The sequence below is a fragment of the Bos mutus genome, chromosome 3 (assembly GCF_027580195.1).
Source record: "Bos mutus isolate GX-2022 chromosome 3, NWIPB_WYAK_1.1, whole genome shotgun sequence".
Taxonomy (NCBI): domain Eukaryota; kingdom Metazoa; phylum Chordata; class Mammalia; order Artiodactyla; family Bovidae; genus Bos; species Bos mutus.
The window spans coordinates 11,958,576-12,535,291 of record NC_091619.1 but is presented as its reverse complement, the minus strand read 5'-3'; the positions used below and the strand labels follow the sequence as shown (position 1 = coordinate 12,535,291).

Sequence of the window (576,716 nt, the reverse complement as noted above, 5' to 3'; positions counted from 1 at the left end):
TTCTTTCCCAATTATTAACCAGTCTCCTGTTCCATGTCTGGTTATAACTGTTGCTTCTTGATCTGCATACAGATTTCTCAGGAGGCAGTTTAGGTGGCCTGGTATTCCCATCTCTTTAAGAATTTTCCATAGTTTGTTGTGATCCACACAGTCAAAGGCTTTTGTTTAGTCAATGAAAAAGAAGTAGTTGTTTTTCTGAAATTCTCCTGCCTTTTCTATGATCCAGTGGATGTTGGAAATGTCAGGTTCCTCTGCCTTTTCTAAACCCAGGTTGTACATCTGTAAGTTCTCAGTTTAAGTACTGTTGATGCCTCGCTTGAAGAATGTTGAGCATTACCTTGCTAGCACATAAAATGAGCACAAATGTGTGGTACTTTGAACTTTCATTGGCACTCCCCTCCTTTGGAATTGGAATGAAAACTCACCTTTTTCAGTCCTGTGGACACTGCTGAGTTTTCCAAATTTGCTGACATCTTGAGTGCAGCACTTTTACAGCATCATCTTTTAGGATTTGAAATAGCTCAGCTGGGACTCCATCATCTCCACTAACTTTGTTCATAATGATGCTTCCTGAGGCCCACTTGACTTCTCATTCCAGGATATCTGGGTTTAAATGAGTGATCACCATTGTGTTTATCTAGGTCATGATGATCTTTTTTGTATAGTTCTGTGTATTCTTCCCACCTCTTCTTAGAATCTTCTGCTTCTGTTAGGTCCATACCATTTCTGTAGTTTACTGTGTCTAACTTTTCATGAAATGTTCCCTTGGTATCTAATTTTCTTGAAGAGGTCTCAGGTCTTTCCCATTCTCTTGTTTTCCTGTATTTCTTTGCATTGACCAATGAGGAAGGCTTTTTTATCTCTCATTGCTATTCTTTGGAACTCTGCATTCAAATGGGTATCTTTCCTTTTATCCTGTGCCTTTTGCTTCTCTTCTTTTCTCAGCTGTTTGTAAAGCCTCCTCAGACAACCATTTTGCCTTTTTGCATTTCTTTTTCTCAGGAATGGTGTTGATCACCACCTCCTGTAAAAGTCATGAACCTCCATCCATAGGTCTTCAGGAAGTCTATCAGATCCAGTCCTTTGAATCTATTTATCATTTGCACTGTGTAGTCGTAAAAGGTTCGATTTAGGTCATATCTGAATGTTCTAGTGGTTTCCCCTACTTCCTTCAATTTAAGTCTGAATTTGGCAATAAGGTGTTCTTGATGTGAGCCACAGTCAGCACCTGGTCTTGTTTTTGCTGACTGTAAAAGAGCTTCTCCATCTTCCACTGCAAAGAATATAATCAATCTGATTTCAGTATTGACCATCTGGTAATGACCATGTGTAGAGTCTTCTCTTGCGTTGTTTGAAGAGGATATTTGCTATGACCAGTGCTTTCTCTTGGCAAAACTGTTAGCCTTTCCTTGCTTCATGTTGTACTCCAAGGCCAAACTTGCTGTTACTCCAGGTACCTCCTGACTTCCTATTGTTGCATACAGTCCCCTATGATTTAAAGGACATCTTTTCTGGTGTTAGTTCTAGAAGGTCTTGTAGGTATCATAGAACAGTTCAACTTCAGCTTCTTCAGCATTAGTGGTTAGGGCACAGATTTGGATTACTGTGATATTGAATAGTTTGCCTTAGAAATGAGCCAAGATCATTCCGTCATTTTTAAGATTTCAGCAAAGTACTGCATTTCAGACACTTTTCTTGACCATGAGGGCTACTTCATTTCTTCTAAGGGATTCTTGCCCACAGTAGTAGATATAAAGGTCATCTGAATTAAATTCACCCTTTTCCATCCATTTCAGTTCAGTGATTTCTTAAATACCAATATTCACTGTTGTCATCTCCTGTTTGAACACACATACTTTCCTATTAGTGTCCAGAAGTCTGGAGAAGGTGGAGGCATGCATGGACAGTTTGCCCTCAGGCCAAATAATAGGGAGGAAATACAGCCCCACCCATCAACAGATAAGTGGATTAAAGATTTACCATCTCTTTAAGAATTTTCCAGTTTGTTGTGATCAAAGGATCACAACACAAAGGAATACCAAACCACCTGACCTGCCTCCTGAGAAAGCTATATGCATGTGAAGAAATAAGTTAGAACTGGACATGGGTTATGTCCCAGTTAGAACTGGGATATGGCAAAAACCACCACAATATTGTAAAGTAATTAGCCTCCAATTAAATTAATTTTAAAAAGAAAACAAAAAGAACTGGACATGGAAAAATAGACTGGTTCCAAATTGGGAAATGAGTATGTAAAAGCTGTATATTGTCACCCTGCTTATTTAACTTATATGCAGAGTACATCATGAGAAATGCCAGGATGGATGAAGCACAGGCTGGAATCAAGATTACCAGGAGAAATATCAATAACCTCAGATATGCAGATGACAGCATCCTTATGGCCAAAAGCGAAGAAGAACTAAAGAGCCTCTTGATGGAAGTGAAAGAGGTGAGTGAAAAAGTTGGCTTAAAACTCAACATTCAGAAAACTAAGATCATGGCATCCAGTCCCATTACTTCATGGGAAATAGATGGGGAAACAATAGAAACAGTGACAGACTTTATTTTCTTGGGCTCCAAAATCTTTGAACATGGTGACTGCAGCCATGAAATTAAGAAACACTTGCCTCTTGGAAGAAAAGTTATGACCAACCTAGACAGCATATTAAAAAGCAGAGACATTACTTTGCTAATAAAGGTCCATCTAGTCAAGGCTGTGGTTTTTCCAGTAGTCATGTATGGATGTCAGAATTGGACTGCAAAGAAAGCTGAGTGCCGAAGAATTGCTGCTTTTGAACTGTGGTGTTGGAGAAGACTCTTGAGAGTCTTCTGAACACCAAGGAAATCCAACCAGTCAATCCTAAATGAAATCAGTCCTGAATATTCATTGGAAGGACTGATGCTGAAGCTGAAACTCCCATCAAATCACCTGATGTGATGAACTGATTCATTGAAAAAGATCTCAATGCTGGGAAAGATTGAAAGCGGGAAGAGAAGGGGACAACAGAGAACAAGATTGTTGGATGGCATCACCAACTCTATGAACATGAGTTTGAGTATGCTCTGGGAGTAGGTGATGGACAGGGAAGCCAGGCATGTGACAGTCCATGGGGTCACAAAGAGTCGGACACAACTGAGCAACTGAACTGACTGAGCATGCCCGGCCCATCATTATAAGACCCAGTTTCCCCCTCAGTCAGGCTCTCCCATCAGGAAGCTTCCATAAGCCTCTTATCCTTATACATCAGAGGCAGACAGAATGAAAACCACAGTCACAGAAAACTAACCAAACTGATGACAGCCTTGTCTAACTCAATGAAAATACAAGCCATGCCTTGTAGGATCACCCAAGATGGACGGGTATGGTGGAGGGTTCTGACAAAGAGTGGTCCACTGGAGAAGGGAATGGCAAACCACTTCAGTATTTTTGCCTTGAGAACCCCATGAAAAGGCAAAAAGATAGGACACTGAAAGATGAACTCCTCAGATCAGTAGGTGCCCAATATGCTACTGGAGAAGAGCAGAGAAATAACTCCAGAAACAATGAAGACATGGAGCCTAAGTGAAAACAACACCCAGTTGTGTATATGACTGGTGATGGAAGTAAAGTCTGATGCTATAAAGAACAATACTGCATAGGAACCTGGAATGTTTTGCCCATGAATCAAGGTAAATTGTAAGCAGTCAAACAGGAGATGGCAAGAATGAACATTGACATTTCAGGAATTGGTGAACTAAAATGGACCAAAAAGGGCAAATTTAATTCAAATGACCATTATATCTAATACTGTGGCAAGAATCTCTTAGAAGAAATGGAATTGCCCTCATAGTAAACAAAAAAGTCAGAAATGCAGTACTTTAGTGCAATCTCAAAAATGACAGAATGGTATCTGTTCATTTCCAAGGCAAACCATTCACTATCACAGTAATCCAAATCTATGCCCCAACTACTAATGCTGAAGAACCTGAAGTTGAATGGTTCTATGATGACCTACAAGACCTTCTAGAACTAACACCAAAAAATCCTGTCCTTCATCACAGAGGACTGGAATGCAAAATTACAAGTCAAGAGATACCTAGAGTAAAAGGCAAGTTTGGCCTTGGAGTACAAAATGAAGCAGGGCAAAGGCTAACAGATTTTTGCCAAGAGAATGCACTGGTTATAGCTAACACCTTCTTCCAACAACACAAGAGATGACTCTACACATGGACATCACCAGATGGTCAATACTGAAATCAGATTAATTATATTTTTTTGCAGTGGAAGATGGAGAAGCTCTATACAGTCAGCAAAATCAAGACCGGGAGCTGACTGTGGCTCATATCATGAACTCCTTATTCCCAAATTCAGACTTAAATTGAAGAAAGTAAGGGAAACCACTAGAGCATTCAGGTATGACCTAATCAAACCCCTTACAATTATACAGTGGAAGTGATAAATAGATTCAAAGGATTAGATCTGATAGAAAAGAGTGCCTGAAGAACTATGGATGGCGGTTCATGACATTGTACAGGAGGCAGTGATCAAGACCATCCCCAAGAGAAAGAAATGCAAAAAGGCAAAATGGTTGTCTGAGGAGGCCTTACAAACAAGTGAGAAAAGAAGAGAAGTGAAAGGCACAGGAGAAAAGGAAAGATATATCCATCTGAATGCAGAGTTCCAAAGAATAGCAAGTAGAGATAAGAAAGCTTTCCTCAGATCAATCCAAAGAAATACAGGAAAATAATAGAATGGGAATGGCTAGAGATCTCTTCAAGAAAATTAGAGATACTAAGGGAACATCTCATGCAAAGATGGGCACAGTAAAGGACAGAAACATTATGGACCTAACAGAAGCAGAAGATACTAAGAAGAGGTGGCAAGAATACACAGAAGAACTATACAAAAAATATCTTCAAGATGCAGATAGGCACGATGGTGTGATCACTCACCTAGAGCCAGGTGGAATGAGAAGTTAAGACAGCCTCAGAGACATCATTATGAACAAAGCTAATGGAGGTGATGGAGTTCCAGCTGAGCTATTTCAAATCCTAAAGGATAATGCTATGAAAGTGCTGCACTCAATATGTCAGCAAATTTGGAAAACTCAGCAGTGTCCAGGACTAGAAAAGGTCAGTTTTCATTCCAATCCCAACGAAAGGCAATGCCAAAGAATGCTCAAACTACAGTTGCAGTCATATCACACGCTAGCAAAGTAATGCTCAAAATTCTCAAAGCAAGGCTTTAATAGCACGTGAAGGGCAGAGACATTACTTTATCAACAAAGGTCTGTCAAGGCTATGGTTTTTCCAGTAGTCATGTATGGATGTGAGAGTTGGACTATAAAGAAAGCTGAGCGATGAAGAATTGATTCTTTTGAACTGTGGTGTTGGAGAATACTCTTGAGAATCCCTTGGACTGCAAGGAGATCCAACCAGTCCATCCTAAAGAGATCAGTCCTGAGTGTTCATTGGAAGGACTGATGCTGAAGCTGAAATTTCAATACTTTGGCCACCTGATGTAAAGAGCTGACTCATTTGAAAAGACCCTGATGCTGGGAAAGATTGAGGGCAGGAGGAGAAGGGGATGACAGAGGATGAGATGGCTGGATGGCATCACTGACTCAATGAACATGAATTTGGGTAAACTCTGGGAGTTGGTGATGGACAGGGAGGCTGGGTGTCTGCAGTTCATGGGGTTGCAAAGAGTCGGAAAGGACTGAGTGACTGAACTGAACAGAGAACTTCCAGATGTTTAAGTTGGATTTAGAAAAGGCAGGGGAGCCATAGGTCAAATTGCCAACATCCATTGGATCATAGAGAAAGCAAGAGAGTTCCAGGAAAAACATCTACTTCTGCTTTACTAACTACACCAAAGCCTTTGACTGTGTGGATCACAACAAACTGTGGAAAAATCTTAAAAAGATGGGAATACTAGACCACCTTACCTGCCTCCTGAGAAATCTGTATGCAGGTCAAAAGCAACAGTTAGAATCGGACATGAAAAAACAGACTGGTTCCAAATTGGGAAAGGAGTATGTCAAGACTATACATTGTCACCCTGTTTATTTAACTTATATGCAGAGTACATCATGCAAAATGCCAGGATGAAACCAAGCTGGAATCAAGAGTGCAGCGAGAAATATCAATAACCTCAGATGTTTAGATGACCCCACCCTTATGGGAGAAAGTAAAGAGGAACTAAAAAGCCTCTTGATGAAAGTGAAAGAAAAGAGTGAAAAGGCTGGCTTAAAACTCAACATTCTGTGGGAGAAGACGAGGGTGGGATAATTTGAGAAATCCATTGAAACATGTATATTACCATATGTGAAATAGATCACCAGTCCAGGTTTGATACCTGAGACAGGGTGCTCAGGGCCGGAACACTGGGATGACTCTGAGGCATGGGATGGGGAGGGACGTGGGAGGGGGCTTCAGAATGGGCAACACATGTACACCCATGGCTGATTCATGTCAATGTATGGCAAAAACCACTACAATATTGTAAAGTAATTAGCCTCCAATTAAAATAAATTATTTTCTTAAAAACCTCAACATTCAAAAAATGAAGATCATGGCACCCAGTCCCATCACTTTGTGGCAAATAGATGGGAAAACAATGGAAACAGTGACAGACTTTATTTTCTTGGGCTCCAAAATCTTTGCAGATTGTGACTTCAGCCATGAAATTAAAAGGCATTTGCTCCTTGGAAGAAAAGCTGTGACCAACCTAGACAGCATATTAAAAAGCCAGAGACATTACTTTGCTGGCAAAGTTCTATCTAGTCAAAGCTATGGTTTTTCCAGTAGTCATTTATAGATGTGAGAGTTGGACCATAAAGAAAGCTGAGTGCCTAAGAATTGATGCTTTTGAACCATGGTGTTGGAGAAGGCTCTTGGGAGTCCCTTGGACTGGAGGAGAATAAACCAGTTAGTCCTAAAGGACATCAATCCTGAATGTTCATTGGAATGACTGATGGTGAAGCTGAAACTCCAATACTATGGTCCCCTGATGCAAAAAACACTCATTTGTAAAGACCCTGATGCTGAGAACGATTGAAGGCAGGAGGAGAAGAAGCCAATGGAGGATGAGATGGTTGGATGGCAGCACTGACTCCATGGACATGAGTTTGAGCAAGCTCCGGGTGTTGGTGGTGGAGGGGGGAGCCTGGCATGCTGCAGTCCATGGGGTGGCAGGGAGTTGGACATGACTGAGCAACTCAGCTGAACTGAACAGACTTTTCCTTGACTCGTGGACCTAACATTTCAGGTTTCCGTGCAATGCTATTCTTACAGCATCAGATTTTACATTCTCCACCTGAAACATCCACAACTGGGTTCTATTTCCACTTTGACTCAGCCTCTTCATTCTTTCTGTAGCTATTTCTCCACTTTTGCCCATAACATATTGGACACCTACTGACCTGGGTGGGGGGGAGGTGCTCATATTCCAATTTCATATCATTTTGCCTTTCCAAACTCCTTGTGGGGTTCTCAAGGCAAGAATCTGAAATGGCTTGCCATCCCCTTCTCCTGTGGACCATGTTTTGTCAGAACTCTCCACCATGACCCATCTAACTTCAGTAACCCTGCACAGCATGGCTCATAGTTTCATTAAGTTTCACAAGGCTGTTATCCATGTGGTCATTTAGGTTTGTTGTCTTTTGTTTCATTCTGTAGGCCAAGGGATTGTACTTATTTGATATTCTGTCTTCTCTCTAATGAATGAGGATAAGAAGTTTGTGCACCTTCCTGATGTGAGGGACTCTCTGTGGGGAAAACTGGGTCTTCCTCTGTTGGGCACAGCCATGATCAGTAAATCTTTATACCAATTTTCTGCTTATTGGTGTGGCTGTGATCCCTGGCTGTAGTTTGGCCCAAGGCAGCCCAGTCCTGGAATCTGCAGTCGCTATGATAGGGCCACAGGCTATGGTAAGGCGATTGGCAACCTCTTTCAAGAGGACCTATGCCAACATGCTGTGCCTCCCAGGATGACTGCTGCCAGTGCCCCCAACCCTGTGGCAGGCCCACATCTCTGCAAGAGATGTCACAGGCAAGTCTACCTCAGTCTCCTGTGCACTCACTGTTCCTTTCCCCTGGGTTCTGATGTTCACAGGGTTTTGTTTGGGCCCTCCAAGAGTCTCTGTTTCCCTCAGTTTTGTGAAAGTTCCATAATCAACCTCCACTGAGCTTCAGACCTGGGGATTCCCAGTCTCTTGGCTGGATCCCAGGTTGAGAAGTCTGATGTGGGGTCTAGGACCTTCCCAACAGTGCGAGAACTTCTATGGTATAATTGTTCTCCAGTTTGTGGGTTGCCCACTTGATGGCTCTGTGGTAGGGCTAATGGCGAACTCCTCCAAGAGGTCAGTCTCTTCCCTCAAAAATCCCTCCATCCTCTCCAAGGCAGCCTCCCTGTTCCACATTGATTAGCCTCACTGCCTTCAATCCTTTCACATTTATTGGGCACCTATTACATACATAGACAACTTACTAAAAAGCAGAGACATCACTTTGCCAACAAAGGTTCGATAGTCAAAGCTATTGCTTTTCCAGTAGTCATGTACTGATGTGAGAGTTGGACCATAAAGAAGGCTGTCCACCAAGAAGAGATGCTTTCACATTGTGGTGCTGGAGAAGACTCTTGTGAGTCCCTTGGACAGCAAGGAGTTCAAACCAGTCAGTCCTAAAGGAAATCAACCCTGAATATTCACTGGAAGGACTGATGCTGAAGCTGAAGTTCCAATATTTGGCCACCTGATGCAAAGAGCCCACTCACTAGAAACGATCCTGATGCTGGCAGAAATTAAGGGCAGGAGGAAAAGAGGCCAACAGAGGATGAGATGGTTGGATGGCATCACTGACTCAGTGCACATGAGTTTGAGGAAACTCCAGGAGATAGTGAAGAACAGGGAAGCCTGGTGTGCTGCAGTCCATGGGATTGCAGAGTTGGACACAACTGAGTGACTGAACAACAGGACTATATACCACACACACAGTCAGGTGCTTGACATACAAATGCAAAATTAAAGAAACATTATCCCTGCCTTCAGAGAACGTTAGAGACCAAACTCCTCTCCTACTGGAAAGAAGAAGGAAGCACTTTGAGTTAATTGCAGGACCCATAAGAAAGAGGAGGGAGACAGAATATTACAATCTGTACAATAGCCCTATATTACTAGCTCTCCCACAGTGCAAGCAATGGTCATGTAATACTTGAGGAACACTGTTTTAAAATACAAGATATCTTAAAATATCTTAAAAATAACTTCCTCCCCCACCTTGTTTTCATGGTTGCTGATTCATTTTTTAATTCATTTGTTATTTATTTTAAAAACATTTATAGAGTGCTATGTGCCAATTAAGAAATATGCAGTTCCTCGTCTCAAAGAGGATGAAGTTACATGTGATGAGGTTTTGACCATTTTAACAGGGAAATTTAAAAAGTCTTTAACAACAAAACACGATATATGTATGCACTTACAAGATATTTACTATGCAGTATACAACAAAGTGTCATGTATATGTGGTGGTATAATATCCATACTTTCTGGGGAGAACTGTTGTTTTCTCTATAATTACTTATAATTTTCTGAAATGATAGTGATAGAAAAGGTAGATATTTTAAAATATTCTTAGCAAATGTTTGTGGCCATCCACAACAGTGCCTTGACCTGAAGTGTATGTTTGTTGTTGCTTAGTCACTAAGTCACGTCCAATTCTTTTGTGACCCCACAAGGGCTGTAACCCTCAAGGATACTCTGTTCATGATTTCCCAGGCAAAAATAGTTGAGTGGGTTACCATTTCCTTTTCTAGGGGATCTTCCTGACCCAGGGATTGAACCTGAGTCTCCTGCATTGCAGGTGGATTCTTTACCACTGAGCCACCTGGGAAGATCATATGAGGATCATATGAATTATATACATGATATTATAGTAAAGTGGTCATGTGATTAGCTGTCATACTGTGAAAACTAGGAAAACTTAGGAAATCTGTAAGTCTGAGAACCACTGGTTTCATGTATCACATTTATAACCAGTTCTTCTCTACCTTTATTTACTTTTCCCAACCATAAAATGAATGTTTCAACAGGCTGGGTTTTCTGTTTGCTCTCTTCATACATTCATCTTTGGAAAGTTTATTCCTTTCAGGATTTCAACAACACATGTCTACAGTACTTAACAATTTATAAAGTTCTTTGTGTAAAGTAGTCCCTAGTGTCAGAAGGATATGTTTTTAAATCTGGATTCCTGTATTTATTAGTTTTGTAATCATGTATTACCAAACTCAGGTTTGACTATTTGCCACTCAAAAGTCAATATTCAATAGATAAGTGTTGGTTGGAAAGATTACTTTATTCAGGAGGCTGGCTACCTGGGGAGAAGGTGGACTTGAGAGGGTAACAGGAAGGAAGGCCAGGGGTCTCCAAATGGAGGAAATAGGCTACAAGTGTCAGACTTTTTTTTTAATCTCCCTCTCAAGCAGCAAGAGGAAAAAAACTACTAGTATTAAATTCTTTTCCACTCTCTATAAAAATTTTAAAAAAGGTTTCTCTTAAAATTCTATCTGCCATGATGAGGCCTAGTGCCACCTGAGCTTAACTTTTCTCAAACCTTGAGCTAACCAATGTGTTTTTCTTATGGAAATGTTTTTCTTAAGCTATGTTAAAGAACTATGTATTTACCTAGACTCTTTCCTCAAGTCAGTTCCACTCTTTCTTCAAGTCGGTTCCACTTATTGGTAAGACTCAGAACCAATAATTCAGTTCAATCACTCAGTCATGTCGGATTCTTTGCAACCCCATGGACTCCAATGCACCAGGCCTCCCTGTCCATCACCAACTCCCCGAATTTACACCAACTCATGTCCATTGAGTCGGTGATGCCATCCAACCATATCATTCTTTGTCATCCCCTTCTCCTCCTACCTTCAATCTTTCCCAGCCTCAGGGTCTTTTAAAATGAGTCAGCTCTTCACATCAGGTGGCCAAAGTATTGGAGTTTCAGCTTCAGCATCAGTCCTTCCGATGAATATTCAGGACTGATTTCCTCTAGGATGGACTGGTTGGATCTCCTTGCAGTCCAAGTGACTCTCAAGAGTCTTCTCCAACACCACAGTTCAAAAGCATCAATTTTTCGGTGCTCAGCTTCCTTTATAGTCCAGCTCTCACATCCATACATGACCACTGGAAAAACCATAGCCTTGACTAGACGGATCTTTGTTGGCAAAGTAATGTGTCTCTGCTTTTTAATATGTTATCTAGGTTGGTCATAACTTTTCTTCCAAGGAGTAAGCGTCTTTTAATTTCATGTCTGCAGTCACCATCTGCAGTGATTTTGGAGACCAAGAAAATAAAGCCTGTCACTGCTTCCACTGTTTCCCCATTTTTTGCCATGAAATGATGGGACTGGATGCCATGATCTTAGTTTTCTGAATGTTGAGCTTTAAGCCAACTTTTTCACTCACCTCTTTCACTTTCATCAAGAGGCTCTTTAATTCTTCTTCACTTTCTGCCATAAGGGTGGTATCATCTGCATATCTGAGGTTATTGATATTTCTCCCAGCAATCTTGATTCCAGCTTGTGCTTAATCCAGCCCAATATTTCTCATGATGTACTCTAGAAATAAGTTAAATAAATAGGATGACAATATACAGCCTTGACATACTCCTTTCCCGATTTGGAACCAGTCTGTTGTTCCATGTCCAATTCTAACTGTTGCTTCCTGACCCTCATACATGTTTCTCAGGAGGCAGGTCAGGTAGTCGGTATTCCCATTGCTTTAAGAAGTTTCCATAGTTTATTGTGATCCACACAGTCGAAGGCTTTACTATAGTCAATGAAGCAGAAGTAGATGTTTTTCTGGAATGCCCTTGCTTTTTTGATGATCCAACAGATGTTGGCAATTTGATCTCTGATTTCTCTGCCTTTTCTAAAACCAGCTTGAACATCTGGAAGTTCACAGTTCACATACTGTTGAAGTCTAGCTTGGAGAATTTGGAGCATTACTTCGCTAGCGTGCGAGATGAGTACAATTGTGCAATACTTTGAACATTTTTTTTGGCATTGCTTTTCTTTGAGATTGTAATGAAAACTGACTTTTCCAGTCCTGTGGCCACTGCTGAGTTTTCCCAATTTGCTGGCATATTGAGTGGAGCACTTTCACAGCATCATCTTTTAGGGTTTGAATAGCTCAACTGGAATTCCATCACATCCACTAGCTTTGTTCATATAATGCTTCCTAAGGCCCACTTGACCTCACACTCCAGGATGTCTGGCTCTAGGTGAGCCAGACACCATCGTGATTTTCTGGGTCATTAAGATCTTTTTGTTGGAGAAGGCAATGGCAACCCACTCCAGTACTCTTGCCTGGAAAATCCCATGGACTGAGGAGCCTGGTGGTCTGCAGTCCATGGGGTCGCTAAGAGTCGGACAGGACTGAGAGACTTCACTTTCACGCATTGGAGAAGGAAATGGCAACCTGCTCCAGTGTTCTTGCCTGGAGAATCCCAGGGATGGGGGAGCCTGGTGGGCTGCCATCTATGGGGTCGCACAGAGTCGGACACAACTGAAGCTACTTAGCAGCAAGATATTTTTGTATAGTTCTTCTGTGTATTCTTACCACCTCTTCTTAATATCTTCTACTTCCACACCATTTCTTTCCTTTTTTGTGAACATCTTTGCATGAAATGTTCCATTGGTATCTGTAATTTTCTTGAAAAGATCTCTAGTCTTTCCCAAACTATTGTTTTCCTCTACTTCTTTGCATTGATATCTTAGGAAGGCTTTCTTACTCTCCTTTCTATTTCTTGGAACTCTGCATTCAGATGGATATATCTTTCCTTTCCTCCTTTGCCGTTAACTTGTCTTCTTTGCTTAGCTATTTTTAAGGCCTCCTCTGACAACCATTTTGCCTTTTTGCATTTTTTCTTCTTGGGGATGGTTTTGATCACTGCCTCCTGTACAGTGTTATGAACCTCTGTCCATAGTTCTTTAGGCACTCTATCTATCATATCTAACCCCTAGATTCTATTTGTTACTTCCACTGTATAATTGTAAGATATTTGATTTATGTTGTAACTGAATGGCATGGTGGTTCTCCCTACTTTCTTCAGTTTAAGTCTGAATTTGGCAACAAGGTTTTTTTGATCTGAGCCACAGTCAGCTCCAGGTCTTGTTTTTACTGACTGTATAGAGCTTCTCCACCTTTGGCTGCAAAGAATATAATCAATCTGATTTCAGTATTGACCATCTGGTGATATCCATGTGTAGAGTCATCTTTTGCATTGTTGGAAGAAGTTGTTTGCCATGACAGGTGCATTCTTTTGGCAAAACTCTGTTAGCTTTTGCCCTGCTTCATTTTCCTCTGAAGCCAAATTTGCCTGTTATTCCAGGTGTCTCTTGACTTCCTACTTTTATAATCCTATCCCCTATGATGAAAAGGACAACTTTTTTTGGTGTTAGTTCTAGAAGGTCTTCTAGGTATTATAGAACTGTTCAACTTCATTCTTCAGCATTAGTGGTGGGGGCATAGGCTTGGGTTACTGTGATATTGAATGGTTTGCCTTGGAAATGAACAGAGATCATTCCATCATTTTTGAGACTGCACCAAAGTACTGCATTATGGACTGTTTTGTTGACTATGAGGGCTGCTCCATTTCTTCTAAGGGATTCTTGCCCACAGTAGTAGATATAATGGTCATCTGAATTAAATTAGCCCATTCTGGTCTTTAGCTCACTGATTCCTAAAATGTCAGTGTTCACTCTTGCCATCTCCTGTTTGACCACTTCCAGTTTACCTTTATTCATGGACCTGACATTCCAGGTTCCTGTGCAGTATTGATCTTTATAGAATTGAACTTTACTTCCACCACCAGACACATCCACAACTGGGCATTGTTTTTGCCTTGACTCAGCCTCTTCATTCCTTCTGGAGCTATTTCTCTACTCTTCTCCAGTAGCATATTGGGTACCTACCAACCTGGGGAGTTCATCTTTCAGTGTCAAATCTTTTGCCTTTTCATACTGTTTGTGTGGTTCTCAAGGCAAGAATGCTGAAGCGGTTTGCCATTCCTGTCTCCAGTCAACCATTTTTTGTCAGAACTCTCCATCAAGACCCGTCCATCTTGGGTGATCCTACATGGCATGGCTCATAGTTTCATTGAGTTAGACAATGAATCATGTGATTATTTTGATTAGTTTTCTGTGATTGTGATTTTTATTCTGTCTGCCCTCTGATGGATGAGAATAAGAGGCTTGTGGAAGCTTTCTGATGGGAGGAATTGGCTTTAGGGAAAAATGGGTCTTGCTCTGGTGGGGGGATTCAGTTCACTTCAGTTCAGTTGCTCAGTCATGTCCGACTCTTTGTGACCCCATGGACTGCAGAACACCAGGCCTCCCTGTCCATCACCAATGCCCAGAGTTTACTCAAATCAAGTCCATCAAGTTGGTGATGCCATCCAGCCATCTCATCCTTTGTTGTCCCCTTCTCCTCCTACTTTCAATATTTCCCAGCATCAGGGTCTTTTCAAATGAGTCAGCTCTTCACATCAGGTGGCCAAAGTATTGGAGTTTCAGCTTCAGCATCAGTCCTTCCAATGAATATTCAGGACTGATTTCCTCTAGGATGGACTGGTTGGATCTCCTTGTAGTCCAAGGGACTCTCAAGAATCTTGTCCAACACCACAGGTCAAAAGCATCAATTCTTTGGTGCTCAGCTTTCTTTATAGCTGAGCTATAGCTATAGCTCTCACATCCATATATAACTACTGGGAAAACCATAGCCTTGACTAGACAGACCTTTGTTGGCAAAGTAATGTGTCTCTGCTTTTTAATATGCTATCTAGGTTGGTCATAACTTTTCTTCCAAGGATTAAGCATCTTTTAATTTCATGGCTGAAGTCACAATCTGCAAAGATTTTGGAGCTCAAGAAAATAAAGTCTGTCACTGTTTCCATTGTTTCCCCATCTATTTGCCATGAAGTGATGGACCAGATGCCATGATCTTAGTTTTCTGAATGTTGAGCTTTAAGCCAACTTTCTCACTTTCCTCTTTCACTTTCATCAAGAGGCTCTTTAGTTATTCTTCACTTTCTGCCATAAGGGTGGTGTCCCAGTGTAAGAATCCCATGATCAGTATGAAAAGGTTGGGGGTGGGGGCATGCTCAGTAAATCTTTAATCCAATTTTCTGCTGATGGGTGGGGCTGTATTCTGACCCTGTACACCATACACTAAAATAAACTCAAAATGGATTAAAGACCTAAATCTAAGACCAGAGTCTATAAAATTTATAAAACAGTAAAATTTATAAAACAGTCTCTGACAAAATCCCAGGAATAACCTTGATGACTCACCTCCTAAAATAATGGGGAAAAAACCCAAAAATAAACAAATGGGATCTAATTAAACTTAAAAGCTTCAGCAAAGAAAACCATAAACAAGACAAAAAGACAACCCTCAAAATAGAAGAAAATAATTGCAAATGAAGCAACTGACAAAGGATTAATCTCCAAAATACACAAGCAGCTTATATAGCTCAACCAGAAAAACAAACAACCCAATCAAAAAATGGGCAAAAGACCTAAACAGACATTTCTCCAAAGAAGACATACAGATGGCTAATAAACAGGTGAAAAGATGCTCAGCATGGCTCATTCTTAGAGAAAGGTAAGTCAAAACAACAAAGAGGTGTCACCTCACACTGGTCAGAATGGTCATCTTCAAAAAAACCTACAAACAATAAATGCTGGAGAGGATCTGGAAAAAAAAGAACCCTCTTACACTGTTGGTGGGAATGCAAATTTGTATAGCCACTGTGGAAAATAGTATGGAGATTTCTTTTAAAAACTAGGAATAAAACTACCATATGATCTAATAATCCCACTACTGGGCATATACCCTGAGAAAACCATAATTGAAAAAGACACATGTATCTCAATGTTCATTGCAGCACTATTTACAATAACCAGGCCATGGAAACAACCTAAATGTCCATTGACAGATGAATGAAAGAAATTGTGGTGTGTATATATATATATATGAATATTGAAAGTGAAAGTGAAGTTGCTCAGTCATGTCTGACTCTTTGTGACCCCATGGACTTAGCCTCCTCCGTCCATGGGATTTTCCAGGAAAGAATACTGGAGTGGAATATTACTCAGCCATAAAAAGGAATGCATTTGAATCACTTCTAATGAGATGGATGAATCTAGAGTCTATTATACAGAATGAAGTAAGTCAGAAAGAGCAAAATAAATGTCGTGTGTTAATGCATATATACATGGAATCTTGAAAGAGGGTACTGATGAACCTACTTGCAGGGCAGCAGTGGAGATGCAGACATACAGAACAGACTTGTGGACACAGTGGGGGTAGGAGAGGGTGGAACCCATTGAGAAAGTAGCATCAAAATTTATGCTTTACCACATGTAAAATAGATAGCCAGTGGGAATTGGCTGTATGACACAGAGAACTCAAACCCAATTCTCTGTGACAACCTGGAAGAGTGGGATGTGATGGGAGGTGCAAAGGAGGCTCAAGAGGAAGGGCACATATGTATACCTATGGCTGATTCATGTTGATATATGGTAGAAACCAATAATAATTTACAATAATACTGTAAAGCAATTACCCTCCAATTAAAAATAAATAAATTTTTTTAAAAGAAATTTGAAATACTCTTGCTACTTGGAAGAAAAGCTATGACCAACTTAGCATATTAGAAAACAGAGACATTACTTTGCCAACAAAGGTCCGTCTAGTTGAGGCTATGGTTTTCCCAGTAGTCATGTATGGATGTGAGAACCGGACTATAAAGAAAGCTGAGCGCTGAAAAATTGATGATTTTGACCTGTGGTGTTGGAGAAGACTCTTGAGAGTCCCTTGGACTGCAAGGAGATCCAACCAGTCCATCCTAAAGGAAATCAGTCCTGAATATTCGTTGGAAGGACTGATGCTGAAGCTGAAACTCCAATACTTTGGCCACCTGATGTGAAGAACTGACTCATTTGAAAAGACCCTGATGCTGGGAAAGATGGAAGGTGGGAGGAGAAGGGGATGACAGAGAATGAGATGGCTGGATGGCATCACTGACTCAATGGACATAAGTTTGAGTAAATGCTGGGAGTTGTCATGGACAGGGAGGCCTGGCATGTGGCAGTCCATAGGGTCACAAACAGTTGGACACACTGACCGACTGAACTGAACTGAAAAAAAGAAAACATTGTACAGGAAGCAGTGATAAAATCATCCCCAAGAAGAAGAAATGCAAAAAGGCAAAATGGTTGTCTGAGGAGGCCTTACAAATAGCTGAGAAAAGAAAACAAGTGAAAGAAAAGGGAGAAAAGGAAAGATTATCTGAATGCAGAGTTCTAAAGAATATCAAGGAGAGATCAGAAAGCTTTCCTAAGCTATCAATGCAAAGAAATAAAGGAAAACAATAGGTTGGGAAAGATTAGAGATCTCTTCAAGAAAACTGGAGATATCAAGGGAACGTTTCGTGCAAAGATGGGCACAATAAAGGACAGAAACAGTATGCTGCTGCTGCTGCTGCTAAGTCACTTCAGTCGTGTCCAACTCTGTGCGACCCCATAGACGGCAGCCCACCAGGCTCCCCCGTCCCTGGGAATCTCCAGGCAAGAACACTGGAGTGGGTTGCCATTTCCTTCTCCAATGCATGAAAATGAAAAGTGAAAGTGAATTCTTTCAGTCATGTCTGACTCTTAGCAACCCCATGGACTGCAGCCTACCAGGCTCCTATGTCCATGGGATTTTCCAGGCAAGAGTACTGGAGTGGGGTGCCATTGCCTTCTCTGAGAAACAGTATGGACCTACAGAAATAGAAGATAATAAGAAGAGGTGGCAAGAATACACAGAAGAACTATACAAAAAAGAAAAAAAAAGACTATTAGAAGAAGAATGAGGGCATTCTTAGTACTTTTATATGAAACTATTTCCAAGATATACTGTCAGGAGAAAAAAAAAATCAGGTCCAACAGTGTGCGTGTGTGTACTAAATTGCTTTAGCCTTTCCGACTCTTTGTGACCCTATGTACTATAATCCTCCAGGTTCCTCTGTTCATGGGATTCTCCAGGCAAGAATACTGGTGTGGTTTGCCATGCCCTCCTCCAGAAGATCTTTCCAACCCAGGGAGTGAACTGATGGTTCTCACATCTCCTGCACTGGACAGTGGGTTCTTTACCATTAGCATTACCTGAGAAAGCTGTTCAAAGAGTGCTGGAGAAGATAAATAGACGATGAATACATAAATAGATATATATGTATATATATGCATGCGTGTGTGCTAAGTCACTTCAGTCGTGTGTAACTGTTTGTGACCCTATGGACCATAGCACACCAGGCTTCTCTGTCCATGGGGTTCTCCAGGCAAGAACACTGGAGTGGGTTGCCATGCCCTCCTCTAGAGAATCTTTCCAAACCAGGGATCAAACGCTTGTCTCTTACATCTCCTGCATCGCCAGACAGGTTCTGTACCACTAGATCCACCTGGGAAACCTATATATATTTTTTTTTTTTGTTTGTTTAGTTGTGTCTGACTCTTTTGCAACCCCATGGACTGTAGCCTACCTGGTTCCTGCTGTCCATGGGATTTCCCAGGCAAGAATACTAAGAATACTGGAGTGAGTTGCCATTTCTTTCTCCAGGGGATCTTCCCAACTCAGGAATCAAACCTGAATCTCTTAAGTCTCCTCATTGGCAGGCAGATTCTTTACCGCTGAGCCATAAGGGAAGCCTATATATGTTTATTGGAGAATGAAATGGCAACCCACTCCAGTATTCTTGCCTGGAGAATCCCATGGACAGAGGGGCCTGGCAGGCTACAGTCTATGGAGTCATAAGAGTCTAACACAACTGAACGACTAAGCATATATATGTGTATAGATAGATAGATAGATGTAAACATAGACTATGTATATATAGTAATATACTTGCTTTTATATACATGAAATATCCTGCAAAAGAGAAAAGGAAAGATATACCCATTTGAATGCAGAGTTCCAAAGAATAGCAAGGAGGGATAAGAAAGCCTTCCTCAGTGATCAATGCAAAGAAATAGAGAAAAACAAGAGAATGGGAAAGAGATCTCTTCAAGAAAATTAGAGATACCAAGGGAATATTTCATGCAAAGATGGGCTCAATAAAGGACAGAAATGATATGGACCTAACAGAAGCAGAAGATTTAAGAAGAGATGGCAAGAATACACAGAAGAACTGTACAAAAAAGATCTTCATGACCCAGATAATTATGAAGGTGTGATCACTCACCTAGAGCCAGACATCCTGAAATGTGAAGTCAGGTGGGCCTTAGGAAGCATCACTACGAACAAAGCTAGTGGAGGTGATGGAATTCCAGTTGAGCTATTTAACATCCTGCCATGGGCAGAGAACATATCTCTGTATATCTTTCATTGACTTTTCAATTATGAAACTTCTGAATATGTCTACTATTCAAAAATAAATACAGACAAAAAAGGTCACATAGTATATGATTCCATTTTTTAAAAGAAAGAATCTTGAGATTATTCTGGTTTATCTCAGTTCAGTCCAGTTCAGTGGCTCAGTTGGGTCCGACTCTTAGAAGCCCCATGGACTGCAGCAAGCCAGGCTTCCCTGTCCATCACCAATTCCTAGAGCTTGCTCAAACTCATGTCCATCTAGTCGGGGATGCCATCCAACCATCTCATCCTCTGTCATCCCTTCTCCTGCCTTCAATCTTTCCCAGCATCAGGGTCTTTTTCAATGAGTCAGTTCTTCACATCAAGTGGCCAAAGTGTTGGAGCTTCAGCTTCTGGTTTATCTAGGTGGATCCTAAGTGCAATCACATCCCCAGAAGAAGGAGGCAGAAGATTTGACAAAAGCCACAAACCAAGGAATGCTGGAGGCCACCAGAAGCTATTAGAGGCAAAGAAAGGATTCTCCCCTAGAGCCTCCAGAGGGATCATAGCCCAGCCAACACCTTGATTGGTACATTTCTGGCCTCCATACATGTGAAAAAATACATTTCTTTCTTTTTAAAAAACTTTTTATTTTGCATTGGGTATAGCCAGTTAACAATGTTGGGATACTTTCAGATGAACAGCAAAGGGACTCAGCCATACATATACATGTATCCAGTCTCCCCAAAACTCCTCTCCCATCCAAGCTGCCACATAACATTGAGCAGAGTTCCATGTGCTATACAATAGGCTGTTGTTGCTTATCCATTTTTAATACAGCAGGGTATACTTTTCCATCCTAAACTCCCTAACTATCCCTTCCCCGCTGGCAACCATAAATTCATTCTTTAAGTCTGTGAGTCTCTTGCTATTTTGTAAGTTCATTTGTATCGTTTCACATATAAGGGATTTCATACAATATTTCTCCTTCTCTCACTAACTTAATTCACTCAGTATGACAATCTCTAGGTCCATCCATGTTGCTGCATATGGCATTATTTCATTCTTTCTAATGTCTGAATAATATTCCATTGTGTATATGTACCACATCTTCTTTATCCATTCCTCTGTCAGTGGACATTTAGGCTGTTTTCATGTCTTGGCTATTGTAAACAGTGCTGCAATGAGCACTGTGGTGCATGTGTCTTTTCAGATTATGTTTTTCTCCAGATATATGCCCAGGGGTGGGATTGCAGGGTCATATGGTAGCTCTATTTTTAGTTTTTTTAAGGAACCTCCATACTGTTCTCCATAGTGGCTCTACAAATTTAAATTCCCATCAATGGTGTAAGAGGGATCCTTTCTACGTGTGAGAGAATAAATTTCTACCGTTTTAAGCCATCAAATTTGTAATAATTTGTTACAGCAACCCCAGGAAACTAACGCACGTGGGTCCTCACCACCTACACCCTTCCTTCATGGTCTCATTTCTTCCCTTTCTCTGACATGCGAGGCCCCAAGCTTAAGAGACAATAGTTCCTGAACTCATTGCATTTGCCACCTTGTCTTTCTGAAAAACTTCTGCTCCCGCTCATCCTTTTCCCCTTCTTTCTCCCAACACACAGTACTCCCAAGTCACCTGATTCTTACCTCTATTTTAACACTTGGCGTAATATGCTCTAATTTGCTGTTCCTCCTATCTACATAAGAGTCCATACAGGGCATGGAACCTATGTTATTTGCCTTCACATCTCCAGCACCAAGCACAGTGCCAGGACACAAAGGAAGTGCTAATGAATGAATAAATTTAGCATCAAAGCCCTACTGCATCATTGTCCATTTTGCTTGCTATGGACAGCCAATTCTCCTGATTCTCCACTGCACAATGCAGAGGCTACCAGCTCCTCAGGCTGCATGATGCACTCCTGCACAGACTATCTGTACACCTGTCCTGCTAGGGTTGACAAGCAGGTAGCACTTTTAAATTATTATTAATTAATTTAGGTTGCACTGGCTCTTCTTTGCTGTGCTCAGACTTTCTCTAGTTGTGGCATGAGAGAGCTACTCTTAATTGTGGTGAGTGGGCTTCTCTTGTTGCAGAGCACAGGCTTTAGTTACTGTGGGCTCAGTAGCTGTGGTACAGGGGCTTGGGTGCTCTGTGGCTTGTGGAATCTTCCCAAACCAGAGATCCAACCTGTGTCTCCTGCATTGGCAGGCGGATTCTTATCCAATATGCCATAAGGGAAAACAATAGAATGGGAAAGACTAGAGATCTCTTCAAGAAAATTAGAGATACCAAGGGAACACTTCATGTAAAGATGGGCTCAATAAAGGACAGAAATGGTATGGACCTAACAGAAGCAGAAGATATTAAGAAGAGGTGGCAAGAATATACAGAAGAACTGTACACAAAAGATCTTCATGACCCAGATAATATAATCACAATGATCACTCACCTAGATCACTCACCTAGAGCCAGACATCCTGGAATATGAAGTCAGGTGGGCCTTAGGAAGCATCACTATGAACAAAGCTAGTGGGGGTGATGGAATTCCAGTTGAGTTATTTCAAACCCTAAAAGTCAATGCACGATACTGGATGCTTGGGGCTGGTGCACTGGGACGACCCAGAGGGATGGTATGGGGAGGGAGGAGGGTTCAGGATGGGGAACACATGTATACCTGTGGCAGATTCATTTTGATATATGGCAAAACCAATACAATATTGTAAAGTTAAATAAAATAAAATTTAAAAAAAAAAAACATGATGCTGTGAAAGTGCTGGACTCAATATGCCAGCAAATTTGGAAAACTCAGCACTGGCCACAGGACTGGAAAAGGTCAGTTTTCATTCCAATCCCAAAGAAAGACAATGCCAAAGAATGCTCAAACTACTGCACAATTGCACTCATCTCACACACTAGTAAAGTAATGCTCAAAATTCTCCAAGCCAGGCTTCAGCAATATGTTAACTGTGAACTTCCAGATGTTCAAGCTGGTTTTAGAAAAGGCAAAGGAACCAGAGATCAAATTGCCAACATCATCAAAAAAGCAAGAGAGTTCCAGAGATCAAATTGCCAACATCATCAAAAAAGCAAGAGAGTTCCAGAAAAACATCTATTTCTGCTTTATTGACTATGCCAAAGCCTTTGACTGTGTGGATCATAATAAACCGGAAAATTCTGAAAGAGATGGGAATATCAGACCACCTGCCCTGCCTCTTGAGAAACCTGTATGCAGGTCAGGAAGCAACAGTTAGAACTGGACATGGAACAACAGGCTGGTTCCAAATAGGAAAAGGAGTACATCAAGGCTGTATATTGTCACCTTGCTTAGTTAACTTGTACACAGAGTACATTGTGAGAAATGCTGAGCTGGATGAAGCACAAGCTGGAATCAAGATTGCTGGGAGAAATATCAATAACCTCAGATATGCAGATGACACCACCCTTACGGCAGAAAGTGAAGAGGAACTAAAGAGCCTCTTGATGAAAATGAAAGAGGAGAGTGAAAAATTTGGGTTAAAGCTCAACATTCAGAAAATGAAGATCATGGCATCTGGTCCCATCACTTCATGGCAAATAGATGGGGAAACAGTGGCTGACTTTACTATTGGGGTCTCCAAAATCACTGCAGATGGTGACTGCAGCCATCAAATTAGCTTACTCCTTGGAAGGACAGTTCTGACCAACCTAGACAGCATATTAAAAAGCAGAGATATTACTTTGTCAACAAAGGTCTATCTAGTCAAGGCTATGATTTTTCCAGTAGTCATGTATGGATGTGAGAGTTGGACTATAAAGAAAGCTGAGTGCCAAAGAATTGATGCTTTTGAACTGTGGTGTTGGAGAAGACTCTTGAGAGTCCCTTGGACTGCAAGGAGATCCAATCAGTCCATCCTAAAGATCAGTCCTGGGTGTTCATTGGAAGGAATGATATTGAAGCTGAAACTCCAATACTTTGGCCACTGATACAAAGAGCTGACTTATTTGAAAAGACCCTGAGGCTGGGAAAGATTGAAGGAGGGAGAAGGGGATGAGATGGCTGGATGGCATCTCCGACCCAATGGACATGAGTTTGAGTGAACTCTGGGAGTTGGTGATGGACAGGGAGGCCTTGGCATGCTCTGGTTCATGGGGTCACAAAGAGTTGGACACGACTGAGTGACTGAACTGAACTGATACCATGAGGGAAGTCCAGCAGGCAGCTTTTCTTTTTTGAAACTTCATACCTGTTTATTTGTTACAGTTAGTCTTATAATGTACTCAAACAATCAAACAATATAGTGATATGAAACTGTTGCAAATTTTAAGTGTATTATATACTTACATAATATATGGCACTTTAATCATAAAATGTTTAAAAGTAAATATCACACATATACATAAAACACAAGATTCAAATATGAGATGGAAAATATAAAAATGAAGCAGTTTTTGTAAAATCCCAGCAGATGATAAAGTCAACTTGAACAGAAGCAGCCTCTTTGTAAAACTGAGTAGTTCTTTCATGTATATTGCACATCAGCAATAAATTAGATATTATAGCAAAATTGAAAATATCTTGGCTATATTCTAGAGGTGACTTGGGGAGCAAAAAATTGCATCTTTTTTGGGTAGTTCTTTGTAAGCTTCCTGAAAAGAAGTCCGTAGATACTTATATTATTTTCAGTTCAGTTCAGTTCAGTCGCTCAGTCGTGTCCGACTCTTTGCAACCCCGTGAATCACAGCACACCAGGCCTCCCTGTCCATCACCAACTCCCGGAGTTCACTCAAACTCATGTCCATCGAGTCGGTGATGCCATCAGCCATCTCATCCTCTGTCGTCCCCTTCTCTTCCTGCCCCTCAAATTCTCCCTACGTATACTAAATATCTTCTAGTTGTTTCCTTCTAGCTTTTTCTATATCTTATCTCCTTTCATAAGTTTAAATCACTTCGGTACAATGAAAAACTATTCTTAAATTTAGAATTCAGAGGTTTTGTGAAATTTGTCTCAATATTTTTTCTTCTTTTAATTTGTCCTAATATTTATGGCTATTTATAGAGAAAGATTTTACTCTTTATATGATACCAAGTACTTTAGATTTATTTCTCTCTAAGGTATACAAATAAATATAAAATAATCAAATATCTGGTTCTATATTTATACAATTTTGGTAGTAATTTTTGCCCAGATATAAGCTCTGTTTAAAAAAAAAAGAAGAATAAAATAAATGAAAGAAAGTATCTCTCCCTCTATAGTTTTTGAAAACCTGTGGATAGTTACTACCATCACTATGAATAATGCATTTTAGAAATACCATTAAAGAAGAAGTAATTCCAATCATCCTCTGGCCTTTATAATGGTAATTCTAGTCACTGTAATGTGTATAATTTTCTTCAGTTTTGAATCCAGCTCCTCACTGTATTTACTTTGTAATACATCTCTAAATGCAGCTATTGAACTTTTATGGAGCTTACTTATTTATGAAAAATTCTGTGGCTTAAAACACTTTTCTTGTAATTGATACTCAGAATAAAATTAGATGTAAAATGTAATCAAGTTGTAAAATGTTTTAAAGTGGTTGCATTCACTTTTTTATATGCTTATCCCCCAAATTTATCTTTCAAGTGACATCAGTTCTAGAAATCAGGATCCTTTTGTAGATCTCTCTAATTAATAGTGTTTAATTTTTTAAAAACTACCTTAATCTATAAAAAGCATGTGATTTTTGTTTGTTTTCCTTTGCATAACATCAATCCCTATCCTCACCTGTAAAGGTGGAAAATATAATGGAGAGTAAATATATTTCTGCTCATTTTCCCTTGAGGGAAAGTGGCAAAAAGCCTTTGTTTTCCATCAGGGCTGAACTAGAGAGATCCTAGAAACTGTCAGAAACATATAACAATGTAGAAGCCCAAGAGACATAGGGAGGTTTCGGCAGAAAATCGAGACAATGAATATAAGGTGGATGGGAGACAGTTCTAAGTGTGCAAACCAGAGCAGCTTTTCAGCTGTTTCAGAATTGGATTCTTTTTTTGTGTGGAAAAAAAAAATCCAATTCATTTTGAAAGAACGTGATGGAAGAGAGTAATGAAAACACTCCAACCCACTACATAAAAACAGAGGACTCTCACTGGCAATTTTTGACTAAGAAACTAAGTGGTTAACAATTGCACTTATGTCTACAGTCTTGTGTAATAAAATAATTGCAAATTAGCTCTTAGCATACCACTTTTCCTATATTAAATTTTTTATTCTTTTTATCATTTAAAAATATATTTACTTTTAATTGAAGGATAATTGCTTTACAGTATTGTATTGGTTTCTACCAAACATCAACATGAATCTGCCGTAGGTTTACCCATGTTCCCTCCCACTTGAACATCCCTCCCACCTCCCTCCTCATTCCACCTTCTAGGTTGTTACTGAGCCCCAGTTTGAGTTCCCCGAGTCATACAGCAAATTCCCATTGGCTATCTATTTTACATTTGGTAGTGTATATTTCCATGTTACTCTCTTTGTACATCCCACCGTCTCCTTCTTCCCCACCACCCCAGCCGTGTCCGTAAGTCTGTTCTCAATGTCCATGTCTCCACTGCTGCTCCAGCAAGCATCTTTTTTTTTTTTTTAACTTTACAATATTGTACTAGTTTTGCCAAATATCAAAATGAATCCGCCACAGGTATACATGTGTTCCCCATCCTGAACCCTCCTCCCTCCTCCCTCCCCATACCATTCCTCTGGGTCATCCCAGTGCACCAGCCCCAAGCATCCAGTATCGGGCATCGAACCTGGACTGGCAACTCTATTCATACACGATATTATACATGTTTCAATGCCATTCTCCCAAATCTTCCCACCCTCTCCCTCTCCCACAGAGTCCATAAGACTGTTCTATACATCAGTGTCTCTTTTGCTGTCTCGTACACAGGGTTATTGTTACCATCTTTCTAAATTCCATATATATGCATTAGTATACTGTATTGGTGTTTTTCTTTCTGGCTTACTTTGTATAATCGGCTCCAGTTTCATCCACCTCATTAGAACTGATTCAAATGTATTCTTTTTAATGGCTGAGTAATACTCCATTGTGTATATGTACCACTGCTTTCTTATCCATTCATCTGCTGATGGACATCTAGGTTGCTTCCATGTCCTGGCTATTATAAACAGTGCAGTGATGAACATTGGGGTACACGTGTCTCTTTTCCTTCTGGTTTCCTCAGTGTGTATGCCCAGCAGTGGGATTGCTGGATCATAAGGCAGTTTTATTTCCAGTTTTTTAAGGAATCTCCACACTGTTCTCCATAGTGGCTGTATTAGGCATCTTTTAAATGAAATTTCATGTGTGCCTTGTTGCATTTCATCCTCCCCTTAGCAACAGCTAAAAGAAAAACAGCCCTTAGAGGGTCTCTAAGAAAACTGTATTCAGGGTGCTCTACAAAGGTAGCCTTGAGGGAATGAAAAACGAGACAGATCTCTGAGTGATAATGCATGATATTAAGACAGAAACTATCAGACCTGAGATATGCATTCCTGGTGATTTCAAAGAGAAAGACCTAAAAGACGTTAAGATACTGAGATTGAATGTTTTAATATATTGGGAAAGGAGAAAGGGGAGAGGGAAGCAAAGCCAGTTCCTCAGACTGATTCATCCTAAATGCCAAAAAAAAAAGTCTAAGGCAATGTTGGTAAAGCCCATTTAATCATAGAGCAAGTAAGATGTGGTTTGGGTACATGAATTCTGCCTAAAGCAGCTACATCCCCATCATACTTGTGAGAACATGGGGCCACTGATTGTGCAAATCCTGAACTTTATTCTTTTGCTCTGGTTTCTTGCTTACCAAGCAGCCTTCTCCATTATAATCTGCTGTGCCCAGGGAGCTGTCTACCCTCTAAGTGGACAGAAGTCAGACCTTGAAACTGTGAAACTGAAAGGCTGGACTGGAGCCGGAGAGGTGCTCCTCAGGGTTATGTCTCCCTGTGGGGATTTGTCTGGGCAGCCAGGCTTCTTCTCTCCATCTGATGGGTATTCTTGCCTTTCTTGAATCCTTCACATGAAATAAATAAGTGAAGTAGGCAAGCCAATGAGTATAGCGATTCTTATTTTATTTTGAGACTATAATTGTCATAGAGCCTCTCTCCGTAGGCCCACATGCAGAAAAGTTGCCTTCAATTCCAGGGGAGTTATGTAGAGCAGAAGTTCAGCCACTGACTGTGGGTGCATGGTTGAGAACCCAGGCTCAGCAGGGAAATGGACATCAGTTTTCTTTTTCACAAGCCCTATATTGCTTTGCTTTGATTTTAGTGGTGGTGTTCACATTTTTCAAAGTCCCTTTGGGGAGACATATGATCATTTAAAGGAGGAAAAAGAACTAAAGAGTAATTGTTTACCATCTTATCAACCCTCTTCAGGGATACTTACTGTCCAGTAGTCCCTTGATCAATTACAACACAGCTGGCTGATAAAGGAACAGTTATATGGGCAGGACAAAGAAACAATTTCAGTTCAGGAGTGCACAGAATTGGGCCAAATAAAAACAATAAAATAAAATTGTTTTATTTAACAATAAAAACTCTCCTCATGTCTTCGGGGGAGTGAGTTTGCAATACATGAATTTGGAGGGTTTTAACAAGGGCTGTTGATGCCCCGGAGAAGGCAATGGCACCCCACTCCAGTACTCTTGTCTGAAAAATCCCATGGATGAAGGAGCCTGGTAGGCTGCAGTCCATGGGGTTGCTAAGAGTCAGACACGACTGAGCGACTTCACTTTCACGCATTGGAGAAGGAAATGGCAACCCACTCCAGTGTTCTTGCCTGGAGAATTCCAGGGATGGGGAGCATGGTGGGCTGCCGTCTATGGGGTCACACAGAGTCGGACACGACTGAAGTGACTTGGCAGCAGCAGCAGTTGATGCCCCATCTCATATTCTTTGGCCCACCTGAATCCACCTATGCCAGTGGCAGACATCCTGGCTTACAGACAGCATCTCTGCCTAAGCCCTTTCTTGCTTGTTTGTGTGTGTGTGTTTGTGTGTGTGTGTGGTTGTGTATGTGTGTGCATATGTGCTAAGGTGTGGCACTTAAGGGGGGACCTATTATCTGGAGCCAGGCCCAGGAAGTTGGGATGATAAATGCACAGGACCTTCTCCTGTGCTAGGACAATCTAAGACATGTCCCACAAAGCATCTCAGAAGTATCCAGCAAGAGGAAATCTACTCATTCATTACACCTCATTTTGCCTGGCCTCCCTTACCTCCCTTTCTCCATCTTCTCACTTATTTGTTCTTCCTGAGATCACCTCCCAACTACCTGCATCTTAGCGCTGGTTTCAGGCTATGCTTTGGAGAAAACCCAAACCAAGACAGGGGTGGTATTTGCTGTAATGGACTTTTATTTCTATCTCTGACAAAGTCAAATCCCATGCCCACAGAGACAGCTGTCACTGTAACACTAGTCCAGCCCTCACAGTCAAACAGGTGTTTTTCTGCCAGTGCCCTAAATAACCCTGAATAGGAAAATCCACACCCCCAAAGATGTGTACTGAGATGACACCAGCACAGGCAGATTTCCCAGATGCATCACCTGATCTAATAGTTACAGTGCAACTCAGCAAAGCCCCAAAGCAATAACAGGCCTCACATCTATAGGAGTATCACATTTTAGGGACAGCTAAGTTCACACTCCTAGGAAAGATTAGGGAAAGCCTTTGATGTTCTCTAAATGCCTGAGGGAAGCTATGTAGTTAAGCATGTAAGGAAAGAAACTAGATAATTCCTGGTTTCTGGAGCCAGTGTTATCTGGAAACTTATTTTGGTAGACTTAGTCATTCTTTACAAAATTACTGTGAGAAATGTCTGATAAGCAAGTAAGTATAAAGCATGAGGCTTTCTTTTTTTTTTTTTCCTCCTTTTTTTTTTTTCTAATTTTATTTTATTTTTAAACTTTACATAATTGTATTAGTTTTGCCAAATATCAAAATGAATCCGCCACAGGTATACATGTGTTCCCCATCCCGAACCCTCCTCCCTCCTCCCTCCCCATACCATCCCTCTGGGCCGTCCCAGTGCACCAGCCCCAAGCATCCAGCATCGTGCATCGAGCCTGGACTGGCAACTTGTTTCCTACATGATATTTTAAATTGCTTCATTTACAATAACACTGATTGCTCCACTGGTTGTATCCTCTCCTGAATCACCAGTCTGATTATTGGACTATTCGCATAGACATAAACATGACTGTCTCCACAAGACCACAGCTACTAACCCATTTCTGTAAAAGCAGTTTTGCTGAAAGCTCTGTCATCGCCATATTTGATCTTCACAGTCCATGCTGGCTTGTGCCATCATCACTCCCCCAAAACTACCAAAACCAGCTATACCTCCAGGCTTCCATTAGAAACCCCTGTCCTCTTACTATCAATAGTTCCCTTGACAGCATTCCACACAGATGATAGCTCCTTCCTTTAAACATTCTGCTCTTCCCTTGACTTCCACCACTCTTCCCTGATTTCTACCTACTTACTGGCTGTTCTTTCCCCCTCTCTGAAGGCCTTAATTTCCTTTAAAAATTCTCAAAGTGATCTCGTTCATTGCTATGACTTTAAATGTTATCTATATTGGTGATAACACCCCTGATTTCCAGCTCGGACAACTTTTGAGCTACAGATTTCATTACTCATTAAAATACGCATTAAGAATTTCCATTTGGACTTCTCTTAGGCATTCCATATCTCAAGTGTTCAAACAGAAATTTCATTCCTCTAAACTTGTCCCTCCTTTCTGTCCCCATCACATGTCATAGCACTAATATCTCCCTACTCAGTCAAGACAAAAACTTAAACATCCGCCTTAATTCCCCCATTTTGTTCTTTAGAAAACCCAATAAATTCAACTTTGAGTCCATTTTTCTTAATATGCACTGGTGGTATTGCAGAAACTGGCTGTGGAGAAACCAAGCAACACTCGGAGAGTTGGAGAACTCAAGTTTATTAAGCCAGCGGGCCCATAGGACTCCAAGTTCTGAGCCCAGACTGTTGGGTATACAGCTCTATTAAAGGATCCCAATTACAGGTTTGCATTCTATAGCTTCTGTTGGATACTTTAGACATGCAGGATGGGGAGGGGTCGGGGAACTGCCTGACCTTCACAGACAAGCATGGCTAATCAAGATTACAGGGGCTGAGCAGTTGCAAAGCAGGGGCAAGATAAGCTTCAGTTCTTAACATTGTTGTAAGTTTCCATTTCCCTGAAACTACATGATCAATGTGATAATGCAAGGAGCAAGCTGAGTTACAGAAATAGAAGGTGTATATTAGACTTCATTTTGATTTTTATAGGTCCCTCCACAGTGTAAACCTAGTTCAAATGGCATCAACCCCTCACCTGTCTTACTGCTACAGCCTCCTTAATTGATTCTCTGCTTTGCCTCTTCACAGCTTCAGCCAATCCCAATGTCACAGCTAAAGTAAGTGTAAAATATAAATCAGATCACTTGCATCTATACTTTTCATTGTTTCTCACTGCATTGAAATCTATCCTCCTTAAACATGAACTGTAAACTCCTAAATGATCTGGACTTAATTTTTTAACCTCACTTTGTGTTCAAACAACCCAGGTCTCTCCACTTCCATGAATTTGCCAGTCTTTCTTACCTGGAGGACTCTTATACTGTTCCTCTCTTAAAAAGCTCTTCCCACCCCCAAACAAATCACATAGCTAAATTATCTTCATCCTTCAGGTTTTAGCTTAAATGCCAAATCCTCAGAATAGTTTCCAGACTCTATTATAATAAGCATAATGATATCTCACTGAAGTTTTCATTTGTATTTGCCTAATAACTGATGATTTTTTTTTTTAATTTTGGCTATCCTGGGTCTTTGTTGTGGTGCATGGGCTTTCTCTAGTTTGAGGCATGGGGGCTTCTTGTTGTGGCACTCAGACTTTTCTAGTTGCAACACAAGAGCTTCATTGCCCCACAGCATGTGGGATCTTAGTACCCACATCCCTTGCATTGGAAGGTGGATTCTTAACCACTGGACCATTAGGAAGTCCCATAACTGATGTTTTTTTAGCATCATTTCATATACTTATTTACCACCCATACGTTTTTGGTTGGAGCATTTATCTTATTATTGAGTTGAGTTCTTTATATATTCTGGATATAAGTCCTTTGATCAGATAATTGTCTTACAAATATTTTCTCCAGTATGTGGGTTATCTATTGATATTCTCAACAATGTCTTTCAAAGAGTAGTTTTTCATTTTAATGAAGGTCATTTTATCATTTTTTTCTGTTTATGTTCATTGCTTTTTGTGTTTTATTGAAGAAGTCTTTGCCCACGTAAAGTCACAAAGATTTTTGTTTACTTTCACAATTTTAGATTTACATTGATGTCTATGATTTAATTTCTGTACGTGGTATGAGATAAGGTTAAGTATTTTTTCGCCTGTGTATGTCTTATTGTTCCAGAGTCATTTGTTGAAAAGACTTCATTTCATATAAGACAGATAAATAACAAAGACCTACTGTATAGCACAGGGAAGAATCTGAAAGACAGTGTGTGTGTGTGTGTGTGTGTGTGTGAGAGAGAGAGAGAGAGAGAGAGAGGAGCATTTTCTGTCATATCAATAAACAAGGATGTCAGGGACATCACGGATCCTAGCCCCCAAGTGTGAATTTCTGAGCCCAGGAAGGACAATGCCTGCTACCCAGCCCTACAGAGCTGCCACCAGAAGCTGCTGCCATTCCCTAGGACGTGAAAAATCAAACCACAGGGTGCTGGCCCAAGATAACTGAAAGGAAGGATTTCAGTAGACCCAGACTCTTGCATCTTCCCATACATAGAGAAACACTGAATTTGTTAACTTGAGATATCTGTTTTTCCTTAATTAACAATAATCTTTTTATCTTCAGACTACCTCCCCCTTTTGCAAGCTTCTATATATCCTGACTTCTCCCCCTACCTCTTCAGAACAGTTCTCTCAAGGTTACATGAGATGCTGTCTCCTGGTCTTGAAGTCCTAAAAATTCCCACCAAATAAAACATACTCTCAACTTCTAGGTTGTGACTACTTTTTAAAATCAACAGTTTGTTGACCCATGAAGGGACCCAGAGCAGATTCCCCTCCTCTACCTGAACTCTACAAGGATCCGGAGCCTTGGTACCATCAGAGACCACTTGTGCCCCCTGCTGCTGCTGCTGCTAAGTCACTTCAGTCATGTCCGACTCTGTGCAACCCCATAGACGGCAGCCCATCAGGCTCCCCCGTCCCTGGGATTCTCCAGGCAAGAACACTGGAGTGGGTTGCCATTTCCTTCTCCAATGCATGAAAGTGAAAAGTGAAAGTGAAGTCGCTCAGTCGTGTCCGACTCTTGGGCCAAAAAGGACACCCTACTGTTCCCCAACATTAAAAGCCAAACAATTCTGTTCTATTTACCCCAATTTTAAGTTATATATTTAAGGGGCTCAAAAATTTTACACTATTTGACTATTTGAGACAGTTAGGCCAAAGGGCCTGAACTTCTTGGCTCAACCTCTGGGGATTCCAGAGCTTTTTATGTAAAGTAAAATGGACAGGGAACAAAAATAAAACGCCTCTTAGAGACCAAAGCTTGTTGATGGGATCCTAATAAAACTAAAGTTAAAGGTGTAAAAGTTAACAGAATTTTGATAAAAGTATATAAATCGGTATATTTAAATGGGCTTAGTAACTACACTGCGGGATAGACATGTTTCACGGGGCACTAGTTCCCCAGCATGTATTCTTGGTGATCACTTGAGCCTGGTGAGCTGCCGTGTATGGGGTCGCACAGAGTCAGACACAACTGGAGCAACTTAGCAGCAGCACCAGCAGTTATACTAATCGTTATTTTAATTTGTTGTTTCCAAATTGTGTATGCCATTGTCTTTCTGCTATGCTTCATCAACATTACTAGCTACATTCAGATCAGTCGCTCAGTCGTGTCCGACTCTTTGCGACCCCATGAATCGCAGCACACCAGGCCTCCCTGTCCATCACCAACTTTTGGAGTTCACTCAGACTCACGTCCATCGAATCGGTGATACCATCCAGCCACCTCATCCTCTGTCGTCCCCTTCTCCTCCTGCCCCCAATTCCTCCCAGCATCAGAGTCTTTTCCAATGAATCAACTCCGCATGAGGTGGCCAAAGTACTGGAGTTTCAGCTTTAGCTTCATTCCTTCCAAAGAAATCCCAGAGCTGATCTCCTTCAGAATGGACTGGTTGGATCTCCTTGCAGTCCAAGGGACTCTCAAGAGTCTTCTCCAACACCACAGTTCAAAAGCATCAATTTTTCGGTTCTCAGCCTTCTTCACAGTCCAACTCTCACATCTATACATGACCACAGGAAAAACCATAGCCTTAACTAGATGAAACTTTGTTGGCAAAGTAATCTCTGCTTTTGAATATGCTATCTAGGTTGGTCATAACTTTCCTTCCAAGGAGTAAGCGTCTTTTAATATCATGGCTGCAGTCACCATCTGCAGTGATTTTGGAGCCCAGAAAAATAAAGTCTGACAGTGTTTCCACTGTTTCCCCATCTATTTCCCATCAAATGATGGGACCGGATGCCATGATCTTCATTTTCTGAATGTTGAGCTTTAAGCCAACTTTTTCACTCTCCACTTTCACTTTCATCAAGAGGCTTTGGAGTTCCTCTTCACTTTCTGCCATAAGGGTGGTGTCATCTGCATATCTGAGGTTATTGATATTTCTCCCGGAAATCTTGATTCCAGCTTGTTCTTCTTCCAGTCCAGCATTTCTCATGATGTACTCTGCATATAAGTTAAATAAGCAGGGTGACAATATACAGCCTTGACGTACTCCTTTTCCTATTTGGAACCAGCCTGTTGTTCCATGTCCAGTTCTAACTGTTGCTTCCTGACCTGCATACAAATTTCTCAAGAGGCAGATCAGGTGGTCTGGTATTCCCATCTCTTTCAGAATTTTCCACAGTTTATTGTGATCCACACAGTCAAAGGCTTTGGCATAGTCAATAAAGCAGAAATAGATGCTCTTCTGGAACTCTCTTGCTTTTTTGATGATCCAGCGGATGTTGGCAATTTGATCTCTGGTTCCTCTGCCTTTTCTAAAACCAGCTTCAACATCAGGCAGTTCACGGTTCACGTATTGCTGAAGCCTGACTTGGAGAATTTTGAGCATTACTTTACTAGCATGTGAGATGAGTGCAATTGTGCGGTAGTTTGAGCATTCTTTGGCATTGCCTTTCTTTGGGATTGGAATGAAAACTGACATTTTCCAGTCCTGTGGCCATTGCTGAATTTTCCAAATTTGCTGGCATATTGAGTGCAGCACTTTCACAGCATCATCTTTCAGGATTTGGTATAGCTCAACTGGAATTCCATTACCTCTACTAGCTTTGTTCGTAGTGATGCTTTCTAAGGCCCACTTGACTTCACATTCCAGGATGTCTGACTCTAGGTCAGTGATCACACCATCGTGATTATCTGGGTCACGAAGATCTTTTTTGTATAGTTCTTCTGTGTATTCTTGCCACCTCTTCTTAATATCTTCTACTTCTGTTAGGTCCATACCATTTCTGTCCTTTATCCAGCTCATCTTTGCATGAAATGTTCCTTTGGTATCTCTGATTTTCTTGAAGAGATCCCTAGTTTTTCCCATTCTGTTGCTTTTCTCTATTTCTTTGCATTGATCGCTGAAGAAGGCTTTCTTATCTCATCTTGCTATTCTTTGGAACTCTGCATTCAGATGCTTATATCTTTCCTTTTCTCCTTTGCTTTTCGGTTCTCTTCTTTTCACAGCTATTTGTAAGGCCTCCCCAGACAGCCATTTTGCTTTTTTGCATTTCTTTTCCATGGGGATGGTCTTGATCCCTGTCTCCTGTACAATGTCATGAACCTCATTCCATAGTTTATCAGGCACTCTATCTATCAGATCTAGGCCCTTAAATCTATTTCTCACTTCCACTGTATAATCATAAGGGATTTGATTTAGGTCATACCTGAATGGTGTAGTGGTTTTCCCTACTTTCTTCAATTTATGTCTGAATTTGGCAATAAGGAGCTATGTTACTTATATCTATTTTATAAGATCATTGTCTCTTACAGTATATAATCACATCACCAATAAATGTAATGGTGACTAGGCAACTTGAAACAACTAACAGAGATATAGTTCTGTATGACATCAATAATTATAATAGTGTGATTCTAGGTATGGGAAAAAGCAATAAGCGAAATATCTCCTGGATCCTAACAGGTAAGAAGATAGAAGATCCAGAGAATCTTTTGTTATCTATCAATGGGCTTAATCTGGAAATTAACACCTGGAGTGACATATTAACAAGAGAGCCTCCCAGTACTGTGGGACAAAAAATGGTCATGAAATATCTCCCAAATACTGATCAAATTTCTGACTATGGAGACTGTGAAACGGAGTGTTTCCTGCAGTAAGGATAAACAAGAATGCCACAGCCTCAGGGATATTGGCCCTGCAAATGTGAATTTCTGAACCCAGGAAGAACAATGCCTACTTTCTGGCAGCTGCCACGAACTGCCGCCACTCCCTACTGTGAGTAAGGAACTAAAAAGATGTGAAAAATCAAATCGCAGGATGCTGGCCCCAGATAGCTGAGGTGCATATGAAAGGAAGGTTTTCAGTAGGCCCAGACGCTTCCATCTTCCCATACGTAGAAAAGCACTAAACTCCTTGAGATATGTTTTTCCTTAATTAACAATAATCTTTTGATGTTCAGACTACCTGCTCCTTGTTGCAAGCTTCTATATAACCTGACTCCTTCCCTCACCTCCTTAGAACAGTTCTCTCAAGGTTATTTGAGATGCTGTCTCCTGGGCTTGAAGATCTAAAAATTCTCACCAAATAAAACATAACCCTCAACTTCTAGGTTGTGACTACTTTTTAAAGTTGATATATATACCAACTTTCTGGTCACTTTGTTGTACAACACAACATAGTAAATCAACTGTACTTCAATAAATTTTTTTTTAAATATCACACAAAAAAAGACTATCATTTCTCCATTTAATTATGTTTGCATTTTGTTCAAGGTAGATTTGTAGGTCTCTTTCTTGATTTACTATTATGTTCCATTGATCTATATGTCTGTTACAGGGAAGAGCCAATTTTGACTCCATGTTGGATCTGTTACTTTAAGCTTTGTTTTTGTTCACCAAAAGGATACCGTTCACACAGTGGTCTACCTCAGGGAACCCTGCTCTTCTGCCTAAATGTTAAGCCAACATGCCTTTGTTCAGGAACCTGTCTACCTGTGGATGGATGGAAGAAGGAAGAAATTAACACATCCCTTCCCCAGAGCTGGTCATTCCAGGAAATATTTGCAAGAGTAAATGGCCTCTTTACTTTACTTCTTCACCTTCCCACTCTCTGTTCTGTAATAGAACCTGGCACCTAGACCCAGATAAGATAGCTATTTTAAGACACTGCCATCTTCTCGGTCTGCCAGCTTTCCAAATAAAGTCTTATTCCTTGCCTCAACATCTCATCTATAGACTTATTGGTCTGTCGTGTGGTGAGCAGAGCAAGCTTGGACTCTATGACATGTCTATTCTAAAAAACTGTCATATAGTCTTGACTACTGTACCTCTAGGCTAAGTTTTGAAGTCAGGTATTTTGAGTCCTCCAACTTTATTCTTTTTCCAAATTGTTTTGGCTATTCTAGATTCTTTGGAATTTCACATATTTTAGAATCCTATCTTATAAATGTCTAATGTAAAAAAGCACTAGGAATTTGAATGGGATTACATTGATTCTGTAAGCCAATCTGGCGAATATTCCATAGGCCATATTCATATCTTAAGTCTTTCATTCTATGACCATGGTATTTGCTCCCTTTACTTCTTTCATCAGAGGTTATTCGGGTATTTCCCAGATTTCTGTTACTGGTTTTTGCTAGTTTGGTATGGTCAGAAAACATAATCCACATGACTTGAAGTGTTTTACGTATTGGTTGAGGTTTGTTTTATGGCCTAGAATATTCATTACCTTGGTGATTGTTCTGGATGCACTTGAAAATGATGTGAATTCTACTGTTGTGTAAATTTCATGCCCATTTCCCAGTGGTAGCAGACTTCATTTTTTGTTATCCATGTGGTATCCCAGGGCCAGGTTTTTCTGTTCCTCCTGAGATCAGAGGTTACTTGCTTATACTCCTTCTCCAGCAATAATGGTTGGGTCCTGAAGGCAGAGCATTTCCTATTTCTTCTCCCAGAAGCAGATGGGTTTTGCTTTTATTCCTTTCCCAGAAATACTGGATTTTTCTGGGGCCTTGGAGGTGATATTTGTTGCTCTTCCCCCAGCAGCTTAAGTCTTTTGCATCCTTCAAAAGAAGGGTCTAGGGTAAATGGGCAGGTTTCATACGTATCCCTCAGCAGTGGTCTCCTGCATGCCTGAACTATTGACAGGGACTTTCTGGTCCCTTGTCCTGCCCATTTGCTGTAAGCACTGGGGTAGACCCTTGAGTGTATGATGTCTCTTTTTTGAGACTCTTGGCTCTTCCAAATAGATACACTAGCCCATAATTAGCCTTTCAGAATTTGTTAAAATCTTAGTTGATTTCTTACCTGCTTGTACAGTGGCCACCTCTTTCTCTCATGCTCTAAGATGGAACAATTGGTATGGTCCATCTCTTGAGGGCTTATCACTTTGTGATACAGTTGACTTTTCTTTGCAAACTTACTTGTCTGATGTGCTCATGAAAAACTGTAATTATATAGATTGTTGTTGTTGTTCAGTCGCTCACTCATGTCTGACTCTTTGTGACTCCACGGACTGCAGCACACAGGCCTCCCTGTCCTTCACTATCTCTCAGAGTTTGCTCAAACTCATGTCCATTGAGTCAGTGATGCCATCTAACCATCTCATACTCTGTCGTCCCCTTCTCCTCCTGCCTTCAATTCTTCCCAGCACCTTCAATCTTAGTACATAAATTATCCAGCTTTTTCTCCTGGTTAAGATAGGCATTCCCTGAAAAACTGTCATATAATCTTGACTACTGTACCTCTTGAGGCTTTCTACATCCTCTTCCAGGTAGAACTGGCATTCCCTTGAGGCTTTCTACATCCTCTTCCAGGTAGAACTGGCATTCCCTTGAGGCTTTCTACATCCTCTTCCAGGTAGAACTGGCATTCCCTTGAGGCTTTCTACATCCTCTTCCAGGTAGAACTCTACCTCTACACCAAAGGTGATTTTGTCAATCTCTTAAAACAGTATTATTTCCATCATTGAAATTACTAAAATTTATAATTATTTTTACTTTGTCTCCTCCATTAGTCTTTAACTCCATGAAGACATAAGCAGCACAGTCATTCCTTGGTATCCAGAGGATTGATTCCAGGCCTCCTTCCCCCTACCAACATCAGAGGATGGTTCAAGTCCCTTATACAAAATGGTGTTTAGTTCAGTCATTTAGTTGTGTCCAACTCTTTGCGACCCCGTGAATTGCAGCAGGCCAGGCTTCCCTGTCCATCACCAACTCCCGGAGTTTACCCAAACTCATGTCCATTGGGTTGGTGATGCCATCCAGCCATCTCATCCTCTGTCGTCCCCCTCACCACCTGCCTTCAATTTTTCCCAGCATCACGGCATTTTCCAATGAGTCAGCTTTTCTCATCAGGTGGCCAAAGTATTGGAGCTTCAGCTTCAGCATCAGTCCTTCCAATGAACACCCAAGACTGATCTCCTTTAGAATGGTTTGATCTCCTTGCAGTCCAAGGGATTCTCAAGAGTCTTCTCCAACACCACAATTCAAAAGCATCAATTCTTTGGTGCACAGCTTTCTTCATAGTCCAACTCTCACATCCATACATGACTGCTGGAAAAACCATAGCCTTGACTAGATGGACCTTTGTTGGCAAAGTAATGTCTCTGCTTTTTTTTTTTTTTTTTTTCCTGTTTTTTAATATGCTGTCTAGGTTGGTCATAACTTTCCTTCCAAGGAGTAAGCATCTTTTAATTTCATGGCTGTTATCACCATGTGCAGTGATTTTGGAGCCCAGAAAAACTAAGTCTGACACTGTTTCCCCATCTATTTGCCATGAAGTGATGAGACCAGATGCCATGATCTTAGTTTTCTGAATGTTGAGCTTTAAGCCAGCTTTTTCACTCCCCTCTTTCACTTTCATCAAGAGGCTCTTTAGCTCTTCTTCACTTTCTGCCATGAGGGTGGTATCATCTGCATATCTGAGGTTATTGATATTTCTCCTGGCAATCTTGATTCCAGCTTGTGCTTCATCCAGCTCAGCATTTCTCATGATGTACTCTGCATATAAGTTAAATAAGCAGGGTGACAATATACAGCCTTAGCGTACTCCTTTTCCTATTTGGAACCAGTCTGTTGTTCCATGTCCAGTTCTAACTGTTGCTTCCTGACCTGCATACAGATTTCTCAAGAGGCAGGGCAGGTGGTCTGGTATTCCCATCTCTTTCAGAATTTTCCAGTTTATTGTGACCCACACAGTCAAAGGCTTTGGCATAGTCAATAAAGCAGAAATAGATGTTTTTCTGGAACTCTCTTGCTTTTTCCATGATCCAGCAGATGTTGGCAATTTGATCTCTGGTTCCTCTGCTTTTTCTAAAGCTTGAACATCTGGAAGTTCATGGTTCATGTATTGCTGAAGCCTGGCTTGGAGAATTTTGAGCATGACTTTACTAAAGTGTGAGATGAGTGCAATTGTGTGGTAGTTTGAGTGTTCTTTGGCATTGCCTTTCTTTGGGATTGGAATGAAAACTGACCTTTTCCAGTCCTGTGGCCAGTGCTGAGTTTTCCAAATTTGCTGGCATATTGAGTGCAGCACTTTCACAGCATCATCTTTCAGGATTTGGAATAGCTCAACTGAATTCTATCACCTCCACTAGCTTTGTTTGTAGTGATGCTTCCTAAGGCCCATTTGACTTCATATTCCAAAATGGTGTATTTACATATAACCTACACATATCTTCCCATACACTTTAAGTCATCTCTAAATACTTATAATATGTAAAGGCTATGTAGATAGTTTTAAGTACAACGTAAATGCTACGTAAATAGCTGGCAGGTACACAACAAATTCAAGGTTTGCTTTTTGGAAATTCTTTTTCAGTATTTTTGATCCATGGTTGGCTGTATCTGCAGATGTCGAACCAGCAGAGGGCTGACTGAGTATCTTCTTCATTATTGTGATCCCTATATCTAGCACCATATAGGACATATAGTACTTGAAATGGAATGATACATTACCACAAACATTTATAGCATGGTACTTTCCTGGTGATCTAGTGGTTAAGACTCTGCCTTGCATTGCGGGAGCCACAGACAGGTTTGATCCCTGGTCGGGAAACTGAGACCTCACAGGTCTTAGAGCTACTAAGGCCACATGCCACAGCTACTAAAGCCCACACACTCCGAAGCCCAAGTGCCACAGAACTAAGACCCAATGCAGTCAAATAAATAAATATTTTTAAAATATATATATAAAGCACAAACAAGAAAGATACACCAAACCATTTTTAATTAAGTTTCAAGAAAAATCAAATCAAATGAAATAGCAAAACACAGATCGGCAATTACTTATTGTTTATTCTCCTCTTACAAAAAGACACTTGGAACAATAAATATAAAATGGTATTGGTCTTGTTAAGCAATGGGCAAATACAAGTTTTCTTGGTATTCTCCAAGGAATAAGCTAGTGAGGTTTTTATAAGTTTATCCATTCACCTCATCCTACCCACCTCCCACCCTCTATAAAAAGATCAATTCTACAATTTTTAATAATGGATTCTCAAAATAAGTAATCTAAGACTTATTTTGTGACTAAGATATCTGAATTAAGTTAAAAATATATGTATAATATGTTGTTACCCAGAAACCTCAACTAATTCAACTCATGAATATTCTTATGCTTTCCATTTTTTATAATTTTTATAGCTAAAGAGTCTGTTCTATTCAAATCTGCATGGCAAATAAACAGAAAGCAGAGTACAAAACATACAGTTTTCTGTCCTCGGAGGAAACACTAAGTACAGATATATTTAATATACAGTGAGTATGTCATGTGTTTTCTTATAGCCAAAAAAATCCTGATTCTTTTACACCTTGAAGATTGATGAAGCAGAACACAAATACACAAATTATCTGTGACTAAATTTAGCTAATAAAATAAGCAAAAAAAAAAATACACACAACACTACACCAGAGTCTGAGCAATGATGAATATCCAATTGTATTTGTTTCACTAAAATTTATCTTCAGGCCAATACCTGAAGAGTTTTTCTAATACTTAAAATTAAATATTCTTCTTTAATGACTTATGCATCAAGTGGAAATATGTACAATAGACATTTCAAACTAGAAAAAGTGGGGGGGAGGGTAATTCTTTTCCCCTGCCCTATAAATAAAATATTTTTAAAAATCCATTTAAAATAATTTCTTACTTGGTGCTTTATAACTACTTTCTACTTTATGGAGATCATTTAGAAAGGCAAAAAGAATATAAAATATTTAAAGGTCATCAAAATAACCAAATGGATTTTTAATTTACCTCTGTGTACTTTCCATACTACTGAGGTTTTGTCCTAATTAATTACACTTTCCTGGATCCCCTGTAATGTTAAAAACATGAATCTTAAAAAAAACGAAAAACTGGCTTTCAGACTTTAAAATAAGCCTCCTCGTCCTTCACAGCTATCCTTCAAATATTTTAAGCAGAAAATTAATCTGATTGTTTTAGGGTTTGATGTAATGTTTGCTTAAAATAATCCACTTTAATTCAAACTTTTTAGGACTAATATCAAACTCAATATCCAATGGAAGATGGAAGTAAAATACATGTCAGTACAAACAGTAACAAATACAGAAAAAGCACCTAAAGATGGAAGGAGACAGCTCTGACACCCTAGCTGTTAGTGGCAAACCACGTTCATGTGTTTTCATTGACATAACACCTTACGTTATCCAAAAATATAGTTTATTTGGTTCTGTATCTTTCTTTAAACTTCAAAAGCCAATTTAAAATTTAAGGGGTAATTTTTTTTTTTTTAATTCCTGGGCACAGATCAATTTCCTAGGAGGTAAAAAACAAGGTAAAGAGCCACTAAACTGTATCAATGTGCATGATTAGGAATCCAATGAAAGCCACAAGGTGCAATGATTGAGTGATTTAAAACAACTTCTCCTCATGGTAGAAGATAGCGTTTCATGATAGATGCAGGTTGTGCTCACTCCTTCAGAGACATACACACATCACCTTCTTCTTAGTGAGACTCTGCTTCATTACAATTTAGAAATCTGAACTTAATTCCAGAGAATATAAATTCCTGGAATATGAATTTGAAGACAGGGTACAAACAGCAGTTGAGTGGAATCTGCCTGCAACAATCCTTTATTTTTTCTTTTCCTTTAAGGTTACAGAAAGTCTGTACATAGACAAGGCAATTAATTCTCAAAATAAAAATACCCCCCTCCAAATAGCCAATCAGATTCCACAGTAAGTATATGTTATAACACATTCTATTCCACAGGTGTACATTCTTTTGAGTCTGCAGGGTTAGGATCAATTCTTTCTGGAAATATTAGCTTCTCACAAACTGCCTCCTTTATCGGTAAATACTGTGATATTTCATTAGGTTCCGTGAAGAGGGAAGGTGAAACATGCTAGGAAATACATAAATCATATTAGTATATATGAAGTTACTACAATGATAATTTTGGAAATGCTTTGGTTCAAGCATTCCTAAAGCATGGCAATTTTAAAATGAGGTACTATATACATATATATATATATATATATATATAAGAACATCATTAGATACTCCTAATAATATCTCTTGTTACTGACTCATTTAGTCTGTTACTAGAGGGTTTCCTCAAAAATCATAGGGAGATGTCTTTTATAATGCACCATTAAATGTTCTAAGAATTCAATACATCTTATTCCAATTCCCTTTTCCTGTTACTTTTGTATCCTGAAAGCACCAGTCTTCAGTTAGATGCCAACATGTAGTCTCCAATAGACTCTAAGTAACTTTTCTAACTCATATATTCTATTTGGTTGGCCGAAAGGTTTATTCAGATTTTTCCATAATATCTTAACAACAAAACTCAAACAAACCTTTTGGCCAACCCAATACATACAGATAGAAATAAGCACTAAGGGTGAATTTAAAAATATCAACTTAGCAGGAAGGTATCACTTGTTTTAAACAAGCCATTATTAACTCCTATAGACTTGCAGAAGCCCTTTACAAACTCCAGGGGAGCAAAAAAAGGAGGGGGGTATTATGTCCCCCAAAATAAGTACTGGAAAGAACATCCTATTGCAGGTCCACCACGAACCAGTTGTAAGAGCTACAGTAAGTCACACCTCTGGCTCTCAGTCTTTCCAGAATACAAGCGGAAACTGGGTTGGATGATGACTAATATACCTAACAACTCTAACTGTAATTGAGGTGACTACCAGAAAAAAACACTTCAGCAGGATTTACCTACCTATTAGGTAAATGAATGGATTTAGGGATACAGGTTTGGTAGATGGGTGGGACATGGGAGGATACCATACCTAAAGTAAAACATTAAAACTTAACTTTTAAAAATTGATATTTAAATACTGTACCATTAAATTAGCAATTTTGCTCTCTCGTGATGTATATTCTCGTAACATGTAGGTCTTGTCAGCCTATATTTAAAAATAAAAAAATCGCAATAAATTTATTTATATTGATTTACAAAATCCTTTCTATTAAATAGAATTGCCTGCATTTAAGAACAGATTGTAAAAGTAGCATTAAGTCTGATGAGACCATCTAATTCTACAGTGAGATAACTAATTCAAGAATTCTGAATTATTAATTCCAATCTATATAAACTACAGTAATATCAGATATATATATGTGAACATATTTAATAATTGTCATGTAAGAGAAACATAAGCAAAGGTTTTACTCTGAAAGAAAATGTATATATTTGTAATGAAATATGTAAGAGATTTAAATATCATGTCAAGTTTAGAACCACACCTTTTCCTTAAGTTATACTAGCATCTACCTACATAACTGTGGCTACCCTTATATTCAAAAAAAAAAAAAAAGCTTAAACAAGTTTTATTCTTTCCTATTTCTAAAAATTTGTTAAATTGCTTATTTATAGTCACTTTTTCTATACTTCAATTTTCCCATTTAAGACGTTTTAAAGGGAGGTTTTAGAAAGCAATTTATTACAATTTGGTTTTTGGTAAAACATTATTTAATAAGAGAAAAAAATCACAAGATTACATTCCCTGAAAGTTTCAATCTTCTATATCAACAAAAAGATTGATGCTCATTGTAAAAAAAATCAAATAATATAAACATAAGAGTATAAATAATCAATAATCACAACTTCTATAGATAACACTATCCTCAACATTTAGAAATCTCTACAGAAAATCTTATATTCATACTTGCACCTTAAAAGTCAATATCAATTTGTACATCTCTTCAAATCAACCACTAATTCTAATGGTTATATATTTTCTACTATATGAATTGTAAAAAATTAAAAATAGAAACCTCAATTAAATACAGTTTGGAGACTAAAATGGGAAGCTCTCACATCCTGCAACCATAGCAAAGCCCAACAAAAAAAAGAAAGACTCCTCTTAGTTTCTGGCAAGGAATCATCCAATGGAAAACCATGGACTCTGTTTCCTACAGCCCTCCCACCTTCCTTTTCCAGTCTATACAAGTATTCTCCTTCCCTTGCCATGCAGGGACTTGCACATGGCTCACCATGGTTACAGATCCCAAACTGCAATTTTCTGCTGATCCTGAATAAATCCAATTTTGCTGGAGAAATATCTGGCAGTCTATTTGTTGCAGGTTAACAGGATATGAATGGCCATTTAATCAATACTCATTCAATGGTTATTAAAGCACTTTCCTTCTTTCCTTTGGGGCTTCCCTGGTAGCTCAGACGGTAAAGCGTCTGACTAGAATGCCAGAGGCCCGGGTTCGATCCCTGGGTCGGGAAGATCCCCTGAAGAAGGAAATGGCAACCCACTCCAGTATTCTTGCCTGGAAGATCCTTGAACTGTTACAAACAATAGCATTTCCATGAATACATATATATATATACACACACACACAACACACAACTCTATACATCTGCCTAATTAAAATTTGTGGGTTACTGTATATAAGAATCTTTTTGAGGATAAACCCTGAAAAGAAATCAACATTTCTGAGCTAAAGTGCAAGCATTTCTAAAAATGCAAATTTCATTTTTTTCTGAGGGAGTAAAATATAGCCTATTTTTACTACTTTGCTATCACTTTTGAAAAGAAAAAGATCCAGGAACTTTCCTGGTGATCTAGTTGTTAAGACTCCAAGCTTCTACCACTGAAGGTAGCCAGGGTGGGGGTTTCAATCCTTGGTTGGGGAGCTATCCCAGAGGCCACACAGTGTGGCCAAAAAAAAAAAAAAAAAAATACCAATCCAATTCTATCTTACTGGGTTCAAATCCCAGTTCTGCCACCTGTTACTTGTATGAAAAAAAGTGAAAGTCACATTCGACTCTTTGCAACCCCATGGACTGTATAGTCCGTGGAATTCTCCAGGCCAGAATACTGGAGTGGGTAGCCTTTCCCTTCTCCAGGGGATCTTCCCAACCCAGGGATGGAACCCAGGTCTCCCACATCGCAGGCAGATTCTTTACCAGCTGAGCCACAAGGGAAGCCCAAGTATACAGGAGTGGGTAGCCTATCCCTTCTCCAGCGGATCTTCTCAACCCACGAATAGAACTGGGGTCTCTGCATTGGACATGGATTCTTTACCAACTGAGCTATCAGAGAAGCCCTATTAATTGTATAACAGGCAATTTAGTTAATTTCTCTTTGCCTTAGTTGCCTCAGCTATAAAGCAGAGATAATAATATTTATTTTATAGGATTGTTAGAAAAGTTAACTATTACTACAACTACCATGACTGATACTGATACTGATACTCTTCTCTCATTTGTCATTCTGGTGGTCTCTTCTTTTATTTATCATTCTGTATGATCACAAATCTGATGTCAAAAATTCGTTAAAAAAGGATAGGCTGCTATAAGCTACTAGAAGAATTTTTATTACTCAATTAAGCCTCCCTATACTTTCTTCACTTATTTTTTAAGAATCTTGTAGGTTAACAATTCCTTGAAATAGAACACAGAATTTCCAAGCATTAAAACAACTATTAAAATGATGGGATGACACAAATTTCTGGAGGCTATGTGATTAATATTTCTAATATCAGGACATCACATAAACAACACATACTATTAAAAAAAAGTAAGAGTTAAGGGATAGTTTTCTTAAACAGAGTAAATACAGTTCTTTTAAAAAAGCATTAGGCTCCCCTTAATGGAAATGTCTTTTAGAAAAACATTTTCAGCTACTAGAACTTTTGGAAAAGAAGCTGTAATGTTTTGATAACTGTGCAGTCAACAGTGAATGTGAAACACTCAATCTTAAAGGTTAGATGGATAACCATATAATATAAAGCACTGTTGAATTTCAAACTCTCAGACTGACAATGTAACAACATGAACAAGCCCAATATTAACTAGTATATTCACTAAAGAAGAAGAGATACCTCATGGTAAAGTCTTGTGTCATTCATTCTAATAAGGACCCCATCAATTCTCAAGAAAAATCGCAGCAGCAAGAAAAAGCTAGAAGGCATTACTCTCTGGAAAAGAAAAAGTATATCAATATTTTAATGAAAATTAAATATTTTATTAATTTGCTAAAAGAAAAAAAATTTTAAGGCATAAAATCTCTCAACTAGAGGTTCTTTGCCCTAGTTCCAACCAAAGCTGAAAACCTGTTTTTTTATTATGTAACATAACATAAACAGCTTCCTATAATAGAAAAATATTTTTTCTAGGTCAAAAATAATGAGGTTAAACACTTAAAACATACCTAAATAATATGAAAATTATAATGTACACTATAAAAAAATTGACACTTATAGTAAATGTCAATATCAGTAATATAAAAATGAGAAAACAACCTAGTTCTTTGTTGCTACTCATCTTTCATTAACTGTACATAAAGACAGAAGGCCTTTAATGGTATGGTCTAATTCAACGCAACCAATTGAGTATTTACTATTTTATACCGCCAAGGTCTGGTTTATGAGATCATTATAATATGTTCTTAACATCTTTGACCTGTGTCACATCTATACATTTCTGTTTTCCAGTATTACCACCAAGAAAGTCAGAATAAGTGGAGTGTGGGTCCTGGTGTCAGGAAGGGAGAGGATGGATAGGGTGTGGGGTCTTCAGGTCTTTAAACCTCATAGGAATGCTGTCAGAAACAAGGTTACCTTTGTTTCTCCCCTTCAATCTACAACCTGCAAAACATCCACAACTCAGCAGAAGTATATCTGTGCCCAACTCAATAGGTCACTGGGGAATTCCACGTATCTATACATCTATTGGAGAAGGCAATGGCAACCCACTCCAGTACTCTTGCCTGGAAAATCCCATGGGCGGAGGAGCCTGGTGGGCTGCCGTCCATGGGGTCGCACAGGGTCAGACACGACTGAAGCAACTTAGCAGCAGCAGCAGCTGCATACATCTACTGGTGGGTGTACTGGAACATATGAAAGAGGCAGAACCAAAGGAACAGTGGAGTCCGTGCCTGCAATCCCAGCCTTATGTACGGCTGAGTCCACAGCTTCAGAAACCCCAGCAGCACGGGAAGCAGCACACATGACTTTGGTGTCCTGAATATGGGAGCACCTGTGGGCACAGGCAACTGGGAAGCAGTAGCAGTGGGGCCTAGGACTCTGTCCCTCCAGCGGCTGACATACCCAAAGACCTGCCCCACAGTCTGCAATGGCACAGCCCAAGACACTTACAACACCCAACATGGTGGAGGTGACTGTACAACCCTGCTCCCCTCCAATTATCATCCTCCTCCCAGAGCAGAGCCTATGTCTCAGGGGATCCCAGACACGAGGGAAAGCCCACCATCCCCATGACACAGCAGCTCCAACAGAAGCAAAGCAGTAGCTAATCCAGAGGCACAAGAAGAGCCAAAGAAGGCACAGAGCCATACCTCTTACAAAGCACAGAAAGCGCCAATTCTCAAATATAACAGAAGAAGCACAGCCAAGAGAAACCGAAACCTGTGCTACAGTGTCACCTGAAAGTGAAAGGGAAGGCGCTCAGTCGTGTCCGACTCTGTGCGACTCCATGGACTGTAGCCCACCAAGCTCCTCTGTCCATGGGATTTTCCAGGCAAGAATACTGGAGTGGGTTACCATTTCCTTCTCCAGAAGATCTTCCTGACATAGGGATTGAACCCAGGTCTCTTGCATTATAGGCAGACACTTTACCATCTGAGCCACCAGGGAAGTCAAGAGGGACAGAAGTCAATAGTGCCACCTAACAGACAACAAAAGAAAGCACTCTCACTTTTAACCTGTTATTTAAATGCACCAGCAGAGGAGCACTTCATCAAGCACCATGAAGAACCATAGTAATACTAAACCACAAAAAGAAAACGACAAATCTCCAGAAACCAAACTTAAAGTCACAGAATATTTCAATCTAACTGATAGAGAATTCAAAGTAGCTATTGTGAAAAAACTTAATGAGATTTAAGAAAACTCAGAGGAGGAACCTTTAACATGGCAGAGGAATAGGACAGGGAGATGACCTTCTCCCCCACAAATATATCAAAAAACTCATCTGCACGTGGAACAGTTCCCACAGAACATCTTCTGAATGCGGACAGAGAACCCCAGAGTTTCAGAAAGGCAAACCAATCTCCTCAGAAAGTAGGGCAAAAGATAAAAACAAAAAGGGAGACAAAGGAGTTCCGGGCGAGGACCTGAGCCCCTGGGAGGGAGTTATGAAGGAGGAAAAGTTTCTGCACACTAGGAAACCCCCTCACAGGTGGGGTCAGGGGGAAGCTTCAGAACCTCAGAGGGGAACACAGCAAGCCAGGTGCTCTGAAGGCAAACTGGAGAAAATTCACCATAGAGATTGCACTGGTTGGCACTTCCCAGCCAAGAAGCAGCTCACACTCGCATCTCCCAGCATTTGAGTAGGGGCTGGGTGCAGAGGCTCAGCCCTTGGGGCTTGGTCCTCAGGGAAAGGATCAGGGTTGACTGCCATGAAGATACTCTGGGGGCACTAACATGACACGGCAGAGGCAGACCTGGGAAAATGCCAGAGAAGCAAAAGATCATTCCCATGGGAAGACTAATGCTTCACTCTAGCTCTGCACGCTCACAGAAAAAAGGACACAATCCTAGTGAATGCCAAATGGGGGCAAGATGGCAGTGGTCTATGGCCCCAGAGGCAGAGAGGCAAACGCCAGAAGTGGAAGGTAGAGGGCCAATAAGGTCCCGACCCCAGAGACTGCAACTACCACCAAGTTGTGAGCAGCTAAGGGTTGCTACCCACATCTTCCTGGGAGCCTGAGCAGCATGACTCTGCCAAGGACCAGGACCAACTCCCCTGGGAAGGTGCACAACTTGCCTCAGACTGGGGACCTCCCACAGGGACCAAGCAAGGACTAGCTGTGGTGAGCACTCCTCACACACCCTAACAACATCTGCTGTACCCCTCCCCCATCCCAGCACAACTGAGCAAGTGAGCCCTAACAAGCTCCTATTTTCACACCCTCGTTTCTAGGTGGACAGACACTGGAGACAGACTTACAAGCAGTTTTTGTTCAGTCGCTAAGTCGTGTCCTACTCTTTGCAGCCCCATGGTCTGAAGCATGCCAGGCTTCCCTGTCCTTCATTGTCTCCCGGAATTTGCTCAAACTCATGTCCATTGATTCAGTAATGCCATCGAACAATTTCATTCTGTGGCTCCCTTCTCCTGTCCTCAATCCTTCCCAGCATCAGGGTCTTTTCCAATGAGTCAGCTCTTCACATCAGGTGGCCAAAATCTTAGAGCTTCAGCTTCAGCTTCAGCCCTTCCAAGGGATATTCAGGGTTGATTTTCTTTAGGATTGGCTGGTTTGATCTCCTTGCTGTCCACGGGATTCTCAAGAGTGTTCTCCAGTACCACAGTTTGAAAGCATCAATTCTTTGGCATTCAGCCTTCCTTACAGTCCAATTCTCACATCTTTACATGGCTGCTGAAAAAACCATACCTTTGACTATACTTAATATGCTGTCTAGGTTTGTCATAGCTTTTCTTCCAAGGAGCAAGCGTCTTTTAATTTCATAGCTGCAGTCACTGTCCACAGTGATTTTGGAGCCAAGGAAATAAAGTCTGTCACTATTTCCATTTTTTGTCCACCTATTTCCCATGAAGTGATGAGACCGAATGCCATGATCTCAGTTTTTTTAATGTTGAGTGTTAAGCCAGCTTTTTCACTCTCCTTTTTCACCTTCATCAAGAGGTTCTTTAGTTCCTCTTCATTTTCTGCCATTGGGATAGTATCATCTGCATATCTAAGGTTGCTGATATTTCTCCCAGCAACCTTGATTCCAATTTGTGATTCACCTAGCCCAGCATTTTACATGATATACTCTGTATATAAGTTAAATAAGCAGGGTGACAAAACATAGCCTTGACATACTACTTTCCCAATTTTGAACCAGTCCATTGTTCCATGTTCCAGTTCTAACTGCATAAAGGTTTCTCAGGAGGTAGGTAAGGTGGTCCAGCACTCCCATCTCTTTGAGAATTTTCCACAGTTTGTTATGATCCACAAGGTCAAAGGTTTTTTGCATAGTCAATAAAACAGAAGTAGATGTTTTTCTGGGATTCCCTTGCTTTCTCTATGATCCAGTGGATGTTGGTAATCTGATCTCTGGTCCCTCTGCCTTTTCTAAATCCAACTTTTACATATGGAAATTCTCAGTTCACATACTATTGAAGCCTAGCTTGAAGGATTTTGAGCATTACCTTGCTAGTATGTGAAATGAGCTCAAAAGTACACTAGCTGGAACATTCTTTGGCATTGCCCTTCTTTGGGATCAGAATGAAAACTGACCTTTTCCAGAGGTAAGGCACCTTATAAGGAGAGGTGGGCTCCAAACCAAAGCAGAACTCCAGTGGCTGTATAAGCAAAGGGAAGAGGGAGAAACTGCCCTGGCAGTGGCAGGTGCAATGGTTTACATTTCCACTCTAAGCCTGAGACCATAAGCTTTAGAGGCAACTGTAGATTTTGAGAACAAGTACAAACTGGAGCAAGGGAAGATGCCCACAACAGGTCAAGACCTTTCTAGAAATACTGGAGGACTTTCTGGGTAGGCAAATCAACTGGAGCAGGAAAATGGAAGAATCATTTGGACATTCCTCTCAGTACCACTCTCTCTCTATATATATATATGTTTTTTCCCCCCTTTTAAAAAAGTATTTTATCATATTGTCCTAATATGGTTATTTATTAATTCTTTAGTTTTTATTTTTATAACCTACTTATTCCACAAAAAAACACTCCATTTTTAAAATAAATTCCATGTTTCTGACTTTTGTTTATTTTTTGTTTTTAATTTTGTATCTTTAAGAGTCTAATTTTTAGTATCAATTTTCACTTAGGGGGTTGATTATTAGCTTGAGTGCTGTCTTTTGACTCTTCTTCATAGCCTTTCTTCACCCCCTTTTCTTCATCTTTCTTCTCCTTTTTCCTATGTCAGTGTGTGAATCTCTTTGGGTGTTCTTGGCTGTTGAGAGCTGTTTCACCATTAGTCTAGGCATTTTGTCTTCTGTGCTATGTGGACTGTGAAATCTTGATGCTATTGTAAGGGATCGGACCTGAATCCCAGACGCAGGAGACTTGACTCCTGGGACTTTGGATCACCAAAACTCCTGACCCCATGGACATGAATAGGTGAGAGCCCTCCCAAAGGCCTCCATCTCAACACTAAGACCAAGCCCCACCTAAAACCCAGCAAGTTCCAGTGCTGGACACCTCATGCCAATCCTTCAGCAAAAGAGGGGCACAACCCTGGAACATTAGCAGACAGGCTGCCCAAAGCCATACTGATCCTATAGACACCCCAAAACACATCACTGAACACGGCATTAAAGAAAAAATAATAAAAAAGAAATGAGGATAATCTGAGACTTCTGGGACAACATTTAGCACCCCAATATTCGAATCATAGGGGTCCCAGAAGAAGACAAAAGGAAAGGGCAAGAGAAAATATTTAAGGATATTTTAGTTGAAAACATCCCTAAAATGGGAAAGGATATAGCCACCCAAGTCCGGAAAGCCCAGAGAGTTCCATACAGGATAAGTGAAAGTGAAAGTGAAGTCGTGTCTGACTCTTTGCAACCCCATGAACTGTAGCCTACCAGGCTCCTCCATCCATGGAATTTTCCAGGCAAGAGTACTGGAGTGGGTTGCCATTTCCTTCTCCACCATACAGGTTAAACCCAAGGAGAAACATGCCAAGACCCATATTAATCGAACTAACAAAAATTAAACACAAAGAACAAATATTAAAAGCAGCAAGGGAAAAGCAACAAATAACATATGGGGATACCCATAAGACTAACAGCTGATTTTTCAACAGAAACTCTGCAGGCCAGAAGGGAATAGCAGGGTATACTTAAAGTGATGAAAGGGAATAATCTACAACCAAGATTACTCTACTCAGCAAGGATCTCATTCAGATTCGAAGAAGAAATCAAAAGCTTTATAGACAAGCTAAAGTTAAGAGAATTCAGCACCACCAAACCAGCTCTTCAACAAATGCTAAAGGAACTTCTCTAGATAGGAAACACAAAAAGAAAAGGCCTAAAAAACAAACCCAAAACAATAAAGTAAATAGTAACAGGATCATACATATTAATAATTACCTTAAATGTAAATGGGCTAAGTGTTCTAGCCAAAAGACAACAGATGGCTGAGCAGATACAAAAATAAGACTACTATATATGCTGTCTACAAGAGACCCACCTCAGACCTAGGGATAAACACAGACTGAAAGTGAAGGGCTGGAAAAATATATTCCATGAAATAGGAAATCAAAAGATAGCAGGAGTAGCAATACTCAGATAAAATAGACTTTAAAATAAAGACTGTTACAAGAGACAAAAGACACTACATAATAATCAAGGGATCAATCCAAGAAGAAAATGTAACAATTACAAACATATATGCACATAGGAGCACCTAAATACATATGGCAGATGCTAACAACTAATTATTAAAGGGGAAATCAACAGTAACACAGTAATAGTGGGGGACCTTAATACCCCTCTCACACCAATGGACAGATCATAGGCAGAAAATAGGGAAAAACAAGCTTTAAACAATACACTGGACCAGTTGGACCTAATTGGTATCTACAGGGCATTTCATCCAAAAACAATAGAACAATTTCACTTTTTCCTCAAGTGCACATGGAACATTCTCCAAGATAGAATACATCTTGGGCCATAAATCAAAACTTGGTTTAAAAAAAATAAAAACTGGAATTGAGAGAGTTATTTCTTTGGTAGGTTGATAAGGAGTCTGGGGCTCCTGAGAAGGAGGAAGGGGTCCAGGGCCCTCAAGGAGGAGAAAGTTTTTCTTTTCTACACTGCTTTGTCTTAGTAACATAAGACTTTTTATCTTAAACTCTGAGTTGTTACAACAACAGTCTTTAAGACTAACTTTGTTTAAGCCCAGATCTAAACAAAACAACTCATCTTGCTCAAGGGTATGTTTTTCCTTAAACTCTGTACTAATGATTATATAACAACAATGTATCTTGCTCCAGGACACCTTCTTCTTATCAAGAACCTTCTGACTAATCTTGTTATCTTAAAACCTAGTTGTGGGAGTGGGTCTGGCAAGACTTTCCTATTGTTACTTCTAAGCTTGTTAATTTAAGGTTTATGTTGTGGAGATGAGTCTGGTAAAAGTGTGTAAGGCCTTGACAAGCCTAGTGAGTGGGGCACTCTCCATCCCCTTCCTGATGTCAGTCTCAGAAGCTTTCTCTGTCCTTTCTCACTGTAATAAAACTTCTGCGAACAAAAGCTCTGAGTGATCAAGCTTGGTCCTTGGTTCTGAAGTTAAATCTTCTTCAGATATCATGGATCCAACATCATTCACCATAAGCTATCAAAACATCTCAAGCATTTTTTTCTGACCACAACACTATAAGACTAGATATCAACTACAGAAAAAAAAAAAAAAACTAGGAAAAGCATAAACATATGGAGGCTAAACGATATGCTTTTGAATAACCAACACGTCACTGAAGAAATAAATAAAATCATAGTAGGCCTAGAAACAAATGATACTGAAAACACAACAACTCAAAACCTATGGGATGAAACAAAAGCAGTGCTAGAGGGAAGTTTATAGCAATACAAGCCTACTTCAAGAAACAAGAGAGACATCAAACAAACAACCTAACCTTACACCTAAAGCAACTAGAAAAAGAAGAATGAAAAAAACTCAGTTAGAAGGAAAGAAATCATAAAGATCAGAGGAGAAATAAATCAAAAAGAAATGAAGGAGATGATAGCAAAGATCAATAAGACTAAAAGCTGGCTCTTTGACAAGATAATTGAAATTGACAAACGGTTAGCTGGACTCATCAAGAAAAACAGAAAGAAGACTCAAATCATTAAAATTAGAAATGAAAAAGGTAAAATTACAACACAGAAATACAAAAGGATCATAAAAGACTACTATCAGCATCTATATGTTAATATAATGGGTAACCTGGAAGAAATGAACAAATTTTTCAAGTTCAGTTCATTTGCTCAATCCGGTCCAACTCTTTGCAACCCCATAGACTTTAGCACACCTGGCTTCTATGTCCATCACCAACTCCCAGAGATTGCTCAAATTCATGTCCATTGAGTCGGTGATGCCATCCAACCATTTCATCCTCTGTCGTACCCTTCTCCTCCTGCCTTCAATCTTTGCCAGCATTAGGGTCTTTTCAGTGACTGGGTTCTTTGCATCAGGTGGGCAAGTATTAGTTTCAACTTCAGCATCAGTCCTTCCAATGAATATTCAGGACTGATTTTGTTCAGGATCAACTGGTTTGATCTCCTAGCACTCCAAGGGACTCTCAAGAGTCTTCTCCAACACCACAGTTCAAAAGCATCAATTTTTTGGCACTCAGCTTTCTTTACAGTCCAACTCTCATATCCAAACATGACTACTGGAAAAACCATAGCTGTGACTAGATGGACCTCTGTCGGCAAAGAAATGCATCTGATTTTTAATATGCTGTCTACGTGGGTCATGACTTTTCTTCCAAGGAGCAAGCATCTTTTAATTTCATGGTTGCAGTCACCATCTGACCAATTTTGGAGCCCCCCAAAATTAAGTTTGTCACTGTTTCCATTGTTTCCCCATCTATTTCCCATGAAGTGATGGGACTGGATGCCATGATCTTATTATTTTTTTAATGTTGAGTTTTAAGCTAGCTTGTTCACTCTCCTCTTTCGGTTTCATCAAGAGACTCTTTAGTTCTTCACTTTCTGCTGTAAGGGTGGTGTCATCTGCAAATCTGAAGTTTATTGACATTTCTCCCAGCAATCTTGATTCCAGCTTGTGCTTCATTCACCCCGGCATTTCACATGATGTACTCTGCATATAAGTTAAATAAGCAGGGTGACAATATACAGCCTTGATGTACTCCTTTCTCAATTTGGAACCAAAGAATATAATCAATTTGATTTTGGTACTGACCATCTGGTGATGTCCATGTGGAGAGTCATCTCGTGTGTTGTTGGAAGCCGGTCTTAGCTATAACCAGTGCATTCTCTTGGGAAAATTCTGTTAGCCTTTGCCCTGCTTCATTTCGTACTCCAAAGCCAAACTTGCCAGTTACTCGAGGTATCTCTTGACTTCCTACGTTTTCATTCCAGTCCCCTATGACAAAAAGGAAATCTTTTTTTGGTGTTACTTCTAGAAGGTCTTCAAAGAACCATTCAACTTCAGCTTCTTAGGCCTTAGTGGTTGAGGCACAGACTTGTATTACTGTGATATTGAATTGTTTGCCTTGAAAATGAACAGAGCTCTTTCTGGCATTCTTGAGGTTGCACCCAAGTACTGCATTTCAGATAGTACAAACTCTTAGAAAAGTATATATAACCCTTCAAAACAGAACCAGAAAGAAATACAAAATAGGAACAAACCAATCACAAACATGGAAATTGAAATTCTAATCAAAAATCTTCCAACAAACAGAAGCTCAGGGCCAGATGGCTTGACAGGTGAATTCTACCAAAAGTTTAGAGAAGAGCTAATACCTATTCTACTCAAATTCTTTCAGAAAACTGCAGAGAAAGGTAAACTCCCAAACTCACTCTACGAAGCCACCATCACTCTGATACCAAAACCAGACAAAGATGCCCAAAAAAAGAGAAAACTATCAGCCAGTATCACTGATGAACATAAATGCAAAAATCCTTAATAAAATTCTAGCATTCCCACCAACAGTGTAAGAAGGTTCCCTTTTCTCCACACCCTCTCCAGCATTTATTATTTGTAGACTTTTGGATTCCTTAAAAAACTGGAAATAGAACTGCCTTATGATCCAGCAATCCCACTGCTGGGCATACACACTGAGGAAACCAGAAGGAAAAGAGACACGTGTACCCCAATGTTCATCGCAGCACTGTTTATAATAGCCAGGACATGGAAGCAACCTAGATGTCCATCAGCAGATGAATGGATAAGAAAGCTGTGGTACATATACACAATGGAGTATTACTCAGCCATTAAAAAGAATACATTTGAATCAGTTCTAATGAGGTGGATGAAACTGGAGCCTATTATACAGAGTGAAGTAAGCCAGAAGGAAAAACATAAATACAGTATACTAACACATATATATGGAATTTAGAAAGATGGTAACAATAACCCGGTGTACAAGACAGCAAAAGAGACACTGATGTATAGAACAGTCTTATGGACTCTGTGGGAGAGGGAAAGGGTGGGAAGATTTGGGAGAATGGCATTGAAACATGTAAAATATCATGTAAGAAACGAGTTGCCAGTCCAGGTTCGATGCACGATACTGGATGCTTGGGGCTAGTGCACTGGGACGACCCAGAGGGATGGTACGGGGAGGGAGGAGGGAGGAGGGTTCAGGATGGGGAACACATGTATACCTGTGGCGGATTCATTTTGATATTTGGCAAAACTAATACAATTATGTAAAGTTTAAAAATAAAATAAAATTTAAAAAAAAATATTCTAGCAAACACAATCCAACAACATAACAAAAAGAACATAAAACAAGAGATGGCAAGAGTGAATGTAGACATTCTAGGAATCAGTGAACTGAAACAGACTGGAATGGGTGAATTTAACTCAGATGACCATTATATCTACTACTGCGGGCAGGAATCCCTCAGAAGAAATGGAGTAGTCATCATGGTCAACAAAAGAGTCCGAAATGCAGTACTTGAATGCAATCTCAAAAACGACAGAATGATCTCTGTTCGTTTCCAAGGCAAACCATTCAATATCACAGTAATCCAAGTCTATGCCTCAACCAGTAACGCTGAAGAAGCTGAAGGTGAACGGTTCTATAAAGACCTAAAACACCTTTTAGATCTAACACCCAAAAAAGATGTCCTTTTCATTATAGGGGACTGGAATGCAAAAGTAGGAAGTCAAGAAACAACTGGAGTAACAGGCAAATTTGGCCTTGGAATACGGAATGAAGCAGGGCAAAGACTAATAGAATTTTGCCGGAAAATGCACTGGTCATAGCAAACAACCTCCTCCAAAAACACAACAGAAGACTCTACACATGGACATCACCAGATGGTCAACACCGAAATCAGATTGATTATATTTCTTGCAGCTAAAGATGGAGAAACTCTATACAGTCAACAAAAACAAGACCAGGAGCTGACTGTGGCTCAGATCATGAACTCCTTATTACCAAATTCAGACTTAAATTGAAGAAAGTAGGGAAAACTACTAGACCATTCAGATATGACCTAAATCAAATCCCTTATGATTATACAGTGGAAGTGAGAAATAGATTTAAGGGCCTAGATCTGATAGATAGAGTGCCTGATGAACTATGGAATGAGGTTCATGACATTGTACAGGAGACCAGGGATCAAGACCATCCCCATGGAAAAGAAATGCAAAAAAGCAAAATGGCTATCTGGGGAGGCCTTACAAATAGCTGTGAAAAGAACAGAAGTGAAAAACAAAGGAGAAAAGGAAAGATATAAGCATCTGAATGCAGAGTTCCAAAGAATAGCAAGAAGAGATAAGAAAGCCTTCCTCAGTGATCAATGCAAAGAAATAGAGGAAAACAACAGAATGGGAAAGACTAGAGATCTCTTCAAGAAAATTAGAGATACCAAGGGGACATTTCATGCAAAAATGGGCTCGATAAAGGACAGAAATGGTATGGACCTAACAGAAGCAGAAGATATTAAGAAGAGATGGCAAGAATAAACAGAAGAACTGTACAAAAAAGATCTTCACGACCCAGATAATCACGATGGTGTGATCACTCATCTAGAGCCAGACATCCTGGAATGTGAAGTCAAGTGGGCCTTAGAAAGCATCACTACCAACAAAACTAGTGGAGGTGATGGAATTCCAGTTGAGCTATTCCAAATCCTGAAAGATGATGCTGTGAAAGTGCTGCACTCAATATGCCAGCAAATTGGGAAAACTCAGCAGTGGCCACAGGACTGGAAAAGGTCAGTTTTCATTCCAATCCCAAAGAAAGGCAATGCCAAAGAATGCTCAAACTACCACACAATTGCACTCATCTCACATGCTAGTAAAGTCATGCTCAAAATTCTCCAAGCCAGGCTTCAGCAATATGTGAACTGTGAACTTCCTGATGTTCAAGCTGGTTTTAGAAAAGGGAGAGGAACCAGAGACCAAATTGCCAACATCCGCTGGATCATGGAAAAAGCAAGAGAGTTCCAGAAAAACATCTATTTCTGCTTTATTGACTATGCCAAAGCCTTTGACTGTATGGATCACAATAAACTGTGGACAATTCTGAAAGAGATGGGAATACCAGAACACCCGACCTGCCTCTTGAGAAATCTGTATGCAGGTCAGGAAGCAACAGTTAGAACTGGACATGGAACAACACACCGGTTCCAAACAGGAAAAGGAGTACATCAAGGCTGTATATTATCACCCTGCTTGTTTAACTTATATGCAGAGTACATCATGAGAAACGCTGGACTGGAAGAAACACAAGCTGGAATCAAGACTGCCGGGAGAAACATCAATCACCTCAGATATGCAGATGACACCACCCTTACGGCAGAAAGTGAAGAGGTCTCAAAAGCCTCTTGATGAAAGTGAAAGTGGAGAGTGAAAAAGTTGGCTTAAAGCTCAACATTCAGAAAATGAAGATCATGGCATCCGGTCCCATCACTTCATGGGAAACAGATGGGGAAACAGTGGAAACAGTGTCAGACTTTACTTTTTTGGGCTCCAAAATCACTGCAGATGGTGACTGCAGCCATGAAATTAAAGACGCTTACTCCTTGGAAGGAAAGTTATGTCCAACCTAGATAGCATATTCAAAAGCAGAGACATTAATTTGCCAACAAAGGTCCGTCTAGTCAAGGCTATGGTTTTTCCTGTGGTCATGTATGGATGTGAGAGTTGGACTGTGAAGAAGGCTGAGGACCGAAGAATTGATACTTTTGAACTGTGGTGTTGGAGAAGACTCTTGAGAGTCCCTTGGACTGCAAGGAGATCCAACCATTCCATTCTGAAGGAGATCAGCCCTGGGATTTCTTTGGAGGGAATGATGCTAAAGCTGAAACTCCAGTACTTTGGCCACCTCATGTGAATAGTTGACTCATTGGAAAATACTGTGATGGTGGGAGGGATTGGGGGCAGGAGGAGAAGGGGACGACAGAGGATGAGATGGCTGGATGGCATCACTGACTCGATGGACGTGAGTCTGAGTGAACTCCGGGAGTTGGTGATGGACAGGGAGGCCTGGCGTGCTTCGATTCATGGGGTCGCAAAGAGTCGGACACGATTGAGTGACTGAACTGAACTGAAGAACATACATCATAATCAAATGGGCTTTAGCCCAGGGATGGACGGATTCTTCAATATTCATCAATCAACCAATATGATACATCATATTAACAAACTGAAAGATAATAACCACATAATTAGTTCAACAGATGCAGATAAATTCTTTGACAAAATTCAACACTCATTTATGATGAAAACTCTCCAGAAAGTATGCACAGGGGGAGCATAAGTCAACATAATAAAGGCCATATAAGACAAATCCATAGCAAATATTGTTCACAATGGTGAAAAACTGAAATCATTTCCTCTAAAATGAGGAACAAAACAAGGTTTCCCACTGTTGCCACCATTATTCAACAGAATTTTGGAAGTCCTAACCAGAGCAATCAGAGAAGAAAAAGAAATAAAAGGAATCGAGATTGGAAAAGAAGCAAAACTCTCACTGTTTACATATGTCATGATTTTCTTCATAGAAAACCCTAAAGATGCCACTAGAAAATTCAGAAAAACATCTACTTCTGCTTCATTGACTACACTAAAGACGTTGACTATGTGGATCACAACAAACTGTGGAAAATTCTGAAAGAGATGGGCATACCAGACCGCCTTGACTTCCTCATAAGAAACCTGTATGCAGGTCAAGAAGCAACAGTTAGAACTGGACATGGAACAATAGACTGGTTCAAAATTGGGAAAGGAGTATGTCAAGGCTGTATACTGTCATCATGCTTATTTAACTTATATGCAGAGTACATCATGCTAAATGCCAGGCTGGATGAAGCTCAAGCTGGATCAAGATTGCTGGGAGAAATATCAATAATCTCAGACATGCAGATAATACCACCCTAATGGCAGAAAGCGAAGAGGAACTAAAGAACCTCTTGTGAAGGTGAAAAAGGAGAGTGAAAAGGCTGGCTTAAAAGTCAACATTCAAAATACTAAAATCATGACATCTGGTCATGGCAAATAGAGGGGCAAAAAATGGAAACAGTGGCAGACTTTATCATCTTCAGCTCCAAAATGACTAGACAGTGACTGCAGCTATGAAATTAAAAGACACTAGCTCCTCGGGAAAAAAAAAAAAAAACCATGACAAACCTAGACAGTGTATTAAAAAGAAGATACATTACTTTGCCTACAAAGGTCCATCTAGTCAAAGCTATAGCTTTTCCAGTATTCATGTACAGATGTGAGCTTTGGACCATAAAGAAGACTAAGAGCCAAAGAATTGATACTTTCCAACTCTAGTGCTGGAGAAGTCTTGAGAGTTCCTTGGACTGCAAGGAGATCAAACTAGTCAATTCTAAAGGAAATCAACCCTGAATCCTCACTGTAAGGACTGATGCTGAAGCTGAAGCTCCAATACTTTGACCACCTGATGCAAAGAGCGAATTCACTGTAAATGATCCTGATGCTGGGAAAGATTGAGGGCAAGAGGAGAAGGAGGTGACAGAGGATGAGATGGCTGAATGTCATCACTGACTCAATGGACATGAGTTTTAGCAAACTCCAGGAGATAGTGAAGGACAAGGAAGCCTGGCATGCTGCAGTCCATGGGGTTGAAAAGAGTCAGACATGACTGAGCAACTGAACAACAACAAAAATCAATGAATACAGTAGTTGTAGGATCAAAATTAAAGACACAGAAATCTCTTGCACTCCAATATACTAACAATGAAAAATCAGGAAGAGAAATTAAGGAAACAATCCCATTTACCACTGTAACAAAAAGAATAAAACACTTAGGGATAAATTTACCTAAAGAGACAAAACACCTATATTCAGAAAACTATAGGACACTGATGAAAGAAATTGAAGATGACACAAACAGATGGAATAATATACCATGTTCTTGGATTGGAATAACTAATAATGTGAAAATGACTATACTACCAAATGCAACCTATAGATTCAACACAATCCCTATCAAACCACCAATGATATTTTTCACAGAATTAGAACAAACAATTTCACAATTTGTATGGAGAGACAAAAGACCCCAAACAGCCAAAGTAATCTTGAAAAAGAAGAATGAAAGCTGGAGGAATCAACCTTCCTGACTTTAGACTATACTACAAAGCTACACTCATCAAGACAGTATGGAAGTGGCACAAAAATAAAAATATAGACCAATGGAACAAGACAGAAAGCCTGGAGACAAATCCATGCACATATGAACACCTTATCTTTGACAAAGGAGGCAAAAATATACAATAGAGAAAAGACAGTTTCTTCAATAAATGGTGCTAGGAAATCTGGGAAGCTATGTGTAAAAGAATGAAATTAGAACACTTTCTAACACCAATAACAAAAATAAACTCGAAATGGATTAAAGACCTAAATGTTGACCAGAAACTATAGAACTCTTAGAGGAAACCACGCAGAACACCCTTAAAACATAAATCACAGAAGGAACCTATATGACCCACCTCTCAGAGTAATGAAATAAAAACAAAAATAAACAAACGGGACCTAATTAAACTTAAAAGCTTTTGCACAATGAAGGAAAACTATAAGCAAAGTGAAAACCCAGTGCTCAGATGAGAGAAAACAACAGCAACTGAAACAACTGACAAAGGATAAACCTCCAAAAAGCTCAAGCAGTTCATGTAGCTCAGTATCAGAAAAACAAACAACCCAATCAAAAAGTGGGCAGAAAACCTAGACATTTCTCCAAAGAAGACATGAAGATGGCTAATAAAGAGATGAAAAAAATGCTCAACATCACTCATTCTTCAGTTCAGTTCAGTCACTCAGTCGTCTCCGACTCTTTGTGACCCCATGAATCACTGCACGCCAGGCCTCCCTGTCCATCACCAACTCCCAGAGTTCACTCAAACTCACGTCCATCGAGTTGGTGATGCCATCCAGGCAACTCATCCTCTGTTGTCCCCTTTTCCTCCTGCCCCCAATCCCTCCCAGCATCAGAGTCTTTTCCAATGAGTCAACTCTTCGCATGAGGTGGCCGAAGTACTGGAGTTTCAGCTTTAGCATCATTCCTTCCAAAGAAATCCCAGGGCTGATCTCCTTTATGATGGACTGGTTGGATCTCCTTGCAGTCCAAGGGACTCTCAAGAATCTTCTCCAACACCACAGTTCAAAAGCATCAATTCTTCGGTTCTCAGCTTTCTTCACAGTCCAACTCTCACATCCATACATGATCACTGGAAAAACCATAGCCTTGACTAGACGGACCTTAGTTCTCATTCTTAGAGAAACGCAAATCAAAACTACCCAGAGGTATATCACCTCACACCAGTCAGAATGGTCATCATCAAAAAATCTACAAATAATAAATATTGGAGAGGATATGGAGAAAAGGGAACCCTCTTGCACTGTTGGTGGGAATATAAATTCTACCAAAAATTTAGAGAAGAACTAACACCTATCCTACTCAAACTCTTTCAGAAAATTGCAGAGGAAGGTAAACTTCCAAACTCATTCTATGAAGCCACCATCACCCTAATGCCAAAATCAGACAAAGATGCCACAGAAAAAGAAAACTACACGCCAATATCACTGATGAACATAGATGCAAAAATCCTTAACAAAATTCTAGCAAACAGAATCCACCAACATAGTAAAAAGATCATGACCAAGTGGGCATTATCCCAGGGATGCAAGGATTCTTCAGTATTCACAAGTCAATCAATCTGACACACCACATTAACAAATTGAAAGATAAAAACCATATGATTATCTCAATAGATGCAGAGAAAGCCTTTGACAAAATTCAACATCCATTTACGATAATAACCCTCCAGAAAGCAGGCATAGAGGGAACATACCTCAACATAATAAATGCTATATATGACAAACCCACAGCAAACATTATCCTCAATGGTGAAAAATTGAAAACATTTCCCTTAAAGTCAGGAACAAGACAAGGGTGCCCACTCTCACCACTACTATTCAACATAGTTTTGGAAGTTTTGGCCACAGCAATCAGAGCAGAAAAAGAAATAAAAGGTATCCAGATTGGAAAAAAAGAAGTAAAACTCTCACTGTTTGCAGATAACATGATCCTCTACATAGAAAACCCTAAACACTCCACCAGAAATTACTAGAGCTAATCAATGAATATAATAAAGTTCCAGGATATGAACTCAATACACAGAAATCCCTTGCATTCCTATACAATAACAATGAGAAAACAGAAAGAGAAATTAAGGAAACAATTCCATTTACCATTGCAACAAAAAGAATAAAATACTTAGGAATATATCTACCTAAAGAAACAAAAGACCTATATATAGAAAACCATAAAACACTGGTGAAAGAAATCAAAGAGGACACAAATACATGGAGAAATATACCATGCTCATGGACTGGAAGAATCAATATAGTGAAAATGAGTTTACTACCCAAAGCAATCTATAGATTCAATGCAATCCCTATTCAATTGCATTGAATCCCTATCAAGCTACCAACAGTATTTTTCACAGAACTAGAACAAATAATTTCACAATTTGTATGGAAATACAAAAAACTTCGAATAGCCAAAGCAATCTTGAGAAAGAAGAATGGAACTGGAGGAATCAACCTGCTTGACTTCAGGCTCTACTACAAAGCCACAGTCATCAAGACAGTATGGTACTGGCACAAAGACAGAAATATAGATCAATGGAACAAATTGGAAAGACCAGAGATTAACAGGGAAACACAAACTTTAAATGATACAATAGACCAGTTAGACCTAATTGATATCTATAAGACACTTCACACCAAAACAATGAATTTCACCTTTTTCTCAAGTGCACACAGAACCTTCTTCAGGATAGATCACATCGTGGGCCATAAACCTAGCCTTGGTAAATTCAAAAAAACTGAAATCATTCCAAGCATCTTTTCTGACTACAATGCAGTAAGATTAGATCTCAATTACAGGAGAAAAACTATTAAAAATTCCAACATATGGAGACTGAACAACACACTGCTGAATAACCAACAAATTACAGAAGAAATCAAACTATGCATAGAAGGCAATGAAAATGAAAACACAACAACCCAAAACCTGTGGGACACTGTAAAAGCAGTGCTAAGGGGAAAGTTCATAGCAATACAGGCATACCTCAAGAAACAAGAAAAAAGTCAAATAAATAACCTAACTCTACACCTAAAGCAACTAGAAAAGGAAGAAATGAAGAACCCCAGGGTTAGTAGAAGGAAAGATATCTTAAAAATTAGGGCAGAAATAAATGCAAAAGGAACAAAAGAGACCATAGCAAAAATCAACAAAGTCAAAAGCTGGTTCTTTGAAGGGATAAATAAAATTGACAAACCATTAGCCAGACTCATCAAGAAACAAAAGGAGAAATATCAAATCAATAAAATTAGAAATGAAAAAGGAGAGAACACAACAGACAACACAGAAATATAAAGGATCATAAGAGACTACTATCAGCAATTATATGTCAATAAAATGGACAACGTGGAAGAAATGGACAAATTCTTAGAAAAGTACACCTTTCCAAAACTGAACCAGGAAGAAATAGAAAATCTTAACAGACCCATCACAAGCACGGAAATTCAAACTGTAATCAGAAATCTTCCAGCCAACAAAAGCCCAGGTCCAGACAGCTTCACAGCTGAATTCTACCAAAAATTTAAAGAAGAGCTAACACCTATCCTACTCAAACTCTTTCAGAAAACTGCAGAGGAAGGTAAACTCCCAAACTCATTCTATACAGCCACCATCACCCTCATACCAAAACCTGACAAAGATGCCACAAAAAAAAAACTACAGGCCAATATCACTGATGAACATAGATGCAAAAATCCTTAACAAAATTCTAGCAAACAGAATCCAAAAACACATTAAAAAGATCATACATCATGACCAAGTGGGCTTTATCCCAGGGATGCAAGGATTCTTCAATATCCACAAATCAGTCAATGTAATACCACATTAACAAATTGAAAAATAAAAGCCATATGATTATCTCAATAGATGCAGAGAAAGCCTTTGACAAAATTCAACATCCATTTATGATAAACTCTCCAGAAAGCAAGAATAAAAGGAACATACCTCAACATAATAAAAGCTATATATGATAAACACACAGCAAACATTATCCTCAATGGTGAAAAATTGAAAACATTTCCCCTAAAGTCAGGAACAAGACAAGGGTGCCCACTCTCACCACTACTATTCAACATAGTTTTGGAAGTTTTGGCCACAGCAATCAGAGCAGAAAAAGAAATAAGAGGAATCCAGATTGGAAAAGAAGGAGTAAAACTCTGTTTGCAGATGACATGATCCTCTACACAGAAAACCCTAAACACTCCACCAGAAAATTACTAGAGCTAATCAATAAATATAGTAAAGTTGCAGGATACGAAATCAACACACAGAAATCCCTTGCATTTCTATACAATAACAACGAGAAAACAGAAAGAGAAATTAAGGAAACAATTCCATTCACCATTGCAACAAAAAGAATAAAATACTTAGGAATATATCTACCTAAAGAAACAAAAGACCTATATATTGAAAACTATAAAACACTGGTGAAAGAAATCAAAGAGGACACTAACAGATGGAGAAATATACCATGTTCATGGATTGGAAGAATCAATATAGGAAAATGAGTATACTACCCAAAGCAATCTATAGATAAAAAGGAGAGAACACAACAGACAACACAGAAATATAAAGGATCATAAGAGACTACTATCAGCAATTATATGTCAATAAAATGGACAACGTGGAAGAAATGGACAAATTCTTAGAAAAGTACACCTTTCCAAAACTGAACCAGGAAGAAATAGAAAATCTTAACAGACCCATCACAAGCACGGAAATTCAAACTGTAATCAGAAATCTTCCAGCCAACAAAAGCCCAGGTCCAGACAGCTTCACAGCTGAATTCTACCAAAAATTTAAAGAAGAGCTAACACCTATCCTACTCAAACTCTTTCAGAAAACTGCAGAGGAAGGTAAACTCCCAAACTCATTCTATACAGCCACCATCACCCTCATACCAAAACCTGACAAAGATGCCACAAAAAAAGAAAACTACAGGCCAATATCACTGATGAACATAGATGCAAAAATCCTTAACAAAATTCTAGCAAACAGAATCCAAAAACACATTAAAAAGATCATACATCATGACCAAGTGGGCTTTATCCCAGGGATGCAAGGATTCTTCAATATCCACAAATCAGTCAATGTAATACCACATTAACAAATTGAAAAATAAAAGCCATATGATTATCTCAATAGATGCAGAGAAAGCCTTTGACAAAATTCAACATCCATTTATGATAAACTCTCCAGAAAGCAAGAATAAAAGGAACATACCTCAACATAATAAAAGCTATATATGATAAACACACAGCAAACATTATCCTCAATGGTGAAAAATTGAAAACATTTCCCTAAAGTCAGGAACAAGACAAGGGTGCCCACTCTCACCACTACTATTCAACATAGTTTTGGAAGTTTTGGCCACAGCAATCAGAGCAGAAAAAGAAATAAGAGGAATCCAGATTGGAAAAGAAGGAGTAAAACTCTGTTTGCAGATGACATGATCCTCTACACAGAAAACCCTAAACACTCCACCAGAAAATTACTAGAGCTAATCAATAAATATAGTAAAGTTGCAGGATACGAAATCAACACACAGAAATCCTTTGCATTTCTATACACAACAACGAGAAAACAGAAAGAGAAATTAAGGAAACAATTCCATTCACCATTGCAACAAAAAGAATAAAATACTTAGGAATATATCTACCTAAAGAAACAAAAGACCTATATATTGAAAACTATAAAACACTGGTGAAAGAAATCAAAGAGGACACTAACAGATGGAGAAATATACCATGTTCATGGATTGGAAGAATCAATATAGGGAAAATGAGTATACTACCCAAAGCAATCTATAGATTCAATGCAATCCCTATCAAGCTACCAACAGTATTTTTCACAGAGCTAGAACAAATAATTTCACAATTTGTTTGGAAATACAAAAAAACCTCGAATAGCCAAAGCAATCTTGAGAAAGAAGAATGGAACTGGAGGAATCAACCTTCCTGACTTCAGTCTCTACTACAAAGCCACAGTCATCAAGACAGTATGGTACTGGCACAAAGACAGAAATATAGATCAATGGAACAAAATAGAAAGCCCAGAGATAAACCCATGCACCTACAGACACCTTATCTTTGACAAAGGAGGCAAGAATATACAACAGAGAAAAGACAATCTCTTTAACAAGTGGTGCTGGGAAAACTGGTCAACCACTTGTAAAACAATGAAACAAGAACACTTTCTAACACCATACACAAAAATAAACTCAAAATGGATTAAAGACCTAAACCAAAATCTATAAAACTCCTAGAGGGGAACATAAGCAAAACACTCTCTGACATAAATCACAGCAGGATCCTCTATGACCCACCTCCCAGAGTAATGGAAATAAAAGCAAAAATAAACAAATGGGACCTAATTAAACTTAAAAGCTTCTGCACAACAAAGGAAACTATAAGCAAGGTGAAAAGACAGCCTTCAGAATAGGAGAAAATAATAGCAAACGAAGCAATGGACAAAGAATTAACCTCAAAAATATACAAGCAACTCCTGCAGCTCAATTCCAGGAAAATAAACGACCCAATCAAAAAATGGGCCAAAGATCTAAACAGACATTTCTCCAAAGAAGACATACAGATGGCTAACAAACACATGAAAAGATGCTCAACATCACTCATTATCAGAGAAATGCAAATCAAAACCACAATGAGGAACCATTTCACACCAGTCAGAACGGCTGCTATCCAAAAGTCTACAAGCAGTAAATGCTAGAGAGGGTGTGGAGAAAAGGGAACCCTCTCTCACGGTTGGTGGGAATGCAAACTAGTACAACCACTATCGAGAATAGTGTGGAGATTCCTTAAAAAACTAGAAATAGAACTGCCATACGACCCAGCAATCCCATTGCTGGGCATATACACCGAGGAAACGAGAATTGAAAGAGACACACGTACCCCAATGTTCATCACAGCACTGTTTATAATAGCCAGGGCATGGAAGCAGCCTAGATTTCCATCAATAGACGAATGGATAAGAAAGCTGTGGTACATATACACAATAGAATATTACTCAGCTGTTAAAAAGAATGCATTTGAATCAGTTCTAATGAGGTGGATGAAACAGGAGCCTATTATACAGAGCAAAGTTTAAGTCAGAAAGGAAAACACCAATACAGTATATTAACACATATATATGGAATTGTAAAAATGTTAACAATGACCCCAAAAGAGACACAGATGTAAAGAACAGACTTTTGGACTCTGTGGGAGAGGGTGAGGGTGGAATGATTTGAGAGAATAGCACTGAAACATGTATACTACCATATGTGAAATAGATCACCAGTCCTGTTTTGATGCATGAGACAGGGTGCTCAGGGCTGGTGCACTGGGATGACCCTGAGGGATGGGATGGGGAGGGACATGGGCAGGGGGTTCAGGATGGGGGACACATGTATACCCATGGCTGATTCATGTGAATATATGGCAAAAACCACCACAATATTGTAAAGTAATTAGCCTCCAAGTAAAATAATTTTTTTTAAAAAGTAGATAATTAGAGAAAACAAAAACATAAAAAGGGAAGAGGAAAAGGACAGAACTTCCACAGATTAAAGAAAGTAAGATGTTATCAGCAGGAAAAGCACTATCATCTCTATGAGAGGTTTCATACAAACTTCAGGGTAACCACACAGAGCAGAGATACAGAACAAAGAAAGAGGAAACTAAGAAAAATATCATAGGAAATCCCCAGAACATAAAAGAAACAGGGCAAGACTAAATCCTCATCTATCAATAATCATGTTGCTGTTGTTGTTTAGTTACTAAGTTTTGTCTGACTCTTTGCGACCCTATAGACTATTGCCCGCCAGCCTCCTAGACCATGGGATTTCCCAAGCAAGAATACTGCAGTAAGTTGCCATTTCCTTCTCGAGATCTTCCTGACCCAGGGATCAAACATGCATCTCCTGCATTGGCAGGTAAATTCCTTACTGCTGAGCATTATGCCAAGTAAAAAAAGTGAAAGTGTTAGCTGCTCAGCCCTGTCCTACTCTTTGTGACCCCACGGAGTGTAGCCCATCAGGGTCCTCTGTCCATGGAATTCTCTAGGCAAGAATACTGGAGTGGATTGCCATTCCCTTCTCCAGGGGATCTTCCCAAACCAGGGATCAAACCCATGTCTCCTGCTTTGCAGGCAGATTCTTTACCATCTGAGCTACCAGGAAAGCCTAAGCAAAATAAGTCAAATGGAAAAAGACAAAAACTGTATGATTTCACTCATATGTATAATATAAAAAACTAACAAACACACAAAATAAGTGAATAAACCAAACAAAGAAACACACAGATATGGAGAACAGAGTAGTAGATAGAGGGGGAAGCGTAGTGGGGAGGGCAAAATGGTTAAAGGAGGTCAACCATATGGTGACAAATGAAAAGTAAATTTTTGGTGGTGAGCACATTGTAGGGTATGCAGAAGTAGAAATATAATATTTCTACAAAATAACTAAACTTGTATAATGTTGTAAATCCATGTTACTGCAATAAAAAATTTAAAAATTTTTAAAAGATTGACATGAATTGGTACATGACAAATATATACTGATTCATTATAGAATTTTGTCTAATCATCAAAGAACGCAAATCAAAACCACAGTGAGATACCACTTCACATCTGTCAGAATAACTATCATTTAAAAAGAACACAAATAACAAATGCTGGCAAGGATGTGGAGAAAAGAGAACCCTCATGTACTGTTGCCGGGAATGTAAACTGGTGCAGCTATTGTTGAAAAGAGTATGGAGGTTTCTCAAAAATTAAAAATAGAACTACCATATGACCAAAAAATTCTACTCCTAGGTATATACCTGAAAAAAACAAACACTAATTTGAAAAGATACATGCACTACAATGTTCATAGAAGCATTATTTAAAATTGCCAAGAATATGGATACAATCTAAAGTGTCCTAAGATGAGTGGATAAAGAAGATATGGATATGATGGAATGCTATTCAGCCATAAAAAAAGAACGAAATTTTGCCACTTGAAGTAACAAGGATAGACTCGGAGGGCATTATGCTAAGTGAAATATATCAGACAGAGAAAAGGCAAATACTACATGATATCACTTACATGTGGAATTTTAAAAACACAACAAAGTAGTGAATATAACAAAAAGGAAGCAGACTCGCTGACACAGAGAACAAACAAGTGGTTACCAGTACAGAGAAGGAATGGAGGAGGGGCAACACAGGGATAAGGTATCAAGACATGCAAACTATTAGGTATAAAGTAAGCAACAAGGATATGTCATACAACATGGGGATTATAACCAATATTTTATAATGACTATAAATGAAGCATAATCTTTAAAAACTGTGAATCATTATATTGTATATCTGTATACTGTACATCAACTAGACTTTCAATAAAATTTTTTTAAATAAAAAAGAGAATTGCATCTACTTTTGAATATGGAAGTTTTATAATAAAGGATTATTTTAAAAAGAGTAAATATATTTGACCATTTACTAAACAAATACTATTGTCTACTAAGTGTCAGGTTCTTATTATAGTAGGCCTTCAGTTCAGTTCCGTCGCTCAGTTGTGTCTGACTCTTTGCGACCCCATGAATCGCAGCACGCCAGGCCTCCCTGTCCATCACCATCTCCCAGAGTTAGTAGGCCTTGGAGGTACATAAATGAAGTACAATCTCAATTCCTAAGAAGTTTATCAAAAAGGAAAACAGACAAAATGATGTGGTAGCTGCTGTAACAGAGGTACATACAAGGTTCAATAAGTGCTCAAATAAAGAAGTAGTTAAGTCTGCTGGAGAAAGTCAGAGAAGAGCTGATCATGAAATGAAAAGCTGGAGTGGGAAGGAGAATTCTAGAAAGAGGAAATAGCACGTACAATAAAAATAAAAGTACTGAAGCATGAAATAGTTCCAGATAAGCACAGGGTAATGCTAATGAAAGAAACAACAAGATAACCCAGGAAACAAAAGTAGCTTCACCGCCTGGAGAGTCACCAGTGGCAGGCCAAGCTCTCCTGCCCTAGGACCTTTCAACATCCTGTTCCCTATCCTGGAGTTGTTCTCTTGGTTAATGCTTACTTGTCCTTCAAACCTCAGAATAAATGTCAATGCCTCTCCCACTGTCCCATAATCACAGAGATTTTTCTTGTTATTGTTTCTCATAGTTCTCCATTACAAATGAGCAGATCTGTAACTATATTCATTTATGTGCTTACTTGCTTAAAGTCTATCTCTTCTCCACTTGACTGCAGGTTCTAAGACAGTGGGAATAACTGCTTCATTCATCACAATGTCTCTACTGCCTAAAAAAGTTGCTAGCACACAGCAGGTGCTAACTACTGACTGAATGAAATGGAGGCCAGAAGCTATTTGGTGGAGAAAAACCTCTGAGTCAAACTGTATTCTGCAGATTAACAACAGACTTTCAAAAGCAAGGCTTACAGGAATGAAGAGCTGAAGAAAGACCCTGACTTATGATAACTTGATATTAAAATTGGTTGAGAAGCACATCATTATCTGGCAGAGTGCTGTTGGATTCATTTGCAACATTTTTTAAATTTCAAAATTATTAACAATCATCCAGGCACAACACATGAAGCAAGTTGAAGTATCACTTCAGCATGGTACAATGGAGAATCTAAGGGATCCAAGTTCTATCTCCAATTCTACAATTCAACTATATATTTTAAGATAGGCATTTTCTCCAAAGAGACATCTGAAAATTTGAGGGTATTTTTTCACTGTCACAAAAATGAGCAGCCAATACTAACATTTAGCAGTTAAAGACCAGACACATTAATGTTTGATAGTGCCCAGGTCAATCCTTTACAACAAAGTCCAATTCTGCTTCCCACAAAACTGCCAAATAATCTCACCTGGCATTCATGTAGGTGAAAAAAAAATAAACTTATAATTAATTATCTGACCTTTGGAGAAGGCAATGGCACCCCACTCCAGTACTCCTGCCTGGAAAATCCCATGGACGGAGGAGCCTAGTAGGCTGCAGTCCATGGGGTCGCTAAGAGCCGGACACAACTGCACAACTTCACTTTCACTTTTCACTTTCATGCATTGGAGAAGGAAATGGCAACCAACTCCAGTGTTCTTGCCTGGAGAATCACAGGGACGGGTGGGCTGCCGTCTCTGGGGTCACACAGAATCAGACACGACTGAAGCGACTTAGCAGCAGCAGAACCTTATTCTATTTTATATTATTTAAACATAAAATCACTCAATTTCCAAGGAAGGCAATTACCTTGTAAATCAAGGGAATATTATACTTGGATCTGACACTTCACTAAGAGTTGTCCACCATTTTGAAAAATTACATCACTGATGGGTGTTATCTGAGTCACTGACTGACACTTGGCATATCTGTCAGTCTACACTTGCAGCTGTCATATTCACAGTGACTCACATGCAAATGTAAGTATCTGACTACTTATGCAGTTATACTGTGCACTTACATAGAGAAATACTCATTTTATTCTAAATCAATTTCAAAGTTTCCTTTTATCTTATAAATAGGGCATTATGTTGATTTCTTAGAAAGAAGGTGGCTTATATTATCTATGAATTTCTTTCAGGACAGCAAAAGGTTAAAGTACTTGGTTTAAAAAAAAAAAAAAAAATGAAGCAATGGGTCTGATAAGGTTGAGAACCATCAAGTTACCAAACCACCCAAAGTCATCTCTTTCACCTACAAAAACAGGGGATGTAAAGAAACAGTCTCTTGGTCCCTATGTCTGTAAAATATAACAATGCTATGGGACTACATGTCCAACAAAAGTTACCTCTGCACAGGCACTGTAGAATTCTTTGTACACAAAGGTGAAAGCTATGTCTCTGCCCACTACACTTGGACTCGAAATAAAACATGGAAGGAGGGGCTTCCCTGGTAGTCCAGTGGTTAAGACTCCACACTTCCAATGCAGGGATGCAGGGGATATGGGTTTGATCCCTGGTGATGGAACTAACAAATGGCTCAGTGGTAAAGAATCTACCTGCCAATGCAGGAGATGCAAGAGACACAGGATCAATCCCTGGGTGGGGAATACCCCTCGGAGAAGGAAATGACAACCCACTCCAGCATTCTTGCCTGAAAATTTCCATGGACAGAGAAGCCTGGCAGGCTACAGTCCATGGAGTTGCAAAGAATGGAACATGACAAAGCACACACATACAATGCAGGGAACTAAGATCCTACATGCTGCATGGTGCAGCCAAAAAAAACAAACAAAAACAAAACATGGAAGCAGAAGGTAGACAATGTTCACTCCTGACTCAGAATGGAATTAACCATTAGCTATAAAAGCCATTACATAACATGACAGCACTGCCAGTATTTGGCAGATTGTTGTTGCTGTTCAGTCACTAAGTCATATCCAAACCTTTGTGATCCATGGGGTCCTCGGGCACACCTGGCTCCTGTGACCTCCACTATCTCCCAGAGTTTGCTTAAATTTAGGTCCACTGAGTTGATGATGATATCTAATTATCTCATCCTCTGCTGCCCCCTCTCCTTTTGCCTTCAATATTTCCCAGCATCAGGATCTTTTCCAACGAGGCAGCTCTTTTGCAGATAGGAAACTAATTTTCTTTGAAAGCTAGAAACTGACAGCACAAAAAAAGAGCTTCTCTTGACAAAAAAGATCTCTGTGACAGCACAGTCCCACAAGCTGAAAGCCCTAACAAGGACAGTAGGTTAAGACACAAAATTCTAAACTAAAAACAAACACTGCTGAGAGAAACTAATTTAGAAACACAAAAGAAGATTAATTTCTGCAACATCTCCTAATTATGTATAGGTAATGCCAGCCACACAAAGCTATCAAAACTCGTAATAAACTCAATGAAACAAATCCAAAACATTCCAGGACTCATGGTGCACAGAGCTCTAAATCCACTCTTTGCCACTGGGGAAATGCACGACAATGAAATTATGATTTTTTTTAATAAAAACTGTCCATGTTTAGAATTGAAAATTTAAGTGAAAACACTTTAAAATCTGAAATGGTTAAATAAATTAAGAGTAACCTAAAAGGCTCAATCCAATAACATCGAGATTCTAAAGTATGTTACTTTGTTTATATAAGTATCATCCACATTTCTTTTCAGAATGTTTTATAGTTATTATGGAAACTGAAAAAACAAACACTCATAACCAACTAGATTTGTGATTCTAAAACAGTAACTGTTTAGTAGTTTTTCAGCCAAGGTTAAAACACCAAACAAAAGCAATGAACTGTATTACCAATGATGCTAAGAACATTTTGAAAGTGAGATATCTATATGTTCCACACCCCCAATCAAATGTCTGCTGCTGCTGCTGCTGCTAAGTCACTTCAGTCGTGTCCGACTCTGTGCGACCCCACAGATGGCAGCCCACCAGGCTCCCCGTCCCTGGGATTCTCCAGGCAAGAACACTGGAGTGGGTTGCCATTTCCTTCTCCAATGCATAAAAGTGAAAAGTGAAAGTGAAGTCGCTCAGTCGTGTCCAACCCTCAGCGACCCCATGGACTGCAGCCTACCAGGCTCCTTCGTCCATGGGATTTTCCAGGCAAGAGTACCGGAGTGGGGTGCCATTGCCTTCTCCGATCAAATGTCTAACAATAAGAAAAGACCTACGATACTTCTTAAAATATATGCTTTTTTTTAAGAAGTTCTTTGGAAAACTTTGAGAAACTGAAAATAATCTTTGATGGTCCACATTTTATTTGACAGATATTGGGAAAAATGTAGATTTTAAGTCAGGAAAAAACTCTATGGAAAAAGGCCAATTAAGTGAGCTCAAAGTGGAAAGAACTTAGCAAGGACTTTGGAAATGATATTTAATTTTATTTATTTAATCATCATACTTAATTTTCTGATATTAGCCTGAACGTGACAGCCTGAAGAAATTAACTCAGAAAATACATCAATGTCACTGTGTTCAACTGCTAGATGCCTCTCTAGTCTAGCTGGAGAAACGTACACACTTCAAGCTCAGATCAAGGGCCACTTCCTCTGAAGAGCCTTCCCTGGCCTGTCCCCTCTGTTTCTGCATCTGTCTGTCCACCTTTCCGTCAACAGACATGTGGCGAGTGCTTGATATGCTGTCAAACAAGAAATATCCTTTGTCCTACAGTTTAAAAAGCAACTAAATTTCCAACATAACTAGGCATTCTGATTAAATTCCAGGTTTAGGAATCACTGGCATGGAGGCAGATTTATCTAACGCTGTTCCCCTTTCCTCTGATCACTAGGGAAGAAGCATCTCTCTTTCCTAAAGCTAGTCCTTATACTCATGATGTAGATTCTAGAAGATTATGAACAAGGCAGAGACAAACTCATCCACTGTATGACTTATGTAGGGCAAGTAACTTAATATCTGCAAAAACAAGGGTAAGTATTCACTGCATAGAATTTTCATGAGGATTAAATGAGGTAATACTGATAATTATCTAGCATGCTATCTGTGAGATAATACAGAATCATACATTAGTCTCTACCCCTGTTTCCCAAAACAGGACTTTGAAACCCTTGTAAATTCCCAACTGATAAGAGAAGTACAAGCAAATACTTTTTGTTCTACTGAGATGACTCTGGATGGGCTCCTAGATGGAAGCTGGTCCCCAGAAAGGCCAAGCCATGATTGTAAGCTTGGAGTTTTCAGAACCCCTTCATTCTCCAGAGAAGGAGAGAAAGGCTGGAAATGGAATTAATAATTTATTATGCCTTTAAGAACAAGTCTCCATAAAAATGTGATTCAGAGAGGATCATGGATTCAGGCTTAGGATCCTCCCAGACTTCACCCTATGTATCTATTCATTTGTATTCTTTAACATAACCTTAATAAACTGGTAATTGGATGCAATCTCAAAAACGACAGAATGATCTCCGCTTCCGTGACAAACCTTTCAATATCACAGTAATCCAAGTCTATGCCCCAAGCAGTAATGATAAAGAAGCTGAAGTTGAACAGTTCTATGAAGACCTTCAAGACCTTCTAGAACTAACACCTAAAAAAGATGTCCTTTTCATTACAGGGGACTGGAATGCAAAAGTAGGAAGTCAAGAAACACCTGGAGCAACAGACAAATTTGGCCTTGGAGTACAGAATGAAGCAGGGCAAAGACTAATAGAGTTTGGCCAAGACAATGCACTGGTCATAGCAAACACCCTCTTCCAACAACACAAGAGAAGACTCTACACATGGACATCACCAGATGGTCAACACCGAAATCATATTGATTATATTCTTTGCAGCCAAAGATGGAAAAGAAGCTCTATACAGTGAGAAAAATCAAGACCGGGAGCTGACTGTGGCTCAGATCATGAACTCCTTATTCCCAAATTCAGACTTAAACTGAAGAAAGTGGGGAAAACCACTAAACCATTCAGGTATGACCTAAATCAAATCCCTTATGATTATACAGTGGAAGTGTGAAATAGATATAAGGGACTAGATCTCATAGACAGAGTGCCTGATGAACTATGGATGGAGGTTCGTGACATTGTACAAGGGATCAAGACAGGGATCAAGACCATCCCCAAGAAAAAGAAAGGAAAAAAGCAAAATAGCTGCCTGAGGCAGGGCTTACAAATAGCTATGAAAAGAAGATAAGTGAAAAGCAAAGGAGAAAAGGAAAGATATTCCCATCTGAATGCAGAGTTCCAAAGAATAGCAAGGAGAGATAAGAATGCCTTCCTCAGCGATCAATGCAAAGAAATAGAGGAAAACAACAGAATGGGAAAGACTAGAGATCTCTGCAAGAAAATTAGAGATACCAAGGGAACATTTCATGCAAAGATGGGCTCAATAAAGGACAGAAATGGTATGGACAGAACAGAAGCAGAAGATATTAAGAATAGGTGGCAAGAATACAAGGAACTGTACAAAAAAGATCTTCATGACCCAGATAATTATGACGGTGTGATTGATCACTCACCTAGAGCCAGACATCCTGGAATGCAAAGTCAAGTGGGCCTTAGGATGCATCACTACAAACAAAACTAGTGGAGGTGATGGAATTCCAGTTGAGCTATTCCAAATCCTGAAAGATGATGCTGTGAAAGTGCTGCACTCAATATGCCAGCAAATTTGGAAAACTCAGCAGTGGCCACAGGACCGGAAAAAGTCAGTTTTCATTTCAATCCCAAAGAAAGGCAATGCCAAAGAATGCTCAAACTACTGCACAATTAGACTCATCTCACACGCTAGTAAAGTAATGCTCAAAATTCTCCAAGCCAGACTTCAACAATACACGAACCATGAACTACCAGATGTTCAAGCTAGCTTTAGAAAAGGCATAGGAACCAGAGATCAAACTGCCAACATCCGTTGGATCATGGAAAAAGCAAGAGAGTTCCAGAAAAACATCTATTTCTGCTTTATTGACTATGCCAAAGACTTTGACTGTGTGGATCATAATAAACTGTGGAAAATTCTGAAAGAGATGGGAATACCAGACCACCTGACCTGCCTCTTGAGAAATCTGTATGCAGGTCAGAAAGCAACAGTTTGAACTGAACATGAAACAACAGACTTGTTCTAATAGCAAAGGGAGTCCGTCAAGGCTGTATATTGTCACCCTGCTTATTTAACTTACATGCAGAGTACATCATGAGAAACGCTGGGCTAGATGAAGCACAAGCTGGAATCAAGATGGCTCAGAGAAACATCAATAACCTCAGATATGCAGATTACATCACCCTTATGGCAGAAAGTGAAGAACTAAAGAACCTCTAGATGTAAGTGAAAGAGGAGAGTGAAAAAGTTGGCTTAAAAACTCAACATTCAGAAAACTAAGATCATGGCATCTGGTCCCATCACTTCATGGGAAATAGATGGGGAAACTGTGGAGGACTTTATTTTGGGGGGCTCCAAAACCACTGCAGATGGTGACTGCAGCCATGAAATTAAAAGACGCTTACCCCTTGGAAGGAAAACTATGACCTACCTAGACAGCATATTAAAAAGCAGACATTACATGCCAACAAAGGTCCGTCTAGTCAAGCTATGGTTTTTCCAGTAGTCATGTATGGATGTGAGAGTTGGACTATAAAGAAAGCTGAACACCAAAGAATTGATGCTTTTGAACTGTGATGTTGGAGACTCTTTAAAGTCGCTTGGACTGCAAGTAGATCCAACCAGTCCAACCTAGAGGAAATCAGTCCTGAATATTCATTGGAAGGACTGATGCTGAAGCTGAAATTCCAATACTTTGGCCACCTGATGCAAAGAGCTGACTCATCTGAAAAGACCCTGATCCTGAGAAAGATGGAAGGCAGAAGGAGAAGGGGGAGACGGAGGATAAGATGTTGCCATCCAACTCAATGGACATGACCAAGTCAATGGACATGAGTTTGAGTAAACTCCTGGAGTTGGTAATGGGCAGGGAGGCCTGGCATGCTGCAGTCCATGGGGTCACAAAGATTCGGACATGACTAAGCAACTGAATTGAACTAATAAACTGGTGAACATTAGTGTTTCCCTGAGTTATAAGTTCTAGCAAATAATCATGGAGAAGGAAATGGCAACCCACTCCAGTATTCTTGCCCAGAGAATCCCAGGGACGCTGGAGTCTGGTGGGCTGCCATCTATGGGGTCGCACAGAGTCGGACACAACTGAAGTGACTTAGCAGCAGCAGCAGCAGCAAATAATCAAATCCATGGAGAATTTCATGGGAACCTCCAATTTGTAGCCAAATCCAACAGGGGTTGTGGATAACCCAAGGTTCTACTGTTTGCAACTGGCATCTGAAGGAGGGAAGGCACTCTCATGGGACCACTTAACCTGTGGGACCTGACGCTATTTCCAGGTAGATAGTATCAGAACTGGGTTAAATTATAGGACATCCAGCTGATGTCACAAACTGCTTGGTGTTAGGATAAAAACTCACATATCTGGTGTCAGAAGCATTATGGGTAAATAGTAGTGTGAGAATAAAGGAAAATACAGGAGAAAACTGGAGTTTTTACAATCAGTTTCACATACAGCAAAGGCTCAAAGCCCTCCCCTTCCTCCCATACTCATCCTCAGAAACCTCATTCTATCCATTTTCACCCCTTACTCTACAAGTCCAGTGACTCTTTTCTGTCCCTTAAACATGCTAATGTTTTCCCCATATTTAAGAAAAACAAAACACACACACACACACACTCCTTTGTCAACCTCATGTTCTCTCTTAGCCATGTCTGTTTCTCCCCCTAATCCAGTAAGTTTTAAGAAAGTAATCTACACTTTGTCTCCACCTCCACATCTTTCATTTATCCCCTAACTATTTAACTTGCATGGACCTTGTCAAGATGAATAACAATACCTAACTGCTAAAACCAATAAACAAATGTTTTAGTCTAGTGGACACCATGCTATTCTAAGTTTACTGAGATCTCTTTTCAGCATGACACTGACCTCCATACCATCCTTCTTGAAAAGCTCTACTCCCTTCACTTTCCAGGCATCATTTTCCTGCTTTCCCACCTACATTCATATTTACCAGGCTAGTCTTTGCTTTTAGGCTAGTCAGGCTAGTCTTTGGAAGAAAACTTCACTTGTCCATCCCCTATTACCTCTAAGCCAGAAATTATGACATTTATTTTATTTACAGCAATATCTATTACATTCTTAGAAAGAGATCAACCCAGAAAAGAAATTCAATATTCTAATGAAATCCTTCCAGACATTCTTAAGATGGAACCCTATCACATAACTTTTTAAAAGTTACATGAGGTAAGAAAAAAATACTTTAAGATGTTGTTACTCTTCAGTTTGAGACCTACTATTTATTCTGGTACACACATCATACATTTATGCCCATAGCCTCTCCAACTCCTTCAACTGCAAAAAAAATACATGTGTTCCCCACATATCTACCCACTGGGATACAAATGCACACCCAGATATGCAAACTCATAATAAAAATTCAACACAGTCAATTCTGTAGGTAGGCAGACAAGTGGAAAGGTACATGACTAGATGAGCTGAAGAATGGACAAATCTAAATTACAAGAGATAAACTGGGAAAAAGTTACAGGTGAACAAGAAACAACCAATTAATGCTAGAATAATGAAATATGTTAAATGATACAAAGAAAACTTTGTCACTAGTTAGTGTCACAACCTTAGATTAACTTTTGGGGCCTCATCTAGAGAGGCTAGGCTAAATGATTCTCTAAAAATTCATTACAATTCTCAAATCCTATGATTCTACAGAAAACTCAGCTTTAAAACACATTTATTGCTGCTTTTGACTTACTGTTTTCATTCTTTATTATTATTTAAATCACAATATCAGTATCATGCTCCAAAAACAATGTTTGATGCTGGGCCTTTGTTTTTGGCAGTCCTTATGATAAGTGCTATAATGGAGGGGTTAAAAAAAAAGTATTTAAAGAAGTAGGTGGGAGGCGGTCCTAAGATGGTAGAGGAATAGGACGGGAAGACCACTTTCTCCCCGACAAATTCATCAAAAGAACATTTGAACGCTGAGCAAATTCCACAAAACAATCTCTGAATGCTGGCAGAGGACATCAAGCACCCAGAAAGGCAGCCCATTGTCTTGGAGAGGAGGTAGGACAAAATAAAAAAGACAAAAAGAAAGACAAAAGAGGTAGGGACAGAGATCCATCCTGGGAAGGGAGTCTTAAAAAAGAGATGCTCCCAAACACCAGGAAACACTCTCTCCGGCGGGCCTATGGCAAGCCTTGGAATCTCAGAGGGCAAAATAATCGGAAGGAAAAACAAATAAATAATTAAAACCCACAGATTACGTGCCTAACAGCAACTCCAGCAGAGCAGCAGCCCAGAGGCTCACATCCGCCACTAGCAAACAGGGGCTGGACAGGGAGGCGCGGGCTGCATTGCTAAGGATAAGGACTGGACCTGAATGCCCCGAGGGCAATCTGAGGGAACTAGCTTGAGATAGCAACCCAGACTGTGGGATAGCTATGGACCTAACAGAAGCAGAAGATATTAAGAAGAGGTGGCAAGAATACACAGAAGAACTGTACAAAAAAGATCTTCATGACCCAGAAAACCACAATGGTGTGATCACTCACCTAGAGCCAGACATCCTGGAATGGGAAGTCAAGTGGGCCTTAGAAAGCATCACTACGAACAAAGCTGGTGGAGGTAATGGAATTCCAGTTCTCAGCAGTGGCCACTGGACTGGAAAGGTCAGTTTTCATTCCAATCCCAAAGAAAGGCAATGCCAAAGAATGCTCAAACTACCACACAATTGCACTCATCTCACACGCTAGTAAAGTCATGCTCAATATTCTCCAAGCCAGGCTTCAGCAATACATGAACTGTGGACTTCCAGATATTCAAGCTGGTTTTAGAAAAGGCAGAAGAAACAGAGATCAAATTGCCAACATCTGCTGGATCATCAAAAAAGCAAGAGAGTTCCAGAAAAACATCTATTTCTGCTTTATTGACTATGCCAAAGCCTTTGACTGTGTGGATCACAATAAACTGTAACAATTCTGAAAGAGATGGGAATACCAGATCACCAGACCTGCCTCTTGAGAAACCTGTATGTAGGTCAGGAAGCAACAGTTAGAACTGGACATGGAACAACACACTGGTTCCAAATAGGAAAAGGAGTACATCAAGGCTGTATATTGTCACCCTGCTTATTTAACTTATATGCAGTGTACATTATGAGAAACGCTGGGCTGGAAGAAGCACAAGCTGGAATCAAGATTGCCGGGAGAAATATCAATAACCTCAGATACGCAGATGACACCATCCTTATGGCAGAAAGTGAAGAGGAACTCAAAAGCCTCTTGATGAAAGTGAAAGAGGAGAGTGAAAAAGTTGGCTTAAAGCTCAACATTCAGAAAACGAAGATCATGGCATCTGGTCCCATCACTTCATGGGAAATAGATGGGGAAACAGTGGAAACACTGTCAGACTTTATTTTTGGGGGTGCCAAAATCACTGCAGATGGTGATTGCAGCCATGAAAGTAAAAGACGCTTACTCCTTGGAATGAAATTATAACCAACCTAGATAGCATATTCAAAAGCAGAGACATTACTTTGCCAACAAAGGTCCATCTAGTCAAGGCTATGGTTTTTCCAGTGGTCATGTATGGATGTGAGAGTTGGTCTGTGAAGAAAGCTGAGAGCCGAAAAATTGATGCTTTTGAACTGTGGTGTTGGAGAAGACTCTTGAGAGTCCCTTGGACTGCAAGGAGATCCAACCAGTCCATTCTAAAGGAGATTAGTCCTGGGTGTTCATTGAAAGGACTGATGCTAAAGCTGAAACTCCAGTTCTTTGGCCACCTCATGCGAAGAGTTGACTCATTGGAAAAGACTCTGATGCTGGGAGGGATTGAGGGCAGGAGAAGAAGGGGACGACAGAGGATGAGATGGCTGGATGGCATCACTGACTCAATAGACATGAGTTTGAGTGAACTCCGGGAGTTAGTGATGGACAGGGAGGCCTGGCGTGCTGCGATTCATGGGTTTGCAAAGAGTCGGACACAACTGAGGGACTAAACTGAACTAAAGACCCTGCCAGGCCCGCTCACAGAACAAAGGACTGAGCAGAACTAGCCGGCTGCGGCCCGGCCCATCCCCCGCCAGAGACAGGCAGGCGAGGGCAGCCAGAGCTGGAAGGGGGCAATCACGGCCCCAGAGAGGTATCATCTACCAAACTGCAAGCAGACGTCGTTGCCAACCAAGACTTCTTGGGATTCTGGATGGTCGACATCCGCCAGGAGGGTCGCAGCCAGAGATCAGCTCCCCAGAAGAGACACATGGCACACCTGAGAAGGCGCGCCTATTATACACCCAGAAAACCGAGTGCCAGGGACAGGGTATGCATTAAGTCACAGCCTTCAACTGGGGGTGACTGCACTCGCCAAGCACCTGGTCACCTGAGCTGCTCAGACCTGGGAAGGGCACAAAATGCCAAAAGGCCCAACCAAGTCTGCACCTTTGTGGAGTACCCGAGAACCTGGACATGAGCAGCTTAGACCTGGGGACTGCATGCAACCCTGGGCCTGCCTCAGACAGTTCCCCATCAGAGCAACCTAGAGCCTGAACAGTGTAGATTGGGAAAGCACACACGCTGTGAGCAGGGGCAAAACCAGTGTGGCCAAGACATTGCAAGCACTCCCCACACACCCCAGTGATATTTGTTTGTAGTATTCCTCCCTCCCCAAAGCACAACTGAACAAGTGAGCCTAAAAAAAGTGACCACCACCACCCCCCTTGTGTCAGGGTGGAAATTAGACACTGAAGAGACCAGTGAACAGAAGAAGCTAAAATAAACAGAGGGAACTGCTTTGGAAGTGACAGGTGCAATAGATTAAAACCCTGTAGTTAGCACCAACTACATAGAAAAGGGCCTATAGATCTTGAGAAGTATAAGCCGGATCAAGGAACTATCTGAAAATGAACTGACCCCACACTGTCCACAACAGCTCCAGAGAAAATCCTAAATATATTTTTACTACTACCATTTTTTAAATTGAAAAAAAAAGAAAAAAATTTTATTTTAAGTCCCTTATTACTCCTTTAGTTTTCATTTTTATAACCTACTATATTACCTTGCCAAAAAAAAAAGACCCTATTTTTAAAGCAAACTTCATATATATATATATATTTTATAATTTTTGTGACTTTGTCGTGTTTTTTTTTAATATTGTATTTTTGAGAATCTAACCTCTACTCTAGATATTTAATTTTTGCTTCTTGGTATTTGTTATCAACTTTGTACCTTTAAGAACCCAATCTTCAGTACCCATTTTTACTTGGGAGCGAGATCACTGGCCTGATTGCTCTCTCCACCTTTTGACTCTCCTTTTTCTCCACCAGGTCACCTCTATCTCCTCCCTCCCCCTTCTCTTCTCTACCCACATCTGTGAATCTCTTTGTGTGTTCCGGGCTGTGGAAAACACTTAGGGAACTGATTACTGGCTGGATCTGTCTCTCTCCTTTTGATTCCCCCTTTAGCCCTCTGGCCACCTCTGTCTCCTTCCTCCCTCTTCTCTTCTCTGTGTAACACTGTGAACATCTCTGAGGGATCCAGACTGTGGAGGGTACATAGGGAAGTGATTACTGGCGAGCTTGTTCTTGCCCCTTTTGATTCCCCCTGTTCTCCTCCTGGTCACCTCTATCTCCCTCCTCCCTCTTTTTTTCTCCATGTAACTCTGTGAACCTCTCCAGGTGTCCCTCACTGTGGAGAAACTTTTCATCATTAACCTAAATGTTTTATCATTGGTGCCGCATAGATGGAGAAGTCTTGAGGCTACTGTAAGAATAAGACTGAAAACCAGAGGCAGGAGGCTTAAGTCCAAATCCTGAGAACACCATAGAACTCCTGAATACCAGGAACATTAATCGATAGGAGCTCATCAAACGCCTCCATGCCTACACTGAAACCAAGCACCACCCAAGGGCCAAAAAGCTCCACAGCAAGACATACCATGCAAATTCTCCAGAAACACAGGAACATAGCCCTGAGCTTCAATATACAAGCTGCCCAAAGTCACACCAAACCCACTGACAACTCAAACTCATTACTGCACACTTCACTGCACCCCAGAGAAGAAATCCAGCTCCACCCACCAGAACACCGACACAAGCTTCCCTAACCAGGAAATCCTCACAAGCCACCCGTCCAACCCGACCCACAGCGAGGAAACTCCACAATAAAAAGGAACCACAAACTGCCAGAATACAGAAAGGCCACCCCAAACACAGCAATATAAACAAGATGAAAAGGCAGAGAAATACCTAGCAGGTAAAGGAACAGGATAAATGCCCACCAAACCAAACAAAAGAGGAAGAGTTAGGGAATCTACCTGATCAAGAATTCCGAATAATGATAGTGAAAATGATCAAAAATCTTGAAAACAAATTGGAGTTACAGATAAATAGCCTGGAGACAAGAATCAAGAAGATACAAGAAAGGTTTAAAGGTGGCTCAGACAGTAAAGCATCTGCCTGCAATGCAGGAGACCTGGGTTTTCGATCCCTGGGTCAGGAAGATCCCCTGGAGAAGAAAATGGCAACCCACTCCAATACTCTTGTCTGGAAAATTCCATGGATGAAGGAGCCTGGTATGCTACAGTCCATGGGATGGCAAAGAGTCAGACATGACTGAGCAACTTCACTGGTTCACTAGAAAAAATAAAAAAGAGTCAATATATAATGAATAATGCAATAAATGAGATCATAAACACTCTGGAGGGAACCAACAGTAGAATAACGGAGGCAGAAGATAGGATAAGTGAGGCAGAAGATAGAATGGCAGAAATAAATGAAATAGAGAAGAAAAAAGATTTCAAAGAAATGAGGACAACCTCAGAGACCTCTGGGACAATGATAAACGTTCCAACATTCGAATCATAGGAGTCCAGAAGACAACAAAAATAAAGACCATGAGAAAATACTTGAGGAGGTAATAGTTTAAAACTTCCCTAAAATGGGAAAGGAAATAATCACCCAAGTCCAAGAAACCCAGAGAGTCCCAAACAGGATAAATCCAAGCCGAAACACCCCAAGACACATATTAATCAAATTAACAAAGATCAAACACAAAGAACAAATATTAAAAGCTGCAAAGGAAAAACAACAAGTAACACACAAGGGGATGCCCATAAGGATAACAGCTGATCTTTCAACAGAAACTCTTCAGGCCAGGAGGGAATGGCAGGACATACTTAAAGTGATGAAAGAAAATAACCTACACCCCAGATTAATGTACCCAGCAAGGATCTCATTCAAATATGAAGGAAAAATCAAAAACTTTACAGACAAGCAAAAGCTGAGAGAATTCAGCACCACCAAACCAGCTCTCCAACAAATGCTAAAGGATCTTCTCTAGACAGGAAACACAGAAAGAGCGTATAAACTCGAACCAAAAACAATAAAGTAAATGGCAAGGGGATCATACTTATCAATAATTATCTTAAATGTAAATGGGTTGAATGCCCCAACCAAAAGAAAAAGACTGGCTGAATGGATACAAAAACAAGACCCCTATATATGTTGTCTACAAGAGACCCACCTTGAAACAAGGGACACATACAGACTGAAAGTGAAGGGCTGGAAAAAGATATTCCATGCAAATAGAGACCAAAAGAAAGCAGGAGTAGCAATACTCATATCAGATAAAATAGACTTTAAAACAAAGGCTGTGAAAAGACACAAAAATGGGTACTACATAATGATGAAAGGATCAATCCAAGAAGAAGATATAAAAATTATAAATATATATGCACCCAACATAGGAGCACCACAATATGTAAGACTAATGCTAACAAGTATGAAAGGGGAAATTAACAATAACACAATAATAGTGGGAGACTATCACACCTATGGATAGATCAACTAAACAGAAAATTAACAAGAAAACACAAACTTTAAATGATACAATAGACCAGTTAGACCTAATTGATATCTATAGGACATTTCACTCCAAAACAATGAATTTCACCTTTTTCTCAAGTGCACACGGAACCTTCTTCAGAATAGACCACATCCTGGGCCATAAATCTAGCCTTGGTAAATTCAAAAAAGTTGAAATCATTCCAAGCATCTTTTCTGACCACAATGCAGTAAGATTAGATCTCAATTACAGGAGAAAAACTATTAAAAATTCCAGCATATGGAGGCTGAACAACATACTGCTGAATAAGCAACAAATCACAGAAGAAATCAAAATATGCATAGAAACAAACAAAAATGAAAACACAACAACCCAAAACCTATGGGACACTGTAAAAGCAGTGCTAAGGGGAAGGTTCATAGCAATACAGGCTTACCTCAAGAAACAAGAAAAAACTCAAATAAATAACCTAACTCTACACCTAAAGCAACTAGAAAAGAAAGAAATGAAGAACACCAGGGTTAGTAGAAGGAAAGAGATCTTAAAAATTAGAGCAGAAATAAATGCAAAAGGAACAAAAGAGACCATAGCAAAAATCAACAAAGCCAAAAGCTGGTTCTTTGAGAAGATAAATAAAACTGACAAACCTTTAGCTAGACTCATCAAGAAACAAAGGGAGAAAAATCAAATCAACAAAATTAGAAATGAAAATGGAGAGATCACAACAGACAACACAGAAATACAAAGGATTGTAAAAGACTATTAACAGCAATTATATGCCAATAAAATGGACAACTTGGAAGAAATGGACAAATTCTTAGAAAAGTACAACTTTTCAAAACTGAACCAGGAAGAAACAGAAAATCTTAACAGACCATCACAAGCACAGAAATCAAACCTGTAATCAGAAATCTTCCAGCCAACAAAAGTCAAGGACCAAACAATTTCACAGCTGAATTCTACCAAAAATTTAGAGAAGAGCTAACTCTTCCAGAAAATTGCAGAGGAAGGTAAACTTCCAAACTCATTCTATGAGGCCACCATCACCCTAATACCAAAACCAGACAAAGATGCCACAAAAAAAAGAAAACTACAGGCCAGTATCACTGATGAAACTGAAACAAGCCACTCAGTCATGTCCAACTCTTTGCAATCCCATGGACTGTAGCCTACCAGGCTCCTCAGTCCATGGAATTTTCCAGGCAAGAGTACTGGAGTGTGTTGCCATTTCCTTCGATCTTCCCCACCCAGGGATCGAACCCGGGTCTCCTGCACTGCAGGCAGATGCTTTACCGTATGAGCCACCAAGGAACATGGATGCAAAAGTCCTTAACAAAATCCTAGCAAACAGAATCCACCAACATAGTAAAAAGATTACACATCATGACCAAGTGGGCTTTATCCCAGGGATGCAAGGATTCTTCAATATCCACAAATCAATCAACGAAATACACCACATTAACAAATTGAAAAATAAAAACCACATGATTATCTCAATATATACAGAGAAAGCCTTTGACAAAATTCAACATCCATTTATGATGAAAACCCTACAGAAAGCAGGAATAGAAGGAACATACCTCAACATAATAAAAGCTATATATGATAAACCCACAGCAAATATTATCCTCAATGGTGAAAAATTGAAAGCATTTCCCCTAAAGTCAGGAACAAGACAAGGGTGCCCACTCTCACCACTACAATTCAACATAGTTTTGGAAGTTTTGGCCACAGCAATCAGAGCAGAAAAAGAAACAAAAGGTATCCAGATTGGAAAAGAAGAAGTAAAACTCTCACTGTTTGCACATAACATGATCCTCTACATAGAATACCCTAAACACTCCACCAGAAAATTACTAGAGCTAATCAATGAATATAGTAAAGTTGCAGGATATAAAATCAACACACACAAATCCCTTGCATTTCTATACAATAACAATGAGAAAACAGAAAGAGAAATTAAGGAAACAATTCCATTCACCATTTCAATGAAAAGAATACTTAGGAATATATTTACCTAAAGAAACAAAAGACCTATATATAGAAAACTATAAAACACTGGTGAAAGAAATCAAAAAGGACACTAATAGATGGAGAAATATACCGTGTCCATGGATCAGAAGAATCAATATAGTGAAAATGAGTATATTACCCAAAGCAATCTATAGATTCAATGCAATCCCTATCAAGCTACCAATGGTTATTTTTCACAGAGCTAGAACAAATAATTTCACAATTTGTATGGAAATACAAAAACTTCAAATAGCCAAAGCAATCTTGAGAAAGAAGAATGGAACTGGAGGAATAAACCCTCCTGACTTCAGTCTCTACTATAAAGCCACAGTCATCAAGACAGTATGGTACTGGCACAAAGACAGAAATATAGACCAATGGAACAAAATAGAAAGCCCAGAGATAAATCCATGCACCTATGGACACGTTATCTTTGACAAAGGAGGCAAGAATATACAACAGAGAAAAGACAATCTCTTTAACAAGTGGTGCTGGGAAAACTGGTCAACCACTTGCAAGAGAATGAAACTAGAACACTTTCTAACACCATACACAAAAATAACTCAAAATGGATTAAAGATCTAAATGTAAGACCAGAAACTATAAAACTCCTAGAGGAAAACATAGGCAAAACACTCTCTGACATAAACCACAGCAGGATCCTCTATGACTCACCTCCCAGAATATTGGAAATAAAAGCAAAAATAAATAAAAGGGACCTAATTAAAATTAAAAGCTTCTGCACAAGAAGGGAAACTATAAACATTTTAATTCAGAAGTGTGAAAGTTAAGATATATGACTTCCCTGGTGGTACAGTAGATAGGAATCCACCTGCCAAAGCAGAGGACATGGGGTTGATCCCTAGATGAGGAGATTTCACACACCATGGAGCAACTAAAGCCCATGTTCCCAAAAGACCCCAAATGGCCAGAGCAATCTTGAGAAAGAATAATGGAAATAGAGGAATCAACCTTTCTGACTTCAGACTATACTACAAAGCTACAGTCGTCAAGACAGTATGGTACTGACACAAAGAAAATATAAATCAAAATAGAAAGGTTGGAGATAAATCCATGCATCTATGGACACCTAATCTTTGATAAAGAATTAAAAAATATAAAATGGAGAAAAGACAGTCTCTTCAACAAGTGGTACTGGGAAAACTGGTCAACTACATGTAAAAAAATAAAAGTACAATTTCTGACACCACACACAAAAATATACTCGAAATGGATTAAAGACCTAAATGTGGACCAGAGACTATAAAACTCTGAGAGGAAAACATAGAACACTCTCCAACATAAATCACAGCAAGATCCTCTGTGACCCACCTCCCAAAGTAATGAAAATAATAACAAAAATTAACAAATGGGACCTAACATAAAAGCTTTTGCACAACAAAGAAAACTATAAACAAAGTGAAAAGACAGCCCTCATAATGGGAGAAAACAATAGCAAACGAAACTGACAAAGAATTAATTTCCAAAATATACAAGCAGCTCATGTAGCTCAATACCAGAAAAACAAACAACCCAATCAAAAAGTGGGCAAAAGACCTAAACAGACATTTCTCCAAAGAAGACAGATAGCTAATAAACATCACTCATGCTCAACATCACTCATTATTAGAGAAATGTAAATCAAAACCACAATAAGGTATTATCTCACACCAGTTAGAATTACTGTTGCTGTTTTTCAGTCACTAAGTCATATCCAACTCTTTGTGATCCCATTGACTGCAGCACGACAGGCTCTTCTATACTTCACTATTTCCCTGAATTTGCTCAAACTCATCTCCATTGAGTCAGCGATGCCATCCAACCATCTCATCCTCTGTTACCTCCTTCTCCTCTTGCCCTCAATCTTTTCCAGCATTAGGGTCCTTTCCAATGAGTCAGCTCTTTGCATCAGGTGGCCAAAGTATTGGAGCTTCAGCATCAGCCCTTCCAATGAATATTCAGGGTTGATTTCCTTTAGGATTGACTGGCTTAATCTCCCTGCTGTCCAAGGAACTCTCAAGAGTCTTCTCCAGCACCACAATTCAAAAATGTTAATTCTTTGGCACTCAGCCTTCTTTTTGGTCCAGTTAATTTTATGTTCCAGCCATCATCAAAAAGTCTACAAACAATAAATGCTGGAGAGGGTGTGCTGCTGCTGCTAAGTCACTTCAGTCGTGTCCGACTCTGTGCGACCCCATACACGGCAGCCCACCAGGCTCCCCCGTCCCTGGGATTCTCCAGGCAAGAACACTGGAGTGGGTTGCTATTTCCTTCTCCAATGCATAGAAGTGAAAAGTGAGAGTGAAGTCACTGAGTCTTGTCTGACTCTTAGTGACCCCATGGACTGTGGCCCACCAGGTTCCTCCATCCATGGGATTTTCCAGGCAAGAGTGCCGGAGTGGGGTCCCATTGCCTTCTCCGGGAGAGGGTATAGAGAAAAGGGAATCCTCTTACACTGTTGGTGGGAATGCAAACTGGTACATCCACTATGGAGAACAGTGTGGAGATTCCTTAAAAAACCAAGAATGGAACTGCCATATGACCCAGCAACCCCACTGCGGGGCATATACCCCGAGGAAACCAGAAGTGAAAGAGACACATGTACCCCAGTGTTCACTGCAGCACTATTTACAATAGCTAGGACATGGAAGCAACCTAGACATCCATCAGCAGATGAATGGATAAGGAAGTTGTGGTACACAGACACAATGGAATATTACTCAGCTATAAAAAGGAACACATTTGAGTCAGTTCTAATGAGGTGGATGAACCTAGAGCCTATTATACAGAGTGAAGTAAGTCAGAAGAAGAAAGACAAATATTGTATATTAATGCATATATATGGAATTTAGAAAGATGGTACCAACAATCCTACATGCAGGGCAGCAAAGGAAACAGAGAGGTAAAGACCAGACTTTTGGCCTCAGTAAGAGAACGAGTGGGTGGGATGATTTGAGAGAATAGCATTAAAACATATATAGTGCCATATATAAAACGTATAAGCAATGCAAGTTTGATGAATAAAGCAGGGTACCCAACGTCAGTGCCCTGGGAATAGGGTGGGGAGGGAAGTGGAAGCAGAGTTCAAAATGGGGGGAGGCGGGGGGGACACATGCGGCCGACACTATGGCCGACTCATGCTGATGTATGGCAAAAATCATCAAAATACTGTAAAGTAATTATCCTCCAATTAAAATAAATACATTAGTTTTGTTTTTTAAAAAAGCCCTTGTGCCACAACTACTAAGCCTGCACTCTAGAGCCCACAAGCTGCGACCACTGAAGCCCGTACGCCTGAAGCCTGCACTCTGCAGCAAGAGAAGCCACCATGCACCACAGCAGAGAGCAGCCCTCACTCACCAGAAAAGCCACAGAAAAGCCTGTGTGAAGCAACGGAAATGCAGCACAGCCAAAAACAAATAGATGATAAAAAAGAAACTTCATTAACAAAAGGAAATTAAGCTATAATTTTCATTCAAATTAAACAATAAACAAACCACAAAGTAACTAGAAGGGCCTACAAAAAAAAAAATGCTTTGCTAAACTACAAAAAAAAAAATGCTTTGCTAAAGTCTTAGCGATATGCTAAGACTTGTGAATTTTATAACGGATGTTAATAAGATGTATCCTAGACTCAAGTGAAACTCTACATGACATCATGTTAACACTGTGATTTGAAGTGAGTCATATTTCTAACCAATAGCAAAAATTAAAGAAGTTAATTTTAAACAAATTCACAATACTCACAATTTTCACACTCAGGCTTGAAACTCCATGATCATGAAGTTCATCCTCAAATAGGAGAACTTCTTCGAAAAACTTAATCTGTTCTCTGGCTTTCAATTTCTCTGTATCTATATGATCTGTTGTAGGTACAACCTGAAAGAAAAAATTTAAGAATGGGCACATAAAAAAAAATTAAACAGTTTTCCTACCAATATTTTCTGCATACCCAGAGCATGGTTCTAAATTTTGATTTTATAGGTAGACACACAACATGAGATATATACCTTGTCCCCGAAAAACAGAAAATGTCCAATATTATAGCTTCACAACACATACAGTCAAAATTCATCATCTCATTCAAATCATGAAATAGGACACAGTAAAATCAACTGCTCTATTGTGACTATGAGAAAATTAACTATCTGAAAATTAGTCAATGTGATGAATAAACTACTATTATCATAGAAGTTCAAAGCAGTTTGGTGCTATAAAAGTCTACTTATAAGACATTTTTTGCAACTTAAAAAAAATCTTTCCTATAAGAATGATGTTACATAGTTTAGATCTATCTCCAAGTCTACAAACAAAAGTGTTTTAAATATTGAGATAAATAAGAACTTCAGAGAAATTTTAAGGGAAACTCCTAGCATTCCAAAGAGCTTTAGAAGATACTGGCTATATTTTTTTTTAAGTATTATTTTACAGCTACAAGACACAAACATATAAAACCCAACAAAAGCACCAACAATCTCAAGGTGGGTCACATCAGTAATTCACTAAATCCAAGTATCTCCTAACGTAACATGAAAGTATGTTTTGTGATACTATTCAATACTACATTCATTTTTACTATAAAATGTTCAGCTTTTCAACTCTTTAAAAAAGCTGTATCATGAATAAACACAACAAAGCAATGCCTGCCAAACTATAAGTATTTGGTATATGGTAGCTATTATTGTACTTTACTTAGAAGCTGTGAATAGGTCTTTTTTTTTTTTCATTCAAGGACAGAATTAAGAAATTTAGAGTAGCTTCAGAAAACTGGATAAGAATTAGAAAAATATGACAATGGATGTCTAAGTGATTACACAGACTTTGCAGGAAAATGGTTTTAGCTCCTTATTAAGTAATGCAGAGGAGGAAAGGGTGCTATGAAAGAATCTGGCAGTTTGATTCCCAAGAGGTGAAAAAAATGTCCACAGTTCTTCCATGTTTACTTAGAGATGGTATTTTAGCTCTCTACAATTTTATTTCAACATCCAGCAGACATGAGACCACAATGGAGGTGAAACTAAAAGGGGCGGAAGGACGGTGAGGGGTAGGGATAGGATTTAGGGCATATGACCAGTGCCTTGCATCACCTGCATGTTTGTGATCTATTTAAGACAAAGGTCCGTGCCTCTAGGACCGCCTAAGAGCATAAAACTTTAGTTAGTATTAAATAAATACAACTTTTAATTCCTTACTTTTTATTTAGTTTTAGTTCAAAGGAACACATTTGAAAGATCCTCCTTATAGATACATCTGATTTCCAAAAATTAACCATTACATCTCGTTAGTAAATGGCCATTTCACTAATATTTCAAATAAGCCTTCAGTAAGTGATTGGTGAACATGAATCCATCCGTTTGCCAAGTGAGTTCTCATAATATGTTTGAAACAGAAAGACAAAAAATAATTAGATAACACATGGATTAGGGAAATTCATTATATTTAGCTTAGCTATATACTATTTTCTTCATTCATAAGGAAAAATATGTTTAAAACTTTATATATCTCAGCCTTTTTTCTTCCTCAACTCCACTTATCTCCTCTCTAAACTCAAGCATCTGAAGAGGTAAAACAGTTAAACTTAAGAGATACTGAACATTTCTGGCTTCTGGCATTGTCAAAATAAATAATCTAGACAAACTTTCTTGCTGAAAGTGAAAGGTAAAAGTGAAAGTCGCTCACTTGTGTCAGACTCTTTGTGAGCCTATCAACTACACAGTCCATGGAATTCTCCAGGCCAGAATACTGGAGTGGGTAGCCTTTCCCTTCTCCAGGGGATCTTCCCAACCTAGGGATCAAACCCAGGTCTCCCGCATTGCAGGCGGATTCTTTACCAGCTAAGCCACAAGGGAAGCCCAAGAGTAGTAGAGTAGGTAGCCTATCCCTTCTCCAGCGGATCTTCCTGACCCAGGAATCGAATTGGGGTCTCCTGCATTGCAGGCAGATTCTTAACCAACTGAGCTATCAGGGAAGCCCAAGTAAGCTAAAGGCAATTTAAAAAGCGGGATGAAAAAAAAAAAAAAAAAACTTCTTAAAAGCATTATACAGCCAATGAAGTGAAGAAGGACTGGACTGAGATCTGGAAGAGGACTGGAGTCCAGAAAAGTGACACTGTTCAGTCTTCACCAGGAGCAGAGGCTTGGAGAATTCCTTACCCTGCTCCCAGTTTTGCAAAGACATCTCAAAGTACTACAGTGGATCCACAACTTCTTATATTACAGGCCCACTAAGCTAAAGGCAAAGGAGAAAAGGAAAGATATACCCATTTGAATGCAGAATTCCAAAGAATAGCAAGGAGAGATAAGAAAGCCTTCCTCAGTGATCAATGCAAAGAAACAGAGGAAAACAATGGGAAAGACTAGAGATCTCTTCAAGAAAATTAGAGATACCAAGGGAACATTTCATGCAAAGATGGGCACAATAAAAGAAATGGCATGGACACAACAGAAGCTGAAGATACTAAGAAGACGTGGCAAGAATACACTGAAGTGAAGTGAAGTGAAGTCGTTCAGTCGTGTCCGACTCTTTGCGACGCCATGGACTGTAGCCTACCAGGCTCCTCTGTCCATGGGATTTTCCAGGCAAGAATACTGGAGTGGGTTGCCATTTCCTTCTTCAGAATACACTGAAGAACTATACAAAAAAGATCTTCATGACCCAAACATCCAGGATGGTGTGATCACTCACCTAGAGCCAGACATCCTAGAATGTGAAGTCAAGCGGGCCTTAGGAAGCATCACTACGAACAAAGCTAGCAGAGGTGATGGAATTCCAGTTCAGCTATTTCAAATCCTCAAAGATGATGCTGTTAAGGTGCTGCACTCAATATGCCAGCAAATGTGGAAAACTCAGCAGTGGCCACAGGACTGGAAAAGGTCAGTTTTCATTCCAATCCCAAAAAGCAATGGCAAAGAATGTTCAAACTATAGCACAATTGCACTCATCTCACACGTTAGCAAAGTAATGCTCAAAATTTTGCAAGACAGACTTTAATAGTACATGAACCATGAACTTCCAGATGTTCAAGCTGGATTTAGAAAAGGCAGAGGAACCAGAAATCAAATTGCCAATATCCACTGGATCATAGAAAAAGCAAGAGAATTTCAGAAGAACATCTACTTCCGCTTTATTGACTAAGCGAAAACCTTTGACTGTGTGGATCACAACGAACTGTGGAAAATTCTTAAAGTGATGGGAATATCAAACCACCTTACCTGCCTCCTGAGAAATCTGTATGCAGGTCAAGAAGCAACAGTTTGAACTGGACATGGAAAACAGACTGGTTCCAAATCAGGAAAGGAGTACATCAAGGCTGTATATTGTCACCCTGCTTATTTAACTTATATGCAGAGTACATCAAGTGAAATTCCGGCTGAATGAAGCACAAGCTGGAATCAAGATTGCTGGGAGAAATATTAATAACCTCAGATATGCAGATGACACCACCCTTATGGCAGAAAGTGAAGAGGAACTAATAAGCCTCTTGATGAAAGTGAAAGAGGAAAGTGAAAAAGTTGGCTTAAAACAACATTTAGAAAACTAAGATCACGGCATCCAGTCCTATCACTTTATGGTAAGTAGAAAAGGAAACAGTGGAAACATGAGAGACTTTATTTTTTTGGGCTCCAAAATCACTGCAGATGGTGACTGCTGCCATGAAATTAAAAGATGCTTACTCATTGAAAGAAAAGCTATGACCAACCTAGACAGAACATTAAAAAGCAGAGACATCACTTTGCCAACAAAGGTCTATATACTCAAAGCTATGGTTTTTACAGTAGTCATGTATGGATGTGAGAGTTGGACTATAAAGAAAGTTGAGTGCCGAAGAATTGATGCTTTTGAACTGTAGTGTTGAAGAAGACTCTTGAGAGTCCCTTGGACTGCAAGAAGATCAAACCGGTCCATCCTAAAGGAAATCAGTCCTGGATATTCATTGGAAGGACTGATGCTGAAGCTGAAACTCCAATACTTTGGCCACCTGATGCGAAGAGCTGACTCATTGGAAAAGACTGATGCTGGGAAAGACTGAGGGCAGGAGGAGAAGGGGACGACAGAGGATGAGATAGCTGGATGGCATCACCGACTCGATGGACATGGGTTTGAGCAAGCTTTGGGAGTTGGTGATGGACAGGGAGGCCTGGTGTGTTTCAGTCCATGGGGTCACAAAGAGCTGGACACAACTGAGCAACTGAAGTGAACTGAACTGAAACCTCAAGCTCTGATCCCATAAAAGAGGTTAGCAAACTAAGACTTCCAGGCCAATGTGGTTTGCTACTTAGTTTTGTATGAATGCAAGCTAAGAATCATTTTCACATTTTTTCAAATGACTGTGGGGAAAATTTTTTTTAATATTTCATGAATAAAAAACTATATGAAATGCAAATTTCCATGTCCATAAAAAACATTTGTTGAAACACAGCTGTGCCTACTTGTTTGCATATTGTCTATGGCTGCTTTCAACTACAACAGCACAGCTGAGTAACTGCAACATAACTCTATGGTCCTCAAAGCCTGTAATATTTACTATCTGATCCTTTACATAAACAGATTGCAGACCTATGGCCTTGACTATGAATGCCCTTAGTAGCTTATGAGAAATAAACAAAAATCCTCTGTGGAGGAAAATATCATCATCCTAGGATTCAAAGAAAATAAGGTATATTAGGAGTCAGTTCAGTTCAGCCGCTCAGTCGTGTCCGACTCTTTGCGACCCCATGAATCGCAGCACACCAGGCCTCCCTGTCCATCACCAACTCCCGGAGTTCACTCAGACTCACGTCCATCAAGTCAGTGATGCCATCCAGCCATCTCATCCTCTGTCATCCCCTTCTCTTCCTGCCCCCAATCCCTCCCAGCATCAGAGTCTTTTCCAATGAGTCAACTCTTCACATGAGGTGGCCAAAGTACTGGAGTTTCAGCTTTAGCATCATTCCCTCCAAAGAAATCCCAGGGCTGATCTCCTTTAGAATGGACTGGCTGGATCTCCTTGCAATCCAAGGGACTCTCAAGAGTCTTCTCCAACACCACAGTTCAAAAGCATCAATTCTTCAGTGCTCAGCTTTCTTCACAGTCCAACTATGACATCCATACATGACCACGGGAAAAACCATAGCCTTGACTAGACAGACCTTTGTTGGCAAAGTAATGTCTCTGCTTTTGAATATGCTATCTAGGTTGGACATAACTTTCCTTCCAAGGAGTAAGCGTCTTTAATTTCATGGCTGCAGTCACCATCTGCAGTGATTTGTTGGTACTGATTTATTAGGAGTCTAGACACCGTAAATCAGAACCAACAGAAATAAGACAATAAAAGACACTAGAGACTCTAAATGCTGAAAATAACGAGGCCCAAGCTATAAACAACAAGGTACACTAGTTTTATTTCAAGGAAATAAAATTAAGGTTGAACATATCAAAAGAAACTAGGACATACTTTTCAAACAGAATTATGATCAGGCAAATCCTGCTGGGGGTGCAGGGGGTGATAACAATCTTCTATTTCTTTTACTCTGTGGTTACATTAAACTGTATTTTCATATTTCATGAACTTTTATAAGTTATTTCACAATTTTCAAAGGCTTAAAAATGTACAAATATTCAAGCTAAAAATATTCTTGATACCTTGCAAGAAAAGTAAGTCTTGGTCACATCTTTCAAGTGAACATCTCTCTATCTCTCACATCAGATGAAGGTTTATAATAGGGAAATTACTTGATATAAATACTTTTATATTTATCATATAAAGTTAATTAATAGCAAATGTTAAGAACCCAATGTTAAATTTCCTTTTCAAAAATTACTGAAAATAGTGTGTGTGTGTATGTACATCCCATTAGGAAATACCATGAAATTGCTATGTTTTATGGTGATTTCTTTCTTTAAAAAGAAAAAGAGATACAACTCCCATACTATAATTCACTGGTTTTTAGTATGTTCACAAGACTGTGTAGACATCCCTATTACCTAATTCCAGAACATATCATCACCCCAAAAAGAAACTGTCATACCCACTAGCAGTCTCTCTCCATTCCCCACTTCCCACAGTTCCTAGAAGCCACTACTCTAATTTTTTTTTATAGATTTGTTTTGCAAATCCTTCTGGAATCATATACGTGTAACTTTGTGTCTGGCTTCTTTCACTTGGCATAACATTTCCAAGGTATGTATCACTGTTTTGTTTCTTTTTCAAGACTAAATAATATTTCACTGTCTAGATATACCAGTTTTGCTTATCCAATGATGAACATCTGGGTAGTTTTCACATTTTAGCTATTATGAGTAATGCAGCTATGAATATTTGCATATAAGTTTTTATGTGGATATATAGTTTTCTCTCTTGAGTGTATACCTAGGAGTGAAATTGCTGGGTTACATGATAACTGTGTTTACCTTTATTTAATTGCTGGTGAGAAAAAATGAGTAACAAGAAATCTACCATGTAAATCATTTATAAGTGTACAGTTCAATAGTGTTAATTATATTCACATTGTTGTCAGACAGATCACTAAAACTTTTTCATCTTGCAAAACTAAAACAGTATCAGAATTGTTAACCTACACTTCTGTGGTAAACAACTATAAAGAAGCCTACAGTATTTATATATGTTCTTCTTGCCTTTTATCTTACAAACTCCACTCATTTCCAATGTTTGTGTCAGCACGTTACCCCCGCCCTCCCACTTAATTTACTTTTAAAGCTCAAAATATTAAAGATTATATACAAATGGCCAAAAAGCATATGAAAAGATGCTCAGCATCACAAGTCATTAGGGAAATGCAAATCAAAACCTCTCACACACTGCTGGTAGAATGTGAAATGTATAGCTGCTATGGAAAATAGTACAGAGGTTCCTCAGAAAATTAAAAATAGAATTATTACCATGTGATCTAGCAATTCCACTTCTGGGTATACACTCGAAGAAATGAAAGCGGAATTCTGAAGAGATATTTGCACACCTATGTTCATAGCAGCACTATTCACCATAGTCAAGAGGAAGTGAATGGAAGAACAAAATGTGTATACATGCAATGGAATATCATCCAGCCCTAAAAAGGATGGGAAGTCTGACACATGCCACAACATGGATAAGCCTTGAGGACATTATGCTAAGTGACACAAGCCAGTCACAAAAAGGCAATGTATGGTTCCACTTACATGAGGTATCTAAAGTAGTCAAATTCACAATAACAGAAAGGAGAATGGCAGTTGCCAGGTGCTGAAGAAGGAAGAAATGGAGAAGTTCGTGTTCAATAGGTATAGATTTTCAGTTTTTAAAGAGGAAGTTCTGGAGATTGGTGGCACAACAGCATGAATATACTTTAACACTAATTAATATGCTTGAAAATAACTAAGATAGTAGTTTTATGTTATATACATTTTTACCAAAAGGAAAAAAGAAAAAGAAAATTTAAGATACTGAATCATACTAAAATAACTGGGCAAATGTTCCAATGTGCTTTAAAAAAAAAAAAAACTTTTTAAAATGCATGCACACTAAGCATGTTTTATTCCTAAAACACAGTATCAATAGAAGAGGCAACCTTGTACTTCTATCTTCCTGTATATCCAATTTATTTATTTAATAAGTGAAAGTTGCTCAGTCATGTCCAACTCCTTGCAACCCCATGACTATATAGTCCATGGATTTCTCCAGGCCAGAATACTTGAGTCGGTAGCCTTTCCCTTCTCCAGGGGATCTTCCCAACCTAGGGATCAAACCCAGGTCTCCCGCATTGCAGGCGGATTCTTTATCAGCTGAGCCACAAGGGAAGCCCAAGAATACTGGAGTGGGCAGCCCATCCCTTCTCCAGTGGATCTTCCTGACCCAGGAATCAAACTGGGGTCTCCTGCATTGCAGGCAGATTCTTTACCAAATGAGCTATCAAGGAAGCCCATTTATTTTATAGGAAAAAAAAAAAAAACAAACCAGCCAAATGTTGATAGGTTACTATGGGCCAGGTACATATTATGCATTTGACCTGTTTTCTCATAATATCCTCATACCATAATCTAAGAGAAGTGCCCATGGTAGCCCAGACAACAAATGACAAGGCTGGGTATGAATCCAGCAAGGTCAGTATTACTCCGTGACTGGCTCTCTCTCCTATTACACCATGATACAACTGAGGGTAATGGGTTAAACAATCTGAAGAGTGAGAAAACATTAAATATACACACACACCAGAAGCCACCAGCAACTAAAAGGCAAAAATTTAAGGGCAAAGGAAAGGCTTCATTCTAATGCCTCATTCTCTGATATTCTTACTATACATATAAAATACCTTCTCCTACACTGGCATACACTTCCTATATATACTAGGGCTTCTGAATAAGTGTTCTGAGGAACAGCTGAAGGATTAAATAATTAAAAATCTCAAATAATATTACAGGTCAAAAATATATATATTATAGGTCAAAAAATCCTTAGGTATTAAAAGAAAGTTAAATGTAAAATATGTTCCTATGAAAGTGATCTTCCGCATGTAACAAATGTGCTTAACAATAAGCTCTAGCATCAGTGTTACCCTACTAAGAGATACACACTTAAAGATCTTGAACCCATTTCTTCATCTACAAAATGAGAATAATGCCTATCTAACAAGATTATTTTGAGAGTTAAGCAACAAAGTCCTAACAATTTTACCTGGAAAATAGTCACTATTTTTTAGGGCAACAAAGGAACACATTTATCAACTCTATTTAGATCATAAAGCAAGAGATAAATACTATTTAGACAATGTATCTACTTTTATTTTTGGTATTTCAATAATATTAACTTGACATTTGAAATAAGATACTATAATAATAGCAGCTGCTATTAAGATCTAATTGTGTTAACAGACACTGTGCTATAAACACTTAATACATATATTCTTTACTACCTCACAACTGGTATTATCCTTAGTTTACCAAAGGCTTAAAAGTGAAAATGAAAGGTGCTCAGTTGTGTCCAACTCTTTGTGATCTCCTGGAATTCTCCAGGCCAGAATACTGGATCTTCCCAACCCAGGGAGGGAACCCAGGTCTCCCACATCGCAGGCAGATTCTTTACCAGCTGAGCCACAAGGGAAGCCCAAGAATACTGGAGTGGGTAGCCTATCCCTTCTCCAGCGGATCTTCCTGACTCAAAAATCAAACTGGGGTCTCCTGCATTGCAGGCGGATCCTTTACCAATTGAGCTATCAGGGAAGCCCAAAGGCTTAGCAAAGATTAAATTGCTTTTCCAAGCTGTTAAGTACTGGTGCTGAGATTTGAACTAAGTTCTGCCAAAGCCTCAGCTCCTGACCACTAATGAGTGGTTGATCATACTGACATTTGTCAGCAACACCTTAGGACAAATCAGATGACAGGGTGAAGTGCCAATGAAGAGCACTGAGCATATGCCTTTCACCTCCTACTGCTCTCACACTCCTGTCTCCCACAAAGAAAGTCATCAGTATTGCATAAGGGAAAACAAATTCTCATTTCCTCACTTTCTGCAATGAAACAGCAAACGGTCTACACACTTTGAAAAGTTTTTCAATCAGGAATGAAAAGAGGGAATATTAATCTATAAAGTATTAACAGACTAGAATAACCTTCCTCCCCCATTAGACTGTAGTGGAGGGATTATTTGTCTGTACTCTGCTGTATCCATGACTCTATGTAGCTAAGCTCCCAATACGAGGCCTGCCGGTTCCACATTCCTAGTGTCATTTACCATGAAGTGAATTTCTTCTTAAGCAGGTCTTATACAGATGCAGTTTAAAATCAATACAGAGTTTCAGAATTCACTGAAAACTCCCACAGATAATTTTATATCAAAATTCTGCTATAAGGTAGATATTTCTGTTTATCCAATTTACTTATAAAATAGAATCAGACAGATTAAATAACTTGCCTAAAGTCATACCTGATTCACACACAGTGCAGACAGAAAAATAATCCCAGTTGTCTGACCAAAATTCCTCCCTGCTCACATATCCGTTTATCTGTAAAACTGCAAGCTACTAGCAAGCAGGGTTTGTCTAAAACACCTAATACAGTACACCAAGGACAATACATTTTAATGCTTCTTGATATTACATAATAACATTAAGGCAATCTGCCAACTACTACAACCATATTTTTAATAAAAATTGTTCCACTATGGCCTTCTTTTATTTTGTGCTGATAATCAATGAGCAAAATTCCCTCACAATAGGTTCTAAAGCCTCCCACAATACAAAGTAAGTAGGATGAAAGTAGCAGCATAAAATAACCCATTACTAGGAAGCTTTAATATTGAGACTATCCAAAGCAATCAATGATTTATAAAAGCAAAAAATAAGATTTACCTTTAACTTAAGTGATTCTCCAAGTAATGTTCCCTTATAATCCGTTGTATAGGTCCAATCATACGGTTTAATAACCTCTTTAGAGTGTTCACCCTCCGTCCTCAAATACCAAAATGAGAAGGATCAGATTCAGTGAGGTAGAATATAGAACATCTGTATTCATTTTGTTGTTTAGCTGATAAGTCATGTCCAACTCTTTTGTGACCCCCTGGACTGTAGTATTCACGCATCACACCAAATTACATTCTATACATAATATAAAGTATCCTACTAATAAACACATATACTTGTCAAGATTCACTAATATAAGATCTTTCTTAGCTTTTCTGTACATGTATTGTTATTTAACCTGTTATTCATGAATTGATAATGTAGTCTCCCCAGTTAATCTGTACACTGCCTAAGGACATGGTTTTAAAGGTTTATACTTTTTTCAAAGAACCTAATACATAACAGGAACAAAATAAATAACTCTTGATTTGATTACAAAATAAAATACATTTTTCATTTTTCTTGATTTCAATCCTCCTTAGATTTTCAATGCAAATCATAAGCAAACATTTTTCTTCAAAAACAGGAACATTAAAGTACACAGTGTAATGTGTCTTCACTAAAGAACACTGAAAGCTCAAAAAACTAAAGCTTCCATAGCTCACCTCAACTATCATTCAATTTAACTCAAGAAGTACTAAAAAGGGGGTAATTGATCTCTTTTATCAATGAGAAAAATGAACTCTAGATTCAACTATCAAATTTAATAATAACACTAGCCCTTCATTCTAATAAAATATCACAACTGAATACTTTTTCAACTCTTTTCTATTTCAACCCCTAACTGCCCAGGTTCTCACCTGCTTTCCTGCCACTCTTCAGCACAGGCTACTTTAAGCATTCCTTGGTAGTTGTTCACACATCTTAATGCATCTGTAGCATTGAACTCAATTCCAAAGCCAGAGCCATGCTGGATTCTTAAAACATTGTCTCCAAACATCATTTCGGGGAGAGACGGCATATGCAATTCATCAGCTAACCTATGCGTAATCAAAAGGCAGAAGGATGATTTTATATCACTGTTGGCACTCTTATTTCCTTCTGATCTCCACAGAATACCTTCTACTCCTAAATGAGTTAAATAATATGATTTAATAAGATGATACAGTTGTGAAGTCTATAAATGCTTTCATCATCCATTGTCTTTGTGTATACCTCTTTGGCCCTGTACTAGGTAGTGGGCTAAATAACAAGATAAGTAATAAACAAATATACAAAAAATACATAATATAATGTCAGCTAGTAATAAGTGATACACGAAAATTGAAGCAAAGCAATGGAAGGGTACCATTTAAGGTAGGATGATCAAAGTCTGAGATAATTGAATCTGAGCCTCAAAACTATCCTGTGAGCTAAGAAAGGCTCAGAGAACTTAAGTAGCTAACTGAAATCACAGAGCTAGTAAGTGGTAAAACTAGGCCTCTTTCCATTATACTGGCCTGCTTTATAAAAACTTGGACCTCACCTAGCTAGTCTTATTACACAAGAAAGTTATATTAGACCTACTATGAGGCCAAGATCACAAATTATTAACTCACAGATATGTTACGACTAGCCTACACAGAATACTTTTTTAATATTTGAAATAACTGGCGAAATTATCGAGTTGCCAATAAAAATGGAGAGATTTTTGAGAAATCTGGACTTTCGGTTTCTCTTTGGAAAATAAAAAGGAAGATTTGGCCAATACTGCACCTGTATTTCCACATGACACCAACTGGCTGGAACAGAGTAGAGGCTTCTCTCTTTACGTGGGGTATGAGCTTGCTGGTTCACCAGTCCCCTTGACTCTTTAGAAAGCTGAGTTTGTAAGCCCTGTTTTAAAGATTTTTAAGTGGCTACTAGTTACTTCTGGAAAAAGTAACTCTACGTATAGGTTTTTTGTTGTTGTTGTTTAGTTGTTATGTCTGACTCTTTTGCCTACCAGAGTCCTCTGTCTCTGGCATTTTCCAGACAACAATACTGGAGTGGGTTGCCATTTCCTTCTCCAGGGGATCTTTCTGACCCAGGGATTGAATCTGTGTCTCTTGCATTGGTAGGTGGATCCTTTACCATTGAGCCACCAGGGAAGCCCTTTATGTATAGGTTACCATGCCTTATAACCCTATCACCTCAGTTACAAACAGGACATTCAGTTTAGGGATGGAAGTTCCGCTTCTCAAACAACGGCAATTATCTATGGGCTGGCAGGAACCCCTGAATTTTAGCCTGAGAACTCTGCCCAATACAGTCATGCTGAATTGAATAATGGCCAATTAAATTTATTCTGATCCCTCTTTTCATAAGTTTGGATGACAGTTAAATAAAGCACAAACCAAGAGATATGGCATGACACAGAACCATGAGGTAGTGAGGAGGGGAGAGTGAACATTTTAAGTAACAGCCAGAGAAGCAGACAGAGCAAAGGAGAAACTGAAAAATAAGGATAATAAGATTAGAAACATCTACAGTTGTTTTGGTCATAAGAACTGTTCATTTTCTGAGCTAAATCCTGTGTTTAATTATTTCTTCATGTACTATTAAATTCTCATCACTCAAGGCAACCGAGGTGGACAGGGATGGGAAGGGGGCTGAGGGGTGGGGCAGGGATTCTCTTTTCCTTGCATCCTGAAAACATAACTAACACAGAGGCTCCATGGAAGCAATTTTCTAATTATCTTTTATATCAATTTTTTAATTTTATTGCTTTCAGAAAATTTTCAAAAAGTATTAGGTACTTTGTTCACAAACAAAAACTTTAAAATGTTATTTCATCTTTTCCTACTGATCAAAGATCATCATATTTAACAAACTTGTTAAGACAAGGTCCTCAAGTTCGAGGGTTTATACCTCTAGCTGCTCTAGAATGTAGGTATCTGCCCCTGAAACACCCTGATCCCTTTTTATTTTGTTTTAACCTATCAAAGGCTGGAAAAAGCAAACAAGCACACATCTTTAAACTGCATAATGAATAAAAAGAGAACAGGAAAAATAATAATAATTCATTTATTAGGGCAAAGAGACTGTAGGGATCTTTTCTCCTTCCTTACATTTCTAATACAGTTATAAAGTATGCAATAGAGTCCAAAGTTTAAAAATGCTTTGAATGAAGTTCTAATGGATCCTGAACAAAGCACAGGATTTTAGTGCAAGTGGTATATGACAGCTACTTTAGCAGATCAGGTTTTCTTTTTTTTTTTCCTTTTTTAAGACTTCCAGATTTTTGAAAGCTATATAGCTATACAGGTTAGGTAAGGTGAAACAATATATTACAGAATGTATTTTTACATAAAGCTAACAAAGAAATATGTATATCCCAAGACCACAATTATCCTCTTTCCAGTTGCTTTAAATCTATTCCCAATTAGACATACCAATCAAATATTGTAAAAACTATGCATAAACAAATTATTTAAACTTTTAATGTAAAAAATATTGATAGTAGAAACATCTATTTCATTCCTGGATCATCAAAGCCTCACCACTTTTAAGAATGAAGATGGGTTCTAATTTTACCATGACTGCCCAGAAGAGAAGTTAATGTACCACAGCCCCATGTTTCCATAGGCTTCCTATCTCTGCTGAATTTTCTGTTCTCACATAACAATTATATTAATTTTGGCTATGAAACAAAGAAAAAAACACTAAAAAATTAAAGCTGCTATTTCTTATAGGAAAACACCTTTGCCAGTAAAATTCTCAACTTGTTGCAAGCTTTAAAAGGTGATAATGAAAAAAGCAAATACACCCACTGAGGGAAACCAGCACTTGCTCACTTAGATTTTCAGAAGAACTATGTCAATTTACAATCCACCCTGGGGCAAAAATTAAGAAAAAACGTACCAAGAATTTAATCAAATTTATATTCTTTGACTCAAAATATCAGCTTTGGGAAATCTGTAATAAAGAAATAATCTCTAATGCAGGGAAGAAAAAACTACGTACATTAATACTCATAATCATCTCATTTATAACAATAAAGAAACAATCTAATGATAAGGAAATAAATAGTTATGTAAACTGTTGTCTGGGTTTCCCAGATGGTGCAGTGGTAAAGAATCCACCTGCCAATGCAGGAGATGTAAGAGACATGGGTTCGATCCCTGGGTCAGGAAGATTCCCCTGGGGTAGAAATGGCAATCCACTCCAATATTCTTGTCTGGAAAATTCCTTGAACAGAGGAGCCTGGCAGGTTACAGTCCAGGGAGTCACAAGACAGACATGACCAAGCGACTGAGCACACAAACAACTGTCTATCCAAATGATAAAACATTACAGAATCATTAAAAATATTTAAAAGGAGAATATAATAATGTTGAAAAATGCTTATGATACAACAGTAAGGAAAAAAATCAGGCTCACTGTTTATTCATCAGATCTCTGTGTTTATGTATATAAGCACATATCAGTGATCTAACATTTTAAGTTGCACATCTTTAGGGTGATACCTGATACCATTAATTTTCATCATAAATTTAAGTAAAATTTATTCTTTTGTTATTAGGAAATAGAAAATAACAAATACTAGAAAGATCAATACTCCCATGCAAATGCCATAGACATGACAGACAGCGAAAATATTATTTTAAAAAAAGAGAGAAAAGAAAATATGGTTTATATATACAACGGAATATTATGCAGCCTTTAAAAGTAGAAAACTCTGCAATCTGTGACGGCATGTATGAACCTAAGAACATTATGCTAAGTAAAACAAACCAGTCATAGAAAGACAGACACTACATGATTCCACTTATTCACAGAATCAAAGAGTGAAATGGTAGTTGCCAAGGGTTGGAGGAAGGGAAAAACAAGTTGCTAATCAATAGATGTAAAATTTCAGGCAAGCAAGATGAATAACTTCTAGAGATCTGCTATACAACACTGTCCCTATAGCCAATAATAATGCATTCTAAATTTATTAATTTGTCAGGAGGGTATAATTCATATTAAGTGTTTTTACCACAATAAAACAAAATTTTTAAAAAAAGAAAATATTAAATACTTAAAAGACTAAATAGGATGGATTATAATCAGAATAAACATTTCATAAAAAGATTAGATATAAATAACCTGCAACCACTGCAAAGTGCATATGAAATATAAACTAACATAAGATGTGATTCTGTGGATTTTCCCAACATATCTGAAAAAATCTGGTAGTCCTCTGAAATACTCCAGTTATATATATGTCAAAAAAATACCTGCCAATAACTTACATTTCTTCAAACATCCTAAATTCAGAGTATCTTGAATACAGGCCAAACAGAGTATTTTAACCCCATTTTTAATGGCAAATTTTACTCTTTGTAACATACAGGTAATCCCAGGGACAGCGGAGTCTGGTGGGCATAGACTATGGGGTCGCACAGAGTTGGACATGACTGAAGTGACTTAGCAGCAGCAGCAGCAGCATGCCTATTTATAAGGTCAAAGAAAAGTCAGCAGTGGCCACAGGACTGGAAAAGGTCAGTTTTCATTCCAGTCCCAAAGAAGGGCAATGCCAAAGAATGTTCAAACTACCATACAACTTCACTCATTTCACATGCTAGCAAATGCTCAAAATCCTCCAAGCTAGGTTTCAATAGTACATGAACCAAGAACTTCCAGATGTGTAAGTTGGATTTAGAAAAGGCAGAGGAACCAGACATCAAATTGCCAACATCCACTGGATCACAGAGAAAGCAAGGGAATTCCAGAAAAACATCTGCTTCGTTGACTATGCTAAAGCCTTTGACTGTGTGGATCACAACAAACTGGAAAACTCTTGAAGAGTTGGGAATACCAGACCACCTTACCTGCCTCCTGAGAAACCTGAATGCAGGTCAAGAAGCAACAGTTAGAACCCAACATGGAACAACAGACTGGCTCAAAATCAGGAAAGGAGTACGTCAAGGCTGTATATTGTCACCCTGCTTAGTGCTAGTTAGTGCTAATGAAAGTCTCTATGTTGTCTCTGACTCTTTGCAGTCCATGGAATTCTCCAGGTCAGAATACTGGAGTTCCCAACCCAGGGATCGAACCCAGGGTCTCCGACATCGCAGGTGGATTCTTTACCAGCTGAGCCACCAGGGAAGCCCCTGCTTCTAAATTTATATGTACAGTATATCATGAAAAATGCCAGGCTGGATGAAGCTCATTGCCTGAATCAATAACCTCATATAGGCAGATGACACCACCCGGATGGCAGAAAGCAAAAAGGAACTAAAGAGCCTCTTGATGAAGGTGAAAAAGGAGAGTGAAAAAGCTGCTTAAAACTCAACATTCAAAAAACTAAGATCATGGCATCCAGTCCCATCACTTCATGGCAAATAGATGGGGAAACAATGGAAACAATGACAGACTTTATTTTCCTGGACTCCAAAATCACTGCAAATGGTGACTGAAGCCAGGAAATTAAGACACTTGCTCCTTCAAAGAAAAGCTATGACAAGTCTAGACAGCATATTAAAAAGCAGAGACATCACTTTGCCAACAAAGGTCCGTCTAGTCAAAGCTATGGTTTTTCCAGTAGTCATGTCTGGATGTGAGAGTTGGACCATAAAGAAGGCTGAGCACCAAAGAATTGATGCTTTTGAACTATGGTGCTGGAGAAGACTCTCGAGAGACCCTTGGACTTCAAGGAGATCAAACCAATCAATCCTAAAGGAAATCAATCCTGAATATTCATTAGAAGGACTGATGCTGAAGCTGAAGCTCCAATACTTTGGCCACCTGACGCAAAGAGCCTACTCACTGGAAAAGACCCTGATGCTGGGAAAAATTGAGGGCAGGAGGAGAAGAGGACGACAGAGAACAAGATGGTTGGATGGCATCACCGACTCAATGGAGACAAGTTTGAGCAAACTCTGGGAGTTAGTGAAGGACAGGGAAGCCTGGCATGCTGCAGTCCATGGGGGTCACAAAGAGTCAGATTCACTGAGCAACTGAACAACAAATTTATAAGGCCAAGAAGACAGGAAGCCTTTATAGGATTAAGATGCCTTAACTCATTAAAGGAAATTTCACTAATTCAAAGAAAAGTGAAAGCGTTAGTTGCTCAGTTGTGTCTGACTCTTTGTGACCTTGTGGACTGTAACCCACCAGGTTCCTCTGTCCATGGAATTCTCCAGGCAAAAATACTGGAGTGGGTTACCATTTCCTTCTCCAGGGGATCTTCCCAACCCAGAGATAGAACCCGGGTCTCTTACTGCAGGCAGATTCTTTACCATCTGAGCCATTATTAATTCAAAATTTTCCTAATTCACTTAAATATTAATATACAATAACCAGCGACAATCAGCTCAGTGGTTGTCCAGAGCACTTCTCAAAGCCAAACATGCATCAGAAAAAAAAGGTTAGAGTCCCTGTTTGGTGGTCTGCTGCCGGTCCAATCCACGGCAGCTTTCTGAATCTGGGGGAAACCATTACATCTGAGATGTATGCTCAGCAAACTGATGAGGTACATTGAAAATTGCAAAGGGTGCAGCCAGCACTGGTCAACACGAAGGACCCAATTCTTCTCCACAGCAATGCCTGACTGCAGGTTGCACAATCAATGCTTCAAAAGTTGAATGAATTGGGCTACCAAGTTTTGCCTCATCCTCCATATTCACCTGACCTCTCACCAACTGATGACCACTTCTCCAAGCATCTCAACTTTTTGCAGGGAAAACGCTTCCACAACAAGTAGGAGGCAGAAAATGCTACCAAGAGTTCATTGCTGAATCCCAAAGCACAGATTTTTAAACTACAGAAATAAACAAACATTTCTCATAGGTAAAAATGTGATGACTGTAATGGTTCCTATTTTGATTAATAAAGATGTGCTTGAGCCTAGTTACAACAATTTAAAATTCACAATCCGAAATCACAATTAGATTTGCACCAGCACTGAACTGAATATATACCACAATTATATATATATGGCGCAATATGTAGCAGAAAGTTATACAACAGAGGAAAACTCAGAGAATAACTCAACCTGTGGTGGGATGAAACAAAATTTTTCTTAGTGACTCTAAAAGAAAGTTACCTTTTTACTAATTATGATACTAAACATCCTTTCAAACTCTCTTCTGGTCACTTTCCTCTGCCTAAATCTGTCATTGCTCCCTAGAGTTTCACTTCATGACCTTTTTCTTTTCTTCTGGATGATTTCTAGACAATCTTAATGCACTCTCAAGCCTCCAGGTACCAACTGATGATTCCCAAACATAAACCCATAAATAAATCATCTTTTTTAAGCTCCAAGATAAGTGCCTAAGACATCTCCACTTTATAAACTACACTCAATTCATCTTTCAACAAACTAAACTCATCCTCCATCCAACACCTGCCCCCAACTGCTCTTCCTCCTGTATTTCTCACCATATCCAATGGCAAAACTTTCCATAACCCAAGCCAGAAATCTTGCCAAGGGTATAGATTCTTCCTTTTACCCTTACTCCTCCTATTAAGTGACCATCAAATCACTTAATCTCTAAAACCTCTCCTCTCCTCTCTACCCTTCTAACTGATCTCTTTCCCCGGTCCTGCAGCCCTCCAATCCAACCGCCACATCATGTTCAGATTCTTTGTTCAGATCCTTCAGAGTGTACATCTGATAATGTCGTCCCTTAGTATAAAATAACACCTGCTGGTAGTCAGATAAAATCCAACAAAACTCCTTAGCCTGGCATAAAAGTTCTCTCCGTGGTATCTTCGCTGCTCCGGAGCCTATCTGCCACTGGCTTCTCACTGCAGTTCTTCCCTTCTAATACCTCATGCTCTAATCACACAGGAACTGTTCTTCATGCCTCCCACTCTCTCTGACTCCCCTGGCTTTGTACGTCCCCCTGGACCTCCCCATACCTTGTCAAGATTCAGCTCGGGCATCACAATGCATCACGGTTGTCACTCTCACTGGCCCTGCGGCGCTACACACGAGCCCAGCCCCACCCCATCCCACCGTCTTTAGTAAGATCCATTTCAGGCATCTCAATTTCCTGGATGCCTTGTTCCCCACCTCAAAAAAAAAAAAAAAAAAAAAAAAACTTCCCAAATAACCCTGCAGGTACACCTCTATCAATTCACACTGTACAACGGTGTCTTTCACAAGACTGTGAATTCCTCGAAAAAGAGGCTTTCATCTTCTGTATCTCAAGCGCCTGGCATGGCACCTGACATGTTAAAAGCCAAGCATATATACCACCCCCGTTATTAACCCTCAAGAAAATAGGTCACAGCCACCCAGAAATAATCTAAAGGTGGCGCCGGCTTTGGCAGGTAGAGACCTACGGGAGGGGGCAGTCCACCAGAACAGTCATACTCTACTCAAACCCCGGCGGAGTGACTGTTTCACGAAGCCAGAGCCTGGCGAACCCGAACCGAAGGACAGGAAGTAGTGACAGGAATATTTCCTGGTGTTGTCAATTCAAAGGTCCCGTCCAGAGGGACACGAGCCTCCGCCCTAGAGGAGGGCTGGGGCTTCGCAGGCCTCGCTCTGCCTCCCGCCCAGGCCGAGCTCCAAGGCCCGCAACCCCGATCCCAGCCCTAGAGCCTCACTTCTCCACATCCGCCGACTTCATGATGTGGGTCTTGGATGCCGTTAGCTTCCAGGGCCCGAAGGAGAAGTCCTGGTGGCTACTCTGGAAGCCGTGGATCATCATGGCCGCGGCAAGGCCAGCGTGGGCCACACGGAACAGGTTGGAGCACCGGCGGCAGCGGTAGCGGCGGCAGATACCGGTCCCTCCTCCTCCCTCCAGCCCAGCAGCCTAGCCGTTACCATGCCCGGCCCCGCCCCACCCCGCCCCCTGCCGGCGACACGGACGCAAGCCCTCCTTTCCGCCTCCTTCTCCGTCCCTCGACTTTTTGCTTCCGGGACCAGTTGCCGAGGTTGTGTGACCCACGTCTTACGTCACGACGCACCTGAAAAAGGTGGGGAGAAAATGCCGAGGGGCGAGGCTTCGGCCGCAGGGGAAGTGGTTAGGGGCGTGCACATCATTGGATGACATCATCTTGGCCCCTTCGGGAAGCCCAGTTTGGAGAATCCGACGTGATCCCTGTAGACCTTGCAAAGCAGTGAACTACCTTGCGTGTTACTGATTTGGTGTAGAGGAAATGCCCAATAATTTTCCGTTGAGGACAAAGTTTTAAAATCACTTAGAGTTTAGGAGGTTCAGCATCAAGTGCGGCAAGACAAGTGGACCTTTAAAATTTCATCCTTCAGACATTTCAAGACTGTCCTGATCTAGCTATTACCTAAGCTTCTGTTACAGTGGAAATAACACTGGAGATCTGGTGCTACATCCACCGTTGCAATGCTGTTCTGTGCATGCTGGGCAATTGTTGTTTAGTCGCTAAGTGTTGTCCCACTCTTTTAGGACCCTATGGAGTGTATGTAGCCTGCCTGGCTCCTCTGTCCATGAGATTTCCCAGGCAAGAATACTGGAGTGGGTTGCCATTTCCTTCAGGAGATCTTCCTGACCCAGGGATTGAACCCTCGTCTGCTGCTTTGCAGGTGGATTCTTTACCCCTGAGCTGCCAGGGAAGCCCAATCCTTGGTAAACCACTTAACTAATGATTTGGTTTCAGCTGCCTCAAAATGATATGCTTTTATGTTAGAGGATCTCCCAAATCTTTCTTTCCAGCTTCATTTCCAGCAACTCCTCTCAGGTCTACTCACCTGCACTCCTCCCTACTACTGAGACCTTACTCTTACTGTTCTATATGCGTGAAACTGTCATACTCAAACCTGTCCCACTTCAGAGTCAACCTGGAACTTTTCTAAAAGTATAGATTCCCCAGTCCCTGTATTGTAGAATCCAAAGTCACAAACACACCTCAGAGAACACTCAAAACAGTGGAGTACAGTTTATTACACCAGCATGTCCAAGGGGAATAGGTTCCCAACAAGAACCCAAATGATTTCGGAGGACTTGATTTTATACCCACCCCCCACATGACTGGATACATATCAGTAATTAGTTTTACAACATGCAGGTGTGGAAGAATTAACACTTACAAGATGCAAGTGCAGGCACTATCATTAATCTAACTGAGACAACCTTATCTTTCCTTCCAATCTTTGTTTGCTGTCTGTAGGAAGGGGTTTCCTGGTTTTTCTTCAATGATGGTAAACAGGGTTCAAGCCCAGTTCACATCCTGCCTTAAGATGGTTGACAGTCTTCAAGATGGAATCCGTCTTGCTCTCCTCCCAGCAGCCCCAACACCTGTGCTTTTCACTAGATTGGAATGATCATCCTTGGAATGATACATCTCCTTTAAAAGGATTTTCCTGAACCCTGGAGCTGGATTTAATCACTTCTTTCTTTGAGCCAACATGTTGATTTGTCAACTTCTCTCACTTCAGTTACCACTGTTAATTCATTAATCCAAATGTCAAAATTTGAGCACCCGCTATTTGCCAAGGGTTTATTTTATTACAAAACAGCACTCACCCCCTTACTTACAACAGAGATTGACAATGGAATTCTAAGATATGATTTCAGTGATTCATGGAAAGACTCACTGCCCCTCAAAATATGTTATCCATCTGTCACATTTTATCTAAAATTTTAATTGCTTTTCAATATGGCAACAGGCCATTGATTGGCTTAGTTGGTCATTTACATCTTAGTATAAATGATTTTTATATCATTTTCTATGAGCTGGCTTTGAGGTAGCCTTGATAGAGAAGTACCAGGCCACCCTATCCAAAGCTGAGTCAGTGCTTTTCCACCTGTTCTCCTAAAACATTTATTCCCTTCCAAAATTTTCCTAGAAAAGATATGATGAAGATTTCTTATTAGAAGGGTATGTTAATTTAAATCTAAAATCTAAAAATTAAACCAATTATCTCGATGGCCTCCAATTCAGAAATGTGTTAGGGGACTTTAAAATTCTTTGAGGATATAAGAAAATGAATCTTTAAAAGTACAATATCAAGCACGCACACATTAGGAAAAGAGATATTTAGGCATTAACAGGGTATTTTTCAGTGTCTATTCAAGAATCATCATGCAAGACTTCCCTGGTGGTCCAGTGGTTAACACTCCATTCTCCCAATACAATGTGCATGGATTTGATCCCTGGTTGAGAAACTAAAATCCCACATGCTAAATGGCTAGGCCAAAAACCAAAGAGAGCCAGAGCCATCATGCAACAACTGTCTACTTTATAAAGCTGGTTCTTAGGATGGAATAATTCCTGGGACTTGATGGGGATGATGGGGAGGGTGGATTTATTTTCAACCAAATTGACAAAGTATGTTAGAGTCACCAAATCAAATCATCTACAAGTTTATCAAGATTCAGTTCTGAGAACAGTCAACTGGTTATTATAGAAATTAACTCATTCCACAAACATTTTTGGGCACCTATTATGATGCCAGAAAGTTTTAGGTACAAGGACAGAGCAGTGGATAAAAAAGGCAACATCTCTTTCATCTTGGAGTTCTAATGGAAAAATCAAAGACAGGTAATAAGTAAATACAAAATTTATAATTTCAGATATGGATAAATTCTGTGCAGAATGTTGAGCGAATTAAGTGGAAATGCATGTATGTGTGTGTTTGTGGTGGGGAGACTATGTAGATGAAGTGATCAGAAGAACCCTATCGATGGAGGTAACGTTCAAGCATAGACTTGCTGATAATAAAGAAGATCCATGAGAAAATCTGACAGAACATTCCAAGCATCAGGTATTCAGGTCTAAAGGAGGCAATGGACTTGTCACATTTTAGGAAGAGCAAGAAGGCCAGTGTGACTGGAGTAAAAGGAAACTGGGAAGAGTCCGAGGCAAGTAAGTTCTCCACCACATATATAATTTGTAAGCTATATCATGTTCTCTCTTGGCAAGCTTATCAAATTAATGTATATGTCTTTAAAAAACAAAAACAAAAAGTTCTGTTAAGCAGAGGCTCATTGTCTCTAAATAGCCTGTACCATTTATGAAGGTCTATTGTTTAGAGCTTGTTGCTGTTGTTGTTCAGTCGCTAAGTGGTATCCATCTCTTTTGTGACTCCATGGACTGTAGCCTGCCAGGCTCCTCTGTCCATGGGATTTCCCAGGCAAGAATACCGGGGTACACTGCCATTTCTTTCTCCAAGGGATCTTCCCTACCCAAAAATCGATCAAACTCATGTCTCCTGCATTGCAGGTGGCTTCTTAACCACTGAGCCATTTGTTTGAAGTAAAATCTACTTCCTTGTTACTTATGTTATTTGAAGTTGGTCTTCCCCTATGGTTCACCGTGGAACAAGCATATTCCCCCTTCCTCATGACTGCTCTTATTTCAAAACAGCTTTCTTCTCTTTCATTCATCCATTTACTTATATTGTCCACCTTTCCATTCATTCACCTATCTGCTTATTTTTTCAATGAATATTTATATTTCTTGGATCTGAAGCACAGTACGGGGAGAAAGATATTACAATGAAAAATATGAGTAAGCTATGGCATTCCCCAGCTTCAAGGAACTTTGTTCTCTGTGACACATGCTAAGGCATTGTCTCTCAGTCACTCAGTCATGTTTGACTCTTGGCAACTCCAAGGACTGCAGCATGCCAGGCTTCCCTGTCCATCGCTGACTCCCAGAGCTTACTCAAACTCATGTCCTTTGAGTTGGTGATGCCATCCAACCATCTCATCCTCTGTCATCCCCTTCTCCTCCCACCTTCAAACTTTTCCAGCATCAGGGTCTTTTCAGGTGAGTCAGTTCTTCATTTCAGGTGGCCAAAGTATTGGAGTTTCAGGTTCCACATCAGTCCTTCCAATGAATATTCAGGACTGATTTCCTTTAGGATTGACTGATTTGATCTCCTTGTAGTCCAAAAGACTCTCAAGATTCTTCTCCAGCACCACAGTTCAACAGCGTCTATTTTTCAGCACTCAGCTTTCTTTATAGTCCAATTCTCACATCCATACATAACTACTGGACAAACCATAGCTTTGACTAGACAGACCTTTGTTGACAAAGTAATGTCTCTGCTTTTTAATATGCTGTTTAGGTTGGTCATAACTTTTCTTCCAAGGAGCAAGTGTCTTGATTTCATGACTGCAGTCACCATCTCAGCAATTTTGGAGCCCAAAATAATAAAGTCTGTCACTGTCTCCATTGTTTCCCCATCTATTTGCCATGAAGTAATGGAAGTGGATGTCATGATCTTAGTTTTCTGAATGTTGCATTTTAAGCCAATTTTTTTACTCTCCTCTTTCACCTTCATCAAGAGGCTCTTTAGTTCTCTCTTGCTTTCTGCCATAAGGGTGGTATCATCTGCAAATCTGAGGTTATTGATATTTCTCCTGGCAATCTTAATTCCATCTTGTGCTTAATCCAGCCCAGCATTTCATGTTATATACTCTGCATATAAGTTAAATAAGCAGGGTGACAATATGCAACCTTGATGTACTCCTTTCCCGATTTGGAACTAGTCTGTTGTTCCATGTCCAGTTCTAACTGTTGCTGCCTACAGATTTCTCAGGAGGCAGGTAAGGTGGTCTGATATTCCCATCTCTTGAAAAATTTTTCCACAGTTTGTTGTGATCCACGCAGTCAAAGGCTTTGGTGTAGTCAATAAAGCAGAAATAGATGTTTTTCTGGAACTCTCTTGCTTTTTTGATGATCCAGGGGATATTGGCAATTTGACTCCAGTTCCTCTGCCTTTTCTAAATCCAGCTTGAACATCTAGAAGTTCACAGTTCAAGTACTGTTGAAGCCTGGCTTGGAGAATTTTGAGCATTACTTCGCTAGCATGTGAGATGAGTGCAATTGTGCAGTAGTTTGAATTTCTTTGGCATTGCCCTTCTTTGTAATTGGAATGAAAATTGACCTTTTCCAGTCCTGTGGCCACTGCTTTGTTTTCCAAATTTGCTGGCATATTGAGTACAGCACTTTAACAGCATCATCTTTTAGGTTTTGAAATAGCTCAGCTGGAATTCCATCACCTCCACTAGCTTTGTTCATAGTGATGGTTCCAAAGCCCACTTGACTTCACACTCCTGGATATGTGGCTCTAGGTGAGTGATCACACCATTGTGGTTATTCAGGTCATTAATATCTTTTTTGTACAGTGCTGTGTATTCTTGCCACCTCTTCTTAATATCTTCTGTTTCTATGAGGTCCATACTGTTTCTGTCATTTATTGTGCCCCGCTTTGCTTGAAATGTTCCCTTGGTATCTCTGATTTTCTTGAGAAGATCTCTAGTCTTTCCCATTCTGTTATTTTCTTCTATTTATTTGCATTGTTCACTTAAAAAGGCTTTCTTATCTCTCCTTGCTATTCTCTGGAACTCTGCGTTTAGATGGGTATATCTTTCCTCTTCTCCTTTGCCTTTTACTTGTCTTCTTTTTTAGCTGTTTGTAAGGCCTCCTCTGATAACCATATTGCGTTTCTTCTTCTTGGGGATGGTTTTGATTACTGCCTCCTATACAGTGTCCATAGTTCTTCAAGCACTCTATCAGATCTAATCCCTTGAATCTACTTGTCACTTCCACTGTATAAGAGATTTGATTTAGGTTATATATGAATGGCCTTGGGGTTTTCCCTACTTTCTTCAATTTAAGTCTGAATTTGTAATAAGGAGTTCATGATCTGAGCCACAGTCAGCTCCAGGTCTTATTTTTGCTGACTGTATAGTGCTTTTCCATCTTCAACTACAAAGAATATAATCAATCTGATTTCAGTATTGACCATGTGATGATGTCCATGTGTAGAGTCTTCTCTTGTGTTGTTGGAAGAGGGTGTTTGCTATAATCAGTGCATTCTCCTGGCAAACCTCTATTAGCCTTTGTCCTGCTTCATTTTGTACTGAAGGCAAATCTTGCCTGTTACTCCAGGTATCTCTTGACTTCCTACTTTTGCACCCTAATCTCCTATGATGAAAAGAACATCTTCTTTGGTGTTAATTCTAGAAGATCTTGTAGACCTTCATAGAAACATTCAACTTCAGTTTCTTTGGCATTACTGGCTGGGGCATTGACTTGGAATACTGTGATATTGAATGGTTTGCCTCAGAAATGAACAGAGATCATGCTCTTTTTTGAGAATGAACCCAAGTACTGCATTTCACTCTTTTGTTGACTCTGAGGGTTACTCCATTTCTTCTAAGGGATTCTTGCCCATAGTAGTAGATATGATGGTCATCTGAATTAAATTTGCATTTTAAGCCAACTTTTTTGGCTACAATTTGCCCATTTCTCTCCATTTTAGTTCACTGATTCCTAAAATGTCGACATCCATTCTTGCCATCTCCTGTTTGACCATTTCCAAGATACCTTGACTCATGGACCTAACATTCCAGTTTCCTGTGCAGTATTACTTTTTACAGCATCGGACTTTACTTCCACCACCAGAAACAACTGGGAGTTGCTTCCACGTTGACTCGGTCTCTTTGCTCCTTCTGTAGCTCAGCCTCTTTATTTCTTCTGGAGCTACTTCTCCACTCTTCTTGAGTAGCTTATTGGACACCTACCAACCTGAGAGCTTCATCTTTCAGTATCATATGTTTTTGCCTTTTCATACTGTTCATGGGGTTCTCAAGGCAAGAATGCTGAAGTGGTTTGCCATTCCCTTCTCCAGTGGACCACCTGACCTAGGGACCCATCATCATCTGTCCCTGCCCAAGATCTGTGGATCAGTTCATTCTGATGACTTGATAAGTACAATAGGCAATGAAGGGTACAAAAGAGGCAATGTCTTCATTGCCTATTGTACTTATCATATTCACATTGCCTCTGTCAATTAAGTGCACCTATTTGGCTTTTCCTATCTTGGACATCCCTACACCCCTATAGGAGAAGGCAATGGCACCCCACTCCAGTACTCTTGCCTGGAAAATCCCATGGATGGAGAAGCCTGGAAGGCTGCAGTCCATGGGGTCGCTGAGGGTTGGACAAGACTGAGCGACTTCACTTTCACTTTTCACTTTCATGCATTGGAGAAGGAAATGGCAACCCACTCCAGTGTTCCTACCTGCAGAATTCCGGGGACGGGGGAGCCTGGTGGGCTCCTGTCTACGGGGTCGCACAGAGTCGGACACGACTGAAGTGACTTAGCAACACCCCTATAGAAATCAGGGAGTCTATTTAAATGAAACATCTTCCACATCCATCTCTAAAGTACAGAGGTCAACCATCAGAGCACTTTCCAAGGATGGGGGTTCTCTTCACCATTGCAGTTCTTGGTAAAAAAAACACATATGCTAGTCTTCCCAGGGGACATAATTAGGAGGTGGATGAGCAAGTGACATGTGAGAAACCCACTCCAACATTCTTATCACTCTGTATCTTTGGTTTACTTTTACATTAAACCACGAAAAATCTCTATCTCTAGTTCTGTCATCCTCAGTCATGGCTGAGTTCAGGTTTTAGTCACCCTACTGAACAAACAAGCAGGAGGCTAATTACTTTACAATATTGTGGTGGTTTTTGCCATACATTGACATGAATCAGCCATGGTTGTACCAGTGTTCCCCATCCTGAACCCCCTCCCACCTCCCTCCCCATCCCATCCCTCTGGGTTGTCCTAGTGCAGTGGCTTTGAGGGCCCAGTTTCATGCATCGAACCTGGACTGGTGATCTATTTCACATATGGTAATATACATGTTTCAATGCTATTCCTTCAAATCATCCCACCCTCACCTTCTCCCACAAAGTCCACGTAGAAGTGATATCAAATGGCATTTGTCTTTCTCTTTCTGACTTACTTCACTTAGTATGATAATCTCTAGGTCCATCTATGTTCTTGCAAATGGCATTATTTCATTCTTTTTATGATTGAGTAGTATTCATTGTACATTTTTACCACGTCTTTTTTATCCATTTCTCTGTCAATGGACATTTAGTTGCTTCCATGTCTTGGCTATTGTGACTAGTGTTACTGTGAACACACAGGTGCATGTATCTTTTCCAATTATAGTTTTCTCCACATTTATGCCCAGGAGTGGAATTGCTGGATCATATGGCAACTCTATTTTTAGTTTTTTAAGGAACCTCCATATTGTTTTCCATTCTGGCTGCACCAATTTACATTCCCAACAGTGTAGAAGCGTTCCCTTTTCTACACAGCCTCCCCAGCATCTGTTATTTGTAGACTTTTTATGATGTCTATTCTGACCAGTCTGAGGTAGTACCTCATTATAGTTTTTTTTAATTAATGTATTTGGCTGCATTGGGTCTTAGCTGCAGCATGGGGCATCTTTCACTGCAGCACACAGACTCTAGTTGTGGTGCAGAGCTCTGGAGCGCACATGCTCAGTAGCTGCAGCACAGATTTAGTTGCTCTGTGGCGTGTGGGATTTTAGTTTCCTGACCAGGGATCAAAGCCACATCTCCTACATTGCACGGTGGGTTCTTAACCATTGGATCACCAGGGAAGTCCTCCCCTCTTAATTTCAATTTCCATTTCTCTAAAAATTAGTAACCAACATACTTTATTCTTATTCAAAAACCAATTGGATTTTTTTGTTGCTTGTTTTGACTGTGCTATCAATAAGCAGTTAATGAAAGTTTAATCTCATTATGAAAAATAATTTTATAACATTTAAAAAAAGATTTCTGACAACCCAATTATTCTAAGATCTCAACATTAAAACCATATTTCTAGTAAAACAAAATAATTTGGAAGGCCTTTTAAAATTGGTTTTGCTTTCCCAAAGCAAACTCTGATAGGAGGAATGGGACCCAGGAACCTTCAAAGTGTCAGGAAAAGCCAGCTTAGAACTGAACTTTTCTTCCAGAATCTCTATGGTAAATCACCTATGTGCACATAAAGAGAATCTGTAACACATATGAGAGAACTGGGCTGGGTCTAAATAAATAAGATAATAGAGTGAAAAATATTCTATTCTGTCCAATTTCTTGTGAGTCACAATCAGAAAGATGAACAATAAAATAATTGCTTTTGTATCTTAGTGGTCTAATTCTACCTTCCAAATGAACCACACTGAAATAAACCATAGATATACAGGGCTGTTTTTACACAACTTTTGTGACCTTGATGTCACAAACTCTCCTTTCTACTTCCTTAAGTCCATCTGTTGCCTTCTTAGTTCTCTTTTTCCCAGTTCCAAACTCCCAAATTCCCATTGATCTATCCATTAAGTTGAAGATATTTTCAAAAGTCCTCAAGAGTGACCCCTTCAAGGGCAGGGACCTCTGTCTTACTCATATTTATGTCCTCGGAGCCTGTCTGAGACAGTCATTTCAACAGACCACTCAAGGAAATAGACAGATGATCCAAGGCTTGGTAAGTGGTAGGAAGGGCAGACAGGGGATTATATGGACCTACAGAGTCAACACAAGGATTCGGATGAATTCCAGAGACAGTTGATGTGAGAAAGCAGAGGAGGACAAATAGGCCCCCTCAAGAGAAGTCCAACACAGGCAAGCAGAGATTCTCTTGTTCAGGGGCAGAAGGGGTAGGGGTGGGGGGCAGGGGACCTCATACCACAAAGAGAAGGAAGATGCAGTTCAGGCAGAAGATCCAGGCACAATCTGAGGACCGAGAGCAGGACTCTAGTTCCTTAGGAGTAAGAGAGGAAGGCAGAACCACATCCGCCAAAAAGTATTTTGCCAGCAGGGAATTACATCCAAGTATCTGGCATAGAGGGAGAAAGCGGGTCTCGATTACTCCAGGCAGAGACTAAGTCATGGAGAAACAAAGGAAGTACTTAGTTCCTGAGCTGTGAGTGCTCTTTCCTTGGTCTCATGTGTATCATTACATCAGGTTCCTTGGAGCTTGAAAAACTCAGGTGAATCTCTGTTCCAAAGAGTCCAATTGAAACAGTGTTACTTTCAACATCCCCTGGAATTCCCCTGTCCACAACTGCTGCTGTTGCTGCTAAGTCACTTCAGTCGTGTCCGACTCTGTGTGACCCCACAGATGGTAGCCCACCAGGCTCCCCCTTCCCTGGGATTCTCCAGGCAAGAACTAGTCATGTGAAAATATTCACGTAAGATATATATATAAGGGATGCCAAGTTCTGTTCTGCAGAAAAGAAGGAATAGAATAAGAGCATCCAGACTTTGGGGAGCTCAAAAACGAGGGAAGGACATACTAGGGATGAGAATATAAATATTTCAGCAGAGTTAGGGGTAGTGAGAGAGGACGTAGAAGACGTATGGGATCTGAAAAGCTGAGAGAAGAGCAGAAGCAATTGCATCCAAATATTTTTTTGAAAAAGAAATTTTGCCTGTTCTCATCATGGCATGACATAGAAATAAAACTAACTCATTAGTAAAGGAGAAATAAAAGCCAGCCATTGCAAGTGCTCCGAGGATTTCAGAGAACTACATTAGCTAACTTAAATTGGAGAGTAAATAAAGACATCCAGATTATACTGGGCTCTCTTATTACATCAACAAAGAAATGATTAGTTTTTACTAATAGAGCTGGAGCTAATTGATTTCTGCATAACCATAATTCAGTTTAATAAATATTTTCTAATAAAAGCTCAATTAACAAATCAACTTGATTACAATATCACATTAAGTCTCCCAGTCTCTATCCTATTAACTTCCCGCCTTAGAAATGTCTTTCTTTGTTTCTCCTGAAAAGCACATCTGGTATGAAAACTTCTGGAAATCCCAGTGGTTGTCCCCAAAATAGATGGCAGGGCGTTTGAAACCAAGGGTGTTTACTTAAGCTAGGCTATAAACTAGTTTAACGTTTGACTATAAACTAGATTTGTCAAGAAGTAAGCCTTTTTGCTTCTTAATAATAAAATATTTGAGGGCTAAATGAGGTGGAGTTCTGAGAAAGTTATGTTAAAAACTGTGTGGTATAATGTAAAGAACACAAGATTTAGAATCTATAGACCTGTTAGTTTTCTGGATCTGCTGTGTCCTTGCTGTTTGATAGCTTTAAATCATGTTTTTGAATCTTTTTTTCTATAATATAGTAGCAAGAACAATAAGAATGGTAGTATATAACTTCCCTTAGCTTCTTCATGAATATTATGGCCATTCATAGACCATTCATTCCTATGCAAATATCAGTTATTATAATGGTTAAAATGCTCAAGCATACAGCTCCATATTCTTGATTGTGAAGCAAATGTGGAAAGTTACAGAGGACTATTGCTGCTAAGTCACTTCAGTCGTGTCCGACTCTGTGCGACCCCAGAGACGGCAGCCCACCAGGCTCCCCTGTCCCTGGGATTCTCCAGGCAAGAACGCTGGAGTGGGTTGCCATTTCCTTCTCCAATGCAGGAAAGTGAAAAGTGAAAGTGAAGTCACTCAGTCGTGTCCAACTCTTTGCAACCCCACGGATTGCAGCCCACCAGGCTCCTCTGCCCATGGGATTTTCCAGGCAAGAGTACTGGAGTCGGGTGCCATTGCCTTCTCCAACAGAAGACTATTACTTGACCCCTAACCTAGAGTTCTAGAAATTTCCAATGATTTTAGCTCTTTATTCTCCTACAAGTCTAAGAATCCAAAGCCAGTTCAGATGATAAATTAGGTAAAGACTGGGTCCTTGGTGGAAGCATCTTCTCAGAATATTTGATGACCACTTTGTTCAGGTCCATGCCTGTATGATCAGGTCACCCAAAATGACTGTTCTTTTGCTTTCTGTACATCCCCTGCTCGACTAGCAACTACTTCACCTACATGCTACTCACCTGACTGATGTTCCTACACACTTGCCCCTGGCCCTAGCTAGTGACTGTTCTAATCTTTAGATCAGAACATCTCTACCATGATAGCTTATCAAAGAGAGGCATGCCCCTCAGCTAGTTTTCCTGGTAATTAATAAGCCAGTAAAAGTGAAAGTGAAGTCACTCAGTCATGTCCAACTCTGCGACCCCATGGACTACACCCCACCAGGTTCCTCCATCCATGGGATTCTCCAGGCAAGAATACTGGAGTGGGTTGCCATTTCCTTTTCCAAATCAATAAGCCAAAGTGAAAGTGAAGTCGCTCAGTCGTGTCTGACTCTTTGTGACCCCATGAGCAGTAGCCTGCACCAGGCTCCTCCGTCCATGGGATTTTCTAGGCAAGAGTACTGGAGTGGGTTGCCATTTCCTTCTCCAGGGAATCTTCTCAACCCACGGATCAAACCCAGGTCTCTCACATTGTAGACAGACACTTTACTGTCTGAGCCACCAGGGAAGTCGACCTGACACCAATTCACCCTAATCCCACCAGGAAGTGAAGACTGCCACCATGTTCCACCTTCCACCTGCCACACAAAGTAAGGCATCACTCCAGAACCTTGCTTCAGGCATGTAAGATCCCCCATCTATTATCCCCCTGATGTCTCATCACTGACTCCAGGCTCTTTCTTTAGTGTCAAGGATGGGCAAGTACAGATCTTACAGATCTGCAGGGTGGAGGCCAAGAATGCCACATAGCATACAACAATCCTAAGTTGGCCAGCTTGCAAAGATAGTATTTCTGTTCATTCCAACATTTACAAGCTTGGTTTGTGCTGGACTAGGGATAGGGATGCTTGTTCCTTGGAAGAAAAGCTATGACCAACTTAGACAGCATATTAAAAAGCAGAGACATTACTTTGTCAACAAAGATCTGTATAGTCAAAGCTATGGTTTTTCCAGTAGTCATGTATGGATGTGAGAGTTGGACCATAAAGAAAGCTGAGCACCAAAGAATTGATGGTTTTGAACTGTGGGGTTGGAGAAGACTCTTGAGAGTTCCTTGGACTAAGGAGATCAAACCTGTCAATCCTAAAGGAAATCAATCCTGAATATTCATTGGAAGGACTGATGCTGAAGCTGAAGCTCCAATACTTTGGCCACCTGAAGCGAAGAACTGACTCATTAGAAAAGACCCTGATGCTGGGAATGATTGAAGGCAGGAGGAGAAGTGGACGAGAGAGGATGAGATGGTTGGATGGCATCACCGACTTGATGGACATGAGTTTGAGCAGGCTCCGGGAGTTAGTGAAGGACAGGGAAGGCTGGCATGCTGCAGTCCAAGGGATCACGAAGAGTCAGACACAAGTGAGCAACTGAACTGAACTGAACTGGGGGATAGAGACCAGTGATATGGTTAACATCACCCAGGAACTTCAGTTACTGACAGAAGGGAGGGCTTGGGTATATCAAAAAGGGGAGGAGAAATTGCTTCATTCAAGGGACAGCCACTCAGTACATGATGTGGCATCTGTATTTTAGGCACTGCTCTAGATTAACATTGAGATTAAAAACATCATTTTTACCGTAGGAAGCAGATAGTGTATATGGGAAAGTGACACATCTCCATTTTTTAAAAGACACTTAGCACTACCAGCCCCGGTGGTAGCCATCTCCTACCCAGCATCATAGTGCCCTCAAGAGTTAAATGGAGATGCTCAACACTGGGTTTTGGGGCAACAGAAAAATAAGGCACGTGTTACCAAGAGGCTTCTGGAAGATCCTCGTCCATGACATCAAGGAGCTGGAAGCACTGCCAATATGCAACAGTGCCAGGAGCCGGCATATTGCATATTGAGTGCAGCACTTTCCACAGCATCATCTTTCAGGATCTGGAATAGCTCAACTGGAATCTATCACTGCTGGGAGCCAGAGTGAGGAGCTCCATCCATGACAAAGGTCATGAGGAAGGAGGCTCGGCATATGCAAAGGCGGGATCAAGCCTCAGGAGTCCCCCTGGAAATTCTCGAGCATCTACCCCCAAAACCAGAGTCTGCCTACTTTCTGCTTTGTGCTTTTACCTACACCTCTGACTTTATGGGGGGCTGTCCCCCACTACCTCTCTCTGAAAAAAGAGTTAGCTTACAGCTCCAGTTAATAATTCCTGGGTGTGACAGTGTTTAACCTACAAACTCCTTTGGAAATCCTCTAGCCTGCCTGAATAGGTTTTTCCAGCCACATGTGATTGTTCAGAGCCTCCCAACTGTGAGAGGCAGGAGATGTTCTAAACTGTCTAAACACAGATTCCTTTGAGTAGTTAAAAGATTGATTAGGAATTGTATTGGTTTTTTTTTTTTTTTAAACTTTACAATATTGTATTAGTTCTGCCAAATATCGAAATGAATCCGCCACAGGTATACCCGTGTTCCCCATCCTCAACCCTCCACCCTCCTCCCTCCCCTCCCCTCCCTCTTGGGCCAATGTTTGCTGCTAAGTCTCCATACTCCTTACCTACTGTGTCCTTGGCAGTGTATTGATTGATATAATGGGTGTATAGAAATGTAAGTAGTAGCCTCAATGTTTGTAACCTTGGACCCTTGAGTTAATTCTTTTCTTGATTGAGCCCACCTCACCTTTGCCCTATAGGAATGCAGCTTTGTCCAGTGCTTTTTTGGAGGCTGGTGCCTGACTTTGGAATAATCACCTTTAGAGAAAGATAAGTTTCTTAAAATGTTAACAGGCCTCCTGGCCAGAAGATGATGTAATTCACCTGAACTTTTGCATATGATAAGTTTGAAAGCCTGGCTTCGATTAGGACCAGGAACTGCTGTCCTTGCATGACTCCACCCCTTCCCCCAGTATCCTCTATGCACAACATAAGGTATAAAAACTACTTTGGAAAATAAAGTGCGGGCCTTGTTCACCGAAACTTGGTCTCCCCATGTAGCTCTCTCTCCCAAATTCTGGCTGAGTCTCCATCTGGAGCGCGGAACCCGCCATGCTTGCTAATTATGCCTGGGCTTCTAAGATCCGACCCGGGAGGCCTCAGTGTCTCCTCTCCTTTGGGAGAACGGAAGGATGCCTGCGGCCTACGTAAGTGGTGCAAACTTCTTGTCTTGAAGTTTTATTGGTCTCCCGCGTAAACCAAGCTACTCAGCCTCTTTTGTCCACTGAATTTTCTTACTGAGCTATCCTCATCCTATTACTCTTTATATCTTTGATAAATATTTAAATAAATAGGTCGCCGACGCCGTCCCCGCTTCGAATACCCTGGATCAGCGGGGGCTGGTCCCCGGCACAACAGCTCTTACTGTTCTGAAATTCCTGATGTTTCCTTCAAAATTGGCAGAGCCATCTTGGAAAGCACAGCCCAGCTGGCTGTGAGAGTCACTAAACCCAATGCCAGACTGCACAGGGAAGAAAGCAAATAAACAACTCATGAACATTCTTTATTTGTGGTAAATAGAACCTTGAAAACTTTGGAGGAAAAAAAGACATGGAGATAATATGCTTATGTGAGCTCCATGAGGCAGACTTTACTTCCCTCTAATAAATCAGCCACTAAGAGGATGTTTTTTGGGGCTCCAAAATCACTGCAGATGGTGACTGCAGCCATGAAATTAAAAGACGCTTACTCCTTGGAAGAAAAGTTATGGCCAACCTAGATAGCATATTCAAAAGCAGAGACATTACTTTGCCAACAAAGGTCCGTCTAGTCAAGGCTATGGTTTTTCCAGTGGTCATGTATGGATGTGAGACTTGGACTGTGAAGAAAGGTGAGCACCGAGGAATTGATGCTTTTGAACTGTGGTGTTGGAGAAGACTCTTGAGAGTCCCTTGGACTGCAAGGAGATCCAACCAGTCCATTCTGAAGGAGATCAGCCCTGGGTGTTCTTTGGAAGGAATGATGCTAAAGCTGAAACTCCAGTACTTTGGCCACCTCATGCAAAGAGTTGACTCATTGGAAAAGACTCTGATGCTGGGAGGGATTGGGGGCAGGAGGAGAAGGGGATCACAGAGGATGAGATGGCTGGATCACTGACTCGATGGACATGAGTCTGAGTGAACTCAGAGATGGTGATGGACAGGGAGGCCTGGCGTTCTGCGATTCATGGGGTCACAAAGAGTCGGACATGACTAATCGACTGAACTGAACTGAGGAGGATGTTTAGAAGATGTGTGAAAGAAGGGCTGAACAAGATAAATGCCTTGAGAGTTCAGAGAAGGAAAGTCTGCCCAATGGTCAGGAAAGGCGTAAATGGACAGCCCTTTTGTTAGGACTTGAAGGACAACGTGGGATTCAAATAACAGAGAAGGAAAAGTTACCCCAAATGCTGAATCATCATGTCCAGTGACCAAGAGTTAGGAATGTCCAAGAGAATGAGAAAAGGGGCAGTAAAAATGGGCAGTGATGGACTCTTCTGCACAATGTCAGGGACACACTCCCATCCAGTCTTCACATACAACAGCTCTGTGAGTTATGTATTTGTAATTATTGCCCATTCTACAGATGAGGAAGCTGAGAATAAGAGTTAAATAACCCACCTCCCTATATCATACAGTACTACAGCAGATAAGAAAAAGAATAAAAATATGACAGGTATTTGATATAGCCTATGTATATTCTTTAAATCAAATTAAATTCAACTCAGACCCTTACCGAAAAGAAAAGGACTCCTCACCCCAGTCCCATTCACTACTATCCCTAGGATAACACAGAGATATAAGGTTCTAGACTTTAGAAAGGGGAAAATGCTTGAGGAGGCCTCTGATCTTGTCCCACATACTCACCTTGATATGCCCACAGCCCCAGTCTGCAGGTTTCCAGAATCTCTGCTGTCTGTATTCAGCCTCCTAGGTGTTTCATCCCTTTAAGAATTGGCTTCCTCCTCAGGCTTCAGGAGAGGCAGGATGAAGTGGGGCTGGGGGCAGGATGGCGGTGGGGGGTTCCTGCCCCTAACTGATACTGACACCCTTTGTGACCCTGTGGAGTCTAGCCCACCAAGCCCCTCCGTCCATAGGGTTCTCCAGGCAAGAATACTGGAGTGGGTAGCCATTCCTTTCTCCAAGGGGTATTCCCAACCCAGGGATTGAATCTGGGTCTCCTGCATTACAGGCATATTCTTTACCACTGAACCATCATCGAAGCCCCAATTTTCAGTATCCTTTCCAGTTTGGAGAAGTCCCTGGATCCTTATGCCTGTCTCCACCTACCCTCTCCCACCAAATGCTGCGAATCTCCCTTGAAACTAGGAGCTCAAAACCTTGGCTGCCGTTTTCAAACAGAGAAAGGAAAATGCTGAGAGCACAGATAGCTTTTTCTTTTGGACAAATCCATAGTAGTCAAAAGAAAAAGGAAATGCAAATTAATATCTCAATAAACTGATCTATCACAAATAGCTAACATTTTTAACATTTGCTGCATGGCATGGACTACACCAAGCCCTCCATGAAGGAGGTGGATACAATCATTATTGAAGAAGAACGATTATTCTCATCGTTGAAGAAGCCAGAGCTTAGAGAAATCAAATATCTCACTTAAGATCACAAGTCTCCTAAGTGGTAGAATCAAAACTCAACTTCAAGAATGTCTAGCTGGAAAACCTAAGTTCTCTTCACTGCACCATAAAAGAGAAGCAATCATTCCCCTTCAGAGTCCAGAGCACAGGGTTTTTTTTTCTTCCTTTCTCTTTAAAAAAAAAAAAAAACATGCATAATTACAGACTCTGTATTAAATAACAAATCTGAGAAGAAACTTATTCTCAGTCTCATAAAAAACTCAAATCAAATTTCGTGTTAATCACCTTCTAGAACTTTGCATTTGCATACTTAATTTTTACATATTTACCATAATATCATAAATAGAATTTTATAGTCTACATTTTCAATTACCATTATACAGCTCCAGTCTCATTGTTTTAATATATTCTATACACTTTATATATTATAGATAAATACATCAACTTTATTTTATTTAATATATACAAGCATAAAATATTTCTTGTATTTTTTGTTATTTTTAAATAATATAATCTTGTTATTTCTTTCTCTTACAATACCCTTAGCTTCTTCCTATGCTCACCTCTCTCCACAAACAAAAACTATTGCAGTTTAGTGTGTATTGCCCATACATTTCCCCATAGTCATACAATCACATAATAATGCAGGTATTGGGGGATTGTGTTGTTGTTTAGTGGTCATGTCTGCCTCTTTTGTGTCCTCCTGGACTGGGGGACTGGCCACTGATTATTTTATAGACATCTTACAATACATAGTTTTATACTCTTCTGTGCTGTGCTGTTCTGTGCTTAGTCGCTTTGTCATGTCTGACCCTTTGCAACCCCATGAACTGTAGCCCACCAGACTCCCCTGTCCATGGGGATTCTCCAGGCAAGAATACTGGAGTGACATTGAAACATGTATAATATCATGTATGAAACGAGTCACCAGTCCAGGTTCGATGCACAACACTGGATGCTTGGGGCTGGTGCACTGGGATGACCCAGAGGGATGGTATGGGGAGGGAGGAGGGAGGAGGGTTCAGGATGGGGAACACGTGTATACCTGTGGCGGATTCATTTTGATATTTGGCAAAACTAATACAATATTGTAAAGTTTAAAAATAAAATAAAATTTAAAAAAAATAAATTCTTTCTGGTTGAATAAAAAAAAAAAAAAAAGAATACTGGAGTGGATTGCCATGCCCTCTTCCAGGGAATCTTCCCAACCCAGGGATCAAACCCAGGTCTCCCACATTGCAGGCAGATTATTTACCATCTAAGCCACCAGAGAAGCCCAAGAATACTGAAGTGGGTAGCCTATTCCTTCTATAGGGGATGTCTCCAACCCAGGAAGTGAACCAAGGACTCCTGCATTGCAGGCAGATTCCTTACCAGCTGAGCTACCAGGGAAGCCCCTTTATACTCTTCTACTTCTGTGAAATATGTATTTTTACATGTAGTTTTATTTTTTTAATGCTGTACATTGTGAAAGTCTTTCCAGCTCAGTTGATATTACTCTAATTGTATCTTAGATCAAACCCCTTATGATTATACAGTGGAAGTGACAAATAGATTCAAGGGATTAGATCTGATAGACAGCCTGCAAGAACTATGGACGAGGTTCATAATGTTGTATGGGAGGTGGTGATCAAAACCATCCGCAAGAAAAAGAAATGCAAAAAGGCAAAACGGTTGTCTGAGGAGGTCTTACAAATAACTGAGAAAAGAAAAGAAGTGAAAGGGAAAGGAGAAAAGGAAAGATATACCCATTCTCAAAGTTCCAGAGAATAGCAAGGAGAGATAAGAAAATCTTTTCAAGTGAACAATGCAAATAAATCGAAGAAAACAATAGAATGGGAAAGACTAGAGATCTTTTCAGGAAAATTAGAAATACAAAAGGAATATTTCATGCTAAGATGGCACAATAAAAGGCAGAAATGGTATGGACCTAACAGAAGCAGAAGATATTAAGAGGAGGTGGTAAGAATACACAGAAGAACTATATTAAAAATATCTTAATGATCCAGATAACCACAATAGTGTGATCACTCACCTAGAGCCAGACATCCTGGAGTGCGAAGTCAAGCAGGCCTTAGAAAGCATTACTGAAAAGAAAGCTAGTGGATGTGATGGAATTCCAGCTGAGCTATTTCAAATCCTAAAAGATGATTCTATGCTGCACTCAATATGTCAGCAAATTTGGAAAACTCAGCAGTGGCCACAGGACTGGAAAAAGTCAGTTTTCATTCCAATTCCAAAGAAAGACAATGCTAAAGAATATTCAAACCACTGCACAGTTGTACTCATTTCACATGCTAGCAAGGTAATGCTCAAAATCTTCCATGCTAGGATTCAACAGTATATGAACTGAGAAATTTCAGTGTACAAGTTGGATTTAGAACAGGAAGAGGAACCAGAGATCAAATTGCCAATATTCACTGGATCATAGAAAAAACAAATTTCAGAAAACATCTACTTCTGCTTCATTGACTACCCTAAAGCCTTTCACTGTGTGGATCACAACAAACTGTGGAAAATTTTTAAAGAGATAGGAATACCAAACCACCTTACCTGCTACCTGGGAAACCTGTATGCAGGTCAAGAAGCAACAGTTAGAACCAGACATGGAACAATGGACTGGTCCCAAATTGGGGAAGGAGTACATCAGGTCTATATATTGTCACTCTGTTTATTTAACTTATACACAGTATACATCATGCGAAATGCTGGGCTGAATGAAGCCCAAGTTGGACTCAAGATTTCCAGGAGAAATATCAATAATCTCAGATTTGCTGATGACACCACCCTAATGGCAGAAAGTGAAGAGGAACTAAAGAGCCTCTTGATGAAGGTGAAGGAGGAGAGTGGGAAAAGCTGGCTTAAAACTCAACATTCAAAAAACTAAGTCATGGCAACCAGTCCCATCACTTCATGGGAAATAGATGGGCAAAAAGTGGAAACCATGACAGACTTTATTTTCTTGGGCTCCAAAAATCACTGTACATGGTGACTTCATTGTGGATGGTGACTTCCAAGATGCTTGCTCCTTGGAAGAAAGGCTATGGCAAACCTAGACAGGTATTAAAAAGCAGAGACATCACTCTGCCAACAAAGGTCTGTATAGTCAAAGCTATGGTTTCTCCAGTAGTCATGTATGGATGTAAGAGTTGGACGATAAAGAAGGCTGAGAGCTGAAGAATTGATGCTTTCAAACTGTGGTGTTAGAGAAGACTCTTGAGAGTCCTTGTACTGCAAGGATATCAAATCAGTCAATCCTAAAGTAAATCTGCCCTGAATATTCATTGGAAGGACTGAAGCTGAAGCTGAAACTCTAATACTTTGGCCACTTAGTGTGAAGAGCCAACTCATTGGAAAAGACCCTGATGCTGGGAGAGATTGAAGGCAGAAGAGAAGGAGACGACAGAGGATAAGATGATTGGATGGCATCACCGACTCAATGGAGATGAGTTTGAGTAAACTCAGGGAGTTGATGAAGGACAGGGAAGACTTGTGTGCTGCAGTCCATGGTATTGCAAAGAGTCAGCATGACTGAGCAACCGAACAACAACAGTGCTTTCTTGTTGACTAATATAAGCCATAGTAGAGTCATTCTGGGAGAAGGCAATGGCACCCACTCCAGTATTGTTGCCCAGAAAATCCCATGGATGGAGGAGCCTGGTGGGCTGCAGTCCATGGGGTCGCTAAGAGTCAGACACAACTGAGCGACTTCACTTTCACTTTCCACCTTCATGCATTGGAGAAGGAAATAGCAATCCACTCCAGTGTTCTTGCCTGGAGAATCCCATGGATGGAGAAGCCTGGTAGGCTGCAGTCCATGGGGTCGCACAGAATCGGACACAACTGAAGCGACTTAGCAGCAGCAGCAGCAGAGTCATTCTACAGTTCATTCAGCCTTTCCTCTTTAGATGGGCATTATCCTTTTTGTCACAGCCAACAGCAGTGTAATAAACTTTCTTGAGTGTGTATAGTCTCCTGTACCAGTGCTTTTGTTTCTTTGGGCTAGATGACTGGATTTCTGGGTCAGAGTCCCAGATGACTGAATTTCTGGGTCATATGTTATTTTAATTTCACAGATATTGCCAGATTGCTTTTCAAATTGTTTAACAAATGTACACTTTTAGCAGCAGTGCTCTAGATTCAAATGCTAGTCTGAGGACAACCACACCTCCAGAAATGTCCATTTAGTAGTCTCTCCATGTACTTTAATAGGTTCATTAATAGGTTTGCTTCCCTGCAGGATCTACCATAAGGGAGGAATAAGGGGCAGGGATTAAGAAAATCATTCAGTGGGGATTCCCTTTCACAAAGGGTCTCCACTTTAGACATTACATGTTATAAAGAGTAATATGTAACAAAGGTACCCTGATAGGACTAAAAAAGAAAATATTTATAATTTAACCTTAATTTTATATTTTGTTATCGATAATCCTCACTGGCAATATTTATATTTTAATAAATTTTTGTCATCAGCACAATTATATGGTAGAACACTGCCATCTGTGATGGAACATTTTAAATTCAGTTAAGTCTATACCTTAGGTATGATGTGTGGTCATTATTCAAATGATAAATTAGAGGAATTTTTCAATATTATTTTTCTATAAAAAAAAAACTACCCTTTTTATAAATCAAAAATATCTCAATGTGCTAATGTTTCAATGAACAATGCAAAGAAATAGAGGAAAACAACAGAGAAAGTAAAACTAGAGATCTTTTCAAGAAAATTGGAAATATCAAAGGAACATTTCATCCAAAGATGGGCACAATAAAGGGCAGAAACAGTAAAGACCTATTAGAAGCAGAAGAGATCAAGAAGAGATGGAAAGAATACACAGAAGAACTGTAAAATTAAGATCTTAAAGACCTGGATAACCACAATGCTGTAGTCTCTCACTCAGCCAGACATTCTGGAATGTGAAGTCAAGAGGACTTTAGGAAGCATTGCTGTCAATAAAGCTAGTGAAGGTGATGGAATTTAAAATCCAAAGAGATGATGCTATTAAAGTGCTGCACTCAATATGTCAGCAAACTTGGAAAACCCAGCAGCTGCCACAGGACTGGAAAAGGTCAATCCTCACCTCAGCTCCCAAGAAGGGTAGTACTAAAGAATGTTCAAAACACAGGACAGTTGCACTCGTCTCCCATGCTAGTAAGGTTATGCTCAAAATCCTCTAAGCTTCAGCATTATGTGAACCAAGAACTTCCAGATGTTCAAGCTGGGTTTAGAAAAGGCAGAGGAACCAGAGATCAAATTGCCAGCATTCACTGGATCACAGAGAAAGCATGGGAATTCCAGAAAATCATCTTCCTCTGTTTCAATCTTTGGGTTCCAAAATCACTGCAGATGGTGATTGCAGCCATGAAATGAAAAGACGCTTATTCCTTGGAAGGAACGTTATGACCAACCTAGACAGCATATTAAAAAGCAGAGACATTACTTTGCCAACAATGATCCATCTAGTCAAGGCTATAGTTTTTCCAGTAGTCATATATGGATCTGAGAGTTGGACTATAAAGAAAGCTAAGCACAAAAGTATTGATGCTTTTGAACTGTGGTGTTGGAGAAGACTCTTGAGAGTCCCTTGGACTGCAAGGCGATCCAACCAGTCCATTCTAAAGGAGATCAGCCCTGGAAGCACTGATGTTGAAGGTGAAACTCCAATACTTTGGCCACCTGATGCAAAGAGCTGACTCATTTGAAAAGACCCTGATGCTGGAAAAGATTGAGGGCAGGAGGAGAAGGGGACAATAGAGGATGATATAGTTGGATGGCATCACCGACAAAATGGACATGAGTTTGGGTGGACTCCGGGAGTTGGTGATGGACAGGAAGGCCTGGCACGCTGTGATTCATGGGGTCGCAAAGAGTCAGACGCGACTGAGTGGCTGAACTGAACTGAACTGAACTGAAAGCCTTTAATTACATTGATCATAACGAACTGTGGAAAATTCTTAAAGAGATAGAGATGGGAATACCAGACCATCTTACCTGTTTCCTGAGAAACCTGTATGTGGGTCAAGAAGCAAAAGTTAGAATCCTGTATGGAATACTGACTGGTTCAGAATTGAGAAAAGAGTACAACAAGGCTGTTTATTGTCACCCTGTTTATTCAACTCATACACAAAGCACATCATGGGAAATGCCAGGCTGGATGAGGTAAAAGCTGGAATAAGATTGCCAGGAGAAATATCAACAACCTCAGCTATGCAGATAATACCACTCTAATGGCAGAAAGCAAAGAGGAACTAAAGAGTTTCTTGATGAGGGTGAAGAAGGAGAGTGAAAAAGTCAGCTTAAATCTCAACATTCCAAAAACTAAGATCATGGTATCTGGTCCCATCACTTCATGGCAAATAGAAGGGGAAAAGTTGGAAGCATTGACAGATTTCCTCTTCTTGGGCTCTAAAATCACTGTGGATGGTGACTGCAGCCATGAAATTAGTATCTGATTGCTTCTTGACAGGAAAGCTATGACAAATCTAGATAATGTGTTAAAAAGCAAAGATATCACTTTGCTGACAAAGGTCCATACAGTCAGGGCTATGGTCATTTCAGCAGTCACATATGGATGTGAGAGCTGGACAATAAGGAAGGCAGAGCACTGAAGAATTGATGCTTTCAAGCTGTGGTACTGGAGAAGATTTTTGAGAGTCCCTTGGAAAACAAGGAATAGGAAAAGGAGTATGTCACGGCTGTATATTGTCACTCTGCTTATTTAACTTATATGCAGAGTACATCATGAGAAACGCTGGGCTGGAAGAAGCACAAGCTGGAATCAAGATTGCCGGGAGAAATATCAATAACCTCAGATATGCAGATGACACCACCCTTATGGCAGAAAGTGAAGAGGAACTAAAAGGCCTCTTGATGAAAGTGAAAGAGGAGAGTGAAAAAGTTGGCTTAAAGCTCAACATTCAGAAAACGAAGATCATGGCATCTGGTCCCATCACTTCATGGGAAATAGATGGGGGAACAGTGGAAACACTGTCAGACTTTAATTTTGGGGGTTCCAAAATCACTGCAGATGGTGACTGCCATGAAATTAAAAGACACTTACTCCTTGGAAGGAAAGTTATGACCAACCTAGATAGCATATTCAAAAGCAGAGACATTACTTTGCCAACAAAGGTCCGTCTAGTCAAGGCTATGGTTTTTCCAGTGGTCATGTATGGATGTGAGAGCTGGACTGTGAAGAAAGCTGAGTGCCGAAGAATTGATGCTTTTGAACTGTGGTGTTGAAGAAGACTCTTGAGATTCCCTTGGACTGCAAGGAGATCCAACCAGTCCATTCTGAAGGAGATCAGCCCTGGGTGTTCTTTGGAAGGAATGATGCTAAAGCTGAAACTCCAGTACTTTGGCCACCTCATGCAAAGAGTTGACTCATTGGAAAAGACTCTGATGCTGGGAGGGATTGGGGGCAGGAGGAGAAGGGGACGACAGAGGATGAGATGGCTGGATGGCATCACTGATTCAATGGACATGAGTCTGAGTGAACTCCGGGAGTTGGTAATGGACAGGGAGGCCTGGTGTGCTGCGATTCATGGGGTGGCAAAGAGTCGGACATGACTAAGCGACTGAACTGAACTGAACTGGAAAACAAAGTTATCAAACCAGTCAATCTTAAAGGAAATCAACCCAGAATATTCTTTGAAAGGACTGATGCTGAAGCTGAAGTTCCAGTACTTTGGCCACTTGATTTATACAGCTGACTCATTGGGAAAGACCATGATGCTAGGAAAGATTGAAGGCAGAAGGAGAAGAGGGTGATAGAGGGTGATGGGATGGTTGGATGGCATCACTGATTCACTGGATATGAACTTGGGCAAACTCTGGGAGACTGTGAGGGACATAATAGTCTGGTGTGCTGTAATCCATGGGGTCAAGAAGAGTTGGACAAGACTTGGTGACTGAACAACAACAATTTTCCTGGAGAGAGAAACAAATTAGCACAATACTTGGAGAAGATATATAAAACTATTTATTTACTAAAAATAACTACTGAATATAGCATATGTTTTATAAGCCTGTACTGGCATTTCTTCATCTTTTCTTCTCTTTTCTGTTCTTGACGCCCTCCCTCCCAATCTCCTTCCCAGCCTCTCCCTCTCTCCTTTCTTCCCTCTCTCCCTGTCCCTTTCTCTCCCTTCCCTCTAACTTCTGACCCTCCCAACATCCCTGTCATTTACAAACACCCGGAGAAGGCAATGGCACCCCACTCCAGTACTTCCCTGGGAAATCCCATGGACGGAGGAGCCTGGTAGGTTGCTGAGAGTCGGATGCGACTGAGCGACTTCACTTTCACTTTTTACTTTCATGCATTGGAGAAGGAAATGGCAACCCACTCCAGTGTTCTTGCCTGGAGAATCTCAGGGACAGAGGAGCCTGGTGGGCTTCCGTCTATGGGGTCGCACAGAGTCGGACACGACTGACGCGACTTAGCAGCAGGAGCAGCAGCCGCAGATCTAGCTCCAAGCCCACCGGGTCTTAGGCAGGGGTTACTGCAGATCCATCATTGGCCACTAGGGGTCCTCTGCTCCCCTGGCCTGAGTGAAGAGAAACACCTTTACTCTTTTCCAATTTTCTTAATAGAAATAAGTCTCACAGGTATTTTCAAAAGATTGTCCCAGAACAAACCAAGGGAAATTAAAAAGTATAAAGAAAAGATGCTTCAAACAGTAAATGTCGTTTCTGAGTTTAAGTTGTCTAAAACCTACTCTTCTCTGCTTTGCTTGCTCAGTTGTGTCTTACCCTGTGCAACCCCCACAGTAGCCTGCCAGGCTTCTCTGTCCGTGGAATTTTCCAGGCAAGAATACAGGAGCAGGCTGCCATTTCCTCGTCCAGGGGATCTTCCCGACCCAGGGATCAAAGCCAAATCTCTTGTGTCCCCTGCATTGGCAGGCAGATTTTTTACAAATATACCACCCAGGAAGCCCCAAAACCTACTCCTAGCTGTCTGATTGAGACAACTAATTGGACACAGGCTTCATTCCTCTCCTTCCATAGTGAGAAAACAGACCAAAGGTAAAATTAAATTGACCATGATGTGAAAGTTAGCAGGCAGCTTACTGCCTCCAACACTTCGCTCTTACCCATTTCTCTTAGCATGAACTTAGGAGGATCCTCTCTGCTCCTCCTTCTTCATCCTGGTGAGATTTTCCTCTGGAGCAATCCTGATCTCTGACTCTCCCTCCAGTGGCCCAGAGGGAACATCACTGGTCTTGCACCTGCCTCACAGGTGTTTCTTTAGCTCTTCAGAGGTCACTAGGACTCTCAGTATGGGAAGTCTTGGTCCCTTCAACTGCTAGCCTCTGACTTGACTCTTCATCCCCATCTCACTGTGAAGTTACCACTATCAGCAAGCTGGGGGGCAGAGTCAGGATCAGAACCCAGGTCTTTTGACTCCCAACATGTGGACTGCCATTTACACTATAATAAAAATCTCTTTCAAAGGGCCGTATGTGGAGGTGACATATATATGTGTGTGTCATACATATACACACACAGATATATATATGACAGTGACAATAAAAATAAAAAGGTAAGCATTTAACATTCTAGCAACACTATTGAATCTTGAGGCTTTTTTATTTTGTTTGGTTTTTGTTGGCCACAAAGACCTTAATTTCCCAACCAAGGATGGAGCCCATGTCCCCTGCAGTCGAAGAACAGAGTCTTAACTACTAGACCACCAAGGAAGTTCCAATCTTGAGTTCTAAAACTGAACAAATTAAGTGTGCAGAATAAAATACATCTCTGCCTTCACAGCTAGGAAATGGCAACCCACTCCACTGATCTTGCCTGGAGAATTCCAGGGATGGGGGAGCCTAATGGGCTGCCATCTATGGGGTCGCACAGAGTCGGACACGACGGAAGCAACTTCGCAGCAGCAGCATGCCTTCTCAGCTAGTTCATACATTCATTGGGAAAAAAATAATTTTCTCCACCCTGCAGTGTACTGGTTTTCAAAGACTCGTGTTTTAATCTGAGAGGATGCTTTCAGTGTACTAAGGATTTATGTTCCATTGCTACTACTGCTGCTAAGTCACTTCGTGCTAGCCAAAGCCAATTTTTACGAGGCAACTTGGAATTAGCACTGCAACAAACTGACAGTAAGTGGATAAAAACCTATTCAGGGTAAAAATAATAAGGCAGGTGGGAAAATGTTGGTAATGTTCCTAACTTTGTCTCCTCTTCTTTGGGGCCTTTTTTCGCAGCTGGCAATCAGCGAAATGAGTAATTATTGCTTTCAGTTTAGCATAGCCAATTTTTTGTCCTCTTTTCCCCTGCTCAGCATCTATCCCCCATCATAATAGTTATACCAGAATATTTCTATATGGGGTTTTGTGCTTCTTATTGCATATTGCATCTCATTTTTTATGTGATATTAAGATCAATCAGTTGTCCGTCAACCATTCCCTAATGACTGGGCCCTGAAAGCACCGACTGTCCTGCCGCCAGCCCCCCTTCTTCTGAGATGCCTTTTGCACCACTCCAATTAGGATAATAGTCCCCTCTGCTTTAGGAGCCCCCTTTTCTTTCTCTCCCTTAGTCCCTCCGGGCACCCAGCCATTTTCCCAGATGTGTGCCCTCCCCTCCCATCCCTCCCACCCTTGTAGCCAGCCCAGCTGGTTTTGTAAGATACTAGGTTGGTGCACAGTGATTTATTTCTTATAAAACAGGCCCAGCACTACTGGTTCTATTTAGTGGACACAGATAATGTTACATGTTTTAAAGTGATTAAATGTGCAGACTATGCAAACCAAAAAAAAAAAAAAATTAAATAAAATTCTATCCTTTCTTGGGTATTTATTTGCTGGAATTTTACTACTAAGAAAAACTTCTCTCACCTACTCTTGGGTTAAACTGAAATACAATTCTTACAGAAGAGTGGAATCAGTGTTTGATTTCTTCCTCTTATTTATTAATTTTTCAGAGGAATGAGTTGGCTATGTAGAAATCACCAATGGTGACCAATAGATTAAAAAAAAAATCTACAAACTCAGACTTTTATATGTTTGGCTATGTTCCATTCCATTGCAATTATTTTTCTTTCTGATGCTCAAACTGTCTCTCTAGATTGACTCTTGTATTTTTTTGAAGCGGCTTTATCAATCTTTGATAGCTCTTTTCCTGTTTAAGATGTTCCAGACCCATTTTATACATTATCTGATCCAGAACAGTAAGTCGTCATTTCTGCAAACAGCCTTCATTTCAGTTCAGTTCAGTTCATTCACTCAGTCGTGATGGATTCTTTCTTTTCTGTCCATCACCAACTCCCAAAGCTTGCTCATACTCAAGTCCATTGAGTCAGTGATGCCATCCAACCATCTCATTCTCGTCGTCCCCTTCTCCTCCCGCCTTCAATCGTTCCCAGCATCAGGGTCTTTTCCAGTGAGTCAGCTCTTCACATCAGGTGGCCAAAGTATTGGAGTTTCAGCTTCAGCATCAGTCTTTCCAATGAATATTCAGGACTGATTTCCTTTAGGACTGACTGGTTGGATCGCCTTGTAGTCCAAGGGACTCTCAAGAGTCTTCTCCAACACCACAGTTCAAAAGCAGCAATTCTTTGATGGTCAGCTATCTTTATAGTCCAACTCTCACATCCATACATAACTACTGGAACAGCCATAGCTTTGACTAGATGGATCTTTATTGGCAAAGTGATGTCTTTGTTTTGTAATATGCTGTCTAGGTTGGTCATAACTTTTCTCCCAAGGAGCAAGCATCTTATAATTTCATGGCTGCGATCACCATCCACAGTGATTCTGAGCCAAAGAAAATAAAGTCTGTCACTGTTTCCATTTTTTGCCCATCTATTTGCCATGAAGTGATGGGACCATATGTCAGGATCTTAATTAATTTTTTGAATGTTGAGTTTTAAGCCAGCTTTTTCACTCTTATCTTTCACTTTCATCAAGAGGTTCTTTAGTTCTTCTTCACTTTCTGCCATAAGGAAGGTGTCATCTGCATATCTGAGGTTATTGATGTTTCTCCAAGCAATCTTGATTCCAGTTTGTGATTCCTTCAACCCACTTTTGCATGATGATGTATTCTGCATATAAGTTAAATAAGCAGGATGACAGTATACAGCCTTGATGTACTCTTTTCCCAATTTGGAACCAGTCTGTTGTTCCATGTCCAGTTCTAATTGTTGCTTCTTGACCTGCATACAGATTTCTCAGGAAGCAGGTAAGGTGGTCTGGTATTCCCATCTCTTCAAGAATTTTCTACCATTTGTTGTGATCCACACAGTGAACAGCTTTAGGGTAGTCAATGAAAGAAGCTGATGCTTTTCTGGAATTCTCTTGCTTTTCCTATGATCCAATGAATGTTGGCAATTTGATCTCTGGTTCCTCTGCTTTTTCTAAATCAAGCTTGTACATCTGGAAGTTCTGGTTCACATACTGTTGAAGCCTAGCTTGGAGAATTTTGAGTATTACTTTGCTAACATGTGAGATGAGTGCAGTTGTACGGTGGTTTGAGCATTCTTTGGCATTGCCATCTTTGGGATTGGAATGAAAACTGACATTTTCCAGTCCTGTGGCTACTGCTGAGTCTTCCAAATTTGCTGGCATATTGAGTGCAGCATAGCATCATCTTTTAGGATTTGAAATAGTTCAACTGGAATTGATCACCTCCACTAGCTTTGTTCATAGTGATGTTTCCTAAGGCCTGCTTGACTTTGCAGTCCTGGATGTCTGGCTCTAAGTGGTTGATCACACCATGAACAATATGAAGAGTATGAAAAGGCAAAGAGCCTTAGTTCTCCTTAATGATGAATGGAATTCTGAGACCACATCTGGTTGCTAGTGGTATTCATTACTCAAAAGTGCTCATTGCTTCTGGGTTGTCGTTTCTTTTTGCCTTTTGAATAAGAAGAGCTAGAAAATACACCATTTACAAGGAAAAAGTTATAAATTCATGCTAACATTTCCACTTCAAGTTGCTCTTTTAAGGTTTTTGCTTAACCTTTTCAAGTTTTTACTTAATCTCTTTTTTTTCATCACTAAAAAATCTCAGGTTTCATAATATAAACATAATTACTTATTTGCTTTTTCCTACACAATAGGTATAATTGTTTCAAACAATACTAAATTACTATTGACAGAATATGATTAAAGTAGGTTAAATTTTTATAAGATTCTTTTTATCCTTAGAGCTTATCCCACTAGGGAAGTACAGTCAAAATATTCTAAACTCACTTGAAACTTTTTCTCTACTTTGTTGTGGTAGAATTTGAAGGAAGAGGGCTTCACAAAGGTGTCCTGCCATAATCCCTAAGCCTTTGAATATGATAAGATATCATGTCCGTGATTATGTTGTTATATGGCACAGGAGACTTTAAAATAGGAATATTATCCAGGTAACCTGACCTAATCAATAAAGGACAGAAATGGTATGGACCTAACAGAAGCAGAAGACATTAAGAAGAGGTGGTAAGAATAAACAGAAGAACTGTACAAAAAAGATCTTCACGACCCAGATAATCACAAAGGTGTGATCACTCACACTCACCTAGGGCCAGACATCCTGGAATGTGAAGTCAGGTGGGCATTAGGAAGCACAAAGCTAGTGGAGTCCATGGAATTCCAGTTGAGCTATTTCAAATTCTAAAAGATGATTCTGTGAAAGTGCTACACTCAATATGCCAGCAAATTTGGAAAATTCAGCAATGGCCACAGGACTGGAAAAGGTCAGTTTTCATTCCAATCCCAAAGAAAGGCAATGCCAAAGAATGCTCAAACTACCGCACAATTGCATTCATCTCACACGCTAGTAAAGTAATGTTCAAAATTCTCCAAGCCAGGCTTCAGCAATACGTGAACCGTGAACTTCCAGATGTTCAAACTGGTTTTAGAAAAGGCAGAGGAACCAGAGATCAAATTGCCAACATCCGCTGGATCATGAAAAAAGCAAGAGAGTTCCAGAAAAACATCTATTTCTGCTTTCTTGACTATGCCAAAGCCTTTGACTGCGTGGATCACAATAAACTGTGGAAAATTCTGAAAGAGATGGGAATACCAGACCACCTGACCTGCCTCTTGAGAAACCTATATGCAGGTCAGGAAGCAACAGTTAGAACTGGGCATGGAACAACAGACTGGTTCCAAATTGGGAAAGGAGTACGTCAAGGCTGTATATTATCACCCTGCTTATTTAACCTCTATGCAAAGTACATCATGAGAAACGCTGGGCTGGAGGAAGCACACTCTGGAATCAAGATTGCTGGGAGAAATATTAATAACCTCAGATATGCAGATGACACCACCCTTATGGCAGAAAGTGAAGAAGAATTAAAGAGCCTCTTGATGAAAGTGGAGAGTGAAAAAGTTGGCTTAAAGCTCAACATTCAGAAAACTAAGATCATGGCATCCAGTCCCATCACTTCATGGCAAATAGATGGGGAAACAGTGGAAACAGGGGCTGACTTTATTTTTCTGGGCTCCAAAGTCACAGGAGATGGTGACTGTAGCCATGAAATTGAAAGATGCTTGCTCCTTGGAAGGAAAGTTATGACCAACGTAGACAGCATATTGAAAAGCAGAGACATTTCTTTGCCAACAAAGGTCCATCTAGTGAAGGCTATGGTTTTTCCAGTAGTCATGTATGGATGTGAGAGTTGGACTATAAAAAAAGCTGAGCTCAGAAGATTGATGTTTTTGAACTGTGGTGTTGGAGAAGACTCTTGAGAGTCCCTTGGACTGCAGGGAGATCCAACCAGTCCATCCTAAAGGAGATTAGTCCTGGGTGTTCATTGGAAGGACTGATGTTGAAGGTGAAACTCCAATACTTTGGCCACCTGATGCAGAGAACTGACTCATTTGAAAAGACCCTGATGCTGGGAAAGATTGAGGGCAGGAGGAGAAGGGGACGACAGAGGATGAGATGGTTGGATGGCCTCACTGACACAATGGACATGAGTTTGAGTGAACTCCGGGAGTTGGTAATGAACAGGGAGGCCTGGTGTGCTGCGGTTCATGGGGTCACAAAGAGTCGGACACGACTGAGCGACTGAACTGAACTGAACTGACCTAATCACATGTGCCCTGAAAAGCAATGAGCTGTGTGTGGCAGAATGTGGGTTTACGAGGATACCAGAGAGATTCAGAGTGTGAGGAGGACTTGACGTGCCTTGGTTGACTTTAAAGATGCAGGATGCAGGCAGCCTCTGCAAATGAAGTGTGGCACTTGGTTCACAGCCAGAAAGGAAATGGGGACGTTAGTCCCCAAACTATAAGGAACTGAATTCTGCCAAAACCTGAATGAGCTTGGAAGCAAATTTTTTCCCAAAGCCTCTAATAGATCCCAGCTTAGCTAACATCTTGATCTTGACATTGTGAGCCCATGAGCATAGAAACCAGCTGATCCACCTGCATTTCTTCCTAAACTGAGAGATAATATATAGGTGTTGTTTTAAGTTGCTAAATGTGTGGTAATCTGTTATGCAGTGATTTGTTGAAGGAAGAGCACTTCACAAAGATGTCCTGCCATAATCTCTTAATCTCTGAATATGATAAGATATCATGTCTGTGATTATGCTGTTATATGGCACAGTTGACTTTAAAATAGGGATACTATTATCCCTTTAAAATAGGCCTCTCTGTAATGGTTTATGGAGATTTTCCTCATTCTTTTGTACTGCCAAATCATAACTTATTCAATCAGTCCCCCTATGGACAGACATCCAGAACATTTTGATGTTTAAATAGAATATTTTAAAGGCAACATTTTGTATTTTGGCTAGATTTCTTGAAGCGCAACTGTTTTTGGCTAGGTTCCTTGAAGTGGGACTGTTGTAGATCAAAGAGTAAAGTGTATGTAATTGAAGGTCTCTCCCCAACCCCAATACCAAATACATGGTATCTTTTCCAACACCGAAAATTCTCTGATTTTCTGGCTCCAGACTGGGTATCTGAGAATTCAATTCAGTGCTGACAGTAACCCCTGGAATTAGCCCAGATCCCACCAGGGAAGGGTTCATCCCCACAGGACTGCCTTCCCTTCAGATGGCAGACATAAATGAGGTGTCCAGGCCACCTACAGTTCTGTCTAGTGATTACAAATTCAGGGGTTTCCATGATTCTCTTTCAGGTTTGATACTTTGCTATAATACCTCACAGAACTCAGGAAAGTGTTTTCTTACCATTACTGCTTTCTTATTATTACAAAGGATACACTGAAGAACAGCCTGGTGGAAGAGATGGGTAGGGCAAAATAAGGGGATGAGGGAAGAAGAGCTTCCATGCCCTCTGTAGCTGCGTGTGAGGACGCCTGTTTCCCTGGAACCTTCCTGTCAAGTGTGGTATCAAACTTTTGAATATCCATCAATCTGATAAGTGAAATACAGTATGTTAGTGTAGTTTCTAAAAACTATTGAATATTTACTGAAGTGTGAGAAATGGAATATTTCCTGCCATATTGGAAAACAAAGGATGTCACAGTCATCAGCATTGCAGCCCTCCAGTACTCTTGCCTGGAAAATCCATGGACAGAGGAGCCTGGTGGGCTGCAGTCCATGGGGTCACTAAGATTTGGACACAACTGAGTGACTTCACTTTCACTTTTCACTTTCATCTATTGGAGAAGGCAATGACTCCCCACTCCAGTACTCTTGCCTGGAAAATCCATGGACGGAGGAGCCTGGTAGGCTGCAGTCCATGGGGTCACTAAGATTTGGACACAACTGAGTGACTTCACTTTCACTTTTCACTTTCATCTATTGGAGAAGGCAATGACACCCCACTCCAGTACTCTTGCCTGGAAAATCCATGGACGGAGGAGCCTGGTAGGCTGCAGTCCATGGGGTCACTAAGATTTGGACACAACTGAGTGACTTCACTTTCACTTTTCACTTTCATCTATTGGAGAAGGAAATGGCAACCCACTCCAGTGCTCTAGCCTAGAGAATCCCAGGGACGGCAGAGCCTGGTGGGCTGCCGTCTATGGAGTCGCACGGAGTTGGACAGAAGCAACTTAGCAGCAGCAGCAGCAGCAGCAACATGAGGTAGTGAGCCCTGAGAGAACTCAGGAAGGAAAGAATACCTACCATATAGCAGACATTGGACTGCAGCCACTCCCCAAGGTGAGCCCTGAGGAAACTCAGGATGTGAGAATACCACATACTGGCTCCAGGTAGGTGAAAGGGAGTCGCTCAGTCATGTCCGACTCTTTGTGACCCCCTGGACTGTACAGTCCATGGAATTCTCCAGGCCAGAATACTGGAGTGGATAGCCTTTCCCTTCTCCTGGGGATCTTCCCAACCCAGGGATTGAACCCAGGTCTCCCACACTGCAGGTGGGTTCTTCACCAGCTGAGCCACCAGGGAAGCCCAAGAATACTGGAGTGGGTAGCCTATCGCTTCTCCAGTGGATCTTCCCAACCCAGGGATCAAGCCCAGGTCTCCTCACTGCAGGCGGATGCTTCACCAGCTGAGGCCCCAGGGAAGCCTGATGTGCATATCAAAGGAGTGATTTCAGTGGACCCAGACTTTTGTCTTCCCATACAAAGAAAAGTGCTAAATTTCTTAACTTGACAAATCTGGTTTCCTTTAATTAACAATAATCTTTTGATGTTCCAACCTACCTACCCTTTGTGGTAAAACTTCTGTATAACCTAACTCCCCCTCACCTTCTAGGATCAGTTCTCTCATGGTTACTTGAGATGCTGCTTCCTGGGCTTGAAGTCCTAAAACTTACCATCAAATAAAACATAACTGTCAACTTTCAGTTTGTGAACTTTTTAAGTCATCAAGTGTAATAGTGCACACAGCAGAAGTATGAAAAGTGAAGTGAAAGTGTTAGTCACTAAGTCGTGTCTGACTTTTTGCAACCCCATGGACTGTAGCCCATCAGACCCCTCTGTTCATGCAATTCTTCAGGCAAAAATACTGGAGTGGGTAGCCACTCCCTTCTCCATGAGATCTTCCTGACGCAGGGATCAAACCTGGGTCTCCTGCATTGTAGGCAGATTCTTTACTATCTGAGCTACCAGGGAAGCCCTACAAGAAATATGCAGCTCAATAAATTTTCACAGTGAACACATTTGTACAACCAACACCCAGCTCAAAAAATATAAAGTTGCCTGCTCTATCCCCTCCACACTCCTTTCCAATCACTACCTACCTCATTGCACTAATTAACCCAAATTATAAAAGCAGAGATTAGTTTTACCTCTTTTTGTACTTTTAAAAACGGGAATCATATAATATAGCTCCTTAGGGTCTTTTTTTTTTTTTTTTTAAAGAACTTAACATTCTGCTTGTGAGATTCACCCATATTGTCACGTAAAACAAGGAATGTTGCCTGAAATGCAGTTCTACAAGGATCAAGTCGTTAGCCACTGCAGTTAGCCATTGATCCGCTATACGCACTGAAAAGAGTTTAGGATGAAAAATATGATGAAGCATTCTGTGTTGTAGATATGTGGGCTGCTGGATATTTAACATGCATATCTAGGGAAGAATTTCAATGACCCTGGATTTTTGCATCTTCATGTATATAGAAAAGGGCTTCCCCTGTAGCTCAGCTGGTAAAGAATCTGCCTGCAATGCAGGAGACCCCAGTTTGATTCCTGTGTTGGGAAGTTCCCCTGGTGAAGGGATAGTCTACCCATTTCAGTATGCATGGGCTTTCCTGGCAGCTCAGATGGTAAAGATTCCATCTGCAATGCAGGAGACCTGGGTTCAATCCCTGGGTTGGAAAGATCCCCTAGAGGAGGGCATGGCAACCCACTCCCATTGGCAACCCATTCTTGCCTGGAGAATCCCCATGAACAGAGGAGCCTGGCAGGCTATAGTCCATGGGGTCACAAAGAGTAGGACAAGACTAAGCGACTAAGTACAGAATATACATAGAAAAACAGTAAAGTCATTAACTTGAGATATGTGTTTCTTGGGATGAGCAGTCATTTCTTGCCTGACTACATGTATTTCCCAGCCAAAAAATTCATAAGTACTGGGTCCTTACCAGTTGCTCACAGCTCTCTGAGAGGTTTTCTTCTGGTCTATAGTCCTCAGCCAGGTTTGTCAACTACAAATTGGCACTTGCCCTGGGTGCTTGCCATCTACCTCTACAAGGATCAAATCATGTGCTGCTGCAGCTGCTGAACTTCAACACTCCCTGAAAGGAGTTCAGAGTGGAAAGGAGCAGAAATGATGTACTCTGTGCTCAGGGTGGGTGGGGAGGGAAGGTGGGGCAGGTGGCGGGAGTTGGGGGGTGGTGGTGGTGAAGTGGGCACAGAACTGACAGGACAGGTCTTCAGATACTCAGGTATTTTCAGGAGTCGATTTTATGACCCCAATTTTTTATTTCCTCTTGTTTAGAAAAACATGAAAATCCTTCATGGTAATGACTGTTCCCTGTGACTAGTAAAAGGTTCATGAGAATAGCAGAAAATTATGGAAAATTATGTGTTCGATGGCATATATTCTCCCTTCCCCCAAATCTCGTATATACTAATATTCCCCCCTGCTTCTTTGGAGCAGTTTCTCAGAGCTATCTGAGGTGCTGTCTCCTGGTCTGCAGTCCTCATTTTGCCCCCCAAAAAAGCTTAACTCGCAACTCTCATGTTGTGCAACTTTTTTTCAGTCAACAGGTTTCTAAATAAAACTGAAACTCACAGCTCTCATGTTGTGCATCTTTTATTTTATCCAACTGCTATATAAAGTTGTAAGTCATTCATTCCTTCTCATCACTGAACTGTATTCCATTGTGGAAATATTTTATAATTTATTTATGCATTCTATTATTGATGGGTCTCTAGGTAGTTTCTGCTACTGCTGCTGCTGCTAAGTCGCTTCAGTCGTGTCCGACTCTGTGAGACCCCATAGATGGCAGCCCACCAGGCTCTCCCGTCCCTGGGAATCTCCAGGCAAGAACACTGGAGTGGGTTGCCATTTCCTTCTCCAATGCATGAAGGTGAAAAGCGAAAGTGAAGTCTCTCAGTCGTGTCCGACTCTCAGCGACCCCATGGACTGCAGCCTACCAGGCTCCTCCATCCATGGGATTCTCCAGGCAAGAGTACTGGAGTGGGGTGCCATTGCCTTCTCCAAGGTAGTTTCTAGTTCGGGGCTATTATAAACACTGCTGCTCTGAACATTCTGATACATGTCCTTCATGAAATATTTGTATACATTTCTCCCTGAAGGGGAATTTCCAAGTCATAAAATATATTTGTTTAGGTTTAGTAGACAATGATTCACATTTTTGCCAAGAGGCTGTTCCAGTTTACACGCCCAACAGCAGTGTGTCCAAGTGTTGGTTGCTCCACATTCTCATCAACACTTGGTTCTAGAGCAGTTTTAATTTACACTTAAGTTATTAAGAGTGAAACTGAGCATATTTTCCTATGTTTATGGGGCATTTCACATTTCTTTTTCTGTGAACTGTCTTCATCACTTGCTCATTTTAATTGTTTGGTATTCTGCTTCTGAATTTTTAACAGCTCTCCACTGATTAGAGACATTAGCCTGGCTGGTTATTATCTGTTTGACACCTCCCAACTGACTGTCTGAATGGATGCCTGGGAGGCTAAACCTTACATATTCCATCACCCTCACCCCCTTGATAGTTGGCTTCTGGTTGAGTGTGGCCAGTGGGAGGCAATGGCAGGAAAAAGGAGGGTGGGATGAGAGAGGTTGAGCTATTTTCCTTTTCATCTTCCTAGTTCAACAGTGGCTATATTTCCCTTTGAAACCATTGAGGTGTCATTTCAGGGTCTCCAAAGAGCTCCAGTACTATAGTCCCTTATGTCTCAGCGCAGAAAAGAATTCAGCGAGAGGCAAAGTGATTTATTAGGACACTTGTGAGGCTTACAAGTGGGTGGGCGAGGGGGTGCCATGCCCTGAGAACTTACTGGATTACAGTTTTATAATCAAAGGAAAGGTGGGGAGGGGGAGAAGACTTTCTCTGTCTTTCTTGAGTAGATGTCATGCTTCCATCATCAGCTCCCCCTCCAAGTTGGGCAGGGGAGTTCTCTTGTTCCTATGGTAAAGTTGCTGCTACTGCTGCTGCTGCTAAGTCGCTTCAGTCGTGTCCGACTCTGTGCGACCCCATAGACGGCAGCCCATCAGGCTCCGCCATCCCTGGGATTCTCCAGGCAAGAACACTGGAGCGGGTTGCCATTTCCTTCTCCAATGCATGAAAGTGAAAAGTGAAAGTGAAGTCGCTCAGTCCTGTCCAACTCTTAGCGACCCCATGGACTGCAGCCTACCAGGCTCCTCCATCCACGGGATTTTCCAGGCAAGAGTACTGGAGTGGGGTGCCAATGGTCAAGCTAGGTCCACAAATGATTATTTTTTATGTGTGCAGAGAGAATGTCCTAACTTACTGAGCTCATTGGGCAGTACATTGGTCTTATGCCACCCTTGTTTTTGGAGCATGTCTCATGCCTCTGTTGCATGATTTTGGTGCTATATAAGCCTGCTTGGTTTTGTGATTAAGCAAACCTGCTCTATTGAGTAATCATTAACTTCCAGGGGTCTCCCATATTTTTCTACTTACAATCCCCTAGTGAGATTAAGTATTTAATCGCCTACTTTGTCCCTTTACTCTATCCCTATTACCTTGATAAAACTCTCATGGGTAATTCCTTCTCAATAGTTCAGCCCCCAGTGGACTCTGCTCACATTATTTCGTCCTTGCCTCTTCAGCCCTAGGGGAACTGAGGATGTCCTGATGCTCCTGCCTCTGGGAAGGTCACACCCCTGGTTTGTTCCCTGCTCAGAGCTCTGTATATAATCCTTTCATTAAAATATCTTTATTTAAGCAATTTGGGAGTGAATTCTCATTCCTGCCAGGATCCTGATGGTCACCTATTGGTTTTTATGTGACATGAGTTGCAAATATTTTTTCCCCAGTTTGTCATTCTTTTCTTTGACTTTGCTTATGGTGATTTTTCACACACACAAAACATTTTTTAAATTCTGTAATAAAACTTATCTTTTTTATTATTATTACTTCTGGATATGGTGTCATAGGAAAGTTTTTCCTATTATATATAATTATAAAGGAATGAATCCTCATTTTCTTCTAGAATTTATTTGGATTTCATTTCTGACATTTAGATTTCTGATCTATTTAGGATTTACCCTTTGTGTAAACTCTTGAATTATCTCCTGGGCAAAAACTTTATTGGTTTGGTATATGCTATTTTGGGGGGAGAGTTATAATAATAGTAAGAATTATTGTAATCTTTTATATTCCTATTCAGTTCTTATAGTTTAAGACAGCTTCTAATATAGCAATAATAATGATAATAAAATAGATGGTAATAGCTAAACCTAACAAACTAGTTTTAACTAGCTAGAACTTACAAAGGCATCTTACAAACATATCATTTAATCCTTAGCACGACTCTATGAAATAGGTCTTATTATCAAACCCATTTTTCACGGGAGGAAAATAAGGCTGAGGGAGAGTAAAAGGGAGTAACTTGCCCTGATACTCAGTCACTGAATGCTGGTGATGGGGTTTCAACCTAGGCAGTCTAACTCCACAGTTTTCAGGTTTTAAACCACTATGTGTATGACAACGCTTAACTCCCAGGAGAAATCCTCAAGGTACTTTATTACTATTTCCATATTGCAATGGAGAAAATTGAAGTGAGGAAACATTAACTAAATTACCCAACATTCGCATTTTGTAAATGGGAGCCCAGATTTGGAGCTGAGAGACCTGGGCTTTTTTACCCCCTACACCTCTGCCTCTCACAGCTGTGCAGAATCAGGTCCAGCAGAACCCTTCAGATTCAAGTGGAGTGGGAGTGGTGGCTGGGGAGGGGGAGAGGGGCGGCAAGCTGAAGAGGGTGCAAACAGTCAATCCTGGTTATCTTGAGCAATTGCCAAAGACTCTCTGGCTGGATCTTAAAGGTCATTCACTGACCAGCAATCTAGGATTCCACTCTACCTGTAACCAGAGTGATGACTGATAACATCTTAATAGGGACTTCCTATGGAAAACTAATGAAATGTGTGGCAGAAAAAACTGTTACTTAGCAAAATGGGGGAAATTTGTCTGAAAGCACCAAAAGACCTCAGCACTTTAAATCAGGGTATTCAAGGTGGACGCAGGGTATTCTTAGTAAGAGGGTCCAGAAAATTGATTTGGAATAGAGCTGGGATATATGTATATTATGTGTCTGTGTGTATTGCTATGTGTTCATGTATATGCATATTGGCATATGTTTATACATATAAATATACAAACATATCCACATATATTAGCATATATGAAATGTTTCATCAGTTTTTTTTTAATATTCTAAAATTTTCTTTTTTAAAACTCCACCTTTAGGGGGAAAAAAAAAAACTCCACCTTTAAACATCTTCGAAATCATGACATATCTTACATCAGTGACATCTTGGATTTGATGAAATACTTTATATCCACACCTGAATAAAAACAGTTGCCCTGATAGGTCCCACTTTATTTTTTAAATTCATTTATTTATTTCTGACTGTGCTGGTCTTTGTTGCTGTGTGGGGGCTTTCCCTAGTTGCAGTGTGCAGGCTTCTCATTTTGGTGGCTTGTTTTGTTGCCGAGCAGAGTCTGGGGTATGAGGGCCTCGGTAGATGTTGTTCAAGGGCTCAGTTCCCCCTGGGCATGTGGGATCTTACCAGACCAGAGATCAAGCCAGTGTCCCCTGCATTGCAAGGTGGATTGTGGATTCTTAACCACTGGACCACCAGGGAAGCCCTAGGTCCCACTTTTAATTCCCACTAAAATTCAATTAGTATCCTGAAACTAATTGACTTTTGAGGCTGACCCACAATTATACACCAGAGTGTTTGATCACATACTCTCCTGGATGACATTTTTACAACTTCTCATTTTCAGTTTCAGCTTTTTTACCTTGCTTCCTTCTTCATTAAGAAAATTGAATCACTCAGAAGAAAATGTCTATGGACTCTCACCATCACTTCCCACGACTTCCACTTCAGGCATTGCCTAAGTCAATCCCTCCACCTATGCCCTGGATCCCATCCCTCCTGCCACTCAAGGATGTTTCTTGAGCAATTCTACCTCTATCTCCTATATCAGTTTTTTTCATTCTACCTGATTGATTATTCCTATCAATATAAAATATGCTCTTTCTGCTCTATTTAAGAAAGAAACAGGAAAAAAAAAACTTTTCTTGAATTCATTTCCCATATCAAGCAACACGATATCTTTGCTTTAAAACTCTTCAAATGAGTTTCTATACTCATCTAATTTCTCTTCTCCATTTTTCTTGAACTGACTTCATTCAGGCTTTGGCCCACACACTCCTCCAAAATGCTTTTGTCAAGGTCAAGAGGAATCTCTATGAAATGCACAGATGAATTCTCAAGGCTTCTCGTCCTTGACCTGTGTTCTATTGATTGCTTGACACGTGCTTCCTTCCCTTGTCTTTCAAGACATCTCCTATCTCAGACTCCCTGAACAGGTCCCCCTATTTCTCAGCCCCTCAGCGTTGCAGTGTTCAGTCCTAGGTCCTCTTCTCTTCTATATTGTCACTCACATCCTCAGTGTAACGGGTTGAATTGTGTTTCCCAAAAGGTATGTCAAAGTCCATTACTTCAGAATGTGACTTTATTTGGAAATAGGGTTATTTCAGATGTAATCAGTTAAGATGACGATGAGGTTCTGCTAGAATATGGTGGGTCCTTAATTCAATGTAACCATCATCCTTTAAGGAAAAAAAGAGACATAGAGATAGAGATAACATGGGAGAGAGCATAATGTGATGACATCAGGAGAGACTGAAATGCTGCAGCTGCAAGCCAAGGAATGTCAAGGAGGGCCAGCAAACTCCCAGAAGCTAGGAAGAGGCAAGGAGGTATTCTCCTCTACAGGGGTCAGAAAGAACATGGTCTTGCTGACATTTTGTTCAGGAATACCTAACCTCTAAAACTGTGAGTCAACAATTACTTTTTGTTTTAAATCACCCAATTTGTGGCACTTTATCACAACAGACCTAGGAAACTAACATACCCAATCTTGTAACCCAAAAAACCATCTATATGTGAAGATTTCCAAATTTATGTCTGTGGCTCACATTTCTTTTTAATTGTTTATTTCACATCCCCATTTGGAAAACCAACAGACATCTCAAACTCAATGTGTCCAAACTGTGTTTCTGGCCTCCATCATTTACCTTCACTTCTAGGCTTCTTCATCTCCACTGATGGCAACTCCATCCTTCCTGCTGCTCAGCATAATAGCCCTGGAGTTAACCTTGACACTTTTTTCTTTTATTAAACCCTACATCCAATAGATAAAGAATTCATACTACCTCTGCGTATAAAATGGGGTTCCCTGGTGGCTCAGACAGTAAAGAATCTGCCTACCAATGCAGGAGACCTGGGTTCAATCCCTGGATTGGAAAGATCCCCTGGAGAAGGGAACAGCAACCCACTTCAATATTCTTGCCTGGAGAATTTCATGGACAGAGGAGCCTGGTGGGCTACACGTAGTCCATGGAGTCGCAAAGAGTCAGACACAACTGAGCAACTTTCACTTACTACTTATAAAATACAGCCAGAATCCAACTCTTTCTTACTTCCTTAGCTGATAGCATCATGGTCCAAGACACTGATCCTCTGTTCAGATTTCTCCCAATTTCATTCCTAGTAGAAGTCAAAGTCCTCACCATGAGCTGTGATGTCCTATAAAAACACCTCCTTCTCTTTTCTTTCTTTCTTGTCTGACCCTGTCTGCTACTGCTCCCCTGGCTTGCTCAACTTACAATTCTCTGCTAGTCCCAAATGAGCTTGTTTTTGCTGGTAAAATAACCCACTATTTCATTTTTAAGGTCAACAGATGTATACTCTTCCTGCTCATCAGACAATAGCAATAAGACTTCTTTTAGTGCACATACAAACATGCACACAGACACAAACATGTTTACGAAAATGGAATCTTACTGCTTGTATATTTTCTGGAAGTTTTAAATTTACTATATCACAGGCGACTTCCCATGTCAGCAAAGATAGATTTATTTCATTATTTTTGTCTTGTGTATTCTACTACATGGATAGCTAGAGATACTTTTATTGGCTTGTGGAAATGATTGTTACCTAAAGTTTTATTCTAGCAAAATATCATCAATCTTAAATTGAGATATTTGGCAAAGAGATTGTCCCAGTTTAGCATTATCTATAAATAAATAAACTGTAAAAAAAAAAAAGATCATTGGTAAATAATATTACTAATGAACAGATAATTCAGAAAATAAGTATTTTAATATTACAATCTAATAAAGGTTATACTAGAGAAGGCTCACTTATTTTGAAACTATATACTATATATTAACCAGAAATCATTTTTACCATTTACTAAACTGGTTTGGCACTGGACTATCAGAGCTCTTTGGATGCTTCTCTGTTCTACTGCACCCAGAGATAGACACTGTGGATACAGGTCCGACTGAAAGATGCTGAAGCGACAGAGGCAGCACGGTGGAACATAGTTCATATAATATTTATTGAGTGGCTGGGAAGTCCAAGGTCAAGGTATCAGAAGATCTGTGTCTATGAGGATCTGCTTTCTGGTTTGCATATGATTATCTTTTTGTATCTTGGCTAGGTGGAGAGTAGAGAGAGAGAGAAGCCAAGTTCTCTTGTGTCTCTTCTTATAGAGGCACTAATCCCATTCATAAGTGTTCCATCCTCTTGACCTAACTACCTTTCAAAGGCACCACATCCAAATACAATAATATTGAGGGTTGTTGTTGTTCAGTCACTAACTCGTGTCAACGCTTTTGTGACTTCATGGATTGTAGCCCTTCAGCCTCCTCTGTTATGGGATTTCCCACACAAGAATATTGGAGCAGGTTGCCATTTCCTGCTCCAATACTGGGGATTAGGCTCCCACAAATGAATTTTGGGGAACAAAAACATTCAGTCCATAGCAGTATGTGTGAGTGTGTATGCATTTGGATGGCTTCACTCACAGGTAGACACCACCTAGAATAAAACCCGCCCCTGTGAAAATGATTTCTGGGGACACGTGCTCTCTGTTCCTTTCCTGGCTTTCAGTTTGCTGGAGCTATTTCATCAGCCATATTGTGTTCATGTCTACTTTTGTAAGACTCCAACATTTCTGTAAGCATACACAATTCAAAGGCAGAAAAGAAAACTACTTATGTATAAGATATCACAAAAGAAGAAGTAAGCTGTAGGTTTGAAGGCTTGTTCCCCAACTTATGGGTCCTACTTCTATGCATCAGGATGACCTGGGGTATCAGACAAGATACGGAATCCTGGAGTTCAATCCTAGAACTGCCATATTTGTTACAGGAACATTTCTCAAATCTAACACACCATTTTACACAAATAACAAATGTTTGATAACAACCTTTTAGTATCCTGAAATGAAATTTATAATAACATAATCTACTTACATATAGAATTTTGAAACTTTAAAATGATACTCTTAATGTTAACAAGAGGGCTTCCCTAGTGGCTCAGCTGGTAAAGAATCTGCCTGCAATGCAGGAGACCTGGGTTCAATCCCTGGACTTGGACAATCCCCTGGAGAAGGGAACAGCTACCCATTCCAGCACTCTGGCCTGGAAAATTCCATGAACTGTATAGTCCATCAGGTCACAAAGAGTTGGACACAACTGAGCGACTTCCACTTTGACTGTTAACAATGATAATGAGTGATTATATCATATTTCTATCCATAACTTTCCTCACCCAGAGAAAAGCCAAAGCATCTATAAGATGCTGTACCATCTGGCCTTCTATTTCCTCTCTGAACTCAGTTTCTATTTTTCTACTTCAGTAGTCTAGCTACACTAGTCTACTAGTAATAGACTAGCTACACTAGTCTCACTTTCCCTTTAACAGCCTAAGGACGTTTGCATCTTTAGGGCCTTTGCACTGAAACACTCCATGCCTGAAACACTCTTTCCCAGATGTCCACTTGGCTGACTCCCTCACTTCAAGTCTTTTTCTCAAGAGATGCCTTCTAACTGAAATTTTCCATAACCAACTTATTCATGCCCATCCCTACTCCTGAGACTTCATTTTCCCTTCTCCGCTTTATTCCCTTTCTGAGCACTTATCATTACTGAAAACAGAATATATTTTATTTTTTTATAGTGTCTTCTCCATCCAAAATTGGCTCCATGAACTCAAGGTTTTTTGTCTTTCTTGTTTACTGACATAAAGTGAGTACTCAGAAAACAGTTGTTGAACGAATGAATGAATGAACAACAAAACTCTACTCATTTCAATATGTTAACCCTACTAGATGACACCATGAAGTGGTCAGACACTTGCAATTATAGATAGGATCACTGTGAATCTGAGGTACAAAAATGCAGAATTGGTCACCTAACTTGCACTGGTAAACCCAATACCATGAGTAGCAGTGATTTTCCAAACTGATGAAGATGTCTTGGTGACATCTGAAGAAATCAAAGTATACTCTTCCCTCAACTTCCACAGTAATGTATGTGTGCATGTGTACTCAGTTGCCTCAGTCGTGTCTGACTCTTTGTAACCCTATGAACTAGAGCCCACCAGGTTCCTCTGTCCATGGAATTCTCCAGGCAAGAATACTGGAGTGGGTTGCTGTGCCCAAGATTCCAAGGAATCTTCCTGCATTTCCTGCAAAGCAGGCTGAGCCATGGGGGAGGCCCATACAGTAATGGCATTTCTGAACAAACTGGTGTATAACAAAACCATGCAAAACAAAAAAGCAAATACACCTTCGTGCTCAGATTAAAATAGTCTGATTCTAGACTCAGAAAACCCACTCCAGTGTTCTTGCCTGGAGAATCCCAGGGACAGAGGAGCCTGGTGAGCTGCCATCTATGGGGTTACACAGAGTTAGACACGACTGAAGTGACTTAGCAGCGGCAGCAGCAGCAGCAGCAGCAGACTCAGAAAATGATGTGAAACAGGTTTTTTTTTTTTTTTAATCATTTGTGGGGCCTTCAAAAGTCACAGGTGAGAGGAATTGTTCTTTTTGCCTAGGATGGTCCCATGTACTGCAAGATGTTTAGTATCCTTGACCCCATTCACTAAATGCCAGGAGTGCCCTCTAATCATTGTGACAACTCCCAAACGCTCCCATAATTTCTAAAATGTCATATTGAGGACCACATATTGAGTTATACGCTTTTTGTTCCAAGTAACAGAGGAATTAAACCCATATGCTAAGTCTCTTCAGTCGTGTCCGACCCTGTGCGACCCCATAGACGCAGCCCACCAGGCTCCCCCATCCCTGGGATTCTCGAGGCAAGAACACTGGAATGGGTTGCCATTTCCTTCTCCAATGCATGAAAGTGAAAAGTCAAAGTGAAGTCGCTCAGTCGTGTTTGACTCTTAGCGACCCCACGGACTGCAGCCCACCAGGCTCCTCCATCCATGGGATTTTCCAGGCAAGAGTACTGGAGTGGGGTGCCATTGCGTTCTCCATTAAACCCATATACCCAAATTTTAAAACATTAATTAAAAAATATTTATTGGGTCCCGTAAATGATGGGTTCAAGGCTACATCAACTTCAGGGAAGGCCTCATCCAGGATCTAATAGGTTAGTCATGACCTAAATTCTCCTATTTCTTATCCCTTAGCATATGCTCATCAGTACTCTTTCCTAAGTTTTGGTTCCACCCAGTATTCTCAGCAAAATGTCCTTGAGGCTTCATTCTGACTGGTCTCCATGCCTGAACCAATCATGTGGTTGACAAGGATGGAAGTCCACTCCTGGAGCTGGAGGAGAGGTCAGTCCTTATGTAAACCCCCTGGCTGACCCCAGGAAGAAGCAATGGTTTTCCAAAGGAAATTTGAGGGTATACTGCCAGCAGGAGAGGGACTCGATGCTAAACCGGAAACAGCAGCTACCCACAACTCCTGAAGAGTCTATCTCTGGGAATGCAGCCTGCAACTCAGCAGCTTAACAAATTCCCCAAGGGATTCTTTTGATTTCTAAAAGAGCTTTATTGAGACATAATTTACATACCATAAATTTCATGCATTTAAAATACAGAATTCACTCTTTTAATATATTCACAGTTTTGCAAGTATCACATGATCAAACTTTAAAACATTTTCATCATCTCCAAAAGATACCTTGAACCCTTTTAGCAGTCACTACTAAACCTCTCCACCTCCAATAACTAATTTCTTTCTCACTTTAGACTTACCTATTTCAGATATTGCATTTGAATGGAATCACACAATATGTGGCCTTTTGTGTCTGGCTTCTTTCACTTAGCATTTCAGCACTTCATTCCTTGTTATGGCTGAATAATATTCCATTGTATGAATAGGCCACATTCTGTCTATATGTTAATCCATTAACAGACATTTGGGTTGTTTCCACTTTTTGGCTATTATGAATAATGCTGCTATGAATGTTCATATATTTTTGTGTGGGTGTGTGTTTTTATTTCTCTTGGTTAGATATCCAGAAGTGAACTTACTGGGTCATATGGTAACTTCATGTTTACCACCCTGAGGAACAAACTGTTTTCTAAAGTGATTGCATCATTTGACAATCCCATCAGTAATGTACAAGTGTTCTAATTTCTCTATATATTGCACAGTACTTATTGTGTTTCTCATCATAGCCATCCTTGTGAGTCTGAAGGTGGAAGCTTGATGTTTTGATATTCATTTCCCTAATGATTAATGATGTCCAGTAGCTTTTTATGTGCTTATTGACCATTTGTATATCTTCTTCAGAGAAATGTAAGTTCAGACCCTTCACCCATTTAAAAAATGGATATGTTTGCCACCTTATTATTGAGTTGTAGAAGTTCTTTATATGTTCTGGATGCATGTCCTTTATTAGATATATGATTTGAAAATAATTTATCCCATCCTGTGAGCTATCTTTTTGTTTTCTTGATGGTGTTCTAGGAAGCATAAAGTTTTAAATTTTTTTTGAAATCCAACATATCAAACTTCTGTCACTTGAACTTTTGGTGTTGTTTAAGAAGTCTCCAAGCGATCCTTATATATCCCAAAGTTTGAGAACCAAGGCCCCTGAAGGCATATTTTATTTTTATTTTTTCATTGATATATTTTAAATGTTTTATTGGGTTAGGCCCTGGTCCTAGAGTGGTAAATAAAACAGGGCTCCTGACATCATGGAATTTATGTCTACTGCTGCTGCTGCTGCTAAGTCGCTTCAGTCATGTCCAACTCTGTGCGACCCCATGGACTGCAGCCTACCAGGCTCCTCCGTCCATGGGATTTTCCAGGCAAGAGTACTGGAGTGGGTTGCCATTGCCTTCTCCGTTATGTCTACAAGTGTAGCTATATTATAAACAAATAAACAAATATATATATAATAATTGGGATAAATTTTAAATTGTGGCTCTGAGAGAGAGCAGAGGTTAGAAAATGTTATTTAGATTGCTCAGGGAAGACATTTAAACTGAGATGTCAAGGGTAAAAAGAATTTGATGTAAAGAGTGAGGGAATAATACTCCACGTGGAACACACAATATATTTCCCAGTTTTGTTCTGTCTAGCTTTATGTAAAGTGCTGTCTTGAAAAGATATTATAAGGACTTCCCTGGAGCTACAGGGGTAAAATATCCACCTTCCAATGCAGGGGACGCACATTTGATCCCTGGATGGGGAACTAAGAGCCCACATGCCACTGGGCAACTAAGCCTGTATGTCACAACTTGAGAAGCCTGTGCACCGTAACTAGAGAAATCTGTGCACCACAGTGAAGGCCCAGCACAGCCAAAAATAAAAGTAAATGGAATTCTAGAAAAAAAGAAGTTTCATATCATTGATGAGTCATCATAGGTAGATTCTTCATCCAGCATTTAAGATTCACTTGGATGAGGCCTCTCATTATCTTAGTTCAGAAGTCTTTGGGGAACCCCAAGTGAAACGGCTAATGAAACTGATTTGGAAGAAGAAAATTATTATCTATCTTTTGTTTAAAAATTAATCCTTGCACAAAATCAATGTCATGTTTTTCACATGACTGTAATCTATACAGTGATATATAGTGAAATAATATTTTTTCCATTTTGCTGTGTTTGACTGAATACTGCTAATAGCTCAATATTAGCTTTAGAAGAAGGAAAAAATCTTGAGAGAGCAATTGAAAAAAATGCACTTTTTGGTAGCAGTTTCTATTCTTGAATGCACAGTAAGTTCTCAGTTTATGAGCTATGGGAGGAAAAGCCTTTGTGATAAATAACATATTTGATAATGAGCAGCAGGAGAAAAAAACTGCTTTCAGTTGAAGAGTTCAAAATGAAATAGAGTAAGTCTGGGAAGGACATCTTTTGCATCATGGGTGGATACAGAGCTGAAAGAGCCATAACTGTTTTTGATTCTCATTGTCTCCATGCCAGTCTATGGCATATATTACCAGATCTTTCTTGAATGCCAACTTTCAAAAGGGTTTAGCTCTCTATAGCATTGAGGATTTACTTCCATTATCTTATTTCGTCTTTCTAACTCTACAGATAGGCAGGTGTGAGTAGGCCTATTTTATATATGATGAATAAGCTGAGAGCTGAGATTCGGGAAGGTTAAATGACTCTCAGAGTAACAGCGCTTAGCCAGTGCCTGAGTCAATGCAAATTAAAAAAATAAACGGGGATTTCAGAATAAAAGTCTAAAATACCCTCAAGAACAGACTGCTTTAAGGTCTTTCAAGCATCTGGCTTGCTGGTGACCTAGATTCTGTGTGGAGTTTCAGCTTCCAGTTTTTGACCAAATAAAGCAGCTGTCCCATAGGAATATTCAGGCATCCATGTACCTTTTGTGTCCCTATTATTTCCTTTGTCCCTGAGGACAAGCTGGGTGTTTGGCAGGTGCTAGATAGTAAATTATCATTCTAAAATGGTAACTCAGTGGCCTAATATTAATAAGGAAGCAGCTCCCACAGTGCCAACTTGTAGACAAGGGAATAACTAATACATTTATCAAAGTGGATGGATTTCAGAGTTATTTGAATCCTGTTCTGGGCATAGCATCAGTTTTTGCTGGAGTTTGGTGAACTGGGCTTTATAACTACTTACCTGATTCATTTGCTACCCCTTTCCTCTCCCTTTCGTTTCTTTCTTCCTTCTCTACCTTCATTTTTAAAGCAGTTCTATTGTATGCTTCAACTTTTTATCCTTTTATTAAGACTGCTGCACAGAAGACGCATGAGGCTAGAAATGCTACAGAACATGGGAACTGAGGAAGGGGGTAAAAACCACATATGAGAAGGAACTGTTTTGTCCCCTGAACCGGCAGCACCCTGGGCTGTGTATTGTAATTACTGCTCCCTGGCTTTGGCTCAGAGGTAGAGAGTAGCCATGAAAAGGTCTGTTTACATTCACCCTCCCACTCTAAGGAGTTGTGGGATCCTCAAAGGCTGGTTTCGCGGGTGGATTCACTGTGATATTCCCAGGGTGCGGGACAGTGCCTGGCACCAGGCAGATGCTCAGGCACGTTGGCTGGATGAATGAAAGGTGAGCAGGAAAGGCGACGCCAGGAGTCATCCGCGGCGAGACTGGAGGAGGAGAATGGGACTGTGCGGAGCCTACGGGAAGAATCCGAAAGTATAAGTGCAATGCAGAGAGAATGGCAAAGGCGACGTCCTAACAGCTGGAACTGGGACGGAGGAACGGGATTCAGGGAAGGCCCGAGGAGGGACCACAAAGGTTTACGGGCCGAGACGGTAGGGGCGAGACAAAGAGCAGCAGCTGAGGCCGACCGTGGGAAGAAATGGAAAAGTGGCCGGGAGGGAGGGCAAGCGCGAAAGTAAGGGGTGTGAGGGATGGAAGCTGCGGCGCCGGGGCGGGCAGGGGCGGCGGCGCGCGGAGCCCGGGCGGGGCCGTGGGGGCGCGGGGGCTTCGGAGGGCCCGCAGGCGGAGGGGCTCGGGACGGCGGAGAAGGGGCGGGCGGCGCGAGCGCCGCAAAGTTACTCGGTCTGTGTTCTGGCCGGGTACGCGTGCTGGCGGCGCGGCGGCGGGAGGAGCGAAGCGGGGCTCCGCGGGCTGAAACCCGAAACCTCCGGTCCCCGAGCGCGGCCGGGAGGAAGGAAGCTGCTGCCGCGGCGGCGACGGAGGCGGGGAGGCGGCCCGGGCCGACCCGGCCCTGAGCTGCCGCGGCGGCGGCCTCTGGGTGAGTACCCGCCGGGGCGCGGGCGGGAAGTGGGGCGCTGGCAGGGATGGAGCGGGGCCGACTTCTTTGTGCCGTGCGGGAGGGCGCGGGGGTGCAGGCCAGACGGGGTCTCCGCGCCCCCTTCCCCCACTCCTCCCCGCCCCCACGGCGCTTTTTTTTTTTTTTTTTAATCTCCGCGCCCCTTGGAGGTAGGGAGTTATCTTCCTCGCGCACGCCGCTTTGCTTCGAGGATCCGGGGCTCTTTGTGGGAAGATCTTGAAGGCGCGCCCCTCTCCTGCGGCCAGGAGCTTCTGAGAGGCCCTTCCCACTAGCCCGCCTGGCTTCTGCCTCGCTGCCGGAAGCCCCTTTCTCAGACCTCCGGAAAGGGAGGACATCGGTGCGGCCCCGTGCCCCCTGGGCCGAGGGGCTTGAAGGTCCCCGCCGGGACAGATGTGCGGGACGCAGCGGCCTCGACCCTTAGCCGAAATCCGCGAGGACCAGGTGAGCTGCATCCTCGGTCGGGGCTCTGGGCGCTGTCTCCCGAGCTGGACGGAAGGTGCGCCCAGAAGTCGCCCGGCCCACCTGGGCGCCGCCGGGTAGGCGTCTCTGCTCTTCAGGTCTGCCCACGGAGATTCGGTTAGTTTGGGGGTAACTTGGCCCGCCTTCTGGGCCAGAGCTTAGCCCTGGTCCAAACCTTTTGACAAAGGTATGTGGGATAAGAATGTCTACTGAATAACTGTGATGTTCTGGGGTCTGCTCTCGTAACCACACAGCGGTGCGTTATCAGTTTATCGCACATCTCTGAGACTGGTTTTGTTTTTTTTTATTGTACCTTTCATCCGTTTGTCAGTGCTTTTAAGAGCCCTGAAAGCACCTCCTCCCTGTGAAGGTGGTGTGGTTTTGGAGGGAAATGACTTTGGTTCCTTGATGTTGAGATAATGATGGCATTAGTGTTTGAGGGGAGGCTCGTGGTGGTGGTGGTGGAGGGAGCATCACTGTGCCCCCTCCCCATCCAGCCAACAGTGACTCAGCCCAGCGTCTTTTCCACCTGTGACCTGGACCCAGAAATGAGCTTTGGAGAGCTGCTGCATCGAAAAGTATTAGATGGCTTTCCCTCATAATCCCTCGTGGCTACTGAGATGGGTGAGGAAAGGCATTTCCCAGGCCACCAGCAGAGAGAGGTGGTGGGAAGTACCTCAGATCGCACAACTCTCTTTAACTGGAATTCAGCCACCCATTTCAGTCACTTCTTCCACAGTGCCTCTCTTTTCCTGTCTTAGACTACACTCGTTTTATACTTCTAAGATGCTTCCAAGCACTTTAATACACACTTTTAAATTTCATTCATGTAACAGCCCTCTGAAGTGTTATTCACAGCTTTTACAGGTGGGGAAACTGAGACTCAAGAAAAGTACTCTGCTCAGCAAGTAAGGAGCCAAGATTGTACTCAGGTCTTTTGACTTAGCAGTACTTTTCACATGGGCTCCAACACAGGTGGGTCCTTGAACTCAGGATTTTCCTTGCCCTACAACTCCACCACCTTGATGGGAAGAATAGGAACTCTTCACAAGGAGGCCTGCTTGGCATTTAGAAACTAAGTCCAAGCCTCAAGTAGTCAAATCATTTTCTTTATGTTGCAGCCCTGTGCAGGGGGAGTCAGAAATGAGGCCTGGCCATGTGTTTAGAGGGTTGGAGTTGTTGCTTGGGTTCTGTGAAAGACAGAATGGGGTGAACTGGAGCTGATCTAAATGCCACCCAAAGGAGGTACAGTTCTGTGATGTAAACTCTGCTGGGACTAGTCAGTAAGCCTGAGTGCAGAATGACTATGTGGGGGCTGTGTGTAGAACATACCTTCTGTAAAGAGATAGCAGGTGTGACAAGGTTCTAGCACTTTGCTTAATCTGAAATGGGGGAGGCGGGCGGTGGAAAGTTGCAAATTTTTAAGGAAGAAAGCTCCATGTTTTTAAAATTGGCAACTAATTCAAAACAGTTTTCAAAATATGCTGGGCAACCAAATCATGTGTGTAGGCTCGTTGTAGCCTGCAGACTGCCAGCTTGCAACCTTAGGAAGTACTTGCTGTCATTCTGAGAAGCAATAAAGCATAACTGGAGGGCAGAAGTGATGTTTTCTTGCTGTTTTTCTTTGAGATCAACAAACATCAACAAAGTTGGAGGTAGTGCTACCTGGAATTTGGAGTAAGGATTGACTTTATGACTCAATACTTCATTCATTCAGCCAGTACTAGTACTGATCTCCTCTGTGATTTTAGTCCTGCACCAAGAGAATACTTTCAACTAGTTTTTGTTAGCCAGTTTAACAAATCTGGAAATAGAGGTGAATATGAATGCATAATATATAGTTTATTGATATTATATTATAAAACATGATGAAGTACTATTTGCATTTCCAACTTTAGGACCAACCTTAGTATATTGGATATGCCTTTAAAAATACATAAATGGGGATCATATATAATTATATGCTCCATGAGTTAATTTTTTGACTTAATAATCAGACTTGGATGTCTTCTAATGCCAATAACATAGATATACTTCATTCTTTTTAATGGCTACATAGTATTTTATAGTGTAGATTCACCAGAATTCATTTAAACATTTTCCTATTGAGGGGCTTTGAGATTTTTTTTCCAGCTTCATCTATTATCAATGCTATAGTAAACGTATTGAATGGTTTGCCTTGGAAATGAACAGAGATCATTCTGTCCTATGCAATATTGTTCTTTACAGCATCGGACTTTACTTCTATCACCAGTCACATCCACAACTGGGGTTGTTTTGCTTTGGCTGTGTCTCTTTACTTTCTGGAGTTATTTCTCCACTCTTCTCCAGTAGCATATTGGGTACCTGGGGAGTTCATCTTTCAGCATCATATCTTTTTGCCTTTTCATACTATTCATGGAGTTCTCAAGGCAAGAATACCGAACTGGTTTGCCATTTCAGTCCCTTCTCCAGTGGACCACATTTTGGTCTTCATGACCCAGATCTTCACATTACTAAAAGATCTTTGGGACCCAGATAACCACAATGGCATGATCACTCACCTAGCACCAGACATCCTGGGATGCAAAGTCAAGTGGGCCTAAGGAAGCATCATTAGGAACAAAGATAGTGGAATTCTGGTAGAGCTATTTCAAATCCTAAAAGATGATGGTATGAAAGTGCTGTATTTAATATGCCAGCAAAATTGGAAAACTCAGCAGTGGACACAGGACTGCAAAAGGTCAGTTTTCATTCCAATCCTAAAGAAAGGCAATGTCAAAGAATGTTCAAACTATAGCACAGTTGCACTCATCGCACATGCTAGCAAAGTAATGCTCATAATTCTCCAAGCCAGACTTCAACGGTATGTGAACCAGGAACTTCCAGATGTTCAAGCTGGATTTAGAAAAGGCAGAGGAACCAGAGGTCAAATTGCCAACATCTGTTGGATCATAGAAAAAGCAAGAGAGTTCCAGAAAAGCATCTACTTCTGCTTTATTGACTATGCAAAAGCCTTTGACTGTGTGGGTCACGACAAACTGTGGAAAATTCTAAAAGAGATGAGAATACCAGACCACCCGACCTGCCTCCTGAGAAACCTGTATGCAGGTCAAGAAGCAACAGTTAGGACTGGACATGGAACAATAGACTGGTTCCAAATCAGGAAAGGAGTACATCAAGGCTGTATATTATCACCCTGCTTATTTAACTTCTGTGCAGAATACATCATGTGAAATGCTGGGTTGGATGAAGCACAAGCTGGAGTCAAGATGGCCAGAAGAAATATCAATAACCTCAGATATGCAAATGACACCACCTTTACGGCAGAAAGTGAAGAACTAAAGAGCCTCTTGATGAAAGTGAAAGAGGAGAGTGAAAAAGTTGGCTTAAAACTCAGCATTCAGAAACCTAAGATCATGGCATCCGGTCCCATCACTTCATGGCAAATAGGTGGGGAAACAAAGGAAACAGGGAGAGACTTTATTTTGGGGGGCTCCAAAATCACTGCAGATGGTGACTGCAGCCATGCAATTAAAAGACTCTCACTACTTGGAAGAAAAGCTATAACCAACCTATACAGTGTATTAAAATGCAGCAACATTACTTTGTCAACAAAGGTCTGTCTAGTCAAAGCTATAGTTTTTCAAGTAGTCATGTATGGATGTGAGAGTTGGACTATAAAGAAAGCTGAGTGCCAAAGAATTAATGCTTTTGAACTATGGTGCTGGCGAAGACCCTTGAGAGTCCCTTGGACTGCAAGGAGATCCAACCAGTCCATTCCAAAGGAGATCAGTCCTTGGAAGGACTGATGCTGAAGCTGAAACTCCAATACTTTGGCCACCTGATGCGGAGAGCTGACTCATTTGAAAAGACCCTGATGCTGGGAAAGACTGAAAGAAAAAGAAGAGGGTGACAGATGATGAGATGGTTGGATGGCATCACTGTCTCGATGGACATGAGTTTGAGCAAGCTCCGAGGGCTGGTGATGGACAGGAAAGCCTGGCGTGCTGCAGTCCATGCGGTCGCAAAGAATCGGACACGACTGAGTGACTGAACTGATAGTGAACATGCTTATACATAAGTCTCTGTGTCTGTAGAGTATTTCTGGGTAAAAGTTATTCTTAGAAGTGAAGTTGTTGGGTCAAAGGAAATGTATATTTTAAACATTTATTTAAGCAGAATTCCTTTTGTTTATTGGGATCTGGGGATTATGCAGAAAAAGAGATTGAGTTTGTTTAATTACCTAGGTTTACTTGTTTGGAGATAGATGTATACATAAGGCGTAGGTAGTATTCAAAGGCTATAAATGGTAATACCTCCCTTCTACTCTAGCCTTATATTTTCCTTTTTTGGTACAACTAATTTTGCCACTTTTTTTGTGTTCTTCTACACACATGCATTTATAGGTAAATAAAATATTCAATTTTATTTTCAATTTTCTTCCCCTAAAAAAATTATTATAGTAACATACTAAATACCCCATTCTGCTTATAGAATTTTAAAAATTTAATGTATATCTTGGAGACTATTCCATATCAAAGTTGTGTGCACTTTAAATGCTGATAGATTCTTCTAAGTCCACTCTTATAAAACACATTAATGGATTTATACTTCTTCAGATCCCTTAACAATTTTTCCATTGACTTGTTGGTGATTTCATCAATTTGTGAGGGTCTTTTAAATGTTAATCCTTTTCTTGTTAATAAATCAAGTATCTTGCCTTTTTTGTCTTCCCAGATTTGCTTATTGTACCTTTGGTTGTTTAATGTTTATGAGTTAGAGTTCAGAGAAGGCAATGGCACCCCACTCCAGTGCTCTTGCCTGGAAAATCCCATGGACAGAGGAGGCTGGTGGGCTGCGGTCCCTGGCGTCGCTAAGAGTCGGATGCGACTGAGTGACCTCACTTTCACTTTTCACTTTCATGCAATGGAGAAGCAAATGGCAACCCCCTCCAGTGTTCTTGCCTGAAGAATCCCAGGGACGGGGGAGCCTGGTGGGCTGCTGTCTATGGGGTCGCATAGAGTTGGACACGACTGAAGCGACTTAGCAGCAGTAGCATGAGTTAGTGTTGGTTGCTCAGTCGTGTCTGACTCTTTGTCACCCTATGGACTGTAGCCCACCAGCCTCCTCTGTCCATGGGATTTTTCAGGCAAGAATACTGGAGTGGGTTGCCATTTTCTTCTCCAATGTTTATGTGGTTAAGTCTATAAGACTTTTCACTATTGCTTCAAGTTTTCTGTCATTTAGGAAGCCTTCTCCTATCTCAAAATTAATTTTTCCTAAATTCTCTCTTTCATCTCCATTTTTCTTTGCATTTTCCATCTAAAATTATTGAAAATTATTGTATCTTTTACTTTTCTTCAGTGTCTTTCCTTTCTGACACCAGGGAGGTCAAGGTTTGAATTTGAGATCAAGGTTAAAGATCAAGGTTTGCTGGTGAGCCTCTTTAGCTAATGTAGCATGTCTGTGAGAAACTCACGTCACCTCTTTGGGCCTTCCAGTCCATCATCTGTAAAATAACACATTAGAATGAGTTACTGCCAAAGCTTCTTTCAGCTCTCAAGTGTTGGAGATGAGTGAACCTGATCCCTTCTTGACACCTGTTACCACAACCTTGGTCCAAGCCTTTGTCTCTCACTAGGGATATAGCAGCAACCTCAGACTGCTGTCTCTGCCTCCATGCATGGGCCCTATAGTCCGTTCTTCACCCAGCAGCAGAATAACTCTTCTAAAACATGAATCAGATGCATCATTCCAGGGGCCTCTGTTCCCACATGGAATCTCATCCACGCTCCTTACCACGACCCACAGTGCCCTGTGTAATCCGGCCCCTTGCCGTTTCCACAGTCCGCCTCTTCCCTCACTCCTCTCCAGCTTCCTTGCTAGTCTTCAAGCATTCCAAGCTCATTCTGACTCACTGCCTTTGCAAGGGCTCTTCCCGTGACCTGAAATTCCCTTCCATCATTTTTTGGTCTCTGCTCAAAACCTTAGCTCTTTGGAGAGACCTTGCTGATTCCTCACTCCCAGCTCACCTACCGTTACTCCATTTTGTTTATCCTTATAGCACCCACCACTCTTTGGAATTATTTTGTGTATTTTTTTATATTTTTATTTTTTTTATCAAGTTATTTTTTTTCTTTTCATATTTTTCCAGATTGATTGAGATATAATTGACATATAGCACAGTAGAGTTTAAGGTATACAGCATAATGATTTGACTTGCATGCGTCATGAAATGATTATCACAATAAGTTTAGTGAATGTCCATCATCTCATACAGATTCAAAATTAAAGAAATGGAACAATTTTTTTCCTTGTGCTGAGAACTCAGAATTTACTCTTGACAATTTTCATATATAACATGGCCATGTTAATTATACTTATTATGTTGGACATTACATCCCTAGTATTTATTAACATTATAACTGGGAATTTCTACTATTGATATTTGTTTGTTTGCTGTCTGTGTCCCCTGTTTGCTGAATGTAAGCTCCAGGAGAGGAGAGATTTTTGGCATCTTGCTGGGTGCTATGTGCAGCTGCAAAGTGGAGCTTAGCTCTCAATAGGCATACAGTAAATGGTTTTTCGAGGTGGCTGAGTGAGGAATGAGACGGGGAAGTTAAGATTGTCTCACAACAAGTGGTGGTGTGGTGAGGGAGGGAAGGGGCCTCCTCTGTTCCGCAGGGGCACCTGTCTCAGATACGGTCATCAGAAAAATATGTTCAGAAGGAATACCATTTTAAGCCATAATCTCAGTTTTAGCATTATGAGCTTAGTTTGCTGGGCTTTTAAGATCTTCACAACCAGAGATAATCACTATGGTGTGATCACTCTCCTAGAGCCAGACATCCTGGAATGTGAAGTCAAATGGGCCTTAGGAAGCATCACTATGAACAAAGCTAGTGGAGGTGATCGAATTCCAGTTGAACTGTTTCAAATCCTGAAAGATGATGCTGTGAAAGTGCTGCACTCAATATGCTAGCAAATTTGGAAAACTCAGCAGTGGCCACAGGACTGGAAAAGGTCAGTTTTCATTCCAGTCCCAAAGAAAGGCAATGCCAAAGAATGCTCAAACTACCACACAGTTGCACTCATCTCACATGCTAGCAAAGTAATGCTCAAAATTCTCCAAGCGAGGCTTCAGCAATACGTGCACTGTGAACTTCCAGATGTTCAAGCTGGTTTTAGAAAAGGCAGAGGAACCAGAGATTGAATTGCCAATGGAAAGGAAAGATATAAACATCTGAATGCAGAGTTCCAAAGAATAACAAGAAGAGATAAGACAGCCTTCTTCAGCGATCAATGCAAAGAAATAGAGGAAAACAACAGAATGGGAAAGACTAGGGATCTCTTCAAGACAATCAGAGATACCAAGGGAACATTTCATGCAAAGATGGGCTTGATAAAGGACAGAAATAGTATGGACCTAACAGAAGCAGAAGATATTAAGAAGAGATGGCAAGAATACACAGAAGAACTGTACAAAAAAGATCTTCACGACCCAGATAATCACCATGGTGTGATCACTGACCTAGAGCCAGACATCCTAGAATGTGAAGTCAAGTGGGCCTTAGAAAGCATCACTACAAACAAAGCTAGTGGAGGTGATCGAATTCCGGTTGAGCTATTCCAAATCCTGAAAGCTGATGCTGTGAAAGTGCTACACTCAATATGCCAGCAAATTTGGAAAACTCAGCAGTGGCCACAGGACTGGAAAAGGTCAGTTTTCATTCCAATCCCAAAGAAAGGCAATGCCAAAGAATGCTCAAACTACCACACAATTGCACTCATCTCACACGCTAGTAAAGTAATGCTCAAAATTCTCCAAGCCAGGCTTCAGCAATATGTGAACCGTGAACTTCCAGATGTTCAAGCTGGTTTTAGAAAAGGCAGAGGAACCAGAAATCAAATTGCCAACATCCACTGGATCATGGAAAAAGCAAGAGAGTTCCAGAAAAACATCTATTCTGCTTTATTGACTATGCCAAAGCCTTTGACTGTGTGGATCACAATAAACTGTGGACAATTCTGAAAGAGATGGAAATACCAGACCACCTGACCTGCCTCTTGAGAAATTTGTATGCAGGTCAGGAAGCAACAGTTAGAACTGGACATGGAGCAACAGACTGGTTCCAAATAGGAAAAGGAGTACGTCAAGGCTGTATATTGTCTCCCTGTTTATTTAACTTATATGCAAAGTACATCATGAGAAACGCTGGACTGGAAGAAACACAAGCTGGAATCAAGATTGCCGGGAGAAATATCAATAACCTCAGATATGCAGATGACACCACCCTTATGGCAGAAAGTGAAGAGAAACTAAAAAGCCTTTTGATGAAAGTGAAAGCAAAAAGTGAAAAAGTTGGCTTAAAGCTCAACATTCAGAAAACGAAGATCATGGCATCCAGTCCCGTCACTTTATGGCAAATAGATGGGGAAACAGTGGAAACAGTGTCAGACTTTATTTTTCTGGGCTCCAAAATCACTGCAGATGGTGATTACAGCCATGAAATGAAAAGACACTTACTCCTTGGAAGGAAAGTTATGACCAACCTAGACAGCATATTGAAAAGCAGAGGCATTACTTTGTCGACAAAGGTCTGTCTAGTCAAGGCTGTGGTTTTTCCAGTGGTCATGTATGGATGTGAGAGTTGGATTGTAAAGAAAGGTGAGCGCCGAAGAATTGGTGCTTTTGAACTGTGGTGTTGGAGCAAACTCTTGAGTCCCTTGGACTGCAAGGAGATCCAACCAGTCCATCCTAAAGGAAATCAGTCCTGAATATTCATTGGAAGGACTGCTGCTGAAGCTGAAACTCCAATACTTTGGCCACCTGATGTGAAGAGCTGACTCATTTGAAAACCCTGATACTGGGAAGGATTGAGGGCAGGAGGAGAAGGGGACAACAGAGGATGAGATGGTTGGATGGCATCACCGACTCAATGGCAACCCACCGACATGGGTTTGGGTGAACTCTGGAAGTTGGTGATGGACAAGGAGGCCTGGTGTGCTGCAGTTCATGGGGTCACAAAGAGTCAGACACGACTGAGCGACTGAGCTGGAATGAGGATAATGAGTAAAACAAATAATAAAGGGTAAAACCAATTAGCATAGTATAATCATTAGTTATCTTGTGACAGAAGTAATCAACTCAGCCTTATTCTCAACATAGCTTCTGTCTTTTGTCTTCTTGGAGCATGTATGTAAATTTGTTTATGGAGGGAGTTTTATTTTTCTTGATCTGTTTGTTTAGTGTCCATAGGAACAAGTAGAATGAACCCAATTTTTCCTATAGAACAGGCTTTCTTAACCTCAGCACCACTGATATATTGTGCTGGATAATTGTTGTGGGTGAGCAAGAGTGCATTATGGGATGTTTAGCAGCATCCTTGGCCTTAGGTCCCAGTAGCATCCCCTGATATGTGACAACCAAAGACGTCTCCAGAAATTGCCCGATATCCCTTGAAGTGGAAGTGGAGGCAAAATCACCCCTCCTTGAGAACCACTCTTGTAAAATATTGGGGTAGTAACTGAGTTTAATTATTATCTAGAGTCTTCTAATTAGACATTTTCAGACCCTCCCAGCCATCCTGATTCTATCTTTAGCTTTAAAAGATGAGATTTGCTCTTTCGGGGAAGGGGTTGTGGCCTGGAATATCAGTTCCCCTCATTACAGATGTAGGTAAATTAAAATTGCATGTTTTTCAGTCAGCTGGTCACCTGGGTGCCTGAGAGCCTGACTCAGCTGGAGCTGAGCCTTAGTGGTTACCAAGCAGCGGAGTTCTTGGCTGAGTGCTTTCGTGCTGACTGAGCTGTCAGCCCTGAGCCCCCAGTGGAGTCAGACGTGTTTCCATTTTTCAGTCTTTCTCAACAGACTTTCTCTCCTCTCTTTTATTCACCTAGTGGTCAAATGAAACCTCTTTGGTTTTAATTAAAATTTGAATGGGAAAAGGAGAATTGAGTTTTCTTTTCATGTCTTAAGTAGCTTTCTTAAACATTTCTTAAGTTTATCTCCTGACAGTCACTCCACTAGCTGCTTTTACACATGTGACTTCATATATTCTCCTTGGTAATCATATGAAGTTGGTTAATTCCACTGTTTTGGTCTTTTTGGAGAAACTGAGGCTCAGAGAGTTAGAAGATAGCAGGTAGTCACATGAAATTCAAACCGAGGTTTAGTTAAGAGTCTGAAAAACATGTCCTTTCTATTGAATATCAGATCAAAATGGATATTACTATGAGTAGGGGGAATATAAAATCCCACATTCAAAGTACTGTTGGGAATTCAAAGGGGAAACTGAGGAGGAATTTATAATCCATTTGCAAGGGAAAGCATACTCACCTAAAATAAAAATTTTTCCTAAGACAGGCATGTCTGAAAAGATAATATTAAAGAACTATTGGGTTCTTTAAGATGTAAAGATGTAAAGGGTGATCAGGGTCATTGTGAGGATGGGATGTTCCAGAAAGGCTTCTTGAGACTTTTGCTGCTAAGGTAGATGTAAGCACCTTCAGATGTTATTCGTATAAATGTCAGCAAGGGCTTATGATAGTGATCACCAAGCTCTGCCAGGCTGTGTGGATCCACCTGTGCTTTTGGTACCACTTCAGTTGGAAAAAAGAAAATGCTTACTTACAGAGAGCTCATGTGAATCAATAACAGTGTAAAAGATGAATTCAAATTTTATTGACCACAATAGCATGTTTATTGTGAAGAATTTATTACTGAAGAATAATAGTTCACATATGTGTGCAACATCATGTATTTGGTCTACAGAGAGTAACGGCCACCCAGAGTTTGGGAATGCATGACTTAGATAATGTGTGATAGGATAGTTTATAGAGGAAATAAAAATAAGAGGGAAGCAAGGTAACCAAGAAATAATCTCTGCCTTGCTATGCAGATCTGTGCAAATATCATCTGCAAATATAGCTATAGTCTCTTCAAGAAATTCATGTTTTTTAGATTTAGCCTTTTGGAAAATTCTAATATAAGTCATTCAGTATATAACATTTATCTGCACTTATCTATTTGTCTTTCTGGTGGCATAAAATCCAATAGGACTTGACAATCTTTTTTAAAAACTCAGCAGTTTCCCTTTTATCATTTAAAAAAATATTAAAGTAAAATGGAAAGCTCTGAGCTATTTCAAGGGCCTTTGTTTTTCTTAATCATTTGGGCCATATAAATACAATTAGCATATCACTTATCTGGCAAAGTGCTGAGAAGTAGAAAATCGACCTTCCCCAAAGGTGCAGAAAGAAATGGCATCTGTCTGACAGAAGCCATACCTGGAGAACTTTGCACTGAAGCCCTTCCTCAGTATATCAGCTTCTACTTTACATAGACCTTTAATAAGCTTGACAAGAAAAGCTACAGGTAAATATTCTCTGTATAGGGAAAAGGACAGCCAAAGTTTGAATAAATTACAGAGAAAGTTTCAAAAGGTTGACCAAAAAGTTCAATCTAGGGGACTTCCCTGATGGTCTAGTCATTAAGAATCCATCTTGCAATGAAGGGTCACAAATTGGAACCATGGTTGGGGAACTAAGAACCCTCATAGCAGCTAAGCCCTCGTGCCACAACTAGAGAATCCGTGTGCCAAAACTAAGAACCGACTCAGCCAAATAAGTTTGTTGCTGTTCAGTTATTCAGTCTTGTGACTTTTTGTGACCCCGTGGACTGCAGCACACCAGGCTTCCTTGTCCTTTACCGTCTCCCAAAGTTTGCTCAGACTCATGTCCATTGAATTGACAATGCCATCCAACCATCTCCTCCATCACCCTCTTCTGCCCTCAGTCTTTCACAGCATCAGGGTCTTTTTCAAAGAGGTGGCTCTTTATATCAGGTGGCCAAAGTATTGGAGCTTCAGCTTCAGCATCAGTCCTTCCAATGAATATTCAGGACTGATTTCCTTTAAAATTGACTGGTTTGATTTCCTTGAAGTCCAAGAGACTGTCAAGAGTCTTCTCCTTCTCCGACGCCACAGTTCAAAAGCATCAATTCTTTGGTGCTCAGCCTTCTTTATGGTCCAGCTCTCACATCCAGACATGACTACTGGAGAAACCATAGCTTTGGCTGTATGTATCTTTGGCAGAGTGATGTCTCTGCTTTTTAATATGCTGTATAGGTTTATCATAGCTTTTCTTCCAAGGAGCAAGCAGCTTTTAATATCATGGCTACAGTCACCATCTGCAGTAATTTTTAGAGCCCCCTAAAGTAAAGTCTGTCATTGTCTCCATTGTTTCTCCATCTATTTGCCATGAAGTGATGAGACTGGATGCCATGATCTTAGTTTTCTGAATGTTGAGTTTTAAGCCAACTTTCTCACTCTCTTCTTTCACTTTCATCAAGAGGCTTTTTAGTTCTTCTTTACTTTCTGCCATAAGGGTGGTGTCATCTGCATATCTGAGGCTATTGATATTTCTCCTGGCAATCTTGATTCCAGTCTGTGCTTCATCCAGTCCAGCATTTCTCATGATGTACTCTGCATATAAGTTAAATAAGCAGGGTGGCAATATATAGCCTTGATGTACTCCTCTCCTGATTTGGAACTAGTCTATTGTTCCATGTCCAGTTCTAACTGTTGCTTCTTGACTTGCATTCAGATTTCTCAGGAGGCAGGTCAGGTGGTCTGGTATTCCCATCTCTTGAAGAATTTTCCACAGTTTGTTGTGGTCCACACAGTCAAAGGCTTTGGCATAGTCAATAAACAGAAGTAGATGTTTTTCTGGAACTCTCTTGCTTTTTCGATGATCCAGCGGATGTTGGCAATTCGATCTCTGGTTCCTCTGCCTTTTCTTAATCCAACTTGAACATCTAGAGGTTCACGGTTCATGTACAGCCTTGATGTGCTCCTTTCCCAATTTTGAACCAGTTTGTTGTTCCACGTCCTATTGTGATTATTGCTTCTTGACCTGCATACAGATTTCTTAGAATGCGGATAAGGTGGTCTGATATTCCCATCTCTTTAAGCCAAATAAATAAATTGATAAAGAGAGTTGTTTTTTTGTTTTTTTTTTAAGTTCAGGTTTTTCTGTAAGATGTTTTAAAAAAAAAACCTGAACAGACTTTTTGGCCTACCCAGTATAAAAGGAAATCACATTGCCCTTACCCAGCTTGAGGGAATCACTGTGTTTTCAATCATGTAATAAAGACTCACAGGGATAACCCCCTACCTGAGTAACTGGGAAGCTGAGCAATCTTCTCTAAAATTTCTAAAGAGAGCATTCCATTAGCACTGAAATCTGAGGTCAGAATTCCATTTATCTTGGTGTTTAATGACCTTGAGTCATCATGAAAATCATTATGATCTGTATACCTTATTTTCAAATATAGGAAAATGTGTGATAGATTTTCATGAATTTTGCCTAAAGGTTTGAAACAGAGGTTTGACATTTTAAGGTGATAAAACCCCACCAACTCATAAAACTCATGTTTCTAGAATGAGGCATTTCCAAGGATCAGCTTGGGTTTTGGTGCATTTTTGAAGGGGAAATTGTTACTGGAGATCCTGTCTCTCTGGCTCTTTTTGTGTGTGTGTGTGCGCGTTTTTTAAAAAATTGAAGTAAAGCTGATTTACAATATTTGTTAGTTTCAGGCATATAGCAAAGTGGTTCAGTTATAGAGACATGTTTTGCGTCTTCCCTGCAAAAAGTTGTCGAGATGCTCAGAGAAGTGGTAGTCCGTTGGTGAGAGATCAGGTGAATATGGTGAATGAGGCAAAAGTTCCTAGCCCGGTTCATTCAACTTTGGAGTGTTGGTTGTGAGACCTGCAGTCGGGCGTTGTGGGGAAGGACGGGGCCCTTCCTGTGACCAGTGCTGGCTGCAGGCATTGCAGTTTTCCGTACCTCTCATCAATTTGCTGAACAGATGTCATGGTTTCTCTGGCATCAGAAAGTTGTAGTAGATCAGATGGGCAGCAGACCACTGAACAGTGACCATGACCTTTTTTTGGTGCAACTTTGGCTTTGGGAAGTGCTTTGGAGCTTCTTAGTTCAATCACTGAGCTGGTCATTGTATACAATCCGCTTTTCATCGCACATCACAATCCAGTAGAGAAATGGTTCATTGTTGTGTAGAATAAGAGAAGACAACCCTTCAAAAATGATAGTTTTTTTGATTTGAGGTCCATTCCCCTCCTCATTTGAGGAGGGCATGGTAATCCACTCCAGTGTTCTTGCCCTGGAGAATCCCATGGACAGAGGAGCCTGGCAGGCTGAAGTGCCTCGGGTCACACAGAGCTGGACATGCTTGAAGCAACTGAGCTTGCGTGTCCAGCTCATGAGACACCCACTTGTTGAGCTCTTTCACCTTTCCAATTTGCTTCGAATACTGAACAACTGTAAAAGGGTCGACATTGAGTTCTTCGGCAACTTCTCAAGTAGCCATACGAGGATCAGCTTCGATGAGCCTCTCCGTTGTTGTCACCTTCTGATGGCTGGCCACTATGCTTCTCATCTTCAAGCCTCTTGTCTCCTTTGCAAAACTTCTTGTACCACCTCTGCACTGTACATTCATTAGCAGTTCCTGGGCCAAGTGTGTTGTTGATGTTGTGAGTTTTCTCTGCCGCTTTATAACCCATTTTGAACTCAAATAAGAAAATCCTTCAAATTTGCTTTTTATCTAACATCAGTTCCATAGTCTAAAATAAAGATAAAATCATCAGCAACTGATAAGTCATTAGCAAAAAAGTAAAAAAGATAAATGCACATTAAAATGATGTGACTACTATTTAGAATGTATTTCAATATCAAAAGATACATTTTAACAATGCAAAAACCACAATTACTTTTGCATTAAACTGATAGTACACCACATCAAGTCAGGGATCTGTTGACAGGAAAAAGGGGAGGATGGTTATTGACTGGATAATGAATAGTGTTTGCTACATCTGCAAAAATAATTCTCTAAAGGCAGTATAACGGCTTGTGTGCAAAGATGTTCAGTGTTCCACTGTTAATTCACACTTTCATTTATCACATATATCAGCCACCTGTCATTTGCCAGGTGCTGTTCTAGGTGCTGACCCCAAGATTTCTTACTGTCTTGGAGCATACAGTCTGGTGTGAGGGAGAGACATTAACAAGATAAGAAAATAAGTACATACACGTGCAGTAAGGAGGAAAAGTAAAGCAAGGGAATGGGGCCATAAAATGTTAGAGAGAGGTATGAGATGTTAGGTTGTGTGGATTGGGAAGGTTTTGCTGAAAAGGTGACTTGAAGACTGAAAGGAAGTGAGAGCAACCTACAATGATATCTTGGATAAAGGCATTCCAGACATAGGAAGCAGCAAGTGCAAAGGCCCTGAGGTGGACGCATGCTTGATATGTTTGATAAATAGTAATGGCAGTTAAAAAGTAATTTTTATTATGAAATTAGACCAGTAGTGGAGAGCCAGATCATGCAGGGCCTATTCTAAGTGACAGGGGAATACTTTTGGGGTTTTGAATAAGCAGTGACTTGTTCATGTGTTTTGACTTCTATTTTAACAGGCTTACTCTGGTTGCTGTGTTGAGGATGGGGACAATGGCGGATGCAGATGCTTTCTCTTTAGTGAGAAAGCGATTTTAATAATGCAGAGAAGACATAACCTGGACCAGAGTGATGGTAGCAGAGATAGAAAGACATAGTTGAATACTAGATACATTCCAAAAGTAGATCCATTAGCCAGTAGATTTGCTAATGGATCAGGCAGGAGATGTGAGAGAAAGTGAGGAGTCAGGAGTGACTTCAGAGTTTAGGGTCTGAGCAACTGGAAGGATGAGGATACCACAACATGAGTTGAAGAGACATGGAAAGAGCAGATTTGAGAGGCAAAGGATTTGAAGTCTGATTTTGGACATGTTAGGCTTGTGGTACCTGTGCCATTCAAGTAGAGATATTGAGTAACCAACCAGTCAGGAACTCCAGGGAGTGGTATTGGCTTCTCTCTGCCTGAGCACCAGCTCCTGACCAGACCCTTGGTCCATTTGCCCTGGGTATCACCACGGGAACATCTGGCAGCAGCATCAGGTCAACTTGGACCAAGCTTGAGCAGGCCTGACCTGATCTGACCCAGCTATGCCTTTGGGGTTTGCTGGGGTCCCAGCTCCAGGCAGGCTGGCCTTGGCCAGCGTCTGTGGAGGCTTTCCTGAGCCTGCCCTGGGAAAGCTGGCATTTCTCTTCTGCCACCTGGGGAAGTAGTGTGGTCCAGGCTGGGTGTCCAGCTCAGAAAGCTATTTCTGTATTGAGGTCTTGCTTGACCTTCAGTCTCCTAAGGCCTCCCCAGAGAGCTGTTGTCAACCCGCCACTGCTTTCTGTCTCCTAAAGCGCTTTTCTGTTGTCTTCATCATGACTTCAGCTGGTTGTTTGTGGATTTTCTGGGAGGCTGAAGTGAACCCTCCCCATCTGTGTTGGCCAGCAAACACAAGGATGATGATGCCACTTTCAGTGTTGCTGGGGGAGGCTTGGGAGGGAGGCCAGTGGCCCTTTGAAAAAATTCGACAGTTCATGGCTCAGAGTCCAGCTTGGCTTAGTACTGAGGGTTCTCCTCATTCTCTAACACGCATAACAAAAACTGCACCAGAGGAATTTGATGAACAAAAAGTGAGTTTTGCTTTACCATGTGATCTGGGGACAGTGCAACATGATGAATTGTTTTACTCAGTGACTTTACCTTGGAAGTCACTGCTGGACTAGTTCCTAGTGAGGAATAATATGGTGCAGACATAGCTTGTATTTCCTCCTCTACTGCAGGAGGAGTTTACTCTATATACTGTCTGAAGTTCTTTTCTTTTTCATCAGTGGTTGAGAAACCGTGAAGATAGCTGACTTCCTTCATTTCATGACTCTCTCAATCCCATGGGGAGAGAAGTTAAAAAGAAGATACCCTGGTATATTTTTTCCAACTTTTTTATTGCTGTAAAATAAATATACCTAACATAAAATTTATCTTCTGAGCCATTTTTAAGTGTACAGTTCAGTAGTATTTAGGGCTTCCCTGGTGGCTCAGAGGGTTGAGCATCTGCCTGCAATGCAGGAGACCAGGGTTTGATCCCTGGGTCGGGAAGATCCCCTGGAGGAGGAAATGGCTACCCACTCCAGTATTCTTGCCTGGAGAATCCCAAAGATGAAAGAGCCTGGTAGGCTACAGTCCACGGGGTCGCAAAGAGTCAGATACGACTGAGTGACTTCACTTTTCACTGTCTTTCAGTAGTGTTTAGTACATTTATATGGTATAGTCATTGTCATCATCTGTCTCCAGAACTCTTCTCACCTTGCAAAACTAAACCCATTAAACAACTCTCCCGTCTCCCTCTTACCAGCCCCTGGCAACCACCATTCTACTTTCCATCTCTATGATTTTGACTACTCTTAAGTACCTCATACAAGTAGAATCATACAATATTTGTCTTTTTGTGGCTGGTTTATTTCACTTAGCATAATGTCCTCAAAGTTCATCCATGTCGTAGCATATGTCAAAGTTTCTCTCCTTTTAAAGGCTGAATAATGTTCTTTTATGTGGATATACCATATTATGCTTAGCATTTCACAGTCAGTGGACACTTGGATTTCTTTCACGTTTTAGCTACCATGAATAATGCTGCTATGAACCATGGTGTACAAATATCTCTTTGAGGTCTTTTTTACAATCAGTCACTTTTTCTATTTGTTTGTGTATTTATTTGGAGCTGCAGTGCATGCTCTGTGCAGGCTTTCCCTAGTTGTGGTCTGTGGGCTTCTCCTGGTGGTGGCTTCTCTTGTCACAGAGCGCAGGCTTAGGGCTCGTGGGCTTAGTTGCCCCACGGCATGTGGGATCTTCCCAAACCAGGGATCAAACCCCTGTCCCCTGCATTGGCAGACAGATTCTTAACTACTGGACCACCAGGGGAGTCCCTCTCTTTGAGATCTTGCTTTCAGTTATTTGGGGTATACATCCAGAAGCAGAATTGCTGGATCATATGGTAATTCTATGTTTAATTTTTTGAGAAATTGCTGTACTGTTTTCCACAGTAGCTGTACCATTTTACATTCCCGTCAACAGTCTACAAGGGTTCCAGATTCTCCACATCCTCACCAGCACTTGCTATTTTCTGGGTTTTCTTTGGATGGTAGCCATTCTAATGAGTGTGAGGTGATACCTCATAGTTTCGCTTTGCTTTTCCTAGGGATCAGTGAAGTTGAGCATCTTTTCATGTGCTTATTGGGTAGTCATGTATCTTTTTTGGATATGGAGACTTTTGTTGTTGAATTTCAGGAGTTCTTAATATATGCTGAATATTCATTTATAGTCTTATATATGATTTGCAAATATTTTCTCTCAATCTGTGTGTTGCTCTGTCCCTGGTATCTTTTGATATACAAATTTTTAAAATTTTCATAAAGTTCAGTTTGTCAATTTTTTCTTTTGTGCCTGTACCTTTGGCATCACATCCAAGAAATCATTGCCGAATTCAGGGTTGTGACTTGGTATATTTTTGTATCTCTTTAAAGCCTCACTCCCCCATATTTATTTGTTTATTTCTTTCTTTCAATCAAGTTATTAGACCAATAGATCAGTCACACATTTTAGAATTCATAAATCTTTATTAATTCATTCTGCAAGCAGGGAGAGCATTCCAACTCGAGGCAGAAGCCAGAGCAAATTGGAAAGGGCAGCATGTAAGCATAGCTGGCTGGAGCAGAATGCACATAAAGGGGTTGGTGGGTGAAAAGACTGGGATTTAGATGAGGCCACACCATGTTGAATCCTACTGCTGTGGTGAGTAGGTAAATTGAAAGTAGTCTCATAGCCATAGGACCAAGTTGGAGAGCTGTTATCAAATATTCTCTTGAACTGGGCACTTAACCTTTCTGAGCCTCAATATCCCCACTTTATTCATTTAACAAACATATGTGGTGCCAAATTCTATTTTAAGCACTCTTCAAATATTAACTCATTGATTTTTGTCCATCAAGCATATGAGGTACTTATTCCTGAGCAAGAAATATTATCTCCATTTGACAGAGTGGGGAACTGATGCCCAGAGAGGTCAGATAACATGTCAAGACCATAGAGTCAGTAGCTAGTGGAGCTGGGATGTGAACCCAGGCTCTCTAGTTCAGCTCATGCTCTTAACCGTATGTTGTGCTGCTTCTCTGAAACAGGGAGAAGAATAATTCCTACCTCTAAAAGTTATTCCGGAGATGAAATGATGTATGTAAACTTACATTGTCTGTTGCACATTGTTTTGCCAATACTGATTATTATTAGTTAATAATAACTAAAGAACACTTTGGAAATGGGTAAGATTCTCAAGGGCATAGAGAGAAAGGGACGGATCAAGTACTGAGCCTTGTGGAAATGTTTTTGCTGAGAAACAGGAGCTTAGTTTTGGAAAGACATCTGACAGAGTTATGGCTGAAAGTTAGATCTTTGTGGAGAGGGTCATGGTCAGTGAGGAGCCCTAGACTCCAGACTTTCAATCCTTACAAAGGAAATTGTTGAGGTTGGTGATGTTGTTTGATGTATATACAGAGGTGACCAAAGCCAGGTCTTTCCCACTGGCCAACCAAGAATTCAGACAAGGACCACAGGGTCACTGGGGTTCTGACTCTAGCTTCTTTTCCATCTTCTGGTACATGCTCCCAAACAGCCCAGGGTTCAGACCTGCATTACAGGTAAAGTGGGATGTTTTGGAAGAGGAAATTACTAGGTTTGTGGTGCCCTTGTGGGGACAAGAACAAAGCACTGTGCATTGTAACAGACCCTGGGCTGGCTGGGTAGACACATCCCTCTGGGGCTGCAGGGGTCGACTCATCAACCCACCGTCTTTGGAACAACTTTCATGTGTATGCCAGGGAAGGACAGAGGAATGCAGGGAAGGAGACCCAGGGTTCCTGGGATCTCTTTCTGGCTATCAACGAGTTGTGTGGTCTGGTTTGTGGGTGGGATAGGGGTGGGGGTTCACTGTTTAGCTCAGTTACCTTAGTGGAAGACAGGTTGTTAATTTGAATATTTTCCCCAGCTGCACCCCCTCAACTGCTCCAGTTGGTGATTGATGAGTAAAATGCTTTGAGGTGCTGAGTTGAAGATCCCCTGAAAATATGGCCAAAATACCATCACAGTGATTTCACTTGAGTTTATTTGAAGTGGTGTTTGGAAACATTTCTTCACCTGGAGGGTTGTTTATTTGAACCTATCATACATTTGATTTCTTTAGATGAGGGCATGTGGCAGTCCCAGCTTTTAGGCTGCTCAGCTCTTCATAAAAATGGGAGGCCACAGAATGAGCCACTGTCCCAGTTGCGTTTGTTTAAGAATATCAGAAGAGATATCCTAAAAGAAACTGTTTTATCTGGAGAAGACTTTTGAAGAGATCAGGTGTATCTTGTCATGTCCATTACCCTTGTTAGAGAGGTGCCAAGGGCCTGCCTCCTACTGACTAGCATGATCTCACAGCACTCATCTGAGCCTTGGCCTGTGGCCTGTGGAATCTCAGGCTGTTGCTTTGATGGCCCCATTTGTAATGGGTATTTTAGGGGTGAATGAGGCCTCCTTTTCCTTGTAGTAGCTTGTGGACTGGATCACGGATCTCCTGGGAGGTGAAAAGCTTACTTATGCTTCCATGTGAAGAAACTCCATGATACTAGGGTCCATGGGTCTGTGGTGTGGTCTGTGACAAGAAGAAAAGTTCTCAAGAAGGAGACTGAGGCAGGCAGAGCTGTGCCTGAGGAGTTGGCCTACCCGTGAGAAAGGGAAGGTTCCTGGTGTCAGTGTCCAGAGAGGTGGAGTCTTGATGTGCTGTATCAGATCATGGTGTATCAGAGTATCAGTCAGGATTCTTCAAGTTGCAAGTGACAGAAACCTAGTCAAATTGGCATAAGTGAAGGAGAAAATCACTAGGTCATATAACTGAGAAGAACAAGAAGATTCAGAATCGCATATTATTTCACCAGCATTTGTGAATGGACTCATTCATCGGACACGACTGAGCGACTTCACTTTCACTTTTCACTTTCATGCATTGGAGAAGGCAATGGCAACCCACTCCAGTGTTCTTGCCTGGAGAATCCCAGGGACGGGGGAGCCTGGTGGGCTGCCGTCTATGGGGTCACACAGAGTCGGACACGACTGAAGTGACTTAGCAGCAGCAGCATTCAGTGTTCTCCCCGCCTACCTCTTTCTCTCTCCCTTTCGTTCTCATTCTCTTACCCTTTTTTGTCTGTGAGCTGTTTCCTTGTCGTGTCCAAGATGGCCAGCTGCTGCAATGCTAGGCCCACAATGGTAGGCTAGCCCGTCCCCCAGCTGTTCCAGCCAGTGTCCTAGGTCCTGTGACCATGGCCTCAAAATATGGGAAGGTCCTTTCCCAAAGTAAAATCAGGGCAAGCTCTTCAAGGAGAACCACAATATGAAGTGAAGGCTCACTGTGTCCAGATCCTGTCCTAGGCACTTGATATAAATAAACTCACTTGGTCCTCACAATTATTTGGTGAGGAAGATAATGTTCTTTTAAAAATTTCTTTATTTTTTTCTTCTTTTTGGCCGTGCTCAGTCTTCACTGTGGCACATGGGCTCTTCACTGTAGTGCAGTCTTCTCTAGTGGCGGCCTGTGGACTTCTTGTGTTGTGGAGCACAGGCTGCAGACCTCACAGGCTTCTCTGCTTGTAGCACATGGGCTTAATTGCCCTGCTGCATATGGGTTCTTAGTTCCCCAACCGGGGAACCCACATCCCCTGCATTGGCAGATGGATTCTTAAGCCCCTCAGAAAGATAATATTCTTCCTTACAGGAGCTGAGCTTCAAACCTAGGTAGTCTTTAGAGTCTGTACATTTAACCACCATGCCACGCAACCTCTAACAAGTACAGGGAAACAGCAGGAAAAAAGTCCACTGTAGGTTGATGAAAATCAGAATTCTAGGTAAAAATATGAGATGGAACCAGAACATATCTAAATTTATCCAATTAAATAAGGGGAAGCAAGAGAATCCACCTTTATATTGTAGTAATTCTGTTTTTGCAATGCAAGACATTTCTAGAATTATTTCTTGGGAATTAGCATGCAGGCTGGTCTATAAAACACAATAGATACCTGTCTCAATATCCTATAGTGTTGCCTTGTTTATTTACCCAAAAGGTTATTGACCTCTCCCTCAAGTGACAAGATTTGGCTTTGAATGATTTGAGGTTGTTGTCAGTGATTTAACCCAGCAGATAAGCCACTGTCTCTGGGAATATTCAAGAAAACCAAAGGCAGTTCCCAAAGAGGACTGACTGTGATGCTTGGAGCCATGACAGTAAAGACAAGGACATATCCAGCCTTTCTTGGTGACGTGGCTGAGTGGGCTAGCTCTCTTTCCCAGGAATAATTTCCGATATGTTTATTCAAGTTGTGTTCTAGTCACATTGTTTCTTGGAGTTGCAGCCCAAGGTGATTTATTTGCTCAGGGCAGGACGTAGGGAGAGTGGGAGTCAGAAACATCTCTGTGTCTGGCAGCATCACTGGCCAGGAGAGTGGCGATGTGAGTCACTCTTGAATTTGCTTCCATTCAATATGCCCTGGCTTGTTGAGCCCTGAGTAGGCTGGTTGCCTGCCAGGAAGCCTTCCCTGGCTGGGATATTCCCAATCCTCTGTCTTGTTAAAGTACACCCCTGGGGGATTTGCTGGGGCTTGTGCCAGAGGCTAGGGTTTTGGATTTTCCTGGGTGGGCAGCTCTTTGACTACATTCCCCTTCTGCCTTCTGGGGCGAACTGGACCAGATGATCTCAAGGGCAGCAGCCAACCCTGGGTTCTCTGATTCTGAGTTCACTAGTGTCCCTGCTAATAGGGCCACTGGAGAGGAACCATGTCAAACAGTACTTTTCTCCTTTTTAAAGCTTTTGGATTGGAAGCTTTAACATCCTATTTTTATTTTTTTTAGTGGCTACATTTATTATGCTAACACTCATATTTGATTTAACAATGACAAACGTTTGAAGGTTAGTCATTTATCAACAAATAATTACTGATGTACCTACTATGGCCAGGCACTTGTCCAGGTGTTGGGAAACAGCCATAACTAAGTCTCTGGCCTGAGTATAAACTAACTTGTTAGGAATATTTTTAGTACAATCATACCTTTAAGAGCTTCCATTTTGCTTAGAGTTTTAATTTCATCTTGGTTTTAAAGCTCCCAAGTTAGCTATTTTTATAAAACTTGGGGTTGATGTTTAACTTTTTAAATTTAAATTTCATTTTTTTTGCTGTTCTTATTTTAGATTCATCCATGTATTTACCATTTTTCATTCTAACAGTTGATTTTTATACCCTACCCCTTATTTCTGGATTCGGTTTCCTTCATGAAATGTATTTTTAAAGGGATCATTCAAATAAGGAATGATCAGTAAACATTCACTCTCTGTTTGCCTTAAAAGAATATTGTGCCCCCTCTTGAATGGTATTATAGAACCATAAGGCAAGAGTTCTTTTCTTTAGCACTTCTGTGATTATTCCACTGTTTTCTGGCCTCTATTTTCTGTTTTCTTCAAAAGAGGAGTCTGCTGTTTATCTAATTATTACGTCTTTATAGGGAAATTTGCTTTTGCCATTTTCTCTGTATCTTGGTGTCATTTTTCACTGTGATGTTCCTTAATGTAAACTTTTTCTAATTTATCTTTAGAACTCGATATGCTGTTTTGTTCTAAGGACTCATGTGTTTCTCTAATTCTAGAAAATGTTCAATTAAACGTCTAAATAATACATCAACCTTGAGGTAGACAGTGTCTGTTGACCCTAATGTTAGTTGGATGCTTTTGAATCAATTAACAGAAACCTAATTGAAAATAGCTTTAAAAATAATTTTACAATTTTATTACTTTGCATGATTAGAAGCCAAGGTGAATGTGACTTCAGGATTTGTTGATTAAACAATTCCAGATCAAGCCTTTCTTATTTGCCATGCTCAGCATGTGCCCAGCACCTGTAATAATCCCAAGGTGGCTGTCACAGCTCTGCTCTCTTGGCCATTAAGAAAAGACTTCTCTTCTAGGGTCTTTGTGAGATCAAAGCAGCTTTTCCCAGAAATCCACTGACTTTCAAGAAGAAAGGGAAAATGATAGTTTAGACCACTCAAGATCTAACTTTCAGAACCAGGGATCCGATCAACCTTCTCTGAGTCACCGGGAGGAGGACTGGACACCGAAACAAAGTCAGAGGTCTGCTAGTAAGGAAAAAAAACTGAAGCTGGTTTCTGGGTAGACACCCAAGAGTATCTGCTCCCTTTCACTCTAATCTGTCCAGAGCCTGCTTCTTTTGAATATATGTTGAATCTGCTTATCCTGTTCTTCATGTGTGTTGACTTTTGTTGGATATTTTTATTTTTTTAAGCTTTTTTTGTTGCCTTCTGAGTAGTTCCCTCAGAACTGTCTTCCAGTTCACCATCTTTCTCTTTAGCTGAATCTGTTGTTCAACATACTCTGAGTATTTAATTTTGGTTGGTTAAAATTCTGATTTCTAGAATTTATATTTGGTTCTTTTTCACAATTATTATTAGTTTTTCATGATGTCATATTTTTTCACTATGGTTTCTACCTCTTTTTCTTTTAAAGATTTTAATTGTGTTTATTTTATGATCTCTTTTATATTTTTCTATTAATTCAAGTTCTTGGAATATCAGTTCCTCTGGTTTTTGTTTTGTGGATTCTCCTTCAGGGCAAATGCTATGCATTCACTTTCATTAAATGTTTATTTTGTGAGTGTGGAAATTCACTGCAGAGCCATTTTGTGTCTACTTCTGCTAGAATTAATTTTTATATGAATTTATTAGCTTGCATAGTACATAATTTATAAATTTGGTACCCTCATCAGCATGGCACATGACTCAATGTATGATTTCTCATGGAAAAAACTTCAGGCATCACCGAGAGCTTCAGATAAATGACTATTTTTGCCACTGTCCTTTGCTAATAAGAGGATTTTTTTCTAATCCCTTTTTCATGGAGGAACCCACTCCTTATGCAGGGTACTGGTTTCAGTTCTCTGCCTTGTGACCCAGAGTCATCCTCTGACATAAGAAGACCTCAGCCCTAGGGGTTCTGAACTAGGTCTAATGGGCTTTTGGCTACAGTTGTGAGATTACAACACTGGCTTTGAGTTTTCTCTCTGTTTTCTGTTACCTATGGATTTCCCTTTCTTTTTTCAAATTTGGCTTTTTAAAAACTTTTGGATCATATTTAACCCAACATTTCCATGGATTTGGAGCAGGAAAGATGTTCACATTAGCTGAGTTCATCATGTTTCCAGAAATGATTTCCATAATGAGTGAAAAACACTACACTTTGCTCAAGTAAAGTAATTATACTTATCAAGTACTTCCTGTTCATTCCCTCATTTGCCTTTTTTTATTTAAAACATTTGTGTTTTATTCATGTTTATTCTATTTTATTGAGGTGTAATTGCTGTACGGTATTATGTGTTGTAGATGTGCAAAATAGTGATTCATGATTTTTAAAGGTTACACTCCATTCATAGTTACTTAAAAATATTGGCTATATTCCCCATATTGTACGGTATATCCTTGTAGCTTGTTTTATACCAAATAGTTTGTACCTCTTAATTCCCTACCCCTTTGTATCCCTCCCCTCATTGTGTGTGTTAATCTCTCAGTCGAGTCCAGCTGTTTGCAATCCCATGGACTGTAGCCCACCAGGCTCCCCTGTCCTGGAATTTTCCAGGCAAGAATACTGGAATGGGTTCCCATGCCCTCCTTCAGGGAATCTTACTGACCTAGGGATCAAACCTGGGTCTCCCACATTGCAGGTAGATTCTTTACCATTTGAGCCACAATTTGTACTTTATTGAAGAGCTTAAAAAATAGTGACGGAATCCAGGTGGGTGAACCTATGATGGTGGAAAGACAAGAGTGGAACATACCTGGAAAAGGGCACTTGTGCTGCAATCTGAGCCGTCTCCACTCTCGTCACCCCGTTCTGCACGGTCAGGAGATAAACACAGGCATTGCTTGTATTTGTGCCCCTCGTTGTAGCTTATTTTATACCTAATAGTTTGTACCTCTTAATTAATTCCCTCTCATATGCCTTTGGTAGCTACTAGTTCTCTATATGTCAGCTTCTTTTTTATTATATTCATTAGTTTCATTTTTTAGATTGCACATATAAGTGATAACACACAGTAATTGTCTGGTTTATTTCACTTAGCATAATACTCTCCATGTCCATTCATGTTGTTGCCAATGAAAAAAAGTACTGTGTTTTTATGAAAAGTGTGGTTCATCCTCACTCCCAGGGAACAAACAGTTTAGTGGGAATCAAGAGGAGCATGCTGTTAATTACAAGGCATATTAGGGGGACACTGCTTTGCTTGGCTGAAGTAATTATACCTCATGAAGTACTTCCTGTTCATCCTCTCATTTGCCTTTTATGTTTTGAATTTCTTCATCTTTCTAACTGCATTCTGGGAAATTTCCTTGAGCCTGTTTTTATATTTATATTTGAATAGTGAATTCATACAGATACCCACAGTAAGTAAGCTAAAACCACAGGGTTCTTCCTCACCTTTCTCTATTCTCTGATTTGTTTCTTCTTTCTCCCATAGTTAGAAATGTGTTTCCCAATGTAAGCATGTATATTCAGTTGCTCTACACTCAAAAAGAATTGTAAACTTAAAACACCATTAACAACATCTAACCTGCTGTGTAAACTTAGTGGTTCTCTTGTCTATACAATATACACCATTAAGAGTTTATAGTCAAAACATTGCATTTAAAAGCTACTTGACTTAATTCTTTTCTTTGTTTGATTGTTATCAATCTAACACATCATTTGGCTTATTTTTTTTTCTGTTTGCAATCAATTATACATTTACTTTGGCTTTATTGACTATGCCAAAGCCTTTGACTGTGTGGATCACAATAAACTGTGGAAAATTCTGAAAGAGATGGGAATACCAGACCACCTGACCTGCCTCTTGAGAAACCTATATGCAGGTCGGGAAGCAACAGTTAGAACTGGGCATGGAACAACAGACTGGTTCCAAATAGGAAAAGGAGTACGTCAAGGCTGTATATTGTCACCCTGCTTATTTAATTTCTATGCTGAGTACATCATGAGAAACGCTGGGCTGGAAGAAGCACACGCTGCAATTAATATTGCCAGGAGAAATATCCATAACCTCAGATATGCAGATGACACCGCGCTTATGGCAGAAAGTGAAGAGGAACTCCAAAGCCTCTTGATGAAAGTGAAAGTGGAGAGTGAAAAAGTTGGCTTAAAGCTCAGCATTCAGAAAACTAAGATCATGGCATCTGGTCCCATCACTTCATGGGAAATAGATGGGGAAACAGTGGAAACAATGTCAGACTTTTATTTTTGGGGGCTCCAAAATCACTGCAGATGGTAACTGCAGCCATGAAATTAAAAGACGCTTACTCCTTGGAAGGAAAGTTATGACCAACCTAGACAGCATTTTAAAAAGCAGAGACGTTACTTTGCCAACAAGATCCATCTAGTCAAGGCTATGGTTTTTCCATTGGTCATGTATGGATGTGAGAGTTGGACTGTGAAGAAAGCTGAGCACCGAAGAATTGATGCTTTTGAACTGTGGTGTTGGAGAAGACTCTTGAGAGTCCCTTGGACTGCAAGGAGATCCAACCAGTCCATTCTAAAGGAGATCAGTCCTGGGTGTTCATTGGAAGGACTGATGCTGAAGGTGAAACTCCAGTACTTTGGCCACCTCATGCGAAGAGTTGACTCATTGGAAAGACCCTGATGCTGGGAGGGATTGGGGGCAGGAGGAGAAGGGGACGCCAGAGGATGAGATGGCTGGATGACATCACCGACTCGATGGATGTGAGTCTGAGTGAACTCCGGGAGTTGGTGATGGACAGGGAGGCCTGGCGTGCTGCGATTCATGGGGTCGCCAAGAGTCGGACACAACTGAGCGACTGAACTGAATTGAACTGATACATTTACTTTTTATATACATTTTTATTTAACTTAGTATGTAAAATATTTACATGGTTCAAAAATCGAAACTGTGGGACTTCACTGGTGGCTCAGTGGTAAAGAATGCAGGAGACACTAGTTCAATCCCTGATATGGAAAGATCCCGCATGCTGCACACAACTATGGAGCCTGTGCGCTAGAGCCCAGGAGCCCACGTGACCCAACTGCTGAAGTCCGAGCACCCTAGAGTCTGTGCTCCGCAACGAGAGAAGCCACCTCAATGAGAAGCCCACACACTGCAACGAAAAGTAGCCCCTGCTTTCTGCAACTAGAGAAAGACACACACAACAACAAAGACCCAGCATAGTCAACAATACATAAATAAAATAAAATAAATTTTTACATAATCTACCTTTCAAGAAAAAAATCAAAACTGTAAAAACATACTTAGAGAAGTCTACTTCCATCTGTATCTTAGTTTCTGGTTATCTTTCCTACTTTTCTTTTTGCATAATTAAATATGAAGAGTGAAAATGTGTTAAGTTGCTCAGTCGTGTCCAACTCTTTACGGCCCCATGGCTCCTCTGTCCATGGAATTCTCCAGGTGAGAATACTGGAGTGGGTTGCCATTTCCTTCTCCACAGATCTTCCCGACCCAGGGATTGAACTCAGGACTCCTGCATTGCAGGCAGATTCTTTACTGTCTGAGTCACATATATTTATGTATATTTAATGTGCAAATCTATTATTTCTCCCCTTTTCTCAAACATTTTCTTTTTTTTAATAACTGCCTTAATAAAATAACCCTGCATATCTATTATTTTATGTTATGAACTTATATCTTCAGAGTAAATATCTAGAAATGGGATTGCTAGATCAAAGCTTGGGTGCCTATGTAGCTTTATTAGGTATTACCAGATCCTCCTCCCTTCAGTTTTTACACTTTGCATTCCCATGTGGAGGGTAGGAGAATGCCTGCTTCCCCACAGCCTCCCCAACAGACAGAGTTGCCAAACTTTTGAATTTTTACTGGCCTGAAAGGCAAGAGATAGTGCCTCAGTGTAATTTTAGTGTCCATTCCTGTTATTTTGAATGAAACAGAACATCTTTTCATGCATTTAAGGACAATTAGTGTATCTTTTTCTGTGAACTCTCTGTGTATGCCTTTTTTCAAGTTTATTGAGATATATTTGACACATAATACTGTATAAGTTTCAGATGTACATGATGATTTGATATATGTGCATATTGCAAAACAATTACCACCATAAATTTAGTTAACAGCCATCATCTCATATAGTTGCCATTTTTTAAAAAATGTCTTTTACCCACTTTCTACCTTTTTATTTTTAGGAATTCCTTATGAATTAGAATGATTAGTCCTCTGTGATACACGTTTTAAGTATTTTCTCCCATTTTGTCATTTGTCTAATGACTCAGAATTTGTTTTCTTTACCGCAATGTTATCACTTATACAGTTAAGTATAACATGCTTATAGGACCTTTATTTGAGATTTGCTTAGTTGCTCAGTCCTGTCTGACTCTCTGAGACCCTATGGACTGCAGCCTACCAGACTTCTCTGTCCATGGGATTTTCCAGGCGAGAATACTGGAATGGCTTGCATTTCCTTCTCCAGGGGATCTTCTCAACCCAGGGATTGAACCAGTTAATAATTTACTTATAAGAATGAACAAAATTTATAACTCAAGGAATAAAATCCAAAAATAAGCTAACAAAGAAATAGAAGGCATAATTATAAAGTATATTTATCACACAAAACTGGAGTACCTAACATATTGCATAACTGAATCAAAATTCAGAATATTTTAGCAGCCTGGAAATATGAACCAAAATGCACAAAATGATGTTTTGTACTTAGGCTTAAAAACACTAATTCCATTAGTTCAAGCCTGAGGACACGTGCCTTTACATAAACTCATATGTGTATAAACAAACCTTCGGTTTTAATTGACCACACATTTGTATAAGTCCAACAGTTAACAGATAACAGTTGCTAAAAGAAAATGCACTCTTAGAATGAACTATAGTAGAAGATTATCCTGATGATGGAGAAAATTTTCCCTTTATGCTCACCATTTACCAGATATCCAGAATGATATGTTCAGTTTGGAGGACCACAAATCAATAGGGTCATTGAAATTGGTGAGAAACCGAGGAAGTCTGGCTTAGTAAAGAGTCCAGAAGTCACATCAGGAGCCTGGAGATTTAATCTGGAGAAAAGAAAGCAAGTCATGTGTGAAATATTTGAAGGCTGTCAAGAGTAGGTGGGATGAGAATTAATTGATGCCATTCAAGCTGGCAGGATCTGTGGTTGTGACCTATGAATGAGGCTTGCTGTAAAGGGAGACTTTCTAAACTGACCTTTAGGGCTGCTGGGAAGGGGAAGGACTGCCTTCCTTACCCTACCAGCCCCCTATGGCCAAAGGTGTCTGGACAGAGGGTTCTGGTCAAGTGGAGATCATGGGCTGCTGCTGTGTAGGCAGTCTAGGCACCAGGGTTCTTGCTGTGTGGCTCGTGGAAAGCGATCTTTCCTTCCCTTCTGGTGTCTTCTCTTTGTCAGAAATAAAAGCAGGTGGGGAAAATGATCTGTGGGATTTTTTGGCTAATTAAAGTAGATGAAAATTTTGGAGAAACATTTGTCTGTAGGATTTGATGTTAAAATATGTCAACCTTGAGTTTTTGCCGAAACCTGAGCCAGCATCCTGAGAGCAGGGACTGCCCCTTGTCGAGAATGGTATTTGTGGGCAAAGGCCTCAAACTCTTATCCTCTTATCCATGTATCTTTATTGTTGGCTCCTTGCCCTTTATCCTCACGACTGATGAGAACAGCAGCAATGTCTCGGTATGAATTGTACTTGTTAAAACCCTGCTTAGAGATCGGAGACTGATCCCTATGATAATCTTATCGTCCAACTTTAATGGGCACAGGAATCAAACCAGGAGTGGGATTAACACACAGGTTCTGATTTGGTAATTCAGAGGTGGGCCTGAGATTCTGCATCTTAAGTAAGCACCAGATGATATTGATGCTGCTGGTTCAGGGTCCACACTGCACTGCAGGGGTCCAGAAGCAACTGTCCACATAAACCATGTGAACTGAATCCAGATCACCTGTCCCGTGCACGTCTAAAATGCAGGCTCCTAGGCTGTACCTCTGTTCTCTGGGACTAGAATCTTTAGGGGTGGAGCCCAAGAATCAGCTCTTTGAGCTGGTACTGCAGGAGATTGTTGAGTACACTAAAGGTTTTTAACCACTGGTCCTGGGGAGAATGGATAGGAGGTTTTAGACTGGGAGAATGCATTGTTCCAGGGGATACAGTGAGTCACATGAAGAGCTGGTTGTAGGAAACGGGCTGCCTCTGTAGCGCTTGCATGAGGACGAGGATCCGGGGGGCCTTGGCTTCCCTCTGTAAAGTACACATGCTGTGGTTTGATGACTCCTCTTCTGCCCCCGGGGCTTGTCTTTCCAGTCGTCCAGCATGCTCTGCCCACCCCCTGCTGAGGTACACTGACCATGAGCCTCAACTCCTCCCTCGGCCACAGGAAGGAGCTGAGTAACCTCACCGAGGGGGCCAGTGACCAAGGGGGCAGCGGCGTCACAGAGTTCGTCGCCATCGTCATCATCACCGTTTTTGTCTGCCTGGGCAACCTGGTCATCGTGATCACCTTGTACAGGAAGTCCTATCTCCTTACCCTCAGCAACAAGTTCGTCTTCAGCCTGACCCTGTCCAACTTCTTGCTGTCTGTACTGGTGCTGCCTTTCGTGGTGACCAGCTCCATTCGGAGGGAATGGATCTTCGGTGTGGTCTGGTGCAATTTCTCAGCCCTCCTCTACCTGCTCATCAGCTCAGCCAGCATGCTCACCCTTGGGATCATCGCTGTCGACCGGTAAGCTTGCCTTACAGAGAACTGAAGGATTTAGGAGTGTGGGCCAAGGGGGATCCTCAGAGATCATGCCTTCTGAGCTGCTTCAGTTCCTCTGGAGGGTGCCAGGGGCTGTGCTGGAGAGGGTGAGAAAGCAGAGTTTTTCCTCTTCTTTCATCCCCTCAACCAGAGCACCTCTGATTTTATCTGATCTAGCTTGCATATAGTTTTATTTTTTAAAAGAAGTTCCAATACTTAAAAAAAGTTCTAGAAACCTCTGCTTTTCAGTTGACAGATGAGACAGAAACTGAGAAAGGTGGTGTGGCAAAGGAGGTCCCAAATCCAGTTCTTCCCCAAAGTGCTGCCTGCTTTCTTTTGCTCAGGTTGGGCCAGAGCTGCACCAGGGCAGCCTAAAGAGGAAATATTCTCCATCCTCTGCACTGCAGGGGCCTGTCCCAGATGGAAATGAGAGCAGGGGAGGGAAGACAACTGAGGGAATAAAGACAGTGCTACCCGGAAGAAACAGTGTGTGCCTTACAAAAGCTGAGCTTTCCCTTCCGGTGGCATGGGTGGCTCTAAAAGCAAGAAACAGCCCTCAGCTCTCCCTAGAAGGTTCTTCCAGATAGTGAGCTGGGCTGTCAGATTTGGTTGTGCAAGTCCTACAGGGTTTGACAACAAGTTTCCAACCCGTAGAGTCATCTTCTTTCTTAGGATTTTGCCAGTGGTCACTTTGTTCATCCCAGGCAAGGGTTCAACTGCACAGAAACAGAGGGGAGATTCAGATTCTGTCTGATTTACAGAATTGGGGCGAGAGCTAGCCGTGGAGTCAGGGGAAGCACAGAGGTTGCTCACCAGGGCTGTCATCACTGGGTGACACGAGTGCCCTGGCTCCCTTAGAATCAGGTTTTGAACCAATAAGTGGTGCCTGATGGTCCACTCAAGGTGCAGGCCTCCACTAGGCCCGAGGCCAGACTCCTGCTGGTTCTCTGTAACTGGCGGGTTAGAATGAAGGAAGCCGTCAGGTGACTTCTCCAAGTATGTTCTTTCCCCACCAACAATAGAAATAATACGGAAAATATAGAGTAAAATAAGACATACCATGCAGAGTTGTATATACATTCTATGCAGAGTACCAAAGAATAGCAAGGAGAGATAAGAAAGCCTTCTTAAGTGAACAATGCAAAAAGTAGAGGAAACCAATAGAATGGGAAAGACTAGAGATCTCTTCAAGAAAATGAGAGATAACAAGAGAACATTTCATGCAAAGATGGGCACAATAAAGGACAGAAATAGTATGGACCTAACAGAAGCAGAAGATATTAAGAAAAGGTGGCAGGAATACATAGAAGAACTATACAAAAAAAGTCTTAATGACCTAGATAACCACGATGGTGTGATCACTTTCCTAGAGCCACACATCCTGGAGTTTGAAGTCAAGAGGGCCTTAGGAAACATTACAAACAAAGCTAGTGGAGGTGATAGAATTCCAGCTGACCTATTTCAAAACATAAAAGATGATGCTGTTAAAGTGCTGCACTCAATATGCCAGCAAATTTGGAAAATTCAGCAGTGGCCACAGGACTGGAAAAGGTCAATTTTCATTCCAGTCCCAAAGAAGGGCAATACCAAAGAATGTTCAAACTACCACACAATTGTACCCATTTCACAGGCTAGCAAGGTAATGCTCAAAATCCTTCAAGCTAGGCTTTAACAGTATGTGAACTGACAGTTTCCATATGTACAAGCTGGATTTAGAAAAGGTAGAGGAACCAGAGATTAAATTGCCAACATCTGTTGGATCATAGAAAAAGCAAGAGAATTCCAGAAAAACATCTACTTCTGCTTCATTAACTATGCTAAAGCCTTTCACTGTGTGGATCACAACAAACTGAGGAAAATTCTTAAGGAGATGGGAATACCAGACTACCTTACCTGCCTCCCGAGAAACCTGTATGCAGGTCAGGAAGCAACAGTTAGAACTGGACATGGAACGATGGACCAGTTCAAAACTGGAAAAGGAGTACGTCAAGGCTGTATATTGCACTCTGCTTATTTAACTTTTATGAAGAGTATATCATGCGAAATCCCAGGCTGGATGAAGCTTGAACTGGAATCAGTATTGCCAGGAGAAATATCAATAACCTCAGATATGCAGATGACACTATCCTAATGGCAGAAAGCAAAGAGGAACTAAAGAACCTCTTGATGAAAGTGAAAGTGGAGAGTGAAAAAGCTGGCTTAAAACTCACCATTCAAAAAACTAAGGTCATGGCATCTAGTCCCGTCACTTCATGGCAAATAGATGGGTAAAAAGTCGAAACAGTGACAGACTTTATTTTCTTGGACTCCAAAATCACTTGTGTGTGGTGTCTATAGCCATGAAATTAAAAGACGCTTGCTCCTTGGAAGAAAAGCTATGACAAACCTAGATAGCATATTAAAAAGTGGAGACATGACTTTGCTGACAAAAGTCTGTACAGTCAAAGCTATGGTTTTTCTAGTAGTCATGTATGGCTGTGAGAGTAAAGAAAGCTGAGTGCTGAAGAATTGATGCTTTTGAAATGTGGTGCTGGAGAAGACTCTTGAAGATCCCTTGGACTGCAAGGAGACCCAACCAGTCAATCCTAAAGGAAATCAGTCCTGAATGTTCATTGGAAGGACTAATGCTGAAGCTGAAACTCCAATACTTTGGCCACCTGAAGCCTCATTGGAAGAGCTGCCTCTTTGGAAAAGACCCTGATGCTCAGAAAGATTGAAGGCAGGAGGAGAAGGGGATGACAGAGGATGCGATGGTTGGATGGCATCACCGATTCAATGGACATGAGTTTGAGCAAACTCTAGCAGATTGTTCAGGACAGGGAAGCCTGCCATGCTGCCGTTCATGGGATCGCAGAGAGTCAGACACAACTGAGGGACTGAATAGCAACAAGACATATCCGTAGACATAGACATATCCATAATCCTACTAATAAGAAGCAATCAATCACTGTTTACATTTTTAGTATATTTGCCTCCAGGGATTTTTGGCTGTATGCTATAAATTTAGAAAATAGGCTCAAGCATTGTGGTTTTGTGACCCGCTTTTTCACTTAATGTGTGATTGTGAGCATTTTTCCCATGTGCAAATGTCCTTTGAGAACATGTCTTTAGTGGTTACATGGTATTGCATCCTCTGGATGGACTATAGTTTATTTTTACAGTCCCCTGTTAGCTTTCTATTTTATATAATAGCACGTTTGAAAAAGATGTATGTTTGTGAAATTGTGTTTTCAAAGTAAACACACTTTCAAGATTCTTGATGTGTGAAAGGCAGGCTCCCCTTCAGAAGGCTGTATGGATCTTCACTCCAGTAGCCGCTTATCAGCATCCTAATCAAGACTGATGATCAGCATTACAGACATAAGTGAGATTTTGTTGGCAGTGGGATGGAATGGGATCTCACTATTGTTTGAATTTCTATTTTTTTAAAATCATTACTTTTGGAATATCCCTTTCTGGATCCTGGGTCCTGGGTCCTGTGGAAGGTGGAGTGGGGGCCAACAGCTCAAGAGCAAAGTGGGGGAGTTTTAAATGCCTCTCACAGAGCTCTCTGTACATAGATGTTCAGTAAATAGTGGCAGCTCTTGAAGGCTGTAAGCTGCTTACTTGGATCTGAGACCTAGATAGGCTAAGAGTGAGACGTTTTTTCACCAGCAAGCATGACAGATTCTCGAATCATGTCATCCAAATGCATCAAACGAGAGAGAATCTGTCTCTTTCAATGCTTTATTCTTTGATGCTGGGAATATTTGCTGGATATCTACTTTGTGAAAGGGTCTGTACTAAATCTCCAGATGGTAGGATACAGCATGACTAAGATGTAGCCTCTGCTGACCAGGAGTCCCTGGGTTTTTGGCAGAGGCTGACCCACAGGTGCTGATGTGAACACAAAGCAGAAATAAGCACTGTCACAGCTCCCACTGCCACTGCTTTTAAAAAAAAAAATTATTTATTTGGCTGTGTTGGGTCTTATTTGCTGCTTTCAAAATCTTTAGTTGTGGCACACGAACTCTTTAGTTGTGGTGTGAGGACTCTTAGTGGCAGTCCAGTGGCTAAGACTCTGCCCTCCCCATGCAGGGGGCTTGGATTCAATCCCTGGTCAGAAAACTAGATCACATATCCCGCCACTGAATCTGATGGTAGGTTCTGGAGCCCATGGGTGGGGAAAAGATGGCATTTGAGCTAAGTTCTAACAGTGAGTCGGATTGCAAGGGCCCCTTCCACTTTTTCTCGTACTCTTGTCTTTTTTTTCTCCCACCCTACTCCCCGCCCACACACTGTCACATACACAAGAGGCGCATCATTAGGTTTCCTACATAAAAGCCTCCATGTATTCATTTGATAAACAATTTATTGAGTACCTAATGTATGCCTGACACAGTTGGTGCTGGGAATATGCAGCTGAAGAAGCACATGGAGGATTTCACAGTGCAGGGGGAGAGACATGTGGCCAGGTAATTTCAGGACCATATGAGGTATATATAATGCCAGTGTGTTTAACATACTGTGAGAACACAGAGGAAGGAGCAAGGCAGAAAAAGCATGGTCTGTGTTACATAGCCAGAGATCAGAGGAAGTATACGAACAAATCGACGTCACGGTCACCCCACTACAGCTTTAATCCAGGCACCCCGGACCCTACAAGCTGGCCCCCCGTGACTCAGGGGCAGAACTATGAATTAAGAAAGGACTTCTGCCTCACTATGATAACAAGTCACCAAGGCCTGGTTGTCTTTGGAAAATGGTTCATTTCCTTCTGCAGGCACAGCAAGATGGATTTGGCCAGCACAGTGCTTTACCCAGATCTTTGACTACAATATATTTATATTTAGTGCTATAAATTGTGATGTCTTCAAATATTTTCTTGGCAGGTGCAATTTATTTTTTATTATTGCTCACTTGTGTGGCTGAAAGTACAAATTGACTGGACCAGCTAATTGATCTCTTCATATAAATGATTACCATCTGATTGGGATTTCAAATACCCCTTTTCACACCCCTGGATGTTAGTAGTTTTGGAGGTTGCATATTTGCCTTTTATGTAGGAAACCTAATGACGCGGCTCTTGTGTATGTGACAGCGTGTGCGGAGTAGGGTGAGGGAGAAAAAAGACAGAGTGAGAAAAAGGGAGAAAGAGGTGGAGGGGGCGGGGAGTGAGAGGGGGAGAGGGAAACCAGCAAGAGGAGGTGGTAGGAAAAGACAGGTGAGGAGAGAGGAGTGAGAGAGAGGATGGGGAGAAGAGAGAGATGGGGACAACTTAAGAAAGTCAAGGAAAGCAAGGGTAGGGGCATGAGCTCAACTGAAATGTTGTTAGTTGCGAGCCAGGCACGGCACCCTGCTGTTAGCATTTATCCCAGCTAAACAACAACTCTATCAGACTCCGTTTGCAGATGAGCAAAGTGCAGTTTTGCAAACTGGCCCAAGTCCTCATGGCTATTAAGTGACTTGTCCAATTCCAAGGGCTCTTAACCATTAATACAGTATGCATACAGTATGCAGTCAATTGTCAATCATCTCTTCCAACCAGTATATTTAATTCAAGGTTTGTCAATCTTGGCACGATTGACACATTGCACCAGATAATTCTTTGTTGTGACAAACTGTTCTGTGTAGGGTGTTGAGGGGAACCCCTGGCCTCTGCTCACTAAATGCCAGTAACACCTCCTGGTTGTGACAACCCCCATCGTCTCCTGATATTGACATGTGTCCTCAGTTAGGAACCCTACGAACTGTACCTAAAGAAATCCATGAGCCTGGTTGGCAGATGAGCCAAAAAAGTCCTTCTTGTAGCCCCATGATGAGAGAGCAAAGGTAGAGCATAAAGAGAATAGTTGGCTGGAGTGAAATTCACCATTGAGATGTCAGTGTCCTAAACCTGCAGTGTGGGTGCAGATCCAGGTGGGGAACATCATTCGACCTGGGAAGATTTTCCCTATGAATAAGTCCAATGTGGTCACCTCTGGCTTAGCCTTGAAGTTGTCAGGGTTTAAGGTCCTGTTAGGATATTCATGTTTTCATTCTGGACTGGAGTGAATGAAACTTCAGCTCTAAAATAGTATTTTAAAAGAAAGTAACTAGCATTGTGGGATGGTTCCTTATAGTGCTGTCAGGAGATTTTTCAACATAATATAACGTGTTCACTCCAAGGTAGCTGTAGTTGGCTTAGATTTTGTTTGTGTTTTTAGTGAAGCCTCCTGTAAAAACAGGGGTTGTTTTCTAAGTGATTGGTCTCATTCCAAGAGAGCTAAGCATTGGAGCCCCTGTGGTCACTACAACTTTAGAGTTCCAGGTGACGTCACGAAAGCCTCTTTTGGGACCAAGAGCGGTGCTTGGGCTCGTGTCTAAAGATGAGTTGTTGGAGAAAAGACAGAGCATTTCAGAAGACAGTTAAGAGTATGAGAAACAAAGGAAAAAACCCTCCATTTTGGCTTGTTTTAACCTGCAGGGTATAGGGAGTTGCCTTTGTTCTGTATTTTCCTTTGAGCTTGCAAACTAGGCCTAAATGAAGCTTAAGTTTAAAAAATGAAGTTTCAAATCAATGAAACCCATTTTTTGTGTGTTTGTGGACAGATGTTGGCATGTTTATATCTTGATGAAGGTGTAGTAGATTTGTGCGTTTCAATGTATATAAATTTTGCCTCCCAAAACCTTAAAACCAAAGCAACCCCTGGAGGGTGTGGTGTATACAGGCAGCACTCTGGCCTTTCAGGGGCTCTTCTGATTCTAGGAGACTGATCCCTCAGGAGCCAGCACCAACCCCCTGCACCCTGAGGGGCCTCTGGGATTCAGCTGGGAGAAATCATTGGTACATGCTCCACACTCTAGATAGTCTGTGATACAAAGAAATGTTACCATTGAATAATAATCCTGACTGGTGTTGAGAACAGCCAGAAGACATGTTCAGAGGGCAGTTTATTAATTGTGATGACTTTTATGACTGGTTGAACAGGGTTCATCTGAGGAGCCCAGGACAGCTCACATTCCTCGGGCCTGGCCTCCCACACCCAGGTATTGCCCCTGAAGTATTGTCTGAGGTCAGAGGGCCTGCATGATTTTTAAATGGGCAGAGGAAAGTAGAAATCCCTGCTTTGTTTCTTTTTTAAAAGTGAAGAAAACCTTCCTGGAAGTGCCCGCAATCCTACCCTAGCAAACTCCCCTCACATTTCATTTGCCAGATGTTGTTACACAGGTCAGTGCCTCAGCTGGTCACCTGGAAAGAGGTAGGATACCATCAGCATGGCCTGATTCATCCCCTGGTGCTCAGAAAAGCCAAGGGTCCCCTGTGGTCACAGCAGTTTTGCAGGAACAGAATGAAGATTCTGTCTTCAAGAAGGAAAGGGGGACTTCCCTAATGATCTAGGGGTTAAGAATCTGCCTTACAATGCAGGGGACATAAGTTCGATCCCTGGCCAGGAAACAAAGACCCCACATGCTGCAGGCAACTAAGCTCCTGCACCATAGTTACTGAGCCCACCTACTTCAACTAGAGAGTCCGTGAGTCCGTGTACCATAATGAAAAATCCCGCATGACTCAGTGAAGATCCCATCTGCTGTGACTAAGACCTGACCCAGCCAAATAATTAATTGATTTTTCAAAAAGAAGGAAGAGGGAAAGGTCAGTGGACAAAGACCCAGCTCTGTCCCTATTGCCGTTTAAAGAGAGGCACCACCCAGCTGTTTCCCCCATTCTAGCACATCCCGTCCTTGAACCAGACTTGCATCCACGATTTATTTGAAGACTAACAGGAGAGCAGGACCTCCCAGTCTCCCTTGGAGACTAATTACTGACAACCTGTCTCTCTCAGTGTTAAGACCTGATCCCCATCCTGTTTCCCATTTTACAGGTGAAGGAACTGAAGCTCTGAGAGGTTAGATAACTCCCCAGGGACACACAGCTAGTAGACAGCAGAATCACCACCTGAACCCAGGAATTTCAGCTCCAAAGGCGTGCTTCTTTCCTGTGGCTTCAGGGCCTTTGCAAGATGCAAACCCAGAGGTCAGCGTAAGACAGGACTTGCTTTACCATAGCCAGCGTGCAGAGTTTCTGTGATCGATCCCGTAATTACGGTCTCCTCTCCTCAGGCCTCACACTCAGAAGCACTCTTTCCAGGCTAGACCTTGGCAGGGCCTCGGGACTTGAGACCGGCAGCCTGTCTTGCCACTGATTACACAGTCTACACAGAGGTGTCGACTGAGGTGGCGGCTCCTCCACGGAAGTTTATCCAGGCAGCTGGTGGCAATTCAGGCTGTGGCCCCTGTCGCTGAGCTGCTAGTGCCTAGGGGTGACTCAGGAAGGTCCTGGTGGAAAAAGTGGCTTCACAGGCCGTGTGTGGCCGTTTCCTGTGGTCCTGTCTGTACCAGGTGGCGTCAGTGTGGTCACCCCTGCCCCTCCACATGGTGCCTCATGCAGAAGCCCCATCAGTAAACAGCATTTGCTTTGGATAAAATGTCTGAGTCAGGAGGGTGGTGATTTACTTTCAACCCCATGGTCTTAATACTCCCACTCACCCCAGTTAAAGCATCAGTACTCAGCTGGCCGGCAGGACGTAGTGCTCCCTAGCCCCCAGGCTCCTTGTCTCCCTGCCCCACCTTTTCTCCTTGCCTCCTGATTGAGCTACAGGCAGCCTCCCTGCTGAGCCAGTGCATGCGTGCTAAGTCGCCTCAGTCATGTCTGACTCTCTGTGACCCCATGGACGGAGGCCTGCCAGGCTCCTCTCTCCATGGCAAAATTACTGGAGTGGGTTGTCATTCTCTCCTCCAGGGAATCTTCCTGACCCAGGGATCAAACCCACATCTCTTACTTCTCTTGCATTGACAGGCGGTGCTCATGTGCACCTCTGCACCTGGCCAAGGCTGGCTTTCTGCCTCATCTGCTCCTGGACCAGGGCCTCTGATCTCTTAAGACCTGTGTTTATGTGCCATCTCCGCCAAGAAGTCTGCCCTGATCCTGCACTCTTGATCCAAGGCCCCATCAGTGTGAATCAGTAGCTCTCTAGGCCTCCCTCCTTCACAGAGCTAAGGGATTAGCCACCACCCCTGGTCTGTGGATTCCAGAACAAGAGGATTTGCAGGAAATTGCTGCCTTGTGCGTTGGGGACTATAGAGTCAGGTTGCCTGGATTTTTGTCTTGTTTCTTCCTCTTCCTTATCTGGGACAGATTATCTATCCTTTCTCTGTTTTTGGGTCGTCATCTGTAAGATGAAGATGATGATATTGTCCAGCACTTCAAACATTTGGGAGGATTAAATGTAGCCCTTTCCACTCCAGAGCCTCCTACTCTGCTTCTCTGCCTATCTCCCTCTGCATCTTTTTACCTGTTATTTCCAGTGCATAGCCAGGAGGAAAATGGCAGCCCACTCCAGTATTCTTGCCTGGAGAATCCCATGGACAGAGGAGTTTAACAGGCTCTGCTCCACGGGGTCACAGAGTCAGACACAACTTAGTAAGTGAGCGCACACAACAGTGCATAGCACAAGGCTTGGCACGTGGCAGACCTTGAGTTCATTGAATGAATGAACCCCGTAATGCTTAGAAGTTATTCTGGTTTCTGAGAACCCTCTGAAAACTGATCTAAAAGGATTAATGTTAGAAACACAAACGTGATTTGGTTTGAGGCATGACTCCTCAGAACTCCCGCAGATGCCTCAAGACTAGCCACACCCCCGAAATGAATGGACTCTGGCATGGCGGCTTGGAGGCAGAGCTGCCTGAGCTCTGTGTCCTTCCTGGCACACGGTCATTCTCTGATGAAGAGTCCCACGGGGCTGCGTGATGTGGCCAGTCTGTGACTTGTCCAGGGGGGTTGGGAGAAGGTGCTACTTTTAGAAGTATTCACCCTGTGGCTGAGTGGAGTGAGAAATACAACAGACTGCCTACCTAGGAAAGCAGTGGGTGTCCATCCTGGCATGTTTCTCCTCTGTTTTGCCTCTTCTCACCTCCCTCCATCCCTTTTCCAGCTACTACGCTGTCCTGTATCCCATGGCGTACCCGATGAAGATCACAGGCAACCGGGCTGTGATGGTGCTTGCCTACATCTGGCTCCACTCCCTCATTGGCTGCCTGCCACCTCTGTTTGGCTGGTCATCGGTGGAGTTTGACGAGTTCAAGTGGATGTGTGTGGCCGCGTGGCACCGGGAGCCTGGCTATACTGCGTTCTGGCAGATCTGGTGTGCCCTGCTCCCCTTCTTGGTCATGCTGGTGTGCTATGGCTTCATCTTCCGAGTGGCCAGGGTCAAAGCGCGCAAGGTGCATTGTGGCGCTGTGGTCACTGTGGAGGTGGGCGTGCAGAGGACTGGGAGGAAGAACTCCAGCACCTCTACCTCCTCCTCGGGCAGCAGGAAGAGCGCCTTTCAGGGCGTGGTCTATTCAGCCAACCAGTGCAAAGCCCTCGTCACCATCCTGGTGGTCATTGGTGCCTTCATGGTCACCTGGGGCCCCTACATGGTTGTCATCACCTCTGAGGCCCTCTGGGGGAAGAACTGTGTCTCCCCAACCCTGGAGACCTGGGCCACTTGGCTGTCCTTTACCAGTGCCATCTGCCACCCTCTGATCTATGGACTCTGGAACAAGACGGTGCGCAAGGAACTCCTGGGCATGTGCTTTGGGGATCGGTATTACCGGGAACCATTTGTACAGCGGCAGAGAACGTCTAGGCTCTTCAGCATTTCCAATAGGATCACAGGTAACTTGGAAACTTGTCAGCAAAGGGATGCCCACTCTCCCATAGGTATAGCCTATGGTCCTCTTGGACACTCTGGCAGGTTGATGGGTGAGATCTCAGACTGACTGCAGCCTCGGGGCTTAAAGCACAGGTTTCCTTTGGGGAAGGAGCATCCCAGTGATTCCCAAGCAGATTTCCCAAGCTGGGTAGGGCAGAGGACACGAGTTCAGTGACCCCAGCCATGGCCCACTGGCCTGGAAAGTACAGTTATTTCTATCTGGAGAAAAAAAGAATTTAAGCATTGAACTAGGCTACCTTCTCCTTTCAGTGTTCATTGAAGCAGAGTCCTTTTTGAAGTGCTCTTTTCCCTCCTCGGCTGCTCCTACTAGACATACTCCTCCTTGAGCCCCTTCCTCACAGTAAGCCCTTTCCTTACTGTACCATCCCTAGTAATTCAGGATGTGTTCAGGGCAAGCCTCCACTCCGTCACTGAAATGTTGCTATCTGATATGTGTTAAAGCTGCTCCTCCATCTGATAATTGATTTCAGAGCTAAGTTTCTGAACACAATCCCATGCCCTTTGATGAGATCCAAAGGAATTACTCTAGTTGGAATAAATTTTTTTAAACCTTTTTCTTTTGAGATAATTTTAGAGTCAGTGAAGAGTTGGAAAAGCAATACAGAGAATTCCCATCCCCTCAGCTTCTCCTAGTGCTAACATCTTGCCTAAGCATAGCACCATGGGTGCATGGCTATTGACAACTACAAACTTGACTCAGATTTCACCTATATGCCTGTTGATGTCGTTTTTCTGTTCCAGGATCCAGTTCAGGATCCCATGTTGTATTCAGCCGTAACATCTCCTTTGTCTTTTTCAATCTTTAACAAGTCTTTGTTCTTTCCTTATCTTCCCTGACTTGACCCTTTTGTAGAGTTCTGTTCAGGGATTTTGTAGACGGCCCCTCAATCTGTGTGTAACTGATGTGTCCTCAAGGTTACGTTTTGGCAGGATGCTGGGCCGGTGATGTGCTCTTCCTAGTAAGCATACCAGGGGCACATATATCTGTAGGTCTTATTACTAGCTAATTTTATTCTTGATCTCTTGGTTGATGTCTTAGCTTGGGCTGCTACAACAAAATCCCAGAGAATGCATGCCTTAAACCAAAGGCATTCATTTTTCCACAGTTCAGCTGGAGTCTGAAGTTAGAGTGGCACGTGGTTGAGTTCCAGTGGGGCTTTCTCCCTGGCTGTCCTCTTTTTCTGTCCTGCCATGGTGGAGGGTTAGGAGAGAGCAAGCTCTCTGGTCCTCCCACCCTCATGACTTCTTCTAAACCTAATTATCTCCCCAAGAACCCACTGCCGAATACCATCACACTGGGAGCTAGGGCCTCAGTATAGGAATTTGGGGGAACACTTTCAGTCCATACAGTTAGGTTGATGTCTGGCAGCTTTCCCCACCGTAGATTCACTGTTTTTTCCATTGTCGCTAGTAAGTACAGCAGAGGAGATACTTAGAGGTTATGAAAATGTCCTATTTCCCCTTCAGCCTTCACCCACTGTTTGTAGCGTGCGTTGGTGGATCTTGCCTCCAAAGTTACTACTCTGTTGTTTGAGGGAGATTGTCACCTGGATGAGCTATTGGAAGGGAGACTCTGAGGGCACTTATCAGATCATATTCATGAAAAAAGCCATGTGGTTCAGAGTGCAGTTCCAGTCTCTTGCCAGATGACTTCGGGCAACTCACTGCTTGAGTTAATTTTTCATTTCCCGGAAATAGGCTTTCCACCTCCCCTCCCAAGAGAGTGAAAATTACAAGTCTCAATTATGAGTACTCTGGAGTAGTGATGATAGGAGATCTGCTCCATGTGGCAGCAAACCAACATCACTAATTCACCTCATGGACTAACGGCGTGTTTTTTCTTGAGAAAGGAAGAAATTCTGGGACTTTTAAAAAATTTATTTATTTTTTAATTGAAGGATAATTGCTTTATAGACTTTTGTTGTTTTATGTCAAACCTCAACATGAATAAGCCATAGGTATACATGTATGCTCTCCCTTTTGAACCTCCCTCCTTATTTTGACCATAGGAAAAAAAAAACATCTCTTCGGGATCCCAGTATTTTAGCTCCTGAATTTCCCACCCCTTGCTACTGGCAAGACTATGATTCCAAGTATGAATTGTGAGCCAGGAGGAATACATTCAGGGTTTGGTTTCATTTCACTGATTAACCTATTTGTTCAGACTTGGTAAAATCAATTATCTTCCAGGCAAAAAAAAATAAACATTTTCGATTCCAGTGACGTTAAGAATGAGGAAAGAGAATGGAGGAGGAGAGGGTAGATAGAATAAAAAGAAACATCTGTTTTGGGGGCCAAGATTTTCTGTGTGAGCCACTTGGGATTATCCTAGACGAGCTTGTCAGGCTGTGAGAACAGATGGAAAACACCAGCTGTGGTTGCATTGGCAAGCTCAAGGCAGTGAGCGGTCTCTTCATTGAGGGAGAAGCAGTCTTGTGGGTTGTTTTTGGGCTGAAGAGCGTGTGGGACGATGGGTTCTGAATTGTTGGCCTTCCCTTGAATCAGAGCTGGGGGCATCCCTGCTGTCTCTTCCCCAGATGTCCTGATTTTAGGAGGTGGGCAACAGCATTGGCAAGAGTCTTTAAAGAAAAGCAGAATGCAGTGCCCATCCCATCCCTGAATCCTACTCTGGTCATACCAGGAAAACCCATGGCATTTCTGATTAGGAGGGAAAACCCTTGCCTCCACCTTGCATCCCTGAGCCAGGGCGGTGACCAGACCCTGGTCTGGTGCCCTCTGCAGGCATGACTTGCATCTGCAGCAGATGCCTAAACCCACCCAGCCTGCTTCAGGCTGCCTCTCTTACACTCAGAGAAGGAACTTGCTCTCTCCTGTTAGCACATTAGAAGGGTGATAAGATTCATTCCAAAGCCAGCAAGAAAAGACTCAGAAGCCCTCTCTCGGTTTTGTCCCTCTCCATTTTCATGAGCACCTGGAAAGTTCTCACCAAAGGATTCGGTACATGGAATTATAAACTTTCCTCACAGTGCTTGTGAGCAGGTGTAGTGCATTCCACAAACACCTGGAGTTTTCTACTGCCCCTGAGATGCCAGGAGTTCTACATAGGCAGTCATGTTTATTAAGATTTCATATGTAGATTTCACCCATAATCCATGAGTTTTGGTTTTCTCATACTATTAGCCCCAAACTGAAAAAGTGCGTCAGTTTAGGTTTTCCCTGGGTGCCAGCTCTCACCAGGCCACTACAATACTTTCTGCCTGTGAAGGCTCGTTAGCAGATTACCATGGCGTTCCCTGAGGAATTGAGATCTCTGGCCTCCCTGAGGGTTGGCAGGCAGGGCCACCTCATGGTGGGTAGGTCAGCTCTGGAGTGACATTGATTCTAGTGCTGAAAGGTGCTGCTGCTGCTGCTAAGTCGCTTCAGTCGTGTCCACTCTGTGGACCCCATAGATGGCAGCCCATCCTCCCCTGTCCCAGGATTCTCCGGGCAAGAACACTGGAATGGGTTGCCATTTCTTTCTCCAATGCATGAAAGTGAAAAGTGAAAGTGAAGTCATGTCCAACTCTTAGCAACCCCATGGACTACAGCCTACCAGGCTCCCCCGTCCATGGGATTTTCCAGGCAAGAATACTGGAGTGGGGTGCCATTGCCTTCTCCAGCTGAAAGGTGCACTAAATGCTAACATTTGGTCTTAGGAGTTCAGTTCAGTTCAGTCGCTCAGTCGTGTCATACTCTTTGTGACCCCATGACCTGCAGCACGCCAGGCCTCCCTGTCCATCACCAACTCCCGGAGTCCACCCAAATCCATGTCCATTGAGTCGGTGATGCCATCCAGCCATCTCATCCTCTGTCGTCCCCTTCTCCTCCTGCCCTCAATCCCTCCCAGCATCAGGGTCTTTTCCAATGAGTCAGCTCTTTGCATCAGGTGGCCAAAGTATTGGAGTCTCAGTTTCAACATGAGTCCTTCCAGTGAAGGCCACACTACAAATCCAAAGCTGATAGTTGGCTGCAGGCGTTGGAGCAAAGATGAGGGTTTCAGGAGAAAGGGCCAGCCGCTCATCTGGCAGCACTGCCACCAGGCCTGACACGCAGGCGTGGAGGGAGGCCTCTCCAGATGCCACTCCCACCTGATGCTCCAAGTTCCTGAAACTGGGGATAGAGCCTTCCCAGTTACCTTGTGGAGAAAAGGACACTGACTTCCATTTGCTAGAGGAAATGGCCCACCCCAAGGCCTTCGTGAGGTTTGGGCTGGGGGTAAGAGGCCCGGGGCCTCTGAATTTTCCCCCGCTTGCTTTTCTAGGTTCCTTTCCTGTGCCACCGTGAGGTCTTCTGGTTGCTTCAGAGTGCCAGTTTCACCCCAGAACGGCACTCCTGCTCCTGTGGCCTGTGAAAGGCACGTGTGGCTCTCTTGGCCACGCCAGGCTTCTTATCTGACCTCTGGGCCTGCCACTTTGTGGCTGTTCCTTTCTTTCTTTAAAAATAATATTTTTTAAAAAAAGGGCTGGACTGGGCCCAGTCTAGTGTGTTGTTGCTTCATGTGAAGAAGCTCTGGGTTGCTGCGCCCATTCTCTAGTGATAAATGCTGAACAAACACAGAGTCACCACTTGGCTGCCCTGTTTCCAGATCTCTTAGCTGAGCCACACTGGCCTGGTTCCAGTGAGTCCTCCCACTGGTGGAGACCGGGACTTATGTTTAGCTTTCACCGCAGCCTCAGAGATGTGTCCAAAGCCCACTGTGGCCTCAGCTGTCCCAGTTGGCAGTGGGTGTTCCCCCACAGGCCACCCTCCTCAAGCCAGGCTTCCTGCTGAGACATAGTCATATTCTGAGGCCAAGACCCTGCAGGTGGGTGATCACGTCTGGAATCTTCTCTGGATCCAGCCCCCTACACAAACCCCCAGGAGAGGGAGCAGCTCTTTGCAAAAGTGTTTTCCGCACGTTTCATGAAAAGAGAAGCTCTGTCTGCATGGGCTGCCCACCCCAACCCCCGCCATCTCCTCCTTGGCTCTGAAAGAGAAAGGAGAGTCACCTTGTTCCCTTGAAGAATTATGATGAAAGCATAGGCAGAGGCCTCTCCTGTCTGTAAGCGTGCTGCGGGGAGACTCAGGTGGTCTGTCGTGGCAGGTCCTTCGTGGCAGGTAGGTCTTTCTCAGGAGATGAAAGGAGTTTGACTTTTTGTGCTGTTTTTTTAATTGCTAAGAGTGCCTTTTTGTTGTCTCCATGGTCTTTGTGGCCTCCAGCTCTTTTGTTCATAGATTCGTTATTTTCTTAATTTTCTGAGGACACCCAATTGGAATTTTGTTTTCTTAAACTCCCTGCATTGTCTCCTGCAGATCCTTTTTTTATTCCTTCCTTTTTTGTCCCCCCATCTCTGCTAGTGCTTTTCCTTAATGTCTCCTGATCTTCACTGTCCCTTCTGGTTAATGAGGCAGCCCTGAAAAGGGATTGGGACACCCTGGGCAGTGGAGCAGATGGCACATAGACGGAAGGGTGGAGGGGCAGGGCCATTCTACAGGGTGCCCCGCTCTTGGGGTCTGTGGGGCTTTTCTCTCTGACGGGTTGGATTTCCCAGGGGACGAGATCTCTGGCCTCCCGCCCAGCTTGAGTAAGGCAGTGGGTGGGGGTCCCACTGTTAACTAGGCAGCCTCATTGTTCCCTCAGTTTTTACCACGTGGCCCTGTGCCTGGTGTCACTAAGGCCAGAGTCCCCCAGTTCACTCTGTCTGCTCTTCTGCCAGCATGGAGGGCAGGTGCCCAGAGCCTGAGTTGGGACTAGCCATAGACGGGACCCGCTGCTTCCTGTAGAGTCCTTCCACTGAGCCCTACCTGCCCAGAGACTCCGAGCCTTCAGTCCTTAAGCTTTTGGGGGTCTCCTTCCAGGCCTCCCCTGCTGCCAGCCTCAGTCCTTTCTTGGGTCAGTTTCATGGCCCACCCCCTACCTTCCAACCTACAAACATCCTCTTTGCTTGGGGGTTTCAGCCTCTTCTAAAAAACTTACCTTTTGGTATTCAGATAGGCTTGGAAGTTAAAGGAGCACCCATTCTGTGGTAACTGGAAGATCTCCCAGGACTGTTCACTGATTTCTCTCCCACCTGCCTTGTTGGTGTTTGACATTTGTCTTGAGCTCTTCCCCTCTGGTAGGACCCAGTGAATGCTGTCACAGACTCCCTGGGATAAGAACAAGGGGTGACCTGGAGGAAAGCCAGCCAAGAGCTTCGTGTCTTCAGTGAATGGAGAGCACCCTTTGCAGGGAGAACAGGGTGGACAGGAGAGAGGGACTGGGCGCGAGTGTGCAGTCAGTGCTGACCTTGCTTTGCAGACCTGGGCCTGTCCCCACACCTCACGGCCCTCATGGCAGGCGAGCAACCCCTGGGGAACAGTAGCAGCACCGGGGACACTGGCTTCAGCTGCTCTCAGGACTCAGGTAAGCTTCTCACCTGTTGCATTTTCCGGTTCCAGCAGGAGCATGTGGGCGGGAGGGACGTCTCCCAGGGTGTAGGGGGTGACAGTCAAGAGTCTGGGTTTCCAGTCATGGCTTTTTGCTTCTCCGCATCTCTGTGCCCCAGTTTCTTCCTCTGTATAATGGGAATCTCAGCTCCTGTTCTCTCTGCCAGGCAGGGTTGTTGTGAGATTCAAATTAAGTGAAAGCCTTCAAAGTTAAAATGTCAGATGATCGTGAATTGTTATGTGAGTTATAATAACCCCCGGCCAGAGCAGGCTCCAGAGTCAACCAGCCTGGTTTTCAGTCTTGAATTGGCTTTTTGAGAGCTGTGTTATCTCAGACAAGCTACTCAATTTTTTCTAAACTTTTGAGGCTCCCCATTTGCCCCAGAACTTGGGCACTGTCCCTCTATCCCTTGTCATGTCTTTACATGCCCTGAGATCTACCTCTGGGGAACTTGATCTCTCTGATGAAACATATCTCCATCAGTATCCTCCAGACCCTCCCTTCAGCTGCTGCCCAGGGGATGGTGCCAGCCCAGAGCTCCCCCCTCAGCACTGGGCTCTGTGACGTCACAGTCTGCCGCTGTGCTCCCCAGCACATACCTGGGGCACTGCACGAGGTGAGAGGCTCATGGCGGTGATGGGCCGTTTCCCTCCATCGGTCATTCACAGAGCTGATGAAGCACCGCATCCCACGTGCTGGACATGAACCCAGGGTTCTAGAGGCCGGACCTCAACACCGCAGGCTAGCCATGAATATTTCCCTCCGTGCTCTTCCATCTCCCCAACAGGAACCTTTTGGAAACCCTTCTCTGCCTTGATCTGTGGTTCCTCATCTGAGCCTGTATTGCGGAATTCTAGGGTAAAGGGCCTCGGGCAGGGACCCAGACCAGGCCTCCTGTCGTGGAGCATTTCCCCTGGAGGCAGAACATTCCCTGAGAATGCACCCCCACTGGCAGCCCAGAAGGTTAAACAACTGGTCACAGCCTCCCTTGTAGGCCAAAGTCCCTCTTGTAACTTGAAGGACAGGAAAGTCGCTGTTGCTCTTCAGGCCCTCTTTCCTCTTCTCAGACAACCAGTAGGGATCCAGAGGCAGGGACGTTTATTCACTAAACAGATGTTTACTTGCCAAGCCCCTGCCTTGAGCAGATACTGCCCTATGTTCTAGAGATGTGCTGGTGAATGGCCCTCGTGTGGCTTTAAATAGGCAAATTGTGTGGGCTGCAAATTATACCTCAGTAGTTCTGCTATTTAAAAAGGTCATAACAGTGATGAGCGCTGTGGGAGGGGAAGCCAAGTGCCATGAGGACACAGAGCGGACAGGTATGTGTCCCTGCTGGGGGAGAGCACTTGGGGATGGGAGCGTTAGAAAAGTTTCTCTGAGGAAGTGATGTGAAAACCTATAGAGTGAATAGGAGGTGACCGGGCGAAAAGGAGTAAGGGAACATGTAGCCAGAAGAAAGAGCCTGGGTTCTGGGCTCACACAGATTGGAATGTGAGCTTCAACCTCCCTGCTCTTAGCCGTGTCCTCGTGAGTGATGATTCCACGGACCAGGGGCCTGCTGTGCTCCAGGTACTGCATCACAGCTTCACATATCCCAACTCATAATTCTCACAATTTTATGAGGTAGACAGAATTATCCCCCTTTTATACACCTTGGAGGCTGCTGAGGGACTAAGTAACTTGAGATCTCTCCAACTCGGGAGCCTGTGTGCGTAACCACCATATTGTAAAGTCCGCCAGAGAAGCACACGTGTGTAGGTTTTTCCGGGAGAACTTGTGGAGCCCCTGGCTCTGCTTTCTTCCTAATTTGCTGAGCACCAGGCTTTGAAGGGTTGAAAGCTAGAGACTAAGACAGAGGAGGGCCAGTCCCAACATCTGCCCCAGTGTGGGGTCAGGGTTCTGCTCAGCCCTGCTCTCCTCCCCAGCCCTCCCCACCTGTCTACCCAGTTCTAATAGAGCTTCCTTCCTCTCTGCCTTCCCCCTATTTTTTGAGGGGCATATTTTTCAATCCCTTTTTGATCCCTAGAGAACTTTACACATTCAGCATTTATATGTTTATTTAGCACAGCATATTTTAACCAGAATGATAGAAATTCAAACTGTAAGAAAAATCAGTCTGAACACAAAGCCCCTTTAATAATGCCTCCCTCCTCCACTCAGCCTGACTCCCCTTCCCCAGTCCACGTCTGGCTGACTCAGCACTTCTGAGTATGGTAGTTCTGGCTGTAACCCATCCACTTGGATAACATTGCTGTTTTTGGTGTGCCTGAAAAGCAGCCCCAGTGGCTGGCTGCAAACTCCCTGAAATGGGACGAGAGACACTGTGTGTCCTGGACAAAGCTGCAGGGCAGTTGGATGCACCTGGTTGTGGGTTGGAATAAATGGGAGAGGAAGGCAAGGGCTGTTTAGAGAGGGTGGGAAAGAACGTGAGAGGATTTGGTGTTGCCAGTTAGAGGTGCACAGTTTGCCCTTGGTTTTAGGAACAGATGTCATGCTGCTTGAAGACTACACATCGGATGACAACCCTCTCTCCCATGGCACGTGCCCACCCAAGAGGAGGAGCTCGGTGACATTTGAAGATGAAGTGGAACAAATCAAAGGTTTGGTTTCTGTGGCTGATGGCTTCAGGGAAATGGGGAAGTGAAAGGATCTTAGGAAAATTCCTCAGCCGAGCCTGCCCCCACGCCCAGCACACTAGGGGCTCCACCTTTGCCCATTCCCAAGTCACTCCCAACCTGACCTCTCTCACTTGAGTCCTTAGGCTTCTAACTCTCAGAGCAAATAGCATCTAAGGCTGGGCAAGCAGTGGGCTACACAGACATGCACACACACACACACACACACACAGCTGATTCCCATCTCCTCCCTCAGGAAGTTACCTGACTAGGTACACCAGTTTCTGGGCCCTCCCAAGTCTCTTTCCCTTATGGATGCTGTGTGGCTATGAATCTGAACTTGGCCTCTCTGAGCCTCAGCTTCCATGCGTGGAAGACGCAAATAACGGCCCAAGAATGCTCCAACTTCACGGCAGGGGAAGCTGCCACCTCAGTGGTCTTGCCCTCTTGAGGGTGCTGGGGCACTTGGGTCCTGCGAGAGGAATGAGTTCTGCTGTATCTGCATTTTTGGCTCCCCCTGTTCTGAACTCAACCCTCAGCACTCTAGTTGCCTCTGGAACTTGGGGTCTAGTTTCCCTCCCAGATATGCTGACTAGAAGTGCCATCCAGGCTGCCCGCACATGGAAGAATCTCTTTTCCTCTGAATAAGATGTGACGGAGGGCTCCGGGACTTTGATGTAATTTCTTCAGAAATGCTGACTATGAAAATAAATATCGGCCGTATCAGAGTTGATGTTCATAATTCGTCCTATCTTTTCTACCACTCCCCACCCCGGTTCCAGATGAATGGAAGGGTTGGTCATGGATGTCAAGGAGGCAGACATCAAATCGTCTGTTTTATGGGGAAAGTAGATTCAAGAACAGAGCTTGGATTAGCAGCCTCATGGGCCTTATGTTACTCCCAAATTTTAAAAAAAATGGATTGAAGCCTTCCCCAATGCACCCAGCCCACATATGGCCAAGCTCGCTCCATCAGCCTCCATGTTGGGGGACAGCATACCAAAAGCACTCTTCTTTGCAGACAGGGCGAGGAGCAGACACTTCTAAGACCACATCAGTCCTCCCGGGAGCGAGTGGCAGGGCAGGGAGAGGGCACGTGTTCCTCCCTTCTTCTCCTCTTGGAGTGTGGCATGCAAGTTGCTTACTCCAAGCAACATGAGGATTAGGGGATAAGCTGTTCCCTCCAAAATGTCAGGAGGAAAACAAGCAGTGAGGTTAAAAGCCATCAGGATGTGAAACTGAAGCCCCCCCCCCCAACCTGTTCACTTAAGTTGTCAGGGATCCTAGTCCCTGGGGAAAGGGCACCTGACTTCTAATGTCCTTCAAACCCTGAGGTTCTCTATGGCTGTGAGGAATTTCTGAGCGGGTGTGGAAAGGCCAGAGGCAACATTCAGGCTTGTGGAAGTTATAGCCAAAACCGCTGCACATTCCAGGGAGCTGAAAGACCAGAGAACTCTTTTACAGATGTAAATTAAGTGAAATCACTCAGTCGTGTACAACTCTTTGGGACCCCGTGGACTACACAGTCCATGGAATTCCCCACAGAATACTGGAATGGGTAGCCTTCCCCTTCTCTAGGGGATCTTCCCAACCCAGGGATCAAACCCAGGTCTCCTGCATTGCAGGCAGATTCTTTACCAGCTGAGCCACCAGGGAAGGCCAAGAATATTGGAGTGGGTAGCCTGTCCCTTCTCCAGCGGATCTTCCCGACCCAGGGATTGAACTGGGATCTCCTGCATTGCTGGCAGATTCTTTACCAACTGAGCTATCAAGGAAGCCCAATAGAAAGTATTTATCAAGCCTTTCCTACGAGCCAGACCTAAGCTAACGCATCTTAGGAAGAACTGTTTAATTATCACAGGAACCCTATGACATAAGGGGTGTGCCATGATCTCTTTACAGATTAGGAAACTGAAATTAGATTAAATGACGTCTTAGATTTCCCAAATAGTAAGTAGGGAATTGTCGCCTGGGGACTCTAAATTCCAGAACCCACAGCCTTCAGCTATTTGTCTCCCCTTCCCAGGTCAGTAAAACAACAGCAGGCCAGTCCTGGGGAGCCATCAGTCCTGGCCCCTCACTAACCTTCTTTCTGCCTTCTCTCTTAGAAGCTGCCAAGAACCCTATTCTTCACGTGAAAGCTGATGTGCACAAGTCCTTGGACAGTTACGCAACCAGCTTGGCCAAAGCCATAGAGGCTGAAGCCAAAATCAACTTATTTGGGGAGGAGGCTTTGCCTGGGGTCTTGCTTACAGCTCGGACTGTCCCTGGAATTGGCTTTGGGAGCCGCCGAGGCAGCAGAACTCTCGCAGGTCAGAGGCTGCAGCTTCAGAGCATCGAAGAGGGGGATGTTTTAGCCACAGAGCAGAGATGAGGGTGGACGCCCGTTACCATCTGTGCCAGGGCCCCGTGAGCAACATCTGATATGCAGTCATCTGAAAAAACACTGAAAACAGTGTCTGTAAGTGACTTCAGTGTCTGTGTGAGACCACACGAGGGCTTTCTGTGGATCCCAGTGATGGGACCAGAGCACAAAACAGAGCAGATGGAGGTGTGGCTGAGACTCTGGGCGGAGTGGGGTTTAGAGGGGGCTAGAGGCCTCAGCTGGGCAGGAAAGCACCATGTGGGCCACCTCCTCTTCTTCACAACCTGTGTCCTTGGGAGTCCAGCCATGCACTCTACCAGAGGCCTCGGGACACTTTGGAGGATGGCGCTTCCTCTGTGTGGCTGACGCGGGCTGTGTGGGGCCATTGGTTCTGCCCTGAGTGGTCCCCAGAGGAGAGCCCAGGAGCACAGACCCCAGACCCAGGCGTCCTGCTTACAGCCTTGCCTGTGGGCCTGCTGATTCTAGTAGGGACTGTGCCCTGGCTGCTGGGCAGAGGCAGCAGGTCTGGGGTTGTGGCCACTGAGGACAGGCCTCCCTATGGACTGGCTCCTTAGTATTTTAAAAGAAGGGAGAAACCACTGTAAAGCACAGGAGCAAGGAACAGATACCAGACGTTTCATTTCTAGAAAGAAAAACAACCCGTGTGGTTAGGAAGCACCTTCATCTTCCGGACCTGAACAGGGCCGCGGGGCCAAGCGCTGCCGAGTAGTTACTGCTATCACTGGAGGGAATCCCCTTCACACAGGAAAATCCCGTGGAATAGGTTCCGTATGTGATGCCTCATGTACTGTTTAGATTAGCTGGCCTCCAGGGAAAACTCCCATGGCCAGCAGCTACTATTTCCCTGCCCTCAATGTCTTAAGAAAGACTTGAAGAACTCTGGACCTGGCATCAGGAACTGTGCTGGCCCGGCTCTGCCTTATGTTACTCGGGTCACTGGGACTCCCTGTCACCTCTGGGCCATCTGGAAAATGAGCTAGGGATTGTGGGCTGGACTGTGCTGTGTGTGTGCTTAGTCATCCAGTCGTGTCTGAGTCTTTGTGGTCCCGTGGACTGAGAGGTGGCCAGGGTCCTTTCTAACTCTGACCTTTGTTGTTCTCTGAATTTGTTAGGGAGAAAAAAGTGACCCATGGATCAATAATTGCACAGCTTTTGGGTGTCATTTCTGATGGGCATGTGAAGCACTTCAGGCCTGACGCATGGGCTGATCCAATGTGTCTGTTTAGAGCACAGTCCTGACAGGATGCCAACCAGAAGGACACATAAATGGGTGCAGAGGGCGTGTCCTCAGAGGTGGAAAGTGGGGCCACGGATTGTTATGCGTACGTGAGATCTCTCCCCATCCCTTTGAGATGGGCAGCTGAATGTGTGGGCTTGCATCAGTGGCTGTGGTGACTTGAACCACCTGTTCCTGCCCTTCAGCCTAGATGACAGCAGTCAAGTGCAGGTCTTGCCCCACTTCTGAATTCCAGGTGGTCAGCAGAGGATAGATTCTGAGCTCTCCCATATCTGTTATGAGGCAGCCGTTCCAGAAAGTGCACCACCTTTGCAGTGTTTCACTGTAACTAGTTCTCCAGCAGGCAGTGTGCCTTTGCTGTGTGGCAGAGACCAGTGGTTGGCTGGTCCCTTTGTCTGCAGTTTACAAAAGACTTTTCCTTAGACCTGGGGGCTGCTACCTTCAGTGATCAAATTCACCCAGTCTGCATTCTGGCTGGAAGAGGGAAGCAGCAGAGGGCAGTTTCACCTGTGGGTTCTGCTGAGGTGATGTGCAGATCAGTCAGATTCTGCTCTCACTACTGGCTGGCATTCCTAAATCTGAGGGCATTTTTGCTTTCTGTACTTTTTCCTAGTACTTGTCCTTATCCAGTTTCTAGAGGGACCATACTCTAGTATGCTCTGAGGGGGAACAGGGCAGGAACCTAAGATGACCGCCCCCCGACCCCATCCACCCCCATCAGGCCATTTTGAGTGCAACGAAGCGGCCTGCATCCCAGGAGTTGGAAGGTGCCTTCCCTGGACTGTACTTGGCTGGGCTCGAAGGAGTGTCCTGAGACCTCCCAAGTCCTCACAGGCTGATCCCAGACTAGCTGGGATATACTAGATTTCATCTAAGCCAATCTAGAAATACTGTACTTCCCAAAAGCATTCTCTGCGTTTCCTCCTTTGTACTGAAGTCCATTCATTCATTCATCTTCCAAGCATCAAGCTAGGCTCTGTAATAACATTCAAGTGTTTCACTCTAATGTAGGAAGAGACCTAGAGGAGACTGAGGCTAATAAGCAGCAAAGTCAAGTAATGGTTCTAGGAAGAACTGCAGGCTCTATAGGGAGCTGAATATTCCCAATCAGAAGGAGTTAGGGGTAGCACGCTATAGGAGGTGACTGAACCAAGACTTGGAGGGTGCCCGGCAGCTAGAACCATATTCTGCATATTGAGGAATTCAAATACTCCTTATTCAGCCCGAGTGAGAAGGGAGCGCAAAAGGAGGTGAGTGGGGAGAGGACAAAGACATACTCCCCGTACACTGAGGTTTCTGGGGGGGCAGTTTTGGGGACACTTGTCCTTGGTGCACAAAGTCAAAACCCCAACTGCCCTTGCTGAACGCTGGCCCATTAGCTTTATCCCGCTGTGCAGCGGCAACCTGAAGCCTTCCTGAGGGGGCAGTGTAGGGAGCGGTAGGTGGGACATTTGGCCACTTAACATAAAAACCTCAGTTCTGCATCTTCTAGTTTTGACAGGACCACCTGTAGGACTGTTGCCCATCTCTACTGCTTTCATCGAGGTTACCACTTGACTAAGTACCCCCCATGCTGTCTCCCAGATGCCAGGTTTGCGGGCTAGTGTGACCTGGAAGGCACGAAGTCCCACACTACCAAGCACACAGGTCACTGCCGAGGCCTTTCCCAGGCTCCGATTCAGGGCCTTCGACGCCAGGTGGCAGCAGTGTGGCTGTGCACCACCGGCTGTCCCCAGCGGGAAAGAGTCGAGGATACAGCTGAAGGCTTGTTTGCTCCTGGCTTAGAGCACCTCCTCTGAACGCTGGGTCTCCACCGCTGTCCTCAGCCTTTAAGGACCACCCAGCTAGCTTGCTTACACTGCTCAGCTGTGTGATCTTAAACAAATCCCTGCTGTAGGAATGGGGTTGAGGAATGTAAGAGAAGGGCCATCTGGTGCTAATGTTGTTAATGTTATTTGATTCTCATTTAAGGAGCTGCTGTGTAGTCTCTGAGCAACTGGCGAGACTAACTCAAGTATTTGCAATAGGACAAGGAATCCTGGGGTGGACAGGACAGGAGAGGGAGGAAAAAGGCTTTGATACAGTGACAGATAAGAAAGCTTTCTTAAAAGTGAACAATGCAAAGAAATACCGTGCATCGAACCTGGACTGGCGACTCGTTTCATACATGATATTATACATGTTTCAATGCCATTCTCCCAAATCTCCCCACCCTCTCCCTCTCCCACAAAGTCCATAAGACTGATCTATACATCAGTGTCTCTTTTGCTGTCTCGTACACAGGGTTATTGTTACCATCTTTCTAAATTCCATATATATGCATTAGTATACTGTATTGGTGTTTTTCTTTCTGGCTTACTTCACTCTGTATAATAGGTTCCAGTTTCATCCATCTCATTAGAACTGATTCAAATATATTCTTTTTAATGGCTGAGTAATACTCCATTGTGTATATGTACCACAGCTTTCTTATCCATTCATCTGCTGATGGGCATCTAGGTTGATTCCATGTTCTGGCTATTATAAACAGTGCTGCAATGAACATTCGACCCAGAGGGAGGGCAGGGGAGGGAGGTGGGAGGAGGGTTCACGATGGGGAACGTGGGTATGCCTGTGGCGGATTCATTTCGATATTTGGCAAGGCTAATGCAGTATTGTGGAGTTTAAAAATAAAATAAAATTAAAAAAAAAAGTGAACAATGCAAAGAAATAGAGGAAAACAATAGAATAGGAAAGACTGGAGATCTCTTCAAGAAAATTAGCAATACCAAGGGAACAATTCATGGAAAGATGGGATCAATAAAGGACAAAAACAGTATGGACCTAACAGAAGAAGAAGAGATTAAGAAGAGGTGGCAAGAATGCACAGAACTGTACAAAAAAGGCCTTAATGGCCAGGATAACCAAGATGGTGTGGTCACTCATCTAGAGCCAGACATCCTGGAGTGTAGTTCGTAGTTTGTTACTACGAACAAAACTAGTGGAGCTGATGAATTCCCGCTGAGCTATTTCAAATCCTAAAAGATGATGCTGTTAAAGTCCTGCACTCAACATGCCAGCAAATTTGGAAAACTCAGCAGTGGCCACAGGACTGGAAAAGGTCAATTTTCATTCCAGTCCCAAAGAAAGGCAATGCCAGAGAATGTTCAAACTACTGCACAATTGCACTCATTTTACATGCTAGCAAGGTAATGCTCAAAATCCTTCAAAGTTAGACTTCAACAATATGTGGACTGAGAACTTCCATATGTACAAGCTCAATTTAGAAAAGGCAGAGGAACCAGAGATCAAATTGCCAACATCCACTTGATCATAGCAAAAGCAAGGGAATTCAGAAAAACACATACTTCTGCTTCATTAACTATGCTAAAGCCTTTGATAGAATGGATCACAACAAACTGTGGAAAATTCTTAAAGAGATGGGAATACCAGACCATCTTACTTGCCTCCTGGGAAACCTGTATGCAGGTCAAAAAGCAACAGGTAGAACTAGACATAGGACAGCAGATTGATTCCAGACTGGGACAGGAGTACGTCAAGGCTGTATACTGTCACCCTGCTTATTTAGCTTGTATGCAGAGGACATCATGCAAAATGCCAGGCTGGATGAAGCACAAGCTTCAAGATTGCTGGGAGAAATATCAATAACCTCAGATATGCAGATAACACCACCCTAATGGCAAAAAGTGAAGAGGAACTAAAAGCCTCTTGATGAAAGTGAAAGAGGAGAGTGGAAAAAGCTGGCTTAAAACACAACATTCAAAAAGCTAAGCTCTCACTACCATGGAGTTCGACCTGTCGGCAGCTGTGGAGTCTACCTCCAAGAAGCCCCAAGGGGCAGGCAAGGTGGGAGACCCCAAGCACAGCTCCCCCAAAGTTCAGGGCGGGTCAGCTGATAACCTAAAGCATCACCACGGCCATGGCCACAGCCAAGGGAGCACTTCAGATTCCAGCAGCAGCTCCAGTGATTCGGAAAATGAGGTGAAGCCCAGCTCGGAACCGCACAAGAGCGCCTCAGGCAAGGTCAAGAAGCCCAAGGTGTAAAAGGAGAAGAAGAAGGAGGAGGAAGGGAAGAAGAAGGCTTCCCACTGATGGCTCTGGGTGGGGCTCATTAAACCTTTGCTCGGCAAAAAAAAAAAAAAAAAGCTAAGATCATGGCATCTGGTCTTACCACTTAATGGCAAGTAGATGGGGAAACAGTGGAAACAGTGGCTGACTTTATTTTTGGGGCTCCAAAATCACTGCAGATGGTGACTGCAGCCATGAAATTAAAAGACGCTTGCTCCTTGGAAGGAAAGCTAAGACAAACCTAGACAGCACATTAAAAAGCAGAGACTTTGTCAACAAAGGTACATAAAGTCAAAGCTACAGTTTTTCCAGCGGTCATGTATGGATGTGAGAGTTGGATCATAAAGAAGGCTGAGCACCAAAGAATTGATGCTTTTGAACTGTGGTGTTGGAGAACACTCTTGAGAGTCCCTTGGACTGCAAGGAGATCAAACTAGTCAATCATAAAGTACATGAATATTCATTGGAAAGACTGATGCTAAAGCTCTAATACTTTGGCCACCTGATGCAAAGAATCAACTCATTGGAAAAGACCCCGATGCTAGGAAAGACTGAAGGCAGGAGAAGGGGATGACAGAGTATGAGATGGTTGAATGGCATCATCGACTCAATGGACTTGAGTTTGAGCAAACTCCTGGGAGATGGTGAAGGACAGGGAAGCCTGACATGCTGCAGTTCATGGGCTTGCAAAAAGTTGGACATGACTGAGCAACTGAACAACAGCAACAGTGAGAGACCTTACTGGCGTGTTCAGATTTAATTAGATGAGTACTTTTCTATCCTGACAGTTGGTCCATGACATACGTACAGATTAGACAGGTCTCTGGATGGACCACAGGATATATTCATGACAAGGGTTCAGCTTGAGCCCCAGCTATCTCCAGTCTAGAAGGAACTGTGGAGGTGATGTGGCTACAAAGGTTGAAGAAGGAAACTAGCAGGTACTGAGACTCCTGTGAACCTGACATGTTAAGTTACTTGAGTGCCTGTTGTGTGCTGGACATTATTAGGCACTTCCAAATGCTTTATCTCATTGCTTATCAGCTCAAATGTGATATAATGGGGATAGCACAGGATTTGCTATGGGAAGTTCTGGATTCAGATTCCATACTGTCACTGGCTTAGTAAGTGTCCTTGGGCCAACTACTCAATCTTTGTGTACTGCAGTTTTCTCATCTATAAAATGAACTTTGTATTCATTTTATATGTGGCATTTTATATATATTCATTTTACGTGGGGACACAGACTCCAAGAGGGTCTCCCTCCGAGGTGATAATGTCGATTAAGGCATTGAGCGTAGTACCTGGGCCATAGTCGATACTGAGCCGCTGCTGGTTTTCCTCCGCTCTGCAGGTGGGTGTAGTACTTGTGCTTTACAGGGCTCTCGACGACAAGACTTGAGAATCTTGAAAAGATAACAGTTACCCTACATAAGCGGTGTTGAAGGTTGTTGTCACGTTTGCTGAACAGTACACAGGAACATGGTGAGAAAGGGGAAGGCAACGGAGGCGAGGGAGCAAAGGGCAACTAGCATTTGGGGTTCAGGAGGTCAGGAAGAGTGGAGCTTTTCTGTTAATGGCCAGTGAAGATGATGGAGTCCCAGGCTGGTGTGGCATCTGGAATCAAAGCGCAAGCTCAACTCTGACCTCCCTTAAGGGACAGTCAGAAGGGACACTCTGCTGAGCTGTGACCAGGCTTCCAAGGGCAGCTCCCTCCTGCAGTGACAGTGACTGCTTGGCAGTGGCCTTGGCACTTGGGTTCAGACTCTGTGACCCTCAGAGTCCCTGAGGGAAGAGGCAGTTCAGGGGCAGGAGACTGCTATCACCCACAGGATACAGAGAACCCCAGGTAAATTCCACGGGAGAGTAAAGAGAAATCAGAGTTTTCACCCTGAAGCAAAGGAAAATGGCTGTGAGCACAGTCGTATATGACTACAAGAGGGGCAGAGCTGGATCACCCTTCTCATTTGGGAAGGGGGACACACAATCCAAGGAGGCCTCAGGAAGTACAGAGAATTGTCCAAAGTCTCAAAGCGTCCTTGGCGATGTGACAGAGAAGGAAAAAGCCAGCTCTGCAGCTTGAGGAGGATGAGGGATAGTTGACAGTCATCATTAATAGAACAGGCCAGTGGGGCTTTATTGGGTCGGTAGAAAAAACTATTGTAAACCAAGGAATCTGGGGATTAGAATATCTGCTTGCCAGAACTATAAAAAACTGCAGGCCTAAGGAAAGTGATCAGATTTCACTGGAAGGAATTCAAAGAACAAACTCAATCTACATGATTACCAAGAACACAGTTCTGCTCATTGTTATTTTTAGGAGAACAAAATAGACAAAGCTGTTTTCATCTCCCTCAGAGAGCAATTCCCTGAGTAGTATTAATAGCTTAAGAATTAAAAGCCACTTTTTTCCTTTTGACACCACCATTTTGAAATATCACTAATCATAGGTGAGTCAGACTTTCCCAGAGGAAAAGACAGTCCTGGGGAGGATCACAGGCCTCAGCAGGCAAGGCCATGCTGAGAGTGCAGGGGAAAGAGCCTGTGTGGCTGGAAATAGGTCAGTCAGTGATGCTTAAGGAGCGGAGTCCTATGCTGTGTTCTGATAATGGACTCCTGGATGCAAAGGTGGTTAAAACCCAACCTTCAAGACAAAAGCATGCTGATTCAGAAGTACAGTTCACTTGAAGTTTTTGGATTTTTTTTTTAAGATTAAAAAAATGCTAAAAAAATGCTTAGTGTTAGTTGCTGAGTCATATCTGACTCTCTGTGTCCCCATGGACTGCAGCCCACCAGGCTGTTCTGTTCATGTAATTCTGCAGGCAAGAATACTAGAGTGGGTTGCCATTCCTTTCTCCAGAGGATCTTCCCAACCTAGGGATTGAACCTGTGTTTCCTGCAAGGGGCAGATTCTTCACTGTCTGAGCCATCAGGGAAGCACCCCCCCACAACACCCCCCCCCCCAGCCCAATGCTTAGGGTCATTATAAATATTTATAAACAAGTAAAAGTGTAGTTAGAATAATTTTGTTTACCTGATTAAATATCTGGTTTTTGGCTTGTGTAGAGCTTTGCAAATTGTGAATTTGTACTTATGGACTGTGGACTTCTCTGGGTGTCTCCTCCTTTACCTGTACCCTTTTTCTGCAGACATGTCCTTTTCTCAAGCCTCCCTTCCCACAGGCTGAAAAGAGGAAGGAGACTGAGCCCACTGTGGCACAATCCATACCACAGTCACCTAGGTACAGTTATCCATGTACTTTTAATAAACTGCAAGAAAATCAGATTCATGGAATACTGTTAAATGACTGGGAAGTAACCAGGAAAGACACAACAAACATTGTTAATTCTAAGTTTCAAAGGAGGATTAATGAAGAGCAGTGCTCTCTTGCTTGGTCTACCCCACAACCAAAGTCAAAGGGTGGATGGTAGAGATTATCAGACTCGTACAACCTCAAGGCACAGAGCCTACCACCTTTATCTGACCCTGTACCTGCCAGCCCTAAAGCCATATTCCTTTTTCTGAGTGGTTAAGTGGAACACTGAGATCCAGAGTCCAACTTGTGATCCTGGCATCCCCCCACACCCCAACAAACAGTGGATCATGGGAGTGGCCAGGACTCATCAAGTCTGTCTCTGTATAATCTTTTCTTTTTGCTGTCTTCTTGACTACTTGTCTGGCCTGCCCTGCTCCTTTATAACCAATTGGTGATATGTGCTCATTTGTGTCTGACTCTTTGTGACCCCACAGACTGTAGCCCACCAGGCTCCTCTGTTGGGGGTAATTCTCTCAGCAAGAATATCGGAGTGGGGTGCCATTTCCCTCTTCCAGGGGACCTTCCCAACCCAAGGACTGAACCTGCATCTCCTGCATTGACAGGCAGATTCTATACCACTGAGCCACCACAGAAGCCCTTTGTAACGTACACCACAAAACTACAAAATCAATAAAACTAAGGCATCTAATTCCTTGGACAAATACCACTTTTTAATGTTTGAGTTGCAATTTTAGATTCCTAGCCAAATTAAACCAGAAGTTCAGAATTCCTCCACTCCCAGCTGCCCAGCCTCCTTCACTGCCAAGTGAACACACTGAAGTGAAGTCACTGATTTTCTCCTGTTGCTTTTCGTGCCAGTCATCCTTGACCCCACTAAGCACTCCAGTCTGCTCTGTTAGTTTTCCAGCACATCTCTGTTCCTGTTCTAGTGGAAGAAACTGTTATTTTGTGTGCTGCAGTAATCTTTTCAGTTATTCTGTAAAGCCCGCCGACCTTTCATGTGTTCCTAACACAGCCCCTGGGATTTACGGGGTGAAACAGGACTACCTCCATTTTCAGTTCGATTCAGTTCAGTCGCTCAGTCGTGTCCGATTCTATGTGACCCCATGAATCGCAGCACGCCAGGCCTCCCTGTCCATCACCAACGCCCGGAGTTCACTCAGACTCACGTCCATCGAATCAGTGATGCCATCCAGCCATCTTATCCTCTGTCGTCCCCTTCTCCTGCCCCCAATCCCTCCCAGCATCAGAGTCTTTTCCAATGAGTCAACTCTTCGCATGAGGTGGCCAAAGTACTGGAGTTTCAGCTTTAGCATCATTCCTTCCAAAGAAATCCCAGGGCTGATCTCCTTCAGAATGGACTGGTTGGATCTCCTTGCAGTCCAAGGGAATCCCAAGAGTCTTCTCCAACACCACAGTTCAAAAGCATCAATTCTTTGGCGCTCAGCTTTCTTCACAGTCCAACTCTCACATCCATACATGACTACTGGAAAAACCATAGCCTTGACTAGACGGACCTTTGTTGGCAAAGTAATGTCTCTGCTTTTGAATATGCTATCTAGGTTGATCATAACTTTCCTTCCAAGGAGTAACCGTCTTTTAATTTCATGGCTACAGTCACCATCTGCAGTGATTTTGGAGCCCCCCAAAATAAAGTCTGACACTGTTTCCACTGTTTCCCTATCTATTTCCCATGAAGTGATGGGACCAGATGCCATGATCTTAGTTTTCTGAATGTTGAGCTTTAAGCTAACTTTTTCACTCTCACTTTCATCAAGAAACAGAAGCCCATAAAGGAAGAGGACACAGAAGCCCAGAGAAATCAGATGGCTTGAGCAGGTCATGTAACTATTTGGGAACCAGAAATAGACCCTAATACTTTTTGAAAATCATGCAGCTGCCCTGTTTAGAGACCAATTCCTTTCCCCTTTGAGCATTTAGCATGTTCTTAATACAGATACATATGTGTCCTGCCCAGACTAAGAGCTAGACATTTAAGTCCAACTGAAGTTACTGAGCCAACTAGAGTTTTTTTTCCTCTATCCAAAAAGCCATCTGTCTTCTCTTAGCAACACATGTCCTTGGGTCTGCAGTCATCTGGGAGGAGCCATCCCTGATCTCCACATGGGAACCTGGCAACACCTGTGAGTCTATTTGTGGCTCAGTCAGAGACAGCAGCACGACAGCTTAGGGGATAGGAGAGAGAATTACTGAAGGGTTAAGTCTATAGGAACAGCTTCAGGTCATAACCTGTAAGATAGACCTGGGTGTAGATGCTTAAGTTGGGTGAAGGTGGACACCAGCAAGCAGGAGGACTACGAATTAGGAGACTGGATGGTCAACATTTTCAGCTGAAATCTAGAAGGTGGAGACAGGAAGGCCAGAAGCCAGAACTCTTCAAAATAAGCTTGTGCTATTATGTTGAGTATCCATGATGCTCTGAGATTGCACGGGGACTAACCCCTGTACTTGGGTAACGAGGGACCACTAATCATGAAAGGTGATCATTGGAGATAAAGCACTTTGGAAGGAGAGATGAAAAAAAGGTCTTGTATGTAATTCTGTCAAAGAGAAGTCAAAACAGAAAAGGTTATTAAATCTAGAAGAGATTTGGAAAACGGGTCAAGACAGCAAGGCATTAAATAAAAAGTCAAATTCAGGATATCGTAAAACAACCAACTTCTTTAATTAGAAAGCAACAAACATGCAAATGGCAAGTATAGACATTTCTTTGAACCAGTATTTTCACTATTTAATGAAAATTCCTCTTCCACATTGATCCAAGCTCCCACATCCGAAGGTTAGGGAAAATATTGCACTTTGCATTTTCTACCACTCCTCACACATGGCAAAAAGTTTTTAAAACATTTTGCTAGTTTTGTTTTACACACACTCCCAAATTCATGCACACAATCATTCCAAACCAATGTTAGGTTATCCCCTCAAAAGGGAAAAACTCAAAAAAACCACAACCTTAAAATTGCACTAAAGCTCTGTAAAGAAAAAATATATATAATAAATGTCTTATACAAATTTCAGAACATCTAAGTGCTTGCCAGTAAGAGTTTATTATTCTTCATCCTCATTTTCATTCTCCTGACCAGAGCCTTCTGATCTGTCACTTTCCAACCGGTCTGGAAAACACAGAAGACAAAAAAAAAACAGCCTTTAGTATTACAATCAAAATAGTTGTCAATACCTTAAATAAAACTGATTAAAATGTGTATAATTCAAAATATCATCATGTGAAGATCAGCTCACAGCTATGTGTAGAAGTTATTTTTGCCTCTAGAGGCAAAGAATAAAGGAAACACAGCACTATTAACTTAGAATATTCATGTAATTCTAAAGAGAAAAAAAATTACAAAATAAAAACCCTAAAGATCTCGATCTATAGTGGTCTACTGCAATGATTTCAAACTGTTCCTAGGAGTTATATCAGGTGTCACCAAAGGGAGTGAGAGGGAAGCTGTGCAAGAGCATCTGGGAATCATTCCCTAGTTGGCTCAGATGGTAAAGAATCTGTTTGCAATGCAGAAGACCCAGGTTTAGTCCCTGGGTCAGAAAGATCCTCTGGAGAGGGAAATGGCAAGCCACTCCAGTATTTCCGCCTGGAGAATCCCACAGACAGGAGCCTGGCAGGCTGCAGAGTTGGACACAACTGAAGCGACTCAGCACACAACACACGTATTTCTGGTTATAAAAATATTTCTTAAATATCTGCTATGTTCCAGGATACAGTGGTGACCAAAGCAGTCACAGGGTCTTCTCTGTCCTCAAGGAGCTTATCTAGGCTGACCACTCAAGGGAGTGTGCAATTACCATCTGGTGTGCCAGCATGGCATGTCCTCTCAAGTTCCACGGTTTACATTTGCTGTCCCTCTGCTTGGGACACTCACCTAGTTCTTCAGCTACAAAGGTTATGCTTACTCATCTCAATACAACTATTTTTCCCTTTGTGAAACTTTGCCCAGACTTTCTCAGATCCCTAACTTGCAGAATTATGAACTCCTTCCTTCAGGTTCCAGAATATTTTATATGTACCATATAATGATGATTCTAATTGCAGTACTAGTCTGTCTGCACATCTTCTTGCAGACTGTGAGCTCCTGGGAGGGTAGGAGTTATTTCTTTTATCCTCAGGGCCTAGTACAAGAGGTTCAATGAAGGTTTATCAAATAAACAAATTTAAGTGTTACTAAGATAAGACACACTGCATTAGGGCACAACGAAGGCCACAGTGTCAAGCCACTGCAGCCACCAGGATGGAGCCTTTCCATCACAGACGCTTCTCCAGGGCAAGCCGGGAGGCTGAAGGTGAGACACGGGAATTATTCAGGCTTCTCAACACCGAGAGAAGATGGAATCCTGGGGCTTTATTATTCACAGGGGCTTAGATACTCCCAGTGAATTCTAAATTGTCAACACCAGTATACAGAAGGGATGTATGTTTAATTGTCCAAGTAAATTAAGATTAAATCCCCTCTATACCAACTCCATTTCAATGTCAAACTAAGAAGATAATATATGTGTATATGATTTGTAACCTGAGTTATACAAGTTTTAGTTATTAAAGTGTTCAATATACATTTGTAAGATAAGATTATAATAAATCTTCACAGGTCACTAAGGAATCTAAACACAGTGGGAGACTTTCTGATCAATAAAAAGTTACCTAAGGTATATGAGTATAAAAGAGATTATGCTATATTTATTGTGTGCGCCACTGAAGAAGGAAATGGCAACTTTCATTGAAGAAGGAAATGGCAACCCACTCCAGTGTTCTTGCCTGGAGAATCCCAGGGACGGGGGAGCCTGGTGGGCTGCTGTCTATGGGGTCGCACAGAGTTGGACACGACTGAAGCGACTTAGCAGCATACTTTCATGGGAGAGAACAATACATGAATTTGCTGTTCTGCTTACCTAGAGTATCATAAGTAATATACCGGTCATATTAGTGGAACATGTTTAAACAGCATCAGCATATTTTAAAATGTGCAGGATGACCCAGTTCTTTTTGGTTGTCACATTATGAATGAAGATGGGGAAATGGAGGGTTAAGATGAAATGTCACAGCCTTCAAATCCGGGAGTTTACAGCAGACATTAGAATTCTGCAAAGTCCAAAGCAAGCAACATGCAGTCCAGTGAGGGCCTAGGGTCTCTTATATAGTCACAGAGTAACTCACAGTGGCTTCTGGAATGAGGAAGGGGGCAGAATGGTTGTTTTTTTTTTTTTCCAGATCTTTCTCACACAACTTCTGCAGAGTCATCTCTCTCAGAATGTAAACCCAATTTTTAAGAACAAAATTAAATAAAATCTTTTTGTCCACAGAGTACTACTGAGGTAATAAAACTGCAAAGCAGTTCAACACTTTCACAAATCTCTGGTTGGCAATTAAAGGAGGGCTGAGAACACTGTGTTCTTTAAAATGACAACTAGAAATAATGACTTAGAAAGCCACTGTTTTCAAAAGCAAGACAACACCAAGTTGCTATTGTAAATAAGGGTTACATTTGTGGGAAGGCTCCTTTAATTCTCTTTTAGAAATACTTCTAAATTTATTTTTGAATTGAAAAAAATTCAGTTTTTCACAAATTGAATATTTGTGAAATTATTTTTGACCAGGAAAAATATGAGATACTACTAATAAGCTGGCTGGGGCTGGAGAGAGGGGACAACAGAGATATGAAAACAATTACCCGAAGGAAACCTGTATTCCACAAAGAATCAATACAGTACTCCTGGTTAGCTAGAGATTTGATACTGTTAAGTTTATTCATTCACTCACCCATTCATTCAATGAGAACACTGACTGAGCAACTATTATGTGCTAGGCACTGTTCTAGGAACTAGCTATCCAGATTTGAATAAGACAAACTAGGTCTCTGGTCTTAATGAACTCACTTTCTAGAAAAGAAAAACAGAAAACAAGACAATGTATTTTTATCCTTTAATCTGTGTAACAAGGCAACAAATAAATGAAGTTAGAATAAGTACTTGAGGAAAACCAGGGAATGACCAGAGAGTAAGTGATGAGAAGGAGCGTGTGCACTTTAAGCAACTTCACAATGAGTGACTAAGGAACACTTTTCTGAGGAGGTGACACTGGAGCTGAGGCCTCAATTGTATGTTCAATTATTAGTGAAGTTGGCAAATGAACAAAGCTGTCTAAAAGGCAGCGAAACAGCCAGTGAAAAGGTCCTAAATATACTAATAAGCTTTATGAGTCTGAGGAGGAAAGCAGTCACTTACGGCTAAAATGTAGCAAGCGAGCAGAAAACAAATGCATGGACTCAGTGGCTGGTAGGTCTCTCTCTTGTAGACCGGAGTATGAAGTCTAGGTTTTATTTTATGAGCAGTGGGAAGCCCCTGAGAATTTTAAGCAAGGGTGACATAACCTAATTTACTTCTTAAAAAAGACAGTCAGCAAACTATGGCCCCTGGGCAAACCCTCCCTTAGCCTATTTCTATGAATAAAGTAGTATTAAGGCACACCCATGCCCTCGATCTACATATTATCTATGGCTGCTTTTGCAACACTGTCAGAAATGAGCATCTGCAACAGAAACCACATGGCCCACAAAGCCTATTTACTCTGGCCATTTAAACAAAAGGTTTACTAACCCACAAGCAAGGAGGGATAAGAAAGCCTTCTTCAGGGATCAATGCAAAGAAATAGAGGAAAACAATAGAATGGGAAAGACAAGAGATCTCTTCAAGAAAATTAGAGATACCAAGGGAACATTTCATGCACAGATGGGCACAATAAAGGACAGAAATGGTATGGACTGAAGAGAAGCAGAAGACATTAAGAGTTGGCAAGAATACATAGAACTATACAAAAAAGATCTTCCCGACCCAGATAACCATGATGGTATGATCACTCACCTAGACCCAGACATCCTGGAGTGTGAAATCAAGGGGGCCTTAGGAAGCATCACTATGAACAAAGCTAGTGGAGATGATGGACTTCCAGTACAGATATTTCAAATCCTAAAAGATGATGCTGTAAAAGTGCTGCACTCAATATGCCAGCAAATTGGGAAAACTCAGCAGTGGCCACAGAACTGGAAAAGGTCAGTTTTCATTCCAATCCCAAAGAAAGGCAATGCCAAAGAATGTTCAAACTACTGCACATTTGCACTCATCTCACACACTAGTAAAGTAATGTTCAAAATTCTCTAAGCCAGGCTTCAATAGTACATGAACCGTGAACTTCTAGATGTTCAAGCTGGATTTAAAAAAGGCAGAGGAACCAGAGATCAAACTGCCAACATTCACTGGATCATCGAAAAAGCAAGAGAGTTCCAGAAAAACCTCTAATTCTGCTTTATTGACTATGCCAAAGCCTTTGACTATGGATCACAACAACCTGTGGAAAATTCTGACAGAGATGGGAATACCAGACCACCTGACCTGCCTCTTAAGAAATCTGTATGCAGGTCAAGAATCAACAGGTAGAACTGGACATGGAACAACCGACTGGTTCCAAATCAGGAAAGGAGTACATCAAGGCTGTATATTGTCACCCTGCTTATTTAATTTAAATGCAGAGTACATCATGCGAAATGCTGGGCTGGATGAAGCACAAGCTGGAATCAAGATTGCCGGGAGAAATATCAATAACCTCAGATATGCAGATGACACCAGTCTTATGGCAGAAAGCAAAGAAGAACTAAAAAGCGTCTTGATGAAAGTGAAAGAGGAGAATGAAAAAGTTGGCTTAAAACTCAACATTCAGAAAACTAAAATCATGGCATCCAGTCCAATCACTTCATGGCAAATAGATGGGGAAACAATGGAGACAGTGACAGACTTTATTTTCTTGGGCTCCAATATCACTGCAGATGGTGACTGCAACCATGAAGTTAAAAGATGCTTGCTCCTTGGAAGAAAAGCTATGACCAACCTAGACAGCACATTAAAACACAGAGACATTACTCTGCCAACAAAGGTCCGTCTAGTCAAAGCTATGGTTTTTCTAGTAGTCATGTATGGATGTGAGAGTTGGACTATGGAGAAAGCTGAGTGCTGAAGAATTGATGCTTTTGAACTGTGATATTGGAGAGGACTCTTGAGAGTCCCTTGGACTGCAAGGAGATCAAAGCAGTCCATCCTAAAAGAAATCAGTCCTGAATATTCCTTGGAAGTACTGATGCTAAAGCTGAAAATCCAATACTTTGGCCACCTGATGCGAAGAACTGACTCATTGGAAAAGACCCTGATGCTGGGAAAGACTGATGGCAGAAGGAGAAGGGTATGACAGATGATGAGATGGTTGGATTGCATCACTAACTCAATGGACATGAATTTGAGTAAGCTCCGGGAATTGGTGATGGACGAGGAAGCCTGACATGCTGCAGTCCATGGGGTCGCAGAGTTGGACACAACTGAGCGACTGAACTGAACTTACTGACCCACATTTTAAAAAAGCCTCCTCTGACTGCTGTGGAAATCAGACTATACAAAAGTGAGAGCAGAAGTGGGGAGACCAAGATAGATGAATATGGATTGTATTCTGGAGTAAAGCTACCCTAATTGATGGAGTGAATTTGTACATGAATGGGTCAGTGCCTGTACGTTCAGTGTGATGTTAGCTCTACAGATATGGCTATTTAGATCTACATCTGCCATGTTCCAGAGGTAGCAACAAATGCTTCAGGGTTTTATAAACCATGTTAACACTGGACTTTATCCTAAGAGCATTGGGAGGCACAAGAGAATTTTAAAGAGGGGAGTAAACTGAGTAGATTGTAACATATTCTAGAAGAGTTTGGAATGGTTCACACACCATCTCTCCAAAGCCTGTCAAAGCTTCTAGGAATCTCAGAACTGCCTTTCCATGAAGTTGCCTAAACTAAAAGCTGTTAGTAGAGCATTCATGAGAAAATTTTGGGTGTTTTTTTTAAAATACAGAAGCTCAAATCCTATTCAGATAAAATGAATCAGGATCTTTAGTGCGTAGGAACCAGGTATTTGTAGTTTTGAAAAGGAGATTTAAAGCACACATCATTGTACTTGGAATACAGGACAATGAAGAAAAGGAGAGGAAAGGAGTAGCTGACTCATCAAATAACTAGATATCTTAAGAATAAAAGCAGCAGAAATATCAACTCTTGGTTATCTTTTCCTATCAAGGATTTTACTTAAGAGAAACAAGAGGGTGAGTTAGGTTGACTAAGCCAACTACAAAGTGTCTCCCTTTGATTGCTGGCAAAAAAAACCAAAAACAATAGAATAAAGAAAACCTTTATATTATAAGCAGCTAATTCTAAAATCAAAGAAGGAGAGTAGTAACTGAGTTAACAAACCATTGATACATCAGCACGCATTTAAAATAGATTCTTGCACAAATGAAAGGAGAAACAGTTTCCTATAGGCAAACTCAGACAGAGCCATTCACCAGATGAACTCTATATGAAAATTTAGTTATCATAATCAGCAAATTTAGTTATCATAATCAGCACATGTTTTTCCTGTTCTATAAAACAGTGCCTCCTCAAATCTGAAGTCAAGTGAATTTTAAGAGTACTGCTTCTTATTGAAGAAAACAGATCAAAAGATGTCACAGTGAATAACATGGGGGCAAAAGAAGTACCACGATAATATGCTGTTGGATTGCAAACATTTTCTGTTTTCATTTTAGGTTTATTTTTTGTTTTGCTTTAACCATTTGAAATTTTTATTCTTTCCTTGTAATAGTTGATATTGACAATTTGAGGGTTTTCTTTCCAGCTCCTTTAATTACAGACATAAGGAGCGTCTTTAAATTTGTAGATGTACCACAGTCTCTTCCAGGACTTAAGACAAATGCTATATACTCTTTTTTTCTGCCAGGAATACTTATGTCTCCCTTCCCCACTCTCTGAGGAAATGATATGCAGTCTGCCGTTTATATAGACCTGAGGGTCTGTAACAGAAAGGTGAAAGTGAAAGTCACTCAGTCGTGTCTGACTCTTTGTGACCCCATGGACCCCACCAGGCTCTTCTGTCCATGGAATTCTCAAGGCCAGACTATTAGAGCGGGTAGCCCTTCCCTTCTCCAGAGGATCTTCCCAACCCAGGGATCAAACCCAGGACAGAAGTTATCCTAACAAAGAGTGAGGGTGGGAGGGGACAGCATGACTGTAAAGATTTTGAGGCAGGAAAGAGTTTGAGGTACCCGCAGATTTAGAGAGGGCCAGAGAGGATGGAGAAGAAACTGGCAACCCACTCCAGTGTTCCTGCCTGGAGAATCCCAGGGACGGGGGAGCCTGGTGGGCTGCCATCTATGGGGCTGCACAGAGTTGGGCATGACTGAAGCAACTTAGCAGCGGCAGCACAGAGAATGGAGAGGACAGAGAAGGAAAGAATGGACTAGAAAAACAGTTTGAAATCAGCTCATCCAGAGGACTGCATGTCTTATTCATGACTTGAATATGTTCCTGCAACTGAAATTTGTAGGTAAAAGGAGAGTAAATGCTTGGAAGCTAGTTTCAAATTCAGGCTTTACCGTTTATCAGTTGTGTGACCTGCAGTGAGTTATTAAAAATACTCTACTATGTAGAGGGCTGGAGCTAACAGGATAGATTTGTGAAATGATTGGTATGCTGCCTGATTCATTAAAGGTACTCTATACATGGTTGGTGTTATTAAATAGTACTCAACATATAAATAAATTTGTGTTATCAGTGAAGTGATAAACATTTTGTTTATAATGGATATTGGATACTTTCTATTGTTATGAACACAGGTTATTCTATTCCTTCTTGAAAATTAGTTATAATATAATGTAATTAATTGTAATGTGAAGTTTTGTATCTGAAGCACTGAACCCCATGGTTTATCTTCTAAAACAAACACACAAAAATTAGAAAAATACATTGAGCTATTGTTTCAAATCTTTGTAGTAATACATTTATTTTTGTCTGGGCTGTGATTGATTTTGGCCAAATGTATCATTAAAAGTTACTTACTTACATAAACCTTAACACATCTTAAGGTTTATGATATGATATTCCACTCTGAGAAGAAAACCATAGCTGATAAAAGATTTGAAGTGATGTCATCTTTTCATTAGGACAGTTCAATAAAGATGGCTCATGGGGATACAAATTACTGTACTAAGATCAAGAATTCATACCACTCAGTTCAAAAGTTAAGCCGCCTTCTATGTAGTCTGAGAGGACCTAATGTCAGCAAGAAATACACTTCTTGTGTTTAAAAAAAAAGTTAAAAAGTTAAGGCCAAAAAAAGTTGGCCTTGATCTTGTAATTTAAGGAGATTAATAAAATCTCTGAATTTTTTGGCCGCACCATGCAGCATGTGGGATCTTAAGTTTCCCAACCAGGTATGGAACCCCTGCCCCCTGCAGTGGAAGTGCAAGTGCTAGCTACTGGACTGTCAGGAAAATCCCCTTTTCCCCTTAAATATAAATCCCTTTAACGTCAATCTTAAATAATGTTTTTTCAAATATAATAATGATTTTAAGGCATACTGACAGTTCTTACCAGCTCGAATATGGTTCAGTGAAGCCAACATCCTCAACATGAAAGAGGCTGGAACTGTAATGGTATTTCTAGTCTCTTCCAGCATGAGTTCATTTCGAGTTATAACCTATGAGACAAGTTAAATAACCATGTCAAAGATCACAGAGTAACTGTATGTTTTCCTTAGATACTAGGAGAACTGTAAAGAATTAACAGGAATTACTTCATTCTTCACATATATCTATATGAGTCTATATTACCATCTTAAGGCTGCTGCTGCTAAGTTGCTTCAGTCGTGTCTGACTCTTTGCGACCCCATAGATGGCAGCCCACCAGGCTTCCCCATCCCTGGGATTCTCCAGGCAAGAACACTGGAGTGGGTTGCCATTTCCTTCTCCAATGCGTGAAAGTGAAGTCGCTCAGTCGCGTCCGACTCCCAGCGACCCCATGGACTGCAGCCTACCAGACTCGTCCATCCATGGGATTTTCCAGGCAAGAGTACTGGAGTGGGGTGCCATTGCCCTCTTAAGGCCACCCAATGCCAAATAATTACTTTAGCTTGTAATCAACAGAGTAAGATCAGAGAACACTACTCTTTAACTGGAAGAAAGACAAAGGTCAAACCCTGAGGCTACCTGAAACACATAAGAATTCAATTTACTTTTACTTATAATTTGTTTATAAAAGCAGAGCAGTCTACTTTGTGTCCGCTTATTATTTTTTTCCCTCTAGTGGAACTGATATTTCTAGTGACAGCACTGTTAGATTATTATCCCTGGGTCATTTGTGCCCCTCAAGGAAAATGTTACGTTAACTTCAAAGTTAACTTCAAAAATAAACCTCTGGATGAGAGTTACCAATGAACTGTGTCTTAAGTATGAAGAATAGGACTAAAGAACATCCATGAACATCTATGGATTTAATGTATAATTATAGACAAAGGAAAAAAGAGGAAACCAAAGGGAATGGCAAAGGAAAAACAGAAAGAAAGGAAGGAAAGCAGTAAAGGAAGAAAAGACACTAACCTGATCAGCAGTCCCCCAACGACATTACATTGTCAACTCATGAGGGTGCCCACAGGGCCCTGTACAGCCCGGCCTCATGAGGCCCGCTGAGCTGCTTTCTTATGTGTCCTCAGCACGCAGATGGCTCACCCACCTTACAGCAACTTGAAACATGCTGATCCTTCTCTCTCAAATGTTCCTTTGGTCCTGGTCTACCTGGTAAACTCAGTCCAATTCTGATTTCCTCTGTGAAGACCTTCCCATCCCATTTACTCCAACTGAAAATTCCTTTCTACGAGTTTCCAGAACACTACGTGTACATTTCTGACACTGACCACACTGTACTCTGGTTGTTCATATGTCTGTTTTTTCCCACTAGTCTTTGGGTTCTGAAGGAAAGGGTTTATCTTTTAAAATCCAGGATTCTACCTGATATAGGGGCTTCCTATGTGGCACCTGCTTGCCGATAAAGGAGACAAAAGAGACTTGGGTTCGATAGCTGCGTTGGGAAGACCCCCTAGAATAGGAAATAGCAACCCACTCCAGTATTCTTGCTTGGAAAATTCCATGGACAAAGGGGCCTTAAGTGTTTAATATAGGTCTATTGACATAATGAGTAAAAATATATGTGGGAATCTCACTATGAACCGTCAACCGTGGCGTAGAGAACGAGTTTTTCAATTTACTAATATTTTTAGCAATGCACCCCTTATGGGCTGTTGTTGTTCAGTTATCAAATCCTGTCCAACTTTTTGCAACCCATGAACTACAGCATGCCAGGCTCCTTCACTATCTCTGAGAGTTTGTTCAAATGCCTGTCCATTGAGTTGGTGATGATATCCATCTCATACTCTGCCTCCTCCTTCTCCTCCTACCTTCATTTTTCCCCAGCATCAGGGTCTTCTCCAATGAGTCAGCTCTTCACCTCAAGTGGCCAAAGTACTGGAGTTTCAGCTTCAATATCAGTCCTTCCAGTGAATAGTCAGGACTGATATCCTTAAGGGTTGACTGGTTTGATTTCCTTGCAGTCCAAGGGACTCTCAAGAGTCTTCTCTAACACCACAGTTGAAAAGCGTTACTTCTTTGGTGCTCAGCCTTCTTTATGGTTCAACACTCATATCAGTACATGACAACTGGAAAAACCATAGCTCGGATTATACAGACCTTTGCCAGCAAAGTGATGTCTCTACTTTTTAATACACTGTCTAGGTTTGTTACTGCTTTCTTTCCAAGGAGCAAGCACCTTGTAATTTTATGGCTGCAGTCACTGTCCACAGTGATTTTGGAGCCAAAGGAAATAAAATTTGTCACTGCTTCCACTTTTCTCCATCAAGCTGCCATGAAATGATGGGACTGGACGCCATGATGTTTTTTGAATGCTGAGTTTTAAGCCAGCTTTTTCATTCTCCTCTTTTATCCTCATCAACAGGCTCTTTAGTTCCTCTTTCAGTTCAGTTCAGTCACTCAGTCATTTCTGATTCTTTGCAACCCCATGGACTGCAACATGCCAGGCTTATTCAAACTCATGTCCAAGGAGTCGGTGATGCCATCCAATCTTTTCATCCTCTGTCATCCCTTCTCCTCCCGCATTCAATCTTTCCAAGCATCAGGGTCTTTTCCAATGAGTCAGTTCTTCACATCAGGTGGCCAAAGTATTGGAGTTTCAGCCTCAGCATCAGTACTTCCAATGAACATTCAGGACTGATTTCCTTTAGGATTGACTGGTTGGATCTCCTTGCAGTCCAAGGGACTCTCAAGAGTCTTTTCCAACATCACAGTTCAAAAGCATCAATTCTTCAAAGCTCAGCTTTCTTTATAGTCCAACTCTCACATCCATACATGACTACTAGAAAAACCATAGCTTTGACCAGACGGACCTTTGTAGGCAGAGTAATGTCTCTGCGTTTTAATGTGGTGTCTAGGTTGGTCATAGCTTTTCTTCCAAGGAGCAAGCATCTTTTAATTTCATGGTTGCAGTGACCATCTGCAGTGATTTCTGAGCCCAAGAAAATAAAGTCTGTCACTGATCCATTATTTGCCCATCTATTTGCCATGAAGTGATGGGACTGGATGCCATGATCTTAGTTTTCTGAATGTTGAGCTTTAAGCCTGCTTTTTCATTCTCCTCTTTCACTTTCATCAAGAGGCTCTTTAGTTCTTCTTTGCTTTCTGCCATAAGACTGGTGTCACCTGCATATCTGAGGTTATTGATATTTCTCCCGGCAATCTTGATTCCAGCTTGTGTTTCATCCAGCCCGGCATTTCACATGATGCACTCTGCATATAAGTTAAATAAGCAGGGTGACAATATACATCCTTGACAAACTCCTTTCCTGATCTGGAACCAGTAGGTTGTTCCATGTCCAGTTCTACCTGTTGTTTCTTGATCTGCATACAGATTTCTCAGGAGGCATGTCAGGTGGTTTGGTATTCCCATCTCTGTAAGAATTTTCCACAGTTTGTTGTGATACATAACAGATTTGTGCCTGGAGAATTCCATGGACATAGAAGCATGACAGACTATACAGTCCATGGAGGAGGGGACACAACTGAGCAACTAACACTTTCACTTTACCTAATGGAGGAAAGTTTACTTTCCTCCATAAGAGTGGTGTCACCTGCCTATCTGAGGTTATTTCTCCTGGCATTCTTAATTCCAGTTTGTGAGTCATCCAGCCCAGCTTTTTGCATGAGGAACTCTGAATGTAAGTTAAATAAACAAGGTGAGATCTCTAGTCTTTCCCATTCTATTGTTTTCCTCTATTTCTCTGCACTAATCACAGAGGAAGGCTTTCTTTCCTTTTCTCCTTTGCCTTTAGCTTCTCTTCTTTTTTCAGCTATTTGTAAGACCTCCTCAGACAATCATTTTGCCTTTTTGCATTTCCTTTTCTTGGGGATGGTCTTGATCACCGCCACCTGTACAATGCCATGAATTTCTGTAAATCATTCACCACGCACTCTATCAGATCTAATCCCTTGAATCTACTTCTCGCTTTCACTACATATTCGTAAGGGATTTGATTTAGGTCATACCTGAATGGTCTGGTGGTTTTCCCTACTTTCTTCAATATGAGTCTGAATTTGGCAATAAGGAGTTCGTGATCTGAGCCACAGTCAGCTCCCGGTCCTGTTTTTGCTGACTGCATAGAGCTTCTCCATCTTTGGCTGCAAAGAATATAATCAGTCTGATTTCAGAATTGACCATCTGGTGATGTTTATGTGTAGAATTGTCTCTTGTGTTGTTGGAAGAGGGTGTTTGCTATGATCAGTGCATTCTCTTGGCAAATCTCTGTTTTCAGAAGCCTTTGCCCTGCTTCATTCTGTACTCCAAGGCCAAATCTGCCTGTTACTCCAGGTATCTGTTGACTTCCTACTTTTGCATTCCAGTCCCCTATAATGAAAAGGACACTTTGGGGTGTTAGTTGTGGAAGGTCATGTAGGTCTTTACAGAACCATTCAACTTCAGCTTCTTCAGCATTACTGGTTGCAGCATAGACTTGGATTACTGTGATATTGAATGGTTTGCCTTGGAAACGAACAGAGATCATTCTGTTGTTTTTGAGATTGCATCCAAATACTGCATTTCAGACTCTTTTGTTGACTATGATGGCTACTCCATTTCTTCTAAGGGATTCCTGCCCACAGTAGTAGATATAATGGTCATCTGAGTTATATTCACCCATTCCAGTCCATTTTAGTTCACTGATTCCTAGAATGTCAATGTTCACTCTTGTCATCTCCTGCCTGACCACTTCCAATTTGTCTTGATTCATGGGCCCAGAATTGAGCCACAGTGGGTGGGGGCTGTCCTTTTGTGATCAGTAAGCTTTGAGGAGCAGGCATCAATCGGCAGAGTGGAGAAAGTGGGGACAGGGTGGGTAGGGGGCAGCTGGTACTGCCATATATCTGAAGCTGGAGCCCACAGCATCACCCCCTCTTCTCTCTCGGTGGGAAGAAGCGGTGAGGCAAAGAAACTCCAATTAGCTCTTTCCAGGCTGCAGTCCATGGGGTTGCTAGGAGTCGGATACGACTGAGTGACTTCACTTTCACTTTTCACTTTCATGCATTGGAGAAGGAAATGAACCCACTCCAGTATTCTTGCCTGGAGAATCCCAGGCATGGGGGAGCCTGGTGGGCTGCCGTCTATGGGGTCGCACAGAGTCGGACATGACTGAAGGGACTTAGCAGCAGCAGTAGCAGCATGGGCCCAACATTCCAGATTCCTACGCAATGCTGCTCTTTACAGCATAGGACTTTACTTCCATAACTAGTCACATCCACAACTGGGTGTTGTTTTTGCTTTGGCTCCGTCTCTTCATTCTTTCTGTAGTTATTTCTCCACTGATCTCCAGTAGCATATTGGGCACTTACTGACCTGGGGAGTTCATCTTTCAGTGTCCTATCTTTTTGCCTTTTCATACTGTTTATGGGGTTCTCAAGGCAAGAAAACTGAAGTGGTTTGCCATTCCCTTCTCCAGTGTTACTTCCTCTTTACTTTCGTCCATTAGAGGGGTAACACCTGCTGTTATTTCTCCTGGCAATCTTGATTCCAGCTTGTGCTTCATCCTGCCCAGCATTTTACATGATGAACTCTGCATATAATATAAGTTAAATAAGCAAGCCTTGATGTATTCCTTTCCCGATTTTGAACCCATCAGTTGTTCCATGTCTGGTCCTAACTATTGCTTCTTGACCCGCATGTTGATTTCTCAGGAGACAGGTACTAAGTGAGTGTTAGTTGCTCAGTTGTGTCCATCACTTTTGTGAACCCTTCGACTATAGCCTACCATGATCCTCTGTCCATGGAATTCTCCAAGCAAGAATACTGGAGTGGGCTGCCACTCCCTTCTCAGGGTATCTTCCCAACCCAGGTTATCAAACCTGGGTCTCCTGCACTGCAAGTGGATCCTTTACTATTGAACCATCAGGAAAGCCCAGAGGCAGGTAAGGTGGTCCATCTCTTTGAGAATTTTCCACTACTTGTTGTGATTCATAACAACCTACAGTTTAGCACAGTTAATGAAGCAGAAGTAAATGTTTTCTTGGAATTCCCTTGATTTTTCTGGGATTCAACAAATGTTGGCAGTTTGATCTCTAATTTCTCTGCCTTTTCTAAATCCAGCTTGTACATCTGGAAGTTCTTGGTTCACATACTGCTGAACCCTAGCTAGAAGGATTTTGAGCATAACCTTACTAGCATGTGAAATGAGTGCAATTGTGAGGTAGTTTGAACATTTTTTCACATTGCCTTTCTCTGAGATTAGAATGAAGATTGATCTTTTCCAGTCCTGTGGCCACTGCTAAATTTTCCAAATTTGCTTACATACTGAGTGCAGCACTTTAACACCATTATCCTATTTTAGGATTTTAAATAGCTGAGTTGGAATTCCATCACCTCCACTAGCTTTGTTTGTAGTGATGCTTTCTAAGGCCCACTTAACTTCACACTCCAGGATGTCTGGGGCTCTAGGTGAGTGACCACATCATTGTTGTTATCTGGGTCATTAAGACCTTTTTGTATAGTTCTTCTGTGTATCCCTGCCACCTCTTCTTAGTATCTTCTGCTTCTGTTAGGTCCTTACAGTTTCTGTTCTTTATTGTGCCCATCCTTACATGAAATGTTCCCATGTTATCTCCTATTTTCTTGAAGAGTTCTCTAGTCTGTCCCATTCTATTGTTTTCCTCTATATCTTTGCATTGTTCATTTAAGAAGGCCTTCTTATCTCTCCTTGCTATTCTCTAGAACTCTGCATTCAGTTGGGTATATCTTTCCCTTTCTCCCTGGCCCTTCACTTCTGTTTTCTCAGCTATTTGTAAAGCCTCCTCAGGCAACCACTTTGCCTTCTTGAATTTCTTTTTCTTGGGGATGGTTTTGGTCACTGCTTCTCGTATGTTACAAACCTCTGTCCATAGTTCTTTACGCACACTCTACCAGATCTAATCTCTTGAATCTATTCATCATCTCCACTGTATAATAAAAAGGGATTCGATTAAGGTCATACCTGAAAGGCCTAGTTATTTTCCCTACTTTCTTCAACTTAAGCCTGAATTTTGCAATAAGGAGCTCATGATCTGAGCCACAGTCAGCTCCAGGTCTTATTTTTGCTGACTGTCAAGAGCTTCTCCATTTTCAGCTGCAAAAAAATATCAATCTGATTTTACTATAGACCACCTGGTGATGTTCACATGTAGAATGTTCTCTTGTGTTGTTGGAAAAAGGTGTCTTTGTGACCAGCGTGTTCTCTTGACAAAACTCTATTAGGCTTTGCCCTATTTCATTTTGTATTCCAAGGCAAAACTTGCATGTTACTCCAGGTATCTTCCTACTTTTGCAATTGAATCCCCTATGATGAAAAGGACATCTTTTTTTGGTGTTAGTTCTAGAAGGTCTTGTAGGTCTTCACAGAATCATTCAACTTCAGCTTCTTTGGCATTAATGGTTAGGGTACAGACTTGGATTACTGTGATATAGAATGGTTTGCCTTGGAGACAAACCAAGATCATTCTGTCGTTGTTGAGATTGTACCCATGTACTGCATGTCAGACTCTTGTTGACTATGATGGCTACTCCATTTCTTATAAGGGATTCTTGCCCACAGTAGTAGAATCAAAGGTCATCTGAATTAAATTCACCCATTCCTGTCCATTTTAATTCACTGATTCCTAAGATGTTGATTTTTATTCTTGTCTCTCCTGCTTGACCAAGTCCAATTTACCTTGATTCATGGACCTAACATTCCTATGCAATACTGTTCTTTACAACATTGGACTTTATTTTCACCACCAGATACATCCACAACTGAGTGACATTTCTTCTTTGGCTCGGCCACTTCATTCTTTCTGGAGCTATTAGTAATTGCCCTCTGCTCTTCCCCTGTAGCATCTTCTGATATGGGGGCCCATCTTCCAGTATCATATCCTTTTGCTTTTTCATCCTGTTCAAGATTCTTGCAACAAGAGCAGTGGAGTGCTTTGCCATTTCCTCCTCCAGTGGACCACGTTTTGTCAGAACTCTTTTTCTCTCTCGGGTGGCTGTCACAGCATGTGGCTCATAGCTTTATTGAGTTATGGAAGCCCCTTTGCCATGACAAGGCTGAGGTCCACGAAGGGGTAAGAGGTAGCAGTATCAACCTTAGTTGCACTCACCTCCTCACAGAAGCTCAGTAATTCATTAGTAGCTGATTAACGCAATGGATCCTTATTTTCCTTATAAGAAATACTTGTATGAAATCTTAAATGAAACCCATAAATGGAAACTCTGTTTGGAGCTGAGGAAATACCCAGAGTTTAGCTTTCATATCATACATCTTCCTGCTTCGAATCCTGCAAAAAACCTACAGCTTCTGAGAACTTAATTTCAAAAATACTGATGCAACAGCAGCTTCAGAAGCTGAGGAAACCTTAAAATAAAATCATAAAGTAAAAGAGTCTCTGATCATTTGTTCTGCTACCCATTTGGCTATGATTATGGAGAAAAGTTACAGTAAAACTACTTTCTTAAAAGGACACAGGCTTTTTTTTTTTTTTTTTTAATTATTCTTCATTGCATCAAGCCAAAATAGTCAATCTATTGACTATAATAAACTTTATCTGTTACTACTGATAATCAACATTCTAATTATCAAAACAGTATTTCAGTTTTTATCTCTCTAGTATTGTGGGCATGTTTTATTCTTTTCTTTTTCTTAAAATTTGACCTCATTAAGTGAATTAACTTGCTTTGATTCTTCTTAAAACAGCATTTCAGGGGCCTCCCTGATGGCTCAATGATAAACAATCTGCCTGCCAATGAAAGAGACATGGGTTTGATCTCTGACCGGGAAGGTCCCACATGCCGTGGAGCCACTAACCCTTTGTGCCACAACTATTGAGCCTGAGCGCTAGAGCCCAAGAGCTGCAACCGCTGGGCCCTCATGCCACAGCTACTGAAGTCCACGTGCCTAGAGCTCAAGCTCTGCAGCAAGAGGAGCCACTGCAATGAGAAGCCCACACACCACAACTACAGAGTAACTCCCATTTGGTGCAACTAGAGAAAGCCCACACAGCAGTGAAGGCACAGCACAACCAAAAAATATATACATAAATAAATAAAATTATTAAGCATTTCAGGAACAAAGTGAAATATGTTCTATAATAAATATAACAAAAATCTTACTTCATCAGCAAGTTTTCGGTTAAAAATCCTTGATTCCTCTAGTGGTGACCAGATTTTTATGTCATAATCTATGCCAGATGAGGCGAGAACTAGAAAAAATAGTTCACATTAATATAAAGCTTAGAAACGTCATTAATTCACTTAAATGTGTAATGTATATGTGCATGGATGTATATGTTCAGCAAAACTGAGTTAGAATGGACATTGTACTGATACGTTTAACTGTTAACCGAGAATACTGTTTTGAAGATTTCCTAAAAGTTACCCTATAATACAATTTTAAGACCATCTTGAAATCACTCAAATTTTTTTCCTATTTACTGTTTTTTTATGAGAAACATGGGAATGTCAAATGGAAGGTAAGAACAAGTCATTGCTCCTTTGTTCTGGTAAATTAATTCTGATATGTAAAGACTAACAGGCACGGAAGTTCAATTTGGTTAAGCAGGGAAAAGTCCAATCAACTGAAGCTCTTATAGCTGATAAAACTAAGAAGAACTATTAGGAGAATAAACTTGTTAATCTATTTCCCTCTATTTTCAGCCAAAAACAGGTTGTAAACTTTTTTTGTTTTAAACCCAAGAAGAGCAATACTTGACCCTAGTAGCTGCCTACTAGGATAATTTGGATTATTCTTACAACTAGAAAAAAGTTGAAGCTGATTAATCATACTAATGATTTTGAACCCTTGCCTTATAAAAGGTCATCTTACTTGGGTCAAACGGGTGGGGCTGCAGGCAGTTTACCACATGATTATCAGCCTCCAGAAGCATTAAATGCTCAGCAGTGTGACGATCCCAGATGAAGATATGGCCGCAGTCAGAACCACTCATTACAAAGTTGGCACCCCAGAAATTGGCTTCTTTTATCTAAGGGTTAAGAAAAACAGAAAATTATAAGAGATTTCAAATCAAAGTTATTAAAAAAAGATTTTTCTATTCTCAAGTTTAAAAAATTAATTGGCTTAGAAAATAAAAAATTGAAGAGAGTCTTTGTCTTCCAGTATATTGACCATGACAGAGATTTATTAGTAGGGATAAAATGGAAGAAAATAAAGTCCCCCATGATGAAGATAAGTATTTTATTTTGTTCGATATTATATTTATAGTGCTTGAAACAGTACCTGGGCACACAGTAGGTGCTGAGTTAATAACTGCTAAATGAATGAATGAGATTTCTGGGTTATGGACAATATAATGAAAATTTATATACAGATGTCACTGAACTTTCCAAAACTGGTTCCATTGTCGCTTTAAAAGATAATATAAACAATTCATAGAAAAAAATGAATTGCTCCCCCCAGTATTTTGCTTTATGCCAAAGAACAAAATTACCAACCTTTTTATTAGCTATCAGAAGTTCTCACAATCAAGAAGGAAAGATATAAACACATATTTACTTTCATGAAGCAATGAAACAAAGGACATGTTAAGATGATTATGATGGAGTTTTTCAGCAGATGCACAAAATGAACCATCAAAAATCTTTGTATTTCAGATCAGAATTTTTGAAATCATATTATGTGCAGCTGCGACTTTGATATTTTTGGCAAAGCAAAGGAGGGGAGCCAATTTTCTTGTTACTTGGAGCTACTATTCTATTTATTTGTCTTCTATTTTTTTCCATTCCTATCCCCAGTTATTTCCATCCAAAATTTTAACCATAAAAACACAAGAAATACAAATTGATTGCTTCTATTAATAATGAGTAGTCCTTGTAAAATAAGTAAATTGCTACTACATGATATCTATAAAAAGAGCTAATTATTTCCTCATCCCAAAGTTACTTTTTCCCTCTACCCTAAAGAAAGTAGATTGAAATTGATTCTGTAGATACTTTTTGAAAACTCAATGAATATATGAGAACACTTTCAGATATGAATGGTTCAGAGTGACAGCTGTTAATCATCTCACAAGATTTTCTCAGTAAATAGTTAAAATTGCATTATGTAGATAGACTTCTGGGTTATAAACACTTGAAAAGATCTTAGATATCATCTGGTCTGTTTTTACTTCATAGATGAGGAAATTGAAGTTTAGAAAGACAAGGTGACTAAAACAAATCTTTATCAATCTTTTAAAAAGTTATAATTAATCTGACTATATTTTGTAATGAACCTGGATTTCATATATCCAAATCTTTCTCTGTACAACCAACAAAAGAAACTAATATGAACTAAAAAAAAATCTACTAGGAAAGTAGATAGCAAGTATGAGAGAGCAAAAAAGAAGCAATGGTTACCTATATAAGCTAACATTTTTAAAGTTCTATAATAGTTCCTCAGTAGGGTAGAGTTTTCTTATAAAAAATAATGCTCTTTCACAACATATTATAGGACAAAAAGAACTATATTTGAGTAAAGAGATAACTGGGAAGGTGCAATAAATGCTATGTACAGAGATAATTACATAGAATATAGTAGAATCACACTGGCATATATAAAAACAACCATTATGGAAAAAAATTCATATTATGAAACTGCAGTTCTTCCAAACAATGTCATCAGTATATGGTACCATTGTCCTTGAGTTGCGATGGCCCTTATAAACCATCTTTACTAGTGGCCTTCTAATGTTCAAAGTATCCAATTCCTCCATTTCTTTCCTTTCTTTTCTCCGCCTGAAGAACTCCTGAATGCGGGCAACAGCAGAGCGTCTATGAATTACATATTAAAAGAAAAATACAGAAATAAATATAAAACATTCACAGGCCACTACAGAATGAAAGTGAGCAACATTAAAGTCAAGTGAAATCTAGAAATTATTTAAACTCAACATTATCTCAATAAGGCATCCCCAATCAAAAGCATAAAAAGGCAGACAAAACAGTAAGACTACATCAAACTAGTTGAGTTACTAAAACAAAATGTTTTAGTTAAGAGATCATTTAGAAATTTGGTACTGGTTGACAGTAAAGGAAATAGCATGCGGCACACTATTTAAACGGCTATTTTATAAGAATATAATACAGACAAAATTAATATGCAATTTACTATACATAAAACAAAACCTACTCAATATTATATGTCCTCTCCATATTTAGGAAATACAAAGGCATAAACAGAAACCAAAAAAAGAAACTAAAGGTAACATATAATTGCAGTGGATGTCTTGAGATTTTGTTTAAAGGAGATTTTGTTCTCAGCAAAGAATAAACTAGTTAAGGAAAGAATATTGATATCTATGAATAAAACAAGGATCTTCTAATAGAATCTATTCTACATGAACTTCATATTAGAGTACAGAATGGCACTAATGAGGCTGATTTTTACTTTCCTAAGAACCCAGTTGGGTCACAGAGCTAGAGAGTGAAGAACAATGGACCCTCTTTAAGACTGATTTCATTACTAGAAGAAACTCTCCCCTAAATAACTGTTAGTTTGAACTTGTTATTTAAAACATTATATTCTGCAATATAATAGACAAAAATCCAAAATATATCAAGTGTCTACAAATCAGTATGAAAAATAAGTACTATAATAGAAAAATAATGACATGAACAAAGAAATTACAGAAGAAAGAGACTGTTAATAAATATGCAAAAAGATGCTTAGCCTCACTAATAATAAAACAAATTCATCTTTTTGTATATCTATCATATTAAAATTTTTTTTACATCTATCAGAGTGGCAAGAGCACAGGAAAACAGGCACTACTGGTAGGAGTTTGAAGGTTTTATATATTTTAAAAAAAAAGCAGTCTTTGGCTGTAAATTTTCACTTATGTAGAAACATATACAGGAAGGTGTAAGTCAGAAAGGTGTAGCTCACTGCATGCAAAATAGGCCCATGTAACCAGCACAAGTATTGAGAAATAGAGAATAAATAGAATTCAGAAGCCTCCCATTCTCCATTTCTATTATTATGCTGCACTATTCTGACTTCTAACATGATAGGTTAATTTTTGCCTGTTTCATTAATTAAACAAAATCATATGATGTATTTTGTGTCTAGCTTCTTTAGCTCAACATTATATTTGTCAGATTCATCCATGTTGCTGTATTTAGCTGTAGTTCATTCATTCTCTTTGCTGTACAATACTACTTTACATAAATACATTATAATTTATGTATCCATACAACTGTTGGTAGACACTGGGTTGTTTACAGGATTTGATGACAAAAATAGTGCTCTGATGAATATATGTACGTATTTCTCTTGAGCATATATTTAGAAGTAGATATGCTGGACCACAGTATATACATATGTTTATCTTAATAGATACTCTCAAACAACTTTCCAAAGTGGTTACAGCAGTTTATAATCCCACTGGCAGTATATTACTGTTCCAGTACAATATATTTTTGAGGAGAAATTAAATAATATCCATTAAAACCTAAAATATGTATTTGTTTTGATGTAGCGATCTTATCTTTTAATAAATGCATGCTATAAAAGACATATGCAAATATCCATGTTTTTTCACAATATATATATACACATACACATATATATTCACCACAGCAGTTTGAGAAACACTGCAATAATCTAAGTGTTTTATACACAGAAAGGATAGGTTAAATAAATTATGGCACATCTGTACACTGGAATACTTATGTCATTAAATAATACTTATGTCATTAAAAATGATAAGATCCATAAGCAAGAATATGGAAAATATCAGTATTATCTTAAAGTATCTATAATATAGGTTACAAAATAATTCATAGAGGAAAAACTTATATATACCTAGAAAGAATCTAGAAAAACAGACACTAAACTGTTAATAGCACTTTCTAAAACAATTCTATAACAATTATGTAGTCTTATAACATAAAGTTTTCTTTTCCATAAAATGGTATTTTATAAAATTCTATAGGCTATTTAGAAAGTGTTTTAAAAATTTTATCCTATGTTACACATATTAAAAAAAAGGGGGGGATCCAAAAATTTAAGCTAGACATAATTAGAAACTTCCACAGAGAAAGCTGACATGTTCAGTTTACTCTGATTATCTCTTTCTGATTGGCAAATGATAAATGGGAAGGGTTGAGAGTTCAAATGCTCTCAAATGAAACAATTAATATGACTGCAATTCTCTTTTTTCTAAAGTAGAAGAAAAAAGGACTCTTAATCAGTTAAAAATACGTGAATAGCAAGAAACCGAAAAGAAAAATCTCTTGCTAAGAAAGTAGAGTATCTAGAAACTAATGCAACATTGTAAATCAACTATACTTCAATAAAATAAACTAAAAAAAAAAAAAAAAAAAAGAATAAGTAGAGTATCAGGTAGCAGAAGGAACAGAAATAACCTTGCTGATAAAGCAGAGGCCTTAGGAGCTATAAATGGAAAAAGAAACTATACAACACAGCAAGAATCAGAAGCTCAAATCATTTTTAAAAAGCAGTATGGCCAAAATTAAAGCTGAATGAGTAATGGGATGATAATAATTAAGAATTAGTGAAGATGGTACCAAATCATAAGTGTTCATTTCACTTAAAAGTTTGCTCTAGGGACTTCCCTGGTAGCACAGTGGATAGGAATCAGCCTGCCAATGCAGGGAACATGGGTACAATTCCCGGTCTGGAAGGATTCCACATGCTAGCTGAGCAACTAAGCCCCTGCACCACAACTTCTGATCTGGCACTCTAGAGCGTGCAAGCCACGACTACTGAGCCTACGTGCTGCAACTACTAAAGCCCACTTGCCCTAGAGCCACACACCACACAACCCCTGAGCCCATGAGTTGCAAGTACCGAAGCCTGTGCATCCAGACCCTGTGCTCCATAACGAGAGAAGTCCCCATAATGAAGAAGCCTGCAGGCTGGGACAAAGGGCAGCCCCTGCTTGCAGCAAGCAAAGAAAGTCCTCACATAGCAACAAAGACTGAGCACAACCAAAAATAACCAAAGTGAACTTAAAAAAAGTTTGCTCTACAATATGGTCTAATTTACTGCTTAATGTTTATTTGGCTTACCCATCCTGATAAAGAATAATTGTGAAATCTAGATCTCAAGAAATGTAGCTTGTACTGTTACAATTTAGGTCAAAGATCAGGGTACCTACCACTGTAGGAAATGATGTAAAACAGAAAAAAAGCTTAAAGTGCACAAATTTCAAGTTAGAAGATAAAAAGTGACAGTAAATGCTACGCTTGTATATATAATCAGATAATGTCCAACACGGCAAACAGTTCTAAAGAAATGAATAAACTTAGAATGAAAACATTGAAGGGAATTCCCTGGCAGTCTAGTGGTTAGGACTCTGCGTTTTCACTGTCAAGAGCCTGGGTTCAGTCCCTGGTCAGGGAGCTAATATCCCACATGCTGCGTGGCATACATATATATACACATCACACATACGTCACACACATCATACATAACACGTGTGCACCACATATAAAACACATGCATGTATCATACAGATGTGCTACATATCTTCCAACCCAGTGGACCAAAAAAATGGAAAAGAAAAAAAAAAAAAGGATCAAAATCTTAGTCCTAAAAATGACAGGAAAGTTTAAAAAAAATGGTATAACAGGAAAATTAGAAGTAAAAAGTTGGAAAGTGAAAAGTGAAAGGTAAAGGTTCTCAGTCATGTCTGACTCTTTGCAACCCCATGGACTTATACAGTCCATGGAATTCTCCAGGCCAGAATACTGGAATGGTAGCCCATTCCTTCTCCAGGGGATCTTCCCAAACCAGGAATCGAACCAGGGTCTCCCGGATTGCAGGCAGATTCTTTACCAACTGAGCTATCAGGGAAGCCCCCCTGCTCCCAAAAAAAGTTGGAAAACAAATCCAAAAATAGCCATGATAATAATAAATTAAAGAGACTAAACTGACCAACGGAGAGAAAAAGAAACTGTTTCAGACATACCTAAAGTATGAGAACAAGGAAAGGATTTCAGGCAAAAGGATACTGTGCAAACAGTTATCAAATGAAAAATGGCATAGCTACATTAATATCAGATAAAACAGACTACTATAAAAAGTAATGTCAAGGTAGAAAAGATTACTACATACATAATAAGTTCACTTTACCAGGAAGAAATAATAATTTAATATATATATACCCAACTCTGTGGGAGAGGGAGAGGGTGGGGAGATTTGGGAGAATGGCATTGAAACATGTATAATATCCTGTATGAAACGAGTCGCCAGTCCAGGTTCGATGCACGATGCTGTATGCTTGGGGCTGGTGCGCTGGGGCGACCCAGAGGGAGGGTATGGGGAGGGAGGAGGGAGGACGGTTCAGGATGGGGAACACAGGTATACCTGTGGCGGATTCATTTCGATATTTGGAAAAACTAATACAATATTGTAAAGTTTAAAAATAAAATTAAAAGAAAAAAAAAGAAAATGATAGAACTATAAGGACATAATGACTTCAATACATCTGTCTCACTATTTTATAAGTCAAGCACCAAACAATAGAGATAATTTGAACAGCACAACTAACAGTCTTAATCTAATGGTGAGCCTTAAGTCAGAAATGGCCACAGGTCTGGAAAAAGTGTTTTCATTTCAGTCTCAAAAAAAGGCAATGCCAAACAATGTTCAAATAACCATACAATTTCACTCATTTCACATGCTAGCAAAATTATGATCAAAATCCTTCAGGCTAGGCTTCAGCAGTACATGAACCAAGAACTTGCAGATGTACAAGCTGGATTTAGAAAACACAGAGGAACCAGAGACCAAATTGCCAAAATCTGCTGGATCATAGTAAAAACAAGGGAATTCCAAAACACAATCTATTTCATTGACTATGCTAAAACCTTTAACTGTGTGGATCAAAACAAACGGTGGAAAATTCTGAAGGAGATGGGAATACCAGATCACCTTTACCTGTCTCCTGAGAAACCTGAAGCAGAACAAGAAACAACAGTTAGAACTTGACATGGAACTGGTTCAAAATTGGGAAAGGAGTATGTCAATGCTGCATACAGTCACCCTGCTTATCCAAATTATGTGCGGAGTACATCATGCAAAACGCTGCACTGGATGACTCAAAGCTAGAATCAAGATCACTGGGAGAAATATCAACAACCTCAGATAATGCAGATGATAACACTATAATGGCAGAAAGTGAAGAGGAACTGAAGAACCTCTTGATGAAGGAAAGTGAAAAAAGCTGGCTTAAAACTCAACATTCAAAATACGAAGTTCATGGCATTCAGTCCCATGACTTCATGGCGAATAGACGGGGGGAATGTGGAAACAGTGACAAGATTTCATTTTCTTGGGCTCCAAAATCATTGTGGATAGTGACTGCAGCCATGAAATTAAAAGACGCTTGCTCCTTGGAAGAAAAGATATGATAAACCTAGACAGCACATTAAAAAGCAGAGACATCACTTGCCAACAAAGATCCAGATAGTCAAAGATGGTTTTTCCAGCAGTCATGTACAGACATAAAAGTTGGACTATAAAGAAAGCTGAGGGCCGAAGAAATTAATGCTTTCTAACTGTGGTACTGAAGAAGACTCTTGAAGCTCCTAGGACAGCAAAGAGATCCAACCAATCAACCCTGAATATTCACTGGAAGGACTGATTTTGAAGCTGAAGATCCAATATTTGACCACCTGATGCGAAGACTTGACTCATTAGAAAAGACCTTGATGCTGGGAAAGATTGAAGGCAGGAGGAGAAGGGGACGACAGAGGATGAGATAGTGGGATTCAATGAACACAATTTTGAGCAAACTCCAGGAAACAGTGAAGGACAGGGAAGCTTTGCATGCTGCAGTACATGGGTTGCAAAGAGCTGAACACGGCATAGCAACTGAACAACACAATATCATGGTCACATATAAAATTCTACATTAAAAATTAAAGTCACATGCTTTTCAAGCACACATGAAACATTTACAAATTTATCACAGAACAGGCCACAATGCCAGTTTCTATAAATTTCAAAATATAGGTCTAAATCAACCATGTTCTCTGACTGCAAATTAAATGTTAATGTAAAAAAAGCTGAATGCTAAATGTATACAACTAACAAAGTTAAAATGTAAAAAAGCAAAATGGCTGTCAGAGGAGGCCTTACAAATAGCTGTGAAAAGAAGAGATGCGAAAAGCAAAGGAGAAAAGGAAAGATATAAGCATCTGAATGCAGAGTTATAAGAATAGCAAGAAGAGATAAGAAAGCCTTCCTCAATGATCAATACAAAGAAATAGAGGAAAACAACAGAATGGGAAAGACTAGAGATCTCTTCAAGAAAATTAGAGATACCAAAGGAACATTTCATGCAAAGATGGGCTCAATAAAGGACAGGTATGGACTTAACAGAAGCAGAAGATATTAAGAAGAGGTGGCAAGAATACACAGAACTGTACAAAAAAGGCTTCACGACCAAGATAATCACGATGGTGTGATCACTCATCTAGAGCCAGACATCCTGGAATGTGAAGTCAAGCGGGCCTTAGAAAGCATCACTACGAACAAAGCTAGTGGAGCTGATAGAATTCCAGTTGAGCTATTTCCAATCCTGAAAGATGATGCTTTGAAAGTGCTGCACTCAATATGCCAGCAAATTTGGAAAACTCAGCAGTGGCCACAGGACTGGAAAAGGTCAGTTTTCATTCCAATCCCAAAGAAAGGCAATGCCAAAGAATGCTCAAACTACCGCACAATTGCACTCATCTCACCTGCTAGTAAAGTAATGCTCAAAATTCTCCAAGCCAGGCTTCAGCAATATGTGAACCATGAACTTCCTGATGTTCAAGCTGGTTTTAGAAAAGGCAGAGGAACCACAGATCAAATTGCCAACATCCGCTGGATCATCAAAAAAGCAAAGAGTTCCAGAAAAACATCTATTTCTGCTTTATTGACTATGCCAAAGCCTTTGACTGTGGGGATCACAATAAACTGGGGAAATTCTGAAAGAGATGGGAATACCAGACCACCTGACCTGCCTCTTAAGAAACCTATATGCAGGTCAGGAAGCAACAGTTAGAACATGACATGGAACAGACGGGTTCCAAATAGGAAAAGGAGTACGTCAAGGCTGTATATTGTCACCCTGCTTATTTAACTTATATGCAGAGTACATCAAGAGAAACGCTGGGCTGGAAGAAGCACAAGCTGATCTCAAGACTGCCGGGAGAAATATCAATAACCTCAGATATGCAGATGACACCACCCTTATAGCAGAAAGTGAAGAGGAACTAAAAAGCCTCCTTTCAGGCTCTACTACAAAGCCACAGTCATCAAGACAGTATGGTACTGGCACAAAGACAGAAATATAGATCAATGAAACAAAATTGAAAGCCCAGAGATAAACCCACGCACCTATGGACACCTTATCTTTGACAAAGGAGGCAAGAATATACAGTGGAGAAAAGACAATCTCTTTTAACAAGTGGTGCTGGGAAAACTGGTCAACCACTTGTAAAAGAATGAAACTAGAACACTTTCTAACACCATACACAAAAATAAACTCAAAATGGATTAAAGATCTAAACATAAGACCAGAAACTATAAAACTCCTAGAGGAGAACATAGGCAAAACACTCTCCGACATACATCACAGCAGGATCCTCTATGACCCACCTCCCAGAATATTGGAAATAAAAGGAAAAATAAACAAATGGGATCTAATTAAAACTAAAAGCTTCTGCACAACTAAAGAAACTATAAGCAAGGTGAAAAGACAGCCTTCAGAATGGGAGAAAATAATAGCAAATGAAGCAACTGACAAACAACTAATCTCAAAAATATACAAGCAACTCCTGCAGCTCAATTCCAGAAAAATAAACGACCCAATCAAAAAATGGGCCAAAGAAATAAATAGACATTTCTCCAAAGAAGACATAGAGATGGCTAACAAACACATGAAAAGATGCTCAAGATCACTCATTATCAGAGAAATGCAAATCAAAACCACAATGAAGTACCGTTTCACACCAGTCAGAATGGCTGCAATCCAAAAGTCTATAAGCAATAAATGCTGGAGAGGGTATGGAGAAAAGGGAACAATCTTACATGGGAATGCAAACTAGTACAACCACTATGGATAACAGTGTGGAGATTCCTTAAAAAACTGGAAATAGAACTGCCATACAACCCAGGAATCCCATTGCTGGGCATACATACCAAGGAAACCAGAACTGAAAGAGACACATGTACCCCAAAGTTCATCGCAGCACTGTTTATAATAGCCAGGACGTGGAAGCAACCTAGATGTCCATCAGCAGATGAATGGATAAGAAAGCTGTGGTACATATACACAATGGATTATTACTCAGCCATTAAAAAGAATACATTTAAATCAGTTCTAATGAGGTGGATGAAACTGGAGCCTATTATACAGAGTGAAGTAAGCCAGAAAGAAAAACACCAATACAGTATACTAACGCATATATATGGAATTTAGAAAGATGGTAACGACAACCCTGTATGCGAGACAGCAAAAGACACAGATGTATAGAACAGTCTTTTGGACTCTGTGGCAGTGGGCGGGGGATGATTTGGGAGAATGGTATTAAAACATGTATAATATCATATAAGAAATGAATTGCCAGTCCAGGTTCAATACAGGATACAGGAAGCTTGGGGCTGGTGCACTGGGATGACCCAGAGGGATGGTATGGGGAGGGAGATGGGAGGGGGGTTCAGGATGGGGAACACATGTACACCCGTGGCGCATGCATGCTGATGTATGGCAAAACCAATACAATATGGTAAAGTAAAAAATAATAATAATCAGATCAGATCAGTCACTCAGTCGTGTCCGACTCTTTGCGACCCCATGAATCGCAGCATGCCAAGCCTCCCTGTCCATCACCAACTCACTGAGTTCACTGAGACTCTTGTCCATCGAATTAGTGATGCCATCCAGCCATCTCATCCTCTGTTGTCCCCTTCTCCTCCTGCCCCCAATCCCTCCCAGCATCACAGTCTTTTCCAATGAGTCAACTCTTCACATGAGGTGGCCAAAGTACTGGAGTTCTAGCCTTAGCATCATTCCCTCCAAAGAAATCCCAGGGCTGATCTCCTTCAGAATGGACTGGTTGGATCTCCTTGCAGTCCAAGGGACTCTCAAGAGTCTTCTCCAATACCACAGTTCAAAAGCATCAATTCTTCGGCGCTCAGTCTTCTTCACAGTCCAACTCTCACATCCATACATGACCACAGGAAAAACCATAGCCTTGACTAGATGAATCTTTGTTGGCAAAGTAATGTCTTTGCTTTTGAATACGCTATCTAGGTTGGTCATAACTTTCCATCCAAGGAGTAAGCGTCTTTTAAATTTATGGCTGCAGTCACCATCTGCAGTGATTTTGGAGCCCAGAAAAATAAAGTCTGACACTGTTTCCACTGTTTCCCCATCTATTTCCCATGAAGTGGTGGGACCGGATGCCATGATCTTCGTTTTCTGAATGTTGAGCTTTAAGCCAACTTTTTCACTCTCCACTTTCACTTTCATCAAGAGGCTCTTGAGTTCCTCTTCACTTTCTGCCATAAGGGTGGTGTCATCTGCATATCTGAGGTTATTGATATTTCTCCCAGCAATCTTGATTCCAGCTTGTGCTTCTTCCAGTCCAGCGTTTCTCATGATGTACTCTGCATATAAGTTAAATAAACAGGGTGACAATATACAGCCTTGACAAACTCCTTTTCCTATTTGGAACCAGTCTGCTGTTCCATGTCCAATTCTAACTGTTGCTTCCTGACCTGCATACAAATTTCTCAAGAGGCAGATCAGGTGGTCTGGTATTCCTATCTTTCAGAATGTTCCACAGTTTATTGTGATCCCCACAGTCAAAGGCTTTGGCATAGTCAATAAAGCAGAAATAGATGTTTTTCTGGAACTCTCTTGCTTTTTCCATGATCCAGTGGATGTTGGCAATTTGATCTCTGGTTCCTCTGTCTTTTCTAAAACCAGCTTGAACATCAGGAAGTTCACGGTTCACATATTGCTAAAGCCTGGCTTGGAGAATTTTGAGCATTACTTTACTAGCGTGTGAGATGAGTGCAATTGTGCGGTAGTTTGAGCATTCTTTGGCATTGCCTTTCTTTGGGATTGGAATGAAAACTGACCTTTGCCAGTCCTGTGGCCACTGCTGAGTTTTCCAAATTTGCTGGCATATTGAGTGCAGCACTTTTACAGCATCAGCTTTCAGGATTTGGAAGAGCTCAACTGGAATTCCATTACCTCCACTAGCTTTGTTCGTAGTGATGCTTTCTAAGGCCCACTTGACTTCACATTCCAGGATGTCTAGCTCTAGGTCAGTGATCACACCATGGTGATTATCTGGGTCGTGAAGATCTTTTTTGTACAGTTCTTCTGTGTATTTTGCCATCTCTTCTTAATATCTTTTGCTTCTGTTAGGTCCATACCATTTCTGTCCTTTATCGAGCTCATCTTTGCATGAAATGTTCCTTTGGTATCTCTAATTTTCTTGAAGAGATCCCTAGTCTTTCCCATTCTGTTGTTTTCCTCTATTTCTTTGCACTGATTGCTGAAGAAGGCTTTCTTATCTCTTCTTGCTATTCTTTGGAACTCTGCATTCAGATGTTTATATCTTTCCTTTTCTCCTTTGCTTTTCGCTTCTCCTCTTTTCACAGCTATCTGTAAGGCCTCCCCATGCAGTCATTTTGCTTTTCTGCATTTCTTTTCCATGGGAATGGTCTTGATCCCTGTCATCTATACAATGCCACGATCCTCCTTCCATAGTTCATCAGGCACTCTATCTATCAGATCTAGGCCCTTAAATATATTTCTCACTTCCACTGTATAATCATAAAGGATTTGATTTAGGTCATACCTGAATGGTCTAGTGGTTTTCCCTACTTTCTTCAATTTAAGTCTGAATTTGGCAATAAGGAGTTCATGGTCTGAGCCACAGTCAGCTCCTGGTCTTGTTTTTGCTGAATGTATAGAGCTTCTCCATCTTTGGCTGCAAAGAATATAATCAATCTGATTTCAGTGTTGACCATCTGGTGATGTCCATGTATAGAGTCTTCTCTTGTGTTGTTGGAAGAGGGTGTTTGTTATGACCACTGCATTTTCTTGGCAAAAATCTATTAGTCTTTGCCCTGCTTCATTCCGTATTCCAAGGCCAAATTTGCCTGTTACTCCAGGTGTTTCTTGACTTCCTACTTTTGCATTCCAGTCCCCTATAATGAAAAGGACACATTTTTTGGGTGTTAGTTCTAAGAGGTCTTGTAGGTCTTCATAGAACCGTTCAATTTCAGCTTCTTCAGTGTTACTGGTTGGGGCAGACTTGGATTACTGTGATATTGAATGGTTTGCCTTGGAAAAAACAGAGATCATTCTGTCGTTTTTGAGATTGCATCCAAGTACTGCATTTCGGACTCTTTTGTTGACCATATGGCCACTACATTTTTTCTGAGGGATTCCTGCCCGCAGTAGTAGATATAATGGTCATCTGAGTTAAATTCACCCATTCTAGTCCATTTCATTTCGCTGATTCCTAGAATGTTGACATTCACTCTTGCCATCTCGTTTGACCACTTCCAATTTGATAAATAAATAAAAAGCCTCGTGATGAAAGTGAAAGAGGAGAGTGAAAAAGTTGGCTTAAAGCTCAACATTCAGAAAATGAAGATCATGGCCTCTGGTCCCATCACTTCATGGGAAATAGATGGGGAAACAGTGGAAACAGTGCCAGACTTTATTTTCTTGGGGCTCCAAAATCACTGCAGATGGTGACTGCAGCCATGAAATTAAAAGACGCTTACTCCTTGGAAGGAAAGTTATGTCCAACCTAGATAGCATATTGAAAAGGAGAGACATTACTTTGCCAACAAAGGTCCATCCAGTCAAGGCTATGGTTTTTCCAGTGGTCATGTATAGATATGAGAGGTGGACTATGAAGAAAGCTGAGCACTGAGGAACTGATGCTTTTGAACTGTGGTCTTGGAGAAGACTATTGAGAGTCCCTTGGACTGCAAGGAGATCCAACCAGTCCATTCTGAAGGAGATCAGCCCTGAATATTCATTGGAAGGACTGATGCTGAAGCTCAAACTCCAACGCTTTGGTCACCTGAAGCAAAGAACTGACTCATTGGAAAAGACCCTGATGGTGGAAAAGACTGAAGGCAGGAGGATAAGGGGATGACAGAGGATAAGATGGTTGGATGGCTTCACCAACTCAATGGTCATGAGTCTGAGTAAGCTCCAGGAGTTGGTGATGGACAGGTAAGGCTTGCATGCTGCAGTCCATGGGGTTGGCAAAGAGTCGGACACAACTGAGCAAGTGAACTGTAGGCTGTAAATTGGAATGATCTGAAAAGCATTTTCCAAGTTGTGGGATTTTTGGAGGCTTTCCACATAACAGGTTTGTGTTCAAATAAATGTATAAAAAATGAATTAAGAACAGCTAAAAAGGTTTCCTTTTTGCAGGTTTTCTTACAGGGTTTATTATACTAATGTGGTTTATAAGTTTCAGAGAGAGGTATAGACAATGTAGGATTTTCCAAACTCAGAACGCTTAAGGCAACAGTAACCTCCATCTTCCTGATTTATAACTAAATTCTTCCATCTTAAAATAAATTGAGTATGCATTTATTTACAAAACTTGAGACTGAGTTCCCCATTCAAAGATCAAAATATTAGGTTTCTACAAACACACGGATGCTATTCTCAGTCCCCATCTCCTATGCTGTCCTCTGCAACAGGAGAGTTTATGTAACAAACACTACGTTTATGTCTCTATTTTCAGAGCAGCTGGAGATCCAACCAGTCCATTCTGAAGGAGATCAGCCCTGGGATTTCTTTGGAGGGAATGATGCTAAAGCTGAAACTCCAGTACTTTGGCCACCTCATGAGAAGAGTGGACTCATTGGAAAAGACGCTGATGGTGGGAGGGATTGGGGGCAGGAGGAGAAGGGGACGACAGAGGATGAGATGGATGGATGGCATCACTGACTCGATGGACGTGAGTCTGAGTGAACTCCGGGAGTTGGTGATAGACAGGGAGGCCTGGCGTGCTGCGATTCGTGGGGTGGCAAAGAGTCAGACACGACTGAGCGACTGAACTGAACCGAACCAATAAAACTTTGGCATGAGATCCAAAGTTGTTATGGTATATGCCAAGGAAACTTTCCTAGGCAAATGATATTATAACAAAAAAATAAGTTAAATTTCACTTATTTATGCCTCACTGTAACTCTAAATACCAGTCTATGAAGTCTACTATGTACACACTTTTCTCGTATTTACTTAATTGTTTTCAGAGAGAAAACCTCACTGGCTTGAACCTCCAAATTTAGAGTCTTGGATTTTTCAGAATTAAGCTCAAATTTAGCTTTAAATTATCAACTAAAAAAAAGTTTGATGGCCATATGAATCTATGAATAAAAATTTAGAAAAGATGCTACTTGTGTTTTTTTAAAATGATACTTTTAAGTGCTTTAAAGCCCTTGTTTATAGATTTATTGTTACCAATAAGAAAGGTCTCTGGATTGGAATTTCAGTCACTATCTTTTACAAGTATCAGATATGAGAGACATGGATGAGTTGCTGGAGAGCATCTTGCTGTTTCTACTCCTCTTGTGTCTGTGGTATGTGTGTGGAGGGGGGTTGGGGGGAAGTTTCAATTCTTTGCCTCAAAGTGCATTAGTAAATAAAAGTAAAGTATAGCAGGCCCAATGCTGCTATCTTTAGAAGGGTCTGTTTCCAAGGCTGGCCCTTGGCTGGTGCCTGGGAACTTGACTTTATAATGTTTCCTCCATTGTCCTGCCTGCCTGGGACAATGAACCCTGACATACCTGGTTGCCAAGATGGTCTGTACAAATAATGTGATTTATCGTGAACGTCTACTTTCCTTCAGGATCTGGAACTCAGGTGGTTGTGGTTTGGTGCAGAGGGTGCCTATATGACTTGCCTCCAATAAAACTGGTGGATTTTGAGTCTTAAGCAGGCTTCTCTGGGCAGAAACATTACACTAGCGTCAAATGCCTTTTACCGCTGGAAAAAGGAGCACGTTGTATGGACCATCCTGGGTGGGAGAGCATTGGAAGCTTGTGCCTGGATTCTTCTAGATTCTATCTGATGTGTTTTTCCCTCTTCATAATAAACTATAGCCATGATTAAAAGTTACCCTCAGTTCTTTCTAGCAAGTAATCAAATGCGTGGGAATGCTGTCAGACCCCTAAAAAAGTAACTTATAGATTTTCATTTATTTCAAATTTTAGGAAGCAGAAGAAGAAAATCAATAAACCAGATCATCTAAGGAAATATGAATAAAAATTCGGTAGCTAGAATTTAGATAAAAAGATAATCTTCTTTGCCAACTTTTATTTATGTATGCATGCATGTAGTATGCTGGCCTTAAAATGAACTTACATCTTACACAGGGAAACATACACATACACATATGCAATAAAGTGTTATAGGTAGCATAATATATATAAAGGCATACAGAAGAAATGTTCAGTCCTACTTGGAATTATGCTAAGGAAAGTTTCAAAAAAAGCAGCTTAAGATGCATGTTGAAAGATGAAATGGCCATGATGCTGATGATGGTAATAGGAGGTCATTTCAATTAGAGGGGCACAGAGTAAGTAAAGACATGGAGACATAAGGTGCATGTGGAGATACTCTGAATATGGCCGATGTAGGGAGTATAAGCAATTCTTGGCAACAGTCATAACACAGAGTGCCCTCCACCCAACGTTTTAGCTTTTAGAGTGACATGGTACTTTAAAGTTGCAATCTTCCCTGTAAAATCAGACTGAGTGCTTAGGATTCAAGGTATAAATCAGAAAACCAAACAGGCCTGAAACAAATCTATTCTACTATTATACAATTAGAAAGTAGTAACTACCGATAGAATAATTTGCAAAAAGTTACATTCATATACGGAGAAGGCAATGGCACCCCACTCCAGTACTCTTGCCTGGAAAATCCCATGGATGGAGAAGCCTGGTGGGCTACAGTCCATGGGGTCGCTAAGAGTCGGACAGGACTGAGCGACTTCACTTTCACTTTTCACTTTCATGCATCAGGGAAGGAAATGGCAACCCACTTCAGTGTTCTTGCCTGGAGAATCCCAGGAATGGGGGAGCCTGGTGGGCTGCCATCTATGGGGTCGCACAGAGTCGGACACAACTGAAGCGACTTAGTAGCAGCAGCAGCACATTCATATATATTTTATGTTAAAACCTAGAAACACTAATACAAAAGTAAAAATAATTTTGAGATGTTTACATGAGGCTCCTCATAAGAATAGGACTTAACCAAGGATTTCTATATACTTAAAATATTTTTGGCTTATTCCATCAACTCTGTATTCCCCACCAGGAACTCTAATTTTACATTTCTCATGGTTGCTATATATTATGTTTTATGTTTTAGAAACATGTGACAAATAACATACGTGTGCCACTAGAATTGCCATTTGATATTGGAATACATTCTTATGTAGGGTTATGTTACACGTCATTTTAATGAACATCTCTCACTTTATGTTTTTTTGCTAGTAACTTATTACTTGCTGTTGATTTTTTATTTATTTTAGACTAGGGAAATGATGTTAGACAAAAAGCAAATTCAAACGATTTTTTTATTCGAGTTCAAAATATGTCATATAGCAGCGGAGATAACCTGCCACATCAATAACACTTCTGGCCCAGGAACTGCTAACCAAAGTACAAAGCGGCAGTGGTTCAAGAAGTTTTGCAAAGGAGATGAAACCCAAAGATAAGGACTGCAGTGGCCAGCCGTCGAAAGCTGACAACAACTAATTGAGAGCATCATCAAAGTGATCCTCTTAAAAACTATGTGAGAAGCTGCTGAAGAACTGTGTTGACCATTCTACACTCATTAGGCATTTGAAGCAAATTGGAAAGGTGAAAAGGCTTGGTAAGTGGCTGCCTTGGTAAGTGACTGAAAATTTCTTAAAAATCATCCTTTTAAAGTGTTGTCTTCTCTTATTCTATGCAACAACGACAAACCATTTCTTGATTAGACTGTGACATGTGATGAAAAGTAGACTTTAAACAACAACCTGCGACAACCAGCCGAGTGGCTGGACAAAGCAGCAGCTCCAAAGCACTTTCCAAATCCAAACTTGCACCAAAAAAAAGGTCTCAGTTGCTGTTTGATGGTCTACAGCCAGTCTGATCCACTACACCTTTCTGAATCCCTGGAAAATCATTACATCTGAGAAGTATGCTCAGCAAATCAATGAGATGCACTGAAAACTGCAATGCCTGCAGCCGGCACTGGTCAATAGAATGAGTCCAATTCTTCTCCACAACAACGCCTGACTGCATGATGCACAACCAATGCTTCAAAAGTTGAATAAATTGGGCTACGAAGTTTTGCCTCATCTGCCATATTCACCTGACCTCTCACCAAACAACTATGAACTTCAAGCATCTCAACAACTTTTTGTAGGCAACGTGCTTCCACAACCAGCAGGAGGCAGAAAATGCTTTACCAGAGTTTGTCGAATTCCAAGGCACAATTTTTATGCTACAAGAACAAACTTAGTTCTCGTTGGCAAAAATGTGTTTGGTGTAATGGTTCCCATTTTGATTAATAAAGATGTGTTTGAGCTTAGTTATGTTTAAAATTCTTGGTTCGAAACTACAATTACTTTTGTACCAACCTAATAAGTACAAGCTGGAATCAAGATTGCCGGGAGAAATATCAATAACCTCCGATATGCAGATGATACCACCCTTATGGCAGAAAGAGAAGAGGAACTAAAAAGCCTCTTGATGAAAGTGAAACAGGGAAGTGAAAAAGTTGGCTTAAAGCTCAACATTCAGAAAACTAAGATCATGGCATCTGGTCCCCTCACTTCATGGCAAATAGATGGGGAAAGAGTGTCAGACTTTATTTTGGGGGGCTCCAAAATCACTGCAGATGGTGATTGCAGCCATGAAATTAAAAGACGCTTACTCCTTGGAAGGAAAGTTATGACTAACCTAGATAGCATATTCAAAAGCAGAGACATTACTTTGCCAACAAAGGTCCGTCTAGTCAAGGCTATGGTTTTTCCAGTGGTCACGTATGGATGTGAGAGCTGGACTGTGAAGAAAGCTGAGCGCCGAAGAATTGATGCTTTTGAACTGTGGTGTTGGAGAAGACTCTTGAGAGTCCCTTGGACTGCAAGGAGATCCAACCAGTCCATCCTAAAGGAGATCAGTCCTGGGATTTCTTTGGAAGGAATGATGCTAAAGCTGAAACTCCAGTACTTTGGCCACCTCATGCGAAGAGTTGACTCACTGGAAAAGACTCTGATGCTGGGAGAGATTGGGGGCAAGAGGAAAAGGGGACGACAGAGGATGAGATGGCTGGATGGCATCACTGACTCGATGGACGTGAGTCTGAGTGAAGTCCGGGAGTTGGTGATGGACAGGGAGGCCTGGCGTGCTGCTATTCGTGGGGTCGCAAAGAGTCGGACACGACTGAGTGAATGAACTGAACTGAACTGAATAAGTACTGATTTTGTCAGTATATCAGGTTTTCGGTACATGAATAATGGAGCTGAAACTTTAACTTACATGTTAAAATGTATCCCCCTGTTAGTCTTCAAACTACAGAAGTCTTTGAGGGCTTGTTATCCCTTGATGTGTGATACTAAGTTACTAAGTTATTCATGTGAAAGTCCCTTTCTTAAAAAAAAAAAAATCAGAATTTTAAACCTATGAAGAGACTTAGATTGAAGTCCATTTTTTGTTACTTATTTCAAGCAAAAAAGCTGCTAAATGCTACCCCAACTGAGTTTTTAAAAAAACACAAATTGCATTCTTCAACAAATTAGCTAATATTAGCTACTTGCTTTGAGTATTTTGTTGAAGAATGCAATCCAGTAATTTAGTATCACACAGCAGTACTAGCTAATATTTAAAGTGCATCATTTTAGATTATGGGATTCCCTGGTGGCTCAGCAGTAAAGAATCTGCCTGCAGGAAATGTGGGTTCATCCCTGGGTTGGGAAGATCCCTTGGAGAAGGAAATGGCAACCTACTTCAGTATTCTTACCTGGGAAATCCCATGGACAGGGCAGCCTGGCAGTCAGTCCATGGGATCACAAAAGATTAGGACACAACCGAGCCACTAAACAACAATTTCAGATTACAGTTACTTTATCATATGACACACTTGAAGTGAACATCAATTACATATGCACACAAGAAATTTCTTTTCATTCTATTCCCATGCAGTGCATGCAGCTAAATATAGTTTCTGAAAAGCAACCCATTTATAATGCTTAGCACTTAGAGTTCAGTTAAGTTCAAAGAAGTATTAACTGTTAATAGGAAAAGTGGTTAGCTGTGGAAAAAAGAAGACCTAGCATATTCATCATAGAGTAAAATAATGAAGGAGCATACTGAATTACCTCATTATTCTATCACCTATTGTTGTTCCTCTGATATTAAATCTAGTGAAGGGAACACAATAACTAAAGTCACTCACAAAGGCTTCACTTCAAAGAACCAAATACTTAAAGCATGAAGGCCACTACTTTTATCATTAATCATATAAATCTAAAATACTTTTGTTACCCTTTGTGACTCAGGGTATTACGTGAGAATATGTCATTCAACTAAATGTATATGAGGAAATTAAAGACAAGTAGCTCACTGAAGATAGACTGGAAGGAAAACATTGTACTTAATCCCTTTATCTTATAAAAAGATTAGAACCTAACCTTGTTACAGAAAGCAGGGAACTTGCAGAGTCATATTATCAATACCATCCACTGGAACACCTACGTTAGCTCCCCAGGGCTGAGCTGCTCTTTAGGAACTAAATAATTAAGCCCTGAGCTGATTCATTTGTCCTAAACATAAGACTGGATAACAAGCAAGTAAAGAATTAACAAAGCTTTTAACTCCCTAGGAGTTCAGTTCTTTCTCTATGATTATGTTTTTCTTTGAAATGTTAATAAAAAATAAACTTGAATCACTAGAAATACTGAAAAAGTGATTATAATGATGATTCAATAGATGACAGCAAATTTACAGTATGCAAAGAATTTTGGCTTTCAAGAAGGCCATGTTCCATAGTCCAAAATAGGTAAATAGAACTGAATTTCTATGCAAATAAGAAACATATTTTTAGAAAGTGGTATCTTTAATCTTTATATAAAAAATTTTAGAGCATCTTAACTGAGTCTATAAAAATCTATTCAAGACTCTTTGAGAACTTCAGAAAGCTTACTTAGATGCTTGTCTCTTTTTAGAGAGTAAAAACCTCTTGGGTTTGTCAAGAGGATGAACTGTCAGGCCATCCTATCATTTACTAGAAGTTGGATTTGGTGTGCTGAAAACAGTTTACATGAAGACCATCTAAACAATAAACCGCTAAACACAAAACCACTTTTCTTTCATTCCAAGAGCACCTGTTTATGTCTCTAAATCCAATACATAAAATCCCTAAGAGATGTACATACTACTTTATTTTTTAAAACCATATTAGAAAGTAGATATGTTTGATTATTTCTTTCTTCAATTTAGTTTCCATTTAATGTTCTGTGTTCCTGCTATAAACAAAGTTAAAGGAGATCTAACGTGGTAATTCACAGATTTGTTTTGAACATTGGTTATCTGTCAACAGAGGAATTTTACCATATACTATAGCTTGGTTTCTTTCTATAAGACTGATCTGCTATAAAGCAGGGATCAGCAAACTACGGCTCTTGGGCCAAATCTGACCAGCTGCCTATTTTTGTAATGAACCACAAGAGACCAGTGGTTTTTATAAATGGTTACATCTTATATGGTTATGTAAGTGCTTACATAATAGCCTCCACTTTGCCTCCTGGCCAGTAAAGCCTAAAATATTTCCTCTTTAGCTTTTTAGGAAAAAGTCTGCTGGCCTCTGTTATAGACAGTCCCAGTTATATTTAGACTGAGACTAGCTGTATTTAATAAGAAGAGATTTTAAAATACCTATGTTAGTTGTTAAGGCTAACATTTTATTTTCTAAGACATTTCCTTCTCATGCTTGATCTCAGCTCAAAAGTGAAAACCTGGGTCATATTTATTTAACTGAATTATAAGAATGCAAATCTTTATTTAAAAAATTGTAACTTTGTATTGCAAAGAACTGTTTTGATATTTTCATTAAACGTGTCAAAAATGGCTTAGCTACAAACTTTTTAGGTTTCATTTAAAAATTAAATGTGTGGCAAAAAATTTATGAGATCCACTATGTAATTCTTCATCAAATTAAGGTACAAAGCTAAGTATATACTCTTTAACCATTTTTAATTTTGGGACCATCTCTCTGGCCTAACCAAACTAATCTTGACTGGGTTCCTCAAATGGCAGCAAGAGGGGACATGCATCCTTTTAGTTTGGCATTTCATCCAAGTGAGATGTTTACTTAGACTCTAAGAACCAAATGGTATGATTTTTACAGCAGAGCTTTGGAATTCTTTATTCCCTTGGAAATAGAAATTCTCACGAACAAAAATCATATGCTTATTCTTAAGCTGGTGAATGATTCTTTTCATGTTCTTAAGAAGTAAAATTTCTTAAACTTTCTATCTTTAGAACAAAAAAGTCAACACACTCATTCCTCCAAATTCTGGAAGTAAGATAAATGGCCAGGGATGAAGAGCCCTTAGAAAGGTACAGAAATAAAAAGTATACTTTATATAGGTAGTTCAAAATTTAATCAATTTGGTACTCAGAAAGTTAGGAATTATCAAAATTATTTACATAAAAGTCAGAAGGAAGATCTTACATCATTTGCAAATTTTTTTGGTAAATAGCTAGGAGAATAATGCAAATTTCAAAGGAAAACTGATGTAATTATGAAACAGCCACTTTAATCACCTCAGCATTATCTCAGTATGTACAACTTTGTGTATGTACGTGTACACACTGATATATATAATATTGTATCTAATTTCATATATTTATTAAAACTATTTTCTATTTATAAATGGTTTGCATACTTGTCCTCTTCAATAAATTAATTTTCTCAAAAGGAAGAATTTTATTATCTTTCTATTACTCTTAAGTAAGTTTACTGCTATGTCCTATAGAATAATATATAGGACAAATAACTAAATAATATATAGGACAAAAAAGGCTAAATACCTAAACTGAATATACAGAATATTAATTAATAGTTAAAAAAAAAAAAAAGCAGGAAAGCAAATACAGACCAAGAGGTGGTTTCAAATCTGGATCTAACCATGAGAGCACAAATTTAAGAGTACATGCGCAAAGTGGGGTCACTTTCAGGCTGTTGAACCTGATCATCTCTCCTCTAAAAGATTCTGCTAGTCTAGTTCAGCAAATGGGTTTCTTGGGTCAATGAAGCTATCAGGTGCCAATTCTGTGGCATGTCTAAACTTCAGGAGAATCCCTAAAATACATAAATCATGTATTACAAAAATGATAAGTAAATGATAATACTCAATAGAAAGATAATATAGTTTCTAGTAAGATATCCAAGGTAAGGACAATATGCTGCAAGATGTTCTGCATTCTCTAGGACCCATTCTCCCCACAAATTCTCCTTTTTCATTCATGTTATACTACCGTGTTAAAAAAAAAAAATTTCCTTAGGTCTAGAATATTCAAAATCTCTGCTTAGCACCTCAAGTTTCCTCATCTACAATGCAGGCCAGGTAAAAGTGTTATATAATTAGCCTGAATACAAGATGTTAAATAATTATTATTTTTTGCAAGTGTCTAATATTTACCAAAAATATATAATTCCTATCTAAACAAACAGACTTGGTAAGTGACATGGTACATTTTACTAGAAATGGATACTTAAATTTCATTTTCAATTACGACCTTAGTATCATTTAAGCTATGTAAGTATAGATAAAAAATGAAGGACATATGTTTGCTTATATAATTTGAAAGCCAAAAATGTACAAGCATAAAATAGTTAGAGTCTCTGGCTCTCCATCCTAGGTTTTAGAAACCATCAGTTTGATTTTCAAATTGTGTCATGCCTGCCAACCTTATTTGCATACATCAAGTGGTAATAATACTCTATGGGACTCCCTCTGAGTATGGAAAGAAATGAAACTAAGTTTTACTTGTCTAAAATATATACTAAGAATCTGAAGACTAATGTGTGTTAGGTGACAACAAAATGTTGTTTAAAAGTCACTGCAAAGTAAACACTTTGACCAAATATGACTAAAGGCAGATACTTATCCATCTTTTCATAGTTAAGAAACGGCAGCTAAACTGAACTTCAAGTTACTATATTCAGGAATTTTGCTTGTCCTCTCTAGAGCCATTCTTATTGTAATTGCTTTTTAAAGTCTAAGTAGCTACATGGAATGTCTTGGTTATTTAATACACCTATCATTTATTTAGTGCTTTCAAAGTGAGACAAGTCCTTTGACTGATTTTCTTCTAAATTCTGACAACAATTCTAAACAATTATAATCTCATTTTATAGATAAGGAAACTGAACCTTTAAGAGATACTAAGTAATTTGAATGAGGAAACAGCTAGTAAATGATAAAACCAGAATTCAAGTCATTATGCTCTTGATCATTTTATAACATTGACACTCTTTAATGGTAAATTAATATTTTCATTGTATTTTTCACTTGACAGAAATGTCAGAACATTTTATAAACAGCAGTACATTGAGCATAAATACATGTGATACAATTCTTCATGCCTGTGAAAGCTAAGATTTTAAAGGTAAAATCTGATTCCCTAGAATGGGACAGAACTTACAATGAGCTATGATGGCACTAATTATAGAAATAGTTTTAGGAATGTATGGAATGCAATATACTTTAAAGATTTACTTTACCTACTAAAAAAATAAAATATATCCTTATGAACACATAAAATCAAAAATGGAAAAAGTTATGAACATGTAAGCAATTTAATTCTTTACTGCAGTTAAAATATTTGTTACTTGGTATGACTTTTCATTTCTGAAACTGAGTTACTTAGTAAAAGTCAGAGAAAAACACAATGTTCTCAAAAAGAGAACTTTATCACACTACCTTAATCCAGGGTTAAGAGAAGAGCAGAAAAACTAAACGCTAAAAAAACCCCAAACTGATACAGGCCAAGATCTCTATGAGGCAACCTGACAACTAAAGATAACCCTAACTCAGTAAATAATCTGTTGGCCATCCTCCATATTCCTTCCTCTGAATCTGTAAACTGAAGACCAAGCCTTTGTGCTGAAGATAAACAGCAATTCTTTGTATCTTCTTCTTTTGCTCAAAGAATGCAATATGTAATATGTGAAATTACTTACAGTTTACAAAATTCTATGAGTTTACAAAATTCTATGAGTTTATACGCCTGAGACACGCTTACAGGAAGTAACTGTCAAAAACGGAGAAACTCTTTTACATAACTTCAAAGAAAGAAATAAAGCCTTGTGAATTATATTTTTATAGTTCATGTTAATTAAAAATTTACCAACCTATCACCAGGTCCTGCTCGATACCTTGCACCTGGGATCAGGACTGGGTCGTCGTCACTATCATCTGTGTCCTGGAGAGCAGAGTCCCTGGTCAATGTTTCCTCATGGGCCAAAGACCCGATGGCTTCTGTTTGTGACTGAGGCTCAGGATTGCTGGTACTGGAAGCACTTGGAGTGCTAGTTTGATCTGAAGTTCCTGGTTCTTTGCCTTTTTCAGACAAAGTGGATTCTTCTGCAACCCCACAAGGGCTATCAAGATTGAAGTCATTCCTTTCTCCTGAGCCAGAATCCAATGACTCAGAAGTAAACTTATCTGATTGTGCTGTCAGAAAATAAAGTAGTAATAATTGGTCATGTCAGCAACACTAATTATTTAATCTAACTTCAGACATTTTCTAATATAAATCTAATTCCCCTACATGAAGAACAAAATTCCACAATACATATATTTGGAAATGGTCTCTAACTCTGGAGAGACTAACACAGATTAAGGCTTCTTGCTTTCCTATATGAAGGAATTATCTAAGGAGAACAAAACAACTCACCTGTATCTATATGGTTTTGAACTGTGCTTTCTGCAGATGTACCTTCCTGAAGTGTCACATCCTCTGATGATTCTTCAGGAGTTTCTGGGAATTAAACCAAATTATCATTAACTCCTAACTTTTTTTTGTTAAGAAAAATAAACACTAATTTAATTAATATTCTAGGTTTCCTATACATAAGCAGTTCTTAACCCTTTTAGGGTCATAGAAACCTCTGACACTCAGATAAAAACTCCCCCAGAGTATAACGCAAATACTATGTTTGTACCCACAAAATAGTAAAATACTATCAGGAATAGATTTGGGTATTCGCTATTTGTTTATCACTTCTGCCCACTGCCTCTTCCCAAAGCCTATGCATGGACCTTCAGGAACTCTATGTGAAGAATCCTGCTTGAGATTATTCCTCCCAACTGACATTCCTCATTTTGATTTTATTTTCCCCTAAATGTCAAAGAATATAAACTTAAAAACTGAGTATTTTTCTTCCTTTTGTCATATACTTGGTCTAATTTGAAATATCATGAGCAAAGAGTAAAGTTAGCCTCACCATAAATTCTATTTGGCTACTGAAAATATTTATTTCTGGGATTTAATTCTATAGACCTATGAAGGATCAGGTTTTTTTGTTCCTAATTGGACACCTGCTTGCTAGATAGTCATCTTGCTGCTGCTAAGTCGCTTCAGTCGTATCTGACTCTGTGCGACCCCATAGGCGGCAGCCTGCCAGGCTTCCCAGTCCGTGGGATTCTCCAGGCAAGAACACTGGAGTGGGTTGCCATTCCCTTCTCCAATGCATGAAAGTGAAAAGTCAAAGTGAAGTTGCTCAGTCGTGTCCGACTCTAGCGACCCCATGGACTGCAGCCTACCAGGCTCCTCTGTCCATGGGATTTTCTAGGCAAAAGTACTGGAGGGGGTGCCGTTGCCTTCTCCTTATATGTATTTAATTCTTGTTACCTCTGTTACACTGAAGTATGTATTCATTTAATGAAAAACGATTCATGAATTCATTTATCAAATATGTACTGAAAATCTACTGTGTTCTAAGGCTGTACTAAGCCGTAAATTTCATATGATGATCACATAAAAATATTCCAGGAAAGGGTTCTAAAAACATTCTCCAAATGGCTCTTCTTATATGAAACAGGATTCACTCATAACCTGTTTAGATTTTAACTCTTTTTTCTTTCCCTCCATAAACAACCTATATTCTTTGAAAAAAATCAAGATAGATACTTTGGATTTCACTGCTAGGTATAAAAATGGTAATGATAACTCAAGCCAACATTTATATCTAATGTACTGTCAGTATGATGACCATCTATCCTGGCCACTGTACCCACAGAGGGGAACTACACTTCCCTGTGATGCCTCATCTTAAATGCTTAAGGTCCCTATCTTTTGCGTTTGCTATTGATAATTCATCAACAGCAGTGAGTGGACTACTGATGCAAAAGTTAAAAAACAAAACTGTAGCACTGATGTATCAGAAAAATAGGTAAACAAACATCCAACATTGGGTTTTGTCAGGACAAAATATCACCTTACTTGCTTCACTCTCTCCTTCTGGTGGTTGCACTGGGCTCTGTGGGACCAAGGATTCCTCCTGATCCTCAGATTTGCAGTGGCTCCCATTTCCTCTGGAACTTGAGGCAGTACTGCTCCTACAATCAAGACAAGCTATTTCACCAAGAAGTTAATAAATGCCAACTTTTAGGATAATTTTTGTAATTTACAACTAGAGAAGCTGATCCAAAAAATTCAGACTATAATATTTTACAACTAGAGAAGTTGATCAAAAAAATTCAGGATACAAATAAAACACAAGATTTATATTAGCAGTACTTGTGAAACATCACTTAAAAAAAAATCAAGGTGATTATTCTAATCCACTTTTAATATTAAAGAGAGACAAAAATATAAATTCTTCACTGACTGATGCACCTACGATCTGGTATATATTTTTACAAGTCTCTCTATTGAATTTTAACTTAATTACATAATCTCTCTTCTTGTCCTCACTACAGATGTTTCACCATATTAAAATTCTTACTGATTTTACAAACTTTGATCATACACCCTTTTAGACTTTATTGTTCTAGGCTACTTTTAAATTGATACTTGAAAAGAGGCCTGGAAGTTTCTTTGGTCTTTGAATTGCCCTTTGTAGATCACTGCCAGTTCTAGATTGCTGTTCAAATATGGCAAGTGATCGACACCATAGTTTTGTAGAAGGAGAGAATAATGTTTTTCTATTTTAGTTTTAATACCTACCTGATGATAACCATAATTCTGTTAGAATTTCTGGCTAGAGCAGAACACCATACCAAGTTAAATAAATAATTTTCAATGAACATTCTGTGACAAATCATGACATATGTGTAAAAAGGGAATTGAGTGGGAAAGAAAATAGAAGAAAATGTATAACAATCTTATTAAGGTTAAAATTAAATTCAGAAAAATGGAACAATTTCTTAAATTTAGTAAAGATGTGAACAAGAAAAAACTGAATGGCTACAACAACTTAAAAAACATTAATCATAGACAAATAGCAGTGACTCAATAAACAATAAAAATTATCATGGAATGTTTGTCAAAATTTTACAAAAGCTTTTTTTTGGCTGATTATGGGAGTCAATTTAATTTTTTTTTAATGGCATCCATGTATATTTTTAAGAAAAATGCATATCTACATGGGTATATACACAGAGGAAAAGATCAGAAAGGATATTTATCAGAAAAATATCAGAAAGATGACACCAATGTTAACTGTCATCTCAGTTGGGTTACTGTAATTTTTTTTTCAACTTTTCTTTAAGATTCTTATTTCTTTTGCAATGAACATGTATTTCTTTATAACCAAAAAGTTAGGTATAGCAATTCTGATAAAGATAAGCCAATGTGATATATACATCTTTTTTTTCCCCCATTGAGAAAGTTATGATGCAGGCTTAAATAGAATGCTCAGTGTAGAAGTTATGATAGGGCACTGATGTAGGAATACAGAGCCGTTAGCGGAAAACACAAGTAATCAAGTAAATACATTTAGCATGTGTGAATATGGTATTTTAAAATTATAGATAAATGACTGACTAGATTGCTCAATAAAAGGTACTGGGAAAAAGGAAAAGCCATGTGGAAAAATTGAGGTATAAGCCCTACATCATACTTCATGGTAAAATAAACTATAAAAAGATTAAACATATTTTTAATATAAAAGCACAGAACTATAAAAGGAAATCAAGAAGAAATCTTCCTCTAATTCTGAGAAGGACAAGGAGCATTAATTAGCTCACAAGCTGAAACCATAAAGTGAAACTACCGTAAGCACTTAAAGACAAACAATAAACTGGGGAAAATATCTGCAACAAATGAAAGACGAATGATATTATCCTCACTTAATTCTATATAGCTCTTATAAGTCAGTAAGAAAAACATAAACACCACAGTAAAAAACTGGGCCAAGGATGTGAAAGGCAATTTATAAAAGATGACAACTGTAGCTAACAATTATTTAAAGCTTATCATGTGCCAGTCAACGAGCTAAGTGCTATGTACCTTTTCTGCATGGTCTCATTAAATCTTCCCAATAAACCCTGAGGAAGGTTGTATTAAATATTCCCATTTTCAGATGAAAAAACTGGTATTTACAAAGGTCCGACAGCTAGTCAGGTTCAGAGTCTCAACTATTTGTCTGTGTACTCTATTGCCTTCCTGTCATCAAAGAAACTAAAATAAAAGCAAGACATCATACCAGCATAGATGAAAAAGACTGCATTTTAAAAATCTTTTTTATAATGAATACAGAATACTTTTATAACCAGAAAAAAAGGCTACCTACTTTTTTGCTAAAGAAATAAGAAACTAGTAAATAAGAGAATATAATTCATGGTTAGTTTTCAAAGAAGAAAAAGTACCATTCAAAAGAAGAGTGGGACTAAAGATGTTTGGTTAAAATATGCTCAGATGAGATTCTTGATAAGAAATCAGTCCCTTCTGTACAGAAACATGAGAAAAGACTTGAGAATAAATATGATAATCTTTTGTGATCTTAAATTATATACTAAGAAAAAGAGCCAGGGATATCATAATTTTTAAAAGCTGAGGTCAAACAGTAGAGATCATAAAGAAATTCTATTGACCATGCCTTCAAATATACATCTAGAATCCAATCTCTTCTTACTACCTCCACTGCTCCCATCCTGGTCCAAGACACCACCTCAGCCTAGCGTGCTGCAGTCCACAGGGTCGCAAAGAGCCGAACACAACTAAGCGACTGAACACCACCTCTCACCTTGCTTACTGCCAAAGCCTTTTAACTGGTCTTTCGGTTTCTGCTGCTGCTGCTAAATCGCTTCAGTCGTATCCGACTCTGTGCGACCCCACAGACGGCAGCCCACCAGGCTCCCCCGCCCCTGGGATTCTCCAGGCAAGAACACTGGAGTGGGTTGCCAACCCAAGGCCTATTCTCTACACAACCAGATCTACACAGCCAGAGATACCCTTTTTCCTTTTAAGACCCTTCTCACTTCCCTGGCTGACCTTATCTATAATAGATACTGGCCTACTCTCTCCTTTGGTCACTCCACTCCAGCTACACTGTTTTGTTTTGTTTTCTTTTTAAGATCTTTGAACATACTAAGACTGCTCCTACTTCTGCGCCATTGTACTGGCTTTCTCTCTGCATAGAATGCTCTCCCCCCAGATATGCATAGCTCACTCCTCCTTACCCTTTAAACTGCCCAAATGTCATCTTCTCAATGATGCCTACCCTTTCCTGGGGTTTTCCAATCATCTTTACCTGGTCTATTTTCTTCCACAGCACTTAATACCATTTAATACGCTTTTGCTATACAAATCATTTATTTATTATGTTTATCATCTGCTTCCCATACCTAGAGAATAAGCTCAAATAGGGCAGGGATATTTTTTGTCTATTTTTTTCATCAGTGTATTCCCAAAGTCTAGAGCAGGCTTTGAAACACAGAAGGTATTCAATAATAATAAATGAAAATGCTATTTAATCAAAGATTTTAATATTAAAAAACACACAGAAACACAAATGGAAAACTGTGAATTACAATAATTATCATATATCAACATATAATTAATTATATATTAATAAACAATATATAACTATATTATATATCATTTATATACATTATATATTATACTAACATATAATATACAATAATGTACAATTTAATATATCAATTATCTAGAATAATTAATATATTGGTTATTAAATGATTAACATAACCACCATATATTAATCACATATAATTATATTAATATATAATTAATTATGTTAAGAAAGATTATGTTGCCTATATATTAATTTACATAATAACAATAATAAATTTAAATATAGTATTTTGGATGCTGTCTCTCATGATAAAGGCAATGAGACAGTGGCAAAGAATTTAGGAAGTTCACATAGCTAATTTTTTAAATATCATATTTAACTAGATTAATGAGTAATAAATATAATCAGAAATGCCATCCAAAAGAATCTATACCACCACTGAAGTTCAAACTCCTAGTAATAAACTAAATAAAAATTATTGAAAAATCAAATACGTAAGTTACAAATAAATGAATATACTGATATTGAATACTGGCCTGGAGACAGCAAAACATGTACTTTCATATGCTGTTGGGAGAAATGTAATGACAGATGATCCTTTTGAAAATAATTTTTCAATATCTTTTAATCTAGATACAGTTTTATTTCTGGAAAAAGTACCCCAAATCAATCACCTTAAAAGTAGAAAAAAAGCTTGTAAACAAAGATATTCATAGTCTTATTTGGTAAAAATAAGTAACTTCACTGCCTAACTAAAAGGAAATGGATAAGTAAAACTATGGTACATCCTTTTGATGGATTCTATTAGCTGACAAAATAATATTTATGAAAACTAAGTAGTAATATGGGAATATTTATTATAAAGTTAACTCTATGAGGAGAATTAAATATATTCAGTATCATTAAAATAATGTCAAACCAAAAATATATATGTATATACACATAAACATACATCTTTTACATTGGACCAAGCCTGCAAAAACCTCCAAATTGTTAGGCTTATTAATTTTTGCACTATTAGTATACTGGTGATTGAGCATCTTTTGCATTTTCTATCAGAAAAATATCCCAGGACCAGCAATATCAGTATCACCTGGGAATTTTTTAGAAATGCAAATTCTCTGACTCCACCTCAAACTCTTGAGAGTGGGGTCTAGTAATCTGTGTTTTAAGAAGCTTTCCAAGTGATCCTGAAGCATGCTAAAGTTTGAGAACCAATACATTATTGCAAAACAAAGATGAACTGTTAAAAATAATATCTAATACAATCCTACAAAATGGCTAAAAACATCTTTACAAAAACATTAACTTACCATTCATCTGTAAAGTTCAGTTTTATTGTGCTTGTAGTTGTTCCTTCTGTGCTGTAGTGCAAACTTAAAACTGGTTCACCTGTCCCTGGTTTGGGGCTCAGCTTTTCATTATTGTTATCTGAAAATTGTGTTTAAAACATTTGAAAAAAGTCTCTGAAATCAATAAAAAGATGACATTTCCTAAAATTTCTAAAACTTAAATTAGGCTGTCCTTGTCATAACTCTTTCTCACATCTGTTATGGTTCTCACTTAAAGTTCAAAAGCAAGTGTTATAGAAATACTCTATATTTCAAAGTGGCATTGAATCAAATTCTAGCTTTGCAACATGACTCCCTTTGATTCAGATGAAAATCACACATATTTGAGAACCATATTTAGTTGTTAGGGAATCAAAGAACATTAACATGAAATGACATACTTTATAAACTGGTATTTTTATTTAATGGAATTCTCAGGACTTTTTTCCTTCAGTTGCTAGAGTATTAAGAATAATTATCATTGGCTCCTTCAGAAATTCTGAGAAGATGCAAGGGCTCAAAAGAAGCTGTTTAGTAAAAATTTTGCTGCAATTAACTGCTATCAAATTCTTTGTTCTTTCAAATTCATAGACTTACAATCTAGGGAGGGATTACAGCCTGTACTCTATTGGGAAGGAGGGGGGAGAAAAATTTAGTTATTTTCTAAAACTCTGTTATAAGATCATACCTTTTGATATATTCCATTCTCCCCCCCAACTAATCTTGAAAGAAATTTGTTTTCTAAATTATGGGAGGCAACTCCATCTTGAGTCCATAGCTGATACTCATAATACATGTCTATCTCAACATATAAAATCTTTATAAAATGGTAAATAAAAATTAAGAAACTCAGAAATCAATACAAATCACTTTAAAGCCACCTCTTCCCTCCTCTCCAAAAGGAGTACTCAGATATTCAAAGACAAATTTGAACAGGGCTTTATAAATTTTTCATTTTATGATGAATAACAGCTTGGGGGGACATTAAAATGTATATACAGAATAAAAACTGCTATATAACCAAACATGTAATATTTCTGCCAGTTCCTTGCAGAAAGAAAACTCATCTGTAACAATACTTATTTTCTGGATACTATTTCAAGCACTTGATACAGTACCTGATGGTACTAAAAAGAAGCTTTCTGTCATGAAAACAGTATCAACATAAGCAGTAACAACTTAATGAAATCAAAATTACTCAAGATTTTTGGTTATTGGGCCCACTTTTTATTGCAATAAAGAACTCGTATCTTTCTGCATTCCTTTTGAACATGCTAGAGCACTTACTAAAAGAGAACCTGACAGAAACTCTGCTCTAGCTTTTATCCTGTGAGAGGACAACTAACAGGACTTAAGAATACAGAACAGTAGCAGAAAGGAAAAAGGATTCTCTCCAAGAGAGGAGAAGCCAAGCTGATAAAATTCAGGATTATCAGTTCTTACATCTTCACTTCTAACTCATGTGACATCCTCTTCTATAATATTAATTGCTTTTTGAAAGTAAAAGTTTGAATCAGTTATAAAGCTGGCCTACCAAATTGTATTCATTCTGTTTCCGTACTACTTCTGTTGACTATGTCCTTGATATAAACAGCTGCTAAGAAAAAAAAATTAACCATCCATTACAACTTTCAAAGATATGATAATTCAGTGTTTTAGAGGAGGTATTTTACCAAATGGCTCTCTTATAAAATAACCAAATTAACCTATCTTGAGCTTATGTAAAATTATCAAGAACAGGACTTTTTTTAGGTCCACATCATGAGGCTTGCAGGATCTTAGTTCCCTGACCAGGGACAGAACTTGCACTCTTGGCAGTGAAAGCCACAGTCCTAACCACTGGACACCCAGGGATTTCCAAATGGCACTTTTAAAGCATCTGTCCTATCCTTGACAACCTTTGACATATTTGCTGTTAGTCATTTGTCCACATAGAGTTTTCCCTTATTCTTTAGTTATGTTGCTGAAATTTCTATCCCACTAATGCCAAAACCACAGTCATTCTTAAGATATGGAATTGGTGATGACAGCCAAAAGGCTGAATGATAAGAGTAAGAGGTTAGTTAAGAGGTAGAGTTGGGGCTATTTTTTTCATTATCTCTCAAACATTTTATAAACTGCTTTGCTATTATTTTTCTTTTAAAGTAAAGAAGGAATAGGGGGGGAAAGCAGGTGTGAGAGAACTGTAGGATTGAATTTCTTAGGCCTGCTTTGGTTAATAGGAGCATAAGTTTTAAGAAGACATTTAACAGCACAACACTGTAAATTCAACTGCTACAATACAAAATTTTTTTAAAAAGAAGCCATTTACTGATTCATGTTGATGTTTGGTAGAAACCAATGTAATACCATAAAGAAATTATCCTTCAATTAAAAAAAGTTTAAAAAACGAAGCCATTTAAATACTTTATCAAAACTTCCTTTTTGAGTAAAATTAGAGGCAGCTATAGATATTTGCATGCTATGACTAAAGGAATATAGTAGACAAAGAGCTAGCTGTTGAGAGGTCCAAATGGTATAGAAAATATCTACCAACTTCCAAGACCACCTCCAACCTCCAAAAGCAAGAAGTATCCTTAAGCTGATCAGTGTGAATTAATACTTTCTTCCGAGGTTACCTATTACCAAGTTATTATTTAGTCTCTCTGTAATATAATCCACACATTATAAAAATTCATGCAAAGCACAGCAGTACTCATTTAATTTACAAAATGACTACAGTTGACAGAATTTGTTCATTTAAACTGTCAATGAAGTCATCAGCCTGGAGTAAAATGGGCTCATCATTATATCTGTTAGTTACAAACACTTCAGACCACCCCCTGCCCCCATCTAATTCAGCTCTCTCTTTGTAGCGTCAAATATAAATTACATCTCAGGCAGAAACACTGCACAACACAGAACCTGGTTTCTTCAACTGAAGCACTGATGCAAGTATATATCCGGAATCTAAAAATTTATTTCCTAGCCTTGTTCATTCTAGTCTTCCTAATTTAATACTCCTCTTCTTGATGTATACAACCTATCAGATTGAATTTTCTCAGAAATGTAGATAAGTTAATAAACAGTTTCCAATAAAGTGCATATTTTAAGCTAAAAAGGTCTATAAAAATCTAAAGAACCAAGAAATTAAATTTTATTATCTTATTTGAAAAAACACTTGTAACCATTTTAATTTTCAATAACTTGCCCTGTGTGTCAGAATCTAGATCAGCAAATACATCCTAAAAATTGCATTATTTGTATGCTTACTTAGAAATATATTACTGAAATATTTTGCTTAAAAAGTAGAGATTTTAATTTAGGAGGAGTCTTAGGGTTGAGAACTTAATCAAATCCAATGACTATGTAGAATGCACCATCATAACAGTAACTAAAGTTTGTTGAACATTACCATGTCCCAGGATATGTATAACCTTTGTAGCACATACTTTTATCTCCATTTTATAGATGATGAAACTGATAATAATGTGGTAGATTCTTTTTCTCTAAGTTTCTTTCTATATGAAGTTCTTACTTGCTATACTATCTTGGAAAAAATTTGAATACTAAGTAGAAAATAAGATTCCTTCAACACATATTTTAATTAAGAAATATCAACTGTCGGTATTATTTCTCAAAAAAGATATATAATTCATACCAGCAACTCTGACAAAGTTCTGGTAATGCAAACTGTCACTTTGGCATCAGACTATTGGAAAACTATCCTGTATCTTTTCCAGGGCACTGAGAGATTAAACTGTCAATAAAATTGTGGTGCACTTAGCACAAGGACAGTGTGAGGGGAAAAAAGCACTTTAAATTTGTTCAACCTGCTAAGGTGGCCATACATATTGCTTTGATTTCAATTATCAAGAACAACAGACGATGTTAGTAGCTTAGAGTGATCTCTACCCAGGCAAACTACTACCCATTCAAACATATGCTTCAGAAGCACAGTCATAAAAACATAAAAATCAAGACACTATACTGTAAAAGATTTCATTCTTTGGAGTTAGAAGTGAATAGTCAGTAACATGAGATTCTAGAAAGCAAATTTAAAATAAAAGAGCCCTTTGCAGATTAATGCACTGGCTCAGGAAAAAAATTATAGAATGGGCTGGAATATAATTTGAAAGGAACTTCTTTGACCTTTACTTAATTAGGTAGCTTCCAAGCCTTTCACAGTAATAACCACAAATAAACTTTTGTTGTTGTTGTTTAATACACATTTTCAAATCATTCAGTCTGTGCATTTTGACTATAATCATTTGTGGCTCTAAAAAAAAACATGCTCAAAGTAGATAACAAAATATGCTATCTTGGTAACTAGATTTGTATATCATCTAAATATTGTTTGGTCTTTCAGCTAGGATGTCCCTGGAGACCTATCCTATGTATAAATTTAAACAAAGTTATCAAAATGATGATAACTAAGTAGAATATCGCCACAATAATTAGTTCAGAACCACTATGCCCAACATTTTCTCTCTGCTAGGTCACTATTCTAACTGTACAATCTTCCACCACTAATCATGTATAGTAGCTGAGATAAGTTGTGGATCATGTAGAAATAATTTATTCTTTGCCTCAGGGATTTTCTATTATACAAAGAACTTGTCAATATTTTCCCTTTTGTTATGCCCAATGTTTAAAATAAAAATCAATTTACAAGGAAACAAAATATATGATGAAATCCTCTGAAATAATATTGATACATCAATAATTAAGCTCAACTATCTCCACAAATTTTGTACCCCCAACTTGCCTGACATACATAGAAAGGGCAAACATCTGAAGTATAATTTCTAGGCCAAGGTAAAATTTCCATTTGTAAATGTCAGGAACCTATAACTTTTCCGCATAACTCAAGACTACTGGATATCCAAGTCTTCCAATCATTTGTATAAGGAGGCATACTCTGACCCTGATTCAAAGTGGAGAAATTGTTTCTAGGAGTAGATTCTAAACAGGGAACTACTATCCACCACATAGATGACTGTGAGGCAAGGCTCTTCTTTTGAAACTCAATGTTCTCACTAGTGTAATCTTACTTTATATAGAAATGAACTATCTTATGAAAGCCAAAAACAAAGTATAACTTTAACACTAATATTTACTAGGAAATCTCTCCTATATAATCTTTTGGAAGTAATATTCTAGTCAAATTTTACTTCTGACAATCAAAATCTACCTGTGTATCAATAACGATCATTTTAATCCAATATACTTTTTTCATGACATAACACAAAAGTGATTTAAACTTAAAACATGGGGTTGGGATACATATAGAATCAGACTATGCCTGGTTCCATTTTCCCTCTGATATTTAAAATTTATGGACTGAAATACAGTTGTCATTTTATCTATGCGACATAGGTTTTCTTTCCCTGTACTCCAGAACTGTCAAGTCTTATATCCCTCTGTTCATAAAAGTCTTCTATTTCTATTTCACTTTCAGTTTTGAGGGAGAACAGATAGTAAGAAAATAACTAAAAATGCATATCCCATGTGGCACATAAACCCTACCAAAATTCTCATCCAGTGTTTTTCTTTTCATGACTCTTTCCTCAGCTATATTCTATTTAAAAAAAAATCAAATCTGTCTGTCCCTCTGATTGATCAGATTACTTAGCACGGTAAAATGCGACTTCCAGATGAAAATGAAAATGAACAGCTTAGAAGAACTCTCTCTAAAACCACTTTCCCCTCCAGCTACCATTCTCCTTGCTTATTGTTTTGAAGTACTTTTCTTATTTCTCATCTCCACTTTTTCTCCTAAATCTGCCCTCTATCAATCCAGTGAAACTGCTCTAATGAGACTGACCACCTCTGAACTTACTCATCTAGTGGGAGAATTTTTAGAACTCATCTACACTTGACCTCTCAGCAGCAAGCAGACAACTCTCTTGTATTTGAAAATTCTCTTCTCCTGGCCTCATGCTCTGTAATACTTCAAGCAGGTTTAAGACACACCCTCACCCTTCTCCCTCCAAACAGGTTTTCACTGCTAAACCATCTCCCAAATAGAAATTCTGGAGTTGTTACTTCAGTTTATACTCTGGACTCCTCTTCAATTATTTGCCTCATTCATCAAATCCTGTATACTCTACATTCTAAATATTTCTTGACTCTCTTCACATTTCTACCTTATCTCTATCATCAGGTTAAAATCCTTACTGGAGATAGAATTTTAAGGAGAACCTCCTAAGTGATTTAGTCTCTAGTCAATTCTTCAGGCCGTATGTCCTGTTTTTAATTCTTCACCAACTTCCTATTACTCTTAAAATCTAAAACCCTAAAAAGTTCAAAAGGTCCTTCTCAATACGGACTCTACCTATCTCTTGAAGCCACAGCACACCCCAGTCATACTGGAATTCTTCTAGTCATTCTAATGTGATTTTCTCAGAGCCTCTGCAAATGCTATTAATATCCATTATCCCCTTTACTCCTTCTCCTTGACCTAACTTACTCATATAATCATCTTTCAGATTGCAACTAAAATACCTCATCCTCAGGAATACCTTATTTGAGCCTGTGCCAGAAGAAACAAAGACTCACTCGTGTGTTCCCCACTAAACCTTGTTTCCTCTTTTAAAACTCTTATGACATGTGTATTTATTTTTACATCATCTGTCTTTACTGTTAGATGAGGCAAAGGGTAGTGGTTATGATCACAGACACTGCAATCAGACTGCTTGGATTTGAACCACATTCCTAACATAGACACACAATGTGTGACTTTAGACAAGTTTCTTAACCTCTCTTTACCTCAGTTTCCTTATCTGAAAATGGGGATAATAATGATACCTGCTGTATAAGACTGTGAAGAGGATTAAGTAAATAAACATATAAAAATTGCTCAAAGTAATGTTTGACATACACAAAAAATGCAATATAAGTGTCTATGTTATTATTATGGTTAATAACTCTATTATTATTACTACTATTATTAATTAACTCTATGTTCCGAGCACAGGGAGCATTAGCTTTATTATTCGTGCATCCTGGTACCAGGCCTAGTATTTGCCACAAGGTTAACAGGCATTTAATATGAGTTGAATTAATGAAACAGATACACAGATATGACTCTACTACTTATTTCACTTGTCTTTACATATCTCTTGGAGTCTTGGCTTCTTCATCAGTAAAATGAGGATCATATTACCTCATTAAACTGCAACAAATGGGATAATAGATACAAAATTCTTAACACAGTGCCACTTATATACTTAAAATTCAATGAGAGCTATTTTTATCATAGACAATTCTGAATTAGAAAACAATTTAACTAAAAATGTAGACATTGACTTGGGTAGCAACAGGTGGAACAAGTGAGTACAGGCAAATGAATTATCTCATCTCCTTTTCCCCAACTTCCAAAAAATGAAATATATCACTAATTGTTAGAACCTAAACTGAGTAGTTGGGGAAAAGGAGATGACCTATTTCATTCTAAGCAACTAAGTGATAACTAGTTCTAGAGAATACAAAAAAAGAAATCTAAATGAAATATGATTTCATTAACTTTTTTCTTCTAGAATTTAAATACAGTATACACAGATATTTTCCAGTGTGAATATTGAACTTAATTTCCCAACTAATACAGCAGACTTTAATCATTAGATATTTAACAAAAATTAGTTGTCAAAGTACATTTAATGTCATTTAAAATATCACTTGATGTAATATTGTCAAAATGACATTATTAAAATAAACTTTCAACTTGGTGACAGTATATAATCTTAAGGGAATAATACTTAACAAGACACATTCAGTTTTTCCATTCCCAATCTACCCTAGTAGAATTAGTAAAATCTGTTTCAGTGGTTTCTGACCATCCACAAGTCTCTTTCTGTAAGTAAACCTTTCATTAATGTCAAAAGAAGTCTGCTTATTAAAATAATGGATAATTAGTATTTATGTTTCTAATGTCCCAAATTACCATTTTTATTTCTTTAAATCTAGAATAGAAAATGAGTGTCTGACACATGCATAATTGCCTACAGGTATAAGTCTCAGATTTAATGGCATTATCAACTTCCACTTAATGATTATCACTGTAATGAATATAAAGCAACTTACTACAGTCATGGCCGTAATTTCAGGCAAAATTATTTCCTTATACCCTCTGAAAAGTTAAATGTTAAGATTATACATTTCTTTTGTTATTGTTGTTACTGTTACTAAAAGAGGGGGGAATTTCTGGCCTAAATATTTTTAACAGGAAAAAATTGCTAGTTTTATTAAAAGGCAAGAGCAGTACATGTCAGAAGAGGCTTTTTCCCCATATAGTAAGTATGAAAGAGATATAAATAAAAGGAAAATCAAAACTACTTATTAGAATATATTATTCAAACTAAATGCAGGACAAATGTAACTGTGCTTATTTAAATAGTTTCTAATTAGCACAGAAGGGTTGTCAATGTGTGTACACATAGCTGTAAGTTTTACAGCAAAGTATTTCACAACAGGAGAAAAACAACATATATGCTGTACACCTATTTCTTTAAAAAACATTTTAATAAAACAAAAACTACTTAGGCAACCAGGTAGCTGCATTTATGGTCTTAAGGTTTAAACTAAATACATTAGACTAAGCTTTTTTTAAAAATTCAAAATAAATACATGAAAACACTGATCAGAATCAATCAGTTCAATAATGTACATATAATTAGTGAAAGAAAATAAATCTTTGCAGTGACACATGTCAATTACTATTAAAATTTTTTTATTAGTAACATTTTTATCCTGGTAATCCTGAATCAAAATAAAGAAAATCTATGAACTCTATGGGAAATTAAATTAAGCAACATGTAAAAGCACCTGGACATCTGGAAGATGAACACTGTCAGGTAACTATAAAACTGAATTATCAATTAAAAAATGTATTAGTGTCTCTTTAAAAGAAAAAAGAAATTTTAAATATGCTTAAGATAATTATTATATATTCAGGAAAAAACTTATTTAATGTACTAATTTTTCCATTCTACAAGGTAAAATGGAGAACAGAGGTCTAGTCAAAGATTAAAATAGCTTATCTGAGGACATCAATTATTCCCTATACATACTGTTCTACAAAGATTCTTTACTTTGTAAACATACTCAGTTTTGAAATTATTACTTCCTCCCAGACATTACCTTTTCTCTGTCTTTTCATTTGTAATGAAAAGCTTACTGAAAGAGTCATCTACATGACAATGTCTCCACTTTAAGAAAAAAATCTTTCTCCTCCAACCACTACTATCTGGCTTCTGCCTCCACATAATAACTGCAGTGCCAAAGCACTGCCAAATTCAAGAAAATTTCTCAGTCCTTTTTATATCTGACAGCCTTACGTCACAATGCACTTACTGATGAGTTCCTCCCTGAACTTTACTTTTCCCGTGACTTTGGATACAGCATTCTTTCTGCCCTATTTCTCAGATCACTCTTTTTCTGTCTCCTCAGCCAGGTCCTTTTCTCTGCTTGCTCTTTGTAGTATAGACTTTCCTCTTTTCACTTAATCCTCTCTTCCTAAGACCATTTCATCCACTCTCACCATTTCAACTGTTATCTGTTAAGTTGACAATTCCTATTTTTATCTCCACCTCAGACTTCTCTGGTGACTTCCAGAAACTATGATATTTCTCCATCTGATGTTCAAAGGTAATTCAGACTAAACGTATCAAGAAAATCTCATGTATCTTTTTTCCCCTGTAACTGGCAGTTTCTCCTGAAATCCCTATCTTAGTTGACAGTATTACTATCTATTGCCCCATTGAGACACCTGGGTATCATTCTCTTGTTTTTAAAAACTAATCTTTCTCAAAGTCCCATCAATTCTAGCTCTTAAATATTTAAAAAAAAAAAAAAACCCTGTCCATTCTTCTCATTTCCAACTGCTATACTTTAAGATCGAATTACACATCCACTCATCATCTCTCACTTGACCTACTGCAATAGGTCATGTGACCTTTTACATGGTCTTGCTATTTTCAATTTTACTCCCTTCCAATCAACCATCTATAAAGCTGCCAAAATGATCCAATACATAAATCTGGTCATGTTTCTCCCAAGCTAGAATAATTTCTAGGGCATCTCACTGCTTAAACAATTGTTTTATTCATTCATTCAACAAAATATCTACTGTTTTGAAAACAGATATGGTGTTAGGCACTGAATATACTATAGTGAATGAAAACATTCAGAGAATACAGAGAAAGACAGGTATTAAACAATCCCTTAAATAAAGGTATGATTATAAATTTTGACAAATGTGATGAAGGATAGCAGGTCACAAAGAGATAAAGAGAGGAGAACTACTTCTGATTAGAATGTCATACTACTTTTGGAAAAGTAGTATCTAAGTGAGTTTTGATGAGTAGAAGTTGCTGAAGACAAAAACATTTTGGTAGAGACAATAGCATTCACAAGAAATTTAAGAGGGAAATGAGCTTAGAGTGTTGTTAGAAAAACTGAAAGAAGGCCAAATTGTCAAGAGCTGAGTGAGTGAGAGAAAGGGCCAGGAGTGCAGGGCTCTGCAAACCAAGGCATGGATTTAGATTGCCTTAAGGGAGAAGGAAATGGCAACCCACTCCAGTGTTCTTGCCTGGAGAATCCCAGGGACGGGAAAGCCTGGTGGGCTGCCGTCTATGGGGTCGCATAGAGTCAGACACGACTGGGGCGACTTGGCAGCAGACTTGGCAGGCAGCAAGGGCAAACAGTTTAAAAGTTTTAGGCAAGTGAATAACAATATGCTTAGATTTACATTTTTAAAAGTTTACTCCGCCTGGAGATAACAGATGCAGACTGATAGGATGTGAGAAGACCAGTTAAGAGGTTACTGTATTAGTCCAGGTGAGAAAGACAACAGTGGGGAGTTTCAGTTCACTTTTATAGTAGACATTATCTCTAGGTGATAAAACCCTGTAATGTAGAAGTCCCCCGTACATTAAAAGATGTACTGCTGAATAAAAAGGCATGTAAAACCTCAGGACTTAATTCATTTGGATATGCTGTCATTTGAACATTTCTGCTCAGAGAACTTCTTACCAAGTTACACTGATGATGGTCTATCATCATGCAGCTTCTGCCAAGCCTACTCAATATCTGACCTTTTATATAACATCTCCACTCATAACTGAAAGGCAAATATGCTTTACATGGCCCAAAAAATACTCCTGATTTCTGCCTCCAAACTAGCTTACCCTAGTAAATGGAATAGTTTACCCAGGCATTGGTGGCAAAAATCTGGGAGCTATCCTTTATTCTCATTTCCTTCTGTCATATGTCATAATATATATAAAGTAATTACAATATAAATATAATATTCAACATAATTCTATGGAAATTTTTCTGTAAGATTAAATAAAATATGAATTTGGCTACAAACTCTTCAATAGTATTTACATTCATATAGCCTTACCAAAAAAAATTTGATTAGAGAGCAGTTCTAAAACAGTAGTACAATATATTATATATAATATTATAATTGTGTTTTACACTTTAATCATTCTTTACTGTTAATACCTCTACAATTAATGTATAAAGATAAAACACGCATAATTTCTTAGTTCTCAAATTCACTTATGAATTCATTCATTCTCAAGAACAGAAAAGACCTATAGCAAATATTTGCCATCTCAGGTCTATAAAGAATAATTTAAGATCAGATGTACAGAAGGAGTTTTCTGATTTGTTTCAAAATTAGTTTTTGAATAATTCTCCAAGAAGACAGTTAAAATTAGATCTATTTCACACTAAATAGGTACTTCAGCAGTATTTCATTTCCTCAATGACAAATGAGTCACCCTACGTATGTAAACTTTTAGCCAACTAAAGCTTATGGCTTTAGGGCTAAGTTACTTTTACATTTTTGAAAAATATTTGTAAAATCTACTTCATCAACCTCTGCTCAAGGCTCCAAAGTGGACTGTATACCTCTCCTACTTCAGAAGGCAAGTGGAAGTGGAAGTTATTTTCCCTTCTGATTGGTGACTTTGGAGCTTATCTCTGCATTGATAATCGTATTTCTTAAAGTTAAAGCTACCTAGAGTTCAAGCATCAGACAAGTGAGACATAAAACCAAGTATTATGACAACAGCGTAGTAATACAGAACATTTTTATGCTCCAATAACTTTTCCAAAAGTAACCACTAGGTAATATGCTAACCTCACACCCAGTTATACAATTTTATGACAGCTAGAATTTGTAAAAAGGGATCTTTTTTATATACATATAATACTGTTATAGGAAGAGATTTCAAAGAAATTAGCTTACACAGAAAATAATTTGTATAGGCCAAGGAGGCCCTTTGGGCATAATACCACCTAAGATAATTTAGCCCACAAAATACTGACTATTAGACCATAGATCACAATGAAATGCTATGAAAAAGTGAGAGAGAGCTTGGTTTATGCATTGCAATAAAACTATGGATGGATGGGCATAGCGCATCTCCTGTTGCACGCACCCTGTTGCTCGTCAAGTGACATGGATCCAAGCTGTTTGTTAACCACAGAAGAAGGAGAATCTGAAACAAAAATGAGATTTTTAACTTAAAAGTAAGCAGCAGAAAACTGCACAGCAATGTCATGATCATCTCTAAGCTTAAGAAACAAATGTATAATGGTGGGGAATAGAAGTAAGTACTGTGGAGTATTTCCCAAGCAGTGAGTAAGCAAGGCCGTGTGCTTAAGATATGTTATTTCAGGCAAGCATTTAGCAACTTTGAGAATGAGTTGAGAAAATGTTCTTCTACTTTCATGCATATACTTTTTATCAAATTCATTTAGCACAGGCACAAAGTGCAAGGTAGATAAAACAGAAACAGAGTATCTCCCTCACCACAAGAAAGACTCCTTGTCTTTCTCAAACCCTCTTTCCAGCTCCTTAAGATGGCTTTATTTTGGACTGGAGGATTCAAAGCATGAAATGAGATGCTCACTACACTTAGCTAGATGTTATCTTGAGTTGAAAAAGGAACTCAAAGACATAAGACAAGGAAAATGGTTTATGAGAAATATTTAATGAAGTAATTACCATTACAGAAACATAGTAACTTTTAAAAACTCTATGGTATGTGGTGAATATTAAAACTGCACTGTGAAGCCTTTGGTTTCTTTAGGTGCCTGGTGAGAAAAGGAAAAGAAAGGCAATGAAAAGGCTTACACTTTGGGCATCATGCTTTCTACCTTGGCTTCGAACAGAATGTTTTATTTTTACCCTTTGGATACACTGAGTTTCTATGTAAAAGAATTTGTCTTATAAATAAATGGGTTCTACTGTTTGAAAAACACTCGTATAAAGTAAGGCAGCATGATGAAATGGAAAAAGCACCAGTCTAGAATTAGTCAGTGTTGATTCCAACTCTGGTTTTGACAATAACTTAGCTGTATGACAGAGGACAAGTCAATATTTTTAGGTCTAACACTCTCCTTTCTTCCTGGTCATTCTAGGATCTGGTAACTAAGAAAGGCATGAGGAAACAGAAGGAGGTGGCTACTATTACTGGCTGGGGTTCCAGTGTCCTAGTAGAGCTACAGGAAAGAGAAAATGTGGATAGCAAGCATACATAGCTCTCCACTAAACGTAAGAATAAGTCCTAGTTTCTAACAGCCTATGCTCCAGTTCTTAGCAAATGTTGTTCATAAAAACTCTGCACTTTTTTATAATGAAGCATTATTCTCCCAACAGTAAGTATTTTGATTTATGAGTGACCATAACTCAATAGCTAAGTTTTCTAATATATCCTTGATTCTTAGCAATTTTATACCACTTGACTGCTTGTACACTGAAAACTGAACCCCGCTACCAGGACTACTAGTATCAATTTCAAACTGTCTACCTTCTGAGGTAACCAGTTTGGTCATAAATTTTTATACTACTAGATTTTCATAAAGCATGATCATCATTTAAATAATAGTATGCTTATCACTGCTTCATTAGAATATTCAGCTCAACAAATCTGTTGCTGTTGTTTAGTCACTAAGTTGTGTCCAACTCTTTTGTGATCCCATAGACTGTAGTCCACCAGGCTCCTCTGCCCATGGGATTCTCCAGGCAAGAATAGTGGAGTGGGTTGCCATTTCCTTCTCCAGGGGATCTTTCTGACCCAGGAATCAAACCCACATCTCCTGCAATGGCAGGCATTCTTTACCTCTGAGCCACCAGGGAAGCGCCAACAAATCTGTACTAAACAAAGAAGAAAATGGAATGATGGTAATTTAATTGGTTCCCTAATCTAGTCATGCTTTACTTTCTTTTATAAGACTTCTCAAATATCAATTTCTGAGTTAGATACAATGAAGAGTAGATGAGTTGATCTTTGGAAAAAAACAAAATTATATTCTTTAAGAAAAACAAAAAAAGTGAGTCAGTGAAATAAATATTGGAAAATCTTCCTAGAAAGCCTGTTATGAAAAATTTTTTATCGTTATACATTCTATTATACTCTTCTTAAGAACCTGAGAACAACCTTCCATGCAATCTTTTTTCAAATATTTAATTTTTCACAAATCTTATGGAATGCACAAATCTTATGAAATAAAGTGCATCTTATGCAAGTTTTTAAATAAAACACATTGAGAAAGGATCTACAATGCTGTCATCTCAAAGAATTGTATATTTTCAAACTCTTGAAGTATTTAATTAATGAAGCTTAGGTTAAGGCAGAAAGATAATGTTAAACTAAAAGGTCTTCCTTCTGGGTTTTACAGTCTGTCCAGATGTTATATGTATCTGGGGAATAATCTTTCTTCACATGTTGAAGACCAATTTTTAAGAAGAAATCCTTCTTGATCATTGCTTCCATTCTATTTTTAATTTGGGGTACTATGCAACTGTTTTTGAAAGGATTATCTTCCTGTTACATAAACATTTGAAGTAACATGTTTCTGTATCACTAGATATTCATAAATATAATACCTATAACTTCTAACTTACAGAAATACTTCCAATATTAATATAATAATCATCAGAATATCTAATATTTTTAAAAAATAAGTATTAATTCAATGCTGATTGCTTCAGTGTTTGTATACTCTACTCACAGAGAGTTTGCATACTCTCTGTGAAATATCATCTAGAAAGCACTATCACAAAATAAATTTTGACTATATGGTCCCATGATAATTTATTACAAAATGTAGGACAGTTGGTCAGCTTATTGCCAGTCTCTTAAATTATTATTATTTTTAAAGTAGAGACAAACTTTAAGCAAAAGCTCCTTCAGTCTAAGCCAAGGTGTTTCATGCCTAATTACTATATATCTCCAAACTTTTCGTGTTCTAGTTTTGAGAAAATTCTTTAGCCCCTTGACATTCAAACTCTGTAGGAAAAAATAAAGAATTATAATTTAAATAACAAAGATTCTAGTCAGACTCCCTGGGTTCAAATCTGGCTTTTCTACTCAGTAATATTGTAATCATGGGCAAGTTATTTAACGTCTGTAGTCTCAGTTTCTCCATCTGTAGAATGGGGATAATTTTGATATCTACCACATACTGTTCTTGTGAGGATTTAATGAGATAACCTATGTAAACTACTTCAATAGCACATAGGAAAGGGTCAACTAATGTTATTACTTGCTTGTTTTTCTCAAACATAGTGCTGAATGAAAAATAATAATTAAAAGAAAAAGAAAAGAAAAATGATGATAGGAAGCTGTTCTGAAAAACATGGAGCACAGTCCCATGTTTAAAGTTCTAAGTTACCCATCACTGTGTTGCTTAGGACCCTATCATTTAAAGTCATTGAAAAGTACTTGCAGAACTAAGTCAACATCACATCTGATTTACTAAACGCTCATGTTATAAACACTAACATGGTGGGTCAAATGCATCCACTTGAGAAGTGCGACCTGTAACTGACATTATGGACACTGTGGGGAACTGGATGTTGTACAGAAGACTGTTTTCAGAGGACTGGGTAAATGCTGATTTTTTCCAATATGGCTCAGTTTTGAAAAGCCCTTTAAAATATTCACCAATGTTTCATACCCTTTACGGGGTATAAAAATTACTTTTTTCTTTTCCAATTGGCAAAACCGTGCCATAAAGTGAAAAAACAGTTCCTACCTGACACCCTCTCTAGGCTGGCTCCATGCTCCAGTGGGGCTCTGTGGTGGTTGGGCCAGTACCAGCAGACTCCACAGGGTGTTGTCACTCTGAGCAGGAGCCAGCAACCCATGACTTCAGGGGACCTGAAATGGAAAAAAAGAGTTGGGTTTAAAATCAGCCATATGCTGAATGCCTCTGCCACAGCTGTTTATGGCATTCATCTGAAAAACATACATACAGCTCATTCAAAACCCTGAATACTATCAACCTTTCATGGTCGCAATATGAGGATATCTTTAGGTATTAATAGTAAGTTAAAGTTACTATAATTAAGATAGTCCAATATTATGTGTACTTTTCTATTCAGGAGTATAAAAACTTTATACAGTGTTCTCTATCCCATCCTTGTGCCACACTAACTAAATAAGTCAATAATTGGGAAACTGAGGCATAAAGCAGCCAAATGACCTGCCCAAGGTCATTTTTCATAAGGCCAGGAATAAGAACTCAGCCAGTCTAACACCTAGACAAGTGATCTGATGAAAGGAAATTCATCTCTTTATGATTTAAAAAAAAAAATCACTGAAAGATTAGAAACGAGTTGTGATGTACTTCCTACAAGTCTAAAAAAAGTGCACTTTTTTAAAACTAAAAATGTGAATATTTTATAGAAATATATACTAATTTTGAAAAAGTATTAGAAATTAGCTATGAATAATTATCATTTACAGGTGTCAAAAACTGTTTTAGAGCAGTGGTTTTTGAATTGTGCTTCTGAGAGCAGAGGTGGCTTGGGGGTGGCAAGAGGGACAAGGAATTAAGCTGTCATTTCTCAACACTCTTCTTTATGTTCAATCTCAACAGTGTCATTTATGTATTTTATATTAGAACTTCCCCATGAAATTCTAATTTCACAGCTGAAAAAATGGGAGGGGGAGAATTGTTTAAAATGTATATTAACATCTATCTTATACAGCTCATTTTAAATACTGCTCGATGCCTTGGAGAACTGTTTAAAACATATGTTACAATCTATCTTATACAGCTCATTTTACTGTATGATGCCTTTGAATGGTGTTTTAGTCTTCAACTGCCAAGAAATATTGGCATCAGACATGTTCTCATTTGATCCCATTAAAATGTAGACTCTATAAAATGGCTTGAGGGTTTGATGCCATTTTCCTACAGAAATTAAGTATTAGGTAGCTTCATCTAACACTCAGCCTGTCACAAAATATTCTCATGAGTCCTATACTTTGAAAAGAGAATAAAATATTTACCAGACAATGTAGTCACTCAGAAATTCTGCATGTGTTAAAATTTCTTGGTTTCCAAAATTACATTAATGTCTCCTTTGAATATCTTATACCTAAAAGGCTTAAACAGGTGAGATGATGATAGAAATATAATTTACTGATAGTATCATCATTTGCTGACACTATGAGGATATCAAGACATAATGGGAAAATGTTTTATGAGAACTGAGCATTCTTCTTTTGTTAAAAAGTTAAAACATAGAATGCTAATTTTCTGCAAACTATATTCATGATTTTAGTAGTAATATCTAGTATGAGTGAATGGATCAATTAATGCCCATTATATACACACACAAAATTATATTCATACATTGTGAAATGTAGCAAAATGTTTTATGAATTGTTGTTCAAATACAACCAATCTTCCTGCTGAATTTCATAAATTTAATTTCTACTCTGTATTTCTATAATTTGGATGTTCCAAAATGAAGAATTTTACATTAAGTCAACTCATCTTTCCTCCTTTTCAAGATTTACTAAATGGACAAGATATTCTTTGTAACAAACTAACAATACATTATTAGCTCTTCTTAAAGTTTTTAGTTACCAGTGTTCCTGACATGTGAAGAAAGAGTAAGATAAAAGCAACGCTAGCAAATGAACCTAGGGCATGTTACAGGTTAGGTTACTAGTGGTCTTATATGAATGGCATGTCAAAAAGCATATGGCATAGATGTACACAATCCATCTCACACTGTAAGGGAAGACAGCAAGCATACACTGAATAGCAGCACCAAGGGCTTCTAATGTTGGTCCATGTGGCAGCCTCAGGGACCCAAGCAAGTTGTTCAATAACAAAAAATAAGATTAATGTGTTTCTCAGCTTCAAAACTGGCAAGGTGTCTAACTCAACACTGGTTTTTTAAAAATTACCACAATATGTACCGGTTATCAAACTAGTTATTATTTAATAAGAATGATGCCAAGAGTGGGGAAAACAGCATCTTATTTCACAAAAAACATATAACCACCCTAAAGCTTTTTGATTCTAAAAAGAACTGGCTTCAATTCAAATTGATGAACTAGATATAAAGACTCAATGTCAATATTTTCCTAATGTCCACAGTGTACATTTCTCTACCAATAATGAGACAGTTTTGTTTTATACTCAACTTCACTCTAATACTTGGTTTGTTATCTGCTAAATTTCACTATTCTAAAAATATTTATATATGTAGAGACATTTTCTCTTCCTTATTGCTTTATATGTTGTATATTTTTACTTTTAAAACCCCTGTGCTAAGCATGTGTGTGTGCTCAGTCATGTCCCTCCCACTCTGTAACCCCATGGACTGCAGCCCACCAGGCTCCTCTGTTCATGAGATTTCCCAGGCAAGAATACTGGAGTGGGCTGCCATTTCCCTCTCCAGGGGATTTTCCTGACCCAGGGATCAAACCCATGTCTCTGGCATTGGCAGCTGTGTTCTTTACCACTGAGCCAACAGGGAAGCCCTGTGCCATACAGCACAAAATCACAGCAAAATGTCTTAATACTAAATGTTACAACTATAATCTATTCAAACTTTCTTATTAATGCATGGGAAAAAATTGCTCTATGGTTAAAAAAAAATGAGAAAGAGAAAAATATCTTTGCTTCACTGATATTCTATTTATATAACAGCAAGTTAAAAATCAGGTCCAAAATTTGTTCCAAACATCACATCTATATTGCAGTTATTTAAATCTATTTTATTTCACCATGGTATTGTATAATACGCTTTTGTTACCACAGCACTTAGTGGAAACAGATACTTATTTATAAAGAAGAGGTATCCAGTTCTAACAATATACAGATTAATTCCAAGTAATTTAGTCAGAGTTCTCAAAGTAATTAACTCCCAACTCATCACTCCTTAGAGTGGCAAAATAAAGTATGTCAAAGTAGTAAATTTCATTAGTATGACAGCACCTACTATAGTAACTATAGTATAGGATGTGTATTTATTATCTTTCTTGAAAGAATTAAGTTGACAAATTATTTTATGCTGTGTCTTTCACTAATTCTTTCAAGCGATGTTTACTGAGCATCATAAGCTTTTTGGCTGTTAAAAAAAAGTGAGCCACTAAAATACTCAATGAAAAAGAGAGTGGCACAGATTATTACTATCTTATCAGAGTTTTATATATTAAGAACAGGAACATAAAACCAGAGTATTTTTCCTGTCCCACATATGAGAAAGTTGATTATGCGTAGGAGGACTATGAAAGCAAATGTTGAAAATTTTCAAATGATTACAGAAGCAGAGTATTGGCCAAAATCTAGCATTACTATGTTTATGTGGTAACAGAAGTACTGGTTAATTCTCAAAGCAAAAAAAAAAAAGAGGAGGAGCTAGGAGCCATAAGCACAGATACCATTTTAACATACAGGAAATATCAATAGAAATATCAATGCAGGCTCCAAATTCACTAGATTATTAGATGGGGTAGCTCATTAACTGTAGAAGTAATAAATATTTGCCCTTCTCTAAAATCACAAATAAAATAAGAGATTATTTTATATTTGCCTTGCTAGCAAGTGCTGTTGGCAATCTGTCCTTCTAGACACATGATGATAAATTTCACCATACACTAGAAATGAAGGGAAAAGCTTCAGGCACATCAGCTTTCTTTGGAAGGGGAAAAGAGAAGCATCTTATACACAGCAGCAGGGTTAAAAACAAACAAACAAAAAAACTCTACCAGCTGCTTAAGGACACTTGATATTAATAACCTGAAGTCTGAGGGTCCTGTGAAGAGCCCTCATGAGAAGACTGATCAGAAGTGGAAGGCTGTTGCTGGGTACGCGCAGCTAGCTCCTGCTGCCTCTGCTGCTCAGCCCTCTTAAGCCTCAGTTGTTGCAGGCGCTTACGGAGCAAAGCTATCTCAGGCCCCCTTAGAAATTCTGATACAGATAGGAAAAGAAAGATGAAAAGATAGTAATAAAACAGAAAATAGTAAGAATACAATTATACTTTAAAGAGAGAAGGGTATAAATAAAACACATCTCACAGAGGAATACTAAAAGCAAACTACTCATAAAAAATTACTGATCATTAAATTATGATAAACTACAGACACTTATATACCCAAATGTTTCTGTTTAACTACAATGAATAAGACAGAGTTCTCTAAGAATATTTATGTAATTATACAGAGTGTAAGTAAAATCTTTCATAACAAAACATTTAAAAGTGAACATTCCTTTCCTAATTGCATCTCCTTTTACAACAATTAGAAAATATCAGTTATCTCATTTAACCTATATACAAAAACTACAAATTTCAATCACATAATAATTAAGATTATGAAAAAGTTAATACATTTGGAAACAATCCTTGAAATTTATTAGTAGAGAGACCTTTAAAAAGTAAAAGCTACATATTTTTCAGCTAAAATGTTTCTTTTTATGTGAGAATTATCATTTGCTTTTTCTTTTAAGATGAATAATATTTACATAATCTTTAACATTTTCTTATACTTCATCTGAAGCAGGGCCATAGATAAAAAATAGTATAACACGAAATTGTGCAGAGAATGCTGAGTACCTAACTATAAGGCATTGTTTTAGGTTCTTGGGATAAGTAAAAATTGAAAAAAAAAAAACAGTCCCTACTGGTGTGTTCTGAGAAAAAAACATACAACAGTGTATTTGTATGTGTTTCTATGTGTCAAGTGGGGATAAGTGCCATGAAGTAAACCGGGCAGGGTAAGACAGGAGTGATGAAGACAGAGGGGAACTGGCTGCTGTTTTATATACGGTCATGGAAGGATTCTTCTCCTAAGATGACTTTTGAATAAAGACCTCAAGGATGTAAGGGAGTGACCCACACGGGTATCTGGAAGAAAACTGTTCCAGGCAAAGAAAAAAGTACAAATGCTCAGAAGGGGAAGTGTATCTGGATGTGGAATATATATATGTTACAGGTAATGGCAGAAAAACTTGCTGATAGCTTGGATGTAGAGTGATCCCAATGTTTTCAGTGTAGATAACAGGAAAAATGAAGTTGCCATTTATTGTGACAGGAAGAGCAGAGGAGGAGGAAGTAGTACTTAAGAAAACAATTAGTATCCAAATGGAGAAACCGAGTAGGGACTCACTATAATATATACTGTATAAATTATATATATACAGTGTGTATATATATATATATACACACACACAGTATAATATATATACTGGTTAGAATTCACCAGTAAATCTGGATGTCAATGACAATGTTGGAGAAGGAAATGGCAACCCACTCCAGTGTTCTTGCCTGGAGAATCCCAAGGACAGAGGAGCCTGGTGGGCTGCCATCTATGGGGTCGTACAGAGTCAGACACAACTAAAGCGACTTAGCAGCAGCAGCAAAAATGACGATGTTACTTTCAGTCACTGAAAGAGTAAGTAAAAATAAAGAAGTCTAAGAACTAAACTGAAGGGAAGAATACTAAGAATAAGGAGAATGCAAAAAGGAGATTGGAGGAGTGAGTGAACCAATTTCTATAAGCTCAGGGATCAAAGTATTTCAAGACGGATAAAGTTAGCAGCTGTGTCTCCTGATTCAATGAAAAAGACACTAACCAAGAACTAACCACAAAGAAAATGGCTTGACAAGAGCCATTTCAGTGAAGTCACAGAGGCCAAAACCTGACTGGAACAGGTTCAAGACAAAAGGGAAGTAAAGAAGGAGAGGGACAAAGCATATGTACTTTTCCCAGAAGTTTTGCTGTGAATGGGGAAAAGAGAAACTGGCTGACTGTTGGTGGGAGAATAGAATCAAGGGAGGTTTGTTTTAGTTTGAGACAGACTACATATGTTTGTATACTGACGGATATATACTTAATTGGAAAGAGGCGAGAAGATAAGAAGAAGTGGGCCAATGCAGGAATGATGTCCTTGAGTAGACCAAAAGAGATGAGCTGCAGTAGATAAGAGGAGGAATTGGCTTTAGACATTTACATAAAAATTTCATCCACTCTAATAAAGTGGATGTACTACCAAGTGTATGGGTAGAAATTAGTTGTAGATTTGATGTATGGAGTACATGGAATTTCTCTCAGTGACACAGCAAATTATATAAATTACCAAATAACTTTCAGTTAGTCAGTTCTGTTCAGTCACTCAGTCGGGTTCAACTCTTTGTGACCCCATGGACTGCAGCACGTCAGGCTTCCTTCTCTATCACCAACTCCCAGAACTTGTTCAAACTCATGTCCATTGAGTCAGTGATGCCATCCAACTATCTCATCCTCTGTCATCCCCTTCTCCTCCTGCCTTCAATCTTTCCCAGCATCAAGGTCTTTTCAAATGAGTCAGTTTTTCGCATCAGGTGGCCAAAGTATTGGAGCTTCAGCTTCAAAATCAGTCCTACCAATGAACACCCAGGACTGGTCTCCTTTAGGATGGACTGGTTGAATCTCCTTGAAGTCCAAGGTACTCTCAAGAGTCTTCTTCAACATCACAGTTCAAAAGCATCACTTCTTTGGCACTCAGCTTTCTTTATGGTCCAATTCTCACATCCATACATGACTACCGGAAAAACCACAGCTTTGACCAGACAGACCTTTGTCGGCAAAGTAATGTCTCTGCTTTTTAATGTGCTGTCTCGGTTGGTCATAGCTTTTCTTCCAAGGAGCAAAGGTCTTTTAATTTCATGGCTGCAGTCACCATCTGCAGTGATTTTGGAGCCCAAGAAAATAAAGTCTGTCACTGTTTCCATTGTTTCCCCATCTATTTGCCATGAAGTGATGGGACTGGATCTTAGTTTTTTGAATGTTGAATTTTAAGTCAGATTTTTCACTCTTCAGCTTCTTTTATATAGATTATAAGACTGCAAATTTGGTTTATTGTTTCAGAATCAATCATGCCAGAAATACTAACCTTTGTTACCGTATCCTCTATTTATAAAGGATTTTATTCAACTGGCAGTTAAGATTTCACAACTCAAGTATCATCAGTCTTTTACTGCCAGTTCCTCCTAGAAAGTTCTCCATATCAAGTAGGATAGTATTCACTAACAAATAAATTGTAATGCTCAATATTATTCTATCTTCTTTTTAAGTATATACATATTCTATAGTTATTGTCAGCATAGTAGTAACACTTTTAGCAATATAAAATAAAGCATTATTATGCAGCCAGGAAGTTTGTCATTTTATACTTCACAAGAAATTACTATAAAGAGAGAGATAACGGAGACATCAAATTATGCTTAAAAAAAAAAAATCACAAAATATTTATCCAACTTCATGGTTGTTTCAAACCATCTCTCTTGCACTGACAAATGTTTTATGGGGATATGAGTCTCCATCCTTGACCCACAAGACAGATGATGTAGCAAATCTATTGTAGCAGGCTCTAAGTATAAGCAGCGATGTTCTATAACTTGGAAAATTAAGATTTAGTTACGATAATGTCATGAACATTAATTCAATGCTCCCAGTGCCTTTTAAAGAAGGATTTGTTTGCTTACTTACAAGGCTGGTTGTATGTTTAAAAGTTTAAAAAAAAAAAATGAGGTTAGGGAAAGAAGTCATCACAGAGCTAAATAGGAAAGGCAAATTTTGAATTAAAATTCCAAGCAGAAATGCCAGTCTGAGCAAATAGTACTGTTAGCAGTTTGAAATATTAAAGGCATGAAAGATACATATATATTACATTCTTTTAAAAATGTGTAAACAAACATATACCATCTGTGATATGAATAAATGCTTGGAGACTTAGTATTTGCTAACATTAGCCAAAATCAAAAGTGAATACAGCAAGTATCTTTGGGCTTAATTTTAAAAATAATAACAACAACAACAAAAATTGCTCAACAATGAGCCAGGAACTGCTAATGGGAAATTTGTACTTCCATCTCCTGATAGTAACTACTAACTCTACTCTTCTTGTTTTTAAAGAATCTAGGCAAGTCTCCATAATGACAATTCCTACTGATATAAAACAACAATAAACTATACATAAGCTCAGCCGATAAAGAATCCACCTGCAATGTGGGAGGACCTGGATTTGATTCGTGGGTTGGGAAGATCCCCTGGAGGAGGTCATGGCAACCCACTCCAGTATTCTTGCCTGGAGAATCCCATGGACAGAGGAGCCTGGCGGGCTACAAACATGCCATGGGGTCGCAAAGAGTCAGAGACGACTGAGCAACTAAACAGAGCACAGCACAGCCCCGACGAAAGTCCATCTGGTTGTAACCTCCAGTCCTGCCTCTCTTCCAATATATAGGTTCTTTTGTCCTGGATGCTGGATTATTTTTACATGTAGTTTGGTGGTACTTTATCTGCTTGCTATCACTCCCAACTTGCTCCTTTGTCCAAGTGATCCTTGGGTATTTTTCCTCCTAGAACAGAGGCAGGAAATAGATGGGTTCCAGGCTAGGTATTTACAACTGGCCTCATGTTTACATTTCTTGGGGCTAAAAAGATGGGCTTCAGGCTGGACACTTAAAACTAGACTCCTATTTGCATTTCCTGAGACAGGAGGTAGGTTAGATATTTACAACCAGCCTCCTTTAGAAACAGACATAACAACAGAAATTGGGTAAATAGCCTGACTTTGTCTCCTTGAGGACACTTTAGACAGTAGCCATGGCAGAAACAGAGAAGGGCTAAACCCTGGTGAGGAAAAGATCAAGAGATCGAGTATTATCTATCCTTGGGGCAAGAGAAACATTGAGCATGTTCAAAAAGGCTCCTCAGGGGTCAAAAGGAGGGGGTACCAACCCATAAAGTGTGATGCCACAGGACACCCGCTGGCCTCTGAGCTGGAAATCATTTTGGAAAAAATTGTGCACGTGTGTTGGAGAGGGTCCTAAAGAAGGTCAGATGTGGAAAAAGAAACCAGGTAATTGGCCAAAGATACAGACCTGGAAGAACTGCTCTACATAAATGATTTAACTTCCTCTTTAGGAAGTTAAATGTGCTCCTCCACATTAGGGAGGATCTCTCAGGGTGTGCATCTCTGCCTTACTTCAATTTTAACTAAACCATTTCTCTGCCTGCTCTCTCACTTGTTGTGCTGTGTCTCTAATAATAAACTTTGTACCTGTTTTAACAGTTTTGCCTCCATGAGAAAGGCATTTTTCAATGGGGGCAAGAGCCAGGGAAAACTTGCTTCTAGCCAGGAGCCCTTGCTGGTCTGATGGTTAGGATTTCGGGTTTTCATCCAGGCTTTTTGTTGTTGTTGTTTAATCATTAAGTTGTATCCAACTCTTTTGTGTGTAGCCCGCCAGGCTCCTCCATCCATGGGATTTCCCAGGCAAGAATACTGGAGTGGGTTGCCATGACCTCCTCCAGGGGATCTTCCTGACCCAGGAATCAAGCCCGCGTCTCCTGCATTGCAGCTGGATTATTTACCACTGAGTCACCAGGGAGGCCAGGCTACACACATCCAATTCCTGGGCGGGGAACTAAGATCTCACTTCATGTCACCATTCACTGCTATCTCGGAAATCAGAATTGGTCCTTCCTTTACTGATTTACAAGTTCCTCTGATCTCTTCTTTAGTTTCCCCAAAGTGTTCATTAACCTACTATTTCCAGTTTTTTCTACTCTCTAAATTGCATATATCTCATCTGACTAGACCCTGACCCTTTAAAGGAAACTGTACACTGGATTATCTGAGCTTTGAAAAGTTTGCTTTGCTATGCTATACTACACAGTTTTTACTTCCCCAGGAATTTTTCAACATAAAGATTCTGAATAGATCTAAATAAATGTCAAAACCTGAGCCAAGACAGAAATCTGTAAATAAGCAGGAATCCACACATAAGTCATTATGTACTATCATAAAAAAATTCAATTCTCATGGTCTGCTGCTGCTGCTGCTAAGTCGCGTCAGTCATGTCCGACTCTGTGCGACCCCACAGATGGCAGCCACCAGGCTCCCCCATCCCTGGAATTCTCCAGGCAAGAACACTGGAGTGGGCTGCCATTTCCTTCTCCAATGCATGAAAGTGAAAAGTGAAAGTGAAGTCGCTCAGTCATGTCCGACTCTTAGCAGGGGTCCATTAATTAGAAACACATGGATCCTCTAGGTGACACACTTCTCAAGGTGAGCCCCCCACAAACTAAATTTTTTATGTACTGATATTCCTTACCCAATCCAAAGAAACCACCTTCTCTTTCTTAAATTAAAATAAGACCAAAGGAGGTAATTAAAGTATAACACACTGTCTCATTTAACACTCACTCATTACAAGAAGCTCCTTATCATGGGAAAAAATTACAAACAACACACAAAGGCTTAGTTTGAGAAACAACTAAAACTGATGTCTGACAGGCATTATTGAGAAAGAAAAAAATATTCTGTAGTTACTTTGAAATATTTTTAATAAATAAAATTATGAAGATTTCATTTTAACGTTATATAATTTCAGCTCATATTCATATCTTTCTGGTCTTTATATAGGTAATCTAATAACCATATTTTCAAAAGCACCATCTTTTGTTAAATATTCAAGAAAAGACCATGAATAAGAATCATAATGTCTAATCAGATTCTGTGCTATGTATATAGAATGTAGTTTCAAATAGTCTATGTGAATAAAAATAAAATTCAAGAATACAAAGGGTGAAGAAATTCAAATTTTAAAAAGAGAGTAACCAACTGACTTCAAATTCCACTTGAGTATATTATCTTCCTAATTCAGCTACAAAACTCAAAGTCAATTCAGCGGCCCCCTCTAGATACATTATTCTTCAGGTATGCACTTTATATATTCATGTCACTGTGGCTCCATTTTTTCTTCTACCCGTATTTATTTTTACCTGTCCTGATTTCATCATGTACCAAAATGATTTTTTACAAGTATTTCCATAAGTTACCATAAAATATTTCTGGAACAAAGTAAGAAAAAAGTATCCAGTTTTATGTTGTCTGGAAAGCCAAGGGCAAATAATAAATCCAAAAACAATAAATAACTGGATATCTATTCACAGCATCTTCCCTGCTGCTGCTGCTGCTGCTGCTAAGTCGCTTCAGTCGAAGATATCATCAAATTTGTGAAGCTTACTGGAAACATCCAGAATGAATGAAATGGAACTGAAACTATAAAGACTATCAAATAGCTAAATATATCTTACATAGGTTATATCAGCTTAAAGGACTTAACAGTATCTTTAAGAGGCTTATGATAGATAAAATCTCTTGTCTTTATGAGAGCATATTCTAATGAGAAAACAGTCATAAACAAATCAATAAAAAATAAAATAATTACAAATTCTAGTAAGTGCTTTTCAGGAGATAAACAGGGCTATACAAGACATAATAAAATTTGGGGGAAGGAAGGAAAGGAAGATGAATCTAGCTATGAGAGTTATATAAGACCTCCCTTGGGTGACACTTGAGCTGAGAACTGAAAAAAAAAGGAAGAGCCAAGGGAAGAGCTTCTCAAGTACATAGATCAGTAAGTTTGTTACAAAGACTCAGAATCCAAAAGAAAGAGGCAGAAGAAAGCTTGACATATTCAAGGAACTAAACTGAAATCAGTATAGCTACAGTGTAATGATCCTTAGGAAGACAGAGTATGGCATGAAATGAGGCTAGAAAGGCAAACAAGGCACCAGCCATAAAGATTCAGTTCTTTTTCCTCTTTTATTTATATTTATAAATGCAATCAAAAGTCTTTGAGGAGTTTGAGATGGCAAAGTTACATAATCTGATCTAATATTTTAAAATACTCATTTTGGCTGCTGCATGGACAATAAAGTATAAGGGAATAAGAGTACTGGGTTGGCCAAAAAGTTCGTTCAGGTTTTTCCATAACATCTTATGCAAAAAACATGAGAGAACTTTTTGGCCAATCCAGTAAGATGAAAAGAAGTAAAGGGTATCTTAGATATGGAGAAAACAGATGATGAATTGGGTGAGGGACATGAAGGAAAGCAAGGAATCAGTAACCCATAGTCTGTTAAAATAAGCAAATAAGCAGTAATTATAATTTACTAAGATATGAAATTATCAAGATTAAAGAGATCAGTGAGATAGGAAGGGTAGGAAGATAAATTATAGTTAGACATATTATACCCAAGATGTCCAAAGATAACCAAAACAAAGTGTTAAATAATCAGTTGGACACAGGAGTATGCAACTCAGGGTAGAAGATCAGATTGTCAGTATACATTTGGAGATATTAAATGCTCCAGGAATTGATATAATTTTATGAAGGACAGAGTGCATGTAGAGAACACAGCACAGGCTATGGGGTTCCACTAAAACATTGACAAATAATTATAGAATAAGAAATATCAACAACGGTTACTGAAAACCAGCCAGAGATGCTAATAAAAGTTAAATAGGCAAAAGTGGTATCACAGATGCCAAAAACAAAAGTGCTTCAAGAAAGAAGTGACAGACTGTGCTAAACACAACTGGGTTAAAAGAAAGAAGTATACTTTTGAGGCAAAATGGAAGTCACTAGTGACTTTGACAAAAAGTTTCAGTGAAAAAGGAAGTTAAAAGGCAGATTAGGGTTGGTAGGTAAATAAGTGGAACATGGTAAGAAAAAGGAGACAGTACATGTCAGCTACTCTTATGAAGAGTCTGATTATAAAAGGAGCAAAGACATGAGTCTAGAGCGGAATGTGGGTCAATTAAGAGATTTTTTTTTAAGACAAGAGAATAATAGAGCATGTTTGAGGTGGAAAGGAAAAATTCAACAGAAAAGGTAATAATAAAGATGCAGGACAAGGAGCAAACTCCTTGAAAAGATGGAAAGAGATAGAAACTGCACTGGTTAGCTTCTGTTAGGAGCAGATACACTTCTTCCCACAATGTGACCCCTTCTGTCATAGACAATGTGAGGACAGATGCTGGAAAGCTGAGAGATTCAAAAGTAGGAAAGTGAATGCTTTTTTCCCCCTACTATGAATGAAAGAAGGTTATCGGCTAGGGAGTAGGATGAGGACAAAGTGTAGTGCTGAAAGTCTGATAGACCTAAGGTGTGACAGTTGCAGACTGTTCTAACACAGTGCGGAGTGCCCAATGAAGTCTGTGGTCACATAATTCCTCACGAACATTCAGTGACTCAGTTGCAGACCAAGAGAAGGCAAATAATTTGGTTCAATGAGATGGAGTGCTGCCCAGCAAGTCCCCACATTCCCACTGGGCCTCTCCTTCACCCCAGCAAAAGTGACAGAAGAAAAGGAAGGGACAGAAATGAAAGATACAAACACTTAAAATAGATATTCACAGTAAAAGCAAGAAGCCTACGTTTTCATTTTTTCTATTTCTATGCAAGACAGTAATAGAATGACACTCCCTTCCAATATAGGCAATTCCTACTACCCAAAAACCCATCTGGACTTAGAACTGAATAAAAGATTGAGAAAAAAAAAAACGCAACATAAACAGCATTAAGTCCTTATTGTTAAAATGCTAAGGCCTATTGTCAAAACAATCAGAGACATAATCTTTAGATGTTACATCTAACATCAAATCATTTTCCTCAGTAGCAATACTATCTTGGTAACATGGAAATATTTCCATTTTCCTTAGTCAGCCAAAATTCTTTCCATAATCTACCAGTCAAAAGTCTTTATCTTTCTTTGAAAACTTATAGACAAAAGTGCTAAGTAATGTTCGATGTCATAGGATCATCACTAAAATGTTTTTTTCTCTTCAATGATTCAATGACTACAGTATCTAACACTTACATCAAATATTAAAAAGGATTTAATAATCTGAAATGCAGTACTAGAATGTGTTAACAATCTATGACAAAAAGGAAAAATGAAATTCCCTACAAAATAGTATACTCAGAAATGTGTTAAAGAAACAACTGCAATCAGTTAAGATTCAGTGGAACATGAAAATGAGACAGACAATCTTCTTGCTAAGCTGTGATCAAACTTACAATTGATCAGACTCTTTAAGATTATTCCCAAGAATGTTATCACTTTAAAAACTCTTATTTTTACCAATTTTACTTGTTTTCGAAAGCAAAATTTTAGCTGATTTTGTCCCAGCTTCCCAAACCCTCCAAATATGTTATTTTCCCATAACTTGAAATATTGTATATTTCAAGAATATACAGAGAATGTGGAAAACCCAATTGTATAGCTCATCTTTAGCTTATTTTTATAGGTAAATTTTACTCATCTATTATTTAATTGTCATATAACTGACTGGCTTTTATTCCCATAGAAACTGGAAATAAATTACCAAAACTGGGATATACTGATAAAAGTGCTTAATTTAAAACACCTCATATTTGGTGATCTGGTATCAAATTTCAGAGAATCAAGAATAAACTTAAATAAAAATAAATAAAATTTTAAAAATAAATAAAAATTAAATCTGGCAGTTAGGAAAGCTGTTAGGAATTTTTCTTATAGGTTTTAGCTTGGGCCTCCCAGCTGTATCTTTAGTTGCTAATATTTTTATTATATATGAGTAAAATGCTTCCTTAAAAATCCCAAAGAAAAATATGAATAAACATCTTACTGGTTATTATAATTACATGTATACAGTTCAAATGCCAAGTAAACTACAGACATATATGCTAGATTACTGATGTAAACAGTAGTACATTCCATGGAGAAGGGGTGTGTGAACATGAGGAATACTGAAAAAAAAATGCAATTTTAGTAGAATTTAGAAGTTGATTTTTTTTTCATTAACATCAAATACCAAGAAGACAAGGATCTGTTAAAATTTTTTTCATGTAAATAAAGGAGAAATAATTCTTTTGGTAAATTGCATATATAGATGACAAAAGACCATATAAAATTCATCATAAAGAATGTATTGAAAGTATTTCATGATTTGAAGAAAAATCATAAAAAAATAAATAAATACAAAGCAACTAATAATAACCAGGGCTATATCTTCACTAAAGCCAACAATCATTAAGTCAATACATTAAACTGTGTCTAAACACTGTCTTCTGATACTTACATTTTATAAAGAATTGTCTTGGGTAAACTGCAGTTTCCTGCTACGTGATAAAATTCATGCAAGTGAGGCACACTTGAATTCTGTTTTTAAGTTACATATTCATATATTACATGTCATTTTGATCATTTTTTCCAGCAAGAATAAGTTGATATAATTCAGTTTCTTTCAAAATAACCCATTAAAAAGTTTTCATTATCAAAAATCATCAGAAGAATCACAGCCTATTTAAAGAATAACATCCTCACCAGACTGATGATGTGTACGGTGTCCAGATGCCTCAACAGGCTGCCTCTGTTCACTGTCTGGAGAAGACAGCAAAGAAGTAGAATGAGGGCTTTCTGTAGAAGATGATGCCAAATGACCCTGAGTTGACACAGTAGAGGATGTAGAAGGCTGAAGAAACTGTTCATCTGGAGTATCTACTTCCATTGCAGTTTCACCCACTTCCAAATCAGTACTTGATGGGACCGTAGGAAGAGTTGAAACATCTGACTGATTCGTCCCACCTTCAAAAAACACATTGTAATACAAACTGAAATACTAAATGCTTTCCAAAACCAGCTCCTCTAAAGAGAGATGTTCAAGAAATATATATGCGCACACATACATAGAGAAATAGATAATTTCAGGATATCAAAAGCACCCACTGGTGGTTTGGTACCTTAATCAAACATGCTAATTAATAGGGGTAAAAAACCTACCTATGGCACATTCCTGTTAACAATAATCAACCTTCCAAGCAAAATGCTCAATATTGCAGCTTTACTTAGACAATGCTAAATAACAGCTTGCAAGATGCCTATTAACAGCTTGCAAGATGCCTATAAATAATGTCTTGTTCCTTAAGTTTGAAGATGATAATTCTGATTTAATAGATGGACAGGGAAACCTGGCATATGGCAGTCCACAGGGTCACAAAGAGTTGGACACGACTTGGTGACTGAACAACAACAATGAAAGGATAAGGGACTTATATTAATATATTTCCACTCTGTAACATAATAGTATCCTTAGGAAAATATTTAATGAAAAATTTTATTAACAAGAGTAAAGCTAAATTAGGTCAGAATGGGATTAAGTTCCCAATTCCCACTTCACTGGCAGCAGCGCTTTAGCCACTGAACAACATGATGCGATCATGATTTTAAAAGGCTTCAGTGTCTGCAATGTGTTGTGGCAGGCCTTGTGCTATCTGCAACAGAATAATTAAGAATACTCAATAAATGTTAAAAACTTCCCAGATTTTGCTTCAAATCCATATTATTAAAAGAAAGATACAGAATGAATTAATCAAGTTCATGTCTTAAAAGATGCTAATACAGAATATAAATTTTTTCCTTTAATTATCTTGATTTAAATATATCTTAGTTTAAATTTAAGCACAAATGTGATAACCCTTAAGCAAATCCATAGTCTAAGAAATTTTTTAAGTTTATATATGCAGAATTTAACAAGAACCATTTTTAAATGAAATTTAATAGAAATTTTCATTTTGGGACTTAAAGCAAGTAGGAATTAACTTTCATATTCCTGACTTTTGACAGAGATAGGTAACTTATCAAAGACCATAAAGCTGGAAAGTAGTAAACCAAAATATGAAAATAGGTCAGCTAATGCCAGAAATAGCAATTAATAACCATTGTATATAAATAACCAAAAGAAGAAACTATTCAATTACATAAAACTTACTTATCCACAGAGTTTAACCTACACCCACTCTCAGAATACATACAAATGGACTTACAAGGCAGAATATCAGATTCTCTTACTTTACTTGAGAAAAGCAAACAATGAGGGCTATGTCAAGAGGAACCTAAACGAACAATTATACCCAACACCCTTTGTCCTCTACTGTTCCACACAATACAGTAAGAACTTTATGATCACTAAGGATATAAAACATGGTATACATTAGATAATATAAATAAAACTGACTTCAAAAAATAGTTTTTGCAAGCTTTCTGGTAGCTTTAATTAATAATGAAAATTACCTCTGGGTCGAGATCTTCCTCGTCCTCTATTGCTTTGTGCAACTTCGCTTGCTTCTTCAAACCACCTTGATAACATGTCAGACATTCTCTGCATCAATGACACATTGGGACTTTGCTCTCCTATGATAACAAAACAGGTCTTATCAGTGAACTTAGTTCTTTCATTAATGTAAAAACCTATATTTGAAGGCCTTTAAAGTGAAAGCAATTAAAAATCAAATTGCTTAAATAAATTATATGAATGCATACGTAAAGCTACTAGGGCTATCATCACATTTTATAGTAAATGTATATATGAATCACTCTCATCTGTATTTTGAGTTCCTCCTACATCTTTGCCAATCCTTAGTTACTTCCACAGTCCCACCCTTACCCCAACCCACATCTTTAGGCCTAAGAGTACACAGATAGGAAGAGCTCATGAATTTTAAGTTGAACAGATTAAAAACAAAGTATGACCTCTCTCTTAAATTTCCCTAAACTGAAGGTTTGCCCTCTCACTTAAATTCACTTAAACTGAATTTATATTCATCATCATTTACTGCAAATTACATATAGTTGAAATTAACTGAAACCAGAAAATATTTTATCTTTTCCCTCCCCTCTTTTCTTCCTTCAAATATTTGAGTAGTCCCAAGGGCATTTTCAAATTTACTATCCCATCAAATTGAAACTGTGATAATTCTATTCTACAATAATATAATTTAAAATAAAAACTGTTTTTGTATTTTCTATGAAAATAGAATTTATTCTATGCTTTATTACCTTTATATAATGTAGCTTTATATTTTAAAATATGATGTCAAATAATACAAACACTAATATATTGGAAAATATGCTTTTGATCTTAAAAGATTTCAGAAATTAGAATAAGACCCATTTATTATATAAAATCACAAACATTACTTTTATTTTAAATGTGCCATCTTAACACTCCCAAAGAGTAGTTTCTAATGCCTATCAAAGGCATCTGATAGGAGGGGGAAAAAAAATTTTTTATGTGCTCTTATAAAACTCTCAGATTGGAAACTGGGAGTTTTCAATTCTCTCTATAGCAAATACAAAAGCAAAAATTATAAAGTTTGATAATACCCAATCTTGCTGTGGCAAAAAATGTATTCTTAGACTTTCAGTGGGAATGCAAAATAGTATATACTTTTCAGAGGGTAATTTGATAACTATCAATATTAAAATCCACTTATCCAGTGACCCACACATTCCACTTTTAGGATTTCATCCTAAGACATACTTGCACAAGTTCATGTACAAAGATATATGTACAAAGATGTTTGTTACAATATCACTTATAAAGTGAAAAAATGCAAACAAGCTAAAATATTAATTTTTAAAAAGCTGACCAAAGTATAGTTACCATCTCGTTCTCGTTCACTCTCAGGCCTTGCTCGGGGTCCAGTATCTGACCAATCACCACGAAGTCTCAAACGTTTAACTGGAGGCTGTCGTAACTAAAAGATGAGAAGAAAACTCGTTTGCTGAATTCTTAAAGCACGCTGTAAGTCTAATAGATTCTTCCCATTTTTTTTTTTTTTTTACTTTATTTATTGAGATGCTAAATCAAAATACGGGGCTTCCCTGGTGGCTCAGTGGTAAATAACCCACCTGCCAACGCATGAGACATGGTTCAATCCCTGGATTGAGAAGATCCCATGGAGAAGGAAATGGCAACCCACTTCAGTATTTTTGCCTCAGAAATCCCATGGACAGAGAAGCCTGGCAGGGTATAGTCCAAGGGGTTAAAATAGAATTGGACATGACTTAGCGACTAAACAACAACAAAAAATCAAAGTATGAAAGACAGCCATAAATATCCATTGATGTTGACAGCCTATACTTAGTATCTTCAACCTAAAGACTGAATGTAACTTTAAAATCGTGTACATGTGATATCAAATCCCATCATCTTTCAACTGACAAGGGAAAAGTTATCTAACTGCATTAAGCCTAAGTTTTCTATTATGATGATAAATATAGTGTAGGTAAAATAGCTACATACCTAATTGGCAATAGGAGTAACCATTATTTTATTATTATTACTGACAATACACTCTCTGGTTCTCCCCCCAGCATCTATTCCAACCTCCATTACTCACCTCAGTGTCTTTACTCTACCTTGTTGTTCTCATTCTCAGCTACTAACTTTTCCTACTACTTCAGAAAAAAATAAAGTCAGTTCTATAGAAATGATATCAATTTCCTCAATTTCATTCCATAAACTTATCTATATCTACTTTTTAATTTCTTCCAATCTTTCTCAGGAGATGGATCATTTGTTTTAAGCCTTATCTCTATTTGTGCTTTTTATTTCATTCCTTGAATAATTATTCTATTTCTATACCTACATTCCTCTCTTCTTTCTTGATTCTTCCTCACAATGTACTAAAGGTTCCTATCATTTCTAATAGGTAAAACACTGCCATTCCCTATTTCTATTCAGCATTTATTCTTTTCTCATGCTTTCTGAAGCTTTACTGTCAAGCTTCTTTTAAAAAGTCTGTATTCATTCTATTTTTATCTACCACTCTTCACTCAATTCACTGAAGTCAACTCATTTTTCCACTGAATTCTCACCCATATCACCAGTGAATGATCAATTGCTAAGTTCCATGATCAATGATAAAATGATCAAAAATCAATTTCCAATTTGAATGGCACCTTTTAGAGATTCTATTTGATGTTGATGGTATCTGACACTCTTAATCACTCCCTTTAACTTTCACATTTTTAACATCTTTTTATTGATGTATAATTTACATACCATAATATTTACCCTTTTTAAAGTATTTATCCTTTTAAAGCAGACAAATCAGTAGTATATATTTACAAAAGCTATGCAGATACTTGTATCTCACTAATCCAGATCATTTTCATCACTCCCCACTTGCCCCTCAACTCACCTCCTGACAATCACTCATCTACTCTGTCTCTATGGATATGCTTATTCTGGACACATCATGGAAGTGTAATAATATAATATGTGGTCATCGTGTATTACTTCTTTCACTTAGCACAGTATTTTTCAAGGTGCATCCACACTGCAGCATGTATCAGTATTTCATCGCTACTTTTATGGCTCAATAATATTCTACTTTTTAAATATACCACATTTTGTTTATTCATTCATCAGCTGATACAAACTGAGCTCTTTCCACTTTTTGGCTATTGTAACTAATGCTGCTATGAACATACACGCAAGTTTTTATGGGGACATGTTTTCGATTTTCTTGGGTATATAATCTAGCATGGAATTGCCAAATCATATGATAGCTTCCATGTTTAAATTTTGAGGAACTGCCAAGCTGTTTTCCAAGGCACCTCTGCTATTTCATATTCCTACCAGTAATGTATGAGGGCTCTGATTTCTCCACATTTTCATGAACACTTACACTTGTCACTGGCTTTTTTAGTCAATCTAGTAAGTATGAAGTGGTACCCCACTGTGGCTTTGATCAGTGATGTTAAACATCTCCATATGTGCTTAATGGCCATTTGTATATCTTTTTTGGAGAAACGTCTATTCAAATTCTTTATCAATTTTTAATTAAGATATTTATCTTTTTATTGTTGAGTAACAAGTGTTCTTTATATAACATATTCTGGATACTAGATTCTAAATCATAAACTAGATGTATGATTTGCAAATATTTTCTCCAGTGTTGTGGGTCACTCCCTTATATTTTAACATAACATTCACTTTTTCCTCCGCACAATTTAGCAAGTTTTGATAGAAATTTAGTGATAGCTTAGTGGTAAATTTTCTACTTTCTCCTGGAAATGATACTGAGCAACAAGGAGAACGGGAGTGGGGTGGGGTAGTGGGGAAATGGGGGACTTTCCATTCTCAGCAAAGGAAACAGAAACCCCTCTAAAATATTCCATATTATATATAAGTATGGTTAAAAGCAACTGAGAATAACAAAACCTGCAGAGGAAGTCACAAGTGTGAAAAGGAAAAATTAGAAGATGCCTAGTGTGGTAGTTGTTTAAATGTCAGACAAATAATCATTTCCAGAGAGAGCCTCACCCTGTATAAAAACTGTACTTAGAATAATAAACTAGAGCTCTGTTCCATGGTTACAAGAGAGAAATTTCTATTATACAGGCAAAGAACTGATGCTATAGTCTCAGCAAGTATATCTGGAACAAGATCTTCAAGTTAAAAACAGTCTCAAGTTTGATTTTTTGAGATATGCGAAATAATCTACAGTCCTGAAAATGGTACAGTCAGTCATTCCATAAAAAACCCTGAAAATCATATTCAGTCAGTAATTCCATAAAAAATTTTTCAGCACCTTTTATGTGTCAGCCACTACACTTCGTATCAGGGCAAGATCAACAGACAAAACATAGAAAAATTCTCAATGTAACAGAGTTTACAAAATACATGAAATTAAACAAGTAAAATATACAGAGAAAGTCGTGTTATACAATAAAATTAGGTAGAAAAGGGAGATAGGTAGTACCAGAGAATTAAGGGATACAATTCTAAATAATGTGGTATGCTAGGGTCTAACGGAGAAAAAAAACAAGCGCAAAGCACTGTAAGAGGTAAAGGAAGAAGAAATCCAGATAATCTGGAGGAGGTCATTTCAGGCAAAGTAAATGCAAAAACTGTAAGGCAGAAGCACACTTAGCCTGCCTGAGTAAATAAGTAACTGGATGTGGCTAGAGTGGAGCAAACAAAGCAGAGAGCCGTAGAAGTGACAAGAACCAGGTAACACGAGATCTTGAAGCCACTGTACGGACCTCAATTTTGAGTGAGGTGGTGAGCCATTGTGGAGTGTGAATCAGAACAGTGGCATCATTTGACCTATGTCTTAAAAGATTACTTTGGCTACTGTGTAGCTAAAGGATTGGAGAGGGTGGTATGAAAGCAGGGACCTAGTAAGAAAGCTATCATAATAATCCAGGAGAGGTGCTGATGCCTTGGATCAGTGTTAGTGGTAGAATGGGAAGTAATACTAACACATTTTAGTTACAGGTTCCCCCTGCTATCTGAAAGCAGAATGCTCCTATGAAACCCTTCATAAGTCAAAGTGGAGTAACACAAAGAAGCAATTACATTAAGACACATCTTGCTAACTGATGTACAAAATAAATCAAGATAAGGCACAGATGTTTACAGACACAACTCAATACTCAGAGCCTAATGCTGAGATATAAACACAATTCAAAGCCAGGGCAGCTTGACACTGAAATGCCAAGTGTAGCTCCCTGGGAAGGAGTGTGGTGGCACCAAGCGCCACTCAGGGTGCACACTGCAACAATCAATAGGCGCTGTTTCCACTTTTCACCTTTCTTTTCTGTAAAAGTGAAAATCCTCTTTGGATGTTTTAGTCAGTGAAATCAAGTACTGATGCAGGTCTTCAGTAAAAGCAAAGCGATATAGAAGCAAACTTTCAAAAAGCTGGGGACACCTGTAAAACTTTTAGGAATACATCATGAGGACCAGGAGAAAATGAGAGATGGGATTCAACAAAGCAGTCCAATAATGTGCTAAGTAGGTGGGGAAAAAAATGTCAAAAAGATATGAGAGAAAAAAAGAAAAGACAATAGAAAGAAAAAAAGGAATACCAAAATAAAAGAAAATGAGAAGTGGAAAAAAATCTGAATAAGACAAAAGAATATGGTAAATAAAGAAGGGGAACATGAACCCCCTGGTGGTCCGGTGCCTTGGATGCCATGCTTTCACTGTGAGAGCCAGGATTCAGTCCCTGGTGGGGAACTGAGACCCCACATGCTGTGCAACACGGCCAAAAAAAGGGAGCAGGAGCAAAGGGGAAAGTATTAGAGGATATAGGAAATAATCCTGGAGAAGGAAAAGGCTACCCACTATAGTATTCTGGCCTGGAGAATTCCATGGACTGTATTCCACGGGATTACAAAGAGTTGGACACGACATGACTGAGCAACTTTCATTCACTCAAAGGAAATAATATAGAAAAGAGACCCCTACGAATTACATAAAAATATGAAAACACAAGAAAAAATCATATATTAAACTTGTATTCATACTTTAAAAACCTGCTCAACACTTTTCTTATTTTCCCAACTAAAAACAATTATTTTCTTTGGTCTACTTATATGGAACAATTCTTATATATAATTATGTTATTTTAACTTTCACACATTTATTTATAAATCTTACTCTTTTATCTATTTATTTGCAAACTCATGAATGACAGGTCATATCTTTGTCACAGTCAGCCTTGATTTTCTCAAGTTTAGTAGATAGTACTACTGCTGCTGCTGCTAAGTCGCTTCAATCGTGTCCAACTCTGTGCGACCCCAGAGATGGCAGCCCACCAGGCTCTGCCGTCCCTGGGATTCTCCAGGCAAGAACACTGGAGTGGGTTGCCATTTCCTTCTCCAGTAGATAGTACAGTAGATACCAAATAACTATTTGGTGAGCTGAGAAGAGCTTGTCTGAACATTACTACAAAGAATTTAACATAAAACACTGAAAGAAAAGATAGTTATATTAAGAGGAAGACAGTTTATTAATTTCTTTTCCTAGACAGACCTGTAAATTGTTTCATTACAATAAGCATAATTTTTATACCTTTAATCCATTTTCAGAATTATTTTTCTTAATTCAGTTAATTCAACAAAGAACACTGAGAAAAACATGTTAAAAAAAACAACTGCTCATGACTCAGCCTCATTCACTCTGATTATATAAACATCCTTTGGCTAAGTTTTCTATGGCATAAAAGCTAGTTGGCTTGCTTAAAATGTTTCTGCATTTCCCACTCTTTCATTATGTAACAATGTTCACAAAGTTTGACTGTAACATTACTAAAGCTCATTCTTTCAAGAGGAAATTACATAGTAACAACAGACTTTAGGTTTTCAATCAGACCTCTAATCTCAAAACTAGCTTTCATTAGCAACATACTCTCTTCACAAATTTCTTAATTCAGTTAAATATAGTGCCACATGTAATCTTGATTTTTTTTTTTATTTTATAACCCTATCAACCTGCAAATATAAGAACTGGATTTAATTTTGCATCTCATAGGAATTACAAAATCATTGTTGTTCTTTAGTACCTTTAAAATGTATTTATTAGTTAGAGGTGAACAAATACTTAACAGTCACTGATAATTAATAAAAAGCAACGGTTTACTTCAAAAGACGTTAACAATCCAAAGAATAGAATGGTTAAACACAGGACATGTTAAAAAAAAAAAAAAAACCAAAGTGAAAAACACAAGGTGAAAGAAGCTTAAGAGGCAAACGTTATTCTACTGCTGTGTACTGTCAATGACATATTATTTCTGGTTTCTGCTTTTCCCTGGTTTCGATCCCTGGGTTGGGAAGATCCCCTGGAGAAGGAAATGGCAACCCACTCCAGTACTCTTGCCTGGAAAATTCCATGGACTGAGGAGCCTGGTAGACTACAGTCCATGGGGACACAAAGAGTCTGACACAACTGAGCAACTTCACTTTCACTTTTCTGCTTTTCCTAAGAAAATGACTGATAATTTTAAAGTCATTTTAGGAACAATAATTCTTTCACCTATCTTTCAAAACATAATATATATGTATCTAGAAATTGATGAAGAAAAGGGTATCTATAGATACCAGTTCAGTTCAGTTCAGTTCAGTCACTCAGTTGTGTCCAACTCTTTGCAACCCCATGGACTGCAGCATGCCAGGCTTCCCTGTCCATGACCAAATCTCAGAGCATGCTAGATATAGGTATGTATATAGATACATACATACATATATATATATATATATATAAAAATGTACTGTATCAACTTCCAAGGCACTAAATGTTTACATACACCTACCAATAGGAGTTTCACCTATTACCATTTACTATTCATATATAGACAGCAAGCTCCTCCTCTACTGATTCTGTATATGTGTTGTGCTGTGTGCAAATGTCACTAGCTCATAACTGTGACCAAGGCAGAATCAGAAGAGAGGAAGGACCACTATCCACCTGTGAACAGTAAATATTTTTGCATGAAATAAACAGTAAGTCTCTTGGAAGCTTATACATCACATTTTTTTAATTTTAATTACCTTTTCTGCAACTGTCAGAACTGGTACTATTTCTTGGTGCTGCTATACATCCATAAACTTGGAGAAACATTTTGCTATTAGACATTTACTCTTTTAAAATATTATATAATACTTTCATCGGGTACCTTTTCCTTATTTATTACTCCCATTCTTTCATGCATGTTTCACGTCTTTGCTCCACAGACTGTAAATGCCGTGAAAACTCACTCTATTTTTTGAAGCCCTTAAGGCTTCAAATTTAGGAGTTACTGAATTAATGCCCCAAGAGTTAGTGAATTAATGTTTTCTGAATCAAATAAAAGAACATAGCTCTGAGTAAATTTACCTCTTCTCTTCTCTCTTCTGCAGAAGGAGTTTTAAGTTCTCGTGCTGTATCATCTTTTGGGTCAAAAAGATATATATAATCTGAAGAGTAACTAACAAGAATCTCTTGACCATCTTCACTGTAACACAGAGATGTCACCCTGCATGACTTATTATTAAGATGGGAAGGGATAAAACGAGCAACCATTCCAGTAGTTCCTCGGCCTGCGTAATTCCCTAATAAGAAAAAAGAAATTGTTTAAAATTCATAATGTTTTTCAAGAAAAACACTTTAAAAACTCATCTGAATTATAAGATATGTATTTAATGTAGCAAAGTAAATCCAAGCTATCATATTCTATTTCTGGAAAATACTCTGTAATAAATAGTCAGATTTTGTAACAAAATGAAAAAGAATACAGCATAAAGGTTATATTATCTTCCAAAAAGAATTCATTATTTTCTAGAATTCCAGATTAAGTCAATGTGGTTTTTTTCCCCAAAATATTAGCTATTTAATCATTTAAAATGATCTATAATTAGAGTCATACTAAATCATCTCTTAAAATTCTCCAAATTAAGATAATTTTCATAAGGTAAATCAGAAAGTTGACATTTACTAATATACTAGATAAAACAGTATAGTATCTGTTTAATAAGACTTATCTTTTACTTTATATCACTAAAAGATTTTTTATTGGTGTGAAATTCTCCTCATAAAATAACAGAGTGGGAACATTACTTTAATTTTAATTAATTTTGACAGTCATCAATATAATGCAATATGACAGGGAGAGTTACAATTGGCACTTGGTGCTTTCCAGGCCCAAACATGCTAAATTTCCACAAAGCTGCATTATCTTGCACTCTGAGGTTTTGCCTTGCCCAAAACAGCAATCACGTCTCATCCACTGAGATATGATAGTTGGGCCTATAGTTTCATATTATATTACTACCGTTCCCATTAAATATGCATATTCAAATAGATAAGACTTCTCAATCACAGTGCAAAAAATGAAAAAAGATCCCATCTGGTTTTCCCATTTCAATAGTGTATGTCCATTTTCACTGGACATAAACTAACACTGAGATAAACACTGTTAATTTATGATCAAGTCCACTTTTATTTTTATTTATAAATCTTTATATATACATGGGGTGTGTATGTGTGTGTTAGAGAGAGAGGAAATCTTGACATTCCTAACAGAAGTTGGCTCTGAAGTGAATATTTGAGAAGTGGTTTGATCTCAAAGCAAATAAGGAACAAATAAGAGTTTAAGGCAAATTCAAATTCAGTACTGCAGCACCATTTACAGTACTTTAAATAGGCTACATGAGATGATTAGATAGCATTACCGACTCAATGGACATGAGTTTGTGCAAATGCCAGGAGATGGTGGAGGGCAGAGAAGCCTGCTGTGCTGCAGTCCCTGGGGTCACAAAGAGTTGGACAGGACTTAGCAACTGAACAGTAAGAAGGTAGGCTATGAAGTAGGCATGAACATATGATATACATTAATACACACACAAGTCACTGTTCTTTCCTAAACTTTTCTCCCCACCACGCTTACTATTGAAAAGATGGCAAGGAGAAATCAGGAGAGCTAAATGTTGTGGGCTGAAGTGTGTCCCCTGAAAATTTCATGTATACCAAGAACCACAGAATGTGATCTTATTTAGAAATAAGGTCTTTGTAGATGTAATAATTATCAAGATGAGGTCACAGTGGATTACAATGGACCTTAAATACAACTTAACTAGTGTCCTTATGAGGGGGAAATGTAGACAGACATACACACAGGAGAGAATGGCATGTCAAGACGGAAGCAGAAATTCGACTGATACATTTAAAAGCCAAGGGATGCTAAAGATTGTCAGCAACCTCCAGAACATAAGAAAAAAGCAGGCAAAACATTCTTCCAGACAGCCTCCAACAGAAAACCACCCTGCAACACCTTGATTTCAGACATTAAGCCTCCAAATATGTGAGAGAATAAATTTGTTATTTTAAGTCACCCAATTTATAATAATTTGTTACAACAGCTCCAGGAAACTAATACATGTAGTGCTACAACATTCTAAAGTGATAAACTGCAAAAGTATCACCTTGATGGGGTCATAAAAACTTGATGAAATGCTATTTTTTATAATAATCCATAGTATTTAAATAAATTCTATATACTGAATTTTATGTCAAACTAAAGAAATTTTAAAATCATAACAGGTCAAAAAGATTTATCCCTTGAACTGATACAGTCTCATATTTTCTCTAATATATGTTCTTTTACCTGTAGCTCTTGTGCCCAGCATTCGCCGATCATATATACGTACTGAGCTATCAGAACAACCAACAGCAAGATAATATGGTATTGGTGGACAAATAGCTACTGATGTGGCAGCACGTCGGCAGTTAATTAAAATATCCTACAAAAGATAAAAGAACATCAGTTACACAAGTTGTACAACAGATAATAATCTACTTAAAACATTTTCCCTTCAATTAGAAGAAAATCTTTCTCAGAAATCCTAATTCAGCTGGTATGACAATGCAGCAGAAAAAACAACATGCTTCCTAAATATTCCCATACTCAAGAATAAAATGAACATTATCTTTAAAAATACTAAAAAATGCAAATATTTCCTATGCAATATGTCATTACATTAATATCATTAAAAATGCCTGCTATTATTGGTCCACTGGACAGTAAAGATGGAGGTATAATCCACCTTTGTCTATGATAAGTATATTGATTATATTATATGGTACTCATGATATCTTAATTTTAATTAGTTATTAAAATATAATAAAAGTATCATGACCTGATTTTTAAAAACCAGGACCTTATAAAACCATCCTCCTCCTTACCAGTTCAAAATCAAAGTACGTACACACATACATACAAACTATGTCTGAGACAGGCTTTATGATAATGTCACTACTTCTCTCTACACAAGCATTAGAAAATGTAAGGGCTATCATCCCCAAAATATAGTCTTAAGATATTCTGTTAATATACTCTTTTGTCTATAAGCTAATCCCTCACTCCTCTCAGAAAAGCCAAGTGTTTTAGTTACATTTATGCTGTTTTACACATTTAATTATTGACCTCAGAACTTTATTCCTATCACAAAGAACTTGTTCATCAAATTCCATTCATCATTCTAAATTTTTAGTACTTAAGAATTACCCTACTTACCTGCTTTCTTTATACTCTATCTGTTCACTTTACATATAAAGACTTCAGAAGTATTACTGAGGAAAAATACAACAGTATCTTACTGTTGCTGTTTTAGTCACTAAGTAGTATCTGACTCTTTTGCGATCCCATGGACTGTAGCCCACCAAGCTCCTCTGTCCATGAGATTTCCCACGCAAGAATATGGGAATGAGTTACCATTTCCTTCTCCAGGGGATCTTCCTGACCCAGGGATCGAACTCACATTTCCACCTATTGTCAGGTGGATTCTTTACCACTGAGCCACCAGGGAAGCCCTTATTAGTTTTATTTATTCTTTCATTTTACAACAAAGTTTCTGATTATAAAAGCAAAATTAAATCCAACTACACTGTACAATACTACTTAAAAGAATCTGACTTAACAAATTTTAGGACTTATTATTTAACAAAAAACAGGCATACCAAATGCCCCTCATAAACAACCGGCTATTTCAAACTTATTTCAGCCTTCAGTTCAACACTCCTAGTTGTATATGTGTACACATATACAACACAAAAACTAACAAAAATTTTTTATTTCTATTTTTTTCTTTTTCTTCTCTGTTTTGAAGTATAAAATAATCTCTTCTCCTAAGGCATGTTAACAACAACAACTAGTTTCATTAGCGAACACTCAACCTGATTATGCAACCCACTCCAGGATTCTTGCCTGGAAAATCCCATGGACAGAGGATCCTGGAGGGAGGGCTACAGTCCACAGGGTCACAAAGAGTCAGACACAACTGAGTGACTAACACTAACAACCTGGTTACTAGTCATCTTTTTTCTTTTTGGTAACTATCAAGAAAAATGTATTTAGAGTACTTTAAAAAATTTTTTTAATTGGAAGATAACTGTTTTACAATATTGTATTGGTTTCTGCCATACATCTTAGCCATAGGCTGGCAGTATTTTCTTATTTCATTTATAACTCCAAAAAGATCTGAGACAAAACCTACTGTCTCTGAGTAACGTTTAGGGTTAGTAGTCTGGGGCCTTAGACTGACTGATTTCACAAATGTTTTTCAAGTTTAAAATACCATTTTAAAAAATACAAAACTAAGGCCACTCTCAACTTCTGACACGGCCCACACTCTAAATAAATCCACTTCTTATTCAACTACTCCGCAAAATACAAAATTGACAGTGAAGCTCTATGTTTAGAGAAATGAGCTAAATCAACAATGAACATGTTGATAAAATGGTACCTAATTGTCTAAAACAAAAGATATATTAATAAATCTTGGATTACAGGACAGGGTAAAAATAAAGATTAGACATCAAACTACTACATGCTTTTATCACTGCTACTGGTAAAGCCAAAGCTGCCTCCATACATAAATGAAATTCTTCAAGTTTTTACAGTGCCATGGTATACACTGAACAATTATATAAATCTTCATAAATGTATCTGAATTCCCCAGTTTAATATACATTCCTTAACTTTGCTACTAACACTTTAATTATGAAAATTTTAATACAAAATTAAAAATTAATTTATAAAATAATTTTAATTATTTTATAATTAAAATACATATTTATTAAATATTTTAAAAAATAAAAAATTTTACCAATAAGCTCATAACCCAGAGATAACTTACTGTCCAACTTTAACTTTAATCTTAATTTTTTTCATTATTTATATAAAAACTTGATTCTTACATCTTTGCAATCTTCTTTTGTACAGCTAGTTTTGATGCGTGTATCAAACCACCTAACAGTTCCATCTTCACCACAAGACAGAAAGGTATACGGGTCATTAGGTACAGTCATAATCTGAAGATGGAAAGGTAATTGTACAGGTAATGTTAGTGAACATTTAAACAGATGGCTTTGAAAAATATTACTGCTATATCACAAAATGATTAAGGCAAAAGCAACTAAGAACAATTTATTGGAATTATTTATGACTTACCCATACCATAATGCAAAACAGTGCTATACATACAGATATATGCAAAATGTAACTGCTGAATTAATGTGATTCATTTACTTTCATTTGAAATTAATGTACCTCCAGACTCAAAATTCTTTAAAATTACAAATGCCTTACAACATGACAAGAAAAATCCTACCCCTGAATAGTCAAATTTTTATGTTTTCTGGATATGAATTTACACGTGCTTTAGAAACAAAGTAAAAAATTTTCTTCTCTGACAATCATTATAAAACCCTGTAGTGCCAAATCAAGCATTCAAATTGACCTCTCAAAAAAATTTTGAGTGATGGTAATGGTTCTATAACCACACAAAAGTACTAAATTGTCATGAAGTGTATAGTTAAAAATGGTAGGAATGGCAAATGTCACATTACGCATATTTTATAAAAAATTAAAATTTTTTAAAGAAATGAAACATTTTAGATATTCCTATATCTATTTCTGGTTTAGCAATAAGGCTGTAAATTGAGGCTCTGTGTACCCTCCTATCCAACATATTCCCCCCACCCTTCTCTGTCCCAAGAAATAGAAACTACCAAAATTGGGTGTTTAGCAGTTCCACAGAGACTTTTATGCACCCATAAACAATGGAAAGTAGGTTCCCATGTTTTAAAACTTTATATACTCAAAAAGGTATTCAGATTAACTAGTCTTCAAGGAAATACAAATTATATTTGTATTCATTAGGTATTTATTAGGATTTGTATATATTAGGATTAAATATAAATTATAATCCTAAGTAAATATCACTAGACATCGCTGGAATGACCAAAGCGAAAGGGATTTGATAATATCAAATGTCACTGAGGATATAGAACAACTAGAGCTCTCAAACATCATTGATGAGACGGTAAAATGGTATCATCACTTTGAAAAACCATGTGTTAGTATCTGCTGAAGTGGTAATATGCTTCTTCTATGGCCCAGCAATTCCACTACAAATAAATGTCATAGTCATCTAAAGATGTGTACTACAATGTTCAAGGCAGCACAATTCATATTAAATATTTCAAAGAACCCAAATAACCAGAAAGACAATAAGAACGGAAATTTTGATTTATTCTTAAAATAAAATATTAAAGCAATAACAATAAACAAACACATTATTCTCAAGTTACATAAAACCAGTGACTGAAAGTAAGAAAATTTCTTGCCAGAAACGAGTGGAGAAACATCTTTAAAGCAGCAAAAGAAAAAAACTATCAAACTAGAATTCTATATCCACAGATATATCTTTCTAAAACAAAAATAAAATACTTTTTCAAAAATAAAAATCCTGAAAGACTATTCAATAACACAGAAGTTAGCAAAGTTACCTATCAATCATTATTTTTATAAGAGTTTATATGAAACTCAGCCATATCAAGTCATTTACATATTATCCAAGTCTGTTTTCCTGATACAATGATATATTTGAGTAGTTGTGATAGATTATATGGCTCCCAAAGCCTAAAATATATACTATCCTGTTACAGGATAATTTTCTGTAAACCCTTACATTAACAGGCCAGCACAATATAACTGTATTTTTTAAAATTTTTCATGTAAAAAGAAAATAATACCAGTAGTAATCTGGATCTATGCAAAGGAATAAAAGATTGGAAATAATAAATATGCCAGTAAATATAACATATTTTTTTGTTTTAAAATATTTTTAAAGATAATTAACTATTAAAAGAAGAATATTAACAATGTATTAAGGAGTTTATAAAGTATGTAAGAATAAAAGGTTAAAAAAAAACGAATTTCTAGGAGAGGAAAAATGGGAGCAGAGTGTTGTAAGATTCTTATACCATATTGAAGTGGTACAATATTACTTGATGGTACACTGTGATAAAGTTTATGATATATAATTCCTAAAGCATACACTAAAACAATAACAAAGCGTCACAGCTAATATATCAACAAAGGAGATAAAGTAGAATCACAAAAATACTCAGTTCTTCTAGAAGAAGAGGGGAAAATTGATGGAACAGGAAAAGAGAAAAAACAAAAACCAAGACACAAAATTTAAATTCAGCAACTTCTATACCAATTATATGAACTATAAATGATTAAATACAGCCCAATTAAAAAGCAGACATTGCTAGATTGGATTAAAAAAAACCTATAAATTGATTATAAGAATGAAATATAAAACCACAGATAGGTAGACTAAAAGTAAAAGGATAGAGGAAAGAAATACCACAATAACTATAAAGATGGGAAAGCTAGATCTGCTGCATGTGTATGTGTGTTTGTTGCTCAGTAGAGTCCGACTCTTTGTGATCCGATGGACTGTAGCCCACCACGCTCCTCTGTCCGTGGAATTCTCCCGGCAAGAATACTAGAGTGGGTAGCCAATCCCTTCACCAGGGGATCTTCCCAACCCTGGGGTCAAGCCCAAGTCTCCTGCATTACAGGCAGATTCTTTACTAACCGAGCCACCAGGAAGTCCCAGATTTGCTATATAAACAGCAAATTTCAAAGCAAAGAGTATAACGGGAATAAAGAGAGTCATTTTACAATTATAAATGAGTCAATCCATGAACAGAAACATTAAAATCTTGAATGTTTAGGTACTTAAAAACAGATCTTCAAAATATATGAAGCAAAAAGTGAAATCAACAATACGAAAATATTAAGATTTCAACATTAATCTTTCAATAACTGATACAACAAGTGATCAGAAAATCAGTAACTACATAGAAGAACTGAACATGGTTATCAGCCACTTTGACATAATTGATATTTATGGAACATTCCACAAACAAAAAACTAAACATTTTTTAAATGCATAAGATAAATTTACCAACAGACTATATTCTGGGACATAAAACCAGACTGATTAAAATTTAAAAGATTCACATCATACAAAGCACATATTTAACTATAAATTAAAAATTAGAAATCAGTCCATACAAAGACAGTTAAATGATTAAAATACCTTCAACTGCAATAACCCAAAGGGGAAAAATTAATGTTCAAGTATTTCCAAGTATTTGGAAACTAAATGACACACTTCTCAATAAACAATGAATCAGGGAAGAAATCACAATGGAAATTAGAAAATACATTTAATACAAGAGAAATGAAAGTTCAGTATATCAAAATTAGCGAAACCTAAGGAAATACTCAGATTTCCCCAGTGGCTCAGCAGTAAAGAAACCGCCTGCAATGCAGGAGACACAGGTTTGATCGATCCCTGGGTGGGGAAGATTCCCTGGAGGAGGGAATGGCAACCCACTGCAGTAACCTTGCCTGGAAAATCCCATGGACAGAGAAGCCTGGTGGGCTACATGTAGTTCATGGGGTCGCGGAAGAGTCAGACACTGCTGAGCAACTAAAAAACAACAAAGAAACTACCCAGCAACTAAAAAACAGCAAAGAAATACTCAGTGGAAATTTTGTTTTACTAATTGCCTCTACTGGAAAGGATAAAGGTCTCAAATCAGTCACTTGAGCCTCTATTTTAAGAAAGTAGAAGAAAGAGAACAATGAAACCCACCACAGTAAACAGAGAAGAAAGGAAAAAGCAGAGATCAAAAACAGAAGGGAAAAAAAAAAAAGGAAAGTAGAGAAAATCATGGAAACCAAAGTTGGTTCTTAGAGACAATCATTAAAATCAATTGGATCTCTTATCAGGCTGATAAGAAAAATAAAAAGAGAGAGGGAATACAAACTATCAATATCAAGAATGTTGGAGGTGGTATCACTATAGATTCTACAGATGTTAAAAGGATATGGGGACTTTTCCTGGTGTCCAATGTCTAACAATCTTTACTCCCAACACAGGGAGCCCAGGTCCAATCCTTAGCAGTGAGCTAGATCCCACGTGCTACAATTAAGACCCAGCACAGACTGGGCTTCCCGGGTAGCTCAGCTGGTAAACAATCTACCTGCAAAGCAGGAGACCTGGGTTTGATCCCTGGGTGGGGAAGACTCCCCTGGAGGAGGACACTCCATATTTTTGCCTGGAGAATCCCTATGGACAGAAGAGCCTGGCAGGCTACAGTCCATGGGGTTGCAAAGAGTCGGACAAGACTGATTGACTAAGCACAGCACAGCAGACAAATAAATAAAAATATTAAAAAAAAAAATAGTGAGTATTGTGAACAATACCCACAAATTCAGCAATATAGGTGAAAGACAGGTTCCTTAAAATGGATAAAATATTGAAGCCATTAAAGCGTAAAGATACAGCCTGAATAACCAAATATTCATTTTAAGAATTAAATATGTAGTTATAAACATCCTACAAAGAAAACTCCAGGATCAGATGGCTTTATTGGTAAATGTTCCCAAAGGTATAAAAACAAATACTACCACTTCTATACAAACTCTTTCAGGAAAATGAAAAGGACAAACATTACAAGTTACCCCAAAGGATCAGCATTATGCTGACAACAAAACCATATAGTGCTTAGGAATACATCTGCAAAAAAAAAAAACCCTTAACAAACACAACAACACAGAAAATGGGTAATATATAAAATATGACTCTGTGAGGTTCATCTCTAGAATGCTAAATTAGTATTAAATTTGAAAAATGAATGTAGTTCACTGTGTTAAGAAACTAAAAGAAAAAATATAAAATGCTTTTTCAAATAATGCAGAGAAAAACATTTGACAAAATCCAACATCCATTCCTGGTAAGTTTAATATACAAATAGAAAGGAATTAACTGGATAAAAAAACATTACTAAAATATACTTGCTGTTATACTTAACAGTGAAACATCAAAGATCAGGAAGAATGTTTAGTCTTACTATTTTTATTTAATATTGAACTGAAAATTCTAATAAGTATAACAACAACAACAAAAAAGAAGTCCAGATGGGAAAAAAAAGTAAAAGCGTCTCTATATTCACAGATGACACAATCATCTAAGGAGAAAATTTCTATGTGATTTTCCTTCCTAAAAAGTTATTGGAACCAGTAAGTGAATATAGCAAAATGGGGGGAATATAAGATTGAACATGAAAATACTAGCAACAAAAGCATCAGAAATTGAAATTTTAAAAATAGTACCATTTACAATAATATGAAAAATACGAAATATTTAAGAATAAGTCTTAAGACACACAAAATTATAAAACATTGCCAAGTAAACTTAAAGTCCTAAATAAGGGAGATATACTGTAATCATAGATTGGAAGATTTAACACTGTTGTCAATGCTTCTTAAACTGATATATAGATTCAAATAAACCACAGGAAGAACTGTAGTAAAAATTGACAATTTGATTATCAAAGTCATGTGGAAATACAAAAATCTAAAATACCTTAAACAATTTCAAAAAAGAAGAAAGGACTTATACTACCTGGTTTTAAGTTACAGTAACAAAAACGGGGTAGTACAAGCATAGTGATGAATCACTTGACGAGAAAAAGATACTGCCCAGAAAGAGACAAAAATAGATATGGTCAAATGACCTATGATAATGACGCAAAAAAAAGTTCAGAGGCAAGAAACAATGTTGGAAAACTGGATATCCACATGCAAAATAATGAACTTAAAGCAGATCTCAGACTTTACTAAAAAACTAACACAAAATGGATTCATCAATCTAAATGGAAAACATAAAACTATAGAACTTTTAGGAGAAAATTATTGTGACATTTGGTGAAATAAAGATTTTTACTCATGACATTGGTTTCCCCCTCCAAATAATAAACTTGATAAAATGGACTTTACTGACTCTGAGGAAAAAAACTATAAGTCATATGCCTGAAAAATATAAAGAACAAACTTTTAAAACCCCTCAAAATTCAATAATAAGAATTAAAACAATGGGCAAGGGGCTTCCCTGATGGTCCGGTGTCTAAGACACTGCCCTAATAATACATCGCTGATCAGGGAACTAGATTCTACATGCTACAACTAAGAGGTCACATGCTGCTACAACTCAAAAGATCCTGCATGCCACAACTAACACCCAGAGCAGCCAAATAAAGAAATAAAAATGTTTCTCAAAAACTGGGCAAAAGATCAAACAGACAATTCACCAAAGAAGCACATGAAGAAATGGGAAAACATGATTCAAATGACAGAACAAAGTAAATCTCCAGAAACTGACCCTAACAAAATGGAGATATATGAATTACCTAAAAAAGAACTGAAAGTAATGGTAATAAACAAATTCAGTATGCTAAGTGCGTGTGAGTGTGTGCACTAGGTCGCTTCAGGCATTTCTGACTCTGCAATCCCAGGGATTGTAGCCAGCTAGGCTCCTCTGTCTATGGCATTCTCCAGGCAAAAATACTGGAGTGGGTTGCCATGTCCTTCTCCAGGGGATGTTCCTGACCCAGAGATTGAACCCAGGTCTCTTACGTCTCCTGAATTTGCAAGCGGGTTCTTTACTACTAATGCCACATGGGAAGCCCCAATATGCTACAAGGGAATACAAATAGATAACTAAACAAAATCAGGAAAACAATGCATGAACAAAATGACAATCTTACCAGGGAGAAAGAAAATGGAAAAATGAGAGAAACAGAAATGACAGAGTTGAAGAATGTAACTAAATTCACTAGAGGAGGATCAACAACAGGCTCAATCAGGCAGAAAAAAGAAACATCAAATTCAAAAACTTCCATTTGAAATTACCAGGTCAAGAACAAAAGAAGAATGAAGAAAAGTAAAAAGATCTAAGGGAACTTAGAGGATATCACTAAGATGACCAATATGTCCACTATGGATTTTTCAGAAGGAAAAAGGGGGAGTGGATGGAGAGCTTATCTGAAAAAAAATAATGTCCAAAAACTTCTCAAATCCAAGGAAAAAAAAGAACATCCAGATTCAAGAAACTCAGGAACTTCAACTAGGATGGACCCAGAGAGACCCAAATCAAGACACACTATAAACTACTTGTCAAAAGTGACTTAATCTTGAAAGCTGCAAGAGTAACAAGAACCAATACATATAAAGGAGCTCCCATTAGATTAGTGGATTTCTCAACAGAAATATTACCTGTCAGAAGGGAGTAGGATAATATATTCAAAGTGTTGAAAGAAAAAACCTGCAAACCAAGACTACTATATCCCCCAAAACTGTCCACTACAACTGAAAGGGAAATAAAGACCTTCTCAGATAAAAAGTACAGAAGGTTATCACAAGACCTGCCATACAAGAACTGCTAAACAAAGTCTTTCAAGTTGAAATTAAAGAGTTTAGACAGCAACACAAGCATATGATAATATAAAGATTGTCGCAAAAGTAAATATACAGACAAATACAGAAATCTGTAATATTGTTATGATGGTACAAAATCACTTTTAATTTGAGTACAGAATTTAAAAAATAGAAGCATTAAAAGTTATTATGCTTTTATGGTGTTTCTGATACTGATAACAAAGTGCAGGAAGGATGTAAAGGAACAGGATTTTTGTATGTGATTTAAGTTAAACTATTCTCAGTGCAAGACAGATTTTGTAACTATGTTTCATGTAGTCCTCATAATAAACACAATGAAAAAAATCTATAAAAGATGCCCCCAAAAAGGAGTTAAAGCATGTCACTACAAAAGAAAGAGCAACAACAACAATAAACCACAAGAGAAAGCAGCCAGGACAGAAAAAGTGAACAAATATTTGCAGGACATACAGAAAAAAATTTTTAAATGGCACGAATCAGTATTTTCCTATAAGTAACTACTTTAAAGGTAAATGTTACAGTACTAAGGGGGAAGTTTATAGTAATAATTATCTACATTAAAAAAGATCTCAAATCAACAACCTAACTTTACACTTCAAAGAACTGAAAAATAACAAATTAAAGCCAAAGTTAATAGAGAAAGGAAATAATAAAGATTAGAGCAGAAATAAACAATACAGAGAACAAAAAAAAAGGTTTTATTAAAGAGCATCAAAATCAACAAACCCTCACTGAGACTAACAAGAAAAAAGTAATATGATTCAACAAAAATTAGAAATAAAAGAGGAGACATTACACTTATACCACAGAAATAAAAAGGATCCTAAGAGACTATGAACACCACAAATGGAATGACAGAAGAAATTAATAAATTATTAGAAATATACAGCTTACCAAGATAAAAAAGATAAACATAGGGGCAAACCAAACCAACCAACACTACAGTAAGGAGACTGAATTAGTCACCAAAAACATCTGAAGAAAGGAAAGCTCAGACCAGATGGCTTCAAAACATTATGCATATTTAAAAATTTTCCTTCCAAGGGGCAAGAGTCTTTTAATTTCATGGCTGCAGTCATCACCTGCAGTGATTTTGGAGCCCAAAAAAATAAAGTCTCTCACTGTTTCCATTGCCTCCCCGTGCACTGGATGCCATGATCTTAGTTTTCTGAATGATTAAGTTTTAAGCCAGCTTTTTCACTCTCCTCCTTCACTGTCATCAAGAGGCTCTTCAATTCTTCAATTTCTGCCATAAGGGTGGTGTCATCTGTGTATGTGAGGTTACTGATATTTCCCCCAGCAATCTTGATTCCAGCTTGTGCTTCATCCAGCCATGTATGAATTCATTAATCCATGAAATTAAAAGATGCTTGCTCCTTGGGAGAAAAGTTATGATCAACCAAGACACCATATTAAAAAGGACAGACATTACTTTGCCAACAAAGGTCTGTCTAATCAAAGCTATGGTTTTTCCAGTAGTCATGTATGGATATGAGAGTTGGACTATTAAGAAAGCTGAGCACCAAAGAATTCATGCTTTTGAACTGTGGGGTTGGAGAAGACTCTTGAGAGTCCCTTGGACTGCAAGGAGATCCAAGCAGTCCATCCTAAAGGAAATCAGTCTTGAATATTCCTCGGAAGGACTCATGCTGAAGCTGAAACTCCAATACTTTTGCCACCTGATACAAAGAACTGACTCACTGGCAAAGACCCTGATACTGGGAAAGACTGAAGGCAGTAGGAGAAGGGGACAAGAGAGGATGAAATGGTTGGATGGCATCACCGACTCAATGGACATGAGTTTGAGTAAGCTCCAGGAGTTAGTGATGGACAAGGAAGCCTGTTGTACTGCAGTCCATGGGGACACAAAGAGTGGACATGACTGTCTGAACTGAACTGAACTGATATTTAAAAATTTATATCTGTCCTCTCAAACTCTTCCAAAATACTGAAGAGGAGGTAACACTTTCAAACTTATTCTATAAAACAGCTTTACCATGGTACCAAAATTCAGACAAAAATACTAACAGAAAGTGAAACTACAGACCTGTATTATGGATGAATACTGATATCAGACCACCTGACCTGCCTCTTAAGAAACCTGTATGCAGGTCAGGAAGCAACAGATAGAACTGGACAAGGAACAACACACTGGTTCCAAATAGGAAAAGGAGTATGTCAAGGCTGCATATTGTCACCGTGCTTATTTAACTTATATGCAGAGTACATCATGAAGAATACTGGGCTGGAAAGAGCAGAAGCTGGCATCAAGATTGCCAGGAGAAGTAACAATAACGTAAGATATGCAGATGACACCACCCTTATGGCAGAAAGTGAAGAAGAACTAAAGAGCCTCTTGAAAGTGAAAGAGGAGAGTGAAAAAGTTGGCTTAAAGCTCAACATTCAGAAAATTAAGATCGTGGCATCCGGTCCCATCACTTCATGGCAAATAGATAGGGAAACAGTGGAAACAGTGGCTGACTTCGTTTTTAGGGGCTCCACAATCACTGCAGATGGTGATTGCAGCCATGAAATTAAAAGACACTTGCTCCTTAGAAGGAAAGTTATGACCAACCTAGACAGCATATTAAAAAGCAGAGATATTACTTTGTCAAAAAAGGTACACCTAGTGAAGGCTATGGTTTTTCCAGTAGTCATGTATGGATGTGAGTTGGACTATAAAGAAAGCTAAGCACCGAAGAATTGATGCTTTTGAACAGTGGTGTTGGAGAAGACTCCTGAGAGTCCCTTGGACTGCAAGGAGATAAAACCCGTCCATCCTAAAGGAGATCACTCCTGGTGTTCACTGGAAGGACTGATGCTGAAGCTGAAACTCAAATACTTTGGCCACTTGATGCAAAGCACTGACTCACTGGGAAATACCTTGATGCTGGGAAAGATTGGAGGTGGATGAAGAAGGGGACGACAGAGGATGAGATGGTTGGATGGCATCACCAACTCAATGGACATGAGTCTGGATAAACTCCAGGAGTTGGTGATGGACAGGGAGGCCTGGCGTGCTGCAGTTCATGGGGTCACAAAGAGTCAGACACGACTCAGACTAAACTGAACTGAAATAAAAATCCTCAGAAAATGCTAAAAAAAAAAAAAAAAAAAAAAAAAACACCTTCAAAACAATAACAAACAAACAAGATTATTCATCTTGATCAAGTGGAACTTACTTCTAGAACACAAGGATGGTTCAACATACATGTTATTCAACGCAATTTCATCATAATAACAAAACGAACAAAGCCAGTGGAGGAGATGGAATTCTAGCTGAGCTATTTCAAATCCTAAAAGATGATACTGTTCAAGTGCTGAACTCAATGTCAGCAAATTTGGAAAACTCAGCAGTAGCCAGAGGACTGGAAAAGGTCAGTCTTCATTCCAATCCCAAAGAAAGGCAATCTCAAAGAATGTTTAAACTACCATACATTGGCCCTCCTTTCACACGCTACTAAGGTTATGCTCAAGATCCTGCAAGCTAGGCTTCAGCGGTACATGAACCAAGAACTTTCACATGCAAAAGCAGGACTTAGGAAAAGCAGAGGAACCAAAGATCAAACTGCCAACATTCATTGGATCATAGAGAAAGCAGGAAATTCCATAAAAACATCTATACCTGTTTCAATGACTATGCTAAAGCCTCTGACCGTGTGGATCACAACAAACTTGAAAATCTTAAAATAATGGGAATACCAGACCACTTTACCTGTCTCCTGAGAAATGTGTATGTGGTCAAGAAGCAAAAAGTTAGACCCTTACATGAAACAACTGAATGATTCAAAATTGAGAAAGAAGTATGACAAGGCTGTATACTGTCAACCTACTTATTTAACACATATAAAGACTTCAGTTCATTTCAGTCGCTCAGTCGTGTCCGACTCTTTGCAACCCCATGAATCGCAGCATGCCAGGCCTCCCTGTCCATCAAAAATTACCGGAGTTCACTGAGACTCACGTCCATCGAGTCAGCGATGCCATCCAGCCATCTCATCCTCTGTCGTCCCCTTCTCCTCCTGCCACCAGTCCCTCCCAGCATCAGGGTCTTTTCCAATGAGTCAACTCTTCGCGTGAGGTGGCTAAAGTATTGCAGTTTGAGCTTTAGCATAAGTCCTTCCAATGAACACCCAGGACTGATCTCCTTTAGGATGGACTGGTTGGATCTCCCTGCAGTCCAAGGGACTCTCAAGAGTCTTCTCCAACACCATAGTTCAAAAGCATCAATTCTTCAGCACTCAGCTTTCTTCACGGTCCAACTCTCACATCCATACATGACCACTGGAAAAACCAGAGCCTTGACTAGACGGACCTTTGTTGGCAAAGTAATGTCTCTGCTTTTTAATATGCTATCTAGGTTGGTCATAACTTTCCTTCCAAGGAGTAAGCATCTTTTAATTTCATGGCTGCAGTCACCACCTGCAGTGATTGTGGAGTTCCAAAAGACAAAGTCTGACACTGTTTCCACTGTTTCCCCATCTATTTCCCATGAAGTGATGGGACCAGATCCCATGATCTTAGTTTTCTGAATGTTGAGCTTTAAGCCAACTTTTTCACTCTCCTCTTTCACTTTCATCAAGAGGCTCTTTAGTTCTTCTTCAATTTCTGCCATAAGGGTGGTGTTGTCTGTATATCTGAGGTTATTGATATTTCTCCGGCAATCTTGATTCCAGCTTGTGCTTCTTCCAGTCCAGCGTTTCTCATGATGTACTCTGCATAGAAGTTAAATAAGCAGGGTGACAATATACAGCCTTGACGTACTCCTTTTCCTATTTGAAACCAGTCTGTTGTTCCATGCCCAGTTCTAACTGTTGCTTCCCGACCTGCATATAGGTTTCTCAAGAGGCAGGTCAGGTGATCTGGTATTCCCATCTCTTTCAGAATTTTCCACAGTTTATTGTGATCCCCACAGTCAAAGGCTTTGGCATAGTCAAGAAAGCAGAAATAGATGTTTATCTGGAACTCCCTTGCTTTTTCAGGATCCAGGGGATGTTGGCAATTTGATCTCTGGTTCCTCTGTCTTTTTTAAAACCAGCTTGAACATCTGGAAGTTCATGGTTCACATATTGCTGAAGCCTGGCTTGGGGAATTTTGAGCATTACTTTACTAGCGTATGAGATGAGTGCAACTGTGCGATAGTTTGAGCATTCTTTGGGATTGGCTTTCTTTGAGATTGGAATGAAACTGACCTTTTCCAGTCCTGTGGCCACTGCTGAGTTTTCCCTATTTGCTGGCATATTGAGTGCAACACTTTCACAGCATCATCTTTCAGGATTTGAATAGCTCAACAGGAATTCCATCACCTCCACTAGCTTTGTTTATAGTGATGCTTTCTAAGGCCCGCTTGACTTAACATTCCAGGATGTCTGGCTCTAGGTCAGTGATCACACCATGGTGATTATCTGGGTCGTGAACATCTTTTTTGTACAGTTCTTCTGTGTATTCTTGCCACGTCTTCTTGATATCTTCTGCTTCTGTTAGGTCCATACCATTTCTGTCCTTTATCGAGCTCATCTTTGCATGAAATGTTCCCTTGGTATCTCTAATTTTCTTGAAGAGAGCTCTAGTCTCTCCCATTCTGTTGTTTTCCTCTATTTCTTTGCATTGATCGCTGAGGAAGGCTTTCTTATCTCTCCTTGCTATTCTTTGGAACTTTGCATTCAGAGGCTTATACCTTTCCTTTTCTCCTTTGCTTTTCGCTTCTCTTCTTTTCATAGCTATTTGTAAGGCCTCCTCAGACAGCCATTTTGCTTTATTGCATTTCTTTTCCATGGGGATGGTCTTGATCCCTGTCTCCTGTACAATGACACGAACCTCCATCCATAGTTCATCAGGCACTCTATCAGATCTAGTCCCTTAAATCTATTTCTCACTCTCACTGTATAATCATAAGGGATTTGATTTAGGTCATACATGAATGGTCTAGTGGTTTCCCCCACTTTCTTCAATTTAAGTCTGAATTTGGCAATAAGGAGTTCATGATCTGAGCCACAGTCAGCTCCCGGTCTTGTTTTTGCTGACTGTATAGAGCTTCTCCATCTTTGACTGCAAAGAATATAATCAGTCTGATTTTGGTGTTCACCATCTGGTGATGTCCATGTGTAGAGTCTTCTCTTGTGTTTTTGGAAGAGGGTGTTTGCTATGACCAGGGCGTTCTCTTAGCAAAACTCTTATTTAGCCTTTGCCCTGCTTCATTCTGTATTCCAAGGCCAAATTTGCCTGTTACTCCAGGTGTTTCATGACTTCCTACTTTTGCATTCCAGTCCCCTATAATGAAAAGGACATCTTTTTTGGGTGTTAGTTCTAAAAGGTCTTGTAGGTCTTCATAGAACCGTTCAACTTCAGCTTCTTCAGCATTACTGGTCAGGGCATAGGCTTGGATTACCGTGATATTGAATGGTTTGCCTCGGAAACGAACAAAGATCATTCAGTTGCTTTTGAGATTGCATCCAAGTACTGCATTTTGGTGGAGAAGGCAATGGCACCCCACTCCAGTACTCTTGCCTGGAAAATCCCATGGATGGAGGAGCCCGGTGGGCCACAGTCCATGGGGTCGCTAAGAGTCGGATAAGACTCAGCGACTTCCCTTTCACTTTTCACTTTCCTGCATTGGAGAAGGCAATGGCAACCCACTCCAGTGTTCTTGCCTGCTGAATCTCAGGGATGGGGGAGCCTTGTGGGCTGCCATCTATGGGATCGCACAGAGTCGGACACAACTGAAGTGACTTAGCAGCAGCAGCAGCACTGCATTTTGGACTCTCTTGTTGACCATGATGGCTACTCCACTTCTTCTAAGGGATTCCTGCCCACAGTAGTAGTTATAATGGTCATCTGAGTTAAATTCACCCATTCCAGTCCATTTTAGTTCGCTGATTCCTGGAATGTTGACGTTCACTCTCGCCATCTCCTGTTAGACCACTTCCAATTTGCCTTGATTCATGGACCTGACATTCCAGGTTCCTATGCAATATTGCTCTTCACAGCATCGGACCTTGCTTCTATCACCAGTCACATCCACAGCTGGGTATTGTTTTTGCTTTGGCTCCATCCCTTCATTCTTTCTGGAGTAATTTCTCCACTGATCTCCAGTAGCATATTGGGCATCTACTGACCCAGGGAGTTTCTCTTTCAGTATCCTATCATTTTGCCTTTTCATACTGTTCATGGGGTTCTCAAGGCAAGAATACTGAAGTGGTTTGCCATTCCCTTCTCCAGTGGACCGCATTCTGTCATATAAAGAGTGTATCATGCTAAATGCTGAGCTGGATGAATCACAAGCTGGAATCAAGATTGCCGGAAGAAACATCAATAACCTCAGATATGAAGATGATGCCACTCTAATAGCAGAAAGTAAAGAGAAATAAAGAGCCTCTTGATGATGGTGAATGAGGAGTGAAAAAGCTGGCTTAAACTCTACATTCAAAAAACTAAATAAGATTATGATATCCAGTCCCATCACTTCATGGCAAATAGAAGCGTAAAAAGTGGAAATATTAACAGATTTCATTTTCCTGGGCTCCAAAATCACTGTGTACAGTGACTGTAGCCATGAAATTAAAAGATGATTGCTCCTTGGAAGGAAAGCTATGACAAACCTAGGCAGTGCAATAAAAAGCAAAGATCAGTTTGCCAACAAAGGTACATACAATCAAAAATATGGTTTTTCCAGGAGTCATGTACATATGTGAGCATTGGATCATAATGAAATTTGAGCACCAAAGAACTGAATGCTGGTGGTACTGGAAAAGACTCTTGAGAGTCCCTTGGGATGCAGAGATCAAACCAGTCAGTCCTAAAGGAAATCAGTCCTGAATATTCATTGGAAGAAATGATGCTGGAGCTAAAGCTCCAATACTTTGGCCATCTGAAGAGCAGACTCACTGGAAAACATTCTGATACTGGGAAAGATTGAAGGCAAGATGAGAAGGGGGCAGCAGAGGATGAGATGGTTATACAGCATCACTGAATCAATGGACAGGGGTCCATTTGAGAAAATTTAGGAAACAGTGATTTTGAGAAAACTCTGGAAAATAGTGAAGGACAAACAAGCCTGGTGTACTGCTATCCATGTGGTCACAAAGAGTCAGACAGGACTTAGCAACTGAACAAGAGCAAAACAAGATCTAAATGAAAAAGACAAAACAATAGTCTTTCTAAAAGAGAGTCTGAAACAGAAGAATGTCTCCATAACCTTCAGAAAGAAAAAGACTTTTTTGAGCAGGATACAGAAAGCAGGTACAATTTTTTTTTAAAAAAGACCAATACATTAAGACAACAGAGATAACTTTTGTTCATGAAAAGACACCATTAGGAGAGTGAAAATACAACCACAGAGTTGGAAGAGATAGTTTCATATGCTGAAGATAAAAGAAATTCCTATAAATCAACAGTAATAATGAAATAAAATGGACAACCTAATAGAAAGATTAGGAAAGAATTCTGAATAGGCACTTGACAAAACAGTATATCTAAATAACCAATAAACTATGCAGTAACCTCAGAAGTAACAACAGTAAAAGACATTTAAATAAGCCTGTTCAAAATTAGAGATTAACCATATATACTGTTGGCAAAGATGAGGAGCAAAAGGAATTCTTATTATATGCTATTGGTGGGAACGCACACTGTTACACTTTGGATAAATATTTGGCACTATCTCTAAAATAAACAAATACATATCCTATGACAGAAAAAGTTTACTTCTAAACATAAATACTGCAAGTCATGTAAAGTATGTTCTCCAAATTGAAAATCAAATTTAAAATTTTCATCAGCAGTAGAACAGACCCACCAGCTGTGGCTTATTCACACAGTCGAACACTAAAAAGCAGGAAAATAAACACACTGTAGTGGTACCCAACACAGATGAGTTTCACAAACCTAAGGGAGACTTTGTTCAGCAAAGGATAACAAATTTAAAAAGAAACAAAAGACCATTTAATATGACTCACTGCATATAATGTTCAAAAACAAAAAAACTAAAGTGGTTAGAAAAATAAGATCATGGAAATCAGGATACAGCAGCTTCGGGGAAGTCCTTAATGCCTTATATTTCTTGATCTTTGTGGCTGCTACATGAACAAATTCACTTTGTGATAATTTACTGAGATATACTCAGTGTTTTGTACTTTTTCTTTATGTTTTGTACTTCAATGGGGAAAAGTTTAATGCTAGATGGAACAGGAAGGTCTTAACATATATCTAATCAGAATTCCAGAATAAAAAATACAGAGAATGGGAAAGAACTAAAAACTTATTTATCTATAAATCTCCCTCATTTTTCAAGATTCCAATTTCTCAGACTAAGAACACATAAAAATTCCAAGAAAAATCAAAAGGAAATCCATACCTCAATACACTGTTGTGACATCAATGAAGGAAAAAAAAAAACACACAAAGAAAAACAGAATTAAATTCAGTCAAGGAAGAGATAACTTAAATACAAAGGAATCACAATTAAACTGTTGATTGACTGCTCAACTTCAAAAGTCAAGTCAGAATACAGTGAAATATCACCTGAAATAGAGTAACTGTCAAACTAGAAGCCTGTATCTAGTAAGACTACCTCTGAAGAACTGACATAAAAAAGATATTTTCTAGAAAAGGATGAAAAGGGAAGAAGTGAATGATATAAAAGGAAAATAGGACTAAAATTGTTTTATATCAGCAAACTCTGACTTAAAGGAACCGGTAAAGAATGTACTTTAGCTCTGGAGCACTAGCACGATGGCATCTGGCTGCAAAATTGGCCCATCCATCCACAACAGTAACCTGGCCGGTTTAGGGGCCGAGTTCCTCCAGATGCTGGACTCTGAGGTTGATTATCTGCACCTGGATGTAACAGATGGGCATTTTGTTCCCAACATCACCTTTGGTCACCCTGCGGTAGAAAGCCTCCAAAAGGAGCTACGCCAGGACCCTTCCTTTGACATGCACATGATGGTGTCCAGGCCAGAACAGTGGGTAAAACCAATGGCTATAGCAGGAGCCAATCAACATACCTTTCATCTGGAGGCTACAGACAAGCCAGGAGCTTTGACCAAAGACATTTGAGAGAATGGAATGAAGGTTGGCCTTGCTATCAAACCAGGAACTACAGGTGAGTATTTGACACCATGGGCTAATCAATCAGATAGATATGGCCTTGGTTATGACAGTGAAACATGGGCTTGGAGGGCAGAAACTCATGAAAGATATGATGCCAAAGGTTCACTGCCTGAGGACCCAGTTCCCATCTTTGGACATCGAGGTTGATGGTGGAGTAGGTCCAGACACCATCCATAAATGGGAAGAGGCAGGAGCTAACACAATTGTGTCTGGCAGTGCCATTATGAAGAGTGAAGACCCCAGATCTGTGATCAACCTGTTAAGAAATGTTTGCTCAGAAGCTGCTTGGAAATGTTTCCTTGATCGATGAAATCACAAAGAACCCAGTGTTCCTGCTTATGAGATCGTTACTAGAAAACAAGAATACTGACCACCAAATCATACCACAGTTGAGGCAATGCTGCTTTTCTGAGAAATTAGTCATTCCAGTGACTAAAATCCATCATGCAGAGTGTTCCAAGAGGCTAGAAATTGTGTATAAATACATTTTTAGTGATGGAATTGAAAGATTAGTGTGGTAAAATACCATTTTTACTGGGAGACTTGATTTTTATAGAGAGTAAAAATATGGATGTATTAACGTTACAAGCAGAAAAAAGTTCACTGCCTACAGAAGGCATGTTAGCTACTACGGGAAAAAAATTTTTTTTTAATTATAAAAAGAATTGTCTTCGGTTTCTTGGCTGTTTTCTGAAAGCAAAAGAAGTTCTTCAGTTTTTCCTGTTTCATGTCATTTTTGATTTGTGTACGTGTGTGATAACTAAGTTTGTATCTGACTAGGAATAGCATACTTACTCTCCTAGCTTCAAAAACATTTATTTTTTGCTTTGCACCTTTATATTTGATACATTTAAAACAAACTGTATAATGGGAAAAAAAGAAAAAAAAAGAATGTGCTTGAGATACCAAATGACCCCACACAGAAAACCTATAACAGAAAAGGGAAAAGTACAAGCAAAAATGTAGGTAAATCTAATAATATAGTAAAGACTAATAAAACAATAATAATATTTTTGATTCAGAAGAGGATAGAGTGTTCTGAACAATATAAGCATATAAAATTAGACAAGGGATAGAAAGATTATAATGAGCTAAGGTATACATTCAGGAGAAAGGCAAAGGTACTTATTGACTTTAGACTTTGTTAACTACTCTTGTAAAATATGAATGTCTATCTTCCTTGCAATAGCAGAAACAAAATGGGCCAAATGCAAACCCTTCAAGAAATTCAAAAGAATGTCAAAAAGAGAACAGGGAAATCAATGACAGAAAATACTTTCAAATAAAAAAACTTACAATAAGATATATAAATAGATCCAAATATATCAGGACTCACAATAAACATATATTGACTGAAATTTCCAGTTAAAAGCCAAATTTGTGAGAAACAGATTAACAAAAATTCAGCTATAAAATACTATTTTTGTAAGGATGTATCATAACATGAGGATACAGAAGAACTGAAATTCAAGTAATGAAAAAAATATACCATGTCAGCACATGGGAAAACAATGAATCTTTTGATACCAAGAAATGCAATGACAAGATTATAAAAGAGCTTTCTGAAGAATAAGCAGTTTTTCTGAACCAAAGCAGTATATATAACTGAGTCTCAGATTCATTTCACCTCATTTTAATTCAGCTCAGGGCTTGAGCTTATTAATGACCTTTAGAAATCAGATTCCTTTATTTAAGTGTACTAGCATGTCTTCTGACATTTTGATAACCATGCCACTTCATATAAAACAGTGAGAAAGTGGTAACAAGATTAAAGCCTAGTATAGAGCCCTACAGCACAATAAAGAAGCATCTTTAAAGTCTGATATCTGTTTTCTTATAGTTGCTCAAGGAATTACAAACCCCATTACTATTATTCACATCTTATTCCTTAACTTTATTCACAATCCTATCAAGGTACATTTTCTCAAATACTGAAAATCTAGACATTTTGTCAATAATACCTTTACTTATTTATGCATGAATATGTACATACACACACACATCTATCTACATATACATATACACTTACACAAAACATATATACATATATATACATATAGATAAATCATAGTAATACTGTACCTCATAGGTAGTTCCATAATGGCATGTAAATTGGCACTGTCTGTTAGTTTCTGCATCTTGCTCAACGTTGGTATAAAATATTACTCCATCTCCAGAGCAGGATACAATCTGCTTATCATTTGTGCATGGTAAGAACTTCGCACTAAATATATTTGCTCGGTGCCCTGAACGAATTGTTGTCAAAACCTAAAACACAGAGAGGAGTTTTTAGTAATTTATTGCTAAATTACTAAAGAGTAAATTTATTACTAATTACTAAATTACTAAGAGTAATTTTTAGTAATTTACTATTTCCTAAAAAGAAGCAGTCAGATTCAAACTTAATATAATCCTTGCCAGGAATAAATTCTCATTAACACTCTCAGCTCAAATGAAAAATTATCATTTGAGTCCAAACTATTGGGTTGGCTAAAAAGTTTGTTCAAGTTTTTGCATAACATGGAAAATCCCAAATGAACTTTTTGGCTAACCCAATATTATAATTAGAAAAAAAAATCAGAATCTCACATATTTTATTTCCCTCTGAGATGTAAAGAAGATTAAGTATATCAACAAGAATAGTGCTGAAACAGAGTCCCCCTAAAACTAAGTTCCTCTGCAGAGTTTATGATTAACTTCTCTATCCAAATTTTATTTCCTGTCTAGTCCAATATCTGTTTCTCTCATGCCTGAGGAGAATCATAGAAAATGGGACTGAGACCAAGCAGGAACCTGTGAGGCCAGCCCAGGCATAAAAGTCTTTGAGTGTCTTCTGTCTCTTGTTTGTAGAAAAACGGCTTTCAGCCTCCTAGATCTTCCCTGAGTTCCAAAAGGCAGATTCAGTTACTAATTAGGAGACTGAGGAAATTAGAAAGGGCAAGGGAACTTGGTTCTGGTTCTTTGCAGGGGAGGAGAAGGGGTTGTGCATAACAGTTTGATACACATCTCTGAGTTCTACAAGAACTTAAGGCCCCTAGCCAGAAGGAGGACAGTAACTTTAGGCTGAGCATGTGGACCCAGGCTGGAGATTCCTAGAACAATGTTACCTTACCAACAGCCAACCAGCAGGGGTTACACACCTGGTAGCCTGCCCCCCAAATTCTGTTTGTAAAAATTTCTTCCCTGAAAACCATAGAGAGTTTGGGTCTATTTGTTGCTCTTGCATGATCCTTGCAATAAACGTTGCTCTGCTCCAAATTCTACAATTTTGGTTTGTCTGGCCTCATTGTGCATCAGGCACACAAACGGGTTCAACAAGAGTGCCTTGAAAATTAAATATGTGTATTTCTACCTATTTGGTATATGTGACTCATTCATAAACTCATAGTAAATATGAAAAGACTTCTTGATTGACTTTTGAAATTGTTTCCTAAATGATTAAGTCATTCCCTTTCAGGATGAAAAAATATATTCTGAATCTTAAAGAATCATAAAAGTAAAGTAATAAAATGGTACAGAAGTTCCTATGTCTGTAAAGAATAAAGAAGTTCCTACACCTAAATCCTTAATAATTTAAAAGATCAGAATTCCTGTGACAGAAGTATGGTTTAAAATAAACATTGCAACATTTGTAACAAACACAGCAGATAAAAGACCAATCCCCCTACAGTGCTTAAAAATTGAGAGAGAAAAAAAAAAAGGGCAAAAGATCTGAATATAGTCCAAGATAAACAAATGGGCCTTAAAATTGTGAAAAACCATCAACTTCATATAGGAAATGCAAATTGAAACTATATTGAGATCACCAATTTCCAGTTTTTAGATAAGCAAAAATTCAAAAGCTTGACAACATATTGTATAAGTGAGTGTGATGGGGAGAGGGACACCAGGCTCTTTAAACAATTCTGGTGGGATGCTAAATGGTGTGAGACCAATAGAAAGGAAATTAGCAATCCTTCACAAAACTACGTATGCATTAACTCTTTGATCAGACAAGTCTATTTCTAAGAATTTACTCTGAAGGTATACATCCAACAAAAAAACAAAAAACAGTTATTTACTGAGTCATTCATAATAGCAAACAAAACACAGGAGACTGGCTGAATAAATTCCAGTACATCCCCACAATGTATATAGAATGGAGATTTAGCACAATGGAAGTATCTGTTGTGGTTTTTTATTTTTAAAATGTGCTTTAAAAAAAAGGGAGAGTATGTCAAAACAGAAACACAAAGTTTCTTTAGTTCACTTTAAATGTCTTACTGAACAAAACTAACATACTACTGTAAATCAACTATACTCCAATAAAATTTTTTTAAATAAATAAAAGAACAACAAAAAATGTCTTACTGAACAAACTGGAGCAATTTGAGCATCCAAAAGATTATCAGTGATAGATTACAATTTATTGAATAAAAATAAAAATCTATAATCCCATAGTAATTTTTTCAAAACGATGGCAAAGACAAAGTAAATGCTCATATTCACCAAAAAATGTCAATTAGTAAATATGGAAGAAATGATAGAATTAAAAAACACTATTTGTAATGACATTATAACAACTGATTAAGGCAAGAATCAATGAATATTGAAACCATTTATGAAAAAGAATATTTACACAATCTCAACACACCACTTCATAGATAGCTTATAATCACAAAGGATAAATGTACCCTCACAATGGAAAGATCAAATTTAACATCACCAGTCAGGGAACAAATATCATGTACCACAACATCATAGAGAATTCTTAGCAAAAGTGTTTAATTTTAATCGACTCATGAAGAAACAGACAAATCCAAATGGAGGGACATTCTATGAAATGACTTGATAGTCAATATAACAATAAAACAACATATCAATGTCATGAAAGACCAAAAAGTTGCATGAACTATTCTCAAGCAGATAAAGGAAATATGACAACTAAATTAAATGTGTGATGCTGCACTGGGGGCTAGATTAAGAGAGCCATGGCAGTGCTAAAGAACATTACTGAAACAAATGGGAAAATTTGAATATATACAGGTATATATGTACATGTACTATGTGTGGATATATGTAACATACTATAGATATATTGTAATATATATATATAATATGCTGGTTTAGTCACTAAGTCATGTCCAACTCTTGCAACCCCATGGACTGTAGCCTGCCAGGCTCCTCTGTCCAAAAGATTCTCCAGGCAAGAATACTGGAGTGGGTTGCCATTTCCTTCTCCAGGGGATCTTCCCAACCCAGGAATCAAGCCCAGGCCTCCTGCACTGCAGGCAGATTCTTTCCCAATTGAGCTATAAGGGAAGCTATCTAATATACTACGGATACCATGTATACTATAGATATGGCAGGCATATACTAGGATATGCCTGCATAACACTAAAGAGAGGATGCTACATTCAACCATCACTGCAGTCACCTCCAGTGGTTAACCCTGAGGGGAACTTAGAACAGCGATAAATAAGCTGCCAGTCATCAAGCCATCAGCCTCTGCAGACACGCCCAATGGTGTACCCTGAGGGGATTCAGGATGGAGATAAAAAAGGACCTTAGATAGTTAAGGGCCAGAACAAAAGAACAATTTCATTAAGCCCAGATTCCAGTATCTTCCCCAAGAAAAGAAAAAATTTATCTTCCTAAATTTATTAACTTGAGATGTCTGGATTTTCTTAAATTAGCATTAATCTTTTGATGTTCTGATTACCTGGAGTTTTGTGGATTGTTTTTTTTCTTTTGCAGAAACTCTTATACTTATCCTGGCTCCCCTTTACCTCCTCAGAACAGTCCCTCAGAGATATTTGAGAGGCTGTCTCCCTGGCTTAAGTCCTCAGTATGTCCACTGAATAAAACACAATTCTCAACATTTAGGATGTGCATTTTTTTAGTCGATAGAACAAAATCATATATATTATATATATAGCATACAGGCAATTCTCATTACTACTGGTAGTTATGTTCTATAAAGTCACCACTAAGATTACATTGTTCTTTAATCAATAAGTTGTGTCTGACTCTTTTGTGACTCCATGGACTATAGCCCACTGGGCTCCTCTGTCCAAGGGATTTCCCAGGCAAAAATACTGGAGTGGGCTGCTGTTTCCTTCCCCAACAGATCTTCCCAACCCAGTTATTGAACATAAGACTCCTGAATTGGCATGTGGATTCTTTACCACTGAGCCACCAAGGAAGTCCTAACACTGCCTTAGCAAGTGCTGTATCCATTACCAACTAACTGCTCCTGTGAAAATACAGGGTTAGGTTTCTGTGAGGCTCTGGTCACAAACTTTTCATCAACAAATCATAAGTAACTCTGTTGTATGTGTTTGTTTAAAGACACATTAATTAATACATATTGTTGATTCATTAACAATGAACTTAGGGCAAAGAGTACTATAATTCATATCTAAATATTCATTGGAAGGACTGATGCTGAAGGTGAAGCTACAATACTTTAGCCACTTGATGTGAAGAAATGAGTTATTAGAAAAGACCTTGATGCTGAGAAAGACTGAAGGCAAAGAGAAAAGGGAGCGGCAGAGGATGAGATAGTGTCACTGACTCAATGAACATGAATCTGAGAGAATTACAGGAGACAACGAAGAACAGGCAAGCCTGGCGGGCTGTAGTCCACGGGGTCACAGAGTTGGACACAACTAGTGACTGGACAACAAACAGTAACAAATGAAGCTCATCTAACATATTTTCTCTATAAAGTATATTCCAGGTTTCTTATACTGAGGAAGACTTGACGATACTCAGGAAGATAACTGGGGACCCTTTTAACTATTGAAGTCATGAACAAAAAGCACAAAAATGCAAAACGTGTGACATTCAATATATCACACAAAGGATGCAGTATGTTTACAGTATTCGATGTGAAACAAGACGTATCCAGCAGCACCTTGTTTGATCTCATCTGAGAACATGTGTATTGATGTATGAGTTAGGCAATTCAAATTTTTTGCCACTCTGTACATGTGAATGGCCATCAATGACCAGAAAAGCACTGAAAGTTATTGATGTGGAAGGGTAAAAATAAATTTAATGAGTTGGTAAACGTGCAAACATAGAATCTGTTAAGTAAAGAGGATCAACTCTATATTCAATATTATACTTTCTGACCATGGTAACTGCATTACAGTTATACAGGATAATGTTCTTGTTCTTAGTAGACAAATGTCAGAGTATTCATGAAATGCATGACACCTCCAAATTATTCTGAAATACTTTTTTCAAAAGTCTATTTGTGGATGTTGATTGTATTACCTTTTTAACTTATCGATCAGTTTTCAAATTTAAAAAAAATTTAGGAAAAGATACATCAACTTTATTTTTGGCTTGGTTTCAAGTAACTATTTACAATGTAAGACTAATTGACAAATTCATTAACTGACAGTAGGACACCAAGCCAGAACACAGATAAATATTAGCAGCTAATTACCTTGACAACTTAAATGAAGTAAATACTTAAATTTAAATAAGTATTACAGTCACTTCATCTAAGTCCTGGGGTCACAAACAAAACAAGGGTTTGCTGAGTACCATACAGTACTCCACTGTAGGTCTTATCTGTTGTTGATCAGTCACTCAGTTGTGTCCTACTCTCTGCAGGACTCCAGGCTTCCCTGGCCATTAATGCACATTTAATGAGGGTCAAATAAAAAAAGAGGAGAGTCATTGTACCTACATTAACCAAAGCCAATGGACAATAAAAATTGTGTGTAAAACATGTTAAACTTTTTCATTCCTCTCTCCAAGTATAAGACACTGAGATCTGCTCAATTAAAGTATAAGAAATAACATAGAGAATAATAAATGTAAAGCTTTTAAACAAGATAGAATCATAGACTTTAATGTCGACATATATTTCAGCATAATTTACCAAGTAGCATATATTTCAGCATGATTTACCAAGTAGCTAAGTACATATAAGTACACACAATGTATGCTAGGTCTTTCACAGTTTTAATCTGACAGGTCTTTGACTTTAGTCACCTTCAGTAGACATTATTAACAATTTGATTTATCTCTATTTAACAGGTTTATGCATAGCTTCAAAAACAAAAGCAGGAATCTCATTCAATATACTAATGTGTGTTGGCATATATCACTCAAAAATGGAAAGAAATTTCTTAATTAATCAGAGTAACTATTAAAATAATTAGTAAAAACTGAAGTCCTTTCCACTGAACAAATCTGTTCTCTCTGAAAAAATATCTTCATTTCAGATGGCCCACTCCAATTTATTCTCTCTCTAGTATTCCACACCTTAATAACATCACTATCCACCCACACCTAGTTGATCACTATCCACCACATGTTGATCACCTAGTTTATCAAGTCAAAATCTAACATTTCTCTTTCCTTAATCCACTATATAAGAAAGTGGAAATACTAACAAAGGTAATGCCAAAGAATGCTCAAACTACCTCACAACTGTGGCTCAGATCATGAACTCCTTATTGCCAAATTCAGACTTAAACTGAAGAAAGTAGGGAAAACCACTAAACCATTCAGGTACAACCTAAATCAAATCCCTTATGATTATACAGTGAAAGTGAGAAACAGATTTAAGGGACTAGATCTGATAGACAGAATGCCTGATGAACTATGGATGGAGGTTCATGACACTGCACAGGAGACAGGAAGTAAAACCATCCCCAAGAAAAAGAAATGCAAAAAAGCAAAATGGCTGTCTAAGGAGGCCTTACAAATAGCTGTGAAAAGAAGAAAAGCCAAAAGCAAAGAAGAAAAGTAAAGATATACCCATTTGAATGCAGAGTTCCAAAGAATAGCAAGGAGAGATAAGAAAGCTTTCCTCAGAGATCAGTCAAATAGAGGGAAACAATAGAATGGGAAAGACTACAGCTCTCTTCAAGAAAATCAGAGATACCAAAGGAACATTTCATGCAAAGATGGGCTCGATAAAGGACAAAAATGGTATGGACCTAACAGAAGCAGAAGATATTAAGAGGAGGTGTCAAGAATACACAGAAGAACTGTACAAAAAAGATCTTCACAACCCAGATAATCACAATGGTGTGATCACTCACCTATAGCCAGACATCCTGCCATGTGAAGTCAAGTGGACCTTAAGAAGCATCACTACAAACAAAGCTAGTGGAGAGGATAGAATTCCAGTTAAGTTATTTCAAATCCTAAAAGATGATGCTGTGAAAGTGCTGCATTCAATATGCCAGCAAATTTGGAAAACTCAGCAGTGACCACAGAACTGGAAAATGTCCATTTTCATTCCAATCTGTAGGAAAGGCAATGCCAAAGAATGCTCAACTACCACACAATTGCACTCATATCACATGCTAGCAAAGTAATGCTCAAAATTCTTGAAGCCAGGCTTCAACAATACATAAACCGTATCTAGATATTCAAGCTGGTTTTAGAAAAGGCAGAGGAACCAGAGATCAAACTGCCAACATCCGCTGAATCATCGAAAAAGCAAGAGGGTTCCAGAATAACATGTATTTCTACTTTATTGACTATGCCAAAGCCTTTGACTGTGTGGATCACAATAAACCGTGGAAAATTCTGAAAGAGATGAGAATACCAGACCACGTGACCTGCCTCTTGAGAAACCTGTATGCAGGTCAGGAAGCAATACTTAGAACTGGACATGGAACAACCTGGTTCCAAATAGGAAAAGGAGTATGTCAAGGCTGTATATTGTCACCCTGCTTATTTAACTTATATACATCATGAGGAAGGCTGGGCTGGATGAAGCACAAGCTGGAATCAAGACTGTTGGGAGAAATATCAATTACCTCAGATATGCCGATAACACCACCCTTATAGGATAAAGTGAAGAAGAACTAAAGAACTTCGTGATGAAAGTGAAAGAGGAGAGTGAAAAAGTTGGCTTAAAGCTCAACATTCAGAAAACGAAGATCATGGCATCAGGTCCCATCACTTCATGGAAAATAGATGAAGAAGCAGTGGAAACAGTGGCAGATTTTATTTTTCTGGGCTCCAAAATCACTGTAGATGGTGACTGCAGCCATGAAATTAAAAGACGCTTACTCCTTGGAAGAAAAGTTATTAACAACCCAGACAGCATGTTAAAAAGTAGAGACATTTCTTTGTCCACAAAGGTCTGTCTAGTCAAGGCTATGGTTTTTCCAGGAGTCATGTATGGATATGAGAGTTGGACTATGGAGAAAGCTGAGAACCGAAATATTGATGCTTTTGACCTGTGGTCTTGGAGAAGACTCTTGAGAATCCCTTGGACTGCAAGGCGATCCAACCAGTCCATCCTAAAGGAAATCAGTCCTGAATGTGCATTAGAAGGCCTGATATTGAAGCTGAAACTCCAATACTTTAGCCACCTGATTGGAAACATACTACTCACTGGAAAAGACCCTGATGCTAGAGAAGACCGAAGGCAGGAGGAGCAGGAGTGACAGGATGAGATGGTTGGATGGCATCATCAACTCAATGTACATGATTTTCTGCAAACTCCAGGAGATGGTGAAGGACAGGGAAGCCTCGTATGCTGTAGTCCATGGCACAGCAAAGAGTCGGACAGGACTTAGTTCTGAACTGAACTTCTCTAATTAATAAATAATTGTTGAACGAAGTGTATTATGTATATACAGTTAGTAATTTTATCAAAGGCTGTAATTTATTTTTAATGTGGAAATGGGTCAATGCAATCAATAGAGAGGCATGCTACTGGAGGTAAACAGCAATAACGTGTCAATTTAAGAAAAACTAGATGGACAGGTGCAAACAGTTATAAATTTTAAAAACTGGAAATATTTTCTAATGTATGCTTTCCTTGGATTAATAGAAAACACCATTCCGAAAATGGATTTCCATTCTTGGATTTCAGAAACACCTAAAACTAATGGCCAAAAGAGATGGACGTTGGCAGAGTAACAATATGAAATGAATATAAATGATATTTTAAAATACAATTAGCAACAAATGTGAAAGTGAACTAGCTATAACGTCCATCACTCTGCTAATCATCAGGTTACTGTCACTAATCTCGCTGGCCAAGCACGTATCTCTTTCTTTGTGCATCATGTTATACACAACACTTCTAAAACTTTAAGCTTGGTCCAGGAGTGTCCAGATAGAAGATGTTAGCTCTTCAATGTCTTAGTAAAAATCACCTCTCCCCAAATTCACCCTACTCCTCTCTAAGGCACTGAATACAGAAACTTCTTGCCTTCTTTTACTCATACTTATTGAGCACCTACTATGTAACAGGTAATTTACTAAGTGTTGAGGAAACTAAAACGAAATTGTCGTTGTCCCAAATAAGTTAGAATCTAATAGTGAGCAACATGCAAACACAAACATGTAATTGCTGCTGCTGCTGCTGCTAAGTCGCTTAAGTCATGTCCGACTGTGTGTGACCCCATAGACAGCAGCCCACCAGGCTCCCCCGGCCTTGGGAATCTCCAGGCAAGAAAACTGGAGTGGGCTGCCATTTCCTTCTCCAGTGCATGAAAGGAAAAGTCAAGTGAATTCGCTCATTTGTGTCTGACTCTTAGCGACCCCATGGACTATAGCCTACCAGGCTCCTCCGTCCATGGGATTTTCCAGGCGAGAGTACCAGAGTGGGTTGCCATTGCCTTCTCCACATAGTAACTGAGTTATCCATAAAATATAAGAACATGGGGAAGGAATGCCTACATTTACCTAGAGGAAATTAGTGATTATTACAGATTATTTCAGATGAAGCTGAAGATTCAATACTTTGGCCACCTGATGCAAAGGACTGACTCACTGGGAAAGACCCTGATCCTGGGAAAGACTGAGGGCAGGAGGAAAAGGGGATGACAGAGGATGAGATGGTTGGATGGCATCACTGACTCAAGAGACACGAGTTTGAGCAGGCTCTGGGAGTTGGTGAGGACAGGGAAGCCTGGCATGCTGCAGTGCATGGGGTCTCAAAGAGTTGGACATGACTGAGCAACTGAACTGAACAGATAAGAGTTGAGGCTCAAAGGATGAAATTAAACTTGCCAAGTAGGTAGGAGGTGCATGGGAAAGAACATACCACTAACCGAGAAAAGTAGAAGAAAAGCATAGAAGAAACAAATAACATTTTATGCTCTAAGAACTAAAGGTAGCTGGATGAAGCCAAATCAAAGTTTTGCATATATTCAGGATTTCTTTAACAGGATGCTCCTAGGCTACCAGAGGACTAACTTCCTTCTGTTTCATCTATACCATGAGAAGGACTTTTGGGAGTCCTCATGGTATAGACAGTCCCAGAATATTGTATAAAGTCTCCTACAGGAATCCATACATGATTGGGATCCTGAGCTTTGTTTCTATTTACCTTGACCTTCAAGGCCACCAAAACTGAAGTTTAGATATAAGACTGACAAATATCTTCAGGGTAAAAGTTATCATGCTCACTTCTCTGGATTCACCTTTTTCCCTTCCATTTTGTATAATTTTATTTATTCACTTTTGGCTATGCTGGGTCTTCGCTGCTGGGTGGGCTTTTCTCCAGCTGTGGAGCGCAAGGGCCACTGTTCAGTTGCAATGCACAGGCTTCTCACTGTGGTGGCTTCTCTTGTTGCGGAGCACAGGCTCTAGCGTGCATGGGCTCAGTGTTGCCCCTCCCAGGCTCTAGAACACAGGCTCAAGAGTTGTGGCTTAAGGGCTTAGTTGCTCCACAGCACATGGAATCCTCCCAGATCAGGGATTGAACTCATGTCTCCTGCACTGGCAGGTGGATTCTTTACCACCGAGCCACTAGGGAAGACTTCCCTTCTATTTCAGACTGATAATTCTTTACTATCAAAATAGTCTTTTGTTACTTTTAGTATAATTTTTTAATCAAGTATTTTTGAGTTCATTTCAGTAGGAGAATTGGTCCAAAGAAACTAGCCTGTAACTTTAAGGGGAAAGCCTTTGTATATATATATTATATATATATATAATATAGATATATTATCATAGATCTCAAATATATATATATATATACATAAAATATATATTTAAGTGTTCCTTATTAATGGCATCATATCTTAATTATATATATCATAGATTTCTAATACATTATATTTATATATATTTGAGATCTATGATATATATAATTAAGATATGATGCCATTACTAAGAAACAATTAAATCTATTTTTTTAAAGTTTTAAAAATTTTATATGCCATAAATTAATTTTTCCATCAACTCACAGGATGTAAAAATAGAGTGGGACTATAAGAACAGGTAATATCTGACTCAAGATCAAAAAACTTTACTTTCCCATGTAATGAATTATCAGTGCTTCAAAACAATAATATTCCTATATGACAGCAAATTTAGATATATTAAAACCACTATAAGAAAACTATAAAGTCTTTTTATACTTAAAATCTATTAAAGTATTATCTGTTAGTCATTTCTCAAATTGAAAAGAGTAATCACTTTAAAGGGAAAATAAAATCTTTTAAAAATTACTCCAATAGGTATATTCACAAAATAATTGAAAGCAGGGGCTTGGAGAGATATTTGTACTGTTATGCTCATAGCAGCATTATTCACAATAGCCAAAAAGGTGGAAATAACCCAAGTGTCCACTGGCAGATGAAAGCATAAGCAAAATGTGATATATACATACAATGTCAGCTTTAAAAAGAAAAGAAATCCTGACACATGGATGAACCTTAAGGACCTTACTCTAAGTAAAATAAACCAGTCATATAAGGACAAATACTGTATACAAACACTTATATGAGGTACCTGGAATAGACAAATTCAAGGAGATAGAAAATAGAATAATGGTTGCCATGCGCTGGAGAAGGGAAGAATGGAGCGTTACTGCTTAATGAGCAGGGTCAGCTTTGCAAGACTGGAGTTTTATGGCTCAATGATTGTGATGATATCACAATAATATGAATCAACTTAATGCTGGTACACTGAACTCTAGAAAATGGTTAACAAGCTGAATTTTATGTAATGTATATTTTCACAATTTTTATTTTAAAAAGTAAAGCTCTATATTTAAAAAAAAAATTATTCCATTGGTATCTAGATGAGTGATTTTGAGTGATTTAAATACTATAAACATTAAACTTCTGATGTGTGCTGCATGCTGTCACTTCACTTGTGTCCGACTCTTTGCGACCCCATGGACTGTAGCCCACCAGGCTCCTCTATCAACTCTCCAGGCAGGAATACTGGAGTGGGTAGCCATTCCCTTCTCCAGAGGATCTTCCTGCCCTAGGAACTGAATCTGGGTCTCCCTCATTGCAGGCAGATTCTTTATCTGAGTCACCAGGGAAGGCCCAATTTCTGATTGTGATAATCCAAAAGTATTCCACATATACATTATTCTAGGAAGTTTTGTCTGTTGTAAGAAAAAGGTTCTTTGAGTAATTGCAAGCTAAGACAATCAGGATTTGGAAACAACTTTCCCTCTGCTAAGTTAGGACAGTTAAGTAAAGCTATCTCTCCTTTAATGAAGAAGAGCCTCAATACGAACCTCTTTTTAGGCTGTAGAACCACAAACATTTATTTAATTATCTAAACTATTTAAATGTAGAAAAAAATTTTTTAAATGAACCATTTATTCTGTAAGATTGCTAATATTAAAACTTTAGTCTGACAATCTACAATGTTCTCATTCACATAAAGTATCTGTATACCTACTTACTTTATATAAGTCAGAAAAACAGCCAATAAAAATTAGAACATAATCCTAATTAAAACTCAGTATAATATCCCAGTTTACTGAATTGGATGTTATATGAGCATTTTATTAGAACCTAGCCACTGTGTGTAAACTGATAAAATTCAGTTTCATAAAATGCTTGGCTGATTCTGTGATTATAAGATTAGAGTCTGTGAGCATAAAAGAAAAAAAAATCAACCATGAAGAATGGTTTATTGAAATATCATTTTTTGCAATTTTATCCACATGAATAAATGAAGCATATTTAAATTTTCTAGAGTTGAATGAAACCTAATGTTTTCCTAAAGATATTAAGTAACTGCATGCAATAACTTCCAAATTATGTAACAAACTTTAGCAAAATAACAACATTCTTTGCAAAAGCCCACTTCATGATTATGCACTATTTGATTTCTAGCTACTTTTTTTTTCTCATTAAGTTGTAGATTTTTAAAAACCACTTTACCTTTCTGCTGTAAGGATTACTAATTACTAGCTTGGTGTCATCTGAGCCAGATAAAATATATTCTCCAGTCTCATTCCAACAGATTGTATTAACCTAAGAAGAAAGAAAAAGAAGAAATTTAAGCAAACTTAAAGTAATAATAAGTATGCCATCTTCAATTAGCTAATAGTTCAGAATTTTATATCACTAGATAGCATATTCAAAAGCAGAGACATTGCCAACAAAGGTCTGTCTAGTCAAGGCTATGGTTTTTCCAATGGTCATGTATGGATGTGAAAGTTGGACTGTGAAGAAGGCTGAGCACCGAAGAATTGATGGTTTCAACTGTGGTGTTGGAAAAGACTCTTGAGAGTCCCTTGGACTGCAAGGAAATCCAACTAGTCCATTCTAAAGGAGATCAGTCCTGGGTGTTCTTTGGAAGGACTGATGCTAAAGCTGAAACTCCAGTACTTTGGCCACCTCATGCAAAGAGTTGACTCATTGGAAAAGACTCTGATGCTGGGAGGGATTGGGGGCAGGAGGAGAAGGAGAAGACAGAGGATGAGATGGCTGGACGGCATCACCAACTCGATGGACGTGAGTTTGGGTGAACTCCGGGAGTTGATGATGGACAGGGAGGCCTGGCGTGCTGCAATTCATGGGGTCGCAAAGAGTCGGACACGACTGAGCAACTGAACAGAATGAGCTCACATCTATGGTAAATAATATTTACCAGTTTACTTATTGAAAATATATACTGAGTACCATTTAGCAAACACAATGTTCTATTAATTTATAAAGACTCATAAATTAAGTATGAGTCTTTCTTAAGTTTTATTTAAATTTATTTTAAATAGTCCATTTTATATACAGGGATATAAAACCAAGTCACCTAAAAAGGAATTAGAAAAACTCACTAAAGAGCTATAGCAATTAAGGCTGTGTGGTACTGTCACGATCACAAACATGTATATAAATCAGTGGCATAGAACTGAGTCCAGAAATAACCCTTGTATTTATGGTCAGATAATTCTTCACAAGGGGGCTAACTAAGACAATTGAATGGAGAAAGAATAATCTTTTCAACAAATGGTGCAGTAACCAGTAGATATACACAAGCAAAAGAACAAATCTGGATCCCTACTTCACATCATATACAAAAAGTAACTAAAAATGATCAAAGATTTAAATATAAGAACCAAAACTTTAAAACTCTTAGAAGGAAACAGGTCTCAATCTTCCTGAAAACTAAAACCACAATAACCACTTCACATTCATTAAGATGGCTATAATAATTTAAGAAAAAACATAGAATATAAGAAGAAAATGCCAAGAAATTGGAACTCTGATACATTTCTGGTAGGTATGCATTACAGTACAACTATTTGGAAAGCAGTTTGGAAGTATGTCAAAAACTGAAACAGTTACCCTATGAGCCAGGAATTCTATAACACAATGTAGAATTTTCAGAGAACTGAAACATATCACATAAAATCTTAAACACAAAAGTTCATAGCTGCATTATTCACAACAGGCAAAAAGGGAAGTGAAGTAATTCAAATGTCTACCAACTCATACTGAGTGAAGTAAGTCAGACAGAGAAGGAGAACTATCTTATGATATCCCTTATACGTGGAATCTAAAAAGAAATGATACAAATGAACTTACTTACAAAACAGAAAGAGATTCACAGACTCAGAAAATAAACTTAAGGTTGCCAGGAGGAAGGGAGTTTCAGAAGGTCATGTACAGCTTGCTATACTCAAAATGGGTAACCAACAAGAACCTACTGTATAGCACATGGAAGTCTACTCAATGTTATGTGCCAGCCTGGATAGGATGGGGGTATGCGGGTGAATGGATACACATATATGTATGGCTGAGTCCCTTTGTTATTCAACTGAAACTACCACAACATTGTTAATCAACTATGCTGCTGCTGCTGCTTAGTCACGTAGACAGCAGCCCAACAGGCTCCTCTGTCCCTGGGATTCTCCAGGCAAGAATACTGGAGTGGGTTGCCATTTCCTTCTCCAATGCATGAAAGTAAAAAGTGAAAGTGAAGTCACTTAGTCATGTCCGACTCTTAGCGACCCCATGGACTGTAGCCTACCAGGCTCCTCCGTCCATGGGATTTTCCAGGCAAGAGTACTGGAGTAGGTTGCCATTGCCTTCTCCATAATCAACTATAACCCAATACAAATAAAAAGTTTTGACGTTTGGGAAAAAAAGATATTTTTCGCCCCTATCAAAAAAGTGACTAATTAATTTCCTAATAAAATATCCATACAATGAAGTACTATTCAGCCATAAAAAGAAATAATACATGGTGCAACATGGATGAACCTTAAAAATATTACAGCAAGTAAAAGAAGCCAGTCTGAAAGGCTACAAATTATATGGTTCATTTACATTAAAATTACAAAATAAAGCTTATCTAGAGAGACCAGAAAGCAGATTTAGTGACTGCCAAGAGCTGGCAGAGGGGGAATGGGTGTGACTGATAACTGGTATGGGCTTTCTCTTTTGGATGGTGAAAATATACTGGAATTAGGTAGTGGTGACTGCTATACAACTTTATGAATATAGTAAAAAGGCAATGAACCAAACACTTGAAACAGATGAATTTTTATGGAATGTGAACTATATCTAAGTAGTTTCAAAAAAATTACTGAATTTCACTTTTCAGTCAAGATGGAATAACAAGAACCAGATTTACTATTACATCTGAAACAACCAAAAAACAGCAGAATATACATTCTTTTTAAGTACACATGAAATATTTACCAATACAGAAAACATTTACTTAGGGGCCATAAAATAAATCTCAATATATTTAAAAGACTTCAAGTTCCACATAAACATGTTCTGTATCCAAAACAGAATTAAATTAGAAATCACTAACACAAAGAAATATTTGAAAACTATAAAATAACAGATGGTCAAAAAAGAAAGCACAGAATTACAAAATATTTTTAACTTTTTTTTCCTTTTATTAAAGCAAAACATATCTCAATTTATGGATTGCAGGTAACACAGTGCTTAAAAGCAAATTTATAGCACAAAAACACCTATATTAGAAAGATAAAGGTACTATAACAATGACTTTTGCTTCCACTCTAAAAGCTATAACAAGGAGACCAATGAAATCAAAAGTCAAAAGACAGTTGGAAATAATGAATATAAGAGCAGAAATCAATGAAAAAGAAAACAGGAAAACACAGAAAACTGATAAAACCAGAAACTGGTGCTTTGAAAAAACAAATAAAATTATGCACCTCTACTCAGATTAATCAAGAAAAAGAAGGGGTGGAGGAACTTATTATCAATATCAAAAATGAGAGCAGTAACACATAACATCATTATGAATACTTGAGCATGTAATATAATACCATGAACAACTTTATACAATAAATTCAATGACAGAGAGAGCCAACAAAAGCCTTGAAACATATATACCAAACAAAATTTACTCAAGACGTTGTCCATTTTTCTTAAACTGTAGTCAGAATTTTCACCAAAGAAAAGAGCCCAGACTGCTCTACTGGTGAAATCTGCTGAATATTTATTTTAAATAATGAAAATTTTGTACCAACTCTTCCAGAAAATTAAAGAGGATAGTATACTTCCAAACTCACTGGCACAAGATGATGGACCGATATCCTTAATGTACACACAAAAATTCTAAAACAATTTTAGCAAACTGAATAAAACAGTGTAAGAAAATAGATAACACATCACGACTCAAGGAGATTTATCTCTAAAATGCAAGAACAGTTTGACACTCAAATCAATACAACCCATGGTATTAACAAACAGAAACAGAAAATCATATGATCACTGCAATAAATGCAGAACAGACATTTGAAAAATATCCAAGTAACAATTCATAATAGGAGCTCTCAGCAAAATTGAAAGGAACTTTCTTCAATCTGACAATGAATATTTATTAAAAAACAATCATACTAAATAATGAAAGCCTGGATGCTTTCCCTCTACGATTAGAATAAGATAAGGAAGTTGGCTCTCACCACTTCTGTTCAACATTGTCTAGAATTTGAGAGAGTACAATAAGATAAGAAAAAAAATAAAAGGAAATTAGACAGAAAAGAAGTAAAATATATTCTCAGATGACATGACTGTTTATGTAGAATAATAAAGCTGGCTTAAAGCTCAACATTTGGAAAACAAAGATCATGGCATCAGACCCATCACTATATGACAAATAGATGGAGAAACAGTGGAAAGAGTGGCAGACTTTATTTTGGGGGGCTCCAAAATCACTGCAGATGGTGACTGCAGCCATGAAATTAAAAGATGCTTACTCCTTGGGAGAAAAGTTATGACCAACCTAGACGGCATATTAAAAAGTAGAAACGTTACTTTGCCAACAAAGGTCCATTTAGTCAAGGCTATGGTTTTTCCAGTAGTCATGTATGGATGTGAGAGTTGGACTATAAAGAAAGCTGAGCACCAAGGAATTGATGCTTTTGAACTGTGGTGTTGGGGAAGACTCTTGAGAGTCCCTTGGACTGCAAGGAGATCCAACCAGTCCGTCCTAAAGGAAATCAGTCCTGAATATTCACTGGCAGGACTGATGTTGAAGCTGAAACTCCAGTACTTTGGCCACCTGATGCAAAAAACTGACTCATTTGAAAAGACTCTGATGCTAGGAAAGATTGAAGGTGGGAGGAGAAGGGGATGACAGAGGATGAGATGGTTGGAGGACATCACTGACTCAATGGACATGAGTGCCAGGAATCAGTGATGGACAGGGAGGCCTGGCCTGCTGTCCATGGGGTCACAAAGAGTCAGACATGACTGAGCGACTGAACTGAGAGATTCATAAAAAAGGGGAATGGACTAACAAGTAAGTTTAGGAAGTTTGATGGACACAGATGAACACCATACTCCCTTGGTATCCATGAGGATGAGTTCCAGGAGAACCTAACAAATACAAATCTGTGATGCTCAAGTCCCTTACACAAAATGGAACAATACAGTCAACCCTCAGTATCCATAGATGAGAAACTTGTGGACATGGAGGGATGACCATATGTAAAAACAGACAACATGAGGGATTAAAACCACATTTTAGAGACTTGCCTGGCAATCCAGTGATTAAGATTTTGCCTTCCAATGCAGAAGGCATGGGATTGATCCCTGGTTGGGAAGCTAAGATTCTACATGCCTCACAGCCAAAACATAAAACATAAAACAGAAGCAATATTGTAACAAATTCAATAAAGATTTTTTAAATGGTCTACATCAAAAAAAAAAAAAACACATTTTGATATCACATTTTGGATATCTACTTGTTGTTCAGTCACTAAGTCGCGTCCAACTCTTTGCAACCCCATGAACTGCAGCACACCAGGCTTCCCTGTCCTTCACTATCTCCCAGAGTTTGCTCGAACTCATATTCATTGAGTTGGTGATGCCATCCAGCCATCTCAGCCTCTGTTACTACCTTCTCCCCTTGCCTTCAATTTTTCCTCACATTAGTCTTTTCCAACCAGTTGGCTCTTTGCATCAGGTGGCCAAAGTATTGGAACTTCAGCTTCAGCATCAGTCCTTTCAATGAACATTCTGGGTTGATGTCCATTACAATTGACTGGTTTCAGATCTCCGTGCTGTCCAAGGAATTCTCAAGTCTTGTCTAGCACCACAATTTGAAAGCACTCAGCATTCAGTTCTTCAGCATTCAACTTTCTTTAGGGTCCTACTCTCACATCCGTGTATGACTACTGAAAAAACAAAGCTTTGATTACACAGTCCTTTGCCAGCAAGGTGATGTCTCTGCTTTTTAATATAGTGTCTAGGTTTGTCATAGCTTTTCTTCCAAGGAGCAATTGTTTTTTAATTTCACAGCTGCAGTCACCATCCATAATGACTTCAGAGCCCAAGAAAATAAAGTCTCACTACTTCCTTTTTTTCCCCATCTATTTGCCATGAAGTGATGGGACTATTGAGCTTGCTGCTAAGTCACTTCAGTCATGTGCAATTCTGTGCAACCCCATACACGGCAGCCCCCCAGGCTCCCCCGTCCCTGGGATTCTCCAGGCAAGAACACTGGAGTGGGTTGCCATTTCCTTCTCCAGTGCATGAAAGTGAAAAGTGAAAGTGAAGTCGCTCAGTCATGTCCAACTCTTCAAGACCCCATGGACTGCAGCCCACCAGGCTCCTCCGTCCATGGGATTTGCCAGGCAAGAGTACTGCAGTGGGGCGCCATTGCCTTCTCCAACTACTGAACTTAAAGCCCACTTTTTCACTCTTCTTTCACCACCATCAACAGGCTCTTTATTCCTCTTTGCTTTCTGCCATTAGAGTGGCATCATCTTGATATCTGAGGTTGTTGATATTTCTCCCGGCAATTTTGATTCCAGCTTGTGAGTCTGCCAACCCGACATTTTGCATGATGTACTCTGCGTATACGTTGAATAAGCAGGGTGACAATATACAGCCTTGAGGTACTCCTTTCCCAATCTGGAACCGGTTCCTTGTTCATGTCTGGTCCTAACTGTTACTTTTTGTCCTGAATATAGGTTTCTCAGGAGGCAGATAAAGTGGTCTGATATTCTCATCTCTTTAAGAATATTCCAGTTTGTTGTGATCCACACAGTCAAAGGCCTTAGTGCAGTCAATGAAGCAAATGTAGACGTGTTTTGGAATTCCCCTGCTTTTTCTATGAGATTCAGTGGACTTTGGCAATTTGAACTCTGGTTCCTCTGCATTTTCTAAAACTAGGTTTTACATGTGGAAGTTCTCGGTTTATATACTATTGAAGCCTAATTGAAGGATTTGAGTACTACCTTGCTAGTATGTGATATGAGTGCAACTATACAGTAGTTTGAGCATTCTTTGGCATTGCCTTTCTTTGGGATTGGAATGAAAACTGACCTTTTCCAGTTCTGTGGCCATTGTTGAGTTTTCCAAGTTTGCTGGCATATTGAATGCAGCACTTTAACTGCATCATCTTTTAGGATTTTAAATAGCTCAGCTAGAAATCCATCACTTCCTCTAGCTTTGTTCGTAGTAATGCTTCCTAAGATGCACTTGACTTCACACTCCAGGATGTCTGCCTCTAGTATCTACTAGAATGTCTAAAATTTTTAAAACAATGAGTATATCAGGTTTGAAGGAAGAAAGCTACAACAGTATAATAGTAGCAAACTTCAACATACCACATAAACAATGGATAAATCATACTGACAGAAAGTCAAAAAGGAAACATTAGACTTGAAATATTTAGATCAAATGAATCTAATACATATAGAGAGAATAGTTGATCCAACAGCAGCAGAACATTCTTCTTAAGTGCACACAGAACACTCTCCAAGATAAATCATATTAGATCACAGAACACATACTAGCAAATTTTAAAGAATAAATCATACCAAGTATCTTTTCTGACCACAATGCTATGAAAATAGAAATCAAAAGGAAGAAAACTGAAAATTTGACCAACATGTGGAAGTTAAATAACACACTCCTGGACAACCGGATCATCAAAGAAAAAAAAAAAATCAAAAATATCTTGAATCAAGTGAAAATAGAAATAAAACATATGGGATGCAGCAAAAGTAATTCTAAGCAGGAAGTTCACAGCAATCCATGCCTACATTAGGAAAAGAAAAAAAAAGAAACCATCTAAATTTACACACTGAAGAATTAGAAAAGAAAAACAAAGTCCAAAGCTGGCAGAAGGAAGGAGACGACAAATATCAGAGCAAAGAGGAGTGCTGTTGCCAGCGACCCTATCCAGTCTGTGAGCCACTGTTGACCCATGCCTCCACAGGAGACCCTCCAACACTAGCAGAGGATGCTATAATATCCTTCATGGTATCTGTGGCAACTGTACTTGTAACTGGAGGATTTATTTGAGCTTTGTCACAAAGAGCCAGCACCCTCATCTCACAGTAGAGTTCAGGCCAGAGATCTAGGGCTTCTTATACCCATGGCCTCAAGAGAACTGGATTTTACCATCACAGTGCCTGTGAACATCAAAGCAACCTCAGCCTGGCGAGCCTCCCTTTTCAGCAACAAGCTTCCTTGGAACAAGCCAATACCTTTCCAAGAAAATCAACCTTCAGGAACTCAACTTTCCATCCTTTCCTGCAAAGTCCACCACTTCCCATGGAAACTGAGTCATCTGGTGACTCTCCCTTCTTCCAATATCTCCTTCACCATCAACACTTTCCACAGTCTGGGCCATCCTGATTTCCAACGGTACAATAATAGTCTTCGGATTGGCCTTTCAACACCACCCTCACCAGCCTAAATCAATCATAAAGGTTTTCCCCGAATCCTAAGTAGGATTTCTTAACTTTTTTATCTTTTACTGAAAGGAAATCACAAATAGGCTAAACAGAATTTTGAGGATATAGCCTAAATGCCTAATGAGTTTCCAAGCTAAAATGTGCACACACTAGTTGGACATGAAGTGAAAGTGAAAGTCACTCAGTCATGTCCAACTCTCTGTAACTCCATGGACTACAAGTCCATGGAATTCTCCAGGACAGAATACTGGAGTCGGTAGCTATTCCTTTCTCTAGGGGATCTTCCCAACCCAGCAATCAAACCCAGGTCTCCTGTATCACAGGCAGATTCTTTACCAGCTGAGCCACCAGGGAAGTCCAGGAATACTGGAGTGGGTAGTCTATTCCTTCTCCAAGGGATTTTCCTGACCCAGGAATCAAACGGGGGTGTTCTCCATTGCAGGTGGATTCTTTACCAACTGAGCTACAGGGAAGTCCTAGTTGAACATTACAATGTAAAAATTATTTTCTTTGTCTCAGAAAAAAATAGTATTTTTCCAAACAGCTACATATTTATGTATTTTTGTATTCAATGTGGGAATTATTAAAGATAGTGATTCTTACCTACAAATTTCTCGTGTTTCAGTGGCTTCGGTTGTAATGTCTTCTTTCATCTATATTTTTATAATCTTGTTAAGTCTGCACAAAGTTTGTCAATTTTGCTAATCTTTTCAAAAAACCAACTATTAGTTTCACTAATCTTTTATTTTCCTATTCTCTATTTTATTCATTTCTTCTCTGATCTTTTCTTTTTAACCACAAATTATCTAAAGTTTTTATTTTAGCCTAAAATATGCCATGCTAAGTCGCTTCATTCATGACTGACTCTATGGACCATAGCCCACCAGGTTCCTCCGTCCATGGTAGTCTCCAGGCAAGAATACTGGAGCGGGTTGCCATGCCCTCCTCCAGGGGATCTTCCTGACCCAGAGATTGAACCTCTCTGAGGTTTCCTGCATAGGTAGGCCTGCTCTCACCTACAAATTACCCTGGGATTCCCAGGTTGTGCAAGCGGTAAAGAGACAATGCAGGAAACCTCAAAGAAACGGGTTCAAAAAAAAGATCAGAGCAGAAATGAATAAAATAGAGAATAGGAAAATAATAGAAAAAGATCAGTGAAACTAAGAATTGGTTTTTTGAAAAGATTAACAAAATTGACAAACTTTGTGTTAGACTTAACAAGATTATAAAAATATAGATGAAAGAAAAGACCTTACAACTGAAACCACTGAAACATGTAAGATACTAATATGAAAAATTATATAGCGACAAATTACATCAGATCAGATCAATCGCTCAGTCGTGTCCGACCTTTGTGACCCCATGAATCGCAGCACGCCAGGCCTCCCTGTCCATCACCAACTCTCGGAGTTCACCCAGACTCACATTCATCGAGTCAGTGATGCCATCCAGCCATCTCATCCTCTGTCGTCTCCTTCTCCTCCTGCCCCCAATCCCTCCCAGCATCAGAGTCTTTTCCAATGAGTTAACTCTTCGCATGAGGTGGCCAAAGTACTGGAGTTTCAGCTTTAGCATCATTCCTTCCAAAGAAATCCCAGGGCTGATCTCCTTCAGAATGGACTGGTTGGATCTCCTTGCAGTCCATAATCACCAATAAATTCAGAGGAACATATATCTGACCAAGACTGAATCATGAGAAAAGAAAATCTGAAGAGACAAATAATGAGTAAAGAGATTAAATTAAAAACTTCCCAAAAACAACAGAAAAGCCTTTGGCCAGATAGCTTCACAGGCTTTAAATGTTCTCCACACATTTAAAGAACAATTAATACCAATCCTCAAACTCTTCCAAAAAAACTGAAAAGGAGAGAACACTCCCAAACTCATTTTCTGAGCTAAGCCTCAGAAAGGTAACCCTCACATCAAGGCCAGATAAGGATACTACAAGAAAACCACAAGCCAACATTTCTGATGCATACAGAGGCAAAAATTCTCAACAAAATACTAGCAAATCAAATTCAAAAGCACATTAAAAGTACCATACACCATAATCATGTGGGGCTTATCACCTGGATGCAAGGATGATTCAATATAAAGAAATCAATAATTGCAATACACCTCATTAACGGAATCAAAGGTAAAAATCATATGATTGTCTCAAAAGATGCAGAAAAAGCATCTAATTCAACATCTTTCAAGATAAAAATTCTTAGCAAACTAGGTATAGAAAGAATATACCTCAACATAATAAAGGCCATACATGACAAGTCCACAGGTAACATCATACTCAATGGTGAAGTTGAAGAAAGCTTTTCCACTACAACTAAGAGCAAGACAAGTTCAGTTCAGTTTCATCACTTTTATTCAACACAGTACAGCAAGTTCCAGTCAGAGTAATAATTGGACAGGAAAAGGAAATAGAAGGCATCTAAACTGGAAACGAAAAAGTAAAACTCTCTCCGATTGAAGATGACCTCATCTTATATACAGAAAATTCTGAAGACTCCACCAAAAATTTGTCAGTGCTAACAAGTGAATTGAGTAGCTTTAAGATATAACATAAACAAAGAACAGCTGCATTTCTATACAATAAAACAATGAACTATCTGAAAAAGAAACAACGAAAATGCCCCATTAGCATCAAAAACATCAAAATATATTCAGGAATAAATTTAACCAGGGAGCTGAAACATCTATCTGGTATTTATATGACACAAAGATGAGAAATACTGAAGGCACAAATAAATGGAAAGATAGGTGTCCTCATGTATGAGAATAGTTAATATTATACTATACCACCAAATCAGAGAAGGCAATGGCACCCCACTCCAGTACTGAAAAATCCCATGGACAGAGGAGCCTGGTAGGCTGCAGTCCACAGGGTCGCAAAGAGTCGGACACGACTGAGTGACTTCACTTTCACTTTTCACTTTCATGCATTGGAGAAGGAAATGGCAACCCACTCCAGTGCTCTTGGCCTGGAGAATCCCAGGGACGGAGGAGCCTGGTAGGCTGCCATCTATGGGGTTGCACAGAGTCAGACATAACTGAAGCGACTTAGCAGTAGCAGCAGCAGCATACTACCAAACAGCCATGTTCATGGCAATCCCCATCAAAACGCCAAAGACATTTTTTCACAGAAATAGAATGCTAAGAAATCCAAAATGTGTATGGAATCACCAAAGACTCCAAAGAGCCAAAGCAACCTTAAAAAATTAAAATAAGGCTGAAGGCATCAAACGTCTTGATCTCAGACTATATTACAAAATTATTTAATCAAAACAGTATGGTATTGTCTTAAGAACAGACACATAGACCAATGAAACAGAACAGAGCCCAGAAAATAACCCATGCATATACGGTAAATTAATTTACAACAAAGGAGCAAAGACTACCCAATGGGGAAAGAATAGTCTTTCACTATATGAATAGTCTATTCACCAAATGGTGCTGGGAAAACTGGATGTTCACATGCCAAAGAAAATTACTATGAAATGGATTAAGGACTTAAACATAAGATCTGAAGGCAATAAAATTCCTAGAGGGGAAAAATGTGAAAAGCTCCTGACCTTGATCTTGGCAAAGGTATTTTTGGACATGACAAAAACAAAAGCAAAAATCAACAACTGATAATTACATGAAACTTAAAAGCTCTGTATAGCAACAGAAGCAACCAACAACATTAAGAAGCAACTTACAGAAGAAGAAATAAATATATGCAAACCTTCTATTTGATAAGGGATTAACATTCAAAATATATAAGGAGCTCATGTAACTCAGCAGCAAAAAAAACCCCACAAGTAATCCAACTAAAAAATGGGAAAAGGCCCTGAATAAACATTTTTCCTAAGAAAATATACAAACGGCCAAAAAGGACACAAAAAGGTGCTCAACATCACAAATCATCAGAAAAATGCAAATCAAAACCACAATAAGGGAGGTCCCTCGTGGTCCCATGGTTAGGACTTGGTGCTTTCAATGCTGTGGCATCAGTTTAACCGGCAAGATGTGCAAAATAGACCAAAAATAAATAAATAAAGCACAATGAAATATTTTCTCACATTGTTTAGAACAGCTATAACCAAAAATACAAGCGATAAGAAGTACTGATAAAGGCATGGAGAAAAGGGCGCCTTGTGCACCATTTGTGGTAAGGAGAACTGACAAGGTCAACACAGGAAACAGCATGGAGGATCCTGGAAACCTTTCAGCTGGAACTGTCATATAATCCAGCAACCCCACTCTTGGGCACACATCTGAAGGGAATCAAAGTACTATCTTACAGCAAACATTATCCTCAATGGTCAAAAATTGAGAGCGTTTCCCCTAACATCAGCAACAAGACAAGGGTGCCCACTCTCACCACTACTATTCAACACAGTTTTGGAAGTTTTCACCACAGCAATCAGAGAAGAAAAAGAAATAAAAGGAATCCAGATTGGAAAAAAAGTAAAACTCTGTGTGCAGATGACATGATCCTCTACATAGAAAACCCTAAAGACTTCACCAGAGAATTACTAGAGCTAATCAATGAATATAGTAAAGTTGCAGGATATAAAATCAACACACAGAAATCCCTTGCATTCCTATACACTAAGAATACAATGAGAAAACAGAAACACAAATTAAGCAAACAATTCCATTCACCACTGCAAGAAAAGAATAAAATACTTAGGAATAAATCTACCTAAAGAAACAAAAGACTTATATATAGAAAACTATAAAACACTGGTGAAAGAGATCAAAGAGGACACAAATAGATGGAGAAATATACCGTGTTCATGGATCAGAAGAATCCATATAATGAAAATGAGTATACTACCCAAGCAATCTATAGATTCAATGCAATCCCTGTCAAGCTACCAACGGTATTTTTCACAGAACTAGAACAAATAATTTCACAATTTGTATAGAAATACAAAAAACCTCGAACAGCCAAAGTAATCTTGAGAAAGAAGAATGGACCTGGAGGAATCAACCTGCCTGACTTCAGACTGTACTACAAAGCTACAGTCATCAAGACAGTTTGGTATTGGCACAAAGACAGAAATATAGATCAATGGAACAAAATAGAAAGCCCAGAGATAAATCCACGCACCTATGGACACCTTATCTTTGACAAAGGAGGCAAGAATATACAATGGAGAAAAGACAATCTCTTTAACAAGTGGTGCTGGGAAAACTGGTCAACCACTTGCAAAAGAATGAAACTAGAACACTTTCTAACACCATACACAAAAATAAACTCAAAATGGATTAAAGATCTAAACATAAGACCAGAAACTATAAAACTCCTAGAGGAAAACACAGGCAAAACACTCTCTGACATAAATCACAGGAGGATCCTCTATGACCCACCTCCCAGAATAATGGAAATAAAAGCAAAAATAAAAAGGGGACCTAATTAAAATTAAAAGCTTTTGTACAACAAAGGATACTATAAGCAAGGTGAAAAGACAGTCTTCAGAATGGGAGAAAATAATAACAAATGAAACAACTGACAAAGAATTAATCTCAGAAATATACAAGCAGCTCCTGTAGCTCAAGTCCAGAAAAATAAACAACCCAATCAAAATATGGGCCAAAGAATTAAACATACATTTCTCCAAAGAAGACATACAGATGGCTAACAAACACATGAAAAGATGTTCAACATCACTCATTATCAGGGAAATGCAAATCAAAATCACAATGAGGTAGCATCTTACACCGATCAGAATGGCTGCTATCAAAAAGTCTACAAACAATAAATGCTGGAGAGGGTGTGGAGAAAAGGGAACCAACCCTCTTACACAGTTGGTGGGAGTGCAAACTAGTACAGCCACTAAGGAGAACAGTGTGGAGATTCCTTAAAAAACTGGAAATAGAACTGCCATATGACCCAGCAATCCCACTGCTGGGCATACATAACGAGGAAACCAGAATTGAAAGAGACACGTGTACCCTGATATTCATCGCAGCACTATTTACAATAGCCAGGACATGGAAGCAACCTAGATGTCCATCGGCAGACGAATGGATAAAAAAGCTGTGGTACATATACACAATGGAATATTACTCAGCTATTAAAGAGAATACATTTGAATCAGTTCTAATGAAGTGGATGAAACTGAAGCCTATTATACAGAGTGAAGTACATCAGAAAGAAAAACACCAATACAGGTGTTGGTCAATGGATTAATGCATAAAGAAAATATGATAAACACACACAGACACACACAATGGAGTATTAGCCGTAAAAACGAAGGAAATCCTGACATGTGCAACACAAAAATGAACACTGAAGGCAAGATAAAGAATGACAAATACTTTGTAAGATCACTTATATGTGGACTCTAAAAATGTTCTAACAGAAACAGAGAAGACTGGTAGCAGAGGTTGGAAGATGGAGGAAATGAGATGTTCAGAAAAATAAAAACTTCCAGTTATAAGATGAGTAAGTTCTGGAATCTAATCTACAGCATGGTGGTTATAGTTAACATTACTGTGCTATATACTTGAAAGATGCTGAGACAGTAAATATTAAATGTTCTCACAATCATCACAACAACAAAATGGCAATTATGTGGCATGATAAATGTGATGACTAAGCTTATTGCGATAATCATTTTGAAATACATATCAAATTATTCTATTTTACACATTAAATTTATATAATGATATATGTAAAGTATATCACAATAAAGGTGGGAAAAAAATACAGTAAAAGGATATCCATGAAACTAAAACAAGTGATCATATGCTTCAGTGAGCAGAAAGAAATGGAGAAGACAGAAACAGAAGTGGGAGCCATATATACTTTATTTTTATACCATGAGAAGTTCAGTCACTCAGTTGTGGCTGACTCTTTGAGAGCCCATGGACTGCAGCATGCCAGGCTTCCCTGTCCATCACAAACTCCCAGAGCTTGCTCAAACTCATGTCCATCAAGTCAGTGATGCCATCCAACTACCTCATCCTCTGTCATCTCCTTCTCTTCCCGCCTTGATCTTTCCCAGCATCAGGGTCTCTTCCAATGAGTCAGTTCTTCACATCAGGTGGCCAAATACTGGTGCTTCAGCTTCAGCATCAGTCCTTCCAATGAATATTCAGGATTGATTTCCTTTAAGATTGACTGGTTGGATCTCCTTGCAGTCCAAGGGACTCTCAAGAGTCTTCTCCAACACCACAGTTCAAAAGCATCATTTCTTCAGCGCTAAGCTTTCTTTATAAGTCTGACTCTCACATCCATGACTACTGGAAAAAACAAATCTTTGACTAGATGGACCTTTGTTGGCAATGTTATGTCTCTGCTTTTTAATTTACTATGCTGTCTAGGTCAGTCATAACTTTTCTTCCAAGGAGCAAGTGTCTTTTAATTTCATGGCTGTAGTCACCATCTGCAGTGATTTTGGAGCCCAAGAAAATTAAGTCTGTCACTGTTTCCATTGTTTGGCCATCTATTTGGCATGAAGTGTTGGGACCAGATGCCATGACCTTAGTTTTCTGAATGTTGAGTTTCAAGCCAACTTTTTCTTACTTTCATCAAGAGCTTCTTTAGTTCGTCCTCACTTTCTGCCATAAGGGTGCTCTAATCTGTGTATCTGAGGTTACTGGTATTTCCCCCAGCAATCTTGATTCCAGCTTGTGCTTCATCCAGCCTGGCATTTCTCATGATGTACTCTGCATATAAGTTAAATAAGCAGGGTGACAATAAACAACCTGGATGTACTGTACCATGAGAAGGCATTACCTATTTAAAAATTAATGCAAAATAAAAATAGCACAAAACTCTTTGTGCAAGCAGACAAAAAACAATGTGCAAGCAGAAAAGATATCTTTAATCTTGTAAAAAAAGTTTACTTTCTATTTGTCCTTAGAAAAATATTTGAGTATACCCAGTTAAATCTCACAGTGAATTCAAAACTGGAAAGATACAGAATCCACAGCTTGTAAAAACTCGAGAAAATCTTAAAGGCAGTCATACAGTATCGGAGAATCCATTTGAAATCAACACCAGGAAACTCTTCTTTGAGGAAGGAGAAAGATTTGAACTCAGATTTTTAAAGAAGGAAATAAAATTCACCATGTACACATAATTTGTCTCTTCAATAAACACTTCATAAGTACCAAATATGTGCCAAGCACTCATCTTGACACTAGACGAAGAAAATAAATTTATGAAGATGTATCTTGGGTCTAGAGTGCTGCAGCAGAGGGAGGCAGGTGGGTAGACTATGAAAAAAATGCGTAATTATAATGTCACTACAATGGGGTAAAAATACAGAAGAAAGAGCAAGATATTGACGAGAAGTGGAGAGCTATTAGTGTGGTCAAGGAAAGCATCTCTGTTAGGTAACACTTAGAACTAAACAAAATGAGGAGATAAGCTTAAAGATATGTGAGGAGGAGAGTTCTAGGTAAAAAACATAAAATACCTAAGGCAGAGGAGTACTTGGTATATTTAAAGAAACAGCAAAAAGATTAGTGTGACTAAAGCAAATATGTGTAAGCCAGAAACCCACTGGAGAGTTTTGAGCATATAAGTGTGTTCATCTATAAAACAGATGATACATTATATAAATTTCTTCCTACTCTCTCCTTTTTTTTCTACTCTCTCCTTATTGTGCAGAGTTTTAAGGAAAACAAAGAAATGTACATATGTATAACATTGTTAACTGAATTTTGACTTTTAGAATACATAAATTTCAGAAGACAACAATGGCTACAGAATACAAAGTAAATGTAATCAACATGGACAATATAGAATCATATATAGCTGAAAGAGATGTGAATAACAGAGACAGGAAGGTGGAAGAAGGGTGAAAGCCTTAAATAACTCTTTTACAGAATGGGGATTCAAGAAACATTGTCTACAAATGACAGGAAAAAAAAGATGTTTAAGTATGTAATTCACAATTAAAGTGACAACTAGAGAGACTGAGAACAGTAACAAAATTTGGGGGAACCCTATGTCTTATAAATTAGTTAATTTCTCTTCTATAATAGCAAGAAATTAATGGACAATGCTCAACATTGGCAATTCAAGAAAGATAAGAGTGTCAAAGAGATGAAAGAAATTACCAAAAGATCTGAAATAAAAATGGATTTAAAAAGTTGCTTAAGAGGGTAAGAAAGTAATAAGGGCATGCAGGATATGTCTATTACTTTTTGTTATATTCCATTTTGAACCATTGTTGTTCAGTTGCTAAACTGTGTCCTGGTCTTTGCAGCTTCATGAACTGTAGCATGCCAGGCTTTCCTGTCCTTTGCTATCTCCCTCATTTGCTCAAACTCATGTTCATTGAGTCAATGACAACATTCAATCATCTCATCCTTTGTTGCCCCTTCTCCTCTGCCCTCAATCATTCCCACCATCACGATCTTTTCCAAATGAGTCAGTTCTTTGCATAAGATGGCCAAAGAATTGGAGCTTCAGCTTTAGCATCAGTCCTTCCAATGAGTATTTAGGAATGATTTTCTTTAGGATTGACTGGCTTGATCTCCTTGTAGTCCAAAGGACTCTCAAGAGTCTTCTCCAGCCCCAGTTTGAAATCATCATTTCTTTGGTGCTCAGCCTTCTTTATGGTCCAACTCTCACATCCATACATAACTACTGGAAAAAACCACAGATTTGACTAGATGGACCTTTGTAGCAAAGTGACATCTCTGCTTGATATTACACTGTCTAGGTCTGTCACAGCTCTTCTTCCAAGGAGCAAGTGTCTTTTAATTTTGTGGCTGCAGTCACCGTCCACAGTGATTTTGGAGACCAAGAAAATGAAATCTGACACAATTTCCACTTTTTCTCCCATCAGTTTGCCATAAGCATGTATCATTTTGATTCATTCCCCTCAAGAATGGTTTTAAGTTTTAAAATAAATAATACATTTCTAAACTGTATTTATACATTATTCCACAATCAAAGACAGGAAAAAAAAATTACAGCTTAGTAGTCACAGTGCACAGGCTTAGCTGCTCTATGGCATGTAGGATCCTCCCAGATCAGGGATGGAACCCACGTCACCTGCATCAGCAGGAGTATTCTTTACCACTTTACCACCGTGCCACCAGGGAAGCCCAACACAAAGGATACAGAAACAAGGTAAATGACATCACAAGGAAATAAACCAGTATTCAGAATGAGGGACAATGTTTAGGAAAATTGACTCAGTTTCTAAAATAAGTCAATGGCAGGGACAAAAAAGGGGAAGACTGTTCTATATTAACAGGGATTTAAGAGGTACAGCCATCAAAGCATGGATGTCACCTGGATCCTCTTTTGAACAAACTACAAAAAATATATATTTTTAAACAATGGGAAAATTTTTATTTTGGACTATTAGATTATATCAAAAATATACTGTCAGTTATTAAATTATATAATGCCATTTTGATTACATAGGAGAAATGTCCATTACTCTAGCACATGAGAATGAATGACCCATCAACAACCAGCAATGAAATGGAGACCCTGTTATAATTCTATAGCACCAATGGAACCAGAGTAGCCACAATTTTCATGGATTCAAATCTACAGAACATTAGCTAATAAATTTCAGGTGTCTGAAGCTGCTTAAAAAAAAAAAAAGTAAAATGCCCATTATTGTTATGTTACATATAAAAGTGAAATGCTATATCTGAGATTTGCTGTAAAACAATTCAGCAAGGAAAAAACATGAACTGGAAAATGTGCCAAAATCTTATCTGCTAAATCCAAGTGCTGAGCATATAAGAAGCAGGACTCAAGTTTTCATAACAAAAATTTTAAAAGACTTTATTTTTATCTTATTAATTTCAGGGTGCTATTAGACATGCAACTGGGAATGTTTAGTACAGAATTTTATATATAAATTGAGCTCTGGGAAGAAGTAGAAAATTAGAAGTTATGTGTTCTAGCCATGGGACTGAACAGAATCACTTAGAAAAATGGGAGGGTGGGAGAAGCCAAGATACAGTGTTGGTATATCTAACATTTAAAGGTGGAGAAGTAGAGAAGTCAGGGAAGAAGATGGAGAAGATGCAGGAAGTCATTGAGAGAGAAAGAAAACCAAGAGAGTGTGGTGTTACCAGAAACCAAGAGAAAAGTATTTCAAAAAAGAAAATGTATTCAATGAATGTATAAAAGCTTCTGGAAAGTTTGGAACTTTCCTAGAAGTCCAGTGGTTGGTGGTCTGCCTTGCAATGAGGGAGACGTGGGTTCAATCCCTGGTGGGGAACTAAGATCCCATATGCCACAGAGCAGCGAGGCTCACGTGCTACAACTAAGATCCAATACAGCCAGATAAATAAATACTTAAAAAGTTTCTGAGAAGTGACTAATAGATTTGGAGACATGAAGATCACTAGTGACTCCTCACAAAAGCAGCACCAACAGTGAAAGAGATGAAAGCCTTTTGATCATTATTCTTCAAAAAAAATCGTCCATATATTTTCCTAAATTAAAAATATGTTTTAATGTAAAACAATTCTCCCATTTTAATTACAGTTAGTCCAATCTCTTCTGGAAGCACTGGGGCATTTCCTCAAAAATCTGAATACTTAGTATTACAGCTCTCCACAGTTGAGAATTAACTATTACTTACACAGCCATCATGCACATTCAAGGTTGCTTCAAGTTTTAATCTTTGGATAAATTCTCTTCTTCCTGTTTAAAAAGAAAGAACTAAATAAATCAAACAATTTAATGCTTAGAAAAGTGTAACACTGTTAAGAGCCTAGCAACTGACCTGAGGTAGATTCAAGCTCTAAAAAAAAAAAAGCTCTAACTTTAACTCCTCCATTTACAGGCTGAGTGACACTGGGCGAACTAACCCCTCCTCAGCCCTAGTTTCCTGATTAGAGTTCCTGCCTACCTCATGTGGTTACCGTTAAGAATTAAGTGACTCAAGGAGAGAAAGGGCTTAGCACATTATCTGGAACCACAATAAACATTAAAATGTTCCCTTCATTCATTCATTCACCAAATATACTACCTGCTTACTGCATTTCAGGTGCTGTTATAGGAGCTAGGGATACAACAGTAAAACAAAAAAGATCCCTGACTCTAGTTAGCTTAACAAAAGACAGTATACAATATGTGACAATACACAAAACGGTATAAGGAAAAATAAAGCAGCTAGAAAAGGACTTAAAGAAGACTGGAGGTGGGTAACAGAGTTTTCAAAACTTTACAGTGGGTGGCAAACAGTGTTTTATAAGATGCCACCTATTTTTAAACACATCTCAATTTCAGAAATGCTAAAATACTTAAAACTTCATTTCACAATGATGAAATGTGACAGGAAAAAAATAAAATCAGCCTCACTGTCCATCAGTAGTAGAACAGTTATAATACTTCAAAAGTAGAATAAATTACTCCTTTGAAAAACAGAAATATGTTTCTTTAGGAACGAATCATTCTTTACCAAAAATGGACCAAAAAAGCCTCATGTTTATTCAGAAGCTGTAATGAAAAGAAGCTGAATATATGACAGACTGGTAATTAGCTAAGAAATCAGGCTGATGAGATTTCAAAATTAAATCTGACTGTGCTCTCTGTATACTGTCACAAGGGACAGATTCCTCTACTACAGTTTTCTTGTGTTCAGTGTGAAGAGCAAGATCTTGAAGGCAAACTGTTTTCTTTGTCCTTGCCTATAACTGGTTAAGATGGCTATATAATGAATGAACATGTGGTTAAAAATTCTGTGTGTGGGGAAGGTGGGAAAAGGGGGGTATGGTTCTTATTAGAATAAAACAACCTGCAGAAATTCAGCAAAGTATTTTCACAAATTATGTTATACTTTATAATCAACTTTCCACATCTGATTTTCAGTTTTGTTTTGTTTTTTTCTTTTTTTCATTGACTTTATCATTTATTTAGTTGCCCTATTATCTATTTCGGCCAGTTTTAAAACATTTCCTTTACACTGGATATCTGATATGATTCATTCTACTTTTTACCAAGTTTAATTTTCTATCAGATCCATTACGTACTATAATAGTGAAGTCAAAGTCGCTCAGTCGTGTTCGACTCTTTATGACCCAATGGACTATACAGACCATGGAATTCTCCAGGCCAGAATACTGGAAAGGGTAGCCATTACCTTCTCCAGGGGAATCTTCCCAGGTCTTAATATGAACCCAGGTCTATAATACAGTCTACATAAATAGACAAATGTACTGATTTGTCTCTTCAAATTGGTAGCAAATTAAAATTGTAACTTTTACTGGATTTGTAACTGTCTCCACTGGCTCGCTGCTTCTCGGTTATTACTGTTTTCCCTTATCCAAATCTGTCCCACAAAATGTCTTTTAAAAAATGCTAACTGTGGTAAACAGATAAAATTTTTAGAAATCCTTCCTTTGGCTGTCAACATGTGTGGTAATCTTAATGAGCTGCAAATTAAGAGTTCAGAAATAAAGTATTCAAATTAACATGACAGTAACTAAAATTCATTAAAATGCTAAGAAAAAAGTATTAAAAACTCTTTTCCAAATTTCTAAGCATCTGGGTTTGAAAACATGGCTCTAGCCATTTCCAACTAGAGGAAATGGTAGTGCAACATTAGAGAACAGAAGACAAAGTGAGTAATCTGAGCAAAAAGTCTTATATATGAACCTGTACACATAAACATGCCCTAAGACATGCACTGAGACAAGACAGCTCCTGAATGATATTTCTGTATGTGACTTAGGAGCTCAGAATGACTACTGTCCACACATTCCATAAAAAGGGCTTCAAGAACAACCTAGTATAAACCTCTTCAACCCTTCTATTAATTAAATGCACTACACCATGAAACAGAAGCTGAAAGCTAGGGTAAAAGAAGAACTGTAAGTTAAAAAACTGAGTCCTCTCAAATTAAAACAAAAATAAATTATTACCTATTATCAAGAACTTTGGCCTAGCTGTAAGCTAACAAGTTACCTGCCACCATCTTAGGGATGCTAGCAGAAGACACAAGACTCCAGTCAGAGGCAAAGAACCATTCTACTCCAGCAGAATGAGCTTCAGGATCAATGGTTCCTCTTGTCCAATTCCCACAGGGCAATGTAGAGAGGGGCCTGGGGGGATACTGCACATGCAATGGATTTGAATCACAGCTGGAGTACCCTGAACTGAGGGAACCCAAATCTCATATCAAGCAAATCTACCTGACCTTTGTCCCAAAAGACATTATCTTTATTATTTTAGACAAAAAACAAATCTGCCTTCTGCTTCACAGAGAGATACTGAATGCTCTATCTCCCAAGGCTATTCCCTAAAAAAAAATCCTTGTAAAGACGGTCCAGAGCAAAGAAGCCAGTGCCTCTGCTCAAAAGATGTACAGAAATACAAAGGAGACATGGAGAACTGTCTCCCAGCTATTACACATTTATTATGGATGAATGTACCTACCATTGTGGCTTTCTATTCAAGTGTTTCTGTAGCCCAAGCTGTCTCATTTAATTCCGTCTCTTTTACATTCTATTCTATGTGATAGATTGTAAGCTCCATTTAAAAAAAAGGAACACTCTTTTGTTGACCAAAGTATCCTAAATGCCTAGAACAGTGCCTAAGACAAAGTAGAAACTGAACATAGGTTTTCTGAATCAGTGAATAAAATAATAGGATCATAATACTTATTCTGCTCTTTAACGTGTTTCCTCTCAAAAAGGTGAACATCTTTCATTGCAATACAAGCATACTGCTCATATTTAATGGTTTTGTAACTTACTAAACTGTTTGATAACTTACTTATTCATGTACCTATCCCTGTTATTAGACCATGAGTTACTTGGGACAAGAAATTTTAGGCTTAAATATCTAACTTGGATCATTATACACGTATATGGGGCAAAACAAAACAACTCAGGGCCTTAGTACTATATTTGTAAAAATTTTATATTTGATGGGAATAATACCATCAACTTCATATGCTTATTGTCGTAAGAAAATTAATCAGCATATGCAAAACTCATAGATATGTCTGATCTACTATAGACACTTAAGAATAGTTCTCTCTTGAAGGGAACCCTCCTACACTATTGATAGGAACATAAATTAGTCTAGCCATTATGGAGAAAAGAATGGAGGTTCCTTAAAAACCTAAAAATAGAGCTACCATATGGCCCTGCAATCCAATTTCTGGGCATAGAGCCTGAGAAAAACACAATCTGAAATGATACATGCACCACAATGTTCCCTGCACCAATGTTTACAATAGCCAAGACATGGAAGCAGCCTAAATGTCCATCAACAGATGAATGGATAAGAAGATTTGGTACAATGGAATATTACTCTCCTAGTAATTCTGCTTCTTTGATTGAACTCATTTATGATTAACATTTTCAGCAAACTAGCAACAGAAGGAAACCTCCTCAATCTGACAATAAGCACCAGTAAAAGAACGAAAACTTATATTTAGTGGTGAAAGACTGAATGCTTCCCATTTAAGATCAGGACAATACAAGGAAGTTTCACTCTCACCACTACTATTAAACACGTTCCTGGAAGTTTTAGAGATAGAGATAATGTAAGAAAGAAAAAAAAAGATACATAGTTTGGAAAGTAAGAAATAAGACAGTCCCTACTGAAAGATGATATAATTTTCCATGTAAAAAAAATCTCCTGGCATATACCTCAAAACCTCAAAAGATATATATGCAGAGTACATTATGCGAAATGCCAGACTGGATGAAGCACAAGCTGTAATCAAGACTGCTGGGAGTAATATCAATAACCTCAGACATGCAGATGACACTACCATTGTGGTAGAAAGCAAAGAACTAAAGAATCTCTTGACAAAAGTACAAGAGCAGAGTGAAAAAGCTGGCTTAAAACTCAACATTCAAAAAACTAAGGTCAGGCATCCGGTCCCATCACTTCATGGCAAATAGATGGGCAAACAATGGAAACTGTGATAGACTTTATTTTCTTGGGCTCCAGAATCACTGCAGATGGTGACTGCAGCCATGAAATTAAAAGACACTTGCTCCTTGGAAGAAAAGCTATAACCAACCTAGACAAAGCAGAGACATTACTTTGCCAACAAAGGTCCGTCTAGTCAAAGCTATGGTTTTCCCAGTAGTCAGGTATGGATCTGAGTTGGACTATAAAGAAAGCTGAGCACCGAAGAATTGATGCTTTTGAACTGTGGTGTCGGAGAAGACTCTCGAGAGTCACTTGGACTGCAAGGAGATCAAACAGTAAGGAGTCAATCCTAAAGGAAATCAACCCTGAATATTCATTGGAAGGACTCATGCTGAAGCTGAAGCTCCAATACTTTGGCCACCTGATGCAAAGAGCTAAGTCACTGTAAAAGACCCTGATGCTGGGAAAGATTGAAGGCAGGAGGAGAAGGGGATGACAGAGAATGAGATGGTTGGATAGCATCACTGACTCAATGGACATGAGTTTGAACAAGCTCTGGGTATTGGTGACAGACAGAGAAGCCTGGTGTGCTGCAGTCCAAGGGGTCGCAAAGAGTCAGACAGGACTGAGTAACTGAACGAAAACTGAGCAAGATTACAGGATATAAGACCAACACAGACCAAAAAAGAAAAACACACTGTTTTATACTAATAATGAATGGGCAGAAGTTGAACTTTAACACAATATATTTTAAAATGATATTAATTAAAAGAAAATTAAACATTTAAAATAAGTATAACAAATTATGCTGAGGATCTGTATCCTGATAACTACTGGTTGGTCAAAAAGTTCAAATAAACTTGTAGGCCAATCCAATACAAAATGCTGATGAAGGAAACCAAAGAACTAAATAAATGTAGCAATGTACTGTGTCTATGGATCAGAAGACTCAACACAGCAAAGATGTCAGTTCTTTCCAAACTGATATGTAAGTCCAATGCAATTCCTATCAAAATTTCAACAAGGTATTTTGTAGATAAAGACAACCTTACTATAAAGTTCATATAAAAAGGCGAAAGACCTAGAAGAGCTAAAACAGTTTTGAAAAAGAAGAGTTGAAGGGGGAAACATCATTCAACCTGATGTAAAAACTTACTATATAGCTACAATAAGCAAACAGTATGATATTTACAGAGAGATAGATACACATACCAATGAAAGAGAATAGATAACAAAGATTAGACACACACAAATATGCCCAAAAGGTACAAAAGCAATTCAACAGACACAGTTTTTTAAATAGTGCTAGAGCAAGTGGACATTCATAAGCACAAAAATGAACTTCAAGTTAAATCACATACCTCATACAAAAATTCACACATCATTGACAAGAAACATATTAATGTATCTTTTGTTACCTGAAAGTATTGACCTGAAATGTTCACTATTCACTTATATAACAAACTGCCAGCCACAGGAGTTAGTTTCTGCAAAAATCCCCCAGTCAATAATGTGACAACACAAAATGGACCCTAAAATTAAATGTAAAAATGTAAGATTATAAAACTTCAGAGAAAAGACACAGGAGGTGATCTTTAGGACCTGGGGCTAAGTTAAGAGTTTTTAAAAATGATATCAAAAGCAAAGGCCATAAAAGAAAAACACTGATAAATTGAACCTGTGCAGGAAAGCTGGGCAGCCATGGAAGCAAGGCAATATTGCTGAGTCAAGCGTAAGGGGTGGAACCAGCACCACAGCCTCTCCCCCAACAGGCCAGCATCGGCAGCTGAACAATAGAAAGGCTGGCCCACCAAAAGCCTGACCACTGAACTACAGAGTAGGACCCCACCCACCGTGCCGCTTTAAGTGCCTGACACGCCAATCTACAGAGTAGGACTCCAGCCAGGGGGGCCCCTCTATGTGCCTGATGCCCTGAACAACAGAGAAGGACCCCAGGCAAGACACCCTTTTAGTGCCTGAACTTATGGAGCTACGAAGAAAGAATGGCCAAAGAGGCCTTCTGATCGCCAGCTACAAGAGGCTCCAAAAGAGACTCTGACAGGGCCATAACTCCTGTGGCTGGGGCAGTCCACTTTGCACTGCCAGGGTCCCCGCAAACCAAGCAGCTGCACCACCTTCATGCTCAACTCTCACTGGGGCAGAGCTGCCACAGGCAAGAAAAATCTTGCATCTATACGTGTAGGGTCGCTTCAGTCGTTTCCAACTCTTTGCGACCTGGTAGACTGTGGCCTGCCAGGATTCTCTGTCAAGGGGGTTCTCAAGGCAAGAGTCCTGGAGCGTACTGGCCAACACTGGTCGCCATACCCTTCTAGAGCACTGTATTTCCTACTACCCTAGCCGCCAACCCCCCTGAGTACCTGGTGCTGCCAGAACCCCTGCGACCCAAGCAGCTGCCCCACCTCCACACCTGGCCCTCACAGGGGCAAACCCAGGTCCTTCAGGGCAGCCTCAGGAGGAAACTCCAGTGGACAACCCACATGTAGAGGTGGAAATAAAACCACAGTTGAAACCCAGAGCAGTGTGGCTAAGGAAGAAGACCCAAAACCTTCCCACCAGCTGTACAAGCTGCAGATTCAATCCACACGATCAACTAGGCAGACTCTGTGTCTATGGAATGTATAAAAGAACAAGAAGATCTCCCACAAAAGAAAATGCACTAGTTCTGATAGCTGTGGATGTTGGAGGCAAGAACACACAGGAGAAGGACCAGATTAGAACCTGAGCTGCCCCCACAGCAGGTCCAGAAATCAGCACAGTGTTGGAGGGCATCTGAGGGAGGTGAGGTGGACTGTCACTCCCAGCGAGGGGAAGGACTGTGACAGCAGTGACTCAAGAAAAACATTCATTATTCTTAGAATAATGAATCTCAGAACAAGTTCTGACTTGTTCTACAGATTCTTTCTGATTTTTGTTCTTTGTCCTTATCCCCCTCTGTTGTAGTTGTCAATTTTATTGGCACTATGAAATCTAATTAAGCTTTTGAGCTTTTTTTTTCTTCCTCAGTGACATTTTTTATTATTGTAATAAACCTAAATGTTGGGCCTTTGCAGTTCTGTGGAGTTTTCCTTTTTCTTTTCTCTTTAATTTTAATTTTTAATTTCTTAAGCCTATTTATTTTCTACATTTATTCCTTTGTTTGCTTTTCCTACTGTTCTTTTCCCCCTTGCAGTTAATCTTTAATGTATATAAATTTTCTTCATCTACCTCTATTTAACTATTCTTTCTTTTCTTTCCTCTCAACATATTTTTTAGTTTTGTCTTCATTACTTTGTTCCACACGTGGCACCTTGCTTTAGTTTTGTTTTCTGGTATGTGCTTTAGTTAGTCTTGTTCTTAACTGGTAAATATAATTTTTTATTTCCTTTGTTCACAGGCTCAATCTACTGTGTACTTTGTTTTAGTTGGATTGTTTTCCCTTTGCTTATGGGTGTATATGTATACATGTATATTCCATTATTTTAATTATTATTTGCCTGATTTTATAACTACAATTTGTCTGAGGTTCATCTTTGGTATCTCATTTTTGTGTATTTGTTTTAATCTCACTTAATGCCCTAACAAACCACTTGTAGAATCTTCATTCCTGACCAGAGATCAAGCCCTGAGCCTTTGGAGAGAGAGTATTGACTCCAAGACCCTAGACTACCAGAGAACTAATACTAGGGAGTATCAAATAGTGAGCAGTCTCACAAAGGAAACCACATGAAGAAAGACCCGGCATCACCCAACCAACGGTAGCACTGTGCAGGATGCCTCATCTAAACAACAAACAAAACAAAAATACATACCCAATCATCAGCAGACAAGAATATCACCTCATTCAGCCTTGCCCACCAGGAAAAACAAACAAACAAAAAAATTCAGCACAAAGCTCACCCTATACAAAGCTTACACAGACCACTGAACCAACCTTAGGAGGGTAGAAACCAAAAGGAAGAAAGAATTCAACTTTGAAGCCTGGGAAAAGGAGACCTCAAACACAATAAGTTTAAAAAAAAGAATGAAAAGGCAGAGAAATACTACACAACTGAAGGAACAAACTAGAAACACAGAAGTCCAAATAAACGAAGAGGAAATAGGCAAACTACCTGAAAAAGAATTCAAAATAACGATAGTAAAAAATGATCAAAAACCTTGAAAAATAGAGAATACGCAAGAATCAATTAACAAACACCTAGAAGAATTAAAGAATAAACATACAGAGGCAACACAATTACTGAAATTAAAAATACTCTGGAAGGAATCTATAGCAGAATATCTGAAGAAGAACAAATCAGTGAGCAGGAACATAAAATGGTGGAAATAACTTCTGAAGAGCAGAATAAAGTAAAAAGGATGAAAAGTACTAAGGACAGTCTCAGAGACCTCTGGGACAATATCAAATGCACCAACATTTGAATTATAGGGTCCCAGAAAAAGAAAGGATATGAGAAAATTTTTTAAGAGATTATAGTTGAAAATTTCCCCAACACGGAAAACAAAATAGTCAATCAAGTCCAAGAGGCACAAACAGTGCCATACAGGATAAACCCAAGGAGAAACACGCCGAGACACATACTAATCAAACTAAGACTAAACACAAAGAAAGAATATTAAAAGCAACAAGGGAAAAGCAACAAATAACACACAAGGGAAACCTCATGCATTTAACAGCTGATCTTTCAGCACAAATTCTGCAGGCCAGGAGGGAATGGCAGGATATATTTAAAGTACTGAAAGGGAAAAAATCTACAACCAAGATTACTGTACCTGGCAAGGATCTCATTCAAAACTGATCTAGAAACAAAAAGCTTTTCAGACAAGCAACAGTTACAAGAATTCAGCACCACCAAAGCAGCTTTAAAACAAACGTTAAAGGGATTTATATAGTCAACAAACACAAGAGAAAGAAGAAGATCTACAAAATCAAGCCCAAACAATTAAGAACATGGCAATAGGAACATATGTATCAATAATTACTTTAAATGTAAATGGATTAAATGGTCCAACCAAAAGACACAGATTGGCTGAATGGATACAAAAACAAGACCCATATACATGCTGTCTATGAGAAACCCACTTCAGACCTAAAGACACATATAGACTGAAAGTGAGAGGATGCAAAAATATATTCCATGCAAATGGGAAGCAACAGAAAGCTGGAGTAGCAATCCTCATATCAGACATTATAGACCTTAAAATAAAGAAGATAACAAGAGATAAGGAAGGATACTACATAATGAGCAAGGGATCAATCCAAGAGGAAGACATAACAACTGTAAATATCTATGTACCCAACATAGGAGCACCTCGATACATAAGACAAACACTAACAGACTAAAAGGAGAAACTGACAGGAACACAATAACAGTAGGAGACGTTAACACCCCACTCACACCAATGGACACAGCATCAAAACAGAAAGTTAACAAGGAAACCGAAGCCTCAAATGATACAGTAGATGGGATGGATCTCACTGATATCTTGAGGCCATTCCATCCAAATGCAAAGGAATACACCTTCTTCTCAAGTGCACATGGAACATTCTCCAGGACAGACCACATCTTGGGTCACATATCAAATCTCAGTAAATATAAGAAAACTGAAATCATATCAAGCATCTTCTCTGACCACAACACTATGAGACTAGGTATCAATTATAAGAAAAAAGCTGTAAGAAACAAAGATATGGAGATTAAGCAATACATTTCTAAATAACCAACAGGTTACTGAAGAAATCAAAAGGGAAATCAAAAAATTTCAAGAAACAAATGATAATGAAAACATAACTCAAAACCTATGGGATGCAGCAAAAGCAGTTCTAAGAGGGAAGCTTATAGCAATACAATCCTACCTCAAGAAAGAAGAAAAACATGGAATAGACAACCTAACTTTACACCTGAAACAACTGGAAAAAGAATGAAAAAAAAAAACCCCGCAAAATTAGAAGGAAAGAAATCATAAAGATCCGAGCAGAAACAAATGGAAAGAAATGACAGAAACAACAGTAAAGATTAATAAAACTAAAAGCTGGTTCTTTGAGAAGATAAACACAACTGACAAACCTTAGGCCAGATTCATTAAGAAAAAAAGAGAAGAATCAAATCAACAAAATTAAAAATGAAAAAGGAGAGGTTACAACAGACAATGCAGAAATACAAAAGATTATAAGAGACTAACTATATGGCAATAAAATGCATAACCTGGAAGAAATGAACAGAGCCTTAAAAATGTTCAATCTTCCAAGACTGAACCAGGAAGATATAGAAATTATGAACAACCCAATTACAAGCACTGAAATTGAAGCTGTGATCAAAAATCTCCCCAAAAACAAAAGCCCAGGACCAGATGGCTTCACAGGAGAATTTTATCAAACATTTAGAGAAGAGCTAATGCCTATCTTTATAAAACTCTTTCAAAAACCTGCAGAGGAAGGAACACTTCCAAACTCATTCTATGAGGCCACCATCACCCTGATACCAAAACCAGACAAAGACAACACAAAAAAAGAAAACGATGGGCCAATATCACTGATGAACAGAGATGCAAAAATCCTCAACAAAATTTTAGCAAACAGAATTCAGCAACACATCAAACAGCTCATACACCACAATCAACTTGGGTTTATTCCAGGGATGCAAGGATTCTTCAATATATGCAAATCAATCAATGTAACACACCATATTAAATTCAAAGATAAAAACCATATGATAATTTCAATAGATGCAGAAAAAGCCTTTGACAAAACTCAGTACCCATTTATGATTAAAACTCTTCAAAAAGGGGGCATAGAAGGAACCTACCTCAACATAGTAAAGCCCATATATGATAAGTCTACAGCAAACATTTTTCTCAATGGTGAAAAACTGAAAGGAATCCCCCTACGATCAGGAACAAGAAAAGGGTGTCCACTTTCACCACTATTATTCAACATAGTTCTGGGATTCCTAGCTATAGCAATCAGAGAAGAAATAGAAATAAAAGGAATCCAGATCGGAAAAGAAGTAAAGCTCTCACTGTTTGCAGATGACATGATACTGTACATAGAAAACCCTAAAGATAAGAGTCAGAAAATTACTAGATCTAAACAGTGAATTTTGCAAAGTTGCAGGATACAAAATCAATACACGCATTTCTATACACTAACAATGAAAAATTAGAAAGAGAAATTAAGGAATCAATCCCATTCACCACTGCAACAAAAAGAATTAAATATCAAGGAATAAACTTACCCAAAGAGACAAAAGAGCTGTACACAGAAAATTATAAGATACTGATGAAAGAAATCAAAGATGACATAATCAGATGGAGAGACATTCCATTTTCCTGGGTAGGAAGAATCAATATTGTGAAAATGACAATACTACTAAATGCAATCTCCAGATTCAATGTGATCCCTATCAAATTACCAATGACATTTTCACATAACTAGAACAAATAATTTCACAATTCATATGGAAACACAAGAGACCCCTAATAGCCAATGCAGTCTTGAGAAAGAATGGAGCTGGAGGAATCAACCTTCCTGACTTCAGATTGTACTTCAAAGCTACAGTCATCAAGACAGTATGGCACTGGCACAAAAACAGAAATATAAGACCAACAGAACAAGACAGAAAGCCCAAAAATAAGCCCATGCCCTATGGGTACCTTATTTTTGACAAGAGGCAAGAACATACAGTGGGGCAAAGACAGCCTCGTTAATAAATGGGAAAACTGGACAGCTACATGTTAAAGAATGAAATTAGAACACTTCCTAACACCATACACAAAGATAAACTCAAAATGGATTAAAGACATAAATAAAGACCAGAAACTGTAAACTTTTAGAGGAAAACATAGCCAGAACACTCGATGACATAAATCAAAGCAAAATCCTCTATGACCCACCTCCAAGAGTAACAGAAATAAAAACAAAAGTAAACAAGAGGGACCTGATCAAACTTAAAAACTTTTGCACAGCAAAGGAACCTATAAGCAAGGTGAAAAGACAATCCCGAGAATGGGAGAAAATAATAGCAAATTAAACAACTGACAAAGGATTAATTTCAAAAATATAGAAGTAGCTCATACAACTTAATACCAGAAAACGAACCAACCCAATCAAAAAATAGGAAAAAAGGCATTTCTCCAAAGAAGACATGCAGATGTCTAACAAACACATGAAAGTATGCTCAACATTACTCATTATTAGAGAAATGTAGTTTTGATGAGATAAAACTACAATGAGATACTACAATGAGATATCACCTCACACTGCTCAGAATGGCCATCATCAAAAAATCTGCAAACAATAAATGCTGGAGAGGGTGTGGAGAAAAGAGTACGCTCTTGCACTGTTGGTGGGAATGTAAACTGATACAGCCACTATGGAAGATGGTATGGAGATTCCTTAAAAAACTAGGAATAAAAGCAGTATATGACCCAGCAATCCCACTGGGAGGCATATACCGTGAGGAAACCAAAAATGAAAAGGATACATGTATCCCATTGTTCACTGTAGCCCTATTTACAATAGCTAGCACATGGAAGAAACCTAGATGTCCATTGACAGATGAATGGATAAAGAAGTGGTGGTATATGTACACAATGGAATATTACTCAGTCATAAAAAGAAACGCATCTGAGTCAGTTCTGATGAGGTGGATGAATCTACAACTTATTATACAGAGTGAAGTCAGAAAGAGAACAATAAATATTGCATTCCAATACATATATCAATATCAATAACCTCAGATATGCAAGTGACACCATCCTTATGGCAGAAAGTGAAGACGAACTAAAAAGCCTCTTGATTAAAGTGAAAGAGGAGAGTGAAAAAGTTGGCTTAGGGGATCTCGAGTTTTTCCGCCTGAGTTTTGGGGCTTAACTTCCCCACAACCAGGCGTCATTTAAAAAAAAAAAAAAAAAAAAAAAAAGTTGGCTTAAAGCTCAACATTCAGAAAACTAAGATCACAGCATCCAGTCCATCACTTCATGGCAAATAGATTGGGAAACTGTGGAAACAGTGGCTGACTTCATTTTTCTGGGCTCCAAAATCACTGCAGATGGTGACTGCAGCCATGAAATTAAAAGACGCTTACTCCTTGGGAGAAAAGTTATGATCAACCTCGACAGCATATTAAAAAGTGGAGACATTACTTTGTCAACAAAGGTCCATCTACTCAAGGCTATAGTTTTTCAGTAGTCAGGTATGGATGTGAGAGTTGGACTATAAAGAAAGCTGAGCACAGAAGAAATGATGTTTTTGAACTGTGGTGTTGGAGAAGACTCTTGAGAGTCCCTTGGACTACAAGGAGATCCAGCCAGTCCATCCTAAAGGAGATCAGTCCTTGGTGTTCACTCGAAGGACTGATGCTGAAGCTGAAACTCCAGTACTTTGGCCACCTGATGCAAAGAGCTGACTCATTTGAAAAGACCCTGATGTTGGGAAAGACTGAAGGCAGGAGGAGAAAGGGACAACAGAGGACGAGATTGTTAGATAGCACCACCGACTCAATGGACATGAATGTGGGTAGACTCTGGGAGTTGGTGATGGACAGGGAGACCTGGAGTGCTGCAACTCTTGGGGTCGCAATGAGTTGGACACGACTGAGAGACTGAACTGAACTGAGGGCTGGACAGGTAATTTCCACCATTTAAAAAAGAGCTAATAATCATTTTCAAACTATTCAAAAAAACTAAAGAGGAAGAACTTCTGAACTCATTCTATGAAGCCAGTGGCACCTTCATACCAAAACCTAATAAAGACAATACAAAAATAAAAAAGGAAATTATAGGCCCATATGACTGATAAGCACAAAAGCAAAAAATCCTCAACAAAATATTAGCACATCAAACTCAACAACACATAATAAGGATCATACACCATATTCAAGTTGCATTTATACCAGGAATGCAAGCATGATTCAATATCTGCAAATCAATCAATGTGAGAGGCCAAGCCATGTGTCCCAACTTGACCAGCTCATGCCACCTCAGGCTGAAGGCTCTCTAGGCTTGCCTATAGCGAGAGTGCCGCACCATTTATTCATTTACTGAGTGCCCTCTGAGTGTTGACAATACCAGCAATCAAACCCTACTGTCTTCCTTAGCCCCTGTTCCCAGCCCTGGATAGGAAAGAGGGTAAGGCCCTGGTGGAGATGGGGGATACACTATATTAACCAATTTAAGAATAAAAACCATGTCATATGTGGTCATCTCCACAGATGAAGAAAAAGATTGTGACTTAATTTAATAATCACTTATTATTTTTAAAAAAATGAACACAACTCAATGTAATAAAAGCCCACTGCACTGACAAGTCCACAGCTAACATCATACTCAATAGAGGAAACCTAAAATCATTTCCCCTAAAATCAAGAATGAGACAAGGATGCTCACTCTTGATATTTTTATTTGACACAGGACTGAACATACTAGACAAAGCAATGAAACAAGAAAAATAAAAGGAATCTAAACTAAAAAGGAAGAAGTAAAACCATCACCATTTGCGAATGACATGATACTATACAAAAAAAGTTTTAAAGATGCCATCAAAAAACTGTCAGAATAAATGAATTCAATAAACAGGACTCAAAATTAATATCCAGAAACCCATTGTTCCTATATAGTCAATGAACTATCAGAGAAAAAAATTAAGAAGACAATCTCATTTACAACTGCATCAAAAAGAATAAAACACTTAGGAATATATCTAACCAAGGAGGTAAAAGACTCAAAAAACTATACAACACTGAAAAAGAAATTGAAGATGACACAATTGGAATTATATTGATTTCATGAACTGAAAGAATTAATATCATTAAAATGTTCATACTACCCAAGGTAAGCTATAGATTTCATCCAATGACTATCAAAACACAAATGGCATTTTTCACAGAAGAAATAATTTCAAAATTTGTACAGAAACACAAAACATCCCAAATAATCAAAACAACCTTTTATTAAGAAGCTGAAAGTATCACACTCTGATTTCAAACTATACTACAAGCTAATGCAATAATAGTATTGTACTGGCATAAAAACAGATACAGACAATGGAACAAAATAGAAAACCTGGAAATGAATGCACACATATGTAGAGTCAATCCATCTATGACAAAGGAGGCTAGAATATACAAGGAGGGTAAAACCCTCTTCAATAAATGGTGTGGTAAACTGCTATATTTAAATGGATAACCAACAAAAGCCTATCGAATAGCACGGGGAATAGCACGGGGAAGTCTGTTGATGCTAAGGGCCGTCTGGATGGGAGGGGCTTCAGGGGAAGAATGGATGCGTGCTTCTGTGTGGCTGAGTCCCTTCACTGTTCACCTGAAACCATCACAACACTGTTCATTGTCTACACCCCCAAACAAAATGTCTTTGGTATTAAAAAACACTAAAAACTTTTTTAAAAGGAAAAAAAAATGGAGTAGTAAAATTGGACAGCTACATGCAAAAGCATCAAACTGAACGAATTTTCTCACATCATATGTAAAAATTCAAAATGAATTAAAGACTTACATGTCAGACTTGAAACCATAAAACTTCTAGAAGAAAACATAGGCAGTATGCTCTTCAACATCAGTCTTAGTAATTTTCTTATATGCTTCCTCAGCAAGAAAAACAAAAGCAAAAATAAACAGGGTTCCGTCAAACTAAAAAGTTTCTGCACAATAAAGAAATCTATCTACAAGACTAAGAGGCCATCAATTGAATGTGAGAAGATTTTTGCAAACAATATATTTTATAAAGGGTTAATATCCAAAATATACCAACAATTCATACAACATAATATCAAGATAAAACCCAATTACAAAATGAGAAGACCTAAATACACATTTTCTTTTTTTCTTTTAATAGACCCTTTTCCCAAGGAAGACATATAGATGGCCAACTCACACATGAAAAGGTGCTCAACATCAATAAACCTCAGAGAAATGCAAGTCAAAATCACAATGAGGTATCATCTCACACCTGTCAGAATGGCTATTATTAAAAAGATAACAAATAAGTGTGTGAGAGGATGTGAAAGAGAGGAAGCCACACTGTTGGTGGGAATGCAAACTGGCACAGTCACTATGGAAAATGACGTGCAGGTTTCTCAAAAAACTAAAAAGAGGATACCTTGCTATCCAGCGATTTCACTTCTGGGTATCTTCCAGGAGAAAACAAAAGCAGTAACTAAAACAATATATTCTCCCATTTTCTTTGCTGCATTATTTATACTAGTCAAGATGTGGAAGCAACCTAACTGACCATCAACACATATTTTGATGTGGACTACTTTTTGTTCAGTTAGCTAAGTTCTGTCCAACTCTCTGCAACCCCATGGACTGCAACATGCCAGGCTCCTCTGTCCTCCACTATCCCCTGATGTTTGCTCAAATTCATATCCAATGAGTCAGTGATGCTATGCAACAATAACATCCTCTGCCTCCCCCTTCTCCTTTTGCCCTCATCTTCCCCAGCATCAAGATCTTTTCCAATCAGTTGGCTCTTTGCATCCTGTGGCCAAAGTATTTGACCTTCAGCTTCAGCATCAGTCCCACCAATGAATATTCAGAGTTTATTTCTTTTAGGATTGACTGGTTTGATCTCCCTGCTGTCCAAGGGACTCTCAAGAGTCTTCTCCAGCGCCACAGCTCCAATCCATACATGACTATCAGAAAAACGACAGCTTTGATTATACAGACCTGTGTCAACAAAGTGATGTCTCTGCTTTTGAATATGCTGTCTAGGTATATCATAGCTTTTCTTCCAAGGAGTGTCTTTTAATTTCATGGCTGCAGTCACTGTCCACAGTGACTTTTGGAAGCCAAGTCTGTCATTGTTTCCATTTTTCACCCATCTATTTGCCATGAAGTGATGGGACTGGATGCCATGATCTTAAGTTTTTTGAACGTTGAGTTTTAAGCCAGCTTTTTCACTCTCCTCTTTCACTTTCATCAAGAAGCTCTTTAGTTCCTCCTTGCTTTCTGCCATTAGAGTGCTATCGTCTATATATCTGAGGTTACTGATATTTCTCCCAGCAATCTTGATTTCAGCTTGTGATTCATCCAGCCCAACGTTCCACATGATGTACTCTGCATATAAGTTAAACAAGCAAGGTGACAATATACAGCCTTGATGAACTCTTCCCAATCTGGAACCAGTTTGTTGTTCCATGTCTGGTTCTAACTGTTGCTTCTTGACCTGTATACAGGTTTCTCAGAAGACAAGTAAGGTGATCTGGTATTTCCATCTCTAAGAATTTTCCAGTTTGTTGTGATTCAAACAGTCACTTCATAGCAATGAAGCAGAAATAGATGTTTTTCTGGAATTCTCTTGCTTTCTCTATGATCCAACAAATGCTGGCAATTTGGATCCTCTGCCTCTTTGAATCCCAGCTTGTACATATGGAAGTTCTCAGTTCACATATTGCTGAAGCCTAGCTCGAAGGATTTTGAGCATTACCTTGCTAGCATGTAAAATGAGAGCTAGCACAATATTTTGAACATCTTTAGCATTGCCATTCTTTTGGACTGGAATGATAACTGACCTTTTCTAGTCCTTTGGCCACTGCTGAGTTTTCCAAACTTGCTGACATATTGAGTGCATCATCTTTTAGGATTTGAAATAGCTCAGCTGGAATTCCAGCACCTCCACTAGCTTTGTTCATAGTGATGCTTCCTAAGGCCCACTTGACTTCACGCTCCAGGATGTCTGGCTCTAGGTGAGTGACCACACCATTGTGGTTATCCTGGTCATTAAGACTTTTTTTTGTATAGTTCTTCTGAGTATTTTTCCCACCTCTTCTTAATCTCTTCTGCTTCTCTTAGGTCCTTGCTGATTCTGTTCTTTATTGTGCCCATCTTGGCATGAAATGTTCCCTTGTTATCTCCAATTTTCTTGAAGAGATCTCTAGTCTTTCCCATTCTATTGTTTTCCTCTAATTCTTTGCATTGTTACTTAAGACTTTCTTATATCTCCTCATTATTCTCTGGAACTCTGCATTCAGTTATATGTATCTTTGCCTTTCTCCTTTGCCTTTTGCTTCACTTCTTTTCTCAGTTTCTTGTAAGACCTCCTCAGACAACCATTTTGCCTTTTTGTATTCCTTTCTCTTGGGGATGGTTTTGGTCACCACCTCCATTGTTACGAACCTCCATCTTTAGTTCTTTGGGTACTGTCTAACAGATCTAATCCCTTGAATCTACTTGTCACTTCCACTGTATAACTGTAATGGATTTGATCTAGGTCATATCAAAAGGCCTAGTGGTTTTTCCTACTTTCTTCAATTTAAGCCTGAATTTTGCAATAAGGAGCTCAAGATCTGAGCCACAGTCAGCTCCCAGTCTTGTTTTTGCTGACTGTACAGAGCTTCTTCATCTTTGACTGCATAGAATATAATCAATCTGATCTTGGTATTGACTATCTGGTGATGTCCATGTGTAGAGTCACTTATTGTGTTGTTGCAAGAGGCTGTTCGCTATGACCAGAGTGTTCTCTTGGCAAAACTGTTAAGACTTTGCCCTGCTTCATTTTGTATTCCAAGGCCAAACTTGCCTGTTACTTGAGGTACCTCTTGACTTCCTACTTTTCCATTCCAGTCCCCTATGATGAAAAAGACATCTTTTCTGGTGTTAGTTCTAGAAGGTATTGTAGGTCTTTATAGAATCATTCAACTTTAGCTTCTTCAGCATTAGTGGTTGGGGCACAGACTTGGATTACTGTGATGTTGAATGCTTTGTCTTGGAAACAAACAGAGATCATTCTGTAGTTTTTGAGAATGCACCCAAGTACTACATTTCAGACTCTTTTGCTGACTATGGCTACTTCATTTCTTCTAAGAGATTCTTGCCCACAGCAGTAGATACAATGGTCATCTGAATTAAATTCACCCATTCCTACCCATTTTAGTCACTGATTCCTAAAATGTTTACTCTTCCCATCTCCTGTATGACCACATCCAAGTTATCTTGATTCATGGACCCAACATTCCAGGTTCTATGCAATATTGTTCTTTACAGCATCAGACTACTTTCACCACCAGACACATCCACAACTGAGCAACATTTCCATTTTGGCCCAGCCTCAGTAATATATTGGACACCTACCAGGGCTTCCCTCTTGGCTTAGCCAGTAAACAACCTGCCTACAATGCGGGAGACCTGGGTCCAATCCGTGGATCCGGAAGACCTCTGGAGAAGGGAATGGCAACTCACTCCACCATTCTTGCCTGGAGAATCTCATGGATTCTGGCAGGCTATAGTCCACAGGATTGCAAAAAGTCAGACATGACTGAGCAACTAACACCTTTACAAACCTGGGGGTCTCATCTTCCAGTGTCATACCTTTTTGCCTTTTCATATTGTTCAAGGGGTTCTTAAGGCAAGAATACTGAAGTGTTCTGCCATTCCCCTCTCCAGTGGGCCTTGTTTTATCATACTTCAATTTAAAATATTAGGTTGGTGCAAAAGTAATCGAGGTTTGAATCATGGAAGTTTGCTGTTTGATATCGAAATACATTCTTAAGTAAATGTGATTATGTTACACATTACTTAATGCATATTTCTCGCTTTATGTTGTTTTGCTAATGGCATTACTTGCTGTTTATTTTATATTTATTTTAGACTATAAACAAATGACATTAGACAAAAAGCAAATTTGAGTGATTTTTTTTTTTACTCAAGTTCAAAATGGGTCATAAAGCAGTGGAAACAACTCACAACGTCAACAGTGCACTTCGCCCAGGAACTGCTAACAAAAATATACGTGCACTGCAGTGCAGTGGTGGTTCAAGAAATCTTGCAAAGGAGATGACAGCCTTGAGTATGAGCAGCACAGTGGATGGCCACTGGAAGCTGACAAACTGAGTGGATTATCAGAGCTGATCCTCTTACAACTTCACAAGAAATGGCTGAAGAACTCAATGCCAATCCTTCTAAGTGGTGAACCATTTCCATTTGAAGCAAATTGGAAAGGTGAAAAAACTCCACAAGTGGGTGCCTCATGAGCTGACCACAAATCCAAAGTTCATCATTTTGAAGTGTCATCTTCTCTTATTCTATACAACAATGAACCATTTCTCGATCAGACTGTGACATGAGGTAAAAAGTGGATTTTATCCGACAACCAGAGATGGTTGGATTGCAGCTCAGTGGTTGGACCAAAAAGCTCCAAAGCACTTCCAAAACCCAAACTTGTACCCAAAATAGGCCAGGGTCACTGTTTGGTGGTCTGCTGCCAGTCTGATCAACTACAGATTTCTGAATCCTGACGAAACCATTACATTTGAGAAGGATACTCAGCGGCAGATAGATGAGATGCACCAAAAACTGCACCGCCTACAGCCAACATTGGTTAACAGAAAGGACCCAATTCTTCTCTACTCCAACATCCAACCAAACCTCGCACAACCAATGCTTTAAAAGTTAATGAATTGGGCTTCCAAGTTTTGCCTCATATGCCATTTTCACCTGCCCTCTTGCCAATCAATTAGCACTTCTTCAAGCATCCCAACTTTCTGCAGGGAAAATGCTTCCACAACCAACAGGATGCAGAAAATGCTTTCCAAGAATCAGATTTTTATGCTACAAGATTAAACAAACTTATTTCTCATCGGCAAAAATGTGTTGATTGTAATGGTTCCTATTTTGACTAATAAAGATGTGCTGAGACTTTGGACCGAAACAACAATTACATTTGCCCTAAAACTTCAATTTTTAAAAACTAGAAAAAAATATAAAGATCATAAAAAAGGAAAAGCATATGAAGAGATGTTCAACTCAGCCTTTAGGGAAATTATGACTTTAAACCACGATTTATTACTACATACTTATGAGAATTACTAAATAAAAAACAACAGCAACACCAAATGCTGGTGATGATGCAGAAAAAATAGATTACTCATATGTGGGTGATAGGAACATAAAATGGTTCAGCCATACTGGAAAAAAATATGGCAATTCTTACAAAAGTAAACAATGTGCTTATCATATAGTGCAATAACTACAATTCTTGGACATTTATCCCAGAAATGAAAATTTATATTCATAGAGAAACTCGTATATGGATATTCTTAACAGTTCTCTAATAGTCAAAACCTAGAAACATATACAAACATCAGTCAACAAATGAATGATTAGATAGTCATATACCCATATCACAAAATAATAATCGACAATAGAAAGAAATAAACTATTGACACACACAACCTGGATGGATCTTAATGGAATTATGTGCAGAGTGAAAACTCAATCTCAAAAGTTTACATGCTGTTATTTACAACATTTGTTACTGTTTAGTCCCCAAGTCAGGTCTGATTCTAGGCAACCCCATGAACTGTAGCCCTCCAGGCTCCTCTGTCCATGAGCTTTCCTAGGTAAGAATACTGGAGTGGGTCACCATTTCCTTCTCCACAGGATCTTCCCAAACCCAGGGATTGAACCTATGTCTCCTATATTGACAGACAGGTTCTTTACCACTGAGCCACCGGGGAAGTCCCCAATTTATAATATTACATAACAACATGTTATTTATATAACATTCTTGAAATGACAAAACTATAGAAATAGAGATTAGTAGTTACCAGGGGTTAGCAGTCAGGAGAAAAGGATGTAGCTGTGATTAAAAATGGTATCACAAAGAATTATTATGATAGAACTGTTCCATGTCTTATACATGCTGGTAACCACTTTAATCTATTAATATTAATTGACAATTTATTAAAATTAATTAAAACCAATGTTAAAATTGCATGGTACAAAATACACAAACGCACACATAAAACTGGGGAAATGGGAATAAGATTTCTCAATCTATATCAATTTCAAGATTGTGATACATTAATATATCAATAGTTGTACAAGATATTCAGTTCAGTTCAGTTCAGTCGCTCAGTCAAGTCCAACTCTTTGCGACCCCATGAATCGCGGCACGCCAGGCCTCCCATACAAGATATTACCATTGGGGAATTGATTGAAGGGTATATGGGATCTCTTTGTATTATTTCTAACAACTGCATATGCGTCTACAGTTATCTCAAAATTAGAAGTACCAAACAAAACAAAACCTTCCCACAAAGAAAACTCCAAGCTCAGATGGCTTCAATGATGAAGTAATTTCAAGTCTACACAAACTCTTCAGAAAAAAAGAACACAACCAACTCATTATGAGGCCACCATTATCTGGACACCGAAAGCGGGCAAAAATACAACAAGAAAACTGTAGGCTAATAGCCTTAATGAACAAAAACAGCCAATTTTTACCAAAAGTGAAACCAGCAATACATAAAGATGTATAGCCATAGCCCACAAATTGAATGTTGCTTCAACACTCAAAAACCAATCACTGTTAATGTATTAATATAATCAATGAAAAAGAAATCATATAATCAACTCATTAGAATAAATCTTGACAAAATTCAACAGCTAGTCATGATAAACACTCTCAGCAATTTAAGAGCAGAAAGGGATTTCTTCAATAGATACCTACAAAAACCTACAGTCAACAACATATTTAACAGTTAAAGACTGAATTCTTACTAGGACAAGGAATAAAGCAATGATCTCCACTCTTACTACTTCAAGATTCTACTGGAGTCCTAAGTACAACTATAAAAGGAAGAAAAAAATAACAGAGGTGAAAAAGAGGAAATCTTTTTTTTTTTTTTGGCCAGACCACAAGGCTTGTGGGAGCTCAGTTCCCTAACCTTGGATTGAACCCAAGCCCTCAGCAGTGAGAGCATGGAGTTCTAACCACTGTACTGCCAGGGAATTCCCAGGAAGAAATCTCAATACACAATGACATAATCATCTACATAAAATCCCGGCTCATGGCTCAGTGGTAAAGAATCCACATGCCAATGCAGGAGACATGGGTTCAGTCGCTGATCCAGGAAGATCCCACATGCCATGAAGCAGCTAAGCCTGTGCTCCACCATTATTGAGCTTGTGCTCTAGAGCCAGGGAGCCAAAACTACTGAGCTCACATGCCAAGAGCCTGTGCTCAGTAACAAGAGAACCCACCACAATGTAAGAGTCAAAAATAGAAAACCTCTAGAAAAAAAGCATAGTATATCTCTGTCACCTTGGATTAGGTAAAGATTAAAGATAAAGATTAATCTTTACTTAGGTACACAAAAAAGCATGAACTATAAAAGATGCTGTCAAGAAAAAAAAAGACACAACAGGGAGAAAATATCTGCAAAATACATTATCTGGTTAAGGATTTGTATCAAAGGCTATATAAAGTATTACAATATTAAGAAGGTAAATCTGAATATTTAACCAAAGTATATGGATGGCAAATAAGCCATGAAAATATACTAAAAATCATTAATCATGAGGATTAAATAAAATGCAAATTAAAACAATACCTACATATCTATTTAAAAAGCTAAAATTAAGAAGACATAATGCCAAGTGTTGATGAGAAGGAACAACTAGAACTCTCAAACATTACTGATGTGAACGCCATATGGTATGATTATTCTGAAAAAGTTTATTACAGAGTTAAACACACTTACCACACAACTCAGAAATCCCACGGTAAGTATTACTCAAGAAACAAGGATTTAGGAATTCTCCGGCAGTCCAGTGGTTAAAACTCCGGGCTTTGACTGCCAAGGCTCTGGGTTCAATCCCTGGTTGGGGAACTAAGACCCCACAGGCCTCAGGACATAGGGGGAAAAAAAAAGGAGGGGGGGGAAGCCAAGGATTTAAGTGTCCTACCCTACTTATTCTTTGCCAAAGTATAAATTTAAAGTTTTATTATTTATATCTTCACTAGTTATCATCAGATCAGATCACTAGTTATCAGCAGTATTCAAAAAAAAATTTTTTTTAATCTGCCACCCTAAATCAGTCACCCTAACTAACATTCAGTTAGAATTATAAAAAATACACACCACCTAGTAGTTTTGCAAACCTTAAGCCAATACTGATTAGTGGATATTCTACTGGGTAAACACCAACATTTTTTAACATGATATGAAAGCAGAATGCACCATACCTGCTGCTGCTGCAGCTGCTAAGTCACTTCAGTCGTGTCGGAATCTGTACAACCCCATAGACGGCAGCCCACCAGACTCCTCCATCCCTGGGATTCTCCAGGCAAGAATACTGGAGTGGGTTGCCATTTCCTTCTTCAATGCATGCATGCATACTAAGTCGCTTCAGTCGTATCCGACTCTATGCGACCCCATGGACAGCAGCCCACCAGGCTCCTCTGTCCACAGGACTCTCCAGGCAGGAACACTGGAGTGGGTTGCCATTTCCTGCTCTGGCACCATACCTGATAAGGCTAAATGTCATTTGGGAAATCTTTTTAGTTATATGTGTATCACAAATTGCCATGTAAATGTATTATTACTGTGGATAATGGTCAAAACATTTGAAAAACAGACATAAAACATACCTGTAATATAAATTCCATGCTATCAGAAGTTCCTATCCCTTTTAAACACTTTAATTCTATACCAGGTAGGAATGAAATCTACAACAGAGCTATTCAATGGTCTGCTATTGCTATGATTAATAATACGCATTTGGTGGCCGAATCTTCAGGAATTATCAGTATATTCTGTAACATATATTTGTCGTATCTGTCATTCACTATTAAAATCAGACATTTTTCAGCTTTCATTGAGATTTATTTTTAAGACTAAGGAAACAAAATACAAATATTTCACTTACTTTTCCCAGTAGCTAACAAAGAAGCAAAACTCAAAATTTTCTGACCCTTATAAAATATATTGTAACTTTGCAACACTTTCTCAAGAACTTTGTAAGTCTGAATATAGATGTACTCAAGATACACTACAAGACTAATCTAAATGCAAAATTAACCACTTCAAGTACATAATAACTCTAATGATATTCAAAGGACAGAGACATTCTAATCCCCTTACAAAAGATATTTCAATCTTCACTATAAAGTTGTCACTGGCTTAGTGGTTCCTATTTCCCCAACCCCCTCCTCGGGACAAATTTCTCTGCTGAAATTCTAACCCTCAAGGTATTAGTATTGCTGCTGCTGCTGCCGCTAAGTCACTTCAGTCGTGTCTGACTCTGTGCGACCCCATAGATGGCAGCCCACCAGGCTCCCCCGTCCCTGGGATTCTCCAAGCAAGAACACTGGAGTGGGTTGCCATTTCCTTCTCCAATGCATGAAAGTGAAAAAATAAAGTGAAGTCGCTCAGTCGTGTCCGACTCCTAGCGACCCCATGGACTGCAGCCCACCAGGCCCCTCCGTCCATGGGATTTTCCAGGCAAGAGTACTGGAGTCGGGTGCCATTGCCTTCTCCGGATATTAGTATTAGGAGACAGGAATTTTGGGGAGGTGATTAGGCTTGGGTGTGTGCATGCTCAGTCGTGTCAGACTCTTTGCAACCCCATGGACTGTCACCCAACAGGCTCCTCTGTCCATGGGATTTTCCAGGCAAGAATTCTGGAGTGGGTTGCCATTTCCTTCTCCAAGACTTGGATTAGGGCCCTTATAAAAAAAGACCCCAGAGAATTAGCTCACCTCTTCTGCCTTGTGAGGTTACAGTGAAAAGATGGTTATGAACCAGGAAGCAGGCCCCCACCAGACTTAGAACCTGACCATGTGAACACACATGGTGTGTTCCAGCTTCCCAAATTTTGAAACATAAATTTCTATTGAAATAATTTTCTTTGATAGGAGGAAAAAAGATAATTAACCAAATTTAAATAAAATCACCTGTAATGTTTCAATACTACTATTCAAAAGATACATGCTATGATTAATTTGAAATGCATATGTTACCAAAAAAATGCCAGTAGCTTCTATCCCATTTTACTGTTATTTAGAAGTAATTCATTATTAGAAATACATATAATGGATAATTAGAGAAATATTTAAACTATGATATTATAAACAATCAAAATGTTTAAATACTGAAATCTCCAAAAAGAAAAGAATCCACTTACTTTTCAAAACCCTTTTTAAAAGGGGGCTTTTTAAAAAGATTTTATGAGTACTTCAAAATATTATTTCTGGGGGACTTTCCTGGTGGTCCAGTGGCTAAGACTCCAGCTCCCAATGCAGGTGGACCAGGTACAATCACTGACCAGTCAGAGAACTAGATCCCATGTGCAGCAACTAAGAACTTGCAGGCCACAGCTAAGGATTTGTCATACTGCAACCAAGACAGAAGATCCCACATGCCACAACTAAGGCCCTGTGCACCAAATAAATAATTTTTTAAAAATTATTTTTAGAAAATCTCATTAACTCAGACAGTGCTAATGTCGACTTTGCTGTTTCCTGAATGCTAAGCCAAGATTAGTACTGGAGTGTGGATGAGCCAGATAAACTAAAAGTATAAAGAAAGTCTCCTAAGGCCAAGAAATTACTTTTCAAACTATTTCTGAATACTTAAAAAAAACCCACTTTTAAAGGAAGCTGTTTCAAGAATGCGATAATTATAAAGTATATATTACTAGCACATTTAAAATATTATGTAAGATATGGAATTCATTGTATGCATATACATGTTTGAAAATCTGTAGTTTAGACTTTCTACTAAAGGCAGTGAAGTCACATTCTTCAATTCCCCTCCACCCAAGACAAACTTCACTTCCATTATGGAGCTAGAAGAGGAAGGGAAAAAGAAAATTTATGATCTTACTATATTTTAATTGACTCTATCATAGATAAAATTGAACTGAGCCAGCAGAAAACATTAATAATAAAACTAAATATAATTACTACTCATTCAAATGCTCCAACTAATTGAAATAAAGGACCGCATATAAATTCATTCATGTAGAACATGTATTCTTTTTATTAAACTAAAATTATTTCTCAGCAAGTAAATATTAAAAGAAATACTCCACATCTTTTAGGTTAATGGTTTAAACAAGCACTCTCTATTCATATTAAATTTTAAAAAGATTAATCACCACTCCAGGTACTTATCCTAGAACAAATGCACAAAAACCATGTACTGATACAAGGATGTTCACTGTTAATAACGGCAAACGTACAGAAAAAAAAGAAGGCTGAGTCAACCTTGACAACTTCATACTGTTAAATACTATGCAACAGTTTAAAAGACTGTACAGATAGATTTACTTCTACGACCATGCAAAGGTCTCCAAGATGTAACATAAAAGGTGCAAAATAATATTTACAATATGACATCATACATGCAGGTCACACACATACACACTCCTACAGCATTTCTATACGTACACATGTGCTTGTGAGAATTCAAAGGAAAAGGTCTAGAAGAATATTCAGGGAACAGAACATGTTACCTCTCTAAGGGTGTGTGTGTGAAACGAATGGGAGGAATCATAAGAATTTGTGCTTCATTTTTACAAGGAGAATGTACTCATGTCACTTGAGACACTAAAAAGCAGGAGGAAAGAAAAAAAATACCTGTTAACTTCTCTCAAATAATCACAAACCAGAACTATCAGGTGTAATGAGATTCCAATTTTTTTCATTGATTTTAAGTCAAAACCATTTGACTTAAAATTATTTAAATGACATTTAAAGCATTTAAATGACATCAACAAATACCTAAGATAAAAGTGACAAAATTGGTAAGAAAAAATTTTTAATGATGTTGTCTTGCCTTCAAATTAAAAATAAAAAAGAAAGAATAAAGAGTAATGATAAGACTGCAGAGGAAAGAAGAAAAAAGACTCTTACTAAATCCATCCACTTTTAGTTCAGGCGTGACCCAGAATCCTCACAAATCCACTTATACAAAACGGGAAAAAAAAAAAAAACACTGGACTACCGTTCCCTCAAGTATCGAAGGTTGTTTTTAGAAAGCTTAACTAAGAAACAGTAAATGCCAAGTGTTTCACCGGTGTGGGAATGGGAACGCGAAACCCTACACCTCCTTAAAGCAATCTAAACGACTGAACAGCAGAGTCCAACTGGGAACGCGCGCGGGGGTGGGGACAGCTCAGCTATCACTTTTAGGTTGGCTCGGAGCCTCAGAACAGTTTACCCCCAGTCTCTTTGGAGCGTGGAGTCCCCGAGGGTGGTCAACGCGTCGCCGCCGACACCTAAGCCCAACCGAGACTTCAGAGGAGGGGCGGTCAACACAAACTTAGGTCCTTCGGCTGAGCCGGGAGAGCGCGGAAGAGCAAAAGCGCCAACTTTGGCTCTAAACGCGGCAGCTCCGGGAGGTTCGACAAGTCTTCCCCCAAGTCCCACTCCTGAAACGATGCCAACACCTTTTCCCGGCCAATACTGTCCGCCCCAGGTCCGGCCCCCGGAGGAAAACCCGAGCAGGGCGGCGGCTGGCAGCATGAAAGAGTGACTTAGCCATGGGAGGACAACAAGGGCGGGGGGTCCGTCGGCTGAGGGCCACCCGGCACCTCAGCGTCTCCGGGACGCCCCCGCCCAGAAGCTGTCCCGTCTCCAACAGCCCCCGCGACGCGGCCCCCTCCCCCACCTCTGGGCGGCGACCTCCGCGCCCCTGCCCCGGGGCCCCTGCTCACCGAGGTAGCGGCTCCGCAGCCGGGACGGGTCCTCCAGCCCGAGGGACCTTTTCCTCACGTCCCACAACAGGTGTGGGCAGGAGCCACCCCGAGACATGGCTCTCCCAGGCTGGGGGAGGAGGGGAGACCACCGCGTGGGGGAGGGGAGGAGGGGAAGAGACACGCGGATCAACACCCGAGCCGCACCGGCACCATCCACGAGCCGGGGCTCTCAAGCGCAGCGAGTTAGATGGCAGCGGCGGTGGCGGCAGCAGCGCCTTCGCCTGAGAAGTCCGGCCGTACCCGGGCTGGAGCTCGCTTCATACTCTCCTTCTCAGACTACCCAGAACAACCAAAGATCAGCAACAGTCCCCTCCCTCGGCACCCCCTCCTAAAGGAGGAGGCGGAGGCGGCCTCGACTCCTCCCTCTCCTCGTTCTGTACACCCGCCCTTCCAAGCCTTTCTCGCGAGATGACAACCACTGGGCATTGAGGCAGGTGTGTGCCATGGCCGCCCTTACCCTAGAAAAATGGGTTCAAGCCATTCTAGTTAAATCCTTAATACTCTGTGGATAAATGAGGAATCGAGAAGTTGCTGAAGTCGTAAGTCTCGCGCTCACGAGTCTCAATCCAAAGGAAGCAAGAGAGTTGTGCGGCGTCATCTTTAGTCGGGGCACAGAAGGCCCGAATAGTCCATTTTGTCTAGGGGCCTCCTTAACCAAAGTGAAAGGGTATCCGCCGACCGAGCTTCACTTTCCCTTCTCCAACATGGCTTCCAGAGCAGGAAGAAGAAATTGGAGGTTTGCTTTGGGGGACGGGCCAATCGGTGCGGGCAGCTCTGCCTGCGCAAGCGCGCTGCCGGTAGGCCTCTGGGTTGACTCGGTGAGGCCTTCCTTTAACCACCTGTTTTAGCCACTCCTCCCGGATCTCGGCGGAGAGAAGCCAGTAGGCGGGCTCGGGGCGGGCCGTCGCAGAGTCTCCGCCCCCACAACCTTCTGTGGGCGCCGGCCAAAGGGTGGTTTGCTGGGGGGTCAGGCTCAGCAGCGGGAAGGGCAGGCACCCACGGAGAGAGGGCGCGAGACGTTGATACAGGGGAAAGTGACGAGCTGCCCTACATTGCCTGCCAGGGACGAGCACGCGGACACTCTACCACCCGGCTGCCCACGATCACTCGTCCGCAGAAATGTCAGCCGCCGGCGTCCGGGGCCTGCGGGCCACCTACCACCGGGTCCTTGATAAAGTGGAGCTCCTGCTGCCTGAGAAATTGAGGCCGTTGTACAACCACCCGGCAGGTAATGAACCCAGAGTGGCTCCCACCGAGACCTCCCTTCCTGTCCCTTTCCTCCCTTTACCGATCCACTGACAACTCTGCCAGTGGACAATTCACCCACAACCCCAACCCCTGTTCCTCAAGTGAATCTGTGTACTTTCCCATGCTGCTTGCTTTTCACATTTTCTTTTCCAACACGTCTAAAACTCGTGATTTTCAAGTCTGCGCCCTTTGCGACCTTTGTTGCACTGCTTCTCTTAGGCACCACTCAGATCCGGACCAGGCCTCTTGGTTTGACCCTTCTCCATTTCTGCGGCCAGGAAAAGGTCTGGGCCACCGGGAAACCTCATTCTCTCCCCTTTCCTTCCATGAGTAGTGATGTATTGACCCACGCGCAGAAAAGCCGTCTTACCGCCCCAGAGTGTTAGGAGTAAAGGTCATATTTCCTTCAGCTCCAGCTGACAGGCCTGCAGAAGTTAGCCAGTTTCTGAGTCAGTGTCATTCCTTGCCCTATAGGTCTAGTTTGTTTTAGTCTATCCTAAATTACTTCCTGAACCTTTTTGTGTGGACAGACCTGGGTTTAAATTCTGCTCTGCTCCTAATTGTAGATGTGACCTTGGGTAAAATCCTAGATCTTAGTTTCCGTAAAATGTGGTCCATGTGAGAGTTAAAGATAACATATGTGTCTGATTCTTCATAAATGCTCAATAAATATTAGCTCTCTCTTTAACCTATTGGAAAACAGTGTTCTAGTAGTTGAAAAAATAATACTGTAAGAAACTGGAAGCTCCCAGTGCCTCCAACTCTTTATTTAAGGTCTAAAATCCTGTTACCTGTTATATAAACATTAGTAATAGTACTTACTTGGCTGGGAACTCAAACCAGATACATTCTGAAGTCACTTTCAAGCCTAAGACTTAGCAAAGGAGAAAGTGTGTTATAAATGGAAAGACTGAAGTGCAACCCCTCTGTGGCCCTTTTCTCTACATAGTTAAATCTATCTCTGCGGTTGGTGTCATTAGTACACTTGTATATCTCCCCACATATCTGACTATGAAGCAGCTCTTGGGAATCTAAGATTACTAAATCCGATTTCCAAATTTGATAAAGGATTGATCTGTGTCACGGAATTATGCTTTAGTATAATATTATTTATTGCAGTAGTTTACCCTTTATAAAATTGACCTTTAAGGAGAGATTTTTATTAATGAAGAATATTAGTTTATTTGCTTTTTGGTTCTTTAAGACACAGTTTTTGGAAATTGTCCTCTTTTGTGGCAGAGATTTTCAGGAGGAAGAGTTGAGCAATGCTTCTGTAATAATCTAGGCTTTTTTTTTTCTCAGCCGCACTGTGTTGCATGATTTTGGCCAACTGTGTGGCATGATTTTGGCCAACTGTGTGGCATGATTTTGGCCAACTGTATGGCATGTGGGGAATCTTAGTTCCCCAAGCAGGAATTGAACTCAAACTCCCGCGTTGGAAGCTCGGAGTTTTAACCACTGGGCCACCAGGGAAGTCCCTGGGCTTTAGTCTCAACTGAATTCTTGTGGTCAGTGCTGACCCTCTTAAGCTTTGTATTTGGTCTGTAGGATAAAGACAGGCTAGAGGAGGAACAATTTTAAACTACTTTAAAACAGAATTGGAGGGTAGCTTTATAGTGATCTTTTCCAAGGTCTTGGCTTTAACCACTTATAGTCATTGTTTATTAGTTTATTAGTTATTATTTAATAGTTTATTCAACTTTAGAATGAAAGGAAATTATCTTTCATTTAAGATTGGTTTGTAGATCATGTGTTTTATCTAGATACTCTTAGACTAGTTCAGTTACTGTAACCCTTTTTTCAGTGTGATGGAAGGAGCATAGGCTTTGAAGCCAGATTGACCTGGATTTGAAACTTGGCTGAGTGACCTTGATCTTAAATCCCCTGACCTTTTAGTTCTAATATATAAAATGGGAATAATAATTATCTCCAAAATAATGGACATGAATTTGAGCAAGCTTCGGTAGTTGGCGATAGGGAAGCCTCGCGTGCTTTAGTCCATGGGGTCACAAAGAGTGGACAAGACTGAACTGAACTGAATTACCATTTAAGGATTGTTGTGAAAGTTAAGTGATATATTGTCTGTAAAATGTAGCTGTGTTTGCACATAGACTTTCAACAAATGTTAGTGTTAGTTCTCTCTTATTTACTAATATACAGAGTAAGAATACCCATCACTGCAAAATTGTTTGTGATTAAAAACTTGTAGGCACACCAATGCAGAAATGAAGAAACATGAAAGATATAACTTACTGATTGTCACAAGTATTGAATAAAATCTGAGGAAACTATTGTTCTAAGACTTAACAGGGAATATTCAAGGTTTTTGTGTACTATTTTACATAATAGTGTGTTTTTGAATCATTATATTAGATGATATATCTAATCATCATTAGACTGGATTCACATATTGGAGACTTTCACAGTAATATACAAGGCTGGATTCTAAATTTTTGAGACTTAATCGTATCATTGACAAATATGTCTAGACAAGTCACAAGAATATGTCTTTATATAAATATTTATTAGACTTAGCATATTGTATTCTATATATATATAGTTAGACCTGTGGTCTTCATCATTCGTTTATCTACATATTGTCTATGACACACAGTGATCTGCTTCTTTGGAGTAAAAATAGAGTTCTATCCAAATGTGTGTCCTGGCAAGTTCAGTTCTCAGTGCCCCCGCTGTCTCCTGACCTGAAAGTATGCTGTCCAGTGTTTACTGTGAAATCATGCTGCCCAATGTTTACTTAAATGCTTCAGTTCAGTCGCTCAGTCGTGTCCGACTCTTGGCAACCCCATGAATTGCAGCACGCCAGGCCTCCCTGTCCATCACCAACTCCCAGAGTTTACTAAACTCATGTCTATCAAGTTGGTGATGCCATCCAGCCATCTCATTCTCTGTCGTCCCCTTCTCCTCCTGCCCCCAATCCCTCCCAGCATCAGAGTCTTTTCCAATGAGTCAACTCTTCGCATGAGGTGGCCAAAGTACTGGAGTTTCAGCTTTAGCATCATTCCTTCCAAAGAAATCCCAGGGCTGATCTCCTTCAGAATGGACTGGTTGGAACTCCTTGCAGTCCAAGGGACTCTCAAGAGTCTTCTCCAACACCACAGTTCAAAAGCATCAATTCTTCAGTGCTCAGCTTTCTTCACAGTCCAACTCTCACATCCATACATGACTACTGGAAAAACCATAGCCTTGACTAGACGGACCTTTGTTGCCAAAGTGATGTCTCTGCTTTTGAATATGCTATCTAGGTTGGTCATAACTTTCCTTCCAAGGAGTAAGTGTCTTGTAATTTCACGGCTGCAGTCACCATCTGCGGTGATTTTGGAGCCCAAAAAAATAAAATCTGACATTGTTTCCACTGTTTCCCCATCTACTTCCCATGAAGTAATGGGACCAGATGCCATGATCTTAGTTTTCTGAATGTTGAGCTTTAAGCCAACTTTTTCACTCTCCACTTTCACTGTCATCAAGAGGCTCTTTAGTTCTTCTTCACTTTCTGCCATAAGGGTGATGTCATCTACATATTGGAGAAGGCAATGGCAACCCACTCCAGTAACTCTTTCCTGGAAAATCCCATGGATGGAGGAGCCTGGTGGGCTACAGTCCATGGGGTCACTAAGAGTCAGACCCAACTGAGCAACTTCACTCTCACTTTTCACTTTCATGCATTGGAGAAGGAAATGGCAACCCACTCAGGTGTTCTTGCCTGGAGAATCCCAGGGATGGCAGAGCCTGGTGGGCTGCCGTCTATGGGGACGCACAGAGTCGGACACAACTGAAGCGACTTAGCAGCAGCAGCAGCAGCATCTGCATATCTGAGGTTATTGATATTTCTCTCGGCAATCTTGATTCCAGCTTCTGCTACTTCCAGCCCAGCATTTCTCATGATGTACTCTGCATAGAAGTTAAATAAGCAGGGTGACAATAAACAGCCTTGACATACTCCTTTTCCTATTTGGAACCAGTCTGTTGTTCCATATCCAGTTCTAACTGTTGCTTCCTGACCTGCATATAGGTTTCTCACAAGGCAGGTCAGGTGGTCTGGTATTCCCGTCTTTTTCAGAATTTTCCACAGTTTATTGTGATCCACACAGTCAAAGGCAAGCTTAGTTTGGGAAAAAAAAAAATTATTAGTGGAAGAGTGTCTTTCATTTGTATTTATGAGCTGCAGAATGGGGTGAATTGTCCCAAAGGATGCACAAACTTTGGAATATAGGAAGAAAACAGTAGAATTTCTATTAGTACTTACTTTATCTTTTTAAAGTTTCCATTTTGTGTATATTTTATAATATAAAATATATTAGTGCACATATATGTGGATGTGTAAATAGACAGTCCCTTTCTTAGGATGGTTCAACTTAAGATTTTTCAACTCTACAAGATGGTTCAAAAGCAGTATAAATTCAGTAGGAATCCTAATTTTGATCTTTTCCTGGGCTAGTGGTATGTGGTACAGTGCTCTTACAGGTGGCAGCAACAAACCACAACTCCCAGTCAACCACAGGGTGAACAACCAGTACGTCTCTTCTGCACCCGTAGAACCATTCGTTTTCCACTTTCAGTACGTGTGTGCTGCGTTCTTTGTCTCTCAGTCATGTCTCTTTGTGGCCCCATGGCTGCTTCTGTTCATGGCTGTCTGTTGCCATTTCCTCCTCCAGGAGAGCTTCCCTACCCAAGCATTGAAGCTGCATTTCCTGTGTCTCCTGCATTGGCAGGTAGTTTCTTTACCACTGTGCCACCTGGGAAGCCCCAGTGTTCAATAAGTTGCATGAGATATTCAATAAGCTTTATTTATTATATATTAACAATTTACTATAAGTAAGCTTTGTGTTAGATGATTTTGCCCAATTTAAGGGTAGGTTAGGCTAAGCTAGGTGTATTAAATAAATTTTCAGTTTATGATATTTTCAACCTTCAGTGGATTTATTGGGATTTAACCCCATCATAAATTGAGGAAAATCCGTACACACCTGAATTCCATGGAGTCAACATGTATATATAAGGGTGTATGCTCACGTATTTTTTAAACTGATGGGGCAGTATGTTCAAAAGAAGTTAGGAAAGGACTAACTTTCCTAACTCTCTGGTGGTCCAGTGGTTAAGAATCCACCTGCCAATGCAAGGGACACAAGTTCAGTCCTTGCTCCAGGAAGATCCCACATGCCTTGGAATAACTAAACCCATGCACCACACCTACTCTAGAGCTCTAGAGCCTGTGTTCCGCAACTAGAGAGTAGCCCCCGCTCACCTCAGCTGGAGAAAGCTGCATGCAGCGAAGACCCAGTGCAGCCATAAATAAATAAATATGTAAAAATTTAAAAAAAAAGTTAGGAGACCACAGCTCTAAAGAGTTAAACCTTAGAAATTACCTGGTTAGGACTCTGCACTTTCACTGCTATGGCCCAGGTTCAGTCCCTGCTTGGGGAACTAAGATCCCACAAGTGGTGAGGTGCAGCCAAAAAAAAAAAGTTATATCTCAATAAAACTGGGGAAAAATTAAATGAGAAATAAATAAATAATATAAATAAATAAAAACTATCCTTCAATTAAGTCAGCATAGAAAATAACTATCTTAACCATACAATTTTTGCTTACTATAGCTTTGCTTATAATGAGTTATATTTTGGCTCAAGTGAAAGAACTTTTGGAAAAATATTTCTGCAAAATGTGTTGCTGTGTTTAGCTTACTACTGCTAAGAATATTCTCTACATTGCATGATGTTCTGTCTGTGAAGGCTGATGAGATAAGTTACGTTAAGGTGTTCACAACAGGAATATTTGCATTTTTCCTAGACCAGAGAATTAGTTTTTCCTTTCTATCTTATAGACCTAGAGAATATCTTTAAAATAAAAACATACTAAGTGAACTATTATTAGCAATGTTTAGTATATATTATGATTAAATATACAGTAAATATATAACTATACACATATTATTTATTATAGTATTAACTTCTATTAGCTTAAAATTAAGGAATGAGAACCAAAAGGGAAAGTTAGGACTTCAGATATTTGGGTTATTGATGTCAAATAGAATATCTTTAAACTAGTTAGCTCCAATAAAGTTGAATTATTTAATATTTATTGAGGGCCTACTGTATATTGGATACTGTTTTAGCATTTGAGTTATTTTAATGAATAAAATAAAAATCCCTGGCCACAGAGATTTTGTTTTCTCAGAAGAGATCATAAAAGTAATACAATCCTTGCTGTAATTGTTAGTTTGACACTTAACGTAACTGATTTTAAACTAATTTTAAGAAGTTAAGATTGTTTATGCCTCATCTAATTTGATTCATTAGATATACTAAAGGAGAAGCAAGCCCTTGGAGAAGCTATAAATAGTTTGTTATATACATGTTACTATTTATAAAATAGATAACCAACTGTATAGCACAGGGAACTATACTCAATATTTTGTAATAACCTATAAGGGAAAACAATCTGAAAAAGTGTTTGCATATATATATATATAAATCACTGAATCATTTTGCTGTACACCTGAAATTAACACAACATTATAAATCAACTACACATCAATAAAAGTTTATTATTTCTAAGACAGATAATATTAATTTTGGCTGTAAAAGATGGAAATATGTTTAAAGTATGGTATGGCATAGTAGAAAGACGACTGGGGTCAAAGAAGCCTGTATTCTGATTCTTACTCTATCTGGAACTATCTGAATATGAGACAAATTAACTTTGAAGAAGTGCCTTTTCTTTTTCATCTATAAGAGTGTTTGTATTTTCTTTAATGTCCTCTCCAGCTGTAACAGTTTACAATTTGGTATTTCTGCTGTGACTTTTCTTAGTTTTAGAGGCTTCAGGAAACTCAGATTTCATCAGGGAAGACTGTATAATTATTGTTAGGTTAGGTTTTAGGGAATTAATTTTTACCTTGCTGTGCTATGTATTTTATATAAGTAATTTTATAGCAACCCTAAAATGCATATTACCTATCATAGCTAGTCACTTCACCTGTTATTTTCTTTGGTATTTTCATCAAAGCCTGTTTTCATTCAGCATTTTAAAAATCATTATTCACCCATGATGTTCTGGGTACTAGTTCAGTAAGCTCTTTCCAAGGCCTTACAGAAGATAGAAAGATTGCTTGACTCTGAAATGGTAGCCCCATCATATTCTCCATGTGAAATCAGAACTAGCTTTAGTACAAATAAAAATGAGTAATTTTTGACAGTTAGTATCTGTGTCAAAGAATAATAACCTGTATGAATTCTAAGAATTTGTAAGTAGCTGGTTCCATGATAGCAAAAAGGTGGACTTGATTGATACAAGGAACTTCAGAGGAAAGTTCAGGGATGTTGAAAGCAATAAACTGTAAAGAAATTGTATGAAAGGATTTAGGTGGGGTAGTAGACGGCTTTCAATAAGAATTTTATTTTCAACATTGGGAGCACCTCTATTCAGTATTTGTATATGTGTATATTTGCATGTGTGTAAAAGTTACTTATTCTGTTCCTGGAAGGAAATCTTTCCCTAGGAAGAGAATTATACAGTAAATGACATTCTTTCTGGGTAGAATTTATGAAGTATTTCATTGGCAGAAATTCCTCTCACATAAGGAAATTAGGAAATAAAATTATCAATATGTCATTGTTTTATTAACAAGTTCATCAAGTCAACTAGATTTGTTAATTTGTTTGAAAATATATGTCTCTTACATATTTGGTTGTATTATTCTCTTGCAGAATTCCTCAAATTCTTCCATAAAAATTTGAACTTTAAAGAACATAAGTTTCACTTTAAAAATCAGACAAACATTTAACAACACAAGAGAACATGACCATTATATTATTCTTTGTAATTTTTTTGTTATGCTTAAAAATAGTTCATAGTTTTACAGTAAATCTTTGTTGCGGCTCTAATTTATGTATAATAGTTTGTATCTGTTAATCCTATACTCCTAATTTGTCCCTCCCCACCTTCCTTTTCCCCTTTTGTAACTATACATTTGTTTTACATTACAGTTCATAGTTTTAAGTAGTCAGCATTTGACATCTTTTTCAACTTCCAAGAGTGGACTTGTAAGAAACAAGATGAAAATGTGTTGTTAGTTAATTGTTTGTCTAAAAGAATGTACGTTTACATCTGATGGGAATACATTTTTCTCATCTTGGACTTCAGGTTAAATTTCTTAAGAGCTGCTTTTTATTCAGTATATTTTCAGCAATTTAAAATTTCTGCCTAATTAAGCTTTTTCATTCATCATAATGATTGTTAGCTAGATACTCTAGTTATGCTTATCTTGATGTTAAGGTATTATAATCACTTTCGGTATCATGATTATTTAATGACTTTATTATTTTAATGCTCTTCAGTGAGAACAGCTGTGTCATTGTAGAACATAAACCAGTTTTTCCCAGATCTAGGAAAGATAGTGTAACATTGTATTCTCACTGTTTGGGTGGTACCTGTTTGCAAAACATTTTTGTCTAAGCTTCATGTTTTAGGTAAATAGCAAGGACCTATTGTATGCTTCAAGGACCAACTGTGAAAGTGAAAGTTGCTCAGTTGTGTCCGACCACAAAGTCCATGGAATTCTCCAGGCCAGAATACTGGAGTGGGTAGCCTTTCCCTTCCCCAGATCCCAACCCAAGGATCGAACCCAAGTCTCTCACACTGCAGGCGGATTCTTTACTAGCTGAGCCACCAGGGAAGCAAAGCTTTCACTTTCACATATTCAACATCTTGTAATAACCTATAATGGAAAAGAATCTGAAAAAGAAAAAAATTTTATATATATATATACATTTATATATGTATAACTGAATCACTTTGCTGTACACCTGTAACTAACACAACATTGTAAATCAACCATACTTCAATAAAAAAAATTGTTTTAACTTGTTTCATGTTTTAAATGTCAAAATCAGTTGGGATGTTTCCTCATTACTATTTTCATTATTGATTGACTGCTGTTTTTAAGAAAATAGCCTCTATACCTAAATTAATACATGTCTACATTTATTTGACTTCTTTACTTTTAAGGTAGAAAATGACTACTTAAAAGTGGAAGGATATGGAGAAGGAAATGGCAACCTACTTCAGTATTTTTGCCTGGAGAATCCCCATGGACAGAGGAGCCTGGAAGGCTACAGTCCATGGGGTCGCAAAGACTCAGACACAACTGAGCGACTAAGCACACAGTTAATAAAAATGAATGGTATTTAGTGAAAAAAAAAAAAGTGGAAGGATGAAGTAAAATAAGTTTTCTTTAAAAATTTTTGTTTACTTATTGTATGATCATGGGTATTGCTATTCCCCCCCCCTTTTTTAAACAATGAAGAAAACACTACTTGTTGTTTGCACTTACACATCTCTAATTATTTGTGTCAGTTGTCAGCATCCTCTGACATTTCAGAAAAATTAGAAATTTAGAATGTCTTATTATTACAATATATATATGCTACTGATGTTTTTAAATTCAGTGCTTAGCTGTCGTTAAACTAATTTAGGCTTTGTTTTGTAGTTTAAAAGTATTCCCTAAATAAAATACTTAAACTTCTTTTGACCTTTGTTCTAGCAACCATAATTTACTGTTTGACGTTTTTGTTTAGTTTGGTTATGTGGGAGAAAGGCAGTTGATATTTTAAAACTACCACCAAGTACAGGGCAGTTGAGTAAATCAGTTACCAGGCAAAGCTACAGAAAAGCTTGACTGTTCATTAACCCTGAAGGGTCAACCATTTCAGCTCGTAAAGAAACTAGAACCCTAGAGGAAACAGTTTTTGGGGTAACAGAAGAGGAAGCATCAGTTTTGAAACAGAAGAATGGAGTCTGTTTGGGAATCCAAAGCCAGAGACTAAGACAGTGTATTGGCTTATCCTTGAGTGATGAAGCAAGCTTCATGCAGGGATAAAAAATAAACTTGGTAATTGATACTGCATATGACCCTGAGACTTTGTATACGACAAAGGAAAATAAACCAAGTGTGATGATAGGAATCTCAGAAAGTCAAGCTAAATAAAGTAACCAGAGAGTTTGAAAAGATTGACTTATAGGATTAGCACATTATGGCATCAGACTCGTGGAAAGAATTTTCAAGAGCCAAAAAGGGGAGTCTCATGGTGTAACAGTAGAGTAACTAATGAGTCAAAGTCTAGTACAGCCCTGATGTAAAGAGAACCTGGTGTCCTGAAGTTCATCCTTGAAGATGCAGCAGTATCAAGGCAAATACTCAAATTTCCTAAAATTTGAATATCTTTGATTAGCATCTCTCCTGGATATGGTTCATCTAGTTCAATTCTGTTCAAAAATATTATTTGTCTAGGAAAACTAAGAAACAGGTTTTAACTTCAGGTCTTTATCTAATTAAAGTAATAGATGCATAAACAGTTCAGTTTAATTGTTATGTGCAGAAAACAATAGAAGAATAGACAGGCTGCTGCTTTGGGAGTTCAGAGAAGGGGCATTTAATCTACTCCTTGAGGAGATGGAAGATGAGTTTTAGAAGGATATTGGAGTTAGCCAGATGAAGACAAGGCCAACTATTGGGAGGAGACTGTATGAGCTAAGATTTAGAGCCATGAAACTAGTTGCATATTTGCCTAGCTCGTCAGTCCACCTAGACCAAGGTTTCCTAACCTTGCACAATAGGTATTTTGGGGGCTGGATTATTGTTGTAGGGGGTTGTCCTTTGCATTGTGAATGTCTCCTGAGGAGCAAAATCACCTCTGGTTGAAAACTAGTGTCCTGGGCTAAAATTTAATTAACTTAGGCTTCCCTGGTGGCTCAGGAGTAAAGAATCTGCCTACCAATGCAGGAGATGTGGGCTCAAGCCCTGGGTTGAGAAGATTCCCTGGAGAAGGAAATAGTAGCCCATTCCAGTATTCTTGCCCAGGAAATCCCATGGACAGAGGAGCCTGGCGGCTACAGTCCATGGGGTCGCAAAGAGTCAGACACGAGTTAACGACTAAACAACAAGTTAGGATTAGGAATTTATATTTTGAAACTCGATGTCTTCATGTTTTCTATCCTTTAAACATTTCTTTCAAAATGCCAACCTAATCTACTAAAGGTTTCCATATTTTGTTCAAATATTTAGAAGAGGGAATCATGTGCCAGAGTTCTAGAAGTGTAATAGTGCCTGTGATCAGAACAGTACAAAATTTAGGACACTGGATTAAAGATTAATAACTCAGGAATTAAATATAGATTTTCACTCAGATATAAGAACATTAAAATTTAGAATTCCTTAATAGTTTTAACTCTCCCAGCAACCATTTCAGTACCATCTAGATTTGCTGTAATTTAAAATATAGAAAACTTACAGTACATAGTCAAACATAAAAATGACTAGCTGTCATATGTATGTAGGAAGATGAATAATTGTTTTGGCCCATAAGGAAAGATAGGGGCTATGCCATGATATCCTAGTGTTCAAAGAATTATTAGTTTAAAGATGGTATCCAGCTCCCTGAAGATTGAGAAAGTAAGATAAATTACAGAGGAACTTTAGGATTAAGTTTAAATGTTCTAGGAGCAAGAGGGGGAGGCCCAATGCCCCTAGCCATCCCAGCTGAGCAGGAAGTAGCCAGAGAGACCTCAACACCCCTATTCCCAAAGAATTGGGCCTCCCATCTCGAAGGGGGGAATGTTAGATAGTTAGAATAGGAAAAAGGAGCCCAAAATGGTGGTGGCTAAAAGACAAAGGAAAAAGCCTGCAAAAATGGAACAAAGGAAAATCCACTGACAGGAGTGAGAACTTCAGGTGAAACAGCCAGGCCCCCTTCTTGGCCAGCCCAATTTGCATAGGGCAGGCTCAAGGCTGGAAGGAGACAAACATATAAAAGGAGGAAGCCAAGAGGGATTGAGGCCTCTCCTTTTGGGTCAGCCCGCCCTCAGGCCTAGAGAGCGTACTATCCTTTGCTTGCCAATAAAACTGAGTTATAACTGGAAAAAAATATAAAAATGTTCTAGGGTTTCAATAAGTGCTGGGAGCCGGCATATTGCATATTGAGTGCATATTGCATATTGAGTGCAGCACTTTCCACAGCATCATCTTTCAGGATCTGGAATAGCTCAACTAGAATTCTATCACTGCCGGGAGCCAGCGTGAGGAGCCCCACCCATGATAAAGGTCATGAGGAAGGAGGCTCGGCATACGCAAAGGCGGGATCGAGCCTCAAGAGTCCCCCTGGAAATTCTCGAGCATCTACCCCCAAAACCAGAGTCTGCCTACTTTCTGCTTTGTGCTTTTACCTACACCTCTGACTTTATGGGGGGCTGTCCCCCCACTACCTCTCTCTGAAAAAAGAGTTAGCTTACAGCTCCAGTTAATAGTTCCTGGGTGTGACAGTGTTTCAACCTACAAACTCCTTTGGAAATCCTCTAGCCTGCCTGTGATTGTTCAGAGCCTCCCGACTGTGACAGGCAGGAGATGTTCTAAACTGTCTAAACACAGATTCCTTTGAGTAGTTAAAAGATTGATTAGAAATTGTATTGGTGAAGGGTTTTTCACTTATTGAGCCAATGTTGGCTGCTAAGTCTCCATACTCCTTACCTACTGTGTCCTTGGCAGTGTTTTGATTGATATAATGGGTGTATAGAAATGTAAGTAGTAGTCTCAAGTTTGTAACCTTGGACCCTTGAGTTAATTCTTTTCTTGATTGAGCCCACCTCACCTTTGCCCTATAGGAATGCAGCTTTGTCCAATGCTTTTTTGGAGGCTGGTGCCTGACTTTGGAATAATCACCTTTAGAGAAAAATAAGTTTCTTAAAATGTTAACAGGCCTCCTGGCCAGAAGATGATGTAATTCACCTGAACTTTTGCATATGATAAGTTTGAAAGCCTGGCTTTGATTAGGACCAGGAACTGCTGTCCTTGCATGACTCCACCCCTTCCCCCAGTATCCTCTATGCACAACTTAAGGTATAAAAACTACTTTGGAAAATAAAGTGCGGGCCTTGTTCACTGAAACTTGGTCTCCCTATGTCACTCTCTCTCTCAAATTCTGGCTGAGTCTCCATCTGGAGCGCGGAACCCACCATGCTTACTAATTATGCCTGGGCTTCTAAGATCCGACCGGGGAGGCCTCAGTGTCTCCTCTCCTTCGGGAGAACGGAAGGACGCCTGCGGCCTACGTAAGTGGTGCAAACTTCTTGTCTTGAAGTTTTATTGGTCTCCCGCGTAAACCAAGCTACTCTGCCTCTTTTGTCCACTGAATTTCCTCACTGAGCTATCCTCATTCTATTACTCTTTATATCTTTGATAAATATTTAAATAAATAGGTCGCCTATGCCGTCTCTCCTTCGAATACCCTGGATCAGCCGGGGCTGGACCCCGGCAAATAAGCTTACTTAGAAACTCGTATGTATAAGCCAGATTTATCAATATAAGTAAATACACAGCTAATTAGATTATTCGTAAAATATTAGTAATAATACATTCAGAAAACGAAGATCACGGCATCTGGTCCCATCACTTCATGGGAAGTAGATGGGGAAAGAGTGTCCGACTTTATTTTTGGGGGCTCCAAAATCACTGCAGATGGTGATTGCAGCCATGAATTTAAAAGACAATTACTCCTGGGAAGGAAAGTTATGACCAACCTAGATAGTATATTAAAAAGCAGAGACATTACTTTGCCAGCAAAAGTCCATCTAGTCAAGGCTATGGTTTTTCCAGTGGTCATGTATGGATATGAGAGTTGTACTGTGAAGAAAGCTGAGTGCCAAAGAATTGATGCTTTTGAACTGTGGTGTTGGAGAAGACTCTTGAGAGTCCCTTGGAGTGCAAGGAGATCCAACCAGTTCATCCTAAAGGAGATCAGTCCTGGTTGTTCATTGGAAGGACTGATGTTGAAGCTGAAGCTCCAATACTTTGGCCACCTGATGTGAAGAGCTGACTCATTGGAAAAGACCCTGATGTTGGGAAGGGTTGAAGGCAGGAGGAGAAGGGGACGACAGAGGATGAGATGGCTGAATGGCATCACCGACTCGATGGACATGAGTTTGGGTTGTCTCCAGGAGTTGGTGATGGACAGGGAGGCCTGGAGTGCTGCGATTCATGGGGTCGCAAAGAATTGGACACGACTGAGCGACTGAACTGAACTGAACTGAATAGTACATCTGATTTTTAAATCTCATTGTATTTTAAATCACATTGAACAATGTGAATTAGTTTGAAAGGGCTACAAAAATATACCAATGATATGTTGAATAGTGGCACAGTCCAAACTGTAACATTACAATCACTTAATATTGATAAAGGTGAGCAAAGGTTTATACTGTTTGATACTTTCTTAGAACTAATTAATAAGCAAAAGTTACACAAGGATCAGATATCATTTTTTATATTTTTCAAATTTCTCTCCTTATTGTTAACATTAACCAACTACTTTTGATAGTAATTCAGCCAAAATGCACCCCAAAAAGGAGTATTATCACTGCTTTAATTTTCACTTTTGAGTGGTGGTATTTGGCACCCCACTCCAGTACTCTTGCCTGGAAAATCCCATGGGCAGAGGAGCCTGGTAGGCTTCAGTCCATGGGGTCGCGAAGAGTCGGACATGACTGAGCGACTTCGCTTTTCATTTTCATGCATTGGAGAAGGAAGTGGCAACCCACTCCAGTGTTCTTGCTTGGAGAATCCCAGGGACGGAGGAGCCTGGTGGGCTGTCATCTCTGGGGTCCCACAGAGTCGGACACGACTGAAGCGACTTCGCAACAGCAATATAACTGAAACTAGAGTGGTTTTGATGAAAAACACTTTAAAATTGTTTCCCTTAAATGTTTTTTATACAGCTTACAGATATGATTTTACTTAACCTGCCTGTGCTTAACTTATTAAAAGCCAGCACTGTCTGATTTGCCAATGTATCCTTATTGCCTAGGAGACTATAAAGCATGAAGTAATTACTATGAGTGAATGAATGAATGATCTCTGCAACAAATTAAAGCCACAACTGCAACTAAATCTTAACTTAAATCCCTGCATTTTCTTTTTTTTTAGCTCTGTGCTTTTTCAGTTTCATTATCTGTTATTTTTAAATAATAGGTTTAATTCAATTTTATCTTTTAAATGTTATTTATGTATGTGATTGGAAACATTTCTTTATTAATGGCAGTGAATATTCACCTTGTTGTTGTTATTCAGTCGCTCAGTCGTGTCTGACTCTTTGTGACCACACCAGTCTTGTCTGTCCTTCACCATCTCCTGGAACTTCTTCAAACTCATGTCCATCGAGTCGGTGATGCCATCCAGCCATCTCATCCTCTGTTGTCCCCTTCTCCTCCTGCCTTCAATCTTTCCCAGCATCAGGGTCTTTTCCAATGAGTCAGTTCTTTGCATCAGGTGCCCAAAGTATTAGAGCTTCAGCATCAGCCCTTGTAGGAATATTCAGGGTTGATTTCCTTTAGGATTGACTGATGTGATCTCCTTGCTGTCCACAGGGCTCTCAAGAGTTCTCCAGCACCACAATTTGAAAGCATCAATTCTTCGGTGTTCAGCCTTCTTTATGGTCCTACACTCACATCCATAGCTGACTACTAGAAAAACCATAGCTTTGACTGTGTGGACCTTTGTGGCAAAGTAATGTCTCTGCTTTTGAATGCACTGTCTAGGTTTGTCATAGCTTTTCTACAAGAAGTGTCTTTTGATTTCATGGCTCCAGTCACTGTCTACAGTGATTTTGGAGCCCAAAAAAAACAAAGTCTGTCACTGTTTCCATTGTTTCCCCATCTATTTGCCATGAAGGGATAGGACCAGATACAATGATCTTATTTTTTTGAACGTTGAAATTTAAACCAGCTTTTAGACTCTCCTCTTTCACCTTCATTAAGAAGCTCCTTAGTTCCTCTTTGCTTTCTGCCATGAGAGTAGTGGCATCTTCATATCTGAGGTTATTGATGTTTCTCTCAGCAATCTTAATTCCAGCTTGTGCTTCATCTAACCCGGCATTTTGCATGTTGTCTCTGCATATAAGTTAAATAATCAGGGTAACAATATACAGCCTTGACGTATTCGTTTTCCAGTTTTGAAGCAGTCTGTTGTTCGAAGTCCGGTTCTAACTGTTGCTTCTTGACCTGCATATAGGTTTCTCAGGAGGCAGGTGAAGTGGTCTGGTATTCCTGTGCTCACCTACTAGGGGTAAAATTGGAAAAAAAAAAAACATCTTTACCTGATAGTGCTATTGAGAAATATTACTAGAGTAGATGAAGAGAAATAAATGTGTTACATTGGGTGATTATGCTCTTTTAGATGTGATTTATTTATTTTTACAAAGTAAAGTGGAATATTAAGGTAGAAATAATAATGAATATAATTAGACTTTTTACATTTTGAATTGGCTTAAAAATCTCATGTGAAATTATGTTAAGAAATAAGTGTCTTTTGTTGATCCAGTGTGTAGAGAACATATATACCGTATTAAGTGCTGTGATGTGTATTGGATTTAGCTTTTGATTTACCATGGACAAATCTGTTTTTTTACTGTCACTGTATGCCCTGAAAGGTTAAAAGAGATGTGTGATTTGGAAGAGTAAGAACTTATGTTATTGGTTATTGGTCAAAGAGCACAAGTTTGAGAGTTAGAACATTTAGTTTCTAATTACAATGCTGGGCTTACTACCCACATGACTTGAGTAGGTCATGGAACTCTTCTGAGCCTTATTGGTAAAAACGAAGGATGATCTGTGAGTTTACTTCCAGCTCTGAAACAAATTGCTTATTTGTTTCTGAAATTCACAGTGCTTCTCAAATTCCAGGTTATCTGGAAAACCAGAGTTGTTTTTCAAAATACCGTCACTATTTTGAAATTCAAATATATTCAAAATATTGACAGTATTTCAAAAATACTGTCAACATTTATTGAACATTTTGCATGAGGTGGATCAGTACCAGGATAACTAAAACAAGGACTTTCCCCTTTCTTGTATGCCCTTTAAAGTTAGGTTAAATTAATTTTAGGTTAGGTTCATTAATTTTTTACTAGGAAAAATAGAATTTTGTAAGAAGTTTTACTAGAATACATGTGGTGACATCATTTATAATAATAAATATTAATAGAATTAGTAAATATATACATATATATATCTACTGAGGTTTACATCACAAAAATTCCATAATTTATCATTTCCTCAAATTGAAGATTATCCTTAAATAAAATGATAAATAAAGTTGCATGTTCAAAGCAAAATACACTGAGAATAGTTTTCAAAACTACCTCTATTATACTTTAGCTAATTTTGATAGTTCTCAAAAATACAGAGAATTGACAAGGAAATCAAACAACTTGTATGAAAAATTGATACCATGGTGACTCTCTAAATTTTAACTTAAATACAAAGCATGCAGAAAGCACAGTAATAATTATTAGAAATAGATTGATAAATCTTTGAGTTTTTGAAATTTGGTGATAGCTGTTTAAAAGACATATAGAAAATAGTTGGTTACTTGCTAAATTTTTCCTTCTTTTTTTTTTTCCAGGTCCCAGAACAGTATTTTTCTGGGCTCCAATTATGAAATGGGTAAGTCTTAGGTTTTGGCTGATGCTACTGAAAAAGATATTCTTTAAAAGAGCTTATTAATTTGAAGTAACTTTTCTGAAGGATGTACTTTAAATGTTCATGATACGGCTTGAAATAATTTCATGTAAATATTCTCAGATATATCATTTTTACTCTATAAGCATACTACCTACTTGGGGTCTTTTGAACTCCTTAGATAAGGAGCCCTTTGGGGAACTTATTATCATCAAAAAGATTATAATTGTGGGCCCTAAGAACATGAAACTTCATTCTAAAATTTTCTGACTATGTAAAACGTTAAATTGGTTTGAACTCCCCCCTCCCCCTGCCCAAAATTAACCTTTGTTATTAACTTAGTTTGAGAACTTAAGATACTAACACCAAAATAGTGGCAAGGAAAATTAGTCTCAAAAAGCAGAATTTATCCAGGATATATATATATATATATATTAACATTTGGTAAATGATAGAATCTGGAACTTCTGACTCCACAGTAAATGCTTTTATCCTATGCCAGAGTTTCCATTCATAAAGTTCTCATTTAGCTGAAAAGAAGTAATTGTAATGGCTATTAATAACAAGTCATTGATTTTGTGTTGGAAGGGCCAGTTTTGGCTTGATGCAGTGCTTCTCAAAATGTCATCCCCAGACCTGCAACCTTGGCATCATCCAGGAACATGTTAGAAACACAAATTTTCAGGCCCCATTGCAGATTTACTAAATTTGGAACTATGGGGGTGGAGCCCAGTAATTTGTGTTTTAATAATAGGCTCTACAGGTGATTCTGATGACTTTTAAAGTTTGAAAACTACAGGCTTTCTGCTTTTTATTGTAATAAAATGCACATAAATTTCACATCTTAACCTCTTTTTTAGAGTTGAGTATATCACTATTCAACCAATCTCCTGTACTCTTCTTTTAATTTTTTTTTTTAATTGTAGGGTAATTGTTCCTCAGTGTTGTGATCTAGTACTCTTGATCTTGCAGAACTAAAACAATGAACCCATTAAACCATAGCTCTTCATTTCCCTCTTCCCCAGCCCCTGGCAACTAGCATTCTACTTTGTCTGTGAATTTGACTACTCTGGGTATCTTCTATAAATGAAATCATACAGTATTTCAGTATCTGTCTTTTTGTGCCTGGCGTTTTTCACTTAGCATAGTATCCTAAGGTTCATCTGTGTCAGAATTCCCTTCCTTTTAAAGTCTGAATAATATTTCATCGTATGTATGTATCACATTTTGTTTTTTCAGTTTTCTGTTGATAGACACCTGGGTGTCCATACAATATCTGTTCCAGACCCTGCTTTCTGTTCTTTTGTGTATATAACTACAAATAGAATTGTTGGATCATATGGTAATTCTGTGTTTAATCTTTTAAAGAACTGCTTTACTATATTCCACAGTGGCTGCACTGTTTTAAGTTTCCACCAGCAATCACAAGGTTTCCAGTTTCCATTCATCCCTGCCAACACTTGTTACTTTCGTTGTTGTTTTATAATACCCTTTAATACACTTCATTGGGTGTGAAGTGGTGCGTTGTTCTCATGTGCATTTCCCTAATATTATTAGCTGTGCTAAGCATCTTTTGATATGCTTATTGACCATTTTTACATTTTCTTTGGAAAAGTATTTAACCTCTTTGCCCAAGTTTTAATAAAGGTTTTTTTTGTTGTTGGGTTGTAGGATATATTGATTCTTTTAAATGTGTAGTTTTATTTATTTATTTTTTTAATGTGTAGTTTTAAATTGTTAGAACAGTTCAGAAACTCAGTTGTAAATCTAAGTAGTTAAGAATGTTAGAACTGCACATATATATGGAATTTAGAAAGATGGTAATGATAACCCTGTAAGTGAGACAGCAAAAGAGATACAGATGTATAGAAAAGTCTCTTGGATTCTGTGGGAGTAAAAGAGGGGGGGGGATGATTTGGGAGAATGGCATTGAAACATGTATAATATCATATAAGAAACGAATTGCCAGTCCAGGTTCGATGCAGGATACAGGAAGCTTGGGGCTGGTACACTGGGATGACCCAGATGGATGGTATGGGGAGGGAGGTGGGAGGGGGCTTCAGGATTGGGAACACGTGTACACCCGTGGCGGATTCATGTTGATGTATGGCAAAACCAATACAATATTGTAAAGTAAAAATAAAATAAAGGCATATGGAATTGGGAAAAAAATAAATAAATAAAATAAAAATTTAAGAAAAAAGAATGTTAGAACTGGAATTAGCTATCCCTCAATTTTATGGCCTTATGCAAGTTCTATCTGTGCCCTTTTGTCTCACCTATAAAACAGGATTAGAGTAAATTAGTGATTGAGGACTATATTTACAGAGAACTAGGGAGCAGTTCTTTTTTTTAGATTTGTATATTGCAAAAAGGCTCTATCAGTTTAAAAAAGAAATTACAGAATATCAACTTTAATGATTCCGCTCATACTCTAAGCATTTAAAAGCAGTGTAGTATAAAAAAAAAAATACTATAAAAGGTATATTTCCTCTTCTCTCCCGACCAACACTTAAAATTATGTATCTACAAAGTGGAATTAATTTCTGAAATATTGTTTCTAGAAACATTATTTAAACAGTAAGAATGATAAACTAGATAACTAATGAAGATCTACTGTGTAGCAATAGGAACTTTATTCAGTACCTTGTAATGACCTACATGGGAAAAGTATCTAAAAAGAGTGGATATATGTGTATGTATAACTGATTCACTTTGCTGTACACTTGAACTAATACAACATTGTGAATCAACTATACTCCAGTAAAAATTTACCAAAAAAAGTTAAAAGAATGACTTACTGTATTTACAGTAAATTTCGTGAGGGGTCCTCTGATCACAAATTTGCCACAATTTAGATGTTTCTTTATTTTACCAATAGCTTTGGTGGTTCTTTGATCTGATCTATCAGAGTTTTGAAACATTAACAGTATTATATACTCATAAGTGCTTTCTCCACTATCTCCTTTAAAAACATCTATTTTAAGTTCATGTTGACATTCTGCATAGTCTCCTGATGACCTCACAACCATAGAAACTCCTGTGTCTTGTTCTCACATAAGTTCTACCTTAAGAATTTTAGACTGTGCTTCTTTAGATATTTAACTATGGTTGAATCCTTCTTAGCCTTGAAATCAAATAATCATAAAGGTCAAACTGGATAATTCTAAAAAATAATACTACATCAGTTCAGTTCAGTTCAGTTCAGTCGCTCAGTCGTGTCCGACTCTCTGTGACTCCATGAATTGCAGCACACCAGGCCTCCCTGTCCATCACCAACTCCCGGAGTTCACTCAGACTCACGTCGATCGAATCAGTGATGCCATTCAGCCATCTCATCCTCTGTCGTCCCCTTCTCCTCCTGCCCCCAATCCCTCCCAGCATCAGAGTCTTTTCCAATGAGTCAACTCTTCGCATGAGGTGGCCAAAGTACTGGAGTTTCAGCTTTAGCATCATTCCTTCCAAAGAAATCCCAGGGCTGATCTCCTTCAGAATGGACTGGTTGGATCTCCTTGCAGTCCAAGGGACTCTCAAGAGTCTTCTCCAACACCACAGTTCAAAAGCATCAATTCTTCGGCCCTCAGCCTTCTTCACAGTGCAACTCTCACATCCATACATGACCACAGGAAAAACCATAGCCTTGACTAGACGAACCTTTGTTGGCAAAGTAATGTCTCTGCCTTTCAATATGCTATCTAGGTTGGACATAACTTTCCTTCCAAGGAGTAAGCGTCTTTTAGCAGTCACCATCTGCAGTGATTTTGGAGCCCCAAAAAATAAAGTCTGACACTGTTTCCACTGTTTCCCCATCTATTTCCCATGAAGTGATGGGACCAGATGTCATGATCTTCGTTTTCTGAATGTTGAGCTTTAAGCCGACTTTTTCACTCTCCACTTTCACTTTCATCAAGAGGTTTTTTAGTTCCTCTTCACTTTCTGCCATAAGGGTGGTGTCATCTGCATATCTGAGGTTATTGATATTTCTCCTGGCAATCTTGATTCCAGCTTCTGCTTCTTCCAGCCCAGCGTTTCTCATGATGTACTTTGCATAGAAGTTAAATAAGCAGGGTGACAATATACAGCCTTGACGTACTCCTTTTCCTATTTGGAACCAGTCTGTTGTTCCATGTCCAGTTCTAACTGTTGCTTCCTGACCTGCATACAGATTTCTCAAGAGGTAGATCAGGTGGTCTGGTATTCCCATCTCTTTCAGATTTTTCCACAGTTTATTGTGATCCACACAGTCAAAGGCTTTGGCATAGTCAATAAAGCAGAAATAGATGTTTTTCTGGAACTCTCTTGCTTTTTCTATGACCCAGCAGATGTTGGCAATTTGATCTCTGGTTCCTCTGCCTTTTCTAAAACCAGCTTGAACATCAGGAAGTTCACGGTTCACATATTGCTGAAGCCTGGCTTGGAGAATTTTAAGCATTACTTTACTAGCGTGTGAGATGAGTGCAATTGTGTGGTAGTTTGAGCATTCTTTAACTATTTTAACCCTAAGACTACAAACACATATTCATTTATCAATCATTTACTATAATGCCAGGGCTTTGTGTGTGGATCCACTGATTTTGAGTTCCACATCATTTATCATGGAAGAATTATAGCCACAGTGCATCCTGTATAATTTTAGTTTAGTTGTCTTTAAATCAGACCAAGTTTATAGACTTTTTCATAATAGTCTGGTAATAGAAACCTGCTAGATTTCTATGTTTCCCCCTACCAATCTTTTTGTATCTGTCTTGTTTACACCAAATTTGATAGCAAGTTTAACAACTTACCTTTATTCAATCTTTCCAAAGCAATCACTTTAGTTTCATAGAAATAGCAACCCTCTTTTTGTATATCAGCTATTTACCTAGTTCATTAAATTAGATAAATTATATTAAAAAATAAAACTGTTACTGAGTCCAAACTTGCTCTGCTCTGCTCGCTGCACAACAGGCCCGTGAATCCGAGAGATGAGGGACTGAGGCAAGGAAGACTGATTGAGGAGCTGGCTGGCCAAGAAGATGGCAGCCTAATGCCTCAAAATAACCATCTTATCGGGATCTGGATGCCAGGTTCTTTTATAGATCAGAGATGGGGAAGGTGAGGAAGCAAAGTAAAAAGACCATTAATCTTGCCAGTCTCCTGGAATGGCAAGCCTCAGGCAGGGGATGTGTTGATTTCTTCCCTCCTGCCATCTACAGGTGCACAAGGTTCTGAACAAAGGCACTTTATAGTCAGACAGGGGGGCAGGATTCCAAGGCAGGCTGTTCTGTATAATTATAATAACAAAAGCAGCAAAAAGCAAGTCAAAGAAACAGTTCCAACATGGAGTCAGAATTGGCTTCTCTGCAACAAAACGTATAAACATGTCTGAGGAGAACTACAATGACTTGATAAAAATAAAACTGAACTGGTGAGAGCAAAAATGCATGAGTGCAGTACAGAATAATTAGCCCACTACAGTCTATGGAATTCTCCAGGCCAGAATACCGGAGTGGGTAGCCTCCAGGGATCGAACCCAGGTCTCCCACACTGCAGGTGATTCTTTATCAGCTGAACCACAAGGGAAGCCCAAGAATACTGGAGTGGGTAGCCTATCCCTTCTCCAGGGGATCTTCCTGACCCAGGAATCAAACCGGGGTTTCCTGCATTGCAGGCGGATTCTTTACCAACTGAGCAATCAGGGAAGCCCTTTGGCTAACCTGGGGAAACTATTATGTGAAGGTCAATTCAGAGCTTTTTTTTCTTTCTGCTCATAGTCTTTTTGCACAGACTAGGTTATATTTAACTCTGGTGTGGTTATATTTAACTACACCATATTGTGTAGCTAATTTTTCTGTTCTTAGGAATAAGTCAAACTGTTTTAAGATTATCTATGCTGATTTTTAGTATCTAACTACTTGCTTTTCCAGCTGTAACTCCTAACATATGCTAATTCACAGTTTAGACTCTTGAGAACTTTGCTATCTCTTAAGTGTTTGGAATTGGAATATTATATAGTGGTTTTTCATTGTTTTTTACACTCCTCTAAAAGTATTATGTGAATTGTTTTTTTTTTAACTAGAGGAGAAAATATTGCAAGAAAAGAAGGAAAAAAATGTTTTACACTATCTGATGAGTATTTACTCCACCCAGTGGAGATAACCAGGTGCCAGAAAGAATCACACACATTTGAAAACCAGTTTTTAATTGATGGAAGCAGAGAAATAACTTGAATCTGCTAGATGCTAAACTGTCTACATTGGGTTATTTAATACACTGTCTCATATTTAATATTCACCAGAAAAAATCTGAGATGTAAAGATACTGAGGTTCAAAGAACTAAAACTGTTATTAAGTGACGACGGACTCAGGATGTGAGCCCTCAAGTCTAATTTGACTTCAAAACCTAGGCTCTTAAACACTTACATGACCCCCTTTATAAGTCACTTTGGACCTTTCTATAATTGGTACTTGCTTCCTATGTTAGGGAGTAATTTACACAGTCTTTCAGTATACTCCACGCGCTCTCTGACTCTACAGTTCTATTATTTGAGTAAAGTTCATAATAAAGAAGAGGAACATCGACCTTCTAGCCCCTGAGGCTAGAAATACAGGAAAGGGTACAGAGACTATTATTCCCTTACCTCTGTTCCTCTAAAAATGTAAACTACTGTTTGTCGTTGCTAACAGTAATATTTTCCAGACACTATGCTAAATATCTCTAAATCATATTATCTCATTTAATCATATATCACTCTTGCAAGGGTAGCCATTAATACTCTCATTCTATACGTGAAGAATATAAGCCAGGTGTTATGGGGAATTCCATGGCTGTCCAGGGGCTGGGATTCAGCACTTCCACTGCAGGGTGCCCAAATTCAATCCCTTGTCAGGGACCTAAGATCGAATAAACGGCATGGCCAAAAAAGAGAGAGTATTATGTAACTTGACCAGAGTCATCAAGCTAGTAAATGACAGAGATAAGTAAATTCACAATAAGATTTTCTAGATAATTTACATGAGATTACAGTGGTATAGAAAATAAGGATTTTTAGAAATTCAGGAAAGGAAACTAATATAGTATTACAAACCAACTACACTTCAACTTCAGAAGAAGACTAAAAGGTGTAACATCCAAATGCAGTGTATTCTCCTGACGTAACCACTCTAAGACAAGAAAAAAAATTTTTTAAGACATTTTGGGGCAGTTTTAACTGGGTCAAAATTTGACTGTGAACTGTATATTAGACAACAGTGTCTTGTCTATGTGAAATTTTGTGATTAGATTATAGATATTTAAGAAAATGGGAAGATAGTCTTGTTCTTAGCAAATATACACTAAAATACTAGAGAGTCAAAGGGCATGATATCTACAACGTCTTTGTAAATGGATCAGAAAATATGTACATACGTATTAAGAGAGAAGATGATTTCAAGAGAGAAAAAGAACTGTGGGAGAGGGCACTCAGGACCTTTGTGAGAGAGAATGATTACTAACATGTCCTAGAAAAATGAAATGTATACGCTGAGCATAAACAAAATCATGGCTGCTACCTTCTTCCAAAAGACAATGCTAGAATATAGCCTCTATCATCATAAATCTGCTTGAAAAGCCACAGTGTAGTAATACATGGACCGCGTAGAATAATGGTAGAAACCAGTCCCCTTCTTCCCCTATACAAGGGCAGTGTTCCACCCTGCCAAAGTGGAACAAATAATGAGAGAAAATGTATATTAGGACCTGGAAGAAGAATGTAAGAGTGATGATTTGGAGCTATTTGAGAAGAAAATCACATGACTATGGATGGAAATTATGAAGAAAAGTAGTGTTAGTCATGATATACCTCTATTTCCACTTCTGTATTTAACCATTTGCCACTCTTTGAGCCAGAATCACTGCTTTCTTGAACCACTGACTTTATTAAATAAAAATCATTTTAATTTGGTTTAAATTTGTGTATAAATTCCCAAGTATGCATGTGTTCTATTTAGGAGGAAAAAACCTTTTTTATTTTAAGTGTTTCATGCATCTTTTAGGAATTCAATAAAACCTGAAAATGAATGTATGTATTTATTTATTGTTGGCTTTCCTGGGTCTTCGCTGCTGCACACAGGCTTCCTCTAGTTGCAGTGAGCAGTGGCTTCTCTTGCTGCCCAGCACCACCTCTAGAGCACTCAGGCTTCAGTAGTTGCAGCAGGCGGGCTCAGCAGATGCTGAACTCGGACTCTAGAACACCCCAGGCTTCAATAGTTGTGGCTCCAGGCTTAGCTGCCCCTTGGCAGGTGGGCTCTTCCCAGACCAGGGATCCAGCTCATGTCCTCCGCATTGGCATGCGTATTCCTAACCTCTGGACCCCAAGGGAAGTCCTGAAAATGAATTTCTTAAGACCATATTTTATAATGACATGTTTAGAATTTGATTTAAAATACTTAAAGAAAAAAGGAGAAAGGGAGGAGGAAAGGTAAATATGGCAGAATCTCAATAATTGTTGACTGGGTGATGGGTATATAGGGGTTCATTGTCCTAGTATCTCTTTATTTTATGTAGGAGTGAATTTTTCATCAATAAAAATCATTCTATTATGTATTCTAATCTGTGTGGTAGAGTAGCATAACTAATATTCTTTTAGGACTCATTACTAAACTTTCTGACTGATGCTGGTGGTGGAGTATGAGTAGAATTATTCTATAAAAGACAGTATTAAAAATATGCCAGAGAAGAAATGACCATGTATACTTTGACATTAAGGACAAATTATCTAACCAAGAAATTTAAAGTATAACAGCTTTCTGATACTTCCACTTCTAAGAAAGAGTAACATTGAAAAAAATGTTCATTTCCAGGGGCTGGTGTGTGCTGGATTGGCTGACATGGCCAGACCTGCAGAAAAACTCAGCACGGCTCAGTCTGCTGTTTTGATGGCTACAGGTAAATTAAATGAATATCTTCCATATAGGACATTCAATAATTAGTTTTACATCAATTTACTTGATTGTTTAACATTTGAAATACATACACGCACACTCACACACAAAGAAACTAATGGTATTACCTTTAAGCAGTTATTAGACTATAGCCGAAGAAGGCAGAAGAAGGGTTATAAAAATTTTTCTTTGATGTAATAACTGAGTGTTTTGTGTAACCTGAATTATACCAACTTCATTAAATCTCAGATTATAACCTTTTTTCCCTACTTTATGCTGTTGTTGTTGTTTTTCAGTCGCTAAGTTGTGTCTGACTCTTTGCGACCCCATGGACTGAAGCACACCAAGCTACCCTGTTTCACTACTCCCCGAGTTTGCTCAAACTCATGTCTATTGAGTTGGTGATGCCATCCAACCATCTCATCCTCTGTTGCCCCATTCTCCTCCTGCTCTCAATCTTTCCCAGCATTAGGATCTTTTCCAGTGAGTCAGGTCTATAACCATAGTACTGAAACTTCAGATTTAGCATCAGTCCTTCCAATGAATATTCTGGGTTGATTTCCTTTAGGATTGACTGGTTTGATCTTCTTGCTGTCCAAGGGACTCTCAAGAGTCTTCTCCAAAAAAAAAGGAGTCTTCTCCAGCACCACAATTTGAAAACATCAGTTCTTCAGCACTCAGCTTTCTTTATGGTCCAACCCTCATATCCATACCTGACTACTGGAAAAACCATACCTTTGACTATTGTTGGCAAAGGGATGTCTCTACTTTTTAATATCCTCGCTAGGTTTGTCATAGCTTTTACTCCAAGGAACAAGCATCTATTAATTTCATGCCTGCAGTCACCATCTGTAGTGATTTTGGAGCCCAAGAAAATAAAATCATAGTCTATTTTACTCTAATATTAAATGTTTAGATAAGATTGCAGCAATACCTATGCTGTTTTTTAAAAATATTTTATTTCAACAGGCTTTATTTGGTCAAGATACTCACTTGTAATTATTCCAAAAAACTGGAGTCTATTTGCTGTTAATTTCTTTGTTGGGACAGCAGGAGCCTCTCAGCTCTTTCGTATTTGGAGGTAAGCTCACCATGTTTTTGTTGTCGTTTAGTCATTCAGTCGTGTCTGACTCTTTGTGACCCCATGAACTGTAGCCCACCAGGCTCTTCTGTCCATGGGATTTCCCAGGCAAGAATACTGGAGTGGGTTGCCATTTCCTTATCCAGGGAAACTTCCCCACCCAGAGATCAAACCCTCATCTCCTATATTGCAGGCAGATTCTTTACCACCAAGCCACCTGGGAAGCCCTTGAAACTGTTTATTCAGTAATTAATATTATTTGTCAGTGACTAGCTAACACTCTGGAATGAGCTTAGATGAAGACTCTGGCTTTGTTTAAACCATAGGACCTTCCTAAATTACAAAAAAATGTTATGAATAACAGCTTTCTTTGGCTAAAAAAATTGAATGATCTCAATAAAAAATTAGAAAACATTGAGCTATATAATATACCTTCTTTTCAGAAAGCATTCTATTCTGTAGTGTATGCTGCTGCTGCTGCTGCTAAGTCACTTCAGTTGTGTCCGACTCTGTGCGACCCCATAGACGGCAGCCCACTAGGCTCCTCTGTCCCTGGGATTCTCTAGGCAGGAATACTGGAGTGGGTTGCCATTTCCTTCTCCAATGCATGCAAGTGAAAAGTGAAAGTGAAGTCGCTCAGTCGTGCCCAACTCTTAGCAACTCCATGGACTGCAGCCTACCAGGCTCCTCCATCCATGGGATTTTCCACGCAAGAGTACTGGAGTGGGGTGCCATTGCCTTCTCTGTCTGTAGTGTATAGTGCATTTAATTTAATTCATCTGTACCATACCTAGCTTTACTTGCAGCTTAATTAATAATCTAGCACATAACAGATATGAATACTCACTCATTCTATAAATGCCTGATAACCATTTTTAGGTCTTAACTTATATCAATATAAACTTCAGTTTGTACAGTGATTTTATTCACAGAGTACTTTTCTCATACACCATCTTATTTTAACCTGATATTAACTCATGATAGTAAAGCTATGAGAACACTAAGTGCCACATTCAGAAATATAATTTCTAATATCAGAAATTCAGATACAATTTAACGAAAAGATGTTTAGCCTTACAATTAAAATAGCAGATTGAGAGATGTAGTTAGAAATAAAAATGTTGGACTCTCTGGAACACTCAGGAAAATATGGTTGAATATTTGAAATCAGGACCTTTTGAGAAATATGGGAGGTAAGATAGGCTTCATAGAATAGCTGCCTTTTTGTGCTTGTTCAGTTTTCCACTCTGCTTTCAGCTGAGAAGATTAGTAAATGAAGCCCAGGGTGTTGTAAAACAGAAAGACTCTGTAGCTTTGTGGTTAATTCTTCTTTGAATTAATGAGAATTGAGAATTAATGAGAACTGAAGAAATTGTCCTTAGTTTCAACAAACTTAAATGTTACACCTCCTAACCCAGTAGCCAGCCTGTGTCACAGAATTATATTGTTAGTGACTAGACAGGCCCATTGCCAACTGATTTTATTCTCAGGGAAGATGCTTTGTGAGTATAAAATTAAAAACTCTAGGTGACTACGTTTTGGTAAATTTTATACATATGTTCACATTTGTCATACTCTCATATAGTTCAAGAATGAAAATATTCTTAAATTAATACTTTCGTACAACAAACTGTAAGTCAATTAAGACTTTTTGACAGCTTCAAGCCAGATTCGAATAAAGTCCTTAGGTTATTCTCCTTCCTGCATATTTCTACCTACAAGCCCCTGGGAAGATTGTGTTTACAACTCTATAGCCTCTTGACTAGTGAAAAAGAAGAGATGGAATATGATTCTCATTCCCTTCTTATTATAAATATTATCTAGGGTCGTCCCTGGTGGTCCAGTGGTTAAGATTCCACATTTCCACTGCAGGGAGCATGGATTCTATCCCTGGTCAGGGAATTAAGATCCCACATGCTATGCAGTGCAACCAAAAAAAAGAAAAAAAAATTTTAGTTAAGAAATGAATGTGTTTATTGTGATTCATGATTTTTTTCTTTTTGTTTTCTTTATAGATATAACCAAGAACTAAAAGCTAAAGCAAACAAATAAGAGTTCCTGGTCACCCTGGCAATGTAGATGTGGACATAACCACCGGGACCTAGTTTGATTTATTATTCGGTTGTTGATGAGGTGATACTAACTGTGCTAATGTTTGTAAGGCATACAATGTAATTGGGAGATAGTATTGATACTTGATTCAACTGAAAAATAAAGCAAACTTTTAATAATATTGTCTCTTTACATAAGACTTAAGGAACTTACTTGTGGATATTAGTAGCATTTTTTCTACTATTTGTCCATAATAAATCATATTGCTCATACATACCATGGGCCTCCTGCTGTTCTAGTCAACCAAAGTGTGTGCATAGAAGAGCACACGTATTGCAGTGAGTCAAAAGATAGTTGGAAGGTTTAATAGATTGTATAGCGAAGGATGATGAGGTAGCTAATGGTGAAAGGAAATAGAGCTAAAGAGAGTAAGAAATGGGTCATGGAATATCCAGCAACATGACCTCAAACTGTCTTAACATAAGAAAAGAAGAACATATTTTTTTGTGTATTTGTTGCAGGAAGGGTGACCCATGGGGGCTCTTGTCTAACGCTCAGAAATGAATTGTTCAAGGAGACACGTATTGACAAAGCAAGAGATTTTATTAAGCAAGGGGCACTTAGGTGAAGAGCAGGAGGACTCTGCTGCATGACTCACAGTCTCAGGTTTTATGGTGATGGGATTAGTTACCAGATTGTCTCTGGCCAATCATTCTGACTCAGGGTCCTTCCTGGTGGCTCAGCCATTGCTCAGCCAAAATGGACTTCAATGAGGAGGATTCTGGAAGGTCAGTAAGACAGGTGGCATCTCCTTTTGACCTTTCCTGAATTCTTCTGGTTGTGGTCACTTGTTGGTTCTGCATTCTTTACCTGGACCACCTGTCAAAAAATAATTCATGCAAATGGTTGCTACAGTGCCTAGCCAGGGCAGGCAGTTTCAGTGTTTTCCCTAACATATTGTGTGAAATTCTTTTACAGCTACAGAGTAAAAATGGATTTATAAATTTTTGAAATACGTTCAATAACCAATGTGATGTGGCAGAAAAGCTCTGCAGTCAGGCAGACCTGAATATGAATCCTAGCTCTGTGACATAATCTCTGACTTTGGGCAAGTTAAAGTGTCCTGCCAAGTGCCTGGGACATAAGTCAGTTTTCTGTAAATGTGACCTTTGTCCCATTATGAAGGTTCATATTTGATTCAAAAACCCATTTGTAGTACTGAGCTTTCTTTTGAAAATCCTAGGAAAACCAGTCCTGTTAGAACTGTAGTGAGAGGAACGAACAAAGCCAGTTATTTCTAAATTGGTAGAAGCAAGTGACAAAGAGCTTTTTGTATAATAATATACTATAAACAAAACTTGGCAATTAACAACTGAAAATTTTATCTTTTCTCCTTTCAGCATTCTATATACTTGAAGAGGAAGGATTAAAAATTTTGACACAAGCAAAAGGTCCTGAAGGGTCAAATTATTACTGCTTCCTCTGTTCAAGCCACCCTGTTAAATTTGTTTGGCATAGGATGTGCACGCGTGTGCACGTGTTTTCTAGGGTTAAGCATTGAGCATAAAATTTACTATGAAAATTGGCCTAGATACAAAAAGTTTATTAAAATGCATGTATTGAATTGGTATTTCACTTCCTTTCATTAAAACCTGCTCTTTCCTATATGGGTTCTCTAACACCCAATTGTCAGTCAAATTTATTGTAGTATTTAGAAGCAATCACTTACTCTTCGTTCTCAAAAATTCTGACAGACTTCATCATGCTGCTTTTCTACCCAAAAACTTTAATCCATTCCATTATTGAATCTTCAGTTCAGTCATTCAGTAGCGTCCAACTCTTTGTGACCACATGGACTACAGCACATCAGGCTTCCCTATCCATCACCACTCCCAGAGCTTGTGCAAACTCATGTCCATTGAGTCGGTGATGCCATCCAACCATCTCATCCTCTATCGTCCAATTCTCCTGCCTTCGATCTTTCCCAGCATGAGTGTCTTTTCTGAGTCAATTCTTCACATCAGGTAGCTAAAGTATTAGAGCTTCAGCTTCAGCATCTGTCCTTCCAATGAATATTCAGGACTAATTTCCCTTAGGATGGACTGGTTTGAGCTCCTTGCAGTCCAAGGGACTCTAGAGAGTCTTCTCCAACACCACAGTTCAAAAGCATCAATTCTTCAGCACTCAGCTTTCTTTATAGTCCAACTCTCACATCCATACATGACCACTGGAAAAACCATAGCTTTGACTATATTAGTCAGCAAACTAATGTCTCTGCTTTTTAATATGCTGTCTGGGTTGGTCATAGCTTTTCTTCCAAGGAGCAAGCATCTTTTAACTTCATGCCTGCTGTCTCCATCCCCAGTGATTTTCAAGCCGAAGAAAAAAAGAGTCTGTCACTATTTCCACTGTTGCCTCATCTATTTGCCATGAAGTGATAGGACTGGATGCCATGATCTTCATTTTTTGAATGTTGAGTTTTAACCCAGCTCTTCCACTCTCCTCTTTCACTTTCATCAAGAGGCTCTTTAATTTCTCTTCACTTTCTTAAATAAGGGTGGTGTCTTCTGCATATCTGAAGTTGTTGACATTTCTCCTGGCAATCTTGATTCCAACTTGTGTTTCATCCAGGTACAGTATTTCTCATGATGTACTCTGCATTTAAGTTAAATAAACAGGGTGACAATCTACGGCCTTGATGCACTCCTTTCCCAATTTGGAACCAGACTGTTGTTCTATGTCTGGTTCTAACTGTTACCTCTTGACCTGCATACAGATTTCTCAGGAGGCAGGGAAGTTGATCTGCTATTCCCATCTCTTAGACAGTTTACCACTTGTGATCGACCCAAAGGCTTTAGCATAGTCAATAAAGCAGAAGTAGATGTTTTTCTGGAATTCTCAGGCTTTTTCTTTGATCCACCAGATATTGGCAACTTGATCTCGGGTTCCTCTGCCTTTCCTATATCCAGCTTGAACATCAAGAAGTTCTCAGTTCACATAATGTTGAAGCTTGGCTTGGAGAATTTTCAGTATTACTTTGCTAGCATGTGAAATGAGTGCAATTGTGCAGTAGTTTGATCATTCTTTGGCATTTCCTTTCATTGGGGTTGGAATGAGAACTGAGTCCAACCAGTCCTGTGGCCACTGCAGAGTTTTCCAAATTTGCTGGCATATTGGGTGCTGCACTTTCACAGCATCATCTTCTAGGATTTGAAATAGCTCAACTGGAATTCCATTACCTCCCCTAGCTATGTTTGTAGTGATGCCTCCTAAGGCCCACTTGACTTCACACTCCAGGATGTCTGGCTCTAGGTGAGTAATCACACCATCATGAATATCTGGATCATCAGAATTTTTTTTTGTATAGATCTTTTGTGTATTCTTGCCACCTCCTCTTAATATCTTCTGCTTCTGTTAGGTTCCATACCATTTCAGTCCTCTATTGTGTCCATCTTTGCATGAAATGTTCGCTTAGTATCTGTAATTTTCTTGAAGGGATCTCTAGTCTTTCCCATTCTATTGTTTTCCTCTGTTTCTTTACAGTGATCACTTAGGAAGGCTTTCTTATCTCTCCTTGCTGTTCTTTGGATCTCTGCATTCAGGTGGATGTATCTTTCCTTTTCCCTATTACTTTCACTTTTCTTCTTTCCTCAGCTATTTGTACGGCCTCCTCAAACAACTATTTTGCCTTTTTGAACTTCTGTTTCTTGAGAATGATTTTGATCACCATGACCTTTACAATGTCATGAACCCCCATCCATAATTCTTCAGGCACTCTGTCTATCAGATCTAATCCTTTGAATCTTTATTTGTCACTTCCACTTTATAATCATCAGGGATTTGATTTACCTCATACTTGAATGATCGAGTGGTTTTCTATACTTTGTTCAATTTAAGTCTGAATATTACAATAAGGAGTTTATGATCTTAGCCACACTCAGCTCCCAGTCTTGTTTTTGCTGACTGTATAGCACTCCATCTTTGGCTGCAAAGAACAGAATCAATCTGATTTCAGTATTGACCATCTGGTGATGTGCATAGGTAGTCTTCTCTTGTGTTATTGGAAGAGGCTGTTTGTTATGACCAGAGTATTCTCTTGGCAAAACTCTATTAGCCTTTGCCCTGCTTCATTTTTCATTCCAGTCTCCTGTGATGAAAAGAACATTTTTGGGGGCTTTAGTTCTAGAAGGTCTTCTAGGTCTTCATAGAACCATTCAACTTCAGCTTCTTCAGTGTTTCTGGTTGGGGCATAGACTTGGATTACTGTGATATTGAATGGTTTGCCTTGGAAACGAGATTTGCACCCAAGTATTGCATTTAATGCTCTTTTGTTGACTATGAGGGGTACACCACTTCTTCTAAGGGATTCTTACCCACGGTAGTAGATATAATGGTCATTGAATTAAATTTGCCCATTCTGATCCATTTTAGTTCACTAATACCTAAAATGTCAGTCTTCACTCTAGCCATCTCCTGTTTGACCACTTCCAATTTACCTTGATTCATGGACTTAACATTCCAGGTTCCTATGCAATATTGCTCTTTACAGCATCGGACCTGCTTCTATCACCAGTCACATCCACAACTGGGCATTTTTTTCGCTTTGGCGCCATCTCTTCATTCTTTTGGAGTTTTTTCTCCACTCTTCTCCAGTAGCATATTAGGCATCTACCAACCTCGGGAGTTCATCTTTCAATGTCATATCTTTTTTCTATTTTCACATTATCCATCGGGTTCTCAAGGTTCTCAATTTCTGAAGTGGTTTGCTGTTCCCTTCTCCAGTGGACCATGTTTTGTCAAAATCTCCACCATGAACCATCTGTCTTGGGTGGCCCTACCAGGCATGGCCCGTAGTTTCATTGAGTTAGACAAATCTGTGATCCATATGTTCATTTTGGTTAGTTTTCTGTGATTTTCATTTTGATTCTGTCTGCACTCTGATAGATAAGCATAAGAGGCTTATGGAAGCTTCCCGATGGCAGGGACTGGCTGTGGGTAAATCTGGGTCTTGTTCTGATGGGCAGGACCTGCTTAGTAAATCTTTAATCCAAATTTCTGTTGATGAGCCAGGCTTTGTTCCCTGCCTGTTGTTTGGCCTGAGGCCAAACTATCGTAGGGGTAGTTCAGTTAAGTCCTGTCTGACTCTTTTCGAACCCATGGACCATAGCATGCCAGGCTTCCCTGTCCATCACCAACGCCCAGAGCTTACTCAACCTCATGTCCATCGAGTTGGTGATGCCATCCAACCATCTCATCTTCAGTCATCCCCATCTCCTCCCACCTTCAATCTTTCCCAGAATCAGGGTCTTTTCAAATGAGTCAGCTCTTCACATCAGGTGGCTAAAGTATGGAAATTTCAGCTTCATCATCAGGCCTTCCAATGAATATTCAGTACTGATTTCCTTTAGCATTGACTGGTTGGATCTCGCAGTCCAAGGGACTCTCAAGAGTTTTCTCCAACACCACTGTTCAAAAGCATCAGTTCTTCAGCATTCAGCTTTCTTTATAGTCCAACTCTCACATCTGTACATGACTACTGGAAAACCATAGCTTTGATTATATGGACCTTTGTTGGCAAAGTAATGTGTCAGCTTTTTAATATGCTGTCTAGCTTGGTCATAACTTTTCTTCTAAGGAGCAAGCATCTTTTAATTTCATGGCTGCAGTCACAATCTGCAGTGATTTTCAAGCCACAAAAAATAAATTTGGTTACTGTTTCCTTTATTTCCCCATCTATTTGCCATGAAGTGATGAGACAGGATGCCATTGTCTTAGTTTTCTGAATGTTGAGTTTTAAGCCAACTTTTTCACTCTCATTCTCTTTCATCAAGAGGCTCTTTAGTTCTTCTTCCCTTTCTGCCAAAAAGATGGCATCATCTGCCTATCTGAGGTTATTGATATTTCCCCCAGCAATCTTGATTCCAAATTGTGCTTCATCCAACCTGGCATTTTGCATGATGTACTCTGCATAGAAGTTAAATAAGCAAGGTGACAATATGCAGCCTTGATATACACTCCTTTCCTGATTTGTAACCAGTCTGTTGTTCCATGTCCCATTCTAACTGTTGCTTCTTGACCTGCATACAGATATCTCAGGAGGCAGGTCAGGAGGCAGTCCCATCTCTTGAAGAATTTTCCAGTTTGTTCATATGCACACAGTCAAAGCCTTTGGCATAGTCAATAAAACAGAAATAGATGTTTTTTCTGGAACTCTCTTGCTTGTTTGATGATCCAGCAGATATTGGCAACTTGATCTCTGGTTCCTCTGCCTTTTCTGTATCCAGCTTGAACATCAGGAAGTTCAAGATTCACATACTGTTGAAGCCTGTCATGGAGAATTTTGAGCATTACTTTGCTAGCCTGTGAGATGAATGCAATTGTGCAGAAGTCTGAACATTCTTTGGCATTGCCTTTCTTTGGGATTGGAAAGAAAACACATTTTCCAGTCCTGTGGCCACTGCTGAGTTTTCCAAATTTGCTGACATATGGAGTGCAGCACTGTCACAGCATCATCTTTTAGGATTTGAAATAGCTCAACTGGAATTCCATTACCTCCACTAACTTTGTCCATAGTGATGCCTCCTAAGGCCCACATGACTTCACATTCCAGGATGTCTGGCTCTAAGTGAGTGATCTCACCATTGTGGTTATCTGGGTCATTAATATCTTTTTTGTATGGTTCTTCTGTGTATTCTTGCCACCTCTTCTTAATATCTTCTGCTTCTGTTAGATCCATACCATTTCTGTCCTTTGTTTTACCCATCTTTGCATGAAATGTTCCCTTGGTATCTCTTAATTTTCTTGTGGCATAAGATGGCAGAGTAGAAGGACATGTGCTCATCTTATCCTGCATGAACTCTAAAACTTCAACTCGCTGCTGAACAACCATCAACTGGAGAATGTTGGATCCCACCAAAAAAAGATACTCCATGTCCAAAGGCAAAGGATAAGCCCCAGCAAGATGGTAGGAAGGGCAAAATCACTCTTAGAATCAAACCACTTGCCCACCACAGATGCTCAGAGGGCTTAAAGAAAACTTGTGTGCACCAGGACAAAAAGACCACACAGAAACTTAGCCAGAATTGTGTTTGAGTGTCTCCTGCCAAGGTACAGGTCAGCAGTGGCCTGCTGCAGGGGCAGGGGCTCTGGGTGCAACTGACCTGGGTATGGCATAAGCCCTCTTGGAGGAGGTCGCCATTACTCCCAACTTACACATGACTGGAGAAACAGACTCTTGGAGGGCACAAACAGAACCTTGTGAGCACCAGGACCTAGGAGAAAGGAGCAGTGACCCCACAAGAGGTTGACCCAGTCTTGTCCATGAGTTTTCAGGAGTCTCCAGCTGAGGCATGGGATGATGGTAGCCTACTGCAGGATTGGGGACACTGAGAGTAGCAGTGCATGCATGGCACCTTTTGAAGGAGGTCTCCATTATCTTCATTACCTCCACCATAACTTAGCCTGAGGTCAAACAACAGGAAGGGAACACAGCCCTGCCCATCAAAAGAAAATTGGATTAAAGATTTATTGAGCATGACCCTGCCCATCAGAACAAGACCCAGTTTCCCCCTCAGTCAGTCTCTCTCATCAGAAAGCTTCCATAAGCCTCTTATCCTTCTCCATCAGAGGGCGGACAGACTGAAAAACACAATCACAGAAAATTAACCAATTTGATTACATGGACCATCAGTTCAGTTCAGTCGTTCAGTCGTGTCCGACTCTTTGCGACCCCATGAATCGCAGCACGCCAGGCCTCCCTGTCCATCATCAACTCCCGGAGTTCACTCAGACTCATGTCCATCGAGTCAGTGATGCCATCCAGCCATCTCATCCTCTGTCATCCCCTTCTCCTCCTGCCCCCAATCCCTCCCAGCATCAGAGTCTTTTCCAATGAGTCAGCTCTTTGCATGAGGTGGCCAAAGTACTGGAGTTTCAGCTTTAGCATCATTCCTTCCAAAGAAATCCCAGGGCTGATCTCCTTCAGAATGGACTGGTTGGATCTCCTTGCAGTCCAAGGGACTCTCAAGAGTCTTCTCCAACACCATGGTTCAAAAACACCAATTCTTCAGTGCTCAGCCTTCTTCACAGTCCAACTCTCACATCCATACATGACCACAGGAAAAACCATAGCCTTGACTAGATGGACCTTTGTTGGCAAAGTAATGTCTCTGCTTTTCAATATGCTATCTAGGTTGGTCATAACTTTCCTTCCAAGGAGTAAGTGTCTGTTAATTTCATGGCTGCAGTCACCATCTGGAGTGATTTTGGAGCCCCAAAAAATAAAGTCTGACACTGTTTCCACTTTTTTCCCATCTATTTCCCATGAAATGATGGGACTGGATGCCATGATCTTCGTTTTCTGAATGTTGAGCTTTAAGGCAACTGTTTCACTCTCCACTTTCACTTTCATCAAGAGGCTTTTTAGTTCCTCTTCACTTTCTGCCATAAGGGTGGTGTCATCTGCATATCTGAGGTTATTGATATTTCTCCCGGCAATCTTGATCCCAGCTTGTGTTTCTTCCAGTCCAGCGTTTCTCATGATGTACTCTGCATAGAAGTTAAATAAGCAGGGTGACAATATACAGCCTTGATGTACTCCTTTTCCTATTTGGAACCAGTCTGTTGTTCCATGTCCAGTTCTAACTGTTGCTTCCTGACCTGCATACAGATTTCTCAAGAGGCAGATCAGGTGATCTGGTATTCCCATCTCTTTCAAAATTTTCCACAGTAACTCAATGAAACTATGAGCCATGCTGTGTAGGGCCACCTAAGATGGATGGGTCATGGTGGAGAGGTCTGACAAAATGTGGTCCACTGGAGAAGGGAATGGCAAACCACTTCAGTATTCTTGCCTTGTGAACCCCATGAACAGCATGAAAAGGCAAAAAGATAGGACATTGAAAGATGAACTCCCCAGGTTGGTAGGTGCCCAATATGCTACTGGAGATAAGTGGAGAAATAACTCCAGAAAGAATGAAAAGATAGAGCCAAAGTGAAAACAACACCCAGTTGTGGATGTTACTGGTGATGGAAGTAAACTCCAATGCTGTAAAGAGCAATATTGCATAGGAACCTGGAACGTTAGATCCATGAATCAAGGCAAATTGAAAGTGGTCAAACAGGAGATGGCAAGAGTGAACATCAACATTCTAGGAATCAGCGAACTAAAATGGACTGGAATAGGTGAATCTAACTCAGATGACCATTTTATCTACTACTGTGGGCAAGAATCCCTTAGAAGAAATGGAATAGCCATCATAGTAAACAAAAGAGTCCAGAAGCAGTGCTTAAATGCAATCTCAAAAGTGACAGAATGATCTCTGTTCATTTCCAAGGCAAACCATTCAATATCACAGTAATCCAAGTCTGTGCCCCAACCAGTAATGCTGAAGAAGCTGAAGTTGAACAGTTCTAAGAAGACCTACAAGGCCTTCTAGAACTAACACCCAAAAAAGATATCCTTTTCATTATAGGGGACTGGAATGCAAAAGTAGGAAGTCAAGAGATACCTGGAGTAACAGGCAAGTTTGGCATTGGAGTACAAAATGAAGCAGGGCAAAGGCTAACAGAGTTTGGCCAAGAGAATGTACCTGTCATAGCAAACACCCTCTTCCAACAACACAAGAGACGACTCTACACATAGACATCACCAGATGGTCAATACTGAAACAGATTGATTATATTCTTTGCAGCCAAAGATGGAGAAGCTCTATACAGTCAGCAAAAACAGACCGGGAGCTGACTATGACTTAGATCGTGAACTCCTTATTGCCAAATTCAGACTTAAACTGAAGAAAACCACTAGACCATTCAGGTATGACTTGAATCAAATCCCTTATGATTATACAGTGGAGGTGACAAATAGATTCAAGGGATTAGATCTGATAGAGTGTCTGAAGAAGTATGGACATAGGTTCATGATATTGCACAAGAGGTAGTGATCAAAACCATCCCCAAGAAAAAGAAATGCAAAAAGGCAAAATGGTTGTCTGAGGAGGCTATACAAATAGCTGAGAAAAGAAGAGAAGCTAAAGGCAAAGGATAAAAGGAAAAATATACCCATTTGAATGCAGAGTTCCAAAGAATAGCAAGGAGAGAAAAGAAAACCTTCCTGAGTGGTCAATGCAAAGAAATAGAGGAAAATAACGGAATGGGAAAGACTAGAGATCTCTTCAAGAAAATTAGAGATACCAAGGGAACATTTCATGCAAAGATGGTAGGTGTAATGGTGCTTCAAAAGGACTTATGCCAGCACTGTTTTATTCCATACCTCTGACCCCGCAGCAGGCCACTGTCAACCCACGCATCCACCAGAGATTCTTGGACACCCACAGGCAAGTCTGGCTCAGTCTCTTGTGGGGCAACTGCTCCTTTTTCCTGGGTCCTGGTGCACATAACGTTTTGTTTGTACCCTGCAAGAGTCTGTTTCCCCAAAATCGTAAAGATTCTTACGTGTCAACTAAAAAAGGTGCACAACTTGAGAGTTGCAAGTTGAGTTTTGTTGAGGGTGAAATGAGGACTGCAACCCAGTAGGCAGCACCTCAGATACCTCTGAGAGACTGCTCCAAAGAAGTAGTAGGGGAAGGTCAATATATAAGGTTTGGGTGAAGGGCAATTTCAGTGCAATCAAGAGCTTACTTTACAAGAAGTTTTCTCCAAGTCATGAGGATCTGATGTCACCATGAACAGATTTAGTGCTTTTCCAGACATGAGGAGATGCAGAGATACACGTCATATAATCTGTGCATAAAAATATCCAACTATCTAAAGACCTTCCCACCAGATTCCCTGGAGGACAGAGTGCCTCACTTCACCCTGAACTTCTTCAGGGGATGTTGAAGGTCAGAAGATGCAGCAGTACAGGGTTCAGTCTCTGTGCTGAAGCAAACAGCAAATAGTGGCAGGCAGCACATACCATTGTTGTTGTTGTTGTTTAGTCATTAGCAAATGCTCATGGCAAGTGCCAGTTTGTAGCTGACATATGTATCCAATCAAAAGCTTCCAAGGATCCATGTCACAACTACTCTCAAAAATTTAGAAAAAAGAAACTGTATAGTAGAAGTCCTTACTAATATAGCTGCTAAACTTCATGAAAGAGCATTTCACAGTGGTAAAAATCAATCAGTCTAGTTGAGTTTAATTCTATATCAAAATTTTTTAACAAATCCTTATTGATCACTTCATTAGGTATGTTTTCCCAAGGCAAGGTCTGGTGGGCCTGTGTTTCAACCCAACTCTGCCACATATCAACTGTGCATGCGTACTCAGTCCTATGTGTTTGTGACCCCACGTAATATAGCTCACCAGTCTCCTTCTGTCTATGGTATTATCCCAGCAAGAATACTGGAGTGGGTTGCCATTTCCTTCAGGGGGTCTTCCTGACCCAGGGATCAAACTTGCATCTCCTATGGCTCTTTCATTGCAGGCAGATAGATTCTTTACCCTGAGCCACTGGGGAAACCCTTACATAACTGTGAGATGTAATGTTTGTTTCTGGGTTTTAGTATTTTCAAGATTAAAATGGGGAAAATATAGTACTCCATGGGATTGTCATAGAGATAACTGAGAAAATGTTTTAATACAGTGCCTGGTGTGTGATGGGCTTCCCTTGTGGCTCAGACACTTAAGAGTTCACTTGCAATGCAGGAGACCAGCATTCGATCCCTGAGTCAGGAAGATCCCATGGAGGAAGAAATGGCTACCCACCCATTTTCTTGCCTGGAGAATTCCATGGACAGAGGAGCCTGGTGGGGTTGTATACAGTAAGCATGACTGAGCAACTAACACTTTCACTTTCTGGTGTGTGATGGGTGTTAAATAAAATGTAGAAAATTTCAGGAAATGGTAAGCTTATTAATTGACAATAGAACCAAAACAAGATCCCAGAAGTACTTTATTTAAAAAAGAGTTTTAATTTAGCTGTAAAAAGGATATAGTTTACCTATTTGCACACCTTCTGAGGCAATAACTGTTGAAATTCTTGAGACTTTCACTGCTTGGGGTGGTAGGCTAGAGGTGGGATACCATGCATTGTTCAGTTGCTAAGTCATGTCCAACTCTTTGTGACCCCATGGACTATAGCCCGCAAGGCTCCTCTGTCCATGGGATTTTCCAGGCAAGAAATACTGGAGTGAGTTGCCATTTCCTCCTCCAGGGGAAGAGGTCGGGTAGAGAGGCTCAGTAAGAGATTAACTCTTAATCTAATATGTTTTGTGGCTTGGCATTCATTTCAAAGAAACATTGATCCAAAATACATCAATACTGTTGTTTCTCCATAGTAAACAGATTGTTTTTTAAGTTGTTATAGCAGTGAAAGGTTGAATCATAACAAGGATTGCCCTCAAAGCCCAAGTTGCTCTCATTAAAACCAGTTTCTGTTGGAGCTTGTTTATATAATGAAACAGAAAGCACTGGTACTTATTAGGACTGGCTTTCACCCTAAGGAGTCTGTTTAATTATATGAGGTATGATTATAATTTTGTTAAGACCAGTTTCTACAATACTAGAAAATTCAGTCAGCAAACATAATTAAATGAGTTTCTTTTTCTCCTCCCTTAACACAACTGCATTTTACAACATTTTGAAACACACAATAAATTTCACTATAGAGCTGGGCTTTATTTGAGAATGTTGGCTTGTTATTCAGTTCAACTTTTTAAAATTCAGATTTTTACAAATGTGTCACTAAGTAGCAATTGTAGTTGTGACATACATAAGAACAGCTAGAAAATCAAAATTGATTTATGCTGTTAGAAAATATGCCACCCACTTAATATATATTTTACCAGTGTCCATGGAATGAAGAAACTCAAATCCAGTGCCACATTGGGTTATAAGTTATCTCTGTGGTGAATTTGATCTATTTGAATTTGAATTCTTAATTCAGAATTTGAATTCTGTGGTGAATCTAAAAGATAGGACATTGAAAGATGAACTCTCCAGGTCAGTAGGTGCCCAATATCCTACTGGAGGTAAGTGGAGAAATAACTCCAGAAAGAATGAAGAGACGGAGCCAAAGTGAAAACAACACCCAGTTGTGGATGTGACTGGTGATAGAAGCAAGGTCCGATGCTGTAAAGAGCAATATTGCATAGGAACCTGGAATGTTAAGTCCATGAATCAAGGTAAATTGGAAGTGGTCAAATAGGAGATGGCAAGAGTGAACATCGACATTTTAGGAATCAGTGAATTAAAATGGACTGGAATGGGTGAATTTAACTCAGATGACCATTTTTTCTACTACTGTGGGCAAGAATCCCTTAGAAGAAATGGAGTACCCTCATAGTCAACAAAAGAGTCTGAAATGCAGTACTTGGATGAAACCTCAAAAACAACAGAATGATCTCTGTTCATATCCAAAGCAAACCATTCAATATCACAGTAATCCAAGTCTATGCCCCAACCAGTAATGCTGAAGAAGCTGAAGTTGAACAGTTCTGTGAAGACCTGCAAGGCCTTCTAGAACTAACACCCCAAAAAGATGTCCTTTTCATTATAGGGGACTGGAATGCAAAAGTAGGAAGTCAAGAGATACCTGGAGTAACAGGCAAGTTTGGCGTGGAGTACAAAATGAAGCAGGGCAAAGACTAACAGAGTTTGGCCAAGAGAATGCACCTGTCATAGCAAACACCCTCTCCAACAACACAAGAGATGACTCTACACATGGACATCACCAGATGGTCAATACTGAAATCGGACTGATTATATTCTTTGCAGCCAAAGATGGTGAATTTCTATACAGTCAGCAAAAATAAGACTGGGAGCTGTGTGTGGCTCAGATCATAAACTCCTTATTGTAAAATTCAGACTTACATTGAAGAAAGTAGAGAAAACCAAACCACTAGACCTTTCAGGTATGACCTAAATCAAATCCATACAGCGTTACAGTGGAAGTTACAGTGGAAGTGACAAATGGATTCAAGGGATTAGATCTGATAGACGGAGTGCCTGAAGAACTATGGACAGAAGTTCATGACATTGTACAGGAGGCAATAACCAAGACCATCCCCAAGAAAAAGAAATGCAAAAAGGCAAAATGGTTGTCTGAGGAGGCCTTACAAATAGCTGAGAAAAGAAGAGAAGCTAACAGCAAAAGGGAAAAGGGAAAGGTATGCCCATTTGAATGCAAGGAGATATAAGAAAGCTTTTCTCAATGATCAGTGCAAAGAAATAGAGGAAAATAAGAATGTGAAAGACTAGAATTCTCTTCAAGAAAATTAGAGATACCAAGGGAATATTTCATTGCAAAGATGGGCACAATAAAGGACAGAAACGGTACGGACCTAACAGAAGCAGACAATATTAAGAAGAGTTGGCAAGAATACACAGAACTATACAAAAAAGATCTTCATGACCCAGATAACCACGATGATGTGATTACTCATCTAGAGCCAGACATCCTGGAATGGGAAGTCAAGTGGACCTTAGGAAGCATCACTACAAACAAAGCTAGTGGAGGTAATGAAATTCCAGTTGAGCTATTTCAAATCCTAAAAGTTGATGCTGTGCAAGTGCTGCACTCAATATGCCAGCAAATTTGGAAAACTCAGCAGTGGCCACAGGACTGGAAAAGGTCAGTTTTCATTCCAATCCCAAAGAAAGGCAATGCCAAAGAATGCTCAAACTACCGCACAACTGCACTCACTTCACACACTAGCAAAGTGATGCTCAAAATTCTCCAAGCAAGGCTTCAACAGTACATGAACCATGAACTTCCAAATGTTCAAGCTGGATTTAGAAAAGACAAAGGAACCAGAGATCAAATTGCCAACATCCGTTGGATCATCGAACAAGCAAGAGAGTTCCAGAAAAACACCTATTTCTGCTTTATTGACTATGCCAAAGCCTTTGACTATGTGGATCATAACAAAATGGAAAATTTTTTAGAGATGGGAATACCAGACCACCTGACCTGCCTCCTGAGAAATCTGTATGCTGGTCAAGAAGCAACAGTTAGAACTGGACATGAAACAACAGACTGGTTCCAAATCACCAAAGCAGTACATCAAGGCTGTATATTGTCACCCTGCTCATTTAACTTAAATGCAGAGTACATTATACGAAATGCTGGGTGGGATGAAGCACAAGCTGGAATCAAGATTGCTGGGAGAAATATCAATAACCTCAGAAACCACCCTTATGGCAGAAAGGGAAGAAGAACTAAAGAGCCTCTTGATGAAAGTGAAAGAGGAGAGTGAAAAAGTTGGCTTAAAAACTCAATGTTCAAAAAACTAAGGCCATAGCATCCAGTCCCATCACTTCATGGCAAATAGATGGGGAAACAATGGAAACAGTGAGAGGCTTTATTTTCCTGGGCTCCAAAATCACTGCAGATGGTGACTGCAGCCATGAAATTACTCTTTGGAAGTAAAGCTATGAGCAACCTAGATAGCGTATTAAAAAGCAGAGACATTACTTTGCCAACAAAGGTCCGTGTCGTCAAAGCTATGGTTTTTTCCAGTAGTTATGTATGGATGAGAGAGTTGGACTATAAGGAAAGTTGAGCACCGAAGAATTGATGCTTTTGAACTCTGGTGTTGGACTCTTGAGAGTCCCTTGGGCTGCAAGGAGATCCAACCAGTCACTCCTAAAGAAAATCAATCCTGAATACTCACTGAAAGGACTGATGCTGAAGCTGAAGCTTCATTACTCTGGCCACCTAATGCAGAGAACTGACTCATTGGAAAAGACCCTGATGCTGGGAAAGATTGAAGGCAGAAGGAGAAGGGGACAACAGAGGATGAGATTGTTGGATGGCATCACCAGCTCTATGGACATGAGTTTGAGTAAGCTCTGCAAGTTGGTGATGGACAGGGAAGCCTGGCATACTGCGGTGCATGGGGTTGCAAAGAGTTGCACACGATTGAGTGACTTAAATGAGCTGAATGATGGGCTTGACCAGTCAGAAAAGACAGGTCAAAAATTTACTTCACAAAAATCTCTGAAGATAAGTATTGTAGTGTAAATTTAATAGTTCTGGTAGAAGTCACAATCATTATTAACCAAAAATGGGTGTTTACTCAGGAAAAACTTGTCTTTATAATCACCTGCCAACTATTGCCTAAGTTCAACCACCCTCCACATAGTCAGGACTACTTTGGGGTCATAGCAGTCTCTCTGACCCTTGCCCCAAATCTCCATCTAGGGACCCTGAACCCATCCTTCTGTGAGCCATGGGCCACTGGGGCTGGTGGGGGGAGGGGATGGCAGTGCCAGCCAATCAGAAGCACAGTCCGTGCCCGTGAAACAATGAGCTACTGATGAGGGTGTGGCCAGGAGAACGGCTTTTAGAGAAAACTGTCATTTTATGGTCAGCTTTAGACAGACATGGCACTTCTGCTGTCTTCTGAATAATGTCATCCAGGCTCTTTTCCTGTCTTCTGCACTCCTGACTAGATCCTGAAAGATCTAGTCTCTAATCTAGGCCCTGATTTTCCTCAGCCTTGGAGAAAGAAGAGGTATGTGACTGTAGGAGTAGAAACAGTGGTTGCAGAGCTAAGTTGAGGGCTACCCTTGGGGAAGTAGGTTTGGGAGCTTAAGGAAAGTGGGGAAGCCTTGGGCTAGGAATGGAAGTTCATCTTGAATATATCTGCGTCAATCCTTTAAGTGAGATTAGAAGTTTGAACGTTTCAGTGTTACCTCATCCTATTTATCCTAGATGATCTATTTTTCTAGATTACTATCTATTTACCTCTCTCCTGCAACTTCTCAAATGATACCCTTATCAGTCATCAAATAGCAAATGCCTACCATGTGAAGGAGCTCTAGAAAGATGTTGTGGAGGAAACACACTTATACATTGAATGTGATCTCTAAAACAGAGAAGCTTCAATTCAGAGAAGACATAAACAGATCAAAAGATAACCAAGGATTTTAAAAATAGATAATAAGGCACTTAAATTTATAGACACTAAATGCCCTCATAGCTTAGAGGGAAAATTGCCTTGACTAGAGTGGTCTGGCAAGCTTTCTTGACAGATAACATTATCCCTTTATGTTCAGAGTATCTCCTTTGGATTCTTGTAAAATCTGATTTTACATATTGATGAAAAATGGGGTGGAAACTAAAATCTATTATATATTTAGAGAAACAATAATGGATATAATTGATCTTTAGCTTCATTTTCCTTTGAGGGGATTGCTGAGTTTTCTTTAAGCAAATTAAAATTGGACACACACTCTTCTTCATTCAGGAAAATCTGTCTTGGTATGTCATCGAGGCCTTGCTCTTTCACTCTGTCAGATATCCTCATTCCTAGACGCTTTCATGCTTTCTCAGCGGCCACACTCTGTTCAAGCTCTATTCTTGATTTAACTGGACAAATAATTGATGAGGGTACATCTGTAGACATTGAAAGTGCTCTAAAGTTAAATATTTTCTCTAGGTTATAAACATCCCCAAAGTGTCATAAAATGGGATGTACCACGGTATTCTAGAAAGAATGCTGCTGCTGCTGCTAAGTCACTTCAGTCGTGTCCGACTCTGTGCGACCCCATAGACGGCAGCCCACGAGGCTCCCCCCTTCCCTGGGATTCTCCAGGCAAGAACACTGGAGTGGGTTGCCATTTCCTTCTCCAATGCATGGAAGTGAAAAGTGAAAGTGAAGTCACTTAGTCGTGCCTGACTCTTAGCGACCCCATGGACTGCAGCCCACCAGGCTCCTCCGTCCATGGGATTTTCCAGGCAAGAGTACTGGAGTGGGGTGCCATTGCCTTCATAAAAAGGCCTTAATAGGGACTTCCCTGGTGGTCCCGTGGTTAAAATTCCATGCTTTCACTTCAGGGGGCATGGTTTCAATCCCTGGCCAGGGAACCAAGATCTCACAGGCCGTGTGGCATGGCTGGAAAAATAAAATGCCGTGACAGTAATCATTTTCTGATGTTGCAGAACTTAAAGCAGAAAAAGTAAGTCTTCTAAAACAGAAAAGCTCAGGTATTCATTTTAGATGTCTTTGCCTCTTCAGTCCATTAACAGATAATTTTATTATTCTAGTTTCCCTTCTATATTTGTTATCTTGATCTCCAAATGCACCGACTTTCCTTACCTGATAATCATAAACTTAGAAAAATCTGTCCAAATCCTCAAATCACCTTATTTAAAACAATACACATCTGAAACATTGTAAATACTACAATTAAATATATATATGTAATTCATCTTTCCACCAAAGACGAGAATCACCTCTACAACCTTGCAGACATACAGTCTCTCACTCCAACATTCCAATACTAAGACTAACCAGGTACAATGTTAAATTTGCCTCCCAGGGATTGCTAGCCATTGATCCTACTTGATCCTTTCAAAGCAAAAAATAAATCTAACCCATTTTAGTTTTAGAGTTTAAAGCAAAACAGTCTGTACTGTACATAGGAAGAGGGTGTAGTATTGCCAAGATTGAAGAGGCTTGTAGGTAGCAAGCAATCTGAGATACATTTATACTAAAAAAAGTATTCACTGTCTCTTTAAAATTCAAATTTAACTGGATGTCCTATATTGTTACTTATTAAAACTGACATTCTTACAAGTGACAGCCAAAGAGAGTAAAGTTGAGATAGTCAATGAATGGGGTAGGAGCTACACCCTGCTCAGTGCTGTTCAGTCCTAACTCTGCTCATGACTGCTCAGCACCTCTGCGGAAGCCTCTTCAAAGCATCCATTCCTACAGAAATCATACTACTTATGGTTACCTATTCTCTGATAAACTAGCTCCCTCCACTGACCAACACCAACTTTCCTTTGCTTCTTCAACCTTCCCATGCACTTCATTCTTGTTTAACCAAATCCCATCTCTACCTGAGGGAGAAAGTAGGGGAATTCTTTTGTTAAATTCAGGGGTCTAATTAGACTTTGCACATATATCTCCAGGTTACCCCACACCTTTCACAGTTCAGTTTAAACATCCAAAGGCAATGACCATTTTCACCCAAGTGTCATCTCCTGACAATGTTTCCAATGTCTCCCATCATTCCTCAAATTTCATAGTCCATGAACTTCAAATGAAGTGAGTAGAACTAAACCCAATACTCTGAGTCAGATTTAAACACTGCTTACTACCTTAAGATTTGCATGGCATCCAAAATGGCCATGCTTAATTTCTCTAGTACCTCCAGGGAAACAAAACCACAGATGCCACCACTCACCTACCAAGAAGTCCAAATTTTAAAATACTGACAATAGCAAATGTTAACTGGGATACAGACCTCTCACATTTTGCTTGGGGGGTGTAAACTGACTCAGCGATTCCACTTTTAGGTATATGCCCAAGTGAAATGCATATATGTGTTCTCCAAAACACATGTACAAGAATGCTCTTAAGTACTTCCCTTGCTGTCCAGTGACTAAGATTCCGAGCTTCCAGTGCAGGGGTCATGGGTTCAATCCCTGGTCGAGGAACTAATCCCAAATACCATGTGGCATGGCCAAAAACAACAATAAATAAATTCTTTTTAAAAAAAAGATTGCTCCTAGCAGCATTATTCCTAATAGCCTGAAACCGGAAAAACAACCCATAGGTCAATAGTTCAGTTCAGTTCAGTTCAGTTGCTCAGTCGTGTCCGACTCTTTGCGACCCCATGAATTGCAGCACGCCAGGCCTCCCTGTCCATCACCAACTCCCGGAGTTCACTCAGACTTACATCCATCGAGTCAGTGATGCCATCCAGCCATCTCATCCTCTGATGTCCCCTTCTCCTCCTGCCCCCAATCCCTCCCAGCATCAGGGTCTTTTCCAATGAGTCAGCTCTTCGCATGAGGTGGCCAAAGTACTGGAATTTCAGCTTCAGCATCATTCCTTCCAAAGAAATCCCAGGGCTGATCTCCTTCAGAATGGACTGGTTGGATCTCCTTGCAGTCCAAGGGACTCTCAAGAGTCTTCTCCAACACCACAGTTCAAAAGCATCAATCCTTCGGCACTCAGCCTTCTTCACAGTCCAACTCTCACATCCATACATGACCACTGGAAAAACCATAGCTTTGACTAGATGGACTTTGTTGGCAAAGTAATGTCTCTGCTTTTCAATATGCTTTCTAGGTTGGACATAACTTTCCTTCCAAGGAGTAAGCATCTTTTAATTTCATGGCTGCAGTCACCATCTCCAGTGATTTTGGAGCCCCCCAAAATAAAGTCTGACACTGTTTCCACTGTTTCCCCATCTATTTCCCATGAAGTGATGGGACCAGATGCCATGATCTTCGTTTTCTGAATGTTGAGCTTTAAGCCGACTTTTTCACTCTCCACTTTCACTTTCATCAAGAGGTTTTTTAGTTCCTCTTCACTTTCTGCCATAAGGGTGGTGTCATCTGCATATCTGAGGTTATTGATATTTCTCCTGGCAATCTTGATTCCAACTTGTGTTTCTTCCAGTCCAGCATTTCTCATGATGTACTCTGCATAGAAGTTAAATAAGCAGGGTGACAATATACAGCCTTGACGAACTCCTTTTCCTATTTGGAACCAGTCTGTTGTTCCATGTCCAGTTCTAACTGTTGCTTCCTGACCCGCAGACAGATTTCTCAAGAGGCAGATCAGGTGGTCTGGTATTCCCATCTCTTTCAGAATTGTCCACAGTTTATTGTGATCCACACAGTCAAAGGCTTTGGCATAGTCAACAAAGCAGAAATAGATGTTTTTCTGGAACTCTCTTGCTTTTTCCATGATCCAGCGGATGTTGGCAATTTAATCTCTGGTTCCTCTGCCTTTTCTAAAACCAGCTTGAACATCAGGAAGTTCACGGTTCACGTATTGCTGAAGCCTGGCTTGGAGAATTTTGAGTATTACTTTACTAGCGTGTGAGATGAGTGCAATTGTGCAGTAGTTTGAGCATTCTTTGGCATTGCCTTTCTTTGGGATTGAAATGAAAACTGACCTTTTCCAGTCCTGTGGCCACTGCTGAGTTTTCCCTATTTGCTGGCATATTGTGTGCAGCACTTTCACAGCATTGTCTTTCAGGATTTGAAATAGCTCAACTGGAATTCCATCACCTCCACTAGCTTTGTTCATAGTGATGCTTTCTAAGGCCAACTGGACTTCACATTCCAGGATGTCTGGCTCTAGGTCAGTGATCACACCATTGTGATTATCTGGGTCATGAAGATCTTTTTTGTACAGTTCTTCTGTGTATTCTTGCCATCTCTTCTTAATATCTTCTGCTTCTGTTAGGTCCTTACCATTTCTGTCCTTTATCGAGCCTAGCTTTGCATGAAATGTTCCCTTGGTATCTCTAATTTTCTTGAAGAGATCTCTAGTCTTTCCCATTCTGTTGTTTTCCTCTATTTCTTTGCATTGATCACTGAGGAAGGCTTTCCTATCTCTTCTTGCCATTCTTTGGAACTCTGCATTCAGATGTTTATATCTTTCCTTTTCTCCTTTGCTTTTCACTTCTCTTCTTTTCACAGCTATCTGTAAGGCCTCCCCAGACAGCCATTTTGCTTTTCTACATTTCTTTTCCATGGGGATGGTCTTGATCCCTGTCTCCTGTACAATGCCATGAACCTCATTCCATAGTTCATCAGACACTCTATCTATCAGATCTAGGCCCTTAAATCTATTTCTCACTTCCACTGTATAATCATAAGGGATTTGATTTAGGTCATACCTGAATGGTCTAGTGATTTTCCCTACTTTCTTCAATTTAAGTCTGAATTTGGTAATAAGGAGTTCATGATCTGAGCCACAGTCAGCTCCTGGTATTGTTTTTGTTGACTATATAGAGCTTGTTCATCTTTGGCTGCAAAGAATATAATCAGTCTGATTTCAGTGTTGACCATCTGGTGATGTCCATGTTTAGAGTCTTCTCTTGTGTTGTTGGAAGAGGGTGTTTGCTATGATCAGTGCATTTTCTTGGCATAACTCTATTAGTCTTTGCCCTGCTTCATTCCGTATTCCAAGGCCAAATTTGCCTGTTACTCCAGGTGTTTCTTGACTTCCTACTTTTGCATTCCAGTCCCTTATAATGAAAAGTACGTTTTTTTGGGGTGTTAGTTCTAAAAAGTCTTGTAGGTCTTCATAGAACTGTTCAACTTCAGCTTCTTCAGGTCAATAGTAGAAGGGATAAATAATTTGTGTATAATCAAATGATACATACAGCACTGAAAATAAATGATTACTAATGTACACACAACAACATGGATAAATATCACAACCATTTGAGAAAAAATAAGAAAGTATATATAATATTCCATTTACTCATCTATGATATTAGAAATCAAGAGCTATACTAACTTTGGGGAGGTGTGGGGGGAGTGAATGGGAGATAGCATGGAACTGGTTTCTGTAGTGCCAGTTCTTTTATTTTTTACAAAGCATATAATAAGTGCTTCACTATTTTAATTAGCTCATCTTTGATTGCACTTGGTCTTCATTGCTGCATATGGACTTTCTCTACTTGGGGTGCCCGGGCCTCTCATTGCTGTGGCTTCTCTCACTGTGGAGCACGGGCTCTAGGGCACATGGCTCAGTAGCTGCAGCTCACGGCGTCTAGAGCTCAGACTCAGTAGTTGTGGGTGCATGGGCTTAGTTGCCCCAGAGCATGTGAAATCTTCCTGGACCAGGGATCAAATCCATGTACCTTGCTTTGGCAGGCAGATTCTTAACCACTGGACCACCAGGGAAGTCCACATGTTCTTTCTTGATATGAGTAGAGAACACGGATTGGTTCACTTTATAATTCATCAAGCTATCCACTTAGAAATGTTGCCTTTTCTGTACATATGTTATATACTTCAATAAGTTTTTTGAAAGACAGCATTGAATTTGCAGTAAATCTAGTCTTTTACACTACACGCTTATGGGTTTGATATTGTTAAAATTTTAAGCACAGTACTTATTTGCATTCATTTTGAAATTTCATTGTTATTTCAGTCAATTAAGATATTTGAAGATTCTACCATTCAATATATTAGCTTTCCTTCCAACTGTATCTTTATGTGAGTCCTCTAGCATACTTGTGGAGGCTCCCTCTGAGTGGACACTAGAACACAAATCAATATCATTTAGGTCTACGTGTTTTCCAGCTAGGGACATTTTCATCTCTCCTATAATTTAGTATGTTACCCACAAAGATGTGAGAAACTTGGCCAAATGCCTTGTTAAATTCAAGATATGCTTTGTAGACAGCATTCTCTTAATTTAAAAGTTTAATAAATCAAAAAAAGGAAATAAGGCCAGTTTGTTCTCAGCTCTGAATTCATTTTAATTCCTTTTCGTCACCTCTTACTGATACAAGGGCTCATGTATTATGCAGTGTGCTCTGTGCTTAGCTGTGTATGACTCCTTGCAGCCCTCTGGACTGTAGCCTGCCAGACTTCTCTGTCCGTGGGATTTTTCTGGCAAGAATACTTGAGTGGGTTGCCATTTCCTCCTCCATGGATCTTCCTGACCCAGGCATAGAACCCAAGTCTCCTGCGACTCCTGCTTTGCAGGCAAATTCTTGACCACTGAGTCACTGCTGCTGCTGCTGCTAAGTCGCATCAGTTGTGTCCGACTCTGTGCGACCCCATAGACGGCAGCCCAACACACTGGAGAAGCCCTATCACTGAATATGGCAACTCACAAATATTCCAGCTCTCTCTCCCACTGCACACACGGTAGGATCGCACTCTCCTGCTTTGGCCAACCAATATCACTTCAGTGGAAGTGAAATAAGTCCTCACTTCTGGGAGGACACTTTAAGAAGGAGTCTACAGTGGTATCCTCTGTTGTCACTGTGTCTGGGAAACTGAAATGTCCCAGCCTGGGACCCAGAATGAAGACAACAATAGAGTAGGGCCTCAGACTACCTATAATGGACACGGGGTGGTGGTTTAGTCACTAAGTCGTGTCCGACTCTTGATGACCCCGTGGACCGTAGCCCACCAGCCTTCTCTGTCCATGGGATTTCTGAGGCAAGAATACTGGAATAGTTTCCCATTTCCTTCTTCAGGGAATCTTCCCAACCAGGGGATTGAACCCTTGTCTCCTGCATTGCAGGCAAATTCTTTATCACCTGGGAAGCCCACAGTGGATATGTGGCATGAGTAAGACATAAGCCGTTGTTATTTCCAGCCATTGAGATTTTGGAGTTTTCCATTGACGAAGCAAAACTAGCTTATATTGACTGATAGCACCACATTTACCAAACTGTGTTTTCTGGAATCCACATGTAGGCTCATCTTTTGAAATTCAGAGGAAAATGTACCAGCCTCTAATTTTCCAGCCCTTCTCACATTCTCCATTTTTTTTTAATATAATTTTATTTTATTTTTACATTTTTGGCTATTCTGTGTCCTTGTCGCTGCATGGGCTTTTCTCTAGCTGCAGCAAACGAGGGCTACTCTCTAGCTGTAGTGGGCAGGCTTCTCATTGCAGTGGCTTCTCCTGTTGCTCGGGCTCTAGGGCACGCAGTCTTCAGTAGCTGTGGCACGTGGGCTCAGCAGTTGCAGCTCCTGGGCACTAGAGCACTGGCTCAGTAATTGTAGCATTAACATACGGGCTTAGTTGCTCCTCAGCATGTGGATCCTTCTAGCCTAGGGATCAAACCTGTGTCTCCTGCATTGGCAGGTGGATTCTTTACCATTGGGCCATCAGGGAAGCCCTCACTGAACCACCAGGAAAGGCCTTTCCATTATTTTTTGAGATTACTGAAATTACATCTGTCAATTCTTTCGATGTATTTCAGTGGATATGGGTTATCTGGGGATGGCTGTGATGGTGGTTTAGTCCCTAAGTTGTGTCCAACTCTTTCGACCCCATGGACTGCCAGGGTACTCTGCCAGGCTCCTCTGTCCATGGGATTTCCCAGGCAAGAATACTGGAGTGGGTTGCCATTTCCTTCTCTGGGGGGATCTTCCTAACCCAGGGGTTGAACCTGAGTCTCCTACATTGCAGGCAGATTCTTTACTGTTGAGCCACCAGGGAAGCCCTGGGGATGGCTGCTTGAATTTAAATGACTAGGTACTTTAACACTGTTTTCTTATCTTGGACTTCTTGTCAATATTTGTTATATTTTCAATTCTCCATAATGGAGAAGACAGAAACAAAAGAAGTGTTGTGTAGCACATCATAGTTAAGCTTTGTCCTTATTCTTCCTTTATTAATCACCTTGCCGTCAATAAAGCCTAAAAGCCCCTCTAGGTTTTCTTAACTTCAGCATTTTCCTAAGTCTCAGCTCATTCTGGTCATTCTCATACCCTTCTTATAAGTTCATATAGCACTTATCAAATTGACTATCTGAAAATATTTATTTGATGTATTTATTATCTATTGACTGTTCCTAGCATATGCTGTGTTTCCGTGATACTCTTTAAAAAAAAAAAAAAGACTTAGTTATATACTTCTCCTATCTTTTGTTCATTCTTAACATTTGTATTTACCAAGTTTTTCCTTTCAAAGATTATCTAATACCTAATATTTAGTACCCATTTTTAAAGGTTTCTGTCCCTTTTAAGGGTTTTTTTGTAAAATATGCCAATATACTAATGTTTTTCTTGATTTAAAAAAAATGCTTCGCTTAAGTCTAAGGTATATGTAAACTGTCTCAATTTTTCTAATACTCTTATGTACCCCAACATGATTTACATCTGGTTGAAATTACTAACAACTTCCTTCATGTTGGTATCATCAGTCCCTCTTTTTTTTTAAACTCCCTCATTATCTGTATCATTTATTCCAGGAACTTGAATTGCTCTGAAAATATTGGGTATGCTATTTCTGTTCAGGGTGGTTCAGCATGATTTTCACAGCATTCAGGTGTGAGCATTTCATTAACCCCAGCAGGCAAAGAAATGCCTTAGGGAATCCTAGTTTTCTCAGAACTAAGTAGGTAACAAATCAACATTTCCACGTTTCCTTCCATTTATGGTTTAAAAGTCTTATATTCACACATACACACACCCCTTTTAATTCTTTTTCTCTATTTCTTTATACCTATACCTTAGAATACTTCATCTCTTGCTTATATATGACCCTCCACTTTGCTATTTACCTTTCTATAAATGGGGCTTCCCTGGTGACTCAGCTGGTAAAGAATCCGGCTGCAATGAGGGAGACCTGGGTTTGACCCCTGGGTTGGGAAGATCCCCTGGAGAAGGGAACGAATGGCTACCCACTCCAGTCTTCTGGCCTGGAGAATTTCATGGACTGTATAGTCCACGGGGTCACAAAGAACCGAACATGACTGAGCGACTCTCACGTTCACTTTTCTATAAATATTCACACACATAAACTCCTGTTTATGCTTTCTTTTTTAGTTTTCAAAAAAGAGAAAGAAAAAATAAGAGACGAAGGGGCAAGGAAAGAGGGAACATAAGGACAGAAAGGAAAGGGGCCTGGACCAAAGCAATCGTGCTACTGGCCCCTCTGCCACAGCGCTTGCACCCCGAGGGCTCACCCTTTCATGCAAATGCATGGTCAACAAGTCAGTCATTCTCACATCAACCGCTTAAATGAGCATTTTGCAGGTTAGAGAAGATGGGGAAAAAGAAATAGGAAAGTGAGTGAATGAATATAAGTCAGATTGCCTCCAATTTCAGCTTTGTTTTCTAGAAAGTACATTCAGGACTGTTCGTGGTGATCATACAATCCAGAATATTTGCCTTGAACATGAACACTCGAAGAGAACTTGAATCACAGGACCGGGCCATCGTCAAAATAGCAGCTCATTTACCGGACCTCATTGTCTATGGAGATTTCTCTCCAGAGAGACCTTCTGTGGATAATTTTGATGGAGTCTTGATGTTTGTTGATATTTCAGGCAAGCACAAAAGGGATGTTTAATGTGGGTGAACAGTAGGTTTGCATGAAATCACAAACAGTGCTTGACTGCAGAGTAGGGGTGCTGCTTCAGAGTTTTTGTGCTGTTATTGCAAATATTCCCACTGAGAAGACAGGAGGGAGGACCTGGCTTATGGACCTGGCTCCCTCTCATCTTCCTTTGCCTGGCATGGCCAGTGATGGGCAAATCTTTAAGATGCCTAAGTCCTGGGCCTGGTACTTCAGGCTCCAGTGTCCCTGTCCCAACTTCACTGACTCAGCCTCCAAGGCCTACACCATCCCAGGCAAAATTGACCTCTGGAAATGATCTCTCTGATGTTATTTACAGCTTAAGAGGAAACCTACCATCTCTTCAGAAGTCATAGAACTTTATGTGTTTTCATTATCATGAAATGGAAGTTCTATACCCAGTTAAAACTGAAGTCACCCCTGTTCACGTTGGGAAGTTAGGAGGGAAGAGTTATCTGGTGCCTTTCCTTGACCCCTAAGATAATAAATATAGATAGAGGAGACCCAATATCTGACACTTGGCCTGCCACAAAGATCATTTAAAAGAAACACTGCCAGTTCTTAAAAGCTGAGGCCCATTGCTAGCGAGTGTGGTCCTCTTCTCCTGACACTGTTTGGTTCCTCCAAGCACCCAAGGAAACGAGCTGCACAATTGTTCCAGGTTTTACTGCAATGACTGAGAAGTTCAGCACAGCCATGTACATGGACCGAGGGGCTGAGCAGCTGGTGGAAATCCTCAACCACTACATAAGTGCAATAGTGGAGAGTAAGTGTTTCTGACTTAAGCATATGCATTGTTTTCTGTATTTGGTGGTTACAACCTGAGAGAGTACTGTTGCTTAGTACTCTTCATTGTCTCCATGAAATGTGTATGAAACCAGTCTTTTTTGAAATATAATATAGTACAAGTGAAGGAATGTAATCAAATCTCACTAACACAGACTGAGGGATTAGTTTTGTATTAGTTACAAGACTAAATTAGAGATTACTTTGAAAAGAAGTATAGTAGTAATACTTTCGGAGAAGGCGATGGCACCCCACTCCAGTACTCTTGCCTGGAAAATCCCACGGACAGAGGAGCCTGGTGGGCTGCAGTCCATGGGGTCGCTAAGAGTCGGACACAACTGAGCAACTTCACTTTCACTTTTCACTTTCATGCACTGGAGAAGGAACTGGCAACCCACTCCAGTGTTCTTGCCTGGAGAATCCCAGGGACGGGGGAGCCTGGTGGGCTGCCGTCTATGGAGTCATGCAGAGTCGGACACAACTGAAGCGACTTAGCAGTAATACTTTTAGTTATGTTCAATAACTCCAAAAAGCTAGCATCAGTATAACTCAAACACAGTCATTAAGAGGATATGTTATAAATGTTGTTGTTGTTCAGTCACTAAGTTGTGTCAGACTCTTTGTGACCTCATGGACTGCAGCACATCAGGCTTTCCTGTCCTTCACTATCTCCTGGAATTTGCTCAAACTCATGTCCATTGAGTTTGTCTTGCCATCCAACTGTCTCATCTTCTGTTACCTGCTTCTCCTCCTGCCTTCAATCTTTCCCAGCATTAGGATCTTTTCCAAAGAGTCAAGTCTTTGCATCAGGTGGCCAAAGTATTGGAGCTTCAGCTTCAGCATCAGTCCCTCCAATGAATATTCAGGGTTGATTTTCTTTACAATTGACTAGTTTGATCTCCTTGCAGTCCAAGGGACTTTGAAGAATCTTCTCCAGCACCATAATTTGAAAGCATCAATTCTTCAGCACTCAGCCTTCTTTATGGTCCAACTTTCACATCAGTACATGACTATTGGAAAAACCATAGCTTTGACTGTATGAACCTTTGTTGGTGAAGTGATGTCTCTGCTTTTTAATATGCTATCTAGGTTTGTCATAGCTTTTCTTCCAAGGAGCAAGCATCTTTTAATTTCATTGTATGAACAGATGAATGATTTATAATCCACTTGTCAGTAATTTATGTCCTAATAATGGATTCTGAAGTACTTACTGATGACTGAAAAGTTTGATCTCCTTTTCAACCTCTGCCTACCACTTGTTTGCATTATTAATTTGAACTATGCATGAAGAAAAGGATTTATTCTTTTAAGGTAAGTCCTGCTGCTGCTGCTGCTAAGTCACTTTAGTCGTGTCCGACTCTGTGCAACCCCATAGACGACAGCCCACCAGGCTCCCCCATCCCTGGGATTCTCCAGGCCTAGGTCTAGTCTATTATCAAGGTCTGAGTTTCCTTGTAATACCTTAATATCACCCACTAGACAACACTAGACAACTCACAGTGTCCCTGTGAGGGACAGGGTGGCCTGGTGTGCTGCAGTCCATGGGGTCACAAAGAGTTGGACATGACTGAGCAACTAAATAACAACAACAATAACAGCAGACAACACTTCAGTTCAGTTCAGTTCAGTTCAGTCGCTCAGTTGTGTCTGACTCTTTGCGACCCCATGAATTGCAGCACGCCAGGGCTGCCTGTCCATCACCAACTCCTGGAGTTTACCCAAACTCATGTCCATTGAGTTGGTGATGCCATCCAGCCATCTCATCCTCTGTTGTCCCCTTCTCCTCCTGCTCCCAATCCTTCCCAGCATCAGGGTCTTTTTCAATGAGTCAACTCTTCGCATCAGGTGGCCAAAGTATTGGAGCTTCAGCTTCAGCATCAGTCCTTCCAATGAACACCAGGACTGATCTCCTTTAGGATGGACTGATTGGATCTCCTTGCCGTCCAAGGGACACTCAAGAGTCTTCTCCAAAACCACAGTTCAAAAGCATCAATTCTTCAGCGCTCAGCTTTCTTCACAGTCCAACTCTCACATCCATACATGACCACTGGAAAAACTATAGCCATGACTAGATGGACCTTTGTTGGCAAAGTGATGTCTCTGCTTTTGAATATGCTATCTAGGTTGGTCATAACTTTCCTTCCAAGGAGTAAGCGTCTTTTAATTTCATGACGGCAGTCACCATCTGCCATGATTTTGGAGCCCAAAAAAATAAAGTCTGACACTGTTTCCACTGTCTCCCCATCTATTTCCCATGAAATGATGGGACCAGATGCCATGACACTTAATCCTCATTAAAAGCAGAAATCTACAGTTTTCTAGTTCCTTTTTGCATTGCACTTAGCACATTTTCAATGTTGCAAAAATAAGAAGAGAAATACCTGTTTATGTCATAAAGCCTAAATAAACAAAATGCAAGTTGGTGATAAAATTCAAATTGACCATAGCTGTGGTTTTTTGTTTTTCAGTTCTTATGGAATCCTGTCATTCGTGCACTCATCCACCCTCAGTCAAGCCCTGACTCATAACACACACAGATCAATAAAGAGCATTTCATTATCATGGGAGGAGGGTAGTTGTCCTCAGGCCTCATGAGAAATCCTAACTTCTACTTTCCATTCACAGAAACAGAGCAGGTACATACTCCAGCTCACTGTTCTCATTCTTGTCTGAGCCTTGGGTTTAAATGCCTTGTCTGAGAAGACATCTTTAGTATAAACCTATCTCTGAGATGCTCTTAACTTGACCTGATTTCTACCCCATTGTTGAAGGGTAGATTCTTTTTATTGGCTTTCAGAAACCAAAGTTATGCTGTACACATGAAACTTTCATAAAATAAGAGAAAGAAAGAAAAATAAAAAACAGTTTCATTTCACCTTATTTTCTTTTTTTCCCTCAGAAGTGTTGATTTTTGGAGGAGACATCTTAAAATTTGCAGGTATGAGGGCTTACTGAGACGGCAGGGGTAAGAAAGAAGTGCCAAGGCTCCTATACTCTGACAAAGGAGACATCTCAGAGAGAGCAGCAGGTAGCAGTGGGTAGAGGAATGTTTGAAGACTAAGTTTCTGTACGGATTTCATGCAAAACAGAGTGGAACCCCAGGGCAGGTCAGGAGCCCCCAGTGTGTCTGTCTTTTCAAGGTGATGCACTGCTAGCCCTGTGGAAGGTGGAGAGAAAGCAGCTGAAAAACATCATCACAGTGGTCATTAAATGTAGCCTGGAGATTCACGGATTGTTTGAGACCCAGGAGTCTGAAGAAGGCCTGGATATCCGAGTCAAGATAGGTAAGCTTTGGTTGTCCAGTAGTTAAGACAGTCCAGTAGTTAAGAAACTGCACTCCCAATGCAGGGACGACTGGTTTGATCCCTGATCTGGGAATTAAGGATCTCTCTCTATATATATATATAGAGAGAGAGAGAGACATATATGTAAGCTTTTGAGAAAGAGATGCTATAGCAGTTTGAACATGGGTCCTAACTCCTGAGGAATTGCCCCTCTAAAGAGAAAACAGTGGAACATCATGACTCAGGCCCACCATCAGGTCATGAACTTTGACTAACCTGAAGGTGAATTTTGGTTTCCTCATTTACCAGTTAAGAGAACTCCTAATATCCACCTCATAACTCTTACAAAAAGTAAATTTGAATGGTTAGAATAGTACCTGGCACAACCACTCCACAAAATACTCTTTATCATTACTATTGCTGTTATTAGGTCTTGCTGCTGTCAACAATGATTATTATTAAGCACAGTAGGGAGCAGCTTGTGACTACATAGATTCAACAACGTATTAGGACTAGTCCTCCTCTACTTCATAAGACTCATGTGCAAGAAAAGCTTAAAAGGTCAGCCTGCAACACAGCTCCACTTAATAGAGGGCTTCTTAAATTCATACATACAATAACGATCACCTGTATTTCCATATTGTACTGCAGACATTACTCAGTGTCACTTCTGCTTCACCACAGTCCTGAGGTATAGGCAGTGTGGGATCTATTTCACAGGTGGGAAATGAAATTCTGATAGGTATGAATGATGAGTTACAGCTGGTGCTATTGGTATTCATGTCTACCTAACTGTAAACTTTAGAATTCTTGAATATCAGAGGTGATAAGAAGATGGATCAGGGGTTATCCAGTTAACTGCTCTCAGCTTTCTTTAGGTCAGCAGTCCCAAAATTTTTAGCACCAGGGACTGGTTTTGTGAAAGACAATTTTTCCACGGACTGGCTTGGGGGGATGGTGGTTTCGGGATGATTCAATTGCATTACATTTATTGTAGACTTTATTTCTATTATTATTACATCAGCTCCACCTCAGATCATCGGGCTTTAGATCCCAGAGGTTGAGGACCTCTGCTTTAGGTTATTCAAATTTTCCAAGATTTTTAAATCTTCTGTTAAAAAAAAATCAAATTTGTTGTAATACTAAATATTTCTTTCCAAGTTACCACCTAGAGAGTTTTGATGTATTATTCTTCTTGAAAAATGATGGGGACCCTTCAGGTGCATACTTAATGGCTATTAAAGAAGAAGTACCAGTATCTTTTAACCAGCCTAGGCATCCATGTACTTCAGAGGAAAAACAGACCCCCTGTAATATGTATATATCAGGGGGATTCAGTCTTGACAAAGTAGCACATCAGAGCAAAGATAAAAAACAACCTTTGATTATGTTAATTATGGTAATTTAAAAGAACTGTGTATCACAGCTCATTTACACATACATTTTTTACACGTCATATTTTAAAACATTCTGTCTTCTGTTGTTTTGGTACCAAAATCTTCAGCTCCCAACCTAAAAACAACTAGAAGACACAGTCTTGGGATGGAACACTCGACGGTCAAAATACCTGCTCATTTCTCCAACCTTTTCTTGTCTATCTGTTGCCTGAAATTTCACCCTGTTACTTTTTAACTAGAACCTCATCTCTGATAAAATGCAAATCTTTCCCAAACAGAAGTCATTAAAATTGTCCTCTGTATAAATAAGAAGTAGTTTGAAGTATGAATTGAAGAAAAAATAAAATAACTTTCTTTGAGGAGTGATATGGCCATCTAGGGAGCTAAATGTCACAAAAAGGTGGAAAATAAGTAGCTAATTTTCTAGATTCCAGAGCAAAGGTGTTTGGGAAGGCCTGGGCCCAGAAGAGACATTCAGTGATTTCTATACAAAATTTTAGAGACTAGACTTTTCTCTGAGATGCTCAAGATTCTGATTGTCCGAGAAGCCATGCTGCTGGGGACTAAGCCAAAACTTCTCATGCAAACCCTTGCTTGCCTTCCTGCCAGGACTGGCTGCTGGCCACATCAGCATGTTGGTCTTTGGAGACGAAACTCGAAACTACTTTTTGGTGATTGGTCAGGCCGTAGATGACGTGCGCCTCGCGCAGAACATGGCACAGGTGAATGACGTCATTCTATCCCCAAACTGCTGGCAGCTCTGTGACAGGAGCATGATTGAAATTGAGAGGATTCCAGATCAGAGAGCAGTTAAGGTAGGTGTGATGCTGCTACTTGTCCAAAGTTCTGCCAGTCCATGCCAGGGGCCTCCTGTCAGAAAAGCCACTGGTTCTATGAAGCTGGCAACTTGGATGGGGTCAGTCTGGGATAGATTGAGAAGTATTAGCCCAGGACATCTCCTCTGGGAGGAACCAAGCCTGGTGAGTTCAAGAGAAAGTGATCAGGCTTTTCTGTGGTAACTAAAGATGTGGAATTTGGGTATGGAGGCCTTTGGTGGGACTAGTGCCCTTGTTTAATGAAAAATTTCCTGGCTATTCCCTGGGAGCAGAGGGTTGTACAATAGTTTTGGGGGCTGCCATTCGCCCTCAAGTTCTCTCCTCAACACTCCTAACTCAATGCAAGTAATCACAGAGGATGAGAACTGGAGGCGAGCAGGGACAGCAAAGACTATGGAGGGAAAAGAATTTTCCCTGAGCCCTGCCTAGCAGAAAACACTGTAGTTAAGTTGAAGCTGGACTATAAGCAGAACTGTCCCTGGGATATAGCCAATTAGAGAAAGGAAGGAGAGCTCTGCTGCTAACTGAACCAGCAACAGGACCGTTTGGCAGATGGAAAGAATAGATGGTGAATGCATGAAGTTGCCGGCAAAGATGAGAACCCCAAACCATGCCCTATGCATCAGTCTACTCCCCTCCTAGCCTCCCCGACTCACTCTTCCAGTAAATACACATCATGGCTGCATGACCTAGCTGGCTGATAGCAATGCCCCTGCTCCCCCATCTTCTTCGATCATTACTTATATCTTCAAAATTTGTTTTTAATTTTTAAACTTAGACTCACAGCAAAGTTCAGAAACAATAGAGTGTTTCCATATATCCATTAGCCAGCTTCCACAAATGTTAACATTCTTCATAACCAGAGTGCAATAGTCAAAACCTGAAAACTGACATTGGTAGAGTATCATTTCAATTCAGTTCATTCACTCAGTCATGTCTGACTCTGCGACCCCATGAATCGCAGCACGCCAGGCCTCCCTGTCCATCACCAACTCCCAGAGTTCACCCAGACTCACGTCCATCGAGTCAGTGATGCCATCCAGCCATCTCATCCTCTGTCGTCCCCTTCTCCTCCTGCCCCCAATCCCTCCCAACTTCAGAGTCTTTTCCAATGAGTCAACTCTTCACATGACTATTCACTAATTAAAGGCCTTGTTTGGATTTCACCTGTTTTCCCACTAATGTCCTTGGTGAGTTTCCCAGGATTCTATCCATGATCTCACACTGCACTGTTATTTTTAACTTAGTCTCCTGCAATCTGTAAAACAGTTTTTCCTTGTCTTTTATGACCTTGACACTTAACATGAGTATTAATCAGTTATTTTGGTGTATGTTCCTCGATTTTGTTTTGCCTGATAGTTTCTCATTATTGGACTAAAGGCTATCCATTTTTGGAGGCAGAAATATTAAGGAAATAAGGTTGTGCCATTCTCTATGTATCATATCTTGGAGTTGATGATCTTGGTACAAATTTTATTACTGGTGATGTTCCCAATACCTTTTGGGGCATCAGCACCTTTTGTCCTTTTACACTTGTAAGAAAGAAATGGTATGCAGTTTAACCAAGTATTATTTCAATTAAAATATTGTAAAGTAATAAGAAAAAAAGAAGAAAGTTATAAGAGTGGAAGCGTATACAGGTTTGTTCCCTGGAATGGCCTGCTGTGTATGTACTGAAGATTGAGATCTTAATGACTAATCAGAGATATTTTTAATGTAATTACATGCAAATTAAAGCTCTCCACTGTTTAAGTATGCCAGTGTCTGATTATCATGTCTGGGACATTCAACACCCTGCCCTTTCTGTTGAGAAATTAGATTCAAAGGACCAGGAAACCCTCAGAATAACCAAAAACTTCTCCCTTTCTCTCTCTCTTTTTTTAATTTAGGTTAATTTCTTAAAACCACCCCCTTCTTTTAACTTTGATGAATTTTTCACAAAGTGTATGGCTTTCATGGATTACTATCCTTCTGGTGACCACAAAAGTAAGTACCCTCTATACTCAAGAGCCATTGCCTCTGCCAGTGGTCCACAGGGTCTTGTACCAATGCCAAGGGCTCCATTACAAGTGCTTGGTTTCTTCAGTTCAGCTCACAGTCCTGCAGCATACAAAGGGGGCCTCCTTCCCATCCCCACAATAGCTGTTCTAAGTAAAGCCTTCCTTCGGTCCTGGGCCTCTCTCTTGGCAATGACTCGTTCCCCTCATCTTCCAAGCATTTGCAAGTCTTCTCCATGATAAAAGGAAGAAAAAAAACCTATGACTCCTGCTTTTCCCTTCTAACATTCAACACCAGACTTCTCAAGGGTAACCTGTATGTCTCTACCTCTTCTTCTATCCTCTCTTTTATTTATTCACCCAATTAGCACTGATTACATGCACCTTGAGGTGGGGGTGGAGAGCATGTGTTCACCTACTTGTCAGTCTGGAGTCCCTGACATGTAGCTTCTGTCCACTTTTCCCCCTGTCTCCTAGGACCGTTTATGTCAAGGTGTTAATAGCCACCAACTTACCAAACCAGCTGACCTCTCTTCAGGCCTCATAACTAGATGATTGGCTTTACTCTCTTTTCTAGGTATTATCTTCTCCTCGTTCCTTGAGTTCAAGAATATTATTTCCTAGTTTTGCTTTTACCCCTCAAACTACCCATTTTCAGTTCCTGTTCTATTCCTTGAATGTTGATGATTCCAGGAATCTGTCCTGGACTGTCTGGTCTTCTCTACCCGTGTTTTGTGGAACCATTAATCTATGCTGGATTTCCCTATGACTGCAGCTGGGCTGGGACTAGTGTGAGGAATGCAGGACAATTTGGTGATAACAAACTTTAGTACTTCATGAAGTAGACAACCTTCTGCAAAATGGTGTGGAAGGCAAGAAGTAAAGAGTAAAGAACAAGGAAAGGCTAAAGAGTAAAGAACAAGGAAGAGACAAACAAAGTATCTGATTGGCTGGGGTCATATAGTCAGTCTTGTTTGGGGGAAGAAGGCTGGGAGTTGGCTAGGCATTTAGGGATTGGCTGACTATGGTGATTGCATTTCTGGTTAACTGGAGCATTTACTGGGACACAAAAATTAATCTAAGTCTTGGTTTGCTGACATGGCATGCTGGATATGGAACAGCTTGTCCTGGGCCTAGAAATTTATTTCAACAATGTCTCAATTCTATGCTACTTATCTTTCTCTGAAACTGTTCCTTTATCCAGACTAGAAACTTCAGAAACATCTTTGAAACATTCTTCTTTGTCACCATTTTTGTGTAGGTCTTGAATATTTTGAACATCACAAATTTAGACTGTAATTTTACAAAACTGCGATAGGTAATGGGATGAGAGGAGTGCTCAGGGGAACTGTAGGCAAATTGACCAGGAAAGGCCAAGAACCCAAAAGCTCCAAGGATGGAGAAAATCTAGTGATATACTCCTTGAACTGTACCTCATCCCATCTCCTAGATCTTAATCATGCCTTCAATAACTTACTTGGGGCTCTGCAATACCACAGTGTAATTCTGTTACTAACTACCTGGAGTTAGCACAGAGAGGTGGAGTCTTCCATAGGACGTCTCTTATCACCAGCTACAAGCGCTGAGATTAGTAAGTCACCAGCACTTCTGACCAACTGGCTACAAATCCAAGGGTTCTCACAATGCTCTCAAGTTCAATAATTCACTATAATAACTAACAGAACTCAGGAAAGTACTATGCTTATAATTATGGTTTTATTGTAAAGAATACAAATGAGGACCAGTATTGTACTGGTCTCTGAACACATAGGATGAGGTCTGGGAGAGTCCCAAATATGAAGCTTCTTGATTGTCAGGACACATCACGCTCCTTGCACATCAAAGTATTTACCAGCCAGGGAAGCAGAGGTTCACATATTTTATTGGTGGTTTATTAAGTAGGCATGTACTATGAAAAACTGGCCTCATAGTGAAAAGTGAAAGCGTTAGATGTTCAGTCCTGTCTGTCTCTTTTCGACCCCATGGACTGCCTGCCAGGTTCCTCTGTTCATGGAATTCTCCAGGCAAGAATACTGGAATGCATAGCCATTCCCTTCCCGGGGATCTTCCAGACCCAGGGATTGAACTTGGGTCTCCTGCATTGCAGACAGATTCTTTACCATCTGAACCACCAGGGAAGCCCCATTGGGCTTATAATTGAACTAAATCTCCAGCCCCTTTTCCCTCCTCAGATGTCATGAAGGTTGGCCCTTAACACCTAGTTCAAAGCCACAACCCTCTTAACACATGCTTGGTCTTTGCAGATAGACCCCTATCCTGAGTCATCACATTAGCATAAATTCAGGTGTGGTCCGAAGGACCCACCATGAATAACAGAGACAGTTTCATTATCTGGGAAATTCCAAAGATTTAAAAGTTACTCTGGTATCAGAAGCAAAGACCGGCCAAATTCCTTATTATTTGTCTCTTTCCTGGTAGCTTGGACAGTAAAGCGTCTGCCTACAATGCGGGAGACCTGGGTTCAATCCCTGGGTTGGGAAGATCCCCTGGAGAAGGAAATGGCAACCCACTCCAGTATTCACGCCTGGAAAATCCCATGGACAGAGGAGCCTGGTGGGCTACAGTCCATGGGGTCACAAAGAGTCAGACACGACTGAGCCACTTCTCTTCACTTCATGAGTCCCTTGGATAACAAGGAGATCAAAAGGAATCAACCCTGACTATCCATTGAGAGGACTGATACTGAAGCTCCAGTACTTTGGCCACCTGATGTGAAAACCCTGATGCTGGGAAAAAGATTGCAGGCAGGAGAAGGGTGAAGGACAGGGAAGCCTGGCATACTGCAATCCATGGGGCTGCAGATAGTCGGATACAACTGAGCAACTGAACAACAAATAACCTTTGTTGCCATAATCGTCTAGACCTTTACAATGCCTGCTCTCTTCCTGAGCTCTTTGCTTCTCTCCACAGTCTGCTCAGCGTCATTTCTTATTAATCTCCAATACTCACATGGGGGCTCATGCCAGTTTAGTCTTTACCAATTCTTTAACATACTCTGCTCATTCTTGACTTTAATCTACATCTGCTGGGCATGGATCCTTCTAGTAAAAAGCCACAAGTTATTCAAGATTCAGTAAAATTCCTAGTTCTCCTTTTAACCCTTTTCTGATTAAACCAGTTTATCTAGACCATTGATTTCTCTGAACGTCTCTGGTCTTTATAATCTATTAGCCCATTTGGTCTTTTTTGTATTTAACTTTTCTATACATATTATACTTGAATGTGTGTAAGTGCCTCCAGGAAAAACTCAGTTTCCTAAGAACTTTTTATTCCCACACAGTGCCTAGCACAGCATTTAAAATATACTAGGTTTTGAATACATTCAATACAAACATTTGCTCCCCAATTTGTATCCTTTTCAGACTCCCCTGTTATTTTTCATCTTTTTCACATTATCATTATTGTATTCCCTGCTGAAAGCCTATCATAATTTCTTTCCATTATTTTTTGATTTCTTCAAATAGAGTATGGAACAATCAACCATTATAGTGAAAATAATCATAGAGATGATGAAAGACTAGTGCTTTTTTTCCTGGATGAGGATATAAGAGTCAACCAGGGCAGTGAAGTGACTTGTCCAGAGTCACACAGCAAGTTGGTATCAAACTTGGGATCAGAAGCCAGTCTCCTAAATCTTACTCATGCTGCTCTTTCAACTCAATCATCCCCTGCATTGTGTCAGCATTGTCCTCCATTATCATCCCCTCATCTGTTTATTCCCATTACCTGTGACAATACTTTTAGCTCAAGTATAGAGGTGAAAGTCTCCTTAAGTTCTGAAGTGTGATGACATTTAGAACAGGGTTTTGAGCTACATGCAACTGAATTTTGGGAAATCCTCAACTTCTGAGAACGTCTCATTGGCTTTCCCTTGGCCCTATTTGGCCATGAAGTAGCCCAGAGTTTTCTGACCAAACGGTGAAGACCACTGCCCAAGGGAATGGGGACTGGGAGGCACCTCTCTCCCACATTGCAGAGCCAAGCTTCCCTTTCTGATCCTACCTCTCCTGCCCTCTTAGACCTCCTGAGGCTTGCTTGCATGCTAGAGTCTGATCCTGAACTGGAGTTGTCCCTACAAAAGTATGTGATGGAAAGCATATTGAAGCAGGTATTTTAATAATTTAATTTATTGACTTTTAGGGTGTCAGGGATCTTGGACAGCTGCTAAGATCAAGAAAATCAGCAGCTTGTAAAATGTTTCATTGGAATAGAAAAGGTGGGACTGACATTCTCCGTGTGTTCAAATCAGAATGTTTTTAAGAATTAAAGGCGGCATTACTCATAATTACACTGTGACAACAGGGGTAAACTGGCCTTATACAACTGGGCAAACTGAAAGTGTCTCAAGCGTATAAGAACACGTCACACACACACGAAAAAGAGCATGTCACATGTCCTTTTACACGTCACATAGCAAGTGAATGATACTGTTTCTCTTGTCACTTGAATTATATCTTAAGCTTTGAAAGTTAATACAGATAATTAGAACCCTCAGAAGTACCTCCAGCCTTAGAGTTTTCCCTTTTCATTTGCTTGGATCTAGGTTCTTTCAAATGCATTAACTGTTCAAATTATAACTATTTCTCAGCACTCACCATATGCCAGACACTCTACTCTTTCATGTATTTATTCTTCACAATCCTTGGAAGATGTATTTATCCCTTATATATGAGAAAACAGAGACAGAATGATACCATGAACTTTACTGAGATTATAAAGAAATGTAGTTAGGATTTGAACCCTGTTTTCTCTGAACCCTACATTTCTTTCAGAGGCTGTATACATCCTCTCTAATACAATGCCTATTTTAATTCTTAATCCTGTCAAAATGCAGTTATGTCCTAAAGGAAATATTTGTGGGATAAGCCTGATCTGTGGGCAGCTGCCTTCACAGTGTGGGTTGAAGAGCTGTCAGAATGCCCCCCGTACCTCTCATTCAATTGAGAAACACTCCCTCTGCTGCTGCTGCTGCTGCTGCTAAGTCGCTTCAGTGGTGTCCACCTCTGTGCGACCCCATAGACGGCAGCCCAAGAGGCTCCCCTGTCCCTGGGATTCTCCAGGCAAGAACACTGGAGTGGGTTGCCATTTCCTTCTCCAGTGCATGAAAGTGAAAAGTGAAAGTGAAGTTGCTTAGTCATGTCCGACTCTTAGCGACTCCATGGACTGCAGCCTACCAGGCTCCTCCACTCATGAGATTTTCCAGACACTCCCTCTAGTGTCTGCAATTGTTGGCTTCTTTAAGATTTTTGAAGCTCAAGAGAGCCATCCCACTCTTCCCCTCCCTCCCTCTAAGAGATAATATTATGCTTCTTCAGCTGCTACTAGTTGAGAGCAAGGTCTACAGGAAAGGGATATAAGAGAGATTCTGTGAGTCACTGTGAAAATTGTGAGTAGGAATGACAACCATGGACTAAGCAACAATAGCTAGGGAGCTGAAAGGAGGCAAAAGACAAAGGTTTCACAGCTTTACCAAGGTCTGTCCTCGCACTTAACAAACAAAGATGTGGTTGAATTTTTCAAACCAAAACTCAGAATCCATGGCCTGGTGGAATAATTTAATTTCTTTAACATGTTTAGTATTATGTATTTAATATTTATTACTTAAATTCATTTGAAAAATCAAAGAAAATGATCATGTTGCCGAGTAAGAAATTATCAAATCATCTTTTATGAAAAGTACATGAAACCTCAGCTAGATAGGAAGCATGATTCCAAGATTCCCTATACACAATTTCCTTTTTCATCCAGAAGATGTGTTTCATATTTTCAATGGAGAATCTGACACTTTTGTGTTGTCTGGGGGAGAAAAAATGCAGTGCTTCTCCCCCATTGTTTTGTTATGTACTTAAATTTAACAAAATTCAGGGCTGATGATATAGGCAGGGATAATTTGGGAAAGACTCACCTTTCCTTTCCCTGTGCCTGTTTTGGATAGACTTGGAGTGAAGATGGGAGCTGAGTGAAATACAACACCAAAGAGAGGCAAGGGAGCGCTACAAATAGAAGTCCATAGATTCGGATTTTGTTTGCTACTGTTTTCCCGTATGACTTGGAAAGTTTTCTTATCTCTCCGTCCCTCAATTATCTAATTAGTAAAATGAGGATAATGTAATTTTATTTCATTTGAGGATAAAGGAGGACGGAATATGGAAATATTCTGAAAAGTACCTTGCTATAAAATATTAGGTTGAATTATGCGGCATGCTCTTCTTATTCCTAAATTGTTGGAGAGCCAAAAGAAACAGCAGTTCTTTTATTGTAATGGCTCATATTGGCTGAGGGAGCTAGCAGTTGGGGCAAGGGAGTGGTGGCTGGGCAAAAATGAGCAGGCTTGTAAGTTCCTATTGGAAGAGATTTTGATAGTTCATTCCATTTCCATCTTTTTGACTTTCAGCTGGCTCTGCTGTGTTCTACCTCCCAACTTTGATAACTTCAGTTTCCCTAGAGAATCTCAAAAGGCTAGTTCCCTCCCAGTGATAATTTTGGGTGTGGTGGTGATGATATTGGGAGGAAATATCCACTGCCAAGGACACACGTTAAGGAAAGCTTCCCTCTAAATTACAGATTGATGACAAACAGCTTCGGGGTTATTTGTCTGAGCTGCGCCCAGTGACAGTTATGTTTGTGAACCTGATGTTTAAGGACCAAGATAAAGCAGAAGTCATAGGCTCAGCTATTCAGGATGCCTGCGTGCACATTAATTCTGTCCTGAGGGTCTTCCAAGGCCAAATCAACAAAGTCTTCATGTTTGACAAGGTAAATTTCCCACACTAAAGATGTGGAAACCTACCAATAATTTAAGATTAGCATTATGTCCGTGGATTTATGTCCATGGACGGGGGAGAAAGAGAAGGAATAGACATGTTTAACCTAGACCCATCAGTCTTTATTTATAGTCTAATAACAGCCTACATGGTGGATGTGGTGCTCAATGTGTGCTAGGCATTGTTTTCCACACTTTTACATATATTCTTTCTTCACATGCCTGCTCTAAGTGGTAGGTATTATGTTATTGTCCCCATTTTACAGAAGAGGGTGTTTAGGTAAAGCTAAGGATAGTGAGACAAAATAAGATTAAGTGGTGGACTGGATTTTCAAACCCAGGTAGTGTGCCTTCTTGGTCTGTGCTCTTAACTACTGTATTCAACTAGCTTTTACTATATGTACATACATCTGGAATCCAGGGTATAATGAGTCTCCCAGAGATTTTTAGGTCAGTCTTCTAGTAACCATCATACCCTGCTGCTGCTGCTGTTCCTGCTAAGTCACTTCAGTCATGTCTGACTCTGTGTGACCCCATAGACGGCAGCCCACCAGGCTCCCCCGTCCCTGGGATTCTCCAGGCAAGAACACCGGAGTGGGTTGCCATTTCCCTCTCCAATGCATGAAAGTGAAAAGTGAAAGTGAAGTCACTCAGTCGTGTCCGACTCTAGTGACTCCATGGACTGCAGCCCACCAGGCTCCTTCGTCCATGGGATTTTCCAGGCAAGAGTACTGGGGTGGGGTGCCATTGCCCTCTCCACCTAGAAGCTGTAATTTCCTATAATCTTCATCTGCCATATGTACACTTCCAGTTCCCCTTTCAGTTCCTTAATTGAGATGGGGTGGGGGTGTCACCTTTAGCTCTCAGTGTTTTCAATCTGCTCTTCATCTGTTTAGAGAAAAATGATGTGATAAATTATCATAGTAGTGCTCATGAGAATTGATTTCACCATCGCAGGTGTTTTTGTATTGTAAGAGCAGAGCACTTAATTACTGCTCCACACTCATTCACTCTCTAATTAAAAAAATACAGTGAGCATTGGTAGTGACGGAAAGCTAGGGCTGGGCTGCAGAGGTAAGAAACTCTCACAGGTTGTCACAGAACCAGGCAGAAATAATTAATTTTTGTATGAAAAAATACTCTGTTCTGTGGGAGTTCTGAGGCAACGGAGACCTCCAGTCCAGTGTAGTCTGATACTTTCTTCATATTCATTCATGAGTATCATCAGAAAAGAGCATAGACGCATAGAGAACAGTTTTTAGTGTCTTGCAGATACTCCAGACAGTTCCTGGAGAGACAGTTCCTGGCTCCCACAGTTCCCAGCTGTGTGTCCTTAGCAAGTCATTGAACTTCTCTGAGACTTAGTTTGTTCCTATTTATTTTGTATAAAAATAGGGACGTTATTCAAATGAGGATAGTATTTGCCCAAAATGATTGTTGAAAGTTTTGAAAAATATGTGTGTGAAGCACCTGTTGTGATGCCCAATTCAAGTCAGCACTCAGCAGATGAGAGCTGCTAGTCTCACTGCAGCGTGAGATTTTGCCAAGCCACCAGGCAGAATTTCCAGGCAAAGCAAACCCACCAGTGCCCCAAAGGGGCTACCCTCTAGTCTCTTCACAGACCTGGATTCAGGGCTCCCCCCAACCCCCTGCTCCACCAATGTCACAACAGAACCTAGTGCCAATTAGAATCTGACTCTCAGTCAGATTGGAGAAGGAAATGGCAACCCACTCCAGTATTCTTGCCTAGAAAATTCCATGGACAGAGGAGCCTGGTGGGCTACAGTCCATGGGGTCGCAAAGGGTCAGACATGAGTGCATGACTGAGCACACTCAGTCCGATGGGCTTCCCAGGTGGTTCAGTGGTAAAGAGTCTGCCTGCCAAAGTAGGAGATGCAGGAGACTGCAGGTTTGATCCCCAAGTCGGGAAACTCCCATAGAAGAGGAAATGGCAACTCACTCCAGTATTCTTGCCTAGAAAATCTTGTGGACAGAGGAGCCTGGCAGGCAGAATCAGACATGAGTTAGTGACTAAGCATGTACTTGGTCAGATTCTTTTTGCAGAGGGTTGAAGAAACTGAGGCATTTTATAGTTCTTTTGCACTTTATCAGGATATAACATACATAGACTCAAATTTTTACCCCATTGACTTTTATTCACTGTGCACTATTTTCTTACAGAAAACAGCATCTGAAGTCATTTTTTAAGGGACTAATAGTGAAAGTGCCAAACTTCAGAGTTTACTGTCTCTTTGAAAGAGTTAACTTTTTGCCAAGAAAAAACACTCCCAGCTTAAGCCTTTATCCTTAAGAAAAATGAATAATAACAATATCTGAAGAGAACTTTAGAGTTAATGAGGTGCATGTGTGTATATGTAAATATAACATACTAATTTTTCAGTAACATAACCAACCTCAGCAAGTCTAAGTTTTACCTGTATATAGATTGATAAACTGAAGTTCATAGAGTGTAATTGACTTGTTCAAGTTTCCACACTTGGGAAAGTGGCATGAGAACACATATTTTCTGATCCCAGAGCTGGTGCCTTTTGCTCTGTGCTGCTTTTGGACTTAAACTTAAGACTTTGCAACCCAAGACCTTGGCTACAGTAGAGAGTAGACAGGAGGGTACACTCTCAGGTTCTAACCCTACTGTTGATGATGCAGGAGAAGTTATATAATGTTTGAAAGTGAAAGTGAAGTTGCTCAGTCGTGTCCGACTCTCTGCGACCCCATGGACTATAGCCTACCAGGCTCCTCTGTCCATTGGATTTTCCAGGCAAGAGTACTGGAGTGGGTTGCCATTTCCTTCTCTAGGGGATCTTCCAGACCCAGGGATTGAACCCAGGTCTCCCACATTGTAGGCAGACGCTTTACCATCTGAGCCACTAGGGAAAACATTGAAATAGGTATATATTTGATGAAATTTGTTTCAGAGAGTGAAAATTGCTGCCCGTCCTCCACTGGGCCATCTAAATGGTCCAGCTTAAAACTAACGGTCCACCAGTTGTGTTTGCTGCCTTTCTCCCTCACAGGGCTGCTCTTTTCTCTGTGTCTTTGGTTTTCCTGGGGAAAAGGCACCTGATGAAATCACTCATGCCTTGGAGAGTGCTGTGGATATATTTGACTTCTGCTCTCAGGTCCACAAAATCCGGTAGGTGTTGACCCTGATTCCATCTGATTCCTGACTCTGTTGTAGGATATAGGGAGACAGGACAAGGGTCAGGGAAGAGGAAGGCGGGAGACTGTCTTTCTGTCTACATTCATTATTTACTGAAGGTACAGGTAGGGTGAGCAAACCCAGCCCTGATGCAGTCAGATGGGGGGATGGTTAAGGCCAGGTAGAGAAAGGATACGCCTAACAAATTCAAATGTACCAGAGAGGGTCTAACTGGATTGTCTCTCTATACTTCTGGCTTACTTCCTGGGAGAGGTCATACTCCAAACTATGTTGGAGACCTGAGATGATTTTTAATAACTAGGAGATAAAGTAAGTACTAGGGCTTCCTCATAGCTCAGTCGGTAAAGAATCTGCCTGCAATGCAGGAGACCCAGGTTTGATTCCTGGATTGGGAAGATCCCCTGGAGAAGGAAATGGCAACCCACTCCAGTATTCTAGCCTGAAGAATCCCATGGGTAGAGGAGCCTGGCAGGCTACAGTCCATGGGGTTGCAAGAGTCGGACATGACTTAGTGACTAAACCACCACCACTGATCTGGTCTCAAGATGATCCACTAAGTCAAATTATTAAGATAATGTTTACATTTTTGACCCTGGCTGTCCAAGAGCCCAGTGTCCTCAGGCTCCCCCTGTGTACCCCAATAATCCTGACTTGTGGCCCACTCTGGTCTACTCCAACAGATACCAGCCTTTGCCCTAAGTATTCCATCTTCTCAGCCTCTAGTCATCTGTATATGCAACCATCTTCATGCATTAGAAAAGTTAGTTTTTGATGCCACATAGTTATTTCCTTTCGAAAAAATGACTTAGTTCTTTCTAGCAATCACAAAAGATAGTTAATTTTTTTTTTTTACAACCACAATCATTCTACATTGAAAGTACATTGGGGTGATGAGATTATTTTCCAGAAAAATAGCTCAGATGAATACTTAAAAGTAGCAGAAAAGTGAACTGAGTTATTACTTCTAAGAACTTAGTTCTCTGTCTCGAACTGCCCTTCCTTTATGCCTCCAGGCCATGTACAATGGCCCTAACCTAACTACAAAGGAAGAGTGTTCTTTTTGGAAAACTCTTTCCTACCCCTCCCCCACCCCATTCATCACCAAGTCTCCACCCTCCGGGCCTTCTCTGTGTTCATTGTCTTCATCTCTTTCCCCACAACTCTCTTTCTCTTTCTTCCCGGAGCCAGCACTGTTTCCATTGGCGTGACCAGCGGGATTGTCTTCTGTGGAATCGTTGGACACTCTGTGAGGCACGAGTATACAGGTGTGCTGAACTAGCTTATGTCCATCTTTCTTTCAGCAGACATTGTGCCTTGCCACTGAACTGGGTGGGAGGAGGGAAAACCATTAGCGAGACAGGGACCCTGTGCTCAAAGGTTTACAGTCTTCCAGATGAAACCAAGCCATATCGGTTGGTCCCTGGACACCTCAGTGATTACAAAATGTGTATTTCTGGGTCTATGATTGAGTATGAGAAATATGCAGTCTTTAGAGGGGAACCGTGGTAGGCCATGCTTCCCTGGTGGCTCAGATCGTAAAGAATCCACCTGCAATGAGGGAAACCTGGGTTCGATCCCTAGGTTGGGAAGATCCCCTGGAGGAGGGCATGGCAACCCACTCCAGTATTCTTGCCTGGAGAATCCTCATGGACAGAGGAGCCTGGCAGGTTACAACTCATGGGGTCACAAAAGAGTCGGACACAACTGACTGACTAAGCACACACACACAAATGGGAGGCCATAAGCTCAGGGAATGATGGGCCTTTATGTTAATTTCCTGTTAACATTAAACGATTATTCCTTTAAATTCCTGGGATAGATGAGGACTGATTCTTAAAATTATGAATATTGGCATTACTGAAAAATAGCACTAATCTCAAAAGTAAGTAGGTGTTATCTCAAGATTTCACTGCTCTTTCCTGTTCAATCCTATTAGGGTTTTAAATGCTCAGAAATAATACATTTAAAATACTGCATGTATGTAAAATACTGAAACAATTATGTCTGAAGTAATACAACTCTGAGATTTTCTTCAAAATAATACAAGGTGGAGAGTGGATGGTTAATGGTTTGGGGGCCTGGGTAATAGATATGTAGACTCATGATACCATGTTTTATTGTATGGTCAAATTTCCCCATAATAAACTGGTTTTAAAAAATGAATATCTTAATCGGGAGTATTCAAGTTTATCTCAAAGTACAACATTTAATACCTAATTAGTAGTAGTATTAATTGAGGGCTTACTAGCAGCCCAGCACTTCACAAAGTTCTTTATGTGTATTAACTCATTAATCTCCATAAACTACCCTCTGAGAGAAGTACTGTTATCAACCCCACTTTACAGATATGAAAACTAAGGCATGGAAGAGTTTAAGTATTTTGCCTAAGTAATTTACACATAGTGGAGGTAGAGCTTAGATCCAAACCTGCATGGCCTGGTTGCAGAGTCTGTGCACTGCAGTGTACTACCTCTTGAAATATCCCCTAAATGAATCCTACAATTTACACCCCTTCCAGCCCTATTTACTTACTCTTACAAAATCAAATGAAGGCTCATGCACAGAAACATACAGACCCAATTTTGTGCCTCCTTTGGAGGTCAGTGGTCCGTGTCCAAGCTTACGTATATCTATCTTAAATAGCAGAAGACCAACTATACCTCATCTGAGAGCCCTCAGGCCCTGCTCACCATCCCACTTAAGAGAATCCTCTCCATATTCAAGGCCCTTCTAATCCTTGAGCAGATCATCCCCTTAGGCTCTCAGATGGCTAGTTAACTCCTGGTATATTCTAAAATGTGGTTTAGTTGCTAAGTTTTGTTATCCAACGCTTATAGCCGTTGGATATATGCTGCTGCTAAGTCACTTCAGTCATGTCCGACTCTGTGCGATCCCAGAGACAGCAGCCCACCAGGCTCCGCTGTCCCTGGGATTCTCCAGGCAAGAACACTGGAGTAGGTTTGCCATTTCCTTCTCCAATGCATGAAAGTGAAAAGTGAAAGTGAAGTTGCTCAGTTGGGTCTGACTCTTAGCGACCCCATGGACTGCAGCCTACCAGGCTCCTCCGTCCATGGGATTTTCCAGGCAAGAGTACTGGAGTGGGGTGCCATTGCCTTCTCCGGGCTGTATATTTGCTATATATATCCATGGGCTATAGCTGGCCAGGCTCCTGTCCATGGGATTTCCTAGGCAAAAATACTGGAGTGGATTGCCATCTCCTTCTCCAGGGGATCTTCCCAACCTAGGAATTGAACCCAGATCTCCTACATTGCAGGCAGATTCTTTACCAACTGAGCTATGAGGGAAGCCATTGGCTAAAGCTGGGTAGTTGAAGGTAAGATTGCTGTGTCATCTGTGAAGGCAAATGGAATAAAGGGTAAAAATGCCATCTGGGGACAATATGCCTTGGATTACACTGAGTTCAATGGCTATTTTCTCCTTGCTTTTTGCCTTTCTCTCTTCTTCCTATTATAGTCATTGGTCAAAAAGTCAACATAGCTGCCAGAATGATGATGTACTATCCAGGAATCGTAACCTGTGACTCTGTCACCTACAATGGCAGCAACCTACCAGCCTACTTTTTTAAAGAGCTTCCAAAGAAAGTCATGAAAGGTGTTGCAGATTCTGGACCAGTGTATCAGTGTTTGGGCCTTAATGAGAAAGTGTGAGTGTGGGACATTGACCTTGCAGTACTTTTTAGTAAAGAAGTGGGAGAATTATGATAGCAAAAACAGTAGGTCACCAATTTCAGAGTGAAGCCATTTCAGAAAATTAAAATCTAGTCCTTCCCAGGCCAAGACCCAGATTTCAAATTCCTTCATCTTCCTCCATCCCACTGATAGTATAACATGGTGGAAGATCCCAGTCTACTGTCAGTTTTCAGACTATGATGGTAATTTATCAAAGGTTGTACAAAAAGAAGAGAGAGTCTTCTCATTTGAGTATTTCTTTGGACTCAGAAGAACCCAATCACCAACCATTAACTATTGATCACTTCAACTGTGTGTTCAGCCATTGATAGGGATTACTCCTCTTCGAGATGCTTAGTGACACACATTCTCCCAAAGCCCAGTTTGGGCTCACTTAGGAGCTGAAAATCCCTCAGTACCTTCCAGTCATTTTCATGGTATGTTCAAATTCCTTGCAATGACACACAAAGTAACCACCTGCCTTTCCTACCTTGTCTTCTCCTATGTCCCTTCCTCTGGGGGTGTCTAAGCGGATTAGCCTCTCTTTCATTCATTCCATCCGCAGTCTACTAGGAAAACCGCAGTCAATTTTTGAAATCCAGCTCAAGGATCTATTCCTTTCTAAAGCTGCCTCTGAAAGCTACCCAATCCCAAGTCCAGCGGTTTAGCTCTCTCCTCTGTGTAACTCTGTAGCGCATTAGAACACTCAAAACAATCACTGACTCAGTGTGCTTTTCACTTCCTATACGGGGAGCTTTTTGGGGATAGTGATTATTTTGTGTTCATTCTTATATCCCCAATGCTTGGTAGGCATTAATAACGATGAATAAATGAATGAACAGCATGGGAAGCTCTATATAGTGGTGCTTGGTGAATGGAAAGTGAAAAGGTATTATTCCTTACATTAGCAAGCTAGAATCTAGGCCTTAAAGGGTCAGATAACAGAATTAGGGCTGTAATTGGTTCAGTGAGTCTTTATTATTCATCTTTGCATTCCCAGGGCTCAGCACTGTTCTTGGCATGTGTAGATCATCAGTAAAATGCTGTTTGAATAAATGAATGAATAATAATTTTTGTGAGCCCTTATTAAATATTAGGGACTTCACCTCAATATCAATTATATGAGGTAGAAACAAACTAATATTAACTCCATTTTATAAATTTAGAAATGGAGACTCAGAGATTTGTTAGATGACTTGTCCATACTCATAAATCTAGTAATTTATGGAGCCACATTGCTTTCAGGTGCCATAGTAATGTTGCATTATAGTTAACCTGGAGAAGGAAATGGCAATCCACTCCAGTACTCTTGCCTGGAAAATCCCATGGACAGAGGAGCCTGGTGGGCTACAGTTCATGGGGTTGCAAAGAGTCAGACATGACTGAGTGCCTAAGTGCATAGTCAACCACAAAATCTCAGGGGTATACAATAGTACATTTTTATTTATATCATGAATATGTGGGGTTCAATTGCTCTTGGCTGGATTTGGCTGATCTTGCCTAGGCTTGTTCATATGCCTGGTGTTGAACAGGTTGTCATCCAGGATGGCTTCAGATAGGATAACTGGGAATTGTGGCTGACATAACTGGGGCAGGGATTCTGTGTATCTCATATTGGTCTGGCCTTCCCTGGTGGCTCAGACAGTAAAGTGTCTGTCTACAATGCGGGAGACCCGGGTTCAATCCCTGGGTTGGGAAGATCCCCTAGAGAAGGAAATGGCAATCCACTCCAGTACTCTTGCCTGGAAAGTCCCATGGACAGAGGAGCCTGGTAGGCTACAGTTCATGGGGTCGCAAAGAGTTGGACACGACTGAGCGACTTCACTTTCACTTTCATATTGGGCTAGCCCAGGGATGTAGTCATGGCAATATCAGAAGAGCAAGAAAGAGCAAGTCCAATGCACAAACATTTTTCAAACCTCTGTGTTATGTTTGTTAACATCCCATGGGCCAAACCGTCCACAAGGAGGAGGGCACTGCGAAGGGCACAGATACAAGTAGGGTTGAAGAAGTGGAGCCATTAATGCAGTCAGTCTACCATAGAAACTAACTGTTTCTGAACTACCAGGACTATCTGATCCCGAAACCTGCCCTCTCTTTCATTTCTCTATACCATCTCTGAAAATAAGAGACTATGGAAATACACATACAAATATGAACCTGGCCTGTTTCCTATCCTGAAATCCAATGGGGAAGACGACATACACAAAATTAGCAGTATGGGAGACTTCGGTATGTGCTATAATACAAAGGCATAACAAAATATTTAGTATGATAGTATAGACAAGGGAATGAGTCATTTGTTGGAAAAGGCCCCTTTAAGAGAAGATATTATGGGGAAAAAAAAAAAAAAGAGATGATATTATGCAGTGGACAAGCATATGCCCTTGATCCTCATTTTAGATATTGACTCTGTCAGTATCCTCTGTCACCACTACCCATGGGATCTTGTTCACGTTAAACTTTATGTACCTCAGTTTTCTTATTTGTAAAATGGACATAATAATAATAATACCTTCTCAATAAGCTTTTTGTCTGGAGTAAAGAAAATGATTATGTAAAGCACTTGAAAGTGCCAGGCATGTAGCATGTGTTCCACAAAGATGAGCTATTATTGTTTGAGCAATTGGTAGAATCTTTCTGTGCTGGGAGACAACATAACACATCTAACTTTATTGGGTCCCCTACTGAGTGTCTGGTTTCCCTGGAAGAGGGTCAGTTCTACCAATGCAGACTCAACAAGCATTTTTTGAACAATATATCAGGCTCTGAGTTAAGGCAGCTACTTAAGTTGATTGGAGACTCTATTACCATGTAAGAACTTCTTTGTTCCCTTCCTCTTGGCATCTGCACCCTTGAGTCAGGGGACAGACTCCTGTTAGAGTTTGAAAAGGAGGCTTTCTGGGAACTAAGAGCTAGTCCCTCTGGCTTTCAATATTTCCCTATTTTGACACTAACATCTTTTTTTTTTTTTCCTTCTCTTCAGCATGTTTGGGATGGCATACCTCATCTGCAACAGAAATGAGCGTTACCCTTTGCTGGGTAGGTAGTGGGCCTTGACTTTTAAACCTCCTTATTGAGCTATAACATGACATACAGAAAAGTACACCAATGATAAATCCTCAGCTTAGTGAATTTTCACAAAATGAACATATAATCGCCATCCAGGCCAAGAAATTAACAAAGAAAAAAAAAATAGCAGTACTCTGGAAGCCCTCAAATGCTTTATTCCTCTCCCTTTACCCAAAGATCAAAAGTAATTCTAAATTACTTCACTTCAGTTCAGTTCAGTCGCTCAGTTGTGTCCGACTCCTTACAACCCCATGGGCTGCAGCACGCCAGGCTTCCCTGTCCATGACCAACTCACCAACAACATCACCTAAATTACTTAGGCCTGTTCTTAAAATTTATATGAATGAAATCCTACATTGCATAGTTACATAAGCCTTCTTTTAGTCGACATTATGTTGTGAAATTCATCCATATTATTTGCTGTATCTATAATTCATTCATTTTCATTGCTATGTAGTAGAGTTGGCCCTCTGTATCGGCAGTGTCAGCATCCACGGACTCAAACAACCACAAAGCAAAAATACCTTAAGAAAATTCCAAAAAGCTAAACTTGAATTTGTTGCACACAAGCAACTATTCATGTTGCATTTACATTGTATTTGCTATTATAATTCATCTAGAGATGATTTAAAATATACAGAAGATATGTGTAGATTATATGCAAATACCATGCCATTTTATATAAGGGACTTGAGCATCTGTGGATTTTGTATCCCTGGGGGTCCTGGAACCAATTTCCTGTGGGACACAGAGAGGTGACTATATTCCATTTTATAAACATACAACAATGTATTCCTTCTGTATTTGTACATTTGAGTTGTTTCCAGTCTGGGTTCTTATGAATAATACTGCCATAAAAAGTTTTGTACAAGTCTTATGATGACCATATGTTTGCTTTTCTGCTCTTGGGTATATATATGTATATACAGGTGATATTGTTGCAAAAGGTACAGTTTTGGTAGATGATGCCAAATAATTTTCTAAAATGGTCATATTTGATTATACTCTGACTGGAGTGTTACAAATGTTCCATTTGCTTTTCATTCTTATCAACAACTTAGTTTTATCAGTCTGTACTTTTAATAATTCTTTTGGTATTATAGTGGTATATCATTGTGGTTTCCATCTATTCCAACCCTGATGTGGTTGAGTGCCTTTTCCAAATATTTATTGGCCACGTGGAAATCATCTTTTATAACAGTGTCTGTATAGATCTTTTGTTTATTTTTCAATTGGGTTATATGTTTTTATAGATGTGTTGGGATTATATATTCTGAAAATAAGTCCATTTGTTTTTGCTGTATGTGACTTTTCCCATTCTGTGCTTGCCTTTTTATTCTGTTAGTGATGTAATTAATGAACACAGTTTTTTTTATTTTCATGAAATCCAACTTACTAGTCTTTTCCTCTGTAGTTAGTACTTTTGTGAAAGTACTAACACACTGTTTGTGAAATCTTTCCTCACCCACAAATCATGAAGATACTTTCCTACATTCTCTTCTAGAAATTTTGTTTTACCTTTTACTTTTAGAGCTGTGACCCAACTGGCAGTGATGTTTTTGTAATTCTTGGTAAAAGGGACCCTATCATAAGAAAGCTAACTCAAGACTAGACAGGAAAGTAGACATAAAATGAAGTAGAGAAGAGACCGAAGTGAGGATTGGCCTGTGGATTCTGAAAGCAGCCGTTTCTAATAATGGCTTGTAGTTTCCTTCTGTCAGAAGGAATAATGGTTTGTAATTTCCTTCTGTTAGACCTGAGCATACTTAAAAGTATCATTATAAATTAAATCCTGGTCATACCTGTGTTAGGGCAATTAAGAGGAGGCTCTGCCCCACACTGGTGGGGGTGGTATTAGGACAGAATCTTGATGTCAGCATAGTCTAAAAGAAGGCAACAGTTCCAGAACAGCAAAGAGCACCCAAACCAGCAGTAATGCCTCACTTTCAGTGCATTCAGGTAGTTTTCAGAGTATGCATGCATTGCTTCCAAGTCCAGATCCACAAACTCCTGAAGGCTAGAAAGGAGGAGTGTCTACTCTCACCTTTCTCCAAGGCCTTACTTTCCATCCTAGGATATGCTTGTGATCATGATTGATAGCAAATGGAAATCCTAACCCCCTTTCTCCAAGATCGAGGACTCAGTATGACGGACATACTAGAACACATTGGTATAATATGTATATATTTTGCAGTCTGGTCTAGTTGCCTTTTTGCCCTGATTTCACCAGAATAAGATAAAAATCAGGCCTATATATCATTCCTTAAAGCTGTAAGCAAAAACAGACTGTCTGAGGTTAGCAGCATGGAAAGTACTCTTAGAAGAGCTCCTGTACAAGAACTTCTATATGCACACTGACAACAAAACTAACATGAACAAAAAATGTTTTTTCAAGGGTCAAAAATGCATACAATACTTTCAGATAGTAGGACCTTGTTTAAATAGAAATAAGGCATAATTCAAGTCAAGAGGTTAAACTCGTTTCAGAACCCAACTAAAGAAGGAATTCAGGAGTTCTTACCTCTATATGTTGTGTACAAATAGAGCACAAAAAGCTGGAAGAGTCTGCTCTGCGGCCTTCTGGGCCTGATCGTCTGAGTTCTTGTGTAAACTTTAGGCCAAAGAAGAGCACTACACATCTCACAAAACCAAATTCAAATGCATTTTCAGAAAGGAAATGTTTCATCTAAAAGAAGCAGGATGGTCTACAGAGTAGTTCTCACTAAATCTTACCCAGAAATTTACATTACCAAATAAACATGTAAGCTTCTTTGTATGAAATTCTAAACTTAGAGTAGTGGTCTTGGTTTTCAATAGATTTTAAATAACACTTGGATATATATTTACTCTATCAATGGGGAAAAAAAAAAAAGGGGGCACTCCACAGTAATCAGTCCATCAAAGAAGGAAGAGTCAGCCCTTATTTGTTCTCTAGCTCTTTTGACAGAACAACCCCACAAGAGACTGAGCCAGACTTGCCTATAACTGTCCAGGAGTCTCCAGCGGAGGCATGGGTCGACAGTGGCCTGCTGCAGGGTCAGGGGCACTGACTCCAACAGTCCTGGGAGCAGGAGTATACTGACATAAGTCCTTTTGAAGGAGGTTGCCATTACCACCATTACCCCTACCATAGTTTGGCCTCAGGCCAAACTGCAGGGAGGGAACATAGCCCCACCCATCAGCAGAAAATTGGAGTAAAGATTTACCAAGCAAGGCCCCACATGTTAGAGCAAGACCCAGTTTGCCCCTCAGCCAGTCCCTCCAATCAGGAAACTTCCATAAGCCTCTTATCCTTCTCCATCAGAGGGCAGATAGAATGAAGACCAGAATCACAGAAAACTAACCAAACTGATCACATGGATCACAGCCTTGTCTAACTCAATGAAGCTATGAGCCATGCTGTATAGGGCCACCATGGGGCTAAACTTGACATGGACAGGTCATGGTGGAGAGTTTTGATTGGCCTACATGGTTCACTGGAGAAGGGAATGGCAAACCACTTCAGCATTCTTGCCTTGAGAACCCCATGAACAGTATGAAAGGGAAAAATATATGACACTGAAAGATGAACTCCCCAGGTCAGTACATGCCCAATATGCTACTGGAGAAGAGTGAAGAAAAAGCTCCAGAGGAATGAAGAGGCTAAACCAACGTGGAAACAACGCCCAGATGTGGATCTGTCTGGTAGTGAAAGTAAAGTCCGATGCTGTAAAGAACAATATTGCACATTAGGTCTATCAAGATAAATTGGAAGTGGTCAAACAGGAGAAGGCAAGAGTGAACATCAAAAATTTTAGGAATCAGTGAACTAAAATGGACCGGAATGGGCAAATTTAATTCAGATGACCATTGTATCTACTACTGTGGGCAAGAATCCCTTAGAAGATATGGAGTAGCCCTCAGAATCAGCAAAAGAGTTCAAAATGCAGTACTTGGGTGCAGTCTCAAAAGTGATGGAATGATCTCTGTTCATTTCCAAGGCAAACCGTTCAATATAACAGTAATCCCCATCTATGCCCCAACCACTAATGCCAAAGAAGCTGAAGTTGAACGGTTCTATGAAGACCTATGAGACCTTCTAGAACTAACACCAAAAAAGATGTCCTTTTCATCATAGGGAACTGGAATGCAAATGTAGGAAGACAAGAGATACCAGAAGTAACAGGCAAGTTTGGCCTTGGAATACAAAATGAAGCAGGACAAAGGCTAACAGTTTTGCCAAGAGGATGCATGTGTCATAGCAAACACCCTCTTCCAGCAACACAAGAGATGGCTCTACACATGGACATCACCAGATGGTCAATACTGAAATCAGGTTGATTCTATTATTTGCAGCTGAGGATGGAGAAACTCTATACAAGCAGCTAAAACAACATCAGGAGCTTACTGTTGCTCAGATCATGAATTCCTTATTGTAAAATTCAGATTTAAATTGAACAAAGTAGAGAAAACCATTAAACCATTCGGTTCAGTTCAGTTGCTCAGTTGTATCCGACTCTCTGCGATTCCATGGACTGCAGTACGCCAAGCCTCCCTGCCCATCACCAGCTCCTGGAGTTTATCAAACTCATGTCCATTGAGTCGGTGAGGCCATCCAACCATCTCATCATCTGTCGTCCACTTCTCCTCCTGCCTTCAGTCTTTCCCAGCATCAGGGTCTTTTCCAGTGAGTCAGCTCTTCACATCAGGCGGCCAAAGTATTAGAGTTTCAGCTTCAACATCAGTCCTTCCAGTGAACACCCAGGACTGATCTCCTTTAGAATGGACTGGTTGGATCTCCTTGCTGTCCAAGGGACTCTCAAGAGTCTTCTCCAACACCACAGTTCAAAAGCATCAATTCTTCAGTGCTCAGCTTTCTTTATAGTCCAACTCTCACATCCATACATGACTTCGGAAAAACCGAACCTTGACTAGATGGTCCTTTTTTGGCAAAGTAATGTCTCTTCTTTTTAATATGCTATCTAGGTTGGTCATAACTTTCCATCCAAGGAGTAAGCATCTTTTGATTTCATGGCTATAGTCACCATCTCCAGTGATTCTGAAGCCCAAGAAAATAAAGTCAGCCACTGTTTCCACTGTTTCCCCATCTATTTGCCATGAAGTGATGGGACCGGACACCATTGTCTTAGTTTTCTGAATGTTGAGCTTTAAGCCAACTTTTTTTCACTCTCCACTTTCACTTTCATCAAGAGGCTCTTTAGTTCTTCTTCACTTTCTGCCATAAGGGTAGTGTCATCTGCATATCTGAGGTTATTGATATTTCTCCTGGCAATCTTGATTCCAGCTTGTGCTTCATCTAGCCCAGTGTTTCTCATGATGTACTCTGCATATAAGTTAAAAAAGCAGGGTGACAACATGCAGCCTTGATGTACTCCTTTTCCTATTTGGAACCAGTCTGTTGTTCCATGTCCAGTTCTAACTGTTGCTTCCTGACCTGCATACAGATTTCTCAAGAGGCAGGTCAGGTGGTCTGGTATTCCCATCTCTTTCAGAATTTTCCACTGGAGAAGTGAATGGCAAACCACTTCAATTATCTTGCCTTGAGAATCCCATGAACAGATCATTCAGGTATGACCTAAATCAAATCCCTTATGATTCTACAGTGGAAGTCACAAATAGATTCAACAGATTAGATCTGATAGTGCCTGAAGAACTATGAAGATAGAGGTTTGTGACATTGTACAGAAGGCAGTAATCAAAACCATCCTCAGGAAAGAGAAATGCAAAAAGGCAAAATGGTTGTTTGAGGAGGCCTTACAAATAGCTGAGAAAAGAAGAAAAAGGCAAAGAAAAAAGGAAAGATATACCCATTTGAACACAGAGTTCCAAAGAACAGAAGGAGAGATGAGAAAGACTTCTAAGTGATCAGTGCAAAGAAATAGAGGAAAACAATAGAATGGGAAAGACTAGAGACCTCTTCAAGAAAATTAGAGATACTAAGGCAATATTTCATGCAAAGATGGGCACAATAAAGGACAGAAACAGTATGGACCTAACAGAAGCAGAATATATTACGAAGAGGTGACAAGAATAACAGAAGAACTATACAAAAAATATCTTCATGACCCAGATAACCATAATGGTGTGATCACTCACCTAGAACCAGACATCCTGGAGTGTGAAGTCAAGTGGGCCTTAGGAAGCATCATTGTGAACAAAGCTAGTGGAATTCCAGCTCAGCTGTTTCAGTCCTAAAAAATGAGGCTGTGAAAGTGCTGCACTCAATATACCAGCAAATTTGGAAAACTCAGCAGTGGCCACAGGACTGGAAAAGGTGAAAAATTTTCATTCCAATCCCAAAGAAGGACAATGCCAAAGAGTGTTCAAACTACCACACAATTGCACTCATGTCATACTCTAGCAAAGTGAGGCTCAAAATTCTTCAAGTAAGGCTTCATGAACAGAGAACTTTCAGACATTCAAGCTAGATTTAGAAAAGGAAGAGGAACCAGAGATCAAATTGCCAACATCCATTGGATCATAGGAAAAGCAAAAGAATTCTGGAAAAACATCTACTTGTGCTTCATTGCCTCCACTAAAGCCTTTGACTCTGTGGATCACAACAAACTGTGGAAACTTCTTTAAAAAATGGGAATACCAGACCACCTTACCTGCCTTCTGAAAAACCTGTATATAGGTCAAGAAGCAACAGCTAGAACTGGACATGGAACAATGGACTGGTTCAAAATTGGAAAAAGAGTACGTCAAGGTTGTCTATTGTCACTCTGCTTATTTAACTTAAAAGCAGAGTACATCATGCGAAATGCTGGACTTGATGAAGCACAAGCTAGAATCAAGATTGCCCAGAAAATATTAATAACCTCAGATATGCAGATGACATCTCCCTTATGGCAGAAAGCAAAGAGGAACTGAAGAGCCTTTTGATTAAAGTAAAAGAAGAGAGTGAAAACGCTGGCTTAAAACTCAACATTCAGAAAACTAAGATCATGGCATCCAGTCCCATCACTTCGTGGCAAATAGATGGGGAAGCAATGGGAACAGTGACAGGCTTTATTTCCTTGGGCTCCAAAATCACTGGAGATGGTGACTGTAGCCATGAAATTAAAAGATGCTTGCTCCTTGGAAGAAAAGCTATGAGCAACCTAGACAGTATATTAAATAGCAGAGACATTACTTTGCCAACAAAGATCTGTCTAGTCAAGGCTATGGTTTTTCCAATAGTCATGTATGAATGTGAGAGCTGGACCATAAAGAAGGCTGAGCGCTGAAGAATTAATGCTTTTGAACTGTGGTGTTGGAGAAGACTCTTGAGAGTCCCTTGGACTGCAAGGAGATCAAACCAGTCAATCCTAAAGGACATCAATCCTGAACATTCATTGGAAGGACTGATGCTGAAGCTGAAGCTCCATCGGCTTTGCCACCTGATGGAAAGAACTGACTCATTAGAAAAAGACCCTGATGCTGGGAAGGATTGAAGGCAGGAGGAGAAGGGGATGACAGAGGACGAGATGGTTGGATGGCGTCATCAACTTGATGGACTTGAGTTTGAGCAATCTCCAGGAGTTGGTGATGGACAGGCAAGAGTGGTGTGCTGCAATCTGTGGGGTCGCAAAGAATCGGACAAGACTGAGCAACTGAACAACAGCAACACGTTTCTGTGACTCCTTCTATCCACTGTGGTTTCAAAGATGGTAGGCTGAGTTTGAGATTTCAGTCATGGTATCCTGTTACTCATATTTAAAAACATAAGAAAAATAAGAATGATAGGGTTGTAACCCCAGGTGACTTATTTTCCTTTTTTCTTTTTCTAATTTTTCTGTATTTTCTACAGTGAGATTATGTTAGTTTTATAATCAGAAAAATGGTATAATTTATTTTTAAGAATTTATGTTGTTCTGGACTGGCGACTCGTTTCATACATGATATTATACATGCTTCAATGCCATTCTCCCAAATCCAAACTAACACCATATTGTAAAGTTTAAAAATAAAATTAAAAAAAAAAGAATTTATGTTGTTCTTATGATTAATCATGTATATGAGGTTTTTTAAAAAACAAATTGAGTTTTTTTTTTTTTTTATCACTGGTAACTCCTCTTGTAGCCCTGAATAAATATAGTTTCTCATTTACAAAAGTAAGTTTCCTTCACAGAATTAAAAGTAAAAATATTTTATCCATCCTGTACAACATGAGAACCTTAACTTTATAAATTGATTTCTTAATGTGATAAGCTGTAGTTATTTCTAATGTGTTATAGAAAAAATAGAAAAAGGAAAAGAAAACAAGCATTAGGGTCAGATAACCCTGATTTAATTCCTGCTTGTATATTCTAAGCAAATCTCAGTTTGCTACACTAAAATTAAATTGACATCATAGTGAACATTATAAGAATCCTTTCCCTCACAGCTTATGGGCATCAAAAAACCAAACCAAAACAAACAAACAAACAAAAAAACAAACAAACCTGTAAAACCACACTACTAACTGTAAAGTTCTAACTGAAGATATTTAAAAAATTTTAAAGTGCACAGGACCTAAAGAAACTCCATGAACAATGCCATGGAAATTCCAAAGGTATTCTTAGAAGCAGTGTCACTGTGTGCTTTTTTATATCTCTAGACAATTTTATGTTGACTGGGTTTGCTCCCTTTTTGAAAAACAAAAATAACAGGACGTGAGGAGGAGATCAAATACTTCATGTGTACTATGAAGAAATTTTTGATGTCTAACTGCAGTCAAGTCCTGATGTACGAAGGAATATCGGGATATGGAAAAAGTCAGATACTTGTGGAAATTGAGTACCTGGCCCAAGGTGAGAACCACAGGTGAGTGTCATGCAATGACCACTTTTTTGTGGATCCAGAGAATCCTGACATCCTTAAGAATTTCATTTGTTTTAATGTTCCTCTCCTTTATATAGGTTGCCTCTTATAAACTACCCACAATCTATCAGTTATTATTGGATATCATGCCCCTTACATTAATAATTAATTAATGAGAAACATATTGAAGTAAGAAAATAAAAAGCTGGGTTGACCCCTTGAGATCCTAATTTAATGCCTGGAAGAGCTTGGATATTGATATTTTAAGTTTCCTAATGCTCAGACAGTTTGAGAACAACTGGTATAGATGATGAAACTGAAGCTACATTTGGTCTGAAGCAAATACATAAGTTTATCCTGTAGTTGACACTGTAGGAATCACTAGCTCAAACCATTGAGCCCTGAGAATGTGGTTAGAGAATGGAAGGCCTCTGGATTTTCCTTTGAAAGGCAGAGCTAATGTACTTGCCTCTTGCTATTTGTCTCTTTTCAAAGAAGGAATGTCATGAGGGCTGTCTTTGGAACAACCTGTCTCATGGAGGTGAACAGTGTGGTATTCAATAACAGTGATGATAACCAAGACAATGGTAATTGTGTCACACACCCTCTCACCATTTAACATAAAGGTTTTAAAGGGAAAATTCTTATTAGTCTTAGTTTTAGCTGTGTTTCTACTCTCTTTAAATGTCAGGCCTGAGAGAGACTAGTTTTTAAATGTATTTAACAGTGCTGAGGGAATAATTCAAAATAACCAGAAGACATGTTATTTATTCCATCACTTACTGAGTCCTTATAGTACCTGAGTGCTATGTTAGTTTGCTAGAGCTACTGAGACAAAGCACCACAAACTAGATGGCTTAACCAACAGAAGTATATTGTCTCTGTATATAGGAGGATAGAAGTCTAAGATCCTGGTGTCGTAAAGTTGGTTCCTTCCATCAGCTGTGAGGGACAATCTGTTTTGTCCCTCTTTCCCAGCTTCTGGTGACTTGCTGGCGATCACTGGTATTTGTTGGCTTATGGAATCACTACCCCAATCTCTGCCTCCATTTTCACATGATATTCTCCATGTGTGTTGTCTGTGTCCAAATTTCCCCCTCCCCAAAAAATATATTTAAAAACTCTCTCTGATTCCTGACTTTCTTATAAACAGGACTATTGCTATCGTGTTGACTAAGATCAGCTTCAATCAAAATTTTTATACCATCCAGATACTCATGGCCAATGTACTAGGTCTGGATACTTGCAAACATTATAAAGAACGACAGACTAACCTTCAAAATAAAGTCAAGTCACTGTTGGATGAAAAGTTCCATTGTCTTCTTAATGACATTTTCCATGTGCAGGTAACGAGCTGGTGTTTAGACTCCCGTGAGAAATTGTGAAGGGGCAGGTGAGGCCACCCCTCTGTCATGCTTTATGACACCGCATCTCTTTGGCTTTTATGATCCTTTCCTTTTCTCATCTAGGGCATCCAAGGTGGTAAGGAAATGGCTCCCAATCCTTGAATGAGCACCCACCTTCCTAAGATATATTGGTACCAGACTCAAGATAATCCAAATAACCATCTGCTGATTCTTTTTTTTCCCCCTCATCTTCCCATCCTAGGTATACTATACTAGCTAGTCAAGGGCACAAAATCCCTCTGCTCCCAAAGGTGATTGCCAATGCAAAGATAAGAGTGTGCCCTATTTTTTCTCATATCTATTAGATTCAATGACATAGAGTATTAGAGCTGAAAGAGATGTTATGAATTATCTAACATACGAGGATTTTAAGGCACAGAACAGTAAAGTGAACTGCCAAAGACACAAACTAGTAGTTCCCTCTGCTGTTTCCCAGTACTCAATATTCTTATAATTTTTTATCTAGTTCCCTATTTCACGGGAGGTTTCCAAGATGAGCACCATGAGAAAGCAAAAGCAGTTGGAGGCGTTGTTTATGAAGATCTTGGAGCAAGTAAGAGCGTTTATGGGTCAAATAATGGAGGGGAGGGGAGAAACTGGGCATCCTATCGCAAAGCCAGGTTGTCTCAAGAGTTCAGATTCCAAAGACAAGAAGCTGTGAATTATGTGAAAGCTTTAACCCAAAGTGTTTCATTCTCCTCCATCCTTCGAAACCCCAAGGTGAGAGTCTATTCAGAATTTAGTTGTATTTGAAAGGAGTCCTTTAACATTACTCCTGGGAGTTCGGCCTCATCTTAAAACCAGTCCTTGTTTTTTTCCCTCCCTCTGTGTAAAAAGCGATCTATCAAACCATTTATGTATACAGGCTCTGGAGTCAGACTACAAGAGCTTGAGCCCTTAAGCCTATTATTTGCTACCTAGGTAAGCTTGACCAAATGACTCAACCTGTCCGTGCTTTTACTTTATCTTCTATAAAGTGAAGAAATAATAGTACCCAGCTCACAGGGTTATAAGGTTTAAATGACTAGATTATGTGTAAAACAGAATAGAATCTTTTTCACTGAAGCCACTCAGCCAATGTTAACTGTTTCTCTCTGAGTAATATCATGACTGTCCATTATATGCGGTTGATCACCAACTTTATATCCCATTCCCTAGCTCTCTTGTAAGCACCAGAACCATGTTTCGAAGAACCTTCTGTGTATTCCACTTGGATGTGGGGAATCATACTCAGTTCAGTGTCTAACACTAAATTCATTTTTCCCCCCTACTTCAGTACCCTATCTTCCTCATCCTGATCCTGACCTTTGATTTAGTTAATAACAAGTTCATTCACACATCATTCAAGTTATCTTTGCTACCTTCCTCACTATTTGCCACATCTTCTGCATCTACTCAGTTGCCAAGTCCTACATGTCTACCTCAGACCGACTCTAGAACCCATCCATCCTGTGTTCCCCACTATAGTTCAGGCTCTTTCTCTTCTATTACTATAGCTTTCCAGCTAATCTCTGTGCAGTATACCTCTCCACTGCAATTCATCCTCCATATAACTGCCAGGGTGTATGCAAATTGCTCCAACCTCTGCTTTGTACCAGTCAAACAATTCTCAATACTAAGAGATAAAAGCTAAAAGACTTTTTTTTAACCTTGGAGAAATGCTACTCATCGTTCAGTGTCACCTCTTCAGTTGAGAACTCCCCCAGATCACAAGGCATGACTAATTCCTCTCCCACTGTGCTTCTGTGACACTGTGAACATACTTCTTATTATGTTTTCCATACTGTATTGCAATTTGCTACTTCAATCTGTGTCTCTCTCCCTCAGGACATTGTGGACTTCTTAAGGAGAGGGAGCCTCTTATTCATTTTCGTATCGCTATTGACCAGAAGAATGTTTGGCACACAATAAACAATTCAAGTTTGTGGCAATAAATGTACAATAGAAATTCCTCCTTTTCCACTGCAGGCAAATAAGGCCATATCAGTAATTTCTAAATGTCAGATTTTGAGGACTGTTTGCATCACAAATATCCAGGAAGCTTGATAAAATATATGTATTTATGAGTTCTACCTGAAATTGAAAAAGGCTTGGTTTGGGCCTAGGAATCTGTTTAGTTTGTTTTTAAAATTCCTCAGTGGTTCTGATACAGATCTAGTTGGAAACTGTGACTAAAGCTGTGCTTTGACTCAGTGCTATGATGACAGTCTTTGGATCATTTACTATCAGTGTGATCTTGGGCAAGTGGCTTAATTTCTCTGTGCCTTAATTTTCTCAGTAAATAGATTCAATAGTGCCACCTCTGTAAACATTATGAAGATTTTAAATGAATTAATTTATGGAAGTGCATCACACATTGCTGGGAACACAGTAGGTGCAGTGTAAATGTTGGCTTTTATTCACATTAGATATGACCCAATTCAATCTATTTAAAAATTTTTTAAATTTATGTGGCTGTTCTGAGTCTTACTTGCAGCACACAGGATCATCAGTCTTCACTGTGGCATGCAGGATCTTACAGTTGTGGCAAGTGGGATCTAGTTCCCTGACCAAGGATCAAACCTGGGCCCCTTGCATTGGGAACAGAGAGTCTTAGCTGCTGGACCCCCAGGGAGTCTTCAATCTTCTTATTTTAAACCTATGGAAGCTGGGGCCAATGATGTACTATTGAATTCATGTGGGGGTTTTGGTTCTTGCTTTACTCTCCTCAATTCACAAATAATTCACTGATAAGACCATTCTATGAGTAAAACTCACATTCCTATCTGCCCATATGATATTTTTAAAGACAGGAGTTTTAAAGATGATAGTCAAATACAAAACAAAACAATGGGATGCTAACCTCTATTCATTAAATGTTCTCAGAGTCAGTGAAGAGCGTACAATCTGGTGACAGAATGAGGCTGTAAGAGGAGACTTACTGTGTGTATGTGAGAAAACAGGCTATGTAATACTTTAGAATGATCATCTTCTGAAATTTGAAAGTACCCTTTACTGCTTTGGTTTATAAAAACATATAGAGGGAAAGAATGGCTTAACAATCACTTCTCAGAGGGAACCAAGAGAAGCCAAGAGCAGTCTGGAGCAGCAAGAATGGGAAAAGTTTCCTCCATTTAGATATCTTACACTGTGGAAATATAGAGCCCACTACACGAGGGCTCACACTACAATGTAAGCTCTATGTTTTGTCTAATACTGTATCCTCAGTGCTTAGAACAGCACCTGACTCTAAGGGATGCACGGTAAATGCTTAATGAGCAAATAAATAATTCAGACTAGTTAGGGAAAAGCAGTCTACACGAAAAAAGGACACTTGATCTGTTTTTAAGTATAACGTGCTATAACTCAAGCTGCTGCTGCTGCGAAGTTGCTTCAGTCGTGTCCGACTCTGTGCAACCCCATAGACGGCAGCCCACCAGGCTCCCCCGTCCCTGGGATTCTCCAGGCAAGAACACTGGAGTGGGTTGTCATTTCCTTCTCCAATGCATGAAAGTGAAAAGTGAAAGTGAAGTCGCTCAGTCGTGTCCGACTCCTAGTGAACCCATGGACTTCAGCCCACCAGGCTCCTCCGTCCATGGGATTTTCCAGGCAAGAGTACTGGAGTGGGGTGCCATTCAAGCTAGAACAGCATACACTGCTGGCAGGGCAAAGACCAGATCGATTCCTCTCAGCACTTTGCCTCCAGCACCCAGCCCAGTGAGTGCTTGGTAAAGATGTGTTGAATAGATGTTAGCTGAATAAATGTCAAATAGGTATTTCCAGGAGACCTTCATTTTTCAATAAATTAGAATGACTTGAAGTAAATCTCAGTTATTTTTATGTAATGGGTATTTAACTTGACTACAACCCATCTATCCTATACATTATCTTGTCACAAAGATCTGACCAAGTATGAGTTTCTTCCAGCCAGTTCAGTCCCAATGGTCACAAATTCCAAGTTAACAGAATCTAAATTATCACAAAGACACTGGAAAGAAAAGATTTAACTTAGCTTTGCAAAACTCAGTGGAAACACATGCATACCATACATATGTATAAAAAACTGAAGTCATGGGAGTTCCCCGGTGATCTAACTGGATTTGGTGCTTTCACTGCTATGGCCCATATTCAGTCCTTGTCCGGGAACTGAGATCCCACAAGTCTGGCGGGGCAGCCAGAAAACAAAACAGAAACAAAAAATCCTGAAGTTCTACAGCACTTTTCTTTCTATTTCTTCACCTGGTTTAGACAGTGAAAGAGGAAAGGATTATTTTCATCATTGATGAGGGCCAGTTTATCGATTCAGCCTCCTGGACCTTCATGGAAAAGCTTATCCGGTCTGTTCCCATCTTCATCATCATGTCCCTGTCTCCCTTTGTCAACACACCCTGTGCAGCTGCCAGTGCCATAATGAAGAACAGGAACACCACCTATGTCACCCTGGGACCTGTGCAGCCTAAGGACATCCTCAACAAAGTCTGCCTAGACCTCAGTGTCAAGGGCATCCCCAAAGAACTGGACACGTGAGTAACCCATTTATCCTAAGGCCTTGACTTATTCACCAGGTCCAAACTTCATCAGATTCCTTAGGTTGTGTCTGAAAGCACCCATTTCAGTGTTCTCACTGGTCCCGCCTTTCAAGGGGCCATTGAACATGCTTGGTAGGATGGATGCTGCTCACCTTGTCTTGTTATGGTCCTTGTTACATCATGTTCAGCTTTGCTTAGAGGCATGAGTTTTGCTTCCCTTTCATCAAGCTGGGTACAGGTACACTCAACTCTAACCTACAGGGACTAACGTCACAGTCATGGGCAAGTGACACGAAAGGCAAATCGGTGAACATTAAAGACCACAACCCACAACTGAGCCAGGTCTTAGTCCCCAGTAATAACATGGTCTGGTACTGGTGTTCTTTGTCACGGTAGATGTTGATATCTTCTCAGTGACTCCTGTACTGGGTCTTGTCAGCAGTCCCCTTAACAACATAGAAATGCCCCTTCCTTAGCTGTCTGTTTACAACTCACCATGGCATCTGTTCTTTATAATGAGGTTATCTTGCTTCTGGAAAAGCAATGTCTCAGACACCAGGCATAAATTTGCCGTGTTCTCTCCCTTTGACTCCCTGTCTCTCCCTCTTTATCTCTGTATTTATTTAATATGTATATATTTATTATATATATATATTACCTTTTGATCTATCCTTCCTAATTCTAGGACTGCGTCTCAAAGATATATTTCCAGGGAACTATACTCAAAATTTTGTAATAACCTATAAGGGAAAAGAATCCGAACATATATATAACACAGTTATACGTATGTGTGTGTGTATATGTATATATAATCACTTTGCTGCATACCTGAAAATAATACAACATTGTATATATATTGACAAAAATATGAAGTGACATATGGACACAGTTTTTATTGAGGCATTATTTATACTAGTGAAAGACAGAAAACAATCCAAATGTCCGTCTCTAAGAGGACAGTTAGAGTGAAGTTGGATGCATTCACAAAGTGGAGCCCTGCATAGCTACAGAGAGAAATAAGAAAGCGCTACTGACACAGAGGGATGACCAGGATACACTACTGAGGGGAAACAAGGGGAAGCCTAGTGTGCACTATGTACAAAGTGCTGTTTTTTAACCTAAGGAACGGGGTGAAATATATATGTGCATTTTCTATAGTTTTTGAAAGAAACCTTGAAAAGATAAGCCAGAAACTAATTTAAATGGTTACTTATAAGGTGAGGCAGGGAAGCAAGACTGAGGGTGTACCTTATTACGTAGTTTTGAGTTTGGAAAGATTTAACTGTCTTATGTAATTTTCAAAAATGAAAGAAAAAAAAGCAAAGGCAATCCCTAAAAGTGGAAAACAAAACAAATGGAGAAAGAAATGCGATTATTTTTGAGTGATTGAGAAGACTCAAATATTTTTCCTTCCTAAAAGATAGTTCTTTGATATAAATAGGTTGCCTCATTTTCACTACAGGTATCTGGCAGAGGGAAGCTGTGGAATTCCGTTTTACTGTGAAGAATTGCTTAAAAACCTAGACCATCACAGGGTACTTGTTTTCCAGGCAATGGAGTCTGAGGAAAAGACAAATGTGACCTGGAATAACCTGTTCAGTAAGTCCTATAACGATGGTTCTTTCTCTCACTCTCCTTCTGAAGAGAGAGTGGCAAGAGTAGGCTTTTCCGTAGGCTTCTTCCTAAAAGGGTTTGAGGAGGCAGTGAATGCTGGACTTGATATCCCGACTGTGAGAGAACTTAACATTGCCTGGGACTCACTGAACTGAGAGGAAGAATGTAGACCTGTAATCGAGATGAAGGAATGGAGAATCTTAAAGCCCAGAATCAGAACTGGTGAGGGATGTGGATGTTACCAGGGAAAAGAATAACTTGTTTTCCAGAGGTAAAATGATTATCTCAAAGTGAATTGTCAACGAGGTCCTCATGGCACTGAGACATGCAGAAGGATGAACTTTAGATAATGGCACAAAGAGGCCAGGTGGCTATTTTTAAGAAAATGGTTTTGTTGAAGGGAAAGGGTGGGGGTTGGGGAAAGGGGTACAGATGCAAGCTGGGATGTAGACGATTAGGATTACTGTGAATGATAGGAAAATGTCTGGGGTGGGTAGGCTAGTTATTCAGGGAGGTGGCAGTGATAAGGAGAAAAAATAATATGCTAGCAAAAAAGAAAGGAAGGAACTATATTTAGAAAAAGGAAGAAGGTGGCAGTGATAAAGGAGAAAAAATAATATGCTAGCAAAAAAGAAAGGAGGGAACTATATTTAGAAGAAAGGAAGAAACTGTATTTGGACACAAAGGTTTAAGAGAGAGCATCTATGCTATGAAAAAAGAGTTAGAACAGTGCAATCAAAAGAAAATTTTAGCTTTGAAGTTAGGAGTCCAGATTCCAGTTCTCCATATGACATTTAATAGATGATATTTAGGGATTAGTCACAACCTTTATTGCCAGCTACCTGCTCTATGATGTAGAATAAAGGAACTCAAATCTTTTCTCATTTATTCACTCAACAAAGGTCTACTGAGCACCTTTCCTGTGTCTTACACCACAGTAGGCATTCTGGGGATATTTTGAATATAAACAAAGTGAGTGAATACAATAAAACTTTGCTGCCTCATTGAGTTTCTTTAATTAAACTTTTTGAGGTGATCATAAATTTACATACAGTTGTAAGAAGTATTGGGTTGGCCAAAAAGTTCATTTGGATTTTTCCATAAGGTGTTATGGGAAAACTCAAATGAACTTTTTGGCTAAAACAATAATATGGAGAGATTCTATTAATATATACCCTTTACCTGGTTTTCCCCCATAGTAACATAAGCAAAACTCTACAATATAATATCACAACCAGGATATTAATATTGATACAATCAAGATACATAATATTTTCATCACCACGAGGATCCCTCATGTTGCCGTTACAGCCACCCCACTTCTCTCCCACCCATACTTCCTTCCCTGGTAATCACTAATCAGTTCTTCATATCTATAATTTTGTGACTTTGGGAATTTTTATAGATCGAATAATAGAGTACTGTAATCTTTTGAGATTGTTTTTCACTCAGCATGACTCTCTGGGTTATCTGGGTTGTTGTGAGTATCGGTAGTTTGGCCTCAGTGGTTGCTGAGTAGTGTTCCATGGTATGGACATACCGTAGGTTGTTTAGCACTCCCCTGTTGGAGGACACCTGGGCTGTATACAAAAAAAAGAATGCTAAAGAACATTATTGAGTCAGCTGACAAGACTGGAAGATGGACAGTAAAAGATGATAAGTATATTCTACTTACGTAAGAGAATTGTTATTCTTGGGGAATTCAGAGTAAAGTATTTGGGAGTAAAAGGGCATGATTTATGTGACTCAATACTCAAATGAAATGCTTCTGAAAAATATGTACATAGAGAACAAAGGGTATAGCAAATGGGGTAAAATGTTAACAATAGATGGATTTGAATAAAGATTAATAGTGTTATTCTTACAACTTTTGATAAATTTGAAACTTAACAAATAAACAAATTTTTTTAAAACCAAACAACTTTTATTGGTTTCCTACTGAGTTTACAATGAAATCCAAACTCCCTACCTTGGACTGGAGATCCGTGTGGGAGCTGCCTTCCACGCCCCCTGTGGTCTCACCAACATTCTGAAATAATCTCCAGCCACATTTCTGCTCTTCTAACACCCTGAGCTCCTGGTTGCTCCCTCTCCTTGGTGTTTTGCATACCTACTCCCTCTTGCCCTTATCTCAGGTATTATCTCCTCACAGTCACTTTCTCTGACCATGCCTTGCTTAAGGAAGACCTTCCCTACTCTGCGCTTTTTCATTCGTCTCTATCACCATGTTTCTTTCTTTCACAAAACTGAGTCACATTATGAGGTTATCCTCTCAATTTATTTATCTGTTGGTTATTATTTGTCTTCCACTGTGAGAATGTCAGCTCCCTGAGGGCAGGAAGTCTTATATACTCCTGAATCTCCAGTCCTAGGATGGCCTGTACCTAAAGGTCTTATACCTAGAGTGATGAAAGAATGGTCATCACAGTGCTAGGTCCTGGAAAGGGACATTAAAAAGCGTAGAAGAGCATGGAGCAAGTCGTGTTCTTTATATATTTTTGGTTGTATGGCTTGTAGGATCTCAATTCCCTGACCAGGAGCTGAACCCGAGCTACAGTAGTGGAATTGCTGAATCCCAACCACCAGACTTGCCAGGGGACTCCCTGTCAAGTCACATTCTTAGTCCCTGCTCTCCTACCCCCACGGCACAGGCACACACCTGGTCCCGTTTCTGGCATGCTGCCCTTCACTTGCTGCCCCCATCCTGAACTCTTCCTTTGCCCCACTTGCCTTGCTGACCAGTCCTCAGCTTGGCTCCTGCCCGGGTCTGTGTTCTGAGGAGGGCATTCTTCACATTCCATCCTCAACCTTTCTCTTTGCTAACTCAGTACTCTCTCTCCACTTGTTTTCAGTTTTTCATTTGTTTTCCAACCTTCTATGTGTGAAGTGCACATGTGAGTGACTATGTGTGTGTTTGTGTACATAATATCCAACCTTAATTTCACTCTTAATTCCAGACCCATATTTCCAATTGCCCATTGTCCTATACATCCCACCAAACTCAACAAATATAACATGTAACCCATTACCTCCCTCCCATACTGCATCTCCTCTTGTATTTCCCAGCTTGATTATTGGCAACACTCATGTTTCTCTCACCTCCATCACTATCTTGCCTAGGTCTCTTTTTCTCAATATCATTAGTATTCTTTGCATTATCACTTGCATAATCCTACCCATCTTCACTTCCTGATATTCCATTGTCATAGTTGGAATTCCACTGGAATTCCATGGTCACATTCCATTGACTAGGAAGGTCATACACACCTTCCTAGTCTCTTGCCTGTCCTCACTGCTTCCAGTGTTATCTTCATAAAAATGGTTGGATCACTACCATCCAACTTGGGATATTTCTCCATTGTCTATGGAATGAAGTCCAAACTTCATAGTGGGGTATTGAATGCACTGCATACTCTGCTCTCAAACTTTCTAAGTACATACATCTCCTACAGTAAGTAGCACTCCAGCACTTCACCCACTGTGGTTTAGTCACACTGGCCTCTTTACATTTCCCTAAATTGCAAAGTGCTCGTGGCTTCTGTGCTTTTGCGTTGATCACCCTTCTATTTTCTACTTAGAATATCCCTTCATTCTTTAAGGTTCAACCAAAATATTTCTCCCTCTGTGAAGCCTTCCTGAATCTACTGACTGAATTAATTATCCTTTATTCTCTATTCCTCTTTGCTCTTTAGCTCTTTAAGTCACTTTTCCTGTATTATGATTAGTTCCCTAAATATCAGTTTCCATAAATTTTAAGATCCTTGAGGACTGGAAGCATGCATTAGCCACATTTATAGCCTTCACAGGTTCTGATGTATAGAAAGTCTATACTGTGTTATGAACTCTCCAACACTTAACATCTGTGCCTACTCATGTGGCACTTGCTTACTATCTGGTTATTTGACTCTCTGTGTATATACCTTTTCTTTCCAGGAGTTCAGGAACTTAATTATGGTCACCCTCATATTTCCACATTGCCTATCTCAGTGTCTTGTATGTGGTGACCCAAGGACGAAAGAGTAGATAAAACCAAGGAGGGTCTTGGAATGCAGGAATGGAAAAACCATACCCTTATCATCCTTCCCTCCCCTATGTTGTAACTATTAACAGATTTCAGGTCTTCCTAACCTGTCTCCTCTCCTACCCTATGCTGCTGCTGCTAAGTCGCTTCAGTCGTGTCCAACTCTGTGCAACCCCATAGACAGCAGCCCACTAGGCTCCTCCGTCCCTGGGATTCTCCAAGCAAGAATACTGGAGTGGGTTGCCATTTCCTTCTCCAATGCACAAAAGTGAAAAGTGAAAGTGAAGTCACTCAGTCATGTCAGACTCTTCACGACCCCATGGACTGCAGCCTACCAGGCTCCTCCACCCATGGGATTTTCCAGGCAAGAGTACTGGAGTGGGGTGCCATTGCCTTCTCCGTCCTACCCCACAGGGAGAAGATATTTGGCTTACTGTTCCCACCCCCACGCAGTTTATGTGCTTCATCCAATCAGCAAATGACCTGCAGGACCCCTATCCCACTCCTTGTACCCTGGGTATAAAAGTGGACTAAGGACCCCTATTCAGCATCAGTTCTCCCTTGAGCTGGCCTGCTGTTCTAACAGCTTCTCCCACTCTAATAAACTTTATTTCCCTTTCATTCTGTCTCATGTCTGGAAATTCTTTTCCAACCTGTGCCCGGACCATGACATTGCAACTCAAGTGTTAATGAATGACTGGAGGGACAAATAAGTAACACATTTTGGAGTACCAGGAGAAAAAATTACCATGCAAGTTTATATTCAAACTTCATTTTTAATATCTTTCTTTTATTAAAAAATGAGTTCTTAAAAATTTTTTTTAATTTATTTTTGGCTGCACTCAGTCTTTCTTGCTTTGTGCAGGCTTTCTCTTGTGGCAAGTGGGGCTGCTCAGTTGTGGTTTGTGGGTTTCTCGTTGCAGTGGCTTTTCCTGTTGCAGCACTCAGACTCTAGAGAAGAGGCTCAGTAGTCTGGCAAGTGGACTTAGTTGCTCCAAAGTATGTGGTATCTTAGTTCCCAGGCCAGAGATCAAACCCATGTTCCCTGCATTGGTAGGTGGATTCTTAACCACTGCACCACCGAGGAAGTCCCTAATATCTCTTTCTGACAATAACTATTCTTAAGTAGAGTACAGTCTTCTACAGAATGCGCTTGCCTCTGAGTGTGGGTATTTCAGTGTGCATACAAGTATATACTGTAAGTATACATATAAGTGTATCATATACAGTAAGTATGGGTTTCCCAGGTGGTGCTAGTGGTCAAGAACCTGCCTTCCAATGCAAGAGACATGAGACACCAGTTCGATCCCTGGGTCATGAAGATCCCCTGGAGGAGGGCACAGCAATGCTTGCCTGGAGAATCTTCAGGGATAGAGGAGCCTAGTGGGCTATGGTCTATACGGTTGCAAAGAGTCAGACGTGACAGAAGTGATTTAGCATGCATGCACGTATAGTAAGTATAAACTGTAAGATACACCCTGATAATCTTTGAATCAAATTTTTGTAAAACTGCATGTATTATGGAAGACATTCAGTTGTTATTACCAATCCTTTTTTTCTTGGGCAGGGGAGGGAAAGAAAAACATGTTTTGAGTAAATTTTGATTTTCATATGTCAGCTTTACTTAAAACAGTATTCCAGAATACTTTAGGGGCTGACACACATCTCTGCCTGCTCATTCTCATGTGAGACCCAACTCTAAGTTTATTGGAAAACCCAGATAATAATAGGACAATGACTCTCAACTTTTCTTCCCTTATACCTCTCTATAGAGAACTTTGCTAAGCCAACAGAGGACTTAAAAACATTTACTTTCAGTCTTGAGGAGGAAAATGAAGAAGTCTGTAACCTCGCTAGTGGTGTCAGATTGAAAAACTTGTCACCACCAGCATCATTAAAAGGTAAAGAAAATGTGACCTGGTGTTCATTTTCCAGGACCCAGATTTTCCTCTTGCTTTCTTTAGAATGCTTCAACAAAGGAGAAAGTGAGAGGGTAACAGACAGGAAGGCTGGGGTCTCCAAACGGAGGAAATAGGCTGCAAGCGTTGGACATTGTTTCTCTCTCTCTTAAGTGGCAGGAGGAAACAAACTACAAGTGTTAGATATTTTCCCCTTCTCTGTACAAATTTAAAAAGAGGTTTCTTTTAAAATTCTGTGTCACCATGACAACACCTGGTTCTACCTGAACTTAACTTTTCTCCAACCTTGAGCTAACCAAGGCATTTTTCTTATGGAAATGTTTTTCTTAAGCTATGTTAATGAACTATGTATTTATCCTAAACTGTCTTCAAGTTGGTTCTGCCTAAGACTCAAAACTGACTTGACAAACCAGTATGTTTTACTCATGCAAATATTCTCTTAAGCTATGTTAATAAGGGGCTTCCCTGGTGGCTCAGAGGTTAAAGTGTCTGCTCTGCAATGCAGGAGACCTGGGTTCAATCCCTGGGTTGGGAAGATCCCCTGGAGAAGGAAATGGCAATCCAATCCAGTATTCTTGCCTGAAGACTTCCATGGACAGAGAAGCCCGGCAGTCTACAGTTTGTGGGGTCACAAAGAGTTGGACACGACTGAGCAACTAACAGACACACACAGTAGCTATATAACATCTGGCTAAAGACTAGCAGGAGAGGCACTCTTTCTGCCCGCTTCTGATGTCTATGTCAGAAGCTTTCTCTACCTCTTTTATACTTTAATGAAACTTTATTACACAAAAGCTCTGAGCGATCAAGCCTCATCACTGGCCATGGATTGAATTCTTCTCCTCCGGAGGCCAAGAATCCCGGCATCTTGCACAGCTCAGCAACAACCTTTCAAAAGGAAGATAGAAGACTGGCTTTATCTGTTTCATGTTACCTAGGCAATGGGAAGGCTCCATGGTAGGCTTGCTTTTCCTTTTCTAAATAGAAGCCGCCTTCCTCCTGTGCATATTCTGGAGTCTGATTTGAACAAGGTTTTATTCAACTGCATAAAAGAATGATGTATAGTACATTTGCAATTAAGCAGAAATCAAATAATGAGAGAAAATCTAACACTGATACTTTTTCTCAGCTATCTACTTCTGAAATGACAAACAAGGGAATTTATATCAAGAAGGTACTATTATTCATTTCAAGAGAAACTAATTTCAAGCACTGTTCTAGTTTGCATTCAGCTCAAGTCCATGCCTTCTATGGAAGGTTCAAATGTTTAGTAGAAGGATGAGATTTCAAGTTCTCAGTCTTCAAAACAGCATTGTTTGTGTTTCATTCACTATGTCTAATAAAGTAGCAAGGTAGACTAGTTTGGTTTCTTTTAACCAGTATTTTTTTATTGAAGAAGTTGGTTTACATACAATGTGTATTAATTTCTACTGTACAACAAAGTGATTTTTGTTATATATATTTTATATATGAAGTATATATATATATATGTATATTTATATACATATATATACACAAAATTATATACTTTTTTTTTAACTGTACTATGTGGCTTGCAGGATCTTAGTTCCTCAACCAGGGATTGAACCCAGGCCATGTCAGTGAAAACCCAGAAACCTTACAAGTATACCTCCAGGGAATTTCCATGTTCTTTTTTCTATTATGGTTTATTATAGGATATTAAATATAGTTCTGTGTGCTATACAGTAGGACCTTGTTGTTTATTTATTCTTCATATAAAAGCTTACATCTGCTATCCCTGCTTACATCTGGACTAGCTTGGTTTCTACAATGTTCTGTGGACAGGTTGAAGAGTTCATATTTTGTCCTGATGTGGGTGATGCAATAGACGGATGTACTGGTCAAGAGTCCAGGAAGTTATGTGAGCTTTGATACTCAAGCTTAGATGGAATTGGAGCTAGGAGCTCTCTGCCACTTGGTCTTGATCATAGAAATAATAATGAGTTGTCACAAGAATGAAAACTGGGAAAGGTCAGTTTTCATTCCAATCCCAAAGAAAGGCAATGCCAAAGAATGCTCAAACTACTGCACAATTGCACTCATCTCACACGCTAGTAAAGAAATGCTCAAAATTCTCCAAGCCAGGCTTCAGCAATACATGACCCATGAACTTCCAGATGTTCAAGCTGGTTTTAGAAAAGGCAGAGGAACCAGAGACCAAATTGCCAACATCCGCTGGATCATGGAAAAAGCAAGAGAGTTCCAGAAAAACATCTATTTCTGCTTTATTGACTATGCCAAGGCCTTTGACTGTGTGGATCACAATAAACTGTGGAAAATTCTGAAAGAGATGGGAATACCAGACCACCTGACCTGCCTCTTGAGAAATTTGTATGCAGGTCAGGAAGCAACAGTTAGAACTGGACATGGAAAAACAGACTGGTTCCAAATAGGAAAAGGAGTATGTCAAGGCTGTATATTGTCACTCTGCTTATTTAACTCATATGCAGAGTACATCATGAGAAATGCTGGGCTGGAAGAAGCACAAGCTGGAATCAAGATTGCCGGGAGAAATATCAATAACCTCAGATATGCAGATGACACCACTCTTATGGCGGAAAGTGAAGAGGAACTCAAAAGCCTCTTGATGAAGGTGAAAGAGGAGAGTAAAAAAGTCGGCTTAAAACTCAACATTCAGAAAATGAAGATCATGGCATCTGGTCCCATCACTTCATGGGAAATAGATGGGAGAACAGTGGAAACAGTGTCAGACTTTATTTTTTGGGGCTCCAAAATCACACCAGATGGTGACTGCAGCCATGAAATTAAAAGACGCTTACTCCTTGGAAGAAAAATTATGACCAACCTAGACAGCATATTGAAAAGCAGAGACATTACTTTGCCACCAAAGGTCTGTCTAGTCAGGGCTATGGTTTTTCCTGTGGTCATGTATGGATGTGAGAGTTGGACTGAAGAAAGCTGAGTGCCGAAGAATTGATGCTTTTAAACTGTGGTGTTGGAGAAGACTCTTGAGAGTCCCTTGGACTGCAAGGAGATCCAACCAGTCCATTCTGAAGGAGATCGGCCCTGGGATTTCTTTGGAAGGAATGATGCTAAAGCTGAAACTCCAGTACTTTGGCCACCTCATGCAAAGAGTTGACTCATTGGAAAAGACTCATGCTGGGAGGGATTGGGGGCAGGAGGAGAATAGGACGACAGAGGATGAGATGGCTGGATGGCATCACTGACTCGATGGACGTGAGTCTGAGTGAACTCCCGGGGTTGATGATGGACAGGGAGGCCTGGTGTGCTGCAATTCATGGGGTCGCAAAGAGTTGGACAGAGCGACTAAACTGAACTGTCACAAGAATAAATGAATGCTGGAGCAGATAAGAGAAATTTTATTGCCAGGAAGTTCCAGGGTAGCTAGCGAAGTAGATTAGGGTAGCTAGTGAAGAAGATAGGGTAGCTAGTGAAAAAGATAGAGACTGACCCACTGGAGAAGTCAGCACAGAACATGGAAGTTACGCCCTGCTCCTTTTTATTTTCTTGGCTGCACTGGGCAGTTTGTAGAATCTTAATTCCCCAACCAGGGCTTGAACCCAGGCTTTTGGCAGTGAAAGCCTGGAAACCTAACCACTGAACTGACAGGGAATTCCTGGGTCCTGCCCCTTCTGACCACTGTGGCCTCCCATGACCTCTCCTCTCCTCACACACCCCTGTCACATTTTAACACCAAATCAGAACACCTTGAAATTGATCTTATTGCCGTGGCCAATGGGACATGCATATTTTTAGGTCATAGCATCTCCATCTTTTTACTCCTGAGTGCTATCTGCTAAGTAGGTACTAAGCAAATACTTCTTTTGGCTTAGCTCAACTGGGTATAGTTTTATGAACAGGAACTGTAGAGCTGGACAGTTTTCCATCTCTAGAATGCATTTGATAAAGACAGATGACTAATTCCCAATTTGTGTGGCTTTCTACCTGCAGAAATCTCTCTGGTCCAGCTGGATAGCATGAGCCTGTCCCATCAGATGTTGGTGAGATGTGCTGCCATCATTGGCCTAACTTTCACTACAGAGCTGTTGTTTGAGATTCTCCCTTGTTGGGACATGAAGATGATGATCAATGCCCTGGCAACCCTTGTGGAATCCAACATCTTTGATTGTTTCCAGAATGGCAAGGAGCTCCGAATGGCCCTAGAAAAGAACGCAGCTTCATTTGAGGTGAATTATCGATCCCTTTCTCTGAAGCCGCTCATTGAAGGAATGGGTGAGTAGAGCCTGGAAATGAATCATAGTTCCTTCAGTTTAAGGCACATTTTGATAAAGGAATGGATCTGTGTTTTGTAGCAGAGGCTGACTTATTTTCCATGGTGTCTCTGTCTTCTCTAGACCATGGTGAGGAGGAACAGCTCCGTGAGCTGGAAAGTGAGGTGATTCAGTGCCACATCATTCGATTCTGCAGCCCAGTGATGCAGAAAACAGCCTATGAGCTGTGGTTGAAGGACCAGAAGAAAGCGATGCACTTGAAATGCGCCCGCTTTCTGGAAGAAAACGCCCACAGGTGTGAGCCCTGCCGAAGTGGAGACTTCGTCCCCTTTCATCACTTCGCAGTGGATATCCGGCTCAACACCTTGGACTTGGATACCATTAGGAAGATGGCTAAGTCCCATGGATTTCGAAGTAAACTTTTTTCATTCCTAATTAGTCCTAATTATTCCTGGGGAAAACAAAGGCAAGACCTATAAGGAGTAGATCTAGACCATGAGGGTTTCAAGTCCTCTTCTGGCTCAGACACCACAAATGATGAGACTTAAGCAGTGTAGGTCAGTGAGGCAGGGAGAGTTGAGGAGTGTACCTGCAACTGAGTTGGCAGAACCAATCTCACTGTGAGACTGTCAGGATGGATATGGGGATAAGGACTCTGGTAGAAATGAGGTATGACCGGAGCTCAAATGATAATTTCCAAAGGGGTAAAACAGACAATCACGTCAAGGGGTGGAACCCAAGGAGGGGAGCATGACCCAAGAGGGAGTAATGTTTCTTGGCAGATAAGAATGCTGTTTCTCTGTGTAGTTTGAAACAAGGTTCCAGTAGAAAAGGAGTATGAGTGGGAGAGAATTAGCCAGGACTAAACAGGTCAGGGTCCCAGAAAAGAGGGCTTGGGTTCAGGACAGGGATTCATGATGTTAAAATTTGTACCAAGTACCTAGATACAATGAATGTTGCAATCCAAAGTGAGGCAAATAGATGAATGTACAGACAAATAAAATATACAAAGGAAATAGTTGAGTATCAGCTATTATCTTGGATCCTTCATCCACATTCAAGATATGAAATGAGGAAGAGTGTGGAGAAGGCTAGGATTTGTGGGGAGATTTGGCAAGAACTGAGGAGTAACTGTGTACCCCCAAGTGGGTTACTTCCTTCATCACCCCAACCCTAGGAAGGTGTCTCCTTTGAAATTGGTTTGAGGACACAGAAAACCTCATACCTAATGAAGCCAAAGCACCCTGTGGCTGAAACAGGATCAACCTGCCCTCCCAGAGTTTGGGAAAGGATTTATTTATCCCATAAATCAGATATAACTCACCTGGGAGAAAAAGTCAGCCTGCTGCCACTTTAAGTTGCTCCCAAGAGTACCCCTAAGAGTGTGAGAAGACCCCTAGTAGTGGACTGCTGGAATAAAACAAACATTAAGAGAGCAGGCAATGGAGAGCTAAAGAAGATACATGACCAGATCAAGGTAGCTTCAGTGAAGAGTCCCAACGTAGGGCTACAGTCAAAGCACCAGCGAAAGTATTCATAGTAAAGAGTTGACTGACAGATAAAAGGGAAAGAATACTCCAGACTCTCTGGAATCAGTGAGTCTTACTTTACAAATACATATATAATATAAATATGTATGTTTTAATTAATTTACTTGTTTGGTGAGGAGTAAAATCAGCTGGCAGCTAGCAGACAGGTCAATTGGAGCAGAGCTGGTCTTCAGCAGGCTGGCTAGGGCCACCAGAGAGAACAACTTGAGTTATTCAGGTTCTCCAATGTACCATAACTTTCACTCCGGAGCATATATGTTGGGATGTCTCTGAGAAATGTCTGCTGATGTCCATTCATCAGCACCTTCAGCTGAGTGAGGCTAGGGCTCAACTATTTCCCTTATCAGAATTTTTCACCTATTTAGAAGGGTATCAACTAGATATCTTTAAAGACATTTTTTAGATTTCCTGAAAGTTTTACCATAAAAACAATAGTCCCAAGACCTACTGTCCTCCATTCGTATGTTCAGTAGTTCTTCTCATTTTTTTTTTAAGATTTTTTTATTTTTTTGGTGTGGACCATTTTCAGTGGTTATATATGGATGTGAAAGTTGGACCATAAAGAAGGTTGAGCACCAAAGAATTGATGCTTTCAAATTGTGGTGCTAGAGAGGACTCTTGAGAGTCCTTGGAGTGCAAGGAGATCAAACCAGTCAATCCTAAAGGAAATCACCCTGAATATTCATCAGAAGGACATCAGTGATGCTAAGCTCCAATACTTTGTCCACGTGATGCAAAGAACCGACTCATTGGAAGAAACCTTGATGCTGGGAAAGATTGAGGGAAGGAGGAGAAGGGGGCGACAGAGGATGAGATGGTTGGATGGCATCACCAACTCAATGAACATGAGTTTGAGCAAAATCTGGGAGATAGTGAAGGACAGGGAAGCCTGGTGTGCTGCCGTCCATGGGGTCACAAAAAGTCAGAGAGGACTTAGCCACTGAATAGCAACAAAATTTTTAAAGTCTTTTATTGAATTTGTTTCAATATTGCTTATGTTGGTTTTGTTGGCCATTAGGCATGTGGGATCTTAGCTCCCCAACCAGGGATGGAACCTGTACCCCCTGCTTTGGAAGGCAAAGTCTTAACTGCTGGACCATGAGGGCAGTCACAAGGGGAAATATTTTTAACTTAGCTCTTCTTTCTAGTCGTTACCTCCATATGCTAAGTGATATGTTAATGCTGCTTTTTAAAAAATCAAATTCTGACATCACCTGTTTTAGTCTTGCTATGGTAGGTGAAAATCTAACTTTATTACACCACTCTTGGGCACCTCTCTCCCAATGTTGTTATAGCACTATCATTAGATAAATGAATCAAGTATCTACATTATTAAGACTATGTAACTGCTGTTATAGAACTAAGTAATATACTGTGAATAGATTTCTTAAAAAAAGTTTATTTTTCCTAGAGTTTTTATGAAATTTTCTTTTTGCAATGTCTTTGCTATAATATCCTGTTTCAGTCTTGGCTGAAAGACAAAAACAAAGACATTTGTTATCTCCAAATCTCCCCTAAGTGTGAGGTATGCTTTTAAGTAATATTGGAGAAGGGCATGTTAATATCATACGAGTTTCAAGAACACAGCACTAGGTATGAATCAGTGAAGTTGATTCCCTTTTCAATTCTCTCTCCTTCCTAAAAACTTATTTTCTAAGTTTTGATCCATTCTAAGGATGGACAGCCCACGGACTCACTCCTGGGTTCTTTCCTTCCACCTACTCCACCTAATTCTTCAGGGACCACTCCTCTTATCCCTTTGATCTTCTCAATATGCGATTTTCTCATTCAACATTTCATTTACTCATTTAGTAAATATTTATTGAGTTTCTTATATGTGCCAGAGGTTGTTCTAGGCACATCGATAGAGCAGAAGGAGCCAGCAAAATGGGCAGCCATTGAGGAAAGAAAGCAAGGGAATGGGTGTTACAGAAGCTGGTAAAAGCAAGGAGAGGTCAGTTGTTGCAAATACTGCCAAGAGGTATAATGAGATGCAGACAAAGATGTAATATTTGGATCTGGCAACTTGTTTTTACTGGTAACTCTAACAAGAAAGTTTTAGAGGAGTAGGAGGATAAAGGCATAATTCAGTTTATTCAGCTTCTATTCACCAGAGATGAACTGGATGGCAGACTAGGAAAGTGAAAGTCACTCAGTCGTGTCTGATTCTTTGCAACCCCATGGACTATACAGTCCATGGAATTCTCCAGGCCAGAATACTGGAGTGGGTAGCCTTTCCCTTCTCCAGGGATCTTCCGAACTCAGGGATCAAACTCAGGTCTTGCACATTGCAGCAGATTCTTTACTAGCTGAGCCACCAAGGAAGCCCAAGAATACTGGAGTGGGTAGCCTATCCCTTCTCCAGAGGATCGTCCCACCCCAGGAATGGAACCGGGGTCTCCTGCATTGCAGGCAGATTCTTTACCAACTGAGCTATCAGGGAAGCCAGACAGCAGACTAGGAGAGGTGGACAAATCAGTCCTTATACAGTATGATAAAGGATGATGATAGAGGCTGATTGGGGCCATTGGACACACAAGTTTGGGCACTAACTCTAAGGGGCAAAGGCACAGAAGGCTTTCAGAAGAAGGTGGTAGTAGATACTCAGACTGCATTTTATAAATTGAAAGATCTGTGGAGTAATGCATTTATCTTGGAGTCCGGAGACTTATATCACTAACAGATCTGAGACAAGTCCCTTCTACTCTCTAGGATTGTTCCATCTCCTCGAATGGAGAAGTGGCTGGATTCAACAATCCTCATTTGTTTTCTGTTTTAAGATCTTTATGGAATTTTCTAACCTATTGCAGTCTGGATAGACTGAAGGTTTTAAATTCAAGGCTCTCTGCCCTTAAGTTATTCCCCTTTTGGGGGTATTCCATTAAATGTCAATTTCTCTGTTAGAAGCTGACATCATTTTCTTCAGCATTATTAATTTATACTTTGAGTTGTGCTTAGTCACTTCAGTGTGTGACTCTTTGTGACCCCATGGGCTGCAGCCTGCCAGGTTCCTCTGATCATGGGGATTCTCCAGGCGAGAATACTGGAGTGGGTTGCCATGCCCTCCTCCAGGATACTTGTAGTAAATTATGATTGTGTTATCATCTAAAACAAACCCCACTATTTCAGTGGGTTCACACAATAGAATGATAGCTTTTTTCTGTCCAGGTAATGATCCAGTGAGCATTTTGACAATGAGCCTTGTTCACAGTCAGTCAGGGACCCAGGCTCCATCTGTGTTGTGGGTTTGCTATCCCTTAGATCTCCACAATTAATTTGTTTTCCTGTGAAAAGAGAAGGTGGTGAAGATATCTAACCATCTCAATTCAGAGGTGACATATATTATTTCTGATGGAATCCCATTTTTAAACTCAACACATGGCTTCACTGAAGAGTGAATGAAGAGTGAATGTAATAGGAGGAAATTCCATGGTGGGCCAGTGGTTAGGACTCACTCGGTGCTTTCACTGACATGGGCTTGGAACTGATATCCTGCAAGCTGCACAGCATGACAGGGACCAAAAAAGGAAAAAGAAAAAGATGCAAAAGGACTGAGAAATGTAGATCCTGGCTAGGCAACAACAATTTTATTGTGGAAAGGGAACAGGAAGCTTCAGTATACCCCAGACATCTCTGCCACGTGATCATTTCAACGACCGATACAACTCACTTGTTTGTTTATTTTCCAGCTGAAGAAGAGATCACTTTTTCAAGAATAGAGACTTCTAAGAAATCTGAAATATTTTCTGAAAATCTCAGGTACAGTCATCTATAATTGTTTAGAAAGTAGAGCATGAACAATTGGCATTAAATTCAGACCATTGTTAGAATCATTTGTTTGGTCAGTACTCTGGCTCTTTAAGGCACAAGTCAGAGGGTTATGTTTTAAGTCTAATCAGTCATTATGTAACTGAGCAGGATCGTGGTGGGTCCTTCCCAAGACAGACCGTAGCACCTCACGACACCCCATGTCCTCTGCTGTATGTAACTCCTCTCTGAAAATACGTAGATAGTAGTATCTGATTCATACTTCCTGAGTTATTTTACAGATGCTAAAACCTACCAAATGGAGGAAATCTACATTAGATTTTCTTTTATTTTTCTGTCCACACTGTGTGGCATGTGGGATCTTATTTCCCTGACCAGGGATGGAACCTGAGCTCCCTGCACTGGAAGCTCAGAGTCTAAACCACTACACCACCAGGGAAGTCCCTACATTAGGTTTTCTTATCTTGCCCTTTTATTTGTTTTAAAAGATAGTTTCATATCAAATCCTATCTATATCTACAAGTTATTACTCCTATTTATTTCTGCATTTGGACAGTTCTGAAGAAATAAGAGAAAAGATCTTGAGTTTCTTTGATAACATTATAACAAAAATGAAGATGTCTGAAGATAATGTCATCCCTTTGGAATCGTGCCAGTGTGAGGAGATCCTAGAGATTGTCATCATGCCTCTGGCTCACCATTTTCTTGCTTTGGAAGAAAACAACAAAGCCTTATATTACTTCCTAGAACTTGTGTCTGCTTATCTCGTCTTGGGTGATAATTATATGGTAAGCTGTTTCTACCCAGATCACCTCCATCCTTGAGACAAATTACAGATCAGAGAGCCAGAAGGGAAGCTCTAGTTTTTGTTTTGTTTTGTTTTGTTTATTGCTTCGTGTTCTTGATTCCTGCCAGTAGCCTCTTACTTTGAAAATCAAATTGCTCAGAGGGCAAATGACCTGAGACTGAAGAAAGTCAGAACAAACCGCAACTACCATTATACATTATATTGCCACCTTTAAAAACTTGCTATGGATTGTCTACCTATATGAGACTCTGGTCTCAACTCTTCAGTTTCAGTAGAGACTTCCTCAGTAATGTCCCAGATGCATTTGCCCTCTGTCTTCCCCAAATATCTGTCAGCACAATACCTGTAGGTCTTTGAATAAGAACAAATCTAGTTTTACTCTTGTGATCTATGAAGGGGCTCACTCACTTTGGTTTTCATGTAATTTGTGCTAAGTTATCATACATACCTTTAGGCTACCAAAGCACTAGTGAATGCTTCTCCAGGATAACTGTAAATAAGTTTCAGGGCAATACGCCCTTAGAAATGTGGGGATTTGATACATATAATTAAATGAAAGAATTCATTGTTAAGTTGGGAAGCCCTGAACTGAATAAAGATAAGCAGGTTTCTATACTACCAATATTCAGAGCCTTTATATGCTAAGATGCACAGAAATCTCCTGGAGGGTTGGGCTAGGACTGGGACATATTATTTCTCTTAAACTTATTTGACCTTAGATCACTTTTCATAGAGTAGCTGGCTGGACTAAGCTTCCATGAACTCATTTGAGGAAATGTCTTTCTGGGCCTTGCTTCATCTGACTTCCAGCCAGCTTCGGGAAAAGCTTCCCACACCTGAGTAGCCGTGGTTGCCACCCTTCATGCCTGCACTGGTGGACCCATCCAGATTTTATAGTGTGGCCTAATTAACCCCTACAACTTAGATTTATATAAGATTTTTAAATTAAACTATTAAAAATGTCAGTAAGCTCTGGTTCTCAAGTATTTTGAAGGAAAGCCTTCAAAATATAATATGTATTTTATACACATATGTGAAGAAGAGGGTGATGTGGCCAGTGAATCCCAGAAAGAGAAGGTTTAGGTAGCCTTGGGGGCCAACTTGCTGAGCCTGTGCTCACCCTCCTCTCACTCTACAGGGAGTGATGAATGTTCAGGAAAACAATGATTGATTGGAAGCAGAGCCTAGAGCAGGGTCCCACAATGTGCCATTTGCATCCCCCTCTCCCAGCATAGAAACCTTGTCTCCCTTTCAGCCTTCTACACATACCACTTAGACTGCATGAGACCTGGGGACGTTGTCTCACCTTATTTTACTCTTCAAGTCTGAGCTTGCCTTTGTGTTCACATGTGCCAAGACTCTCTTAATGATGTTTCATTGAAGATGAAGTGACAAAGGTTGTTAAGGGCCTTAACTTTCTCTTCTACCTCCCAAAGATGGCCCTGACCAGAAAAAAAAAAAATGGAAACAGTCCATGATTCATTCCATAAGTAGAGACTGGCCTTCATGGATGTGGGGATGGTCTCAGGAGCCATGAGAACATGGTTGGAAATAGGGGAGCTGGGGATGGAATTACTCAAAGAGGGAAACTGCCCTGGGGAAAACTTCAGGTAAGATGTCTTATATGACAACATGAAGAAAGAAGGAGATTTCTAGATTCATCTTCTAGAATGAGAGATTCAGTGACCAAGATGGACATGAAGGTGATATGTATCTTCAGCAGGAACTTTCTCCACCCCTCCTTTCTGATCAGGGGCTAAAGGTAGAGATGGAATCAGGAGCTGGAGTGGTCCTGACTCTCTTCCTCCAGTGGAGTTTGGGGCAATGGCCCCTGTGGTCCTGATCACCGTTGACTCAACATTTTCTGCTCCTTGTGCTGGTTGCAGGCTTATCTATATTTGAATGAGGGAGAGAGGTTGCTGAAAATTCTCAAGAAGGACAAATCTTGGAGTAAGACTTTTGAATGGGCTACCTTTTTTACCCTCAAAGGTCAGGTAAGAAATTATTAGAAACGTGATTAACCTGTTATTTATCACTGGGGCTTTATATAGAAGAAGTCATAGAAGTCATCCCTATACTTTCTACCTCCTCCTCCCATCCTCTGCCACAGATCTTTTCCAAGACTCCAGGATCCCAAGCCCTGGGACTCAAACTTCCTTACCATCACTTTCTGCAGCAAGATCTTCCTTAGCCTCTCAGTGACAGCTTTATGAAATATTTTTTGTAACAACCTCCAAAAAAGGGACAGGAATAAGTAAACATTTTCTCAGAGGTAGATTATGAACAATGAGGATGCAAAATCCTAGTCATTCAACCATCCTTCCACAGATATATCCAAGAAACATTTCAGATTATGCCAAGCACAGGAGGATTTTGCTCCTGGGCTTTAAATTACTTAAAAAAAAAAAAAAATTCCTAAATTAAGTATTTTTGGAACATATAAACCAAGCTTGGAATAATTGCCTTTTTCTTTCCTTTCTTCCCCTTTCTTCTCCTTCTAGGTCTGTTTCAACATGGGCCAGATGGTGCTTGCCAAAAAAATGCTGAGGAAGGCTCTGAAGTTCCTCAATAGAATCTTTCCTTACAACTTAATCTCCTTGTTTCTCCAGACTCGGGTTGAAAAAAACAGACACTTTCATTATGTGAATCAGAATCAACAGGCCCAAGAGAGCTCACCTCCAGGGTAAGGAAAGAGCTGCAGAGAGCTAGGGGTCTCATCTGACTCTGCAGAAGGAGAGAGACCTGCACATAGTCCAGCAGTCCCCAAAGAGCGGGCCTCTAACGGGCGCGAGGAGTCCAGGTGGCTTGCTAGTGAGGGAGAGGTGGCGGGCTCCCAGGCCAGGGCTGGGTTGCCTCAGAACAACTTAACAGGCAGCTTTTGCCAAAGGAGTTCAGGTGACAAAAACGTAAAGGAGCCCTTTGCAAGATGAGCTCCAGTGCCTCCCCTACTCGTCTCACCCACTAACCCCTTGACCATCCATGTTTCAATGGGAATCTGTACCACCTGTTCCTAGAGCCTCGGTCAAAGTCATCTTCCAATTCAGTGCTAAAACCCTGGGTATTGTCCCTGCCCCAGAGAAAAATGGCAGGTCCTGAAGACATCTGCTAAAATTCAAAATGGCCCATCCATTTTTGTATCTCCACTGATAGAAAATCTGTGGGTTACAGAGGGTAGCTATCGATCAAGATTATACCATTAAGATCTGTACATTTCAACATGTAAATTTTATCTATAAAAGAACTACAAAGAATAATGAGGTGGTGTAGAGGAGGGATACAGTGAGTAAAATAACAGATGCAATGATAATGTTGATAGTTGTTGGAGCTGAATGCTGGGTATATGTACCTCATATTTTTCTGTTTTATTGTGTATGTTTAAAATTTTCCACATCAAACTTTTTATAATATATTCTACCTACCTAGGAAAAGACCAAAAGAGGTGTCACCTAGTTGGGGATCTGGAGAACTGACAGATGATCTGTTCCACCCCGGGAGAGGCCGGTAGCAATATTCCTACAGGTTCTGCTGCTGCTGCTGCTGCTGCCAAGTCGCATCAGTCATGTCTGACTCTGTTCGACCCCCATAGATGGCAGCCCACCAGGCTCCTCTGTCCCTGGGATTCTCCAGGCAAGAACACTGGAGTAGGTTGCCATTTCCTTCTCCAGTGCATGAAAGTGAAAAATGAAAGTGAAGTCGCTCAGTCGTGTCTGACTCCTAGCGACCCCATGGACTGCAGCACAGCAGGTTCTGCCTGAGATACAAATACCTATGTCTATGAGCAAATGGCTGAAATCCTTTTGCAACCTCACCAAAAACTGCCTTCCCCAGTTTCCTGAAAGTGTTCTCTTGACTGGGGTAGGGTGGAGGGGGACAGGGTTGGAAATGAGGTGGAGCTGAGCCCCTTTGCAGGTTGGAATCGGGCTCCTGAGAATCTAAAGCCTGCTGCCTCAGAGGATGCCAGGGGAGAGAGGGGCAGGGAGAGGCTCAGTAGAGATCTCTCTGAGAGATAAGAGAGAATTGAAGTTTGGGTCACAGAGAGTTGTCAGATGAAATAAAGGATGCCTAGTTAAATTTGAAGTTCAGATCAATAATGAATGATTTTTTTGTTTAGTATACATTATATCACACAAGATACTTAAGGCATAGGCATTTTAAAAGAATTATTTTGAAATTCAGATTTAACTCAGCATTCTATATTTTCATTCCCTAAATCCAATAAGCCTAATATACAGCCCCATTTTGTAAAAGGAATAAGAAGTTCCTGCACAAGAGGAGTGGAGAAGGCAATGGCACCCCACTCCAGTACTCTTGCCTGGAAAATCCCATGGATGGAGGAGCATGGAAGGCTGCAGTCCATGGGGTCGCTGAGGGTCGGACAGACTGAACGACTTCACTTTCATTTTTCACTTTCATGCATTGGAGAAAGAAATGACAACCCACTCCAGTGTTCTTGCCTGGAGAATCCCAGGGACGGGGGAGCCTGGTGGGCTGCCGTCTATGGGGTTGCACAGAGTCGGACATGACTAAAGTGACTTAGCAGTAGCAGCAGCAGCACAAGAGGAGAAGGTGAAAAATTGATGATCAGGAAGAAAGTACAGAGCTTAAAATGCTCTCCAGTCAAAAGGTTCTCATCTCAAAAATAAGGACACAAAGAAATACCTTTAATGTCAGAGTTTCCATAGCTTCATCCCTGTTATAAGGGATTTTTACATTCTCCATGTTTCCTTAGAACCTTTAAAAAATAATTTCCACAACAGAATGAATGTCGTCAGTGTTACTGAACTGAGAGTACCTGGAGTTCTTCATTACGAATCTCTAGGATAGGGACTTCCCTGCTGGCCCAGGGTCTAAGACCCTGTATCCCAGTGCAGGGGGGCCTGGGTTTGATCCCTGGTCACGGAACTAGATCCCACATGCTGCAGCTAAACTAAGACCATGTACAGCCAAATAAATATTCTTTTTTTTTTTTTTTTTTCTCTAGGATATCTTTATTCCTTCTCAACTTTACTTAAGATCTCTTTTTTGATAGTTATTTATAATTATATTTTGTTTTCTTGGCTTTGTTAAATTACTAATATTGTAGCCAGTTTAGGGTCCCATTTTTATCACAAACAGAAAAGATCGGGGGCTACATTATCAATTAAATGATTTGCGGAGGCTGAGACTGAGTCCCCAAACATTCTCGGTAGGTGGTCAGTCATCCTTTCCTTGAATAATTCCAGCACAGGAAGTTCACCATCTCCTGCAGCATTTCCACCCCATAGTCAGAATGTGTCTTAGTCCCTCTGGACTGCTATGACAAAGTGCCACGGGCTGGGTAGCTTATTAACAGCAGACTATTGCTCACAGTTGTGGAGGCCGGGAGTCTGAGGCCCTAGTGGCAGTACAGTGAGGCCAGGCCCTCTTAAGACTTCTTGTCATATCCACACTTGGTGGAAAGGCGCCAGGAACTTTTATAAGAGCTCTAATCCCATTCAAGAGGGTTCCGAGAATCATAACTTAATCGTGTCCTAAAGGCCCCGCTACTAATCCTGTTACTTTTTAGGAGTTAGAATTCAAACTTGGGGGGATGAATTCAGACCACAGCAGAATGGATTTGTGTAAAGTACTCATTTCATTTGTTGAGCTAAGACCTAGGTCCTGACAGCAGTGTGTATAGGAAATGACACACTGGACTGGCTAGGCTGGAGGTGGAGCTGCAGTCCTGGCACTGTTACATTCTAGCTCTGTTACTTTTACTTAATTACTTAACCTGAGTCTCACTCTCTGCTTATGTAAAATGGGGTTAATTATTCCTTCCTTTATTATGGAGTCATCCTCAGACACAAATGAGATAAAATTATATAAATGTGCTTTTTAAATAATTTCACTTAAATGGCAGTGACCTGACAGGGGCCAGGTCTTATATATAACTAAATTATAAATAAATTTATAGATGTAAATAAAATGATTTACATCTGTGCTCTTACATATAAATAAATTATCTTAATTAATCATCACAAAGCATTATGGTTTCCATTGTGCAGTGGAGAAAATGGGCTTCATAAAAACTAATATGCATGTACAACAAGGTCCTACCGTATAGCACAAGGAACTATATTCAATATTCTGTGATATATCACAATGGAAAAGAATATTTTAAAAAATAATGTATATATGTGTGTGTGTGATTGAATCAGTGCTATACAGCAGATATTAACACAACATTTGTAAATCAACTGTACATCAATAAAAAATATTGCTTGCTGAAACTGAAAAAAAATTAATGTGCATGTTAATTTACATGTAGGGCTTCCCTGATAGCTCAGTTGGTAAAGAATCTGCTGGCAATGGAGGAGACCCCGGTCTGATTCCTGGGTTGGGAAGATCCACTGGAGAAGGGATAGGCTACGCATTCCAGTATTCTTAGGCTTCCCTGGTGGCTCAGCTTGTAAAGAATTTGCCTGCAATGAGGGAGACCTGGGTTCCATCCCTGGGTTGCGAAGATCCCCTAGAGAAGGGAAAGACTACTCATTCCAGTGTTTGGGCCTGGAGAATGTCCATGGGGTCGCAAAGAGTCGGACACAACATGTAAACTTAATTTTAAGTTTAATTTTAAGTTTAAGTAAGGGAAACAGGCCTCAAACTCAAGTCTATTCAGACCCCCACGCTGGTACTGAGGACTCTGCACCTGTGCTTCCCTCAAGTATGTTGGTGATGATACCTTTTTCTTTTGTCCCGTGTGTATCCTTTAATAGGAAGAAGAGGCTGGCACAGCTTTACCAGCAAACCACTTGTTTCTCCTTGCTGTGGCAAATCTATAGCTTAAATTTTTTTTTCCACTACAAGTATTATTGTCACCTGGCAGCTCTGATGCAAGTGAATACTGCACTGGAAACTCAAGATGATTTCCAGGTAGGTATTTTTATAGCTGCTTTTTATATATCTGAATCTCACTTGGAGAGAAAAGCCGGATGAAATCCAATCAAAATTCAAAATAATGAAGGTATAATAAAAGCCTTCCAGGCTGAATTGTTCTGCCGAGGCCCACAGTTGTCAAACATTTTGATCCCAGAATCCCCTTATACTTTTAATAATTGAGGACCTCAAATAGCTTTTTATGGGCTTCCCAGGTGGCTCAGTGGTTAAAGAATACGCCTGCAATGCAGGAGATGCAGGAGACATAGGTTTATCCCTGGGTCGGAAACATCCCCTGGAGAAGGGCATGGTAACCCACCCCAGTATTCTTGCCTAGAGAATCCCATGGACAGAGGAGCCTGGTGGACTGCAGTCCACAGGGTCATAAAGAGTCGGAAGTGACTGAGCATGCATGCAATAGCTTTTTATGTGGGTTTGTATATTTCTATGGGTTTATGTACTTTTATATGGGTTCATACATTTATATAGGTTGTATCTACTGATATTGCTATATGTGAAACAAAAACTGAGGTACTTTAAAAATATTTTGGGGGGACTTCCCTGGCAGTCCAGTGGTTAAGACTCCATGCTTCCACTGCAGGAGGCACAGGTACCATCCCTGGTCAAGGAACCGGAATCCTACTTAAAAAAAAAAAATTTAAAGAAAATAAACCAATGACACATGAATATAATGAGCATTTTCATTGGAAAAAAATGCTATTTCCCCAAACAAAAAATTTAGTGAGAATGGCATGTATTACATTTTTGCAAATACCTTAATGTCTGATTTCACAGAGGACAGGCTAAAATCTCAATCTGCTTCTATCTTCACTTCATTGTAATGTCACCTGATTCTCTCCTGGAAAACTCCACATGGTACACATAAGAGGATGAAGGTGAAAAAGAAAATGTAAAAGGATAATTCTTTTTAAAAAGATAAAATCATTCGTCCAAAGGTTAGGACTCTGTGCTCGCACCTCTCACTGCCTCAGCTCAATCCTTGGTCAAGGAACTAAAATCCCATAAGCTGCACAAAATGGCCAAAACAAAAAAATGTAAAAGAGCACACATCAAAGATTTTATTGAGCTCATTAAAATTAGTGAGAGAACTAGTAAGACGTTACAACTGGTTCCCAGGAGAATTTAATTTAAGAATGTATGCAAAACTAGTCAAGCCACAGAGCAGGAATAAAATCACTTATATTCCACCAAACATTTATATTTCTATGGAAAAGAATCATTTACATCACTACCAGTTTTCTATAGTATACAGAATTGTAAAGTAGCCCAATGACAGTGAAAAGCAGAGATTACCTTGGTAAGTAAGCTGGACAGGACACATTTTGATTTTGTTTTGTTTTATTTTGGCCCATTTCAAATTCTTTCACTATTTTTCCTGACCCAAATCTCTTGATGTTATGCGATTCGCTTTGATCTCTTCACACCCTGAGTTCCTAGAATGGTGTCTGCCATGTAGTAGGTACTCAACAAATATTTTTTTTGAATGAAATGTTTTACTTCTCCTTCATCCTTGGGGCTATCTCCTAAAAGTGTGGTGGAGTAAGGGGCAGGGAAGTCATAAAAGGGAAAAGTCAAAATTGGAAAGTGAATCAAAAGATGCTTGTTAACAACATGGCTGTGACCGAGGCCAGAAGAGGAGGGAAAATCTCCCCTGGGTGTTCAAAGCAGATGAGGTGCTCTGTGTAGGATAACAGTGAGAAACAGAACGGGTACCAGGAGAGTAGTTTCCAGGGCTTCCCCAGTGGTCCAGTGGTTAAGAATCTGCCTGCCATCGCAGGGGCCATGTGTTCAATCCCTGGTCTGGGAAGAGTCCACATGGAGCAGAGCCACTTAAAGCCCACGGGCCACAGCTACTGGAGCCGATGTTCCTAGAGCTTGGACTCCACAAGAGACGCCCCGGCAACAGAAGCCAGTACACTGCAACGTGGAATAGCCCCTGCTCACCACAGCTAGAGAAAGTGCGCACACAGCAACCAAATGTTCATAAAGACAAAAAATAGTAGTAAACAATACAAGAAAATAATTATTTAAGAAAAGACCGAGAGAGAAGTTTCTAGGACTCTACAATGTATCTGTAGTGTGACTACTAGCAAATCACATAACCTGTAGCTTTATATTTTCCTCATAAAGTGAAGCAGTTGGCCTCAATTCTCTTGGTCCAAATCGGAGAAGAACTAAGCTTTATTACAGATTTGATTTTTCATTTGCCCAGCAATTCTCTTTCTCTCACCTCCCCTCCCCGTTTCCTCCCTACTGGCTGCATTATCTTGAAACTCGTTCTAAACGAGGAATAAAGGAATTCCCTAAATGCCTCCAGACCATTCTACCATGTGAGGTTCTGTCTTTCTTCTCTTTGTATTTTTCAAAATAGTTTATATGTATTCGGAGCTTTGTGGGAGTTTGGGTGTTTTTCTTTTTAGTAGTAAACTGTGTCTGTAGAAGGGACTCTCTTCAGCCTTCTCTAAACATTTCTATCTTGGAGTAACTTTATCATTTTTAAAGAGCTGTTTAAAGAGTAACAAACTTCTCATACATCTTCCAATTAAGTTCAGAACTAATCCTTACTTTTTTTTTGAAAGCAAACAAAACCAAATCAACCTTTCTTTATTAAATAACGAAAGTAATACATGCTTGTTATAACACTAAATTAAACATCACAGAAATGCATAAAATAAAAAGTTCTTCAAATCTTTCCTCCAACTGCAACAAATAGGTAAACTGCTTTTTACAATTTGGAATAAATCCTTCCAGGCCTTCTGGTATGCAGTCCTATATCCACATATATAAGCGATGGCATTTATTTTTCACAAAAATTCAAGTTCTTGTATTTTGTCAAGGACTCTCTATGGGCAAAAGGGGCCATTGAGCTTGTCTTATATAGTTCATGTTTAATGCATGAACTCATGCATTAAACTGCAGGAACTCAGCTTAATTTCTGTATCTAAGCCCATGGTTTGGTCAAATGTCCAGCTCCATTCCAAAACTCAATGAATCCATGTTTACTGGCAGATATTGGGTGATATCCTGGTCTTTCTGCTTTGGGTTCCATCTAAGTCTTGCCCCATCTCTCCTCCTTTCCTCCACTGCTGCCATTTCAGATCATTAAGGCCTACCTGGACTATTCGCTGTACCAACATCTAGCTGGCTACCAGGACGTGTGGTTCAAATACGAGGTCATGGCCATGAAGCAGATCTTCAACCTCCCCCTGAAACGCGAGGGCGTTGAAATCATGACCTATGTGGCCGATAGGCTTGGTTACATCAAACTCCTAATGGGTCAGTTGGACTTGGCCATTGACTTAGGTAAGGGCTGGCTGGTCAAGAAAGGGCATGCAAATACAGGTAATAACCAGAACTATACTGGAATTGTTTTGTTCCCAGGTTCTCGAGCCCACAAGATGTGGTCATTGCTTCGGAATCCCAATAAACACTATCTGGTCCTCTGCTGGCTTTGTAAATCCCTCTTCTTGAAAAACAGGTATTTATCTCAAGGAACTTTCCAAAATGAGAGGAAGAAAGATATACTTATGGAATGTTCTGGATTTACTTAACCCTGGCCATAGGATGGGGAAGGGAGTAGGGTTTACCAAAAGCTGGTGTAACCAATGATCACCACCCTTTGGATGTCACTGCTCTCTCACAGAATTCGTTCCCAGGCACCATGTCTACTCTGGTTGTTCTGGCCAGTGACTGGGCTAGACAGTCACCCCAGTGTGTGGGGATCAGGCCTCCAGCACTGCCAGGGGGCAGAAAGGGAACACTCTCATAGGAGAGGCAAATGCCCAGAGAATAGCCAAGACCAGAGGCCCAGGACAAGTTGGTCTGACTCTGGCCACCCTCATAGAGAGGTCTATGAAAGAACAATTGAACAGAGTCAATTTGAGATTTAGGAGTAGGTTTGAAGTCTGTTTCAGGATTGTATTTGGTTCTGCATTACTGGGCAGGACTGAGACCAGAACTGAACTTCCTTCTCTCCCCCCACCATTTTTTAATCCTACCACCTTTTTTTTCCATAGGTACAAGCAGCTGATCCAGGTTCTGGGGTGGCTGTGGGATCTTTCTGTAGCAGAAGACCACATCTTCAGCAGGGCGTTTTTCTATTTTATTTGCTTGGATATCATGCTTTATTCTGGTGAGCATGACCTTGGAATTTATGAGAACTGGGGATCCAGGGGACTCATGTTGGTGTGGTGTGGCAGCGGTCAGGGCAGGAGTATTGAGACCTGTGGGTTTCTGGCTGGAAAGACATACAGGAAAGGGAAGGGGAGAACCTGGTGTTATGAGCTAAGGAGCCATCTAGAAAGTGCAAGGATTATAAAGGACCAAGAAGAAAGAAAGTTTAGAATTTAAGCTGCCAGTTAATGTGTCAGATCATTCATCATGCAGTGATAGTGATCGTGACCGATGGTGTCTTACTATGTACCTTCCACTAGCATATTTAATTTTTAACAGGATATACTTAGCGATTTCATGCTTTAAAGTGAAGGACAGGGCTGCTAATGCTAAGGGTTTCATTCACTGGTAGCTGTTGGTGATTTGGAAAACTAGTTCTTCTCTGATAATCTTCAGGTTATACCAGGCAGGCAGTGTGCATATTAAACCAGAGCTGGCAACCTGGGCATTCTTTTTCCCACCTGTATTTTCAAAAGGGGATGCAGCTATTGCTGCCAGCAGGGGAAATGTGGATGGGAAGATTGAGAAGTCCCAGGCTGCACTGAGGCTGATTCCTTAGATGCAAGCAGGGAGGTTGGTTTAACTCCCACTTCTGCCTGGTTGACACTCTGTACTTGTAAGTGATATGCATAAACTTCCACAAAAGCAGAAACTCAGCAAACGCAGGGTAGTGCGGCCACCTGGTTGTTGCAATCTACGGGGCCCTTTGGACTCATGAAGGAATCAGAGATTGAGACCTCTCCTCACAGTGGGAACTATTCTGGGAGTTACTAGGCCAGAAAGATGATGATACCCCTCCACTCTCAATCTACCAGCCAAGCTCTCCTGTTTCTCTTTTATTTAAGGCTTTGTTTATAGACCCTTTGAAGAGTGTTTGCAATTCATACACCAAAATGAAGACAACAGACTCCTCAAATTCCAAAGTGGAATGCTCCTGGGACTTTACTCGTGTATCGCTATCTGGTAACACTGTGTTGCATAACACTAAATTGCCAAATTTGAAAATGTTGGATCCTGGAAGACTTCTATGAGATTTGCTAAAAAGAAAGGGAAAGTAATTTTTAACACAGATTGAAGGTGACAGAGCAGATTTACTCAGAAAGGCACCTTGGGGATTACCTAGTTCATCCCCCTCAACCAAGGCCAGAACAGTGATACTACTTAAATTGTATTCAGTGAAACAAACACTTATCTCATACAAAGCATGTTGTGTTAATACAGAGATCTATAAGAAAAGAGTACTTGCTTCTGAGAAGTGTTGGGATTTGAGGGAGACTAATATATAGCACACTCACCCCCTCCCCACCCCCAAGATGGAATCGTAATCACTGTTGATAGAGTCCATGTTGGAGGACATGGCTTATGTCTGCAGAGAGGTGAGCTTCTTGATATTGAACCTCAGGATTAGACTTCCCTATCAGCAGTAAGAAGTTCTAGAAAACTCTGCCCCTTCTCCACCTCATTAAGGCAGGTAGTACCATGCTACCTGTGTGGGCACCAGGCTCTCACTGGGTCTCAAGATGAAAGAGAGCTGCTGCTGCTGCTGCTGCTAACTCGCTTCAGTCGTGTCCGACTCTGTACGACCCCATAGACAGCAGCCCACCAGGCTCCTCTGTCCATGGGATTCTCCAGGCAAGAACACTGGAGTGGGTTGCCATTTCCTCCTCCAATGCATGAAAGTGAAAAGTCAAAGTGAAGTCGCTCAGTCGTGTCCGACTCCTAGTGACCCCATGGACTGCAGCCTACCAGGCTCCTCCGTCCATGGGGTTTTCCAGGCAAGAGTACTGGAGTGGGGTGCCATTGCCTTCTCCAGAAAGAGAGCTACACCTGCCTAATTCCTGTCCCAAAGTCACCAGCCAGCTAAGTCACTCCTTACCACTGGAGGTGTGAGTGAGGCAGGGAAAGAAATGGAGAGTTTTGCACCAGTCGTGCTCCCTCACATGGAAGGATGCTTCAGGAGGGTGGAATAAGCAGGCCTCCTACCCCATTAACCCATTAAGCCATTAACCGGCTAAAGCTTCATCTTTTAACCCATACATTTTAAACTCAGTAGGGCTGCAACTATGACCTTAGCTTCAAGGAAGTAGATTAATAGTAAGGCTCCAGAACATTAACTAAATTACTGCCACAGCCATCCCCAAGACTTAAAAGTTATTCCCTATTCCACTTCCCATCTCAAATTATATAAGCAGTCATGTGGGCTTCCCTCATAGGTCAGTTGGTAAAGAATCTGCCTGCAATGCAGGAGACCCGAGTTCAATTCCTGGTTTGGGAAGATCTGCTGGAGAAGGGATAGGTTACCCACTCCAGTACTCTTGGGTTTCCCTTGTGGCTCAGCAGGTAAAGAATCTGCCTGCAATGCAGGAGACCTGGGTTCAATCCCCATTGGGAAAATCCCCTGGAGAAGGGACAGACTATCCACTCCAGTAGTCTAGCCTGGAGAATTCCATGGACAGGATCCTGGCAGGCTACAGTCCATGGGTTTGTAAAGAGTCAGACATGACTAAGCGACTTTCACACACACTTCCCATCTCAAATTATATATGCAGTCATGTAGTCCAATATTTAGAGATTTTATGATGTTAAATGACAATGCAAAGACATTCCTATATAAAGTGCCACAGACTAGAGCAGTTTCATATTCAAATAGAAATCTCCTTTTATTATAAAACTCATTGGGAGAAATTAAAATCCAAAAATTTGGATTTAAAATTTAATTTAATTTACACTTTGCTAGCTAAAGTCTAAAGTAATAGAAGTCCAAAGTCAAATTAATTTGCACATGTGAGTTAAAGTTCAAGGAATCTAAAATTCAAAAATCACCTTAATTTCTTATTCTACTCTATCTTCCCTGAGGAGTTCTTGCAACAACTGTAGCTTAAGACAATACTGCTCCCACTTTATGGGCATAAGAATCATCTGGAGAGTCCATTAACTCAGATTTCTGGTCCCATCCCCAGCGTGTCTGATTCAGCAGATCTAGATTGGACCAGAGAGCTTGCATGTCTAAGAAGCACTCGGGTGATGCTGACGATTCCTTTCTATGGTCCACACTTTGAGTAGTGTTAGCCTAGGCTCTCTCTCTTTAGAATCTCTCTCTTTGCTCTGTTTCACTTTTTGAAATTTTTTTCCCTTGGCCACATTGCACAGCTGGCAGGATCTTAGTTCCCTGACCAGGGATTGAATTGGGGCCCTCAGCAGTGGAAGCACAGAGTCCTAACCACTGGACCACCAGGGAGTTCCCTCATTTTTTAGAGTCAGAGAGTTAAATGGTACCTAATATTATCCAAGTATTCCCCCCAATTCTATTAATTTCAAATCATCAAAAAAGTTCTATTCTGTCCCTGCTTCATATCAGATAATTTCCCCTGAATAGGCCAGTGGCAGGCTTCCAGAGACCCACATTCTCGTAGCTACACCTCTAGAGAGACTCATTTCAGAAAACCAGCCCATTCTAAGGGTGATGCGGATTTTTCTTATTCTTCTGTGGTAATATAGGTATGCCAGACTGCAGGAATGGAACAGCTTTCATGTATTTTCCAATAGAGCCAAAAATCTTGTGTCAAGAAGAACCCCAACAGCTCTTTACTGCATAAGCATCAGTAGGTATATGGAAGGACAAGTTCTCTACCTTCAAAAGCAAATTGAAGAACAATCAGAGAATGCTCAAGACGCTGGAGTTGACCTACTCAAGGTAAGGCCTCTTCTTTGGTTTCCAGGGTACTTCATACCATAAGTGGCTTTTTCTCTACCTTCTGTGATAATTATTTTCTCTGATTGTAGAAGTTCTACCTGTTTGTAGGGTAAGTTTTTGAAGGTAATTCTATCCCCATAATTAGAATATGAATTGCCTTACTTACCTTACTACCCAGAGATAACCACTTTATGCATATTGAGAAATCACTTTCCAAATTTTCTTCTATGTATGTGCATGCATTTCCATTTTTTAAAACTTACTACTAAATACGGTATATTTATGAATCATGCTCCTGCTCATGTTCAGTCACATCAGTCATATCTGACGCTTTGCGACCCTATGGGCTGTTGTCTGACAGGTTCCTCTGTCCATGGGCTTCTCCAGGCAAAAATACTGGAGTGGGTTGCCACGCCCTCCTCCAGGAGATCTTCCTGACCGAGGGATCAAACCCTCGTCTCCTGCATCTCCTGCGTTGGCAGGCAGATTCTTTACCACTGAGTCACCTGGGAATCTCGTCCCAAAGACAGAACAGGCTAAAAACACAATAGTTGCTATTGGGATTGCAGCAAAAATGAGTAAAGCATTCTCTTTGTACTTTAGGAGTTTGTGATTTCAAGGTGATGGAGGTGGGAAGCCCAGGATTGGGAGGGAGTTGTAGAGGTGGGGAGTAGAAAGAATGCTGCTGCTAAGTCCCCTCAGTCGTGTCCGACCCTGTGTGACCCCACAGACGGCAGCCCACCAGGCTCTGCCATCCTTGGGATTCTCCAGACAAGAACACTGGAGCGGGTTGCCATTGCCCTCTCCATTGTGTGAAAGGGAAAAGTAAAAGTGAAGTCGCTCAGTCGCGTCCAACTCGTAGCGACCCCATGGACTGCAGCCTACCAGGCTCCTCCATCCATGGGATTTTCTAGGCAAGAGTACTGGAGTGGCTTGCCATTGCCTTCTCCGAGTAGAAAGAAGCCCAAAAGAGCCCAAAAGAACACAAAATCAAACTTGGTATTTCCCGCTAAACATAGAGCAATACCTTTTACATGTGTTACTGAACCAAACTTGGGTTCATTCTCTCAAGTACAGTAAAGCTGATCTAGTGATACTGGGTTGTGATGAGGAAAAGTGCAGCCTTTATTGTAAGGTGCCAGATGAGGGGTCCAGGGCAGCTAATACTCAAAAAACCTGAACTCCCCAATAGGTTTCAAGGAAGCATTTTTAAAGGCAAGAAGGAGAAAAGTCACAGGGTACGTGATTAGCTCATGCACAGTTCTGATTGGTTGATGGTGAGGAAACAGAGCAGTGTCCCAGAGGTTACCATGATCAATCCTCAGGCTCCAGGAGGTCTGGGGGCTACATCTTGTGGTCATTAAGTAGTTAACTTCTTCCATCTGGTGGGAGTTTTAGCATCTATAAAACAACTCAGGAAATGTATAACAGGTACAGTTATCTAGTCACTTCAGGGAGGAACTAAAGAGTCTGTGGCTGCCATATGGCTGAGGTACTGTTTAAACTATTGTCAATTCTCCTGGCCTAACTGCTATTCTTGTCACTACACAGTCATATACTTTCAGCCATTAATTCTGGAGCCAGTCTTCTGTGACTCACTGGAGGCCTGGGAGATAGACTATATAGCTTTTCTACAAACAAGTGGAAGGCAGAGGATGTGGTGTGAATGGTTTGTTCTGGGAATGTCCCATAGGGTTGATTACATACAGTAGATGCTTAATTTCTTGAACAAAGAATTGATGGACGAAAACGTGTAACAGTTTAGTCAGGAAAAAATCTACATTTCGATCCATTTCTATGATATTGAAGTTTGTTGTTGTTGTTATTCAGGCGTGTCTGACTCTGTGACCCCGTGGACTGCATCACGCCAGGCCTCCCTGTCCTTCATCATCTCCTGCACTTTGCTCAAACTCATGTCCACTGAATCGGTGATGCCATCCAACCGTCTCATTCTCTGTCATCCCCTTCCCCTCCTGCTTTTAGTCTTTCCCAGCATCAGGGTCTTTTCCCAATGGGTAAGCTATTCCCATTAGGTGGCCAAAGTAAAGCTTCAGCTTCAGCATCAACCCTTCCAATGAACATTCAGGGTTGATTTCCTTTAGGATTGATTGGTCGGATCTCCTTGCAGTCCAAAGGACTCCCAAGAGTCTTCTCCAACAGCACAGTTTGAAAGTAGCAGTTCTTTAGTACTCAGCCTTCTTTACGGTCCAACTCTCACATCTGTACATGAACGTGAACGTGAACGTGAAGTCACTCAGTCGTGTCCGACTCTGTGTGACCCCATGGACTGTAGCCTACCAGGCTACTCTGTCCATGGGATTTTCCAGGCAAGAGTACTGGAGTGGATTGCCATTTCCTTCTCCAGGGGGATCTTCCCCACCCAAGGATCGAACCCGAGTCTCCCACATTGTAGACGGAGCCACCAGGGAAGTCCATCTGTACATGACTGCTGGAAAACCCTAGCTTTGACTATACAGACTTTTGACTGCTAAGTGATGTCTCTGCTTTTTAATATGCTGTCTAGGTTTGTCATTGCTTTTCTTCCAAGGAGCAAGTGTCTTTTAACTTCAAGCCTGTAATCTCTGTCCCCAGTAATTTTGGAGCCCAAGAAAATAAAGTCTGCAAATGGGACTGGATGCCATGATCTTAGTTCTTTGAATGTTGAGTTTTAAGCCAGCTTTTTCACTCTCCTCTTTCACATTCCTCAAGAGGCTCTTTAGTTCCTCTTTATTTTCTGCCATTAGGGTGGTATCATCTGCATATCTGAGGTTATTGATATTTCTCACAGCAGTCTTGATTCCAGCTTGTGATTCATCCAACCTGGCATTTCACATGCTGTACTCTGCATATAGCTTAAATAAGCAGAGGGACAATATACAGCCTTGATGTGCTCCTTTCTTTGAACCAGTTCGTTGTTCCATGTCCAGTTCTACCTGTTGCTTCTTGACCTGCATGTAGGTTTCTCAGGAGGCAGGTAAGGTGGTCTGGTATTCCCATCTCTTGAAGAATTTTCCAGTTTGTTGTGATCCACATGATCAAAGGCTTTAGTCAATGAAGCAGAAGTAGATGCTTTTCTGGAATTCCCTTGCTTTTTCTATGATCCAACGGATGTTGGCAATTTGATCCCTGGTTCCTCTGCTTTCAGTGATATTGAAGTAAATGAAATAAAAGAATAAGACATTGTCTTGTTGATGGTCAAATTGGCAGACAACAGAGAAGACATTAACATAACAGACATAACATAACAGAGAAGTCCTCTGAAGGACTCTCATAAACTTTCTAGAGAGCATTCTGCAAAATGCATCAATATCTTTAAAATATGCACATCATTTAATTCTCCTCCTAGGAATGACCCTGAGATAATCAGGTGGTAAACAAAAATTATATATATAAAGATGTTGATCTCAGATTTATAGTATTTAAAAAGTAGAGGGAAAGAAGTGATATGCCTTTCAAAATGCTGGTTATCTCTACAGGAGGAAATAGCAACCCACTCCATCATTCTTGCTAGTGAAGTCCAACGGAAAAGAGGAGCCTGGCAGGCTACAGTCCATAGGTTCACAAAAGCACTGGACACAACTTAAAATATATATATATATATGTAAATATATATGTATTAGTCAGAAATGGTATATTTAAACATTAAGACATTTTCACATTAAAAAATCTGAATTTCTGACTCTTTTAAAAATTGCAGTATCTGATGACTCTAAACCCCAATTCTAAGGGGCAGCTATTGTCTGGAACTGATGAAGGGCGGCATTTAGGTCATACTCTCTCCAGTATGACATAATTTCCTTGCTTCTTATCTTATCTTACCTCTTATTTATGTTTCTTACATGACTGTCAGCATTTGGATTTGTGAGATCTGATGTTAAAGAATCATGTCACTGGAAAAGGTTTACAATGTTGTGCTAAATGAGAAAAAAATATTTTGAATTGCTGTTTAGTATGATACCAGTTGTGGTGAGTATGAGTATGAGTGTGTGTGTGTGTGTGTGTGTGTGTGTGTGTGTGAGATAGTGCCAACTGACGTTGCAAGTTAGATTTTGTTCAGGGTTCTTCAGTTCAGTTGCTCGGTCGTGTCTAACTCTTTGAGACCCCATGAATTGCAATATGCCAGGCCTCCCTGTCCATCACCAACTCCCAGAGTTCACCCAAATTCATGTGTGAGTCGGTGATGCCATCCAGCCATCTCATCCTCTGTCGTCCCCTTCTCCTCCTGCCCCCAATCCCTCCCAGCATCAGTCTTTTCCAATGAGTCAACTCTTTGCATGAGGTGGTCAAAGTATTGGAGTTTCAGCCTCATCACCAGTCCTTCCAATGAACACCCAGGACTGGTCTCCTTTAGGATGGACTGGTTGGATCCCCTTGCAGTCCAAGGGACTCTCAAGAGTCTTCTCCAACACCACAGTTCAAAAGCATCAATTCTTCAGCACTCAGCTTTCTTCACTGTCCAACTCTCACATCCATACATGACCACTGGAAAAACCATAGCCTTGACTAGATGGACCTTTGTTGGCAAAGTGATGTCTCTGCTTTTCAATGTGCTATCTAGGTTGGTCATAACTTTCCTTCCAAGGAGTAAGCGTCTTTTAATTTTATGGCTGCAGTCACCATCTGGTGTGATTTTGGAGCCCCCCAAAATAAAGTCTGACACTGTTTCCACTGTTTCCCCATCTATTTCCCATGAAGTGACGGGACCAGATGCCATGATCTTAGTTTTCTGAATGTTGAGCTTTAAGCCAACTCAGGGTTCTTACTGAGGATTATATCTGTAGCTTGGAGGACAGCCTCGCAGATAGCTTTTGAGTAACTGCTCTGAGGAAGTAAGGAAGGGGGCAGGATATATAGGAGTTTTTTCCTGGGAAAAACATCAAAAGATTACTGCTAATCACAAAGAACAACATCACAAGTTAATGCTTTTAACACTTTTTTATGTATAGAAGATGCAAGGATTTGGATTTATTGAAATTATTCCTTAGATAGGCATCTAACTATCTATGACCAGTGTCCAAAGCACAAGACACTTCCTGTTTTTCTCAGGCACACCATTGGTGGGTGGCTGCAGTGACTAATGGCTTGATTCTTGTAGAACCGGGATGGTGGGCAACATTCCCTGTCCACAGCAAAGAAATAAAAATGTGTATCCAAATGTCAAGGTGTATATCCAAATGTCAAGGTGTATATCCAAATGTCAAAATAATTTTTTTTAGCTGTTAGGGTTATGAGTGATTCTTTTTTTTCCCTATCATCTTTTTTTTAATTCTGTGCTATTTGTTTTTCCCCTTTTCAGTGTTTACATTTTTTTTCAGTTGAGGTATAATTTTTAAAATTTTAAAAATTATATTCCTTTGGTAAATGAAAGAAAATGTCGCTACTGTTACTGAACTGAACTTGGGTCTGCTTGCTGGCACAGAGCAAAGTCAATTTACTGACACCAGGTAGTGGTGAAGGAAAGTACAGCACTTATTGCCAGGCCCAGCAGTGAGAATGGGTGGCTCATATTCAAAAAACCCAAACTCCCCAATGACTTTCAAGGAAAGGTTTTTAAAGGCAACATTTGGAGTGAGGGCTGCAGTGTACATGACTTTATTCTGACTGGCTGGTGGTGAGGTAACAGGGTGGTGTTTCACGAATGTTAATCATCAAGCTTCTGGTTCTAACCAGTCTGGGGTCTATGTCTTATAGTCAGCATGCAGTCAGCATCCTGTAGCTGGGTGAGGGTCTTAGTTCCTGCAGAAGAACTCAAAGATACGTATCAGATTGTCATGTATTTTCCTTGAGGAAGAGCTCAGACTGTTTTTATCACTGAACTATATTTTCTTGATTGGTTTTTTCCTACATTCCCTTACTTCCCTAATTAGTAACTGCTTGAATTTGCCCTTTGGAACTCAGGGAAGAGCTAGGAGACTGAAGCCTTTTTCTACAAACAAGAAACAGGGGACATAGAAGGGCTTTTGTACATGGGAGGGCCCTGTGGAGTTCACTCAGTTTCAGTCGCCTGCTTTCTTTGATATTCCTCAAGTCAAATTCTTGAGGGGAATGGGGCATGACAAGAAAGAGAATAAAGTTTTGGGTAAAGAAGTTAATCATAAATTCAGCGGGGGAACTGAGTTTCAGAGGGACTCAGTTTCATTTTTTAAGAATGGTTGCCCTTTTGGGTTAATGAGCAGACCCATATCACATTCTCGGTTGGGGTAAGCCACTGGGGCCACTCTACTTGACTTTTATCATCTAATCTCCACTACTTTCTATGTATGTTTCAGTAATGTGCTTTTTAACTTGATTGCTTATACCCTTGAAATGATCCCAAATGATCTGAAATGGAAAAATCCTTTCAGTCAAGGATCCCTTTCTGATTCTGTTATGTTGCTTTTTCCTTTAGAACTTGGAGAATCTGGTGGCTCAAAACACCACTGGGCCTGTCTTCTACCCAAGACTCTACCATCTGATGGCCTATGTCTGTATACTAATGGGAGAGGGGCAGAATTGTGACCTCTTCCTGAACACAGCCTTACAGTTCTGTGAAACTCAAGGGAATGTGCTGGAGAAGTGCTGGCTGAACATGAGCAAAGTATGTAGCATCAGAGAGCAAGCTGGGGCAGACGCTCACAGGGGATGTTAAGGAGCCCAAGAAGCCCACTACCTGCTTTGGATTTCACTGGGTGTGGAAGGCCATCAGAGGCCTTTCTGAAAGGGATGACATATCCATAGGTTTGGTATTTGCACCTCCTCTTCCCCTTTCAGTTCTCATGAGATCCTCCCATCCTTCAAATTTAGCAATTTCTCTACCTTTTCATGGGGCTTCCCAGTTGGCTCATTGGTAAAGAATCTGCCTGCCAATCCAGGAAATGCAGGAGACATGGGTTTGATCCCTGGGTTAGGAAGATCTCTTATAAGAGGAAATGGCAACCCTGATATTCTTGGCTAGAAAATCCCATGTACAGAGGAACCTGGCGGGCAGCAGTCCATGGGGTCACAGAGTCACACACAACTCAGAGACTAAACACCGCCACCACCTTTATTCACGTGCATGTCTTGCCTCTCCTCGAGAATGTGAACAGTTGGAACACAAAAATCATTTAGTCTCCAACACAGTGCCTTATTATACTCAGTATTTGTTGAATAAGTAAATGAATTTTCTCCTCTATGTGTTAGAGTTATCCTAGTTTGGGTAGCAAAAGTCATTGTTCATTTTAAAAGCTCAGGTACATTTGACCATTTCTGTATTAGACCACTCTTGACCATACAAGCTGAGAAGCAGTAATGAATTCTGTGTTCTCTTTTTCTCCTCTCAGGAATGGTGGTACTCAAACTCTGAGTTAACAGGAGACCAATGGCTTCAAACACTCTTGAATCTCCCATCATGGGAAAAAGTTGTATCAGGCAAGGTAAACATACAGGATATTCAGAAAAACAAATTCCTGATGAGAGTTAATATTCTGGACAATCCTTTCTAACCTTTCATGAAAGAGAACAAAGATTTTAATGACTCATTCTCTTGTGATTATCCCTTATTAACTTTTCTGTATAGGCAGCATCTTCCAGGTTCCTGAATACTTCCTTCTGTTCAGACACAGAACCAGACCTCTGGTTTCTCCTCTGTCTGGAGGGTCAGAAAGGGTTGGCAGTGTCATGCTTTCCTTTCTTCCAGCTTTGCACAAATTCCCTTTGCCTTTAATGCTGTTTTAGCTTATCTTGTTTATTTTCAGCCCATGCAGAATTGTATCAGATCGAAAAATTTTAGTATCAAAATGATACATTTTGTGGCAGATAGGCTTATATGTAATCTATTAAACTAAAAACGGTTATTTTTAAATGTCCAGTGTTATGTCTTTTGTATGTTGCCCAGGATTAAAAAATAGCTACTTCTCTTCATGGTCTGTAAGGTCAAAATTTGAAAAGACACATCTTTGTTGTGCCTGACTGCAGCCTCCAAAGCCCCTCTGACTGCATGCATCAAGGATCTGTGGAAATACATTTTTCAAAATTGAAATACTAGCAATTTTGAGGTGGATGTCTTTATGTGCTTAGAGTTTACATATTTCTATATTTAGCAAAGTAATAGCATTTAACTTCACTTCCCAGATGTTGGAGAAGCCGTCTGTGGTCACTGTCTCTCTTTTGCACACAAATCGATTGCCATAGGCACCCTGTGCTCCGATGGTGTGCGGGAACACATGGAGATTCAGCCTCTCTCTGTGCTGCTGCAGTTCCCTCCTGTTGGTTCATTTCACAAATCCAGGTGGCCTCCGCAAGTAGGTGCCCGAGGAGATTTGTTGACTCTCTTCACCTTTCGATCCTGGAAGGAGGTTTTTCATGTCTGACTTTAATGGACACCTCAAATTCTCATAGGGATTTCCAAAGGCAGTGTGCCCTCTGAGCCTTCTTTTAACAGGCTAACGTTTCATTGTCCTTTAGCAAGAGGCAAAGCCGTGTTTTTCCTCCTGGTGATATAACTGAATTATAACCACTTAAGGAGGTTGGATAATACCAGTTGGTACTAGGAGTTTAGCCACAGAGGCTGGGTTCTGGCCTGGTGAAAAGGACAATAGCCTGGGAGGTCAGAGCATTGGGTTCCAACATAAGCTTTGCTTTAAGCATACTTTATTCCTGGGACTCATCACCTAACCTCTCTATTTCAGTACATGAGTATGAGTATCAAGTAAGACAGTAAAGATGAAAAGGCATTGAAAATCATAACATGCTCTATGAGTGAAAAAAAATTAGTATCATACATGGCTGATTTTAAGTAAATGCATCAAATATTAAGCTTCATTCAAATATCGTCCCCTTCAAAGCTATCGTCTTGAAAGTTGTGTCAACTAAAAAGATGCAGAACATGCGAGTTGAGAGTTAAGTTTTATTTGGGGCAAAATGAGAACTGCAGCCTGAAAGACAGCACCTCAGGTAGCTCTGAGGAACTGTTCTACAGCAGCAGTGGAGGAAAGTCAATATATAAGATTTTGGTGACGGGGAGTTCAGTGCAATGAAGTGCTAACTTTAAAAGAGGTTTTCTGCTAGTCACGAGGAGCTGATGTCACCACGAGGAGCTAAGCACTTCATTGCACTGGACTCCCCTCCACCAAAATCTTATATATTGACTTTCCTCCACTGCTGCTTTGGAACAGTTCCTCAGAGCTACCTGAGGTGCTGTCTTTCATGAAGGATTTAGTGCTTTTCTAGATACAAGGAGATACAAGGATTGGGATCCTGAAATCAGTTCCCAAAAATACCTCTCTAAAGACCTGTTCCACCAGTTTCTCTGGAGCACAGGGTGCCTCACTCTCTACCCTGAATTCCCTGCAGGGGTGTTGAAGGTCAGCAGATGCAGCAGCACAGGCAGATGGCAAATGCTCACGTGTTTGTTGTTCCCTTGCTGGCGAGTGTTCTTGGCAGGTGCCAGTTTGTGGTTGACTTTTGCATACTTGTCCCATGTGCTCTCTTATCACCTCCATCATTTTATGTATCATTCATCTTAATCATTCACTTATATACTCGTCCAGCTAACATTTTTTTGGACTAATCACTGTGCATTGGGCATGGATTAAATACCAGAGATTAAAATACAAAAATGTAAAAGACACAATTCTTGATCTTGGTGAGCTCATACATCCACTAGAGGAAACAGACATTCAAGTCAAACTCAGCCCATGTTAGTCGCTCAGTCATGTCCGACTCTTTGCAACCACATGGACTGTAGCCCACCAGGCTTATCTGTCCATGGAATTCTCCAAGCAAGAATATCAGAATAGGTTGCCATTCCCTTCTCCAGGGGATCTTCCCAACCCAGGGATTGAGTCCAGGTGTCCTGTACTGCCGACAGATTCTTTACTGTCTGCGTTACCAGAGAAGTCTGTGTTTCACTGTAGTTATACTACAGGTATGAACACAGTAAACAGCATGGTGGAGAGAGTTGTCTTTGTTCAGTCACTCAGTCGTGTCTGACTCTTTGTGACCCCACGGACTGCAGCACACCAGGCTTCCTTGTCCTTCACCATCTCCCGAGTTTGAGTTTGCTCAAACTCGCGTCCATCGAGTTGGTGATGCCATCCAACCATCTCGTCCTCTGTCATTTCCTTCTCCTCCCGCCTTCAACCTTTCCCAGCATCAGGGTCTTTTCCAATGAGTCAGTTCTTCACATCGGGTGGCCAAAGTATTAGAGCTTCAACTTCAGCATCCGTCCTTCCAATGAATATTCAGGACAGATTTCCTTTAGGGTTGACTTGTTTGATCTCCTTGCAGTCCAAGGGACTCTCAAAAGTCTTCTCCAACACCACAGTTCAAAAGCACCAATCCTTTGGCGCTCAGCCTTCTTTGTGATCCAGTTCTTACATCCATACATGACTACTGGAAAAATCATAGCTTTGACTACAGGGACTTTTGTCAGCAAAGTAATGTCTCTGTTTTTGAATCTGCTGTCTTAGTTCTGCCATTACTGGAAAAGGGATAGCCTACCCACTCCAGTATTCAGGCCTAGAGAATTCCATGGGTTGTGTAGTCCATGGGGTAGCAAAGACTCGGACATGACTGAGACTTGCACTTCATTTTCACTTTTTAGGTCTGTCATAGCTTTTCTTCCAAGGAGCAAGCAATTTCATGGCTACAGTCACCATCTGCAGTGATTTTGGAACCCAAGAAAATAAAGTCTCTCACTGTTTCCATTGTTTCCCCATCTATTTGCCATGAAGTGATGGGACTGGATTCCATGATCTTCATTTTTTGAATGCTGAATTTTAAGCCAGCTTTTTCACTTTCCTCTTTCACCATCAAGAGGCTCTTTAGTTCCTCTTTGCTTTCTGCCATAAGGGTGGTATCATCTGCTTATCTGAGGTTATTTATATTTCTCGTGGCAACCTTGATTCCAGCTAGTGATTCATCCAGCCAGGCATTTCACATGATGTACTCTGCATAGAAGTTAAATAAGCAGGGTGACAATATACAGCCTTGAGGTACTCCTTTCCCAATTTGGAACCAGTCCATTGTTCCATGTTGAGTTCTAACTGTTGTTTCTTGACCTGCATATAGATTTCTCAGGAGGCAGATGTGATGGTCTGGTATTCCCATCTCTTGAAGAATTTTCCACAGTTTGTTGTGGAGAGAGTAGCGCACACAAAATCCAGATGTCTCTGAAGACTTAGCTGAACTGCCTCTGACACAAAGTCATTTTGATTACCCTGTCCCTTCCAGAGGAGGGCAGAGGGCAAATGTGGGTGAAGATAGGTGAGAGTGTTAGAGAGAGCAGGTGCACACAGAGACAAGCATGAGCAATGCTGGCCTATAGCAGAGAGATGTTTGACGTGGAGCTTATTGGAGAGGTAAGCCCAGCAGCTGGGGGTCTGCTCTGCAGATGTTGTGCTGGACTAGAAGTGAAGTGCTGTCCTCCCAACCCCCAGCACATGCCTCTTCCTTTCCATTACATTTACCAGCACCTCCCAGATGAAGTCCTCCAGTGAAAAGCTGGGTGCTGGGTTCACCCACAATCTTTCATCCTCCAAAACTTCAAAAACGTCTTTTACTTTATTGGCTTGCCACCAAGCCAAAGCAAGACTGGAGGAGGTGGACAGGGGGAGGGTAGTCTGTTACTGGAAGTGTAATGACTTCCCCAGGACTGATCAAAGAAATCGAGAAGAGGAAGAACTAGGAAAAGACCAAAGTGCAAATGAGGGATTTTACATTTCATGTATCTGAATCCAGAGGAGCAGGCATCAGGCTTTACAGGAATCTTGAACTTGCTTTCTGGCCCGAGACTACACCACAGACTGACCATGTGACCTTTTCGTTAGTTTCCTCACTTCTAAACTAAACAGGTTGTGACAGGTTCCCACCCCTCCCAGTCTGCCATTCCCAGCTCCTAAAAACAGGCTGGGCGCAGGTCCATCTTCTCTGCAGCCAGCAGATGGCAACATGAGCTCTTTTCTCTGGAGGCGGCCCAGGGAACCGTTTTCTGGTCAAGAGCCAAGCTTTTGTCTTCCAACCCACAGCCTCAGTCCTGAACACTTAGAACCATGTCAGCTTCCATGGTAGCTCTCTTCAGTATCTATAAGAAGTTTCCAGCATATGGTTCTAAGGAACATCACTTGAGAAAGTAGATTCTGGCTAGAATTCTTTTTAGGAGAAGGCAGATAATTTCATGAAGCTTCCAGGAAGAGAGTAATGAATAAGTGAAGATCTACCTTTTCTTTCTTTCTTTCTTTCTTTCTTTCTCCTTCCTTCCTTCCTTCCCATGAGCTTGTGAACTCTTCTCCCCACGTCTATGGCTTCTTACAGGGCAGAGGCCCTGTCCTCACTCCCTGTCTCCAGCACCATTCTCGGTGCCTGGACACACAGTCAGTGCTCAGCAAGCATGAATTAGTGAATTAAACAATATTTTCATTTGATCATCTTGAATTAATTCTTACAGGCACTCTTAGAAAGAGGAACCTAATATTTATTGAATTTAGTGTTTTTTATGTATGGGAAGATGCAAGAATCTGGGGTCTCTGAAAATTTTCCATAGATAAGTTTCTTAACTATCTAGGGGCTGATATCCAAAGCACAGAATGCTTCCTGTTTTCCTCCACCCTGAATTCCCTGGAGGCAACTACAGTGTCTAATGGCTTGATGCTTGTAGAACTGGAATGGCTGCTGCTGCTGCTAAGTCACTTCAGCCGTGTCTAACTCTGTGCGACCCCATAGATGGCAGCCCACCAGGCTCCCCCGTCCCCGGGATTCTCCAGGCAAGAACACTGGAGTGGGTTGCCATTTCCTTCTCCAGTGCAGGAAAGTGAAAAATGAAAGTGAAGTCGCTCAGTTGTGTCCGACTCCCAGCGACCCCATGGTCTGCAGCCCACTAGGCTCCTCCATCCATGGGATTTGCCAGGCAAGAGTACTGGAGTGGGGTGCCATTGCCTTCTCCTGAACTGGAATGGCAGGCAATATTTTTTTTTCCACAAATGTGGACCTGGGGCTTCACTGGATTGGTTCTCCCTACTGCCAGTTGCTAGCTTTGTGTCCATAGGCAATTTATTTAATCTCTTTGTGTCTCAGTTCCCTTGTTTATAAGTTGAGGGTGATGCTAGTATGCACCTTATAGGGTTGATATGAGTTAATTGGATGTATGCATCCAACATGTTGTTATTGTGTTAGTCGCTCAATCATGTCTGACTCTGCAACCTCATGGATTGTAGCCCACCAGGCTGCTCCGTCCATGGAATTCTCCAGGCAGCAATATGGAGTGGGTTGCCTTTGCCTTCTCCAGGGGTTCTTCCCTACCCAGGATCGAACCCAAATCTTCTGTATCATCTGAGCCACCAGGGAAGCCCCAATTCTGTTGAGAGAACAGTCAGTTAAATTCAGAGCAATGAAAAACACTGCACAGAGTTTGCTGGAGAGTAAAAATAGAGGCATATACGCTAGCATGTCTTTAGAAGGTTCTAGGAAGCTTCCTGGAAGAGGAAATTGGACTTAGCCAGGTAAAGACGTTTCACATCAGGAACTGGTGCTGGAGAGGCTTGGAGGCCATGGAGAGCCTGGGTATGTCCACTTGGTCTGAAGCAAGGGGAGGTGTGTGAGTGAGCCGTAAGAGGCAGCAGGATCTGGATCACTTAAGGCCTTGTGGGCAGGCAGTTTACAGGCTGAGGCTGTACCCTGCCAGCTCTATGTCAGTGAATGGCTTTACTGAAGATGGACCACATTTCTGTTTTAGAAAAACCATGCTCTTGGTGGAGAATGGATTAGAAGCAAGCTAGGCCAGCATGAAGGCTGGGAGATGGTTGCTATTGCAAGCCTGGGATAGGATGTCCTGTGGTAATGAAAGGACAGTGAAGATAGAGATAAGGGCTCTGACTTGAAAGATATTAGAATAGTGGATACTGAAATCAGAGACTGGCTTTTCAAGGAGAACATTCAAAATGAACAAATACATAGAGAGAGGTTGCATAACCTAAGGACTGAAAAGTTTCAAACACTTGCCTGTTTCCCGTTGCTTACTGAAAGAGTATTATATTCACTTCCCGTTCCCGCCCACCCATCCCCAGCCTTTCAGCTCCAGCCTTTCAACCCCACCTAAGGTCACCAGTGACAGTTTGTCATCTCTGTTGATGGTCCCAGTTACTGATCATCATGACTCTTCTCTCTTTAATTCACCAGCTCATCATATTCTACCAGTGTCCTTTAGTGTTCTGCCTAATACTTCTCAGATCCCTCCTCCTCATCTCTATCTCTATTGCCAAGTTTGAGCTCGCTCTGCTCACTGTATGATAGGCCAGTAAATCTGAGACGAGGTATTGGGATGAAGAAGAGACTTTATTGGTGAGCCGGCTGACCAAGAAGATGGCAGGCTAGTGCCTCAAAATAACCATTTTGTCAGGGCCTGATTGCCAGTTCCTTTTATGTATCAGAGATGAGAGGAAGTGAGGAAACAAAGTAAAAGGACTATTTAATCCTTGCAAATGTCCTCTAGAATGGCAAACCTCAGGCTGAGGAATGTGTTAGTTTTACTTCCTTACATTATGTATGCCTACAATAAGAAAAAAAGCAAGATGAGGGTTAAAGTCACAGAAGTAGATCCAGCACGAAGTGAAGTCACTCAGTCATGTCCGACTCTTTGCAACCCCATGGACTGTAGCCTACCAGGCTCCTCTGTCCATGGGATTTTCCAGGCAATAGTACTGGAGTGGATTGCCATTTCCTTCTCCAGGGGATCTTCCCAACCCAGGAATCGAACCCTGGTCTCCCGCATTGTAGACAGACGCTTTACTGTCTGAGCCATAAATTCAAAATTAACCTTTCCCAGTTACATTCCCACCACTGCTCAGAATCTGGTTCTGTCATCTCTGATGAAGCTCTGTAATAGCCATATAATTCACTGGCCTCTTAATTTCAGATTTCTATCCTCTACCAACTGGCAGCATAAGCTTGCTAAAAAGCAAATCCTCATTTGTTACTCCTCTACTTAAAATCCTATTTGCCTTCAGGACAACCTTCCAATTTCTTAGCCTAGAATGTGGGGCTTTCAAGACCTGTGCTTAGTCATTCGACTCTTTGTGACCCCATGGACTATAGCCTGCTAGGCTCCTCTGTCCATGGGATTTTCCTGGCAAGAATACTGGAGTGGGTTGCCACTTCCTCCTTCAGGGAGTCTTCCTGACTCAGGGATTGAACCCATGAACCTGCATCTCCTGAGTCTCCTGCATTGCAGGCAGATTCTTTACTGCTGAGCCATCTCCTGAGTCTCCATTGCAGGCAGATTCTTTACTGCTGAGCCACTGGAGAATCACCACACATTTATGCATGACTGACACAGGAGTTTCCTTAACATTGTTATTTCAATAGCCTAAAGCTGTTCTGTTCAAGACCTAGTTCTTCACCAAATCTGATGCTGCAATCACATGGGCCTAACTCCCACCCTGAAACTTTGGGTTGGTCCCTCCAACTGGAATGGTCTTTACCTAAGTCTCTCAGGATTCTCCCAGCTCGCTGTCGAATGTTTGTGGCCCTGAGTTGGGTTTATCAGTTCATCCTTATTGCCCAGACATTTATCCTTTCTCCTTGGAGCTGCTCGCATGTGACTGCCTGGAGCTCACTGTGACTGTGGGGCTGCCTCTGCTGAGCTTGTCAAGGGCAGGGATTCTGTCTCCCTCATCTTTCTATCCCCTTGGGGATACACTTGGTGTAGGGTCAAACATTAGAAGGCTGTCAGCATGCTCTGTCTTCACAGTTGCCTCCTAGTCGCCCACAGTGTGTGGGACACAGTAGGCACTAGTGAGCTCCGTCTTTCCACTGCAGAGTGGCACTGGGAGGCATGTTCATATTCCCACCCACCACACCTGGGAAAGGATCCGCCTGCAATGCCGGAGACCTGGGTTTGACCCCTGGGTTGGAAAGATCCCCTGGAGAAGGGAAAGGCTACCCACTTCAGTATTCTGGCCTGGAGAATTCCATGAACTGTATAGCCCATGGAGCCGGGCACGACTTTCACTTTCACACCTCTATAGGAAGAGAAAAAAGGGGTGTGGGGACATGACGTGAGCGTGTGTGTGTGTGTGTATAATCTGGCACAACTATTTAAAATGATAACTCTGGCGTGGTCTGCACTATCACCGTCCAGTAGAATTTTCTGTGACGAAGGAAATGTTCTCTCCCTGCACTGTCCTTCGCCACATGTAGCTAGTGAGCACTTGAGACTGAGGATCTGAATTTTAAATTTAAATTTCATTAATTTAAATTAATGGTCTCATGTGGCCTGTAGCTATTATCTTGGACAGTGCTATAAGAGCATTAACCTTAAAATGCCAAATCAGAACCACTGGAGACTGAGCTGGGACATTTCTATGACAGAGAATAACACCAGCTTGGATCAGAGGGTAATTATTACTTCATAAGAGACAATGTATCACTCCAGTTAAGCTAAACCTTTTATCAATTTGTATTAGGTTGGCCAAAGAATTTTGTTCAGGTTTTTGTAACATCTTATGGAAAACCTTGAAAAAAGTTTTTGGCCAACCCAATATTTCTCCATTTAATGTGATTCCAGGATGCAAAACTAATGCTTAATAAGAGATCACATGTTAGTCTAACGCCCAAGTCATACAGTGGTGAGGTTGCTTTACTGGGCCTTTGCCTCTGCAGGAAGGGATGGCATTCTGCAATGACTTTAATGCATGCTGGCCCATAGGGAGGAGGAGGCCTGAAGGGTGGCCCTTGGAGAGTCACAGTCTATGAGCTGGAAATTAATTGAAATAGAAAATTTATAACGAACCTAAATCTTTCACTTTCTCTCATGGTATTTTCAAGGGAGGACATGGAAGGAGGCCAGTTATTTCCAGCCCAGTGCTAGCTCTCCTCCTAAGTTTACTTCACTTTTCTCCCTTGGGCTGTTTTCTCTCTTGCCCAAGCCCATTCAGCCAACACTCAATCATGAGCTGAGCCTCCTGCCTGAGCCTGGCGTGTCCTGAGGTGCCCTGTGCCCGAAGAGCCGTGCCGCACCCTCCGTGGTGTGTGCGCCTTCCTGATGACACAGTGCTGGCGCACGTCCTTTCACACGGGCCCTTGGCGTAGCTGCTGCAGCTGCTGCAGGATACAAGCGGCGTGGCACTTGCTGTCTGCCAGCAGCCCCATGCTCCACAGATGTTTCACATTCTTTGGGACCAAGATCCTTGAACACACTTTTCAGAGCTATTTCCCCCGCTGCCAGACCCACTTCCTTCAGCAATGACTTACATGTAAAAAAGATCAGGGCTTTTAACCAGATAGGAACACGCAGATATGTTATAAACAAAGTCTCCGGGGTTCTTCTGGGCCAGCAAGAGCAAGGACATCGCTTTGCAAAATGATCCATATTCCTCTGAGCCTATTGTACATTCTAAGGGAGGCCCTACAAAATAAGTTTAGATTTTATATTTCATTTATCTAATTGAAAGAAACTGTAATTAAAAAACAAAACAAAACCAAGGGACTTCCCTGGCAGTCCAGTGATTAAGATTCTACACTTCCACTGCAGGGTGTTTGGGTTTCATCTCCGGTCAGGGAACTAAGATCCCACGTGTCATGTGATGTGGCCGAGAAATAAAAAGCTTATGCAAAAGACAAAGTCCTCCCCTTCCTACAACCAATCCTATTCAAAGCAAGAGAAAGAATCCAGACTGAATCTAGATTCGAAACTCAGTCTCCATGGAGCCCTTATCAGGGGAAGGGAAACCTCAGGCCTTACGCAAGTTAACCTCAGCTGCGCTGTTCCTCCCTGACCCTATCCCCACCCCACCCCATGCCCAGCAGAGCAGTGATTCAGGTACACATGCCTGAAATTACTTAATGCCCCAAAGGGAGAAGTAACCACAGATGTATCAGCCACATAGCACTGGAGGGCAGCAATTGAAAACAAATGTGAGAATATGAAACCTGTCCAACTTCCTCTTCCCAGATGTTTGGAGATTAGAAAAAAAAAAAAATCCCTTTCTTACATTCTGGAATAAGAAAGGCCAGATCCATAAAGCCCACAGTGAAGGAATGGATGGATTATTAAATCCAAACCCTGAGCCAAAAGGAGACAATAGTTTAACATCCTATTTTCAGAAGGAAACAGATGCTGGAAGCAGCTGCTCTCCTAGGACTCTCAGAACTTGAAAGATCTGTACTTCCTTCTTGTAAACGCAGCCATGTCTCCTGGAGGTTCTAGAGCTCCTTCCTGCCTTCTGCCCCAGTTGTTTTTCTTATAACCTGACTCAGTCTGACTTGAGAGCAGCCTTCTGCCAGGATGTGAGGAGGGGAGGGGAGATGATCACATCTTTGGGCATTTTTTTTTAAAGAGTCCATATGGACGAACACAATTATGTTACCACATGTGATAGACAAAACAAGACAACTGGTTGTACAACTATTTTTTTTTTTGGCCGCACAGCAAGCAGGCCAGCAACTGAAACCATGCCTCCTGAAGTAGAAGCACAGAGTCTTACTCACAGGACCACAAGGGAAATTTCAAAACAAGACAACTGGAAACAACCTAAATATCCAGAAACAGTTTACAACTTTATGGTACAACTGTTACCCCAAAGCTGGTTTTTCCTCTTGTTGGATGTCAAACCAATAGTTACAAACAAGCCAAAGATCAGGAGGAGGAAAGATTTATTATTACTTGCAGCAAGTAAGGAGAACATCAAGAATCTTTCCCAAAGCAGCATTTCCCCACTAGCAAAATTGGGGAAGTTTTAAGTGAAGAATACATACATACGCATGAAGGGGCTTGAGCAGAGGAGAGTTCAGCATAGAATTCAGGCAAGGAGGTTGACAGAGTCCAAGCTTTAGCTGATTGAAGTCAGGAGGGTCAACATCCTTCACCTGAGTGGGGCCCTTACTTCCTGCAGAACTCAAAGATATAGTGTTATGTAGGAGGAGGAACTGGAGAAGACAATGGCACCCCACTCCAGTACTCTTGCCTGGAGAATCCCATGGACAGAGGAGCCTGGTAGGCTGCCGTCCATTGGGTCGCACAGAGTCGGACACGACTGAAGCGACTTAGCAGCAGCAGGAGGAGGAACTAGAGCTCCCCTGGTGGCTCAACAGTAAAGAATCCACCCCCTAAGCGAGAGATGCTGGTTCAATCCCTGATCTGCAAAAATTCCCCCGGAGAAGGAAATGGCAACCTACTCCAGTATTCTTGCCTAGGAAATTTTCCCAGGGGCAGAGGAGCCTGGTGGGCTACAGTCCGTGAGGCCGCAGAGATTCAGACACATCTGAGCACAACTACAACCATGATAATAAATGACACACTCACAGGCACCAAGACAGTTCTTAGGCCAAGCGTAATTCTTGGGCTCTAAGATCACTGCGCATTGTGACTGCAGCCATGAAATTAAAAGACCTTCCATAGCTCCTTGGAAGAAAAGCTATGACAAACCTAGACAGCATATTAAAAGGCAGAGACATCACTTTGCCAACAAAGGTCTGTATAGTCAAAGCTATGGTTTTTCCAATAGTCATGTACGGATGTGAGAGTTGGACTGTGAAGAAGGCTGAGAACCAAAGAATTGATGCTTTCGAACTGTAGTGCTGGAGAAGACTCTTGAGAGTCCCTTGGACAGCAAGGAGATCAAACCAGTCAATCCTAAGAGACATCACCCTGAATATTCATTGGAAGGACTGATGCTTAAGTTGAAGCTCCAATACTTTGGCCACCTGATGCAAAGGGCCAACTGATTAGAAAAGACCCTGATGCTGGGAAAGATTGAGGGCAGGAGAAGAAGGGGATGACAGAGGATGAGATGGTTGGATGGCATCACTGACTTAACGGACATGATTTTAAGCAAACTGCAGAAAATAGTGGAGGACAGGGAAGCCTGGCATGCTGTAGTCCACGGGGTCTCAAAGAGTTGAACACAACTCAGTGACTGACCAACAATAATCACAACAAACCAAAAAGTGGACAGTGGTCCAATTCCCGGAAATCCCCATCCCTTCCCCCAAATAGAATAATCCTCCCACTCATCAGCCGATAAAAATACCCAGCCCTATAAAAACTGACAACCCCATACCCTGGAATCTCTCATCTTCTGAGACGGCCCATACTCTGTGGAGTGTGTATCTCCCTGAATAAACCTTTCATTTTACTATGACCTGCTCTTGAATTATTTCCGGCACAAAGTTAAGAACTCACGCATGACTGCTGTCCCAGGGACTCGCTGAGACCTGGGATGTGACCATCCTCTTGCACCCCATTCTCTTTCCTGCAACATTTGAAATTCTTTTATTTATTTATTTATTTTAAAATTTTATTTTATTTTTAAACTTTACATAATTGTATTAGTTTTGCCAAATATCAAAATGAATCCGCCACAGGTATACATGTGTTCCCCATCCTGAACCCTCCTCCCTCCTCCCTCCCCATACCATCGCTCTGGGTCGTCCCAGTGCTCTAGCCCCAAGCATCCAGTATCGTGCATTGAACCTGGACTGGCATCTCGTTTCATACATGATATTTTACATGTTTCAATGCCATTCTCCCAAATCTTCCCACCCTCACCCTCTCCCACAGAGTCCATAAGACTGTTCTATACATCAGTGTCTCTTTTGCTGTCTCGTACACAGGGTTATTGTTACCATCTTTCTAAATTCCATATATATGCGTTAGTATACTGTACTGGTGTTTTTCCTTCTGGCTTACTTCACTCTGTATAATAGGCTCCAGTTTCATCCACCTCATTAGAACTGATTCAAATGTATTCTTTTTAATGGTTGAGTAATACTCCATTGTGTATATGTACCATAACTTTCTTATCCATTCATCTGCTGATGGACATCTAGGTTGCTTCCATGTCCTGGCTATTATAAACAGTGCTGCGATGAACATTAGGAAACTTTTAGCAAGGTGAAAAGACAGCCTTCAGAATGGGAGAAAATAATAGCAAATGAAGCAACTGACAAACAACTAATCTCAAAAATATACAAGCAACTCCTACAGCTCAACTCCAGAAAAATAAATGACCCAATCAAAAAATGGGCCAAAGAACTAAATAGACATTTTTCCAGAGAAGACATACAGATGGGTAACAAACACATGAAAAGATGCTCAACATCACTTATTATCAGAGAAATGCAAATCAAAACCACTATGAAATTCTTCTTTTAAAAAAATCTTGAATATACAGGGAAAACATGTGTTGCAGAATCTGCTGTATGATTAGGCCATGCAAAATTGCTGTTCTCTTGCTCTCAGCACATCCCCTGCCCCCAGTCCCTGCCTCATCTATACCCTACTCACCTGACTGACGTTACCTCTTAATCACAGAGCCCAAGTGGAGTTGCCTGAGTACTTAGCTCCCACCTGCCGGGGACCAGCCCCGGCTGAACCAGGGTATTCGAAGGAGAGACGGCGTAGGCGAAGATCAGGAAACAATTGCTTAATTAAACGTTAATTAAGGATATAAAGAGTAATAGAATGAGGACAGCTCAGTAGGAAAATTCAGTGGAGAAAAGAGGCTGAGATAAGGATAGCTCAGTGAGGAAATTCAGTGTAGAAAAGAGGCTGAATAATTCAGCCAGAAGGTAAGAGAAAGAACGACATGGTGAGACCAAGTTTCGGTGAACAAGGCCCGCACTTTATTTTCCAAAGTAGTTTTTATACCTTAAGTTATGCATAGAGGATAATGGGGAAGGGGTAGAGTCAGGCAGCAAGCCAGGCTTTCTTCCTGCAAACTTATCATATGCAAAAGCTTAGGTGATTTGCATCATCTTCTGGCCCAGAGGCCTGTTAACATTTAAGACCTTTTCTTCAGAAAACTTATTTTCTCTAAAGGTGATTGGTCAGAGCCACCCTCCAAAAAGCATTAGATAAAGTTGCATTCCTACAGCGCAAAGGTGTGGTGGGCTATAACAAGAAAAAAGAATTAACTCAAGGGTCCCAGGTTACAAACATTAAAGTTACTATTTACACCAATTATATTAATCAATACACTGCCAGGGACACAGCAGGTAAGGGATATGGAAACTTAGCAGCAAACATTGGCCCAACAAGTGAAAATCCCTTCACCAATACAATTTCTAATCAATCTTTTAACTACTCAAAAGAATCTGTGTTTACACAGTTTAGAACATCTCCTGCCTCTCACAGTTGGGAGGCTCTGAACAATCACATGTGGCGGAAAACCTATTCAGGCAGGCTAGAGGATTTCAAAGGAGTTTGTAGGTTAAACACTGTCACACCCAGGAATTATTAACTGGAGCTGTAAGCTAACTTTTTTTCAGAGAGGTAGTGGGGACAGCCCCCGTAAAGTCAGAGGTGTAGGTGAAAGCACAAAGCAGAAAGTAGGCAGACTCTGGTTTTGGGGGTAGATTGCTCGAGAATTTCCAGGGAGACTCCTGAGGCTTGATCCCGCCTTTGCGTATGCCAAGCCTCCTTCCTCATGACCTTTGTCATGGGTGGAGTTCCTCACGCTGGCTACCGGCAGTGATAGAATTCCAGTTGAGCTATTCCAGATCCTGAAAAGTGCTGCACTCAATATGCAATATGCACTCAATATGCAATATGCCGGCTCCCGGCATCTCCCCCTTTTTTATTTCTTAAAACAGCCAGATGCAGCTCAGTCGCGAGCTTTTGAATGTTCTGCCGAAGAATCCTGACAATACAAGGAAGAATGATTATGAGAAGCAAAACTAGAACTAAAGATATTAGACAGAATGTTTTTTCCAGAAATAAAGTTAGAGAAGGTGAGAAAAAAGTCATTAGCTGCTCCAGCAGTGGTAAAATCCAGTCGACAGTGTTCCAGGGCCTGTATTTGATTATGAACTTTCCCTAAGTCCAGGCCAATGTCAGAGCTGTTCCAAACACCTGAGATACGATTTTTGATTTTTTCCCATTCATAATCTGTCTCGTTTACCTTTAAAGATGTCACGCATATCCACCGGTAATCAGCGTGGCAAGACAGAGCCATTTTCACTTTTAAAGCCTGTAACTCAGTCCCTATATGCATTATTGCCTCTTCTAAGGCATCTACTCTCATCTCCAATTTTCTATCTATAACTTCCTGTGTTGCTAGAGTTAAAGAGACATTTTTAGACATAGCATCAACATATTGGGCAGTATGCACTTGTTGAGTCAATGATATTGCTGCCACAGTAACAGAAGCAATTGCTGCTATTAAAGCTGATATTCCTAAAATAAGTAAGCCCACAAATCGCCGTTGTCGCATTAAATCTTGTAGTTGTTGTAACACAGCAAGACTATAGTTAACATATCAATAAGTGGTTACATCATAAGATAAGGTGGACGTTGTAACACTACAAAGGAGCAAACATTATACTGAGGGTTTAAACAAGATGAGAGCACGCATTGTTCACAAGTCACTACATTGGGTCCACCAGTGAAAGTCACATGTACATTAAGTTTTCCAGAATCGTTGGTAAAGAGAAAAACATAAGGAGAGGGTAGACAAGCCAAAACAGAATAAGTAGAATTATTTTCTGGTTGGAGTTCGCACTGCAGCAGCCCCGTCGGTCCCGCCGGGATCTCGATGTTTATCTTGCCTCCCCTTCCGGCGGGCTCCTCTTTTGTGATCGAAGCTATGGGGGAACTGGATGTCTGGGGGTCTGCAACATGGCGAATCAACCTGTCCTGGATCTAAATTGGAGAATCTGCATCCTGTGGAAAAATACAAGCACATCCTCGACCGCTAGTTAATAATGGGTCAGGACCCTTCCATTGTCCTGAGAGGAGGTCCTTCCCTTTAACTAATGGTTTTGCATTTAATTGCTCCAGGCATCAATGGCGAAACATTGCAGTAGTTCCAGCCAGATCAGTATTTAGAATATTTATTATGAAAAGAGCATGTTGCAAGATTTGATGGGGAGAACTATACTTAAACTCCCCTTCTTTTAGTTTTTGAATTTGGATTTTTAATGTTTGATGCGCTCTTTCAACAATGGCTTGTCCCTGGGGATTATAAGGGATGCCTGTATTATGTTTAATTTGAAACTTTATACAAAATTCCTGAAAAGACTTAGACGCAGGAGCATTGTCAGTTTTCAGAGCTTTTAGCAGGCTCAAATATGAAAAACAAGTAAAGAGATGTTGTATTACATCTTTAATTGCTTCCCCTGTATGAGCAGTTGCAATAATAACATGAGAAAAGGTGTCTACAGGTAAAGAACAAAGGACAGTTTTCCAAATGAAGAGACATGAGTTACATCCATTTGTCAGAGTACGTTAGCTTTGAGACCGCGAGGATTAACTCCCATAGGTAGACTATTATAAACAGTGGGGCAATATAAGCAAGAACACACAATCTCTCGAGCAGCCTCTCTGGGAATTTGGAATTGATATCTTAAGGCAGTAGCATATTGATGATAAAGTAAGTGAGAGGCTCTGGCCTCCTCAATCACAGTAGCCACTGTATTTCAGGTTAACAAGTCAGCCAAATCATTAAAGGCATTTTAAGGGCCGGGCAATCCGGAATGAGCCCGAATGTGTCCAATGAAAAATATTTTATTTCTTTTCCAAATTTGTTGCTGTAATTTAGTTAATAAATTAAATATGGTAGTTTTATTTTCAGACAAAACCGCAGTTTTAATATGTGGAAACAACCCGACAATATACTGAGAATCAGAATAAAGGTTAAATTCCTCATCTGCAAACATAGCAAAAACCTTTATGACTGTTATTTCAGCGCTTTGAGCTGAAGTTTCCTGTGTTTTTAAAACCTTTTGGTGATTTTTAGTAACTATGGAGGCTTTACCGTTTGCTGACCCATCAGTAAAAACTATCTGAGCATTTGGAATAGGAGATTGTTTACATCTGACAGGAAAAATAACTGGATGTCTGGATATAAATTCAGCAAAACATGTGAAGGTAAATGATGCAAAAATTTTGACCAAAATAGTTTCTTATAACAATCTGCCAATTTTCAAACATTAGAAGAGCATCAAGTTGTTCCTTATTATATGGAATTACAATTTCTGATGGCTCTTTACCAAATAATTCAATGTTCCGCTTTTTTCCTTTAATATCAAAGTAGCTATCAATCCCGGATAAGAAGCCACTACAGTTTTAGTTTGAGCGGGAAGATGGACCCACTCTAGGGGGCTGTTTTGCTATAAAACCAATTTTTTGTCTGGCCACCCCAATTACACCTATGGGGGTTTTATTGCAAAGGAATTATCAAGCAGTTGTCAATTTAATTTTTAAAATTTTTAAAAATTTACATTTTAACAACATAAATTTAGAGATATGTTAATTTAGGTCTAATGTTTAGTTTAGGTCTCTATAAATTTAAATAATAAATGTATAACCTCCTTATCTCATTTTGGTATACAGATATACCTAAATGTAAAATGTATTTATATATGGCAACAAGTATAAACTTATTGACATACAATATATATAAATCAATATACTTGAATTAATCTTATAATTAATATATTAATTCATATATATTACAGCAATACAACACGCACACAGCCAGTACCAACCAACACAAACCAATGTACTGCAATAATACATGTCACACATATATAATTATACAGCATACAGCAGTGATAGAATTCCAGTTGAGCTATTCCAGATTCTGAAAAGTGCTGCACTCAATATGCAATATGCACTCAATATGCAATATGCCGGCTCCCGGCACCCACCCACTCTTCCTCTCCGCCACCCCCAGCTTGTGATTGTTTTCATCCTTAGGCCAGAATGGCTCCATCCAGCGGGGAAATATCTGCCCCAGGAGGCTATGAGGGACTTGCTCCTCCCCTGTTTTCCCTGGTAACGGATGAGCCAACTTGATGTCAATTCCCTTATAACCGTGTGTAGCCTCCCCTCCCTCCTGGTAGGAGACTGCTGCCTCATCTTGCCTGCAGGTTGGCTCCAGGACCTTGCTTTGGATGTGTCTAATTTCCTGTGTGTTCCCCTGTCCCATAAACCACTGGTATCGCTGTCGGTAGCTCCAGGCTGTTTCTTTGGTCTCGAGACTGGGCAACTACAAACCTTGCAAGCCTGCGAGGTGCACCCAACAACTGTCAAGGCAACCAGGAGGCCAAGGAAACTCCCGTGAGTGCTGAGATGTCAGGAAATAAGGACAGGGAGTGGACAGTTGCCAGTAAAATCCTGGGGTGGTCATGCACTTGCATGTGGGGCCCTGTGGTGGTTGTCCTTGATGAATGGAGGCTTCCAAGAGAGTACCAGAACTCACAGACACTCCAAAGGGTATTGCAGAGCTATTGGCCTCCAGTACACTGGGAGGAAAGAAGTTAGATGATAGGGCAGTGGCTGCAGCTGTGCACTGGCTCTTCACCACTGTGGCAAGAGCCCAGACACGCTGAGCTAGCAGCCAAGGCTGAGGTTAGGCATCTAGAGGAGGAGTTAAAACACAGGAGAAATGCTAGACGGGCCCAAACCGAAACTACAGACACATGAGTCGATGGAGGGAACAAGACGGGAAGTTAGAGACATTAGTCTCCATATGGCCTAGCTAAGAGGAGGCAGCTTCCCCAGTTCAGATGGTCATGGCCCGTTCGATTTGGGACCTCAAAGTGTGAGACTCCACTGAGGGCGCTGGTGAGGAAGAAGACTCGGGTGAGGCCATGGAGGTCTCTGTCTCAGTGAGGCCAGTAGCTAGCCCTGTGGTGACAGCGACATATAAACCAGATCAGCTTAGAGCACTGTGTGTAGGCAATGATTTGCTCCCATCCCTAGAGTGGGGCACACTGGCCACCCTCAGAGACTGTACTCGGACTGAGTGAGTTGAACTGGGTGACAAATTTAGGCCACTGATTGCTTGGTTGCTGTGTGTCTGGGATGTCAGTGGGGAAGGCATGATGTTAACTGACCAGAGTATGTTAATGATGGCCTCAGTGACTAAGCATGCGGCCTTCTAGCAGCACTTACATAGAGCCATCAATGAGGGCAAAGTAATTTTCCTGCTTTCTTGGGTAATGGCTGGCTGCCAGGCCGCCTGGCCCAATGCAGGGGATGTACCTCCTACTCCTCTCTGTTGGTAAATCATGGAAAAACTCGGATTCATTAAGAGAACCAGGTGTGACACACGCCATAGATGGCCAGCACTATTAGGGCCCAGATAATGAGTTATTCCGGAGAAGGCAATGGCACCCCACTCCAGTGCTCTTGCTTGGAAAATCCCATGGACCGAGGAGCCTGGTAGGCTGCAGTCCATGGGGTCGCTGAGTGTCGGACATGACTGAGCAACTTCATTTTCACTTTTCACTTTCATGTGTTGGAGAAGGAAATGGCAACCCACTCCAGTGTTCTTGCCTGGAGAATCCCAGGGACGGGGGAGCCTGGTGGGCTGCCGCCTATGGGGTCGCACAGAGTTGGACACAACTGAAGTGACTTAGCAGCAATGAGTTATTCACATCAGGCATGAAAAGCATGGCCCTCCAGTCTGCTGCTGGGCAACTGTCTGGGGCTCCAGTTTTCATCCTTAGTCCCTTAGTAGAGCACCCAGTTGCTAGGTGGTGCAAACAACAGTAGAGTTCGGAGAAATGGAAAAGGTATAGAACCAGAGGATCAGAACCATAATCCCTAAGAGGGAGAAGGAAGTAAGGCTCCTCCTTCCTCTTTCTGGGGACTCATCTGAGTAACTAGAAAACAGATGTGGGAGGACCTAGAGGTGGTGGGGCCCCTATAACCAAGACAGATAAGCAACCTGGTGCTGCATTAGCAGAGCTATGGCAGAAGCGAAAACCTGACCAAGTACCAGCTGAGCTATTGAACAACAAGGCCCTCCTTCTACTCCTCCAGAGGAAGAGGCCCTACCATCAGTCGTGGAAGGAATGTGTCAGACCCAAGGCTACTAGATTAGGGCATATGGTCAAGGTTCCAGAAAATCCCAGGTCACAGTAATGTAGGCTTCAGGGGAAGGTCCTGGTAATGTGGGTTTTGGCGAACCAGATGCCTCAAGTAGAATTAACCATTTGTTGGCATGTCCATCAAGTCAGTGATGCCATCCAGCCATCTCATCCTCTGTCGTCCCCTTCTTCTCCTGCCCCCAATCCCTCCCAGCATCAGAGTCTTTTCCAATGAGTCAACTCTTCGCATGAGGTGCCCAAAGTACTGGAGCTTCAGCTTTAGCATCATTCCTTCCAAAGAAATCCCAGGGCTGATCTTCAGAATGGACTGGTTGGATCTCCTTGCAGTCCAAGGGACTCTCGAGTCTTCTCCTCCGGGAGTTGGTAATGGACAGGGAGGCCTGGCGTGCTGTGATTCATGGGGTCGCAAAGAGTCAGACACGACTGAGCGACTGAACTGACTGAACTGACTGAAAGAATAGAAAGATTGTTTAGCCATGGTAAACACCAGGGCTGAATGGACATTAATATATAGAAACATCCACTGGCTCCATGGCCCCCTCTCTGTTGTTGACTGGTATAGGGGTGGAACAGTAGAGCAAAAAGAATATCATTCATGCCACAAACGGGGTAGCTGCCCCCACCCCTAATATGCAGTGTTCATAGTCCAATCCCAGAGTATATACTTGGGATGGATGTGATAGCAGGTCTCACGTTACAAACTAGAGTGGGGGAGTATTTCCTATGAGTGCAAATGATAAAACAGATTAACAGAAACTTTGTCAAAAGACCCTTATCAGATATTCTTAAGTATACAATAGAACTGGAGGAGATGAACTCTTGAAATCACACTCCCACTTGAGAAGGGCCTCTACACTGGACTGACCTATAGAAAAGACTGCTGCCCCCAAACGACATCCACACTAGCACAAGGAAAGAGGACAACGGAGACAGGCAACGGACCCCAAAATCCAGACCCAGCCTGTGAAGACCCGTCCTACGAATTCAATTGAACTTTTTTAACAAATGTTTCTCTCCCTATCAACACTGAAAGTTAGTGTTTACTTCTAAGTGTACCGCTGCCCTCAGTGTTCAGGATAGAAAGAGGATTCACTAGTGAAGCTGTCGCAGAGCAGAACTGCCGTGTAGCGCTGCTTGCCTTAAGTCTGCTGCTGACAGCACGTGCACAACGCGTAACAGTTCAGCGTAATTAATTAAATGTCTCTAAGCCTCTAAAATGTTCTCCGTTGACACGTCTCTGAGGTTGTCTGATTAGTTTTACACCACATGGGTAACTGGGTGTTTATGTGTGTGTGTAATATACAAAGGAGGCCCAGCACCAAGGGACATGCTGGACCCAGGGCGGGCAGCAACCATCAAGGGGCGAATGTTTTGGTCATCAATGCTTTCCATCGAAAGATTTGCAATCCAAAGGGGAAAATGATAGAAATGTTCACATATTAAGAGAAGTCATTCTGATCTTTACATAATTAAACTTTTGACTAACCAAAATAGCCAGTTTGTAGCCTATTAAACATTCATTGTACATCTGCTTTAACCATTAAACAAAAGTACATTTAAAATTCAAAATTATGCTATAAAAATCTTTGAGTGATATATAATTATTTGGCAAGGGATGTATCCATTGGGTCATACAACACTTACGTAGGGCAAACATCTGTCTCCTTCAGATACAGCCATTGTGCAGCATGCTCAAGTTTTTCTGCTCAGGTCAAGGCGATTGTGTGTCATCTGTAGCCAATAGTGTTGCGTCCCCAAAATGACAAAATCACAAACTAAAGCCACCATTGTATTTTTAAAGTTCGGATTGTATCCAAGTTTCCTGACTTTTCCTCCCTCCCTTATTTTTTTCTATCCTTCCTTTTAAATAATTAAATCAAAGCTATTGCAAGAAAAATAAAAAATCAAAATTAACTACAGTTCAGGCATCCAAAGTAGAGCAGGATGGCTATATAGATGTGATTTTAGACATATTTCTGTATAACTGAAAACTTGATTTATCTGAACTGTATTATAGGCCAGAAAAAACCACAGGCAGGAGGGTATCATTTCAGAATATGGTTTCTACTTGTATTTTGCTTGACAGTCATGATCTCCCCTGTGCTATGCCTGTTAGAGGTCTTGCATTTCATCCTTAGCTTGAGCAGATAAAATCTATTCATGGAGTGGGCAGCAACAATGGCCTTGCTGCAAAATGAGTCTAATTGCTGGGTCTACAGCAAGCTGCCCTTGGTGTCTGCCTCTGGACTTCCATGGAAAATGGACCTAGGTAATGCAACCATGTGGGGACAGCTCACCATCTTCCTGTCCTGGAGCATGCCAGTATGTCAGAAGGGCACTTGTCAGTAAACAGTTGATAAGTTGCTTCAGTCGTGTCTGACTCTGTGTGACCCCAGAAACGGAAGTCCACCAGGCTCCCCAGTCCCCGGGATTCTCCAGGCAAGAACACTGGAATGGGTTGCCATTTCCTTCTCCAAGGCATGGAAGTGAAAAGTGAAAGTGAAGTCGCTCAGTCGTGTCCGACTCCTAGCGACCCCATGGACTGCAGCCTACCAGGCTCCTCCGTCCATGGGATTTTCCAGGCAAGAGTACTGGAGTGGGGTGCCATTGCCTTCTCCCAGTAAACAGTACTGTATAACAACTTTACACATTGCCAGGATTACTGCTCATAAAGGACCTCCCAGGTTATGTTGTGTGGAGTGGAGTCACCTGGCTCCCAGCCACACAAATCCAACTAGTGGGATTAACTGCTTTTTGTTTGGAAACACCTAATCAGCCCACTACTAATGGCACCCAACCTAATGTGGGGTGGCAGACCTGCGCTGTGACTGCTGACACCTGGCTAGGCCACCAGAATGTTTCCTTTAAAGCCAGGGCCTTCTTCCCCCTACTCCGTGGGAGTGGCTCTGGGCTTGTGGAAGCCAGAAGTGGTCTTCCCTTATAACTAGATAGGATGTCACTGCCCTGGACTTCCTCTCCAGTGACCACATGAGCAGTTAGCTCCAAACTTTGCCCACTTCCTGGAGAGCCGTTATGTTTAGCATGTCGGGTGTTTACTGTTAACCTGCTTTAGCTTCTGTTGTCTGTATTGTATTTGTGGTGTCTAGTTGCAGTGCACCTCTAATACCTGGCTCCAGGGATGTCGCGGATGATGCGTGGGCCAAGATTGGGAGTGTCTGGAGAAGGAAATGGCAACCCACTCCAGTACTCTTGCCTGGAGAATCCCATGGATGGAGGAGCCTGGTGGGCTACAGTCCATGAGATTGCAAAGAGTCGGACATGACTGAGCAACTTCACTTTCACTTTACTTTCAGCAGGGTGTGTAGAGGTGGAGAGTATAATCCACTCAGACCACTCAAGATGACTGTTCTCTTGCTCTCTGTACACCCTCTGTTGAACCAGTCCCTGCCTCACCTACCCCCTAACTCACCTGTTAACTCGCCCTAACTCTTTTTAAAAAAGAGGGGGTCTTTTTGGTCATCCTTTGCAGCATGTGGGACCTCAATTCCCCAACCAGGGGCTGAACTCACATCCCGTGCATTGGAAGGTGGAGTCTTAACCACCGGACTACCAAATAATTCCCCTGACTTCTCCTCCATCGTAGAACCTAAACAGCAACTGCCTACATGCTTGCCCACCCCTCATCCCCCAACTCCTGCCCCTAGCTAGTGATTGTTCTAGTCCTTAGGTTAGAACAGTTCCACCCTGCTCATTATCAAAGGGAAACACTTGTCTGTGACAGTCAACCTGAGGGGCTAGGAGGGATGTGCTTCCCTGCTGGTTTTCCTGGTAACTAGTGAGCAAACCTGAAGTCAATTTCCCCTATAACCTATAAAGGTTATTTTTTTCTTTTTTTTTAAAATGAATTAATTTAATTGGAGGCTAATTACTTTACAATATTGTGGTGTTTTTTGCCATACATTGACATGAATCAGCCACGGGTGTACATGTGTCCCCTATCCTGAATCCCGCTCCCACCTCCCTCCCCATTCCATCCCTCTGGGTCATCCCAGTGCACCAGTCCTGAGCACCCTGCCTCATGCATTGAACCTGGACTGGTGATCTATTTCACATATGCTAATATACATGTTTCAATATTATTCTCTCAGATCATCCCACCCTTGCCTTACATCTGTGTCTCTTTTGCTGTCTCACATATAGGGTCATCATTACCATCTTTCTAAATTCCATATATATGTGTTAAAATATGGTATTGGTGTTTTTCTTTCTGACTTACTTCACTCTGTATAATAGGGTCCAGTTTCATCCACCTCATTAGAACTGATTCAAATGCTTTCTTTTTAATAGCTGAGGTGGCTCAGATGGTAAAGCATCTGTCTACAATGCGGGAGACCTGGGTTCGATCCCTGGGTCTGATCCCTGGGTCCGGAAGGTTCCCTGGAGAAGGAAATGGCAACCCACTCCAGTACTCATGTCTAGAAAATCCCATGGAGGGAGGAGCCTGGTACAGGCTACTGTCCATGGGGTCGCAAAGAGTCGGACATGACTGAACGAATTCACTTACTTCACTTACTTAATATTCCATTGTGTTATATAAGCACCCTCCCTGCTGCAAAATTCTCTCCCTTTCCCCCTGGTAGCCACGGGCTGCTGCCTCGCCATTTGTTCCTAAATGCAGTTATCGATGTAATCACCCAGAGGAGCCAGAAGGGGGCCTGAGCCTGGAAGAGGGCAAGAGAGTGCGTGAGGTTTCCTTTCTAACACTAAGCCCGCTCCCTCAGGGCTGTCATCACCCTCGGGAATATGTATACATGTGTTTGGTTGGTATGTTCTTGTGCATCTTGGAAGTCAGAGACCCAGAAGGAGGAACTCAGCAGTACCTAATTCTACTTTGGGAGGAACCAAGAGAACCTGATTTTATTACTGCTGCCCTTGCACGCTTGGGCAGCATCTCTTTTTTTTTTTTTTGCCACATCACACATGATGCATTCACAGGAGATTCACCCCTACAGGTGATCTTGCCTGTTCAAAAAAGCATCAAGTTATGCAAGCCAGGAGCTCGTTGTGAATCCACGTTAATTTATAAGTCACTAGAAAATGTTAGCGCTTTATCAGTAAGGTGTTATTTGTGACACAGCTCTCAACAGATAAAGTCACTATATTGTCTTCCAAACTGAAGTTAAGGCCCCTGGGCATTTTTCTACCACCTACACAACCACCTCCCTTATTTCAATGACATAACGCCTTTATCTGAATAAGTAAGGTAGATTGCTTTTGGTGAGAAAAGTCCCAGAGCAGAGTGATAAAGAAACAAGTCTTTGGATCAAATGGTGCCAGCCCCAGCCCTGTCTCTCTGGACCTTATTAGCTGAGTGACCTTGGGCAAGTTATATACCCTAAACCTGACATTGTCTTTTTTTTTTTTTTAATGGTAGTATAGTTAATTTACAATGCTAATTTCTACCATACAGCAAAATGGTTCAGTTATATATTTTAACATTCTTTTCCATTATGGCTTATCACAGGATATTGAGTACAGTTCCCTGTGCTGTCCAGGGGGATCTTGTTATTTATCCATGCTGTATAAACCAGTGGGCATCTGCTGACCCCGAACCCCCTCCACCCCTCCCGCTCTCCTCCTCCCCCTTGGCAACGACATGTCTGGTCTCTGTAAGTCTGTTTCTTGCCAGGGACCAGCCTCGGCTGATCCAGGGTATTCGAAGGAGAGATGGCGTAGGCGAAGATCAGGAAACAATTGCTTAATTAAACGTTAATTAAGGATATAAAGAGTAATAGAATGAGGATAGCTCAGTGAAGAAATTCAGTGGAGAAAAGAGGCTGAAATAAGGATAGCTCAGTGAGGAAATTCAGTGGAGAAAAGAGGCTGAATAATTCAGCCAGAAGGTAAGAGAAAGAACGACATGGTGAGACCAAGTTTCGGTGAACAAGGCCCGCACTTTATTTTCCAAAGTAGTTTTTATACCTTAAGTTATGCATAGAGGATAATGGGGGAAGGGGTAGAGTCAGGCAGCAAGCCAGGCTTTCTTCCTGCAAACTTATCATATGCAAAAGCTTAGGTGATTTGATCATCTTCTGGCCGGAGGCCTGTTAACATTTAAGACCTTTTCTTCAGAAAACTTATTTTTCTAAAGGTGGTTGGTCAGGAGCCACCCTCCAAAAAGCATTAGATAAAGTTGCATTCCTACAGAGCAAAGGTGTGGTGGGCTATAACAAGAAAAAGAATTAACTCAAAGGGTCCCAGGTTACAAACATTAAAGCTACTACTTACACCAATTATATTAATCAATACACTGCCAGGGACACAGCAGGTAAGGGATATGGAGACTTAGCAGCAAACATTGGCCCAAGAAGTGAAAATCCCTTCACCAATACAATTTCTAATCAATCTTTTAACTACTCAAAAGAATCTGTGTTTAGACAGTTTAGAACATCTCCTGCCTCTCACAGTTGGGAGGCTCTGAACAATCACATGTGGCGGAAAAACCTATTCAGGCAGGCTAGAGGATTTCAAAGGAGTTTGTAGGTTAAACACTGTCACACCCAGGAATTATTAACTGGAGCTGTAAGCTAACTCTTTTCAGAGAGGTAGTGGGGACAGCCCCCGTAAAGTCAGAGGTTGTAGGTGAAAGCACAAAGCAGAAAGTAGGCAGACTCTGGTTTTGGGGTATATGCTCCAGAATTTCCAGGGGACTCCTGAAGCTCGATCCCGCTTTTGCGTGCCAAGCCTCCTTCCTCATGACCTTTGTCATGGGCGGAGTTCCTCACGCTGGCTACCGCAGTGATAGAATTCTAGTTGAGCTATTCCAGATCCTGAAAGATGATGCTGTGGAAAGTGCTGCACTCAATATGCAATATGCACTCAATATGCAATATGCCTACTCCAGTACTCTTGCCTGGAAAATCCCATGGACGGAGGAGCCTGAGCGACTTCACTTTCACTTTTCACTTTCATGCACTGGAGAGGGAAATGGCAACCCACTCCAGTGTTCTTGCCTGGAGAATCCCAGGGACAGGGGAGCCTGGTGGGCTGCCGTCTATGGGGTCGCACAGAGTCGGACACGACTGAGGCGACTTAGCAGCAGCAGCAGCACTCCACTGTGTACTTGCACCACATCTTCTTTATCCATTCATCTGTCGAGGGACATTTAGGTTGTTTCCATGTCTGGCTATTATGAACAGTGCTGCTATGAACATAAGGATGAATGTATCTTTAAAAATTATAGTGTCATGTGGGTATATGCCTAGGAGTGAGATTGCTGGATCATATGGCAACTCTATTTTTAGTTATTTGAGGAACCTCCATACTGTTTTCCATAGTGGCTGCACAAATTTATGTTGCCACCAACAGTGTGAGAGGGTTCCCTTTCCTGCACACTCTCTCCAGAATTTTTTATTTGTAGTCTTTTTAATGAAGGCCATTCATTGATGTGAGGTGGTATCTCGTAGTTTTGATCTGTACTTCTCTATGAAGAGTTGACTCCCGGAAAAGACCCTGATGCTGGGAAAGACTGAGGGCAGGAGAAGGGGGTGACAGAGGATGAGACGGTTGGATGGCGTCATCGACACAACAGACATGAGTCTGAGCAAACTCCGGGAAACAGTGAAGGAGAGGGAAGTCTGGCATACTGCAGTCCATGGGGTTGCAAAGATTTAGACACAATTTAGCAACTGAACAACAACAATTAGCAATATTGAGTATTTTTTCATGTACCTATTGGCCATCTATACGTCTTCTTTGGCATCACCGACTCCTTGGATGTGAGTGTGAGCAAACTGTGGAAGATAGTGAAGGACAGGGAAGCCCAGCGTGCTGCAGTCCTCGGGGTCGCAAAGAGTCAGACACGACTCAGTGACTGAACAAGAATCAAAAAAGGCCAAAAAGTGGACAGTGGTCCAATTCCTGGAAATCCCCACCGCTTCCCCAAAACAGTTGGAATAATCCTCCCACTTATTAGCCTGTGAAAATACCCAGCCGTATAAAAACTGACAACCCTGTACCGTGGGGTTTCTCGTCTTCTGAGATGGCCCATACTGTCTGTGGAGTGTGTGTCTCCCTGAATAAACATTGTTTCATTTTACTATGGTTCACTCTTTAAGTACTTCCTTCCAGTGCAGGAAATGTGGGTTTGATCTCTGGGTCTGGAATACCCCCTGGAAAAGAGAATGGCTACCCACTCCAGTATTCTTGCCTGGAGAATCCCATGGACAGAGGAGCCTGGTGGGCTACAGTTCAGGCAGTTTTAGAGTCAGACATGACTGAGCAACTGAGCACAGCATGTCTTCTTTGGAGAAATGTCTAGTTAGGCCTTCTGTCCATTTTTCAAATGGATTGTTTTTTGTTGTTGAGTTGTATGAGTTCTTTGTATATTTTGGAAATTAAGCCCTTGTTGGTCACATAGTTTGCAAATATTTTCTCCCATTCTGTAGGTTGTCTTTTAGTTTTATTTATGGTTTCCTCTTGATGGCATCACCGACTCGATGAGTTTGAGTAAACTCCGGGAGTTGGTGATGGACAGGGAGGCCTGGCATGCTGTGATTCATGGAGTTGCAGAGTCGGACATGACTGAGCGACTGAACTTGCTGTACAAAAGCTTGTTAGTTTGATTAGGTCCCATTTGATTATTTCTTTTGCCTTGGGAGGCTGACTTAAAAAACCTTTGGGATGATTTGTGTCAGAATGATGTAATTATGTTCTAAGAGTTTTATGGTGTCCTGTTTTTAAGTCTGTAAGCCATTTTGAATTCATTTTTGTGTATGGTATGAGAGTAAATAACTTCATTTATTTACGTGCAATTGTCTAATTTTCCCAACACCACTTGCTAAAGAGACTTTCCTTTTCCCATTGTATATTCTTGCCTCCTTTGTCAAAGATTAATTGACTGTAGGTGTGTGGGTTTATTTCTGAGCTCCGTATTCTGCTCCATTTATTCATGTCTATTTTTGTGCCCAAACCATGCTGTTTTGATTACTATAGCTTTGTAGTGTTGTCTGAAGTCTGGGAGGGTTATGACTCCTGCTTTGTTCTTTTTCCTCAGGATTGCTTTGGCAATTCTGGGTCTTTCATGGCTCCATAAAAAGTTTAGGATTATTTGCTCTAGTTCTGTAAAAAATGTCATGGGTAATTTGATAGGGATTGTATTTGTCTTTCTT

General features: G+C 39.9%; 5 protein-coding genes and 3 pseudogenes across 21 annotated transcripts; 6 read left to right on the top strand and 2 right to left on the bottom strand.

Moving 5' to 3' along the window:
- Positions 1–42,729: 42,729 nt before the first annotated feature.
- Positions 42,730–113,831, bottom strand: TIPRL (TOR signaling pathway regulator). 2 transcript variants are annotated; one of them, XM_070366912.1, is made up of 8 exons: positions 113,598–113,738; positions 105,792–105,911; positions 104,897–105,076; positions 104,046–104,145; positions 93,478–93,609; positions 46,978–47,073; positions 43,983–44,045; positions 42,730–43,024 (listed from the first exon to the last, which is right to left on the bottom strand). In XM_070366912.1, exons 2-8 carry the CDS (start codon positions 105,803–105,805, stop codon positions 42,881–42,883), a joined length of 729 nt encoding a protein of 242 aa, XP_070223013.1. In that variant the 5' UTR covers positions 105,806–105,911; positions 113,598–113,738; the 3' UTR covers positions 42,730–42,880. The 2 variants fall into 2 exon arrangements, with proteins under 2 accessions (XP_070223013.1, XP_005897033.1); XM_005896971.3 differs by lacking the exon at positions 105,792–105,911 and having other exon boundaries at positions 113,598–113,831.
- A 50,804-nt stretch (positions 113,832–164,635) lies between these two features.
- On the top strand, positions 164,636–248,572 carry GPR161 (G protein-coupled receptor 161). Of its 6 annotated transcripts, XM_070366896.1 has the most exons (7): positions 164,986–165,234; positions 165,427–165,714; positions 197,107–197,524; positions 207,496–208,220; positions 214,556–214,660; positions 217,165–217,284; positions 219,408–223,626. In XM_070366896.1, exons 3-7 carry the CDS (start codon positions 197,151–197,153, stop codon positions 219,671–219,673), a joined length of 1,590 nt encoding a protein of 529 aa, XP_070222997.1. In that variant the 5' UTR covers positions 164,986–165,234; positions 165,427–165,714; positions 197,107–197,150; the 3' UTR covers positions 219,674–223,626. The 6 variants fall into 6 exon arrangements, with proteins under 6 accessions (XP_070223000.1, XP_070223001.1, XP_070222997.1 ...); XM_070366899.1 differs by lacking the exons at positions 164,986–165,234; positions 165,427–165,714 and adding an exon at positions 164,636–164,788; XM_070366900.1 differs by lacking the exons at positions 165,427–165,714; positions 219,408–223,626 and adding an exon at positions 248,482–248,572 and having other exon boundaries at positions 164,984–165,234.
- On the top strand, positions 223,797–225,067 carry LOC102284789 (immortalization up-regulated protein pseudogene; annotated as a pseudogene).
- Positions 225,733–410,085, bottom strand: DCAF6 (DDB1 and CUL4 associated factor 6). 9 transcript variants are annotated; one of them, XM_070366876.1, is made up of 23 exons: positions 409,767–410,085; positions 381,059–381,120; positions 361,237–361,329; positions 348,206–348,391; positions 328,603–328,716; positions 326,012–326,147; positions 323,746–323,960; positions 316,738–316,831; positions 315,366–315,485; positions 313,620–313,880; positions 302,218–302,388; positions 294,603–294,662; positions 282,151–282,268; positions 277,300–277,415; positions 275,752–275,835; positions 275,207–275,528; positions 270,168–270,209; positions 251,414–251,552; positions 249,610–249,766; positions 248,898–248,986; positions 239,760–239,865; positions 231,324–231,401; positions 225,733–230,828 (listed from the first exon to the last, which is right to left on the bottom strand). In XM_070366876.1, the coding sequence occupies exons 1-22, from the start codon at positions 409,861–409,863 to the stop codon at positions 231,337–231,339; spliced, it is 2,847 nt and encodes a 948-aa protein (XP_070222977.1). In that variant the 5' UTR covers positions 409,864–410,085; the 3' UTR covers positions 225,733–230,828; positions 231,324–231,336. The 9 variants fall into 9 exon arrangements, with proteins under 9 accessions (XP_070222977.1, XP_005897023.1, XP_070222987.1 ...); XM_005896961.2 differs by lacking the exon at positions 225,733–230,828 and having other exon boundaries at positions 230,932–231,401; XM_070366886.1 differs by lacking the exons at positions 225,733–230,828; positions 302,218–302,388 and having other exon boundaries at positions 230,932–231,401.
- LOC102283204 (ribulose-phosphate 3-epimerase-like) lies at positions 345,505–346,433 on the top strand (annotated as a pseudogene).
- On the top strand, positions 368,830–369,527 carry LOC102286287 (myc target protein 1 pseudogene; annotated as a pseudogene).
- A 104-nt stretch (positions 410,086–410,189) lies between the features above and the next one.
- MPC2 (mitochondrial pyruvate carrier 2) lies at positions 410,190–440,792 on the top strand. Of its 3 annotated transcripts, none has more exons than XM_005896966.3 (6): positions 410,190–410,242; positions 410,872–411,036; positions 428,524–428,564; positions 437,400–437,484; positions 438,450–438,561; positions 440,577–440,792. In XM_005896966.3, exons 2-6 carry the CDS (start codon positions 410,928–410,930, stop codon positions 440,611–440,613), a joined length of 384 nt encoding a protein of 127 aa, XP_005897028.1. In that variant the 5' UTR covers positions 410,190–410,242; positions 410,872–410,927; the 3' UTR covers positions 440,614–440,792. The 3 variants fall into 3 exon arrangements, with proteins under 3 accessions (XP_005897028.1, XP_070223008.1, XP_005897027.1); XM_070366907.1 differs by lacking the exon at positions 410,190–410,242 and adding an exon at positions 410,327–410,347; XM_005896965.3 differs by lacking the exon at positions 410,190–410,242 and having other exon boundaries at positions 410,717–411,036.
- A 25,318-nt stretch (positions 440,793–466,110) lies between these two features.
- Positions 466,111–547,545, top strand: ADCY10 (adenylate cyclase 10). Its single transcript, XM_005896960.2, has 32 exons — positions 466,111–467,340; positions 468,031–468,135; positions 471,055–471,093; positions 471,296–471,439; positions 473,446–473,651; positions 475,562–475,658; positions 479,710–479,798; positions 482,255–482,446; positions 485,489–485,607; positions 486,823–486,899; positions 489,109–489,298; positions 492,310–492,365; positions 501,029–501,182; positions 502,333–502,525; positions 503,052–503,138; positions 506,813–507,087; positions 508,556–508,692; positions 514,501–514,629; positions 518,602–518,883; positions 519,006–519,296; positions 524,122–524,191; positions 524,757–524,988; positions 526,895–527,002; positions 527,510–527,691; positions 531,746–531,902; positions 535,025–535,229; positions 535,308–535,404; positions 535,943–536,058; positions 536,945–537,062; positions 539,598–539,793; positions 546,182–546,370; positions 547,095–547,545. The coding sequence occupies exons 1-32, from the start codon at positions 467,190–467,192 to the stop codon at positions 547,254–547,256; spliced, it is 4,845 nt and encodes a 1,614-aa protein (XP_005897022.1). The 5' UTR covers positions 466,111–467,189; the 3' UTR covers positions 547,257–547,545.
- The last annotated feature ends 29,171 nt before the right edge of the window (positions 547,546–576,716 follow it).

Excerpts from the sequence above, each read along its gene's own strand:
- ADCY10 (XM_005896960.2), top strand. The coding sequence starts at position 467,190 with ATGAACACTCGAAGAGAACTTGAATCACAGGACCGGGCCATCGTCAAA. Across the intron at positions 486,900-489,108 it reads TGTGAGGCACGAGTATACAG|TCATTGGTCAAAAAGTCAAC; the intron begins GTGTGCTGAACT and ends TTCCTATTATAG. Across the intron at positions 531,903-535,024 it reads AAACTCAAGATGATTTCCAG|ATCATTAAGGCCTACCTGGA; the intron begins GTAGGTATTTTT and ends CTGCCATTTCAG.
- DCAF6 (XM_070366876.1), bottom strand. The coding sequence starts at position 409,863 with ATGTCTCGGGGTGGCTCCTGCCCACACCTGTTGTGGGACGTGAGGAAA. Across the intron at positions 275,836-277,299 it reads AGAAGGAGAGAGTGAAGCAA|AAACTCCTGAAGAATCATCA; the intron begins GTAAGGTGATAT and ends TTTAATTCCCAG. Across the intron at positions 270,210-275,206 it reads CGAGCAGGACCTGGTGATAG|ATTTAATATCAGAGGAACAA; the intron begins GTTGGTAAATTT and ends TCCCTTCACTAG.
- MPC2 (XM_005896966.3), top strand. The coding sequence starts at position 410,928 with ATGTCAGCCGCCGGCGTCCGGGGCCTGCGGGCCACCTACCACCGGGTC. Across the intron at positions 411,037-428,523 it reads GTTGTACAACCACCCGGCAG|GTCCCAGAACAGTATTTTTC; the intron begins GTAATGAACCCA and ends TTTTTTTTCCAG. Across the intron at positions 437,485-438,449 it reads TGCTGTTTTGATGGCTACAG|GCTTTATTTGGTCAAGATAC; the intron begins GTAAATTAAATG and ends TTATTTCAACAG.
- TIPRL (XM_005896971.3), bottom strand. The coding sequence starts at position 113,701 with ATGATGATCCACGGCTTCCAGAGTAGCCACCAGGACTTCTCCTTCGGG. Across the intron at positions 104,146-104,896 it reads GAAGAGTGGCAGGAAAGCAG|GACGGAGGGTGAACACTCTA; the intron begins GTGAGAACCTGG and ends TTGGTATTTGAG. Across the intron at positions 47,074-93,477 it reads CAAGCCTGAGTGTGAAAATT|AGAGTAATGCCTTCTAGCTT; the intron begins GTGAGTATTGTG and ends TTTCTTTTCCAG.
- GPR161 (XM_070366899.1), top strand. The coding sequence starts at position 197,151 with ATGAGCCTCAACTCCTCCCTCGGCCACAGGAAGGAGCTGAGTAACCTC. Across the intron at positions 208,221-214,555 it reads CATTTCCAATAGGATCACAG|ACCTGGGCCTGTCCCCACAC; the intron begins GTAACTTGGAAA and ends CTTGCTTTGCAG. Across the intron at positions 214,661-217,164 it reads CAGCTGCTCTCAGGACTCAG|GAACAGATGTCATGCTGCTT; the intron begins GTAAGCTTCTCA and ends CCTTGGTTTTAG.